This window comes from Geotrypetes seraphini, chromosome 2, assembly GCF_902459505.1.
Source record: "Geotrypetes seraphini chromosome 2, aGeoSer1.1, whole genome shotgun sequence".
Classification (NCBI taxonomy): domain Eukaryota; kingdom Metazoa; phylum Chordata; class Amphibia; order Gymnophiona; family Dermophiidae; genus Geotrypetes; species Geotrypetes seraphini.
This window is the reverse complement of record NC_047085.1, coordinates 176,361,642-176,938,357: the sequence shown is the minus strand read 5'-3', so window position 1 is coordinate 176,938,357 and position 576,716 is coordinate 176,361,642. Positions and strand designations below refer to the sequence as shown.

Genomic DNA, 576,716 nt, shown 5'->3' with positions numbered 1-576,716 from the left:
CATTTTTATTTTAAGTCCATAATTTCAAGCAACTTAAGTATAATAATTAGGAATATAAGATAAAATCACACATTCTACTAAGGATGCGATTACTATTACAAACTATGCTTATTAAACCTTGAAAGAAAGGAAGAGAAAGGAAAAAAGGCAAGCGAGGAAAAGAGAGGCAAAGTTGTGTACGGAGTATGGTAGATAGTATAAAGTGGTATTTGCAGATCACGCTACATAAGAATAGCCTTACTGGGTCAGACCAATGGTCTATCTAGCCCAGTATACCATCTTCAAAGAGGCCAATCCAAGTCACAAGTACCGTATTTTCACGCATATAACGCGCGCGTTATACACGATTTTTACAAACCGTGCATAACCTTGCGCATTATACGCGTGAGCGCGTTTTACAACTTTTTTTACATAGTTCCCCCCCCCGACGTCCGATTCACCCCCACGCAGGACCGCTCGCATGCACTCGCACCCGTACCGGCACCCCCACCCCCACCCCGAAGGACCGCTCGCACCCCCACAGCCTCCCGACCCCCCCCCCCATCATGTAGAAGCTCCTACAGTTGTCCTGCTGCTTCCTCTTGGCAGTCCCAGCCCTTCTTTGAGCCCTGCGTCTGCGCTGCTTCCTCTTCCGGCGGTCCCGCCCTTTCTCTGACATCAGAGTCGGGGCGGGCGAAAGGAGAGTCGGGGTGGCCAGAGGAGAGTCGGGGCAGGCGAAAGGAGAGTCGGGCGGCAACGGGAGAGTCGGGGCGGCATGCACGGTATACGGGTGTGCGCGGTATATAAAATTTATTTACATAAATTACAGTTTCCCGCGCGCTTTACCCGTGTGCGCGTTTTACACGGGTGCGCGGTATATGAGTGAAAATACGGTACCTAGCAAAAACCCAAATAGTAGCAGCATTCCATGCTATCAATCCAGGGCAATCAGTGGCTTCCCCCATGTCTGCCTCAACAGTAGACTATGTACTTTTCCTCCAGTAACTTGTCCAAACCTTTTTTAAAACCAGCTACATTAACTGCTCTTACCACATCCTATGGCAATGTGTTCCAGAGCTTAACTATTCTGTGAGTGAAAAAATATTTCCTCCTATTTGTTTTAAAAGTATTACTCTGTAACTTCATCGAATGTCCCCTAGTCTTTGTAAATCTTGATGCTGTAAATAAATCAATCCACTTGTACCTGTTCTACATCATTCATTCTGTTGGGGCTATTTTTCAGCACTTAACCTGCTAAGTATCGCTGAATACTGCGGTTAACGCTGAACACAATGCCGTCTAACTTGAAAGCGTTACCTTGGCGATATTTAGCACTTAGGTGACCATGGTTAGTACATTAAATGGGACCACATAAAAGTTTGTCCTATTTTTATATAGCTGCTTAAGTAATAAATATCAATTTAAGAAGCTATAATTATTTTCAAAAGAGAAAAATGGTTTAAAAAATGGCATAAAGTGGCATTTGGATGCTAAAACATCCAAATCACTATTTTAAAAAACCCATAATTTAAACATTTTCTATGCTGTTTATCTGAATTCCAAGGGGCATCATGTTTGTGAAGATCAAAGGAACCAGGTGAAGAGGGAGATCTGCAATCAGACGGCTGGACATGTTGGAAAAAAATCCATGGGGATGACGCTGGAGGACCTTTCCAGACTAACACAAAACTGATTTCTTTTTAGATTTGCAATTCATCAAGTCGCTAGGACTTGAGCATGAATCGATGGTACCTAACAACATGGCAGGCTTAGGACTTGGACATTTTGCAGCAATAATTGAATAATCCAGGGCTCCATTTAGATGTTTGGGGCTAGATCTATTTTTTTAAAATGAATAAAGGCCACAAAGGTGCCCAAACTGATCAGATAACCACTGGAGGGAATAAGGCATGATCTCTCTTACTCCCCCAGTGGTCATCAACCCCTTCCCACTATCCAAAAATGTGATAGAAACAGTACATTCCAGCCTATATGACAGCTTCAGCTGGCCTTACAGACACAATTTTCTAATAATTTTCCCTTTTGTTTTGATATTGTTTGTATAAGTTATTATACCTAACAGACTTAGATTTAGTCTAGGATTGTTTGTATTTGTTGATTTAACTTGTCTTAACTCATGTTTGTGAGATATGTTTCCCATAATTTTGTATTTTTATTTAATGTACATCGCCTAGAACTTGGAATAGGCGATTAATCAAATTTTTATAATAAACTTGAAACTTGAAACATCTCAGCAGAGCAGAAGGGCACTCGAAGGTACTGCAGTGAGGTCACATTAAAAAGTCCTAGGTACACATCTCACCTTAACCTGCTTATATGGTATGGTTAGCCCTTCAAAACCCACCCAAAAATCTACATAAGATGACACCTGCAGACTTAAGGGCTGTTGTTGTGGTGTACAGCTGGGTACAGTAAGTTTTGGGAAGTATTTGGAGGGCTAACCATACCATATATGCAGGTTATGGCGAGTTGTGTACCTGGGACTTTTTAATGTGACGTTCACTGCAGTACCCCCTAGAATGCCTCTCTGCTCTGCTCATTTATCTGTGTAGCCAGTTTGCTAAGAATGCTGGCTGCTTGCACGTCTCAATGACTTGTTTGTGTGGGTTTTTCATTTGGATGTATTTTGGAGGGTTTGGGGTTTTTTTTGTTTTTTTTTAGAAAATGGTAAAAAAGGATAAATGCACTAAGGGCAAACACAACTAGAAATTGATTTTTTCAAAAATAAAAAATGGTCATTTTTTCTACTTAATTTTGGATGTTTTTCCCCAAATGTCCAAACTCAGACATTCTATCAAAAATGCCCATCCACATGTTATCTGGCTTAAATATAAGCAGATATTTAAAGCTGAAGTCCACAAGATCTAGCTTTGAATATCAAGGAATAGTGCCATCGGTGATAAGCAAAATGCTTACCGCCAGTGGCTGAATGTTGACTCTCCTCTCTGTATGCTTCATTTCCCAAGGAAAATGCTTCTTTTATGTAACTTAGGAAAACCTGGCCAATAGATTGAATGTTTCCATCTGATATAAATTTTGACTTTTGTAAATGTAATTTTGTTTGGCACAGCTGTTCAAACTACCCATATTTTATGCAATAAGCAAACTAAGTACTTGTTCATTTCTATACAATTGGCATGACTCCGATAAATAGCATAGGTTCTACTCCCAAAAAGGGTTGCTATCAAAAGCATAGAGTGAGAGAAGAAATTATGAATCAGCATCACCCCGGGTTTATTTTATGATCTGAAGCATAAAGAAACCAATCTTAGGGGAAAAAAAAAAATTCAAGCACTCCATAAAATGACTCGCCAGTATTTCTTCATAGCAGTCGCCGTGTCTTAAGAGCATTCGAGACACCATGGTAAACACATCTAATCTAATTAGGTGAGTAATAGGAAATGGTATAATAACACAAGCTTATAGCACAAAACACAAACCAAAGCAGAATACAGCATGAGGTAGAAATGAGTCAGAGGCCTGAAAGTCGTTAAAAATCCAGAGGGAAGAGACAAAAAGAAAACAGACTGAAAAGTGAAGCAAAGGTGAACTTGGAAGCTGACTCAGAATTTAATCAAATTAGGCTTGTGTCAGGCATTTCTGTAAAGTATATACAAACAGTTATGCACCAATTATGTGCCTATGTCAGAATAGGTGCACATATTGCAAACCTGCTTAAATACATGAGTATCTTACAAAGCATGTTTCTTTTTACAATTAGGTATATACTAGAGAATGACACAGGGACAAATTTTCCCCATCCCCTCGAGAACTCATTTTCCTGTCTCGTCCCTCTCCCCCCCCCCCCCCCGAGTTTGTTTCCTCTCCCAGCCCCATTTTTGCAAGCTCCAGCCTCGTCTGCACAAGCCTCAAACACTTTAAAATCATAAGTGTTTGAGGGTTATATGAATGGGGCAGGGGTAGGGACAGGGACAGGGACAGGGACAAAATTTGTGGGGATGGGACAAGGAAATTGAGTTCCTGCAGAGAATGGGACAAATCTGGGCAAAATATGGTGAGACTCACACTTGACACACATAAGGGGTATTTTTCAACATGACATATAAATCCGATTTGAGACATTTTGGGGGAAACATCCAAAACTCCAGTAGAGAAAATGACCATTTCCAAACCAGAAAACCATCCAACTTTTTGTTTTGAAAATGACCATTTGATAGATGCAATGAGGTTGGTAACATCTATTTTTTAGGACCATTAAAAAATTTTTTTTTAAAGTCCAAGGGAAAAACGCACATAAACAAGCCATTAAAATGTATGGCGGGCTAGCATTTTTAATAGACTGATCACCCAGACATCCCAATAGAGCAGCAGAGCATCCTAGGCCTACAGTGGATGTCACATAAAAAGTCCTAGGTTCACACTTCACCATCACCCCCTTACATTGTATGGGGAGCCCTCCAGATTCCACACAAAACCTACTGGACCTAATTATACATCACAGCAACAGCCCTTATGGCTGCAGTGTCACCTATAAGTATACAAGTAGGTACAGTAGGTTTTTGGTAGGTTTTGGAGGGCTCATACATTCTACTAAAAGTGTACTAGTTAGAGTGGTATATGGGCCTGGGTCTCCCATCTCTATAGTCTACTGCACTAACTACAAGGCTACTCCAGGGACCTGCTTACTGCTCTAATAGGACTGGCCATAATATTCAATTTGAGAAAATTCAATCAGATAACGAAATATCATCCGATACTGCATTAGTTGCCAATAGAATCAAGAACTCTGTTCAAATTTGCTTGCATTTGTTACAAGACGTTGAATGGTCTTATACTTAACTAGTATTTTAGCCCGTTACATTAACGGGTTCTAGAATAGATTAGCCTGATCCAGTATGGCTATTCTTCTTATGTCTTATTCAGGCTCCCATTTCCCCTTTTACCTTCCCTATTTCCACCTTTTTTCCCCAACTTAAAAATCTGTCCCCTTTCTCTGTCCTTCACCTCCATAGAACTCCCTCTCCATTCCCCCTTTCCCCATCAGCCTTCACTTATTCTTCCAGCTCCTATCTTTAGCCCCTTTCTCTCACATGCCCCCTTTTTAGCCCCCAGCTACAGTCCCAGTCCTTTTCTCTCACATATCCTCTTTTGTAGCCCCCTTCTCCCATCTCCCCCTTTTTTCATCCCCAGCTCTCTCACACATTCACTTTTTAAAGGCCCCAACCCTAACCCCCTTCTCATACCTGCTCTTCCAGCCCTCAGTTCTAGCCCCAGTCTCCTTATCACACCTGTCTTACTTTTCAGCCCTCAAATCCAGACCCACAGCTCACCTTTTGCAGTACCAAGCTCCAGCCCTCTTCTCCGAACTGTCTTCTTTTAACAGCTTCCTACACCAGGTTTCTTTTCCCAAGAACCCCCCTTTAAAGCCTCATTCCCTCACATGTCCCCTTTATTCAGCCCCAGCTCCAAACCCCTTTTTAGCCCCCCCCCAGCCCTCTTCTCCAATCTTTTCCCTTTTAGCTTCCAGCCCCCAGCTCCCTTTTCTCACATGTCCCTTTTGCAGCCTCCTTCTCACACATATCCCCTATTCTGCCCCCAGCCCCAGCCCCCTTCTCTTACACATCCCCATTGTCAGCACCCAACTCCTTTCTCTAACATGTTCCCTTTTTACAATACTGACCCCAGCTCCAGCCCCCTTCTCTCACCTACCCCTTTTTTTCAGCCCCTATTTCCCTTTTGCCTCTGAAGTATGGCTTGGACCCTGGTCCATTCCCAAGAACTCCCCTTTAAAGCCTCCTTCCCTCACATGTCCCCTATTTTCAGCCCCAGCTCCAAACCCCTTTTTAGGCCCCACCCCCTCCAGCCCCCTTCTCCCATTTTTTCCCTTTCAGCTTTCAGTTTCCAGCCCCAGCCCCCTTTTCTCATATGTCCCTTTTGCAGCCTCCTTCTCACACATATCTCCTTTTCTGCCCCAGCCCCCTTCTCTTATATGGCAGCGATTGTTTTTACTTTTCCTTTTGGTCTCGCCCGGGGCTTCCTCGGCATATAGAGAGAGGGCGGGAGGGGGGAGTCGCCACCATGGTGGTCGCCACTGGCTCCGGGCTCGCAGCATTGCCAAGGGAGGGTGAAGGGGAATCTGCCGCAGGCTCCTGGCATATGGAGAGAGTTCTATTCTACTGCGTATGGGGAGGCACGGAGTTTCAATGCTCATGCGCGCTAAGGGTTTTACTATTATTGATTATATTGTCGAACACTTTGAATTTGTCAATAGAATGTGGCCCGTCTGGGATTTAAGGTTGATCACCTTTCCCTCTGTAAACGGTTGTGTATACAAAAAATTATTTAACAGAATTTTATCTTATCAGGGTAAAAATCCAGCTGCAATCAAATCATCTTCCCCCTCCTTAAATACCCGCTTCCTTTTTGCCCTCTCTTCTCCATTCTTTTTAACTTGTACTTAAGTTGCTGTATAGTCATTGTACTGTCCAAATGTATTCCGCTGTGGGTGTTGGCTTGTAACCCATTCTGAGCTACTGGGAAGACGGGATAGAAATCTAATTAAATAAATAAATAAAATTTTGGTAATTTGATATTAAGCTCCAATTCATATCCAGATTTTTAGAAAATTGTTAAAAACATACTTATTTGATAATTTTTTTAAAACTGGGATTATAATTCACTGTGAATGTACAGTATTTTCTTATTTTGTTAACCGCACTGAACTTCAACATAGTTGCAGTATGTAAGTGAATTATGTCATAACATCCGAAGCTGCCATATAGGTTGGTTGTACTGTTTATTTCATATCTTTGGGGGGGTGGTAGGGGCTCAGTGACCACTGGGCGAGTAAGAGGGGGGTCATGCCTTAATCCCTCCAGTGGTCTGGTCAGTTTGGATACTTTTTTGGCACATATTCCTTATCAAAACAGATCTAGCCTCAAACATCCGATGTTTCCCTGGATATTTTTCTACAATGTTCCATTATTGCAGAAAACTGTCCAAATCATAAGCCTGCCCTAGTCCCATCTAAAACACACACACCACCCTCCCCTTTTGAAATTTGGGTGCACTGTATATGAACTGCATAGAAAACTGGCTAAAAATGGGTTTTGAAAATAGTGATTTGGACATTTTACCAACAAAAACATCCATCTGCCGCTTTGTGCCACTTTTTATGTGGTTTTCTCTCTCAAAAATGAGCAATTAGGTTCACACCTGCTCAAACCTAAATTAAAGGAACATATTTTTGATGTTACACTCATATTCTATAAATAAAGGTAGGCAGCTACATTTGTTTATAGAGTATGCCGTTATCAGAGAGCAATTCTATAATAGAGCACTTACATGAAATGTAAAAAATCAGGACCTTAGGCCCCTTCCAGTCCACCATGATGCACCGGGAGGGGAAAAGGCTGCCATTTTGAAGAAGCGGCCCTTTGAAGCAGGAGGGAGTGGGCATCTCTCCTGCCTGATTTTCTATGAAAAGTACGGGAGGGTGGTGTCAGGGTGGAGGATTCTCGAGTTGGGAGGGCTGATCTGAACACACCCCCCCCAGCCCACACACCCCCCCCAGCCCACTAGACTACCAGGATTTTGTGGGAAGGGGAGGGGTGATCAGAAGGCAGGGGCACTTGATGTCAGGAGGATGTCAAGGGGTCCTGATTTTGGTGGTAGGGGAGAGGGCACATGTGCATGGCAGGGGGGGTGTGGAAGTGTGCCTCCACCTCGATCACCCCCTTCCTTCTCTACGCCACTGACAGGTAGCACCAGGACAGAAAGTAGTCTAAAATAGATGTTCCAAAGTTAATTTCCCTGAAGTTGTTACGTTTCATTTAATAAGGCCTCCTTTTATTAAACTGCACTAGCAGATTTTAGTGCCGGGAGCCACACTGCTCCTGAATAGGAACTCTATGAGTGCCGGGAGCAGCGTGTGCAGCGGGAGCAGAGTGGCTCCCCGCGCTAAAAACTGCTATCACAGTTTAATAAAATAGGGTATAAGTCAGTGGCGTACCAAGGGGGGCAGGGGGGGAGCGATCCACCCCGGGTGCAGCCTTAGGGGGAGTGCACAGCCGGACAGGTCTGGAAAATTCCTGGCCTGCGACGGCACTCAGTGGCATCGGCGCCCCCCCCCCCCCCGCCCCGCGACAGCACTCAAGTTTGGCTTCCTTTTCCCGCCATCAGTAGAACTTCAGATCGGCAACAGGTGCTTAGTCAAAAGCTTCCTCTGACTGAACTGCCTGGGCAGAAACAGGAAGCTGAGTCAGGGGAAGCTTTTGACTGAGTACCTGTTGCCGATCTGAAGTTCTGCTGATGCCGGGAGAAGGAGGCCGAACTTGAGTGCTGTCGCGGGGCAGGGGGGCGCCGATGCTGCTGAGTGCTGTCGCAGCCCAGGAATTTTCCGGACCTGTCCGGCTGTGCACCCCCCCTAAGGCTGCACCCGTGGTCCCGCCCCCCCCTTTGGTACGCCACTGGTATAAGTTTCATCAGGGGACTCAGGTAACAAAACCTTTACAAAAGACATATAAATAAGAGCAACATATTAGAATGTAAATTATACATGCTAAAATAAATAAAATATCTATCTATCTATGCAGGAAAATGAACCTAAACATAAAAAGGTGGATATTCAGCCCATGGCAGTCAGCAACCTTTTAAAAGCTGACAGCTGTGGGCAAAATTAGCTCCAGATATTCAGCTCCAGGGTGCTGACCGCCAGACCTTATGGGGTCCTGCCGGAAGTGAGCATACATAATTTTGGCACGCCAATGCTGGTTTGCGCTACTATTCTGTAATGGAATATGGTTGCCCAGATGCTATTTTAGATGCCATTATAATATTGGCTCAAACCATGTTACATCATGAAGCCAAAATGTATGAGCCCATTTATAAAATTGCCACCATAGTATATAAGACTTCACAATAAAAAAAAATGTCCTTACAGATTATATGAGTAAGCCTACAAGGAGCTTTAAAATATCCACCTCCCTCAGCACGAGGAATAAAGAGGGAGATACGAATTAAGGGAATACTGTAAATAGTGAGTAAACTTCTCTTCTTTTATCTTCCTGATTGTATGAATCATCCAAGTGCCTTTAAAGTGAGAATGCTGAATTAAACATATGTATAAACTCTAACTACCAATTTAATGGCAGCTGTTGAGTACAGGAAAAAATACAGCACCGGCACTGGTTACCAAAAAAGAAATATGTTTAAAGGAAGCAGACGGAGCTATTAAGAAAACAACTGCAGTGTGTGTTCATACAAGAGGATGTTACTTCCTTGCCACTCTGTGAATGTCTCTCTCACACAACATGAACAAAAAAACTTCCACAGCTGAAACCTAGTTAAAAAGCTGTGGACCCTGCTGGCTCAACCTCTGGACCAGGTGATGTACTAGCCTAAGGCATCAGTGATAAAGGGTACCAAAATCCCAGTCTAGTCTGCCTTCAAACTTCCAGAGGAATAGATGCTGGAATAGGATTTTGGCAGTGCCCTGAGCCAGTGCCTCATCTGGTCCAGCAGGAGAGGGAGATCATAGGTAAGGGGGGGGAGGGAAGGAGAGAGATACAAGTTTGCAGGGGTGATGATGGTGAAAAGTCAAAGGGATAACTGAATTATAAAGTGTCGATGTGATGGGTGAGAAACTTTTAGTCAAAAAAGAGATGACGGTATTGAGAGTACAGTATATGTTTGGATAGCTGTATGACCATGGAAAAATAAATACTGAAAATGATTTGGATGGGCTATATGGAATTGCAATTGTGATATAGATTAAAACCTATGTTACCAGCATATGATTTCCTGTGGTGCAAGCAGTACATTACATTAGTGATTTCTATTCCGCCATTACCTTGCGGTTCAAGGCGGATTACATCCAAACTAAAACAAAAATTACATTCAAAATTTGAAGGAATAGAATAAGCGATGACATAGAATTTTTAAGGTAATATATGTTGGGTAAAGAGTTACCAAAGGGAAGTGGAGATCTTTAGGAGATAAGAATAGGGTGAAATTATGGGTTTTAGATAACGTTTGGTAGATAAAAGAGTATTAGAGAGATCTAAGCGTAGAGTGTTGGATATTGGGTTGGGATTGGTTGTGCTGGATAGGTTTTATGTGTTTTTTGAAGAGTATGGTTTTAATATCTCTCCTGAAGGCTTTGTAGTCTGTAGTCGAAGATAACAGAGTGGTGATTTGTCTGTCCAGTTTAGCTGCTTTGGAGGCTATTAGGTTATCATAAAGTTTTTTTCGTTTGACATCTTTGGATGATGGGTGAGTGAATAGTGAGTGGGATCTTCTGTGTCTGGTTGAGGAGGATTGATTTAGTCGGTTATTCCAGTAGGTTGGGATTTCTCCGTTGAGAGCCTTGTAAGTAAGCAGTAGAATTTGAAGTGCACTCTCGCTTCTATTGGAAGCCAGTGTGAGTCATGATATGCCTCTGTGATATGGTCATATTTTTTTAGGAAATAGACAAGTCTCAGGGCTGTATTCTGTATTGTCTGCAATTGCTTCATCATGGTCGCAGGACAAGGTAGGTATAGTATGTTGCAGTAATCTATCATCTCAGTAATACTAAGGGCTCCTTTTACAAAGGTGCATTAGGGCCTTAACACGCGGAATAGCCACTACCGCCCCCTCTCGAGCAGGCGGTAGTTTTTTGGGTAGCGCGCACTATAGCGCACGCTGATCCGGTGCGTGCGCTAAAAACACTAGCGCACCTTTGTAAAAGGAGCCCTAAGTAGAGTGGACTATTGCAATTCTCTTTATTTGGGAGTTACTAAAGTGAAGATGAGGGCACTGCAGATGTTAATTAACTCTGCCGCAAGATTGATTACCGGGATTTCAAGAATGACTCATATAACCCCAGTGTTGAAACAACTGCATTGGTTACCTATGCAGCAGAGAGTACAGTTTAAGATTTGTTCAATCATACAGCAAATCTTATATCACATTTCTCCAATGGCACTAAAGGGTTGGGGTTTTTTTTTAAATCTATCAACCCAGAAAATGTTTGAGATCTGAAAATAGTATGAAGTTGAGTTTGAAGGGTAAGATGTTAGTTTCTAATGTTAAGATTGGGTCAACAATGCTGTCTGTGGCTGGCGCCAAGCTCAAGAATGCGCTGCCCGGTATTCTGCAATTCTGTGATGTGAGACTGAACTTTAAGAAAATGTTGAAAATGCAATTATTTCTCAATGTCTTCATGTGCTAATGCTATTTTCTGTTAATGCTTTCCCGCCCTGTAAATGTTTATATGGGATTTTGTCTTTCCATCTTGTAGGATGAATTTAAAAGGTTTTAATAATAATATCGTTAGTTAATGTTTTATTGTGTTTGTCTTGCTGAAACATGTTTAGCATTTTTAAATATGTATGCATGTAATTTTGTAAACCACATAGGTGTCCTTTTATCAAGCCGTGCTAGTGGGTTTAGCGCGTCAGACATTTCAACATGCGCTAATCTCCGTGGCCGGCTAAAAAACTAACGCCTGCTCAATGCAGGTGTTAGCGGCTAGCGCGGCAGGCGGTTTAACGCGTGTTAAACCCCTACTGCAGCCTGATAAAAGGACCCCATAGTTTTTATGCGGTATATAAATTTTTAAATAAATAAATATTACTATTTATCATGGGGCTCATAATCGAAAGAGAAATACGTCCAAAAACGGGCCTAAGTCGGCACTTGGACGAACATTTCTCAAATACGTCCAAGTGCCGATACTAAAAACGGATTTTGGACGTATTTCTAAACGACCTAGGCCTTCATAGTGCCGCTGAATGAGCAAAGCTAAACAGGGCGTTTTGGGAGGAGTGTCGAGGGCGGGAGTTGGGCCGGCTTAGACTTAGTCGTACAGCATGTATAACCAATACAGCCCACGATCGATGGAACTTGGACGTTGTGACTTAGACCATCTAAAACATGGTCTAAGTCACAAAAACCCACCTAAACTCACCAGAGAAGCACTGAAAACACATAATACAGACCTCCACACACTACCCCAGTGATCACCAACCCTCCCCCCCACACCCATAAAAATTTTATTGACAACTTTAAAATTTAGCCTCCAGACCATCATCACCTGGCCGCCTGGCATAGGAAAGCCTAGTCGTCCAGCACAGAGGCGGCTTAAGTCATCTTGGGAGTGGTTTAGGGACCCATAGAGAGGAGGACCCATGCCCATAAGCCCCTGTAATCACTGCATTGATATTTAAACATGTGCACTGCCCTATACACCCCCAAAACCCTTTTTTACTGGCATATAAGTGGCTTCTGCAGCCATAAGGGCTATTGGGGTGGTAAATAAGTGGGTCTAGGGGATTCTGGAGGTGGTTTGGGGGGGCTCACCATGACCTATAAGGGAGCTGTAGTGAAGAAAGACATGGCACCCTTTTTGCGAAGTTCACAGCAGTGCCCCGTAAGGTACCCCACTATTTAGGTGGCATGTCTGGGTGTGCAGTCCATCACTTTGCAGACCCCTCCCATGTCCAACAGGGCTTGTTCTAGGCATTTTGGACTTGGACGAAAAGTTGGACGAAATTGTGGTATAAAGATGGACGATTTAGCGACTTGGACGATCAGATCGCAGGACGTATAATTAGGTGATTTTCAAAACAAAAAAAGTTGAACGTATTTTTTGAAAATGTGTCTTAAGCTGTTTTTTACTTTGAACAACTTGCGAGATGGACATAAACGGACTTAGACATCCCTTTCGATTATGCCCCTCTATTTCTTTAGTGCCACCAGATGCATGCAACGTTATACATTAAAATACAAGAGTTGGCTAAGGGCACCACAGCCCCTTGAGCCCTGGTAGCCTTGTTAAGGGGCATTTACAGGAGGTCATATAATGATGTAAGAAATAGTGGTGGAAAATATTAAGGGCTCCTTTTACGAAGTTGCGCTAGCGGTTTTAGCACACGCACCGGATTAGCGCACGCTATAGCACATGCTAGCCGAAAATCTACCGCCTGCTCAAAAGGTGGCGGTAGCGGCTAGCACGCAGGACAATTTAGCACACGCTATTCCGCACATTAAGGCCCTAGCACACCTTTCTAAAAGGAGCGCTAAGTGACAGCATCCAAGCACAACTCACTCCTGAAGCATCAAGGTTCAAATTTTCTTAAAAAATTGATACAATCGCTTATCTGGACTTCTAAGTGAGTTACAAGTAAAAAAAAGAAAGGGGGACTAAAATGAACATCAATTAAAAATTTAACAACAAAAATTTAAAACAGTATTAAATGGATAAAACATAACTAACATGAAATGAAAGGTAAATGTGTAAGAAATGCAATTGAGATAGTAATGGAAAACAATCAAGGGAAGCACAAGAGCAAGCAACAACCTCCAGATTTAAAGCATGTTTGTATTTATGAACTGCTGGAATTAGACTTGCTTTGTATGCAAATGTGAATTGGATTGGCTATTTACTTTAGAATCAATCATTTGATTGGACGTCTTTTGTTTTTTTAACCGGTGAATATTGTTTCGTCTTGATTTACTGATATTTTATATTGGGGGGGATGTTTATGATGTTGTCCAGACATGTATACGTTATACGTGGAAATCGCAGGGAAACAAGATTTTATGTGTGTGATATGGAAACCGCATAGTTGTATGCGGCATATAAATTTTTAAATAAATAAATGACTAAGGGTTCCTTTTACGAAGCCGCGCTAGCGGTTTTAGCGCATGTAGCTTTTCAGTGCATGCTAAACCCACACTACACGGCTAGAACTAACGCCAGCTCAATGCCAGCAGTTTAGCCAGCAGTTTAGTGCACACTATTATGCGCGTTAAACCGCTAACGCGGCTTCATAAAAGGAGTCCTAAGTTCTAAGGAATGATAATTGATTTTATTTTATCGACCCTTAAGCATACACATCCAGGATGGGTGGGATGAGGGAGGGTTTTGCATTGGAATTTCATTTGGGGAATATATGGAGGTTTCCTGTAGGTATGTACTTTTTCTGATTATTTGATGGGGAGGGGGGAAATGGTTGTACATTAATGTCTGTAAGTTAATGTGCATTTCGTGTAAACTTATGTATATTGAAATTGTTTGTGTATACTATAGTAGTTTGGAAATTTAATAAAGATTTACAAAAAAACCAAGAACCAATCAATAATCGACACTGATTTGAGTTTACCCATGGATCTGTTATAGTGCATTGCTCAAAAGGGGGTGAGGCCATGGGATGGGTATGGCTGGTCAGGGTCATTCCAGAAATTAGGCACAATGATAGAGGACAGTATTATTTATGTGCCAGAGGTTGTGATAAGAGCAGATAGTGTAGCTGGTTTTAAGAGAAGTTTGGGCAATTTCCTGGAGGAAAAGTCCATAGTCTGTTATTGAGAAAGACATGGGGGAAGCCACTGCTTGCCCTGGATCGGTAGCATGGAATATTGCTACTCCTTGGGTTTTGGCTAGGTACTAGTGACCTGGATTGGCCACTGTGAGAATGGGCTACTGAGCTTGATGGACCCTTGGTGTGACCCAGTAAGGCTATTCTTATGTTCTTATACCCAACTTCCATTAGTTGCACGCCAGCATTTATACCAGGTTTCAGCAGGTGCAAGTACTCGTGTCCAAACCTAGGTGTGAGATTTGAGCTAAGCTAGTGTTCTGTGAAGAGCACCATTTGCAGAATTCTAGTTTAGCTCAGGTATTTCCGTGCCCACTTGTAGACTTTCCCTCCCCATCCTACCCAAAAAAAGTCTGTTATCAAAAAGCAATGCATACATGAAACCTGTATGTGAAAAAACAGTCTCATAAACACTGGGCTGTGAAGATACAGCTTACCATAAAAAGTATAAGGGGACATACTGTATTATAAGCAGCCCTAAAATTCTCATTTCCCTCTTCCTTCTCTTTATGTAAGTAAATGTAAGTAATTATTTCTTTCATAGGTACTATAGTTAGATTGTGAGCCCATTGGGACAGAGAGGGAAATTCAAAGTACCTGATTCGATTTTTGGCCATTACTTAAGTCAATTTAATTGTTTTGTAAACCGCTTTCAATCCTTTGGGAGAGTTAACGGTATATAAGACACCACATTAAATTAAATCAAATTAAAACTACAAGTTAAATGGAACTAGAGCAGTGGTCTCAAACTCACGGCCCGGGGGCCACATGCGGCCCGCCAGGTACTATTTTGAGGCCCTTGGTATATTTATCATAATTACAAAAGTAAAATAAAACAGTTTCTTGATCAAATGTCTCTTTAGCTATAAATGACAATATTATTATTAAGACTTAGCCAAAAGAAAAGATTTATAAACTATAAAGAGTTTTACCTCATGCAAAATTGTCATTTCTGTAATAAGACATTAACTATTTTTTCTGAGGCCCTCCAAGTACCAAATCCAAAATGTGGCCCTGCAAAGGGGTTGAGTTCGAGACCACTGAACTAGAGCATAAGATTAGCCATAGTGGGTCAGACTGGTGGTCCATATAGCCCAGTTTCCTGTTTTCAACAGTGGCCAATCCAGTTCACAAGTACTAGGCATTATAGATATAAGTCACTTTGCTTATAAATCTAACTATAAAATGTGTTTACTACCAAAACTTTTTCTGTATGATATAAAATATTTTATAAGAATGTTTATTCTGATGTTAATCAAATTTCAAAACATATTCATAGCTTAAATTGTCAAAACAATATCTTGAACAAAATCCTTACAGAGTAAATTGAAAAAAGTATGAATATATTTTAACTAATGTGTTTGAAATGAAATAAACAGCCTAAAAAGCAGGTGAGTATGAAGTATGGGAAAAAACAAAATATAAGTATGGGGAAAAAAAATTACAAGAATATTTGGATCCAATTGAAACCACACAGTGCTACTCTGTTGAATTCAAAAGTGAATCTCTGTTTTTCCCTGAAAATAATTTGTTAAATACCACTTCCCCTCCAGAACAGTACAGGACGGTAAATCTTTGAAACAATGTTTATCAGTTGTCTGCCACTCTACCCTACTCCCTAGGTCAGGGGTAGGCAATTCCGGTCCTCAAAAGCCGGAGTCAGGTCAGGTTTTCAGGATATCCACAATGAATATGTATGAAATGGATTTGCATGCACTGCCTCCTTGAGATGCAGATCTATCTCATGCATATTTATTGTGGATATCCTGAAAACCTGACCTGACTCCGGCTCTCAAGAACCGAAATTGTCTATCCCTGCCCTAGGTGAACGAGTGTTAGCAGCACAGTGTGGCATCAGAGATTTTATCAGATACCTACCAGTCTATTCGGTGCTTATGCTCTTTGATAAGAACCTTAAATTACCTTTTTCATTGTGCCTATATGCGAGGGCTGATTGAAAAGTAATGAGACTATTTTTTATTTTATTTTTTTTTTAATTCAAAATCAGATGACTTCACAGGATCTGAACTTGTGTCTTTTTCAAAGTATTGCCCTTCATATTCAATACATTTTTTTTGCAGCATTTCAAAAATTATTCAAACACGTTCCGTAGACTGTTTTGCGACATCACTTTCAGCGCTGTGACTTTTAAGTGTTTCCACCACCGAAATACTGCAGCACAGCTAATTGTTTCACTACCGTATGCTTGCCGTAACATTTCAAGAGTTTCATTACTGCTCTTTCCAAGTTTAACACTAAATTCAATCACACACTTCTGGCGTACTCTCACAAACACGTCATTCTCATCTGCCGTGACCAAATGTACGAAGTTCTTCCTCTCGCTGTGACCCAACAATGAAGATAAGCACATAAGCATTGCCTCTGCCGAGTCAAACCATAGGTCCATCATGCCCAGCAGTCCGCTCCCGCGGCGGCCCCCCCCAGGTCAATGACTTGTAGTGATTTATTACTCTAAAGCTTTTTGTACTGTAATAGTAACTCTCTAATTGTACCCCTGGATCCCCTTTTCCTTCAGGAACTCGTCCAGTTCCTTTTTGAAACTCTGCTCTACTACCTCCTCTGGAAGCTCAACTGCAGGTTCAGAAATGTCTTTGTATGAGCTTCAGAAATTTTTTTCTTGTTACATAGATATTTTTGGATCCCTGTTAGGTTACAAAAGTTAGACAGTTCTAAATCTAATAGATGCTGGCACTGTCATCTCGATGTAGGGAAATTGGATCATTTGCTATATTATTGTCCCTTGATACTTAAATTCTGGAAATCTATTTGGGGTCAAATTATTATGATATTGGAAGTTCCATTATCATTATCATATGATGTAATATTGTTTGAAACAATATTATTCCCCAAGAGACCAATTAATGCAAACCAGAATAAATTGCTTCTCATCATGACAGGAATAGCCATGCAGCTTATAATGAAAAATTGGAAAAGTTGGGATAACTTAAATTATAGTTTCTGGTGGGAATCCTTATGCCAGATATATAAATTTGAAAATAGTAATTCTTTACAGAGGGGACATCATAACAAATTCAAGGAAATTTGGGGCCCGTTAACAAAGTATTGTAAGATATTAATGCGAATTAGAAATTTTTTTCATACACACAAGCCGCCTTCCTGGGCAAAGCAGACAAAAGTCTCACTCAGAAAGTTGAGGTAACAGTAGATAGGGAGTAGACAGGCTGATGAGTCAAAATGGGTTATTATACATGATTTTAAAGACAATAGTCTTCCTTGCCATAATGAAATGTCCCGTGATGAAATGGTGGTGGTGAAAGTTTATAAATGAAACATTCCATGATGAACTGGCTGCGCTAAACTGCCCAAGTTGAACTGGTGGCAATGAAACAGTCACACTTAAATGACCGCACTGAATCATCCCATTCCATGGCCAATGACTTGTACAGTTTTCGGAGTGTGGAGAAAGCAGTAATAATTGGATGATGTGAAAAAATGTATGCTGATAGTTTGGGCACAGTATTTTATTTAAATTGATTTGGGGCCTGTTGACATCTTACACTACTTCACTATAGTAGGTCTTTGATTATGATTCAGTTTTTGTTTATTTTCGTACACATCCAGGGAGGGGTGGGGGGGGCTATTTTTGTCCTAATTTGACCTTTGAGTATTTACACTTGGGATGGGTGGGTTGGGAGGATATTATTAATTTGAATAAGGGAAGGTCATTGGGAAATTCAATGCTTCTGTGTTTTATTGAATAATCATTGGGTGGGTGGGTGGGAGGAAATGGTTGATTATGCATTTTTATAAGTTGAATGTGCTTTTATTGACTTATTATCCGTTATATAGTTTATTGCACTAATGAAGTTCAGAAAATCAATAAAGAATTAAAAAAATAATAATAATTGGATGATCTACCTTAAGAAAATCAAATTCTGTAAAGTATTGCCAGTCTGAAGTAAATTGTCTGTCTCCCTTTTCAGCAATGCTGTTGGGTCACATGAAAGAGCCAGGTAAAACTTTCTGTCATTTCACTGAAAGTAGATCTCATGCAAATTGTCATGATTAACAATCATTAGTTCCCATCCTTTATCAGCTGGTGTAATGGTGATTCCATCATTTTCCTTTAGCTCTCTGCCATTCTTCATTGGTGAGCCTATATAGGCCTATATAGGCCCTATCATATAGGTCCTCTTGGAATCGCTCTCAATCTTTACGGATCTCTGTTCCCTCTCAAAGATTCAATGCACATTATCCCTGCCTTCTACATTGAATTTTTCCACAGTTCTTTCTAAAATGGTTCCTTCCATAAAACACGTAGCTCTGCCCTACCCAGACAATTGTCCTTTCCAGCACCTACACTTGTATTCCTGCTTACATTTTAAAACAGGCTGTGCACTGGAAGATCCTCTTCTAAAATACTACTAGAATTGTATGCATACTGATGAAGATGTGCCAATTCCAATTTGCAAATTCTTTCTAGACTGAGGGAGCCACTAGTGCAGTGATGGCTAACCTTTTTGAGCCCGAGTGCCCAAACTGCCGCACAAAACCAAAGAATTTCCTCAAAGTGCCAGCACGCCAATTAAACCTTAATAACAAGATTTTAGTATCTAAAAACTCTTTATAAAGTTGCCTGAACTATGTAACATCATTTTTAAAGGTTGGAATCTTTGTATTGTCAGAGAATCAATTTGATTCACAATCCTTTGGTTTTCATTTCAATTTATTGGCAATTTATAATGTTTTAATGATTTCATTCATGGGCCGAATACACACATACTTTTCTCTGTCGCCACACTCTTTGACCAAAAGATTTGTAAGCCTGCAACCACGTCAAGGTAGACTCTTTCAGCAGCTCCCCTCCCTCCCCCTTACCTTTGTGGCCAAGTCAAAATGATCTACCAACAATAAAATTTTAAAAACACAAAGCACGCTGTACGCAGAGAAAATGTTAATTATCATTTATATTCCGCGGGTTTTCAAAGAGGTCAAGGCAGATGACTTTATGCAATGTCACCTCAGTAACAACTATACAAAAATAGACAAATATTCCCCCTCCCTTTTTACTAAACCGCGATAGCGGTTTTTAGCGCAGGGACCTGCGCTGAATGCCCCACGCTGCTCTTGAAGCTCATAGGCTCCCTGCGCTAAAAACGCTATTGCGGTTTAGTAAAAGGGGGCCATAGTGCAAAATATAGACAGCATATATAAATTCTCAAAACGGACACATTTTGATCACTAAATTGAAAATAAAATCATTTTCCTACCTTTGGTAATTTCATCAGTCTCTGGTTGCACTTTATTCTTCTGACTGTGCATCCAATATTTCTTCCCTTTTTTCAGCCTCCTGTATGCTTTCTCTCCTCCAGACCTCATTCCCTCCCCAAACTTTTTCTTTGTTTCACCCTGCCCCCTTCTTTCTTTTTCTCTCTCTCCATACCCCCTTTCATTCTGTATGTCTGTCTTTCTCTCTCTCTCCGTGCCCCATTTTTCTTTGTTTCACCCAGCCCTCTTTCTTTTTTTTTTTTTGGCTCCCTGTCCCCCCCTTTCTTTCTTTCTCCTTGCCCTCCCCTATGCCACCACCATTGGGAAAATGCTGCCACCGCCACTGGGGAATAGGCTGCCACTGCCGCTATAGGGAACAGGCCGGCACCGAGTTCGCCCTGCTTCTCTTCCCCACGGGGCCGACCAACTCTCGCCACTCGACGTCAATTCTAACATCGGAGAGGACGTTCTGGGCCAGCCAGGCAGCGATTGGCTGGCCCAGAACGTCCTCTCCGACATCAGAATTGACGCAGGTGGTGAGAGTTGGTCGGCCCCACAGGGAAAAGCAGGGAGAACTTGGCACCGGCCTGTTCCCAATGGCGGCGGTGGCACTCAAGTGGCTAAAGAGACGCAGTTTGCCAGCCTAGGGAGAACACTGGAGGGTGGCCAGCTGTGCACCCCCTTGGGGCGTAAAACCGGGGCAGACCGTCCCCACCCCCACCTTGGTATGCCACTGTCTGTACCTCATTCCCTCCCTATGACCAAAAATTATCCTTTCTTCTATTCCCCGTGTACACAACCATCTCTTTCCCTCCCTTCCTCTCTCCCAAGTCCTTGCCTTCTGTGTCCAAAAACACATTCCCTCCCCCACCTCAGCATCTCTTTCCCTCCCTTCCTCTCTCCCAAGTCCATGCCTTCTGTGTCCAAAAACCCATTCCCTCCCCCACCCCAGCATCTATTTCCCTCCCTTCCTCTCTCCCAAGTCCATGCCTTGTGTCCAAAAACCCATTCCCTCCCCCACCTCAGCATTTATTTCTCTCCCTTCCTCTCTCCCAAGTTCATGCCTTGTGTCCAAAAACCCATTCCCTCCCCCACCTCAGCATCTATTTCCCTCCTTTCCTCTCTCCCATGCCTTCTGTGTCCAAAAACCCATTCCCTCCCCCACCTCAGCATCTCTTTCCCTCCCTTCCTCTCTCCCAAGTTCATGCCTTGTGTCCAAAAACCCATTCCCTCCCCCACCTCAGCATCTATTTCCCTCCTTTCCTCTCTCTCAAGTCCATGCCTTCTGTGTCCAAAAACCCATTCCCTCCCCCACTTTGGCATCTCTTTCCCTCCCTTCCTCTCTCCCAAGTCCATGCCTTCTGTGTGCAAAAACCCATTCCCTCCCCCACCTCAGCATCTCTTTCCCTCCTTTCCTATCTCCCAAGTTCATGCTTTCTGTGTCCAAAAACCCATTCCATCCCCACCTCAGCATCTCTTTCCCTCCCTTCCTCTCCCAAGTTCATGCTTTCTGTGTCCAAAAACCCATTCCATCCCCCACCTCAGCATCTCTTTCCCTCCCTTCCTCTCTCCCAAGTTCATGCCTTCTGTGTCCAAAAACCCATTCCCTCCCCCACCTAAGCATCTCTTTCCCTCCCTTCCTCTCTCCCAAGTTCATGCTTTCTGTGTCCAAAAACCCAATCCCTCCCCCACATCACCATCTCTTTCCCTCCCTTCCTCTCTCCCAAGTTCATGCTTTCTGTGTCCAAAAACCCATTCCATCCCCCACCTCAGCATCTCTTTCCCTCCCTTCCTCTCTCCCAAGTTCATGCCTTGTGTCCAAAAACCCATTCCCTCCCCCACCTCAGCATCTATTTCCCTCCTTTCCTCTCTCCCAAGTCCATGCCTTCTGTGTCCAAAAACCCATTCCCTCCCCCACCTCAGCATCTCTTTCCCTCCCTTCCTCTCTCCCAAGTTCATGCCTTGTGTCCAAAAACCCATTCCCTCCCCCACCTCAGCATCTATTTCCCTCCTTTCCTCTTTCCCAAGTCCATGCCTTCTGTGTCCAAAAACCCATTCCCTCCCCCACCTCAGCATATCTTTCCCTCCTTTCCTCTCTCCCAAGTTCATGCTTTCTGTGTCCAAAAACCCATTCCATCCCCCACCTCAGCATCTATTTCCCTCCTTTCCTCTCTCCCAAGTCCATGCCTTCTGTGTCCAAAAACCCATTCCCTCCCCCACCTCAGCATCTCTTTCCCTCCCTTCCTCTCTCCCAAGTTCATGCCTTGTGTCCAAAAACCCATTCCCTCCCCCACCTCAGCATCTCTTTCCCTCCCTTCCTCTCTCTCAAGTCCATGCCTTCTGTGTGCAAAAACCCATTCCCTCCCCCACCTTAGCATCTCTTTCCCTCCTTTCCTCTCTCCCAAGTTCATGCTTTCTGTGTCCAAAAACCCATTCCATCCCCCACCTCAGCATCTCTTTCCCTCCTTTCCTCTCTCCCAAGTTCATGCTTTCTGTGTCCAAAAACCCATTCCATCCCCCACCTCAGCATCTCTTTCCCTCCCTTCCTCTCTCCCAAGTTCATGCCTTCTGTGTCCAAAAACCCATTCCCTCCCCCACCTCAGCATCTCTTTCCCTCCCTTCCTCTCTCCCAAGTTCATGCTTTCTGTGTCCAAAAACCCATTCCCTCCCCCACCTCAGCATCTCTTTCCCTCCCTTCCTCTCTCCCAAGTTCATGCTTTCTGTGTCCAAAAACCCATTCCATCCCCCACCTCAGCATCTCTTTCCCTCCCTTCCTCTCTCCCAAGTTCATGCCTTCTGTGTCCAAAAACCCATTCCCTCCCCCACCTCAGCATCTCTTTCCCTCCCTTCCTTTCTCCCAAGTTCATGTCTTGTGTCCAAAACGCACTCCCTCCCCCTTTTTTTTTCCCCGTTTGTCTCCCAGCCCATCTTAGCAACTTTCTCAGCAAAATGTAGCTCGAGCCGCGTAGGCTTGTCTTCTATTTCCTGCCTGTCCCGCCGCGCACACATAGCCGACCAGAAGTCTTCCCCGACGTCAGCTGTGTGAGCGGCAGGGCAGTCGGAGTAGAAAACGAGCCTCGCGGCTCGAGTTATATTTAACCCCGCTGGTCCCCCATCGTCCCCGTTCAGCTCTCTCTCCTGTGCACCCCCTGGTAGTACTGCCCTGATGGCGGCCCTGCGCGTGCCAGCTGCAAGGCCTTCGCGTGCCACAGTTGGCACGCGTGCCATAGGTTCACCATCGCTGCACTAGTGCATCTGTGATTGTGAATATAATCTATATGCAGCACCAATCAATGAATCTGAAACAAATCTCACACTCTCCAGCTTTCTAGGCTGTGCTTTTGTAAGAAGAAACAGTATTGTCAGAGTCTCCCAGATTATGACACCAGGATGAGTCAAAACAGATTTTCTGCTAGGACAGGAAATGACCTGTAGGTCTAGGACCTGAAGGGTCCTAGAACAGCAACGTTGTCCTGAGGCAAATGAGTTATGCTTTTTTTTTAAATTTATAACCTTTTACAATTATCAAGCATTACAATCTTGAAAAAGATCAGAGTACATAAAGAAAGGAAAAAAAAATTAGCATGTAAATACACAAAAGTGTATTCTTAGTCCACAATATTGGAATCAAGAAAGGAAATATATTTCAATAAGCTGAACAAGATTATTAAAATTAGAGTAACGGTAATGGTTATCCACCCTACAGCCATTCATCAATGGACTAAGAAACCAACCCTTTCTTTGGTACTATAACATCTAATAACTGTTTGGGCTCAAAAAGAGGAAATTTTTATTTGATAAGAAATAAAACATTTTGCCGGAAATTTAAGCAAAAAAGTAGCCCCAAGTGCTAGGGCTCTTGGTCACAAGAACTCCTTTCTGCGCCTCTGGGTTTTCTGAGCTAAATCTGGAAAAATTCTAACATTTGAGCCCAAAAACTTGTCATTTATATGACGGAAATATAAATATAAAACATATTCCCTACCACTTCCCAAGGCTATAGTAAGTAACAGAGTGGTTCTATCTGTAACTACCTAAAGAGAACTTTCCAAAAATAAAGACAAATCAACATTATCTTTAGGTTTTTCCTTAGGAGTAGACTCCCCTTGAGGTCTCCTGATATCTAAGTAATAAGCCCTAACAATTGGAGGTAAATTTTCTAATGTAATGGCAAGAACTTCTTGAAAATATTTTCTCGCCATCTCAACTGGTGAGATGACGGGACATTTAGGAAAATTCAAAAACCTTATTTTTCCTAAGTGAATTTTCAAAGTTCTCCAATTTACGAGAAATATAGGATCTTTCCTTAACCAGTTCCAATTGGACAATCTTTACTTCCTTCAAACTTTCTTCTTGTTTCTCCAATTTTTCACTTAGTTTAACTAGTTGCACTCCTTGCTGCTCCACCTTAGAATAGATAGTTCCATAATCAGTTTTGATAGTTGAAAGACTCAATTTAAGGTTGGCGGCCATGATAGATATGGCCTGCCAAAGCGCCTCCATATCAATTTTCTCCGGTCTTTTCAGCTTCCCAAAATTGATGTTATTTCCTCCAGAATCTCCTTTCACCTCTCCTTCCATGGTAGTAGGGGTTAGCTGACCAACATCTCCAGCACCATCCTGCTGAGGCTCCAGTACTGGTGTCCCTCCTCTGCTGGAGTCCAGTCCCCTCCCTCACCGGACTGTTGAGCTCTTACAGCTCCCTGCACCAACAGACTTTCAGGTTGGGGAGGAGTTGACCTCTGCTCCGGGCTCAGAAACGCCCGGGCAGCTCCTTCGCTAAGATCCTCAGAGAGCTCCAGGTTCACCTCCGAAGTAGAGTGGGTCTCCACGGCTGAACGGGCAAAGGCAGTTGATATCATCAGCTGAATCATGCACTGCGGGGTCCCGGACACCAGAGAGTTAGGGTGAACAGTCCCCTTTCTCTTTCCCATAGCAGGTTAGAGTTGCACTTTAGCGGTAAGTGGCCAAAAGACAATAAAAGCTCCACAACTCGCCGCCTCCCATTCAGACGTCCATCCTCGACGTCATCTTGATTCGGCCAAGTGAGTTATGCTTTTCTCCCATACCTACTAATTCTCCTTAACCAAAACAAAAAGCCAACAGTGACCTACTTGTACTTGTAACGATATAGTTGAAACTATAACCTAACTGAATTAATAGTTATACTGATCTACCTGTACTAACAACCCTATTGAATGTCCACATCAATCTGTCCATTGTAACTTCCTGGGTAACTGATCCAACCTCTTGTAATGTAATCTGACCTTAAACTGAGTAAGTAAAAGCGGAATACAAAACCTGATTAACATAATAATGATCCACTGGGATTTCTCTTGGTATCTTAATCTACCCCTGGTTTCTACAATGCTTTATCGAACTTGTTAATATGCATGAAGATGCCTGCAACTATTCACATAACCTTTCTTTCTTCGCAGGTATGAATTTTGTGTGGCAGACATGCAACGTGGCCTTTCTTCTTATAAAACTAACATTCAGCAGTCTTGAGCACCGTTCACTTTAAGCTGAACGGGAGTCCTCATCTACATTCCTGCCAGTAGGGGTGGTAGGGGGCTGTTTCACTATCACCTTTTCAATAGTGATGAACAGGCAAATTCTGCAGGACTCCAGGGAATCTGCTTGTCTCTAGAGCAGCGTATCGCAAACTGTGTGCTGCAGCGAGATGCTGAGTGTGCTGTGAGATACTGGTGAGGGCCTACATGGCACCGGCTGACTGCGTCTCACAGTGAAAGACACTCCTCTTCTCTGTGCCTCTCCTGCTCCAGCATTCCCCACTGGCAGCTCAGGGCCCCATCTGGAGGGCCTTTGCGTATGCGCAGTTGTCAATGTGTTGATGTCACTCATGCATGTGGCATCATCACGTTGACGTCTGTGCACTTCCGGGTGCCCTCCAGCTACGGCCCAGAGTTTACTGTGCCGCCAAGTAAAAAGGTTTGCTGGCCACTGCTCTAGAGATTGGAAACACAATATTGAAGCACCACCTCCTACTGGTAGCAAAGCAGTTGGGGGACTTCCGTTCAGTTTAGAGGGAACAGTGGTCTTGAATAGATAAATGAAAACAATGGCACCGAGTAAAGTTTTCTCAAGTTTTCTGTGTTGACTCCCAAACATCCATAAAATTCCTGTAACGCCCCTGCAGTATGGCCATGAAATGTTCCATTTAAAAAATATAACAGAGGGATTCACATCAGAATGTGTCATTTAACCTAACCCAGTTCTTCCAATTTTTTTAAATAAGCTGCATGGCAAACTCTGTCATTATAGTAGTTTGAAATAACTGTAGTTTGAAAATTCAATAAAGATAAACCAAAAAAAAAAAGTTTTCTGTGTTGACAGGCAATCTGGTGTGTTTCCACTGGTAGAATGAAATGGTTTTCCTTTTGCAAAGTAGCTTCAGTCTTGGAATAGAAGCAGCACTACAGGCTCATCACAGACTACAGACAAACCAGTTTTACAGGTTAATTTCTAAATGTGTGGATAAATTGCAGAGCTCAGCCAAGCAGCTAAATTCAACAATTTAAGCTGTGATAACTTCAACCCTCTTCTTGTGCTGAAATCTCTGAAGAAGGAAACCCGAAGCAGTTCTCAATGTTTCAAGACAAGCTGTGCAGCCAATATCAAACAAAATGCTCCAAGGCTAACAAAACTGGCTAGTCACCATCGTAAAAGTAAAATAAAATCTCTCTTTTGGAAGACAGAGCAGAGACTTGCAATATTCCACGGTAAGCTTCACTAGCTGCTTCCTTTCGGGAACGGGAATTACTGTAGAAGGAAAGGAGATCAGTTTCAGATAGCCTGTATAAGAAATATATTATTATTACAGTCACAGTCTAATCATAATATTTCTTTAAGGATCAAAAGAGAGGCTATTGAGCATAAACTGGGCAATTGATCTCACAAAAATCAGCACAAGAGCTTTTTACTGTATTTCATCTGAGACTTTATTTGTTTACTTATACGGATGGTGCTGAAAAGTTCTCAGCCCAGCCAAGAAGAGAGTGACATGGATATGGTTCAATCAATGATCTGAAACAATGTCAAAAAACATAGAATTTCATTTCTGCAGATTGGCACTTAATGAAATAAGATAACACTCTTTTCAGCTACAGTGACAAAATAACGCTCAGAATTTAGGAAGTTGGTTAGTTGGGCTGAGAGCTTTTCAGCACTCCCTTATAGAATAGGGATTAAGGCCCAGATTCACTAAAGATAGCGACTCAATCGCTGTTGGCCGATTCTCTGGCTGATTTTTAAACAGCGATTGATTCACTCTTTTTTGCATGCAAATGATTTGCACAAAGGTACAAATCATTTGCATGCAAATTCCCCAACTCAATTGCTCAGTGAGCAATTGAGTCAGGGCAGAGCCCTGACTGTAGTGACAGGAGAAGCAGCCTCCTGTCACAGCTGTCAGGGCTTCTGCTGGCTTTTTTTCTTTTTTTTTAATGAGCCAGATATTTTGTGTGTATTACACACGCAAAATATCTGGCCAATTAAAAAAATATCTCCCCCCCCCAACAAAGCACTCCCTCCCTTCCCCCCTCCCTGAACCCCCTAAAAATGGCAAGTGGGATGCCGACTCCATCCTGCCATCGACGCTCCCTCCGTACCTCTAAAAAAATGGCAGGAGGGATGCCGACTCCCTCCTGCCATCGGCGATCCCCCATACCTCTAAAACAAATGGCAGGAGTCGACATCCCTCCTGCCATTTTTTGGGGTTCGGGGAGGGAGGAAGGGAGGGAGCACTTTGTCAGGGGGAGGCTTTTTTTTTTCTTTTTTTTTATTGGCCAGATATTTTGCATGTGTAATACACGCAAAATATCAGTGCCATTTAAAAAAATGGGAAAAAACCCAAGCAGACCTGTCGGTAACACAGTTACCCAGACTACAACCACGGATCAAATTTATAAACTATCCAACCCACAATCTAATGTATACAGATTAACAAAAATGGGGGTCTAGGATAACTTATATTTCCTTTAGTACAAATTTTCTCTGGCACCTAAAGTGCTTTAGAATATAAATAATTAAATTTATTAGCACGTTTTTTTAGGCCTATGAGCAATGACTTAATTGAAAGATAGAACTTATCCCCAAACTCTATAATGAGGTTGAAGTATCATAAATATGCATAATTCTCAGTAAAGAGACCTCTTATAACTTAGATGTTATTTCAAGTCTTCATTCTGAAGGCATATGGTGTAATCAGCTACTTCAAACCCTCCTTCCTACCTATAGATTTATTTATTTCTTTATAAATTTATTGAAATATTTATAAAATTATTGAATTATTTATAAATTTATTTATTAATGAAATTATTTAAAAAACCATTTAACTGGGGAATGTGAAATTTAAAAATTGAACTTAATCAGTATATGTATATTATTCTAAGTATATACTTTATACAAGAGCAACAACACTTATCTTAGTGGCTTTCCAGCCAAGGCCAACGTTGGGAGACCATGAACTGCCCGACGCTCAACGCTCACAGACATTCAGAGCGTTTCAGCTAGTGAAAAGTCTTCCTCGGGGGACACTATTACTGTTGTGCCACTATAAAGGAAAAAATATTTAAAACACATAGTTTAACTTACAGATTATAAATTATATATATATAGCAATAACCATTAACACAAATTAAAACAATTTGCAAATTCTTGCTTAAGTAATGCTCTATATGCATTAGACTATATAAAGCTTCACTCAATGAAATAACCAAATTTAGCTGAAAACCATTGAAAACTCCATCAGTACAAATAAACAAACAAAAACCCTAAGCCTCCATATACGCACACATAAATTTTCTTAGTAACCTTAATATTTTAGACATTCAAATAATAAGAAAACCCCATCAAGTTCAAATTACCCTTACTGAGGAACATTGAACCCAAAATAATGTTAACGCCATTACATAAACATCTAAAGTCTCCATACGAGAGCACAGTACCTTGCCTTACAACTTTCCGGAGCTTTTTGCTTATGTGAGCAAACTTGCTATGAGGTTGTTATATAAAGGAAATGGTCCCGTGAGGTAATTAACCTTATTACAAACAGCTTCGTAGGAGCGGAATGATGTCATGACGCTCGTGTGTAGTAATTAGCTCAATTTAAAGCAGCTTCATAAGAGCGGAATGATGTCATGACACCTCAATGTAGTTAGTAGTTAGGAGCTAGTTAGTAGCTTCATCGTATGTCCCCTAGTCTAGTATTTTTGGAAAGAGTGAACAAGCGATTCACATCTACCCTTTCCACTCTACTCAATATTTTATAGACTTCTATCATATAACCCCTGAGCCATCTCTTCTCCAAGCTGAAGAGCCCTAGCTGCTTTAGCCTCTCCTCATAGGGAAGTCATCCCAAACTTTTTAACATTTTCATTGACCTTCTCTGTACCTTTTCTAATTCCACTCTATCTTTTTTGGGCTACGGCGACCAGAATTGCACACAGTATCCAAGTTGTGGCCATGCCATAGAGTGATACAAGGGCATTCTAACATTTTCATCTTTGTTTTCCATTCCTTTTGTGATAATTCCTAACATTCTATTTGCTTTCTTAGCCACCGTCGCACATTGAGCTGAGGGTTTCAATATATCCTCAACAATGACAACTAGATCCTTTTCCTGGGCGGTGACTCATAACATAGAACCCAGCATCACGTAGGTATAGTTCGGGTTCCTCCTTCCCACATCAGGAAGGGAATGGAAAAAAAAAAAAAGAGAATGTTATAATGCCTTTGTATCACTCCATGCCGCAACTGCACCTTGAATACTTTGTACAATTTTGGTCACCACATCGCAAAAAAAGATATAGTGGAATTAAAAAAAAGGTACAGAGAAGGACAACAACAAAAAAAAATGTATAAGGGATGGGATGACTTCCCTATGAGGAAAGGCTAAAGCAGCTAGGGCTCTTCAACTTGAAGATGAGACGGCTCAGGGGAGATGTCATCAGTGTAGCGAGGGTGAGAGGTGCCCAGGGTGGTGGTGCCCCTCCCCCACCCTCTTCTCTGCCACCACACCCCTAACCCCCCCTACCCCCATCTGCTCCTTCTGCCACCTCCATCTGCTCCTCCTGCCAAGCGTTCACCCCTTTCCTTCCCCTGTACTTGCTGAAAACTACTGAAATAAGGCAGGAACGAGGCTGCTAGCAAACAACGTCAAGAGAGGAATCGAGCAGGCTTTAAACTGAAAAGAAGGGGAAAGCCGATAGTCGACCTAACGTCGACAGTTCGGACAAGAGTATCCAAAGAAGATACTGAGTGGGAAAAATGCTGGGAACAAGCAAGAGACGAACAACAGAAACTGTTGACCAACAAGAAGGGCAAACAGATAAAATTAGAGGAACAGGAGAGATTGGGAAATCAGGTTGCAGACGAAAAAGATGCACCAAAAAATGAGGAAGAAGGGAACAGAAATCAGGGACTGGCAGCCCAGATAGGGGATGGCAAGAGGAGCAAAACACATGTAAAACCAGCTGAGAAAAGAAAAGACCGGGACTTAAATTGCTTGTACGCAAATGCAAGGAGCCTAAAGTCCAAAATAGGAGAATTAGAAGTCATAGCCAAAAAAGAAGACCTAGACATCATTGGAATCACGGAAACATGGTGGAACGAGGATAACCAATGGGACGTAGTACTGCCAGGGTACAAACTCTATAGAAGAGACAGGACCCACAAGAAGGGGGGAGGAATAGCGCTATACATAAAAGACACCATTCCCTCGTCCGAAGTGGATATAGAACCAAAGGCGGAAGGATTGGAGTCATTATGGGTTAAATTACTGGGAAAAAATGGCCTTGACATAAGATTGGGTCTATACTATCGTCCACCTGGACAAACGGAAGCAAACGACAAAGATCTGGCAGCAGAATTGAGGCGGGAAGGCAACAACAGGAACGTGACAGTAATGGGAGATTTTAACTACCCCGAGATAAACTGGAATATTGGAAACTCGAACTGTGCGAGGAAAACAGAATTCTTAGAGGCTGTGAGGGACTGCTTTATGGATCAGCTTGTCAAGGAACCAACAAGAGGAAATGCCACTCTTGACCTAATCCTCAACGGAATAGGGGGACCTGCAAAAGAAGTGGAAGTAGTAGGACCACTAGGAAACAGCGATCACAACATGATTCAGTACAAATTAGGAGTAGGTACAGCAAAAGGGAAGAGAACCACAGTGACAACGTTCAACTTTAAGAAAGGGAACTATGATGCTATGAGAGCAATGGTAAGGAAAAAACTCAGAAATAGCTCAAGGAAAAGAGAAATTGTAGAGCAAGCCTGGTCTCTATTCAAGGGCACAGTGCAAGAAGCACAACATATGTACATCCCCAGATTTAGAAAAGGGTGCAAAAAAACCCGAAAAGACCCCGCATGGATAAACAATGAGGTGAAGAAAGCGATAGGAGACAAGAAAAATTCATTCCGGAAATGGAAAAAGGACCAAACTGGGGAAAACTGGAAGGAACACAGAAAACGCCAAAGAGAATGTCATCAAGTGGTTAGGAGAGCGAAAAGAGAATACGAAGAGAGGCTGGCCAGGGAGGCAAAAAACTTCAAATCGTTCTTCAGATATGTTAAGGGGAAGCAACCGGCGAGGGAGGAAGTAGGACCGTTGGATGATGGAGACAAAAAGGGAGTGATAAAGGAGCAAAAAGAGGTAGCCGACAGGTTAAACAAATTCTTCTCGTCAGTCTTCACAAGCGAGGACACATCCAGTGTACCAGAACCCAACGTGATCTTCCATGGTGATCAAGAAGAAAAACTGTCAACAATAGAGGTGAGCCATGAGGATGTCCTCCAACATATAGATAGATTGAAAAGCGACAAATCACCAGGCCCGGACGGAATCCACCCTAGGGTACTAAAAGAACTAAGAAATGAGATAGCGGGAATACTCCAAAAAGTTTGCAACCTATCCTTGAAAACTGGGGAGATCCCGGAGGACTGGAAGATAGCAAATGTTACACCTATCTTTAAAAAGAGGTCAAGAGGAGACCCGGGAAACTACAGGCCGGTAAGTTTGACGTCGGTTCCGGGCAAGATGGTAGAAGCACCGATAAAGGACAGCATCTGTGAGAACATCGAAAAAAATGGGCTGATGAAAGCGAGCCAACATGGCTTCTGCAAGGGAAGATCGTGCCAAACAAATTTACTGCACTTCTTTGAGAGGGTGAACAGCCAGTTGGACAAAGGGGAACCCATAGACATCATTTACCTTGACTTCCAAAAGGCCTTTGACAAGGTACCCCATGAGCGGCTACTTAGGAAGCTGTGGAACCACGGGGTAGAAGGGGATGTACACAGATGGGTCAAACACTGGTTGGCAGGCAGAAGACAGAGGGTTGGAGTGAAGAGTCACTACTCGGGCTGGAGGAAGGTCACGAGCGGAGTTCCGCAGGGGTCTGTACTGGGACCGCTGCTGTTTAATGTATTTATTAATGACCTGGAAACGGGGACGAAATGTGAAGTTATAAAATTTGCGGATGACACTAAACTCTGTAGAAGGGTCAGAACTACGGAAGAGTGTGAGGACCTACAAAGGGACCTAAACAAACTGGAGGAGTGGGCGAATAAATGGCAGATGAACTTCAATGTAGGGAAATGTAAGGTCATGCATATAGGGAGAAAGAACCTGATGTTCAGCTACCAAATGGGGGGATTAGTATTAGAGGGAAGTAACCTTGAAAGAGATTTGGGTGCCTTTGAAAAAGAAGCCCGAAATTCTTAAGCAAGAGCAAGAAGTAATTTGTAGTGCAAGTTAGATCTTTTACAAAATGTTGTACAATGCTATGCCATACTCCCAAGGTCTCTATAGGTGCTTTCTATTTATTTTCACTTTTATAGCTAATTAAATTCCTAATTAAATTCAATCTGTATGGATGCTTGTTGTTCCTTTGTTGCATCTATACAGTATTGCTATATATATCATATTGGATGCATAATCTCCTTTTATATTTCTGTTTTTTGGTTTTTGTTTATATTAAAATTTCAAAAAACAAATTTTAAAATTGAAATACAAATTCAATGTTGGGCGTCATTCTCTTAGATGCTTTTCCTGTTCATAATTGAAGTCTATGCTCTGATTCAAAATTAGAGTAAACCATTTATACTATAATTATAGGTATGCTCTGCTGCATCAACAAAGAACACCAAGCAAAACAAAATAATAGTGTAGACGGGCACGATTGTTAGAGGGGTTACAGCCATCAGATTATAAAATCTGAAGGTCAGGAAAAAGCATCATGCAACAAAGGGTAGAATGGGCATCAGGATACGAAACAAAGGATATGGAGACACTTGACTGCCTACAGGCGGCCTGCTATTTTTCCACTATAAACTCCATTCCCTATATTCTGGGATCATTATTCTCTGTGTACTATGAGTAAGAATTCATTTTTTGTGTGAAATCATTGGGTCTCAAGCAACGTTCCCTCTAAGGGCCGAGTTCATGTGAACAAAAACATTTTTTTTATGAACAGCAGTCTGAGTTGATGTGAGTCAAAATTTTCCATTACATCAGTGGTTCCCAACCCTGTCCTGGAGGACCACCAGCCAGTCAGGTTTTCAGGATAGCTCTAATGAATTTGCATGGAGCAGATTTGTTTGCCTGTCACCTCCATTCTATGTAAATCTTTCTCATGCATATTCATTAGGGTTATCCCAAAACCCCGACTGGCTGGTGGTCCTCCAGGACAGGGTTGGAAATCACTGCATACATTACCCTGGTATTATACACACTGTACCTAACAAATTAAGAATTGCAAATATAAATGATAAAATGGAAAATAAAATTATATTTTATTGAAAGAACTTATTTCTCATTTAGTTCTCAGAGGCCAACACCTCCTTCCCCAGGTCAAGACAGTAAGCTGTCCTGATCTGAGAAACGAGGTTTTGGTCTCTGACAGCTGGTCAAAAATGTATTAAAAGATATCATCTTTTCTATTTTCTATTTATATTTATTAACCTTTTTAAACACAGATACCACACTACATTATCCTGAATAAAAAAATAAAATTATTTATTTTTAATATTTATATACCTAAGTGGTTTATATTCAGGTAATCATACATTTTTCCCTATCTGTTCTGGTGGGCTCACACTCTATCTAATGTACCTGGAGCAATGGAGGATTAAATGACTTGCCCAGGGTCACAAGGAGCAGCATGGGATTTGAACCCCCAATATCAGGGCAGTGAGGCTGTAGCTCTAACCACTGCACCATACGCTCCCCTATTGCTTTTTCTACCTTTGTTTTCTGACCATTTACTTCTCTGGTTTCTGCTTTCCTCCGTCTTAAATCTTTTACCAGGATTTGTTCTCTCCTCCTTTTCATTTTGGCTTTTTTCAATTTAATTTTCTACCTCTATGTCCAGATTTTACTCATTCATCTAGTCAAGTTCCTTCTTTTTTATGGTCTACTGGCAGCTTTCCATTTTTTTCCCTTACCCTGGCTCTCCTATTTTACTTCCCCTTATTTCCAGTCTTTCGCTAACACTAAATTTGGGTACAAAACCCCAAAGGAACTACAGTTTAGGGGGTGAAGAACTTTTGTGCACAAAAGAGGAGTGGGACTTGGGTGTGATAGCATGTAATGATCTTATGGTGGCCAAACAGGTTGAATAGGTGACGGTGAAAGCTAAAAGGATGCTAAGGAGCATAGGGAGAGGAATGGCCAGAAGGAAAAAGGAAGTATTGTATACAATTCTGGAGACCACACTTTCAAAAATATATAAACAGGATAGAGTTGGTCTACATCACAAGACATGCGGGAACAGACTTAAAGATCTCAATATGTATATTTGGAGGAAAGGTGGAAGAGGGGAAATGTGATAGATACTATTAATTATCTATGTGGCATAAATATTCATGGGATGAGGTTAAGAGACGATAAGCTCAGGAATAATCTAAGGAAATACTTTTTTACCAAAAGGGTGGTAGATGCATGGAATAGTCTCCTGGTAGTCTCTGGTGGAGACAGAGTCTGTGTCTGCATTCAAGAAAGGCACGTGGGATCTCTTTGAGAGAAGAGGAGATAGTGGATGCTGCAGATGGGCAGACATGGATAGGTCATTTGGCCTTTATCTGCCATCATGTTTCTATGTTTTAAAATATAATACTGTAAATTTGCTAATATAATTTAAATAGCTTACATTACCTATTGGTACATTTTGCCTCTTAAATTGCTAATACCTTTATAGTTCTAAGTGGATGACAATTAGAAAAAGCTAGGCAAATTAACCTAAATTACAGTGGGAACTAGTTACAGTTAACAAAATCTGAAGATAACAATTTAAGAACATAAGAATAGCCTTAGTGGGTCAGACCAATGGTCCATCAAGCCCAGTAGCCTGTTCTCACGGTGGCCAATCCAGGTCACTAGTACCTGGCCAAAACTCAAAGAATAGCAACATTCCATGCTACCAATCCAGGGCAAGCAGAGGCTTCCCCCATGTCTTAATAACAGATTATGGACTTTACCTCCAGGAAAACAAATTTTCAGAACAAAAACATTTTTTAAATATTCCCTTTTAAAAAAAAACATGGTTAGACAAGGATTTTAAGCTTTCTTATAGTACATTCCATGTTTTTGCAAATTTGTATGCAAAAGAAGAAACAAAGCATTTCTCTGATTTCATTCCTAAGGATTGGGAAAGTGTAATATTAATTTACCACATACAGAATGACTATTACCAGAATGATCATACAACTACACCATGTCCAAAGATAACATTATTTAAAAAATGTACAGTAGGACTCAATTACAGAGCTATGCACTGTTGTAGTTGTAGAAAGCATATTTTAACATGTAAGTAAAATGTAGATATATTTATGTACTAGTATTTAAGCCCGTTACATTATCGGGTGCTAGAATATATGTCTGTCTGTCTTTCTTTCTTTCTTTGTCTCTCACCCTGCCCCTGTCTCTTTCTTCCTCTCTTTCTGTCTCTCTCCCTCCCGCTCTCTCCCTCCCGCTGTCTAGCTTTCTTTCTATCTCTCTCCCTCATGCTGTCTATCTGACTTTCTTTCTGTCTGTCTCTCTCCCTGGCCCCCTATGTCTGTCTTTCTTTCTTTATGTCTGTCGCTCTCCCTGGCCCCCTGTCTGTCTGTCTTTCTTGCTTTCTGTCTGTCTCTTTCCCTGCCCGCTGTCTTTCTGTGTGTCTGTCTTTCCTTCTCTTACGTTGCCTGCCTGTCTTTCTGTCTTTCTCCGTGGCCCCCCTGCTTTTCTGCCTTTCTTTCTGTCTCTCTCCGTGGCCCCCTTCTATCTCCCCCAAAGCAAACCAAGATTGCTCCCTGCCCCCCAGCACACCGTCCCCTCAAAGCAAAGCAAGTTCACTCCCTGGCCCCCTATCCCTCTCCCCCCCACACTTCCCTGTGCAGCAGCAGCATTCCCTTCCCCTCCACTTCCCTGTGCAGCAGCATTTCGCAACCCCTTCACTTCCCTGTGCAGCAGCAGTATTTCACCCCCCCCCCCTCCCGCCTTCACTGTGCAGCAGGGCAGCAGCATTTCTTTTCATCGTTTCTGGCCGGCTCCTTTGCCCTAGTTATTTTGAGTTTAAAGCCGCTTCTGCGGCTCCTCTCACAATCCATGCCTGCGTCAGAAGCCTTCTCTCTGACATGACGTCAGAGAGACTTCTGATGCAGGTGCGGCTCATGAGAGGAGCTGCCGCAGCAGCTTTGAACTCAAAAATAACTTCGGCAAGGGACTGAAGAATAACTTCAGTAAGGGAGCTGGCCAGACCAAGTTTATTAAGTTTATTAGGATTTTATATACCGCCTATCAAGGTTATCTAAGCGGTTTTACAATCAGGTACTCAAGCATTTTCCCTATCTGTCCCAGTGGGCTCACAATTTATCTAACGTACCAGACTGGAGGGCCACGAGTTTGAGACCGCTGTGTTAGACAGAGTGAGGACGTGAGGGGGTCGTCGCCGCCATGGTCACCACCTCTGTGCATCCGTGCTTGAGGTGCCTCCGCATGCACAGTAGAATGAGCCAGCGTCACTAGCGTTTTTAGCACACACATGATATTACTATGCGCTACACCGTGCGCTATGCGGCCAGAACTAACGCCAGCTCAATGCTGGCATTAGCATCTAGCGCGCGCGCTATTCCGCGCGTTAATGCCCTAACGCAGCTTCATAAAAGGAGCCCTTAGTGTGAAACTCTGTTCGAGTGGCAGGTAGGTTTTCTTAATTTCCATTCTGTTAACACTAAAAGCACATTGTTGACTGACCTTACGTCAGAATATTGATTTGAGCTGTTGCTTTTAGCAAGAGTCATGGCTGAATGAAACAGAAAGCTTTTTATCTTGTCATTCCTGTTCTTCTTTCACCTTTCTGCCTAGTTACAGATTTTAGAAAAATGAGGCAGGGTTGCTGTGATTTACTTCTTTTTTTTTTTTAATCTATCTCTCTGTCACATCCTAGATAATTATTTGAGGTCTTACTAGTCTCTACTGCTCTACCTATTCACATTCTACAAGTACAGCCCCTATTGGCAAACTTTGTTCTTTTATGTCTGACCTACTTATACGTATATTTTCAAGTTCATAGATTGTATGGGATTTTAATGTCTATGTGGATAATTTGATTACGTTTCAAGACACTGACAAAGTAATGTCTAGGTGCAATTCGATAACTTGATGTCTCCAGCTAGATGCACTGAAACCATATGCTGAGCACCAGTTCTTCAAGAGCAGGCACCATTTTTAAACTGCTGATTGTTGCTGGCTAAATTATGCCCTGATGTTCCATATTGGGCCTTGTCTGGTAATTGGCACTGAATATTGGAATCTGACTGGACTTGTGCAAGACACTAGAATTTTTGCAAATATTCAGCCAGGAACCACATAAAGATATCTGGCCAGGTCCCAACTCCTCCTCCTTTGATTTTGATTCCCTTCCCTCCCACCTCCTGGAATATGAATAGGCTCCCGTTTCTGATTAGTCTCACTCCATCCCAACCCCCAGAACATGAAAAGATCCTCCCCCCCAGAGGGCAAGGTAGATCGCTTTATTGGAAACCACCTAGATTCACACTAGATTCACAGATTAAATTTCAACTTGCGCTGATCGCTTCAGAGGGTTACTGAATCAAGGCAAGAGTTAATAGCACTGAAATTGGGGTAGTCATCATTAAAAAAAAAGTCAGTGAGCTGAGCATCATCTGCCATAATAGTAGCTTGAAACGCTGAGATCCTGAACAAGGATTGCCAGTAGAGAACTAAACAGATTATAAAGAGCGGGGGTGAAGATGGATCCCTATAGTATGCTTGAACCCTTAAGATCTTTCAGTCTTTTTCTATGAGCAGAGTCAATTCAACTGTTGGTATAGGGGTTCATTTTTGAAAAATAAAGACCTCCAAAAAACAGCATAAACTTAGAGCTCCTTTTACTAAGCTGCATTAGCGTTTTTAGCGCACGCAGCATTTTATCGCACGCTAAACCCGCACTAGGTGGCTAGAACTAACGCCAGCTCAATGCTGGTGTTAGCGTCTAGCGTGCGTGGCAATTTAGCATGTGCTGTTCTGCGCGTTAATGCCCTAATCACCAGAATGTCCAAGTGCCAATTTTCAAAACCATCTTTCTGTCCCTGTCGCTGTGTGCCCAAAGCTCAAAAGGAACATGTTGCAGGTGTGTTAGGGGCAGGCTTAGACTTGAATGTCTCATGGCGATAATTTAACCTTTCCTAGGATGGCCAGGATAGAACTTGGACTTCTAGAGCTAGACCTGAAATGTCTCTCATGCCTTAGCATACACTAAAATGGATGATGGCTTTTTGGTTCTAAGGAGAGTAGCAATGACTACTTCTGAGTATGATTTTTGGACTAGCACTCAAGAGCCATGCCATAAGACTAAAGTGTCCCAGATCTTCTAGGGCAGGGGTGTCAAAGTCCCTCCTCGAGGGCCGCAATCCAGTTGGGTTTTCATGATTTCCCCAATGAATATGCATGAGATCTATTAGCATACAATGAAAGCAGTGCATGCAAATGGATCTCATGCATATTCATTGGGGAAATCCTGAAAACCCAACTGGAATGCAGCCCTCGAGGAGAGACTTTGATGCCTCTGTTCTAGGGCAATCGGCCCCTGCGAGAGCAAATCTAGATGTACCTGGAGTCCGAGACTTTGCTCCTTTTGTAGTTGTACAAGGTCTACATACTAAGAGCACTTAGGCCAGTCTGGTGCTACAAGAACTACTGTTTCCGGGTGATTTACTATTCAACAGATCACTTAGCTTATCATGGGCTGGGGGGGAACATTGGAGAGAGGGTGTGCGAACTCTATCTTGTAACCCTCTCTGATAATCTCTAGGACCCATTGGTCAAAGGTTATCCATTCCCAGGCCTCCAGCTAGTCCAAGAGTTGACCTCCAGTCTTCAGAGGAGCGGCTTGAGGGTTGGCATCATTGTGTGATGGTGGATGAGTTTTGTGCTTTCTGCATTTAATGATTTTCAAGTTTCTATGGTTATAATGGTGTTTCTGTAACAAGTTTTCTTTCTGATATATTTAAATTAAATCCAATTAACACTTATAATTGCTTCTTAAGTCAATTTTCAGTGTTAATTGGCTCATTGTTTAATTAAGTTGTGCATGCCCAACTCAAAGAGCAATTTATAGAATTCAGGCATTTTTATCATTTCTGCATTCGATGGTTTGTAAGTTTTTATGGTTATTATTATTGGTGTTTCTATAATGCTATATTTAAATTAAGTCCAATTAACACTTATAATTGCTTGTTGAGAAGCCAATTTTCAGTGCTTTTATACTGGCTCAAGAATTCGCGGGAGCCAGTATGGAAGCTGCTCAGCGCCGAGCAGCAGCGCCAAATCACGCTCCTGCTTGTGCCGGTCAGCAGCTGAAAAAACCCGATATGCAGCAGCCGGTTAGCAGCAGGGCAGCTCGTTCCTGCCCGCTGCACCTCCACTGGGGATCGTCAGAGAAGGTATAAGGATAGGACAGGGAGGGGGGACAGGGTGCAGAGTCTAGGAGGGAGAGAGGGTGCAGAATCTGACAGGGGAAGGAAGGTTGCTAGGTGCAGAGCCTGACAGGGGAAGGAGGGAAGGAAGGGTGTTGGGTGCAGTGCCTGACAGGGGAGGGAGGGAAGGGAGCTGGGTGCAGAGCTTGGCAGGGAGGGGGCTAGGTGCAGAGCCTGACAGGGCAGGGCACTTGAAAATTAAGTCGCCCAACATATTCAAGTCAACCATTTTTCCTCTTTTTTGGGGGAAAATTGGGGTCTCGACTTATATTCGGATCAACTTATATTCTAATATATATGGTATTCTGTTGTCTTTTTATATTTTCTCCCGTCTTAAAGTAACAGTTATCCTATAAATTTCTTTTGTGCAGGGCTTCCCTTGCCTTCTAGTGAGCAGCTAGTTACACAGTTATAGAAAGCACATGAGTCCTGGAGAAGGTGAAACAGTCACCTTATAACATGTTTCTTCTTTTTTTTTTCTCTTACAAATTAATTTGAACATTTTTTATTACTGCACAGAAAAGAAAAATATTGCCGTAGAATATGTGAAAAGGTTGATGAAAAGTTTTAAAAATGTAAACCCCACAAACAAACCACGATAGTGGTTCTTAGCACAGGCCGGTACGTGGAATGTTCTGCACTACTCCTGACGCTCAGAGTGTAGGGAGCAGCTCAGAGCATTCGGTGCACCAGCCTGCGCTAAAAACTGCTATCGCGGTTTTGTCAAAGGGGGGGGAGTAAAAGAGGCAGAAAAATAATTTTAGTCTTCTGGTATCCATGGAAGCCCTTCTTTTTTGTGTTGAAAGGCAGCAGACTGCATGGTTTTCTTCATTTTTGTTTGAGTAATTGATAAATAAGAACATAAGACGCTGCCTCCGCTGAGGCAGACCAGAGGTCCATCTCGCCCAGCGGTCCGCTTCCGCGGCGGCCCATCAGGCCTATTGCCTGAGCAGTGGTCCCTGACTATTTCTATAACCTACCTCTACTCCTATCCCTATAACCTACCTCTACTCCTATCTGTACCCCTCAATCCCTTTGTCCTCTAGGAACCTATCCAAACCTTCTTTGAAGCCCTGTAACGTGCTCCTGCCTACCACAGCCTCCGAAAGCGCATTCCATGTATCCACCACCCTCTGGGTGAAAAAGAACTTCCTAGCGTTTGTTCTAAACCTGTCCCCTTTCAATTTCTCCGAGTGCACCCTTGTACTTGTGGCTCCCCCATAATTTGAAATATCTGTTCCTGTCTACTTTTTCTATGCCCTTCAGTGCTCTGAAGTTAGTATTTGAGACCATTGTCAGGCTGAAAGCAGCAAGTTATTTTTAGGGATCTGTAAGGGTTTGATGTGTTTTAGTCATAATGAAGTTATTCTTCTGTTTCAATAAGGCTTTCTAAAAGCGTGAGTGCATTACATCTGAATCTGAATATCACATCCCATGGGCTACACAGACTCATTTAGCTTGCATTTCTGAAACACTATGTTCACCTAGGGCTATATTCTCAATTTTTCTTTTGTATCTTCCTTCCCCTGCCCAATATACCAAACATACCCTTTTATTCCCTCCTTTCATTTCATGGAGTATGAATCCTAAGTTTCACAGAGTTGACCAAGCCTGAAATAAGCCTAACAGACCAGCCTAGAAAAGAGACGGCTGAGGGAAAATATGAAGTCTATAAAATGGGTGCAAGTGGATCAGTATTTTGCCCCATCAAAAATTACAAAGACTAGGGGACACTAAGGGCTCCTTTTACAAAGGTGCGCTAGTGGTTTTAGCGTGCACTTAGTGTGTGCTTCAATGCCCCACATGCTAGACACTAATGCCTCCATAGAGCTGGCGTTAGTATTTTCCATGTAGCGCGGGGTTAGCGCACACGGCACTGTAGCTAAAAACGCTGGTGCATCTTCAATAATGGAGCCCTAAATGAAGTTACAGAGAAATATTTTTATTTATTTATTTGTTTTAGGTATTTAAATACTGCCTATCAAGTTATCTAAGCAGTTTACAATCAGGAGCTCAAACATCTGTCCCGGTGGGCTCACAATCTATCTAATGTACTTGAGGCAATGGAGGATTGAGTGACTTGCCCAGGGATTGAGGCTGTAGCTTCAACCACTAGGGTCTAACCACTATCAGAGAATAGTTGAACTCTGGAACACATTGCCAGAGGATGTGATAAGAGTAGTTAACATAGCTGGTTTAAAAGAAAAGGTTTGATCAAGTTCCTGGAGGAAAAATCCACTGCTATTGAGACAGACATGGGGAAGCCTCTGCTTGCCCTGTCTCAATAGCATGGAATGTTGCTACTATTTGGGGGGGTTTTGCCAGGTACTTGTGACCTGGATTGGCTACCATGAAGACAGGATACTGAGCTAGATGGATCATTGGTCTGACCCAAAAGGTTATTCTTATGTTCTTATCTGTAATAGGAAACTGAGAGAGAAAGAGAGAGAGAGACTGTAAAGTAATTTGGACTACTTAAACGACCATGTTATTACTTCCCTTTCCTAAGGCACAAAATAAGGGAAAGGATTTTTTGAACAAAGCCTATAGACTCAGCTCAGAAAAGTAAAATGTCTCATTTCTTTTCATTTCCACATATCTGTATCATCTTTACCTAAGAAAGCACCCAGTGAGGTTTATAGGGCAATAAAACAGTACAATAATATCATAATTCAAAAATATTATCAAGTAGAATTTAATTTTAAAATTAAATTAATATACTGGTCAGGCTGTAGCCCTACATAGAAACATGACGGCAGATAAAGGCCAAATGGCCCATCTAGTTTGCCCATTTACAGTAACCATTATCTCTTTCTGTCTACGAGAGCTCCCATGTGCCTATCCCAGGCCCTCTTGAATTCAGACACAGTCTTTGTTTCCACCACCTCTTCCAGGAGACTGTTCCACGCATCTACCATCCTTTCCATAAAAAAGCATTTATTTAGATTACTTCAGAATGAAGACGAGTTACAGTCTTGGCTATGTCCATGTGGGCTAGACCAGTGGTCCTCAAACATGTCCTAGGGGACCCCCCAGCCAGTCGGGTTTTCAGGATATCCCTGCATTTGAATGAGAAAGATTTTCATATAATTAAAGTAGCAGGTATGCAAATCTGTCTCCTGCAAATTCACTCTTCAGTAAACTATAGTCTAGCCCAGTGGTCCATAGAGACCCTTAGCCAGTTGGGTTTTGAGGATTTCCCTCGTGAATATGCATGAGACAGATTTGCATACCTGTAAATGGTCTAGCCCAGTGTTCATCAACCTTTTGACACCTATGGACCGGCGGAAATAAAATAATTATTTTGTGGACCGGCACCGGTCTGTGGATCGGCAGTTGTAGAACACTGGGCTAAGTCATGGGCCAGACTCTGCCCATCTCCACCAAATCTGCACCCCAGACCCCGCCCCCATAATAGTGCTAATTGTAACACCATTTTTCCCATTCATTTTTCAAATATAATCGTATTAACAACACATAATGGTTAACCACAAAATTAAACTACACAAAGCACACTATAAGCTTCTCAATATTCATTCCTACCAGAACACAGATAACCCCATGCAAATACGGGACCAAAAACTAAAAGTACTAATATATACAAACAAACCCTAAAGTGCAAGACCCTACATGCAGTACAACCCCAGAGGAAAAGAAACAAATGCATTTCTTCCTGAACAGACAGCAGATGCAAATCAATCACTAAATTAAAAAATAAAATCATTCCTCCTACCGTTGTTGTCTCCCTCCCTCCATGCTGTGACTTGCCTTCTGGCCTGCCCCCCTGTGTTATCTTTGGACCGGCTCCCTCTTCCTCAGTGCTGCAATGCACAAAGCCATGGGCAGCGGCTCTTCGCAAGTCCGTGCCTCATCTGGAAGCCTTCCCTATGACTTTGTGACGTCAGAGAGAAGGCTTCTGGTTCAGGCGCAGGATGAGCGTAGGAGTCTCTGTCCACGGCTTTGTGCACTACAGCACTGAGGAAGAGGGAGATGGCCCGAAGACAACGCCGCATCGATCGCACCATGGACCTGGGCTGAAGAGCACTATCTGGGGCCCAATGCCCTCTGGACCAGCAGGAAATTTCTGTGGACTGGCACCGGTCCACGGACCGATGGTTGAAGAACACTGGTCTAGCCCACACTTTCTAGTGACATGGCCAAGACCGTAATACCCCTTCATTTCTGCTGTAGAACTACAGCCCTGACCAACCTTTTAAGAATAACCTTACTGGGTCAGACCAATGGTCCATCAAGCCCAGTAGCCTGTTCTCATGGTGACCAATCCAGGTCATTGGTACCAAGGGCCAAAACCCAAGGAGTAGCAATATTTCATGCTACAGATCCAGGGCAAGCAGTGGTTTCCCCCATGTCTTTCTCAATAACAGACTATGGACTTTTTCCCCAGGAAATTGTCCAAACCTTTCCACAACCTCTGGCAACACGTTCCAGAGCTTAATTATTCTCAGAGTGAAAAAAAATTTCCTCCTATTGGTTTTAAAAGTATTTCCCTGTAACTTCATCGAGAGTCCCCTAGTCTTTGTAGTGCCACCAAATTATGGGAAATACTAATTAATAAGTACTCACTCCTAGAATATATCTCAATTCTAGTACTATACAAAAAAAAATTTCTTTTAATTTTTCTTACACTCTATTTAATATTTGTGTGTTGTGCTCAGTAACCACCTCCACAGTCATATTGTAAAATATATAATGACCATGATTTTTGGGGAACCATCATTGCACACACAGGTTCCCTGCTACTTCGTTTAATCAAAAAAAAAGCCAGCGTGATTTACAACCAGTGCTCGTGATCAAAACCAACTTAGGGCTCCTTTTACGAAGGTGCGCTAAGCGTTTTAGTGCACACACTGGATTAGTGCGCGCTATAGCATGCGCTAGCTGAAAATCTACCGCCTGCTTAAATAGCGCAAGCTATTCTACACGTTAAGGCCCTAACACGCCTTCGTAAAAGGAGCCCTTAATTAACTAATATTCCAAAAAAAATCAATGAGCAAAAAAAAAAAAGCTGCACTTGCCTGGTTCTGTTTGTTGAGCACTGGTATGTTGAAAATCGGGTTAAAAGGTTTTCATGCTCTCCCAATTGCTTAAAAGTCTAAAATGTTCATCGTTGTCCATACATCAATTTCACTTTAGCAGTTGTACTTGTCTTTGTCAGCTCTATACCGCTGTCTGCCTTTTAGTGTACCTGGGATAGCAAAGCCAACAATGGATTCTGCTTTTAACCCTGAAGCATATCCATGCAGCTTGTGTATAAATATGGAATAAAACAGCATATTTTTTTTTTGTTTGTTTTCCTGCTGTTTACATGCTGAAACTGATGCCTGAAACCTTCTCAGCCTTTGGATCTAGCTAATAAAACTTTGAAACAGAGATAGCATTATTACTGTCTTCAGCTAGTCTGGATCATAAGAACATAAGAACATAAGCGTTGCCTCTGCCGGGTCAGACCAGGGGTCCATCGTGCCCGGCAGTCCGCTCCCGCGGCGGCCCCCCAGGTCCATGACCTGAAAGTGTTCCCTACCTAACCTAAAATATCCATACCCTATTCGCTCAATGTCCTGTAAGGTAAACCTCTATCTGTACCCTGTTATTCCCTTTGCTTCCAGGAAATCATCCAGTCCCTTTTTGAACCCCAGAATTGTACTCTGTCCTATCACCTCTCCGGGATGCGCGTTCCAGGTGTCCACCACCCTCTGAGTGAAGAAGAACCTCCTTGCATTCGTTATCCCTCAGCTTCTTTCTATGTCTCCCTACTAAAGACACTATACATCTGATCTCCACATAATAGTAAATGTCTGATATCTGCTGACATCGGTGAGCTCTGATCCAGTCAATAATAGAGGCTGTTTCCGAAGTCCACACATTGTTTGCATACAATAATAATGGAAAACTACCAATTGGCAAGCAGAGATAAAGGGCCCCTTTTATAAAGCCTGCTGCGGTAAATGCACCAAAGTCCATAGAAACTGAATGGGCTTCGGTGCATTTACTGCAACAGCATCACTATTGCAGGGCCCAAAGTCTTTGGGCCTGATTTTCAAAGGACGCATGCACCCAACCTTGCATCTCTGAAAATTTACTAGAGCTGAGTGATTATATTTATACTCAAAATTTTACTAAACTCTTACATTTAGGAGCGTAAGAGACGGGTGGTAATAGAAGGGGAGGGAATGGGGACTTGTATGCTGCCTTTGGTATTCAAAGCTGACATTCAAAGTGGTGGGTACTGGAGGATTAAGTGATTTGCCCAGGATCATAAGGAGCAGCATTGGGATTTGATCTCCCAACCTCTGGGTGCAGAAGCAGCAGTTCTCCCTGTGAGCCACACCTATAGGGCAGGGAAAGATGTTAGGAGTAGAGAATGACATGGGGACAAATTTTCCCCCATCCCGGCGGGAACTCATTTTCCTGTCCCATCCCTGCGAGTTTTTCCCCCGTCCCTGCCCCATTCCTGCAAGCTCTGTCCACAACTGCACAAGTCTCAAACACTTTAAAATCATGTGTTCGAGGCTTGTGCAGTTAAGGCAGAGCTTACAGGAATGGGGCAGGGGAAGGGACAGGGACAAAACCTGCGGGGATGGAATGTGGAAACTGAGTTCCTTTGAGGACAGGGGAAAATTTCTCCCCGTGTCATTCTCTAGTTAGGAGCTTAGCACTGACTCAGCACTATAAATGGTGACAATCTGGGTGCAGATCCAAGATGTGCATGCAAACAAATTAGTTAATGAGTCATTAACTCAATTAATTGGCCTTAACAATCAATGATTGAAGTTAATTGGCACTGATTTGGTTTTGTGCAAGCATCTGCCTGTGTGCTATTCTATAACACCAGATACCTGAAACTTGTAGTGTGCAGCTCAAAAGGGGGCATGGCCAGAGAGCCAGGGGCGGGTCTGGGGTATGCCGAAAAGTTGTGCACATAGAATAGTATCATGTATGTGCTAAAATGCCATGAGTTTGGTACCCCAATAATGATGTAAAGTTTTTTGTATGTTCAATTCAGAATTACTTTATCAGTCCACAATATCTATATTCCGAATAAAGCACAATAAAGTACCAACTTTAGATCTTGCTCTTTAAATCTACACTGAGTCGGATGACACAGACGGCTGCAGGAGACCCTTGATAAAGCACGGATGTGCGAAACATGTCGGGTCATCTTTCCCGAGTCAAGTTAGCTGAAAGATAAATGGCTTAATCATTTAATAACTATTTATAGTTTTAAATAAAATAATTATAATTAAAATGGAATAATCGAAAGCCTGTGATGAGAACCACGTAATTATTCCTGCTACTAAGAAATATTTAGCGGTGGAGTGGTGGGGATGAGGCTTTCTAAAGATCTAAAGTTGGGACTTTATTGTGTTTTATTCAGAATGAGTTTGGTACCAGCATTTACATCAGGTTTCAGCTGGCATAAATACCAGCACTCAACTTTTGGCATGGGAATTGTCTCTAAGTGCAATTCTACGAAGGGCTTGGCACCATGTAGTCTTAAAAGAGGAATATTGGACTATTGCAATATTGTTCTTCTAGGCCTCCCTGATCATGAGTTGTGCAGATTTCAGTTTCTGCAGAATGCAAGTGCTAGATTGGTGTTTTGGGGTCAGTCCACTAATCGTGCCACTCCATTTCTATTAAGACTAAATTGGCTTCCTATAAGAGCTAGAATTCAGTTCAAACCTTTAACATTTATTTTTAAAATTTTACACAGCTTGGCACCTGAATATCATTGTATGTTAATTTCTGTTTACTCCCAAGCTAAAACATTATGGGCTAGATCCGCATTATGGCCTAGATCCGCATTATGGCCTAGAGGGCACGGATCCGATCCGATCTGAGTCCGGGGGGCTGATTCACGAATCACCCTCATACAAATGAGGGCGATTGGAATCACACCCCCAACCGCTGACTTTTTTTTTTTTTTTTACTTTTACCTAGCTCAGCGAGCCCGTGGTTTTAACCCGCTTTAAACCCGCAGGTTAAAACCATGGGCTCACACTGCAGGGGAAGGCCAGGGCAGGGCTTGGGGAAGAGAGCAGGAGAATCAGGGGCAGGGCAGCAGGAGAAAACGGCAGAGAGTCGGGGCAAGGAAGAGCAGAGGAGACTCGGGGCAGAGCAGAGTGGCAGGAGAAAAAGGCAGAGAGTCGGGGCAGAGAGAGCAGGAGAGTCGGGGGCAGAGAGCTGGAAAGTTGGGGTAGACAGCAGGCAGAGAGTAGGAAATGGCAGTTGGAAAGCAGTGAATGACTGGTCCCCAGTAATTGCTTTTTGTGATCAGCCAGCCCAGTCAGTGTTGCAGGTTTTTTGTTAGTGAATCGCTGCCTGCCATCATTTGAATGCCGTTCCCACTCATTTGCATGCACGGATCGGAGGATGATCGGGACAGAGGTTAGAGAATCGGGTCAGAGGGGAATCGGGTCGCAAAGGGGTTGCAAACCGATCGGTACATGATCAGTTTGCTTAGTGAATCTAGCCCTACTTTCATCTCAGGAAATTAACAACAATTCTATCAAAATCTTTATGCAGAAAATCTACAGGAAGGCAGAGGACCAGACTTAAGAAAAAAATGGCCCAAAAAATGGGGTCTCGGCTTATATTCAGGTCATCGCCCGCCCACCCCCCTCCCGGATTTGTTATAGGCCTCCGCTGGGCCTGCCATATGCCCTGTTGGGGTGGGCTGAGACAGGAGGGATCCTTCCCGTCTCCTGTCCTGGCTGACTCTGCTAATTTTTTTTTTACCTCCCTCCCACCTCCCCCCGTGTATCTTTTTTCAATCCCTGATGGTCCAGCAGTGTACCAAGCAGGAGTGAGCTTTCCACCCTGCTGTCCCATACTAAGCCCCTCCCTAAATGACCGCCTCAAGTTCTCATGGCCCAACAGTGTACCTGGCATGAGCAAGCTTTCCTCACTCCTGCCCGGCACTGAGCCACTCGCTGAATGGCTTCACCAAGTTCTTGTGGGACAGGATACAAGAGGGATCCCTCCTGTTCCAGTCCACCAGGTCATATGAGGACACAGGGCTGAGTGCAGAGCCTGGCAGGGGAGGGAGTGGGGAGGGCAGGGCACATGAATATTAACCCCCCTCCCATCTTATATTTGAGTCAACCTTTTTTCCTCCTTTTTGGGGGAAAAAGGGTACCTCTTCTTATACTCGGATCGACTTATATTCATAAGAACATAAGCAGTGCCTTTACTGGGTCAGACCAGAGGTCCATCATGCCCAGCAGTCTGCTCACGCGGCGGCCCATCAGGTCTAGGACCTGTATATTAATCCTCTATTTATACCCTTCTATCCTCTTTTCCTTTCCGTACTCTGTCCTATCACACCCTCTGGAAGTGCATTCCAGATGTCCACCACCCTCTGGGTGAAGAAGAACTTCCTAGCATTGGTTCTGAATCTGTCCCCTCTTAATTTTTCCGAATGCCCTCTCGTCCTTGTAGTTTTCGAAAGTTTGAAGAATCTGTCCTTCTCCACTTTCTCTATGCCCTTCATGATCTTGTAAGTCTCTATCATGTCCCCTCTAAGTCTCCGCTTTTCAAGTAAATATGGTAGGCTACCATGTGCCCTTTGAGAAGTTGGCTGTTGCTACACTTTTAGACACCTTTTGAAACCTCATTTGTTTGAACAATATCCACTAAGAAGTTAACATTGGCTTTTACAAAATAACTGTATGAGATTCAGAGCATTTACCTCACCGGCTTTGAAAAAGGAGCCCTAAGTTATTTTTTAGGATTTTATGATTTTGTGTATTCTAATATGATCAATGTTTTTCTTGAGATTCTAGCACAATACACGATGGGATTCTTCTAAAAAAATCGTTGAATAACAAGTTCACTTTCACCATTATAGATATGGCATTTTTGTAGGTAAAAATAATGAAATAACATTTGAAGGTCAAATAGAATACTTTGTTTCTAATTTTATATTTGTATCTTATGTTTCTTAATCTCATTCTTAATTAGACCATATGCTTGTTAGTCTGTCAAACAATATGCGTCAAGGGTATTATGCAGGGCAGAAAAGAAGCAGGCCTTTTAGAAATGCTTTTCTCTTTAGTTCCATGAAGTACAAGTACAAAATCCCTTTGCTCTCTCTTAGTTTCTCAAGTTTCTACAGTGTATATTAGAAGCAAGCTTCCAAATCTCATCATTTAACCTCAGAAAGAACATAATTCTCAGCTGTCATTTTCACCTGTTTAAGTGGATCTGAATCACTTTTTTTTTTTTATTTTGTATGTTTTTATTTGACTTTTCTGATTTGATTCCAGCACTTTCTATGGCTAACATTTAATAAACTTATTTTTAGGAAATTGAAACTGAATTGTAATTTAAACACCTGTGGATGACTCAGTTCTATGAATAATGCAGAATAGTTCTTTGTCCTTTGCTGACATTTTCCCACTTTTGAGAAGTCTGATAAGAAGCACACCACCGTATTTGTCTAATTATATCTCTGAACACAGTGGTTGCTCATGCTCACCTCCAAGCAAGTTTAAATTCTATATTCTCTCTAATAATTGCCCAGGCTATTATTAGAAACACTGGGTTTTCTGAACTCTAGGGTAGGCTATTTATGGAGGCACTATTTTTTGCCTCCAGCCCTCCTTCATTTGATAACAATTTTTCTCCTCCAGCCCTCCTCCCTGTGAAAACCATTTCTCTTTTCCATCCTGCTCCCCCTCCCCCCTTAATAAGCACTATTTCTCTTCTTCCCCCTGCAGTAACTGGCACTGCTCTCCTCTGCCCTCCAACCTCTCCCCCCCCCCCCCCCAACACACACACATGCACATCTCACTTCTTACCTCATCTTAAGGTTATGGTGCTGGACTGGTGTGGGGCTTAGTGCACCTTAACATAGAATTTCCCACGTGCTAAGCCATTTACAGCATGGCTGTAAAGCAGGTGTTCTATTTGTTGAATTTTTAACAATGTGCTAACGTTAGCATTAGCACGCGGTCATATTAAAAAAATAATGCAGGAGCACTTACCACATCCTATTTAGGAACTACTGAGTGCCAGAGGAGAGTGTAGTGTAGTGGTTAGAGCTACAACCTCAGCACGTGGTTCAAACTCCATGCTGCTCCTTGTGACCCTCAGCAAGTCACTTAATCCTTCCCTGCCCCAGGTATGTTAGATAGATTGTGAGACTGCCAGGACAGAGAAAGAAAATGCTCAAGCACCTAATTTGTAACCCATTCCGAGTTCCTTTGGGAGGACTGGCTAAAATATCAAATAAATAGCATATTAGTAATTTTATTTCTTTTTCTTTTTTATTTCAAACTTACTATAATGTCTTTAACTATGGCAGTAGAGCAAGGCAATGCACAATCTACAACTTAAAATAATGGAAAGGAACTACAAATCTTGATAGGATAGAACCAGCCATGCGCATACAAACGTATAATATAGAAAAACCAAAGAGGAAATGGAAATTGATACAGAGATTCCAGGAAGCACAGTAGTCAGACCCCGTGTGGTCCCCTCATCAGTCCCTAAAAGCTTGCTCAAATAACCATATTTTTAATGCAATTTTGAACTTTTTCAAGGAAGACTCACTATGAATCACCAATGGTAATGAGTTCCGTAATGCTGGAGCATTCTAGGTGAGTATTTCTGAGTGATAGCAAAACTAGCCAGTGAATGCCGATAGACCGGAGCGTACGGAAAGGAGTATATGGGATAGTTGGACAATGAAGATATTTGGGTAAACTATAACAAAAAGCTTTGAGCGCCAGCAAACAGATTTTAAATTTGATTCTGTGTTCAATTGGGAGCCAATGGCAATCTTTCGAAAGTGGTAGAGATACGAGTATCATCTATGCAGATGACATCCAACTGCTCATCCCAGTGAAGAAACGGGATGTGAAGACCAAGCAGAAGATCAAAACAGGCCTAGAGAAAATCTTCAATTGGTTCCAAATAAATGGACTAGTAGCCAACAGGGAAAAAAACTGAATTACTAATTAACAAATGAGGGTGAAATACCCCAAGTTACCAACTAACTCTGAACAGCAGTACCAAAAAATCATCCAAGGAGGCAGTGAGAAGCCTAGGAGTATGGCTAGACCCTAATCTGGACATGACAATACACATCAAACGCATCGTGAAAAACGCTTTTGGCAAACTCTACTGGGTCAAAGGACTAAAACCCTACCTAACTCAGATATGTTAGATAGATTGTGAGCTCGCCGGGACAGAGAGGGAAAACTGCTTGAGTACCTGAATAAATGCATGTAAACCGTTCTCAGCTCCCCTAAGTGGTTAACAATGTAACAATTGAATACTGAAAGGAAATCCATTAAACATATTCATATAGGAAAGATAGAGATAGAGACAAGATATGTACATCCCAACAAGTATTCAGTGAGTAAATTAAATTAAATTAAAATTAGAATTAAAAAACGGTATAGAAAATTGAACGGTATAGAAAATTGAATAAATAAAAATAAAAAAATCAAGCAATGTCCAATGTAGTAATATCCAAAGTACGCTCAATCTTCAACTACTACAATGTAATCCTGCTGGGCAATCAAAATAGACAAGTGCCACCTCACTACTGAAAGAGTTACACAGGTTCCCAATTGAAAGTAGGGTGAAATTCAAGATCATGTTGCTGACACTAGGGCAGGATTAATTCTTCGAGGGCCCCTAGGCACACAAGTACACTGGGCACCCCTGGCCCTGCCCTGCCCCTAACCCGCCTATGCCCCACCCCCATTTATCTGTTTTCTTCTTTACTTTTTTATTTCCACTTGTATTTCTTTTTTAAAAAAAATTCAAAACAAACAAAGATTAGCATACCAGTGCACAGTTTTTCTTCTATGCAACCCCCAAACATCTCTGAACAAATACCCCTTCCTTCCCTTCCCTTCCCACCTAGTTACCCAGGAATTTAACTCTGAACCCTTTCCATGCATATATGAAAGTGTTCAAATATTTGTAAAGCAGTAATACTATCCGAAATATAAGTCTATATTAATAACCAAGTTTACAACGCCTCTCAACTGCCTCACTCTACATCAACCAACTGTAACCCATATGTGTATGTATAAACAACCAAATCTGTAATTCCTCTAGTACGTTCCACTCCATGTATGTTAACTTGCAACGAAACAACAAGGCAAGCAGTCCACCAAAGAATCCAACATGAAACAAAAGAAGATTGGCAGAAAATAAGGAGATTCAAATCAGGTTAATTCAAGGTGCTCCCAAGAACCTTGCCTAATGCATTTCGCCAAACAAGGCTAGTCAACGCTAACAAAAAAACCATGTCTTTCATACAAACAGGTCACAGAAAACACCTTCACCTAGTATGGAATATGTAATCACAAACTAACCTCTCCTCCCTTTTACAAAACTGTAGTATGGTTTTTAGCCACGGCCGTGCTAAAAAAATGCTCTCAGTTTTGTAAAAGGGGGGATAAAATAGACAAAGGTTAAATAAAACCACCAAGAAGCTGGACTCTGCATATAATGCAACACCACAGAAACAGCGATGCATGTCCCCTAAAGCAAAAAAAATAAAATAAAATAAATAAATAGAAATTTTTTTTCTACCTTTGTCTTGTCTGGTTTCTGCTCTCCTCATCTTTTTGTCAATATCTTCCTTTCATCTTTTGCCCTTCTGTGCCACTTCCAGAAACTGTATGCCTCCCACGTCCATCTTTCCCTTCACCCTCATTGGTTTGGCATCCATCTTCTTCCATTCCCTCCTCCAATGGTCTGGCATCTCTCTCCTCTCTTCTTCACTTCCCTCTCCCAAACCCCCATGATCTAGCATTTCACTCTCTCCTCTCCCTTCCCCCCACTTCCATCAGCATCGGCCCCCTTTCTTTCCCTCCAACCCAATTTCATCCAGTATCCTTCCCTTTCCCTGCACACAATTCCATCAACATCTGCTCCCTTTCTCTCCCTCCACCACCCTTCCATACCATGTTGCGCCACCACCCTGCCCCCTATTTCTTCCTCCATCACCCTTCCATACCATCCTTCTCACAACCCTTTCATACCACCCTGCCTCCTTTCTCTTCCTCCACCACCCTTCCATACCATCCTTCTCACAACCCTTCCATACCACTCTGCCCCCTTTCTCTTCCTCCATCACCCTTCCATGCTCCTTTCTCCCCCTCCAAACATTGCTGCTGGCTCTGCCCTCTGAACTTCTTTGCCCGAAAGCTGCATTATAATAGCTGACGTGGAAATGCTGGAAATGAGTGAGCCTAGAGAACCAGTTACCCCAGAGCTGGTTGACCAGCAGGAACCTATGGAGGTGGGTGATATACTTCCTTAAGAAGGAGAGCTGATAGAAGCCATGGAGCTGGCTTAAACTTCTGGGCTTGGTAGTGAATATATTGTCCTTTTGTGTGAATTGCTGCTTAAAGCTGCCCCTACAAATAGACAACCTGAATAGAGTCATTGGCATAAAGTTGTGCACAAGTAAAGTGATGGCCTGTATCACCTTTGTGAACAAGAGTTTTGTTTTGGGATATTTTTTGTCTTTGGACCTTGGGACTAATTAAATTATCTGTGCCAGGAAGAACTGTTTTGCTGCTGTTGAGACAAAGGACCTGTGAAGCTGTGTGTGTGTGTGTGTGTCCCAGAAGACCTGCTACAATCTGGACTTTGATTCTGTGGGTTTTTTCTTTTTCCTTTTTGACTGTTTTTTGCTCTAAAGGAAAGTTTCTAGCTGAGCCATTTTCCTGAATTGAAGTGTAGGAAATACTTACCTGTTTTGGCTAGGAACTATTACTAGATACTTATCAAGTCTGCTAAGAAATGTACTTAAGTATTGATTGATGTTTGCCTTTTCCTTGTTTTTGAAAGAAATTGGAAAGGTTACAATATTATTAAGGAAACACAGAGAGGGAAGACAGAAGAGGAAGTTGGAACAATTATTCACTATTACATTGCAGGTCTGCAAAGCAGTGTGAAGGCAGATGGAGTTGGGATGAAGAATTAGTAGTGAGGCACATCTTGGAATAGTGTCAATACTCAAAAGAATTCCATGCAAATGACTGTTTTTTTTTTTTAATAATGATTGTCATTCTGGATTGCCTGATGTATTTGACAGTGAAAGCTGGGTACTGGAAATTCAGATGGTGGTGTCTTTTTTTTCCTTTTAATTGGTGAAACATAGTGACCCTGATAAAAAAAAAAAAAAAGTCAGTGCTGGCTAGTGTGGTAACCCAAAAAGTGAGGTAACCCAAAAAGGGGGAAAAGGTTCACTTGAATATAATGGCCATGTGCTAATAGCAACATTAGAGCACAGCCATAGGCGTCCAGAACAGGGGAGGCCACAGGGGCCATGGCCTTCCCCAAAATTCTCAGTTGCCTTTTTTTGGCCCTCCCGCCCACTTTTCTCCTGATGGTGTTGCTTAAATCTTCAGGTAGCCACCACACAGCCGCTGTGCAGTGTTAGACAGCAGGCCTGTACCAGAAACCTTCATTTTCCTTCCGAGGGCAGGCCTGCTTGTGGACACTGTGTGGCAGCTGCTAAAGATTTAACTAAAGCACCGGGAGGAGGTGAGTGGGGGACTCGGGAGCTGTTAGAGGTCGTATGCCAGGGCAGAGCTCCTGGGTAGAGAATGACACGGTGACAAAATTCATCACCGTTCCCATCCCCACAGATAACCGCGGGAAATAATCCCATGTCATTTTCTAGTGTCTATTTCAACCTCAATCCTTCTATACCAGCATTCTTCAAAGCAAAGCTTGCGGGTCAGTGGTTGTGGCCATTCATACTCCGATTCTTCCCTCTCTCCTTAAAGAATGACATGAAGATGGTTTCCCGCGGTTATCTGCGGGGACGGAAACGGTGATGAATTTTGTCACCGTGTCATTCTGAGCTCAACCCCAAACAAAGCAGCCATTAGTTAAAAAAAAAAAAAAAAGGAAAAACGGCCATTTTATGGCTGTAATAAAAATGGCCTTAATACACAAGAAAACCCGAATGAAGGCATGCTAAGGCCACTTTATGGCCTAATTCCTACTTATATTGTTGACCATTTCAAATTTGCAAACAGGTTGTCTCTACAAGAGATTTTTCAATAGAATTCTGGCCTATCAAGCAGCCCTTTAGGATAAGAGGCGTGGTCTCAAGTTCCAATTCCTACTTAAATTTTAGGAAATTGTTAAAAACTTCTCTCTTTGAGAACATTTTCAAATAGTTGAATTGCAATTCCTCTGTGAATGCGTAGTCTCTATTTAAACACTGTAAACCGCACTGAACTGCGAGGTAGTTGCCGTATATAAGTGAATTGTTATGTTACTTTTTACTGCAGCTTAGTAAAAGAACCCCCATAATTCTTGGCATAACATTCTTGTATTACATATTTTTTGAAGAAAATTAAGCTGAATTGATTCCAAATAGGAAAGGATTTCTGTAAGCTTTATAAGGGAAATAACTTTTCCAAAGCACACTTCGTGTGGGAATCTTTTTATAACCAAGGATTATCTTTTCTTAGAGATTAGTTTCTTAGATCATTACCACCTTGGCAACACAGTGTAGAACTGCTGAATTCCCTGTACAGCTTCAAGTAGTTTTCCCTCAGTTACTGTACCAAATAATTATGACCGGTAGAAAAAATTATTTATTTGGAATTAGTTGAACTTGTTCTGAGACCAGGAAAGCAAACCTTTGCAATCCTAACATCCAACTAATTGTCTAGGAACCAGCACTGAATCTTTGTGGTACCTGGATAACTTCTAATGCAGTCTTATGCCTGGATATCCAATGCCTGTATCTGAGCGTAGTGCTGAATATCCATGTATATATTTAAATGCTGCAGTCTGTGGTATTTAAAAATTGGAAGAGTTGCTCTATTGGGTCAAACCCAGTCCATCAGATCCAGTATCTTGTTCTCAACAGTGGCTAGTTCAGGTTATCAGTATTTGGCAGAGTCTTAAAAACTGGAAACAATCCATGTTACTTAATCCCAAGGCTAAGCAGAAGCTTTCCCCAGGTCTATCTTAACAATGGCGTATGGACTTTTCCTCCAGGAATTTGTCCAGACCTTTTTAAAACATAGCTGCATTAACTGTTCTTACCACTTGCTCTAGCAATGAATTTCAGAGCTTAACTATGCACTGAATTAAAAAATATTTTTTCCTATCTGGCTGCCCGTAGTCAAACACTGTGTCTTCAAGGGCCTGATGCTAGCATTAAAATCCTGGTGGAAAACTCTAAGACCAGAGAACACAACAACAAGGCCAATCAAAGATTGTCATAAAAATGATAAAAAAAACGGTATGTGAGCCTGAAAAATAACAGGAAAGGCATAAAATCAGAGCTAAGTCCAGAATTTAATTAGAACTGAATCAGGCCTCTACTATCCAAAACAATATGTGGTATGAGCCTTAGAACCTAGAGACAAACATTGAATTGGGGCCAAATGTAAATCTAAGCCAACATAAGAAGATAAAATAAAGCACATTAGTTACTTGATCCAGTAATATTTGAATGGTTTTCACATCATGTCTTTTTGAGTAACGTCTTCATAAGTGATTCTGTGCTTTAGCAATACCGATGTATAAGGCCATCTAGTTATTCTCATGATTATGCTCTGGGATCCTTTTATTGCATATGTTTAATTCCAATCATTATATTGAGGCCGGTTATTTTTTAGGGTCTTAAGGTTATCATGACTCAGCATTCAATTTTATGATTTTAAGGTATTATAGCTTTCACGATTCAGCCTCAGTTTTATGATTTCCGATATTTTTTTTAATGAACATGCTTTCTTTTATCTTCTTATGTTGGCTTAGATTTACATTTGGCCCCAATTCTATGTTTATCTCTACATTCTAAGGCTCGTACCACATATTGTTTTGGATAGTAGAGCATCTGGACATACCCTGCTGCCTGCAGTTGTGAATTCTAAGAAATAAGAAATTATCTCTCAATGGAAAGAATTTTGATCTATCTCGTGCTATTTTCTTCTTTCAGTCTTACTGTTCTCATTTCATTTCCTTTTATCATTTGATCTCTTGCCTCACTACTTATTGTGGACTTGTAGCAGTTGCCAAAATGATTACCTTCTATTATGCTTGATTGACTTTACTTTGTAAAGTTTTCTCTATGTGAATTAGAAAAAAACAAACACAAATATGATGCAATCTATCCTAATAAAACCCTTAGCCCGCATGCACACTTCAAACTCCGTGATCCCTGCGTCCATGATCCGTAGCTCTGTGGCCTTGCATGTGCAGTAGAAGGAGCCTGTGGCGTTTTGTGTGCCACAATATGTGGTTTTCTGGCTCTTTCTACTGCGCATACGGAGGCACAGAGTTTGAAATGGTGACCACCACAGCGGGGAGTCCCCCCTCCGGCCTCACTCCGTCTAAAGGTAATATTTCTGCTTGCTCCTCCTCCTTTTCCCTCCCTTCTGAAGCAGTAAACATGATTACCTTGGCTGGCAGAGTCCCGTTAGTTGAAGAGAACTCTCTGGAGTCCCCCTGAACAGCCTCATCCTCATGGCAGTTAGCAGTGCATTCCTAGCTGCCAACACTGGCACAGAAGTGCCCCCAAGCATGTTCAATTCAACCAGCAAACTTGCTGCCACATTGCCGAAGGAAAGTGTTACACGATAGTGTATGCTGAACCATTGTAGGGCCTTGATCATCTGCGCATGCTCAAGGGTTTCCAGCTCCCATCTTCTCCGAGGATGAGACTGCTCAGGGGTACTCCAGAGAGGACTCTTCAACTGACGGGACTCTGCAGGCCAAGGTAATCATTTTTACTGCTTCAGAAGGGAGGGAAAAAGAGGAGGAGCAAGCAGAAATATTAGAATAGTAAGTCTGATGTTCCAATGGAGTAGACTTAGAATAAAATCAGAAAATACAGTATCTATCATAATGAACACCACAGCGACGACTTCCCCCTCCCGCCCTAACCCTGTCTAAAGGTGTGTGCAGGAGGCAAAAGGAGTGATTTAAGGGTAGGTGGGAGAAGGGTGCTGGAGCTGAAGCGTCTCAGTGCACGAGAAACAAAGACAGACAGAGAGGCAGGCAGAGGCAGGGAGAGAGACAGACAGAAAGAAAGAAAGACAGACACACAGAAAGGCAGGGGGCTAGGGAGAGAGACAGAAAGAAAGACAGACAGAAAGTGGCCAAAGAGAAAGAAAGAAAGACAGACAGCAGCCAAAGAGAGACAGAAAGAAAGAAAGACAGACAGAAAGTGGCCAAAGAGAGACAGAGAGAAAAAAAGACAGAAAGTAGCCAAAGAGAGACAGAGAGAAAGACAGACAGACAGCGGCCAAAGAGAGACAGAAAGAAAGACAGACAGACAGACAGCGGCCAAAGAGAGACAGAGAGAAAGACAGACAGACAGCGGCGAAGGAGAGAGAGACAGAAAGAAAGAAAGACAGACAGCGGCCATGGAGAGAGAGACAGAAAGAAAGAAAGACAGACAGCGGCCATGGAGAGAGAGACAGAAAGAAAGACAGACAGCGGCCATGGAGAGAGAGACAGAAAGAAAGAAAGAAAGACAGACAGTGGCCATGGAGAGAGAGAAAGAAAGACAGACTGACAGCGGCCAAGGAGAGAGAAAGACAGAAGAAAGAAAGACAGTGGCCAAGGAGAGAGAGAGAGACAGAAAGAAAGATAGACAGACAGACAGTGCCAAGGAGAGAACATAAGAATTGCTGCTGCTGGGTCAGACCAGTGGTCCATCACGCCCAACAGTCCACTCATGCGGCGGCCCCCAGGTTAAAGACCAGTACCCTAACCGAAACCAGCTTCACCTGTGTACATTCCGGTTCAGCAGAAACTTGTCTAGCCTTGTCTTCAATCCCTGGAAGGTGTTTTCCCCTATAACAGACTCTGGAAGAGCAGGGGTCCAGGAAGAGAGACAAAAAGAAAGAAAGACCGACAGAGAAAGAAAGAAAGACAGTCAGCGGCCAAAGAGAGAGGCAAAAAGAAAGACAGCAACCAAGGAGAGAGACAGAAAGACAGACAGTGGCCAAGGAAAGAGAGACACAGAAAGAAAGAAAGACAGCGGCCAAGGAGAGAGAAAGACAGAAAGACAGAAAGAAAGAAAGACAGACAGCAGCCATGCAGAAAGAGAGACAGAAAGAAAGACAGACAGTGGCCAAGGAGAGAGAAAGAGAGACAGCAGCCATGCAGAGAGAGAGACAGAAAGAAAGACAGACAGACAGACAGCGGCCAAGGAGAGAGAGAGACAGAAAAAAAGAAAGACAGACAGCAGCCAAGGAGAGAGAGAGACAGAAAGAAAGAAAAATAGACAGACAGACTGCGGCCAAGAAGAGAGAGACAGAAAGAAAGAAATAAAGACAGACAGACACATCTATTCTAGTACCCGTTAATGTAATGGGCTTAAACACTAGTGTCAGTATAATACCGATGGTGGATGTAGGAGAGAGTCAAAGTGAACCAATACCAACAGAACACACACACACAAAAAAAAAACTCCAAACTATCAAGGGCCTTCAGAATCAGGGATAATCAGATGAAGTTTTACCTATTAGACATGCATTAGAACATTCAAATAGCATAAATATGATATTAATGCTGCTCATACAATAAATGCTGAAGGGGCAGGTGTGTATATATATATATATATACAGACAGGAAATAGATGAGTGGCTAAACTGCAAGCACATTTATGAGTACAGTTGAATAAGATATGAGGAACTGGTCAAAGTTACAAGGTGCACAGCAAGCTAGTACAGCTGCGGAGTGAGTGGATAGTCAGTTACCACATATATTAAAGGCTGAAGCAGAGATAACTTTGAGTTTGACATAATCCCTCTAGGAATAAGTTCCAGAGTATGGGGGCTACTCAGGTATCACATAATGCAATTTCTTTTTATGAGGTGATGCTCCTTCAAATGACCTTAGAAGTCTCAAAGGTGCCTAGAAGATTAACTTTATTTAAGTACTCTGGCTCATTTTGTCTGAGGACCTTGAAAATCTTACATTTTCAAATCACAAAGTTTTAAATTGAATCCTGTAAAATATTGGTAGCCAATGGAATGGTGAGAGAAATTTGTGCCCAGGGCAGAGTTGCCTAGCATTGCCATGCCATATGCCTCCCATAGCAGTGGGGGGTGGGGTGGCAACTCTTAGATGCACTCTTCCCCCCATACCTCTTCTAGTCTTCACTGGCAGTGAGCAGGATTTCCTACCCATTGCTTATGCTGGCTGAGGCTTTCTTCTGATGTCACTTCCTGGTCACATGAACAGAAGTGATGTCAGAATGAGGGCTGAGGCCAACGTGTCAGGGGAGGATTTCTTGCTCACTGTTGACAAAAACTAGACGAGGTATGAGGGAGTGTATTTAAGAGACCCCCCCCCCCCCATAGAAACATATAAACATAGAAGATGACGGCAGAAAAGGGCTACAGCCCATCAAGTCTGCCCATTCTGCTTACCCACCCCCTGTCTATGCCTTAATAACCCAATTTCCTTATCTTGACCCTCGTAGGGATCCCACATGGGTATCCCATTTATTCTTAAAGTCTGGCACGCTGTCTGCCTCGATCACCTGCACTGGAAGCTTGTTCCAATGATCAACCACTCTCTCTGTGAAGAAATACTTTCTGGTGTTGCCATGAAATTTTCCGCCCTTGAGTTTGAGCGGGTGCCCTCTTGTGGTCGAGGGTCCCTTGAGAAAGAAAATATCATCTTCCACTTCGACACGTCCCTTGAGGTACTTAAATGTTTCGATCATGTCTCCCCTCTCCCTACGTTCCTCAAGAGTGTAGAGCTGCAATTTGTTCAGTCTCTCTTCGTACGAGAGACCCTTGAGCCCCGAGATCATCCTGGTGGCCGTCCGTTGAACCGATTCAATTCTGCGCACATCTTTACTGTAATGTGGCCTCCAGAATTGCACACAGTACTCCAGATGAGGTCTCACCATGGCCCTGTACAACGGCATTATGACTTCAGGCTTTCGGCTGACGAAACTTCTATTGATACAACCCAATATCTGCCTTGCCTTAGATGAAGCCTTCTCCACTTGATTGGCAGTTTTCATGTCTGCACTGATGATTACTCCTAAATCTCGTTCTGCTGAAGTCCTAGTTAAAGTTTCTCCGTTCAAGAAGTACGTCCTCCATCATGGGCAGGGAGGGGGAGGAATGCCGGAACCCCTGCTAAGATGGAACCCAGGGTGATCAGCCCTCCTTACTATGCTACTGCTGGTAGCCAGAATAGTTTTTGCAGGATAGGTGTGATGTGGTCACACTGCTTGCAGCCCTCTATCAGTCGTGCTGGAGCATCCCGAATTATTTGGAGCTCATGCAAACTCTTCCTGGGCATTACAGTAGTCCAATGATGACATTATTAAGGCTTAGGTCACTGTGGTCAGAGGTATCTTTTCAATATGTGGAGGGGGATTTTGTTGTTGCTCCAGGTGAGAGAAACAGTTATAAAGGAAGTGATGAATCTAGTAGTATCCCAAGCCTGTGATTTTAGGAAGAGTTCTTATTTCCCATCAGATATTATGAAGTCAGATACTTGTCCACTTGTATTAGGAACCCATAGAATCTCTGCTTTGCTTGAGTTCCAGTGGAGTTGTTTTGTGTTGTGTGTGTGTGTGTGTGTGTGTGGGGGGGAGTTGTTTGCATTTTGGCACATTCCTGTATTGCTGTTACACGGGCAGTCAGTTTATTCAAAGCCTTGGGTAGACCTGCTTCAATGGATATGAGTAGTCGCACATCATTCGACATGCTTATACAATTTTGTGTCAATTCACTAAAGCAGCTCAGCTAAAGGCTTGAAGCAGATATTAAATAAAGGTGACAGGATAAATCCCTGTGGTACCTCACAGTTCAGTGTCCAAGATAATAATGTGCTATTGTTGAACAGCATTGATTGTTGTCTGACAACCGAAATCTGAACCATATAAATACTGTACCACTGACACCTATTTCTGCTAGCCTTATATGCATCAACTAACAAACTGACTTCAAACTGATTACTCCCTTCTATCTCCTCTTACACATCAATAGCCACAATAAGCAATCAACAAATTCATAAATAATGCAATATGGATCCTCAGATGGCTGACCTGAGCTTATAACTTCATAGCTTAGTCTAGTTGCCAAGATTTTCATAGAACTGTTTCCTAAGAGTAAAATCTTCTCTTTATATCTTGCATATGAATATATATTTTTTATTTTTCAATTTGTAAATCTGTTACTTATCTTGCAATTCAAAGCTTATCTAGGGTTCTCCCCATGTTCAGGTCGTCTCTCCCAACATGATCATGTTTCAATGTTTCTTCATCAGGGTTGAGGCTCCTTCTCTTTGCAAATCGCTATAAAGAAGTTACTAAAATTTAACACCCAGGGATTCATTCATTTAGGGGCAAATTCTATAACCATCATCTAAATTTAGGCATTGGTAGGTGCCCTGCCAATGATCAGAAATGGCAGGGTTAAAGCACCTATCGACGCCTAAATAAAAGGCGCCTAAATTAGCCACTAGAATCGCGGCTAGATAGCCTTTTTAGGTTGACTAACACCAAAGTAGATGCGGTCAATGCCTGAAGTGACGGTAGGTGATCTAAAGCGACTACTAAGCCGTGAATTACACCAAGAATGGTGGCTGAAATGTAGGCCCGAGTAACCTTGGCCTACATTTAGACACCTATCTTCATCTAAACCGTAGCAGCCGATCACGGCAGGGATTCCACAAAGCTGCGATTCTTGGGTGCCAGTTACAGAATTGTGGCTTTAGGGAGTCCCTTCCGCTCAGCTGACTATGGAAGGGTAAACTTACCTGCTGCGATTGGCTGTGAGCTGTCGCGGTAGGGAATCCCGGTACCTGACTTCAAATCAGCCGGCAAGAGAGATGCCCACTCCCTCCTGCCGGCATCCCTAACCCATGGGAGGGGTCATAGGGATCTGGCCAGTGGGAGTCTTAGGCCACTCCCAGTGCATCCCAGAATGCACTGGGAAAGAGGCCTAAGACTCCGGTTGGCCCAGATGCCTAAAGTCCCTCCTATGGGAGAGGCCTTAGGCACCTGGTACAATCAGGGCCTTAGGCCCTCCCCGGTGCACCCCAGGATGCACTGGGAAGGGGAAGGCCTGCCATTCGGAAGAGGTGGACCTGCCGGCCAGAGGGAGTGAGAATCCCTCTAGCCGACCTTCAGTCAGAGAAGGGTCTGGGTGGGTTTTGGGGGGTTGGGATGTTAGTGGGGGGTGTCGCCAGGAGGTATTGGGCATCCCTCCTGCCAGGGATGTTGGAGGGGGCTGCCGGGAGGAGGAATTGGGCATTCCTCCTGCTGAGGATGTTAGCAGGGGGTGGGGGCTAAGGATTTTGCCATTCATTTTACTCCTGTCAGAAGCATGGTTTCCAGCTGATGGGAGGGTACTAACCACAGAGATATGCCCACCAGATTATTAATTGTTTTCTAAACAAAGAGATTCTAAACAGAATGAGAGATTATCAGTTTGGGTCAAAAGGGCTTGCTAATATCTTTGATTACTTCAGGAGCAGAGTGTTTACTGATCTAACCCCCTCCTTTTATGAAGCCTAGTTAGGCTTTTTTTTTATCACTGGCCATGGTGGTGTTAGCTCTGAGACTGCCTGTGGCTTGCATCGGGCCTTTCCCTCTGACCTATGGCTGCCAGATCGGCTTGTTTTTATGTGCGTGCGCTGAAGGAAAGTGGAGAGAGAGTGGGTTGAGGACGCTGAAGAGAAATGGGAAAGAGAGAGTGGGGAGAAAACATTGATTTATAAATTGACAATTGTAAAGAATATTGGTTCTTTTTATACTTTAATATAATAAGTTCAGTAAAACTATTTGAGGCTTGTGTGGATGGGATCAGATGGTTTGCAGGGACGGGGACCGAGCTCGTGGGAATGGAGGCAAATTTTTTTCCCCTTGTCATGCTCTAGGCTCTGCCACCAATTGATTTCAACTACGTGCGGGCGAGCGGGGTGTCAGTCGGGTTGACGTAGGCGTCGTAGCGCAAGTGGGCACAGGGTATGGCTATCAAAAGAAATCTTAATCGTTGTACCGCTGATTTTGGCTCTTTTGACTAATGAGTTTGCCTACCACTGGCCTAGTGCATGAGATAGATTTGCATTTCAAGGAAGCAGTGGATGCATATCCATCTCATACATATTCATTGTGGATAGCCTAAAAACCTGACCTGCCTGTGGCTCTCAAGGACTGGAATTGCCTACCCTTGGCCTAGTAGTTAGAGTTGCTGCCTCAGCACCCTGAGGTTGTGAGTTCAATCCCAGCCTGCTTCTTATGACTCTGGGCATGTCACTTAATCCCTCCATTGCCCCAGGTACCACAGTTAGATTGTGAGCCTGCAGGGACAGATAGGGAAATATTGAGTACCTGATTACTATTCAATGTATTGTAGCCACTTAGAGTGAAACTCTTCATGAAAAGGCAGCAAATAAACCACTGTGTGAACTCACATCAACCATTTTGAGTAGTGAGACTGCACAGGACAGGAGCATAGGAGTATCGCTCTTGCCCTGGCTCACCATTGGACCAGCAGGGCTTAAGGTAGGCCCAGAGATGGGTCTGAGAGGGGGGGAGATTTGAATATAAACTGAGACCCCCATTTTTGGGCCCCAAAATGTAGATTTATATTTGAGTATATACAGTAATCTGAACCCCATCCCCACTCATCCCCAGTCTGTTTGGATACAATCCCTCCCAATCTCCAGTCAATTATTTTCCAACCCCACCCCCATCACATTGCTACCATTTGCTCACCATGCCCACAAATTTCTTTTCTATCCCTGTGCCCAATTCTCATTTAAGTAAAAATTCTCATTTAAGTAACTCTCATTTAAATAAAAAAATATATATATATACATTTTAGTAATACTTTATTTGACTTTACTTAGGGCTCCTTTTACTAAGCTGTGTTAGGGCTTTAATTCACAGAATAGCAAGCGCTACATTGCCACGCGCGCTAGACCTTAATGCCAGCATTGAGCTGGCGTTAGTTCTAACTGCGTAGCACGTGGTAATATCCTGCGTGCACTAAAAAAGCTAGCGCATCTTAGTAAAAGGAGCCCTTAGTGATGCTGAACATATGTGTTTTTTTCAAGCCTCACTAATAGCTATGTCTACCATCCCAATAGTCCTTATGGCGGCAGGTGACACCTATATGGCAGTATAGTAGGATTTGGATGGGTTTTGGTAGGCTCACACTTTCTACCATAAATGTAGTAGTTGAGTAGATTATGGGCCTAAGTCCTCCTCTCTATGGCTCACTACCTCACTCACCATACTAGATGCTGCTGTTCTATTGAACCAATCTAAGGTTAGCAAATGTTTTCTTCGCCACTATTATTATTACTATTTTTTATTTTTTTTTATAAATTTTATTAGCAAAGGCAACACAGAGTGTACAGAAATCCAACAGTACAAGGACACAAGGTCCAAATATAGTAAGCACAGAACCGAACAGTAAAACAAACTGGCAATCACAGAAAAGAACTAAGGAGTGTTTGTTGTGGTTTGTATGGAGTGTCTGTAGTCTGGGTCCATGTAATATTACTACTATTTGTTATTTCTGAAGTGCTACCAGACACATGCAGCGCAGTATATTTTTCCTAGCCATGAATTTAATTTAGCGGCCTGAAATGAGAAAGTTCTCTCAAGAAACTTTTTTTGTAATGACAAGATCCTTCCATAAAATCTTGTCATTACAAAAAGTTTCTTGAGAACTTTCTCGTTTCAGGCCGTTAGGAAAAATAATGTTAGAGGCTTCTTCTTCTTTAGATTTTAGAAAATTGTTAAAGACACAATTATTCGATAGGCTGGTTTCTTAATATATGTTGTTATTTTAACTTGTTCTTATTTTAACCTGATGTATTAATTCGCTTGGTTGTACTATTTTATCTGTTGTATTTTTATGCACTGTATGTATTGCCTTTGTTGTGAGCCACCTAGAACCCTCCCGGTATGGCGGCATACAAAAATAAAATAATAATAATAATTATTATTATTATTATATTAAACAAGCAAGGGACAGTCCCTCCTAAAAAAAACAAACAAACAAACCCCACACCATAGTAACATAGTAGATGACGGCAGATAAAGACCCGAATGGTCCATCCAGTCTGTCCAACCTGACTCAATTTAAATTTTTTTCTTCATCTAAGCTATTTCTGGGCAAGAATTCAAAGCTCTGCCCAGTACTGTGCTTAGGTTCCATCTACTGAAGTCTCCGTCAAAGCTCACTCTAGCCCATCTAAACCATCCCAGCCATCGAAGCCCTCCCCAGCCCATCCTCAACCAAACAGCCATTTACGGACACAGACCATGCAAGTCTGACCAGTACTGGCCTTAATTCTTCAATATTTACTATTATTTTCTTATTCTAAATCCTCTGCATTCATCCCACGCTTTTTTGAACTCTTTCACTGTTTTCCTCTCCACCACCTCACTCGGGAGTGCATTCATGGCATCCACTACCCTCTCCGTAACAAAAAATTTCCTTATATTGCTCTTGAGTCTACCACCCCTCAACCTCAAATTATGCCCTCTGGTTTTACCATTTTCCTTTCTCTGGAAAAGATTTTGTTGTATGTTAATGCCTTTTAAGTATTTGAACATCTGAATCATATCTCCCCTGTCCTTCCTTTCCTCTAGGGCAGTGATGGCGAACCTATGGCACGCGTGCCAGCTGTGGCACGCGAAGGCCTTGTAGCTGGCACACGGGAAGATCCGCAATTAAGATATGCGGCGCGGCGGGAGGAGAGTGTGCCGGTGTCTGCTTTGCAGCTCACCTGGCAACAGGGCCGGACTGGCCATTGGGAGGACCGGGCATTGTCCCGGTGGGCCGCGGTCCATCCTCCTGTGCTGGCTGCAGTCCTGTGAGTGGATGTTTAGCCTGCCTGTCTTCCCCTTAGTATCCTGAACCGCCGCGGGGCTGTGAGAAGCAAAGTCTCACTCCCCGCCTCCGCCTCTGAACCCGCCCAGGTACTCGCCTACAGCACCGAGCGTTCTTCTATCACGCCCTCCCACCCTGGCGGGAGACTTGAGGAGAACAGGAGACGCAATCTGCATTCTACATCATTTATTATTAGGTAAACTTCTACTTTGCCTTATCTGTGCTGCCTAAGTTTAATTGGACCAATAATACTAATGTTAATTATAAACTTACCTGGGCTCCTTTTTAAAAACCTATTAAATTATCTGGCTATTTGTCTAGGTGTCCAGGTTAGGGTTGCACAAGTCCGGTTTTCACCCGGACAGTATATTTTTTGACCAAAACGGATGTCTACAATTAGTAAAATTCCCCAATCACAAATTTTTTTATGGGGACGGATTTGTATACAGCACTTCATTAGATTTTTTTTTTATTATACAAATTTTATCTTTTTGTAGACTTGAAGTCTTGAACAAAGAAAATGAGTACAGCAAAAAAAGCAAAAACAGATAGTGGAAGACCATTCCAAGAGGCCTGGACAGAGACATATGGAGTGATTGAACGCAGTGGGAAAGCACTGTGTATTATGTGTAATGAAAGTGTTGTGTCTCGCACATCAAGTGTCAAACGTCACTTTGAGACAAACCATAACAGTGTTGCTGAACTTGGTTTAGCTCAAAGAAAAGAGTTCCTTGTAGGAAAATTAAAGAAATATCACTCCCAGTCTCTTAGTTTTAGCAACTATCTTTCAAAAACTAATCATCTTACAGTTGCCAGCTTTCAAATTTCACTGTGCATGGCAAAACATGGTAAGCCCCTCTCTGATGGAGATTTTATCAAAAAGGCAATTTTGGCTGGGAGTAATTCACTCTTCCATGATTTCCAAAACAAGGATAAAATTGTGCAGCGCATCTCTGAGATGCCGCTAAGCAGAAATACTGCAAAAGATAGGGTTCTGCGAATGGCTGCTGATGTTAGTCAACAGCTTATTTGCGACTTACAAAAAACACCCTTCTACTCCATGTGCTTGGATGAAAGTACAGATATTACTAACCATGCAAGACTAGCGCTCATTTTGCGTTATGCTACTAGTGACATCATGAGAGAAGAGCTGGTAAAACTGCTGTCTTTGCCTGGAAGAACACAAGGGATAGATATCCACAATGCTGTGATGGAGGCTTTTTCATCACGACATAAGTCCAGAAAAAGTGGTTTCAGTTACTAGCGATGGAGCACCTAGCATGGTGGGGACAACATCAGGATTCATTCATTTCTTTGCTAAGGAAGCAAAACATCCACTGATTCAATTTCACTGCATAATACATCAAGAGACTCTCTGCGACAAAGAAAGCAGCAAAAAACTTGACGATGTCCTCAAAGATGTAACAAAAATGGTGAACTTCATCATGGCACGTGCTCTTAATTTTCAACAATTTCAAGCCCTTCTTGATGAGGTTCAGGCACAATATAACACTTTACTGATGTACAATAATGTCTGGTGGCTGAGCAGAGGACGAGTGTTAGAGAGATTTGTGGCCTGCTTGGAAGAAGTTAGGCTATTTATGAACGAAAAGGGGGAAGACTATCCTCAACTCACCAACATGGCCTGGCTTACCAACCTCATGTTCTTTACAGATTTTACTAACCACTTTAATGTACTAAACAAAAAATTACAAGGCATGGGAAAAACAGCAGAAAGCATGTTTAGTGACATCAAAGCTTTTGAGAGAAAATTGCATGTTTTTGAAAAAGACCTTGAGAGTGGACAGCTAAAATATTTTCCCAACCTAAAAATACATTTGGATAATTCTACAACATTTGTGGACAGTCATAAAAAACACCAGGAAATCCACAAAGCATATTCCACCATTGTAGCCGAAGCAAAGGAGAATTTTAGTAAAAGATTTTCTCAGTTCCGTAAGATGGAAACAACCCTTTCATTTATAACTTCCCCAGAAAAGTCCACATTTGAAGATCTTTCCTGCTTACAGTGGTTGGATATTCAAAATTTGGAAATGGAGCTACTGGAATTTCAAGAAAGCTGTATCTGGAAAAGTAAATTCAATGACCTGCGTGCGGCTCTTGAACGTATTGAGTGTGAAAGGGTGACAAATGAAATCACTGCTAGCAGTTCTGAAAATGAAATCCTAAAAGCGTGGAATTCTCTGCCAGACAATTTTAAGTCCATGAAAGCACTTGGGATTGCTCTTCTTACTTTGTTTGGGTCATCCTATGCTTGTGAGCAGCTGTTTTCGGCTTTGAATCATATAAAATCTGATGCTAGAAACAGATTAACGGATGACATGAGTGCTGCATGTGTTGCTCTGAAATTAACGCACTATGAGCCAAGGATTGACAAGTTATCAGCATGCATGCAACAACAAAAATCACATTAATTTTTTTCAGAGCATGCCCAATGCATATGTTTACATGAAGCAGTGTTTTCAGTTTGCAGTTAAGACACTTTCTAAGTTATTTAAATATTATTTAAAGATGTTATTTAAAAAAGGGACTTTACATGGCCCTGTTGTATTCCAATCTGGAATTTCCAATAAAAACGGTTGGTTTAATTGAAAGCTCTTTTGTTTTCTTTACATCATATTATTAGAAATGTAATGATTTAACTATTTTCTAATTAGATTGTAAATTTTACAAAAAAACATGTATAGACTCTTTGGGAATACACACCGAGTCTTGACACAGTTAACAGTTTTAAGAAGTTTATCTTTTTTTTTTTTACTCAAGATACATTTGACATGTTATGTGAATAATACATTTAAAATATATTGTGTAACTGAATCAAATTCTTCCTAAATTCATTAAATTGAATGAAATCATTAAAACATTATAAATTGCCAATAAATTGAAATGAAAACCAAAGGATTGTGAATCAAATTGATTCTCTGACAATACAAACATTCCAACCTTTAAAAATGATGTTACATAGTTCAGGCAACTTTATAAAGAGTTTTTAGATACTAAAATCTTGTTATTAAGGTTTAATTGACGTGCTGGCACTTTGAGGAAATTCTTTGGTTTTGTGCGGCAGTTTGGGCACTCGGGCTCAAAAAGGTTAGCCATCACTGCTCTAGGGCAGTGATTCCCAACCCTGTCCTGGAGGAACACCAGGCCAATCGGGTTTTCAGGCTAGCCCTAATGAATATGCATGAGAGAGATTTGCATATGATGGAAGTGATAGGCATGCAAATTTGCTTCATGCATATTCATTAGGGCTAGCCTGAAAACCCAATTGGCCTGGTGTTCCTCCAGGACAGGGTTGGGAACCACTGCTCTAGGGTATACATAGTCAGGGCTTCCAGTCTCTCCTTATACGTCTTTTAGCGCAAACCTCCTATCATTTTCATCGTCCTCTTCTAGACTGCTTCAACTCTTCTTATGTCCTTCGCCAGATATGGTCTCCAAAACTGAACACAATACTCTAAGTAGGGCCTTACCAACAACCTGTACAGGGGCATCAACACCTTCTTTCTTCTACTGGTTATGCCTCTCTTTATACAGCCCAGCATCCTTCTGGCAATAGCCACCGCACTGTCACACTGTTTTTTCGCCTCTAGATCTTCGGATACTATCACCCCAAGGTCTCTCTTCCCATCCAAGCAAATCAGCCTCTCACCTCCCAGCACATACGGCTCCTTCCGATTATTAATCCCCAAATGCATTACTCTGCATTTCTTTGCATTGAATTTTAGTTGTCAGATATTAGACCATTCCTCTAACTTTTGTAGATCATTTTTCATGTTTTCCACTCCCTCCTCAGTGTCTACTCTGTTATAAATCATGGTATCATCCGCAAAAGGCAAACCTTTCCTTCTAACCCTTCAGCAATGTCACTCACAAACATATTGAACAGGATCGGCCCCAGCACTGAACCCTATTGAACAGGATTGTCCCCAGCACCGAAGTCTGTCATAAAGAGTTTATGACATACAAACAGGACAAAAAGGATACATTGCTTAGGTAGGGAATTACAAAGGGACAGAGATAGGCTAGGGGACTATAGAAGGAATGAAAACAGATATGGGTATTTTAGAAGTGGATTGGGGTTAGAACTTTCGGCTTTCGGCATGGAATTCAATACTGCCAGAGACGGATCCTGACATACTGAGCCAGACAGTTTGTTCCAGGCATATAGCAAAGTAGAAGGGATAAAGTCGGGATTTAGCAGTAGAGGAGAAGGGTACAGACAAGAGAAACTTACCTGATAAACAGAGTTCCCGGGGTGGAGTATAGGAAGATATAAGAGAGAAGAGATACTGAGTTGCAGAGTGAATACACTTGTAGGTCAATAAGAGGAATCTGAACTGTAAGCGGAAATGGGCAGGGAGCCAATGAAATGATTTGAAGAAAGGGGTAATGTGGAAAGGGGTAATGTGAGCATAATAACACTGGCGGAATATAAGGTATGCAGGAGAATTCTGAACAGATTGAAGGGGAGAGAGATGTCTTAGCGGAAGTCCTGTGAGATGCAAGTTGCAGTAGTCCAGGCGAGAGGTGATGAGAGTCTTGGCAGTGTGAAAGTAAAGGCTGTGGCATAACTAGGCTCAGTGGCAGCCTCAACCATATTTCTGGTCTTGCACACGCAGAGAGCATATCTTTTTTTTATATACAGTCTCTGATCATCACAGTAGAGGTCACTGATACCTGTAGAACCTGTTAGTCAGTGGCAGAGATAGAGGTGCTTTGACTGGCTGAGCTTAGATTCCAAGCAGAGTTTGATATCTTGTTCTTCTTGATTCCAGATAGAAAAATTTAATACAGGCCAACAAAGATAAGCTCAGTTGACCTGGTTCCCACATTCCATTCTCAGTTCATAGGGTCACTGTGCCTGTTTGTTGCAACTAACACAACACAAATCACATAAAGCCTAGGTTGATGAATACAGAATGATAAAGTACTATTTGGCACTATGCCTTCCTCTTTCTCTAGCCAGGACTTGAAATATAAATCTTCTTGTATAAACGTAACACATACCAAGTAAAAACAGAATAACCTTCTAATGTCCACAAACAAATGTTACTTTATCTTTCCTCAGGTTTATAATTCTCTCACCACTAGAGAGTGCTGATTACATTGCCAGTTCCTGTGTGTGTGTTAGGTGCCATCGACTCATGCTCGAGCCAGTTCCTTTCCTTCAAGTACCGATAACCTTGTGGTAATGCTTCAGTTACTTCCTTGTTCAAACTTCAAACCACACTTACTGTAAATAAAGTACAGTGGTTGGCAAAGAGATCAGAATTAAAGAAGTGAGAATTTATACTTTTATAGGGTTAGAAACAAATTTAACCATGGTTTTGTGCACTCTCCACTCTCTGGTTCCTATATATTGTTTACATACACACATAAAGTGAACAAACCATACACAAATGTATGTGTGTGCACAGTAACTTATATTTTCACAACAGAGGTCTATGGTGGTAGGAATGAAAACCCTGAACCAATTTCTGGATGTTTCTTGACATGATGCAATGGAAATCTAATCTAATCTTCTATTTGTGCGTTGCTCATACCTATACAGGCTCAAAGCGACTGTAAAGAGAGGTAAGAGGGGAGAGAAAGACAAGGGAGAGAGAAGAGATAGATAGGTAAGAGGGAGAGGAAGGGGAGAGAGGAGGAAGGGAAAGAGAGAGAAGAGAGGGTAAAGGAGATTAAGTATCGAACAGGCTGCATGACAGGCTGCATGACATCTACACATTGATCAGGATAATTGCACACATGCGTACTTATAGCTTTCTAGGGTTGTAAAATGAAAATGGAAAAAAATAATGATGCAAAATATTTTAATAAAATCCAAAATCTTATTTTTTATTAGATATCAATATTAGATCATAAGATTACTCAATTAATTGATTAGCAAATCAATTGAGTATCATTTGCATCAGAGAATTATTACAGAAGCCAAAAGCTGGACTTGCTCATAAAAAATTCCAACGTTTTACCAGTTACACGTCCATATATATCCTAAATGACGACATTCCTTCGTTACAATCCATCTGCAGTCTAATTGGTTCACATTATTTATTCCCATATAAGGCTAGCTTCATATAGGCGTGTCACAAATTACATTCTTATATCTAAAAGTTACATTCTCACATTAAGCTTACATATTTTATAAAAAGAAGAAATACATAGACCAATATTATAATATACTTACAAAACTCCTCAGATTCTACATCCCTTTTATGTAAATATCAGTGTCTTTTCCTGAGATCTTTGTCTCACAAAGACGGCACAAAGAAAAGATGGAAAAGAGCAGGTACCCCTCCCATCAAGGTTCTACGTAAAAAAAGTTGCTCAAGGTCAGAGGTCAAACACCATCTGTTGCCTTATCAGGATCTCTTCAGGATTTCAGATATATGAAAATCAAAATAATATATATTCCTAATCTAATCTATTTTGGTTGTTAACATATATTCCTATAGCTACCTAAGAAAATTTCTATTATGTAATTTATCCTAACTTTCTGACACTTAACTTTGGATCAATTCATACCATGATACACATGTGGTTTAGATTTGTCCTTAGCAAACTCAAGTCATGGCAAACCTAGGGCCCCCTGGTATGTGGATACCAGGTCAAAAGCCAACTCCTGTCTGCCTACATTTCCCTGAGGATTGACCTAGTTCAGGCTGGTCACTCTAACACAAAGAAGCTTTATAAACTTAAGCTTCCCATCTGGGGTACATTTGATATGGTAGTCATCAATCACTAGCCTGCCTCCCTATATCCGTCAAGCACATGACATATATCAAATCCATATGGTAACTTAAAATTCCTGTTTTTTAACTTTTTGTATTTCTGATCATTTTATTCCAGCCTATCCAATTTTTATTTATTCATTTATAGCTACTAATCCACATTCTCACTTGCTCTTGGATTAGGCCCTATCTATCAACAGTTTTTCTTTTCTAGCTAGTAAATCCTGATGCAATGTGAGAAAGTGTAATAGCTGAATTTTTTTTATTTCATGTTTGCTTACTCTTACCTGCCCAGGTAAACTAAGCTGGCCCTACTCAGAACTACTTAAGGCATAGGACAAGGTCCTGAACATGTAAATAAATTATTTACATATGTAAATGCCAACAGAATGCTGCTGTTTAGGCATATAGGTGACATGGAATGGATAGATTTTAAGGTGGTATGTTCTGGGTGTAGTTTGGTGGTCGAAAAACTATACACGTTTCTCTTTTTTTTTTAGTTCAATCTATTTATTAAATATTTCAAATATACAAAGAACAGTAAACAGAACTATCAGGAGATATCAAAACCACAATCAAATTAACAGTTAGACATATCATGAAAGAATATTATGGTGACAATGATAAACTACAATTTTGTGCAGTTATAAAATCGTCAATGGGAGTCCATAGTAGATTCTGTGGGTAATGTAGTAGAGGATAACGTTTCTCAATCACATATTGTTCGAAGCATTTGAATAAGCATACCAAGTTCCACCAGAAGGGATAGTTGAGCCTAGATGCCGATTTCCAATGTTGTAACACCTTCTGAAGGCCAATAAATATTAGTAAATCAATTAGTTTTGGTTTACATTTGGAATTTTCAAAACAGGTATATAAGGAATGCAAGATAATGATATCATATGATATATCAGCAGTATACGTTTCTCATTCAAAATCACAGCATGTGTAGGGTTGACATATAGCTCCAGAATAAGGAGAACAGAATAACATCCAGATTTTACTTCCATTGAAAGCAATGGAAGTAAAACATGAATGTCTCAATCCATCCTACTTTTTCTGGAGCCATATAATAACCCTAAGTATGTGTACCTGCTCTGAAGCATACATGTCAACTACCTGGGGTCTCTTTCAGTGACTGAGGAACAAAATGTTCTTACCTCTGTGGTCCAGGATAAAAAGATGCACAGAAAAGCCAAAAGAGAAACTTACCTGATGAACAGAGTTCCTAGGATGGAGTATAGGGAGACAAAAGAGAGGAGAGATACTGAGGCATTGCACAGTGTATACACAATAAGAGGAGTTTGAACTGCATGTGGAAATGGACAGGGAGCCAGTGAAATGAAGAGAAGGGTAATGTGAGCATAATGACACTGACGAACTATGAGGAATGCAGCAGATTTCTGAACAGATTGACGGGGCAAGAGATGGCTTAGTGGAAGTCCTGCAAGAAGCAAGTTGCAGTAATCCAGGCGAGAGGTGATGAGAGCATGGATGATGGTCTTGACAGTGTGGTCAGAAAGGCCAGATTTTAGCCACGTTGTAGGGAAAGAAAGAAAAGGTTTGGGCGGTCTAATGGATATCTGAAGAAAAGGAGAGAGATGAGTCAAAGATTACTCCGAGGTCGTGAGCTGATGAGACAGGGAGTTTGAGAGTGTTATCCACAGAAAGAGAGAATGGAGGAAGAGGAGAAGCGGGTATAGGGGGAAAGATAAGGAGCTCAGTCTTGGTCATGTTTAATTTTAGATGGCAGTGAGACATGAAAATAGCTTTACGGGGTCAGACCTATGGTCCATCTAGCCCAGTATCCTGTCTTCACAGTGGCCATTCCAGATCACAAGTACCTGACAAAAACCCCAAACATTCCATGCTATCAATCCAAGACAAGCAGTGGCTTCCCCCATGCCTGTCTCAATAGCAGACTATGGACTTTTTCTCCAGGAGCTTTTTTATAACCAGTTACGTCAACCACTCTTATCACATCCTCTGACAATACATTACAGAGCTTAACTATTCTCTGAGTAAAAAAAATATTTCCACCTATTGGTTTTAAAAGTATTTCCCTGTAACTTTATTGAGTGCATCCTAATCTTTGTAATATTTGGAGTAAAAATTTGATCCACTTGTAGACTTCAATTATATCTCCCCTTAGCAATCTTTTTTCAAAGCTGAAGAGCCCTAACTTTTTAAATCTTTCCTCATATGAGAGGAGTTCCATCCCCTTTATCATCTTGATCTCTCTTCTTTGACCCTTTTCTAATTCTGCTATATCTTTTTTGAGATAAGGCAACCAGAATTGAATGCAATACTCAAGGTGAGTTTGTGCCATGGAGCGATACAGAGGCATTATAAAATTTGTAGTCTTCTTTATCATCCTTTTCTAACAATTCCTAGCATCTTGTTTGCTTTTTTGGCTGCCACCACACATTGGGCAGATGTTTTCAGTGTATTATCTACAATGACACCCAAATCTTTTTCTTGGGCGCTAGTATCTGGCAACTATGATTTGGGTTATTCATCCTAAAGTGCATCACTTTGTATTTGTTCACATCAAGGCCCTCTTTTACTAAGGTGTGCTAACCGATTAGTGTGCGCTAAACACTAATGCGTGCATGTTAGTCTATGGACACATTAGCGTTTAACGCACACTAATTCAATTAGTACGCGCTAATCGCTTAGCGCACCTTAGTAAAAGAGGAGATAAGTTTCTTCTGTCATTCGGATACCGTCTTCCAATTTCCTAAGATATGCCTGAAAAGTTTCACAGCCCACATGCGTTTTAACAACTTTGAACAGTTTAGTGTCATCTGCAAATTTAATTACCTCACTCATTGTTACAATTTCCAGATCATTTATAAATAAGTTAAATAACACCGGTCCCAGTACAGACCCCTGCGGCACTCCACTATTTAAGAACATATGAACATAAGAAGTTGCCTCCGCTGAGGCAGACCAGAGGTCCATCTCGCCCAGCGGTCCGCTCCCGCGGCGGCCCATCAGGCCTATTGCCTGAGCAGTGGTCCCTGCCTATTTCTATAACTTACCTCTTACTCCTATCCCTATAACCTACCTCTACTCCTATCTGTACCCCACAATCTCTTTGTCCTCTAGGAACCTATCCAAACCTTCTTTGAAACCCTGTAACGTGCTCCTGCTTATTACAGCCTCCGGAAGCGCGTTCCATGTATCCACCACCCTCTGGGTGAAAAAGAACTTCCTAGCGTTTGTTCTAAACCTGTCCCCTTTCAATTTCTCCGAGTGCCCCCTTGTACTTGTGGTTCCCCATAATTTGAAAAATCTGTCCCTGTCCACTTTTTCTATGCCTTTCAGGATCTTGAAGGTTTCTATCATGTCTCCCCTAAGTCTCCTCTTCTCCAGGGAGAACAGCCCCAGTTTTTTTAATCTGTCAGTATATGAGAGGTTATCCATACCCTTTATTAGCTTAGTTGCTCTTCTCTGGACTCCCTCAAGTACAGCCATGTCCTTCTTGAGGTACGGCGACCAGAACTGGACACAGTATTCCAGATGCGGGCGCACTATTGCACGATACAGTGGCAGGATGACTTCCTTCGTCCTGGTCGTGATACCCTCCTTAATGATACCCTCCTCAATTGAGAAAAATGGCCAGTTAACCCTACCCTCTGTTTTCTGTCTTATAACCAATTCCTCCTAATCCACAACTGAACATTGCCTCCTATCCTTTGATTCTTTAATTTTCTCAGGATCTTCTCATGCAGACCTTTGTCAAAAACTTTCTGAAAATCTAGATACACTACATCAACTGCCTCACCTTTATCCACATGCTTATTCACACCTTCAAAGAAGTCAAGCAAATTGATGAGGCAAGATCTCCTTCAGCAGAACCCATGCTGACTCTCTCCCATTAAATCAGGGCAAGTTTATTTTCATTATTATTTATTTATTTTTGCTTTCTTTATCAATGCTTTGCAACTAACTTGCCAATTCTTATGCCTTTTCTTATTTTCTTCATTTTGATCCTTTTTCCATTCTTTCAAAGATTTATTTTTTTTTTTTTTGGGGGGGGGGCTCTAATAGCCTCTTTCACTTCACCTTTTAACCACACCAGTTCTTGTTTTCTCTTCTTTCCATCTTTGTTAATATATGGAATACATCTGGTCTGGGCTTCCATGATGATATTTTTAAATACCATCCAGGTAGCAATGTCAGACAGGCAGACTCAGACTCAGGCCTGGATTCCTATAGAAATTTCAGTTGTAGAGAGATAGATTTGCGAGTCTTCACCATAGAGGTGATACTGGAAGCCGTGGAAGATTTCCAAAAATACTAACACTAGGGAGCATGCAATGAAACTACTAAATATTAAATTTAAAAACAAACCAAGGAAAATATTTCTTCTTTCAACATGTAATTAAACTCTGGAATTTGTTGCCAGAGAATGTGGTGAAAGCAATTAGCAGGGTTTTAAAAAAGTTTTGGATAATTTCTTAGTCTATAAGTCATTATTAAGATGGACTTGGGAAAATCCATTGCTTGTTTCTAGGAAAAGCAGCATAAAATCTGTTACACTTTTGAGATCTTGCCAGCTACTTGTCACCTGGATTAGCCACTATTGAAAACAAAATACTGGGCTTAATGGACCTTCAGTCTGTCCCAGTTTGGCAACTTATGTTCATATAAAAGTTAGAACCTGATGCAGAGGTATGATGGTGATAACAGCAGGGGAAAGGATTAACATCCAGCATGTAGTAGTGGTAGCATAAACACCATTCTTTCATTCTGTTCACCACCCCCTATTTTATGTGTCAAACCACATGAGCCTCAATATAGAACATAAGAATTACCATATTGGGACAGACCGAAGGTCCATCAAGACCAGTATCCTGTTTCCAACAGTGGCCAACTCAGGTCCCAAGTATTAAGTAAGATCTCAAGTAGTAAAACAGATGTTATGATGCTTATCATAGGAATAAGCTGTGGATGTCCCCAAACCATCTCAATATGGACTTCTCTGGTAGGAAATTATCCAAACCTTTTCTAAACCCTGTTAAGCTAAAAGATTTTACCACATTCTCCTGCAACAAATTCCAGAGTTTAATTACACATTGTGTGAAGAAATATTTTCTCTAGTTTGTTTTAAATCTACTATTTAGTAGCTTCATCGCATGTCCCCTAGTCCTAGCATTTTTAGAAAAAGTGAGCAAGCGATTAACATCTACCCTTTCCACGCCACTCAGCATTTTATAAACCTCTATCATATTACCCCTGAGCCGTCTCTTCTCCAAACTGAAGAGCCCTAGCCACTTTAGCCTTTCCTCATAGGGAAGTCGTCCCATTCCTATTTATCATTTTTGTCACCCTTCTCTATACCTTTTCTAATTCCGTTATATCTTTTGGTGCCAGAAGCCCTAGTTATAGTGATAAGCGACAGAGATCAGCCTACCACAAGTGAGACTCCTGCACACATCTCAGTGACATGCTAGCTTGGAGAGCCCATTAAGATCATAGCCTTATATTTTTTGATGTATTGGGCACACAACCAGGCCTAGCCAAGGTTGACTAACAATTCCTGTCCTACCCAGGAACCAGTGTGCCCAGTAAATATACATTCACCATGGCAAGGCACAGGGTGGGTCCCTATCGCTCAGAATTAGCATCAGAGCTGGTGGAAAAGAAGCGTTTCTAGTCTTTCTCTATTACTACCTGTTTGCAGTAGGTACCTTTTGCTCCCCATGCAAAACTTAAAATAAACACATCTTTTCCCCTTACATCTTCCTGCTGTTTACCCACCTTTCGTTCATGCTGTTGATCTGGGCTTTCACTTACTCCTTAAGTCTCGGTCACTACCAGGATGTTGTTTTTTTAATAAATATCTCAAGTGAGTTAATAGCAGATTACGCTGTCTGCAATGTAATCACCACTGAAGATGGGACAAATAATGGTAGCATTGCATATGGGTTACTAACTTGGCCTGCAGGAAAATTGAAATATCTGCAAGGATCAGCACCTGCCCTGTATGCAGGCTGCAGCATAACGGTGACTGCATCTCGGAGTCCCTAAATGTTACTTCTGATAATAAGTATTCAAAATCCCTATGCCCAACAAAAGCCAAAATCAAAAATTGTGGAGAAAAAAAGACCTAAGCCTATGGGTCCCTTGCCATGCTTTCAAATTTACTTCAAATAGGGCCCTTCAAAAATGCCATCATAGGTCAGGAAAAAAAAAACACATTCACATTTACATAATAGTTACAATATGCTAGACTTGGAGAAATCTGAACACAAACAGGAACCAAAACATTCAGCTTTTTCAGTGTTTAATAATATGAGTGCCAGTTCCTGTGCTGCTTTCATAGTTGCCATGGTGCTCTGCAAAGTGGCCCTCTGAGTTATTGCTGGTGCATATTGTTCCTCCAGGCTCAGCAAGACTGCAGCCAAACTATCAGCAGATGCTCCCAGGATATGCTAGGTCAATGAGGTAGGAAACTCTTAATTAAAATCATGAAGAAATTCCATTCATCAAAAAGGGTAAGAAAAAGATTAACCCCTCTTCTATTAAACTGCGCTAGCAGTTTTTAGCATACAGGCCATTTAGCGCGGCTCCCCACGCTAGAAACAGCGCAGTTTAATAGAAGAGGTCCTAAGGGGGATAAACCCCTTATATTGACCCATAAGTAAGAGGAAAAATTAATTTAATTAAGTAATTAAAAAAATTAATCTAATTAAGTAATATCTAGAAATTAAAGTCAAAATGGAGAGCTTCACTCACAGACTTACTTGCAGCCATCTTGAATTACTTTATGTACAGCTTTATTTACCCAGAATCTCTATACGCTTTATGGTATAGGATATATTTCAAGAAACATTGTTTTATTTTAAATTTCAGTATACAGCCTTATGCTTTTAAATATGTGAAGTGTTCAGTACTTTTCCAACTGCATTCAAGCTGCTGCTAGTTGTTACTGGGGACCATCATAACACTTCCACGTCCCCTTACCCTAGTGAATATAACATATGACCAGGGCAATGAACATATCTGCTTTGTTGCAGGCACTACAGTGCCCCAGCCAAATTTCTTAGATTTTATGTGATTTTAAGAAAAAATGGGATAAGCATGTGGGTTCACTTCGAGGAAGTGCTTAGGGGGGGAAGGTTCTTAGTGTGGGCAGACTTGTTGGGCCGATGGCACTTTTCTGCCGTCATATTCTATGTTTCTATTATTTTTCTATTCAACTGTAGTTTACTCCACAAGACTTCAAATTAATCAATCAAAAAATAAATCAAAAAAATGAAATTAAATCATTCATTCAAAGTGTGCAAAATAATGATAATATAAATGTAAGTGCTCAGTCACCAACCATACAGTGTCATATTAAAATGCCAGCTTTGGTTGTTGAGAGAGACCATCATCGCACTCAGGAAGTCCCTCTACCTGCCTTCAAATCGTAATTGTATATAGTTCTTATTGATAGCAAAAAATACTATACAAGAAAAAATGACAGTCACTTATCTGTTCTTAATAGATGCATATGTGAAAGCAGGAGCTCATGAAAAAGTGTCCATGTTAAGTGCTGTATAATCAATACACCTCCGTGTTCAAAATAAAAAATTTGAGGCCTCCCTTCGACTCGAGTTTCGCTCGTAGCGTCGTCAGGAAGGGGGCAACGGCCTGAGGAATTCTTAGAACACAAAGGGAACAGCCGAAAGTTTGGTGAAGACTTCAGCAGTTGGAACCCAAGCATAGTACCGGGTAGAGCTTTGGATTCTTGCCCAGAAATAGCTAAGAAGAAAAAAAAATTTAAATTTTTTTTTAATTGAATCAGGTTGGGCAGACTGGATGGACCATTCGGGTCTTTATCTGCCGTCATCTACTATGTTACTATGTATGTTAATCTTCAGAGAATCCACCCAGGAAGAGAATTAATTAATGTACAAAGAATGCATTTAATATGCACCCACTATAGGACCGGAGACAGGAGCTAAAATCGCTTATGCGCATTTGAGAATAGAATGCACGTGTACTGTTTCCCTCCTCAACCTAAACATGCCATCAGCTAAATGTTTGCATGAAATGGGAGCTTGCACCCAGTTTTAGCCTCTCTGCAGAGGGTGTTTTTCAGCCAAGCTATTTATCTACATAATTAGCTTTGAAAGCTTCCCCCCACCCCACCCCTGAAAAAAATAATAATAATAATGCATGCATGCATGCAGGATCTCCATAGCTACATAACTTTAGTAGCTTCCCCTTCTAAAGACCAACCTAATGACGTCTGTGATCAGGAGAGCTGTTTATGACTAGTTCAAATATCACAAATGCAGAGTGTATAAGATCCAGTTTCAGGGGTGTGGTGGTTGTACTTGGCATGCCTCTGACATGTTGTGACTGCAGCTGAATGATGGCTCTGCTCGCACTAAAGAATAAACTACCTGTGTCCGATTTCAAGAAAGCCTGGGATAGTCACGTGGGATCTCTTAGAGAGAGGAAGAGATGATGGTTGCTGCAGATGGACAGGCTGGATAGACCACTTGGCCTTTATCTGCTGTCATGTTTCTATGAGTTCTTTTATCATGACATCATCCTTCCCCTTTATTGTACATTATTTTAGACTGTATGCTCTACTAATATTTCTTTTTAGTATTTATACACTGCTTATAGCCTAAACAGTTTAAATTCAGGTGCTCAAGTATTTCTCCCTATCTGTCCCAGTGGGCTCACAATTTGACTAATGTACCTGGGGCAATGGAACATGAAGTGGCTTGCCCAGGGTCACAAGGAGCAGCGCTGCAGCCCTAACCATTAGACCACTCCTCCACTCCATTGGAGAATACAAATCCTAATTAAAAAGAAGCAAAATTTCTATCCTAAAATCGCATATTGTTATAGCCCCTATCTTGACACTTTCCTGTGGGTATTGACAGTGATGGTACACTCCTTAAAACATCTGCTTTCCAGATCAAGGCCAGTATTCTTCATTCTACAGAAACTGCCCTTACAAAAATCTCCAAAATTGCTCCTGGCCATATCCAAAGGTCTTTACTCTGTTCTCATCCTTCTTTATCTATCCGCAGCGTATGACATGGTAAATCACTGCCTACTCATTGATTTGCTGTCCTCGCTTGGATTTCAGGGCTCTGTTATCTCATGGCTTTCTTCCTATCTTTCCCATAACACCTTTAGCGTATACTGTGGTGGATCCTCCTACACCACCATACCGTCATTGGTCAGTGTACCTCAGGGCTCTGTCCTGGGACCACTTTTTTTTATTCCATATACACTTCTTTTCTTGGTGCTCTAATCTCCCATGGGTTTCAGTATCATCTCTATGCTGACAACTCACAGATCTCTCTCTCTACACCTGAAATCTCAACAGACGTTCAATCCCGGGTTTCAGCCTACTTGTCTGACATTGCTACCTGAATGTCTCACTGCCATCTAAAATTTAAAATGGCCAGGACTAAGTTTCTTATCTTTCCACCTAAACCCATCTCTCCTCTTCCCTTATTCTCCTTGGCTCGCAACCTCGGGATAATCTTTGACTCATCTCTCTCCACATATCCAACAAACTGCCAAAGCCTGTTTCTTTCTCTACAATATTACCAAAATCATATCCTTCCTTTCTGAGCACATCCATACCCTTATCACCTCTCACCTAGACTACCACAACCTGCTTCTCACTGGCCTTCCACTAAACTATCTCTCTCCCCTTCAATCTGTTCGGGACTCTGCTGCATGCCTCGTATTCTGCCAAATTGCTATGCCCACATTACCCCTCTCCTCAAGTCACATAATCGGCTCCCTATCTGTTATCTCATACAGTTCAAACTCCTTTTAATGACCTACAAGTGTACTGCAGCTCCTCATAATCTCTCCTCTCTCATCTCTCCCCACACTCCGCCCCCTCCCCCTGGATACTCCAATATCTGTCTTATCATTCCCTCTGTAATTCCCCCACCTGAGCACAGTGTAATGATGCACCTTCTTGTCCAGTTTGCCTGTCTTGACGAGATTGTAAGCTTGGAGGTGGAGGTTAAACCAATGTGGATTGTCCCATAAAGGTTTGCAGGCTGAGTTGAATAGCCGGCAGCAAACTGGGATCTGAGGTTTATCCACCCCCCCCCCCTACATTAGAGCTCTAAAGTAGTGGGGCTCTAATAGAAAAAGAGTAATCACGCTGTCACGTTGACATTTTCAAGATATATTTGAAGAACTACAAAGAATTCTAAAAGTGAAGAGAATATTTTAGTGTTCTGTATTTTCAAGTCAGTTAGGGGCAAATTCTATAAGAAGCGGCCAAAAGTTAGGCACTGATATAGGCACCGTTCAGCACGATTCAAATACGATTGGGTGCTGTTTAGTGAATCACGCTGAGCGGCACCTAGTTGGGGACCTAGTTTGGAGGCGCCCAATAAATAGGCCAGCTCTAGGCACAACTAAAACATAGGCGCCCATGCGAGCGCTTATGCACGCTTAAGAGCTGCAATTCTGTAACAAGGCGCCGAACACGAAGACACGCCCACGCCTAACATGCATAGCACCTATTTTTTTTTTAGGCCGCCTAAATTTTTTTAGAGGCGCCTTGTTACAGCATTGCTCTTTCTTGATAGGCGCCTATGTTTCAATTAGTGCTGATTAAAAAATTTAATTGAGCTTGTTCAATTTAGATAGGCGCCTATCTAGTTGGGCGCCTCCAAAATAGGTGCCTAACATTAGGTGCCGGTTACAGAATTTGGGCCTGATTCCCCCATTGCCCCAGGTACATTAGATAGATTGTGAGCCCAGCAGGACAGATAGGGAAGCATACTTAAGTAACTGAATGTAAACCACTTAGGCTACTGTATAAGTGGTATATAAATAAAATAAATAAACAAAAAAATAAGTAGTAGCAGTTGACCTTAGTATCATCATCACAGCACGTCTATTAGGCCTGTTTTCACATGCATTTTTGCTCTAGTGATGCATGCTTATGATGTTTAATGGTACTGTCTTCACATTCATTTTCAACTACTAAAACTTTCAAATCAGCTATGATTTACTACAAAAACCAGTGTTGTCATAATCAATTTAATAATTTAAACACCACAAATTACCTCAGACCTAAAATCAATTCTAAGTAATACATCATTTTTTTCACAGGTTATAAATATTTGTTACACAAATATTTTACAATTGGTGAACCTATGTCCCATCAACCAACTCATACACCATTCACACATATACGTACTACCAATCACTCAACCGCCAATAACAACATACTATATATTCATAATAAAGGCTACACTCAATGTAATCACTTTTATCCAAAAATGGATTTTAGTTCATTAATCGTCAAATCAGATCGAAGGGTATCAGTCCGGAAGTTCCAAAACAGTCTGACAAATATATGGTGATTCCTTTATCACCATCCGCCGACCCCCCCCCCCCCCCCCTCTTCTTTCGCCGCTGTCCTTCACTTCAAATGACAAAGCGTTCAGCCCAACACAAGACTGTGTTTCGCCGCATGGCGTACTAAGTAGCTGTACTTGCAAGGCTCACCAACTTCAAAAGCTCACCTGCAATACAAAATTGATTTTAAGTATGAGGTGATTTGTGGCGAATTGATTAAGACAACATTGGTTTTTGTAGTAAATAATAGCTGATTTGGGTTTTAGTACTTTAATTGGCAGCTATTCAATTAAACAGAATATCACATTCATTTTCAGAGACAGAGCAAAGAAATTTCTCAAAAATTAGACAGCGTCCAGTAAAATGGTTAGGAAAACATTTGGTCTACAGCCTTGCATTTCAGCTAGGATTCTTCTGTACCCAGAGAGCATTATAACAGGGGAGGTTTCACTTGACTGAGCTATTCATGCACCCAAGGTACAAGGCACAGAATGAAACTCTTTAACTGACTAATCTAATGAGGAAAAAAACTCAGGGTTTGCCCAATTGGATTTTGTAAAGTACAGTTTGTTCATACTGCTGATTAATTACTCAGTTTAATTAATTGTTATAACCAATATGCATAATTTTTAGAGTTGCATTATGCTCAGTAACTGCATGATAAAAAGGCAGTAAAGAGCAGCCATATAAGACTCCATTGGCTGTATAAAAGATGCGCTGTAAAAACAAAAGCAAAAAACAAACTGCAGACTCTTATGTACCAGATGCAGGCAATGTTTATTATACCAAATATTTTATGCAGTTGAAAATACCACCTTATAACAAACCAAGGGACCTGACACGGTCCGTGTTTCGGAAAACACTCCTTCCTCAGAGGTCCATGGTTGCTAAGGTATAAAGTAAACCGCAATAAAAGGTATAAAACAGCATTGCACACTCTAAGTGGAGAAGGATACCATACAGACGGCTGTTTTATACCTTTTATTGCGGTTTACTTTATACCTTAGCAACCATGGACCTCTGAGGAAGGAGTGTTTTTCGAAACACGGACCGTGTCAGGTCCCTTGGTTTGTTATAAGGTGGTATTTTCAACTGCATAAAATATTTGGTATAATAAACATTGCCTGCATCTGGTACATAGGAGTCTGCAGCTTGTTTTTTTGTTTTTGCTTTGGCTGGTGATACTGCAGTTTTCGTTGGATTCCTTTGTGTTGTCCTAAAAGATGCGCTGTTCCACAAAATACAAGTAGTCTTGTCACAAAAAGGTGATCCTCATCAGCTACTAGCTACAGGGATATGTAAGCTCTGGCATGGACTTCAAGGGCACCCTGTGAGCATAAATGATGAAACTTGTAATGAGTAAGAGAGATTCTGAAAGGGAAAAGTCTGCGGAAATAGACTTGCGCAGTTAGTCTCACGGAGAACTGCTTATTCCACTACTGAACTAATAGATTTAAATTGCACACAAAATAGCAGATCAGAAGAAAATGTCCAGCTTCTATTTACCACCACCAATGTCTAAACCAGGGATCTCAAAGTCCCTCCTTGAGGGCGGCAATCCAGTCGGGTTTTCAGGATTTCCCCAATGAATATGCACTGAAAGCAGTGCATGCACATAGATCTCATGCATATTCATTGGGGAAATCTTGAAAACCCGACTGAATTGCGGCCCTTAAGGAGGGACTTTGAGACTCCTGGTCTAAACAATGCCTGACACCAGAGGCATAGCGAGGATGGGAGACCCCTCCGAAGCGGTGGTGCCCCCCATGCTTTCCTCTCCACCTTCTGCATCAACCCCCCTACCATGCCCTCCCTTCCCACCCCCGTACCTCTTAAAATCTTTGCCAGCATGAGCAGCTTCTCCAGCCCACTGCTCCTGATGTCACTTCATGGCCCCGTGACCCAGAAGTGATTTTTAGAGGGAGCCGGGCTGGTGCAAGAAGCAGACTAGAATAGTTGCTTGTGCTGGAAAAGATTTTAAAGCGGTACCCGGAGGGGGGGGGGCATGGAAGGGAGGACACAAGCTTAGCAAAGGGGGGCTGGCTCCCTTACTATGCCACTGCCTCACACAGTTATGGGTATGTTCGCGGATGCAGGAAATTACTTGCGGGAAGGGGTGAGGATGGGTTAGACTCCAGTGGGAATGGATGGGGACAGGTGAAATTTCTGTCTCCGTGCAACCCTGTAGAACTGAGACAATTTTTGCATTGTCCTCCCCCCCTCGCAATCCAGTAGCTCCCCCTCTCTCTCTCCAGTAGGTCCCCCCAACCCTCGCTTACTGCTGGTGATAAAGGGATCCAAAATTCTGAATCCTGATGCAGCATCTCTCCCTCCCCCCCCACCTGAGGGGAGGGAGTAAAAGAGAAGGAGAGATGCCAGACCAGGATTTTGGTGTCCTTTATCACCAGCACCCTCAGCTAGTACCTTACCTGGTCCAAAGGTTGAGCTGGCCCTGCCACACCAACCACTTTACATAGTAACATAGTAAATGACGACAGATAATTTATTGGCTGTTTCTTAGCTTCAATGACGGGTGAGAAAGTGTATCATGCATTGGGCCTGGTATCTAAAGGGTTTTCTCCATGTTGTGTCTATAGGGAAGATGCTCAGTACATTTGAAGCAAGTTGTTTCTTGTCTAAAGTAGCAATGGCTGCTTTCATTTGGAAATAAGAATATTCCTTAGCAGGTCTGGCAGGGCCATCATGAGGGCTGTGTGGGGGTACAACCTCATAGGACGCCAAAGGGTGACAGAGGTGTATATAAATCACTCCCTATCTATTGTCTCCCTATGAGTGACCAGACAGGGATGCTAGGGGATATGTTGTGCAAGGCATGATTCTGGCTTGGGATACTCCTGGGCCCTGTGGATATTATATTTTAGACCTCCCTTAAATGCTTATAAAAATTAAATGCCATTTTGAGGGAGTAACGGGTTTGCTCTCAAGAAGACTACAATTATACCACTGGGCAGAAGGGAACGCTAGCCCAAAGGGAGGGGGGGGGAACTATATGCTGAGAATATATGTCCCAATTTGGACTACTACCAGAGCGGCCACAGAGGACATAAAGAACCCACCCCAGTGAGACCTGGCATACCTCTGAGGCCTCCTAAACCATCAGCAGTGGTGGTGCTCTGAATGGGCTGCTTTGTGGCCTGCACTGCCAGGGCCTTCCCTCTGCCTAGCCCCTAGCAGGGCAGGCCGCAAAGTAGCCCGTTCAGAGCACTGCCACTGCTGCTGCTTTAGGAGACCGGGAGGTGCTTATATGTGGTGAGCGTGTTGTCGGGGCAGCGACTGACTTAGGAGAGGAGAGGTGAAGCCGCGTGCATGCTCATTCAGGATGGTGGCAGGCTTAGATGGGAGCTGGGAGGCGCTGACCGACGGCAGAGGCATCGGCCGAAGCGGGAGGGCAGCCCGCTCGGGGACGCCGAGGGAAGGAAGGCATCACTTTGGAATCGCTGCAGCTCCCGCAGGCAGGTATTCACCCCTGGGCCACCATTGCAAACTTTGGTTGTGGAACGAATCTTCTGAGTTTGCATTAAGGCCTATGGGGAACTTTGCTTTGATAAACGAGCGTTTTGGATTATGAGCATGATCCTGGAACGGATTATGCTCGTAAACCAAGGTACCACTGTATTTGTTCTACTATGTCACGGCCATTAGAGCTGCAAGAAATGCCAGGGTTTTTAGTAGGTTCTTCTCTATGGCTATTGTACTTAATGATCGCACAATTATTCCAACCATGTACCACAATTATGTGTGATCTTCATAAATCATTTAACTGTTCAAATAGCAACTTCTTGGATCATCGGAATTTAAAGCAGTAATCCTTCACTTTTTTTTAATGGAAAAGCTGCTGAAATCCTCATCGATCCATTTTATATTTATTTTACTTTATTCTTTTTTCATATTTATTTTATATTTCTATTTAACTTGGGGCTCCTTTTACAAAGGTGCTTTAGGGCCTTAACATGCGGAATAGTGCGTGCTAGCCACTACTACCTCCTCTTGAGCAGGCAGTAGTTTTTCGGGTAGCACGTGCTATAGCATGCGCTAATCCGGTGCGTGCGCTAAAAACGCTAGTGCACCTTTGTAAAAGGAGCCCTTAATGGTTTAAAAAGTTTTTTTAAGACACTTATCTTTCAATTGAAGCTCTGTTGGCTGGGGACTTCCACCGACATGTTTCGCTGCTTAGGCTGTATCAAGGCTTTCCACCTTTACTATCGCCGTCCACCATCCAGTCCATTTACTTCCTTTGACAAGGCTTTTAGAAGTACATTCTGAGAATCACTGCCAATGCTTACCACCAAACGCAATCACACAAAGATTTTACACATACTATCTGATCATATAAACCTCATCTTTTTTACTGCGCCACCAGAAACCAAGCACCTGTGGCTCGGAAACACTTGATATTACCGACTGTAATGTGGAGGGGGAGGGAGAGTGTAAAATTAGTTACTCTTTAGTAATGTTTGGACATGCCCTTCAGGTCTGACTACCTAACTGCAGAGCAATAATAATCTTCAAAATCAAAATAAGTTTCAGCCTGATCGCTGTTACTATCCTGATTTCAATGCAGACCCAGTCAGTCATCCTTTCACACAGCTAAGTTCATCATTTCAGCACCCATGTGCCATAGAAACATAGAAACATAGAAATAGACGGCAGATAAGGGCCCACGGCCCATCTAGTCTGCCCACCCTAATGTCCCTCCCCTTCCTTTGCCCTGTGAATAGATCCCATGTGCCGATCCCATTTGGCCTTAAAATCAGGCACGCTGCTGGCCTCAATCACCTGTAGTGGAAGACTATTCCAGCGATCAACCACTCTTTCAGTGAAAAAGAATTTCCTGGTGTCACCTCGTAGTTTCCCGCCCCTGATTTTCGACGGATGCCCTCTTGTTGTCGTGGGACCCTTGAAAAAGAAGATATCTTCCTCCGCCTCGATGCAGCCCGTAAGATACTTGAACGTCTCGATCATGTCCCCCCTCTCTCTGCGCTCCTCGAGCGAGTATAGCTGTAATTTGTCAAGCCGTTTTTCGTATGGTAGATCCTTGAGTCCCGAGACCATCCGGGTGGCCATTCTTTGCACCGACTCCAGTCTCAGCACATCCTTGCGATAATGCGGCCTCCAGAATTGCACACAGTATTCCAGGTGGGGCCTCACCATGGATCTATACAATGGCATAATGACTTCCGCCTTACGGCTGACGAAACCCCTTCGTATGCAGCCCATGATTTGTCTTGCCTTGGACGATTTGTCTTGCCAGGGGCTGTTATAAATTTATTTTGTTCCTGAGGTAGCTGGTGTTTTTGGGAGTGTGATTGCTCTTCTTTAGGTAGCTAAAGTGACTAATAAAACTGTGAACATAAAACAAAACATCAAATGAATTGCAGCCCAAGATGTTTAAACTTTACACTAGGTATGTTTAACAACAGTAGAACAGGTCAATAGGGAATGACTTAAACCTTTCATATAGTAAATGGTTATACTTAGGGTTACCAGACGCACAGATTTACTCGGACATGTTCTCTTTATAGAGAACATGCCCGGGTATCCGGATGACTTTTCAAAACCCAGCACTTTTGCTGGGTTTTGAAAAGCTTCAAGCTCAGGACCATGTCGGGAGGGCATCTGCGCATGCACGGATGAACCTGGAAACATCATGCATGTGCGTGCATGCTTGTGACATCATCACAAAACACCTGCGCAAATGCCCCCCCCCTCCCGAAGCTGCTCCAAGTACGAGAACAGGTTGAGGCGGCGAGGCTGGGGCAGAACGGGGTGGGGCTGGTTTTCAAATCTTTTCTTTATTTTTATACATGTCCAGGACAGGGTTGGTGGGTGGGGGGGATATTGTTTAGTTAATTTCTTGATCAAATTGTTGGATGGGAGAGGAGGGATATTTATTATCTTCTTTGTTATTGATGGAATTTAAGTACTTATTTTGTAACGAATGTATGTATAATTTATAGCACTTCAGTTTTGAAAATTAATAAAGATCTATAAAAAAATTTTTAATGTAAATGCCTTATTTCAAATGCAAGTGATAGATATTTGTTTCTGGACCCAGTCCAGTTGGAAGACTTTCTTAAGAATAAACCATTGCAGGTAGTTTCTTAATTTACCTTTACAAGTTTGGGAGGATGTTTAGTTGATATTTAAAAAGTGTGCCACATGTTTATTTGCCTGCCACATATTAAATATCTGGTTTAGTTATTTAGGCCTCCTTTTACAAAACTGCAATAGCAGTTTCTAGAGCGAGGAGCCGCTCTGAATGGCCCGTGCTGCTTCCGATGCTCATTGGGTTCCTATGAGCGTCGGGAGGAGCGCGGGCCATTCAGCGTGGCTCCCTGCGCTAGAAACTGCTTTCGCAGTTTCATAAAAGAGGGGGTTAGTTTCCTAGCGGCAGCACTAGCGGTCTGAATAATGTGGGCTAGATCACTGATATATTATTTTTGATGAGCATTATGCTATTGTTGAAATGGATATTCCTGTATGTTTATTTAAATTGTAACAAATGAATAAAGAAAGAAAGAAAAGAAAAAAAAAACTATTTCCTGGAATGCTTCCATTTTAGAGAGAATCACAAGGCTAAATAAATAAATTTTAAAAATCATCATCATTTTGATTAAGTACTCATGTATGGATCCTGTTACACTTACGGTCCCATTTTAGACAGGATGTAGAAGTTGGAATTCAGATGTCTGGAATCTGCTGATGTAGAGGCTGTTCCAAAATATAAGAGAAATGGATGTGTCTGGGTGGCATAAACACCCATTTTAGAAATAAAAAGGTGCAAATTATTATGAGCTGAAAACCAACACATAAACATGTTTGAGCCAGCATATCCATGTTTATCTTTGCTAGTTTAGAAATATAAATTCATTTAAACCCCCTTTTACTAAACCGCGATAGCGGCTATTAAGAAGATAACAATTGCCGCTGCTGGGTCAGACCAGTGGTCCATCGTGCCCAGCAATCCGCTCAGGGAGCCGCGATGAATGCTCTGTGCACTTAGCAGACATGAAAACATTTACTGCAAAGCATATTAAAGCATTTTGCAGTAAGCGACCTTTTTGCATGCACTAAGCATGTGTTATCTATATTTGGGAGGATTTTGGAGGGCCTCTGTCAAACATGGAAAATGGTCATGAACTAGTTAATGCATCCATAACACAGGAGCCCTTAGTGCCTCCTAAATAAGAATTGCTATACTGGGACAGACCGAAGGTCCATCAAGCCCAGTATCCTGCTTCCAACCCAGTGGTCAACCCAGGTCCCAAGTACCTAACTAGATCCCAAGTAGTAAAACAGATTTTATGCTGCTGTAGTGGATTTCCCCAAGCCATCTCAATAATGGCCTATGGACTTCCCTTTTAGGTTTATTCAGATCTTTTTTAAACCCCGCTAAGTTAACTGATTTCACCACATTCTCCTGCAACAAATTCCAGAGTTTAATTACATGTTGAATGAAGAAATATTTTCTTCAGTTTATTTTAAATCTACTACTTAGTAGCTTCATCGCTTGCCCCTAGTCCTAGGAGGTGGTAAATGTTTCTGTGTCAGTTTTTTTCAGATTATACATGCTAATGTGAACATTAGCATACAACCTGAAAAAAAATGAAAATACTCTGGAATGAGCTTAGTACATGGAAAAGTCCTGCATTAGCACACATCAAGCCCATTTCTTAAAGCCCTTTAAACATATCACTATGTTATCCTATAATATTGTATATTCAATGTATCACAGACTTTTATTTCCAATCTGCAATAATGTGTTGTGATGTCATCACACTTCACTATGTACCACGCCTAACATGACCATTTATTTATTTTCCTCAAAATGGGACAGGACCCCCTCCCGCAGATCCCCCCTCCCCCCTTGTTCAAAATAGGACTTATGGTCACATTAAATATAGTGCAAAATATAGACAGCAGATATAAATTCTCAAAACTGACATATTTTGATCACTAAATTGAAAATAAAATCATTTTTCCTACTTTTGTTGTTTGGCGATTTCATGAGTCTCTGGTTGCACTTAGTTCTGACTGTGCAGCCTTCTTTCTTTCATTTCTTTCTTTCTGTCTTTCTTTCTCTCTCCTTGCCCCCCCCCTTTCTTTCCTTCTTTCCCTGCCCCCCCAAGCCACCGCCGCTGCCGATTTCTCCAAGCCACCGATGCCAACGCAACAACAGGCCAGGAGCGTACAACGACTGCACAAGCCTTCCTCCCCGCCCTGATATGAAGGATAATGCTGATACATTTGTGTGTAAAAGATGCACTTGCAGAAGGCACAGGGAAGCATTAAAATGTTTCACTGGCTGGGGGAGGGTTAGGAGGTTAGAGGAGTTAAGGTTCATTTACCCTCCCTTTTTACAAAACCGCAGAAGCAGTATTTAGCACAGGCCAGTGCACTGATTGCTCTGCGCAGCTCATAGAAACTCTATGAGTGTCAGGAGCAGTGCATAGCATTTAGCGCATCAGCTGGCGCTAAAAACCGCTTTCGCAGTTTTGTAAAAAAAAAAAAAGGGGGGGTATTTTTTGTATTGATAGATATATTGTGCTGTGCTTTCGCTGTTTTGTGTTTCTGAATGCTAATAAGAAAGAAAGTTACAAAAAAAAAAAAAAAATTCACTACCACCATATTACAAGGACAAGAATATAAATCAGAAGATTCTAGTCACCTGCCTCCATTGCCAGCAGCAAATGTAGACAGCCAGATACCAGCATCCTTAGGTTGTAAGTCTTTGTTTCATTCTAAAAGTCTGTGAATGCCCTGGGCACTTAAGTCGCTTTGCAGTAGGGAGCTTGTGCTATTCCATCTGGTCAGCTGTTTATTTTATCATTCTATGTGTCTGTACTAGAAACTTTTCAATTCTGCTTTTACTTCTGTTTATACTTTGTCCTTGTAAATAAACCCATTTCTGTTTGTCATGTGTGCAGTGGCGTACTTAGCATATGTGACTCCTGGGGCCCATCATTTTTTTGACACACACCCCCATCTGTAAGAAAAACATGATTTTTAGTAACAATCCACACGTCACACAAGAGTGTACCTAGAAAAGACAGCATCTTACATACTGCAGTGAGCAGTACAACATCAGTACACCCACTGTAAAACTAAACAAGCCAGACTAGTACAGATCAATCCTGCACAGTCAATCCTAATAGAAAACCATGTCTTTCAAACACAGAAAACATCTTTCCCCTAGTATGGAATATGTAATCACAAACTAACCCCTCCCCCTTTTACAAAACTGGAGTGCGGATTTTAGCCACTGTGATAACAGCTCAGATGCTCATAGAATTCTGAGCGTTGGAGCTGTTACCACCATGACCAGCACTAAAAAATGCTCTACGGTTTTGTAAAAGGGGGGATAAAATAAAAATATGTAGACAAAGGTTAAATTGAACCACCAAGAAGCTGGACTCTGCATACAATGCAACACAACAGAAACAGCAATGCATCTCCCCTAAAGCAAAAAAATTAATAAATAGAATTTTTTTTTTCCTTGTCTTTCTGCTTTCCTCATCTTCTTGTCACTCTCTTCCTTTCATCCACTGTCTGCCCCTTCTATTTGGCATCTTCTCTCTTTCTATGCCCCTTCCAGAAACTGTATGCCGCCCCCTTCCATCTCTCCCTTCACCCCCATTGGACTGGCATCCATTTTCTTCCATTTCCTCCTCCAATGGTCTGGCATCTCTCTCCTCTCCTCTTCTTACTTTCCCTCCCCCACATCCCCCATGGTCTGGCATTTCACTCTCTCTTCTCCCTCCCCCCCCATTTCTATCAGCATCTGCCCCCTTTCTTTCTCTCCAACCCAATTCCATCCGGTATCCTTTCCCCTTATGTCTCTCTCCTTTTTTCCTGTACACCAATTCCACCAGCATCTGCCCCCTTTCTCTCCTCCACCACTCTTCCATAACACCCTCCCTCCTTTATCTCTCTTCACCACCCTTCTATGCTCCTTTCTCTCTCCCTCCAAACCAGAGAGGTCCTGCGATGATTGCGTCTTCTGCCTCTGCTCTGGAAGATGTAAGTGATGTCGGAGGGGGTGACCATCAGACGAAGGGAGTTGCGGCAAGGTCCCACGATGACTGCATCTGCTGGTCCACCCCCTCCAACGTCACTTACGTCTTCCAGAGCAGAGGCAGCAGATGCAGTCATAGAGGGACCTTCCTGCACATCCTGGACCTTCCTACGGCTGCTGACTCTGCTCCGGAATAAATACGGCAGCCGTGCTGAGGTGCAGGTCCCATTGTAGAGCAGCGCAAGAGGTTCCGAACCTGGCCTGCTATGCATCTCCCTAGGGCATGCACCCAGGGCAATCTGCCTCCCCCCCAACCCATCCTTGGTACGCCAATGCATGTGTGAATAATAAGAGTGAATTCTGAACTCCTTCTGAACTCTGGTCTCGTATCATTAGGTGTTTTCTTTTTCTAGATCTAATGCCATTCTTTATATGTCTTCGTCCTACACAGACCACTACTGATCAGCGTGATACTGCATCTCCATCATACATAGATGCTCCTATATTTGTTGTGCATACTGCTGTACATTGTGGAGTCGATTTTCAGCCCATGGTGCTCAGTGTTTTTTTCTGACTGTAGCCAGTGTTATGCCTAGCAATTCAATGCTGGGTGATGCCAGGTTCTGATGTTGAATTTCCAGGTTTGCATAGAGCAACCTAAAGTATAGCCGGTTAACTGATATTCAGCACTTAACCAGCTATGGGTCACCACATAAAGATAGGATTTTTTTTTTTTTTTTGCAGTCCTACTTCCCCCTTTAAGAAACCACGTTAGCCTTTTTTAACTTATCAGTAGAAAATAGTCAGCTGGAACTAGTGCCTCCTACTCACTGGCTACCAGTTAAATGGCAATCACACTTTAAGGTTTTGATTCTTATTTTTAAAGTTCTAAATGGGGTTGTTCTCCCCCCCACCTCCTCCTCTTTGGCTGCATTACTGAGAATTTATTGTTCACACACACACACCCGCCCCGGTGCAATCATCTGAAAAATTATTACTGGACGTTCCCTCCTTTAAACAAATGTGCTAAGTCTAGGATGTTTTATGTGGAAAGTGTTAAATTTTGGAATGTACTTCTAGAATTTTACAAAGATTCAAAAACACCACTCCAAAACAAAAGCACCACACAAGCCAAGAAAGCTAGCTTACTACTTAAGCGAAAGAAAAGCCTCAGACAAATGGAGAGGTGTACCCACACTCTTCCACCAAAGCATCATAGGCAAAAAACTTTCGCACAAGTTTAAAGTTAGCCGGTGGGAGCAAAACAATAGCCGAGAATGATTAATGGTAAAAACCACTGAACACAAACAGGCCAGGCCGACGATCGTTTCGTGGCCGGTAACCATTGCTTCAGGGCCTTAGCGCCAAATCCAGGCTATCCTAACTGCTGCACAATTTCATAAAGAGCCAGATTCTATAGATGGCGCTGGTCTGGTAGGACTAAAGGAAGAAAATTATGAGATAAGTCATAAGTTCTCCATATGGATTTGCAATTAACATCCACAGGGTGCCAACAAACAGGGATACATTTTTGTACAAAAACAGCTTTTATACCAGAGGATTAAAATGTAATCTGCCTTACTCACAATTTTTAGGACTTTGCCATTTATGCTCAAGATTTTGCAGAATAAGAAAAGCAATCGGAAGATATGATGAATAACTTTACTCACAAAGGATACCCAAGTTAATGTATTAATGAAGGTTACATGAAGGCAACAACTGCAGGAGAGATGTTCTCTTACAGGGCAGAATAAAGAATAAAGATCTTGATATTGGGTATAAATTGAGATTTTACTACTACTATTTTTATTATTACTACTATTTATTATTTCTATAGCGCTACCAGATGCACGCAGCGCTGTACATTAAACACACAAGAGATAGTCCTGACTCAAAAGAACTTACAATCTAATTATGAAAGACACACTGGACAAAAATGGTGAATCAATATATGCTGCTCATGTAGGAAAATACAAAGGGAAAGGAGATAGAGAGGTAGGGGCTACAGAGGGAATAACAAACAGATGTGGTGCTTTACAAATTGGTAGGGTTAAGACTTAAAACACAGTTTTGAAAAAGTGGGCCTTCAGCCTGGACTTGAATATCGCCAGAGACGAAGCCCAATGTACTGAGGCAGGCAGGTTGTTCCAGGCATATGGTGCAGTAAGGCAGAAGGGATGGAGTCGGGAGTTGCCTGTAGAGAAGGATACAGACATGAAAGACTTACCCAACGAATGGATTTCCCAGGGTAGAGTATAGGGAGAGATACTACATATGTCTGTAGAGCTCTATAAATAATTAATAGTAGTAGTAATAAGAGAGGAGAGATCGAGGAGCCGCAGAGTGAACATGAATACACTTGTAGGTCAGTAATAAGAGTTTAAACTGTATGATGAAGCGAACAGGGAGCTAATAAAGTAACTTGAGGTGGGGTAACATGAACATAATGACTTTGGTGGAATACAAACTCCTTCAAAATGTTTGGTGGAATACAAGCCATGCAGCAAAAGTTTGAACATATTGAAGGGGAGAGAGATGGTTTAGCAGAAGACCTGTGAGAAGCATGTTGCGAGAGGGGATAAGGGCGTGGATGAGACTCCAAGGTTGCAAGCCGACGAGAGTGTGTCATCTATTGAAATAGAGCACGGAGGAAGGGGAGAGGCAGGTTTAGGAGGAAAGATAAGGAGTTCCGTCTTGGCCTTGTTTAATTTAAGATGGCGACGAGACATCCAGGTAGCAATGTCAGACTGGCAGGCTGAGACTTGGGTCTGGACTCCTGTAGAAATTTTGGGCATAGAGAGGTATATTTGTGAGTCGTCAGCATAGAGATGGTACTGGAAGCCATGGTAAGATCTCATTTATTAGATAGAAAGGATAATTAGAATGAATTAGCTTATATTAGGAGGACATGCATGCTTTAAAAATAAGAGATTAACTATTGTTTATTCATGAGATAAGAATTTAAAAGGGAGATTAGTTCCATCTGCATTGCCAGATTTGCAAGTACTAGTTCATAAACCTAAAAGACATTACAGGATTGGGAATTGCCTATTATGTCCCACCCCCTATTCTAGAATTTATACCTCCTACAATGAATGAGGTTTAAAATTTGACACTTCTTAGACTGCAGCACCACATTATTTATGTAATGCAGTGCCCCTGTAATATATGGTTTATGTGGTAAAACAAAGAGAAAAATCAAGACAAGGATGATAGAACAGATAGGGCTATATTAACGGCACCATTAGTCAAACACTGTCTCCAGAAAGGCTGTATATTTAATGAATTAAGATTTTTTTGTTTTTAAAGTACTTGTTATTAACTAGAGAGGAAGCAAAACTAAGAAATGGAATTAAGAGAGGAACAACATTACATTTTAGAATAAAGGGGTCCTTCTAAGACAGGAGTAGGGAACTCCGGTCCTCGAGAGCCATATTCCAGTTGGGTTTTCAGGATTTCCCCAATGAATATGCATTGAAAGCAGTGCATACAAATAGATCTCATGCATATTCATTGGGGAAATCCTGAAAACTCGACTGGAATATGGCTCTCGAGGACCGGAGTTCCCTACCCCTGTTCTAAGACAATATAATGGATGCCTTAGCATTTAGTGCACGCTAAATTGGTTAGTGCACCTTAATAAAAGGACCCCTAAATACTATGGCGTCCTTTTATCAAGGCCTTAACATGGCATTACTTGGGTCATTCCCATGCATTAAGCCAGGCATCTCAAAGTCCCTCCTTGAGGGCCGCAATCCAGTCTGGTTTTCAGGATTTCCCCAATGAATATGCATGAGATCTATGTGCATGCACTGCTTTCAATGTATATTCATTGGAGAAATCCTGAAAACCCGACTGGATTGCGGCCCTCAAGGAGGGACTTTGAGATCCCTGCATTAAGCCCATTTTTACTACTGAGGTAAAAAGACTGATTTTTCTAGTTTCTTTATTAATTAACGGCCAATTTTGCCATCGTAGTGCATGAGCCCCTACCGCTGCCCCTTATATAAGCCAATGTCTCGCAAACTTTCCGGCAGGCAGCACACTAAATCCAGTGTCCCGGCCGGAAAGCACCCAGAAGTGCACAGACATCGACACAATGATATCATGTGCATACGTGACACAATCGTGTCGATATCTGCGCATGTGCGGAGGCCCATCTGGCTGCGACCCACTTCGGTGGAGGGATCTGGGAGGTGCAGGGAGAGGAGGAGAGACGCTGGTCAGGAGGAGAATCATCTATGCCGGCTGACTTCCTACAGGACGTGCCTCTCACCACGAGAAGCATGTCTTGTAGGCAGTCAGCCAGTGTGGATGACTCTCCTCCTCACCAGTGTGTCATGGCACACCTGAAATCTTAGGAGGCACAGTGGTGTGCCACGGCACACAGTTTGCGATACAATGATATAGGCAGCAAGGGTAAGATTCTATAAATGGCGCCTAAGTACACCTACATTTTAGGTGCTGCTCCGCACAGTTGTCAATGAACCGCTAGGCAGCTCTTGTAGAATCATGTCTAGCAGTGCCTAAGTGGACTTAGGAGTCGCTAGGCATTCTAAAGGTAGACCGGGTTTTACAGAACATGCCCACACAGAACATGCCCACTTTCTGCTGCAGTGCTAAAAAAGACATTTTATTTTTTAGTGCAGGGTTAACATGGGTATATCCCAAAATTACTGCAGGACATGTCGGTGTTCCCTGCAGTAAGATATTTTTTGCTCAGTAAGCACGCGTCAGTGCTTACTGCTGCTTTGTAAAACAACTCCTTTGGGTCTACTAGGTTTAAATTTGGACTTAGGGCCTGTTTTACAAGGCCGTGCGGCAACATCCACGAAGCCCTTTAAATCTCTATGGGCTTCGGTTGCAGTCGCTAGCATGGTTTTGTAAAACAGGCCCTTAGATTTTAGACCTGTTTTATGAACAGTGTATATATATAGGTCTCTTGTTTAAGGATCGTACTAGGGGTTTTTCTGCCTTGTTTTCTCCCTCTTTTCCCTTTTCTGTTTTTTCCTTTCTTCGCTTAGCTGCCTCTTCTTTTCCTCCCTCCCCCTTTCCCTTATTTGCTTCCCTTTCCTTTCGCCCCTTTATATCCCACAGAGTATACCCTCCCTTTTAATCTACTATTTCTGCTGTTGTCCTCAATACCCCTTAGAATACCCCTTATTTAATGCAGCAGTGCTGGTCTTCTTGTTTATGCTAATGGTGTCTTATATACCACTGTGTCTCCTACCGGATTCAAAGTGGTTTACAAAAGATTACAATAATTTACAAAGGGTGATTAAGAAGAAAAAATTACTGAAAATTATAAATAATATTGCTAAACATCATGGTGTGAGTCAAGACCATAGTTCAAAGAGAGAGGTTTTCAGTATTTGAGATATAATTAAGACGATTTGCCTATATCTGAATTTTTTAAACTTTATATTTTAACATCCAATACTTAATTAGTCCTCATCTCCGAGACTTAATTAATTTTATATCTCCCTACTTCATCTATCTCTTTTTATCTTTGCCCTCCCTAATGTGTTACCCTTACATGTTTCTTTTTCTTTAATTATTGTAGTTCATCCCCCTTTCCTTTTGTACCTGCATCGGATTTTTGTAAGTATACTGTATATTAATTTGTATTAAGTTATTATAGTGTTTCCCCCATTTTAAATTTGTAATACGCTTTGAAATACTGTACTTGACAATGTGTGTACATCAAATTTTAATAAAAACTTGAAAAACTTGAAACTTGTAGGTGTGTATACCTTATAATACAATGCAAGGATTTTCAGTGTAGGTATGTTATCCCAGTATATGCCATCGTTATGCAGCAACAGCATTTGTTTTCAATACAAAATTTTTTTTTTTTTTGAGAGGGAAGATTAGCCTTAGTGCAGTGTACTGAGCTCCTGGGGAACTGGGTTCACTTCCCATTGCAGCTCCTTGTGACCCTTAGGGGTCCTTTTATTTAGGTGTATTAGCTATTATAGCGCACGCTAAACACTAACGTGTCCATTATATCCTATGGACGTGTTAGCGTGTGCTAATATTTAGCGTGCGCTAAAATAGCTGGCGCGCCTTAGTAAAAGGAACCCTTAACCCTCTATCACCACAGCCACAAAAAGGCCGCCTTTTATCAAGCCACTCTAGGGGTTTTTTTATCGCTGACTGCTGCTATAAAAGCTTCGACGCCCATAGAATTCCTAGGAGCTTCTGAGCTTTTACTATAGCGGCCAGCAATAATAAACCCTAATGTGGCTTGATAAAGAGGGACCTTAGACTGTGAGTCCACTAGGAACAGAGAAAAAACCTGCACATAATGTGTACAGCACTGCTGCATACATCTAGACCAGTGGTCTCAAACTCGTGGCCCGGGGGCCACATGCGGCCCGCCAGGTACTATTTTGAGGCCCTCGGTATGTTTATCATAATCACAAAAGTAGAATAAAACAGTTTCTTGATCATATGTTTCTTTAGATATAAATTGCAATATTATTTATAAAGACTTAGCCAAAAGGAAAGATTTATAAACTATAAAGAATTTTACCTCATGCAAAATTGTCATTTCGTTAATAAGACATTAACTATTTTTTCTGAGGCCCTCCAAGTACCTCCAAATCCAAAATGTGGCCCTGCAAAGGGTTTGAGTTTGAGACCCCTAATCTAGAAGCACTATAGAAAAAAAATCAGTAATATATACAGTAATCCTTTTACATAGGTATACTGTTCCTGCTGTTGCTCACAATACCCTCTAGAGTACCCCCTAAGTATACCTTCACTGTGCAGCAGTGCTGCTGGCTTTTAATACAAGAGTTTTAATACAGGTATAATCCTTTTACAAAGGCATACTGTTTCAGCTGCTGTTCACAATACCCCTTCATACACTTGCTATAATTTTTTTAATGAAAAGCATAAAAAAAAAAATATCCTATACAGTATATAGAAAAATGGGGTGGATATTAAAAGCCTTTTAACTGGTTAATAATAATAATAAATTTTATTTTTGTATACCGCCATACCCTTGAGTTCTAGGCGGTTCACATCAAGAAAAGCTGAACAGTCAGCGAATCATATGAAGACGTGGAGGGGCATAATTTAAAAAAATGTCTAAGTCCCCTTTTCGCCTAAGGCCCTAAACGCTGAAAGTAGCAATAGGGAAAATGTCCATTCTCAAAAAAAAAACCGGCCAAAATGACATTTATTTTGAGAATAGCCTACCTCTACGTTTAGCAGTTTAATCGCTCAGACCACCACTACGTCTAACCGTAGAACACATTATCAACCAAAAAATTGCCCAAGTCCCTAACATTAAAAACAAGACCTTTTTGCAAAGGAGGGGCCAGTCCTTCGCCTAAAAGCTGGATTCTGTAACTGGTGTCTGTCAAAAACAACACCGGTTAAAGAATCCCCCCCCTCCACAACGACCGCAGCAGGAGAGGTGGCTCATCTCTCCTTTTGCGATCGCGATTCCCAACCCCCGAACTGCTGCGACCCGCGGCAGGAGAGATGCCCAATCTCTCCTGCCATGGATCGTGGCAGTTTGGGGGGTGGGGGATCACGATACACCCCCCCACCCCTGAACCCCGAAATAATACCGGCAGGAGGGAGCCCAACCCCTTCTGCCGAGATGCACCTGCGACCCACCGAAACAATACCGGCAGGAGGGAGCCCAACCCCTCCTGCCCACGGCGCACCTCCTACCCCCCTAAAATACAGGCAGGAGGGAGCCCAACCCCTCCAGCCTATGGTGCAGCCCCCACACCCCATAAAATAAAGGCAGGAGGGAGCCCAACTTTTCCTGCTGGGGGTGTACCCCCACCCCACTAAAATACCGGCAGGAGGGAGCCCAACTTCTTCTGCCGAGAAGCACCCGCGACCCCCCCAAAACAATACCAGTAGGAGGGAGCCCATCCATCCTGCTGAGATGCACTCATGACCCCCCCTAAAATAAAGGCAGGAAGGAGCCCAACCCCTCCTGCCCACGGCGCACACCCCAACCCCCTAAAATACAGGCAGGAGGGAACCCAACCCCTCCTGCCCACGGCACACCCCCACCGCGAACGGCCCCCTTGAACCCCTGATCTGCCACCCCAACTCCCCGATCACCCCCACCCTCGACACCTCCCTTCACTTATGGTAAGTTGGCTGGATGGACAGGTCCCAAGCCCGTCTGCCCGGCAGGCCCACCATCCTCCGAATGGTGGGCCTTAGGGCCTGATTGGGCCATGGGCCTAAGGCCCCAACCACAGGAGGGGCCTTAGGTGCCTGGGCAAACCGGAATTGGCCCAGTTGCCTTAGGCCCCTCTTGTGGGCAGGGCCTTAGGCACATGTTTTGGTTGTACTTGCTGTATGACTAAGTCTAGGTCAGCCCATCTCCCACCCTTTCTCCTCCTCTAAAAACGCCTTTTTTCGCTCTAGGCATTTAGAGGCAGGGGAAAGGCCTAAGCTGGTTTTAGATACATCTAAAACCAGCTTTGATTATCGGTACTTGTACGATGTGGCTTTTTGATCGTCCAAGTACCGATTTAGGCCACTTTTGGACGTTTTTCTTTTTTATTATGAGCCCCACAGCATATACAGTGCTAAATGATCAAGATATGAATTTATCAAACAAATAGGTTTTCAATACTTTTCTAAAAGAATGATAAGATTGAGCATGAGAAATTAAAGTACTCCACCAGGTGTTCATTTTAAATCATCTATGGTGAGCTATTCACTGATAGTCAGTGGTACTGATCACCAGTGGTGTAGCGAGGCTGGGAGATACCCGGGGAGGTGGCACCACCTCCCCCTTCTCCGCCCCCTGCCGTGTGTGTGCCTCATCCCTTCCCCGTACCTCTTTTTTTGCCAGCATGAGCATTATCTCAAACCTGCTGCCCGCGCCGGCCTTGACTCTCCCTCTAATGTCACTTCCTGGTTAGTTAGAGGCACGGGGGGTGGGGGAGGGGAGGGAAGGTGTGCATGTGGGGAAAAACTGGGTGGGGAGCGAGAGTTCAGATGCTGGCACCCCCACCAAGAAGGCGCTTGGGGCAGTCCCCCACCCCCCACTATGCCACTGCTGACCACTAAACTGAAAGCAGGCTATTTTATGGGCAGTCTAGGGGTGGAGTCGACACAGGCGGTTAAGTGCCAATATTCAGCACTTAATCCCCTAAATTAAGCTGCTAAATTGTTCTGGGTAAGACACAGTCCTATCTTTATGTAATGTCATTTAGGTGGTTAAGTACTAAAGCTTGTATTTAACCACATAAGAGATAGTTGGCTATATAAACCTGCGTATTCAATGCCAGTGCCTGCATATGACCTATCTTTGATTATTAGGGCATAAAGCTGATGGCAGCTAATAAAATCCAAAAGAAAACATTCATCACCACTGGCTGAATATTTACCCCAATGTTTCCATATTTCTTGTTTCTGCTCAAATATTCCCTAGTATACCTCCCCTAAAGCAGCAGTACTGTACATAAGACCTCATTCGTGCCATTTCTTCCTTCAATGTGAAAGTAAAGAAGGGTTCTCAAAATGTGTAAATACAAGGCTCTTAGTTTTGTTTGGAGGGGGGGTTTCTTTTTTCATTTTATTTAGTGTATACTGCAGAAAACACAGATGTGTGAATCCAGCAAATCCCTTTCCCCTACATCTTTGTTTCTTATTTCTTCTTCTTTTAGTGATGACATTCATAACTTTCAGAGCTCTGGTCGTTGCTCACAGTACCTCCTAAATTATCCCTTTCAGGAAGCCAAGACTGGTTTCAAATATACGCATGCGCTGGCTGGCTGCAGCGACCAGGAACGTGTGAGCTTGGTGAGTCCCTTAGATATCAATATATCTTTCTTTTCCTCCTTTTTTTTTAAGTTCTTTAAAAGGGCAGGATTTCTAAGTTTAAGAAAACAGGTCTTTTATTTTTGAATACAATCCATGCTGTTTTTAGTTTTGTTATTATGCTTAAGGTAAGAACCTGCACCCTTTCCTGGAAAATACTTATGTAGTATAGTGTGCATTATTTAATGTGCAGTCACATAAAACATTATTTGAAGTATTTTACTGCAGTTGTTTTGGCAGGTTTGTTTTTAACTAATTGAGAATTAAGAGTTTTAATTTTAGATACAGGGTTGTTGATAAGCTCTGGACAAACAAAAAAAATTACATCAGTTTATATATACGGATGTTTACATCATGTGTTCAATCATTCAGTCTAGAGCAGTGGTTCTCAACTTTTTTTTTTCAGTAGGGACACACATGATAGATTATTCTGTGCTATGCGACACACTGCATACATGACCCTCATGTACCTTTGGTCTGATACAGTATGGCAGCTCTTATGAATTAAATGTACACATTCTCTGCATCAACAAAAACCTTATCTTCCCTCAACAACAGGTGCAGATCAGATCAGAACTAGCACATTTTCTTATTTAGCTGGCATAAAAAAATTAACCCATTAACACTCGTTTGGAGGGGGGTGTACCCTGCAGCAACAATAAAAAAAGAAAATTGATTAATGCTGGCATTTGAGATGGTCGCACAGGGCAGCTCCAAGGGGCCTCTGTGGACTGGATGTCCTTCCTCCTCCTCCCATCCGAAGCCATACCCAATAATTTTTAAAATTCAAGGTAGTTACTGGCATGGCAGTGATTCAAAAGCGCTGCATGTGTTGTCCTTGGTGCTCCCTCTGCTGTGGCTGATTCCTATTTCCGGTTTAGCAGCCAAAGCAAAGAAAGGAGCATCAAGGAGGATGCTGGGAGTGCTATTGTATCACTGCCACACCAGCAACTCCCTTGGATTTCCAAGGTGAGGGGGAGGGCTTCAGATTGGGGTTGACAACGAAGGACATCCCACCTGCAGGGGTCCTGCCTGACCCACCCTAATCAATTTTTTTTTCTGCTACCAATGCTGGCCCCTTCCCTAAAAAGCCCCCAGAACTTCTACCAGGCCCCCTCCCCCAGTGTATTTATTTTTAAAAAATTTATACCGCCAAGAATCTCAGCGATTTCCAAAGTAACAAACATAGAAACATAAATATACACACAAACGAGCTCCCGGTGCAGGTGATCGAGGCAAACAGGGTGCAAGAATTTAAGAGCAAATGGGATGCCCATGTGGGATCCCTTAGAGCAGGGGTCTGCAACCTTTAAGACATAAAGAGCCACTTGGACCCGTTTTCGAAAAGAAAAAAAAACTTGGAGCCGCAAAACCATTATAAAACAAATCTAACACTGCATATATTGTTTCTTATCTTAATGCTATATACAGGATCATGCAGTTAGCTGCTCTCAATGCTCATAGGCTCCCTGCGCTAAAAAACGATATTGCGGTTTAGTAAAAGGGAGCCATAGTGCAAAATATAGACAGCAGATATAAATTCTCAAAACAGACACATTTTGATCACTAAATTGAAAATAAAATCATTTTTCCTACCTTTGCTGTTTGGTGATTTCATGAGTCTCTGGTTGCACTTTCTTCTTCTGACTGTGCATCCAATCTTTCTTCCTTTCTTTCAGCCTCCTGTATGTTTCCTCTCCTCCAGACCTCATTCTCTCCCCCAACTTTTTCTTTCTGTCTCCCTGTTCCCCCTTCTTTCTGTCTCTGTCTGCCCCCTTTCTTTCTTTCTCCGTGCCCTCCCCCAAGCCACTCGGTTTGCTGCCACCGCCATCGGGGAATAGCCCCCAAGCCACCGCCGTCCCAAGCTTTCCCTGCAGAAGCGTCGCGCTGACCAGCATTCCGCTCCCTGAAGTCAATTCTGACGTAGGAGAGGAAGTTCCGGGCCAACAAGGCATTTCTCCTCATTCCATCCAGCCTGAGCCCCATCTCTCCTTGATCCAGCATTTCCCTTCTGTGTTTGTCAGAATTACCATTCCACCTATTTTCCAGCATCACCCTTCTTTGTGTCCATCTCACTATATCTTCCTTTCTTTCAGCCTCCTGTATGTTTCCTCTCCTCCAGACCTCATTCTCTCCCCCAACTTTTTCTTTCTGTCTCCCTGTTCCCCCTGGCCCACGGGACTCCCACGGGGATGCCCCCCTGACCCACGGGACTCCCACGGGGACGCTCCCTGGCCCACGGGACTCCCATGGGGATGAAAACAGTCTACCTAAATTCTGGCGATGCAGGCATGCAGCTTACAAGTCCGGCGTCGCGGCGGGAAATAGCCATGCTGAGCAGTGAGCTCAGCACGTACACAGATGAAAGCCTTGCTTGCTGATTGGTCCGGCGGCACGGCGGGGCGGGGCCGCCGGACCAATCAGCAAGCAAGGCTTTCATCTGTGTACGTGCTGAGCTCACTGCTCAGCATGGCTATTTCCCGCCGTGACGCCGGACTTGTAAGCTGCATGCCTGCATGACACACTACCGGAGCCGCGGCAAAGGTGGAAAAGAGCCGCATGCGGCTCTGGAGCCGCGGGTTGCCGACCCCCGCCTTAGAGGGTTAAGCCAAGGGAACCTGTCACCAGGAGTGGGATCCCTAGGATAGTAGACTTGGGGGTGGGTCAGTAGAGTGGGCAGACCTGATGGGCTATGGCCCTTATCTGCCGTTATCTTCTATGTTTCTATGTTAAACTGGTACACAGTAATCCAAGATCGTCATACATATAGCTAACGACATAACAAAAGTACCCTTAAAAATACTTTCAGCAATTACTCATTCACAATAGTAAAGGGAGAACAGCACAATTTCAGAGAAATAATTGTCATACCATATCATAAATAAGCATTGACGAATAGCTTAGTTTTAAGCAGTTTTTTTAAAAATAGAATGTTCCACACATAATCTTATTTGACCTGATAAGTTCTCCTCAAACCTGATAAGTTCTCCACAAAAACATCCCAGCAATCGTATAGCCCTAATATTTAAATATAATATTTATATATAATATCTGAGTAATAACATCATAAATCTCTCCACTAGCAGGCACACTGTGAAATAATACAAAACCTGAAAAAAATCCTAGTTCAACATAAATGTAGCAAACTGACCCTCTCCCCCTTTTACTAGAGGTTTCTACCATGGCCTGGAGTACTAAATGCTTCAACGCTCATAGAATTCCTAGCATTTAGCACTCCAGGCTGTGGTAGAATCCTTTACCACGGCTTACTAAAAGAGGGTCTGAATTAGTATTAATTATAGCACTAGTTCCTCTGATTCACTACAATACAATATTACACGGGGTCCTAGAACACCAATATACCTGCTAATAGTAAATCAGAACAATTTATTGGAAATATTTATTGATTACATATATAAAAAATAAGATGAGTAAAAATTAGGCTGTAAGAAAAGTATTAGGTGGCCAGTGATGAAGAGCCATATAATTCTTCCTGCTATAAGATTTCATTTAGCTGTGGAGTGGTGGGTCTGAGGCCAAGAGATAAAATTAAAATTTAATATCCAGAACATTATTTATATTAGCATTTCCCAATGCTAACATATTCTACCTAATAGATTTAAAAAAATCACACTTTTTTTCTACCTTTGCTTTATGGGCATTTTATTTTTCCAAGCATGTTGGTCTCTACTTTTTTTGCTAGTCTTCTGCTCTCTTTCCAATGGATGCTGTCCATTTGTCCTCTTTCCACTTTCCTCCTATCTTCTTCTGTTCCTCTGTGAATCCATCTCTTACATTTCTTCATTTTTTCTTTTCTGTCTGCCCACCCAAATTTCATCCCCTCACTCTTCAGTCCTCTCCCTATATTTCACTTACATATAAACTTTCTGTATCCCCCTTTCACCCTCTAGCTCTTCTGTCTCATTCCTTCTCTGGCCTCCTATTCTGTCCTCCTTCACTCCTTCCCTATTACTATATTTCTGCCTTCTGTACTTTCTATCTTCCTCTCGCTCATCTCCTTCAGAATCCCCATGGTCTTTCCACATGGTTCCACCGTGCTAAGCATTTCCCCTTTCCTTAGCAACAGCAGCAGATGAATCCAGAGACCAGTGGGATAGCACACATCTACCAGCAGGTGGAGATAGAGAAACTGATTAACAGGTGGTCCTATTGGCTGGCACTCCTCCTGTATCTTCAGTATTGCTCCTTGCCCAAGCATCCGGAACTAGTAATATGCTGAGCATGTAAAAAACTTCTTTCCAATAACAAATTCCAAAGTTCATAATACAGAATACAACTACCAAGAATAACAAAACTTCTGAAACTTATAAAAAATAAACTGACAAACAATATCGAGAAGGGGTGGGATTCATCTGCTGCATCTAAAGGAAAGAAAATTAACAAGTAAGGACATACTTTTTCCTTCTCTTTTTTCTTACACCCTTGTAGCTCAGCATTTCCATTGCCTTTCTCCATCCACACTTGTAGTCCAGCATTGACCTATCCTGCCCACCTCTTCCTCTCCTCAAGCCCTGTGGCCCAGTATCTCCCTGTCCTATTGCTCTCTTTTTCTCTTCTATCCCTATGGTGCAACGTTTCCTTATCTCCGCTTCCTTTTCCTCCATCTCTGTGGTGTAGCAACTCCATGTCTCCCTTTCTCCTGTTTCCCCTTATGGCCCAGCAGCTCTCTGTACCCTCTCCTCACATCCCTCCCCCCAAAAAGAAAAGTACACTATCACTGTTCAGTAGGGCAACAGCTTGGAGATTAGAGAGGCCATGGGAAACCTAGCCTAGCAGTAGGAGATGCAGCTACACAAATATTGATGCCCTTTTCCTTCCCAGGTTGCATAGAGAGCAACTCACACACCAGAAGTATAAGCCTGCTAAGAATGGTTGTACAACTCAGAAAGGAGTATGGCCTTGGGTTTATGTAACTACATTGCTTCACTTTCCTCTGCTTCAGCATCTCTGTCGTATACTCCCTCTCTTCCTCTCTCAGTGGTCTTGCATTCCTCTAACCCTCTTCCTCCCTCCATGGTCTGGCATTCCCCTAACCTCCTTACATGTCCCCCTCTCTCCCTGGTTCTCTCATCTGAGGTCCGGCATATCTCCTGTTTCCCTTCCCTGTACAGGTCCAGCACCTCTCCCCACCCACCCACACACAAGTTCAACACCTCTCCCTCATCCTCCCTCTGTGTGCCCAGTCCACAAAACTTGAGTTCCTTTGTCAATGCCAGAATTGCTAGTGGCAGTGGTAACAGGCTTCCTTGGCTGACCTGGATCATTTCCTCTTCTATATCCTGCCCACATGTAAACAGAGGAGCAGGAGCCTGCAGAGGGAAAGATCTGGGTCATCCTAGACTGCATGTTAGCACTGATGGTGCTGGCAAAGAACTCAGATTTTGTGGACTAGGGGCGCTGAGGAAAGTTGAGGGAGAAGTGCTAGACTCATGGTAGGGAGTGGTGCAGGTGCTGGATCCATGACAAAAGGGGAGGGGAGAGGAGAGAAGAGAAGGGAGAGGTGTGGTATATTATAAACAGAAAAAAAGCTGCTCTGTGTGCTGGATCTGCGGTGCATCACTTAGGTGGTCGCGACACACTGTTTGGTCTAGTGCAGTGGTCTCAAACTCAAACCCTTTGCAGGGCCACATTTTGGATTTGTAGGTACGTGGAGGGCCTCAGAAAAAAAATAGTTAATGTCTTATTAAAGAAATGACAATTTTGCATGAGGTAAAAAACTCTGTATAGCTAAAGACACATGATCAAGAAACTGTTTTATTTTACTTTTGTGATTATGCTAAACATACCGTGGGCCTCAAAATAGTACCTAGCAGGCCGCATGTGGGCTGTGAGTTTGAGTCCACTGGTCTTGTGTGATTTTTCTTTGATAGAGCAGTAAAGATAGAATTAATCTTTATGCAGAGAAGTATTTATTCATTTTGTTTACGTTCCTTTTCAACACTTTTGAATGGTATAGCAATATCTTTGTTAAACCAACTAATTCTAAGCTTACGTTTTCTTAACATTTTTGCGTTTATAATTTATAATTGTTGATTTTATTTAATTATATGATGCCTTTTTTTTTAAATCTTTTAGATATGAGAGGCTTAAGGTTTGTGACAACATTCTGAATTTACTCAAATTGAAAATCAAGGTCAGCTGAAACATATGATTTATTTTATATTTATCAATTATATATGTAATGGTATAATGAGTTTCATGTGTATATGGCTGGCTTCCTAAATGTATTTATACTTGTTTTACAACTTCTATTTGTATATTTTTTAATGAGATTATGTATGTCTATTTCCCCTACCTTTTATCAAGCTGCACGGCTCGTAAGCGCAGCATGATAAAAGGAAGGGCTAATTTGTTCAGTATGCCTTTTTAAGGTTATACTTACTTTTATGTGAAGTATTCTTTTTATTTTTTAAGGTTTTTCTTATGTTTAATTTAAGATGATGTTTTAAATGTGCAGATAAATCTAATCTAATCTAATCCTTAGGTTTGTATACCGCATCATCTCCACGTTCGTAGAGCTCGACGCGGTTTACAGTAGGAGAAATAGGAAGGAACTACAACAGAGGGTTAGAGGTAGAAGTGTGAAGAAAATTTAGAGGACTTGAGATGCCAAGATATAAGAGTTTCCTTGATTCCTAAGTTGGAGGGAGACTTACATTTTTTGAGAAAAGCCAGGTTTTCAGATGTTTGCGGAAAACTTGGAGAGAGCTCAAGTTCCGAAGAGGGGAGGTAAGGTTGTTCCAAAGCTCAGTGATTTTGAAGTGGAGGGAGGTCCCTAGCTTTCCTGTGTGGGAAATGCCTTTTAGCGAGGGGAAGGATAATTTTAATTTGTGGGAGGATCTGGTGGTGTTAGGGTTTGAGGAATTCCAAGAAAGAGGGATAAAGGGAGGGAGGATACCATATAGGATTTTGAAAGTTAAACAGGCGCATTTATAGTGGACCCTGGCGATTATCGGAAGCCAGTGGAGCTTGGCCAGGAGCGGGGAGACATGGTCAAATTTACTTTTAGCGAAGATGAGCTTGGCCGTGGCATTCTGAATCCGTTTTTTAAAGCTCTTTGTAATCATTTATTTATGTATACTAATCTAATGTATGTCATTTTAATGCTAAGACTCTTGACACAGGCACTTGATGAAACATGGGTCATCAATATATTATTAACCAGTGTGGCTGCAGTGGCTTCATTATCATCCTGGCTGTCTCCACTTTTTGCTGTTTATGTTTTCTGAGGAATGTGTTTGTTCTTCTCCTGTCTCTCTCCTAACACAGCAAAACACAGTGGATAAAGAACGAGGACCCAATATTGAAAAGATTTGGAATGGAGGAATAGCCTAATGGCTAATGCAGTGGGCTGAGAACCTGGGAAACTAGGCTCAGTTCCCAGTGTTGATCCTTATGATCTTGTGCAAAACACTTAGAGGTCCTTTAACTGAGCTGCACTAAAAAAGCTCCACAGGGATAACTGGCCTGTGGCGGCCAAGCGTTCATAGCGACGTCGCTTTTCGATCCTTCGATGTCAGTTCTTCCTATCATTGTGAAGCAGAATTCACTAAGGGCTCCTTTTACTAAGTTGCGATAGCGGTTTTAGCGTGCGCTAAATTGCCACGCGTGCTAGACGCTAATGCCAGCATTGAGCTGGAATTCTAGCTGCTTAGCGCGGGTTTAGCGCGTGCTAAAACCGCTATCGCAGCTTAGTAAAAGGAACCCCTAAGTGTCGGATTGTTCAACCACTAATAGGGTACATGAACTGGGTTTAGACAGTCGTGAGACAGGTTAGTTTTACCCTACTGATGATGCATCGTTGTGGTAGTAATCCTGCTCAGCACGAGAGGAACCGCAGGTTCAGACATTTGGTGTATGTGATTGGCTGAGGAGCCAATGGGGCGAAGCTGTGGGATTAAGACTGAATGCCTTTAAGTCAGAATCCCCCCCTAAACAGAAAGTACTGGATCTGTAAGTATACATACATTGTTTGATAACTATGTATGTATATTATGGAAACCACTTAGGTATAAGCGGGTTAGAAAATAAATAAATTTATTTATAAATAAACCTCTACCGCGGCTTAGTAAAAGAGAGTGTTATTTAGAAGCAGAAATTTCAGAGTAGCTTTTCTTGAATATCGGGCCCCAAGTGACTGAATCAGTCCACCCAATTTTCCTCCCTGGTTTTTTTGCTACTTTGGATAGATGGTGGGAATTTGTACAATCAACAAATGCTCACTGCCCTATCTTTTTACTTTACATGCCTATACATTTCTGCCATTGCCCTCCACTGTTCCCTCTATGCTGAGCGGGAATCCTCAACCTTCAGCCCTACCACTGGGAGGTGCTGTTTCTCTGTCACATCTTCAGTAGTGAGGGAAAGGCAATCTCTGTCAGACTCCAGGGAACCTGCCTGTCCCTAGTAATTGAAAACACAATATGGAATCATCACCCCGTACTGGGTGCACGTTGCAGTTGGAGGATACCCAGAGGGAACAGTTCTACCCTCCATTTCTTTCACAAATGCTTGTATTATGTTGGTGGTAACTATGTGTGCTTCTTGCAACTTCCACAACCATCTCGGAAGTATAATGTAGTCATCATACCACAGCCATTCTGTATAGGCTTCTCCATGTTTTTTGGAAGCCTGATGCAGTGGTCTATCATTCTTTATACGTGTTGACTTGTGTTTCTCTCCTCAACCCTCTGAAGTGTCATATGACTTAACAAACACATTCCCTCTATTTCTTTCAGTGGTGTACAGCCCAAACATTCTCACTTTGGGGTCTTTTTACTAAGGCGCGCTAACCAATTTAGTATACGCTAAATGCTAAGGAGCCCGTAGAATATTTTGGGCGCCTTAGCATATAGCGTGTGCTAAATTGGTTAGTGTGCCTTAGTAAAAGGATCCCTTTGTTTAGTTGCCCATGTTTTCTGTGGTAGTTTTTTTGTTTTTGTTTCAGGGGTAATGTCAAAAATAGTGCGCACGCTTCATGAGTGCATACTAAGGAAAAAAAAACACAGATTTTTTTTCTGTTGAGAACTAAAAATGATTTGAAATGGCATGGGAATCTCTGTTAAGCGCTGATAAATTGGGCCTAGAAAACCCTGGCCAAATATAACAGTGCCTAACATTATGTGACCTACCAGTGCCTAAATCAAGTTAGACACTGCTAGACACAATTCTATAAACGGCATCTAGTGGTTGATTGCCAATATGGAATCATATCTTCAATGATGCAAATGAACTTCTAAGCTAGATGTAAAAAAACCAAAAATAATAGCTGTAAGTAAAGCAAAACTTTACCAGCAAGCCCCCCTCCCCCTTTTACTAAGCCGCGGTAGAGGTTTCTACCACATTCCAGAACCCTCCAGAACACTTTCCAGAACACTGGAAGAAAAAAAAAAAAAAATTTAAATTGAATCAGGTTGGGCAGACTGGATGGACCATTCGGGTCTTTATCTGCCGTCATCTACTATGTTACTATGTTCAAATGAATGCACATTCCTAATTTCTTCATCCTTCCACCTTCCCTTCTCTTCATCTCTCCTTAGCATGTTTGAATTCTGTCATGATTCTATTTACCTCTACTTCACAGCTATTTCAGTCAATTCTCACCCTGGTAATTTTGTTTCAGAATGCAGTGCAGAATTTGCGCAGCATTCCTCGTCCACGTAGAATTCTGCACACGTTGTGCAGAATTCTGCGCAGACCTTCCGTTCTGTCTGACAACCGCTCCTCCCCCATGTGGGTATGGCCATTCTCCAACGCCTATCCCATGTGTTCTGGCGTACCAGAGAGCTTCCAAAAGCAGCAGCGGTAGCAGACAACCAGCAGATGCAGCACTGTGAACTGGTTGCTTACGTCAGGCACCATCAGGGCCATCCCTCTGCTGCGTCACCTCCTGTAGATAGACGACACGGCAGAGGGAAGACCCTGGCAGGGCCAGCCACAAGCAGCCTGTTCACAGCGCTACCTCTGCCGGATGACCACCACCTCTGCTGCTTTGGGAGATTCACAAGTATGTGGGATCTCACGGTGCGGGGGAGGGGCGGAGACAGGTAAAGTCAGTTGGAGAGAGGCCAGACCCATGCGGGGGAGGGGACAGGCATATGGATGCTAGACCACAATTTGGGGGCGGGAAGAGAGAACATGGATGCTAGGTCTATGGGGGGGAGGGGAAGGGACATAGATGTTAGTCTGCAAGTGGGGGCAAGAGGAGGGGACATAGATGCTGGATTGCTAGTGAGGGCGAGAGGATGGGACTGAGAGTCAGAGCAGTGTCGGAGCATGTAGCATCCTGGGCCGTGGTAGAAACCTCTACCGTAGCTTAATAAAAGAGGGCCTAAGTTAGGCACCCTTTAGAGAATCTGATTAGTGCAGGAATGCCCACTTTCTGCCATGACACACTAAAAAAAAAAAAGAAGAATATTTTTAGCGTCCATGCATTTCAGAGTTGCTGCAGGAGACCTGAGCGCATCCCACGGTACTCCATTTTTATGTGTCTTAGGCTTAATAAAAGGGTCCCTAAGCTCTCAATGAAATGCTGGTTGGATGTGAGTTTAAATGTGGAAGGTTTCAAACATGTAACTGTATTGGGGTACCACTTGAGGGTATGCAATATGCTGCATCCCTAATGTGTTTCTCAGTATTGGGTGTTTCCTTTTGGAGGTCAAGAACTAGGCTGTCTTGTAAACCCCCTCCCTCCGAAGTATGCCTATCCGTGTGGCCTTGTGTTATAGGGGAAAACACCCTCCAGGGATTCAAGACAAAGTTAGACAAGTTCCTGCTGAACCAGAACATATGCAGGTAAAGCTAGTCTCACTTAGGGCACTGGTCTTTGACCTAAGGGCCGCCGCGTGAGCGGACTGCTGGGTATGATGGACCACTGGTCTGACCCAGCAGCAGCAATTCTTATGTTATCATGTTCTTAATCCTTTTTCTAGTTTGTCACTTTCGCATTTTACTGATGATCTTAATTTTTTTACCTGCCCATTACGTCTGAGGTTTTATTATCATAGTTGTATTTCTTAAAGAAACGTTTTGGTTAAACCACTTACATTTTTGAGAATGGTTTGACTTGTGTCACTCAGGTCCTCGTTTACTAAGCCGCGGTAGAGGTTTCTACCACGGCCTGGAGTGCTAAATGCTCCAATGCTGCTCCGATGTTCATAGGAATACTATGAGCGTTGGAGCAGTGTTCTGGAATGTGTTCTGGAGGGTTCTGGAATGTGGTAGAAACCTCTACCGCGGCTTAGTAAAAGGGGGAGGGGGAGCCTGGTGGTAAAGTTTTGCTTTACTTTCAGCTATTATTTTTGGGTTTTTTACACCTATACAATGGCAATGCTATCTAGCTTAGAAGTTCATTTGCATCATTGAAGATATGATTCCATATTGTCAATCAACCACTAGATGCCGTTTATAGAATTGTGTCTAGCAGTGCCTAATTTGATTTAGCCACTGGTAGGTCACATAATGTTAGACACTGTTATATTTGGCCAGGGTTTTCTAGGCCCAATTTATCAGCGCTTAACAGAGATTCCCACCCATGCCTAAGTCAGTCCATGCCCAAACTCTGCCCATAACCATTCCTACTTTTCAGGTAGGCATGAGTAGGTGTGGGTAGGCGCCTACCCCCAATTTTTTGTATGTGTGTGTGTGTTTTTCAATTGTTTTTTAATGGTGGTGTTCAATTAACAGCACGGATTGAACCAATTAAAAAAATTAACTTAGGCGCCTACATCAGTAGGTGTCCTGACAATGGTGCCAACTGATAGGTGCCGTTTATAGAATTAGAGCCATATTGCACCTTTTTTTTTTTTTTTTAAATTCTCTACACGATATTCTCCATACAGGTAAACTGGGAAAATCCCTTCTCTTCAAAATCATGGGTCTTTGGAATAACCTCACTATCCCGCTGCGGAACCAGGGCTCCCTCCAATTATTCCGCAAACAACTGAAAACCTGGCTTTTCTCCAACATATAATAGTATTTTCCCCCCTTTCTCTTCCCTCTATAAATATGCTCGTAAATCTTTCTCCTCTCTCTTCTTATATTTTTAAGCTTTGTAAACCGTGCTGAGCTCCACTTCCGTGGAGATTATGCGGTATATAAACTTAAGGCTTAGTTTAGTTTAGTCATTGTGGCTCATAGTTCATAGTTTCATATTAAAATTTTCATATTAAAATTTGATAAAACGCTTCTCCTGGGATGCAAAGCGTTGTACATTAAAATTTAAATATGAATAGGGAGCAAACAACAAATAATAAACATAGACCTTCCGAGACCGACACACTTGGTTGGGGTTGCGACATGAGAACAATAGGAAGAAAGGGAAGAACTACAATTTGTTAAGAAAAAGCACATAAAAGGGAGGAACAATAGGAAGAATATGACAGGGTAAGTGATAATATACATATATGATAAATCAATTGTAGGCATCTTTAAAAAGAAAGCATTTTAAACTACTCTTGAATTTATCCAAGTTTTGTTCAGCTCTGAGGTGTAAGGGGAGAGAGTTCCAAATTAAAGTGGCAGTAAATGAGAAAATAAGAGTTCAACGGGTAGGGGGGGCGCTAGTGAGCATCGGTGAGAATGGCAGCCTGAATTTGAGCTCCTGCAGAACTCTGCTTTAAAATCGTGATAACACAAATTAATCATATTCTTCCCTCGCTTGGCGCCTCAACTGCGCATCAATAGTGTTCGGGCTTTGTCCTTTTGCGGAAAATGTCGGCTACAAAAGGCGGTAAGCGCACTAAAATTGATCCTCCTTCCCCCGCTAAGTCGCAGGCCCCGAAACCGGAAGACGCGCCGCTGTCTGTTCTGCTGGAGGAGATGCGTGCCTTAAAAGATATGCTTACTGAAACCAACTCTGGCATAGACGATATTAAACAAGATGTTTCTATTATGAAAACTGATATACTGCATTTCAGAACTCGAGTAGAATCGCTTGAATTAAAGCAGCGTGCCACGGACGAGAACGTGAAGGATCTGCAGCGCCATTTTAAACGCGTGGTGCAGCTTGAGAAAGATTTGGACGAGGCAAACAACAGGGCCCGTAAGCGGAATTTTCGCATCCTTGGCTTATCGGAAGGTCGGGAGGGCCAGAATCTTATTAAATTCCTGCAAGATAACATTCCTACCTTACTCGATCTCAACCTTGCTCAGCCCCTGGAAATTGAAGCGGCGCATCGTGTCAGCTTACAGCATGCTCCCCGGGACAATTACCCCAGACCGATCATCGTGAGCCTGCTACATTTTCCTCAAACTATTGAAATAATGCAAAAGGCCAAACTAAAGGCTCCTTTAAAATTTGAAGGCAAAAATCTGATGTTTGTCCCAGATTTGAGCAAAAACTCAGCGCGACTACGGAAACAACTTCTTGAATATCGACCCAGACTGAAGGCTCTCAATGCCCGCTTTGGGATGTATTATCCTGCCCGAATGAGGGTCACCATAAACAATCGTACTAAAGACTTTACTGACCCCAACCTACTTGGAGACTACCTGGAAACTGTCTCTCCTAGTACTATTGATGCTGTGTGATGACTCATATGCTGTTTCTTCATCTGTTTAAACTTTTTGTACTGCTGTACCTTATTGATGCATATTGCTCTTGTCATTTCTTCCTTATCTCCTTATTGCCTCGCTGTCTCTTCTATGTTTCCCCTTTTCACTAACTCAGCTTGATTTGAAGGCATGCTTATTGACTCTATTGAACTTTCACTTTTCTTTTTTTTCTTTCTGTCACTACTCATTACTACATTTTCTTTACTTAACCCCTTCCTTTTATGGTCTGCATCTGCTGTTATTTCATGCTGCAGCATCATACTGACTTTTGAGTTTCTGTCTCTATCTCCTTTCCTTTTTTCTGTGCTTAATCTGTGCCTTCATTTGACTGACTTAATTTCCCTCTTCTTTCTATCTTGATTATTATACCTTCAGTCTCTGTTCTTAGATTGTCTTACCCCTATCTTTTTACTGTTCTCTGGGACTCCATTTTCTTTCTCATATATTTGGTCCTATCTCATTATTGCTCTTAATCGAGGATAATTCATTACACTACACTTGACTTGTGTATCACTATGGATCTTGTGTTATTGTTGCAGGGTTCTGTTGTGGCTCGTTTAGCCTGTTGTTTTTTCCCTTAACTCACTGACCCATTGTTTCACTCCTTTGGCCGAATGGTTTTTTTCAGCCTGAGGAGTTTATTTAATACAGAAGTGTTTACTCTATTTGCCTTTTATATGCATAGCATGTCATTTACTATACTTTCTCATTATTATGCCGCTCAAATGTGTTTCACTTAATGTAAAAGGTTTGAATAACCCTTTGAAACAAACAAAAATAATACAATATCTTTCCCAATTGCGCCCAGATGTGGCTCTTTTACAAGAAACGCACCTTGATGCTACGGAAGCTTTTAAATTTCGTTGCAATTGGGCATTACCTCCCTTTTTCTCTCCTGCTCAAGACAAGAAAAATGGCACTATCACAATCATAAGGAAACACCCTGATATTCAGGTAACTGACCAAGCCTGTGACACTGAAGGACATTGGTCGAGAGTGATACTGTCCCACCATCTCTCTACTTTAGCCATATTTAACATCTATGCTCCGAATAAGGACTGTCCTGAGTTTTTTCAGAATTTGGCAACTTCAATAACAGAACTGGGCCCCACACCTCTTCTTATTGGTGGAGACTTTAACATTGCACTGGACCCTAGTTTGGATCGTCAATCCTCAGCCCCCCACAAGTTGTCTAAAGCTTGGAAAGCTCTGCTTGATATCATTCAACATCTAAATCTCTGTGATCCTTGGAGAGTTGCTCACCCCTGCACTCGTGCTTTTTCTTTTTTTTCTTCACCGCACTCCTCTTTTTCAAAGATCGACTACTTTCTCACATCGGCCTCCTTGCTCTCCAGTGTTTCTTCCACAGACATCCATTCTATCCTGGTGTCAGACCACGCCCTAGTGAGTATTGAGCTACAAATGATGGTTTTGCCGTCTCCTAGGCCTTGCTGGAGATTTGATGCCTCGCTGTTAGATGATCCTGAGTTTGTGGACTATTTAACCCCGCTTCTTAAAGAATTCCAGGAATTCTCTGTCAAACTAATTGGATCACCTTTTGGGACTCTCTTAAGGCATATGTGCGTGGATTAATAATCTCTTATAAAGCAAAAAAAACTAAGACTAGTTTACTACTTAAATCCAGTTTGGAAACTAAGATAGCTGCACTTGAAACCTTATATCTCAATGACTCATCTAATATGACTCTCCTTAATCAACTGGGTGATGTTCGCCTTCAATATAATGCTATGTTGGCTGCCTCAGCCGGGAAGACTTTGTTCATGAAGGACTCAACATATTATGCAGAACACGATAGCTCTGGCCACCTGCTAGCAAACTATTTAAAATCTCGCTCAGAACGAACTTTCATCACATCTATAAAATCAGACACAGGTGATGTACTAACGTCCAAGATAGAAATTTTATCAAGATTTCATGGTTACTATCAAGAGTTATATACATCTCAACTACCTTCTACTGTAGGTATCGACGATTTCCTTAAAAAACTAAAATGTCCTTCCTTGTCTGATGGAGACGATGACCTCTTCTGCTCGCCCATATCTGATGCTGACATTGAGGAGGCCCTAGCGTCTTTGGCAAAAAGGAAGACGCCGGGCCCAGATGGGTTTCCTGTGGAATTTTACACCAAATTTCAACTCTTCTTTACTCCAATATTGCGAGACTTTTTTACTTACCTGATTCAAACACAAGACATCCGTGGTTCTTTCACTGAAGCCGTAATTGTTGTTCTACCTAAACCAGGAAAAGACAAACAACAAGTTCAAAGCTATCGCCCTCTTTCCATGATAAATGTGAACGCTAAGCTTTACGCGAAGATTTTAGCGGGCAGGCTGCAAAAGATTCTACCTCGTTTGATTTCTTATGAACAGACTGGATTTATGTACGGCCGTCTCTCTCATGACAACACGAGACTTCTCTTTAACATTCTCCATCATGTGGAATCTCTGGATGAACCTTATCTTGCCATTGGACTCGACGCCGAGAAGGCTTTCGACAGAGTCGAATGGCCTTTTCTATTCTGTACTTTGAGAATGTTCGGTTTTTCTGATTCTGCTATCAACATGATTAGAGTTCTATATACATCGCCTTCCACCAGGATCCTGATTAACAACCAATTGTCGTCTTTTTTCCACCCTAGCCGTGGCACAAAACAGAGGTGTCCATTGTCACCTCTGCTATTTAACCTAGCATTGGAACCACTCCTTCTTTGTGTCAAACAAAACAATAACATTACAGGAGTAGCACTGGATCGTACTACTGTCAAGTATTTGGCATACGCTGATGACATCTTGGTATACACTACACCTGAATCCTTATCTTCCTTGTTGGATACCATTGATGCATATGCCATGGTCTCTGGATATAAGCTTAATACTACAAAATCTGAAATTTTGCCTCTAAATCACCCGGAAGTTAAATATGACCTTCAGAATTTTCAATTTGCCTGGGCTGATACAGCTTTGACATACCTGGGAATCTCAATTGCACCTACAATAGATGAAACAATGTCTCTTAACACCACCATATCAAGATGGTCACCATTACGACTTACCTGGTGGGGCAGATTAAGTACTATAAAAATGGTAATTATCCCCAAGGTTATCTACTTTTTGAATATGATTCCTATATTCTTTCCTGTTGCTTTCTACAATGCTATGGAAAAATCTCTTGCAACTTACCTTTGGAATTCCAAACCACCGAGAATTGCGCTATCAAAATTAAAAGCTAATAGAGAATGTGGAGGAGTTAGTTTTCCCGATTTTCACTCATACCATGTTGCTTTCATCATGCAACAAACATCCTACTGGTTCATGACTGCCTCTCCGGATTATTCTCCATTGTGGCTTGATTGGGAGATCCTGAGATATAAGACCCAGCATCTTCATTTGCTACCCTTTCAACACATTAATAAACCAAACAAGAATTCTGTTCTACACAGTGCAAAAACTGCTATCAACATCATAGAGAAGCACTTGTCTCATCCCTGGGCATCCACTTTGCAGGCCCCTGTTTGGAACAATAATGCATTTAGAATCAACGGAGAAACTGTTTGTTGGCCTGACTGGCAGAGCGCTGGCATTTGGATAGTACTGGATATTCATGAGAATAACTCATGGATGACTTTCTCTCAATTACAACATCGCTATCATCTAGCGCCCAAGCAACATTTTTGATGGATTCAGTTGGTTCATTGTATATCCTCTGTTATACGCGCTTCGCCGCTTACTGTTGAATAGCCTAGTCTACTTCCACTATATGCCAAATTTCATGCTGTTAAAGGGTGCGCCTCCAAGTGGTATAAATGGCTACAGGTGGAGTTGCACTCCCTGCCCCTTGGCACTTCACAGTCATGGGAGTTTGACCTACAGATTCCGCCGCTCCAAGATGCTTGGAAATGTGTCTGGGCCTACGCTACACGCTCCTCGTGTTCATCTTCTTTGAAACAGTCCATTTATTTTGTACTACATAGGGCCGTCTGGACTCCACATAAATTGTCACACTTTAAGCCTGCTGAGCATGGGCGCTGCTGGTCATGTTTGAAAGAGAAAGGTACATTTCTGCATCAATTGTTTTATTGTTTACTGATCAACCCTTTCTGGCACTCTGTATGGGGGAAGATATGTGAGATATTCTCTATTGATGTACCTCTTACTCCTGCTATAGTACTCCTTGGTACTCAGACTCTAGACTTTGACTTACCTGAAAGGGACACAAAACTCTTTATTTTGTTACTACACCTGGCAATAAAATTAGTCTTACAAAATTGGAAGAATCTTTCGTTAGTAAACTATTCTATGTGGTGGAACATTGTTTGTGTCACAGCAAAATATGAGAGAGCTGCCGCTTATAAAAATAGGTCCCTTCACTCATTTGAATAGACCTGGCGGCTCTTATTAGATGTTTCCTTCTCACCATATATTGAGCAATAGTATTCATTATGTATCTGTGGGTTATTTGCATTATGATTGTGTTTTCCGCATCATATCTCTTACCTTTTTTTGTCATTTGTGACTCTTGCTATGCTTGATACTGTATTGCTCATTGCACTTCTGTATTTCTTTATTGTTGTTACGCTTTTTGTACTTATTGAAATTTAAATAAAACTTATTGAACTTAAAAAAAAGAGTTCAACGGGTGCCAATTATTTTTAAAGATGAAACATTAAGAGAATGTTATGAGGATGATTTTAAGGTTCTGGGGGGATCATATGGGATTAATGGTCCATCTATAAATGCAGGAGCATTAGTCTGTAGAGTTTTGAAAGTTAGAAGAGCAATTTTATAGGTTATCTGGCTCAATTACAAACAACACTTAATATGGCCAATATAAATTTTTAACAAGAGTAGGAAACATAACTATACTAGTACAAACCTTTTCACTTAATGTGATCGTATAAGGCCAGTTTAGTGGACTTCAGCGGCTAATTTCAGGCTAAAGATGTCATAACCCTGAAAGTCACTTAGCCAAGTCTCTTCAGCAGGATCTTTTCAATTATCAAAGGGAGTTTCCCTTTTAAAGCATCAAAATTAAAAGGAGTGAACTAAATTAATTATCTTTATGAATGATAAATGAAAAGATCCTGTAGGACTGATGAAGAGTCTTGGCTAATTTGACTTGCAGGGTTATGATATCTTTAACCTGAAATTAGCCGCTGAAGTCCACTAAGCTGGCCTTATACGATCACATTAAGCGAGAAGGCTTCTGTTAGTACAATTACAAATAATGCATGCAAAAGTGCAATTAAAATACCTTAAATGCATTAAAAGAGGATGGTGAAACTAGTGCTGAGTAAGCTAAGAACATGAAATCAGTTCAGCCCATAGAGCAAATGATTAGGCATTCAGAATTGCGTAATCTATAAGCCTAATTTTCTCCTAATTTCCTTGTTTGGCATGCAAAAAGTTAAAGAATGCAAACATAATGGGAGAAACGAAGCTGAAGTGTATATATAGTATACTGTTGGCATGAGGCGCACGTATTCCAGTGAGCAACGATGTGTTTATTAGGTTGTTTCAGTCTATTATGCAGCTGGAAGTAATGCTAATGCAGTACGGCATCCTTTTAGAGACCTGATTTAATCAAAGACAAAAGATTATGATTCTGTGGTAGCTATTAGAAGGCCGTTCATAATGACTTGGTTAGGGAATTAAGTGAGCAGAAGAGGAATGTGGCATACCATTCCTTGGCTTAATTCATTTAGGCTTTTTCATTATGCAGTCTTACTGTTTTCATATGTGTCAATATTTCTTTCAGTGTGTGACTGCTGGTAGGAAAGAGTGATTTTAAAGGCACTTCTTTGGATAAAACAGAAATGACCTTATTCTAAAATTTCCCAGAGATTATGGAGCTCTTTTACTTAATCACAATAGAAGACAGTTTTTGTACATGGCAGCATGGGACATTTCCACAGGCTAAGGTCATTTCTGCCACTGCCTTAAAATCATTATTTTTCAATTTATTTATGTATTTTTTTTAAGCCATGCACTAAATAACATGGGGGCACCTACAGTCTCCTGTTTACATGGCTCTAAGGGCTCATGTGTTAAGCCCATGTAAACCAGTTAGCACTCAGTGATGTCAGCCTGCAGTAATCATGTACTATATATTTAAAATTATTTTTAGGGGGGGGCCTATGGGTGTGCCATGGGTAGAAAATGGACGGGCAAGCGTTAGCCAGAGCTGTTGAAAACTAGTATAAGTTATGTGCATATCTGCTATGCAAGCCGGGCAGCCTGTTATAAAATTATCCTCACTTCTAACCAGTCCCATCTGGCCAACAAGGAAAGGTTAGTTTGGTTGGGGGGAGGTTTGAGGGCTGTTAGCGCGGGGGGGGTACGTCTTCCGGCAGGAGGGATTGAGCACCCTCCTGCCAGCAATCGGTAGTGTCGGGGGGGGGGGGCGGTCGGTAGTGTTGGGGGGGCATCTTCTGGCAGGAGGGATTGGGCATCCTCCTGCCAGCGATCAGTAGTGTCGGGGGGGGGGGGCGGTCGGTAGTGTCAGGGGGGGGGGGGTGTCAGGTCTCGCCTTCAATATAGGCGGCCTGCCTGGGGAGCATTTTTTTAAAAAAACGTGCATCCCGATTGGCTGATTAGACAGCTGTAGGACGCCTACAGCTGCCTAAAATTGGGACGCACTTTGTAGAATCAGGGCCTTAGTGCACATCATCCCAACGCCTAGGTTTGGGTAATCTATAGAAAGTTACCTCCTAACACCCAAATTCTGTATATGGCACCTACGGTAGTATGTGCACCTTGGTGCACATAGTTGATGTGCGCACACAATTGATTAATTGGCATAATCAGTGCTAATTGGCAATTAAAACCTCATAATTGACACAAATTGGCACTGATTAAAAGTTAAGCACACAACTTGGAAAGCTTGAACCATTTTATTTGGACTAACACATAGACAGTTTTATTTTATTTTTGTCTCTACTGCATGGACTAGATTCATTAAATGGTACCCAAAAAAATCTGCATGGAACAGTAGTCCATAAAAGGCTTCTTATAGAATAATCTGCACCATTTATAGAATACACTTCTCCCTCCGTATTCGCGGTGATAGGGGATTAACAGACCCGTGAATACAGAAAAACCGCGAATAACTTTTTATATTATTCACGTTTTTTTTGTAACAACCATCGTTAAAATAATGAAATCGCGAATAAGCCTGAGTGTTCATATTCTTACTAGAACCGCATAGGGCCTGTGAACCTTTCTACCCCCCATTCCCTGTGCAGAAACTTACTTTGGTTGCTGCACTATCCCGGCTGCAGGGTGATGAATTCCCGAGGCATTGCGCTGCTTGAGTTTCAGCACAACGCCAACCAAATTCTCCTCACACTCACTAACAGCACAAAAGAGCTCTTGTCCGGCTCTGGAAGGCGCTCAATTTTCAACACTCTACAGAGCATGTGCTATCATCATCTTGAAGCCTCACTCTGGCACCCTATGTGGACCTCCGAGATGCGACGATAGTGGAGGAGCAGGGAGAAAAGGGAAGACAGGCGAAAAACCAATATGAGAGGGGGAAGGGATGATCGTGTTCCTTCTGGGGTTTATTTTTTTTAATCTGGTGTTGAAAATAATCTGCAGGTTGTAAATAATCCATAACCGGTAAGGGAGTGGTGCGGAGACTTATCCCGTAGATTTTGTGCTTAAAGAGTTTTCTTTTATATTGTTGCAATGCCTTGATGGGGGAGACTTAAGGGATTAGCTCATGCTGGTGGCTATTTTCTAGCGGTGCCGGCACTCTGGGATGATGTAATTTGGGAGGGGGGAGCCATAAATCTAAAAACTGCGAATAATCGAAATTTAGAGTGAAGAAACCATGAATACGGAGGGAGAAGTGTAATGCTTAGAGCTGATTTCCATGCGAGTTTTTGGGTGTGAGAATTTACACCAGCTGAAACGTGATGTAAATCCTGCCGCATAAGTTAGACATGGGTCCCCAGTATTCATTATCTTTACTGAATGCCCCTGGCCCACCCATGCCCCCTTTTGAGCTGCATGCTAAAAGATTTGCGCCAAATCTTTAGTGCTTGGCCAGATATGTACGCAAATCCCATTGGAGATAATTAACTTCAATTATTGGTTGTTACTGCCCAATTTCTGCTAGTTAATAGCTCATTATTCAGTTAAGATGCATGCCCTACTTGGATTCACACTCAAATTTGCATGCACAATTTTGATTGCCATGTATACTCATAGAATCTGAGGGTATGTTTTGGATGGGGATGAAGTTTTAAAATAATAACTAACTTGTTTGTCATTACTAGAATATGTTGGGATGAGAAAGCTAGGCTTAAATGGATCATTGAATTTCTTTAGAATGGATATGTAAAGCACTATAGTTCCTAAACTTCCTTTCTAGTGCAATATGTCTCGTGTTTCTGAAATGATACTGTATTCTGAAAGGATTCTGTATTTCAAGTTGCTTGCAGAGAACTGTCAATCATGCTTTCAACTCCGCCTCCTTCCCAGGGAGCTACTCCTGCCCCCTTAGTTTGTTTTCTGCAAGCTCTGTGGTTTTATTATTTCAGGGTATTTTTTTCTCAGTATCCGTTTGGTGCCCAGAGGTTCACTCTTGGGAGAAGACACAGACCTGCATGGCGGAGGTCTGCTGCAAGTAGGATCAGCCTTTGGGTATACCTAGTTAGGTATTCTGCTTTTGTACTTTTTTGAGCTTGGGGGCCATCCCCTACGTATTTGCAAACATCCCTGATTTACTCAGAAGCTTGAGCACAGGCTGTTTGGCTCCTTCCTGGTTCAACTGGGACTAGCAAGTGGGCTGGTTTTGTGGTCTTTCTCTCCTTCACAGTGAGATTTTCCAGGAGTTGAGGCTCAGTCCGACCTCAGTCCAACTGGCAGCCAGAAGACCAGGTTCGTCCAGCAAATCTGTGAGGCAGAGTTCTTTTCCATTTGTTCCAGCTGAAATCCTATGCTGAGACACGCAGGCAAGCAGGCACCGCATGGCACAGTGCGAGAGGCTATTATATAGTTTATAGGGAAAATCAGAGGGGGGAGGGATGTCTCCAAACCTCATTTTTGAAGGTTTCTGCAGCCAGAGCCTTGGGTTTCCCCACCTTTAAAAGGGTCTCCTTCCCATTTGACGTTTTCTTCTTTCTTTGTACTTACTATCCATCTTCCATGTCTGTACCTTTCCTTCCACTGCCATTTCCAACATTTCTTTTCCATTGTATACCATCTCTTTCTTTCTTTCTTTCTTTCTTTCTTTCTTTCTTTCTTTCTTTCTTTCTTTCTTTCTTTCTTTCTTTCTTTCTTTCTTTCTTTCTTTCTTTCTTTCTTTCTTTCTTTCTCCCTTTCTCCTCCATGCAGCACCTCTTCCTTCCTCCCCTTTCTCAGCATCTTTTTGACTTTCTGGAAATTCCTCTGGGAAGGAGGCGGAGTTGAAAGCATGATTGACAGTTTTCTGCAAGCAATTTGTGAGCGGAGATATAGAACCCTATCATTTCAGGACCTCTAAAAACATCTAAAAGAAGATTATCAAGGAAAGAGCCTATGAAAATCCATGTGTGACTGCTGCAGACAACCAGGCGAGGAATGAAATCCCTTAGCCTTTAGCTGACCAAATAGCAACTGAAAATGCAGTTTTGATTGAGATGAAAGAAATAGCAAAACCTCTGACAAAAATGAAATCAAAGTGCAGTAAGGACATTGAGTGCTAATGTACGATTTCAAGGCAGTACAATCTGTTTCACTCCAGGACAAAATTTTCACACTTTTGAAGGAGCATTATAGCATAAGATGGCAGGACCATTACTGGGGAACTCACCTTCACTCTGATTGATGCAATTGCTGCAACTAGAACTGTGAAAGTATTCCAATCCCTTTGTAGAAACCCCCTCCCCCCTGAATTTTGGAGTGAAGTGCAATCTTTTAACTACAGTGGTTTTTTTTTTTGTTTTTTGTTTTTTAACATAGGAAAATATGCTCAGTTTCAGGCCTTCAGTGTAGGTGAGTTGTTTGAATTTGGTTGTTGACCAGGTTATTGTGTCTTTCCATTCACTAAGCCAGTCAGTGCAGTTAAAAGGTTTGCATAAATCCATGTTATATTAACTGAGTAGATCTTAATGCTGGTGTAGCACTTTCCCTTAGTTCTGAATACTTAAACTGAGGGATTCTGATTGGAATGCTCAGCACTTTCATTCTTAACTGAAATTTTCCTGCCTCATCATCTTTTTCAGTTAATGGCTTGGGAGACAATACCTAAAATTAGACTACACTTGTATAGTGTCTGGGGCCAACTATTTGTGCACACAACTTGAAAGTAGTTTTTACCAACAGATTTTGCATTCATTTTCAAAAGGAAGGCTTTTTCCCCCCCTTTGACAACTACATAGGCAAAAGTAAGCTTGAGTACCTGAATAAACTCATGTAATCTGTTTTGAGCTCTCCTGAGAGAACGGTATAGAAAACTGAATAAATAAATAAATGTGTTCAAGAACTTCACCAGGAGTAGAAACCACACTAGCAATTGATGCATCTCATCCCTTAGTAAGATAGAAATTGACACTTCCTCCTATTTTCATTCCTGGTCCCTTCCTCTCTCATGGCTTTCTAAGCCTGTGCATAATGTAACTTCTTCAGTTCTACAGTGATGCATGTCAGTAACAAAAATCTCATGCACGAACACAGGATGTCCGGGGCGGTACTTGGAGAGACCTCCCAGGAAAGAGACTTGGGAGTTCTGATCGACAAGTCGATGAAGCCGTCCATGCAATGCACAGTGGCGGCGAAAAGGGCGAACAGAATGCTAGGAATGATAAAGAAGGGGATCACAAACAGATCGGAGAAGGTTATCATGCTGCTGTACTGAGCCATGGTGCGCCCTCACCTGGAGTACTGTGTCCAGCACTGGCCGCCGTAGTTGAAGAAGAACAAGGTACTACTCAAAAGGGTGCAGAGAAGAGTGACTAAAATGGTTAAGGGGCTGGAGGAGTTGCCGTACAGTGAGAGATTGGAGAAACTGGGTCTCTTCTCCCTTGAAAAGAGGAGACTGAGAGGGGACATGATCGAAACGTTCAAAGATACTGAAGGGAATAGACTTAGCAGATGAAGACAGATTGTTCACCCTCTCCAAGGTAGGGAGAATGAGAGGGCACTCTTTAAGGTTGAAGGGGGATAGATTCAGTACAAACATGAGGATGTTCTTCTTTATCCAGAGAGTGGTAGACAACTGGAATACTCTTCCGGAGTCTGTTATAGGGGAAAACATCCTCCAAGGATTCAAGACAAAGTTGGACAAGTTCCTGCTAAACTGGAACGTACGCAGGTGAGGCTGGACTCATTTAGAGCACTGGTTTTTGACCTGAGGGCCGCTGCGTGAGTGGACTGCTGGGCAGGATGGACCACTGGTCTGACCCAGCAGCGGAAATTCTTATGTTCTCCTCAGTGGCTTCTGTAATCTCTGAATCCTCCACAGGAAACAATGCATCACTGATGTATGATGGAAAGATTGTTGAGTCAACATTAGCTGTCAACACAATTAATAGTGGAGAGCAATCTTCCACTGGAGTTTAATGACACATTGGAAGAGAGAGTACTATGTTTTAAGCTACTTCTTCCCTCAACATGTCTAGCTAGGCTGGCACTGCACAAAATAATCCATGCAGTTGACAACTGGAATAAGGGGGGAAATCTATATATAATGCTCAAAATTCATCACCGATTCGGCACTATATATAGAGCTCAAAATTTTCACTTTATAGAATGCTGCTCAGAGCCAATTCTCATGCCCAACTCCGGGTGCTAGAATAATGAAATCTGGCGTAAGTCCACTGTGCACAACGATTTGGAACACCCTTGACCCATACATGGCCCTTCCCACGGCCATCCCCCCTTTAGGGGATTTGGGTACCCAGCTTTGTAGAATAGTGCAGCCAGATGCAACCAAGCGTCATAATTTTGTTCATTAGTGGTTCATTATCCAATTAAGTTGTGTGTGCAGCTTGGATCAGTGCCCACATTTTGGCACCATATTTAGAATCTGTGAGCAAGTGTCTCAGGATAAAAACCAGCTTTCTCTTTCACTTTCTCTATTGCACACTACAGTAGTGCTGCCCAATTTCAGGGAAAATTTTTTGATTCAGCCTATTGAATCAATTTTTTAATTCGATGTTCTTTTCCTGCCCATTTGGGTGGGTTTGTTTTTTGTTTTTTTTTTAACATCCTGGTGAGTTTATTTTGTAGCCTCTTCACCCATCCTTTGCCCTCTTCAACCCCTTGCTGGTGCTGTGGTGTAAACAAACAAAAAATACTTTCCTCTCTCTGTTTGGTCCTAGCTCACACTCACTAACACCAGCTCTGGCAGGATACACATTTCAAATCTGACATATTGTAATCAAAAATAGAAAATAAAATTATTTTTCTACCTTTTGTTGTCTGGTCATTTTATTATTCAAATCATGTTGGTCCCAGGCTCTGGTTTCTGTTTGTCTTCTGATAATTCGCTCACCAGGGTCTCCTTCCCATTTGACATTTTCTTCTTTCTTTGTACTTACTATCCATCTTCCATGTCTGTACCTTTCCTTCCACTGCCATTTCCAACATTTCTTTTCCATTGTATACCATCTCTTTCTTTCTTTCTCCCTTTCTCCTCCATGCAGCACCTCTTCCTTCCTCCCCTTTTTGAGACAGCTTTAAACTCCCGTCTACCCTCTGCTCACCACCCTAGCCAACAGTTTAACCCTCACCTCTAATTGTAACCCCAACCCTGGCATCCTGTTTGTCTGCCTTGATTGTTTAGATTGTAAGCTCATTCGAGCAGGGACTGTCTCCTTTGTGACTCTGTACAGCACTGCATACATAGTAGTAGTAGTTTCAGCTGGACACAAAAGATCTTTGGCATGAAAATTAGGGAATAGCTAATAACCTTTTAGAGAAGAGGTTGGAATTAAAGGATCCAGTGGTGTACTTAGTATATTTGACATCTGGGACTGATCATTTTTTTAACATTCCCCCCCCTCTATATATAAAATATTTTTAGTAATAATTAGTGAGTCACACAAGGAGAAAGGGATTGGAACTTGTTTACCACCTCTTTGTAGTTATACAATCACACTCAAAGCAGTTTACATAGAGGTACTTCAAGCATTTTCCCTACCTGTCCTGGTGGGCTCACAATCTTATGTATCAACAAAGGTGCACCTAGGAAAAGGCAGCATCTTAAACACCGCAGTGAGCACCAGAATATCAATATACCCATTATAAAACTAAACGAGCCAGATTAATACAGATTGATCCTGCAAGTCAATACTAACAGAAAACCATGTCCTTTTCATACATACAGAACACAGATACACCCTTGCCCAGCATGGGATAAGTAATCACAAAGTAAAGATAGAAATATATAGACAGAAGTTAACCTGAACTTCCAAGAAGCCAGACTCTGCATACACTTGAACACCACAGAAACAGAAGCAGTGACACATGTCCCCTAATATTGTGCAAAATATAAAGAAAGAAGATATACAGTCATGAAAAAATGAGGACACCCCCATGAAATATTCAGTTCTTTCTTTAGAAATGTTCACATATTGATGTCAAATCTTTTTTTAAATTTATTTCTGGAAAAGAAAGTGATGTAATTGCAGGTAAACAACAAAAATTTTCCTTGATTTACTCTCTGCCCCTTCTAACCACTGTCCACCCTCTTTCTTTCTCTTCCATCCGCTGTCTGCCCTCTCCCTTCCATATGATATCTTCTCTTTCTATGCCTCTTCCATAAACTGTTTACCCTATTCCCCTTCTCTCCTTTATACATGATTCATTTCAGCTTAACTCCCTCTCCATTTTTCTTTCTGTTTCTACCCTTCCCCCATGCTCTGGCATCTGTCTTCACTTTTCCTTCCTTCCTCTCTTCCGCCCCCACTCTCTGCCCCGATTATCCTGCTCTCTGCCACCTCGCTCTCTGCCCCGACTCTCCTGCTCTCTGCTGCCCCACTTTCTGCTTTGACTCTCCTGTTCTCGGTTGCCCTGCTCTCTGCCCCGATTATCCTGCTCTCTGCCCGACTCTCCTGCTCTCGGCCACCCTGATCTCTGCCCCAATTATCCTGCTCTCTGCTGCCTCGCTCTCTGCCCAGACTCTCCTGCTCTCTGCCGCCCCGCACTCTGCCTCGACTCTCCTGCTCTCGGCCGCTCTGATCTCTGCTGCCCCGCTTTCTGCCCTGACCCTCCTGCTCTTGGCCGCCCTGCTCTCTGCCCCAATTATCCTGCTCTCTGCCCCAACTCTCCTGCTCTCTGCCACCCCGCTCTCTGCCTCAACTCTCCTGCTCTTGGCCGCCCTGCTCTCTGCCCCGATTATCCTGCTCTTTGCCCCGACTTTCCTGCTCTCTGCCTCCTCGCTCTCTGCCCCGACTCTCCTGCTCTCCCCCACAGTTCGAGCCCGTGGTTTTAACACGCAGGTTTAAAGCAGGTTAAAACCACGGGCTCGCAAAGTAAAAAAAAAGTTTCTAGCTCTGCCGGGCACGGAGGGCCAGTGCATGCGCAGACCATCTACAGGCAAAGAAAATGGTCTGTGCATACATCAGGATCGCTCTCCAGTGATTCGTGTGGTCGGTGGGGAGGGGCGTTCCTCCGATCGCCTTCATTTGTGGATCGGTTGCCCTGCTACGGATCACACACAATCGAGCAGGTTAGTGAATTTAGCCCTTAGACTGGTGCCCCGTTGATGCAGGGGTACTCCAGATATCTGCCCCTTTGTCAAGTCCTCTCACAACTGGGTGTTGCTTATCTCATCTCTATGCAGGTGATATACAGTTTGTTGTTCCATTAGCAGGGACAATTACAGAAATGTTGAATCATTTAAGTAATTGTTTTGGTGTAATTAACAACTGGATGGTTAGTAACCATTTAAAATTGAACATCTGTATAACTCAGGTTTTACATTTGGGACGTTCTGAAAGGTTGAAAGTACTTTTCCCTGAAATATCTTTCAACAATGTTAGCATTCCTGTACTTAATCGATATAGATATTTAGGAGTTCTCTTTGATTCTACCTTATCTTTTAAGCCTCAAATAAAAGCAGTGATCTTAGAGTTTTCTTTCATCTGAGAGTCCTGGGGAGCCTTAATGATTATTTATCTACAGAAAATGTTCGTAGCTCATTTTATCTCGGGTTACCAAAACACACTATACAGGTGCTGCAGTTGTCTCAGAACGCTGCTGCAAGATTACCAATGTGCCCAAATTTGCTCATATTACGCCTGTTCTTCATGCTTTGCGTTGGTTGCCAATAGATGGCACGTATTGAGTTCAAGGCACTGTGTTTGATCTATAAAGGTGTTGAATAATAACAGCCCCTTGCTTTGGTGTCATGATTACAAAAGTATCATACCTCGTGCTCATTGCGTTCCAATGACATGATGGTTTGGGAGGTTAAAATCGTTTAAAGTTATGAAACGTTTAACTTTTTGGCCATCAATGCTTTCTATTTAAGGTGGAATCTTGTGCAATGCATCACCACCAGAAGTAAGGTCCCTGCCTGGGATTTTGCAATTCAAAAAGTGTTTGAAGACAGCTCTATCTGTGTTTATCTGTGGATTGTATGACAGTATATATTCTAAGTGAAATGTGTATTTGATGAATGTTTCTGATTTTGCTATGTAATTGTATGTTTTATTGTGCGTGTTTTTTTTGTAGCCCGCGGAGAAACTATTGGATAATAATAATAATAACAGTTTATATACCGCAATACCGTTAAGTTCTATGCGGTTTACAGAAGATTAGTGGAGTACAAGTTGAGTTAACTTAAGGGATGTGGGAACAATGGGGAGAAAGGGCAAGAGAGGGGAAGGAGGGAAGTGGGTCAGCTGTCTAGGTATTTCAGGGATAAGTGAGTTTTGAGGCGTTTCCTGAATACCTCATAAGTGGTGGGCAATAGGAGTTGTTCTAGGTCTTTACCCCATAGAGCAGCCTGATGTGAGAGAAGATGCTCATAGTGTTTTTTTAGTTTGCATCCTCTAACCGGGGGAGAAACGAAGTGCGAGTGGGAGCTTCTCTTGTGTTTGTTGGCTGAGAAGGAGAATAGGTCAGTGATGTATTTAGGGGTTAGACCGTAGAAAACTTTAAAACAGAGGCAGGCGAACTTAAACTTTACACGAGCTTCCATCGGCAGCCAGTGTAGCTGTTTGAAGTATGGCGTCACGTGATCGAACTTCTTTAGACCGAAGATTAGTCTGACCGCAGTGTTTTGCATTAGTTGTAATCGTCGCATATTCTTTTGGGGGATTGCTAAGTAGGCGATGTTACAGTAATCGAGTTGACTTAATACGAGGGATTGTACCAAGATTCTGAAGGCAGAGTTATCAAAGTATGCTTTAATGGATTTAAGTTTCCAGAGGGTGAAAAAACTCTTTTTGATTAGGGAGTCCACCAGATCTCTCATGGTGAGGCATTGGTCCAGAGTTACACCCAGTATTTTAATGGTGGGCTGTATGGGGTAGTTATGTTTGTGGATGTAGCGAGCAAGAAATTTTTTAAATAAAAAAATAAATTGGACTTAGGTTCCTTGTTGTTAATTGTTATGTATGTTAACCGTGTATCCTGCTCTGGGCTCCTTGGGGGCGAACGGGATATAAATTGAATTAAATAAATATCATTTCATATATGGAAACTCGTGTGCTTTTTAAGCGGTTCATAGTCAAAAGCGCGCACCGATAAAGGCGCGCCGAGACAACTGAGCGCAAGGTGGAAGCCCGCGCCAAAGAAAAATAGTGTTTTAAGGAGCTCCGAAGGGGGGTGTTGGTGGGGAACCCCCCACTTTACTGAATACAGATCGCGCCAGCGTTGTGGGGGGCTTGGGGGGTTGTAACCCCTCTCATTATACTGGAAACTTAAGTTTTTCCCCGTTTTTTAGGGAAAAAGTGAAGTTTTCAGTATAATGTGGGGGATTATAACCCCTCAAGCCCCCCACAACGCTGGCGCAATCTGTATTCAGTAAAGTGGGGGGGGGGGGTCCCCCACACCCCCAGTTGGAGCCCCTTAAAACACTGTTTTTCTTCAGTGCGGGCTTCTGCCTTGTGTTAGTTGTCTCGGCGCGCCTTTGTTGGCGCGCGCTTTTGACCTGTCACCGTTTAAGCCTGGCTATTTTTGCTATAAAGTAGTGTATGGATCAGCTCCTCCTTATTCGGTCAATAGATTTTCCTTAGCTTCATATAAACACAGCAGAAAAACTCATCCTTTGTTTAATTTTCCTTCTGTCCAAGGCTATAGAAGTAAAAAAATGTCTTGATCATACACTAGCGTACCAAGCAGCCTCTCACGACAAAGAGTTTCGAGCTTTATTGCTCGCAACTTATTCTTATAAACATTTTAGAACACAGCTGAAGACTTATCTATTTTCCAAGTATCTGATTAATTAATTCATTTGTACTATGCTTATCGTTAATAGTCTTTTGTAAACTTTGTTGAACTTGTGGTTACGTGGTTAACAAGAACAATGTAATGTAATGTAAAGAAGAGATACGGTATCTGCCAAAGCATGAGTACATGGTGATACAGGTACAATATTGAACACATGTAGGAAATGTGAAAGTATGCCATCATACAAAGCAACCCCGTAGAAGTCAAAAGTGGAACCTGGAGAGGGAAGAAATAATACCATATTCAACTACAGTGCTCCCCCACAAATTCACGGTCGGCGGTTCGCGGTCCCGATCATTCGTGGCATTTTGCGACCGCGAATGACCGGCCAGGAGAGGGCAGCCGGAGCACAGGCGAGTGAAGAAAATCACTCGCTGTATGCTCCGACCACCTCTTCCTGTACTAAAGTCGGGCTTACCAGTCAGGAGCTGCGTGTCAAAGCAGCTCCTGATTGGTGAGGCCCGACTTTAGTATAGGAAGAGGCGGTCGGAGCATACAGCGAGTGATTTCCTTCACTCGCCGGTGCTCCGGCTGGCCTCTCATAGAAACATAGAAACATAGAAGATGACGGCAGAAAAGGGCACAGCCCATCAAGTCTGCCCACTCTGCTTACCCACCCCCTTTCTATGCCTAATGACCCAATTTTCTTATCTTGACCCTCGTAGGGATCCCACATGGGTATCCCATTTATTCTTAAAGTCTGGCATGCTGTCTGCCTCGATCACCTGCACTGAAAGCTTGTTCCAATGATCAACCACTCTCTCTGTGAAGAAATACTTTCTGGTGTCTCCATGACATTTTCCGCCCCTGAGTTTGAGCGGGTGCCCTCTTGTGGCCGAGGGTCCCTTGAGAAAGAAAATATCATCTTCCACTTCGACACGTCCCGTGAGGTACTTAAATGTTTCGATCATGTCTCCCCTCTCCCTACATTCCTCGAGAGTGTAGAGCTGCAATTTGTTCAGTCTCTCTTCATACGAGAGACCCTTGAGCCCCGAGATCATCCTGGTGGCCGTCTGCTGAACCGATTCAATTCTGCGCACATCTTTACTGTAATGTGGCCTCCAGAATTGCACACAGTACTCCAGATGAGGTCTCACCATGGCCCTGTACAACGGCATTATGACTTCAGGCTTTCGACTGACGAAACTTCTATTGATACAACCCAATATCTGCCTTGCCTTAGATGAAGCCTTCTCCACTTGATTGGCAGTTTTTATGTCTGCACTGATGATTACTCCTAAATCTCGTTCTGCTGAAGTCCTAGTTAAAGTTTCTCCGTTCAAGAAGTACGTCCTGCATGGATTTCCGCTTCCGAGGTGCATGACCTTACATTTCTTAGCATTGAAGCCTAGCTGCCAGGTTGAGGACCAACTTTCCAATGTAAGCAGGTCCTGCGCCATATAATTCTGTAAACTGCATTCACTTACTATATTACATAGTTTGGCGTCATCGGCGAATAGTGTTATTTTACCTTGAAGCCCTTGAGTCAGATCCCCTATGAATATGTTGAAAAGGAGTGGACCCAGGACCGAGCCCTGCGGCACTCCACTGGTCACCTCCGATGTTTTAGAGAGGGTACCATTAACCACCACCCTCTGAAGTCTGCCACTCAGCCAATCATTGACCCATGCAGTTAGTGTCTCTCCTAACCCCATCGATTCCATCTTGCTTAGCAGCCTGCGGTGTGGGACACTGTCAAAAGCTTTACTGAAGTCCAGGTACACGACGTCCAAAGACTCTCCCAAGTCCAACTTTCTTGTTACCCATTCTCTCCTGCCTCTCTAGCTGCCCTCTCCTGTCTCCCCTGCCTAAAAACTGTATTCGCGGTTTTTCAAAATTTGCGGGGGTTCCAGAAACTTAAACCCCGTGAATTTCAGGGGAGTACTGTATTGAGAAATGAGGACAGAATGTGTAATAGGAGTAAGCAGCAGAACGTCATTCTTCATTCTTCTACTAAACTAACTATACAGTACGTTTTTCTGATATATTTTTGATATATATATGACTGTACCCTTGTGCTTATTGGTAATAGGAGTAAGCACCAGAAAATTGTGAATCATCAGGAGTCATCAATAAGTAGAGAGTTATGGTGGAGATGTCAGTGGCTGTTGAAAGAAGTTTACTATGGGGGCCCAGATTTTGGTGACAGTAGTTTGTCTGTTAGAGAATTCCGCTGCTTTGGATTCATATAAGCAGTGGCGTACCAAGAGGGGGGCGGGGGGGGGCGGTGCGCCCCGGGTGCCAGCCCTAAGGGGGTGTTCCCGGCCTTGCCGTTCAGTCCCCCGCCACCCCCGAAGGACCGCTCGCCCCACTGACCTTCCTGCACCACCTGTGAAGCAGCCCGCAGCAGGATCGCGAAGTCAGCGTCAGCGATCCCTGCGCTGCTTCCTGCGCCGCGATCCCGCCCCTCCTCTGACGTCAGAGGAGGGGCGGGACCGTGGTGCAGGAAGCAGCGCAGGGATCGCTGACGCTGACTTCGCGATCCTGCTGCGGCTGCTTCATAGGTGGTGCGGGAGGCCAGGGGGGCGAGCGGTCCTTCGGGGTGGGTCGGGGCATCAGGCCTTCAGGGTGGGGCGGGCGGGCAGGCAAGCAGGCTTTCAAGGGTGAGGGGATGACAGGCAGGCGACCAGGCCTTCAAGGGGGGCAGGCAGGCCTTCAGGGGGGGTGTAGGCCTTTGGGGGGGTGCAGACCTTCAAGGGGGGGAACAGGCCTTCAAGGGGGGAAAGGCAGGCAGGTCTTCAAGGGAGGGACAGGCCTACAAGGGGGAGACAGGCCTTCAAGGGGGGGAAAGGCAGGCAGGCAGGCAAAGGGGGGACAGGCCTACAAGGGGGGGACAGGCCTACAAGGGGGTGGGACAGGCCTTCAAGGGGGGGGACAGGCCTTCGGGGGGAGTGCAGACCTTCAAGGGAGTGCAGGCCTTCGGGGGGGGGGGGGTGCAGGCCTTCAAGGGGGTGTAGGCCTTCAAGGGGGGGAAAGGCAGGCAGGCAGGCCTTCAAGGGGGGGACAGGCCTACAAGGGGGGGAGAAGCTACAAGGGGGTGGGACAGGCCTTCAAGTGGGGGGACAGGCCTTCGGGGGGGTGCAGACCTTCAAGGGAGTGCAGGCCTTCGAGGGGGGGGGGTGCAGGCCTTCAAGGGGGGACAGGCCTTCAAGGGGGGGAAAGGCAGGCAGGCCTTCAAGGGGGGGACAGGCCTTCGGGGGGGGTTGCAGACCTTCAAGGGAGTGCAGGCCTTCGGGGGGGGGGGTGCAGGCCTTCAAGGGGGGGGAAAGGCAGGCAGGCAGGCCTTCAAGGGGGGGACAGGCCTACAAGGGGGGGAGAAGCTACAAGGGGGTGGGACAGGCCTTCAAGTGGGGGACAGACCTTCGGGGGGGTGCAGACCTTCAAGGGAGTGCAGGCCTTCGAGGGGGGGGGTGCAGGCCTTCAAGGGGGGGAAAGGCAGGCAGGCAGGCCTTCAAGGGGGGGACAGGCCTTTGGGGGGGGGGTGCAGACCTTCAAGGGAGTGCAGGCCTTCGGGGGGGGTGCAGGCCTTCAAGGGGGTGCAGGCCTTCAAGGGGGGACAGGCCTACAAGGGGGGGAGAAGCTACAAGGGGGTGGGACAGGCCTTCAAGTCGGGGACAGGCCTTCTGGGGGGTGCAGACCTTCAAGGGAGTGCAGGCCTTCGAGGGGGGGGTGCAGGCCTTCAAGGGGGTGCAGGCCTTCAAGGGGGGGAAAGGCAGGCAGGCAGGCCTTCAAGGGGGGGACAGGCCTACAAGGGGGGGGAGAAGCTACAAGGGGGTGGGACAGGCCTTCAAGTGGGGGACAGGCCTTCGGGGGGTGCAGGCCTTCGGGGGGTGCAGACTTTCAAGGGGGGGACAGGCAGGCAGGCCTTCAAGGGGGGGACAGGCCTACAAGGGGATGGGACAGGCCTTCAAGGGGGGTGCAGGCCTTCAAGGGGGAACAGGCAGACCTTTAAGGGGGGACAGGCCTTTGGGGGGGACCATGATTTAGAAGTACACGGAGGGAAGGGGGTGTTCAAAGAGACGTGCATATGCCAAACTTTGGGGGGGGAAGAAATAATGGGTCTGAAAATAGAGGAGAGGGAGAGAGATGATGGACCATGTGATTTAGGGAGGGAAGGAACAGAAAGGGAGAGAAATTGGACACAAGGGATGGTGTGGAGGAGGGATAGAGATACTGGATAGGAGGGTAATTAGGAAAAGAAAGGGAGAGATGGTGGACTCTGGGATGGTGGGGAAGGAGGGAGAGATGCCGGATGAAAAGGAATTTAAGAAAAGGTGGATCTGTGGAGGGAGATGAAAAAAAGGAAAGATACCAGACTTCCTGGGAATGGAAGGGAAATGGAAAGGGAGGACAGAGTTGGCAGATGGATGGTTAGCATGCAGAAAGAAGGAGACCCTGGCAAGCAAGTTTTCAGAAGAAAACCAGAGCCTTGGACCAACAAGATTTGAAATATAACCAGACAACAAAAGGTAGAAAAATTAATTTTATTTTCTGTTTTGTGATTATAATATGTCAGATTTGAAATGTGTATCCTGCCAGAGCTGGTGTTGGACTGCAAACGTAAGCTAGGATTTAACAGAGAGAGGAAAAGTCCTTTTTGTTTCTTTATTTTATTTACACCACAGAGCCAGTGTGGTTAGGAGAAGCCAAAGGGGGTGAAAAAGCTATAAAACCCACCAGGAGTTTTGAAAAAAATCACCCAACTGGGCAGGAAAATCGAATTGAAAAACCAATTCAATAGGGCTGAATCGAATCAAAAATTTTTTTCCTTTATCTGGCAGCATTAGTTTGCGCTACTGTCTTAGACTTTAGGACCTGGGATTGGGGAGAGATGGCATCCTCAGTACTTTATAATGCAAGTGAAACGAGGATTTGGTCAGACTTTTGAAGGGTCTGCAGAAAAAAAATATTGTATAGGCCGGGGACATGAGACAGCAGGAAATGGGAACTTTTCTTCCTTCTATTTTTGTGAATGGAAAGGCTGAGGATGTCAGAGAGTTCAGTTAAAATATGTGCTTTATAAGAAAATATAATAATGTGTTTTATAAAGTTTATAGCATAGCTGGCCTACCCAGTGAGGTGTTCCTAGTGGTGATGGTGGCAGCGTGTCAATGTGTTGAGAGGAAGAGGTGGTCTGGGAAATTCTGCTAAGCAAACTCCAGGCCCATTTCCATCCCCCAGTTAATCCACTCCACTCAACTGGTTCACACACTGAGTGGGTCTTTGGGTATTGTTTTGGGATCTCTTCCAGTGGTTTATCTCCTTCTGGTCCAAGGAAGGAAACTTTGTTATCCTTAGCTTTGACCTACAGAATATGTTTGTAACAGCGCTGCTTGTGTGGCATTAGGCTATGTAGTGATCGAGAGAAAAAAACAGACCTTTGCACATTTTTGCACTATATGGTGGGTGTATGAGGAGATTCACATTTCCTGCACAGCTAAGTCCATGTGAAGTTACCTTGTGCTGTATTTGACATCTAGCAAGGTCTCTGTTTGAAAGGAAAGATCTAAACTTAAAAATGAAGTGGCCAGAAGTTATGGTAAAAGCAGATAGTGTAGCTGGTTTTAAGAAAGATTTGGACAAATTCCTGGAGGAAAAGTCCATAATCTGTTATTAAGACATGGGGGAAGTGTCTGCTTGCCCTGGATCGGTAGCATGGAATGTTGCTACTCTTTGGGTTTTGACCAGGTATTAGTGTCCTGGATTGGCTACCCTGAGAATGGGCTACTGGGCATGATGGACCATTGGTCTGACCCAGTTAGGCTATTCTTATGTTATGTTCTCATCTGTAGGGGCCTTTGTTTTCACTTTTTATTTTAATGTATTTTTTTTCTGGGAACTTATCAGTGTTTTTTTATAATGGGAACAAAAATGGAAGAGAATTAATGTGTGTGGGATGAGGGGGTAACTAATTTCTTCAGCTAAATAATTCAATCCACTTCAAACAGACATAGGAGAACTCACGCACCATTCACACACCCTCCAACCAAAAACGTCAAAAGAAAAAAACTGTTCGACAACCAACTAGCCATTCAAGCTGCAACACTCGACCCCCAACTCTACAACCAATTGACATCGACCACAGACTGCAAAACCTTCAAAAAGAAATAAAAACCCTTCTATTCAAAAAACACATAAAACCGAACTAACACAATCAGAACTGTCCCAAGCATCACCTGCAACTACTCCATATGTACTTCTGATGTCATGACAATTCAGACATAATTTATGTTATGTTATGTTTGGAATATAAGAAAATTTTCACTGCCTGTTTCTATTCTGACCATTTATTCTGTTTCATGGTCATTACAAAAAATATTTTTTTACATAGGGGGGGTTGTCAAAAAATGATGGGCCCCGGGTGCCACATACCCTAGGTACGCCACTGCATATAAGTGTATCGTGAGGACTGTGTTCCACCAGAATGTAGTGTTCAGGATTTCCAATTATGTAGAATCATTTGAATGGTAAATAAATTTACCAAAACATCTGTAACAACAGAAACTTGTTCAGCACTTATGTTTTAAGCGCCAAAATGTAGAGATCATGACTAAAGAATGCAAATTCACTGTATTTATGTTAAAGGGACTAGCAGTATCAAATTTCTGAATTATCACCTGGGTGCTTTTACTTTTTCATAGTTAGAATAACTCAGAGAGATGAGTCAGGCCAAAGGAATTGCATCAACACAGTGGTTTTCAAAGAGGCGGATACACCCACTTCCAGGCCGTGACATGCCAGGGATTGGGTTGTGATCCCTGGCCCTGCACCCTCTGCAGCTGCAGATCTGTTCCACCTAGATCTTGTGGATAGAATGGATTATAAATGGTTAACAAAAAAATAAAATTAGTACCATGAGTGTTCAGAATTTTCCTACCAGCTCGGTACTCTGGGCAGCTCTTTGGTAAGTGTGAGCTTCTCAGGGCCTGTAACTCCTGCGTTATTCTTGTAATGATTTTTATCCCAGGACAAGCAGGCAGCATATTCTTGACTGATGGGTGACGGCACCGACGGAGCCCCGGTACGGACAATTTTAGAGTGATTGCACTCTAAGAACTTTAGAAAGTTCTAGCTAGGCCGCACCGCGCGTGCGCGAGTGCCTTCCCGCCCGACAGAGGCGCGCGGTCCCCAGTTTTCTTAATTCCGCGGAGCTAAGAAGACGCGTGTTTCCAACGGCTGTTGGAAGTTTTTTCCTAAACTGTTCACTTGCCTTCCCGCTCGCGCGTATTTTTCTCTTCATTTTATTTCTTTCTTGTTCTTTTACCGTTTGTAAAAAAAAAAAAAAAAAATTGTTTTATTTTTTTCACTTTTTATTGACTACCCCGGCGGGGCCTGTTGGCACCATCGAAGCCTCCGGCTTCGATTTTGCTACAGCGGTTTTTCCCTTCATGCCCCCGTCACCGGGTTTCAAAAAGTGTCAGCGGTGTGCGCGCCCTATATCTCTCTCCGACCCGCACAAGTGGTGCCTTCAGTGTCTGGGTCCGGACCATAGGGCTGACACCTGCACCCGCTGTAGTTCTTTACAAAAAAGAACTTTAAAAAACCGACAAATTCAACAACGAATTCTGTTCGGCACCGACATGGAAGTTGCACCAGTATCGACATCGGCAACTTCCTCCAAATCGACACCGACTGTCTCGGCACCGACAGATACATCACCGACGTCGGTCCCTGTAGGTAAGCCGGCTAAGAAGCCTTCCCCTACTGTCCTAGGGCCACCAGTCGAGCATGCAGTGAGCCAAGTCCTGCAGACTGAGCGCCGGCCCCGTAAACGCTCCGCTCCCATTGAAGTCACTGCCTCGTCATCGGCATCGACTTCACCCGAGCGTCGAGCGGCACCGAAGGTACCGAGCAAGAAAAGACCGGTACCGGTGCAATCGGGACCTACGTTGGATGAGCGCATTGCCTCTATTCTCCAGGTCCAGCTTAAACAGCAACTACAACATTTGCTCCTGGCTCTGTTGACACCGAATCCTCCAGTGTCGGTACCCAGTGAGCCTTCGGTGCCGACCGTCGATCAACCCCTTTTATTGACATCGACTTTGTCGGCACCGCACAAATCCATGTCCATGCCTATTCTTTCAGCGGAGCCGAAACGACGTTCTGCTCCGGACACTTCTGAACCGGTACCGTTCTTTGAGCCCCGTACCGTTCTACACTCCCCTGGTACCGTCTCCAACCGTTCGGGGAAATCGGTACGCAAGACTAAACATGTTGGCACCTCGACTCCACTTTCTCAGGGCCGTCTCCAATCGGTACGGGACCCTGACTTGTGGGATGACTCGGATGATCACCTCGGTACCGAGGAAGATTATTCATCTGAAGAGGAGGATGTATCGGTGCAAGACCCTGCTACTAAGCCAGAGCACTCCTCATTTACCAAATTTTTAAGGGAAATGTCAGACACCCTTTCAATTCCTTTGGAGTCTGATTCTAAAAAGTCCAAGGCATTCTTAGATGCCTTGGACTTTGATCATCCTCCTAAGGAGTTCTTAAAGTTGCCCCTCCATGATATCTTGAGGGAAACTTTCTATAAGAACTTGGAAACTCCCTTAACCATCCCGGGAGCCCCAAGAAAATTGGAATCTCTTTATAAAGTCATTCCAATTCCAGGATTCGACAAGCAACAACTTCCCCATGAATCCTTGTTGGTGGAATGAACCCTGAAGAAGTCTGTAGGTGCCAGTGTTTACGCCTCTGTTCCTCCTGGCAGAGAAGGAAAGGCCATGGATAAATTTGGAAAGCGCCTTTACCAAAACGCCATGCTGGCCAACCGTTCAGGTAATTACGCATTCCACTTCTCGTTTTACCTGAAGCATCTCATTCAACAGGTGACCTCTTTTCAAAAGTACATTCCGGACCGTAAACTTCCTGCTTTCCAGCAATGTACTTCTAGTCTTTTGCAACTAAGGAAGTTTATGGTCCGTTCCATTTACGATACTTTTGAACTGACGTCACGGGCCACTGCTATTTCTGTAGCAATGAGAAGGTTGGCATGGCTACGGGTCTCGGAACTGGATGTAAACCATCAAGACCGACTGGCCAATGCGCCTTGTCTTGGGGATGAGCTGTTTGGGGAGTCCATGGATACCGCCACACAAAAGCTCTCCGCGCATGAGACTAGGTGGGACTCCTTGTTGAAAAACAAGAAGAAGCCTCCTCCTCCTCGTCCATTCAGGCAACAACCTTCTTATCAAAGAAGGTTTTCTGCTCGCCCAGCTCAGACTCATCCTCCTCAACCTCGCAGGCAGCGTCAACAGCAGCAACAGGCTCGTCAACAACAACAGCCTGCTGTAAAACCGGCTGTTCAACCTAAGTCTACACAGCCCTTTTGACTCTCTTCTCGAGAACATTGCCAGTCTTCCCCCCTCATGCCTTCAAACTCAGCCCATAGGAGGTCGACTCCAGGTTTTTCTGTCTCGATGGGAAGCAATTACCTCCGACCAGTGGGTACTTGCTATCATCGCTCACGGATATGCCCTGAACTTTCAGACTCCTCCACCGTTAAGTCTACCAAAAGAGTCTGCTTCCAACAAGGCTCAGTCCCTCCTTCTCGGTCAGGAGGTTCAATCCCTCCTCCTTCTCAATGCCATCGAACCAGTTCCTCTAGACCAGCAAGGCCTGGGATTTTATTCCCGGTACTTTCTTGTACCCAAAAAAACCGGAGATCTCAGACCAATATTAGATCTCAGAGATCTCAACAAATGTCTGGTCAAGGAGAAGTTCAAGATGTTATCTCTTGCCACCCTATACCCTCTTCTCTCTCAGGAAGACTGGCTATGTTCCCTCGATCTCAAGGAGGCGTATACTCACATTCCAATGCATCTGATGTCCAGACAATACCTTCGCTTTCTTGTCAACCAACATCATTACCAATACAAGGTGCTACCCTTCGGCTTAGCCTCCTCTCCCAGGGTATTCACCAAATGTCTGATTGTGGTCGCAGCTTATCTCCGCTCCCACAATTTTCAAGTCTTCCCTTATCTGGACGACTGGCTCATCAAGGCTCCTTCTCCTCAGTCCGTTCACATAGCCACCAATCAGACCATTTCCTTCCTTCGACTGTTGGGGTTCGAGATCAATCTACCCAAGTCACACCTCATTCCAACTCAGCGACTTCAATTCATTGGAGCCATTCTAGATACTGTTCAAATGAGGGCGTTTCTTCCTCCAAACCGCCTTCACACCATCCTTCATCTCTGTCAGCAGGTATTCCAGAAAACTTCCATCTCAGCAAATCAAATGATGGTACTTTTGGGGCACATGGCATCCACAGTGCATGTCTCCCCCTTTGCACGGCTCCACCTGCGTACTCCTCAATGGACCCTAGCGACTCAGTGGTCACAAGCGACGGATCCTTGTTCACAACACATATCTGTGACCTCGTCTCTTCGACAGTCGCTTCTTTGGTGGTTGAACTCATCAAATCTATCCAGAGGTCTACTGTTCCATCTACCTCCTCATCAACTAGTCATCACCACAGATTCCTCCCCCTATGCATGGGGAGCTCACTTGAACGAGTTCCAAACTCAGGGGTTTTGGACCACCCAGGAAAAGAAGCACCACATCAATTTCCTGGAACTCAGAGCGATATTTTACGCCCTCAAAGCTTTTCAACATCTCCTCTTTCCTCAGGTTCTTCTCATTTGCACAGACAACCAAGTTGCAATGTATTACCTCAACAAACAAGGAGGGACGGGATCCCGTCCTTTATGTCAGGAAGCTCAAAGGATTTGGACATGGGCGACTGCTCGTCACCTATTCCTGAAAGCAGTCTACATCCAAGGGGAACAGAATTGCTTAGCAGACAATCTCAGCAGAATTCTTCAACCTCACGAATGGACTCTCGACCCCTCGACTCTCCAGTCCATTTTCTCCCAATGGGGCACTCCTCAGGTGGATCTTTTTGCAGCTCCCCACAACCATCAACTGCCCCTGTTTTGCTCCAGACTTTACTCTCCTCACCGTCTGGAACCCGATGCATTTCTTCTGGATTGGACCAATCTCTTCCTTTATGCATTCCCTCCTCTTCCGCTCATGCTGCGCACCTTATTCAAGCTCAAGAGGGAACAAGCCACCATGATCCTCATCGCTCCACGGTGGCCCAGACAGCATTGGTTTTCCCTTCTACTTCAACTCAGTTCCAGGGAACCCATACCTCTTCCTCTGTTTCCTTCACTACTTACACAGAATCAGCAAACGCTTCTTCATCCCAACTTACAGTCTCTGCACCTGACAGCTTGGTATCTCTCGGGCTGACTGCACCTCATGCTCTCCTTTCTCAGCCTGTCCGTTCTATTATTGATGCCTCCAGGAAACCGTCTACTCTTCAATGTTACCAGCAGAAGTGGTCTCGGTTTTCTTCCTGGTGCCTGTTACATCACCATAATCCCATATCTACAGCAGTGGGATTGGTATTGGACTATCTTTTGTCCTTATCTGACTCTGGTCTTAAATCCTCTTCGATAAGGGTCCACCTTAGTGCCATTGCAGCTTTTCATGAGCCGATCCAGGGAAAACCCCTCTCAGCTCATCCCTTAGTCTCAAGGTTCATGAAAGGCCTTTTCAATGTAAAACCACCTCTTAAGGCCCCTCCTGTTGTATGGGATCTTAATGTGGTTCTTTCTGCGTTAATGGAGCCTCCTTTCGAGCCTCTGGCCACAACGCATTTTAAATTTCTAACTTGGAAAGTGGTCTTTCTGATAGCTCTCACTTCTGCCAGGAGGGTCAGTGAGCTCCATGCACTGGTGGCTGATCCACCTTTCACTGTTTTTCACCATGATAAGGTTGTCCTTCGTACACATCCAAAATTCCTTCCTAAGGTTGTGTCTGAGTTTCACCTTAATCAATCCATCGTTCTACCTGTTTTTTTCCCAAAGCCTCATTCTAATCCAGGTGAACAGGCTTTGCATTCCTTGGATTGTAAACGTGCTCTGGCTTACTATCTTGATCGCACCAAACCTCACAGATCATCTCCTCAACTGTTTTTGTCCTTTGATCCTAACAAGTTGGGTCATCCTGTATCTAAACGCACTCTGTCCAATTGGCTTGCTGCTTGCGTTTCTTTTTGTTATGCTCAGTCGGGCCTGACACTGGAGGGTTCTGTCACGGGCCACAAAATTAGAGCTATGGCAGCATCTGTAGCTTTCCTCCGTTCCACTCCTATTGAGGAAATCTGCAAGGCTGCTACTTGGTCCTCAGTTCATACTTTTACATCTCATTATTGTCTGGATGCATTCTCCAGACGGGATGGACACTTCGGCCAATCTGTTTTGCAAAATTTATTTTCATAATGGCCAACCTTCCCTCCATCCCTCTTTTTGTTAGCTTGGAGGTCACCCATCAGTCAAGAATATGCTGCCTGCTTGTCCTGGGATAAAGCACAGTTACTTACCGTAACAGGTGTTATCCAGGGACAGCAGGCAGATATTCTTGCGTCCCTCCCACCTCCCCGGGTTGGCTTCTTAGCTGGCTTATCCTAACTGGGGACCGCGCGCCTCTGTCGGGCGGGAAGGCACTCGCGCACGCGCGGTGCGGCCTAGCTAGAACTTTCTAAAGTTCTTAGAGTGCAATCACTCTAAAATTGTCCGTACCGGGGCTCCGTCGGTGCCGTCACCCATCAGTCAAGAATATCTGCCTGCTGTCCCTGGATAACACCTGTTACGGTAAGTAACTGTGCTATATGGGAGCATAGACATTGTGCAGTCCGGTTACTGAGAGCTAGGCTGAGCCATAGGTCTGCATCAACAGTTGAGGAAGGGGATAGAGTAGGAATTTTAACAGTTTAAAGGTGAGGAGGACGAGGAGAGAGTGAACAGTGAGATGTAGAACAGGGTTGTTTCCTGAGTAGTAGTGTTTGGTTTGTTTGCATTTCATTTGGGCCTTTCCTTGATTTTCAGTTTGTTTCGTAAATGTTTTTAATAGAATTGGTGGGTTGTTTTTTTTTTTTTACATGGGCTGGAACTTCTGAGCACGAAATAATTAAATTAATACACTTTAACCTGTGAAATAAAATGATTTAGCCATCACTAAATTTAAGGCATGCTAACAAAGCAAATCTGGGCAAGTTAATCTTTTTGTATTAATATTGGGCTTTTCACCTGTCACAAACATCAATGAAATAACCTTTTAAAAAATATGATTTTTATACTGCTTTTCAGAATGTCTACATTTTGTTGATGTGAGGAGCCAATAGATAACTAGTTATCACCCTTGTACTGTGATTTATGAAAGTTAGCAGATTCAGTTTGTGTCCTAATAAGGATGTGCATTTGTTACTGTGCCTTGATTTTAGTGCATGCAAAATCTGTCCAACATACATTAACACACAGTTCCCATTCATAAAAATAGATCTGTGTGTGATAAATTTTCATTAGATCGAATGAGTATATCAAACCAAAAAATGAATGAAAATGAGGCTAAAAATTATGATATGGGTACTGATTTGACTGCATGCTGTTCTGTAACAATGGGCACCTAAATTGGATTGTGTGCAACTCAAAAGGGGGCGTGGCCATGGGCGGGTCAGGGGCATCACAAAGATGTCCGCAGTGTTACAGAATATCAGGGATCCACATCCAACTTTCAATCCAGGATTTACACCAGGTTTCAGCTGGCACAAGTCCTCACGCCCAAAGCTGAGCAGGAAATCTGCAACTCAGGCCTAGATTCTATAAATGGCATCTAAAGTTAGGCACCTAGGTCGGCATGTCTACCTGATCTGGGGGCATAACCTAGGGCTCCCTTTACTAAGGTGCCCTAGCGTTTTTAGCGCTTGCAGCAGATTAGCGCGCACTAACCCCATGCTACGTGGCTAGAACTAACGCCAGCTCAATGCTGTCATTAGCGTCTAGTGCGTACGGCATTGTAGCGCACGCTATTCCGCGCGTTAATGCCCCTCTTTTTCCTTAAAGGACCCACGGCAACAAGAGGGCATCTGTTGAAAATCAGGGGTGGGAAATTTCATGGCGACACCAGAAAATATTTCTTCACCGAAAGGGTGGTTGATCGCTGGAATAATCTTCCACAACAGGTAATTGAGACCAGCAGCGTGCCAGATTTTAAGAAAAGATGGGATTGGCAGTGGGATCTCTTCATGGAGGTAGTTAGGGGGTGGGCCATTAGTGTGGGCAGACTAGATGGGCTGTGGCCCTTTTCTGCCGTCATGTTCTATGTTTCTATGTTTCTATAACGCAGCTTAGTAAAAGGAGCCCTTAATTTTCTTAATTGGCTTAATTGGCACTGATAATTGAAAGCACCATTAAGAAAACAATTTTAAAAATATTTAAAAATTAATTAGCCTATCGGCAAGTAGGTGTGGTTAGGGGTGGATTCAGGGTGAATTTTGGGCATGGCCTGACTTAGGCGCACTCATTTAGGCGAAGAAAACCCTGACTTAAATGGCAGCGTGCCTAAGGATTCAACGTTTACCAGTGCCTAAGACTACTAGGTGTGATTCTATAAATGGTGTCTAGCGGCTGTTTATGGAATCAGGGCCTCAATGCTATTCTATAAAACACATCCCTGAGTGCCCTTTATAGAATAACCTTGAGCACCGGCTGTTATCTGTGCCTAATTTTTGACACCATTTTAAAGAATTTTCCCCATTGTATTTTATCTGAAAAGCGCTAGTACTCAGTACAATCCACCTAAAGTTAGCCTGACAGTTCTAGTTGTGCTGGAGAACTGTCTTAAAGAAGGATCAAACACAGTCCCAGTTACTTTCTGGATAGAGGTGGGTTTATCCAAAGCACTCGTATATCAAAGCGAATTTCCTCATAGGAAATAATGGAAACTCAGACGATTCGTTCCACAACCCAAAAACTTTAATACAAAATACTATACATACTTGTATTGCAAGACCTCGCTAATTTAGAACAGTCACTACACTCCCGGAGCATCAGAGAGAGAAGAACCATCAGCTCAGTTGTGATGTGTGTATACTGTATGTACTTGTATTGCTGTTATCTGTGCCTAATTTTTGACACCATTTTAAAGAATTTTCCCCATTGTATTTTTTCTGAAAAGCGCTAGTACTTGGTACAATCCACCTAAAGCTAGCCTGACAGTTCTAGTTGTGCTGGAGAACTGTCTTAAAGAAGGATCAAACACAGTCCCAGCTACTGATGTTAGTTGGCACCAATTAGGATTTGCGCATGCATGTGGCTCTGCGCTAGTCTATAATATTGGGCGCCTAGATCACGTAGTGTGCAATCCAAAAGGGAAACATGGCCAAAGGAGGGGCATTCCAAAAAGTTGGACACAGTGTTATAAAATTGTTTATTTATTAGGATTTATTTACCGCCTTTTTGAAGGAATTTACTCAAGGTAGTGTACAGCAAGGATAACTCAAACATAAGCAATAGACAGTTACAGCAGTAAAAATATTCAGATTATAATACAACATATGGCATAATATGTTATATTACAATGCCAACAGAATACACTATAAAACATTTTAATAGACAGTATAGGGTGTAAGCAAAGATGGAACATATAAAATATAAATAGTTAAGATAGAATAACAGGAGAACGAAAATAAGGGAACAAATTTTAAAAAAGTTGCACATGAGGTAAGAAAGATGCTTGAATATTATCTTAGCTAGGATAGGAGAGGGTGAACATGTCCAGCTATAGTATATAAAGGTCTCCATGTCCAACCTGGTGCCAGGATTTGCACCAGGTTTTAGCAGGCATAAGTCTGGTGCCCAGAGTTGGATGGTGGAATCGGTACTAAGTATTATTCTATATAAAGTATGTGCCGATATTTTCCTGCATCCATTTTTGGACATCATTTATAGAATTACCTTACACAGTTTTCTCAGCAATTTGGAAAAATATGTGAATCTGGAAGCAGGAGGAAATAGGGATGAAGGTTCATGTATAAGTGATTTTTTACTCTCATTGTTGATGGACTCTTACATGAGTATATGTGTGGTAAGCAATCACACACACCCCGTCTTTATTAAGTTGTAAACATTTTCTTTGGAATGTCAGATTCATAGTGGAACAGAAAATCCTCGGTTTACTCATAGAACAGGTATAGTCTGGGCACTTTTCCTTAACAGCCCCCAGGACAAGCGAATTGCAATCTTTGTCCTGTCTGCAGAGACTGCCTTTGTTTATAGCGAGTGAGAGGTTGCACTGGAGCTGTGATGTTTATATATTTTTAGGGGAATATTTAATTTTTGTTTAATTTTCTGATTGTCTTCATTGTGTTTGGAATTGTAATGTCAAAATATTAAATGTCTTAAAAAAAAAAAAAAAGCTGTTTCTATGGCATCCTTCAGACCTATTCAGTTTACGTGGTTGCAGATGTTTTGATAAATCTATTTATTTATTTAATTCAATTTATATTCCGTTCTCCCCAAGGAGCCCAGAACGGGTTACATGGTAATATACATAACAGTTAGCAATAAGACATAACAATTAACAAGGAACAGAAGACTAAGGCGATAGGGTTCAATCATATATCTGTTTGTTCCTGATACGTATGAAGGTGTATGAATAGAATTGGGATTTTTAAAGAAAAGGCTATGGTCAGTGCACATGTTGTGTTTGTAGCTGACAATAACAAAACCAATAATTCCACTTTCCAAAATAGCAAAATTCAAAACAAAAATGCAATTTAACTCAAAAAAACTGTAACGCGTTTGGAAAAACATGTAAATATCTCTCAATCAAAAATCAAATACACAAGTAAGTCATCTGTAGAAAGGAGGCAGGACCTCAGACCATATTGTTGTATCTAATACCAGCCAATGGCCGTCTGACCAATCCAAATTGTGTTTTTTAATCATCGGATCTCCTCCATCCCCTCCAATACATGTGCAACATTCAGCAGTATAATAAACATTGTGCAAAAAAACAGCAACTTATCTATAATTTAATTGTTTGTTTACACCTCAAAAAATTATAAATATAAAAACCACTTATCTTAGTAGTCACAGGAACTGATTCTGACAGACCCGTTTCGCCAAAACTTCTTCAGAGAATCAGCGTAAAATTCTTAACGCCACTATCACCCTTACAAAATAGACCATAATGCTGCATCTAGGAAGGCATATTCCATCTGTAAAAGCGCCTGAATAATGGCATATCCTGCCTCCTTTCTATAGATGACCTACTTGTGTATTTGATTTTTGAATGAGAGATATTTACATGTTTTTCTAAATAACTTAGGGCTCCTTTTATGAAGCCGAGTTAGCGGCTTTATTGCGCCGTGACTTTTTATCACACGCTAATCCCCGCGCTAGCCGAAAAACTACCGCCTGCTCAAAAGGAGGCGGTAGCGGCTAGCGCGGCCGGCAGTTTAGCGCGCGCTATTACGCGCGTTAAACCGCTAATGCGGCTTCGTAAAAGGAGCTCTTAGTTTTTTTGAGTTAAATTCCATTTTTGTTTTGAATTTTGCTGTGTTTGTAGCTGATACATTTACTTTTTGTAATATACATTATAGGGGTCAATTTTTTTAAAAAGACAACCCCTCCCCCCATAAAAAAATACAACGCGTGCTCACCGCAGCAAAAATGGCCTTACCATGGGGCACATTCAGGAATCCTACTATTATCTTCTAATCAGCACATGCTTCCCACTGACTAGAAAATAGATTGCTATGCATTAAGGCCCAGACTCTCTAAACCAGTGGTCTCAAACTCAAAGCCTTTGCAGGGCCACATTTTGGATTTGTAGGTACGTGGAGGGCCTCAGAAAAAAAATAGTTAATGTCTTATTAAAGAAATGACAATTTTGCATGAGGTAAAAACTCTTTATAGTTTACAAATCTTTCCTTTTGGCTAAGTCTTAATAATAATATTGTGATTTATAAGCTAAAGAGACATATGATCAAGAAACTGTTTTATTTTACTTTTGTGATTATGATAAACATGCCGAGGGCCTCAAAACAGTATATGGCGTGCCGTATGTGGCCCCCAGGCCCCAAGTTTCAGACCACTGCTCTAAACAGTGCTGGTAGGCTCCCAAGCTAAGTGAAAAATGCCATTTAAACAACGTTTTTCACTGATTTTCAACCAGTGCCTAAAAAAATCAGCACCAGAATCGCACCTACGTAGGCGCTTTATGGCGCCTAACGCCACTGTAGGTGTGGTTGATGCCAGAAGTGGTGTTAAGCACCCAAAAGCGTCTATGGAGGCATGAGTCACATCAAAGGTAGGCGCCGGAAATCTAAGCCTGGAAAACCCTGGCCTATATTTCCGGCGCCTATCTTCGCCAGAGGTGCAATTCTCTAACCGTCGCTGTAATGTGATTGACATGCCCCTGACAACGGCGCCAGTTAGAGAATGCGGGCCTAACGGATTAGCACATGATTAGTGTGTGTGCCCTTACCACCTACACAATGGGTGGCGACAGGGACTCATGAACTATGTGATACCTTTGCTTTCATCAGTGCCGCTAGGTAAAGCTGAGTGAGACTTTTCCCTGGTAGAGTCCACGTTTAGGTAGGGCAGGTTTAAAAGTGAAAAAGTGGTTGACCTGGGGAAGCTTAATTGCATTTCGGACAGCTAGGGTTGACAAGCTTCTGTTGCTTGTCTCTGCAGTGAACATAATTAAGAACAGTGCAATATTAACCCACCTTAGCATGGTGAAAGGGGAAATAGAGCTTTGTTTGAGGTGAACTACAGGTGCCAGAATGCACTGGTCTCTTCAGCTCTGATCTGAGGCAGCCTTAGGGAGGGGCTGAATGAACAATAGTTTTCTCAGCTGGTGCAATCAACCAAAGTGAGGCTGTTTAAATCATTGACCTGGAATGGATGACAGAGAGGGAAGAACAGAGAGGAGGAGAGAAGGAGAAGCCCATGGTGGGGTTGTGCAGAGTGCCAAGCTGTCTTGGTCCTGCAGAAGAGACATGGACCTGCTAGCCTGGAATTGAGACTGACCTGAACCTTAAGCTTGAAGTCATATTTTGGCAGCTGAATTAAATACAATGTTTGCAAAGGAACTCTCTGAGAATTATGTTTGAATTTGAGCTAAGTTGTACAGACAAATAAACTCCAGCCTAGGTTTTATGTTGGGGAAACCTTTTTTCTTTGAGCTAAGAAAAGCTCTGTTTGAATGTTTGGGAGGCTTATTGCCCACAGAAGGACAGTAGCTGGAGCACCGGTATTCATTAAGCAAAGTTTTGAGTTACAAGAACCATAAGGTATAGCTGTTTCAGACTTGGGTTGTTTTTCTGAGCTCCAAGTCCTTGTCCATTAACCTGCCAGGATCAAGGGGAAGGCAAAGGGAGCTGTGTTGAAGAAATTATATCCTGGATTGAACCAATGTTCCCTCTGTCTAAGCTGTGCAGCTGTGCTGCTGCACACCTTCTTTCACTGCACAGCGCACCAGCTGCTGATTGCCGCTTACACAGGAGAGCACTGCACATCCACCAATCAGGGGTACAGAGCTGGAGGCTGGAGCTTGATGGACAATCAGGATCACTTCTAAGGAAGTGCTCCTGATTGGCCATCAAGCTCCAGCTCTTTCTCCTAGATTGGTGGATGAAAGAGCTCTCGCAGTATTGAGCCTTGGCTGAGACCTCCCTCAAGAATCTTGTTGGCTCAAGCCTGCCACCACTTACTGTGACTGTGCAGAAGATACAGCATGGGAGAAACTGGGAGGCATAACTCTGCAGCTCTGGAGCCGGGAAACTGCCTCGGCATAGCAGGTACCTACCACCATTAAATGTATAACTTTTTTAAAAAGATTCTGCTTATTCTGCAAGTGGGAGAGGTGTGGTCCGCCCCAGTTGCAGCGCATAAGGGGATGCTGCTCTGATGCCTTCTCTGAGGGCAGATGTCGGGAACTTCTTCTGGCAGCAGCATTTACAATTCGGTGCTCTTGGCTTCAGGCTTTCCTCTCTGCTGGGTCCCACCTAATTCCTGTTTTTGCGAAGGTGGGACCCGGCAGAGAGGAAAGCCCGGGAGGGTGACAAAGAGAGGGCGGGAGGAGAGTGGTAACAAAAAAATTTGGCTTGTCCGTCTAATACAGAACACAGCAATCCGTCTGATTTTTAAATTGAAAAAATCGGACCATATAACGGTCTACTATAGGGAGCTCCACTGACTCCCTATGGAAGCAAGAGTGCAGTTTAAGTTTGGTTGTCTGTGTTGTAAGGTGATATCTGGTGTGGCTCTAGTCTATTTAGTGGATCAATTCATTTTCTCTCATCAAATATGTTCCACTTGAATAGCTAACTTTTTTATTTTCCATTGCCCAAAGGATGCTGCAATAAAAGATATCACAACTGATTACTGTCATTTCAAGCAGCTATTTAGGATACAGACTTTCGTCAGTTATTTTTTTTACATCTACATCATATCAAAACTTTAGGAAATTGTTAAAGACTTATTTATTTAGGAAATGTTTGAAAGACTGAATTTATATTTCATTCTGTGCTTGTAGTAGTTTTTCCATTTTGTTAAATAGCATAGATCTGAAGGGTAATGCCATATACAAATGTTATGTTATATTAGAATTGCTGCACCTGACTGGGGAGAGGAAGGATGGAAGACCAGAGAGGGAAGAGGAAGGGAGGGAGGAAAAGGAAGGAAGGAAAGGAGATGCCAGACTATGGAGGAGGAGGAGGGAGAGATGCCAGGGCATGGAAGGAAGGGAAGGAGACAGAAATGCCAGGGCATGAAGGGAAGGGAAGGAGACAGAGATGCTAGACCAAGGGGACAGGAATGAAGGAGGGAGGGAGGGAAAGGAAGGAGAGGAGATGCCAGAGCATAGAGGGGGAGGGAGAGATGGAAGGAGAGGAGAGAGATGCCAGAGCATGGGGGGTAGAGAAAGGATGAAGACAGATGCCTGACCAATGGAAACGAAGGAGAGGAGATGCCAGAGCACGGAGGAAGAAGGAGAGATGGAAGGGAAGGAGAGGAAAGAGTTGCCATTGCCAAGGCAAGGGGAGAGAGAAGGGAAGGAAGGAAAGGAGAAGAAATAGATGCCAGAGCATTGGGGAGGGAGTGGAGGCAGAGAAAAATGGAGAAGGAGTTAAGCTGAAATGAATCATGTACAAAAGAAAGGGACAGAGGATAGACAGTTTATGGAAAGGACATAGAAAGAGGGAAGATACCATATGGAAGGAGTAGAGGGCGGACAGTGAATGGATGGGGCAGAGAGAGAGGGCAGACAGTGGATAGAAGGGGTAGAGAGAGAGAGAGGGCAGACATTGGATGGAAGGGACAGAGAGGGGGTGGACAGTGGATGGAAGGGGCAGAGAGAGGGGGTAGATAGTGGATGGATGGAAGGGGCAGAGAGAGGGGGTGGATATTAGATGGATGGAAGGGGCAGAGAGGTGGTGGACAGTGGATGGAAGGGGCAGAGAGGGGGCGGACAGTAGATGGAAGGGGCAGAGAGAGAGGGTAGATGCTGTATGGAAGGGAGAGAAAGGAGTCAGGACAGACGCTGGATAGAACGAAGAGAGTGAAGAGAAGATAAAGCGGAAACAACAAAAGGTGAAAACAAAAGGAAATGGCTCGAGAGACTACGGGAGCTCAAGGCAGCCATTTCCTGTGAGCGATCTGCACGGGGCAGGAGTGTGGGAAGATCGCTCCTGCCCTGAAAACCCGCTAGACCACCAAGTAAGGCTTAACGGGTTGGGGGGGCTTACAGGGCTTAAAATAGCCTGAAAAATTAAAATGTATTTTTTTATTTAAAACCGTGAATAAGCGAATCCGTAGATACGGAATTCGCGAATACAGAGGGGGAAGTGTACCTCATAAAACTGTCTTGAGTTTAAAGTTCACTGCTGTTGACTCCTGTTTGATGAGGCATCTAAGAAAGCCTGGTGAGATTTATATAAAAAAAAGCTGGGGAAAAAGGTACCGAGGATAGGAAGTCACACTGGGCACTGTATCTTCCGTGTCCCAAGAGCCTAATTGATGGCCTAGGGCAGGGGTGTCCAATGTCAGTCCTCGAGGGCCGCAATCCAGTCGGGTTTTCAGGATTTCCCCAATGAATATGCATGAGATTTATTAGCATACAATGAAAGCAGTGCATGCAAATAGACCTCATGTATATTCATTGGGGAAATCCTGAAAATCCGACTGGACTGCGGCCCTCGAGGACCGACATTGGACACCCCTGGCCTAGGGGGTACCAAAACTATTGGTTACGTGCTAATGGGAAAATTAGTGCATGGCTATTAATTTAAAAAATAGAAAATGCTGCCATTTTTTTGCTCGTGCCATTTTACCCATGCAGTAAAAAAGGCCTTGGTGCGTGGGAGTGACCCATATAAGGCCACTTTATCCTCAATTTGGTAAAAAGGCCCCAAACTTTGCCAAATTTACCAAATGAAACCAAACCAGAGTAGAGACAGCAAAAGAGTAAAGGCACAGCCACAGGATGTCTGCAAAGTCTGCTGACTCCATCAATATTTAAAAAAACATTTAACTGGTTAAATCATGCTGACTGGCCCCATTGCTCGTATTCATCAAGGGGGGAATTCATCAAGTGGTGCTAACCGATTTAATATGTGCTAAATGCTAAGATGTCCATTATATTCCTATGGGCGTCTTAGCATTTAGTGCAGGCTTCCCTGGGCTGCATTGGCCGAAAAAAATGTTTCTGGGGCTGTGCAAACGCTGCAGCAAGACAGAGGAGGGAGCCGGCAAGACGGTAAACACCCGGGGGCAGCAGAGGAAAACACTGCATCGCCCTTGACTGGGGCCGCACAAAATATTTCATGGGGCCGCATGTGGCCCTCGGGCTTCAGGTTGGACACCCCTGATTTAGTGCATGCTAAATCGGTTATCGCCTCTTGATAAATTCCTCCCTTAGTGGCACTTAACTGTGTAATGCTAGTGAATTTTAGCACTGACTATCATGGTACTTTCTGGATAGAGGTGGGTTTATCCAAAGCACTCGTATATCAAAGCGATTTTCCCCATAGGAAATAATGGAAACTCAGACGATTCGTTCCACAACCCAAAAACTTTAATACAAAATACTATACGTACTTGTATGGCAAGACCTCGCTAATTTAGAACAGTCACTACACTCCCGGAGCATCAGAGAGAGAAGAACCATCAGCTCAGTTGTGATGTATGTATACTGTATGTACTTGTATTGCAAGACGTTGCTTGTATATCAAGTTAAAATTTAATCAAATGTTTTGCTTGACTTGCAAAACACTTGCAAACCAAGTTTCTTGCAATCCAAGGTTTTACTGTAATTGCCAATATTCAGTAACACTGAATAATCGTCAGTATTCAGTACCGCTGTTCATATAATTATCCATGGAAATAGGACCATCCAAATACTAGCCTAACTTTCCTTGATAGTGATCTGGGGTCTGACACTAAATATTGGCTGTACCCAGCTAACTTCTATTGTGCCTGTTCCCAAAATAGACTCAGCGGAATTTACTCATTTGCAAAATTTGTATTCCGCATTATCTGAGTAGGCCAGAATTAACATTGTCTGATAGCCTAAGCAGGTCACAATTAACATACATCATAAAAATATAACACCAATATAAGACAGGGCAACTCTACTCAGTTCTCAAATAAAAATTGCTGATTCTCATCTCTGCTCAATTTTGTCACATTTCTAGACCCTATTTGGGAAAAGCTCACTTAAAAATCTGGGTCAAAGTCAACCTGCAGCAATATGTGCCTTAAAAATCACTGATTGCTGCTGGCTGAATATTGGGGTTGGGGGGGAGTGTATGTGTTTATTTTATTGTCTTCAGTATGAGGCAAGTAAAGCAGTACTATGTGGAAAATGTCATCCTTTGTGTCTCTTCTAAAGCAAATAGTGAATGCAAATTTGTGTTAGTCAGCTTGAATTAATCAGTTCCTCTTTAAGTAGTACCAAGGCACAAAAGATAGTTCATTGGAGTGCGAGCTCAGGTTGCGATCAAGGCTGCCACCAGGCACCTGTGGTTTCATCCTTAAATGTGCACCCAACATTTTCTTCAGCAGCTGAATTGCACTAAGGGAGGGCGGATTCATCAGTGTGTGCTACTGTTAATATGGGTTTTGTGGCTTCGTTATAGTTGGGTTTTATAAATTATTTTATTTTTCGTTGTTTAGCTCACACTCATCCAGGGGAGGGTGGGAGGGTGGGTTTATTTTATTCCCTAAGGGAAGAATTGGATGGGAATGGGGGTTCATTTTTCTGTAAGTAGGAAGTTCTTCTTCACTCAGAGGGTGGTGGACACCTGGAATGCGCTTCCAGGAGCGGTGATAGGACAGAGGACAATATTGGGTTTCAAAAAGGGATTGTATGACTTCCTGAAGGAGAAAGGGATTAGAGGGTATAGATAGAGGGTTACTATACAGCAGGGGTGTCCAACCTTCGGCCCAGTGAAGTATTTTGTGCGGCCCCGGTCGAGGGCGATGCAGTGTTTTCCTCTGCTTCCCCCGGGTGTTTACCGTCTTGCCGGCTCCTTCCTCTGTCTTGCAGCGTTTGCGTGTTTGTGCAGCCCCAGAAACATTTTTTTCGGCCAATGCAGCCCATGGAAGCCAAAAGGTTGGACACTCCTGCTATACAGCGTACTACAAGATTAGGGTATAAACATTTAAGGCGTTGGAGAACTTACAGGTCATGGATTTGGGGGGGCCGCTGCGGGAGCGGACTACTGGGCATGATGGACCCCTGGTCTGACCCGGCAGAGGCAATGCTTATGTTCTTATGTTCTTATTGATTGATTACAAGTGCTTATTATGAGTATTATTATGTGTATGTATTTTGCGTTGCACTTTTGTTGGCTTTGGAAAATTAATAAAGATTATTAAAAAAAACAACGGGTTTCTTTACCACATATTGTGCTATTTTAACGCAAGGTCTCATTGGATAAAATGGGACCCTGTGCTGAAATAGCACGACTTGCGGTAAAATAACGCATCTTAACACTAGCACAGATTGATGAATTCCCCCCCTAAATGTAAATTGTAGTGTGCTGAGAGAATCTTTCATTTCCAGAGAGTCAACAGTCCCTTTGGCTATGAAGGATTAGGTATATCTAGAGAATGACACGGGGAAAAAATCTGTCCCCGTCACTGCACCGTCCCCGGCCCACCATCCTCTGCACCGCCCCTGCCATCCCATTCACCGCCCCGTCACCGTCCCCGCAGCATCCATATAAGCCTTAGTACTGCAATATTTAGCTTATTCTTTTCTTATAAATCAAAGTTCTGGCTGCTGAATTAGAGAAAGAGATGTTCAGCTGGCAGAGCTTTGTTTATAAATTTTTATCAACACAACTAATATACTTCTTTATCCTAAAGCAAAAAATAAAAAAATAAATAGAATTTTTTTTTCTACCTTTGTTGGCTGGTTTCTGCTTTCCACATCTTCTCATTCAATTCCTTCCATCCACTGTGTGTCTTCTCTCTGCGTCTTCCATTTGCTGATACTGTGCCTCTCTCTTCACCCCCTCCCACAATTGGTCTAGCACCCATCTTCTTCCCTCCGCTCCCCCATAGTCTGGCATCTGTCTTCTTCCCTTCCAGCGTCTTCTCCCCACTCTGCCTTCCACATTTCCCTTCAGGGTCTGTCCCTCTCTACCCTCTTTCAATGTCTGTTCTATTCCTTTCCACCACCACCCTTCCCTCCCTCCTTTACCATCTGTTCCTTTCTACCACCCTTCTTTCATATCTTCTATCAGTCCCCCCCACCATCACTAGCAGTCTCTCTTCTCCCTTACCATGAGCAAATAGAACTTCTTAAAATTGTATTGCTGAGGCATTATTTCTAATGCCTCAGCATTAGACATCAATTTTATAATTCTTACTGTCTGCTCTGATTTCATTCACAATTTGGTTTGGCTGAGGATTCCATGAGGCATTTAACCTTTTCCTGTCTCTTGAACTGTGATTTCAAGTTGATTCCTTCAATAATGGAGTCTCACGGCAGTAGCAGTTTTCTCTTTTGGGCTCTTTTGACATTGTTTAAGGGATTTCTTGTACATTTGGTGCTGGTCTTCTTTGATGAGGTCACTTCAGAATCTATTTCCAAGGAAGAGAAACTTTTTCCCTTTCACTCCCTCCTTCCTTGTGTGAGCCGGGAACACACGGTCCCCGCAGCCCCCACCCGCACGCCGGCACGATCGTTTAACCAGCTTCCTCTCTCCACCTCACCTTAGTTTGCCGGCTTTCTTTTTCGGCGACCGGCACGCTTTCAAAGAGCCGTGCATGCGCGGCTCTTTGAAAGCGTGCCAGTCGCTGAAAAAGAAAGCCGGCAAACTAAGGTGAGGTGGAGAGAGGAAGCTGGTTAAACGATCGAGCCGGCGTGCGGGTAGGCGGGTGGGGGCTGCGGGGACCGCGCGATCCTTGATGCCTCACTGCGGTGACAAGACCATTCACCGCTCCACGGGGCGGTGAATGGCCTTGTCCCCGTCCCCGCAGAGGCTGCTATTTTTCATTCCCCGTTTTGGCGGGTTACCCGCGGCTAAACGCGGTAGCCGCAGGTAAACCGCCACCGTGTCATTCTCTAGGTATATCTAAAGCTCTGTAGTCCAGCTCTACAATGCAACACAGTCCTGTAATCTGTACCCCGAGGTTGCAGGATTGCTGCTTTCCTGAACAGTTGTGTAGCTTTCTGTGTAACAGGCTTGATTTCTTTTTGGAATTCTTTGCCAGTTGCTTTGCAAAGCAAATTGGATTATTTGGATTACATGATAAAAGATAAAGGGCTTTTTGTTAACTGAACTATTTAGAGGCAGCAGTGGAAATTTGTCGTAGAAGGCATTTGGATTTATAATGAAGTGCTTTGTTTAAATTCTTAATAGTATTTTGTGAGGATACGTGAATGTGTTTATAGCTCTGTATGTTATTTCTTAGCTGTATAGAAATAAAAGTTGTCGCCATTGTTTTGTGCAGAGTGAACCGACTACACAGTCAGAAACTGACTATTTTTGCATCCTACTCTTAAAAATGAAACACGCAAAGTACAGTAACAAGGCAGATTTGGTGATAGTCTCTGGACTTGATAGTGCAATTGTGGCATTCTAGATATTTAGCAGATATATTGGAAACAGATTTATGTACAATAATATTAATTTTAGGGTTCCTATTGATACTACAAACCATGGCTAATCTTATCATGAAGGGGGGAATTCATAAATGTGCGTTACTGTTAAGAAGGGTTATTATACTACAAGTTGTGCTATTTTGTTTTAGCATTTTATCCAATGACCTTGTACTAAAATAGCCTATCTTAACAATAGCACACATTGGTGAATTCCCTCCCTAATTGTTCAACCATAATAGTATATTTTGACTTCCAGTTGTTTGTTTAATTTTATAATAGGATTTATTAATTGCTTTGATGAAAAGATCCACCTAAGGTGGTTCACAGCTTGACATAACATTTGCAATTTTCTTAACAGAATGTCACAAACATAGATACAATCAGTGAGATAAATCTGGAGAGGCAAATTGAATACTAATAACACCACTGCTACTGCTTATCAGTTCTATAGCGTTGCTAGACATATGCAGCGCTGTACCTTAAGGCCCAGATTCTATAAACGTCACCTGAAGTTAGGCACCTAAATCTGTGCACCTAACAATTATTTAATTAGATTAATCAGCGCCGATAACAAGCTAAAATTATGCAACGCTCAAACATGCTAAAATTATGCAGCACTGATAACACGCTAAAATTATGCAGCGCTCATAACAAGCTAAAATTATGCAGCGCTGATAACACGCTAAAATTATGCAGCGCTCATAACAAGCTAAAATTATGCAGCGCTGATAAGAAGCTAAAATTATGCAGCGCTCATAACAAGCTAAAATTATGCAGCGCTGATAACACGCTAAAATTATGCAGCGCTCATAACAAGCTAAAATTATGCAGCGCTGATAAGAAGCTAAAATTATGCAGCACTCATAACAAGCTAAAATTATGCAGCGCTGATAACACGCTAAAATTATGCAGCGCTCATAACAAGCTAAAATTATGCAGCGCTGATAAGAAGCTAAAATTATGCAGCGCTCATAACAAGCTAAAATTATGCAGCGCTGATAAGAAGCTAAAATTATGCAGCACTGATAAGAAGCTAAAATTATGCAGCGCTCATAACACGCTAAAATTATGCAGCGCTGATAACACGCTAAAATTATGCAGCGCTCATAACACGCTAAAATTATGCAGCGCTGATAACACGCTAAAATTATGCAGCGCTCATAACAAGCTAAAATTATGCAGCGCTGATAACACGCTAAAATTATGCAGCGCTCATAACAAGCTAAAATTATGCAGCGCTGATAAGAAGCTAAAATTATGCAGCGCTCATAACAAGCTAAAATTATGCAGCGCTGATAACACGCTAAAATTATGCAGCGCTCATAACAAGCTAAAATTATGCAGCGCTGATAAGAAGCTAAAATTATGCAGCGCTCATAACAAGCTAAAATTATGCAGCGCTGATAACACGCTAAAATTATGCAGCGCTCATAACAAGCTAAAATTATGCAGCGCTGATAACACGCTAAAATTATGCAGCGCTCATAACAAGCTAAAATTATGCAGCGCTGATAACAAGCTAAAATTATGCAGCGCTCATAACAAGCTAAAATTATGCAGCGCTGATAACACGCTAAAATTATGCAGCGCTCATAACAAGCTAAAATTATGCAGCGCTGATAACACGCTAAAATTATGCAGCGCTCATAACAAGCTAAAATTATGCAGCGCTGATAAGAAGCTAAAATTATGCAGCACTGATAAGAAGCTAAAATTATGCAGCGCTCATAACACGCTAAAATTATGCAGCGCTGATAACACGCTAAAATTATGCAGCGCTGATAACACGCTAAAATTATGCAGCGCTGATAACACGCTAAAATTATGCAGCGCTCATAACAAGCTAAAATTATGCAGCGCTGATAAGAAGCTAAAATTATGCAGCGCTCATAACAAGCTAAAATTATGCAGCGCTGATAACACGCTAAAATTATGCAGCGCTCATAACAAGCTAAAATTATGCAGCGCTGATAAGAAGCTAAAATTATGCAGCGCTCATAACAAGCTAAAATTATGCAGCGCTGATAACACGCTAAAATTATGCAGCGCTCATAACAAGCTAAAATTATGCAGCGCTGATAACACGCTAAAATTATGCAGCGCTCATAACAAGCTAAAATTATGCAGCGCTGATAAGAAGCTAAAATTATGCAGCACTGATAAGAAGCTAAAATTATGCAGCGCTCATAACACGCTAAAATTATGCAGCGCTGATAACACGCTAAAATTATGCAGCGCTCATAACACGCTAAAATTATGCAGCGCTGATAACACGCTAAAATTATGCAGCGCTGATAACACGCTAAAATTATGCAGCGCTCATAACAAGCTAAAATTATGCAGCGCTGATAACACGCTAAAATTATGCAGCGCTCATAACAAGCTAAAATTATGCAGCGCTGATAACACGCTAAAATTATGCAGCGCTCATAACAAGCTAAAATTATGCAGCGCTGATAAGAAGCTAAAATTATGCAGCGCTCATAACAAGCTAAAATTATGCAGCGCTGATAACACGCTAAAATTATGCAGCGCTCATAACAAGCTAAAATTATGCAGCGCTGATAACACGCTAAAATTATGCAGCGCTCATAACAAGCTAAAATTATGCAGCGCTGATAAGAAGCTAAAATTATGCAGCACTGATAAGAAGCTAAAATTATGCAGCGCTCATAACACGCTAAAATTATGCAGCGCTGATAACACGCTAAAATTATGCAGCGCTCATAACACGCTAAAATTATGCAGCGCTGATAACACGCTAAAATTATGCAGCGCTGATAACACGCTAAAATTATGCAGCGCTCATAACACGCTAAAATTATGCAGCGCTGATAACACGCTAAAATTATGCAGCGCTCATAACAAGCTAAAATTATGCAGCGCTGATAAGAAGCTAAAATTATGCAGCACTGATAAGAAGCTAAAATTATGCAGCGCTCATAACAAGCTAAAATTATGCAGCGCTGATAAGAAGCTAAAATTATGCAGCACTGATAAGAAGCTAAAATTATGCAGCGCTCATAACACGCTAAAATTATGCAGCGCTGATAACACGCTAAAATTATGCAGCGCTCATAACACGCTAAAATTATGCAGCGCTGATAACACGCTAAAATTATGCAGCGCTGATAACACGCTAAAATTATGCAGCGCTCATAACAAGCTAAAATTATGCAGCGCTGATAACACGCTAAAATTATGCAGCGCTCATAACAAGCTAAAATTATGCAGCGCTGATAAGAAGCTAAAATTATGCAGCACTGATAAGAAGCTAAAATTATGCAGCGCTCATAACAAGCTAAAATTATGCAGCGCTGATAAGAAGCTAAAATTATGCAGCGCTCATAACAAGCTAAAATTATGCAGCGCTGATAACACGCTAAAATTATGCAGCGCTCATAACAAGCTAAAATAATGCAGCGCTGATAAGAAGCTAAAATTATGCAGCGCTCATAACAAGCTAAAATTATGCAGCGCTGATAACACGCTAAAATTATGCAGCGCTCATAACAAGCTAAAATTATGCAGCGCTGATAACACGCTAAAATTATGCAGCGCTCATAACAAGCTAAAATTATGCAGCGCTCATAACACGCTAAAATTATGCAGCGCTGATAACACGCTAAAATTATGCAGCGCTCATAACACGCTAAAATTATGCAGCGCTGATAACACGCTAAAATTATGCAGCGCTGATAACACGCTAAAATTATGCAGCGCTCATAACAAGCTAAAATTATGCAGCGCTGATAACACGCTAAAATTATGCAGCGCTCATAACAAGCTAAAATTATGCAGCGCTGATAAGAAGCTAAAATTATGCAGCACTGATAAGAAGCTAAAATTATGCAGCGCTCATAACACGCTAAAATTATGCAGCGCTGATAACACGCTAAAATTATGCAGCGCTCATAACACGCTAAAATTATGCAGCGCTGATAACACGCTAAAATTATGCAGCGCTGATAACACGCTAAAATTATGCAGCGCTCATAACAAGCTAAAATTATGCAGCGCTGATAACACGCTAAAATTATGCAGCGCTCATAACAAGCTAAAATTATGCAGCGCTGATAACACGCTAAAATTATGCAGCGCTCATAACAAGCTAAAATTATGCAGCGCTGATAAGAAGCTAAATTTATGCAGCGCTGATAAGAAGCTAAAATTATGCAGCGCTCATAACACGCTAAAATTATGCAGCGCTGATAACACGCTAAAATTATGCAGCGCTCATAACACGCTAAAATTATGCAGCGCTGATAACACGCTAAAATTATGCAGCGCTGATAACAAGCTAAAATTATTTGCTAGTTAGGTGTCTCTCAATTTCAGGTAGCCACCTAGCTCGAGGCACCTACCAGAAAGTAAATGTGGTTAAGGGCAGATCTTTGACGTAGGTGCCTAAAATGGACTTAGGTGTCAGTAGGTGCTTAACTTAGGTACAGGTATTTAATCCAAGAAAACCCTGTCATAAATAGGGGGCACCTAAGGTTTTGATGCCTAAATCAATTTTAGGTGCCGTTTGATCCGATTTTATAAACAGCGCCTAACTGAAGATTGACAGTCGCTATGCATAACATTGCTCGGCACTGCTTATAGAATCAGAGCCTAAACACTTAAAAGCAGTCCTTGCTCAACAGAGTTTACAATCTAATCAAAACAGGGCAAATAAAGGATTAGGAAATTGCTTACAGTGAAATAATTTAATAATCAACTATTAGAGCATTCATAAATAGAGATATTTTAAGTAGCATGATCCACTGGATGATATATACAGGCCCAAATCCCAGATGCACAAACTAATAAGTCAATTAGTCGCTGTCAATTTTTGGAGTTTATTGGCATTTAATTAGCAGTAAATAGAAGTAATAAGCAAAGCATATTGTTAATTGAAAGCTTTTACACTACTAGGTTTACAAGAGCTTCTATAATGGTGTCACAATACATGAGCTTCAGTAATGGTGTTACAATACATGAGCTACACTTTTCTATGCCCTATTCTATAACATGCACACCTAAATTTTATAGCATGCAACTCAAAAGGTGGTGTGGCCATGGAAGGGGAATGGGCGGCACAGAGTTAGTCCCAGAAATTAGGCTCAATGTTATAGGAATTGTATGCCCAACTGCCATCAGTTGGGTGTGAGGATTTATACCAGGTTTCAACAGGCATAAGTGTAGGAATCCATGCTAAGTGTTATTCTATAAAGGTTGGTTAGCGCTAAGTGAATTGGCATTTAGTGTGGATCTTGATGTCACCATTTACTGAAATCAGGCCTGATGCCAGCATAAGACAAATAAAGTAAAAAGAAATAAAAAAAGTGACAAAGAAACACCTAGGGCTGGTTCATAGACAACGGCGCGAAAGACAAAGGCGCGCCCAGACAATTGAGCGCAGTGCAGAGGCGTGCACCGCTCAAAATTACTATTTTTAGGGGCTCCGATGGGGGGTTTTGTTGGGGAACCCCCCACTTTACTTAATAGACATTGTGCCGGCGTTATGGGGGGTTTGGGGGGTTGTAACCCTCCACATTTTACTATAAACTTAACTTTTTCCCTAAAAACAGGGAAAAAGTGAAGTTTTCAGTAAAATGTGGGGGGTTACAACCCCCCACAACGCGGCGCAATGTGTATTAAGTAAAGTGGGGGGGTTCCCCCCACGCCCCCCCGTCGGAGCCCTGAAAACATTAATTTTGAGCGGTGCACGCCTCCGTGCTGCGCTCAATTGCCTGGGCGCGCTTTTGTCCCGGCGCGCTTTTGACCTGACACCCCTAGGGCTAGATTCACTAAGCAAACCGATCATGTACCAATCGGTTTGCGACCCGATTTCCCTCTGACCCGATTCACTAACCTGTGTACTGATCTGATTCCGATCCGTGTATGCAAATGAGGGGAAACGGCATGCAAGGTAGGCAGGGATGCGATTCACAAAAAAAAAGAGGGGCACCGACTGGGTTGACCAATCCAAAATAAGCGACTGCTGAGGACCAGTCGCTCAGGTCCTTTCCAGCTGCCCTGCCTTCAGCCCCAATCTTCTGCCTGCCCCGATCTGCTGCCTGGTTGCCCGAATCTTTCCTGCTGCCCCGACTCTCCTGCCCTTCCCCGCAATGCAAGCCCATGGTTTTAACCTGCAGGCTTAAAGTAGGTTAAAACCACGGGCTTGCAAAAAAAAAAAAAAAAAAAAAAAGCAAAAAAAACACAAAGTTTCCTGCTGAGAGCATGCGCAGACCATCTACAGGCAAGGAAGATGGTCTGCGCATGCTCAAGGATCGCTCTCTAGCGATCTGTGTGGTCGGTGGGGGGGCATGCCAACGTTCGCCCCCATTTGCATGCAGGTCTTTAGTGAATTTGTCGGCCTGCATGCAAACGGACATGGATCAAAGGTTAGTGAATCTAGCCCCCTAATCGTGTTCAGAGGGGATCAATACTCTTATCAACTTACCAATCCTTCAGAAAATCAATAAAAACATACCTCTTCGATAAATTTATCGGACCCCTCTTACCTCTTTAGCTCTTATGGTAGCACCCAACCACTCTCGACTTACCAATGTAATCTGAAATTCTTTCTCTGTAACTTCGCTGTCTGTGTACAGTCTCTTCCTCTGTAAACAGCTTTGAACTGCTTATGGTATAGCGGTATACAAAAATAAAGTTGTTATTATTATAAATTCGGCCATTAAAATTGTGAATCAAGAGGCTCCTAAATAATCACCTTGGCACCAACAGCTGAATCAACTGATAATGAGGGCCCTTATATTAAGCTGTGTTAGGTGCTAATGTATGCATAACACAGCAAAAATGGCCTAATGGAAGATACACGGAAGCATTCTGTGTTACTTTTAGCATTTGTGTTCACTAAACAGGTGGTATTTAATTTTTTTTTTGTAACTTTTTTTGAGAGACCATGTCAGGGGCAGAGAGTGGTTGTGGAAGTGATAACCAATTAGTGTATGCACATTATCCTGTGCTAATACAGATTTAGCATAGGATCCCTTACCATCTCCTAAATAGGAGATGGTAAGGGCTCCCACATTCATTTTTTTTAAATTGCCATGTTGTGTAAATAACTGTTAATGTAATGTAATGTAATTTATTTCTTATATACCGCTAAACTCCGTTAGGATTCTAAGCGGTTTACAGAAAAATAGACAATAGGGTGCATTAAAATTATAAGTAAAATAGGTACTTAGAAATTCTCTTACTGTCCTGAAGGCTCACAATCTAACTAAAGTACCTGGAAAAATGACAATTAGTAGAGTAATGAAGAAATAAAATAGAGAATAGATGAGAAAAATAAGAAAATAAACATTCTAATAAGACTACAATGATCTAAAGGACTTTGAAAGGTTGAAAAAAGAGGGGAGATAAGAATAGATGCAGAGGGAGAACCGTTGAAGCAATAGAATTCTGGGGAAATTTAAATGAAATTTGAATGATAAAATAAAACAAAATAAGTGGTATAACAATAAGTGAGATTAAAAAATATATGATAAACTAAAAAGAATTGAAAATAAAATCAAAACAGTCAAAACTGAAGTCCAGCTTGAATGGGCCCCTGAGCCAACCGTTGGTCCGATGGCCGGATTGCAGCGTGCCCCGCATGTCTCCTCTCTCCCTACATTCTTCGAGAGAGTATAGCCGCAATTTGTTCAGCCTTTCTTCGTATGATAGATCTTTGAGCCCCGAAACCATCCTGGTGGCCATTCGCTGAACCGACTCGACTCTCAGCACATCTTTACGGTAATGTGGCCTCCAGAATTGTACGCAGTACTCCAGATGAGGCCTCACCATGGTTCTGTACAAAGGCATTAGGACGTCGGGCTTCCGACTAACAAAGCTTCTCCGGATACAACCCAGCATTTGCCTAGCCCTGGATGAAGCCTTCTCCATGCACTGCTTCCATAAGGGCTTTTGGGTTATAGACAGATAGGTATAGTGGGTTTTGGAGGTGTTTTGGGGAGCTCACCATGACCTGCCAGGGAGTTGTGGTGAGATATTTATATTGCACTATGATTGTTCGAAACTTAATAAAGATTTATTTAAAAAAAAAAAAAAATTGCCATGTGCACGGTCATGAATAAAACAAATAGAAAAAAAGGCTTTTTCTCAACCACACAAGAAATGGGCTTAGCGCATAAGAAAATCCCGCATAAGGACACGCTAAGCTCATTTCTTAGCATAGTTTAATAAGAGTCCCAGGGTCAGACAGCAACAGAAGTATTAGGTCTAATGTAGCAATGGATGACTGAATTTAGACAATCTTCAGTTAATCAACTCAGAAAAAACATCATTGCATATAAATAAATTCAGCTGTCCTATTCAATCTACCATTAAGGTTTTGAGAATAATACAGGTCCAGGGCTTGACTATGAAGAACCAGGTGGACTATTTGGTCAGAAAGAGTTTCTTTACTCTTTGGAAGCTTCGATCTGTTAGGGCGTATTTTGATGTTTCATCATTTAGAGTTCTGGTACAGTCTCTCATACTAAGCCAGCTTGATTACTGCAATATTGCCTATTTGGCAATTTCCCAGAAGAATATGCAATGATTGCGAATAGTACAAAATGCGGCGGTTAGGTTGATTTTTAGGCTGAGGAACTATGATCACATAACACCCTCCTATCGAGTACTGCATTGACTGCCAATGGAGGTGCGGGTAAAGTTTAAGTTTGGTTGCTTTTTTTTTAAGGCTTTGTTTGGTTTAGCTCCCAAATATATAATTAACCTTTTCTCTTTTGCAACCAACAGATATAAGAGAAATTCACATCTGAATTTTGTTTTTCCGCCTGTTAAAGGATGTAAACTTAAAAAAAATCATCAAAATCTTTTTTCATATCAAGTAGCGTTATGGAGTAAGGATTTAGAACAATTGCTTTTACTTGCTGACACTTATGGGGAATTTAGGAGACATCTAAAAACATATCTGTTTTTGAAGTATTTAGGCAGCTAATTCGTAAAAATTTTATTATGCACTATTTTGATCATTTTAGTGTCTCTAATTATTGGCTTTTAACTTTTTTAGCTCTGTTCAACTTCTTTTATTGTTTGTTTTTTAACTATTGTAAACCGCATAGAATTTTACGGCCTTGCGGTATATAAACGGATTATTATTATTATTATTATAGACAATATTTAGCTTGAATCGGTGGCGTACTAAGGGGGGCAGTCTGCTCTGGGTGCCGTCTTGGTGAGGGCACAAACACCTATCCTCCTCTTCGCTATCCTGCTCCTTCCCCGCCCTGCCCCTCCCCCCGCCACGCATGCATGCCGCTTCCCTTCCCCCGTAGCTCTGTAATGTTTCTAGCGCATGCAGCAACCACCAACCTGCTGTCGTGCCTTCATCGGCTCTTCCTCTGATGTCACTTCCTGGGCCCGCGCCTAAGGATGAGCCGATGCTGGCGCGACAGCAACTTGGGGGGTTGCTGCTTGTGCCAGGAATATTACTGCTATTTGGGATTTTAAAGAAATATCATGAGTGGAGTGCCTCAATTATAATTCAACTCAGTGCTAACATTTTAACAAAGAAATGATTGTGTCATTGGTATATCAGCAACACCTAGTTTAGCTTATATTCATTAATGGACTTTGAGAGATTTACTGATCTGCTCAATGTTTATTCTGTCTTCTGTTGAGAACAAGAATTTTGAAGGACATCAACCTCTTGTAGGCCTTGCTTGATATGCCAGTAGTCTTTATTGGGAAAGATGTTTCTCACCAAAGATAGTAGCATGTTTCTTTTGAAATTTTCAGCACTTGTGCTGGTAGTGAGTTAGTTCACTTAATTACATGCCCTTGTTCTCTATATTATGTTGGCAAACAAAATGAACTATGTGAACAAGAATAATGGAACAAAGGAGTTGTGTTTACAATAAAAGAATGGAAGCTCTGCTAGTGTTACACTGCATCCAGAAACGGCATTCATCTGAGGATTTGAAACTTACTGCTCTTGTCAAAACTACTTTATCTATATTGTATGTGCTGATGGTTTGGATCCATTACTACTGCAGATTGAAGAGCAATGGATTTTTTTGGTTGGACACTGTTTTCCAAGGGATTTAAATAAGATTGATTGGTTTGTATTTTAAATCTGAGGATTCCTTTTGTACAAATACATACTTTTCTAGATCTCTAATTGGCTTTAAAGCGGTGAATGCTCCAAATCCAGTCGCACAGGACACATAGAAGATCTGAAAATTGAGCTCATGAACTCATCCTAGAAAATGTGCTACTTACCTCATTGCTGAATAGCACTGTGGTCACCTTTGAAGTACTTCCCTTGGGAAGATATGCACCAACGCTAGCACCTAGTCCAACCTTAAAAGCAATTTTGGAACTCTTTTTCTGGAATGGCCATCAGAATTGTCATCGTATTATCCTTGATGTCCTGAATGTCATCAAAATATCTTCCTTTCAATATTTCCTTTATCTTCAGGTAAAGAAAAAAGTCATTGGGACCAGATCAGGTGAGTAGGGAGGGTGTTCCAATACAATTGTTTGTGTACTGCTTCAAAACTCCCTCACAGACAGTGCTGTGTGACCTTGTGCATTGCTATGATGCAAGAGCCATGAGGGACCATTTTTGCACACACCTTTCTCATGCCAAGATTTTCCGTTAAAATTCTCCTAACAGTTTCTCTGTTGATACTTACTTGGTCTGCTATGCTTTTCACAGTCGGCTGATGATTTTGACACACAATTCGACAAATTTTTGCAAGGTTTTCATCAGTTCTGCTTGTTACTGGCAACTCTGACCTCTCAGTGACACTTTCTCTCCCCTCAGAAAAACGTTTAATCCATTTGTACACTGCTGATTTCTTCATGGCATTGTCCCCATAAACGTGGACTAACATGTCCCTGATTTCACTTCCACTCTTGCCAATTTAATGTTTGTTCGTTGCTCTAATTGAAGCTCCAACATTCTCGCGATGGCACACAGAAACATGCAACAACAATCATGAACGCCACTCAGCAGGACACTGCCACACATCGGTATGAACACAGATGTGAGACATTGATATACCAAGGTTATGAAACTTTACCGAACTGTTTGTACAGTGCTGCCAACGTAAGCACACAGAGGCTAGTTCATTAACTGGCAGATGAAGTTCAACGCTGAGAAATGTAAAGTATTGCATGTGGGAAGCAGAAACCCGAGGTACAACTATACAATGGGAGGGATGTTATTGAATGAGAGTACCCAAGAAAGGGACTTGGGGGTAATGGTGGACATGACAATGAAGCCGACGGCACAGTGCGCAGCGGCCGCTAAGAGAGCGAATAGAATGCTAGGTATAATTAAGAAGGGTATTACAACCAGAATGAAAGAAGTTATCCTGCCGTTGTATCGGGCGATGGTGCGTCCGCATCTGGAGTACTGCGTCCAATATTGGTCGCCGTACCTTAAGAAAGATATGGCATTACTCGAGAGGGTTCAGAGGAGAGCGACACATCTGATAAAAGGGATGGAAAACCTTTCATACACTGAGAGATTGGAGAAACTGGTTCTCTTTTCCCTGGAGAAGAGGAGACTTAGAGGGGATATGATAGAGATTTACAAGATCATGAAGGGCATAGAGAGAGTAGAGAGGGACAGATTCTTCAAACTTTCGAAAAATAAAAGAACAAAAGGGCATTCGGAAAAGTTGAAAGGGGACAGATTCAAAACAAATGCTAGGAAGTTCTTTACTCAACGTGTGGTGGACACCTGGAATGCACTTCCAGAGGACGTAATAGGGCAGAGTACGGTACTGGGGTTTAAGAAAGGATTGGACAATTTCCTGCTGGAAAAGGGGATAGAAGGGTATAGAGAGGATTACTGCACAGGTCCTGGACCTGTTGGGCCGCCACGTGAGCGGACTGGTGGGCATGATGGACCTCAGGTCTGACCCAGTGGAGGCATTGCTTATGTTCTTATGTTCTTAACTTAATTTCCAGTACGTCAGTGGTTTTAATCATGGGCATTTGATACTCTGAAAGCACCTCTTGTGGCTTTATTAGTTGAGTATTTGATTGAACAAATTTTTTTTTTTAATGCTTTTTTTTTTTTGTGCTTCCTAGGTCAGGGGTAGGCAATTCCAGTCCTCGTGAGTCTGAGCCAGGTCAGGTTTTCAGGGTATCCACAATAAATATGCATGAGATAGATTTGCATTTCGAGGAGGCAGTGCATACAAATCCATCTCATACATATTCATTGTGGATATCCTGAAAACCTGACCTGGCTCCGGCTCTCGAGGACCGGAATTGCCTACCCCTGTTCTAGGTTATTAGAGGAGTAGCCTAATGGTTAGTACAGTGGCCTGAGAATCAGGGGAATTGGGTTCAATTCCCACTGCAGCTCCTTGTGACTCTAAACAAGTCATTTAACCCTTCATTGCCCCACGTACAAAAAAAGTACCTGTATATAATATGTAAACCACTTTGATAGTAATCACAGAAAGGTGGCATATTAAATCCTATCCTCTTCCCCCTCTGAGCATGTATGAATGAGCTGCTGATATTCCCTTGACAAAGGTTGCATTATGATTGATGAATTTCACTCGTGACATTTCATTTGAATGTTAAATTTCATTTTGACACTCTGCACAGTTTTACTAAAGTGAAGTTTTGACATGTGTGACTATTGAATTAAGAGGTTTATGATTATAATTCAACCTGAATATTGACAGACATTTAATAGTCTTTTCAGCTGCTGGTCAAAGTGAGCACTTATCAGCCTTTACATGTACCTCTTGATTTATAATTTTAGTGGCTGAGTTTGTGTGATAAGTTTATTGATACTTTTTTTTTTCCACAATATAAAATGACACACCTTGGAGGTGCTACTGAGCATGGCATGAAGACAGATGTGTTTTCCAGGATCTCCCACAGGGACTATGAATTTTATCATTAATCTACTGAACACACTTTAAATTTCCACAATTACAGAGTGATTATTTTCTGCCACATATCTTGCCATGATTCTTCATATGTCTACCGGGACACTTATGAAGATTGAGGCCACTTTTGCAATATTGTCAGGACTAAATACCACAAACCCAAGCTGCCTCACCCAAGAAAATGGCTGCCGGTAAGGAGAAAGAAGAAGTTGAAAACTCTGACCAGGCTCAATCTATTGTGATAGTATTGTCTGAACTTCACACCATTACAGCTAACCATTCTGCCATAAAGGATTTGCTGTCTGAAATAGAAATACAAAATTGATGACTAAATACTTTTCAGCAACAACTGCATCAGCTGGAACAACGTACCACTTCACTTAAGGGTAAAACGGCTATGATAGACTCACATAATACACATACTACTCAGTTCAAAATCTTCAAAGAGACTTAGAGCTCCTTTTACGAAAGTGCGCTAGAGTTTTTAGTGCACGCACAAAATTACAAAATCCACCATCTCCTAAAAAGGAAGCGGTAGTGGCTAGCGCATTCGGGAATTTAACGCGCTCTATTGCGCGCGTTAAGGCCCTAGCACACCTTTGTAAAAGGAGCCCTTAGAGAATTTCAGTAATTACAATTCTAGTGCAAAAGTCATATGAGTCTTGAACTAGTGGGTTATTCATCTCTGCCCCTCAGTTTCTCCCACATGCAAGTTGAAGGTATCTTCCTGATCTACTCTGTTTTCGGTTTATTATTTTCAAGATTTTATTATCCATTTTCAGAGGATTTTCGGTGCTGCAGAGGTACCCAGATTGCCTGAGTCAGCTCTGCCTGGGTGGAGATACAGAATCTCGGTGTCAGAGGTATGTAGTTGGGAGGGACACCTGTTACAGGGCATCTACCTAGCCAGCCTGTACTAACACTTTTGAGGCTTGGGAACCGTTCCCTTTGTAGCGGAGCTCACTCCTGGTCAATACCGGAGCTTGAGCGCAGGCTATTTGGCATCTGTGTCGGTCCCTGGAACTTTATCAGTTACCAGCTGTATTCCCCCCTCCAATAAGAACATAAGAATTGCTGTTGCTGGGTCAGACCAGTAGTCCATCGTGCCCATCAGTCCGCTCCTGCGGCAGACCTTAAGTCAAAGACCAGTGCCCTAATTTAGTCTAGCCTTACCTGCATAAGTTCTGGTTCAGCAGGAACTTGTCTAACTTTGTCTTTAATCCCTGGAAGGTGTTTTCCTCTATAACAGCCTCCGGAAGAGCGTTCCAGATTTATACCACTCTCTGGGTGAAGAAGAACTTCCTTACGTTTGTACGGAATCTATTATCCCCTTTTAACTTTAGAGAGTGCCCTCTCATTCTCTCCCTCCTGCTGGTATTGTCGGGGGGTGGGGGGTTTGGGAGGTATGCGGGGGGGGGGCTGCATCTTTGGCAGGAGGGCCTGGGATCCTTCCTGCCGGTATTGTTGGGTGTGGGGCATTCGGGGGCTGCGTCTTCGGCAGGAGGGCCTGGGCTCCCTTCTGACAGTATTGTCGGGAATGTTGGCAGGAGGGCTTGGGATCCTTCCTGCCGGTTCGCAGCCGTTCGGGGGGGGGATCGCGATAATGGCAGGAGAGATTAGGCATCTCTCCTGTCGCGATCGTTGCAAGAGGGGGGGGGGGATTCTGTAACCGGTGTTGTTTTTGACAGACACCAGTTACAGATGACAGGCCCCTCTGCCTGAAAGGTCTTGTTTTGGGCGTTTGGGATTTGGGCGATTTTTTGGTTGGGAATGTTTTTTAAGGTTAGACATAGTGGTGGTCTGGGCGATTAAACTGATGAATGTAGAGGTAGGCCATTCTCAAAAAAAACCCTCATTTTGGCCTTTTTTTTTTTTTTTTTTTTTTGAGAATGGACATTTCCCTACTGCTACTTTCAGAGTTTAGGGACTTAGACCAAAAGGAGACTTAGACGTTTTTTTATTATGCCCCTCCACGGGTCTGGGTGATGGTACAATGGCTCTTAGATTTCCAAGTCATAGAACTGGTTCCAGAAGAATCAGGCATGGGCAGAGATACTCAGTATACTTTATCGTGCCCAAGAAAGACTCAGATGACTGGAGGCCAATTCTAAATCTAAAGTCTGTCAGTGCAGCTCTGAAAGTTTTGCGGTTCCACATGGAAACCAGTCAATTGGTTATTGCCTTGGTGACACCGGGGGAATTTCTGACCTCTCTGGATTTGACGGAGGCCTATTTGCATATTCCCATTTTTCAGGCACACAGGAAGTTTCTGAAGTTCCATGTGTTATAGCAGTATTTTCAGTTTTCGGCGCATTTTATTTGGTCTAGTAACATCACCTCGCACCTTTACAAAGTTTTATTTATTTATTTATAGATTTTCAAATTTACATACCAAGCATATACTTGTACAGAAAGTTTGTCAGAATAAACATTACTATTTCAAATGTAAAAAACGATTACACCTTGAAATTCTTAACAACAAAGAAAAGAAAATATATTTTAACTAACAAAACTCAAGTCCTCAATAATTGGGATCCAAGGTTTCACATAAGCGAGAAATTAAGGAAAATTATAATTCTTATTAGAATATGCTATACATAGTGCTGAGATAGGAGTAACATTTTAAACTATAGAGCACTTGATTTTGATTTTTCCTCTTCCATTCGGGACAGGGCCAAGAAAGCAGTTAACTGTTGAGGCTCAAAGAAAACATATTTAACACTTACAAGGATGTCTCATGTAAAATGTAGACCCAATAAGATGACCCCAGGTCTCAAAAGAAGAAATTCTCGGCGACGTTTTTGAGTCTCTCTCTACAAAGATCAAGAAACATTTGAATTTTGCATCCAAGAAAGTCCTGTTTGGTTTTAAAGAAAAGCCTCAATAACCTGCTTTATCTATCGATAGAGCTACTGTTAATATCAAAATAGAAGGATTTACCATGTCCTTATCAGACGTTTCCAGAATTTCAGACACATTCAATTGTGCTTGACCTAGTTTTAACTGTACTTGAGACCCATTTTTTTTATTTGGTAGATAATACACCTGAGAGAATGGAGGTAAATTTTCTTCCGGAACTTGTAGTACTTCTATCAAATATCTCTTAAACATCTCCCTAGGAGTTTCCAAAGGTAACCTAGGGAAAATAATAAGTCTCAAATTGTTATTTCGAGAATTGTTCTCCAACGTTTCTAATTTCCTTCTTAGGTTCACATTGTCCTTTACCAGGGTCTCTTGTAATTGTTTAGACACTTTAAAATCTTGATCAAGCTCTTGAATAGAAGATTTTGACCTCATCTGATCTTCTTTTAAACCCGTGGAGGGGCAAAATAAAAAAAAGCGTCTAAGTCCCCTTTTGGCCTAAGTCCCTAAACGTTCAACCCAGAAGCAGGGAAAGTGTCCATAACCAAAACATACGTCCATGTTTTGATTATGGCCTTCCTCTGCCTAAACGCCCAATCTCCACTATGTCTAAAAGCACCCCCACAGCACGTTTACACTTTTTAACCATAATGAAAAAAAAACACAAAACGTCCAACAGAAGGGCTTTTAAGCGAAGGAGGAGCCAGTCCTTCACCTAAAAGCTGGATTCTGTAACCGGTGTCTGTCAAAAACAACACCGGTTACAGAATCCCCCCCCCCCCAACAACGATCCAGGCAGGAGGGTGCCCAAGCCCTCCTGCCATGTCAAACCGCGATCCCCCCCCTCCCGACGATATCGGGGCACGAGGGAGTCCAAGCTCTCTTGCCCCGTTGAAGCCGCGACCCTCCCGATAACATCGGGGCAAGAGGGAGTCCAAGCCCTCTTGCCTCAGGCACCCGCGGCACCCCCGACTCGTTCGGGCCAGGAAGGAGCCCAAGCCCTCCTGGCCCAGGCGACCCCACTACCCGCACCCCCACTACAGTACGGGCAGGAGGGATCCCAGACCCTCCTGCCCTCGACGCACCCCCATCCCTCCCAACGTCCGCCCCCCCAAGAATCCCCGATCGGCCCCCCCCAGCTGACCCGTGACCCCCCCTGCTGACCCCACGACCCCCCCCTTCCCCGTACCTATTTTAGGTTGGCCGGACAGACGGGTGCCAAATCTGTCCATCCGGCATGCAGCTCAACGAAGAATGGGGCTGGATTGGCCCAGGGGCACCAAAGCCCCGCCTCCTGGTGGGGCCTAAGGTGCCTGGGCCATGTGCCTAAGGGCCATGTGCCTAAGGCCCCACCCACAGGAGGGGCCTAAGACTCCTGGGCCTATTCTGATTGGCCCAGGCGACTTAGGCCCCACCAGGAGGCAGGGCTTTGGTGCCCCTGGGCCAATCCAGCCCCATTCTTCGTTGAGCTGCATGCCGGACGGACGGGTTTGGCACCTGTCTGTCCGGCCAACCTAAAATAGGTACGGGGAAGGGGGGATGGGGTGGGGTGGGGGGGGTCGGTCGGGGGGGTCGCGGGTCGGCTGGGGGGCCGATCAGGGGTTCTTGGGGGGGCGGACGTTGGGGGGGATGGGGGTGCATCGAGGGCAGGAGGGCCTGGGATCCCTCCTGCCCTTACTGTAGTGGGGGTGGGGGTAGGGGGGTCGCCTGGGCCAGGAGGGCTTGGGCTCCCTCCTGGCCCGAATGAGTCGGGGGTGCCGCGGGTGCCTGGGGCAAGAGGGCTTGGACTCCCTCTTGCCCCGATGTTATCGGGGGGGAGGGGGGGTAGCGGCTGCCGCAGGGCAAGAGGGCTTGGGCTCCCTCTTGCCCCGATGTTGTGTTTGGGAGGGGAGTGATTCATCGCAGCAGGAGAGATGCCTCATCTCCTCTACCGCGATGCCATCACTCCTCTACCCGAACTGCCGCGGGTGATGGCATCGCGGTAGGGGAGATGAGGCATCTCTCCTGCCGCGATGGTTAGGTTGCCGGGCCGCTGAACTGATGGCGCCAGCGGCCATCAGCTCAGCGGCCCGGTTTTCGGCACTTAGACCTGGTTTTATTTTGTCTAAATGAAACAGGTCTAAGTGCCGATTAAATTGTTTTGATTATATCTGTTGTACGCCTAGGAGTAGGTCGGCCCACCTCCCGCCCACTACCCACCCTTTCCCCTCCTCTAAACACACCTCTTTTCTTTCTGTACGTTTAGTGGCAGGGAAAGGCCTAAGTTGGTTTTTGATACGTCTAAAAATCAGCTTTGGTTATGGGTACTTGGACGATCAGGCTTTTTGATCGTCCAAGTAGCCACTTAGGACACTTTTTAGACGGTTTTTTTTTTTTTTTATTATGAACCCCTTAAGCTCTTTAGTGTGTTGTATCCATTTATTCTCTATTTATTGGACATTGGGGCTAATTATTTTAGAAAAATTAGCAATTAAACCCCATGGCTTCTCCCATTGTGGAAAGTTTTGTTTTGTGTAGAAATGCTCACCCTCTGAAAAGTTCCCCTGGTTATGTTCCGTCTGGGTCAATTCACCTCCCATTGTTGATCCGACTTCACTTCTTCCGTAGATACCACCTGAAGGTGTGATTCTGCTTCCATGCTCTCTACTGTGACCTCCACTGCCTCAATAGCGGGTACTTCCTTCAACTTCGGGGTTTCTTCGCCATTCGGAAAGCTGGTAGACTGGGGTTGTGGGGGTGGTGCTTGAATGTCTGGGCTTAAGGTTGTATCTAGCCCAAGAGAGGTAGCCCCAGTCTCACTCAATCCAGGACATCAGACGCCGGCGTCGTTACAGCTCCCTGCATTCTTTGCAAAAGCTCCTCTGTGTTGCCGAGAGTCAGCACCATGGAGCGCTGTGAGGCACCAGCAGCACTCCTGCCTCTCCTCTTCGGCATCGGAAAGCAAATTGGGCCACAAAACGCCTCAAAGAAGAAAAAAGGACAGAAGAGCTTAGGCTGATCGGGTGCGTACTTCTCAGAACGTCTTAGGCGCAGCCATCTTGGATCCTCCTCACCTTTACAAAGTTGATGGTCATTGTGGCAGCACATCCAGGTGCATCTGTATTTGGACGATTGGCTGATCAGCACACCATCCAAGATGGACTGTGTCATGGCAGTGACAAAGGTTGTCCAGCTCTCGCAAGACCTGGGTTGGGTGAGTAAATTTTTGAAAGGTCTTTTTTTTTTTTTACTATTTGTAAACTAAGCTGCTGTTACAGAGACATGTATATACTGTTTCATTCAGAGTTTTGGGGGTGAGAGGGGGTCAGTGACCATTGGTCAACTGGTTAGTTTGGGCACCTTTCTGCATTTAGATGCTTCCAAAAGAGATCTTTCCCAAAATGTCTAAGTTCTATCCAGGACGTCTTGAGAAAGGTTTGATTATCCTTGCAAGATGTGAAGTCTGGCACATCCAAAGCCTGCCCATAACATATCTCTTAACAAGTCCCCTTGAACTTTGGACACATAGCAGACAAAACATCTTGCTAGACATCCAGGAAAACATTTTTGAAAATTGGTACTTGGATGTCCTGCTGATTAGGACGTCAAAGTGCTAACTTAGGTGGTTTTTTGGACATTTTAGGTTTTTGATTATGCCCCTGTAAGTGTCTCAGCATAAGGGGGTAAATACAGAGCTTGTCAGGTGCTTGAATTATAGACTGCGCTCCAGCATGGGATTCCATTCCTCCATGTCATTGAACAGTTTTTCCAACATCGATGCCCAACCTGGCATGCAGTTCAGGTTCTTTCCTTTAAGTGTGTAAGGATTTTGGGCTCTGTAGACCATAAGAGGCTTGTATTTGAAATCACCCTTGGCATTGGCACACAGTAGCAGGGTGGTGCAATCTTTAAATTCCTTAAATCTTGGCTGCCATTTTCATTATATGTGTCAGTTTTCCAGTTTCTTGTAAAACAAGCCAGTCTCATCCACATTGAATGCCTCCGCTGGCACGTACCTCTTTTTTCTTCAATTACGTACACTTAGCAGGTATGTTTTAAATTCCTCAGCAGCTTTGTTGTCAGCTGAACCTGCCTCCCTAGAAAGGCTTACATTTTTTTAATGCATATCACTTTTTTCAAACACGCTAGCCAACTTGAACTCGTAGAAAAGGGTTTCACCTTTTCCTGCCTCTGGGTATTTGTAAATGTCTCTGGCTTTCATCCTGACAGCAATGCTGGCCCCTGTGCTTTTTTCTCATTCACTATTTACATGATCCGCAAATTTAGCCACTTCTTTATCTTTTCCATTGATTGATCATGAACCATAGATGTTGTTTTGGAACTTTCTGGTGCAGCATCGTGAACAGACCAAAAAATATCTTACTCTTTTTGTCGGATGGATCGGATTGTGGATTCATTCACATTGAATTCACAGCTGACACCATAAACAGACTTGCCAGAACGAAACCTGTCTAAAACCTAATCTAATATAATATTTGTGGATTGCACTGTGACTTTATAGGTTCAAGATGATTTACAAAATTAAGAATCCATATGATACATGGGGAGCTTACAGGGAATGGACATCAATTGCAGAGAGGGCAAGAGAAGGGCTTTAACATTTTCTGCTGGAGCTAACAATTACATAGTAAATGACAGCAGATAAAGACCCGAATGGTCCATCCAGTCTGCCTGACCGTACACACTCTATAAATTAATAATTTAATTTTTAAATGATCCTTTTTCTTAGATATTTCTGGGCCAGAAACCCAGAGCTCTGCTTGGTAGTGTGCTTAAGTTCTATCTACTGGAGTCTCTGTCAAAGCCTACTCCAGCCCATCTAAACTATCCCAGCCATCGAAGCCCTCCCCAGCCCATCCTCAACCAAATGGCCATATACAGGACAAAGATCATGCAAGTCTACCCAGTACTGGCCCTAGTTCCATCAATATATACCCATTTTTTTCTGATTAGAGATCTTCTGTGTTCATCCCATGCTTGTTTGAATTCTGTCACTGTTTTCCTCTTCACCACCTCCCTGGGGAGAGCATTCCATGCACTACATCCAATGTAGTGTAGAACAAGTTATACAGTATAGTCTGCTATACAATGCAGAAGTTGGTTAAACTTTATTGAACAAATATTCAGTTTGATCAGTGTGAACATTTCAAGGTAGTAATTGAATGATCGATCCTAATGACTTTTGGTAAAGAAATGTTTCAGCTTTCTTCTTAATTTTAGGTAATAGGGTTCTTTTCTTGTGCCAGGTGGAAGATTGTTCCAAGTCTTGACAGAGACATAGGTGAACAGAGAGTTGAATATGTGTTTGAACTTGGTTCTGTATGTTGAGGGGAGGATAGTAGCAATATGGAAGCTTCCAATAAAGATAAAGATCTTGGAGAGGTTGGATAATCTAATCGATGTGAAATGGAGCTCTGAGAACATAAGGATTAGTGCTTCTGGTGTATTGGTGTTATGTACATGGAAAATAATGCTGGTTAATTTGAAGGAGGTTATGGATAGCCAGTATAGTTTATGATAATATCCGTAACTGCATCAGATTTCATGAGCCTGAAGATTAGTCTGATTGCTGTGTTCTGTAATATGTGTTATTTTGTGCTTAGACCTGCATATAGTGAATTGCAGTAGTCAAGTTGAGCAAAGATGAGCATTTGAACTAAGATGGCAAACACGTAATTTGTCACTCAGACATGTGACATGCTTCTTTCTCTTTGGAGCTGTACCCTCAGATGCTTGTAACTCACTCTCTTGAAGCTTGGTGACTGTTTCTGGCCAAAACCAGAAAGGAAAGAGAAAGGAAACAGCGTTTTTTCTAAGGTCAGAGGTCCTCGAATACACAAACACATTGCATGAATGGTGAGTAGCAGTCACAATGCATGCAACCGCAGATAAACAAAATTGCGAATCAGGAACACGTGAATATCAAGAACGAACTGTACTTTTGAAAAATATACATGTACTCAATTTGGAATGCGTTATTGCACTTAAAACAGATTTTTCATTGTGCTGATCATGTTTTGCTGAAAACCAATTGAGTAACACAGGCAATGTGTTTATAAAATAAATGAGATGTTACTAACCTCCTCTTCTACGAAACCGCGCTAGAAGTTTCTAGCGCGGGGAGCCACGCTGAATGGCCCGCACTGCTCCCGACGCTCAAAGGAACTCAATGAGCGTCGGGAGCAGCACGGGCCATTTAGTGCGGCTCTCTGCGCTAAAAACCGCTAGCGCGATTTCGTAGAAGAGGGGGAAAGTGTATTAAAACATTTTAATATATACATTCATATAAAGCAGTGTGGTTGCTATGCTAATCAGATTATTGGTAATAACTTTTTTATTGGATTAATTTAATATTCTTGTGATTAGCTTTAAATAGCTATAATTCCTTATTTTGCACTGACCTGTCTATTTCTTGAATTAAACAAGTAATGTTAGGTTGGATCACAATGGTAGTATGGGGTATTTGTTCTCAAAGCTTGAAAATTTTGTAAAGCAAATGCAAGAAGGCTTCTTTCAGATTCTGTGCAGGTACTTTCTATGTCCCTAGTGGGCTCATAATCTGTTTTTGTACTTGGAGTAATGGAGGGTTAGGTGACTTTCCCAGGGTCACAAGGAGTTGCAGTGGAAATTGAACCTAGTTCCTCATCCCAGTGCATTAACCATTAAGCTACTCCTTCACTATGTGTGCAGTTTGTGATTCTACCCATAGGCCTCCCCCTACACCAGGAGTAGGCAATTCCGGTCCTCGAGAGCCGGAGCCAGGTCAGGTTTTCAGGATATCCACAATGAATATGTATGAGATGGATTTGCATGCACTGTCTCCTTCAGATGCAAATCTATCTCATGCATATTTATTGTGGATATCCTGAAAACCTGACCTGTCTCCGGCTTTCGAGGCCCGGAATTGCCTACCCCTTCCCTACGCTAAGATCACAAACAAGTATTCGCCTTGTCATAGCACATAGAAGGGTAGATTTCACTATTTGGCTCACCTTATGACTTACCTTTTACAGATTAAAAAAAAGTAGGAACCAGTGTTTTCCACTTTTTCATGTACACAGTGTAGAAAAGAGTAAGAGTAACACCAGCTTGACAACTTTAGATAATAAAAGTATTGTTCAGATTATGTTGAAGTTTTTAACTGACATGCTAGTCAATTTAGAGGTGATGGGCAGTCATGAGATGATTTGTTTATAGAGAAATGACAAATCTGAGGGGGAAAACAGCATTCATAGCAACTAAGGTCTTGATATTTAAAGCAATTTAGCTGGCTGCTGACAAGTTAAATTACTTGGTCTATGCTAATATTCAGCAGCAGTAAACTGGCTAAGTGCCACTGAATATCATGGTTAGCACCTAAATGAAAGCCAGCTATGTTGGGGTTCCAGGGGTAGATTGAGCACTTGGCCACTTAAGGGCTCATATTTAGCCCTTAAGTGGCCAGGTTTACCGCATAAATGGGATCTACTGCTCTTTATCACTTCTATAGTGCTGAAAGGCCTACGCAGTCTAACTTGGACAGACAGACATGCCAAATAGAACCCAAGGTGAAAGGAGTTAGGAACTGAAAGCAGTCTCAAAAATGTGGGCTTTTAACTTGGACTTGAACACTGTCAGAGATGGAGCCCGTCTTAGGGATGTGAGCAGGTTGTTCCAGGTATACAGCGCAGCAAGAAGAAAGGGACAGAATCTGGAGTTGGCAGTGGAGTTGGTGGCTGAACTCACCCTGTGCGTCAGCTCAGAAGGAAAATTTCTTGCCTCCGATTCAAAAATTTTGATGATCTCATTTACAACGTCGTTTTCCGCATTACTCTCTACATGTGATATATTGGATATCCCGGACCCTTGAGGAAGGAGTGTTTCTCCGAAACACGGACTGTGTTGGGTCTGTACTCCATGTATATGAGAGCCATTTTTTAAGGATTACAAATTTTGTATGGCTTTTCATAAAGATTCCTGTACCTTGTATATTCCATTCTGCAGTCTTTTCCTTATTTTTGGTGTTCGCCTTTTACTGCAGATCTGTTGGATTTTCTTTGTTTTGCAGTGGAGGAGAAGGACACAGGAAAGACCTACCGACTAAGATGAGTTAAGGGGGGGGCATAGGGGTATATGAGAAAAGAGATAATGAGGGGCTGCTGAGTGAATGCATTTGTAGATCAGTAAGAGGAGTTTGAATTGTTTTTGGAAACGGATGGGAAGCCAATAAAGTGACTTTAGGAAGTGGTAACGTAAGTATAGCTGCTCTCATGGTATGTGAGTCGCGCAGCTGAATTTTGAACGGATTGAAGTGGAGAAAGATGATTGAGCAGAAGACCTGAGAGTAGCACACTGCAGTAATCGAAGCACGAGGTGATGAGGGCGTAGACAAGCGGGTGTGTGTTAGTTGGCTTTAAAAAAACTGGATACTCAAAGCCGGAGTCCACACAGGTCCTGGCTTTGAATATCCAGGTATAAGGCCGTCAACAGTGAGCAAAACACTCAACGCCCGACAGCTTAATATTGATCCATAAGGCCCCCTTTTATCAAACTATGGTAGAGCTTTTTACCATGGGCCAGCAAGGTAAATGCTCTGATTCCGTGGCAATTATAGCAATTCAGATTAAAATTTTAGTACCCCTTTTGTTTTTTCCTTAACTGTTCTTTTCTTTCAACTTATTGTAGTTCTACCCTTTTTCCTCTCGTGTCGGTTTGATTTGTGAGACTTTGTAGATGTCTTTACTGGATCTAAATAAGCTATTAATTTAAATGTGTCTGTATTACCCTGTTTTTGCTTTTAATTGTTGTAAAGCTGCTTTGTAATTTTAAAAAGGCGGGATAACACATTTTTAATAAGCTTGAAACTTGATAAAAGGGGCCTTAAGTTTCTACATACTTTCAATAAAATGTAACCAAATGAGGGTTTGGATCTCATATTTAAGCTACACATGAAAAGTCCTGCATGCTCCCTGCCATGGAAGGTAGGCTGCTGCTGCATATGTGGGAGAAATAATTTCACAGAAAGGAAAGGTTCCGGCAGTCTGTGGTGTAAATTAATAGTATGTTTTGACAGATAGCCAAACCCATATCTGTTGACAATGAGGCACTGTATGTGTGATGGCCTGGGTGTATTCCTAAAAACATGTGAAATGGTGGGGTGGCCATGTTAGTCCACTCTTCAAGGTAATATGTAGAAATAAAAACATAAAGGAAAAAGAAATAATACCTTTTTTATTGGACTAACTTAATGTAGTTTATGATTAACTTTCAATGGTAACCCCTTCTTCCTTAGATCAGAAATAAGCAAATGTTGGCCAAAAAGCTGTTGTGATAGTTCTGCAGGCTGTTTAGCACTGTGGTTTACTTCTGATTTTAACGCAGATTTGTGTGTGTGTGCATGCACACGGTGTCAGGTCAAAAGTGCGCCAGGACAAAGGCGCGCCCAGACAATTGAGCGCAGCGCGGAGGCGCGCGCCGCTCAAAATTACTGTTTTTAGGGCTCCGACGGGGGTGTGTGGGGGGAACCCCCCCCCACTTACTTAATAGACATCGTGCCGCGTTGTGGGGGCGTAGTGGGGGGTGTGGAGGGTTGTAACCCCCCACATTTTACTGAAAATTTAACTTTTTCCCTTTTTTAGGGGAAAAAGTTAAGTTTACAGTAAAATGTGGAGGGTTAAAACCCCCCAAACCCCCATAACACCGGCGCGATGTCTATTAAGTAAAGTGGGGGGGGGGGTTCCCCAACAAAAACCCCCGTCGGAGCCCCTTAAAACTGTAATTTTCTTTGGCGCGCGCCTCCGTCTTGCGCTCAGTTGTCGGCGCGCGCCTTTGTCTTTCGCGCCGTTGTCTATGAACCCATGCACACACTATAACTGATTTCCATATAGCAAGGGATATAATGCACACAATTTGAATTGCACTGGGGAGTAAACTAACATGTACAACTAGCATGAGTATGCGTACTGATGAACTGCATATGAAATGTCTTCTGATGCATCAGGGTTTGCCAACGTTTCTAATGTGATTTTATTTTTTTTTTGTTTCCTAATTAACACTGATTATTTTTCTCCCAGAAGTGAAAGGTTTATCTTCTAATTTGATTTCAATGGATATGAATAGGAAAAATTTAAAAATTTGCTAAGGTTCCCAAGCTGGGGATTCCTAGAGATGGGATTATTCAGATTCCCTGACCCAAGTTACTCAGATCAAAGGAAAACCTGCCTGGGTTTCTTGAGTGTGAAACAGACATCATAACCTAGGATGCCTAAAGAAGAGTGGCTTGGAACCAGCTCCCTCAATCTACTCCACCTTGCGCCTCCTACCAAAACGTTTGTAAAGGCCAAAAAACGTATCTTTTTGAAAAATGCCTTACTCTCCCCAGAAACAACAGGCTAAGACCACAAATACAAGCAAGATACAAATCACCTCTCCTATCGCGATATGACAGGCTGCTGAAAAGTTCTCAGCCCAACCAAGAAGAAAATGACATGGAACCATGAAACTTACAAGTTATTCCACGCTTTTCTTGACAACTGGTAAATTTCATGGCTCCATGTCATTTTCTTCTGGGTTGGGCTGAGAACTTTGCAGTGGCCCTTTGTAGATGATCAAGCTCCCTACAAACCGAGAAAGTAACACTCATAGCAGAACACGTAATATCAAGACCACACCAGATATAGCCGATCTTCTCTCCAAACCTTATGCCACACGAATACAAACCAAGTTATCTGTGTCATGAATCTTAATGAAATAATGCAATCCCTGGATATGGCCAGGCCCTTCTAAATTGTAAATCACATTGAAATCCTTCTGGGAATATTAGCAATCTGTAAATACTAATGTCATGTAATGCTGCTCACTCCTCTTCTCTCCCCATCATCTTCCCCATACGTAGCGTATCTGGGAAAAGTGTTGATTATCTCTTTCTCTGTTGGCTGCCATGTTTTAAAAACAGTGATGGTTTAGCTGTTCATTTTAAAAGTAGCAGCCTTCAGATCAGATACTGAGAAGACAATACAGTGGTACCTCGGTTTACGAGTGCACCGGTTTGCGAGTGTTTTGCAAGACTAGCAAAACATTTGCAAAATCGGTGCCTCGGAAACCGAGCATGGCTCTATTTACGAGCACCCCCCCACAATCTGGCACCCCCCCTGCGATCCGGCACCCCCCCTGCCTTGAACCGACCCCCCCCCCGACACGATTGGGCACCCCCCCGACACGATCCGACCCCCCTCCCCCCCCGACACGATTGGGCACCCCCCCCGACATAATTGGGCACCCCCCCGCCGCTTCTTACCCTCATCTGGCCACTCTTAAAGATCGGCCTACTCGTCTGCTGGGCCTTGAGCATGCTCAGATGCTCAAGGCCCAGCAGATGAGTAGGCCGATCTTCAAGAGTGCCCAGATGAGGGTAAGAAGCGGTGGGGGGAGGGTGTCCAATTGTGTCGGGGGGGATGTCAGATCGTGTCGGGGGGGTGCCCAATCGTGTCGGGGGGGGGGGTCGGATCGTGGTGGGGGGGTGCCCAATCGTGTCAGGGGGGGTCGGATCGTGGCGGGGGGGTGCCGGTTCGAGGCAGGGGGGGTGCCGGATCGCAGGGGGGGTGCCTGATCGCAGGGGGGGGGGCCTTCAAGGGGAGCAATGCCTGTTCTCGGGGGGGGGGGGGAAACACATCAAAACGAGTTTCCATTATTTCCTATGGGGAAACTCGCTTTGATAAACGAGCATTTTGGATTACGAGCATGCTCCTGGAACGGATTATGCTCGTAATCCAAGGTACCACTGTACTTTCCCCCAGAGAATGTATTTATGGAGCAGGTTAGTGGATGAGGGTTATTTGGTAGGTGGGGTTGAATCTGTTTGCTCCCAGGAAACTCTTGGTTGGAGGTCCCAGGCTACTGGGACTGAGCCAGAGAGACTTGCATTTAATTCTATTTTAACATACATTTTTACTTCAGTTATATTGGTAAGTCATTAATATTCTACACCAGAAGTAAAATTAAAAAAAAAAAAAAAAATGTGGACGTATAAAACATCTAACATGAATTTTTAATAAAATCTGATTATATTTGCTAATTAAATAGGTATTGCTGCCAGTACACTGTACTGTTATAAACCACCAATGAATTTTAGATTTGCTGGCCTATTATAATCAGTTTCACGGAGAATGATTTCTCCAACATCCATAAAGCTGAAACCCCCTGCTGTTTATGAAAGTGCTGCCTTGGGGTAGGGACACAAGAGCCTAACCAACACACTTGACCTGCCAATCCTGCTATGCCGAGGTCAGTGTTTCTTGAGTCAAGGGTTTGACTGCAGTGAAATTGTCCGTCTACTTTGCTGCGGCATAAGCTGACACTTTAGCAGACATACAGAGAGGGAAAGCCAGCCAGGGGTCCTTTGTTTGGGTGACTGTCTCCTGATGCTTTGCGGTGTTTGGTCTAGTACGGGGGTCGGCAACCTGCGGCTCCAGAGCTGCATGCGGCTCTTTTCCACCTTTGCTGCGGCTCCGGTAGTGTGTCACGCAGGCATGCACCTTACAAGTCCAGCGTCGCGGCGGGAAATAGCCATGCTGAGCAGTGAGCTCAGCACATACACAGATGAAAGCCTTGCTTGCTGATTGGTCCGGCGGCCCCGCCCCGCCGTGCCGCCGGACCAATCAGCAAGCAAGGCTTTCATCTGTGTAGTGCTGAGCTCACTGCTCAGCATGGCTATTTCCCGCCGCGACGCTGGATTTGTAAGGTGCCTGAAAAAGAAATCATCCTGGCCGGGGTCGGTGTCATGCTCCGGAGATCTACAGCCTTCCTATCTCCCTCTCCCTTCTACCTGCTTCCGGCCACATCCCCTGCTCCGCGGCTCTCTTCGGCAACTCAGCAGCAGCGATCGACACAAGCTTCTGACGTCGGGGCCTACCCTCTGCGAGTCCCGCTTGTTTCAACTTCCTTTTTCCACAAAGGCGGGACTCGTAGAGGGAAGGCCTCGATGTCGGCAGCTTGTCTTGATCACTGCTGCTGACGAGTTGCTGAAGAGAGCCGCGGAGCAGGGGGGTGTTGCCAGGTGCAGGTAGAAGGGAGAGGGCCAGATGCAGGACTCGTGGGTGAGGGAGGAGAAGAGAGAGAGAAAGAGAGAGGGGAGGGAAACAAAAGGAAATCTTTCATACTGGGCTGGGCCGGAGTGGAGGGAGGGTGGAAAGATTCTAGCTACAGGGTGCAGTAACAAAGGAAAAGGGGGGGAAAGCTGAAAATGGAGATAGTGACACAAAGAAGAGAAAGGGTAAGCAGGACCTACTGAATAAGGATAGAGATACAGAGGGGACATGAAGAGGAGGTGAAATAGAGACATAGAAGTAATGCTGAAAAAGTGGGGTGGGGGGGGAGATAAAGACATTGAAAGGGCAAATGGTGAACATGGCGTAAAGATAAGGACAGAGACAAATGAAGATTCTGAAAAAGTGGTGAGATAGGGATATAGGTGAGATGGACACAAAGAAGGGTGATGCTGGAAAATAGGTGGAATGGTAATTCTGACAGACACAGAAGGGAAATGCTGGATCAAGGAGAGATGGGGCTCAGGCTGGATGGAATGAGGAGAAATGCCTTGTTGGCCCGGAACTTCCTCTCCTACGTCAGAATTGACGTCAGGGAGCGGAATGCTGGTCAGCGCAACACTTCTGCAGGGAAAGCTTGGGACGGCGGTGGCTTGGGGGCTGTTCCCCGATTGCGGTGGCAGCAAACCGAGTGGCTTGGGGGAGGGCACGGAGACAGAAAGAAGGGGGAACAGGGAGACAGAAAGAAAAAGTTGGGGGAGAGAATGAGGTCTGGAGGAGAGGAAACATACAGGAGGCTGAAAGAAAGGAAGAAAGATTGGATGCACAGTCAGAAGAAGAAAGTGCAACCAGAGACTCATGAAATCACCAAATAGCAAAGGTAGAAAAAATGATTTTATTTTCAATTTAGTGATCCTGTATATAGCATTAAGATAAGAAACAATATATGCAGTGTTAGATTTGTTTTATAATGGTTTTGCGGCTCCAAGTTTTATAATGGTTTTGCGGCTCCAAGTTTTTTTTTCTTTTCGAAAACGGGTCCAAGTGGCTCTTTATGTCTTAAAGGTTGCAGACCCCTGGTCTAGTACCTGTCATTTCTGAACTTGCACAATCTTCTGCTTTCTCTGTACTCAGTTGTCCTAGAAATGTGGCTGTTTTAAACATGAGGTTAAAAAAGTGGGACACTTGAAAATCCAGGATTCACACAAATTTATTCCACCTTGAGAGAATCATAAATACAAAAAGTGTACCGCATCAAGCTTTCGATATGGCCATGTTTTATCTGGTACGCCTTCATCTGGAAAAACAGCGATACCACACAAACATATAAAGCATACAAAATATAAAAGTCAATCTTGAAATAAATGCCGCCTTTTTCTTGTCATGACCGGGATAGCCATACAGATGGCAACCCAAAATTGGAAGAATTATAACCGCCTAAATTTTCCTTTCTGGTGGGCAAATTTGTGCTCCAGCTATAGATATGAAAAAATGAATGCCGATAGTTTGGGGCACAGTAATTTATTTAAGCTGGTTTGGAGGCTGTTAACATCATATATTACCTCACTATAGTAGGTCTTTGATTATGAGTCAGTTTTGGTTTATTTTCATACACATCCAGGAAAGGGTGTGTGTGTGTGTGGGGGGGGGGGGTGAGGGCTATTTCTGTCCTAATTTGACTTTCGAGTATGTCCACCTGGGATGGAAAGAGGGTGGGAGGATATTTTTAATCTTAATAGGGTAAGGTTATTGGGATAGTCTATGTTCCTGTGTTTTATTGAATAATCATTGGGGGGGGGGGGGGGGGGGGGTAGAAAATGGTTGGTTATGCATATTTGTAAGTTGAATGTGCTTTTATTAACTTATTATATGATATATATTTGTGTATTGCACTTTTGAAGTTTAGAAAATCAATAAAGAATTAAAAAATAGAAAGAAAACAATACTTTATATGTTTGTAAGGTATCGCTGTTTCTCCTGATGAAGACATACCAGACAAAGCATGGCCGTATCGAGAGTTTGATGCCGTACACTTTTTGTATTTATGATTCTCTCTTGGTGGAATAAATTTATGTGAAACCTGGATTTTCAAGTGTCCCACTTTTTTATCCTCTTGTTGGTTGCTATGTGGGCCATTGTTTCTCCTTTTTTGACTCTCTTGTTATAAATATGGAAATTGAGAATCTTGGCTTGCAAAGACATACATTTTTTTATTTGCTAAATGGCTCTGAGACATTGCAATTTAATTATGGTTTCAGTGCAGCATAAAAATGCCCTAAATCGGAAGCTTCCAGCAGCAGATCAGAAGCACCAAACATGCTAAAAGCTGGCAACTCATATTGATATTGAAACTTTTTCAGGTGACCAATGTTATGTAATGAGATGTTTAATCATTTTTATATCATTTATTTATCATCTTTTTGAAGAAATTCATCCAAGAATAAGCCAGACAATTACAACATTAGAAATGTTCAAATAACAGTATATATTTTGTCATAATGTGCTACATACATTGTCAACACTAATGCTCCTACCCAGCAAAGAGTGTAAGTGAAGGTGGGTAGAAGTAGAACATTTAGACAAATAAGAGTAGAAGAAGTTAGATTTTAAAAAATAAGGTAAAATTGCATGACTCAGAAAAGGTATATGAACACGATCTTAGCTAGAGTATGTGGATAAATAAATCCTGCTACAGTATGTGCAGCCAATGTTAATCTTCGTGTGTGACTAGCACTGTTTAGCTTAGATTCATAGCCAGACTCAGCTCTTGACGTCCCTGGTCCTTCCTCTTGCTCATTTCATTTAACCAGTTCCTTTAATTGTCTGCCCCTAGATTCCTAGATCCGAAAGTCTAAAGACTACATATCCCAGGAGGCTGTTCTTAAATATGGCCTCACTTCCTCTGTGTCCTTCAGTGAACTGTTTAGAACAGGGGTTCTTAACCTGGAATCCGTGGACGGGTTTCAGGGAGGTCCATGAAGGTTAGATAAAAATTAACATTTATATTCACTATACAGCCCAGTACTATGGATTTTTCTCACGTGAAGTTTTTTTTGTTTACTTTAAAGTTTAATAGTACTCTAGTATGTATGTATGTATGTTTAATAGTACTCTAGTAATAGTATGTATGAGACAATCAAATCTTGATAAATAAAGTACATTATATTCATTACATGCAAAGTTGTGTTTATGTGAATATTTCTGGGGAAGGGGGGTCTGTGTCATAGCTTTCATCAGATTCTTAAAGCAGTCCATGACTCAAAAATGGTTAAGACTCATTGATTTAGAACAGTGTTTCTCAACACGCAGTATGCATACCCTTAGAGGTAGGCGACCCACTTATTGGGGGTATGTGGGGAGAATATCACCTGCCTTCCCGCAGAAGTCACCGCTGGGGATCCCTCCTTCCTGCCCTCCGCCCGCCCGCTGAAGCCGCCAGCAGGGATCCCTCCTTCCTGTCCGCCAAACCAAAACCTGGGATCCCTCCTTCCTGCCCTCCACCTGCCCATCAAAGCCACTGCCAGGGATTCCTCCTTCCTGCCCTTCCCCCTCCACCGAGGCCGATCCAGAGGGTTTCCCTCCGAAGTCAGGGGAAAGCCTTCCGGGTCAGCGGGGTGTGTGTGTGTGTGTGTTCCCAATTACCTAGTTCGAGCCGCACTCACTCCTTCTGCCTTCAGCGGCACTTGTTGCAGGTAGCGGTTCACACGCTGCACATAGCTGACCCGGAAACCTTTTCTCTGACATCAGAGCTGATGTCAGAGGGAAGGCTTGTGGGTCAGCCACGTGCAGTATGTGAACCACTGCCTGCAACAAGTGCCACTGAAGGCAGAAGGAGTGAGTATGGCTCGAACAGGTAAGGGGGCATGATCTTTCTGGGACAAAGGGAGAAAGAAGGTGGGGGGAGGAGTGCATTGGGCCATGGGAGGGGCACGATTTTGGGACAAAGGCAGGGAGGGGGGCACGAGTTCAACACAGAAAAGGAAGGGAATTTGCAATAACATGGGACACAGAAGGGAGGGAGGAAGGGGGCACTAACTTGGGACATAGGAGGGAGGGAATAGAAAGGGAGAATTGTTGGGCATGAGAGTGTGAGTGAGAGGGAAAGAGATGGTGCGCATGTTGAAAGCAAGAAAGAGGAAAATTGGGCATAGAGAGAAGAAAGAGGTAGAGATGCATGGGGAGAGAGGGAGAAATTTTGGATATGGTGGTGAAGAGGGAACAGAGAGACAGATTGAAAGGTATGTTGGACATAGTGATGGAGGGAGAGATGTAGCATGTGCTGGAGAGAGGTGATAGAAGGAGAAATGGGCATAGGGCTGGTGGTCAGTGGTGAAAAATGCTACACATGATCCAGGGGATGAGAGAGGGCGAAATGTTGGATGTGGCAGTAGAGTGGGGTGGGAAAGATGCTTGGATCTCTCAAGACAGATGGACAGTAAGAGAGAGAGAGAGGGAGACATGTTGCCAATGGGGGTGGAGGAGAGAGAAAGAAAAGGTGGACTCATGGAAGGACAGAGAGAGAGATATGTTGGTTGGGGAAGGGAATGAGGTCTGGAGAAGAAGAAGCATGCAGGAGGCAGAAAGAAATATTGGATGCACATTTAGAAGGAAGTGCAACCAGAGATTCGAGAAATCACCAGACAACAAAATTATTTTATTTTCAATTTAGTGATCGAAATGTGTCAGTTTTGAGAATTTATATCCGCTGTCTATATTTTGCATTATATTTGCCTATTTTTCTGTAGTTGAACTTTGGCAGAGATTGACCCCTGTTGCCATGAAAAGAAGGTGAGAAGGGAGTGCCCAGTGGGAGGGAAAGATAAGAGAGATGTAGAAAGAAAAAGAGGCATGCATGGAACTTCTGCAGAAAGGAAGCAGCATGAGGAGGAGGGGAGCAGTGGCACTATTTATTTAGCTGGTGGAACCTCAGCATCCCTGCCAGCAAAGGTAAAGGGGTATTATAGTTTTGGAAGGGGCCTGAGTGCAAAGTGGGGGGCCCAAGCCCACAAGGTCCACCCTGTGGCTATGCCACTGCTTCTACTCACGTCTGGTGTAGGTATTAAGCCTGTATGACAGGGGTGTCAAACTCAATCACATAAGGGGCCAAAATCTAAAACATAGGCTGTCGCGGGCTGAATTTTTTATTAAGATACTTAGGGGTCCTTTTATTAAGGTATGCTAACCGATTCTGGTTGCAGTAGTTTAGTGCAAATGTGTATTATCCCTTTCAGTATGCTGCTGGACTGGGTCAACTGTTGGTTTTACTCTTATCCATTACCTCTGGCATCCTTTGTTTTGCTTGCCGTGGCACTGCAGCATACCCATATTGAGAATCAAAGAATGCATTTATCTTCTGCTTTTGTGGCTTGAATAGGGGAACAGTTAGGATTCATCCATAGTTAATGCAGTTGTTATGCACTGATGTCTGAATTGGAGTCTGTTGCTAGGGCTCTTCTGTTTCTCCATTTCAAAGCAGTAATTATTCACATGTAGGTTTTTAAACTAAATTGCACAGACAACAGCTAAACTTATCAAAATTCAAGGAACGTCACGACCCTTCAACTTTCATTTGCCTGGCCTATTTTATTTATTTATTTATTTTTGTATTATTTAAACAAATAACACTAAGAAGATCTTATCCAGAAAAAAATTGTTGCAACAAATCTGAAGTACCAATTTCCCATGAAAAATAGAGTGCACAGGGCTGTGTAAGAGGTGCGGTTGTCTAGGGGGCACAATTACATTGGTTCCGCTCGCGTCTTTCCCAATTTGCGTGTTGCTCTTGCTGATTTCCCAACCAGCAGTCCCACCGCCCTCCCACTGCCACAACCGCCACTGCTGCTTTTTCCGAACTGCAGCAGTAACGGCAAAACAAGAAGAAATGCCACAGTGCTCTGGCACACGCCGTTGGCTCTGCCGGTCCTCTGCCCCCTCTGATATCAATTGCTGTCTTGGGACAGAGGACCGGCAGAGCCGACAACAGGTGTCTGAGCACTCTGCCCCTCCCTTCCCCCTCCATGTGTTTCTTCTTGTTTTGCCCATGCAGATCAGAAGCAGCAGCAGGAGGAAACAGATTGAAGCTGAAGCTAAATTGGGAAGGGGAATGAAAGGGGGAACAGCTGGATGGAAAGGTAGTAGGGAGAGAGGGGAGACACTGGATAAACATGGGGGGCCTGACAGTGTACATACAAAGGGAAAAAAAAAGATCTGTTAGCCCATTAGCCCACAAAGAGGAGGAAAAGCAATCCCCACATCATAAGAGTCTGATATAAAAGAAATAGAAACCAGAAGAAAATGGTAGAAACCTGTGTCTAATTATGCCTGACTTATTCTCATCTGATTCATGTGTGTTAACAGAGCACTTTCTCCTGCACTGTCCTGTGCCAAGATTCAGGTGAAAACCGCCCTTGTTCTAAAGTGCAGAGATGTCGTCCCTGGTTGTCTTGGCAACACACAAAAACAAACAAACAAAGGGCTGGTGAACCCCAAAAAATAAACCCAAAATACAAAAAGTGGAAAGGCCACAAATAAACAGAATGAGAGCAGGAGTCCAAAATAAAATCGAAAAAGGATGAGGCAACAAAATCAAGATTGAATGGCTATACTAGGGACCCACAAGGAAAGAGTGAGGAAGGAACTGTACATGTCAACCTGAGATAAAATTGAGTTTATTAAATACAATCATTTATTAAGATGCAACACATATGAAATAATCAATCTTTCTTTCATATCCTTCCAGACTCGATACAGTCCGTGTTTCGGCTTCAAAGAGGAAGCCTGATTCAGGGGTGTGGATGATAATCTAAAAAATACATATATATTTTTTACAAAGAAAGCCCAAAAAATGTATACATGCATAATATTAAATAATGACAATAAACAACTGTGTTGCATCTCTTTCCTTGCTGTATATTTGTCATGGGGTTGCTTGCCTTGTTTGTTTTTTTTTAATTTTACTAGGGACCCAACACGGTCCAAGTTTCAGCAGCATATGCCTTCCATACAATCTGGATTTTGCTGCTTCATTCTTTTTAATAAAGTTATTTTATTTTGGACTCCTGCTCTCATCTTGTTTATTTGTGCGTCTGACACTTTTTTATATTTTGTCTTGACAACACTACACCCGTGTTCATAAGGGAGAATTGTTAGGAACATTCAGATATCTGGCACTTTCTGTACAAAAAATAATAAATAAATAAATAAAAAAGCAAAAAGAAAAGTGTTGAGAGGAAACTTGAGGACATACAACTTTACTGAGAAAATGATAAATGCCTAGAAATAGCTTAACAGCACTATCCACAGGAGCAATAAATGCAATCATGCCGAAGGTCTGGAAAACGATGGCCCTTGTTTTTTAAACACTCATTTTTATATTGAAAATCAATTTTTGATCCTTGCAGAAAATGTTTAAAGCGTTAACCTCCTTGTTCACGTGGGAACAGTTTCTGGTATTAGCTTTCTGATACAGTATGAGAGAAATACATAAAAAATGATCAGTCTTTTAAAGATCATGGTCCCTATTTTCTTTATATACAGTATATGGGTTGTATGGAAACATTTGAAACTGGACCCAATATATGGTGGTTTCATTGTGGTTTGTTTGATTGTTTGTTTTACTTTTGTTTCACATTTTATCTTGTTCTTGTTAATCTTTTTATTTCTATATTTCACTTTCGTAACTATAGTCTGTTCTTAATAAGAACAAAAGAATAGCCCTACTGGGTCAGACCAATGGTCCATCAAGCTCAGTAGCCCGTCCTCACGGTGGCCAATCCAGGTCACTAGCATCTGGCCAAAACCCAAGGAGTAGCAATATTCCGTGCTATCATTGTCTTTAATGTAGTAATTTTCTATGTTTTATTCCAGGGGTAGGCAATTCCAATCTACGAGAGCTGGAGCCAGGTCAGGTTTTCAGGATATCCATAATGAATATGTATGAGATGGATTTGGATGCACTGCCTCCTTGAGATGCAAATCTATCTCATGCATATTTATTGTGGATATCCTGAAAATCTGACCTGGCTCCGGCTCTCGAGGACCAGAATTGCCTACTCCTGTTCTATTCCATTAGCAATCTCTTTTACATATTTTGCAGTGGTATAATAAGGGGGAGGATGGACCACCCCAGGCATCGTCTTGGAGGGGGCGCTGGCACCTCTCCTCTTCCTCCTCTCTCCTTCCCCGCCATGCACACTCCTTGCCTTCCCCCATACCTCTATTCTCCGGCACGAGCAGTAGCTCCAACCAGTTGCTCGCACCAGGCTTGATTGTCCCTTTGAAGTCACTTCCTGGTCACTGAAAGTGAAATCAGAGGGAGAGCAGAGGCCGGCACAGGCAACAGGTTGGAGATGCTGCTCATGCTGACAAAATTACAGCGGTACTGGGGAAGGGGCGCATAGCGTGGGGGCATTCAGCGCGGCTCCCTGCGCTAGAAACTGCTGGCGTGGTTTCGTAGAAGAGGGGGTATATCTTTCTTTCTCCTCACATATCCAATAGACCATCAAAACTTGTCGCTTTTTTTCTCTACAACTTTGCTAAAATCCAGCCCTTTCTGAGTACGCTGCCCTCATCCACACCCTCATCACCTCTCACCTGGATTCCTGTAACTTGCTTCTTGCAGGTATCCCGCTAAGACACATCTCTCCATTTCAATCTGTTCAGAACGCTGCTCATATTTCACCAGTGTCGTTGTGCTCACATTACCCATCTCTTGCAATCGCTTCACTGGCTCCCTATCCGTTTCCATATCCAATTAAAACTCCTCTTATTGACCTTCAAATGTATGCACTGTAGTTCCTCAGTATTATCCCCTATGCTCCACCCTGGGAACTCCGCTCATCTGATAAGTCTCTCTTGTCGGTACCTTTCACCTCTACTGCCATCTCCTATGTATGCTCCTTCTACCTTGCTGCGCCGCATGCCTAGAACAACCTGCTTGATTTAGCATGTCAGGCTTTGTCTCTGGAGGTTTTCAAATCCAGGCTGAAAACCCACTTTTTTGAGACTTCATTTAAATCCTAATCCTACCATATATTCGTCCCCTATCCCTTCCACCCCATCAGCCCCCTTCTTATTCTACACATGAGTGACCAGGGCAGGATTAATTATTCGAGGGCCCCATGGCACACAAAAACACTGGGTCCCCCTGGCCCTGCCCCCATTTATCTATTTTCTTATTTACTTCTTTATTTCCACTTGTATTTCTTTTTTAAAAAAATTCAAAACAAACAAAGATTAGCATACCAGTGCACAGTTTTTCTTCTATGCAACCCCTAAACATCTCTGAACAAATTCCCCTTCCTTCTCTTCCCACCTATTTACCCAGGAATTTAACTCTGAACCCTTTCCATGCATATATGAAAGTGTTCAAATATTTGTAAAGCAGTAATACTATCCGAAATATAAGTCTATATTAATAACCAAGTTTACAACGCCTCTCAACTGCCTCACTCTACATCAACCAACTGTAACCCATATGTGTATGTATAAACAACCAAATCTGTAATTCCTCTAGTACGTTCCACTCCATGTATGTTAACTTGCAACGAAACAACAAGGCAAGCAGTCCACCAAAGAATCCAACGTGAAACAAAAGAAGATTGGCAGAAAATAAGGAGATTCAAATCAGGTTAATTCAAGGTGCTCCCAAGATCCATGCCTGATGCATTTCGCCAAACAAGGCTAGTCAATGCTAACAAAAAAACATATCTTTCATACAAACAGAACACAGAAAACACCTTCGCCTAGTGTGGAATAAGTAATCACAAACTAACCTCTCCCCCCTCTTACAAAACTGTTATATGGTTTTTAGCCACAGCCAGCGCTAAAAAAATGCTCTACAATTTTGTAAAAAGGGGGATAAAATAGAAATACGTAGACAAAGGTTAAATAAAGACGCTGGACTCTGCATACAATGTAACACCACAGAAACAGCAATGCATGTCCCCTAACGCAAAAAAATAAATAAATAGAAATTTTTTTCTTCCTTTGTCTTGTCTGGTTTCAGCTCTCCTCATTTTCTTGTCTCTCTTCCTTTCATCTTCTGTCCTTCTGTGCCACTTCCAGAAACTGTATGCCTCCCCCTTCCATCTTTCCTTTCACTCCCAGTGATCTGGAATCCATCTTCTTCCATTCCCTCCTCTCTTCTCTCCCCTCTCCCACACCCACACCCCCACCCCGATGGTCTGGAATTTCACTCTCTCCTCTCCCTTCCCCCCACTTCCATCAGCATCAGCCCCCTTTCTTTCCCTCCAACCCAATTCCATCCAGTATCCTTCCCCCTTATGTTTTCCCCCTTTCCCTGCACACCAATTCCATCAGCATCTGCCCTTTTTCTTTCCCTTCAACCCAATTCCATCCAGTATCCTTCCCCTTATATCTCTCTCCTTCCCCTGCATACCAATTCCATCAGCATCTGCCCCTTTCTCTCCTTCCACCACCCTTCCATACCAACCTGTCACCTTTCTCTCCCACCACCCTTCTTGGTCAGAGGGGGCCCACTGAAGAAACAGAGGACTCGGTGTGGCTTTTTTCCTTGGCAACGCGGTTCCCCCGGGAAAGATCGGCAGTGCTGGCCCCCCCCCCCAGGAAAGATCTGCAGCGCTGGGCCTCCCCTGGAAAGATCGGCAGAGCTATCCCCCCCCCCCCGGGAGATCAACAACACCGCCCTCCCCCAGCATCGCCATCAACCAACCTGAATAAGTGATGTCGGAGGGGTTGGACCAGCAGATGCAAAGAGTTGCTGCAAGGTCCCGCGATGACTGCGTCTGCCAGTCCAACCCTTCCGACGTCATTTACCTCTTCCCTGAGCAGAGTCGGCAAAAGCGAGTCATCAAGAGACCTTGCAGCAACTCTTTGCATCTGCCAGTCCACCCCCTCCAATGTCACTTATTCAGATTGGTTGATGGTGATGCTGGGGGAGGGCGATGTTGTCGATCTCCTGGGGTGGGGGGGGGGGGGCCCAGCGCTGCAGATCTTTCCTGGGAGGCCTGCGTTGTCAAGGGAAAAAAAAACCCCAAAGAGTCCTCTGTTTCATCGGGCCCCCCTTACAACTTCGCGCCCTAGGCACGTGCCTACTTGGCCTATTGGTTAATCCTGCCCTGTGAATGACATGTATGGATTTCCTCCTTTTTTTGTCCCTTGTGTCTGTCATTATTACAGTAGAAACACAGTTAACTGGTATTCAACTAAGTGGCACTCTCAACCAACTGACAAATAAATTGCCGGCCAAAAAAAATAGTCTCCCACGCTCCTGACAACCTCCAAAATTGTTTTTGTTCTCCTGACCCGACAACCCTTAAGGTCATGTGCTCCTCACCCAACAACCTCCCTCTCTCCCTCTTTCCGACCCTGAAGCATCAGCAGCAGCCACAAGCCATATCACTCCCTTCAGCCCCCGAAGCAGCAGCGGCAGCCGGTCCTGACAGCCCCCCTCCCTCCCTCCAGCTCCCAAAGCAGCAGCGGGAGCTGGTCCTGACACCCCCCCTTCCTCCCTCACTCTGGCTCCCAAAGAGCAGCAGCCATTCCTGACAACCCCCTTCTTCTCTCCCTCCAGCCCCCAAATCAGCAGCGGCAGCCAGTCCTGGCAACTGTCTCTCCCTCCCGCCCTGAAGCAGCAGTGGCCTTGACCTGCCAACCTCCCTCCATCCTTTCCTTCAGCCCTGAAGCAGCAGCGGCAGCCAATCAGCAGTGCAGTGCTATAAAAAGGCTGCTCGTGGCCCTGGCAGGGTCTTTCCTCTGCCACGTCACTTCCTACATACCAGAGGAAAGGACTTGCTGGGGCTAGCTGCAGGCAGCCTGTTTACAGTGCTGTCTTCTGACTGGCTGCTGCTTCTGTTCTGAGCAAGTGAGGGAAAGGTTAGGACTGCTGCAGCTGCTGCTTTGGGGCTGGAGGGAGGAAGGGAGGGGTTGGAAGATCAGGACCGCTGCCGCTGCTGCTTTGGGGCTGGAGGGAATGGGGGTTGGCAGGTCACATGGAAGAAAAGGAGAAAAAGTATTTGCTTCTGTGCAAATTCATTTTCAGAGCAGAAAGAATGGTGATATTGTTAGATGCCAACTTGTATTTGAGAATTGAAAAAGTGCAACTCAAGTTTTATAGTATGGCTACCCTGACTTCAGGAAAAAAATTAGATTTATTCCAGAGGAAATGTACAATCTTCTCTCATGTAAAATTTAAAAAATATATATATGCCAGTGATCAGAGAAACTATTCTGTAGAAGAAATCTGTTTCTTTCAAATGTCCAAACACTGTATTTCAGTTTCCCTGAATCACTGTTGCCTTTTCAGAGTGTCACTAATAAGTAGCTCTGCCTTATCTCTAAAGTAAAAATGACAAAAAATCACTCTCCTATACAGTGTTCAAACTTCATAGAATGTTACACATATCTTCATATTTAGCCACAAAATATGCTCAGAGACATGAAGGCTAAAACAAGGGGCGAACCCCAAGAAAAAAACCTCACCACCCAATCATTACATATAGTTGGACTCACTTGAAAAAATGTACTTTCTTCGCTGCATAAGCAGTCTAAATGATTGATAACTTAAAGATAGTAGAAAAACCTTATCTTTACTGAGGGTTCCAACGTGGCCCTTTTCGTTCCTGCGTCAGGGAACCGATATGCAAGATTCAAACATTTAGGGAGATTCAAACTTTTACAAAGGAGACGGTAGCAGCTAACATGCGTGGCATTTTAGTGCGCGCTATTCCGTGCGTTAAGGCCCTAACGCACCTTTGTAAAAGGAGCCCTTAAAAAGTGGCATCTGTCTCTGAAAACATAAATGAAACCAATGAATATTTTAATATACTTCAACACACTTGTAAAACCTGATACTTTGGTTTCCCCAGTATTGTTTTGACTTTATCTCTAAAGGTTGGCACAGGGTGAACTTGCACATTTAACACTGAGTAATTTTCTAGTGCTTTCAATTATTTTTTTTGTTTGTTTCCAGTGGAAAATAGTGCTTAACCGGAGACCTATTCAATCAAGGTCCTACCTCCAAGGTCACATTTGATATTATAGTAACTAGGGAGATTGCACGGCATCTTTGAGCCTGCTGCTAGAATGGAAAAATAGGAAAGGGATGGTTGTTTTCCTCTTTTTTTTTCTGTGTGTTTCAACTCTCTCTCCTTGGTTTCTTCCATTTCATAGCTTATTTGGACTTCTCTAACCTTCATTTTAATGCAATTTGTTTTGTAGAAATGCCATTTAGTGTATCGCTCAGCTGTGTAATCAAATTCATGTAATACAAGGTCCCCTCTTCCCAAGAGCTTACAACTGAACGGATAGATCAAGTACTACAGAACAGGGCCTGTTTCATGTGTATCAGTACAACCTTACACATGTCTAGTAGCGTTGGACAAGTTAAAGAAGAACTTCCTATTGGACTATCTTGGTGAGCAGTAGTAAACATAACAAGTGTTATATTGACAGTACTTGGACCTCTTCTCTGGAGGGGTTGTCTAAATGCCTTCGTTTTTCCATCAACTTTTCCCTTTCTGTTCCCATGGCTTTCAGTATCACCTTTATGCCAATGACTCACAGATCTATCTCTCTACAGCTGAAATCTCAACAGACATTCAATTCCAGGTTTCAACCTGCTTATTTACATTGCTACCTGGATGTCTTGCCACCATCCAAAATTAAACATGGCCAAGACTGAGCTCCTTCTCTTTCCAGCTAAACCCATCTCTCCTCTTTACCTGTTCTCTATTTCCATGAACAACATTCTCATCCTTCTTGTCTCTTCGGCTCACAACTTTGGGGCAATCTTTGACTGAATCCAACAGAGTTCCAAAACCCATCATTTCTTTCTCTGCAATATTGCTAAAATCAGACCCTTTCTGAGCGCACTGCTAAGACCCTCATCCATACCCTCATCACCTCTCACCTAAACTACTGCAACCTGCTTCTCACTGGCCTTCTGCTAAACCATTTCTCTCCCCTTCAATCTGTTTAGAACTCTGCTGCACGCCTCATATTCCGCCAGCGCCGCTATGCCCACATTACCCATCTCCTCAAGTCACTTAATTGGCTCTCTATTCATTTCCGCATACAGTTCAAACTCCTTTTAATGGCCTTCAAGCATATTCACTCCACAACTACTCAGTATCTCTCCCCTCTCCTCTCTCCCTACACTTCGCTCATCAGGTAAGTTTCTCTTATCGGTACCCTTCTTCTCTATGGGCAACTCCAGACTCCATTCCTTCTTTGCTGCACCATATGCCTGGAATAAACTGCCTGACTCGGTACGTCAAGCTCTGTCTCTGGCAGTATGCAAATCCAGACTCAAAGCCCACTCTTTTGAAGATACTTTCAATTCCAAACTCCAACCCACCTTCTAAGCACCAATATCTATCTTATCATTCCCTCTGCAATTCCCCTACCTGCTAAGCACCAGTATCTGTCTGTAATTCCCCCAACTGAGCACTGTGTAATGATGCACCTTCTTGTCCAATTTGTCTGTCTTGATTAGAATGTAAGCTCTTTTGAGCAGGGACTGTCTCTTCTATGTTGTGATATACAGTGCTGCGTATATCTAATAGCGCTATAGAAACGATTAGTAGTATTAGATGACCTCAAGGTCAGTGTGGCAGATCACTGTCCTAAATCTCTGCCTGACAGCGGACCTCGCCGACCAGCTGGGGGAGGTAGAGGCAATTTTGTTTCTTCACAACGTTCCCGCCAATATTACACAGGTACCTTTACTCACAGATCTTATCAGGGTTCCAGATAGAGATTTGGCAGCTCCAGATGCCAGCAACCCTCGGAGTCTTGTGTCAGCCCTGCTGCCGAGCAGACACAATAATGCCATTCTATAAACTGCACTTAGTGGTTGATAGGACTTAGATGTCATTTATAGAATCAGAGTCTCAGTATCCTGGTGGCCAATTTTCATTGGCACTTAACCAGGTAATGCTACTTAATACTGGCTCTGACTGCTGCAACACTGTCCAGTTGGTGCCAAAGCAGTCCATAGGTGTTGCTTGGAAAGATCTAGTACTTAGCTGCTTAGCAGTGGTTGTCACTCTGCTAACCAGTTAAAATTCGAACAGCAAAAAGACTGTCATAATTTTATTTTCCAAGCTAGCTGCACATCAGACTGAATAGTGACCGGTATGAAGTTAGCTTCCGGGTTAGTTTGATTATCCAGGTTCAGTTCTGTCTGCAGTGATTAAAACCACTGACCAGAACCAGATGAATGTTATCTCCTTCAATTATCTTTCCTACCTAGTATGTATTTTCTCAGGGGAGTAGATGACCTTGGGAACTTGATCCTCTGATTTATCTGTTATTTTCAGTTTACTGTGTTATGGGTTTGTCTGTTTCACTGTGTCTTTTAGTTTATTTTCCTTCAATGGCACACTTGTGCTGTTTGTGGGGTTTGTCCAATTGCACAGAGCAGTTTGAGATACTACATTCAGAATTTAAATTAGTATGCAGGATGATGTTTGCATTTTCTTCCATCTTTTCTGGATCAATGATGTATCGATATTGCCAATATCTCTTGTGCAATGTGTGATAGTCGAATGATTCTTACTAGAACAATGGTCCGCAACTTGGCAACTGAGTTTTAATGCCAAAAAGTGTAAGGTTATGCACCTTGGCAGCGGAAACCCACGCAGAACTTACACCCTGAATGGTGAGACCTTAACAAGAACTGTTGCAGAATGGGACCTAGGAGTAATCATTAGTGAAGATATGAAGACTGCCAATCAAGTGGAGAAAGCATCATCCAAGGCTAGACAAATGCTGGGTTGCATCCGTAGAAGTTTTGTCAGCCAAAACCCCGAAGTTATAATACCGTTATACAGGTCCATGGTGAGACCTTATCTGGAATATTGTGTTCAATTTTGGAGGCCACATTATCAAAAGGATGTGCTGAGAATGGAGTCAGTTCAGCGAATGGCCACTAGGATGGTCTCAAGACTCAAGGATCTCCCATATGAAGAACATCTAGGTAAGTTGCAGCTATACTCTCTCGAGGAATGCAGAGATAGGGGAGACATGATAGAGACGTTCAAATATGTTACTGGTCGTATTGAGGTAGAAGAATACATCTTTTTCCTTACAGGACCTACGACAACAAGAGAGCATCCATTAAAAAGGGTGGGAGATTTCATGGTGACACTAGGAAGTATTTCTTCACTGAAAGGGTGGTTGATCGTTGGAATGATCTTCCACTTCAGGTAATTGAGGCCAGCAACGTGCTCGATTTTAAGAAAAAATGGGATAAACATGTAGGTTCACTTCGAAGAAGTACTTAGGGGGGAGGGTTCTTAGAGTGGGCAGACTTGTTGGGTCGATGGCCCTTTTCTGCTGTCATATTCTATGTTTCTATGATTCAGCTTTATGAAGCCTCTGAATAACATATATCAACGTCACAGTAGGAAATCTAGGATTTTTTTCCTTTGTCTAACCATTCAGGTTTAGCTCTTAATTTACTCCGCCCCCCCCTTTTTTTTTATAAAGCCGCATTAGGATTTTTTTTTTTAACCGGCCATGGTAGTATTGAATTCTATGAGCAGCACCGCTAATACCACCGCGGCTGGTGATAAAAAGACCTAACAAAGCTTCATAAAAGGTGGGGTTATTTTTTTATTTTTGATGTATTTTAATATGCAGGTTTTAAAGTGTTTGTATTAGTATTTTTATTAAGCCAGCATTGCTTGTTTTGAAATAATTTTACAAAATATTTAGGGCTCCTTTTACTAAGTTGCAGTAAGTACTTTCACGTGCTTACTGCAGCTTAAAAGGGCTTACTGTGCAACATTTCCCTTGCAGTAAAAAATGTCTTTATTTTTCTAGAAGGGTGTGTGTCTAGGCTAGGATAGTAAGTACAATTTTTTGTTTATATACCACAGATACTTCAAAGAAGTTCACTGTGATTAGAGATAGAGACAATGTCCAGAATTATACAAATTAAAACAAATGCAATTACCCCTTTATTACATATTCATTAAATAAGTTTTCAAAAGACTTCTTAAAAATCTTGTGATTACTCATTAACATTATATGGTCTGGTAAATCTTTTCAAAATTTTGCAGCTTGATAAGCAAATGTAGAAGTACATATATACTTGAATATAAACCTACCTGAATATAAACCAAGGAAGCCTTTTTCCCCAAAAATGGAGGAAAAAAGGTTGACTCGAATATAAACCGGGGGGGGGGGGGGGGGGGGGAAGGGAGGGAGGTTAATATTCAAGTGTCCTGCCAGGGTCTGTACTCTGGTCCCCCTCCCTCACTGCTCTGCCAAGCTCTGTATTCAGAGATTTGGAGACTCCAGCTAATTCTAAGAAGTCCCAATGATGCCAAGTCGGCCTCCGAAATCCCTCATATTGGAGGGAGATTGTAGGAGTTTTGGGAGACTTGGGCACAGATTTCTTCAGACCAGTGGGTGCTGGACATCATTTGGGAGGAGTACAAACTCGAATTCTGTTGGTCCCTAAGGGACCTTTTTCTGGATTCACTGGCATGAAGACTAGAGAAAGCAGCCAAGGTCAGTGCAGCTGTTCAACGGTTGTTACAAACTGGAGCCATAGAGCCAGTGCCAGACTCAGAATTGGGCTAATTGGGCTCAGGCTCAGCTTGGACTCTATATATTTCATCAAGTCCAAGAGAGACTCTGAAGATTGGAGACCAATTCTTGATCTCAAGGCTGTAAATGCAGCATTGAAGGTTCCAATTCAGGATGGAAACGGTGAGATCTGCCATCACCTTGGTAGCTCCAGGTGAATTTTTAGCCTCTCTGGACCTGACTAAGGCTTACTTACACATCTCTATCTTCCCAGATCACAGGAGGTTTCTCAGGTTCCATGTTCTGTAGAGCCATTTTCAGTTCTCGGTGCTGCCATTTGGTTTGGCAATGGCACCTTGCACCTTCACCAAGGTAATGGTGGTGGCAGCAGTGCATCTGCACAAAGCATGCATGCACCCATGGACAAGTGGATGATCAGGGCGCCATCCACAGTGGAATGTCACCAAGCAGTGTTTCAGGTAGTCCAGCTCCTGAAGGATCTAGGGTAGATTATAAATTTTAAAAAGAGCCACTTGGAACCAATTCAAAATCTGGAGTATTTAGGGGTTCTTTTCAACACAGTAAGGGCTGATTTTTCTTCCAGAGCCACACAAACAAGCTTAGAAGCCAGATCTTAGAAATCTTGACAAAGCTGTCTCCTATGGCATGGCATTGCCTGCAGGTACTAGGGTCCATGGTTGCGACCATAGGAGTGATTCCATGGGTGAGAGCCCACCTGTGTCCCCTATAGAGTGCACTGCTAGTGCATTGGTTGCCTCAGAAGGACTGAATGTCAGAGGCTCCAGAGTCTAAAGTGATAGCTTCGGCTGGAGTCATTATTCAGCGGTCTCCCTCTCCACATAGAATCTTGGATGATCCTGATGACAGATGCCAGCTTTTACAGCTTGGGGTGGGGTTGCGAGGGTTATCCCCTACAAGGGCATCGGTTGCCCTCACAGAGGGCATGGTCCATCAACAGATTGGAGTTGAGAGCCATTTGGTTGGCTCTGCAGTTCTTCCAGAGAAGGTGCCTAGGCAGTCAGGGTCTTCTCTGACAATGTTATTGCCATGGCTTACGTTAACAGACAAGGAGAAACCAGAGTGCTCCATTGAATATGGAGGCTCAGTTGCTGTTTCACTGGGCCATCAAGGCGGCTCATGTAGCAGAAGTGGACAGTGTCCAAGCTGACTATCTAAGCCATTGGACCTTGGCTCTGGGGGAATGGTCCCTGTCCCAGAAAGTGTTCAACTGCATTGTGAAATGCTGGGGACAGCCAACTTTCGATTTCATGGCTTCAGCAGACAACAAGAAGGCTCCTTGCTTCTTCACTTGAAGATCCGAACCAGGAAATGATGGCATAGACTCTCTAGTAAAACATGGCGAGTGATGGGGCTATCATATGCGTTCCCTCCATGGCCTGATGATAGGCAGGGTCCTATGCAAGATAATGGCCTGTCAAGAATTGGTAATTTTGTGGCCACATCGTCCTTGGTATGCAGGTCTAGTCCAATTGCAGAGGGGCAGTTGTCTCAGACCACTGCTACACCAGGATCTTCTGTCCCAGGGGCCCATAGACCTAGAGAATCCAAAATGTTTTGGACTTACAGCATGGCTATTGAGCGCACAACCTTAACACAAACAAAATATTCTTAAAGATTCATAAGCCTATCTACAGTCGAAGAAACCTGCGACTGTAACGGTCTATGCCAAAATGTGGAAACTCTTCTAGCACTGGTGTAAGGAGAAGCAATTAGACCCCTTGTGGGCTCCCATTTCTGAGGTCCTGTCATTCCTACAGGAGGTTTTGGAGAAGGGCCTGGCGGTAATGTCTTTAAAGGTGCAAATAGCCAGTCTTTTATGTTATAGAATGCGAGTGTTTTTTCTTTAAATCTGAGACAAGTATTATCAAACCATATGAACTAAAATCACAAAAGAGTTAGACAGTGAACTTCATACACCCATCAACCAAACGGTGCTTACTTGGGTATGAATATCTTCATGAGTTCACTTCAATACCCAAAAAGAGGCTGTTATTGTAAAATAACTTATTTACTGTTGAGACTGTATTGAAATGACAATACTTAGCTTTCATTTGACTTTTACCCCTCACCCGACGGGAGTTATTTAAACCAAACCAAAAAAGATATCTAACAAAGGTTCTTTACAGCCTGCACTAACGGCCTTTTTTACAAAGCCGCACGGCAACAGCCCCGAAGCCCTTTAAATCTCTATGGGCTTCGGGGCCGTTAGCGCAGCGCAGCCGCTAGCGTGGCTTTGTAAAAAAGGCTACATTTATCACAATAACCCCAACGAGATTAAACATTGACTTACCAAACAACTGGCTGCTGTTTTTTCTCAAAGCTTCCGTCATTGTTTGCATATCTTTGTTACTCTGAAAAGATGGCGGCGGCTTTTCAAATAGACGCCGTCATCAGGAGCCTATCAGCTAATTACACGTCATCTCTTGTTAAAAACCCATCTCCCTGCATCTTATTCTTATAGTGTGTTTAACTGAAACTAAATTTATCCCAGTCTTCCTTTTAGGTTTTTGACGCTTATTGAACAGCAACTTAGTTCTAAATCTCCTTATTAAGGGAGTTCTCAGGCTCTGCCCTCCATTATGGCACTTAAGCCTTATAACTAAAAGTGATTCTGGGAAAGAGAAAGAGAAACCCATGCGCATCTCAGTGACAGTGCCATGACATCACCGGGTATGTTGGAAAATCCAGATAAGTGAGACTCTATGATATATGGTTATGTTATTTATTTATTGATTCATTTTTATAGCCTGTCCTCCTCATAAGCCCAGAACGGGTTACAATAAAATAAAATTAGGTATTTAGAACTTCCCTATCTGTCCCGAAGGCTCACAATCTAGCTAAAGTACCTGAGTAAACAATTAATAAAAAATTAAAGGTATAACAGATTTCCAAAAATGGTGAGGAAAGGGTATAATTCAAATTTTAAAAAAGAAAAGAAAAAAAAGATGTAAAAAGAATAAAATTAAAGTAAATCAAAAAGATTCAAAGTCCCAAAGCAGTCCAAAGCAAGACAGATGAGGTCTCTAACTACAGGGAAGCAGTACATCACACCCGACACTGGCCATGTTAGTATTTTGTAAAGGAAAGTAGGTATGTAAATATCCCTCTGTGTTGTATATTTGTGAATAGTCTGCTTGAGAATTTTGCTACTGCATTTCTGGCAGGATGATAATTTTCAGACAGTCCTTCAGATTTGCTGAGTACCAATCAAAGTAGAACGGCCTTTAGTAGAGAATAATCAGATAATGCAAATATCCAAGTGCTTTCAGGTGAAGTGTTTTTCTTGTGATGAAAACTAATTTTTTTAAAAAAGCTACTTTGCCCTTGGTGCTGCTGTCTTAAATTATTCTCTTAAATAATTCTCCTTGTTTCCCGGCTCATGATGATATGCAGAATAAACTTCCTCTTTTATTGCTGTTGTGATATTTCTCTAGAGAAGATCATGTATAACCACTGCAATATATTGTGCTCTTGTATCTAGAAAACAATTAAAATTAGAAAGTGATACAGCTGTTTATGAAGCAAACCACGAAACCCTTGCAGGTGTTAGTGATGTGATGCTCTAATGTAAGAAATGGATTGTGCATATATCCTGCTCTACTAATCAACCATTGCCGGAAAAAGGAACATTTTTTATTCTCACAGGCTTGCATCCTTAAAAATTCATAAGCCTAACGACAAGGCAAGATTAATCCTTTCATGGGCCCTAGGCAAATAAGCACAATAAGCTCCCCTCCCCCTTAATAATATAAATGCCTTTTAAAATTTCTACAAATGGCACCCCATATGGGACTGACTGCAGTGGAAGTAGCTGATAAGAAGCACTGGTGTCAACTCTTCCTGATGACTGGAGCACAATGCACAGGGTGTAGGTAGAATAGACAGAGCTCTTTGGGCACTAGTGGCTCTTGCATCTCCTCCCACCACACACACACACACACACTCATGCTCTCTGTCTCTCCCTCTCTGCCATCAGCTGACTTACTAGGGCAAAATATACCTTGGGAACCACTGAATCCCTGAATCTGGGAGGGTCCTAAGTATGTGCCTAGTTAGCCCATGCTTTAATTCTGCCCTGCCTAACAAAGGTATGTATTATATCCAAGTATAATCAGTTCTTAACTATTATTTTCATTAAATCTAGCAAGATTTGAGCAGGTCTGCTTATTGAAGATCAAAGCAGCCTTGATACCAAGTTTGAACCTAAAGAACAGCTCTTTGTAAATCTTCAAAGAAAAAGTAAAGGTACTTGGTTTTTTTCATTTATTTACTGGTAATCCATACTTAGCCCAGACAAGGCAGTACCTTGATGACTGGCTGCTCTCAGCAAGGTAAATCTGTCCATGCTAAGGCATTACTTTATCTAAAGTCTTACATACTCCTGACCTGACAAAAGAGGAGGAGTAGCAGCCATCATAAAATCTGACCTTACTCCAAAAATAATAGACACCATCACCTTAAAAGCATTAGAACGCCTGATCTTTTTTACTGGCCACAACAAGTACCTCACCTTTGCCCTGATCTACAGAGCACCCCTCTCCCTCATGTCCACTCTGGAAGACCTCCAACCCTTCCTAAACAAATTAGCCATCACCCACAAACAGATTATCATCCTAGGAGATTTCAGCTTTGCAGAATATCCAAACATGGCTGGATCCTGTGCCGGCTTCATCATGACACTATCAGACCTCGGCCTCCAACAGATCATCCCTTCTCTCACTCACATAGCGGGCCACATACTTGATCTGATCTTTTTATAAAATGACTACCTTCTCTATCAAGCCACACCTCATTTCGCCATCAGCCAAGTGTCCTGGACCAACCACTACTTAATCACATTTAGCTATATCATCAATGAAAAATGACCTAAAAATGCGAAGGAACCCCATCTTAGGAAGATACTCAATAGTGATAATGTTGATTTAAAAATCCTCTCCTCAGGCATTGATGAACTAACAAATAAGACAGAACTTAACCCAGAATCCATTGACGATGCTGCCATGAACTGGCACATGGAAGTAAAAGCCCTCTATGAAAGCTTAGCCACCGTCAAAAAGGTCAAATATCATCCTCACAACCCCCCCCCCCCCCTCCCTGGTACACCAGCTACTTAAAAACCAAAAAAAGATTTAAGAATAGCTGAGAGAAACAGGTGTAAAACCAAACACCCAGACAATAAGACAAGATGGAAAGAGCTGCATGAAATCTACAAACAGGAAATTCTTGAAGCAAAATCAACATATTACTCCCAGCAACTACAAAAGATCCCAAACAGATCAAGAAACTTATTTACTCTGACCAAGAGATTATTCATATCAACCCAAGAAGAAAACCAAACCCTGAACACCGACCTGGACAGCAAAACACTTTCTTCTTTCTTCACAAACAAAAATTGATCAGATCCGCTCCAATTTAGATTCAGCAGCAAAGCAAGCTGAATAATACCCCTCAATTCTATAAAAGACCAAAAACCAAGACAGAATCTCTAACCTGCTTTAATAACATCTCCCACAATGACCTCATTCTTCGCAGTCAATTCTCCCACTCATCAGCACTTCACTACAAACAGGATTAGTGCCAGAAAGCTGGACAACAGTAATCCAAAAAAACTCTGTGGAGTGACGATGTTCCTAAATGGACTTTATTTGAAAGAGTCACCAATCATTTAAAAAGTCATCAGTAATCATCAGACCAATCCTAAAAAAAACCCAAAACCTTTCCTTGATCCTAATATATCCAGTAACCTCAAGCCAGTCTTCAACCTACCATTCATATCTAAGATATTAGAAAAAGCAACACTAACACAGCTACAAGGATTTATTGACAACCAGAAGTATTTATCTATTTTCCAGTCAGGCTTCAGAAAATTCCACAGCACCAAAACTGTCCTCTTTGACCTAATAGACAACTGACAACTATTAGACAAAGGAAATGACGTTCTGCTTGTCCTCAGTACAGCCTTTGATATCATCGACCATCCCCTCCTCCTCACTCGACTCGTAGAGATTAGTATCTGCGACACAGTGTTGCACTGGTTCCAGTCCTTCCTAAGTTGAAGATCCCAAACCATATTACAGTACTCCCCAATATTCATGGGGGTTCCTGGAACGGAATGTTGAAAAACCACAAATACGGTTTTTAGCAGGGGAGGCAGGAGAGGGCAGCCGGAGTGCAGGCGAGTGAAGGAAATCACTCAAGGTATGCTCTGACTGCCTCTTCCTGTACTAAAGTCGGGCCTTACCAATCAGGAGGTGTATGTCAAAAGTGTGAGGTTTTTCAGGGGTTGAGACTCAGTTCAACATCGGTCGACTGACAGCCCGAAGACCAAGTTCAGCCTGCAAACCTGTAAGGCAGAGTTCTCCATTTATCCCAGCTGCACTCAAGCTGAAGCAGACAGGCAAATGACACGGTGAGTAAGGCTATTATAACCTATGGGGAAAATTGGGGATTCTTCAAAACTGAAATTTGAAGATTTCTGCAGCTAGAGCCAAGGTCCCCCACCTCTAAAACTTCTTTTCCTGCCTTTTTTGTGCTTCAAGGGAATACTTACGGGCTATTTTTGGTGCAGTCATCTTGAATTTTAAACAATCTTTTTTTCTAAAGCCTCCATCTGCCTCAAAACCCCTTGATTTTACTTAAAACTGATGGACCCCTCAGACTTTCCTACTTCTGAATCATGCCAGGTTTGCACAGTATGGCCAACCAATGAGTGCCCATATCCTGCGTGTGGTGGACAGCGCACAAAAGAGGTCTTGGGTTCAGCCTCCTCTATCCTTCAGGGCTGGGTGCAGATACATGGTGGCCGCGGAGCCCAGGAAGACCTGCAGGGGTTCCCTGCTGGGTCTTCAAGACCCCCAGTGCAAGGCTTCACCTCGGATTTTGTGAGCCTTATGTGGAATGCCTATTTGAACTGCCAAGGGTCCTCAGCAACTGTATTAAGCATGGCGGAGGTGGTAGTGTGGAGGTTCTCCCCTTAAAATGTGTCTCGACTATACGAGGACACAGACTTGAACCAAAATGTTCAGTTTTACATAGACTGGGAGCATGGAAAGTACGATTCCATGCCATTATTCTCCCAGGATGTAGTTTATCTGGCAGAGTCTGGTTCTCTGCATGAGAACAACAGTCAAGAAGTGGTATTGCCCATGGTCTAGGGGAAGACCCCATGGTATGCCGGCTGTTCGAGGCCTCTGTACTCTCAGATATTATATCTACTTAGCTGTGAGAATTGAAGCTGGAAGTTCCTTCAGCCCCCTCATCCCAGTGCTCAATTATGGGTGGCTCAGTTACTCTGACCACATTTTTTTCTCTCGCATCCAGACATCACAAAGCTGTTCATGGACCACTAGGAGTCAGAGGGGTCCCTGCGAGTGGCTAAGACTATGTTCAAGCTTTACCCTATGGCTCCAGATTTCCAGCAGCTGTTTATTCAGCCGAAGGTGGATTTGCTGGTGGCGCAGGTCACCAAATGAACTTTCTTGCCTATTGAAGGAGTTGTGATGTTAAAAGATTCCCAGGACTGTAAAGTGGACATGGTCCTCAAGAAGCAATTTGAAGATTTGGTCCTAAGGATTAAGGCAGCAGCCTCAACTTCTTTTGTGGCACGTGCTTGTCACACCTGACTAGCTCAAGTCCTGTCCTTGGAGGAAGACAAAGACCTTCAAATGCTTCTGTCTGGGCAAATTATATAGCCAACGCTCTGTATAACATCAGAATCATAAGCAAGGTGCCCCACTACTCTATTGGGATGTCTAAATGGCCAGTCCATTACAATGGTGCCTATTTGATGAATGTTTTAAACTTGGACTTTCTTTTGGTTGAAAATTTTGAATAAAGTTAGACGTTCTGGCAGCCTAAATGTTTTTGCGGCCAAGATCTCCAAGTAGGAGATTTTAGAAGAAAATTATTTCATCGTCCATTTCAAAAATGGCCATTTCTCTACCTTTAACTTTGGATGTTTATGGGAAACATCCAAAGTCTGACTAAGACGTCCTATTGAAAACGGCCCTCCACATCTACATTAGTGTATTCTATCTGGCTAACATTGACTTAAATTGTGAGCCCTTAGGCTTGAATTCTATATATGTTGCCTAAAAAATAGGCACTGAAAAGGTCAGTTCTTAGTGTGATTCTATAAACCGCTTCCAAAATTAGGTGTGGTTTATAGAATCAGGTGTAGTGCCTGTCCACACAATTAACATGTTGGTGTAGGTATTTATGCCAATGAAATTCAGATCTAAATGCTGATACCTAAATTGTACGCAGACCAGACTTATTGTGTAACAGTGCATCATTTAGGAATTCACACAACCCACCCATGTTCCTGTCCTGGCCACACCCCTTTTTGAGATCCACACACTAGAATTTACATGCACCACTTTGTAGAATATGCTTATTGGCAATAATTGCTTGTTAATGGCCAATAAACAGTCCTGATTGGCTCATTAAACAATTAAGTTGCACACACAAATTGGGTGTACACCTAAATTTGTGTGTGCGACTCAAAGTACCATATATACTGTAGATTCTGGCCCTTAGCACCTTCTAAACAGAACGTGGTAATTGATCCCCTGTTAATTTCTTTCAGGTAACGCTTGTTAATGCAAATATTAGCTATCAACTTTAAAAAAGAATACTGAAAATTCCCTATATCTTGGGCCTGCTAAAAGTGGGCTCAGTGGCCAGAAAGCCTCACTTTAGCACACACTAAGCCATGTCTTAGAGTCCTTTAGTAGACATACAGTGCATTCTTGCTATTTGCACATCCAATATTCGCGATTTTGCATATCTGCGGTTGCATGAATTGTGACCACTACTCACCATTCGTGCCACTGTGTTTACATATCCGTGGAACTGTGCATTGGAAAATCAGCCTTCTTTGCTTTCACTTTTGCTTTTGCTTCTGAAAATAGGCTACTCCCTCCGGCCAGTAGATCTGCCTTTTCAAAATGGCGTGCCTTCCTCTCCCTGGCACATCCTGGGATGCACCGGAGAGGGGCCTAAGGCTCTAATTGGCCCAAGTTGCTTAAGGCCTTTCCTATAGCATTGGGCCAAGCAGAGCCTTAGTCCCCTTCTCGGAGGGGCCTAAGGCTCTGACTGACCCAGGTTGCTTAAAGCCCCTCCATCATAAACAAGCTGGGGAGGCGGGGGTTTTCCGGGGCATGACTGTGGCAGCGGGAGGGAGTGGGCATCCCTCCTGCTACTGGGTCAGGGGGTGCTTGTGTGTCAGGGGGATTGCGATACAGCAGTGGTGGGACGGAGTGGGCATCCCTCCCGCTGCTGGGGGGAGGGTGTCGGGGGGGTTGCTTGGCGGTGGGAGGGAGTGGGAACATAAAACACGCCTATAATACACGCAGTCAAAAAGCATGCTTTTGTTCCCCCTCCCCCAAACCCCCCACTATAATTTATGTGAAACTTGTAATTTTTTTTTCATAAGCCACAGTCAAAATATATACCAGTGATGCACTTTTCACAGTGCTGGCACAGTGCTAGCATTCCCGGACCAGTCGCTGATTTTTGGTCACCAAAAGTTGACACCACGCTTGGAGAAGCACTCGGTGATGATGAAGAATTGCCTGGAGTGCTCATTTAAATATTGATGAGCTCATTTGCATGGCAGAATTGGAGACTGCTAGGAAGCTTGGAAAAGACCAAGATAAGCCGTTTTGATAATCTGCTGCTAAAATACATACACGCTAAACTGGCTGGAGCAGGTTTAGCGACTGCATTAAAGACAACGTTAAGTTTTGAGAATCTTCCCCTTTGTGAGAAAATATGTGTTAGACAAGCTTAGTTCTGGCAAGTCTGTTTCTGCTGTTAGCTGCGAGTTTAATGTTAATGAATCAACAATTTGATCCATCGGTCTGTTCACAAAGCTGCACTGGAAAGTTACAAAAAATCATCTGTGGTTCGTTATGAGTCAATGGAAAAGACGGAGAAGTGACTAAATTTGTTGATAATGCAAATGGAGGATGAAAAAGAAGCACAGTGGACAGCATTGTTGTGCGGATGAAAGTCAAAGAGATTTATAAACATGTCATCCAAAGCAAAGAAAACACGAAACCCTTTTCTGCAAATTCAGGTGGCTAGTATGTTTTAAAAAGCGAAATGCACTAAAAAAATGTAAGTCTTTCCAGGGAGGCAGGTTCAGCTGACAACAAAGCTGCTGAAGAATTTAAAAAAAATACCTGTAAGTGTAATTGAAGAAAAGGGGTATATGCCAGAGCAGGTTATCAATGTTGATGAGACTGACTTGTTTTACAAGCAGACTGGGAAATGGACATACAGTATATAATGAAAATGTCAGCAACAGCCCCAGAATTCAAGGCATTTAAAGATCATTCCACCCTATTATTGTGTGCCGGTGCAAAGGGTGATGTCAAATTCAAGCTTCTTGTGGTTTACAAAGCCCCAAATCCTTATACACATAAAGGAAAGAACCTGAACTGCATGCCAGTCTATTGGAGATGAAACTGCAAAGCTTGAATGGTGTCCAAATTATTCTGGGATTGACGTCAACGTCTTCATCTTCTACTGTCATTGCGGAGCTGCACGCCTGACCCTCCCAGAGCTTGATGTGTCAGAAGTCAATCTGCCAGCTTCAACTCATGTGTCAGAAGTTGATCAGGGAGAGAGAAAAAGTCTTTTTTGTTTGTTTACACCACAGTGCCAGGGACAAAGTAATAAAATTTGCAGACGACACCAAACTATTTAGTGGAGTTGGGACTAAAGAGGACTGTGAAGATTTACAAAGGGACCTGAACAAACTAGAAGAGTGGGAGACGAGATGGCAGATGAAGTTTAATGTAGAGAAATGTAAAATCTTGCATGCAGGAAACAGCTATACGATGGGAGGGCTGGTAATGGGTGAAAGTACCCTAGAAAAGGACTTGGGGGTAATAGTGGACAAGACAATGAAGCTGCGCAGTGCGCAGCGGCCTCTAAGAAGGCGAATAGAATGCGAGGTACTATCAAGAAAGGTATTACAACCAGAACGAAAGAGGTCATCCTGCCGTTGTATCGGACGATGGTACGCCCGCATCTGGAGTACTGCATCCAATATTGGTCGCTGTACCTTAAGAAGGATATGGTGATACTCGAGAGGGTTCAGAAAAGAATGATGCAATTGATAAAAGGTATGGAAAACCTTTCATATGCTGAAAGATTAGAGAAACTGGTGCTCTTTTCCCTGGAAAAGCGGAGGCTTTGAGGGGACATGATAGAGACTTAAAAGATCATGAAGGGCATAGAGAAAGTGGAGAGGGACAGGACCTTCAAATTTTCGAAAACTACAAGAACGAGAGGGCATTTGGAAAAATTAAGAGGGGACAGATTCAGAACTAATACTAGGAAGTTCTTCTTCACCCAAAGGGTGGTGGACACCTGGAAGGCGTCCACAGTATCAGTGTACAGTACTGGGGTTCAAGAAGGAATTGGATGATTTCCTGAAGGAAAAAGGGATAGAAGGGTATAGATAGAGGATTACTATACAGGTCCTGGACCTGATGGGCCGCCGCATGAGCAGACTGCTGGGCATGATGGACCTCTGGTCTGACCTAGCAGAGGCACAGCTTAAGTTCTTATGTTCTTACCAGTGTCGACGTCTTCATCTTTTACTGTCATTCTGGAGCTGCAAGGCTGTCCCTTTCCAATGGTTGATCTGACAGAAGTTGATATTGCATGATACAGTACAGTATACACCTGTAATTGTTGTATAAAGCTGTTTTTTTTTTTTTCAAGCAATGTTTTCATAATGCCACCATATTTTTATACACTGTTTCCCAATATACGCTGTAGCATTCTAGTTCTGCACCGTTTTGTCCTAATGGTGAGAAAACTATGGCACACTACATTGGTTGATGATTGCATTAATTGCTTACTGTGGTTGTGCAATACAGTACTGTACAGTATTTATTTTCCAACACTGTTCTGTTCAATTTTTCTCTTTAACAGTGTTATTTTTATAAGCAGTACTGTCAATAAAAAATGATGTTTGTAACATTCTGAATGTTCTGTTTGGTTTTTGTCAAGTGCTGCCCGATACAGCAATCTAACCCTGTTTTTCCTATAGGATCCATTATTCACTTTCCGCGCTTTGGAGGAACCACATGTATGGCTGGAACCTAACAATATTTTCCCATAGATGCACTGATTCATTATTCACGAATTCACACTTTGTTAAGATTTTCAGGAACCATACTGCCGTGAATAGCGAGAACGCACTGTCCCCGCTAGCTTAGTAAATTTTGCTTTCAATTTGTACCCAAGACAATTGATAGTGAATTGACTTGCCTAAGGTCACAATGAGCGTACATTTGGGAAGCAGGATTGAACCTTGGTTTCCCTAACTCTCAGCCCATTGCTTCAACCACTAGGCTACATGCCTGTTACATTATCTTATTGTTTGGATAGAAATATAATTGATGCAGTAGAAAATTTTCAGTGCATGCCATATATATGGGCTCCATCCTTTACAGCAACATGGTAACATGGCGTTGGTAAACCACATCTAAGATGTTTCATGTATTACACCACATTTATAAGCAGAAAATTATGCGCAAAAAGATACACTTCTGCAGCTGTTAATTATATCTGTACTATACAGATGTAAATGTGGTAAATAAACTATCCATTTACTTTTTTTTTTATAAGTTGGTGCATTTTGATCATTTAAATAAATGCCATGTTTTTCTGTCTGATTTCATAGCATAGAGACTATGAAATTATAGTTATTTGCGAGAATTTGTGGTAATATGTCAGCATATTAGCATTTTTTTTTTTTTTCTAACCTGCAGCTGCAGTTCATTATTGCTGGAAACAGAACATCTTTCGTAAACTGCTGAGCTGTTAAAATCTGTGTTTAATTCATCACAAATTAGTTTGAAAATTCTGCTCTTCTGTCCTTTTCGTTGCAGGATGATGTCTGTTCGTGTCTGACTTAAACTTTTAAAAAAGTTAGAGCCCTCTCTCCCAGCCTTCAATCTGGAAATGGTCCGCATAATAGGGTGAATCTAATATTGCTCTAATTAGGATTCCAGGGTAGTTGAAAACTGAGATCACCTGCTGAGAGGGGTGGTTGTTCTTCCCTGGGTGCTAGTTTGTGTTGAACCCCAGCAGGCAGTTAATAAACTGACATATCAAGCGTAAAATCTGCAGATGTAGTATCATCGACCTAAAGCCAGGAGACCTGAATTGAACTATATTTTGGTGAGGAATGCTTTTTTTAAAAACTGCTCTTTGCATTATACCAGATAGAAACATACGGCTCATTTTACTAAGCCGCGTTAGGGCTTTAGCGCACAGAATAGCGCGAGCTAAATTCCCTCCCGCTCTAGTCCTTAACGTCAGCATTGAGCTGGCATTAGTTCTAGCCACGTAGCGCGGGTTTAGCGAGCGCTAAAATTCTGTGTGCGCTAAAAACGCTAACGCAGCTTAGTAAAAGGAGCCCATAGTTTTCCTTTGGTCCCAAAATGCGATAAATCCTTTAATATATATGCCCAGTGTGTGTTAAATTGCAGGAATAATATTGGTTGGCAAAAAAAGAAATGTTTTGTTTATAGAGTTTAAAAGCTTGTGAGCACAGTGCTTTGTGAGTCATTCCTTCTGTTTTCATCAAATTGTATTATTTTTCAACTGGATTAGTCCAAAAGTTAAGGATCCCTAATGTCTGTCAGTCTCTTTTGCCGTAGCAGTGATTTCACCCTGGTGTTCTCTGCTAGTAATGTTGGGCTTTGAACCATCTTCTAAATCTGGGCATGACACAATAAAGTGGATTTTCCCCATGTTTTTGCCAGCTTTTTACAAAAGTCTGCCCATGTGAGGGCATTGAATCAAACAGAATAAAAGTTCTGCAGGAATCAGAACACGCCATGGAATCTTTATGAATAGAAATTTTGTGTGTGAAGAGAAAGGGAGTAGTGGGCCAAAACAGACAGATGATGAAATGCTAACAAATTTGGCATTACAATAATAATTGGTGAATTCAATTAACAAAACTAACAGACTAAAGTCTGCTATATATCTCCATGAAAAAGGTGATAAATGAAATTCCAGATAAATAAAATATAGCTCAAATACATATCATGGATGACTAATACTCATACAATATTTCTGAACCTTTGCGTTTGCTCTCAACGTAGGTGCTTTACAGTACTTAATGCCACAATGGGCGTGGCTAATGTCGGAAGCGGCATTGGGCGCCGTAAAGCACCTGCATAGGCATGATTCGTGACAAAGATAGGCACCAGAAATGTAGGCCTGGAAAACCCTGGCCTGCATTTCCGGTGCCTATCTTTCCCAGAGGCGCAATTCACCATATGGCAGCGTCGTATGATTGACACGTGATTGGCAGCTGCCAATATCGGTACCATATAGAGAATCTGGGTCTTATTGAATAATTGGTCTCCTGAAACAGGCAGTATTTTGCTGAAACACGGTCATGTCGAGTCTTCATATTTGTGTCATATGAACACTTAGATGAAGTGAAGAAATTAATGTCATTGGTTGCAAGATTCACATTGGTTCGTTTCATTTCCTTACCTCACCTTTACACGGTTTTCATTCTGTAAGCGGTAACAAACTTTGAGCATTGTTAAGTTGTCATTTATAGAATTTATTCCATAGTGTGTGGTAATGTAAATATACTAATTGGTTAGCAAAAGAATGTCCTCTGTGTCCAACATGCCACTCCAAAAAAATAGCATTGAATTTTTGTTGGGTTTTTTTTTTTTGCCTGGTGTAAATTTAAACAGATAAGTCAATATTCAGCACTAGCTGGTTAAGGTTATAGTGGCCAAAGATAGGGCTGCTATTTATAAAGCTCAATTTGGCCACTAAACTTGGCCAGTAAGCACTGAAAACTGTCTGTTATTGTGCTATATAACTGGTTAACTATTAGCCACTAACCATGAATATTCAGTGATTTTCTCGCTCTCTTGTATGTGTCTTACGAGTGTTATAAGAACATAAGAACTGCCATCTCCGGATCAGACCTTCGGTCCATCAAGTCCGGCGATCCGCACACGCGGAGGCCCTGCCAGGTGTACACCTGGCGTAATTTATAGTCCACCATATCCTTATATGCCTCTCTTAAGGAGATATGCATCTAGTTTACTCTTGAAGCCTAGGACGGTTGATTCCGCAATAATCTCCTCTGGGAGGGCATTCCAGGCGTCAACCACTCTCTGAGTGAAGCAGAACTTCCTGACATTAGTCCTGAACCTGTCCCCCCTTAGCTTCATTACATGTCCTCTAGTCCGTGTCAAATTGGACAACGTAAATAATCTTCTCTGCTCTATTTTGTCGATTCCTTTCAGTATTTTGAAGGTCTCGATCATATCCCCACGCAGTCTCCTTTTCTCAAGGGAGAACAATCCTAGTGTTATAAGTCTGTCCTCGTATTCCAGTTTCTCCATACCCTTCACCAGTTTTGTTGCTCGTCTCTGCACCCTCTCCAGCAGTTTTATATCCTTCTTTAGGTAGGGAGACCAATGTTGGACGCAGTATTCCAAGTGTGGTCTGACCATTGCCCTATAAAGCGGCATTATAACTTTCTCCGATCTACTCGAGATTCCTTTCTTTATCATGCCCAACATTCTATTTGCCTTCTTTGCCGCTGCCGCGCATTGTGCCGACGGCTTCAGGGTCCTATCTATCAGTACACCCAGTGTTCTAAATAATTAATTATAAAATATATATATATATATATATATATATATATATATATATATTCACATTTAACCGGTTAAGCGCTATTTAACTGGTCATTGCCATTTCTGAGTGGTTAACTAGCACTGAATATCAGCTGGAGTGCATTTTCTGTGTTGTGAAAAGCAGAGGAACCAGGAAAGCACCGTCTCAGAAATATCGTAAGATGAGTGAGATATTTCCAGTCGAGGGAGTAATGAAGATCACTTAGGAGAGCTGTCATAATGATCTCTATACTATGTCCTAAGATGAACCCTGATTGTCAAGAGTGATGGATGTTAGTGTGATCTAGGGGGAGAGTGTGGCACAGTGGTTAAAGCTACAGCCTTAGCATCCTGAGGTTGTGGGTTCAAACCCACACTGCTCCTTGTGATCCTGCTCAAGTCACTTAATCCCCCCATTGCCCCAGGTACATTAGATAGATTGTGAGCCTGCCGTGACAGACAGGGAAAAATGCATTGAGTACCTGGATAAATTCATGTAAACCAGTCTGAGCTCCCCTGGGAGAATGATATAGAAAATTGAACAAATAAATCAGTCAATCTACATTGTCAAGTAGCTGCTGGAGAACAACTTTTCCCATAAGTTTAGAGGTGAAGAGATTAGAGACAGGTTTGTAGTTTCATGGAGTCGAAGGTTCAAGAGTAAAATTTTTTAGAATAGGGCAAACAATAGTTTCCTTCCAAACTCTGGGGAATTCTCTAGAAGCGAGGCTGTTCTTTATCATTATATAGACTAAAGGTAAAGAGCCCATGATGTGAGAGAAACAACCTAGAGGTAGGAATTTGTTCTAGTGTATTTGGCCAGGCTGCATTATCAATTTTGGTCAAAAGTGGAAGTGTAGGAACAATAAAAGCATCCCAGGAATGTGTCGGCATCAAAAATAGCCCATGATTACACATCGTTTCCCCCCCAGTCAGAGGTTGCAAATTAAAAAAACACTATGAACACCTTCTCTCACATCAAGCAGCATTATGGGGCAAAGACCTAAAACAATTGCTCTCGCCCTCCACTTACGAGGAATTCAGGAAGCGCCTAAAAACATACCTATTCCTGAAGTACCTAGACAACTGACCCGCACTCCACTCTCAACAACGGTTTTCTTGACCTATTTCTCACTCTCTTCAGATCACTCATTTTCTCTCTTCAGGTCACTCATTTTGTACCTCTTGTAATCTTTTGTAAACCGCATAGAACTTCACGGTATTGCGGTATATAAACTGTTATTATTATTATTATTATTATTATATGAGGTTGACAAAGTGGCAAGTTACCAAATGCCCTGTTTATGATGCTTGGTTCTTGGAGGAAAATAACACGTGTCTTGACATTTTCGAAAACATCAGAGATGTGCACAGCCAAGAAAATTTCATTCTTCATGAATATTTCCTCATTTCTGGATGTTAGTTAATTACACACATTTGTTTTAATAAGGATTTTTTAGTACTTGCTAAATTGATTTTTAGTGCACTAACTGAAGTAAGGCATGCAAAGTCAATTAGTGTATGTTAAATCCTGCATGCAGTAATGGACAGAATGTACATGGCCCATGTTGAGTCTGATTAAATGACATTCTAGCAATATTGGCATATTTTCATTTTGGTTGTCTCTACTGGTTCTTTTCTCCAGTGCTGAAAAGTATGCATATCGTTGCACTCTCCTTGTCTGCTCATACAGAATAGTTGCTGTATTCAAATAAGGTGATTTCCCTTTCAGATTCAGCTTTGAATCTCAAAAGAACTAGAAATATGTAGGCTGTTTGAAAATTCCCCATAAAAGCATGCACAAAGAGCACCTATTACTAATATAGGTAATTAAAAAAATAATAATAAATTTCAATCATTACATTTACATAATGAACAAAGAAAAGGACAAATCATCACAATTTTACCAAAAATGAATTATTCAAATCATAATTTCCTTTCAAGCCCACATTATTGAGGAGACATACTTCATGTCTAAGAAAATTAAACTGAAGAAAAGATTGAATGGACAGATAATCCAATACCAAGTGGACCATAAATCCATTCACAAAAATCAGGGTTTTATTCATATTCATTCCTCAATCTATTAGGTAAACAGTAATCATATTATCTCTCTAGCCACTAGAAATTGTTGCAACTGTATCGGGTCCCAAAACACAAATTCAGTGTCTTGTAATTTAACAATGAATGAAAATATCAAAAAACTGGACTAGTGCACAACCATTTCACATGACAATGCTTTCAGTTTTTCATGAGTATGCCTCAGCCCCACCACTCCACCGCTGTGCTATCTTGTGACTGCGTGGAGATTTATATGGCACTTCATCTCCACGCCACATAAATCTCCACGCAGTCACAAAATAGCACAGCGGTGGAGTGGTGGGGCTGAGGCATACTCATGAAAAACTGAAAGCATTGTCATGTGAAATGGTTGTGCACTAGTCCAGTTTTTTGATATTTTCATTCATTTCTACATTTGGGACTGGTATAAACATTCATTACTTTGGCCATAGTAGAAGAAGCTTGTAATTTAACAAGGCACTTACAGGGAAATTTTAAGTAAAAAGATGCCTCCAGAGCCACCACTCTAATTTTAAGCTTCAAAAATTATTTTCTCCTTAATTGGGTGGCTCTGGAGACATGTGGAAAAATCCTCACCAAATCTCCACAACATTTTGTTAATCTATTTTTGAAATACAGTTTCATTAGAAACATCTTATCCGTCTCACTCATGCAAGTTATCACCAGGGTGGAATGAGTCTGGATCAAATCTAGACTATCCTCTAGAAAATCTGTCAAATTAATTTTGGTTGATACCAGTTGGTCCACTCCCTGATTAGATTCAAGCTTCTTTTTCTGAGGAATTTACGGTAATAGAGACTATTAATAGGAAAATTCTCCGCATTGGGCAATCCCAGTATTTCCTTAAAGAATTTTTTCAACAGTATCTCAGGTGATAACAAATAGGTCACTGGGAAATTGACCAAACGGAGATTTTTAGACCTATATAAATTTTCCATTATTTCTAATTTCAAATGTATTACACAAGAATCTTTAACTGCAGAGGTAGAGACACTTTGCAAAGTAGAAGTTTGAGATTCCAGAATATTTAACCTCTTCTCTAAGGTACCCAAATTAGTATCCACATTTTCTAGTTTATGGACAACTGCTTGTGAAAAGTCTACTGTCTGTTTAACTGTTGACCATAAGAGCCCCTCCACTCTAGATATTATCAACCATAAATCCTTAAGTGTAATATCAGGTGTTACCTCTGATATGGATTGTTCCTCCATTGCACTAAGAAAATTAAGTGGTTTAGGAATTGAAGTATATATTAATTTAGTGGACTCAAAAGAGGTACCTTCCTGTTCAGAAGGATTAGTGAGACCTATTTTTGTCTCACTTCCACTCGAGGGGGAGGAGTTTGATCGAGAGGACTTAATGAGGTACCAGCGATAGAAGCATTACTTACTTGTGGATTAGCGAGAGGAGGCCTGTTTTGAGCCCCGGAGTTTCCTGCAGTGGACCAATTTCCTGATACTATCTGTTCCCTGCTGGAACTGATGTCGGACCTTTGCAGGCACTAGGAGAGACGGACCGCTGATGTCATCGGGTCCGTCTCTTCCAACTTAAAAGAACGCTGCAGCCGCGGCACTTTGGGAGCATTACTTACTTATGGGTTAGTGAGAGGAGACCTGTTTTGAGCCCCGGAGTTTCCTGCAGTGGGCCAGTTTCCTGATACTACCTGTTCCCTGCTGGAACTAGTGCCGGAACTTTGCAAGCACTAGGAGCGACCGACTGCTGACGTCTCTTCCAACTTAAAAGAACGCTGCACCTGCAGCGTGTGGCCACAGGGCGTGGCCGAAGGAGCGTGCCCTAAGGGGCACGCCAAGCCCCTTGGGAGTCACAAGGAGCAGAGAAGCTGAGTGGAGTGTTATGTCTTGTGAATATGGTTTGATTTATAGAAAGTTAAGATTAATTAGTGGAAATGGAGAAAGGAAAAGTTAAACAAAAAAGCTCAACGCCAGCAACTATAGGTCCAATGGATAAACATTTGAAGTTAGTTGATAATACCCCGGGAGTAGCTCTTGATATAGATTCTTCTATCTCTGGTGCCTCATTAAGTTCCCTCGATCGAACTCCACTAATATAGGCAATTTAATGGCACTGTCAGTGTGCAATAGAATTTGGATAATTACCATGTCTGTGCCATGAGGAACCTAACTCTTGGTTTTAGTTGAGAGACTGCATGACTTAGATCCAAAATATAGACTAAGTCGTGACCCAAATTTTTTATTAAGATACTTACGGGTGCTTTTAAGGTACGCTAACTGATTTAGCGCACGCTAAAGATTAGCACACACTAAATGCGCACCTTAATAAAAGGACCCCTAACCCCCTGTTTTACTAAGCGTTTTGGCATGCGCAAAATCTACGTGTGCACTAACCACTAACGCATCCATAGACTAACATGCACACGTTAGCGTTTAGCACGTGGTTAGCGCGCGCTAAAAAGCATAGCATACCTTAGTAAAAGGAGCCCTTAGTCTTAGTTGAAGTATAGGGTTACAACCTCTCCAACCCCACGCCAGCTCTGTGATGTAAACAAAATAAATAAAAAAGACTTTTCCTCTCTCTTTTAGATCCTAGTTTACGCTTGCTGTCTAACACCAGCTCTGGCAGGATACACATTTCAAATCTGACATATTGTAATTACAAAACAGAAAATAAAATTATTTTTTCTACCTTTTGTTCTCTGGTCATTATTCAAATCATGTTGGTCCCAGGCTCTGGTTGTCTTCTGATAACTCGCTTGCCAGGGTCTCCTGCCCATTTGGCGTTTTCTTCTTTCTCCATGCTAACCATCCATCTTCCATCTCTGTCCTCTCCTTACGTTTCCTTTCCCTTCCCCGGAGGTCTGGCATATTTCTTTTTTTCATCTCCATCCCCGCAGCTGCAGCGATGGGCCCCTACCATCCCCAGATCCACCATCTTTCCTTTTCTCAACTACCCTTTCATCCAGCATCTCTCCCTCCTTCCCCACCACCCCAGGGTCCACCATTTCTCCCTTTCTCTTCCCAACTACCCTACTATCAGGTATCTCTATCCCCCCTCCACACCATCCCTTGTGTCCAACTTCTCTCCCTTTCTGTTCCTTCTCCTCCCTCCCACACACTTTCAGTCTGGCATATGCATGTCTCTTTGGACCCTTCCTTCCATGTATTTCTACACCTGGGCCTGCTGCTGCCACAGCAGCCCCCCCCCCCCCAAGGCCTACAGGTTTTCCCCCTTCTTTTTAGCATCCTATTGTCCACCATCGCTCTCCCAGCTTCCCAGTCTCACCGTCAAAGCAGCCTGCAGAGGATTGCCGGTAAGCTATAGCGAACCTAGCAGGCTGCCGTTGGCCTCCGCAGCACCCTCTCTCTGCCGCAATCCTGCCCCTCTTCTGACATGGGACCATGGCAGAGAGAACGTGCTGCGGAGGTTGATGGCAGCCTGCTAGGTTCGGTACAGCTGACTGGCGATCCTTTGCAGGCTGTTTTGAAGGTGAGACCAGGAAGCCGAGAGAGCGATGGTGGACAATAGGATGGAGGGAGGGAAGAACAGAGGGTATTTACTCGCGGGCCAAATCTAATTACTCTGCAGGCCAAATTTGGCCCGCGGGGCTGAGTTTGACACTCCTGGCTTAGAGCAAACTGTGTGCTGTGGCACGCTAGATTTCAGGTGTGCTGGGGAGGAGGAGAAGCGCCAGCACCGGCTGACTGCCTACAGGATATGCCTCTTGCTGCAAAAGGCACATTCTGTAGCCAGTCAGCAGCCGCCAGCGTCTCTCCTCTTCTTTTCCTGCACCCCCCATTGGCGGCTCAGGGCCTTCGCGCATGTGCGGACGTCGACGGGATAATGTCACGCTTGCGCGTTGACATTCACACACTTCCGGGTGCCCTTGAGTCATGGCCGCAGCTCACAAAGTTTGCGAGACACTGGCTTAGAGAATCACAATCTAATATTATATTGTAATATTATATTGTAATATTAATATTAATAATATTAGATTGCAAGCTCTTCCGAGCAGGGAGCATCTATAAATATCAAAATGTACATCGCTGCATATGCCTTTTAGTGCTAGTTAAGTGATAAGTAGTAGTAGTAGTAATATACTGTATAGTGGATCAAATCTGGACTTGTATATTTGCTGCTCTTTGCTCTCAACACAATGCCAAATTGGCAGTCCGTTTGTCCCGGCAGTCCGTTTGTCCCGGCAGTCCGTTTGTCCCAGCAGTCCTATCGGTGATTAATTATAGAACTAGTTTATCCTTGGGCTAGCACAGTATCCTTTGATTTTAAATATTGCGTATTGCTCCCAAGATTTTAAGAACTGAAACAAAATCATATTGTCCCTACAGCAGACCAGGATAATGAATAAGTTGATGTCAAGCAACTGGTAGACTGGAAACATAAAGAAAAGCATAGTATCAAGATGATTTTGTGTTTGTAGGGGATTATGCTAAAACTGATTTGAAATGTGCACTTGAAAACATTTCCCTCCTCCCCTTCTCATCCAAGTTACTTGAATGTGCTGTTCACCGCCGTTGCCTGGACTTCCTCTCATCCCATGCTATTCTGGATCCACTTCAGTCAGACTTTTGCCCGATGCATTCCATGGAAACTGCCCTTACTAAAGTTTCCAGTGACCTGTTCTTGGCCAGATCCTCATCCTTCTCTATCTGTCTGCCGCCTTTGATACTGGTGATCATCGCCTTCTTCTTGATACGCTGTCTGTTCTTGTTGGGATTCCAGGGTTCTGCCCTCTCCTGGTTTTCTTCCTCTCTCTCCCATCGCACCTTCAGTATATGCAATGGTGGTTCCTCTATCGATTGGTGTACCTCAAGGCTCTGTCCTGAGACACTCCTTTTCTCAATCTACACTTGCTCACTTGGAGTGCTGATCTCCTCCCACGGCTTCTAGTATCACCTCTATGCTCACGACTCCCAGATCTACCTCTCTGCGCCAAATATCTCTATTGAAACCCAGACCAGAGTCTCAACCTATCTGTCCAACATTGCCACCTGGATGTCTCATTTCCATCTAAAATAGAATATGGCTAAAACAAAGCTGCTCATCTTCCTGCCGAAACCCATCTCTCTGCTTCCCTCATTCTCTGTCTCTGTGGACAACACTCTCAACCTTCCTGTTTTGTCTGCTCGTAATCTCGGGGTCATCTTTGACTCCTCTCTCTCCTTCACCGCCCAGATACAACATATTGCTAAAACCTGCCACTTCTTCTTTTATAATATTACCAAAATCCGACCCTTCCTCTTATCCATGCCCTCATCACCTTGCGCTTAGACTACTGCAACGCGCTGCTCTCAGGCCTTCCTCTTAGCCATCTCGCTCCCCTCCAATCTATCCAGAATTCAGTTGCACGACTTATATTCCAGGAGGGCCGCTAAACTCATGTTACCCCTCTTCGAAAGTTACTTCATTTGCTTCCCATCTGTTTCAGGCTACAATTCATACTCCTCTTACTGACCTACCAATGCCCTTACTCACTCAGCTCCCATTCCATCGAGTTCTTTTCCTGTCCCTGCCCCATTTCTGCAAGCTCTGTCCTCATCTGCACAAGCCTCAAACACTTTAAAATCATAAGTGTTTGAGGCTTGTGCAGTTAAGGCAAAGCTTACAGGAATGAGGCAAGGACAAGGGACAGCGACAAAACGCGCGGGGACGGGACAGGGAAATTGAGTTCCTGCAGGGACAAATTTGTCCCCTTGTCATTCTTTAGCTTACAGAGCATAAACTGAGCAGCTTGTTAATACTATTATGGTCTGTGAAACTAAGCTTTTACCTAGTCTATTGCAAACACTACCAGTATGTCTGGTGCACACAGCTGTGGCTTCCTGTATGTGTTTATGCTCTAACGAGCCTTGAGGACAGTTTTTTTTTTGTATAGTACATTTTAAAATTCCTTTACTTCAGAGGGAACTGTCAGCTTTTCAAGCAGCGTAATCGTTGTGTTTTGCTACTGCTTTGAAGAAAATAGCACTGATCTAAAGAAGGTACAGTAACAAAGCATCACACTGTACACCTTACTACACTTTCAATTACTTTGATGTGTGGACTATCTCTAGATCTTTTCAGTACATGGAAAGGTATCTGGCTTTCATCATGGAAGCCACGTTTAGTTTCCTGTGGGGGCAGAACCTTATACATCTGCAAGCTGTATATCTGTTAGAGCTAACGGAAGCAAAATAGCTTCTGTAAAGCACATTTTGACCTGCTTTAAGTGCACTAATTACTGAGGAGGTTGTAGTGTGTGTGAGAGAGAAAGAACCACATTTCTTGTAATTTTTGAGTGTTACTGAATATCTATTTAGAGCCCGAGTGTTTACGTCAAAGTCTACTGCAGTGCCTGCTGGTGTCACTGAAAGTGTTGGGGCCTGACCATTTCATAATTTAGGGGTGTCACTGAAAGTGTTGGGGCATGACCATTTCATAATTTAGGGGAGCTATGTTTGCATTTCATGTGTTTTCTGTATTGTCTTGAGGTGGCAGGGAGGAATGAATTCAAAGTTGCCTAAAGGAAAGGATCCAGCAAAGCCTAAAACATCTAAGACATTGTCAGATGGTGGCATTTCTTCAGCCCTCTCTGATGTCCCTCAGAGTGAGCTACTAGAGGGATGCTGACTCTAAAGTGCCGAAGTGCGAACTTGCCCCATGGTAACTTTATAACAAGGGTGACATGATAGAGACTTTCAAGATCATGAAGGACATAGAGAAGGTAGAAAGGGACAGATTCCTCAGCCTATTGGGAACCACAAAAACAAGGGGGCACTTGGAAAAGTTGAAAGGGGACAGGTTTAGAACAAATGCTAGGAAGTTCTTTTTCACTCAGAGGGTGGTGGACACCTGGAATGCACTTCCGGAGGTTGTGATGGGACAGAGTACACTAAGGGGCTTCAAAGAAGGATTGGACAAATTCCTGAAGGATACAGGGATTGAGGGATACAGATAAAGGTAGGGACAGCTTATGAAAAGGGTAAGGATAAAGGGGATACAAGGGTGTAGACAAGGATCTCCTTAAAGGTCATGGACCTGGTGGGCACGATGGACCTCTTGGTCTGACCCAGCAGAGGCAACTTCTTATATTCTTAAAACCACAGCCCACTGCCTGGAAATGTAAGCTCAGATCAATAAAATTCTAAAATAGTCTGTGCTTATGTGTATGTTTGTGGTTCATTGGTAGAGATGAGGGTAGCTTTGTCCAGACTTTGTTCGTCCTTCCTCTGCCTCCCATGCTCTTTTGGATGCTGCTGTCGAGGTTCAAGAAACAATCCAGTCTTCCAGATGTTAGACCAGTGTGTCACAAACCTTTTGTAGCCACAGTACACAGTATTCTTCTCAGTGGTATGGTGGCTAATGCCTTATAGGTTGCTTCAGGATAGCATTCAGCATAGTGGTAGTATGCTTAGCCTGTGTGCTGGCAGATGTTATCCTTGGAAACTATATGGTGCACTTTTCTCTTTTGTTTTATGACAGGGGTAGGCAATTCCGGTCCTCAAGAGCCACAGGCAGGTCAGATTTTCAGGATATCCACAATAAATATGCATGAGAAAGATTTGCATCTCAAGGAGCAAAAGCAGTGCATGCAAATCTATCTCATATAAATATATTCATTGTGAATATCCTGAAAACCTGACCTGACTGTGGCTTTCGAGGACTAGAATTGCCTACCCCTGTTATATGATAGTAACCATGGATACTGTATAGTGGCAACTTCATTATAAACAGCAAGCAGTGGTGCCTTGTTAGGCTGGAAAAAAAAAAGGTTTCAATCTAGGGATTTCAATCCAGTCTTTGGGACACACTTAGGGCTCCTTTTGCACTAGCGTTTTTTTGCGCGCGCTTAGCATGCACTACAATGCCGCGTGCGCTAAACTCTAACGCCTCCATAGAGCACGCGGTAGTATTTTTCATTTAGTGCGTGGTTTGCGCACGCTAATCTTTAGCGTGTGCTAAAAACGCTAGCGCACCTTAGTAAAAGGAGCCCTTAGTGAGTCAGATTTTCAGAATGCCCATAAGGCATATGCATGAGATAAATTTGCATGCACTACCTCCATTGTATGCAAATCTATCTCATGCATATTCATGTGGATATCCTGAAAACCTGACTGGGTAGATGTGTTCTGAGGACTGGGTTGAGAACTGCTGATCTAAGATAAAATGCTCCTTGAAAACAAATTAAAAAGAGTTCCCTTGTATTGGGGTTTTTTTAATGGTGATCAAATTAATCTTTCATAATGTGGTTTGTTGCTTGTCTTGGATTGCCCTGGTGCTCTATTCGATTACAAAACCTAAATGGTGAGATTTTTCTTTCAATTAATTGGTGCCCTTTTCTCACTAGCTCAAAAAGCACAGATGCTCGCTGCATCAGTCTTAATCATTCTTTACTTTTGCATTTCAAATTAGGTTTCTCTTAGCATCCCCTCTTCGTAAGTTAAATTTACAGGTCTTCCATAAGGCATAGACTCTAATTCATTAAGAGTTTATGCCACAGCCATGTGGGAAAAGCCTCTTAGAGAACATGATCTATTAGTTTACTTATGTGTAATGCAATTGACCACAGTGCTTATAATGGAAGAATTACTAATGTTGCTTTTGTGGCTGTGTTGAAGTTTTATTTGTATTGTTGTCTTTGTGTAATGAAGTTAGGATAGGAATTGAATCGGAGGGTTTTACCTGACTTGTGTGTTAGATGTTATCAATTAAAATATGTCTACAGTCAAATCTTTACACAAATAAGTTGCATGCCCTGACTGAATGCTAAGTTTTACTCTTTATTTCATTGGCGCTGAATTTCTTTTTGTTTCCAAGGGGTGAATCTACTTTGATGAGGAATCTTGAGTACTGTAATGAAATATATTTTATCCCTTCCCCCATCCAATGACTATAGTATTATACCAGGGGTAGGCAATTCTGGTCCTCGAGAGCCAGGTCAGGTTTTCTGGATATCCACAATGAATTTGTATGAGATGGATTTGCATGCACTGCCTCCTTCAGATGCAAATCTATCTCATGCATATTTATTGTGGATATCCTGAAAACCTGACCTGGCTCTCGAGGACTGGCATTGCCTACCCCTGTATTATACCAAATATGTACAGCCTCTCTTATGAAATTATGCCTGCATTTCATTGTACAATTTAATGGGCCCTCTCTTTTTCTCACTGCCTCACATTTTCACACTTGCATACTCCACACATACTGCATGAGTACCGATCTTTTAACCCATTGGTCTCAAAGTCCCTCCTTGAGGGCCGTAATCTAGTCGGGTTTTCAGGATTTCCCCAATGAAATATGCATTGAAAGCAGTGTATGCACATAGATCTCATGCATATTCATTGGGGAAATCCTGAAAACCCGACTGGATTGCGGCCCCCAAGGAGGGACTTTGAGACCTCTGTTTTAACCTATCAACCTGTCATTTACTCAATATAGTACTGTATCTGTTTTAGGCTATATTCACAGTACTGTCTGAGCATAACCATCATAAAGCAGTATTCATATCCACATAGCAATGTACAGTATATTCCAGTGCAGTAGGGATGGTATTCAGAAGATGTCAATCACAGCTTTTCAACTCCTCCTCCTTCTCCATGGTCTCTGCTGCCCCCCTTCAGTTCTTCCTTCTGTGAGCAAGCATGAAAGTATCTTTCTGATCTGCTTTTTTATTTATTGTTTTGTGATGTTTTTTGTGGTTTTCTGGCTTGTTAGCAGTTTTTCCTGCAGGTGTCGGAGATCCTGGTTCAAAGGGACTGCTCTGCCTGCTTGGAGAGGATCAGACATTTAAATCTGCAGCTGGCAGGCATATCCTTCGGGGATCTGAACACTCAGCCTGCTTGAATATTTGACTTGCTCATTTCCTTGACTTGGTCAGGGACTTGAGTGTTTTCTTGACTTGGCCAGGAGCTTAAGTACAGGCTGTTAGGTATCAATAGCAGCCCTTTGGGGCGCTCAGGGTGCCAGATGCAACTTCAGCTCCTCCCCCTTTTCCATGTCGTGCTTCGCAGTCCTGGGGGTAGAGGATTAGTCCGACTGATCCAACTGGAAGTCCAAAGATCTCGGCATGGAAGCTGACTGGTGGCTTAAGGCAGAGAACCTCCCCTGATCCAGCTGTACTTGAAAGCTGGAGCAAGCTGAAACACCATTTCCCCAGCAGTATGGTCTGTGAGTACCGTATTTTCACGCAAATAACACGCACCCGTATAAAACGCGCACACGTGTATAGCGCGCAGAAATCACGATGATAAGCACAAAAACTTTGGTATAACGCGCTCACGATTATACCGCGCATGCTGCCCGACTCTCCGTTCACCCCCCCTGACTTCCGTGCACTGCCCCGCCTCTCCGTGCGCTGTCCCGACTCTCCGTTCACCCCCCCTGACTTTCGTGCACTGCCCCGACTTTCCGTGCGCTGTCCCGACTCTCCGTTCACCCCCCCTGACTTCCGTGCACTGTCCCCCCTTGAAGGTCTGTCCCCATCCTGAAAGCCTGATGCCCCCCCCCCGACGTCCGATACATCCCTCCCCCCGAAGGACCGCCGATTCCCCAACAATATCGGGCCAGGAGGGAGCCCAAATCCTCCTGGCCACGGCGACCCCCTAACCCCACCCCGCACTACATTACGGGCAGGAGGGATCCCAGGCCCTCCTGCCCTCGACGCAAACCCCCCTCCCCCCAACGACCGCCCCCCCAGCCGACCCGCGACCACCCTGGCGACCCCCACGACCCCCCCACCCCCCTTCCCCGTACCTTTGGTAGTTGGGCCAGAAGGGAGCCCAAACCCTCCTGGCCACGGCGACCCCCTAACCCCACCCCGCACTACATTACGGGCAGGAGGGATCCCAGGCCCTCCTGCCCTCGACGCAAACCCCCCTCCCCCCCAACGACCGCCCCCCCCAAGAACCTCCGACCGCCCCCCCAGCCGACCCGCGACCCCCCTGGCGACCCCCACGACCCCCCCCACCCCCCTTCCCCGTACCTTTGGTAGTTGGCCGGACAGACGGGAGCCAAACCCGCCTGTCCGGCAGGCAGCCAACGAAGGAATGAGGCCGGATTGGCCCATCCATCCTAAAGCTCCGCCTACTGGTGGGGCCTAAGGCGCGTGGGCCAATCAGAATAGGCCCTGGAGCCTTAGGTCCCACCTGGGGGCGCGGCCTGAGGCACATGGTCGGGTTGGGCCCATGTGCCTCAGGCCGCGCCCCCAGGTGGGACCTAAGGCTCCAGGGCCTATTCTGATTGGCCCACGCGCCTTAGGCCCCACCAGTAGGCGGAGCTTTAGGATGGATGGGCCAATCCGGCCTCATTCCTTCGTTGGCTGCCTGCCGGACAGGCGGGTTTGGCTCCCGTCTGTCCGGCCAACTACCAAAGGTACGGGGAAGGGGGGTGGGGGGGTCGTGGGGGTCGCCAGGGGGATCGCGGGTCGGCTGGGGGGCGGTCGGAGGTTCTTGGGGGGGGACGGTCGTTGGGGGGGAGGGGGGTTTGCGTCGAGGGCAGGAGGGCCTGGGATCCCTCCTGCCCGTAATGTAGTGCGGGGTGGGGTTAGGGGGTCGCCGTGGCCAGGAGGGTTTGGGCTCCCTTCTGGCCCGATATTGTCGGGAAGTCGGCGGTCCTTCGGGGTGGGGGTGCGAGTGGTCCTGCCGGGGGGGGGGATGTATCGGACGTCGGGGAGGCGGCCGGGCAAGAGGGCTTGGGCTCCCTCTTGCTCCGATCGTGGGTGCGGGTGGGAGCGCGTGCGAGCGGTCGTTCGGGGTGGGGGTGCGAGTGGTCCTGCCGGGGGGGGGGATGTATCGGACGTCGGGGAGTCGGCCGGGCAAGAGGGCTTGGGCTCCCTCTTGCTCCGATCGTGGATGCGGGTGCGGGTGGGAGCGCGTGCGAGTGGTCGTTCGGGGTGGGGGTGCGAGTGGTCCTGCTGGGAGGGTGAATCGGGCGTCGGGCGGGGTGGGAACTATGTTTTAAAACTTTTGTATACCGCGCTCACGCATATAACGCGCGAGGGGTATGCGCGGTAGGTAAAAACGCGTATAACGCGCGCGTTATATGCGTGAAAATACGGTACTGGCTGTGACAGCCTATGGGGAGAATCGGGGGGGGGGGGGGAGGTATTCAAAAGTGTGTTTTGACTGTTTCTGCAGTTTGTTCTTGTTCCCCCTCTAAAATCCTAATTTTGGGATTTTTTGGGTCAGCCTTGAAGCGTTTTGAGGTGCCAAAATACTTGGATGCCAGGCAATGTAGACTGGAAACAATGGAAAATATGTTTAGAGTTAAGAACATTAGTCTTTTGAATTTTCATCTCCCATTGAATTATGGTGGATGCATTTGAAGGATATATTAAAGACTGTCTCCAGAGTAGATAGCTACTAGCAAAATATATTATTATTCGATCTTGGAAGAAATACAACATCAAGAAGAAGGTGCAATTGAGACTATCTTATCAGCCGATAGTGGATATTTCTGTCTTTTGGAGTCATTTTCACATAATATCCCCTCTAAAGCTATAGTTGGAGTCTGAAATGGGCAAAACTTTTATTTTTTTAAGTTATTTTCAATTCAATTTTTTAAAGTTATTTTCAATTTCAATGTTTACTGTGGCTAAAAAATGAAGTTTCTGGATGTGGCTAAGGTCACTCAAATTAGGAGAAAAGTGGTTTTACAGTTTAAGCCCCATGTAATTTCTATGAGTGCTTCTTTTTTACTTTGCTTTCCCTGTAAAATGCCAGGAACAAATTAGGTTTCCTGAGAAAATAATGTTCTCTATCTGTTATTGAGAGTTAAATAGATTTTGTTTGTAAAGTTCAACTGAATTTGTATCAATTATTTATCTTTCTTACTAGTTTGTGCTTTGATTTATTTGGGCTCTGCCACTCTCCCCTATATGTGGCTACAGAAGATCTCTGTGGACTAGATTTATGAAAAATGTTGCTTTTAGACTTATTGGCACTCATTTTTGAAGCAGATGGATGTCTCAAAATGGCCCCCCCCAAAAAACCCTCCAGCTGCTGTAAACATCCTAATTGTGATTTTCAAAAGGCAGAATTTGGACTTTTACACTGCAGTTCATCCAAATATCAAGGGGACATGTTGGAGGTATGTTTTGGGTGGAACTAGGGAGGGCCTAAAATTTAAGACGTCTTTCAACAATAATGGAATAGGAAGAAATGTTCAAGGCAAGAAAAAAGACTTTTTATTTAAACTTGTTTCAATTTTATTCTGGGTATAAAAAAGTGCTCTGAGCTGCTGATTCACTGGAGGGATAAAGGCATGACCCTTCCTTATTCTCTTAGTGCAGGGGTAGGCAATTCCGGTCCTCGAGAGCCAGAGCCAGGTCAGGTTTTCAGGATATCCACAATAAACATGCATGAGATAATTTGCATCTCAAGGAGGCAGTGCGTGCAAATCCACCTCATACATATTCATTGTGGATATCTTGAAAACCTGACCTGGCTCTGGCTCTCGAGGACCGGAATTGCCTACCCCTGTCCTACTTGCTGACTCCTCCCAGTTAAAGTGAGTCTTCTTGTTCAAAATCCACTGCACTAACCACATTTACTTGCTGCTCTGTTAAGAATGGCCATAATACCTGAAGCTGTCATAGAACCTCATATCCATTGTCACTTTCACATATTAAACCCCTCTAAGATGTGAATGTGACAATGGATATGAGGTTCTATGACAGCTTCAGGTATTATGGCCATTCCTAACAGAGCAACAAGCAAGTGTATGGACTAGCCTAGGTTCAGTGCAGTGGATTTTGAACAAGACCCACTTTAACTCTTGTATTTCTGTACAAATATGTGAATGTTCCAGGAACATAGGAGTACCTGAATTTATAAGATACCTGCAAGCATGGTGGCTACCTTTATATATAGTAGATTTTGTTCTTTTCCTGGAAGACTCACAATAACATAAACATGAACTATGGTAGGATTTGTACTTAAGTCCTGTTGTTCAAAGTCCATTGCACTGACCACTAGGCTGCCCCTCTGGTCTGCAGAGATGCCTATATGCCCATTCTTGTATAAATGATGCCAGACATATGTTGCAGTTGTGTAGCCACAGGTGATTCCGGGTGGGCATAGGCCCACACATTTTGGATTCAGGCCCACCCATCAGTGGTGCATCTGTGACATGGCTGGCAGGGATCCCCAAGCCCTGCCAGCTGAAGATTCCTTGCATCTCTCCCCCCCCCCATTCCACACAGGTATTGTGACATCTCTCAACTCCATCCCCCTTTCCCCTCTATTACTTTTAAAGCCTATAGTTCTTCTCCATCAATGATCAGGGACTCAATACCACCTGATTGCTCTGGTGCCTTCCCTCTGACACAACTTCCTGTTTCTGCCTAGACAGGACCACATTAGAGAGAAAGCTCGGGGCTGGTGTAAGCAGCAGGTATGAGCCAATGCTAATTTTAAGTAAAGTACTGAAGTATTTTAAAGGTATAGAGGGTTGGGAGGGAGAGATGTTTAATCACCTGCTTTGCCTTATTTTGTGTGGATAATTTGGTTATGGGACAAAAGAAAGCCAAAATAAGATTTGCATATACATACAGTAAGGAGGGAGCATATACGTAAGAAAATACATAAGTATGGATTAATGAGACAAAGCCAACACAGATGTAGTCAATCTTGCCTCACCAATCTAGTATATTTCTTTGAAGGGATGAATAAATGTGTGGATAAAAGTAAGTCTGTCAATATTGTGTATCTGGATTTTCAAAAGGCATTTGACAAAGTACCTCATGAAAGACTCTTTGAGAAAATTAGAAAGTCATGGGATAGTCAATAATATCCTTTTGTGGATTAAGAACCGGTTAAAAGATAGAAAACAGAGAGTAGGGTTAAATGATCAGTATTCTCAAAGGAAAAGGTTAAATAGTGGGGTTCACCAGGGGTCTGTGCTGAGACCACTGCTTTTTAAATATTTATAAATGATCTAGAGCAGGGGTGTCCAACCTTTTGACTTCCCTGGGCCGCATTGGCCGAAAAAAATGTTTCTGGGCCCACACAAACGCTCAGACGCTGCAGCAAGACAGAGGAGGGAGCTGGCAAGACGGTAAACACCCAGGGGCAGCAGAGGAAAACACTGCATCGCCCTCGACCGGGGCTGCACAAAATACTTCAAGGGGCCGCAGGTTGGACACCCCTGATCTAGAGATAGGAATAACAATTTAATTTGCTGATGACATCAAGTTTTCAAGAGGATTGTGAAAAATTGCAAAAGAATCTTGCAAGACAGGGAGACTGGGCATCAAAATGGCAGAACCAATAGGTTCTATGAGCAAGTACAAAGTGATGCATGTGGGAAAGAGGAAACCAAACTATAGCTACGTGATGTAAGGTTCCACATTAGCAATCACCACTCAGGAAAAGGATCTAGGAGCTACTGTAGATGCAGTAAACACAGTTACTAAGACTGTGCAGGTCACTGTGGGCTGATTTTTGGGCCGATTCTGAACAGAGATTGATGTTCCAACAAGTTTGCATGCAAATGATTTGCAAAGAGGTTCACTGTAATCTTGTCCGATTTGTTGCTCTGAGAACAACTTAGACACATGCGCAGAATAGTCCAGTTGATACAGGCACAATGTACGCATGTGCCAAGAATTACTATGTCGGTCATAGGCATGGATTATTGCAGCGCGTCATATGTGTATATCATTGCCATGCGTCGAAGGTGTCAGCCACAAAGCATTCTTGTTGCAAAGCAATTTATAAACACTGCCGGTCGAGATTTTCCTTCTTTTTGGAGCTGTTGGAAAAGTGAACAGTTAGGTGGCGGTTACACTTTTCCATTTTGTTGTCTTTTCCAGTTGGTTATTTTTTCAGTTTGGTGAGTATGATAGCGTGGGTTGATGTTGGATGGGGATCCATTGATTTTTTTTTTTTATTAGAAATATTTTACCTCACGGATCTAAACTGTATGTCCTTAAAAATCTGTTTTACCTTGGGGGAGAGGGGGAGATCAGGATCCAAGAGATCCTTGGGGTTGATTTTTCTATATCAGCACTGAAACCAAGAAGGAATGTAATGGTGCCGAGGGTCTGCATATCATCATTGATGAAACTTTGAAACCCTCTGCTTAGTGTGCAGTTGCAACTATGAAAGCAAATAAAATAAGAACATAAGAATTGCCTTACTGGATCACACCAAAAATCCATCAAACCCAGTAGCCCATTCTCACGGTGGCCAATCCAGGTCACTAGTACCTGGCCAAAATCCAAAGAGTAGCAACATTCCATGCTACCGATCCAGGGCAAGCAGTGGATTCCCCTATGTTTTTCTCAATAACAGACTATGGACTTTTCCTCCAGGAAATTGTCCAAACCCTTCTTAAAACCACAACTTCTGGCAATGCGTTCCAGAGCTTAACTATTCTCTGAGTGAAAAAATATTTCCTCCTATTGGTTTTAAAAGTATTTCCCTGAACCTCATAGATGTCCCCAAGTCTTTGTAATTTTTGACGTAGTGAAAAATTGATCCACTTGTACCCGTTCTACTCCACTCAGGATTTTGTAGACTTCAGTCTTTCCTCAGACGAGAGGAGTTCCATCCCCTTTATCATCTTGGCCACTCTTCTTTGAACCTTTTCTAGTGCCGCTATATCTTTCTTGAGATAAGGAGACCAGAATTGAACGCTGTACTCCAGGTGATGTCACACCATGGAGCGATACAGAGGCATTATAACATTCATAGTCTTGTTAACCATCCCTTTCTAAATAATTCCTAGCACCTTGTTTGCTTTTTTGTGGCAGAAGGTTTCATCTTATTGTCTACAATTACACCCAGATCCTTTTCTTGGGTGCTATCCCCCAAGATGTACCCTAGCATCCGATAACTGTGATTCAAGTTAGTCTTCCCAATGTCATCACTTTGCATTTTTCCACATTAAATTTCATCTGCTACTTGGTCGTCCAGTCTTCCAATTTCCTATGGTTTGCCTGTAATTTTTCACAATCTGCATATATTACAACTTTGAACAGTTTAGTGTCATCTGCAAATTTAATCACCTTACTCATCATTCCAATTTCCATATCATTTATAAATAAGTTAAATAGCACCGGTCCCAGTACAGATTCCTGCGGCACTCCACTGTTTACTCTCCTCCATGTAGAAAAATGACCATTTAACCTAACCTCTGTTTTTTATCTGATAACCAATTCCTAATCCACAACTGAACTTTGCCACCTATCCTATGACTCTTTAATTTTTTCAGGAGTCTCTCAAGAGGATCCTTGTCAAAAGCATTCTGAAAATCTAGATACACTATATCAACCAACTCACTTTTATCCACATGTTTATTCAAACCTTCAAAGAAGTGAAGTAAATTGGTGAGGAAAGATCTCTCTTGTCTGAACCCTTTCTGACTCTGTCTCATTAAATAATGTTTGTCTATGTGTTCCACAATTTTATTTTTTATAATTGTTTCCACCATTTTGCCCGGCACTGAAGTCAGGCTTACCAGTATGTAATTTCCCAGATCTCCCCTGGAACCCTTTTTAAAAATCGATGTAACATTGGCTACCCTCCAATCTTCAGGTACTACAGATGATTTTAGCAACAGGTTACAGATCACTAACAGCAGTTCCGCAATTTCATGTTTGAGTTCTTTTAGTACCCTGGGATGTATATCATTCAATCCAAGTGATTTATCACTTTTTAACTTGTCGATTTGGCTTAGTACATCTTCCAGATTCACCGAGATTTCTTTCAATTCCTCTACATCATCATCCTTGAAAACCATTTCCAGTTCATGTAGATCTTTTACATCTTCTTCCATAAAGACCAAAGCAAAGAATTCATTCAGAGTCTCCACTATGGCCTTATCCTCCCTGAGCGCCCCTTTAACTCCTTGATCATCCAACAGTCCCAAGGACTCCCTAACAGGTTTTCTGCTTCTGATGTACCTAAAAAAATCGTTATGAGTTTTTGCCTCTTTTGCAAGTTTCTCTTAGGAATTATTAGGAAAGGAATTGAAAACAAAAATGAGAATGTTATAATGCCTTTATATTGCTGCATACTGCTTGAATACTGTGTGCACTTTGCAGTTGTGAGCACTGCATATCAAAAAAGATATAGCAGAATTAGAAAAGGTACAGAGAAGAGTGATGAAATATTGAATACTGAATATTTCATTTGGGGAAAATGGCTCTTCATTTTGGCTGATTTAAAAACAAGATTATACTTCTCAAATATTTTCTTACATGAAATCCCAGCGCTTTCCCTGTTTGAAAATGGCTGTGAGATAGACATTTTTGGGAACATTAGGAGCAGGATGTCCAAATTCTGGCTTGGACACTTTTTCAGAAATACCCCTTCACATGCTAGAGAGATTCTTTTGTTTGAATCTGTTAATAATTTAAAAGTGTGAGTGAATGATTAAATAAAAGAAATTGAAAATGTTGCAATTGCAATATGTGTATTATCAAACAATCTTGTAGAATTGAAGAGCTGGAGTAATAAACCACAAATCACTATATAAATAAACCTGCAGTGCAATTTACTAAGAAACATTCCATTAAATCATGGTTCTAAACAAGAGTGACCATCAGGAGGAAAAAAAACCTCAAACTATGAAGAAAATATCACTTCTGGAGCTGTGAAGGATAAAGCTGTGCAGACTGGCTCACCTTCACACTTCTATCAAAGGCAAAAAAAACCCTCCTGTTTACTTGCACTCTAGCCATAACATTGTAATACAGAAAGAAAGATTCCTTTCTGCACTGTGCCGATTTTTTGTCGTTTGCAGTTCAATAGAGCATCCGGGGATCACTAAATGCTTTCAACTTGCTGGGAACAGTTCCGTACTACAGAAACTCTCATTCCTCTTGCTATTTACATTACACAGACGCTGACGATGGCCAACGTTTCACTACAGAAACTCTCATTCCTCTTGCTATTTACATTACACAGATGCTGACGATGGCCAACGTTTCATGACAAAACAATCGCTGCTTCTAAAAACTGTGAGAGAGATAATGTAAATTTAAAGAGTAAAAAAGAACTTGAAACCTCTTACAGAAAAACAACTCACAAGTGACTGCAAGCACCGCTTGACTTAACGCATATTTTTTTGTCTACAGGACTGACAAATTCTTTCATGGTCATAGAAATTTCACAGGTCTTACAGTGGCCACAAGAACTTGTAGTGATGACAGGTTTACATAAAATAGCGGGACATAAAGGGCCAGATTCTGTAAAGGACTTCTAACTTTAGGTATCCACAATGTGGATGTCCATTGACTTAGGCGTCCAAATAAAGTGGATAATAAGTCCAATGAAAGACTTTAACAAGCATTAATTGGAACTTAGATGTCTAAATGCTAAATGCGATTTTCAAAATAGATGTCCACAATTTCGTGGACGCCTATCAGAAAAAGTAATTTACAGAATTGCATGCCGCTACGCATACTAACGCGTCTACCTAACGCCTAAAATGTAGGTGTTGCAAAACCAGATCTACTTTTGAGCGTGAGCTGGGCGTTAGTTGGGCCCAAGTTAGGTGGATGTGTCTTAGGCATCTACATATAGGTGAACAGGACTTTATTTTGGGGGCTAAGGAGGACTCCAGTGCCTTTATTTGGGGGGTTAAGGAGGTTGCCAGTGCCTCTTCTCCTTCAGCACCCCTTCCCCCCGGGGGTAGTGATAAGAGACTCAGGGCCCCACATAAGGGTAAGCTAAGGCCACTTTTTACCGCTGTTTGGTGTAAGAGCCCTTTAAGCAGCTTAGGTTGCAGGAAAATGATGTACTGTTAGAATGCACCTGAAACTGTTCTATATAATTAAGCATTTGTGGTTCAAACTGATGAAGATTATGAGGCGACTATGCAGACTTCATTATTTTTTTTTTAATAATTGATGAATATTTATGCATGATTGTACTTTAATATGTTTTGTTGGTTTTTTTTTTTAATGTGAACTTATACTAGTACAGTGGTACCTTGGATTACGAGCATAATCCGTTCCAGGAGCATGCTCGTAATCCAAAATGCTCATTTATCAAAGCGAGTTTCCCCATAGGAAATAATGGAAACTCGCTTTGATGCGTTCCCCCCCCCCCCCACAAGAACCGGCATTGCTCCCCCCGAAGGCCCCCCCTGCGATCCGGCACCCCCCTGTGATTTGGCACCCCCCGCCACGATCCGGCACCACCCCTGACGCGATTGGGCACCCCCCCGCCACGATCCGGCACCCCCCCCTGATGCGATTGGGCACCCCCTTGCCACGATCCGGCACCCCCTCTGCCGCTTCTTACCCTCATTTGGGCACCAGCACCGGCATGTCCTGTGCTTGGTGCCGGTGCCCGAAGATCGGCCTCCTCTCCTCTTCAGAACGTGAACTCGTAGGCCTTGAGCATGCGCAGATGCTCAAGGCCCAGCAGAAGAGGAAGCCGATTTTCGGGCACCGGCGCCAAGCACAAGACGTGCCGGTGCCCAGATGAAGGTAAGAAGCGGCGGGGGGGGGGCCGGATCGTGGCCGGGAGTGCCCAATCGCGTGGGGGGGGTGCCGGATCGTGATGGGGGTGTCGGATCGCGTCGGGGAGGTGGTGCCAGATCGCGAGGGGGAGGGTGCCAGATTGCGGGGGGGGGGGGGGCGCTCATAAATCTAGCCATGCTCGGTTTCCGAGGCACCGATTTTGCAAATGTTTTGCTCATCTTGCAAAACACTTGCAAACTGGTGCACTCGTAAACCGAGGTACCACTGTACTTGGGATAGAGCAGATAGTACATTTTATAGATAATTTCTATAGATGAAAGAGAAGAGAAGCTTTAAAAGATAAGATCCTAAGTATTTTATTAGGGCTTGCTTGATATCCTAGTGCTTGTGTTCTACATTGTCACATGGGAGACCTGGGTTTAGTTATTGGATTGAATAATAATAATAATAACAGTTTATATACCGCAGGACTGTGAAGTTCTATGTGGTTTACAATAATTAAAAGATGGTACAGAATGAGTGAACTTAACAGAGTTAAAAGCTAGTGATTAACAGCTCTAGGGATCAGTTATTGTGGAGAAAGAGTTGTGCGGGTCAGCTGCCTAGATACTTCAGGAACAGATATGTTTTTAGGCGTTTTGACATCTCATTGATCCATCTACCATCAGAAATGAGGAGAATGCATTTATGAAAATCTCATAAAAGAAGCATAGGGAGCAGTGAGAGAGAATGAAAACAATAAAAGATATGCAAGGCAGCAAAGAGAGATGTAATGGAGGACAGGAAATCACGAGGAGGGGGCAATGGATTGGAAGCAGACTCGAAAGGGGATAATTGGAACGAAGGGTGTGAAAGAAAGAAAATGGTGGGGAGAAGTGGAGGTGATGGCTAGAGATAGAAAAGGTAAGCTTGGACATGATAGGAGTTCAGGGGTGTGAGACACAGAGGAGATGTCTTGTAGGAGGAAAGACCAAGAAACCAGTCATCTGAAGATTGGTATTCTAATTAAATGGAATTTTACAGTCTCCATTGTGAAAAGTCATGGATTGTCTAGTATATTAGCATTTAAGAATGGGATAATCCTTAACAATCACAACATTTTTAAAGTCAGATCTTCTGAATTTCATCCAGCAATTGTCAGCGCTTTTTAAAAAATGCTTACTGTCACTAGCTAAATTAGCCCCCAGTGTTCAGTGCTAGGCCATGTCTAAGTACCAGCACTGAATATTGGGGGCTAAATGTGGGTGGGCTGGGCAGCAGAGCTTATGTAGATCCAGACGGGTCCCGCGTAAGGTTGTGTGGCCCCGGCTGAATATTGGGCTGGGACCTGCCTAAGTTTTAAAAAATATGGTCAGTCGAGCCCCCTCCTTGCTCCCCCTCCCCCGACAATGCCTACTAGATAACCTAAATCCCTGATAGTCCAGCAGTGATCATTCAGGACAGGTGTGCAGTCCCCTCGCTCCTGCCCTTGTGGTTTTGTTCCATAATGTCTGTCGTGACCTATCACAGCAGCTCACATTTCTTCATGTGGTATTGCAAGCTGCTGCATGAGGGCATAACAGCCATTTTGGAATGGCATCACAACAAGCAGGAGCAAGGGGGCTGTGCTCCTGTCCTGACCTACCACTGATAGACCACCAGGGATAGGGATGGAGGGGTTACAGGGGGCTTTCTTCTTGTTGTCTACGGGCTGAGGATGAGGGGAGGGAAGAAGGGGACATTGATGGGGTAAAAGTCCTATAAATATATATATATTTTTTTTAATTTTTTTTTTAAAGGTATTTGGGTACCAGCCTGATAGTCACTGAATATTGCATAACCTTAGGTTCATCCCCAGTGCCGCCCCCAGCATTGCCTCTGACCTGCCCACTTTTTGGGTGGGCAGTCTTTGGGAATATTCAGTGGCACTATCCGGTTAAGTGCCACTGAATATCCCCACTTAGGCAGCGTAAAGTGATTTAAGGGAGCAGGAGAGATTCCTGCTCACTTAAATCACTATAATATTAACCTGATAGATTTTTCAGTTAATATATATATATATATATATATATATATATATATGTATATTTTTTTAAAAAAATTATTATTATTTTTTTTAAGGATTTCATTAAGTTTCTTTGCTTTTGTTGTTTTTTCTTATTTTAGTGTTTAAAGTACAGGGTGTCTCGCCATGGGGAACTATATGGGAAAAAGGGACCACCACATAGCTGGAAATCCTAGCAAGGTAAGAACTAAGTAAAACCATTCAGAGGCAAAAAGAAGAGCATCTAAGTCTGGATGCCAAGAGAACTTACAACCTCATGATTTTTTTATTTATTGATTTTTTTTTTATTTTACTCAAGTGAACTCTTTTACTTTGCAATCCTTAGTAATCTTATGCAGTATAGATAACATATTTCTAGACATCTAGAATAAGCAGGGATTTTTCAATTCTGATCTGGTTTTCAAGAAATCCCCAATCAGTATGTTCCATACATATGCATATTGAAGCTAATCAAAAAAGACCAGATTTAAGGCATAGGTAAAGTAGACAGATGCCTAAATTTCAAATGTTGGAGCAGGGTGAAAACTTTCAGATGCTCTTAGAACCAGGTGTGCACAGCTACTGGGGGAAGACGAGCCATTCTCTTTTGGCTCAGGCCCACCCAGCTGCAGCACACCATTGGCGTAGCTGGTGGGGATACCCACCAGCTAAAGTCATTCTCAATCCACTGAACCCCTAGGCTATCAGAACACCGCAGCAGTCAGTGGCAGTGCTCTCAGCTGTGGTCAAACTATTTTATTCTAATTTCTAAACCCTGCCCTATCCCTCCTACACACAAAGATATTGGGTTCTAGCTTCAGGGGTGTCTGTAACGTGTGTATTATACACACTTGCTAATTCTCTAAGACAGTGTATCGCAAACTGTGTGCCATGGCATATTCCAGGTGTGCCCCGAGATGCCGGCAAGGAGGAGAGGCACCGGTGCCAGCTGACTGCTTACAGGACATGCCTCTCACGGTGAAAGGCACATCCTCTAGGCCAGGGGTAGGCAATTCCGGTACTCGAGAGCCGGAGCCAGGTTAGGTTTTCAGGATATCCACAATGAATATGAATGAGATGAATTTGCATGCACTGCCTCCTTCAGATGCAAATCTATCTCATGTATATTTATTGTGGATATCCTGAAAACCTGACCTGGCTTTGGCTCTCGAGGACCGGAATTGCCTACCCCTGCTCTAGGCAGTCAGCCGGCGCTGACAACTCTCCTCTTCGCCAGCGTCTCTCCTCCTCTCCCCACACCTAACCTCCACCAGCAAAGTGACAAGTTCAGGGTCGCGGCCAGAGGGCTCCACGCATGCGCAGACGTTGATGTGATAACATCATGCATGCGCGTGATGTCATCGCATGCGCGGATGCCTTCTGGCCAAGGCACAAGGATTAGAGTGCTGCAGCACCGGAAAGTTTGTGGGACACTGCTCTAAGAGATCCAGTTTATACAAAAGTTTATACAAAAGATCCAGTTTATACAAAAGTTGCGCTTTGTGTGGTTTATATTCACTCGTGTAGTTTGAAGCTACAACTGTCCTCTATGAGATGATTTGTTAATGACTCTCTGAGTTTTCAAGCACTGGTTTGTGTGATATGCAGAATACAGCAATTCCATGATTTATTCAGGTTGCTATGGGCATTAAGTATGTTTCATGCTGTGTCTATAAGACACAAGTTTGTTGTTACTGCTGCTGTTTCTCAGTGTCAGGCTCTGCAGACTGTTGCAGCACTACGATGCAGAGGTTCATGACTAACCTCTGATTGTTTGCAGAATGACTGGAATAGGGAAGTATGTACATATTTGCTTTTTGAAGCAAGCAGTGGCTATAAAGATATTAGAGATATTTCTCTCCATTCTGAGGGCAAAGTAGTAAGGTATGACTATTGCTTTTAGCCCAGCTATCTATGTTGCTGATGTTGCATTTTTAATGAGTCATTTATACACTATAATTTCTAGTGCAATAATAATAATAATAATAATAATTTTATTCTTATATACCGCCAAAGCCATAGAAGTTCGAGGCGGTTTACTGCAAGAAGCGCTTGACAATCAGCGAAGAGGTTACAGTCAAAGTCAGCGAATAGGTTACAATCAAAGTCAGCAATACAATCTTATATAATGAAGGAATATGAAGGCTGTGTAGTTCATTAGGGTTACTGGTTGAGTAAGCAGAGCTGAGAAGATTCTTAGTTAACAAATCGATTGAACAGGCTCGTTTTTACCAGTTTTCTTAGGATGATGAGAGCGCGAAAACATTACTAAGCCAATCGTTCCATTTGCCTGCCTGGAAGGCAAGAGTTCTGTCCAAGAATCTTTTGTAGTGGCAGGCTTTTATTGTCGGATAAGAGAACAGATGTATTCTTCGTGTGGGCCTAAGATAACTTGCCAGATTGAAGTGGGAAACCAGGTAAGCGGGGGCTAGGCCAAATATTGATTTGTAACACAGACAGGAGAACTTAAACAGGATTCGCGCCTCTAGGGGCAGCCAATGGAGTTTTTGGTAGTAGGGGCTTATGTGTTCCCATTTCTTCAGCCTAAAGATCAGCCGAACTGCCGAGTTTTGAATGACTCTTAGGATGTTTTTTTTGTAGGATCCCAAGTAAATAATGTTGCAATATTCGAGCAGGCTCAGGATGGAAGATTGAACCAGTAAGCGGAAGGATGGAGTATCAAAGTATTTTCTTATGGTTCTGAGTTTCCATAGTACCGAAATGCATTTTTTTAACTAATAAATCTGTGTGAGCATTTAGAGTGAGGTGGCGGTCCAGGATGACTCCCAGGATTTTAATGGAGTGGTCAATAGGGAAGACCTGACCATTCAAGGTCACTGATTTTGTCATTGGGACTTGCGAGGAAAAATTTAGCTTTGTCGGTGTTGAGCTTCAATTTGAAGTCGGTCATCCATAGTTCGATTTCCTTTAGAATGGATGATAGATGATTCTTAGTCTTGGAGGTCAGAGTAGTAAGGGGAATAACAATGGTGATATCGTCTGCATAGATGTAGAATTTAACCTTTAGGTTTTGAAGTAAGTTCCCCAATGAGGCAAGGTAGATATTGAACAGAGTGGGGGAAAGGGGAGAGCCCTGCGGAACTCCGCACGAGTTAACCCAACTAGCGGATTTTTTATTGTCACTGTAGACTTGATATGACCGTTTGCTCAAAAACCCCCGAAACCATTTTAACACGTTACCTGAAAGACCAATTGACTCCAGAAAGTCAATCAGAATAGCGTGGTCAACTAGATCGAAGGCACTACTTAGGTCTAGTTGCAGAATAAGAGCGCTGGTACCCTGACTGAATAAGGTGTGGAGGAAATCCAGTAGTGATGCTATGACAGTTTCGTTGCTGAATCCAGAGCGGAAACCAGACTGATTGTCGTGCAGTATGCTAAATTTCTCCAGATACATTACTAGTTCCTGGTTGACCAGACCTTCCATTAACTTGACAAAAAAGGGAGTGCTCGCAATTGGTCTGTAATTAGATGTCTGTTTGGTAGATTCTCTAGGATTTTTTACGATTGGGGTGACCAGAATCTGGCCTAGATCCTCAGGGAAAGTACCGGTTAGTAAGAGAGAGGAGAGCCAGTTGTATAACTTGGCTTTGAAAGAGAGTGGCGCGGCTTTCATAATGTTTGGGTGGCAGCAGTCTAATCTGCAGTAGGAGACGGCGTATTTCACGTAATATTTGGAGAATTGTTGCCAGGATGGTGTAGTGAAGTTATTCCAGGCCATATCTACCCTAGGGTCGTCTTTGTGTTGGGCGACCGGGTAGTTCAAATGGTTAGTTGAGGCTTCCGCTAGATTTGATCTCAAATTGATGATTTTGTTGTTGAAAAATTCCGCCAGTTCATCTGCAGATGGGGGGGAATCAAGGGTAGAATGAGATAGGGCCTGTATGTCATAGAGATTGTTGACTAATTCAAAGAGATTTCTAATGTTGGTGTTTGGCGATCCGATTTTTGGGGCATAGAAGTTGGAGCGCTTCTTTGTTATTAGATTTTTGTATTCTTTAATTTTAGTCTCCAATTTGATCTCCCCACACTGTCCCCTGATTTCAACCATTGTCTTTCGAGTTCCCGTAACTCCCGTTTCATATTTCCTAACTCAGTATCGTACTAGCCATCCAGATTCTTATTTCTTATTTTTCTTAGTTTAGTGGGGGCCATTTTGTTTAATAACTGCGTACACTTGTTGGTCCAAGAGTCTGCCGAGAAGGAGGCTGAGTCTGGGCTAGAAGTTAATTCATAGTGTGACCAGAATTCTATTGGGTTCACCCTCCCTCTGCTAGCTACCATTTTATTTGGTCTTTTTGCCACCTTGGGTTTGGATGGGGAGCGTCTTACCAGCCAGCTGAGTTGGAAACAGCATAAACGGTGGTCGGACCATAGAGAGTCGGTGTGTCAATCTGAACAATAGGGTATTCTTCCCATGCTTACAAACTGTGCAGAAGGAATCCACTCCAGGTTTTCAACTCCTCTTCCTTCTACTGAGGGTTTTACTGCCCCCTTCAGTTTTTTCCTTCTGTACACGAGCCAGAAGGCATATTTCTGATCTGCTCTGTATATATTTCTTTATTATTTTTGGTGCCCTTCATGTAGAGCTCCCCGGTGCATGGGAAGCTCTGCCTGTGTGGACCTGTTTGGCCAGCCTGCAGAAAACTTGGGATCTCTTAAAGAAAGGAAGAGATAATGGTTAATGCGGATGTGCAGACTACTAGATGGGCCATTAGGCCTTTATCTGCAATCATGTCTGTATGTAACTTAGTTCGCCTACTGAATTGGAGGGGCATATTTCCAGCCTGTTGGGCATCTGCAGGGGGCTCAGCAGGGCTCTTCAAGGTGCTGGCTGCGATTTCACCTCCTCTCCTTTGCGTGCGCGGTTCCTCAGGGGTTGAAGATCAGTCTGACCTCAGTCCGATTGGCAGCCCAAAAATCTCAGCTTTTGAGGACTGATTGAGGCAGAGAAGTTGCTTAATACCCATTTGTTTGTTCAAGCTTTTTTAAGCTAATATTCTGCTTCTTGAGTTAATATTTTACTTTCTGAATATCATCTTTATTGCAGGTTATGGTATATACTCGAATATAAACTGGTATTTTGGGGATTTTTGCAGATGTATGTGATCTTTATGTTGTGCAAATTCTGAAATATGTATTTAATACTGTGAGCTGCCTTGGATAAAGGTGGATTAAAAATGTTTAAAATAAATAAATAAACTGGTTTTATTATAAAGTCTGAACAGCATCCTAAATACTAAAGTTAAACTATACTCTAAAACAGCTTCTCTGTGAATCCCTAACAGAGAGCTTAAAGGTTACACTATTCTTAAAACTGACTTTCCTAAATAAGCAGAGTAATTTAAAATATACACACACAATGAAAATACCTATTTAACCCCCAAGTCTTTCTTAGTGAAAGGAACCCTTAACCTTTTACTGAACCTTTTTATAAGGTATTTGGGCTTAGCAACGTAATTCTAATCTTTGAAATGTGAAGAACATTATAATAGCTCTGAAGAGCATGTGTTCATTTTGGCCAAGACTTTGTTTTTGGTCTCTCAATGTAATTTTTTAAATGTCACCAGTGATGTTTTCCCGGAAGTTGTAAAAAAATTATGGCTTGCAGAATAATTAGGTTTAGTACTGTCTCCTCTCAGTTTTGCTGGTTTCACATAAATTTAACTCAATGAAACAGATGACTGTCTTTCCTAATTAGTCTGTTCTGTCTGTTATAGTAAAGGGGATGCCAGCAAGCTGTTCTTGCACAATCCTACTTTATTCTGGGACCAGTGGGTTATTTCCCTCTACCTGCCAGGACTTTGTAGGAAGAATTTCAGAGACTTAAACCCTTCCCCCTCATACCTCATCACTGTGCCAGAGTCCCAGTTCCTCACTCTTCCTTCCTATAAGCCAGGCTGTAGGAGCTAATCTTTTCTGTTCGTGTTTTATTTCGCGTGATTTCAGTATTTTGCGTTCGTGGTTTTCGCCCTCGTGCTGTGGTCCTTGATTGCAGGAGATCGCAGATCTTTTCCAAAGGTACTCTGAAAGGTTTTCCCTATCTGTCCCAGTGGGCTCACAATCTAACTATGGTACCCATTTATACTGTATGTACTCGTATTGCAAGACTTTGCTTGTATATCAAGTTAAAATTTAATAAATTGTTTTGCTTGTCTTGCAAAACACTTGCAAACCAAGTTACTTGCAATCCAAGGTTTTACTTTAGTTCTTTTTGTCTCCCATAGTCCTGCTGTTTTCTCTGTGAATGCGATGCTTCACTCCATCCACTGACCGACCCTGAAGACCACTTCACCAGCTAAAGCAGCTAAAGCAGTGACACCATAGTCACAGTCAAGTAAAACTGTGAACCCCCAGAAGTGCAGGATGAAGATGCACCTAGATAGCAAACCCAAATGCAGGGTTTGTGACCCTATTTGAATCTTGATTCACAGCTTGGGAAGATAGAGCCTTTTTAAATTTCAGTTTGTTTTACTATGGTGCATGCCAAGGTGTGCAGTTAAGGAGCATGCCAGACTCCTTAGTGTGCTTCCTAGGCACTTCCTTAGGGCATCACTCTCTTCTCTTGTTATTCATCAGATTGAGTACTTTTACACTGATATTTCCTCTGAGCCTGGAGATGTGCCCTCAAGGAAAGGACCGCCATTCTAAAACAAAGTAAAAGTTTGAAAAAAAAAAATTCAATCAAATAGTTTCCTCAGATCAGACTCTACCCTAAACCCCATCTCTGGGGTTGTAGGTTTCCCTGTATAGGCCTTTGGCCCCCATCCTTAAGCAAGCAAAAAAATCCTTCACTGATTCCAACACATCTGGGTTTGGGAGCCTCCTTTCCAAATCCTTTCCTTAGGGGCCTTCCTCTTACTGTTGGAATATGAAATGTGCAGTCTCTGAGTAATTTAGTTATGGATCTTATCTAAAACCATAGATTCGATATTCTGTGTCTCTCAAAAATCTGGCTTACTGAGGCCAACTCGCTTCCCCCTACCTCCGTGTTAAGTATCTGTTTTAGGTTTGGGAGTTCCTCTCTCTCCCCAAAACACCCTTTAGATCCTTGGAGATGCTTTTTTGGTCTATAATCCAGTCTCTGTTTAAGGACTTGTGTCTCAAAAGCTAAACTTTCCAAGAGTCATCTGTAATTATAGCAGCTGGCAGTGTTGTTAACATTGTCTAACAAACTAACACTTCATCCAATAACCAAACTAAAATTTAAAAAAAGTCAAGTGCAGAGATTGGATGTTTTCTCGATAGCTCTCTTGTTAGGGATTTTTCAGTAGATGACTATAAAAACGGGTTTTATGAAATGTGCGCTGCAGTTGACATGATGACTTCCACTATTTAAAAGGGACTTCGGCTACCAACGTTTCAATGGTGAACCCAGAGTGTAGCTACTATAGAAGCACAAATTAGCCTACAATGGCTTTCTTGCTGTAAAATGCACCTGCAGTCAATCGATGAAAAAGCTAGCTTTTCATAGATGCTGCCCAATTTATGGTTTAAAATACAAAGAAACACATGGAGCTTGAAAAGCGTCTACTGTATAACATGATGAATTATTTCTGCACTGATAGTGAGCTCTTTTCATTATTACAGAGGACCTGCACCAGCCAGAAAGGAATTGGTTTATGTAAACTCTGGCAAAACAAAGTTTTTCGTGGCGATTGCTAGTAATATTTCTTCTGAACCTTCTTTTAGTATAAATTCAACTCAGTATATAATTCATCCAACGATTAAAATTTTGGGAGTTATTTTAGACTCCCATCTTACAATGTATGCTCAGATAGATGCTGTAGTGCATAAACGCCACTTCACGTTATGGAAATTGCGAACAATTAGATTTTATTTTGAATTTACTGCTTTTAGATTACTGGATCAATCGTTACTACTGAGTCTTCTCGATTATTGTAATATTATCTATCTGACAGTCTCCAAGAAAGAATTAGCAAGACTTACAATAATACAGAATACAGCGGTCAGAATGATTTACGGCCTGAAGAAATTTGATCATGTTACACCCTTTTATCGCGAATTGCATTGGCTGCCAATGAAGGCCCGGGTATTGTTTAAACTAGGCTGTTTCTGTTACAAGGCTGTTTATGGTACAGCTCCTTCTTACTTAGTCAATAGATTTTCTTTAGCATCATACAGACATAGTAGAAGAACTCATCCTTTGTTTAATTTTCCATCTGTCCAGGGTTGCAGGAATAAGAAATTTCTGAATCATACTTTGGCATCTCAGGCAGCTCTTCATGACAACGAATTCCGAATATTGTTGCTTACTACCCATTCCTATGGCCATTTTAGAAAACAATTGAAGACCTATCTTTTTTCTAAATGATTTAATGAATCATCTTATTTCATGTAACATGTTTACTCATAACTTTTTGTAAACAGCGTTGAACTTCTGGTTACGCAGTCAATAAGCACAATGTTATGTTATGTAAGTTCTCAGCCAGAGAACAAAACCAGAATGTAGCTCCTCATGCAGTAGGCAAGCAGCACAGTGGATTCCATGTTAAGTAAAATGGTGTTTAAAAAGAGAAATTCTTTTCTGACCCATTTTCTACTTCTCTTCCAAGTCTCCTTCTGATTCTTGCTTTCCTTCCCCAAATTCACTTTTTAAATGGAATAGAATATGAAGTTAAAGGTGCCCCAAAGAGAGAGAAGTTTAGCTCAATGAAATTTGTTGACCTTTTGGGGCATTTCGTTGTCCCGTCTGTCCGCTTTTCACATTCTCATCCATCCCCATCTCTCCCCTCAACACCCATCAAGCATTTTATTCTGGGACCCAACCTTTTCTTTATAGTTCTCTTATCCCATAAACTCCTTCATGTTTTCTTCATCCCTCTAAACACAATCTTGTTAGTTATTCCAATATATGCATTGTATCTACATATCAAATTAGATCATATGCAGCAATCCTGCTTTAGTGTCATGGAACATTCTCTTTTGAATCACTTACTCTTTGACATCTACTTTTAAACCTTTTTTAAGAAATTCAAAGCTGCTGTAAAGATTTTTTATTCTATTAAAGCTGTCCCTTCTGATCAGCCTTTCTGGTGACTCACCAGTTGTAGTCATCCTTGCATGTCCTACTGTGTCTTGTCTATTTTAGATCACTTTCCCACATACCCTTTGTTTTTCTTAATAATTTACTCAAAGGGATACAATCCCCCTAATTCTATGAATTTGCATATTGGAAGGGATACAACCAAATCTTAGAAAGAAGCTAATGGGGGATCCAAAGAGGTTTTGGAACTTTCTTAAAAGATTTTAACATTAGGACACAATGAGGAGTTTTATTATTTCTAAATCAAAAATAATTGGATATTCAGATAAAGCTGAGGTGGCTCAGATATTGTGTGAAGGTGTATTGAAAGTCTGGGAGCTGATTTCAGATTTAAAAAGAGTCACCTAGTCAAAGACTTACTTGTGGTTTTGGATATCCTAGAACAAAGTTAATACCAACTTTGTTCTAGGATATCCAAAGCTACACGTAAGTATTTGACTAAGTGACTTTTAAAAGACCAGAGAGTGTTTCTCAGCCCCAAAGTTCAATAAAATACAAAAAATGTATATATGTGGGCACACAAAAATAAAGAATTAAACACCCCCCCCCTTATTTTTTACTGGTATTGCTGCTTTCTTGTGCTACGTACCACTGAGTTGTTGCTCTATCACCTGCTTGGAACCAGCAGCTCCTCTGAAGATCTGGATGTTTGCTACTGGCATGATGTGTTTGTTTGAGATTTGAATTTTATCACTAACTATAATGGTGTCATCAATGTAAATTTGATCTCATGTTAATGGTAAATTAGCTTTACTATTCATTTATATTTAAATTTAATTTACCTTGTTTAGAAACATAGAAACATGACAGCAGATAAAGGCCAAATGGCCCATCTAGTCTGCCCATTATCTCTTTCTCTCTGATAACAATTGGTAGATATACCTATTTACAGCTATTCTTAATTAACTTAGATGCTGGTAGGGCACCATTTATAGAATTTCCCTCTAAATCTCTAAATTTGTAACCTCTTTAGGAGGGTTAAGAGGTATAGGTCCCTGCAGCCCAGTATACCCAGATACAGTCACAGGGCATAGCACTGAAACAGCAAGATTAGAATCATTTGTTCCTTCTAACAAGGGTTTATTTATTCCACACTCTTCTCTTTTGACTGTCAAGTTTGGAACACCTCCCTCTCTATCCACACCCCTAGCTATGTTTATTAATATTTATAGATCGCACTTCACTTTAACATCAGTGCTGTTTACAAAAATATAAAGGAAAGGACCGCCATTCTAAAACAAAGTAAAAGTTTGAAAAAATAGTTGCCTCAGATCAGACTCCACCTTAAACTATGTAAGTGAAGGAAAAGCTAAACCAAAAAGATAGGTCTTCAAAAGAGACCTAAATTTTGGATAATAAAGTTCACAGTTTATCTCACTTGGAAGAGCATTTTATAAAGTAGGAATAGAGACAACCCACCCGACTTATGAGTTGATGCTTATCTAACTGGGGGGGTCCTCTTATTAAGGCGCAAACTGATTTAACGCACACTAAAGATTAGCACACGCTAAATGCTAAGACGCCCATAGAATATGATGGATGCCTTAGCATTTAGCGCACCTTAATAAAAAGACCCTGAACTGAAATTAAAGACAATTGATGAGCAGATACCTAGCGCAGGTTATGGGTTGGCTTATACAGGACTAATAATTTCACCAAGTAATCAGGTTGGCCTAATTGTAGCACTTTAAAAGCTAAAGTTAAAGTCTTATGCATCAAACAATATTTCACAGGAAGCCAATGATACTCTTTTAAAAAAAAAAAATGGAGAAATATGATCATATGCTACAGGTGGCGGGCGAGAGTCAGAACTCAGCAATAAACCTTCAGGACTATACCCGTCCAGTACATCAGTTGTTGCAATTGTTGACTCCACAGGTAGACTGCGAGCAGTTGAGGTTGCAACATTATTTATAAGGCCCTGTTCAACTCACACTTGAGGCAGTTTGTTTGTAGCTTAGCTTTCTTTTACTTTTCTCCAGCAAGACCACTGAGAGTTACTTTAAAAAGTAGCTTCTAAACAGGCAAAAATAGCCTTCACTCCTAGAAAACCCTTCAGTTTTAGTTGGTCCTCAGTTGGTTCAGAAGAGGTGTCCCTATAGATGCCTCCCTTAGACATGCAACCATGGGCTTTGTACTTCTCTTGCAGAAGTTATACATTTATGCAGTGCAAGTAGATGATTTCACTTGGTGAAGTAGCAATACTAGAAAACACTGAACTGAATTATTTGACTAGGTGCTCCAGTAAGCTCTCCTGCGTTTAGACTCAGGTCACATCTTCCACTTCCTCCTTTTGCCTTTCCTTTTATCTTGGGATTTCATTTTAAAAGAAAAGCACCAAAAACTGATTTTGGCACTCCAAATAAGATCCTACAGTTGCAACAAAAATCTGGATCTGTAAGCCCTGATGTTAGAGGCAGACTTGGATTTCATTGCTATCACAGAGACATGGTTCAGTGATTCACATACCAGACTATAATCTTTTTAGGAAAGACAGAGATGGTCGTAAAGGTGGAGGAGTACCTCACTATGTAAAGACAGATATCCAAGTGACTGAAATGCAGGGGACCTGGGGAAAGGAAGAAGCAATATGGATTGTTTTGAAAAGAGAAGATGGAACTTCTATCCACTTGGGTGTTGTCTACAGACCTCCGACTCAATCATAGCACATTGACAAATATCTGATTATGAATATACAAAAGTTGGGAAAGAAAGGGGAGGTGCTGTTAATGGGTGATTTTAACCTGCCGGATGCAAACTGGAAAGTTCCGACTGCAGAATCGGAAAGAAGTAGAGAGACCATGGATACCTTTCAAGGGGCTCTGCTCAGACAAATGGTGAGGAACCCATGAAGGAATAAATGATACTGGATCTGGTGCTCACAAATGATGAAAGTATCTCCAGTGTTCGAATGGGGGCCCACCTGGGAACTAGCAATCATCATACAGTTTGGTTCGATATAACAGCCAAAGGGGAGGATGGCCACACAAAACTCAGTCCTGGATGTCAAATATGCGGACTGTAGTAGCATGGGAGAGAAAATAAATGAAAACAAGAAAAAAAGGAAACCGATATGGTTCTCCAAACTAGTGGCAGAAAAATAAAGGCAAAAGAATTGGCATTCATCAAGCATAAAAAAACCACAAGAAGGGTAGTACAGAAAGGAATATCAGATAAAACTGAAAGAAGCCAAGAGAGAGATACTTCTGGCAAAAGCGCAAGCAGAAGAGCAAATGGCTATAAATATAAGAAAGGGAGACAAAAATTTTTAAGGTATATTAGTGAAAGGAGGAAGACAAAAAATGGAATTATGAGATTGAAAGAAGGTATGAATCACAATGTGGAAAGTGATGAGAAAAAAGCAAACATGCTAAACAAATCTATTCGGTGTTCACAAAAGAAAAACATGGAGAAGGACCATAAGAACATAAGAACTGCCTTCTCCGGATCAGACCTTCGGTCCATCAAGTCCGGCGATCCGCACACGCGGAGGCCCTGCCAGGTGTACACCTGGCTTAATTTATAGTCCACCATATCCTTATATGCCTCTCTTAAGGAGATATGCATCTAGTTTACTCTTGAAGCCTAGGACGGTCGATTCCGTCATAATCTCCTCTGGGAGGGCATTCCAGGTGTCAACCACTCTCTGAGTGAAGCAGAACTTCCTGACATTAGTCCTGAACCTGTCCCCCCTTAGCTTCATTACATGTCCTCTAGTCCGTGTCAAATTGGACAATGTAAATAATCTTCTCTGCTCTATTTTGTCGATTCCTTTCAGTATTTTGAAGGTCTCGATCATATCCCCACGCAGTCTCCTTTTCTCAAGGGAGAACAATCCTAGTGTTATAAGTCTGTCCTCGTATTCCAGTTTCTCCATACCCTTCACCAGTTTTGTTGCTCGTCTCTGCACCCTCTCCAGCAGTTTTATATCCTTCTTTAGGTAGGGAGACCAATGTTGGACGCAGTATTCCAAGTGTGGTCTGACCATTGCCCTATAAAGCGGCATTATAACTTTCTCCGATCTACTCGAGATTCCTTTCTTTATCATGCCCAACATTCTATTTGCCTTCTTTGCCGCTGCTGCGCATTGTGCCGACGGCTTCAGGGTCCTATCTATCAGTACACCCAGGTCCTTTTCTTGTTCACTCTTCCCCAGAGTTGCACCTGACATTGTATACTCGTATTCCTTATTTTTATTGCCTAAATGCATTACCTTGCATTTCTCCACATTGAACTTCATCTGCCATTTCTCCGCCCATGTTTCTAACCGACACAAGTCGCTCTGGAGTTTCTCTCTATCATCCTGCGATCTGATCGCCCGGCATAGTTTTGTATCGTCTGCAAACTTGATGATCTCACTGGATGTTCCTTCCTCCAGGTCATTGATATAAATATTAAAAAGGATCGGCCCAAGTACCGAGCCCTGGGGTACACCACTAGTCACTTTCTCCCAGTCGGAGAACTTCCCATTTATGCCCACTCTCTGCTTTCGGTTTTCCAGCCATTTGCCTATCCACCTTTGTATATCCCCCTCTATGCCATGGCTTTGTAGTTTCCTGAGAAGTCTTTCGTGTGGAACTTTGTCGAACGCTTTCTGGAAGTCCAAGTATATTATGTCCACCGGCTTCCCACTATCAATTTGCTCGTTCACGGTCTCAAAAAATTGGAGTAAATTCGTCAAACATGATTTCCCTTTCCTGAATCCATGTTGACTGGGTTTCATCAAGTCATGTGCGTCCAAGTGCCGGACTATGCTATCCTTGATCAGTGCTTCAACCATCTTGCCAGGGACAGACGTAAGACTCACAGGTCTATAGTTGCCCGGTTCCCCTCTCGATCCTTTTTTGAAAATTGGGGTGACGTTCGTTATCCTCCAGTCGTCCGGTATCTGTCCAGTTCTAATTGTCAGGTTTGCAAGTTTTTGCAATAACTCTCCGATTTCAACCTTCAATTCCTTTAAGACTCTCGGATGAATCCCATCCGGTCCAGGGGATTTGTCACTTTTAAGTTTGTCGATCTGATAGTATATCTGGTCTAAGTCCACTTCAACTGTGGTGAGGCTGTCTTCTATTTCTCCTGCAAACACTTTCTCCGCTTCAGGTATTGTTGAGGTGTCCTCCTTCGTAAAGACGGACGCAAAGAAGGAATTTAGTTTGTCTGCGATTTGTTTATCTTCCTTGATGTACCCTTTTCTTCCCTGGTCGTCCAGGGGTCCCACTGCCTCTTTTGCAGGTTTTTTCCCTTTCACGTATCTAAAGAAGGGCTTGAAGTTTTTGGCCTCCCGGGCTATTTTTTCCTCATATTCCTGTTTTGCATCCCTCACCGCCTTGTGACATTTCTTCTGATCATCTTTATGTTTGTTCCAGGCTTCGGTTGTCTTTATGCATTTCCATTTTTTGAAAGAGTCCTTCTTTTCTTTTATGGCTTCCTTCACCTGTATGGTAAGCCATGCCGGTTCTCTTTTGCTCTTTGTTCTCTGATCTTTGGAAATCCTCGGAATGTAGAGATCTTGGTTAGCAGAGTTACACCTGAGAATGGAATGGATACCACACCATTCACGGAAGAAAGTGTTTATGAACAATTTGAAAAATTGAAGATGGACAAAGCTATAGGACCGGACAGGATCCATCCCAGGATATTGAGGGAGCTCCAAGAGGTTCTGTGGGTCCTCTTAAAAATTTGTTCAATAAATCTTTAGAGACAGGAGAGGTTCCACGGGACTGGAGAAGAGTAGATGTGGTCCCTCTTCACAAAAGTGGTTGCAGAGATGAAGCGGGAATCTACAGGCCAGTAAGCCTCACTTCAGTTATTGGAAAAATAATAGAAATGTTGATGAAGGAAAGCATAGTGAAATTCTTAGAATCTAATGGATGACAAGATCCGAGGCAACATGGGTATACTAAAGGTAAATCGTGCCAAATGAATCTGATTGAATTCTTTGGCTCGGTGACCGAAGAATTGGATCAAGGACGTGCTCTAGATGTAATTTACTTATATTTCACAAAGCCTTTGGTACGGTTCCTTATAGGAGACTCTTAAATAAACTCCATGGGCTGAAGTTAGGGCCCAAAGTAGTAAACTAAACTGGTTGGCAGACAGATGCTAGAAGGTTAATGGAATTCACTCAGAGGAGGGACTGGTGAGTAGTGGAGTGCCTCAAGGATTGGTGCTGGGACTGATTCTGTTCATTACATTTGTGAGTGACATTGCTGAAAGGTTAGAAAATAAGGTTAGCCTTTTTGCAGATGATACCAAGATTTGTAGAGTGGACACCCCATAGGGAGTGGAAAACATGAAAAAGGATCTGCAAAAGTTAGAAGAATGGTCTAACATCTGGCAGCTAAAATTCAATGCGAATTAGTGCAGAGTGATGCATTGGGGGGGGGGGGGGTAGAAATCTGAGGGAACCATATGTGCTGAGAGGTAAGAGGCTGATAAGTACAAAAAGGAGAGAGGGGCCTTGGGGGTGATTATATCTGAGGATCTAAAGTAATCTAAACAGTCTGATAAGGTGGTGGTTGTGGCCAGAAAGATTCTAAACTGTATAGAAAGAGGAGTAACCAGCAGAAGAAGGGAGGTGTTGATTCCCTTATATAGGTCATTGGTGAGGCCACAGAGTATTGCGTTCAGTTTTAGAGGCCGTATCTGGTGAAGGATATAAAAAGACTTGAAGCATTCCAGAGAAAGGTGACAAAAATGGTAAGGGGTTTGAACCAAAAGAAATATGGGAAGAGACTGAAAGATCTAAATATATAAACTCTGGAGGAGAGGAGAGACAGGGGAGATATGATACAGACATTTAAATACTTGATAGGTATTGATAAAGAAAGAACCAAATCTTTTCCAGAGAAGAGAAAATAGTAAAACTAGAGGGTTTTGAGGTTGCAGGGAGGAAGACTTAGGAGCAATGTTAGGAAATTCTTCTTCACTGAGAGGTGGTAGATGCCTGGAATGCCCTCCCAAGGGAAGTGGTGGAGAGGAAAATGGTGATGGAATTCAAAAAAGTGTGGGATAAACATAGAGAATCTCTAATTAGAAAACGAAAGATGTAAATTAAAAAACTAAGGCCGGTATTGGATAGACTTGCACGGTCTGTGTCCCATATATGGTGATTCAGTATAGGATGGGCTGGGGTGGGCATCAATGGGAACTCCATTAACTTGGACCATGAAAATGTTACTGGCCAGACTTTACGGTAGATAGGCTGGAGTGAGCTTGGACAGCAACTTCAGCATTTAAAACCTAGGACAATACTAGGTGAACTGGTATAGTCTATGGCCCAGAAATATCAAGGAAGAGACAAGCTAATTTAATCATATATTTTTAATGGGTATAATTAATGGGCATACAGGATGGACCATTCAGGTTTTATCTGCCATCATTTACTATGTTACTATGTATATGACAAGATGGGTTTCCCATTCTCTCTACCATATGTTTAATGCATACCAATATAATGCTAAGCTTTGGCTACTGATTTTTTTGCCTTTGTCAGTCACTCCAAGTTTATCAGCCAACATACCCAAATCTTTCCTGGTTAGTACAGGTAAATTCTAAGCAATGTGCTTCCCTGGTCTTCAGTAAAAACCATTCAAAAAAGAAATAAAGTTAATAAAAATACAATACATAAAATAAACTCGCACAATACCCATGACATCATCATTGAAACAACTGGGGCTCAGACAGACACAGACATATTGTGACTGCCATTTATTACAATGATTTATTCAAAACGCTACTTATAACCTTATTCCAGTGATAATGGTCTATTTTCTGTGTTAACTTGACTGTTCAATAGAGACAGCACTTTGTCAATGATATACCAGCATGTAAAGCATTGGCAACCTTTTCATTTGAGTGGAAGAAGCTGTTTGAAATTAAGCTTCTCTTCTGAATTTAACAGGATGGTCTTCTGTCATAAGGATGACTTTTTTGTCTGAAAATGCAGACCAAGTGTTTGAAAAAAATGTTAAGCTCATTAAGATTTGAGGCTTATAGAACTTTTGCAGCTGTGACTCCAGAAGAAAGTTCTATTGTATTGTCCACTTATTAATATAAGTGCATCTTCTCTTTCAGTTGGGTAACTAAATTGCAGTTATTTATCCAGGGGCCTTATCTGAGTATGAAAGAGTTGAAAAAGCAGGCTTTTTGAAACCATGTCTTTCATTTCGTTCTGAAGTACTTATCAAAGAATTCTAGTCTAATGCATAAAATACATTCTTCCAACTCTAGTCTTTTTTACTGCAGCAATTGATGGAATCAAAGAATTTCTGTTGACACTCTCGGAAGAACAAAGGTGTGAAGGCAGTTTTTCCTGTTTGTTTCCAAGACACTCTTGGAAGACCAGAATATTTTAGCCCCATACATTTATTTTATTTTAAAAAAAATATTCCACCTAACTCCTAAGCAGATCGCAATAAAAAATATACATAATAAAATAATACAACATTCTAGTCCTAAAACTGTAGGTAGTCAATCCCTTCCAGTGAGAATTCTTGTAGAGAGCTTTATAAGCATTATTTTGCTCTGCCTCTCATCCCTCTGGGCGGTCCTCCAATTCCTTAGTTGTCTCTCTACTACCGAGATGGTAGGCGCCGGTCTTTTGTGCTCATGTTTATTTTTCAATTATATTAGTTTTTTGGGACTGTTTGCTAGGCTTTTCGGTGCTGCAGAGGATCCCAATCTTGGGACATCTCTGACTGCAGGAAAGCGCAGACTCTGAGGTCTAGGGACTGCTTCCAAGGGGCAAACTGTTTTGCAGAGCACCCACTTTGACAGCCTGAACTACAAGGAGCTCAGTGACAAAGCTCGCCCCAAGTTTGTCTGTAGTGGGCTTGAGGGCAGGCTGAGTGGCTCTGTAAAAGTTTCCAGGATTGGGGCAGACTGCTGCCTCCCCTCATTTACATGTGTGAGGTCAAGTGGGGGTGGAGGTCTACTGCTAGTTCATTTGGCCTGAGAGGCAGTCCAAAGATACAAGCAGTCCAGATTTTAAGCTTGTTGAGGCCGAAATTCTTTCTGTAAGCTGTTTGCAGGTTCAGCACTTTCAGCTCCAAGCACATAGCATGGCACATTGAGTCAAAGGCTGACAACCTGAAAAAGAAAATGGGGGAGGGGCTTAAAATCATCTTTTTGAGGTTCTGGAGTTAGAGTCAGGTTCCCCAATCTCTAAAATCCCCAAATCACTAGTTTTTGGACCTAAGTATAACTCCCCTGGACTGTTTTGGTGCTAAAGTTGCTGCCATGGCAGCCATCTTGGATTTCCTCATTTGAAAATGAAAGTATATATCTGCCTCAAAACACCTTGATTTTGCTTAAAAATTGGTATGATGGACTCCTCAGGCAAGGATGCCTTGAATTCAGTGTTTTAGCAGGAAGCCGCGCAGCTATTCAGCCCCACCGTGCACCCATTGGAGTCGGGACCAGCACCCCTCTGCTATCACCCTTCCATCTTGTGCCAATGCTGCTGCTTTCCTGAAGCAGCAGCAGTGGCAAGCTGAAACAAGCTGGCTACGGGACCTTCCCATGCATACCCGTGGCTGCCAGCCCTCTCTGATGTCACTTCTTCAGGGACATAGCTGGCAGCTGCAGATGTGTAGGGGAAGGTCCTGCAGCCAGTTTGTTTCAGTTTGCTGCTGCTGCTTCGAGAAAGCAGCATCAGTGGTTGGGATGCTAGGGGGCAGATGCTGGTGGAAGAGGGGTGGGGGAGTGAGAAGGGGTAAACACTAGTAGATGTGGGGGTGAGAGGAGAGAAACGGTGCAGAAGCTGGTAAAAATGGTTTGGGTGGGAGAGAAAGGGGGGTAGATATTGTATAAAAGTGTTAAATCATTCTACTTGATATCTTTCTTGATTAATTGTCATATTATGTAGAATTTCAATATTGCTCTTATAAGAAATGCACTTAGCTTTATGAAATATATATAAACAAAAAGAAAAACATAGGGGTTTTTGGACCAATGAGTGAGAACAGAATTGATGGAAACTGACAGATGCATATTTTATTAAACACTGCAGTCCATTTTTCTGAGGTCCTTTCCCCTATTACAAAGTAAATTAATTGACTGTTTTAGTCAATTTATTAAATGATGAAGTTTAATTTGTGACTTTGCAAAAAGTAAATGCTGCATTATGGGCTCCTTTTACTAAGGTGTGCTAGGGCTTTAACACGCGGAATAGCACGCACTACATTGCCGCATGTGCTATACCTTAACGTCAGCATTCTAGAAGCGTAGCGCGTGGTAATTTCCTGCGTGCGCTAAAAATGCTAGCGCAACTTACTAAAAGGAGCCCAATATGTTTGATCTTATTGGGAGAGAGTCATTATTGAAATTGATCAACATTCAACTGGCTTTATAAGTTTGACACTTGCTGTGAAAGATCCCCATGCTTGTTGGCCCTTTTTTGAGCAGCAGCTAGCTTTTCGTTTTATAGCTAAGCAGTTTCTCTGGGCTGTTTCTCAAAGCCAAATAGCCAAGGAAGATGTAATTACGGTTTAAGAGCCTAGTTCTAAAATCTTGTTAACTCATTTTTTTTTTTTTTAATGTACTTTAAACTGGGAACAGACCACCTTCATAGAAAACCAAAAGATGTGTGTAGAATCAAAAAGTCGGGAGAGTTACAGCCCATCCGCCTTCCTAGGAGAAGGGGGTGTGGCAATGAGTTTCTGAAGGAGAGAGCTCTGAATCAGGCAGGAAGGTGAAGGGAGGAGCAAAAAGAATCAGAAAATAATATTAAATATTGAACTAAGGCCAGTACTGGACAGACTTGCACGGTCTGTGTCTGTATATGGCCATTTGGTGGAGGATGGGCTGGGGAGGGCTTCAATGGCTGGGAGGGTGTAGATGGGCTGGAGTAAGTCTTAACAGAGATTTTGGCAGTTGGAACCCAAGCACAGTACTGGGTAAAGCTTTGGATTCTTGCCCAGAAATAGCTAAGAAGAAAAAATTAAAATTGAATCATGTTGGGCAGACTGGATGGACCATTCGGGTCTTTATCTGCCGTCATCTACTATGTTACTATAGTGGTCTGACTAAAGACTCTTTGTAAAGCAGGGGTGTCCAACCTGCGGCCCCGTGAAGTATTTTGTGGGTCCCGGTCAAGGGTGATGCAGTGTTTCCCTCTGCTGCCCCCGGATGTTTACCGTCATGCCGGCTCCCTCCTCTGTCTTGCTGCAGTGTTTGTGCGGCCCCAGAAACATTTTTTTCGGCCAATGCGGCCCAGGGAAGCCAAAAGGTTGGATACCCCTGCTGTAAAGCTTGCCTTATGTTTTAGCTATTTATATTTACATGTTTTTAAAATTTATATGTTCTTAATAAATTGATTGTCCTTGAGGCTGATGTGCGGTGTCCCTTCCCCACTCTTTCTGTCTTGCATTTCTTCTGAACCATGGCGAGGGTAGGATGTTGAAATGGATGAAGAGGAACAGACGTTGGTACCAGCCACGGAGAGCCCAGATGCTGGGGAGGCTCTGGACACAGCTGAGCTTCCATTAGAGCTGACACTGCCACAGGGTTGTATGGAGGTGGGTCCTGGATAAGTAGAAGAAATGAAGTCTGGATGTTTGCAAGTGAAAACTGTGTTTGTTTTTTTTCTGAAAGAAAAGGGCTGTGCCTTTAATTAATGAAAGGAAAGAACCATCCTGATTATTTGTGTTTACTTTCTTTTTGCTGGGCATATTTTCCCCCGGTGCAGGTAAAAAGCCTCATTAGATCAATGTTTGCACTGTGTAACCTAATGCGCAAGGTTTGCCACTGTTTGCCTGCTACGGCAGGGCCAGATTAAAGGGTAGGCCCAGTAGGCACGTGCTTCGGGCCCGAGGAGTTCAGGGGGGCCCGATGCGCTGCTACGATGATGTCACATCATCTACAGAACCAGCATGCCTTCCACATTTCTGCCTCAATCGCCATAATTTTGTTTCCACTATGCTCCAGTCTAGCACAGTGGCACCTCTCCCTGCCCTGCCCCCCCTCCCCCACCCCCCGACTAGCAGGCTCTCTCTCTTTATTGCAATTTGCCTGACAGCTGCTGTAACGTTAGGAATTTGATTCCTTCCAGCAGCCTCAGCCCACCTCCGATGATGCAACTTCCTTTTTCCGCGGAGGCAGGCCCCGAGGCTGCTAGAGGGAATCGAATCGCTAACGCTACGGTAGCTTTCAGGCTTCTGCTCATGCTGCCTAGTGCTTCTGGTCTTGCTAATTGAAGTCTACTGGCTTGGAGGGCACAGTTTTATGGACAGATTTGCTGGTCAGAATGCTCCTGGGATGCAACGCTGGAAGGGCTTACAAGGCACCTTCTGTTTTAGACTTTTTTAAAATTACTTTTTGCTTGGATGGGGGTTCCTTGCTTGTGGCGGAAAGTAGGGCCTTGCGAGCTGGTGTGTTTGCGCTGGGGCATTGAGGAACGATCTTTCCTGCAGGACTCTGTAAAGGAAAATAGGATGTTCGTTCTCTCCCAGCCATTTTGCTGCCTATTCTTTATCTTTTGGAGTTCTTTTTATGTCTTTTTAAAAAATAGGGTATCATGGTACCAAATTGGCAGGGAGGGGGGGGCATTGACATGCTGGACCTTTGTTTTGTTGTGTACAGCGGGTGCTTTTGCTTTTCAACATTTCTTTCAACGGTATTTTCCTTTCCTATCACTATTGTTTTGTTAATTTACTTTATTTATTTTATATTTCTTTTTCTTTTTTATGACATCATTGCCTAGTTTGTTTTAACCCATTTCTATGGGATACCGAGGCATTATTAGAGGGGAACCTATTGACCTTTATTAAGGGGTATTGGATGAGGGGAGTGAGAATGGACTTTGGGTAGGAGGTTTCTAGGTAGTTGGATCTAGAGGGTATAGGAGGGAGGGTAAGATGAGGGTGGGAGAATTTGATCTGCAGCAAATTTGATCTGCAGCCAAGAGGATGGAGGGTTCATTTCATGTGTGCCTAGGAGCTGCACTTACAAACACTTCCTCCCGTTGTCTAGCAATGGATATTGATGGATCTCAGGGGCAAGAGGGCAGCAAGGGAATGGGAGGGAGGGAAGCTGACCTCACCTTACCAGGCAGTCAGGGGGAGGGGGTGAATGCTGCTGCTGCACCCAATTGGGGAGAGAGAGGGAAGGAGGGAGAAGGAAGACCAAGGAAGGAGAGGAGAAGAGAGATGCCAAGACCATGGGAGGGAAGAAAAGGAGATACCAGACCATGGAGGAGGAGGGAAGGGAAAGAGACAGATGCCAGACCAGGGGCAAGGAAGAAGAGAAAATGTCAAGGGGAGAGATAGAAGAGAAGGAGAGAAGAAAGATACCAGGGCATGGGGGAGGGAAGGAAAACTAAGGAGACAGATGCCAGACCAGAGGGAAAGGAAGGAGAGGCGATGCCAGAGTATGGAGGGGGAGGGAGAGATAGAAGAGAGATGCCAGGCCATGGGGTTGAGTGGGAAGGAAGGAAAGGAGAAGAGAGAGATGCCAGAGTATAGGGGAAGGGGTGGAGACAGAAAAATGGAGAGGGGGGTGAAGCTGAAATGAATCATGTACAAAGGAGAGAATAGGCACAGGACAGACAGTTTATTGAAGGGACACAGAAAGAGGGAAGATGCCATATGGGAGAGAGAGAGAGAGGGTGAGCAGTGGATGGAAGGGGACGAGAGAGGGGGGACAGACACTGAATGGAAGTGTGGGGGAGAAGGTAGGACAGACATTGAATGGAAGGGGGTGAGAGAGGGAAGCAGATGCTGGAAGGGGGAGGAGAAAGGAAAAAGGGCACATGCTGGATTGGGGAAGAGGATAGAGTTAGATACTGGAAGGGGTGAGGGAAAGAGGTGGCAAGCTATAGGTAGACACAATGAAAGAGAGAAATTGAGGACTGAATAGTAAGAAAGAATTTAGACAGAGGCAGAAAATAAATTGAGAAGGAAGACCAGGAAAGAACAGGAGGAAGGGAGTGGAGCAGAGATTCCAAAGCAGGGGGGGAGGGGAGGAGACAGATACCAGACCTGGGAGGAGGAAGGAGACAGATACCAGACCTGAGGGGAGGAAAGGAGGAGAAAGAGAGATGCTAAAATCTGCTGGGAAGAAGGGAGAGGTGGAAGGGAAGAAGACAGATGCCACACCATGGGGGGAGGGCGGGGAGCGGAGAGAAGTAGATAGATGCTACACCAATGAGGGGGAGGGAGAGATGAAAGGGAGAGGCAGACAATTTCTGGAAGAGGCATTGAAAGAGAGCAGATGCCATATGGAGGAAGCAAAGAGATGCAGACAGAGGATGGAAGGAAGAGAACGATGAGAAGATGAGGAAAGCAGAAACCAGATAACAAAGGTAGAAAAAATTATTTGTTTTATTTATTTATTTTTGTTTTAGGATAAAGTATTAGTATAGCTGTGTTGATAATTGTTTATTAATAGAAAATTGAAATAAGGTGAACATGTTTATTAGACTAATTTTAATATATGTTTTACTAATTCAGAGACCATAACTCCTTTCCTCAGATCAGGACAAGGATACTGTAACAGCAGTGCAGTATAGTTTACTGACCTGAAGAAAGAGGTTTTAATCTCTGAAAGCTAAGTGGGAAATGTTTTAGTCCAATAAAATGACGGGCACTAAATTTTCTTTCCGCCATGCCCCATACCTCCTACCCAAATGGAAAAAATAAATTGGTGGGCCTCCCAGCTGAAGATCTCTTCCTCTAGGAAGGAAGGAGGGATTTATTCAGAGATGTTTGGAGGTTGCATAGAAGAAAAACTGTACATGGCACTGGTATGGTAATCTTGTGTTTTTGGTTTTTTTTAAAATTCAAAACAAACAAGAAAGAAAGAAGTAAATAAGAAAATGGGTAAATAAATGGGGGCAGGGCATGGGGCGGGGCAGGGCAGGGGGGCCCTGTGGACTTGTGTGCCTAGGGGCCCTCGACAAATTAATCCTGCCCTGGCTACTGGTAATCTTCCTAAGTAGAGTTGGAACTTAACAGTAAGGAAACACCTAGAAACCCGAGTTGTGAAGGTTTCAGAAGTTGGTGAAGTTTGCAGTGTGTTTTGAACTCTGCTACAAGGACATTGTATTTTTCCCATTACTGTTTAAAAGCTTTTTAAACTCAGAAGCTTGATTCTTCTGCAGTGCAGGACATTTGGATTTCAAAGCCTTGAGGTTACTATTTGCCTTTTTTTTTTTTCCTTGCTTGAATTGTGGTTTTTTAATTCACTTACCTACATGAAGACTGAGGGGACTCTTGGACTGAAAGGGCTTTTAGCCCAATACCCTGGTGAAGAGAACTTTCTTCAGGGAGCCACAAAGCCCATGGGTATCATAAAGTTGGTTTGCATTACATTTGAATCACTGCTAAGAAGGAGTTTTGACTTTATGGGGTTTATTTTCCATTTTTCTTTTCACTGCTTTATTGAAAGTGGTTACTCCAAGTATTTACCAGTTAAAGGGTCAAATAAAAAGTCAAAGCTTATTATTGAACACTGCATTTGCCTTGAAGTCATATTTGCTTGCATTGCACAGAGTATGCTGGATATATCAGGTGGACGCCTGTTCTGAACCTCCTGAAGGGCCTTTCCATTTCCAGGGGGAGCCACACTAATCTTGGAGAGGCCACTGGTAGTGCCGCCTGCTGACCTAGGCAGGGGCCTAGCTTGCAACAACATGTACATAGACAACAGGATAAATCAGATATAATCTCACCTGCTTTTCTTAAAAGTTGATCATGAGTTTTAAGCTAAGGGAGGGAAATGCTGCAAGTGGGAAGAGCCGTGCATGTCCTGAACCTTCCACTAGTTTGGAGCTCTGAGAGAGTCATTCTGTCCCTACACTGTCAGACGACATCATCCATTTGTATGCATGATCAATCTTGTCTGTAGAGAACATGTTACAGGTGTAACCTGGATGTCATTAATGACCATACTGCAGGAGGGGAATTTGCAGGGCAGGATTAATTCGTCGGCCCCCTAGGCACACAAATCACTCACCTTTCCGATTTTTTAAATTTTTTTCAAATGGGCCCGGGGCCTCGACATAAGCAGCGTTGTGTCGGCAAGTAAGATTGTCAATGGCAACTGTTTATCTTGCAAGCGGTGCTGCTGCTCTGCCAAAGCTTCCCTCTGACGCGAACCGCCTAGGCGGAAACAGGAAGCTGTGTCAGAGAGGAAGCTTTGAGTTAAGCAGCGCTTACAAAATAATGGTTGCCGGGGGGGGGGGCAGCCACATTGCCAATCTTACTTTCCCGAAGTTGCCGTCCATGCTGGGGGGCCCGTCGCCATTTAAAAAAAAAAATAAAAAATTTACTGAGTCCATCTGTTTGCCCTCCTTCAGCAGGCCCCCCTGACAAGTTCTGGCCCTAGGCACATGCCTCCTGAGCCTACCCATTAATCCGGCCCTAGGAATTTGTCTTAATATGCTCTTTTACAGGCAAAATATCCCTAGAAATCGCATAAGAGGATAAGAGCCTAAGATTGTTCTAGTTGAAATCCCAGCTGAGATGTGATCAGGGGGGAATTAAGTAGGTTTCTTAGATCTGCATTTCTTAATCCAGTCCTTAAATCATAATCAGCCAGTCAGGTTTTCAGATTATTACAATGAATATACATGAAATGGATTGTAAACCAGTGCTGGATGTGCCTTGAGGACCACTGCCCAAGATTTGGAGGGGAAAGGCCTTTTGCCTCTTCTCTACTGCTCAGTAACAAACCAGAAGCCTGCAGTGGGCTCTGAATGATCACCCAAGTCTAATATCTATTCATTTATTTAAAACATATAGAATCCTCTTTAAACGAAAGTGGCTCACAATCTTAAACAATAAAAACCAAGCCAATAAAAACACAGAAGGCAAAGAAGAATACTACGCATCATTTCTTTACAAAGATGAGGAAATTATCAAGGTTTGTTGCCCTTACAATTTACTCCTTTCAGTTTTGCCCACTGCATTTCTACTCCTTCCAGATGTTTCCATCCAGACAATTCCTTGACATAATCCCCTATCCGAACAAAGTTAGTTTTTTTAAAGTCTAGAACCTTTACTTCTGAATGAGCCCTCTCTAAACCAGTCTTAATATTAAACCGTATCATGCAGTGATCACTGGATGCCAGATGATCACCCACTGTAACATCAGAAATACTTTCACTGTTTGTAAGTTCTAAGTCCAGTATGACCTCCATCCCGCATGGGTTCAATTATCAACTGCTGGAACAGTTCTCCTTGTAGAAAATCCAGGATCTCCCTACTTCTAGAAGACCCTGCAATAGGAATACCCCATTCAGCATCCAGCATGTTAAAATCACCTATTAGTAAAACGTCCTCTTTTTTAGATATATTCTGAATGTCTACTATTAAATCTTTGTCCACTTCTCCCATCTGTGAAGGAGGCCTATATATTTATTTAATTCATTTTCTATCCCTTTGTCCCCAAAGAGTTCAGAATGGATTAGAGATTAAGCATACATATTATATTGTTAACAGGTTAACAATATATGACATAATTACAGTACAAGTTTACAATATGTTTATGCTTATTAAAAATTTTGACCGCACTTTGGTTTAGCAACAGCACGGTTTACAAATAATAAAAAAGAGAAAGGAACATCACTAAAACATAGAAAAGCAAAAAAAAAGAAAGAAAATAAAACCCCAAATTAAAGTAAAAAATTTAAATTAAATTAATTAAAGTCTAAATAATCTAAATGGTTGCTAAAGAGAGGACTCTACTCCCAATATTTTCAAAGGTTGTATCCTAAGTTGATACAAACTAGGGGTCTTGTACCAACAAATATAGAGTTTTTAGGTTACAATTTGCCATGGTTGTCCTTAATAGTGCCTGTTTTTTCAAAACAAGTGTTTATACTAATGTGACACATTGGGATCTAGTGCCAATATACATTTCTCTGTAATTGATTGGTCACACCAATATAAATATATTTACCATTCCCTCTTTCCAAATTGATCCACAGTGTCTATTCCTTGCCCTGCAGATCCTGCAATTGTGTGGCTTTAGTATGATCTATAACATATACCGTATTTTCACGCATATAACGCGCGCGTTATACGCGTTTTTACCTACCGCGCATACCCCTCGCGCGTTATATGCGTGAGCGCGGTATACAAAAGTTTTAAAACATAGTTCCCACCCCGCCCGACGCCCGATTCACCCTCCCAGCAGGACCACTCGCACCCCCACCCCGAACGACCACTCGCACGCGCTCCCACCCGCACCCGCATCCACGATCGGAGCAAGAGGGAGCCCAAGCCCTCTTGCCCGGCCGACTCCCCGACGTCCGATACATCCCCCCCCCCGGCAGGACCACTCGCACCCCCACCCCGAACGACCGCTCGCACGCGCTCCCACCCGCACCCACGATCGGAGCAAGAGGGAGCCCAAGCCCTCTTGCCCGGCCGACTCCCCGACGTCCGATACATCCCCCCCCCCGGCAGGACCACTCGCACCCCCACCCCGAAGGACCGCCGACTTCCCGACAATATCGGGCCAGAAGGGAGCCCAAACCCTCCTGGCCACGGCGACCCCCTAACCCCACCCCGCACTACATTACGGGCAGGAGGGATCCCAGGCCCTCCTGCCCTCGACGCAAACCCCCCTCCCCCCCAACGACCGTCCCCCCCCAAGAACCTCCGACCGCCCCCCAGCCGACCCGCGATCCCCCTGGCGACCCCCACGACCCCCCCACCCCCCTTCCCCGTACCTTTGGTAGTTGGCCGGACAGACGGGAGCCAAACCCGCCTGTCCGGCAGGCAGCCAACGAAGGAATGAGGCCGGATTGGCCCATCCATCCTAAAGCTCCGCCTACTGGTGGGGCCTAAGGCGCGTGGGCCAATCAGAATAGGCCCTGGAGCCTTAGGTCCCACCTGGGGGCGCGGCCTGAGGCACATGGGCCCAACCCGACCATGTGCCTCAGGCCGCGCCCCCAGGTGGGACCTAAGGCTCCAGGGCCTATTCTGATTGGCCCACGCGCCTTAGGCCCCACCAGTAGGCGGAGCTTTAGGATGGATGGGCCAATCCGGCCTCATTCCTTCGTTGGCTGCCTGCCGGACAGGCGGGTTTGGCTCCCGTCTGTCCGGCCAACTACCAAAGGTACGGGGGAGGGGGGTGGGGGGGGTCGTGGGGGTCGCCAGGGGGGTCGCGGGTCGGCTGGGGGGGCGGTCGGAGGTTCTTGGGGGGGGCGGTCGTTGGGGGGGAGGGGGGTTTGCGTCGAGGGCAGGAGGGCCTGGGATCCCTCCTGCCCGTAATGTAGTGCGGGGTGGGGTTAGGGGGTCGCCGTGGCCAGGAGGGTTTGGGCTCCCTTCTGGCCCAACTACCAAAGGTACGGGGAAGGGGGATGGGGGGGTCGTGGGGGTCGCCAGGGTGGTCGCGGGTCGGCTGGGGGGGCGGTCGTTGGGGGGAGGGGGGTTTGCGTCGAGGGCAGGAGGGCCTGGGATCCCTCCTGCCCGTAATGTAGTGCGGGGTGGGGTTAGGGGGTCGCCGTGGCCAGGAGGATTTGGGCTCCCTCCTGGCCCGATATTGTTGGGGAATCGGCGGTCCTTCGGGGGGAGGGATGTATCGGACGTCGGGGGGGGGGCATCAGGCTTTCAGGATGGGGACAGACCTTCAAGGGGGGACAGTGCACGGAAGTCAGGGGGGGTGAACGGAGAGTCGGGACAGCGCACGGAAAGTCGGGGCAGTGCACGAAAGTCAGGGGGGGTGAACGGAGAGTCGGGACAGCGCACGGAGAGGCGGGGCAGTGCACGGAAGTCAGGGGGGTGAACGGAGAGTCGGGCAGCATGCGCGGTATAATCGTGAGCGCGTTATACCAAAGTTTTTGTGCTTATCATCGTGATTTCTGCGCGCTATACACGTGTGCGCGTTTTATACGGGTGCGTGTTATTTGCGTGAAAATACGGTAATACTACTACACTTCCTTTTCTTCCTACCTTGTCTTTCCTGAACAGTTTATAGCCCAGTATAACTACATCCCAGTCATGGTTCTTTGTGAACCACATCTCCGTGAGTGCCACTAAATCCAACTCATCTTCTTCCATCACAGCTTCTAGATCCAGAATCTTGTTTCCCATACTTCGAGCATTAGTATATACTGCTTTCCAGCCATTGCCCCCTTTTCCCATCTGTGTAGAGGTATTCAGTGATTTACTTACCTGAGGGCTTATATTCACCCGGGAGCTTGGATCACCCTGCCCTATCGCTTCTAGTTTAAAGCCCTCATCAGTAGATTAGCCAGCCTGCTGCTGAAGACACTTCTTCCCTTCTTTGATAGATGCATACCATCCCCTGCTCAACAGCCCTTAGAAAATCATTCCATGGTCCAGGAAGCCAAAATGCTCTTGATGACACTATCCACGTAGCAATGCATTCATCTCCAGGATGTGAGCTTCACTGCCATAGATTTTAGCCTCAACAGGGAAGATGGACGAGAATACCACCTGCGCTCCTGTCTGTTTCACCTTCTCTCCCAGAGCCACAAAGTCACTTTTGATATATTCGCAGGGGAACCTGGCAGCATCATTAGTGCCAATGTGGATGATCAGCATCAGATAATAGTCATCAGGCTTGATGAGTCTTGGTAATCTCTCTGTAACATCTTGGCAGAGAGCATACCTACCAGGACATCATGTCTAGTCTTCAGATGGACAGTTCTGTACCCCTCAGAAGGGAATTGTCAACCACCACTACCTTACACCTCCTAGTGGTCATGGATTCAGCAATTTTGGGGATTTCAAGCTTTGGTCCTTCCTCTCCCTGGGATGCTCTCCATCTCCTCCACTTCCAGGGCAGCATACTAGTTCTTCAGTTCAAGGGCAAGTGGAGTCACAGTACTAATCTTGCAGGGTTCCGTAATCTGAGTCCAAATGTCTTCCCTCAGCACAGCCTCTTCTTCCCCACTGCTGAAAATCTTTGACGCTTCATGAACCATTTCATCAATGTACCTCTCATTCTTATGGATGCTTCTCAGACTTGCCATCTCCTCTCTCAGTTCCTTAACTTCCTTCATGAGGGATTCAAGCTAAAGACAGCTTATACATGGAACCACTCCCTCTGCCTGGGTAGCATTTTCTGTCTGCACAGAGTCAGAAGCTGTAACCTGAGCAGCAGCTGTGTTGACACGATGTTTCTCAGCCATACTGTGGTTGCAGAAGTACTTATACCTGGAATAATAAAGAAAGAGCAGAAAAATTCTACCAAAGTAATGCCCTATTCCTGGTTGGCTGAAGAACCTATAAATAAAAAAAAAAAACCTCCGCCTTGGGGTGGGCAGGAAGGTATTAACACCAAATAGAGATTTTCCTCAACAGATGATATTTGTTCCCTAATCTGATTTTATACCCTGAAATGCAACCTAAAATACTGATCTAGACTAAACACTGTTTTGTATGAAATCGTAATAGTGACTCTAAAGGCTACACTATTGCCTAACTGATTTTGCTGAGGTAAAAAAAGAGAACTACAAGTTTACATTTTCCAAGTTTGAATGCCAGCAGGCAAGATATTCCAATGGATTTTTCTTCTCCTTAGCAGAGGAGATCCTCCCTCAGTACCTCTTCAGGTGTGAGGAAAGGGTGAGTTTCCAGATTTAGTGAGAGGGCATGGGGGTTAGGTGTTTCAGGTTTGTGGAGATTGTCCTTGTTAAGATCAAATGGGGAAATGGGGAGGGTAATTTAAGAGTATAAGAGTAATTTGAACCTAGGGCTGGGTGGGTGGGCAGAGGCAGACAGTACCGTATTTTCACGTAGATAACGCGCACCCGTGTAAAACGCGCACATGGGTATAGCGCGCGGAAAACACAAATTTATGTACAGAAATTTTTATATACCGCGCACACCCATATACCGCACATGCTGCCCGACTCTCCTGTCACCGCCCGACTCTCCTTTCGCCCGCCCCGACTCTCCTCTGGCCACCCCGACTCTCCTTTCGCCCGCCCCGACTCTCCTCTCCCCCTTGAAGTCCTGTCCCCACCCTGAAAGCCTGATGCCCCCTCTGACGTCCGATTCACCCCCCCCCCCCGCAGGACCACTCGCACCCCCACCCCGAAGGACCGCTCGCACGCACCCGCACCCCCACCCTGAAGGACCGCTCGCACCCCCACAGCCTCCCGACCCCCCCCCTCCCATCATGTAGAAGCTCCTACCGGTGTCCTGCTGCTTCCTCTTGGCGGTCCCGCCCATTCTCTGACGTCAAGCCCTCTTGCCCAGCCAACCGCGGCACCCCCGACACGATCGGGGCAAGAAGGAGCTCAAGCCATCTTGCCCCCCCGACTCCCCGACATGATCGGGGCAAAAGGGAGCCCAAGCCCTCTTGCCCCGCCAACTCCCCGACAATATCGGGCCAGGAGGGAGCCCAAGTCCTCCTGGCCCTGGCGACCCCCCCCCCCCCCCCGCTAGTTATTCGGGCCAGGAGGGAGCCCAAACCCTCCTAGCCATGGTGACCCCCTACCCCCACCCCGCACTACATTATGGGCAGGAGGGATCCCAGGCCCTCCTGCCCTCGACGCAAACCCCGCTCCCCCCACCGACCGCCCCCCCCAAGAACCTCCGACCGCCCCTCCAGCTGACCCGCGCCCCCCTGGCCGACCCCCACCCCCTTCCCCGTACCTTTGTGTAGTTGGCCAGACAGACGGGAGCCAAACCCGCCTGTCCGGCAGGCAGCCAACGACGGAATGAGGCCGGATTGGCCCATCCGTCCCAAAGCTTCGCCTACTGGTGGAGCCTAAGGCGCCTGGGCCAATCAGAATAGGCCCGGGAGCCTTAGGTCCCTCCTGGGGGCGGGGCCTTGGGCACATGGTAAAACTATCTTTCCTACTGAGGGTTAGGCACTAGGCCAGCATTCCTCCCCTCAAGGATCACCTGTGGAGTCTGATTTCTAAGAAACTCCTCAGAGTTCAGTCTCAAACTAAGAGGTTGAAACCACAGGCACTGCACCATATGCTGCCGAAGGATTAAATTGCTAAGAATCTCCTAAGTCCGGTGGATACTCAGGACCATTAGAAAAGAATAGATTGCTCTACAGCGGCTGCAGCCCTGGCTGCTTCATCTTTTGATTAAAGACTAACAATTTCCTGTACCTCTACCACTGTACATAAAAGGCCTCGAAGTGCCTAATGCAATTATTGATGTATACTTTGGTTATAGACAGCAAGATATAGTGTTGTACTAGAATGTTAACAAACAATCACACTTTATGCTACAGGAAAATGATACGAGTGTTCCATTCATTGCAGTCTTTACTTTCAGAAAGGTTTTTGATATATATGTGATTATATTGCCATTTGTGGTTTTTGTCTAGTGGCAAACATACCGAAGAATAATCTGAACAATTTAGATGCAGATTTGTTAGCTAGCATTGAACTATACACTCTTTATACTTTGCAGAAAAATGGATCTCCTTCTAGTATTTTCACATTGATTGCAACTGGATCCTTATCTCATCTATTAAGCACGCACTTAATTTACATTTCTTTACTGCAGATATATAGGAGGATAAGTCTTATTATGCAGGAGACTATATTACATGGGTAAAGAAGCACTTCGTTCGGAGGTGAAATTGGTTACAACTTTAAAAGTGTCCCGCTTCGGCATTTCTTTCTTAATGTGATATGACTTTCATCCAGTAACAGGTTTTTGCTGGAGAAAAGATTCTGTTTCTGTTCTGGATTTTTATATTCTCCTAACTCTTTCTTTAGATCAAAGCAAACATTATAAAAGAATCCAGTTAATTAACTGTGAAATAACAGTAGTAGTTTAAAAATAACATTATTCATTTCCGGTTCTACTAAGCTAACTAATCATCTAAACCCGTAGAGGGGCATAATCAAAAAAAGCGTCTAAGTCCCCTTTTAGCCTAAGTCCTTAAACGTTCAACGCAGAAGCAGGGAAAGTGTCCATAACCAAAACAAACGTCCTTGTTTTGATTATGGCCTTCCTCTGCCTAAACGCCCAATCTCCACTACGTCTAAAAGTACACCCACACGACGTCTACACTTTTCAGCCATAATGAAACAAAAAAACGCCTAAGACCCAAACGTCCAACAGAAGGGCTTTTAGGCGAAGGAAGAGCCAGTCCTTCGCCTAAAAGCTGGATTCTGTAACCGGTGTCTGTCAAAAACAACACCGGTTACAGAATTCCCCCCCCAACCATCCAGGCAGGAGGGTGCTCAAGCCCTCCTGCCATGTCGAACCGCGACCCCCCCCTCCCGACAACATCGGGGCAAGAGGGAGCTCAAGCCCTCTTGCCCCGGCCAACCGCGGCACCCCCGACGATATCGGGGCAAGAGGGAACTCAAGCCCTCTTGCCCCGCCGATTAACATCGGGCCAGGAGACAGCCCAAGCTCTCCTGGCCCCAGCGACCCCCCCCCCCCCCTTGTCTCGATCAGGCCAGGAGGGAGCCCAAGCCCTCCTGGCTCCGGCGATCCCCCCGCCGCTACTTGAATGGGCCAGGAGGGAGCCCAAGCCCTCCTGGCCCCGGCGCCCCCCCCCCCCGCCGCTATTTGAATGGGCCAGGAGGGAGTCCAAACCCTCCTGGCCCCGGCGACCACCCCGCCGCTACTTGAATGGGCCAGGAGGGAGCCCAAACCCTCCTGGCCCCGGCGACCCCCCTGCCGCTACTTGAATGGGCCAGGAGGGAGGCCAAACCCTCCTGGCCCCGGCGACCACCCCGCCGCTACTTGAATGGGCCAGGAGGGAGCCCAAACCCTCCTGGCCCCGGTGACCCCCTACCCCCCACCCCCACAATACGGGCAGGAGGGATCCCAGGCCCTCCTGCTCTCGACGGAACCCCCTCCCCCAATGATCGCCCCCCCAAAACCCCCGATCTCCACCGACCCGCGACCCCCCAGCCGACCCCACGACCCCCCCCACCTCCACACCCCTTCCCCGTACCTTGTCCAAGTTGGCCGGACAGACGGGTGCCAAACCTGCCCATCCAGCAGGCAGCCGACTCTAGAATGGGGCCGGATTGGCCCAGCTGTCCCAAAGCCCCGCCCCCCCCCCCAAAAAAAAGTGTTCAGTTTCTTGTGAAAAATAAAATAAGAAGGTTCTAATCTTAAACTGCTTGGTAGTAGTGCTGCCCGATTCAGGAAAAAAAATTTCAATTCGATTCAGCCTATTGAATTGAATTTTTGATTCGATGTGATTCAATTTTCCTGCCCAATTGGGTGTTTTTTTCAAACATCCTGGTGGATTTATTTTATAGTACAAAAGGAAGTGGGAATGGACAATGAATACTCCACTGAAGATCACTGATGTAAAACCAACTTGTTTATTTCATAAAAGGACACAAGCAAAAGCTGTGGACCCGACACAGCACTGTGTTTTGGCGTCTGAGGAACGCCTGCATCAGGGGTCACTAATACAGAGAATCTTGAGTGTAACATTTCATGCATTGTAAAACCTGAACTGAAGAAAAAGGAAGGTGAATATAAAAAGAAATATGAAAAGCCACAGGTAAGGAGAAAAAAAAGGAGAAAAAGTAGAAAAGGAAAAAAGAGAGAGAAAGAAAAAAGAAAAAGGAAAGGGAGGAAGATGGAAGAAAAACCACACCAAAGGAAAATAAGCCAAAAGAACACAGAAGAAAATCAGAGGACAACAAAGAAGGAAACTATCCCGTCAGCATAGCTATAAGGGAAAACCCAAAATGCTAAAAGTGACACCAAACAAGGTTAATGATACAGCAAAAACTATTGGAAAAAAAACAACATAACACTAACCCAAAAGGAAAATATGTAGAACTATTAAAAGCGTATAAGAATACTGATACAACTGTGTGGCAGAAAAAACTGCAAGTAGCAGTGTCAGAAACAGGGGCAAGAAATGTTGAACAAGTGTATAAAGAAAGAAATGCACTTCAAGCCATATTAAAAAAGCACAGAAACTGAGTAAAATCTAATAAACGATAAAACGTGTCCACTTACCTCGGTCCAACTAACATGCCAGAGTAACCAAAAACCCTGAAAAGTTATGGAAGCATTTTCAAAAAGGAAGCTGCCATCGAACAAACAGTAAAAATACTGGGAGTCACTCTAGACAAACATCTTTCTCTAGAAAATCACACCGATCTTACTGTTAAGAAATGTTTCTTGGTACTCTGGAAACTTGCGCACCATAAAAAAATACTTCGACGACGCCTCATTCCGATTACTGGTACAGTCCTCCGTTCTCAGCGTACTGGACTATTGCAATATCATTTACTTGAACGCCACGAAGAAAACCACCAGGAGGCTAAAATTGATCCAGAACACTGCCGTCCGCCTCATATTCGGCCTAAACAAATGGGACCACATCACTCCTTTCTACCATCAACTGCATTGGCTGCCTTTCAAATCCAGAGTCTTATTCAAATCCGCCTGTTTCTGCTACAAAACAGCTCTCGGCCTTTTACCTAATTACCTCATTCAGCATTTCACTTTGAACCCCACCAACAAGATATCCCGCAGAACTCAGCTGTTCGTCTTCCCCTCCCTAAAATTATGTCATCTCAAAAGATTCCTTGACAAAACCTTTGCATACCAGGCGGCTAAACTGAACCCCTGGCTAGCCCAAATGGTACTCGAGGCCCCCACCTACCTTGGCTTCAGAAAACTACTCAAAACGCACCTTTTCCGAGAACAGGCCCTTTAACCCCTTTCCACCTGCAACTACCCCCTTTCCCATTCTCTCCCCGCTCCCTTTGCTTGCCCCCTCCCCCTACATGATCTCTCTCCTGCTTTCCTTTACCTTCCATCCCTTCCTTTATTGCGGCTTGTACTTTTGATAAAACTCCGTTAAGCGCTCCCACGCTCCCTTTCTTTGTTGCTGTAACTCTGTCAAAATTTTGTAAATCAGTGTGTCTGCACGGATCTTAATTAATGGATGTGAACCGCCTAGAACCGCCAAGAAATTAAACTAAGTTTAATTTATAACTTATATAATTGATTTGGTTATCTTTAGCATTTTTTCTTTTATTTCAGAAGTGTTTCTTCCTTTTTTTGTGGTTTTATTTATTTTTCTATTTTATGGGTGTGGCTTCCTCTGGGTATTTAAATGCTTTCAGCAATAATAATAATAATTTATTCTTGTATACCGCCAAGAACTTCTTGGGTGTGGCGGTATACAAGAATAAATTATTATTATTATTGCTGAAAGCATTTAAATACCCAGAGGAAGCCACACCCATAAAATAGAAAAATAAATAAAACCACAAAAAAAGGAAGAAACACTTCTGAAATAAAAGAAAAAATGCTAAAGATAACCAAATCAATTATATAAGTTATAAATTAAACTTAGTTTATTTTATAGCCTCTTCACCCCTTTTATAACCTTTTCACCCCCTTTGCCCTCTCCAACCCACACTGGTGCTGTGGTGTAAATAAAATAAACAAACAAAAAATACTTTTCCTCTCTCTGTTACATCCTAGCTCACATTTGCTGTCTAACACCAACTCTGGCAGGATACACATTTCAAATCTGACATGTAATCACAAAACAGAAAATAAAATGATTTTTTCTACCTTTTGCTGTCTGGTCTTTATTCAAATCATGTTGGTCCCAGGCTCTGGTTGTCTTCTGATAATTTGCTCGCCTGGTTTTCCTTCTTTCTTCTTTCGCCAAGCTAACCATCCATCTTCCATCTCTGTCCTCCCCTTCCATCCCCGGAGGTCTGGCATCTTCCCTTTTTTCATCTCCATTCACATAGCTGCAGCGATGGACCCCCACCATCCCGAGATCCATCATCTCTCCTTTTCTCAACTACCATTTCATTCAGCATCTCTCCCTCCTTCCCCACCACCCCAGGGTCAACCAGCTCTCCCTTTCTCTTCCCAACTACCCTCTTATCTAGTATCTCTAACCCCCCCCCCCTCAGGCTAACTTAAAACATCTCCAGAGGGCCCCACGGTCCGGGCATCTCTTCCCCTTCTGTCCCTCTCCCTCTGTTCCCTTCACCTTCCCGGTCTCCTTTCACTCTTCTTGTTCAGAGGGGCCCCAACATGGTAGTCATTCTCACAAGCTGCCAGGGCTGCCCTGAAGCTTTCCCTCTGCTGTGATCCACCCTCTCCCTGTAGATCACAGCAGAGGTAAAGCTTTGGGGCAGTGCCGGCAGCTTGGTTGCCCCACTGGGGCTTTTCCAAACAAATCTGGGAAGGGAGGTAGAGGGACAGAAGGGGAAGAGATGCCCGGATAGACCGTACATTAGCCCTGGTCATGTGAGGTCCCCAAATTATTGGGGTTGCTCATGCACCCACAGAGCTGGTGCCTATGTTGCTAGGTACTTGTAACCTGGGTTGGCCATTATTGGCAACAGGATACTGGGCTTGAGGGACCTGCGGTCTGTCCCAGTATGGCAACTCCTGTGTTCTTATGGTATGTAATAAGAAAATATCAGAGCTTCCAAGTTACCCAGCTGCAGGGGGGAGATTGTAAACCAGTCCTGTCTTTCTGATGCATTATAGGATTGGGCGCACTGATGTCAAAGGACCAAATCGCACACTGCTTTAGGACGTAAAGAGGTCAGAAAGCCTCTGCTTGCTGCACTTGAGTGATTTGGCGGCTCGGTTTTAGACATCCCTCCTCTCTGCTCTTTAGCCTATTAGCTTTGACGTCGCAGCCGTGCTAGAGTCTACATTTGTCTATGCACCGCCCCTTCTCTTTGATCTTGTCTATTTGCTTGCAGCCCCAGGCTCTAGCTTCTTTTGCGGCAGTGCAGGCATTTCCTCGCGCGCAGACAAGAGCGGAAGGAGTTCAGAGCAGAAGCTGAAGTTCATCCGTGAGCAGATCTGAGCCTTCCCCGACTTCCCGTCAGCAGGCGTCTGCTTCCGGTGAGCAGGACGGATGGTTGGTGCGGATTTCGTCACATCTCTACTACTTATAGCGCTGAAACATAGTCTCCCGCCTCAGAGACAGAAACTGTCCAAGAGCAGCTTTAGATTAGCGGCGTGGGGAGGAGGGTTGGGCCCCAAATTGGCGATGCCAATTTTATAAAAATACAAATCGATTCACCCAAAGTGAATTAGTGAATCGATTCGAATTGCGAATCGGGCAGCAATACTTGGTAGACAGTTCCAAACTCCAGACGCTTGATAACAGAATGACCTAAAAGACATTATATTAAAACTAGTCTTATAGCCCGTTACATTAACGGGTGCTAGAATATATGTGTGTGTGTCTGTCTTTATTTCTTTCAATCTCTCTCTCCTTAGCCGCTTTCTTTCTTTCTTTCTGTCTTTCTTTTTCCTTGGCTGTCCTTCACCACCCCTTTCCTGCTCCCCCTGTCCATTCTCCCTTCCTTTTACCTCCACTGTGTCCACCACCACCCCTTCACTGCTCTCCTTATGCAGCAGCAGCCCTTCTCCCTTTGTTTTACCTCCCCCCTGTCCAGCAGCACCTCTTTCTTTCTTCCCCGTCCAACATTAGGCCTCCGTTCCTTTTTCTTCACCCCCCCTGTCCATCAGCACCTCTTTCCTTCTCCCCCTGTCCAGCAGTAGGCGTCCATTCCTTTTTCTCCCCTCCTCCTTCTTATCCCTATGATACACTTACCTTGCTCTGCCCCTGATCAGAGGTTCCCGACAGCCGCCCAGTTGCACCCATTGGAAAAGTTCCCTCTGCCACATCTCGCACCACTACTGACGCAACTTCCGCTGTCTTTCTTTCTGTCTGTCTCTGTCCCTGGCCCCCTTTGTCTTTCTGTGTATCTCCCTGCCCCTGTGTCTTTCTTCTTTTCTTTCTGTCTCCCTTCCTCCCTCTGTCTGTCAGTCCAAAGCAGCATTCCCTACCCCTCCATTTCCCTCCCCCCACAGCAGTTCCCTGCAGCAGCATTAGCGTTTTCTCTACCCCCCCTTTCCCTTCCCGAGGTACAGACTACGAACCTGACGATTCCAGCGTGTGCAGCAGTCTTCACATGCTGCTTTGGGTCCTTCTACTGGCCTGATTTACTCTGGGCCGTCACTGATGACATCATCAGAGACGCGGCAGAGCAAATCAGGGCAGTAGAAGGGCCCGAAGCAGCGTGTGAAGACTGCTGCACACGCTGCTTGAATCGCCAAGGTAGTTGGATCCGCAGGAAGGGAAGGGGGGGCAAAGGACTCGGGTCCCAATCCGGGGCGGAAAGTTGCTGGGCTCCTCGGTGGGGGCGCTGAGCGGCCACGATCCCTCTCCTCCGAGACACCCCCCCTCCCAGCCGCTCACCCGCTGGCCTGCTGGAGGAACGGAGATCGGCGGCTGGCTGCGGTCCCGGCTTGTGGAGGCATCGGCGGCTGGTGACGTAAGCGCGCATGCACACTCCTACCTAAGGTGCCCTATATCTCACGGAAAACGGACGCACGCAGATGGGAGTGCGCATGTGCGGCCTAGCATTTTATTATATTAGATGCCCTTTTCCCCTTCCATCCCCACCTCTGCCCCTGCTGCTCCTGAAGCATCTGTTTTATTTTCCACTTGGACCAGCTGATTGGAAGCCTCCTTCTGCTCTATAAAAAAAAAAAATGGCAAATTTGATTCAAATAGATTATAGAGTTGGGTGATTCCATTTTGGTTGGACTCTGGAAGAGAATGACTAGCCTTCTGCCATCTTTTTTTTTCCTATATGGGCCTCAGAAGATACTTTCTCCCCCCCCCCCAAAAAAAAAAAAAAAATAAATAATACATTTCCAAATTGAAGTCTTCCTAGGATAAACTCCCTGCTCCCTCAATAGATCTTAGACTTTGTTTAGGATCTCAGATCCCTGCAGGTTTATATATGGCTCTTTTAGGATGCTCTGAAGCTTAGACACCTTGTCATTCCACCCTCAATTACAGTAGTGTTTTCCCTTTGCTCTGCAGAGTTTGCTACATTTCTTATGTGAGAAGGCAGAATTTACCAGGTACTTCATTTCCGCTGTAAGGGTGAAGGTCAATTCAGGAGTTCCAATAATGGATACTAACATGAGTGATGTGACAGATGGACTCTGAAAAATTCCATAACACGTTCCAAGAATCTGCAGTTCCCACTGGCTTTAGATTCTGCCCTTTTAACTGGGCTCAGTTTGAGTCCCAAGGTATATATGAGTGCTTCCTTTTTTCTAGAAGTAAAAATTGAGAGACAGGATTATGACTTGCAGTGTTTCTTCTGCTGGAACATTGTAGTCACTTTCTTCTCCAGGGAGGATTTCTCACTGTTTAGAAGGAGGTTGCTTTCTGAAGTTTGTACCTGAAGGAGAGAAAAGCAGAGCAGAGAACAGGAGAGGGGAAGAAGGAGTGACAGAAGGCAGGAGAGAGCAAGGGGCATCGGCGAGAGATAACTCCGCCCACCCCTGACATCATCCACCGGAGCTCCTCCTTAAAAGGGGAGGGGCCAACAGAGCTCAGTTAAACAGGTTTGGGTAGGCAAGCAGGAGGCAGGAAAAGAGGAGAGAAAAGCAGAAGGAGCGAAAAGCAGAGCAAAGAACAGGAGAGGGGAAGAAAGAGCAACAGAAGGCAGGAGAGAGCAAGGGACATCATTGAGAGGTAGCTCCACCCACCCCCTGACATCATTCCACCGGAGCTCCTCCTTAAAAGGGGAAAGGCCAACGGAGCTCAGCCATTCGGCGTTCGTTGAAGGCAAGCGTTAAAGGTGCTCGCCTTAGCGAGAGTGCCTTTGTGGAAGGGCCTTGAGAAGGGACAAGCCACCGCTAAAGGAGAGCAGAAGGAGACCACAGGCACAGAGGACACACAACCAGGCAGACACAGCAGGTAATGAGGACATAGCAGGCACAGAGGACACACAACCAGGCAGACACAGAGGACACAGCAGGCGCAGAGGACACACACAGGCAGGCAGCCACAGAAGACACAGCAGGCGCAGAGGACAGCCACAGCAGGCGCAAAGGACACACAGCCAGGCAGACACAGAGGACACAGCAGGTACAGAGGACAGCCACAGCAGACACAGAAGACATTCACAGCAGACTGGCAAGTGGGCAGCAATGGAAGCAGCAGACAGAAGTAGGATGTTGAGCTACCCAGATTTCTGCACCATCTGCCATATGTATGACTACCTCCCCTCTGGGAGGCGGTCTTACGTATGCGCTCGATGCGGAGAACTGGAGAGCCTGAAGAAACAAGTCAGACTCCTGAAGGGCAGAATACTGGAACTGGAGGCACTTCAAGTAGTGGTGGAGGAAGACAGAGATGCAGAGAACAGCAAGACAGAGGACATCATTAAGGAAGAAGTCCGAGAGCTGGAGAAGTTCATAGAGGAGGCATACAGGGAGGCCATGGAAAATCACCAGCAACAGCGGAACTGCCGAGATACACCTACAGAGAGTGTGGACTACCCAATGGACAACCACCAGGAAGAAATGGGTGAGATCTGGAAACAGCAGAGGGGATCCACAAGAAGATGAGTCCGGTGCAAGTCAACACCAGGATGAGAGAAAATGGATGGGAATGAAGGACATGGACCTACGGCTGGAGAGACGGACCTTCGGCTGGAGAATCAAGAGAAGATAGAGAGGACTGCAATCGTTGTGGGGGACTCCATCCTGATACAAATCGACAGCCACAAAGCGGGAGGAATACTTGATCGGCTGGTGACCTGCCTACTGGGAGCCAAGGTAGAAGACATAGTGAGCCGTACTGACAGGATCAGCGACAGTGTGGAAGAAGAAGTTACCGCGGTGGTGATCCATGTGGGGGAGAACAATGTGAGCAACAGGAACTACAACAGGAAAGTACTGAAGGACCAGTTCCGGATGCTAGGAAGGAAGCTGAAGACCAGAACGCAGAGGCTAGCATTCTCGGAGATCCTGCTGGTACCCAGGGCTGTCAAGAAGAGGTAGATGGAGCTGCAAGCAGTCAACGCGTGGATGCGGTGCTGGTGTGAGGAAGAAGGATTCCACTTTGTGCACAACTGGACGATGTTCTGGGGGGAGAGCAAGCTATTCAGGAAGCTATCCACCTCAATAGAGATGGAACGAGGCTACTTCCAAGCAACATCAAGAGAGAAGTTGAGAAGTTTTTAAACTAGGAAGAAGGGAGAAGCCGACAGTCGACTGAGAGAGAGAGTCGATGGTTCAGGAGCCGGTATACCCGGAGGACACCATGCAGGAAGATGGAGGGGAAGACTCACCGGATCACAGGCAAGACAGATCGAAAGGGACACAAGAGGGAAGGAAATGCAAAAAAGGAACGGGCCGCAAACTCAAGTGTATGTACACGAACGCAAGGAGCCTAAGGAATAAGATTGATGAATTAGAAGCTATGGAACAAAAAGATAACATGGACATCATCGGCATTACAGAAACATGGTGGACTGAGGAAAACGTCTGGGACACTGTGCTACCGGGGTACAAATTATACTGCAGAGACAGAGTGGCTCAAAAAGGTGGGGGCATTGCCATATACGTCAAAGAGGGAGTTGAATCTACTGGAGAGAACACACCACAACAGATGGATAAGTTAGAGTCTCTATGGGTCAAAATTCCAGGAACAAATGGGCTGGAAATGAAGATCGCCATCTACTACCGACCCCCAGGGTAGTCCGAAGAAATTGATGGAGAAATGACGGACTAGATTAAAAGCAACTGCAAGGGAGGCAATGAAGTTATCATGGGTGACTTCAACTATCCGGGGATAGACTGGAACCTAGGCCTCCGGCTGTGCTAGGGAGACCAAGTTCCTGGATGCTGTAGGCGATTGCTTCCTGGAACAACTTGTCAAGGAAAATACAAGAGGAAATGCAATTCTGGACTTAATTCTAAATGGACTGTGAGGACCGGCACAAGGTGTAGAAGTAGAAGGGACGCTGGGAAACAACAATCACAACATGATCTGCTCTGACCTGGACGCAGGGGTGAAACATTGGTCCAGAACGACGGCCATGGCACTGAACTTCTGAAAAGGGAATTATGAAGGGATGAGACTCATGGTGGAGATGAAGATTAAGAAGAGGATAAGCACTGTAAAAATGCTAGAGCAAGCTTGGTCCCTTTTTAAGGACATAGTCACCGAGGCACAAAATCTATATATACTGCGTATCAACAAGGGATCAATGAGGAAAAAAGAACAAAGAACCGGTGTGGCTCACTGTAGAGTTGAAGGAAACGATCAGAGACAAGAAAACTTTGTTTAAGGAATGGGAAAGGTCAAGAACAGATGAAAACTGGAATAAGCACAAACATCATCAACGCAGGTGACATAAGGCAGTAAAAGGGGCCAAAAGAGACTAAGAGGAAAAAATAGCCAAGGAGGCGAAAAACTTCAAGGGAGTGCTAAAGGAGGACAAAGCAATCACCGACAAACTGAACACATTTTTTGCGTCTGTATTTACCAAAGAGGATATACATAGCATACCAGAACCCATCAGGCTATATGCTGGAAACGAAGACAGGAAACTGACAGGGTTGATGGTCAGTCTAGAAGTGGTATGCAGGCAGATTGATAGGCTTAAGAGCAATAAATCCCCGGGACCAGATGGCATCCATCCGAGGCTCATCAAGGAACTGAAAGGGACTATAGCTGAACTGCTTCAACTAATACTCAATCTGTTGATCAAATCGGGAAAGATTCCGGAAGACTGGAAGATGGCGAATGTTACGCCGATCTTCAAAAAAGGTTTGAGGGGAGATCCGGGAAACTACAGATCAGTGAGTCTGACCTCGGTACCGGGAAAGATGGTAGAGGCGCTGATAAAGGACCGCTTCATTGATCACCTTGACGGACACGGTACCAGCATGGTTTCAGCAAAGGCAGATCTTGTATGACGAACTTGCTGCACTTCTTCGGGGGAGTAAACAAGCAGATAGACAAGGGCGACTCGGTCAACATTGTATATCTGGATTTTCAGAAGGCGTTCGACAAGGTTCCACATGAATGACTACTTCGGAAAATTGTGAGCCATGGAATCAAGGATGAAATACTCACGTGGATTAAAAACTGGCTGGAGCATAGGAAACTGAGAGTGGGGTAAATGGACAATACTCGGACTGGAAGAGCGTCACCTGTGGGATGCCGCAGGACTCGGTGGTAGAAAACTGGAACACCCTCCAGGGATTCAAGACAAATTTGGACAAGTTCCTGCTAAACTGGAACGTATGCAGGTGAGGCTGGACTCATTTAGAGCACTGGTCTTTGACCTGGGGGCCGCCGTGTGAGCGGACTGCTGGGCACGATGGACCACTGGTCTGACCCAGCAGCGGCAATTCTTATGTTCTTATGAACATAAAGCAATCCGAATATAAACGGAGGTAACCTTCCTCCCCCTACCCCCAAAAAGGAGGAAAAAAGGTTGACTCGAATATAAACCGAGATTAGAAATTTGGGTATGAAAGTGTATTAAATAATCACACATTTTTCACTTGGGGCTGTTTGGAGTCCAAAAAAGCTGAAGGAGAGCTGACAGATATCTTCCTACTTGGGGCTATGACACCAACCAAAGTTTCTGAACTTCTATCCCCACCAAAACATCAGGCCTCAGTCGCACTAGCAGAAAACAGAAAAAACCCTTTTCAAATACAAACCCACAAATTAAAAGTACTGTTGTACACAAATGAAACCCTAATATGCCAGACTCTTCACACAGTACAGTACACCACAAAAGAAATAGAAAGAAATGCATTTCTTCCTAAACAGTTCAAATTATAAAAATAGATGTAAATGTTCAGAATTGACTATTTCAATCACTAAAATGGAAAATAAAAACATTTTCCTACCTTTGTTGTCTGGCAATTTTATTTTTCTGATCATCTTGCTTCCTTTTTTCTCTTAACTCTGTTTCCAAGGCATCCTTATATATTTGCTATTTCTTTCCTCTCCTTTTTCACCTCTTGCACTACATCCATCTTTGACACTGATTTTCATATTCAGTTTTCTTCCATTTTTCTGCTTCCATCTGAAATCTAACTTTCCAGCTCTTCTCCTCTCCTCCATCCATACACACCATCTCTTCCCTCCTCTTCCATTTCCCTCCATCTATTTGCTACCATCTCCTTCTTCTTCTCTGCCCCTCCCATTCAGCATCTCTCCCTTCTTTCTCCCTCCCCCCCGGTTCTACCAAATGTCCTTCCCACTCAGTTCCGAAGCACTCCTCACTACGAAAACTACAAGGAGGTCACTAGCAAGGGAGCAATTCTCTTGTGCTGCCCACGGCCTCCTCTGCACCGTTCCTTTGCTGCGATCCACCTAAGCAGAAACAGGAAGTTGCTTCAAAAGTCAGTGGACCGCAGCAAAAGAACAGTACAGAGGAGGCCATGGCAGCGCTGGAGAATCTAAGAATGGTGGACTACTCACTCCCCCTGCCCCAGACCAACATCACACTTACAGTTCCTGGACTCAGGAAGCCGACGCCGGCACAGTGTAGGTGAAGGGCTTTGAGCATCTGTGCATCCTCGAGGCTTGCTGGACTCCCTTCAAGAATCCCGGAGAGGGCGGGAACCAGCAAGCCTTGAGTATGCACAGACACTTAAGTCCCTTCACCAGCACAGAGCATAGGCATCGGTTTCCTGAGTCCTGGAACTATAAGTGCGATCTCAGTCTGGGGCAGAGGGAGCAGGTAGTGGAAGATAGGAATGGGAGAGGAAGATAGCAGTGCCAGTCATCAGAAGGGGATAGCAGTGCTGATCATCGGAGGAGGGGGAGACAACAGTGCCAGTCATTGGAGGTGGGTGGTAGATAGCAGTGCCAGACATCGGGAGTGAGGTGGGGTGGAGTGGAGCAGCATTGGTCATTGGGTGGGGAGGGGAGTAAAAATGCACCATCATCAAAAAGGAGGCTTGAATATAAACTGAAGCCATTTTTTTGGCCCAAAAATCTTGGTTCATATTCGGATAAATACGATAATTGTGGGCCCTAAGTCCAAGCATTAGGTGTTGCTATTGGGCAGTGATAATCTAGGGAATGGAAAAGTCTGCCTCAGGTTCTCCAGGTTGGCTGCTTGAATTGTTTTAACAGGACGGTCTTTTTTAAGGAGATCAAAAAATATATATATATACAATCAAAGGCAAGAATGTAATGATAGGTAAGAACAGAAATCCTATTAGTGAAATGTGATATAAAAAACCTTGATATATATGCTTGCTGTGAGTTTATGTTGACTGAAATAGGGACTGGATGGCATTCTAGAAGCCAGAAAATTCTTTGTAAATTTCTCATTTTTTAAAATCTGCCTTTGCAGGCATGAGATAATAGCATCATCTTGATTCCCAAACATGAGACTGAAGGCAGGCAATGTATTACATAGTTGACAGTGTATTCATCTTAACCAACCTTCAGGTGATAATTCTTCATACTAGTGTAAGATATACAGTAGCTGCTTTAATGTTTTGTTTTTTTTATTTCAAAGAAATATCAAGGTAGTGTATAAGTCTTCTTTTCAGACATTCCTAGGATAAGCAGCATAAAATCTTTTTTACTACTTGGGATCTAGCTTGGTACTTGGGACCTGGGTGCCATGGCCACTGCTGACTTGATGGACCTTTGGTCTGTCCCAGTATGGCAAGTCTTATGTTCTTATATTACATATTACAATAAAACATTGCACATAACAAAACTTCACATAGACATGAGCAGAACAATATAAAACCTGTTACTATAAGCAAATCTGCTAAACACAAAGAGGGAAGTCAAATCTATGACGTTTACAGTCTCTATCTGCTTTATAGTATAGCAGCAAAAGAATCCCAGAAAAGTCTTGTCTTTAATCTTATCTTAAATTTCTTATAAGAAGGCTTCAATCTTAGGTCCAAGGGAAGGTGTTCCAAAACATCAGTGCCATATGTCTAAAACTGTGTTGCAGAATGAATCTAGCAATAGTTTCTTGTATGAATGGATTACAGAGCTAAACAGAGATGTGTGTTAGATCAGTGTTTCTCAACATGCGGTATGCGTACCCTAGGGGGTACATAGCCTGGCCATTCCCTGCCCCCCCCCCCCACTACTGAATCCACTTCTGGGGATCCCTCCCTGCCTGCCCGCTGCTGAAGCCGCTTCCAGCGATCCCTCCCTGCCTGTCTGAATGCCCGGTGCACCCCCATCCCTGAAGCCATCCCTGATACTTTGTCGGAGCCAGACTCGCTCCATCCTCTTCCAGCAGAAACTCTATGCAGGGACGTATGCAGCAACTCAGATGCTGCGTAGCTGACCCACAACCTTCTCTCCATCAGAATTGTTGTCAGAGGGAAGGATTGTGGGCCAGCCACACGTGCCAAATGTGAATGGCTGCAAGCACCATCCCTGTATGGAGTTGCTGCTGGGAGAGGATGGAGCGAGTCTGGCTCCGACAAAGTAACAGGGATGGCTTCATGGGGGGGGGGGGGGAAGTGCGACAGACAGGCAGACAGGCAGTCGGGAAGGGATCCATGGCGGCTTCTGTGGACAGCTCGGCTTTGGGGGAGGGGGCAGACAGATATGTTCGTCAGCTTCTGTGGATGGGTCGGCTTCAGGGGAGTGGGGCAGGCAGGGATCTCTGGCAGTGCAACTTAATTTTGGGACAAAGGCTGGAAGGCAGTGAGGGGGAGGGGGCACAAACTCAACACAGAAAGAAAGGGGCGATAAACATGGAACACAGAATGGAGAGAGGAAGGGGGCACTAACTTAGGACATGGGGGAGGGAATAGAAAGGGTGAATTGTTGGGCATGAGTGTGAGTGAGAGATGGTGTATATGGGGAAAGGAAGAAAGGAAAATCGGGCATGGAGAGAGAGAGAGAGGAGTAAGGTAGAAATGCATGGGAAATAGAAGGATGAGAGGGTGAAATGTTGGATATGGTGATGGAGAGGGCCCAGAGGGACAGATTGAAGGGGATGCAAGGGGGAGGATTGTTTGACATAGTGATAGAGGGAGAGATGTGGCATGGTGTTGGAGAGGGGTGATAGAAGGAAAAATGGGCAAGGGTCTGGTGGACAGTGGTGAAAAATGCTGCACATGATCTGGGGGTTGAGAGAGGGAGAAATGTTAGATATGGCAGTAGAGGGGGTGGGAGAGATGCTTGGATCTCTCAAGACAGATGGACAGTTAGAGAGAGAGGGCAACTTGTTGCCAGTGGGGCAGAGGCGAGAGGAATTAAAGTTGGACTCATGGAGGGACAGAGAGAGATGTTGGTTGGGGAATGGAAATGTAACCAGTGGGTTCCAAAATAAATATGTTATAGCTGACCCAGGACAGGAGAGACCTGACAGGTTTTTTCTCTAATATTTTCAAGTTAAAATTTTGTTGTTGTTGTTGTCCAGCAAAGATAATGCTGTAGATGTGCAGGGTGCAGGCATTCCCATAGAATATCAGTGCATGATGGTGATTGGCTGGAACAAGCCAGGAAACTGGTTGAGTGTGGCAGTTAAAAAAGAAAAAAAAACACAATTGAAGATTTTGAAGAGAGAGGAGAGTTTGTGATTGTGTGCTCTGTGAGTGAAAGATATAGGGCTCCTTTTACTAAGGTGCGCTAGCGTTTTTAGCGCACACACGAAATTACCGCACACTAAACCGCGCGGTACTCTTCTAGAATAACACCAGCTCAATGCTGCCGTTAAGGTCTAGCACATGCGGCAATTTAGCGCACACTATTCCGCACGTTAGAGCCCTAACGCACCTGAGTGAAAGGAGCCCATAGTTAGAGAGTGCATGCTTATATAATATAGTTGTATTAAGTTCTTTAGACAGGGAAATATATATATATTGTATATATATATATATATATTTGCAGTCAGTCAAACAGTATTAGGTTCCTGTGGTTAGGCAGGCATATTCTATAGCTGCACACATTATTAGGGAGATAGTTTCTCTTCTTTTTATTTATTTCAGTATAAATTTAGGAAGAAGAACAAGTGAAAGTATACAAGAAAGAAGAAGGAACGGAAAATAAAGCTGGAAGAAAAGCTAAGTGTATGAAGATTAAAGAGAGACTTTTTACAAAGACATTATACTTACCTGGGTACCTGTAAAGCCCCAATCCAATTACTTGTGAACATACAGTACTTTTAATACTGGTGATAAGCTTATTGAAATTCTTACCTCAGAATTATAATTGGAAATAGGAATACTGGATCCAGTTAGTTGGGTAAATAGGAGACAAATGTATACAGATTTAACTTGTTGAAATTCTTAAATTGGTTTTAAAGGGTTTTAAAATATTTTATTTGAGCAAACTGCAATGAAAGAATCTTTTGCAATTTAAAAAGAAAAAAAAACATTTATGTATTTGTAACATTGAGTCTGATTCTCAATTAATTTCAAATTTCACCCCAGTCAGGTTCTTCTTGACAAATAACTCGTCAAGATTTGATTGGTGCATTTCTCTGTTCAGACCTCATTTGTACACTGTACATCTAGCCTGAGGTAACTTGGCTATACAACTACATTAAAGATAAAGTAAGGCTGGTGTTACAGAATTACAGACTGAGGCTGGTTACAGAATGAGGTCTGGAAGAGAGGAAGCATGCAGGAGGCAGAAAGAAAGAAATATTGGATGCATAGTCAAAAGGAAATGCAACCAGAGACTCTTGAAATCACCAGACAAAAAAGGTAGGAAAAATGATTTTATTTTCAATTTAGTGATCAAAATGTGTCAGTTTGAGAATTTATATCTGCTGTCTATATTTTGCACTATATTTGTCTATTTTTCTATAGTTGTTACTGAGGTGACATTGCATATTTTAAAGTATCTGCGTTGACCTCTTTGAAAAAAAAACAACCAAATATAAATGATGATTAACATTTTCTCTGCGTACAATGTGCTTTGTGTTTTTTTAAATTTTGTGGTTACCTTTATCTATTAACTAGCTGATGCCCCGACGTTGCACGGGTATTTAATTATAGCAATAACACAGTAAATGGATTGAAATAAAGAAACTTTATAGTGGTGAATGAAATTATTTTTTTACAGCTTTATAAAAAGTACAATAATCAAATTATAATGTGAAATATTTGACAAAATGAATACAATACAACTAACACAAAACTTGATTATAAACAACAATTTTAGTTTCACCTCCAGGAGCAAGAACATATAAATTCTTGGGTGAACCCACACTTGATCAAGCAACATAGAGTTGTCCATGGGAAAAACAGGGGGATCTTAAATCCACTCCACAGTATGTAATAGTCTGTCCCTGTGATTTGTTGATTGTGATAGAGAATGCAAGTCTCACTGGAATTTGCAATCTCTTAAACTGAAAAGGAAGATCTGTTGGAATAAGTGGCAGCCAAAAGTTTCAGTATTGATTTAAACAACTCAATATGTGGAAACTCAGGTTGAAAAGAAACTCCATGCAGTTTGTTCCCGGTTCAGAATGGAACCTGTGTTCCTAGTTCAGCATATGTGAGTACTCATGTAATGTAATAACATTATGAACTGGGGTGCATGAAGGAAACAGTTACAAACACAGTTAGAACATACAAACTCTATATGTATGGTGTCCGTGGTAGAATAGAAACGATGTCCCTAGTGGTTATAGTGTTATAGAAAGTGTTTTATAGTTGGAATTACTGTTAGAATGGCAGCTTTTTACATTTTTTCCATTGACATGAATGGGTGAAATCTGATTTTATGTTTGTAGCTCCGCCCACGTGTGCAGGTGGGCCGCGAGACCCCCAGAACATATCATCCCAGGTAGTGAGGGATCAGCATACCAAGTTTCGTTCAAATCGGTCAAGCCGTTTTTGCGTGATCGTGGCACATACACACTCACATACATATATACACACATACATACCTCCGATTTTATATATATAGATAGAAGATAAGATTATATTGTGTGTATAAGAAAAATTGATGGAAGAAGTTGCATTACAATTTAGTACTATTATGAGGGTGGAGTCAGGGGCAGAGCTTGGGCGGGGGTACTTGGTTTGTATTTGCTAGGCTTAGGGGGTACTTGGCTTGAAGAAGTTGAGAAACACTGTCTTAGATGATATGGAAGCAGCAAAGAACAAAGATATGGCAGTATACCTGAATATAGTGCTTAATGTGTCAATCAAAAGTTTGAACTTAATTCTAGTAGTACTGACCAACCAGTGCAACTCACAGTTAATCACTAAAACAACATATTCACAAACTTACTTGCAGCTTTTCTTGAAACTTGAGCATATCTGAAAGTTATGTGAACTCTATGCCTAGGCCCTAGTATATATATCTGCAAAGAAGTAAGCTGGTATCAGTGCATCCATGAAGCAGGTCTGAAATACGAATCTATTTCAGGAAGTTTTTATGACCATGGAAAGAACATGCAAGCCTGTTTCTCACCTTTGCTATCTTAAGGTCAATATAAATAATAAATTATGCTCAAACTTGTTCTAATTACTAAGTCTGGTTCAGCCTGCTAAAAATGCTTCATTGGTACATTTTTCAGAGTCAATTTTAAATTGTGCATCACTAGCCCTTATCTTAAGGCCATGCTCTACTTATTTTTGTTCATGCCATGTTACCTAATGTTCCCATTAAATGTTCTGTACTAGAGAATAAATAGAAGCAGCAAGAAACAGAAAGAATGAAAGTTATAAAATGGCCAAACAGGTTGAAAAGGTGATGGTGAAAGCTAGAAGGATGCTTGGGTGCACAGGGAGAGGAATGGCCAGTAGGAAAAAGAAGGTATAGATGCCCCTGTATAAGACTCTGGTGAGACCTTATTTAGAATATGATGTACAATTCTGTAGACCTCTCTTCCAAAAAAGATATAAACAGGATGGAGTCGACCACTAAAATGGTCGGTGGACTTCAGCATATGGAGACAGACTTAAAGATCTCAATATGTATACTTTGGAGGAAAAGTGGGAGACGTGGCATAAATGCTCACGAGGCGAGTCTCAATTGAGAGGAAGCTCTGGAATGAGGGGGCGTAGGATCAAAGTTAAAGGGGATAGATTCAGAAGTAACTTCAGAAAATACTTTTTTATAGAAAGGGTGGGGAATGCTTGGAATGGCCTTTCAGTGAAGGTGGTGGAGATGAGTGTATCTGAATTCAAGACAGCTTGGGACAAGTACGTTGGATCGCTATGGGAGAAGAGGAGATAGTGAATGACATGGTTGGGCGGACTAGATAGGCCATATAGCTTTCTATATTTCTGTAACTCTGCAGCAATGTTTAGTTGTGTATATTCTGAGATTGTCTCTTCTAAATTCAGCTAAAAGCAGTCTGCTAGGGAACACTTCACATGCTTTTTAGCTGAATTGAGTGTAGTTTGGAGACAGCTAGTGTATCTGGGTAAACTCCTTCAGTTTCAGTCCCAGAAATGTTTTACCTTTTTTTTCCCCATTCCATGTTGTAATCTCACCTTGAGTACTGAGTTCAATCCAGGTCACCGTATCTCAAAAAGATATAGAGGCTCATTTTCAAAGCACTTAGACACACAAAGTACCATAGGTTTCTATCGTACTTTGTGTGTCTAAGTGCTTTGAAAATGAGCCCCTTAGCAGAATTAGAAAAGGTTCAAAGAAGAGCAACCAAAATGATAAAGGAGATAGAACTTCTCTCATATGAGGAAAGACTAAAGTAGTTAGGTCTCATCAGCTCGGAAAAGAGATGGCTGGAGGGGGGGGGGGGGATAATGATTAAAGTCTATAGAATCCTGAGTGGTATAGAATGGGTACAAAGGAATCACATTTTTTACTCCATCAATTTATTTTTCTTTTTTTTTTTGGTTCCTATATTGTGGTTTAAGATTAAAACTATATTTATTTTGTTCTTTCTTACATGAATCTTATATTACTGCCATTCATGTGTATTTGGATGTAAAATATAAATTGCATGTATAAAAGAAAAACAATTAAAAGACTAGGGGACACTCAATGAAGTTACAGGCAGTGGCGTACCAAGGGGGGGGGGCGGTGCGCCCCGGGTGCCAGCCCTGAGGGGGTGCTCCCGGCCTTGCCATTCAGTCCCCCCCACCCCCGAAGGACCGCTCGCCCCACTGACCATCCTGCACCACCTGTGAAGCAGCCCGCAGCAGGATCGCGACATCAGCGACCCCTGAGCTGCTTGGGCGCTGCTTCCTGCGCCGCGGTCCCGCCCCTCCTCTGACATCAGAGGAGGGGCGGGACCACGGCGCAGGAAGCAGCGCCTAAGCAGCGCAGGGATCGCTGACATCGCGATCCTGCTGCGGCTGCTTCATAGGTGGTGCGGGGAGGCCAGAGGGGCGAGCGGCCCTTCGGGGTGGGTCGGGGCATCAGGCCTTCAGGGTGGGGCGGGCGGGCAGGCAGGCAGGCTTTCAAGGGGAAGGGGGGTGACAGGCAGGCAGGCAGGCCTTCGGGGGGGGGGGTGTGCAGACCTTCAAGGGGGGCAGGCCTTCAAGGGGGAGGGACAGGCCTTCAAGGGGGGCAGGCAGGCCTTCAAGGGGTGACAGGCCTACAAAGGGCTGGGACAGGCCTTCGGGGGGGTGCAGGCCTTCGGGGGGGTGCAAGCCTTTGGGGGGGTGTAGGCCTTTGGGGGGGTGTAGGCCTTTGGGGGGTGCAGATCTTCAAGGGGGTGCAGGCCTTCAAGGGGGGGACAGTCCTTCAAGGGGGGGACAGGCCTACAAGGGGGTGGGACAGGCCTTCAAGGGGGGGACAGGCCTTCGGGGGGGTGCAGACCTTCAAGGGGGTGCAGGCCTCCAAGGGGGGTGCAGGCCTTCGGGGGGAGTGCAGACCTTCAAGGGGGTGCAGGCCTTCAAGGGGGGGACAGGCCTTCAAGGGGGGGACAGGCAGGCAGGCCTTCAAGGGGGGACAGGCCTACAAGGGGGGGGGAACAAGCTACAAGGGGGTGGGACAGGCCTTCAAGGGGGGGTGCAGGCCTTCGGGGGGGTGCAGACCTTCAAGGGGGTGCAGGCCTTCAAGGGGGGGACAGGCAGGCAGGCCTTCAAGGGGATGGACAGGCCTTCAAGGGGGGGACAGGCCTACAAGGGGGTGGGACAGGCCTTCAAGGGGGGTGCAGGCCTTCAAGGGGGGACAGGCAGACCTTTAAGGGGGGACAGGCCTTTGGGGGGGACCCTGGTTTAGAAGTACACGGAAGGAAGTGGGTGTTCAAAGAGATGTGCATAAGCCAAACTTTTTTTGGGGGGAAGAAATAATGGGTCTGAAAATAGAGGAGAGGGAGAGAGATGATGGACCATGGGATTTAGGGAGGGAAGGAACAGAAAGGGAGAGAAATTGAACACAAGGGATGGCGTGGAGGAGGGATAGAGATACTGGATAGGAAGGTAATTGGGAAAAGAAAGGGAGAGATAGTGGACTCTGGGGTGGTGGGGAAGGAGGGAGAGATGCCGGATGAAAGGGTAGTTAAGAAAAGGTGGATCTGTGGAGGGAGATGAAAAAAAGGAAAGATACCAGACTTCCTGGGAAGGGAAGGGAAATGGAAAGAGAGGACAGAGTTGGCAAATGGATGGTTAGCATGCAGAAAGAAGGAGACCCTGGCAAGCAAGTTATCAGAAGACAACCAGAGCCTTGGACCAACAAGATTTGAAAAATAACCAGACAACAAAAAGGTAGAAAAACTAATTTTATTTTCTGTTTTGTGATTACAATATGTCAGATTTGAAATGTGTATCCTGCCAGAGCTGGTGTTAGACCGCAAACGTGAGCTAGGATTTAACAGAGAGAGGAAAAGTCCTTTTTGTTTCTTTATTTTATTTACACCACAGCGCCAGTGTGTTTAGGAGAAGCCAAAGAGGGTGAAAAAGCTATAAAACCCACCAGGAGTTTTGAAAAAAATCACCCAACTGGGCAGGAAAATCGAATTGAAAAACCAATTCAATAGGCTGAATCGAATCGAAATTTTTTTCCTGAATCTGGCAGCATTAGTTTGCGCTACTGTCTTAGACTTTAGGACCTGGGATTGGGGAGAGATGGCATCCTCAGTACTTTATAATGCAAGTGAAACGAGGATTTGGTCAGACTTTTGAAGGGTCTGCAGAAAAAAAATATTGTATGGGCCGGGGACATGAGACAGCAGGAAATGGGAACTTTTCTTCCTTCTATTTTTGTGAATGGAAAGGCTGAGGATGTCAGAGAGTTCAGTTAAAATGTGCTTTATAAGAAAATATAATAATGTGTTTTATAAAGTTTATAGCATAGCTGGCCTACCCAGTGAGGTGATGGTGGCAGCGTGTCAATGTGTTGAGAGGAAGAGGTGGTCTGGGAAATTCTGCTGAGCAAACTCCGGGCCCATTTCCACCCCCCAGTTAGTCCACTCCACTCAACTGGTTCACACACTGAGTGGGTCTTTGGGTGTTGTTTTGGGATCTCTTCCAGTGGTTTATCAGTATCTCATTCTGGTCCAAGGAAGGAAACTTTGTTATCCTTAGCATTGACCTACAGAATATGTTTGTAACAGCGCTGTTTGTGTGGCATTAGGCTATGTAGTGATCGAAAGAAAAAAACAGACCTTTGCACATTTTTGCACTATATGGTGGGTGTATGAGGAGATTCACATTTCCTGCACAGCTAAGTCCATCTGAAGTTACCTTGTGCTGTATTTGACATCTAGCAAGGTCTCTGTTTGAAAGGAAAGATCTAAACTTAAAAATGAAGTGGCCAGAAGTTATGGTAAAAGCAAATAGTGTAGCTGGTTTTAAGAAAGATTTGGACAAATTCCTGGAGGAAAAGTCCATAATCTGTTATTAAGACATGGGGGAAGTGTCTGCTTGCCCTGGATCGGTAGCATGGAATGTTGCTACTCTTTGGGTTTTGACCAGGTATTAGTGTCCTGGATTGGCTACCCTGAGAATGGGCTACTGGGCATGATGGACCATTGGTCTGACCCAGTTAGGCTATTCTTATGTTATGTTCTCATCTGTAGGGGCCTTTGTTTTCACTTCTTATTTTAATGTATTTTTTTTCTGGGAACTTATCAGTGTTTTTTATAATGGGAACAAAAATGGAAGAGAATTAATGTGTGTGGGATGAGGGGGTAACTAATTTCTTCAGCTAAATAATTCAATCCACTTCAAACAGACATAGGAGAACTCACGCACCATTCACACACCCTCCAACCAAAAACGTAAAAAAAAAAAACTGTTCGACAATTTCCTAGCCATTCGAGCTGCAACACTCTACCCCCAACTCTACAACCAATTGACATCGACCACAGACTGCAAAACCTTCAAAAAGAAATAAAAACCCTTCTATTCAAAAAACACATAAAACCGAACTAACACAATCAGAACTGTCCCAAGCATCACCTGCAACTACTCCATATGTACTTCTGATGTCATGACAATTCAGACATAATTTATGTTATGTTATGTTTGGAATATAAGAAAATTTTCACTGCCTGTTTCTATTCTGACCATTTATTCCGTTTCATGGTCATTACAAAAAATATTTTTTTACATGGGGGGTGTCAAAAAATGATGGGCCCCGGGTGCCACATACCCTAGGTACGCCACTGGTTACAGGGAAAAACTTATAGGAGGAAATCTTTTTTCAGTCAAAGAATAGTTAAGTTCTGGAACTTGTTGACAAGTGGATGTAATCCAAGCAAAAATATATTGTGAATGTGGTATTGTAACCCATCTTGTTAAAGGGATGGGGGATATAACTAAATAAACTATAAACCATATATATGCAGACTACCGAGAGAACCAATTCTAATACCAAAAAATATACCTCTCACTATGGTTTTCTACTCTATTAATATTCAAAAAAACAAATAAACAAATCTTATGCTGCATAGGGACACCTCCCTCCAATGACAGTAATTGTGAAAAGATATCGCATTAAAAGACTCTTCTTCAAGGAGGATAAAGTCTCAGATCCCCTTATGCCATCAGTAAACTTACTTACAGGTAATACTAGAAAGGGAAGCCACCTCATCAGCTTAAAAAAACCTCTTGATAGTGCATTAAACTCCTTGTGATACATTCACACCACTTATGCTATATAAAGCCAAAAAGTCCCACATTTAATTAAGATTACAAGGTGCAGTAGAAACAAAAGACTTCTCGTTCAAAATTTTATCTTTGCTCAAACAACTCGCTGTGTTGTGTTCTCTTTGGTCCACTTCTTCGGTCCACCACCAACTCAGGCTAGCCAGCATTTCGCCAGAAGCTGCATCAGGGCAAGGGACCCGATTCCACCTTTCAAGATAAAAAAAAATAAAAGAACTAGCACTGCACATGGTGACGGAGATTGTGTATCCACTTTAACAGCAGAAGAGCTCTTACTGTTGGCGCTCAAATTTCACGCTCACTGTCAGCGGCAAAGATGGCTGCGATCCAAAAATGCTCGCTTTATACCATCGTCTTACATCATCTGTGCCTTCAATGTCCAATTCTACAAGCTCACTCAATGGGATCTGTCAACAGATACTGCCCCTGCATTCATAAACGCCACCATGGGAAAAGGCATGAAAGCAAACTATGCATATAAATGTCCTTGAGGTAACACAACCATTGTCGAGCTCCATTCTCGTGGAGATGATGCAGTATATAAACTTAAGGTTTAGATTAGATTAGATTAGATTGTGGACCCACTTATAATTCTACACCTGAGTGTTCAAATCTGATGTGTGTAAAAACCTAATTGTTTGTAATTTATTGTTTTTTTACTTATTATTTTTAATGCTGAAAAAGCGGCACCGGGAAGGGGAAAGCCTGCCATTTGGATGTGGCAGGCCTGCTGGCAGGAGGCATCCCTCTTGCCAGCCATCAGATTAAGGTATGGGGTGTTCAGAGGGGTTTGGGGGTAGCAGGGGTATCTTGGGGTGTCGGGTGTTTGGGGAGTTTCAGGGGGATCTTGGGGTGTCGGGGAATGTGGGATGGAGTCTGCAGTGTTTGGGGAGCTTCAGAGGATGATGGGGATAGCGGCAGGAGGGATTGGGCATGCCTCCTGCCGAGGGATGTCTCAGGGTTTGGCAGCAGAAGGAATTAAGTACTTTTCCTGTTGCATTTGGTGGGGGGGCTTCAGGGGTTCTGGCAGGAGGGAGTGTGCATCCCTCCTGCTGGGGGATGTCTTGGGGTGGTGGCGGCAGGAGGAATTGGGCACTCTTCCTGCTGTGGACATTTAGGGGGGGCTTCGGGGGTTCCAGCAGGAGGGAGTGGGCATCCCTCCTGCTGGTCGGCTTCGCTGGAGGGACGAGATCCCTGCTGCAGCCACTAAACTGATTGCTGCAGGGAGATTCCCTTGCGGCGATCAGCTCAGCGGCAGCGCGATTCTCTAACTGGCGCCTGTGACATGGATGCCTGTTAGAGAATCAGGGTGGTCAGGTGGGGCTAGGCGATTCTATATAGGATGCCCGTGTGCGCTTCTCAGAAGCCACTTAGGCAGCTGCTGAGACCGGGCGTCCTATACAGAATCCGGCCCAAAGAACCCGGCAGAAAAATAATTCAATTCAATCTAAATTGGCTTGGAAATCTGCAATTAAAGCTTATAAATTGCATATTTCAGCAGCTAAAAAAAATTCATTATGCTTCTGAAATAGGATCAGATAAAAAATAATCCTAAAAAGTTATTTCAATTTATGCATAATCTGACTGCACCTCCTATTTTAGGAGCTGCGGTACAGCAATCTCAACCATCAGCACAGGACCTTGCTGATTTTTTTTAAACAAAATAGTTATAGTTCTTCAAGATCTAGAGCAGGGTGCCCACACTTTTTGGGCTTGCAAGCTACTTTTAAAATGACAAAGTCAAAAAGATCTACCAACAATAAAATTAAAACACAAAGTACACTGAAAGGCAGAGAAAATGTTAATTATCATTCATATTCCAGTTTTTTTTTTAAAGAGGTCAAGGCAGATGACTCTATGCAGTAACAACCATACAAAAATAGACAAATATACCCCTTCCCTTTTTACTAAACCATGATAGCAGTTTTTAGCACAGGGAGCTGCGCTGAATACCCCACGCTGAATATCTCGACGCTTATAGGCTCCCTGCCCTAAAAACCGCTATTGTGGTTTAGTAAAAGGGAGCCATAGTGCAAAATATAGACGGCAGATATAAATTCTCAAAACTGACACATTTTGATCACTAAATTGAAAATAAAATTATTTTTCCTACCTTTGTTGTCTTGTGATTTCTTGAGTCTCTGGTTGCACTTTCTTCTTCTGACTATGCATCTAATATTTCTTCCCTTCTTTCAGCCTCCTGTATGCTTTCTCTCCTCCAGAGCTCATTCTTTCACCCAACTTTTTATTTCTTTCTTCCTATCCCCTTCTTTCTTTCTGTCTCCCTGCCTCCCTTTCTTTCTTTCTCTCTCTCCATGACCCCTTTCTTTCTGTCTCCCTTGTCCCCTTTCTTTCTGTTTCCCTTCTTTCTTTGTCTCCCTGCCCCCCTTTTTTCTGTCTCCCTGCCTGCTCCCTTTCTTTCTCCCTGCCCTCCCCCAAGCCACTAGGTTTGCCACCGCCGCCATTGGGGAACAGGCCCCCAAGTCACAGCCGCCCCAAGCTCTCCCTGCAGAAGCGTCACACTGACCAGCATTCTGCTCCCCGACGTCAATTTTGACGTCGGAGAGGAAGTTCCGGGCCAGCCAGGCAGCGATTGGCTGGCCCAGAACTTCCTCTCCGACGTCAGAATTGACGTCAGGGAGAGGAATGCTGGTCGGTCCTGCCATAGCCCAGGCCAGTGGATATTGGAGAGGAACCGCTCTTGCCTTTTTTTTTTTTTAAATGACCAATGATTAGGGTGAGCCTGCTATAACAATAGCATTGCTGAAAATAGTAGTGTTCTGGCGACACAGATCTTTTTTTTTCTTTTCCACTGGTTTTTGCAGTTTGATTTATTTATATATAAGAGTGGTGCCTTTCCCAGCGGAAGAGAAATCTACTCTGATCCTCAACATATAGTGCATTAATGCTCACCCCATCACCGCTATAGAGCGGTTTACTAATGGGCCCGGTGCAAGCATGAGCATCACGTTATGTCTCAAACACAAAGACCCTTTATATACAGTCCTCGGACTGGGGTGCCACTTGCTCAGATCTCCTCCCCGCAGCTGTGGATGCTGCAGATGGGGCATTCGTTCCTCTCAGGACCCAAGTTACAGGAAGGGCGAGTCCTACTACCGGAGCCAAGCATCTTCTAGCACTCACCCTGCTGCAGGTCCTGGTGATCGTACCAGGGCTCATCGTTCTTGATCTCGAACTCATCCACCATGCTGTCCATCAGCATGCTCGCCACACGGCTCGCGGGTGAAAGAGACGCTCCCGAAAGCTTGCACGCACTGACAGCCACCTCGGACTGCAGCTCTTACAGAAGCCGCAAAATCACTCCACCCCCTCCATGACCCGAACACTCCCGAAAAGGCCCTAACAAAACTGCCCCGAGTTTAAAGAGCTGCAATGTGGAACTCCTTAAGGAGCGAATGCGACACTCCGGCGTCACTACAAACCCCGCTTCTGCAGGGAGAGCTTGGGGCGGCGGTGGGGGACGCCGGGGAGAGGAAGGCTGATTGGCCCGGTAGATCAGGACAGCAACACGAGTCTATCACAGAGCCCGGGATGGGCTCCGCGATCAACTCACGTTGCCTGTTCGATCTACTGGTCGATCGCGATCGACATATTGGGCACCCCTGATCTAGAGAATACATCCCGACCTACTGTACAAAATAATATCTTAGATACTCCCACTTCAGGAATTAGTGTAGATCAGGTATGGGAAAAATTTGATGCCATAACTGTTGAGGATTTAAATCCTGTGGTAAAGAGCTTTTTTGCATGTTCTTGTGTTTTAGACAAATGCCCCTCATATATTTTCTCTAAGATTCCAGATGCCATAATTTCATGATTGTTACTTTTCTTTAACAATCTGCTATCAGAGGGTTATTTACCATTTGAAATGGGGAACTATCGCTCCTATTTCTAAACAAGAGAATGGTGACTTATCACAGACTTCGAACTTCAGACCAGTTGACAATATATCTTTCTTAACCAAAATTTTAGAAGCATTAGTGAATAAGCAGCTTTCAAGGTTCATTGATCGTTTTTCCTGTCTACCTGATACTCAGTTTGGGTTTCGACCCAAACACAGTACAGAGCTGCTATTGCTAACATTAACAACTAAAGTTAAGCAATGGTTGAGTCAAGGTTACCAATCGATTTTGTTACAATTCGATGTCAGTGCAGCTTTTGATTCAGTTGATCATATTTTGCTGATCAACAAATTGAGGGAGTTGGGTATACTGTAGGTCAGTGGTTCCCAACCCTGTCCTGGAGGAACACCAGGCCAATTGGGTTTTCAGGCTAGCCCTAATGAATATGCATGAAGCAAATTTGCATGCCTATCACTTCCATCATATGCAAATCTCTCTCATGCATATTCATTAGGGCTAGCCTGAAAACCCGATTGGTCTGGTGTTCCTCCAGGACAGGGTTGGGAATCACTGCGTAGGTGGATCTATGCTTAATTGGTTTAACAATTTTTTAGTAAACAGGAATTAAAGCATGCTGAAGGATGGAACCTTTTCTAGGAGCTGGGCTTCTTTTTGTGGAGTGCAGCAAGGCTTTTCTATTTTTCCTACGCTTTTTAATATCTGTATGAGTTCTTTGCAAAAAGTACGTTTTGTCAGCCAAAGTTTGTATGTTATCCTATGCCGATTTATATTTTTTTAAAATTAATTCCTTTAAGTTCAAACAAGGAGGACATTTCAGCTAAGATCACCGATTGCATGACTAGAATTAGATTGGGCTTCTACTAACCAGTTGAAATTGAATGCAAGTAAGACGAAGGCTCTTTGGTTTCACAGTTCTCTATCTTCTGTTCCTTCATTTCTTACTCTATGGTCAGGTACTACCCTGCAAGTAGATAAAACGTCTAAAGTTTTGGGTATTCTTTTAGACTCTTCTCTTATATTTGAAAATGAAATTACTAATTTATGGAGGCAGATTTTATATATTATGAGGAAACTTAGGGCTCCTTTTATTAAGGTGCGTTAGGGCATAACGCGCAAAATAGCACAATACCTGAATTACCACGCGCGCTAGACCTTAACGTCAGCATTGAGCTTGTCGTTAGTTCTAGCCGCGTAGCGCGCGGTAATATCCCGCATGCACTAAAAACACTAGCACACCTTAGTAAAAGGAGCCCTTAGGCTTGTGAAGTCATACCATTTTGAACACCATTTTGCACTGTTGGTTTAGATGTTAATGTTACCTCAACTTGATTACTGTAATTCTTTATATTTGAACTTAACATCAAACCTGATTTAAAAAAATTGCAGTTTCTCTAGAATACTGTAGTTAAATTAATTTTTGGTCTAAAAGATATGAAAGTGTTGCATTAGCATATAAAAATCTTCATTGGTTATCAGTTGAGAGGCAAATTAAGTTTAAATCAGCTTGCATAGTTCATCGTATATTATAGACTGACTCTTCAGATGATCTGATTTTGCTTTTTCCTCACTTGCATTATTCTTCCATCAGATTATGTGGTACTTTATTACCACATTTTCCAAAGATTAGAGGAATCTATATATATAAAATCGGATGTATGTATGTATGTGCCGCGATCACGCAAAAACGGCTTGACCGATTTGAACGAAACTTGGTATGCAGATCCCTCACTACCCGGGATGATATGTTCTGGGGGTCTCGCGGCCCACCTGCACACGTGGGCGGAGCTACAAACAGATAATCGGATTTCACCCATTCATGTCAATGGAAAAAATGTAAAGAGCTGCCAACGCAAAAACGGCATGCCCGATTTGAACGAAACTTGGTATGCCGATCCCTCACTACCTAGGGTGATATGTTCTGGGGGTCTCACGGCCCACCTGCACATGTGGGCGGAGCTACAAACATAAAATCAGATTTCACCCATTCATGTCAATGGAAAAAATGTAAAAACTGCCTCCGCAAAACCGGCTTGCCCGATTTGAACGAAACTTGGTATGCGGATCCCTCACTACCCGGGATGATATGTTCTGGTGGTCTCGCGGCCCAACTGCACACGTGGGCGGAGCTACAAACAGAACTTCAGATTTCACCCATTCAAGTCAATGGGAAAAATGTAAAAAGCTGTGGGACTGATTTGAACTAAACTTGGTATGCTGATCCCTCACTACCTGGGGTGATATGTTCTGGGGGTCTCGCGGCCCACCTGCACACATGGGCGGAGCTACAAGCAGAAAATCAGATTTCACCCATTCATGTCAATGGAAAAAATGTAAAAAACTGCCATTCTCACAGTAATTCCAACTACCTGGGGTGATATGTTCTGGGGGTCTCGCGGCCCACCTGCACACGTGGGCGGAGCTACAAACAGAACATCAAATTTCACCCATTCATGTCAATGGAAAAAATGTAAAAAGCTGCCATTCTCACTGTGACCAATTTGGACGAAACTTGGTATGCAGATCCCTCACTACCTGGGTTGTTATGTTCTGGGGGTCTCGCGGCCCACCTGCACACGTGAAATCAGATTTCACCCATTCATGTCAATGGAAAAAATGTAAAAAGCTGCCATTCTCACAGTAATTCAAAAACGGCTTGACCGATTTGAACGAAACTTGGTATGCAGATCCCTCACTACCTGGGGTGATATGTTCTGGGGGTCTCGCAGCCCACCTGAACACGTGGGCGGAGCTACAAACAGAAAATCACATTTCACCCATTCATGTCAATGGAAAAAATGTAAAAAGATGCCATTCTCACAGTAATTCAAAAATGGCTTGACCGATTTGAACGAAACTTGGTATGCAGATCCCTCACTACCTGGGGTGATATGTTCTGGGGGTCTTGCGGCCCACCTGCACACGTTGGCTGAGCTACAAGCAGAAAATCGGATTTCGCCCATTCATGTCAATGGAAAAAATGTAAAAAGATGCCATTCTCACAGTAATTCAAAAACGGCTTGACCGATTTGAACGAAACTTGGTATGCAGATCCCTCACTACCTGGGGTGATATGTTCTTGGGGTCTCACGGCCCACCTGCACACGTGGGCGGAGCTACAAACAGAAAATCAGATTTCACCCATTCAAGTCAATGGAAAAAATGTAAAAAGCTGTGGGACCGATTTGAACGAAACTTGGTATGCAGATCCCTCACTCCCTGGGGTGATATGTTCTGGGGGTCTCGCGGCCCACCTGCACACGTGGGTGGAGCTACAAACAGAAAATCACATTTCACCCATTCATGTCAATGGAAAAAATGTAAAAAGATGCCATTCTCACATTAATTCAAAAACGGCTTGACCGATTTGAACGAAACTTGGTATTCAGATCCCTCACTACCTGGGGTGATATGTTCTGGGGGTCTTCCGGCCCACCTGCACACGTTGGCCAAGCTACAAGCAGAAAATCGGATTTCACCCATTCATGTCAATGGAAAAAATGTAATAAGCTGTGGGACCGATTTGAACGAAACTTGGTATGCAGCTTCCTCACTACCTGGGGTGATATGTTGTTGGGGTCTCGCAGTCCACCTGCACACGTGGGCGGAGCTACAAACAGAAAATCAGATTTCACCCATTCAAGTCAATGGAAAAAATGTAAAAAGCTGTGGGACCGATTTGAACAAAAATTGGTATGCAGATCCCTCACTACCGGGGGTGATATGTTCTTGGGGTCTCGCGGCCCACCTGCACACGTGGGCGGAGCTACAAACAGAAAATCAGATTTCACCCATTCAAGTCAATGGAAAAAATGTAAAAAGCTGTGGGACCGATTTGAACGAAACTTGGTATGCAGATCCCTCACTACCTGGGGTGATATGTTCTGGGGGTCTCGCGGCCCACCTGCACACGTGGGAAGGGTGGGTTCACCCAATAATGTATATGTTCTTGCTCCTGGAGGTGAAACTAAAAATGTTGTTTATAATCAAGTTTTGTGTTTGTTGTATTGTATTCATTTTGTCAAATATTTTGCATTATAATTTGATTATTGTACTTTTTATAAAGTTGTAAAAATATAATTTCGTTCACCACTATAAAGTATCTTTATTTGAATCCATTTACTGTGTTATTGCTATAATTAAATACCCGTGCAACACCAGGTCATCAGCTAGTATGGTATAAATGACAGCTCACTCCTCTTTTGCTTATGCTGCCATTACAATTTGGAATAATCTACTTGTTTACATTAGGACGGATATCAATTACTTAAGGTTTTAAAAAAATTTGAAAACCTTTTTATATGACTTGTAATTATAATGATATTTTAATTATTGATTGTTTTTGTATTCTCTCATAGATTTTACAGCCTCTTTGAATGTAAACCACCTTGAACCTTTTTGGTATAGTATGATTAATAAGTGGTTTGGATTAGATTAGATTAGTCTGCTATTGAGAAAGCCATGGGGAAAGCCATTGCTTGCCCTGAGATCGGTAGCATGGAATGTTGCTACTATTTGGGTTTCTGCCAGATACTTGTGACCTGGTTTGGCCACTGTGGAAACACAATACTGGGCTAGATGGACCATTGGTCTGACCCAGTATGGCTATTCTTTTGTTTCTAGGATTACAGCACTCCCATATCCTCAAAAAATATGCAGCATTCATCCATTTCTCCCACTCAGTTTGCTAATTTCTTTGTGGATAAAGTTTCAGATCTTAGGTATGTAGTTCCTGGAGATCTTCCAGAATATGTCATAGTAACATAGTAAATGACAGCAGATAAAGATCTGAATGGACCACCAGTCTGTCAATAAGAACATAAGAACATAAGAACTGCCATCTCCGGATCAGACCTTCGGTCCATCAAGTCCGGCGATCCACACACGCGGAGGCCCTGCCAGGTGTACACCTGGCGTAATTTATAGCCAACCATATCTTTATATGCCTCTCTTAAGGAGATATGCATCTAGTTTGCTCTTGAAGCCTAGGACGGTCGATTCCGCAATAATCTCCTCTGAGAGGGCATTCCAGGCGTCAACCACTCTCTGAGTGAAGCAGAACCTCCTGACATTAGTCCTGAACCTGTCCCCCCTTAGCTTCATTACATGTCCTCTAGTCCGTGTCAAATTGGACAATGTAAATAATCTTCTCTGCTCTATTTTGTCGATTCCTTTCAGTATTTTGAAGGTCTCGATCATATCCCCACACAGTCTCCTTTTCTCAAGGGAGAACAATCCTAGTGTTATAAGTCTATCCTCGTATTCCAGTTTCTCCATACCCTTCACCAGTTTTGTTGCTCGTCTCTGCACCCTCTCCAGCAGTTTTATATCCTTCTTTAGGTAGGGAGACCAATGTTGGACGCAGTATTCCAAGTGTGGTCTGACCATTGCCCTATAAAGCGGCATTATAACTTTCTCCGATCTACTCGAGATTCCTTTCTTTGTCATGCCCAACATTCTATTTGCCTTCTTTGCCGCTGCCGCGCATTGTGCCGACGGCTTCAGGGTCCTATCTATCAGTACACCCAGGTCCTTTTCTTGTTCACTCTTCCCCAGAGTTGCACCTGACATTGTATACTCGTATTCCTTATTCTTATTGCCTAAATGCATTACCTTGCATTTCTCCACATTGAACTTCATCTGCCATTTCTCCGCCCATGTTTCTAACCGACACAAGTCGCTCTGGAGTTCCTCTCTATCCTCCTGCGATCTGATTGCCCGGCATAGTTTTGTTTCGTCTGCAAACTTGATGATCTCACTGGATGTTCCTTCCTCCAGGTCATTGATATAAATATTAAAATAGTTACACACATTATAAATTCATGATTAAATTAAATTGTCTTTTTTCTTTGATATTTCTAGGCTATAGATCGTAGAAGTCCACCTTGTTCTGTCTTTAGGTTCCAACTACTGGAATTGCCATCAAAGTTCACTGCAGCCTATCCAAGCCTTCTTGACATTTGTGGGATACAGGCCATAAAAGTCTGCCCAGCACTGGTTCCAAATTACTGGAGTTCCCGTCAAAGCCCTCCCAACCCCATCCTAAACTGAAAAGCCATATGCAGGACACGGACCGTGCAAGTTTGCCCAGTACTGATCTTAGTTCTTCAATTTATACTATTTATTTTCTAATTAAAGATCCTCTGTGTTCATCCCATGCTTTTTTGAATTCCATCACCGTTTTCCTCTCCACCACCTCTCTCAGGAGGGCATTTCCAGGCATCAGCCACCCTCTCCATAAAAAAGAATATCTTAATTTTACTCCTATGTCTACCACCCTGCACCCTCAATTTACACCCTCTAGTTTTACCATTTTTCTCTACAAAGCTACAGTAGCAGTATCACAGCGGCAAATGCACCAAAGCCCATTCATGGCAGCACTGTCGCCGCATCCCTGCAAAAGTGACCATTATAGCGACCAAAAATAGCCCAACTATTTACTTGCACACTAATGGGCTCCTTTTATCAAGCCGCACTAGCGGTTTAACTTACGTTAAACCGCCGTCCGCGCTAGCCACTACCACCTCCTCTTGAACAGGCGGTAATTTTTAGGCCAGCGCGGGGGTAAGCGCGTGATGAAATGTCACGCGCATTAACCCCGCTAGTGCGGCTTGATAAAAGGAGCCCTTATTGGAGGCAGTAGCGGCTTGATAAAAGGAGCCCTTAGTGGAGGCAGTAGCGGCTAGCACGGTCGGCGGTTTAACACGCGCTATTACGCACGTTAAACTGCTAGTGCGGCTTGATAAAAAAAGCCCTAAACTGAATATTGACAGTAACTGGCCAATGAATGGACAGATGCCAACTGGAAATATTCCGTAGAGACAGCAGGCTATCTTCCACTGAACATTTACAGCCAGCAGCGTTCCTGGCAGGTTAAATAGCACTTAATATTAGGTAGTACAGTATTTGTTTATAGTAGTTAAGTTACATTTCTAGTGCAATGTGTCCAGTGGTCCTGAATGCTACGGTTGCTTGCAGAATGCTGTCAATTATCTTTTGAATTCCATCTCGTTCCCAGGGAGCTGCTCTTGCCCCCTGCTTTATTTGTCTGCAAGCAAGTTGCTCAGAAGTGTTTCTGCTCTGCTCTGCAGTTTTATTAATATTTTCAGGTATTTTTTTTAAAGTGGTCCATCAGAGGCTCAATGCCCAGATGTTCCCACTTGTTGGGACCTCTGCCTGGGAGAAGAGCGTGGGGACATTCAGGAGGGACTTCGGGGGTGATCTAACTAGGGCTTATTTTGGGGGTAGGGCTTATTTTCAGGGTAGGTCTTATTTTTGGGGAAACACAGTATTTGCTGGACACTGGAAGCTTTCATACTTCTTAGAATATAGTGTGCCTTGATTATACAATTATAAAGCTGTTACAGCTGAAAAAATATAATAAGCAGAACATTTTAGGCAATCTGGAAATCTGTAGATCATTCTGTGTCCCACATGCTGTAACTACAGTCTTTCATTTTGTTTGTTTGTTTGTTTGTTTGTTTATCATTAGATAAATGAAGTTGTACAGTATTCCCTCAGATGAGTTAATATTGTTTTCTCAGATAAGTTAATTTTGGTTTTACCAAATAGAAACTACAAAATTCCTGTGATTGCAGTAAAATATATGAACTTTTTTTTTTTTTTAAAAAAGGAGGATTTCTTGATTGGCACTTGGTCGATTTCTTCTTTTGGATATGGGGTGGAACAGCAAGAGTGGAGAACTAGGCTCCTAGTATGGGGGAGCTTTTGAAGCCACCTTAAAACCTAGACTTCTGAGGTAGTAGGACTGTACTGAACTAGTTAAAACTCAGATGGAAATACCTTGAAATTAAATAGGAGGAAATATTTTTTCATTCAACATATAGGGCTCCTTTTACTAAGGAGCGCTAGTGTTTTTAGCGCACGCAGGAAATTACCGCGTGCTACACAGCGCGCTACGTTTCTAGAACGTTTCAATGCTGGCGTTAAGGTCTAGCAAGCGTGGCAATTTAGCGCACGCTATTCCACACGTTAAAGCCCTAATGTGGCTTAGTAAAAGGAGCCCATAGTTAAGCTCTGAAACCAATTAGCACAGGGTGTGGTAATAATGGTAAGGGTAGCTGGGTTTAAGAAAGGTTTGGACAAGTTCCTGGAGGAAAGGTCCATAGTCTGCTATTGAGACGGTCATGGGGGAAGTAGTCACTGCTGTTCCTGTGATCTGTGGCATGGAATGTTGCTACTATTTGGGATCTGAATTTGGCCATTGTTGGAAATAAGATATTGGGTAGAAGAACCATTGGTCTGACCCAATATGGCTATTTTTTTTTTTTTTTTACTTTATATTTATTCAATGTTTCAAATTTTAAACAAGCAAATCAAATACTTGCATACAGATTTGTAAAAATTATTAAGAGAAATTATAAAAAGACTGATAAAGGGAAAGGAAAATCTCCCATATACCGAAAGATTGAAGCAGTTGGGACTTTTCTCCCTGGAGAAGCGAAGACTTAGAGGAGACATGATAGAAACCTTCAAGATCCTGAAGGGCATAGAAAAAGTAGACAGGGGCAGATTTTTCAAATTAAGGGGCGCCACAGGTACAAGGGGGCACTCGGAGAAATTGAAAGGGGACAGGTTTAGAACAAACGCTAGGAAGTTCTTTTTCACTCAGAGGGTGGTGGATACATGGAACGCGCTTCCAGAGGCTGTGGTAGACAAGAAAACATTAAATGGTTTCAAAGAAGGTTTGGATAGATTCCTAGAAGAAAAAGGGATTGGGGGGTATAGATAGGTATAGACCATTGCTCAGGCAATGGGCCTTATGGGCCAACGCGGGAGCGGACCGCTGGGCAGGATGGACCTAGGGTCTGCCTCAGCGGAGGCAACTTCTTATGTTCTTATAAACCTAATATCACTTAACCTAGTGATTAGGCTATTCCATATTTAATCCATTATATTTAGTCCACCATATTGAGAGAGATCTAGGAAAAGTTATTGGTGGGAAAACTTTTATTCAAACTAGAAAGCGGCAGTTATCTGCAGATCCTACAGCCGGTTATGACAAGTTATACATTTTCAGCGACTGGTACTACTTGCTCTTTTGATTCTATAAATCCTAACAGTTGTTTGGGTTCAAAAAATAGATAATTCTTATTCTGATATGCAACAAAGCATTTAACTGGAAATTTCAACAAAAAATTTGCTCCCAGAGCAAGGATTCTTGGCCTCAATGCCAAAAATTCCTTTCTCCGCCTCTGAGATCTTAAAGACAAATCTGGACATATGCGAACATATTCTCTATCACTTTCCGAAGCTAGAGTTATTAACAAGGTTTTCCTTTCTGTTATAACCTCTAAAGAGTTTTCCAGAAAAGTTGTTAAATTAGTATCTACTTCATTTTCCCCTTGAATCTCATTAGGAGTTGACACTGCCACAGGTTTCTTTATATAAAAATAATTAGCTCTGACAATAGGTGGCAAATTTTCTGATGGAATAAGCAAAATTTCCTTAAAGTACCGTACTTCCTTGCCATCTCCATTGGTGATATTAAGGGGCATTTAGGAAATTACTGTATTTTCATGCATATAATGCACATACGTGTATAACACGCATACGCGTATAGCGCGCGGGTCCAAACCATTTGTGTAAAAAAATTTTTATATAGCACGCACACGCGTATACCGCGCATGCTGCTATAACCTCCTCCCACCACTCCCGCTTACTCCCTCTTCTGGCCTGCGAACCGGCATCCTCCCCCCCACTCGCGTCACCCCCCCCTCCCCCGCGATCCTACATCCCCCCCAGCACTGCAAAGACATCGTTCACTTACCCGATTGGGCACCGGCACCAGCACCAATGCACAGGACGTGCCAGTGCCAGAAGATCCTCCCTCGTTGGGCTGGGCTGGGCTGGGCGGTGCGAGGAAGATCCTCCCTCTTCCCTATGCCGGGCTGGACTGGGCTTTGAGCATTTGCACATGCTCAAAGCCTTCTGGTCTCGCTCTTTCCGAGATTCTCAGATTCAGAATCTCGGAGAGAGCGAGACCAGAAGGCTTTGAGCATGCGCAAATGCTCAAAGCCCAGTCCAGCCCGGCACAGGGAAGAGGGAGGATCTCCCTTGCACCGCCCAGCCCAGCCCAGCCAAGCCCAGCCCAACAAGGGAGGATCTTCGGGCAATGGTACTGGCACGTCCTGTGCATTGGTGCTGGTGACGGTGCCCAATCGGGTAAGCGACCGATGTCTTTGCGGTGCTGGGGGGGTTGTAGTATCGCGGGGGGGGGGGGGGACACAAGCGGGGGGGAGGATGCCGGTTCGCAGGGGGGATGCCGGATCGCACTGAAAAAAAAAAAATTTGTATAATGCGCTCACACATAGAACGCGCATGGTTATACTCGGTTTGTAAAATCGTGTATAACGCGCGCGTTATATGCATGAAAATATGGTAAGGAGTCTCAAATTGTTTTTCCTTAATTGATTTTTGAAGCTTTTCATTTTCCTTGCAATAAATGTTTTTTCCTTAACTAATTCCAAATCCAAAGCCTTCATCTTACAGATTTTTTTCTCCTGTTTTTCTATCTTTTCATTTATATCTTTAAGGGCCAAACCCTGTTGCTCCACTTTGGAGTGGATAGTCCAATAGTCAGTACTTAGAGTGGAAAAAGACAATTTGAGGTTTGCGTCCATAACTGAGATAGCCTGCCATAAGGCCTCCATGTCTATTTTTTCCGGCTTCTCCAACACCCCAAATGAGATCTTAATCCCACCAGAAGCTCCTCTCACCTCCCAATATGGCTATTTTTAATGCTCTTTTGTCCAGATGTGGCATCCTGTTTGCTTCCCATTTGCCTAATGTATTAGGAAGATAGTTGTTTTGCTGCCTCTTACTACCCTATTGAAGCATACTGTGTGCCTTTTGGCTTCCTTTTCTGTTCAGCACTATAGCATCCCACAGCGCAGTTTTAAAATAAAGGTGAAGCATAAGGAAAACAGCAATCGTGGCAACAGCCCCAGCAGAATATGCTGCTTGCATTCTCAATGTCAGTGTTTTCTCCCCTTTCTCTAGCTATACTTCTTCACTGAAAGGGAAGTGGCTTCAGGACCAGTTTTCTTCTGTGATCTCCTTCTTTTTCCTGGCAAGGCAAGGTAGTCCTTGCAAATCAAAGCTAAATACAATTTTTTTTTTTTTGCAGCAGTTTTGCTTGGTATGAAAATGTATGCAAGATTCCTAGGTGAGCAGTAACAGCTGCCTTAATCGGAGTCAACTTTGAATCAAGAGAGGTCTGGTTCACTCCTCCATGCCTCCAGCATTTCTAACATGTTATGGCTTGTACCTTCTAGTACCTCTTAAGAAAATAACCAAAACAAACCCTTGGTTTTCTTTGTGGTTTTACTTAGACACTAATGAATACTATGCACTTGCACATTAATTTTAAAAGAATGCAGTAAACTCTCTCAGCAATTATACCTTGGGCTTCTTAATGGAGGATAAGTGCATCTGATAAGGTCTAATGTTTAATAACATGAATATTGTATTGATCTTTTGGTTGTGTTCTTTATTCTGTTCCTTTGCAATTCCTTCCCTTTTGTACTCCTGTAAGTGGCTGAAATAATGACACAGCATCCAAATGTTATAGAAACAGTCTACTTTCCTAATTTTCTGTGTAAGTAATGCCAATTTTCTCTGTTATGCTACTACTATTAATTATTTGTATAGTGCTACCAGATGCACGCAGCGCTGTACAGTCACAAAGAGTAAGAAAACAGTCCCTGCTCAAAAGAGCTTACAATCTAAACAGGCAAGACAGACAAATAGCATGTCATGGATACAGTTAAGGGGAACGATTAATCAGCAGGCTGGGTTGGAGGGCAGAGGAGTAGGGTTAAGGATTGAAAACTATATCAAAAAGGTGGGTTTTCAGTCTGCTTTTAAACAAGGGAAGGGAAGGGGCTTGACGGACAAACTTGGGTAATTTATTCCAGGCATAGGGGGCAGCTAGATGAATGGAACAAAGTCTGGAATTGGCAGTGTAAGAGAATGGTAGCGCTAAGAGTGACTTATCTGAGGAACGGAGTTCTCTGGGAGGTGTATAAGGAGGCAGAAGTGTGGAGAGATATTGAGGGGTGGCAGAATGAACACACTTGTAGGTCAGCAGTATGTTATGTTTTAACCTGGTTATGTCTTGTAGGCATGTCATACCTTGAAACTTGTCATTTCATTGATGTCTGCAGATTTGTATTTGCCCGAGTTCTCCACTGAGAGATTTAGAGTGTGACATTTTAAATCAAGTCAGGGTAAAGTGATTCATAAAGATAATATACCCAGTGGCGTACCAAAGGGGAACAGGGGGGGAGAGGTCTAACCCGGGTGCACGCTCCAATGGGGTGCACAGCCGGCTGGATCCGGAACTTCCCGCGCTGCTTCAAATCACACTTCAGCGCAGCTGCCCTACTTAGAGCAGAGTCGGCAGCCGCGCTGAAGTGAAGAAGGTCCCGCGATGACTTGGAAGAGGTCAGTGACGTCGGGGGGGGGGGGGGACCGGCAGCCGCAGTCATCGCGGGATCTTGCCGCAACTAACTGCGTCTGCCAGCCCAGCCCCCTCCGATGTCACTTACCTCTTCCATCGGAGCAGAAACAGTCATCGCGGGACCTTTGGGATGGAGAAAGAAAGGAGGTCAGGGTAGCATGAAAGGGTGTGGAGGGTGACAAAGGGGGGTCGGGGTACTATGGAAACATGGTGAAGGGTGACAAAGGGGGGTCAGGGTGCTATGGAAACATGGTGAAGGGTGACAAAGGGGGGTCAGGGTGTTATAGAATCACGATGAAGGGTGACAAAGGGGGTCAGGGTGATATGGAATCACGCTGAAGGGTGACAAAGGGGTCAGGGTGGTAAATATGCGTGGTGGAGGGAGCGAAAGGGGGCAGATGCTGATGGAAGTGGGGGGAAAGAGAGAGAAGGGGCAGATGATGGAAGTGGGGAGAAGGGAAGATGATGGAACTGGGGAGAGAGAAGAGGACAAATGATGGAAGGAGGGGGGAAAGAAAGAGAAGGGGCAGATGTTGGAAGTAGGGAGAGAGAAGAGGGCAGATGATGGAAGGAGGGGGATAAATAAAAGGAGAGCACATGATGGGGGAAAAGGATTGAGTTAGGGAAATATTGGAGGGGGTGAGGGAAAGAAGTGGCGAGCTGTAGGTAGACATTGAAAAAGGAAATTGATGAGAGGGTAATAAGAACGTAATCTAGATGGATGCAGAAAATAAATTGAAAAGGAAAATGAGGGAAGAATGGGATTTCAGAAGAGAGGTGTGGGAGAGGGAAGGAGAGGAGAGAGATGCCAGACCAATGGGGGTGAAAGGAGAGATGGAAGGGGGGAGGCATACAGTTTCTGGAAGGGGCATTGAAGGAGAGAAGATGCCATATAGGGGCAGAGAGATGGCAGACAGTGGATGGAAGGAAGAGAGTAACAAGAAGATGAGGAATGCAGAAACCAGAGAAGACAAAGGTAGAAAAAAATTTTCTATTTATTTATTGCTTTAGGAGACATGTGTCACTGTTTCTGTGGTGTTGCATTGTATGCGGAGTCCAGCTTCTTTCTGGTTCAATTTAACCTCTGTCTATGTATTTCTATTTTATCCCCCTTTTACAAAACTGTGGAGCATTTTTTAGCGCCAGCCGTGGTGGTAGCAGCTCTGATGCCCAGAATTCAGGTTTCAGGTTTATTTAAAAATTTGATATACCGCCTTATCAAAATTCAAAGCGGTTTTACATAATATATAAACCCAAAGAGTAGAAAGGCATACATTAAAAACAAATTATAATTATTAAAACAGACAGTCAAATACATAGACGAACATTAACTTACCGAAACAAAATGAAAAAGGGTAGAAATACATTTGTGTAATGAAAATTAGAGGGAGAAGGATCAAAACAAAAGGGAGGGAACAAAAAATAAATAATCTAACACATTGTAGAAAAGATTAAAATGAATAAGAAAAGCAAGGAGCGAAGTTCCATTACAGTTCTTAAAAGGACTATTATACTACAAATGCGTCTTTAAAAAGAAAGGCTTTCAAGCTACTTTTAAATTTATCAAGTGATGAACTTTCTCTTATATAATTTGGTGCTGAGTTCCAGATGATAGGGGCCGTAACAGAAAAGATATTAGTACGCATGGTGCCAATGTGTCTTAAAGAGGGAATGGATAACAGGTTTTGATAAGAAGAACGTAATGTGTGATGGGGGGTGTGGGGGATTAATAACCTGTTGATGAAATCAGGTAGACCAGAAGCTATGGTTTTATGTATTAGTAACATTATTTTATAAGTAATTCGATGATCTATGGGAAGTCAATGGGCGTTAATCAAAAGTGGTGTGACATGATCGAATTTTCGAGCTTTTGAAATGATTTTAATGGCAGTATTTTGAATAATTTGGAGGCATTTTATTTCTTTCTTAGTGATGCCTTTATATAATGTATTGCTATAGTCTAGACATGAAATGACTAGCGAATGAATAAGAGTATTTAAAGAAGTTTGGTCTAATATGAGCGTCAGAGCTGTTACCACTGTGGCTAAAATCCACACTACAGTTTTGTAAAAGGGGGAGGGGTTAGTTTGTGATGACATTCCATACTAGGCGAAGGTGTTTTCTGTGTTCTGTGTGTTCGAAAGACATGGTTTTCTGTTAGGATTGACGGTGTAGGATTGATCTGTACTAGTCTGGCTTGTTTAGTTTTACAATGGGTGTATTGATGTTGTACTGCTCTCTGCATATGTAAGATGCTGCCTTTTCCTTGGTACTCATGTGTGACGTGTGGCTTGTTACTAAAAATCATGTTTTTTGTACAGATGGGGGAGGGTGCAAAAAAATGATGGGCCCCGGATGTCACATATGCTAGCTACGCCACTGAATATACCCCCCTCCTTTACAAAGCCACCCTACCATTTGTAGCACCGGCCCTGGCGGTAACAGCTCGGACGCTAATAGGAATTCTATGAGCGTTGGAGCTGTTACCGCGGCGGCTAGCGCAGCTTTGTAAAGGAGGGGGATAGTGCCTCATAGAAATGCTCATACCCTTGCACATATCCACATTCTGGTATCTAAAAAAAATTGCAATTCGAAATGTATTAAAATAAGTTTATTTTCTGTTGATAAGAAGGATTGAGTCAGACACACGACACACAAGTGGGTGACATTACTGCACATTGCTGGAATGGATCCCTCTCCCAGAGTTTAGAATAGTGCTTATCAAACTTGTGGCTGAAGCCCCACTACTGTGGCCAAGAGGGGGGGGGGAAGGGTGGGTAGAGAAAAATTCACAATAAAAAGGGGTAGAAAAAAAAGAAAGTGGATAAAAAATAGTTTCTGGATGAGTACAGGAAACATTAAAAAAAAACAAATAATGTATTATAAACACGTAAAAAGTCTTTTTTTAAAATTCTTTATTCATTTTTAAAACTTTCCAATAAGTGTAATATAAGATAAAATCATTTTACATTTTAACATCACTTAATATTCTACCAAAGTCTAATTCACATCAAATATCCCTCCCCCACACCCAACAATTGTCCTTAAGCATAAGAAAACATAAAGTATCCCCAATCCCCCAACCCCTACTTGGACGTGTATGTTCAAAGGGAAAAAGTAATATTCATTCTTTACAATATTTTGTTAATGGCTCCCAAACATCCTTAAATTTCTTAAAATGCCCCTGCTGTAAAAAGTCTTTACAAGCAGGGCTATGGTTGTACAAAAAAGTAAACAGGACAATTGCTGTTAAAAGGACCCAACACTGTCTTTGTATCAGCACTAAGCCTTCCTCAGGAGTCCTCAAACTGAAGCATGAATAAAAAGATTTAATAAGAACATAATGATAGCCTTACTGTGTCAGACCATGGTCCATTTCACCCAGTAGCCAGTCCTCACGAAGGCCATTCCAGGTCTCTAGTACCTGGCAAAAACCCAAATTGTAGCAACATTCCATGCTACCGAAGCAGAGTAAGCAGTGGCTTCCCTCATGTCTGTCTCAATAACAAGACTATGGACTTTTCCTCCTAACCTCTGCACCACACTCACCCCCCCCCCCCTTAGTTGATCAAAATCACCTCCTCTCCACAGTTCTATGATTTTAAATATGAAGAAACAAATGTCATCTTTTGTTTGCTGCAATGTTCAATAATTCTGGTGAGTGCCTATCTCTTTGTTTTACTTACATAGAATAGGTCACATGGGTATATGATGATATAAATAACATTAATGGTGTTGCAATCGCTGGAGAACCACAGATTATAAATCTTACTATTGGTTGGATGATGAAAAGCTGATGGTACGCTGAGCAATTTTCACAAGCAACTGGCAATGCACATGGAACTAATTTGCCCTTGATATTTCTTCTCTACAATGATCCAGTGTCTTCTAATTATCTTTTGACTATCGTAAGAGAGATGCGAGAAATTGAGGACACAGACAAAATCTGGATCAGTTTTTGGATTGTGCCCTGTGGATAATAAATCTTTTCAATGCTGTAGCTTGAATTTGCGAGATACCCACTTCATGTGTAAATTTGTGGGTATGAAATGTACTAATACCCGATGCCTACTGTATGTACTTGCTTTTGTATGTTGTTTTTATCATATATGTAACATATGATTATCATCGTCGTTTGATAATTATTTAGATGTTGGTAAATTCCCTATTTATTTGTTTTAATCGTTGTACTGCTTCACCTTATATTTGCCTCTTTTTACCAATTCAAGCTACATGTTCTGTGTTCTTTCTCACTATCTGATACACCACACTTTTTTCACACATTCTTTTGTATTAAAACAACCCAGTTTTTGCTCAACCACCCCCCAAATATTCAGCCTTCCTTTCCTTTAATGCCACACTCTAGCATGTGCCACATGCTTCTCTTATTCACTTTTACATCACATTTATTCTGTCTCCTTAGTGTGAATTAGAGAATGACACGGTGACAAAATTCATCACCGTTCCCGTCCCTGCGGATAACCGTGGGAAATAATCCCATGTCATTTTCTAGTGTCTATTTCAACCTCGGTCCTTCTACACCAGCATTCTTCAGAGCAAAGCTTGCGGGTCAGTGGTTGTGCCCAATTATACTCTGATTCTTCCCTCTCTCCTTAAAGAATGACATGAAGATGGTTTCCCGCAGTTATCCGCGGGGACGGGAACGGTGATGAATTTTGTCACCGTGTCATTCTCTAGTGTGAATATCTCACCTCTGTAGGACATTTGCAGCAATTCCTCCTCTTTATATTGGGAGTCAAGACTGATACACTCTTTCAAAGCTGTTGCAGGGCCCTGCAAGACAGACTCAGTTTCTTGGTGCATACAGTCACAGCTGTGCATGACTTGTAGAAACTCACAGACGCCATTTATTCTTCCTCTCTGCCTACACATGTTATTGTTGTTAGGTGCCATTGACTCGTGTTCGAGTCCTAGCGGCTTGATTAATTGCAGATCCAGAAAGATCCTCCAGTGTCATCCCTATGGTTGTTTTCAATGTGTCCAGCCATCTGATTGCAGGTCGCCCTCTTCACCTGGTTCCTTCAATCTTCCCAAACATGATGTCTTTCTCCTGTGATCTCTCTCTTTTGATGGTGTGACCAAAATAAGACAGTCGTAACTTCATCATTTGGGCTTCGAGTGACATAGCCAGTTTGATTCATTAGTTCTTCTGGCGGTCCACGGCACGGCACGGCCTAAAATCCTTCTCCAGCACCAAAGCTCAAATGAGTCAATCGTCTTTCTGTCTTGTTTCCGTAGTGTCCAGCTTTCGCATCCGTAACTGATCACTGAGAAAATGAGTGCCTATACATGAGCATGTTGAAAAAAAAAAAGAGTGATGCTGATCTCACAAAGAATGAGATCAGCATCGCAGCCAGGCCTGCCTGCTCCTTTTGAGCATGCTTACATGCAAGCAGAAGGGAAAATAAATGACAGCTGCAGGAGTTCCTTCAGGTCATGCAGAACTGTGAGTGTATGCATCAGAAAATGATGTCTGTCCTGCAGGGCCCTGTGTCACAGTCATGAACTCGTATACCAGGAAATTGTGGCAGTCATGCCCTGTGACACACCTCACCTTGCTTCATGACACACAGGTTGAGAATCACTGGGTTAGAGAGCCATAGCTTTCAACTTTTTTTTCAGTTGGGGCCTGCCTAACAGACAATGGTCACACATGTGACACATTGCCTACATGACCCTTAAGGACGTCTGGTCTGACACAGTATAGCAGTTTTTATGACAAACCCCCTATCCCCCCTCATCTCATATCATCTGATTAATAGCCACATAAATCTCTGCACTACCAGGCACATTCTTAAATATAAATCTGAAAAAAAAATCCCAACTCAGCATACATGTAGCAAATCAAACTGAGTAATAGTGCTAACTAATGCTGAAAAGCCAGTTCGCAGCAGCAGGGCAAATTCAGTATTGGTGCACGTTGAGAGGAAATGCTGCCACTCTGTGGAACTGCTGATTAATTGCGAGTACTTTACACTGTAACAGATTGCTTCATACTGTGGGCTCCTTTTACTAAGCTGCATTAGGGCTTTAACGCGCGGAATAGGGCGCACGCTAGACGCTAACGCCAGCATTGAGCTGGCATTAGTTCTAGCCGCGTAGCTCAGGATTAGTGCACGCTAATCTGCTACGTGCGCTAAAAACGCTAGCGCACCTTAGTAAAAGGAGCCCTCTGTTTTATGTAATTTAAACTTTTATGATGAAATGCTGCTTCATATAATTGGGGGGGGGGGGGGTAAATAGGTGTTTATGTGAAAAATCTGCTTTTAGGGGAAAGTTTGTTGAAGACCTCTTTTTAGGTATGTGTTCCTTTTTAATGGTTATTTTCTGTCTACATTTACATTATTAGTTTACTCTATTCACCTGCTGATCCTTGAAACTTGCTCCACTGTGTATGTAGCACTAATTTCAGCATTGTTAATAATTAGTTTGTCTGCTTGATGCTTGCTTCAAATTCAGTTTGTAAGCACATTCATTTGATATTTGTGTACTATGCCCTAGTCTATATATACTTTTTATATACTTTTATGCATGTTCCTTTATTATATCACTGTATTTATGATTCAATATTTACTTACTGTTTACATTATTTATTATCTTTTGTTTACATATTGTATATATGGATTTGTTATGTTTGATTATACAGTATGGGGCTCATAATCGAAACGGAAAAACGTCTAAAAACCGGCTTAAATCGGCACTTGGACGATCTAAAAGACAAGTCGTCCAAGTGCCAATAATCAAACCGGGTTTTAGACGTATTTAAAAACGACCTAGGCCTTCATACTACTGCTAAATGACCAGAGCTAAAAGGGGCATTTTAGGAGGAGTGGTGAGGGCGGGACGTGGGCCGTCCTACATTTAGTCGTACTGCATCTATAACCGAAAGATTTACAATACTGCCTAGACAGAACGTGGACGTTGTGACTTAGGCCATCTAAAACCAGGTCAAAGTCACAAGAAGGTATCCAAAGTGACCAGATAAGCACTGCAGACACAAAGTACAGACCCACACATACTGCCCCAGTGATCACTGACCCTCTCATCCCCACCCTGCCTCCACAACATCAGCACCTGGCAGTCTGGCATAGGAAAACCTAGTAGAGCTGCATAGAGGTGGCTTAGTGAACCATGGAGAGGAGGACCCAGGCCCATAAGCCACTCTAATCACTGCATTCATGGTGAAAAATGTGCACCCCCCAAAAAAAAATCCTAATCCTTTTGTACTGCCATATAAGTGTCTCCTGGAGCCATAAGGGCTATTGGGGTGGTATATAGGTAGGTCTAGTAGATTCTGGGGCTGTTTTGGAGGATCACCATGACCTATAAGGGAGCTGTAGTGAGATGTGTATGTGGGACCCTTTTTGTGAAGTTCACATCAGTGCCCTGTAAGGTACCCCAGTACTCTGGTGCCATGTTTGGGTGAGCTGTAGTGAGATGTTTATGTCGGACCCTTTTTGTGAAGTTTGCAGCAGTCCCCTGTAAGGTACCCCACTATCTGGTGCCATGTCTGGGTGTCCAGTCCATCACTTTTCTGGCCCCTCCTGCACCCAAAAGGTCTTTTTCTAGGTGTTTGTGACTTGGACGAATTTATGGACAAAAATGGGGTATAAAGATGGACGACTTAGCGGTCTGGACAATCAGACGGCTGGACGTACAGTTAGACGATTTAAAAAAAAAAAAAAAAAATGTTGGACGTATTTTTCAAAAATGGACCTTTTCCCATGTCCGACTTTGGGCGACTTGCGACTTAGGTCCAAAACGGACTTAGACATTTCTTTTGATTATGCCCTTCCACATGTTTAGAACTTCTTTTAATGTTTGCGTCATAGCTTTGACCCCTGACACAGCCTTTGTGCGAACTGTGGCCACATCGGGTGCTAAGATTTAATAAACACCAGCTAAAATAATTACCCCACACTAATCAAAAAAACTGAGAATACCAATAAGAATGAAAGAAAAAGCCTCAGAATATATGCGAGCAAATATATGCCCTACCAACCTCCAACCATATTATTGGCATAAAAATCTTTCATTCAATGGTATGTCAAAAACAACAATTGCCAAAGTTCAAAATTCAAAACCAGTGCAATTCAGCTACAATACACCACTGCACACGTGTGGCCATGAGTTCAAAAGACGTAATCATACTTATATTAGTAAGTCAAAAGAATTTTATCAGTGAGTCAAGTCAACATTTCATGGCTCCTCCGCCACTTCTTCAGGACTCAAAAAACGTCACCGTTTGTCACACAATTCTACAAAACAAGCTTGGCGTGTGCAGTGGGCGTCTGTTTCACGGTCGTGTTTGTGAACAACCATTATCTTATTCATACAAAAATTGCAGTTGTGGTTTACAAAGGCTCCTGAGGCAGGTTGTAGAGGCCGAAACATGTGCATGTCGATCCACTGCACCAGACTGTGGTTTGATTAATAAAATTGCACACCAACTGTTTTGGACCTCCACTGGTTTGTTGGTTCTCATATTGTGCCCTCCACCCACATTTCATCTGCCCCTGTCTTTAAATTAGCTATAAAACATACTAGAAGAAAAAGTCCCATAGGTATTCCATGCATAAAGGAAACCTCCAGTTAGTATCATTCATCTAGTTACAACTGCCGTCATAAACTAATAGCATCTTTCAGTGATTTTTTTTGTATATGAGAGTAAAGTCTAGATTCTACAGAATCTCAGTATTAAACCCGAACCTCCAAATATGTAAAACACATTCTAAATACCTCAGCAATGCAGTTAGGCTTCCTCTTCCAACTTACCAAACAAAATCATTCACCTCAGGAATCTTCCACTACCAGCAAACAGAACCCTGAATATAAGCGAGATAGAAGAAGACAGTGTTCACTATTTTTATATTTATTTGTTAGGATTTATTTATTACCTTTCTTTTTTTTAAGAAATCCAATGCTGTGTACAGCAGAAACCAGGTAATAGGCAATTTCAGCAGAAATAAATATTAGAACAAAAGAACATAAGAGCTGCCATACTGGGATAGACCGAAGGTTCATCAAGCCCAGTGTCCTATTTCCAACAGTGGCCAACCCATGTCATAAGTAATTGGCATGATCCCAAGAAAATCAGATTTTATGCTGCTTATCCTAGGAATAAGCAGCGGATTTCCCCAAGCCATCTTAATAATGGCTTATGGACTTCTCTTATAGAAAATTAGTCAAACCTTTTTTAAACCCTGCTAAGCTAACTGCTTTCACCACATTCTCCAACAGTAAATTCACAATCTACCCATTCCACTCCACTATTTTATAGACCTCTGTTATATCTCCCTTGACCCATCTCTTCCCCAGACTGAATTGCTTTAGCTGCTTTAGGCTTTCCTCATAGGAAAGTCATCCCATCCCTTTGATCATTTTCATCACCCTTCTCTGTATCTTTTCTAATCCTAATATATATATTTTTTGAGATGTGGCAACCAGAATTGAACACAGTATTCGAGGTGTGGCTGACCATAGAGCAATACAAAGACATTATAACATGTCTCATCTTTGTTTTCCATTCCTATCCTGATAATTCCTAACATTCTATTTGCTTTCTTAGCTGCCACGGCACCCTGAACTGAAGGTTTCATCGTATCTCATTGATGACACCTAGACTCCTAACATCCCTGCATCACGTAGCCATAGTTTGGGTTCCTCTTTCCCACATGCATCACTTTGCACTAGCTCACATTAAACGTCATATGCCATTTTGATGCCAAGTGTCCCAGTCTCACAAATACCAGTACCAGAGAGAATGGGCATCTCTCCCGTTGCATCACAACACAGGGGTTTCTAGCAGTCTGCGACACTGAACGGCACCCTTGGACCAGTCGCTTTTTTTAGTCGCCAAAAACCGACACCACTTTTTAAAAATGGCTCGGCATTTTTTAAGAATCCACCGGAGGGCTCATTTCAATGTTGAAGAGCCTATTTGCATGTCAGTGTCGGAGACTGCTAGAATCCTCGCTAAAGCTGGAGATAATCCCTTTTGATAATCCGTCGCTAAACTACATATAGGCTAAACCGCCGGAAAACAGTTTAGCAACGATGTTAAAGTTTTGAGAATCTGGGCCTGAGAGTGCAATTCTTTTTATTGTGTGAAACTAAACTTCAATTTGAGTCCTGCCTGTGTTTCGTCACTAGATTGGTGATGAGAACAGACCTTTGATACATATTGTTTGATTATTATCAAACTTTGCTTTGATCCGCCTTGCCTTCTAACTATGCCTGCAAAGGCTCCATGTCATATTGTCGATGCCACTCTATCACAGCATGCAAAATTATGTGCATTGTAGATTATTCAAAATAGTAGCTGCATTGAGGAAGAGTCATTTTCATACAGCCGGTTTCAGCAGATAGTACTCTGCCTCAGGCCAAATTCTCTACAGAAAACAATGGTTTAAAAAAAGAATATTTTCACTGAAAGTGTTTGTTTATAATAGTATTGAATTTCACAATTCCGAGTTTTTTCTTGTTAAAAAAAGAATATTACATTAAATATGTGGTGAATTTGGAGAGTTAGAGAATTCTGTGTTGAAACTTGATATTATAAATCTGTAGGGGGTGCTTCAATATTTATGGACGATAGTTTATTTTTCATGAGGATTCACCAGTGTATGTTTCCAGAAAAACAAAACTGAGAGACGAAAATCAGCAATAATAATAATTTTTTTTTTTAAACCTAATTATTTTCCAGATAAATGCCAATCTCTATTTTGGGTGGACAGATAGCATTTCTCTTTGATGCTCCATGAGCACACAGCTTCTGCGGTAAACGCACCAAAGCCCATAGGAATGGAATGGGCTTCGGTATATTTACTATGGCAGCATCACTGTGCTGCTTTGTAAAAGGGGGGGGGGGGGGGGGGGGCCATAATTAACATTTGCATTGAATGAATAGGTCTTTTTGTTTCCTACTAAGTATTTTTCCCCTTCTGCAGCCCTGTTGGGAGAGGGGGGCTCTGTGTTTCACAGGGCACTCAGCTTGCTGCACACTATCCACAGCCCTTCCATCACTAACATCTCATTCCTGGCTCTTAGATACTTGAAATCATGTGCTGTACCTATAATCCTTTGACTCTAGCCATTCATCATGAGAATGACACATAATTATGGATATTACACAACTCGAAGGTGCAGCTCTATAAGTTAGCACTTCCATTTAGGCATCCTAATGCCATGTGCTGAAACCTATATTATAGAAACATCTAGGTGTCCAGATTCCATTATAGATTTGATATGATTACTTAATACGCCACTTAATACAATAAAGTTTTAAATTAGCAAAAATTTAATTAGATAGTAAAATTAACAAAATATAAATGTACAAATTTAACAGAAACTAACAAACTTTGACAAATTATTTTTAAAAATACATGTATAATCCAGCAAAAATCTGCTCAAGAATCCAAGTTTTGAAAAGCTTGCGAAAACCCAGAAAAGTCACAGACATTAGGTGGGAAAGAATTTCACAAGGAAGGTCCTGAGTAACTAGAGTAAAAGATCTTTTATGTGTAGAGATAAGATTTATGACCTGCAGAGATGGAAGTTGCATAAGTCAGTGTTGGGAAGAATGCAAAAGAAGACAATCTTGTTTGAGTAGTCTGTCAGTCAAATACTGCATATTCCATTATAGAATACTGGTGAAACCTGGAATCAGTGGGCCTTGTATACACATAAGAATTGCCATACTGGGACAGACCAAAGGTCCATCAAGCCCAATATCCTATTTCCAACAGTGCCAGTACCAGGGATGCAAATAACTTACAGTATTCTATAAATTACATGCATAAGTGGGAGTTCTGCCTATGTGTACATCCTCATTGCATTTATATTAGATTATTGTAACTCACTATACCTTTCTTTGACACTATACCTTTCTTTGGCCCTGCAGTTGTTAATGAACTCAGCGGCCAGATTAATTACTGATACGCCTAGAATGGCGCACATCTCACCAGTCTTGAAACAACTTCATTGCCTACCAATTAAACAGAGAATACAGTGCAAAGTTATGACCTTGATCCACCAGGTTCTGTATAGATTGGCACCAGCTTGGTTTGGTGCATTGTGGGAGATTTATAGACCTGGCAGGATAAGATCTGAGGGAGCCATGAGACTAACAGCAATTAAGGAAAGAAGTGTGCAATATGGGGCTCATAATCGAAACAGAAAAACGTCTAAAAATCGGCCTAACTTGGCACTTGTTGATCTAAAAGACAAGTTGTCCAACTGCCGATAATCAAACCGGGTTTTAGACATATTTAAAAACGACCTAGGCCGTCACAGTGCTGTAGTACGCCCAGAGCTAAAAGGGGCGTTTCAGGAGGAGTGTTGAGGGCGGGATTTAGGTGGAACATGGGTCGTCCTAGACTTAGTCGTACTGCATGTACAACCAAAAGTTTTACAACATTGCCTAGACGAAACTTGGACATTGTTACTAAGGCCATCTAAAATCAGATCTAAGTCTACAAAAGCTATCCAAAGTGACCAGATAAGCACTGCAGACACAAAGTACAGACCCCTGCACACTGCCCCAGTCATCACTGCCCCCCACCCGCATAAAAATTATAATAACAACTTTACATATCTGCCTCCAGAACATTAGCACCTGGCAGCCTGGCATAGGAAAGCTGTAGAGGTAGCTTAAGTGGTCTTGAGGGTGGGTTAGTGAACCATTGAGAGGTGGACCAAGGCCCATAAGCCACTCTAATTACTGCAGTCATAGTGAAAAATGTCCCCCCCCCAAAAAAAAAACCCTTGTGTACTGCCATATAAGTGGCTCCTGCAGCCATAAGGGCTATTGGGGTGATAGATAGGTGGATCTAGTAGATTCTGGGGGTGTTTTGGGGGGCTCACCATGTCCTATAAGGGAGCTGTAGTGAGATGTGTATGTGGAACCCTTTTTGTGAAGTTCACAGCAGTGCCCTGTACTCTGGTGCCATGTTTGGGTGTCCATTCCATCACTTTTCTGGTCCCCTCCCACGCCTAAAAGGTATTTTTCTAGGCGTTTGTGAGTTGGACTAATTTTTGGTCAAAAATGGGGTATAAAGATGGACGACTTAGCGGTCTGGGCGATCAGATGGCTGGATGTACAGTTGGACGATTTTGGGGGAAAAAAATATGCTGGACGTATTTTTTGAAAATGGACCTTTTCCCATGTCTGACTTTGGGTGACTTGCGACTTAGGCCAAAACGGACTTAGACGTTTCTTTTGATTATGCCCCTCCACGTATTTTCAAAAACTAGAATGTTCTGCATTGCTGGGGAACACATGTGGAATAATTTACCTGGACATTTAAGATTGTGTACAAATTTTGGTAACTTTAAGAAGTTACTAAAGACACAACTTTTTGTTGATGCCTATTTGTAAGGAGGCTATTTCCTTCTTCAACTGTCTTGATATTCAATCATCATATATGATAAGAAAATAGAGACCGATTGTTTTTGCGGGTTTTTAAATTTTATTAGAAATCTTATTGTATGTTTGTTGCTGGAAACCGCTTAGATATTAAGAGGTCTATAAATGTTTTAAATAAATAAATATATGTGCCATTACAGAATAATGCCGAAGTGGGCTGTGGGCAGTTGTGCATGTGCTTTAAGTACATGCTTAAGTGTACAAGTGCTAGTATTTTGTACATTAATGCATGCAAGGGTCAAAGAGGCTGCAAGTTAGCAGTCTCTGCCCTGCGCAAAAATGCTGCACTTCCACTGCTTTCCTCAGGCAGAACAGTAACCCCCTCTTCTACGAAACTGCGATAGCAGTTTCTAGAGCAGAGAGCCATGCTGAACGGCCCACGCTGTTCCTGACGCTCATTGAGTTCCTATGAGCGTCGGGAGCAGCACGGGCCATTCAGCGCAGCTCCCCGCGCTAGAAACTGCTATCGCAGTTTCATAGAAGAGGGGGTAAGAGTCTGTACTGGGGTTGCATTAGAGGCCATGATCTCCGTTGTGATTGCACCAGCCAGTTATAAAAGGCAGTTTACTGTACGAGTATTTAATAAAGTTATGGAACTTAATGGTGAAAATAAATTTAAAATGAAAACAAAGGTCCCTATAAATTTGTTACAGGACTTTTTGTTGAATGTTTTGAGGAAATTAATTCTATTTGAAAATTCATGATATAGAGCAGGGCTGCCCAAGTCCGGTCCTGGAGATCTACTGGTAGGCCAGGTTTTCTGGATATCCACAATGAACATGCATGAGATAGATTTGCATACCAAGAAGGCAGTGCAGGCAAATCTCTCTCATGCATATTCATTGCGGATATCCAGAAAACCTGGCCTGCCAATAGATCTCTAGGACCGGACTTGGGCAGCCCTGATGTAGAAAATATAGAAACTGGTACATGTTCCATTGATCCAAACTGTAATAAATAACACCTTAATTTTGCATTTGGTAATCTTAAGAATGAAACCATGATCACTAAATTTTGCTCCTCATCCTAAACAGGTTTACATTACGAGCCCTCAAATATTTGGAAAATATGCATCCAGTACAATAAATTATGTACACAGAGTAAAATAATAGAAAACAGAGCATCAGCCAGAATTTTTAGGCATAAGGTAATACATTTTTTAACTTCTAATTTAGGGCCCCTTTTAAACTGCGCTAGAGGATGGTAAATGCTCCGACACTCACAGAATTCCTATGAGCATTGGAGCACTTACCATGCTAAAAATCTCTAGCACAACCTGATAAAGAGGGGGGGAGAAGAATCATCTTTTTTTCCCCTGGGACTTGGGAGAGGGAATTTCTTGCCTGTTATTTTATTTATTTATTTAATTCATATTCTATCCCATTGTCCCCAAAGAGTTCAGAATGGGTTACTTTATACCTATCCCTCTCCTTCCAAACCACATCTCTTTCCATCGAACTTAGCACCTCCCCCCCACCCTTCCAACTTCTGTCAACTGCTGTGACAACTCCTCCACAACACAGGCCCTGCAGAAGCTGTCCCAGGCTACAGCAGCAGATCCTTCTTAATGTAGGCAGCCTATGTATGGCTTCTTGCCACCCCTTAAAACAGAGTTATTACATTACATTACATTACACTAGGGATTTCTATTCCGCCATTACCTTGCGGTTCAAGGCGGATTACAAAAAGGTTAGTTTAAGGACAGAATTACAATGAATAAAGAATTACAGAGTTACAGAATAACAGAATTATATGAATTGTAGAGAATAGCTTGAGAGGTAATATGAAGATATTGAGGGCTTTTTGTGGTCGTGTTGTTATTTCTGTTTTAGGAATTTCTTGAAAAGTGTGGTTTTTATTTCTTTTCTGAACGTCTTATAGTCTGGGGTGGTCATCAGAAGGTTGGAGATTTGGTTATCTAGTCTTGCAGCTTGTGTGGCCAGTAGGCCGTCATGTAGTTTTGTTCTTTTCACTTCTTTGGATGGGGGGGGTATGAATGGGGAGTGCGTTTTTCTGTGTCTGGTGCTGGTTGCTTGGATGAGGCGATTGTTCAGGTATGATGGGCTGTCTCCGTGTAGTGTTTTAAATAATATGCAGTAAAATTTAAATTGGATTCTTTCTTGGATTGGGAGCCAGTGTGAGTTGATGTAGGCTTCAGTGATGTGGTCGTGTTTTTTCAATGAATAGACGAGTCTTAAGGCTGTATTTTGGATTGTTTGGAGTTGTCTTGTCGTATTTGCCGGACATGGGAGGAAGAGAATGTTACAGTAGTCCAGTATTCCTAGTATTAGGGATTGTACTATAAGTAGGAATTGTGTGCTTTCAAAGAATTTTCGGACTTGTCTCAGGTTTCTCATGATTGCGAATGATTTTTGAGTTGTTTTGTTTATTTGTGGCTGCATTGTGCAGCATCTGTCTATGGTCATGCCTAGTAGTTTTATGGTTGTTTGGATGGGATATTTGGTTGCGTTTATGTCAAGGATGGATGTGGTTTGGATCTTGTCGTTTTCTAGGAGGATGAATTTGGTTTTGTCTTGGTTGAGTTTAAGTTTGTGATTTCCCATCCAGGTTGTGACTGCTTCCATTGTTTGGTGAAGTTCCTCTGTCATGGTAGGTTTGGAATGATCGTATGGGATGAGGATGGTGATGTCATCCGCGTAGCTATAGGATGTTAGGCCTAGATTATTTAGATGGGTTCCTAGAGAGGCAGTGTATAGATTGAAGAGGGTGGGGGATAGTGGAGATCCTTGTGGTACGCCGCATGGGTTTGACCAGGATTCTGATTTTTCTTTGTTTGATTTTACTCTGTAGGTTCTGAGTTTTAGGAATCCTTTGAACCAGGAGTATACTTTGTCTGAGATGCCTATTGCATCTAGTATCTGTAGAAGGATGTTGTGGTCTACTAGGTCGAATGCTGCCGATAGGTCCAGTTGTATGAGTAGCATTTTTTTTCCCTATACTAAGTTGTTGTCTGATGGTATCCATGAGGGAGCCTAGTAATGTTTCTGTGCTGAAATTTGTTCTGAATCCTGATTGCGTGGGGTGTAGTAGGTTGTGATCCTCTATGTAATTGGTGAGGAGTTTGGCTACTAGGCCTTCTGTAATTTTGACATATAGCGGAATTGAGGCTATAGGTCTATAGTTGGAAGGGAGGTTTTGTGGTGCCTTTGGGTCTTTTTGGATTGGGGTGATGACAATTTCGCTGAGGTTGTCAGGGAATGTGCCCTCTGTGAGCGTGAATTGGATCCATTGTAGAATTATGGTGCGGAACTTTATACTAGAGGTGGTAAGGAGATATGAGGGGCAATGGTTGAGGTCACAGGAGGCATGGCTGTATTTTTTGTATAATTTGTTAAATTCTGGCCATTTTATGTTTGGGAATTGAGACCAAGTTCTGTCTGCTGCGATTGCCTCTTTTCCTGTGGGGTGGATTGTGATTGGATTTTGGTTGGGTGGGTTGAGTATGAGTGTGGCTCTGGTGTTGGTGATTTTATTCTTGAAATGTTCTGCTAAGATGGTGGATGATGGTGGAGGTGTGTTGGTGGTGGTAGTGTATGGTTTGGTGTCTGTTAATTCTTTTAGTATTTGGAAAATTTTTTTGGAATCTTGTGTTTCTGTGCCTATGAGCTTGGTATAGTAACTTTTCCTCTTGTCTTTTAGTAGATTTTTGTATTGTTTGTTGATTTTTTTCCAGTCGGTTTTTGTTTGTTCTTGATTCTTTTTTCTCCATTTTCTTTCTAATCTTCTACACTGTCTTTTGAGTTGGAGTAATTCGTTATCAAACCATTGGTCTGATTTCCTTCTGATTCTGGTTTTGGTTTGTAGGGGTGCCAGATTATCAAGTATGTTGGTGGATACATTTTTCCAGTGGTCGATGAAATTTTTTGGGTCGCAGTCTTGGATGGTTTCGTCTACCTTTGACCAGAAGATGGTTGGGTCGATATGTTTGCGTGAGGTATATGTGGTTTTTTTTGTTTGAGGTGTGTGTTTGGTTTTGGTCCAGTTGATGTTGAAGTTGAAGATGTAGTGGTCTGACCATAGGGATGGGGACCATGTTCCGTTAGGGGTTTGGATTTCTTGATTGGTTGGTTGGTGAGTCATGAATGCTGCAATGTCCAGTTGATGACCTTTTTCATGAGTGGTTTGTGGGTTTAGGATCTTGAAGGATAATGCATTGAGGAAGGATAAACAGTTGTTTGCTGGTGTGGAGGTTTGATCTTCTAGGTGTAGGTTTAGGTCTCCTAGTATGAGATTGTAGTCAGCTGTTAGTGAGTTTTGGTAGATGAAGTTTTCAAATTCGGGCTTCACTGTGGTCCAGTTTCCTGGTGTTATGTAGCAGAGTAGGCAGTTTAGAGAGTTTTTTAGTGTTGTGTTTGTGAGTTGGCACGCTAGGAAATCCAATTGTGGAGTGGATACTTTCTCGAGTATGTTTAGAGTTATGGTGTTCTTGAATATTATTGCTAGACCTCCTCCTCTTTTTTTCTCTCTGCAGGTTACTGTTATTTTGTATCCCGGCGGGCATACTTCTTTTATTCTAGGGTCTGTGTCTGAGGTTAGCCAGGTTTCAGTGAGGAATAAGCAGTCAAGTTTTTCTGTTGTTATCCAGTTTTTTATGTTTTCTGTTTTGGGTCCTAGAGATCTGATGTTGACATAGGCACATGTGAGGGAGGTCGTGTTGGTCTGCGGGATGTAAGTTGTTTCCGGGTATATGAGTGTTGTGGTAGTTGTTTGAGGTTTTGTTTTCGGGGGTGTTGACCTTCTTCTCCGGATAACAGTAATGGGTTGTTGATTGTTGGTGTGGTGGTTTGGGTAACTTGGAGTGAGTGTTCTTCTGTTGGGGGTTTGGAAGTTGGTTGTGCTTGTGGTTGAGGTTGTGGTGGGTAGGTTGTTAGCTGTTGTATTCCAGCTAGAAATGAGGAGGATTATCAGGATGGCTGCTATTTTGTGTGTATTTCGGGAGGGCTTCATGTTTGATGTCTGGTTTGGAGTGTTTGGGTTGTTAGGTAGAGGGAGTGGTTCTCTCTTAGAGTTCTGGCTGGAGTGGGAGGAGCGGGGGATCTTTCGCTCCTTACCTTATGGTGGAGGTAGGCAAGAGGTCTGGTGGAGTGGTCTTCGAGGTGTAGGTGTTCACGTCTCTAAGGTCCGTTGGTGCTTCTCTCCGTTGCTCCTCTCAGGTGCTCCACGAAGGCGCCCACTAAGGCGCATGCGCCTTTGTCGTGCGCCTTCGTCGGCACGCCGAACGGCGGCGCGCCGTTGGCGCTGTGGCTTTTAGGTGTGTAGTCCTCCTGCTGGATCGGGGGGGCGGAGCAGGGCTCCCACGCCGGCCCGGTCTGGCTGGTAATGGCGGCGCTGTGGCTTTTAGGTGTGTAGTCCTCCTGCTGGATCGGGGGGGCGGAGCAGGGCTCCCACGCCGGCCCGGTCTGGCTGGTAATGGCGGCGCTGTGGCTTTTAGGTGTGTAGTCCTCCTGCTGGATCGGGGGGGCGGAGCAGGGCTCCCACGCCGGCCCGGTCTGGCTGGTAATGGCGGCGCTGTGGCTTTTAGGTGTGTAGTCCTCCTGCTGGATCGGGGGGGCGGAGCAGGGCTCCCACGCCGGCCCGGTCTGGCTGGTAATGGCGGCGCTGTGGCTTTTAGGTGTGTAGTCCTCCTGCTGGATCGGGGGGGCGGAGCAGGGCTCCCACGCCGGCCCGGGCTGGCTGGTAATGGCGGCGCTGTGGCTTTTAGGTGTGTAGTCCTCCTGCTGGATCGGGGGGGCGGAGCAGGGCTCCCACGCCGGCCCGGTCTGGCTGGTAATGGCGGCGCTGTGGCTTTTAGGTGTGTAGTCCTCCTGCTGGATCGGGGGGGCGGAGCAGGGCTCCCACGCCGGCCCGGTCTGGCTGGTAATGGCGGCGCTGTGGCTTTTAGGTGTGTAGTCCTCCTGCTGGATCGGGGGGGCGGAGCAGAATTATAGTATTGTTTGAAGTTTTGTCTGTAGCAGAACCTAATTTAGGCATAGGCATCTGCTTAGGGTTCCAAATAACCAATCCAAAGAGGAGCCTTCTGCTTACTTTAGACTCAGGCTCAGTCAAAAATCAAAAACAGGGAAAATACCAAAAAGGTATCAATAAAGGAAGTAAAAAATTACTATATAACATCAAAAAGAACTTCCCCATAATCATCAAATATATAGTTTTTTTTCCAATCAGAAGCTTTACATATGGTAGGATTGTGCTCAGAGACCTGAAGGGGCTAAAGGAGGTGAAACCCCCAACCACCTCACCACCCAATCATTGCATGTGCACAAGCTAAAAAATGTAGAGGATCATGCTGATCCTCTACATGCATTTTGCCTCTGTGGTTGAAATCTCAATGAAATACTCCCTCCTAGGGTATGAGCCACAGCTAGACCATTAGTTGAAACATAGAATAAAAACATGATGGGAGATAAAGGCCAAATGCCCCATCTAGTTGCCCATCCTCAGTAACCATTATCTCTTTCTCTGTCCAAGAGATCCCACATGCCTATCCCAGGCCCTCATGAATTCAGACACAGTCTGTCTCCACCACCTCTTCCGGGAGACTGTTCCACACATCTACCACCCTTTCTGTAAAAAAGTATTTCCTTAGATTACTCCAGAGCCTTAAGTTCATCTTATGCCCTCTCATTCCAGAGCTTCCTTTCAAATGAAAGAGACTCGAGGTAAAGGAAGGTTATTTGCTTCTCCTTGGAAGTGTGGAGCCTCAACCTACAAGCCTTTGCTCCAAGTACTAAGTTGTGTCAGAGCCTGCAGGACCAGGCAGCAGGAATAGCCCCATCCCTACCCCGGGCTCTGTGATATATGTGGTTTTTTTAAAAAAATTCAGTAATTAATTTAGCTTTGGGGCTAAAGTTGCTTCTCCACCTCCTCTAAGCTATGTTCTTGTCAGGGTAGAAATAAGTGGGAAAGAACAGCAGGTTGAGGTTCAGCAGTCTTACCCAACTTTATTCCAGCTAGTAGCAGGCCTTTCATAATTAGATCTAGGGCAGCTGATATTGTTTTGGTGGTGGTAGAGCACTACGCATCTGCAGGTGTGCTGGAGCAGCACAGCCAGGATATTCTTTGATGCTGTGAGGCCTGTGGGTCTTGGTGCTCAGGCACAGTGACCAGTTCCTTTTGCCCTATATGTGACAGGTAGCATTGCCTTGCCTAGGGAGCTACAGTGGGTGCCCAAGTTCACTGAAGCTGGAGAACACTTGGTGGCAGCTATTTTAACCCTGGATGGTGTTTTGGACGTGCAGTCTGAGAACAGTAAGCTTTCTCTGTCAGAGAGTTCATCTAGGGGACCTCCCCCTCTTCTGGACTTGGAGTCATTGGGAATTTTGTTAAAGATCCAGTTTCAGTCCTTCTCACTAAGTAACTTAAGCATGCATTCTTGGTGCTTCAGAGATAAGGAGAGTGAAGAGATCTCCCAGGGGTTGGATACTGTGGGCTCCCAGGGATCTCTTGCCTCCAAGTGAAGTGGCCATAGTCTCCTGAGGGGATTGGTGCAGCCAGCCTGTCCAAGGGTTCCCTGCCCTTCTTTTTGGAGGATGTTTGTAGGCAGGTAAGATTTCTCAGGAGGGATTCCTCCCTGCGACCTCCACCCCAGAGTCTGGGAGATTTCTCTTGGCAGGACTCTGTGTCCCCTGTACTGCACTTATTTCATTCACTTATACTTATTTCATTCACTTATACTTATTTCGTTCACTTATTTCATTCACTTGTACTGCACTTATTTCATTCACTTATACTCCTTCCTAAATTAGCTATTGGTGGACCTTGCAATTTCCTCAGCAGTGTCAGAGCCCTCCTCAGAGAGCGGACCCTATTTTGGAGAGCATGAAGGGGCTTGCAAAGGTTTTCCCCATCCACAGGATTCTGTCACTGTTGGGGCTAGCAGAGTGGGATGTCCTGGACCTGATGATCAAGGAGACAAGGCTGATGAACAAGCTTTATCTCCTCCCATAGGATAACTTGGAGAAGTTAATCAAGGTTCCTAAAATAGATGCTATGTTGATGGCAGTCTCCAAGAAGACTACTATTCTGGTGGAGTGCAATACTAACTTTAAGTAGGCCCACAACCTTAGGGTTGAATTGCTTCTTAAGCAACACTTTTTTTCTCCCTGGCTTTAGGAGTTCAGACAGAACCCTGTGGTGGTTATGCAGCTCAGGGAGTTCTGCACTGGTTCCAACAACTTCCTCCATCTCCTGAAGTGGCATTTCTGCAGTCAGGAGCAGCCTAGACGGTGAATGTCTTGTACAATCTTATTCACATTTGTTCATTCTCACTGGCATAGAGCATGGTAGCTCTTAAGTGGATGTGGCTCAGAAATTGGTCAGCTGACACCACCTCTATGGCATGTCTTACCAAACATTCCTTCTGAAGGGGACATCTACTCTTTGGCCAAGATCTGGTAAAGAAAATTAAGGACTCGGATAAGCCAGGCATCAATGATCCTCAGAGGACAAGATGCAGTCTAGGCTAGGAGGGTTCTACCTAGAAAGTGGGGCCATCTCCATTTTAATAAGAAGTTTTCCTCTCATGTCTCAGAAAGTTTGCAGAAAATCCAGCTATTTCATGGAGTAAGAAGGCTAAAAGGGTTTAGACTCCTCCTCCACTGGCAACCCTGTTGGATGGGCCAAAGTGCCTAAAAGAAATTCAGAAGGTCTCCACAGGTGAACTGGTTGGAGGCAAGCATCACCTGTTTCACAGGGAGTATATCCTCATTATCGCTAATCAATGGTTCTTGGAAATGATTCGGTTGGAAAACTGCAAAGTTGGCATAGGGGACTAGAAAAACCCAGGTTCTCTGAGGCTCTCGATGAAATTAGGGTGGGGTGGAAAATGTTAAGGAGAAAGGACAAAAAACAACTTAAACTGTACATTAGTGACAGTTTTACAAGAGACTGTTCTTAGGTTTGCCTTATTTGGAATTCCAAAACTATTGTGGTTTTGATTATCTAAGTTTCATCTAAACAATAAAATTTAAAGTATAAAATTGGTGAGAACAAAAATTGAACAGAAAGTAAGAAAAAATAATACCACCTGCTGGCAGTACAATAGACTGCAATTTTTAATATTAAAGACTTTTAACTTATGGCTGTTATGTATCTCAACAGGAAAGGAGAAGGTAGCTTGGGAAAGCAGAAAAAGCAGAGCAGAGAAGTGAGACAGCTGCACCAAGTTAGGGTGGATAGAGCGGAGGAGGAAAATGAGAAGACTCCACTGGGATGGAATAGGAGTGTGTACATTCAATATGTGCTCCAACAATCCCTTTCAAAAACAAATCGTTGGGGGGGTGGGCATATGACAGGCATACCTAATGATAATATTTTATCCCTGATGAATAAATCCAGGAAGAATTTAAAATTCCTGTACTTGAGCATGAAGTGCTTGCCACACAAGCTGTTTATTTTGTAATTGAATCATTTCTCACCCCTTCCGAACCCCACAGAACTTAGTAAAACGTATGTTAAGTGTAAAAATGTTTCTTTTCAAAGATCAAAGTGGTTCCAGTTTATCATCTGAAAGGTAATGCACAGTTATGCATCAAAAAGAGCAAGTCAAAATGACATTGTGACAGGTAAAGTTGGCTAAACTATTTTTGTCAAGATTTTTTGTCTATAAATAATACTACTCAGTTTCATAGACATAATTTTTGTTTCTTATAGGGGAAATTATCAGCAATTTAGCTGTTACACCCCACCTATAATTTTCTTCAGCTGCAATTTGGTAATTTTGGTAAATTTGAAGCGACATTTCCATATTTCATGTTTTTTCTTCAGAATGACGGGGGGAAAAACCTCAAAATTTTGTGGGCCTTTTCTTTATGTTGGAAACAATGACATTCCCCTAAATTTTATGAATAGTGCACAAATTTATGCATGCAAAATTGTATACTATCCTGAGATGCTTGAGCAACTAAATTGGCTAATGAGCCAATTAGCACCAATAATTGTGCTAACAATCAATTATTGGCATTACTTGGCAACAATTTGGACTTGCACATGTATCTTGCTCAGCACAATTCTATAAAGATCCAATGCAAATCTTATATGGAAATTGACTCCAAGCATTATTATATAAATAGAGTACCGTTTATAGAATATCACTCCACATGGATTTCTATTTGTGCTGTTTTTTCAGCACCATTTACTGAATCTAGTCTATTGCCTCTAAAACAGAAGGCAATACAAAACAAAATTTCCCATGAATGACACAGAAAACTAAACAAAAATTTTAGGCCGTAAACCCCTAATAAATTTAAAATTTAGAAAGTACTAGTTGATCGTGAGAGAACATACTGCTTTAATGGCTATCAAAATAATTAATTGTAATGTATTAAAGTTTGTATTTTTTCTACTCCAGCTGTTCTTGCATCTCATCGTAGCAACACCATGGGCTGATGCTTGGAGACTTCCATAGTGGTGGTTAGGCCAGAATCTCTCGCTGATTAGTGCCTAAGATTAGGATAGATTTTGCACACTTACATCTCCTTTTAAGCCTTACTTTAAAGTGGAGTAAAGGTGTGATCCAGTGGTTAGAGTTGCTGCATCAACACCCTGAGGTTGTAGGTTCATTCAATCTTGTGGCCACCGGGCCTTGATTAGATAGATAGCGCCCCTAGTGGACCATAGAATAACTGCTCCAGGCGCGCTACTCAATAGGGAGACCAGCCCTACAGGCAAAGCATCAAGCATGCAAAGCATCAAGCATACAAAACCAAAAATCTTGAACCCAGTCACAAACACAAGATTGTGTCTCCAAACTTTGTAGGATTCTAGTTCAGGTTTCTTTATTTCATAACAGTTCAAAACAGAATGGCAAAAATACAAAACCTTATAGTAAAAATCCTGGTTAATATTTTCCACAGTTCAGGATTTACAAACGTCACTGTGCCCTAGCAATACAGCACAGCTCACAGAAACTAGGCCCTGCCTGGGCCTTACTTTGGGCTTCCAAATCAGGCCAGCTCTAAATGGTGGTTAAGTATAGCAAATTAACTCAATACCATTCACTGCAGCTTTGCAAAATACAAAAAAACCCCAAAAATATATGTCCAGGTCACCTTCAGCTCTGCTCCTGAGCTGAGGCAGTAGAATTGTCAAGCTTTCCTTTCACTGCTTAATAAAGCTTTCATATAATCCCACCCAGGGTCTTAACAAACTTCTCCCCACCAATTCTTAGTTCCATTGAATTTCTTCATTAAAAAAAATATATATATAATTATTTAAGGCCAAACATTGTCAAACAAAAACAAAACTGTTAGTGCTTCAGCCACAGAAACTTAAGTAGCACAAAAAGGTGCCCTGCCCCCGCCCTTAATGAGGCTAAAGTAGTGCTGGAGGTTCATGCAGCAAAGAGGAAAAGACCCCCCACACATACACACAGTTTTAAAGTCAGTACGCCTTACAGGCAACACCTACTTCCATAACGTCAGCTGATGGAAATACCTGCTTAAAAATCTCCATCTGTTCCTCCTGAGGTAGGGCTTCACCTTCCAGGCTTGGATCTGTTTCATCTACTTCCATGAGTTCCAGATTATTAGCTTGCCCTGGGCTGGCAAGCTGAGCAGTAGAGAGAGAACCATCCCTTCTCCTTGTCCCCTGACTGTGGAAAAAACACTGCTGGCTTTTCAGTGCCTGCCCTGCTCTGAGGCTCTCCTGGGTTCCTCCCTGTGGATGTCCAGGAAAGTGCAAGGTTTTCTAACGGAGGCATTTTGCCCGACCCTTATGTTGATAGGTCTGGAAACAAACTTTCCAGTGCTAGGCTGTCTCTATTTCCTGTACCTCAGAGCTATCAGAGAAAAGCTCATTTTCTGCAAGGTTCTCCTCAGTGTACTTGGGGAACCTAGGCTGCTGAACTTTTCTGGGCTTGGGAATAACATTTCTGGCCTCAGTTCTGCCTTTCCTATGGTTTTTAAATGGGACCCTGTCGGGCACAGAGTCTGACTGGTCACAATCCACAGCTAGTCCTTATAACTCTGGGCAAGTCACTTAACACTCCATGGCCAAGGTACAAAATAACTACCTGTTGCTGGCTAGATTAGCCCCAATATTTAGTGCTGGACCATGCCCAGTTATTGGCACTGAATATTGGGGGCTATATATGTGGGCAGGCTTGCTGCCAGAGCCTATGTGGGCCCTGGCTAGTATTCATCCAGGGCCCACATAAGACAATTATGTGGCCCTAGCTAAATATCGACTGAGACCTGTATAACAATATGGTGCCTCTAAAGTCCTCCGCCTTGGGGGAATCTCTTTATAAAGGTGGTTAATATATCCCCTCCCTTCAGCCCACCAGATAGAAAATGCTTCTGCTCTGTCCAAATGAGCCCCCCCCCCCCAAATTGATTGTCCACCCTGGGCCTACCTTATGACTCTAGTGGTCTGTAGGATTCATTGGGGGCAGAAGCAAGGCCCTTGCACTCCTGCCTCTTCAGCGGGCCTCTGCAAAATGGCTACCATGATCTCTTGTGGTATCTCCCGGTACTATAAGTACTGCAAATACTTCAAGCTGCTACAAAAGATCACAGAGGAATTATACAGAGGCCCACTGCAAGTGGCAGGAGAGAGGAGAACTCGCTCCTGCCCCTAACGACTCCTAGCGGGTTGAGAGTGGGGAAGGGCTCTGAGGGAGGTAGGAGCACCTTTCAGTCTGGTGGGCTGAGGAGAGGGGGATAGAAGGGATGGGAAGCTATGTAGGGGGCCAGGAAGGGGATCAAGAGGACTTAGACATACCAGATTATTATACAGGTCCTAACTGATATTTAGTGCCAGGGCCTGCCTAGCTAAGCATGTTAATTGACAGCTCTTGCCACTTAGCTATGTAGGTGATGGTACTGAATATTGCCAGCACTTGCATAACACCCTGCTTCTCCCCAACGCTGCCCCCAGTACCACCCCTGACCTGCCCACTTTTTGGTCAGGTGGTCTATGGGGATATTTATCTCCGGTTCAGTGTCACTGAATATCCCTACTTAGGCACCAAAAATTCACTTTGAAAATCGGCTGAATTGTCTTCATGACTTACAGTTTATATCTGCTTACTGTACTTCACAAATTAATTATTACTTTCTGTGTATTTTTAATTATGCAGCTTTAAGTTTATTCAGTTTTAGGATGAGGCATGTTAGATAATACAATTATCTTTGTATGCCATTATATTTAGATTATTCTTTTAAAAATGGTACTCTTTAACTGAAAGCAAAATGTGTGGCTTGCTGCCAAAATATTATTTTATGATTAAAAAAAATGAAATGCCCAGGAACAGGTTTCTTAGCTTGTTCTTGAGAGGATTCTGACCTTAATATCTTGAAATGCTTGATCAGGTCACTTGAGTTAACTTGACAATAGAGTAGGATTTTTTGATAGAACTACATCTTCTATGACTATCTGATGGTTAGTATATAGATATCAGATAAATATGCCTGTTAGTTTAAAGAGGAACACTGGTACATTATGATCTAAAACCCATGGATGATATCTGTTCAGCTTTTGACTTTTTTTGCAAGATTACACATAATGGTTACTATATTGACTTAGTTTAAGCCACTTGGATGTCTGTCACCTACAGATGCATTTCATAAAGTTTCAAGTAAATTACCAAAGTTCTTCTAAAGTCCACTACATGTAAACTGAAAATACTGAAGGTATATTTCCTGTATCCCTGCTTTCCTTTAGGATATGCATAGTCAGGTATTCAAGTCTGTTCTCATACATCTCTTAGTACAATCCTGATATTATTTTAATTGTCTTCCTCTGGACCGCTTCAAGTCGTCATAGATCCTTAGTAAGATGCAGCCTCCAAAACTGAACACAGTATTCCAAGTAGGGTCACACCAATGACTTAGGGCAGGGGTGCCCAAAAGGTCGATCGCAATCGACCAGTTGATTGCAAAGGCAATTCTGACGTCGGAGAGCCAATCGCTGCCTGGCTGGCCCGGAACTTCTTCTCCAATGTCAAAATTGACGTTGGGGAGAAGGCTGCTGGCCTGTTGGCAGCATTGGGAAACAGGGAGAACTCGGCGGCAACTGCCACAGCGGTGGTGGTTTAAGGGCCTGTTCCCAGACGTCGGCGGTGGCTTGGGGGCCTGTTTCCAGACGACAGCCCCGGTGGTGGCTTGGGGAGAAAGACAGACTGTGCAGGTCTACCCAATACTGGCCTTAGTTCTTTAATTTACATCCTTCGTTTTCTAATTAGAGGTCCTTTATTTTTATCCCATGTTTTTTTAAATTCCATCACCATTTTCCTCTCCACCGCTTTCCTCCAGAGGGCATTCCAGGCATCTACCACCCTCTACGTGAAGAAAAATTTCCTAACATTGCTCTTAAGCCTTCCTCCCTGTAACCTCAAATTATGCCCTCTAGTTTTACCATTTTTTCTTCTCTGGAAAAGATTTGATTCTATATTAATACCTTTCAAGTATTTAAACATCTATATCTTAACTCCTCTGACCCTCCTCTTCTCCAGAGTATACATATTTAGGTCTAGTCTCTTCTCATACTTCTTTTTGTTCAAACCTCTTACCATTTTCGTCGCCTTCCTCTGGACCATTTCAAGTCTTTTTATATCCTTCTCCAGATACGGCCTCCAAAACTGAACACAATACTCCAAGTGCGGCCTGAACAATGACCTATATAGATGGGAGCATCGGCAGATGGGAGTATATTACTGACAAATTTGTATTTTTTCTTTAAAAAGGCGGCAAGGGCTGATGCTGTTGGCATGGAAATATTATTGTGATCTGCTTTTGGTTGTGCACCAAGTTTTCTCACTATGGAGTATAATGCTGAAACATGTGCTTTTTTTAATCTGTGAAGAGTAATAGTGCCTTTTTGTGTGCTGGATTCTAGATTTATAATAGGTTGAGAGTTCCTTGTAACAATTGTGAGTAGCTTCAGAACTCCCTCCTCCTCACTTTCAAAGTCATTTTTTGTACACAAAGCCGTGGGCGGCGGCTCCTCGCACGTCCCGCAGCTCACCTGGAAGCTTCTCTCTGCTGTTGCAACGTCGGAGAGAAGGCTTCCGGTTCAGGTGTGGGCCACGCATAGGAGCTTCCACCTGTGGCTTTGTGCACAGAAATGACTGCAGCAGTGAGGAGGAGGGAGCCAGCCAGAAGGTAAACACCTGCCAGAGGAAGGCAAGTACTTGAGGTACAGAATGGAGGGAGGGACAGGGGCATGTTGGGACTTGAGAAGGAGGGAGCACAAACTTTGGACCAATGACAGAAGGAAGGAGGGAGGGGGTATGAACTTGGGACATAGAATGAAGGGAAGGAGGAAGGGGAGCATGAGTCATAGGATAGAAGAATGGAGAGAGTGAGGGAAAGAGATGATGAGGTGAGAGAAGGAATAGAAAGGGAGAATTGGGTGTCTGAGAGAGGGAAAGACAGATGGTGCACATGGGGAGATAAAGAAAGAGGAGAATTGTTTGAAAGAGAGAGGGAGGGAGAGAAAATTATTGGACATGGTGATGGGAGAGAAGTGTGAGGTAGAGATGCATGGGGAAGAGACAGATGTCAGACCACTGGAATGGGAAGGAGGGAGAGGGAGATGACAGACCACGGAATAGAAGGGAAGGAGGGGAGAGAGAGATGCCATACCGCAGAAAGGAGAGTAGAGAAGGAGAGAGATAGTAGACCTCGGAAAGAGGGAGGGAAGGAGAGAGAGATGTCAGACCATGGGAGAAGAGAGAGATTCCAGGCTATGGGAAGGAGAGGAGAAAGATGCCAGCCCATATGAGGAGGGAAGGGGGAAGAGTTGTTTGACCATGGGAGAGGGATGAGATGGTGCACAAGGTTGTTAAGAAGAAATGCTTCTTATGAATAGATGGGAATAGGGGAGAAGAAAGAGGGAGGAGGTACACATGGATAGATGGGAAGGGAAGGTATGGAAAAGTATATTTTGAGAAGAAAGCAGAAAAATGGAAGACAGTTGAATGTTAAAAGTTAATGCTAAAGACGGATGTATGGCAGAAAGTGAAGGAGAAAAAAACAGCAAATGGATAAGGTGGCCCTGGATACACAGTTAAGAGCACAGACAGAAGGACGTGCAGCCAGAGACTGGGAAAGATGGTTTGAAAAACAAAATCACCAGACAACAAAGGTAGGGGAAATAATTTTATTTTCAATTTAGTGATTGAATTGTGTCAATTTTGAGAATTTACATCTGCTGTCTATATTTTGCACTGTTCAGGAAATGAAGAATGTAAATTAAAGAGCTAAGGCCAGTACTGGACAGACTTGCACGGTCTGTGTCCCATATGTGATGATTTGGTGTAGGATTGGGCTGGGGAGGGCATTAATGTGAACTCCACTAACTTGGAACATGTTGATGTTACTGGTCAGACTTTATGGTAGATATCCTACAAACAGGATGGTTGGATAGGCTGGAGTGAGCTTGAACGGCAACTTCAGCATTTGGAACCTAGGACAATACCAGGTGGACTTTACAGTCTTTGACCTAGAAATGTCAAAGAAGAGTCAAGTTAATTTAATCATGTATTTTTAATGGGTATAACTAATGGGCAGACTGGATAAACCATTCATTTCTTTAACTGCCGTCATTTTACTATGTTACTATGTTTCTATTTCTCTGGGGTTGTACTGCATGCAGTTTTGAATCTTAGGGTTTCTTTTGTATATATTAGTAATTTTAGTTTGTGATCTTGTATTTGCATAGGGGTTATCTGTGTTATGGTAGGAATGAATGTTGAGAAGCATAGAGTGTGCTTTGTGTAGTTTAATTTTGTGGTTAACCATTATGTGTTAATAAGATTATATTGTGTGTGTGTGTGTATATATGAAAAATGAATGGAAAAAATGGTATTACAATTAGTACTACTATTATGAGGTGGGGGCGGAGCTTGGGAGGGGTCTGGCCCTTGACTTAGCCTGTGTTTTAGATTTTGGCCCCTTTGGACTACTGCAACATCATATTTTTGGGAGCATACAAAAAGTCCCTCCAAAAGCTAAGATTAATCCAAAACACTGCCGTCCGTCTCATCTTCGGACTCAAGAAATGGGAACATGTCTCTCCATACCTCCAAAGACTCCACTGGTTACCAGTAGAATCCAGAATACTTTTCAAGTTTGCCTGCATCAGCTTCAAAGCGATCTTCGGGATGCTACCAACCTACCTAGCTTCCCAATTCCTCACCTACTGCCCAAAAAAGACTTCCCGCAGAACAAACCTCTTTACTCACCCTTTCCTGAAATCATGTCACTACAAGAAGTACTTAAACAGAATGCTTTCTTTCCAGGCAGCCCAACTAAACACATGGCTAGCAAAACCTATACTCGAAGCCACATCATACGCGGACTTCAGAAAATCTCTGAAGACCCGCCTCTTCAACACCACCTAAACTCTCCCCCCCTACCAATTATAAATCGCCTCGAAAGTCTTTCCCCTCCCCCAACGTTTAATGCTGTACCTCTCTTACTCTCATCATATATATCTAGCTGTAAACAGCACTGATCCCTTGTAACTGTTCATATTGTATCATCCTATAACTTAGTATAACATCCTGTATCTGATTGTAAATATCCTGTAACTATTCTCTTGTTATCTTGAACCTACTGTAATCACCCCAGTACCCGCTCATCTGGTACTTCCTGTATCTTATTGTAAACATCCTGTAACTATTCTCTTGTTAATATCTTGTACCTTATTGTAAACACCCCAGTACCCTGTACCTCATTGTAAACATACTGTAACTGTTTTTCGTGTTAATATCTCGTACCTTACTTGGTACTTGGTACTTCCTGTATCTTATTGTAAACATCCTGTAACTGTTCTCTTGTTAATATCTTGTACCTTATTGTAAACACCCCAGTACCCTGTACCTCATTGTAAACATACTGTAATTGTTTTTTCGTGTTAATATCTCGTACCTTACTGTAATCACCCCAGTACCTGCTCACTTTGTATTATCCTGTATCCTACTGTCAACACTGTACTCTCTCTAGACACGACTCCACTGTAAACCGCTTTGAACTTAGGGTATAGCGGTATATAAGAAATAAAATTATTATTATTATTAATGTGATTGAGTTTGACACCCCTGCCCTAGAGCAACACAGGCAGAGAGGGACTGTGAAAAATTATGAAGGAAGGTGCTTAAAGTACTTTCAAAACTACACGTATGCACATTCTGATACATATAATGAATACACTTGTACACACTGCAGACCCCCCCCCCCCCCACATACCCATATTCCTGCTCACCACAATTCAGCGTTTATCCCTGCTCACCTTCCACCAATCTGTTTTGGAAAACATGGCTGAAGCCACATCACTGCTTGCTTTCCTTTCTATAAGCCTAAGCAGTAAGATTAATGCTAAAAGAAAAAAAAAAAAATAGGGCCTGAAAAATAGATCAGGAAGACTGAGGTATAATGGTACAAAGATCAGGAAAAATCTGTTCTGGCAGCAAAATTAAATGTAACGGCATTGGGTGCAACACTGCATAACAACTAAACAGTAGCCAAGGGAGGTAACTGAATCTGCTGAAGAAAAAAAAAAAAAAAAAAAGACAAGAGTCGGAGAGAAATTAAAATGATATGGAACAGGAGGAACATTTGATCTGAATGAGACAGAGGATGTTATTGACTGAAAAAGGAAGAAATGAGATAGCAATTATTTGAAATAATTTTCAGATTGAGCATAGCCTCTTTTTTTTTTTTTTTTCCAGCCTTGTTTCAACTTTCTGATGTACTATAGTTTGCTCTTGGCTGTAGGTGTCCTTTTTCATTCCTTGTTTTGTTTTGACTGGGAACTTTCTTCCTCCTTTGCATTTCCCAGCCTAGGTTATGATTGAGCTGGATCTGGTCCCATAAACCTTCATTCGCAGCTAGCCAGTATTTTCCTATTGTAGGGCTTAATTAGCGGGGGAATGTTTATGAGACTTCAGTGCAGCAGGCAGAAAACCAGAAGGCAGCCAGTCCATTAGATCCACGCATCCAAATATAAAGTCTTTATGAGATGTACTCCATGGGTCCATGGGAGTGCCAATCTTCACAGACCCAGGCACATTTTACCCCATATAGGTGAAATGCAGCCATGCCGAGCACATCTTTGTGTTCCTGGGATTACGTCTAAGACTTTATATTTGGATTTTATTTGGTTTGCTTCTTTGTTTTCCCCTCTAGTGCAGTAGGGGCTTTCTATTAGAGGTCTGCACGGGAACGGGGATCGTGGGAATCCTGCGAGTCCCGCTGGGGTCCCACAGGAATCCCCTCCTAACCCACGGGACTCCCACAGGGTCCCCCCCTCTGGACCACGGGAATCCCACAGGGACCCCCCTCTAGCCAACGGGACTCCCCGGGGACCCCCCTCTGGTCCATGGGACTCCCACGGGGATGAAAGGCTTTGGAAGCAGGGTTCATCCATATAATATAATGGACATGACAGCCTTAGTAAAAGAGGGGTTTATAAGTTAATTACCTGAACAGAAAACAAAAAAAGGGTTCCACCAAAGAGATTCCACAAGGAAAACAGCAGCTTAAACACAAAAGAAACTGTGGAATTGATGATCCTGTCGGAAGTAATTGCTGCTTTCTATGGGGACGGGCAGGGATGGAGGTAATTCCTTGCGGGGATGGGTGGGGACGGAGAGGATCCTGGTGGGGACGGAGAGGATCCTGACGGGGACGGGTGGGGATAGGTGGGATTTCTGTCCCCGTGCAACTCTCTACTTTCTATCCCCTCCATTCTAAGCAGCCTGCAGGGAAGAGAAAGGGAAAAATGCTGGAGTACCTGAATAAATTCATGTAAACCATTCTGAACTCCCTTGTGAGAACAGTATAGAAAATTGAATGAATGTACATTCAGTAAAGTTTGCTTTATTTAATTTAGTTGCTGAGATTAAGTTGTAGATTAAGAAATGAAAAATTTTCCCCTGGCATACACTGGTTGGTAAAATCCTGCTGACACGATTATGTTGAGTTTAGACTTCCTATGGTTTTTATTAGAGAAGAAAGTCAGGAAGTACAAATTTATGGTTACTAATGTAATTCCTTTTTCTTGAGAAATATAAGCAGTAATCCTGTTTTCATTTTACACATAATGCTTGTACAAGCCTTAATAAAAGTTGCAACTATGCATTTTTGTTTCTGCTAGATATTCTTAAATTACTTGTTTTTAAATTTATGTATCTGCATATGTTGCAGCCACCTTGAGGATATAGGGGAGGAAAGGGATTGGGACTTGTATACTGCCTTTTTGTAGTTATACAACTACACTCAAAGCGGTTTACATACAGGTACTTCAAGCATTGTCTCTATCTGTCCCGGTGGGATCACAATCTATCTAGAGCAGTGTTTTTCAACCTTTTTACACCTATGGACCGGCAGAAATAAAATAATTAATCTGTGGACCGGCATCGGGGCTAAGTCGTGGGCCAGACCCCGCCCATCTCTACCCAATCTCCACCCCAGACCCCGCCCCCAGAATAGTACTAATTGCACCTTGCACGTCCCGTGCCTCATCTGGAAGCCTTCCCTCTGACGTTGCAACATCAGAGAGAAGGCTTCTGGTTCAGGCGCAGGACGCCCGTAGGAGCCGCTGCCCATGGCTCTGTGCACTGAATCAGTTAGGAAGAGGGAGCTGGCTCGAAGATAATGCCGCATTGATCGCAACGTGGACCGGCGGTTGAAGAACACTGTTTTGGGCCTGATGCACGTGCTGGCCCTGTGGACCGGCAGGAAATTTCTGTGGACCGGCACTGGTCCATGGACCGGTGGTTGAAGAACACTGATCTAGAGGACCTGGGACAGTGGAGGATTATGTGACTTGTCCAGGGTCACAGGGAGCAGCGCGGGGTATGAACCCACAACCTCAGGGTGCTGAGGCTGTAGCTGCAACCACTACACACACTCTCCTGGTGTCAAGATATAGTCCAAGATGTATTTCTGTGACTGCATAAAATTTGTCATGTTTGTTGTGTTCTTCCTCCTATCTACACAGCACCTTCTAGTGCTTCTTAGTACAATCCCTCTGAGCTCCAGTTGCTGCTGCCCCCTAGTTCCTCCGACCTTCAATGACTACTGTTCATTTAAAATTTTCCTACCTGCAAGACACCCCTCACTCCAGATTCAGATTTCCACTCAAGTTCCTGAAATTATTGCTGAAGTTTGGTAATGCTCTGTTGTTGCTGCTACCATCTGCTTCACATGCCACCAGTCACCACTGCTAGCAGTGCACCTCTGGTTCTCCTCAAACCTCTTGCTGCCCCCCAGCAAAGGTCTCGTCCTATGGTCAGCCAAGATGGGAGGGATCCCTCCCACTAGACCATCAGAGAGGGGACAGGGCAGGAAGGTGGGACAGGGTGCAGAGCCTGGCAGGGAGGGGGAGCTGGTGCATATAGCCTGGTAGGGCAGGGAGAATCTCGCCTTTTCTCGAAATCACTTCTGGGTCGTGGGGTCAGGAAGTGACGTCAGAAGGAAATCCAGTACAAGCAACAGGCGAAGAAGCTGCTCGCGCTGGCGAAGATTTAGAGGTACTGGGATGGGATGGGATGGCGCGAGTGTGGCATGGGGGTGCGGAAGGAGTAAGGGTCAGAGAAAAGGGAGTAGTGGGGCGCCATTGCCCCGGGCGCCTTCCGTCCTCACTACGCCACTGATAGGGAGGGTAATTTTCAGTGGCTGGAGAGAGAGAGTGTGTGTGTGTGTGTGCGTAGTGGGGGTGGGGTGTAAACCTCCATATGCTCACAAAATTCCCTTTGAAAATTGCTCCATAATAAGCAAACAACTTCTGCATAAAATACTGTATATGGTGCATTAGACAAAATATTCTTAACCGCAAATCTAATGCCAGAAAATATGTACATATTTATTTTATATAGAAAATACAAAAAATATTGCTGAGCTACTAAAGCAGTACATCTTATAGGCATTCAGAGAAGACAATCATACACATGGATCACGTAGCCAGGCTTAGTTCCAAGGGACAGATTATTTTACTTTTTGGAAATACAGAAAAGCCTTTAACTGCTCAAGCACAGCAGTTCCTGTGATGTGGTAGCCCTGTGGCTGCCCTCAGTCCCAAGTAATGGTTCAGATACAGAGAAAATAGTTCTAAACAAAGGAGGGGGGATGTGCAGGACTGCTGAACTGATGTCTTCAGAGAATATCCATTGCAAATAAGTAATTACTTTTCCAAAAGATCAACAGTTCACCATAGTCACATACATGGGACTCCCTAAGCTTTCTTATTCAAGAATAAAGATGGAATAGGGAGAATCCAAGACTGTGCTAGATAATTAGCAGCCTGATCTCTGAATTAGAGAATTGCACGGGACAGAAATTTAACCCTTCCCTGCCCATCTCCAATGGAATCTAACTCATACCTGCTAAAATTCATTCCATCCCCACAATTAATCTTCTCCATCCCCACCCAAATCCCAACAGCCTCCTGTGTTTATTTGGATTCCATTCACTATTCAACCAATGAGAATTCCAAGCCTCAGTCTGGTCTTCCAGCTGCCTCTCTGGGCATTTGAAGCCTCATTCTGGCATTCCAACAGACCATCTCCATATATTCCAAGCCTCATTCTGGTGCTCCAATTATGTCTCTCGGTGCATTCCAAGCCTCATTCTGGAGTCACCAGCAATTTTGACTACTGTACACTCTTGTGGAAATCCAGAGGAACTTATTCCATCCCTGTGAGAATCTTGCAGGCTCAATAGGATTCCTGCAATTCCAAGTCCCATGCAGCTCTCTACTCTAAACTTCACAATTATTTTAGTTTTACCTCCAACGTTTCCAGTGCTGTAATAAAGAAAAATAGGAAAACCTTTAACTGGGAACCTATTACATATCTTTGTTTCAAAGTTTGGATTGTTTGTGCTCAGAAATGACAGAAGTGAATGCAGATGCCTTGCTGGACCTAGAAGCAACTCAGTATTGAGGATTATGTTCTTCCTCCTAGCTCAAACAAAAAAATAATCCTAGATCAAACTGGTACACCAGACATGCTGAGCAAGGGGCACAGAGGTAAACTTGGTGGGAGATTATGTTGGAACAGCACTTAACTGTGTCCTTGAACATTACAGAATTGCTGTACAGGGAAATATACTAGAGAAACCATCTTTGTTTACCTTGGAAGCTATCTGGAATGCCACCACCTTGTTAGAAAGGTCTGCAACTACTTTTATTAAAAGTCAAGCTGAGTAACTCATCATTGTTTAAGAAATCCAGCATCTAGTGATTGACAGAGAAAATGTCAAAGCACTAAGACAGAGTTAGGAAAGAACACAAATAATACATCATAATAGGCAACACATAAGAATAGCCCTACTGGGTTAGACCAATGGCCCATCTAGCCCAGTAAACCATCTTCAAGGTGGCCAATCCAGGTCACATGTACTTGGCAGAAACCCAAATAGTAACAACATTCCATGCTACTGATCCAGGGCAAGCAGTGGCTACCCTCATGTCTGTCTCAATAGCAGACTATGGACCTTTCCTTCAGGAACTTGTCCAAACCTTTTTTAAAACAACTGCATTGCTCTTACCATATCCTCATTAATGCATTCCAGAGCTTAACTATTCTCTGAGTGAAAAAATATTTTCTCCTATTGGTTTTAAAAGTATTTCACTATCTTCATCAAGTGTCCCCTATTCTTTGTAAATTTTGACAGAGAAAAAAGTTGATCCACTTGTACCTGTTCTACACCACTCAGGAATTTGTAGCCTTTAATCATCTCCCCTCAGCCGTCTCTTTTCCATGATGGAAAGTCCTAACCTCTTTAGACTTTCCTCATCTTGGTTGCTCTTCTTTGAACCTTTTCTAAATCTGCTATATTTTTTTTGAGATATGGCAACCAGAACTGAACGCAATGCTTACATTACATTACATTAGTGATTTCTATTCCGCCTATACCTTGCAGTTCAAGGCGGATTACAAAAGAGCTAACTGGACATTTCCAGTGACGTTACAATTGTTTTTGGGAGGTTTTTTTGGTTACAGGAGAGGTGAGATAGCTGGAAATTTCCAGGAGAACTTGCAAATTAGAAAGTAAGATGACTGCACAATTCTAGGTAATATTACAAATAAGGATCCAAATAAGATTACAGTTAAGAATGCTGGACATTTCGAGGGAGCATTACATATTAGGGATCTGTATTCTTGGTTGATGTTTTGAGGAGAAAGAGATTACCAAGGTGGAGACTTTGGGAGGGGAATTTACCAGAGAGCAGAGGGGGAGGGTTAAAGTATCTGGATAAATTTTTTGAATAGTAGGGTTTTGATTTCTTTTCGAAGAAACATGGAGTGATCCAGAGGCATTATAACATTCTTAGTCTTGTTTACCATCCTTTTCTAATAATTCTTAGCAACTTGTTTGCTTTTTTGGCCACCCTCACATATTGGGCGGAAGGTTTCAGCGTATTGTCTGCAATGACACCCAGATCTTTTTCTTGGGCACTGACCCTCCAAGTTGGACCCTAGCATCTGGTAATTATGATTTGGGTTATTCTTCCCAATGTGTATCATTTTGAATTTGTTCACATTAAATTTCACCTGCCACTTGCATAACCAGTCTTCCAGGTCTTCCTGCAGTTTTTCACAGCATGTGTTTTAACAACTTTGAACAGTTTAATACTATCTGCAAATTTAATCACCTCACTTGACATTCCAATTTCCAGATAATTTATAAATAAGTTAAATAGTACCAGATCCAGTACACATCCCTGCAGCACTCCAGTATTTACCCTCCTCCACTGAGAAAAATGGTCATTTAACTGTACCCTCTGTTTTCTGTCCAATAACCAATTCCTAATCCACTGAACAGTGCCTCCTATCATAAGAACATAAGAATAGCCTTACTTGGTCAGACCAATGGTCCATCAAGCCCAGTAGCCTGTTCTCACGATGACCAATCCAGGTCCCTAGTACCTGGCCAAAACCCAAGGAGTAGCAACATTCCATGCTACTAATCCAGGGCAAGCAGTGGCTTCCCCCATGTCTTTCTCAATAACAGACTATGAACTTTTCCTCCTGGAAATTGTCCAAACCTTTCTTAAAACCAGCTACGCTATCCGCTCTTACCACAACTTCTGGCAACGCATTCCAGAGCTTAACTATTCCCTGATTGAAAAAATATTTCCTCCTATTGGTTTTAATTTTCTCATGAGCCTCTCATGAGGAACTCTGTAAAGCTTTCTGAAAATCTAGATACACTACAAGTTAAATTGTCCCATTAAATCATGTTTGTTTATGTGTTCCACAATTTTACTTTTTATAACTGTTTCCACTGTTTTGCTCGGTACTGAAGTCAGGCTTACTGGTCTAGCTCCCCTAGAACCCTTTTTAAAAATCGGCGAAACATTGGCCACCCTCCAATCTTCAGGTACTACAGATGGTGTTAGTGACAGATTACAATTCACTAACAGCAGAGCAGCAATTTCATGTTTGAGGAAAAAACTAAGGGCTCCTTTTACTAAACTGTGTTACCGTTTTTAGCGCACGCATTTTAGCACGCACTAAACCCGCGCTACGTGGCTAGAACTAATGCCAGCTCAATGTTGGCATTGGCGTCTAGCACATGGGGCAATTTAGCGTACTCTATTCCATTCTTTAATGCCCTAACGCAGCCTAGTAAAAGGAGCCCTAAATGTGAAGGAGGGGAGGAAAAAACACAAACGATAACTGAAACCTCTCCACTAAAATGCTTAATCCAACCAGTGTGAACACTACCTTACAGCAAAGAAGGAAAAAGCCTCAGATATCAGTGCGCCAACAACGACGACTCTACCCCACATATCACTGGCATAAAAAACCTTGAGTGCTCTTTATGAACTGCTATGACAACCAGATGATTTTATGTTTAGAATTTACAGTCCCCAATAAAACTTAATATATAATACAGTCCCCCTTTGAGGAAGAGTCATAGCACAGATCTGATAGTTAGAATATCAGCACAATACAAATGAAACCCTCTACTAGGCTCAACACGGTCCGTGTTTCGGTTAGGGTTGCAAATCTTATACAGAGACACTTGTTTGTCAATTTTTCTCGGACCACATATGCTTAAGTTTATTCTTTTTGTGGTTTGATTTGATACCTTATAGATTAGGGACCCCTGATGAAGGCGTGTTAACTGAAACACGGACCGTGCCAGGTCCCCTGGTTTGTAAAAAGGTGGTGATATTAACCGCAATATATAATTGTTTTAATAAACTGAGCCTGCATCTTGAACTCTCGTCTGCAGTTCTTTTTTGTTCTGTGCTATTTTGTGTTACACTGCGGACCAGTTAGATCATTTTTTTGCTCTTGTTTGAACCCTTTAATGAGCAACATATTAGAATAGTCATATAAAATAGATATGATAAATATGATGTAAGCACAATACAAATCACATTCCTTAAATAATAATAATAATAATAATTTTATTCTTATATACCGCCATACCCGGAGAGTTCTAGGCGGTTTACATCAGTTACAGTAGTATCTGCGTTGACACGCAGATTTACAAACAGTTTGAACAATTTTAAACAATTTATCAGCAGTACACAATTTATCAGATAGAAACAAATGTTAAAGCGGGGTTTACAGCATTTTATCATGTAAAGACAATTTATCCGATATAAATAGTTTATCGGATATAAGCAGTGTTAATCGAACTTAACAGAGGATGACTGGCGGAGGGGAGATAGGGGAGAGGGGAGCAATTAAGGGGAGGAGAAGAGTGGGGGTGGGTGGGGGGGCGTGTAGTAATGTAAGCGGGGGGGGGGGGGGGTTGTCAGGGGTCTTGTTTGCCGAATAGGTAGGTTTTGAGTGATTTTCTGAAGCCGAGGTAAGTGGGGGCCTCGAGTATCATTTGTGCAAGGCACACATTAGAGCATTCAAATAACAGATGCTCATGATGTCTGTTTATGTGTAAAATATATTTTATTTGGCATATTGTTTTGGCGTTTTTGTACACTGCCTAGAAGGCTTGATTGGGCGGTATAAGAAATTTTAAATAAACTTGAAACTATGATACAATGGCACATTTTAATAAGCAGCCAAAGGCATAAGTGCAATTGAGACATGGAGGGGCTTTTTCAAAGGACATTCAATCAGAATAGTCCCAAACAGATGTCCATCTCAGATGTATTTTCAAACAGGATACAGCCTGTTTGAAAATATGTGAGAATGTTGTCCATTTGCTGAAAATGTCCAGCATGAACATCCATTGCACAAACTGAAAAATCCAAATTTTGAACGGGGAAAACAAAGGACACAGATGTCTGCAAAGCAGCATTCTTAGAAAATGGCCATACAGATGTTCACAGAAAGCAGAAGTTCAGGCTAGTGCAGTGTCTCTCAAACTGTGTGCCATAGCACAGTGTTGTGCCCTGAGAGATTCCAGAATTCTACTTTATTTTTAAAAATTCCCTTCATAAGTATACACTAGAATAGATGACATGTACGTTGCATACACGAGAGTCAATGTTATGAGCATCTGTGTGCGTAAGGATACAACCACCCAGACAAGCATCATTCTTTGACATGATTCGTCCTTGAAAATTAATGGCAAGTAATTTTAGGGTTTTTTTTTATGCAGTAGTTATCCTAAATTGAGCAACAAACCAATCAAGGCTTTGTTACCGTTTGGATCTTCTTATCTTTGTGAACTTGGATTTTCAGCTCTGACAGAAATTAAATGGAAACTAAGAGAATGACCGCAGATGGTGGATGATGAAATGCGTGTTTGCTCGTTGAGTATCGAGCCGCATTTTGAGTTAATTTGCACTAAAAAACAAGCACATCCATCACATTAACGATTCTATTCCATCTACTTTAATTTCACCAGTGTTACAATTACCAATACATAGCTTAAAGAACTTGAAATAAATAAGTCAAATTTCTTTTTTGTTGGTTTTGCAATTTTATAATTTCAATTATAATGTGCCATGAAAAACATTTGCTCCGTTTAGTGTGCTGGTGCTAAAAAGGTTTGAGAGACACTGGGATAGTGGTTAGTGCAGTGGGCTGTAAACCAAGGGATCCAGGTTCAAATCCACTACAACTCTTTGCTTTTGTAATTGTGAGCCCTCTAGAAAAAGATTTTAAAAACCTACTGTACCTGAATGTACAGCACTTCAATAGTCTTCAGACACGCAGGTATCATATATATATGGACAGAAGATATTTTTCTATTTCTGGAGGGATCACAATTATAATTTAAAAAAAAAAAAAGCTGAACTGGGATTTGAAATCAGGTACTTTGGCTTATAGTCTACTGCTCTAATAAAATTGATGCAACAGAGGAAAGACCCTGGCAGGGCCGGCCGCAAGCAGCCTGTTTACAATAATGACTCTGCTGGTCGACTGCCACTGCAGCTTTTGGAGAGCCCTTGGATAAGGGAAACTGGCTCCACATGGGGAGGGAGGGTCCAGTCAGAGGCCAGACTGATGCGAGGGAAGGGGAGGGGGGTTGTCAAGTCAGTAGCAGGACCAGGAATGTGGAGAATTCTGCACTGTGCAAATTCTGTACTGCGCAGTAACACAGAATTCTGGCAGGAGTACAATATGGATCCCTGTGGTTCCCCAGAGTTCTGTGCCCAAGTTGATGATGTGCAATTGTTGAAGGGAATTACAAATATCGAGCCACCGATACCTTTTTCTATCAACTGTGCAAGCCTTATGTGATCCATAATGCCAAATGCTAATAAGAAATCTAGCAACATTAGAATTGAGGTTTGTCCCCTGTCGCAGTTTCTTTGGAGATTGTCAAGCAGCAATAGAACTGTCTCTGTTCAATATTTAGGTTTGAAGTTAGATTAACATGACCATAGCTAATTTCATTCATTTAGCCAGTCATTGAGTTGATTGCAGGTTGTCTGTTCTATAAGTTTTCTCAAGTAAGGGATGTTAGATATTGGCCAATAGTTTTTAAGTTTGTCCAGGTAAAGGGTGCTTTTTAGTAGGGGGCACTCCAGAGTCCCTTAAAGGTATCTGCTATAACATCAGACCCTTGGTAACAACCCATAGTGCTGTGACTGAGACAAAAGGCAGAATATGGTACAAGGGTTATGTACCACTATACAATCTTTAATAATAATAATAATAACTTAATTTTTTCTATACCGCCAAGGCACACCAATAGCTGAGTTGGAAGCAAATACAACAGTGCACTAAAATGTAATGCAGAATGCAACTGCGTCTCCACATCAGTGAGAGAAAACATACCGTATATACTGGAATATAAGTCGAGACCCCCATTTTTCCCACAAAAAAGGAGTAAAAATGGTTGACTTGAATATAAGAAGGGGGCTTAATATTCAAGTGCCATGCCCTGCCAGGCTCTGAACCCAGCCCCCCTCACTCCCTGCCAGGTTCTACACCCTGTCCCACCTTCCTGCACTGTACCTTCCCCCTCCCCCCCCCCCCTTGGTGGTATAGTGGTAGGCCGGGACAGAAAGGATCTCTCCCGTCCCGGCCAATTCTAGCAATTTTTAACCCCCCTCCCAGTGAAGATTTTAAAGCAGTACCGGTGGGGAGGCAGGTCACGAGCATGGCAAGGGAGGACGGAGAGGTACCAGTGTCCTCACCGAGACGGCTCCCGGGGCGATCTGCTCCCTCCCTTACTACGCCACTGCTCCATATGAATATAAGCTTTGCAATCAAGTTTAAAGTTTATTAAAAATATTTGATTAAACACAAATCACAACTTCTAAGCGTTTTACAAATTGTATTGAAAAGGGGAAGACAAAACAGGCGAATATCCAGTTAACAAAACTTAACCAATGCAAAGAAAACAATAGGAAATAAGGGGGAACTACAAAATTAAAAGTAAAGAATACATAGAAGGTAAGCCATAAAAGTGAGGGAAAACAATCAAGATTATTGAGCAAATCTGGCAATAATTCAAGATCTTTTTAAGAGTCAAATGCATCTTGGAAAAGGTAAGTCTTTAAATTTCCCTTAAATTTGTCTAGATTTGTTTCCACCCTGATATGAAGAGGTAGAGAATTCCATATCATGGGGGCTGTAATATCGATTGAAGTAGCTCAACTTGTACTAATGTTTTTCAATTATGATATATGGAGAGGAGGATCTTAAGATTCGAGTAGGTTCATACTTGATTTATTGCATACAGGCATAGACTGCAGATGTGCAGTTAATATTCTTGCATATTAACTATTACTCCTTGCAGGTTTTACTGCATGATAAAGTGCATTAAGATGTAGCTTACCAAATGTTTTTGTCTTCCAGAACATTAAACCGAATGTGAGGGAAGAGAAGAATAAAACAAATGCAGACCACAGCCAGGAATCTGTAGAGGATAATGAAGTGTTTGGTATGTATTGCAGGTCTGACTTATGTTATTTGCAAAAAAATAATAATTCACTCTTCTTGGGAGAAAGGTTAAAACTTATCTCACATTATTTTATTCTGAGCCCAGCAGTCATGATGGGTGCATAGATATATTCAAATAATTTGAGGCCAAACTTAAGCCAGGCAAATTTCCAACTTCATCAGATTCAAGTTTTGAGTTTATTAAAAAAATTTGTTATCCTGCCTTTTCAAAATTACAAAGCGGCTTTACAATAAAAAGTAAAAACATGGCAATACTGACAAGTTAAATTAAAAGCAAATTAATATCCCATAAAGACGGGTACAAAATCACACAAACCAACTGGCACGAAATGGAAAAGGGTAGAACTACAATAAATTTAAAGAAAAGAGCAATGGGGGGGAGTGCCTCAGAGATCCAGCTAGAAAGAATGATTTTCTTGACTACTAGAAAGACATTATAGAGGAAGCACCGCTGGGGAACAGACAAACCCTGTGCCATAAGCGGCTCCTGCAACCCCAAAAGTAAGACATAGTCCCACTCCACCGACTGCTGAAGGATAGCCTCCAGCATGGGCAGCACCTCCCTCCACAGGGTAATTTCTTATGTCCTGTTCATGGATTCTTTCCGGCCTCCTGCTATTTTTTGGATGGTTGTGACTATACCAGTTGTTTTTATATATATTGTGGTATCTGATTGTATGCTCTGGCGTTGCTGTCGCCTGATTGTTTGTGTTGCTTCACTGTTAATAAACATATGTTTAAAAAAAAAAAAAAAAAAAGAAAGAAAGAAAAGAACATTTAAGGAAAAACCAAGAGGTAAGGATTACTAAAGATTTTCCCTTTTTCTGCACTAATGATCAAATAAATTGTCCTTAAAAGGTCAATCATACAGTTACCCCGAGAGAAATGTTAAAAGGTTATTTGTTGGAGATATTAGAAGTGCCAGAAGACTCATTGCCTCCTTTTACCCAGGTCTATTATTTGCCAAATAAAAATCAGAATCAACAGGAAAAAATCAAGGACCAATTGATGTGTCTGTTTTACTTGAATTATCAGATAAAGAAAGTGCAATACCAGCACTTGGCTCTCACATTGGATAAAAACTGGCTTTTGAGACTTTTCTTTAAAAACAAAGAGAAAAAGTTTCTTGATTTTAAGATACAAATGTTCCCAGATTTGGCAAGAGACACACAAAAGCGTAGAAGAGAATTTTTATTATTAAAACCTGGAGTATTAGCTCTTGGGGTGACTTTTTATCTTCGTCACCCATGCAAGTGTATAATACAATATAATTCTCAGAAATATGTTTTCTTTGAGCCATATCAGCTAACGGCCTTTCTCTCTTTGTCCCCCCCAGAGAAGGAAAAGAAATGAGGGCTTTAATGTATTAGACGCCTGTATATCAGTTAATTGCATTCCACGCTTCTTTTGTTAGTATTTCCTTATTATTCCGTTTATATTACATCCTGGATCTTATTGTGGACTTGAGTTGATTAAGCAATACTTATGTTCTTATATAATTTGAGGGCAAAAATCTTTTTTCTGTGTTGTAATCACTTTCTGTACAAGTTAATCTTGAATTGAATATTTGAAATCTATAAATAAATAAATAAATAAATATTTTTAAAAAGCATCTTTAAAAAGCATTGTTTTTAAACTGGTCTTTTTTTGTTTTTAATTCTTTATTAATTTTGAAATAAATACAAAGTGCAATAGAATATATAAACAAATGGCACAATAAAACAGCATTTTTATCTCACAAAAATGATATAAGTATATTTCCCCCGCCCTCTCGGGATTTGTGCGAACTTCCTTTTAGAAATTAAAGGGTTATACGCTAGCGTTTTTAGCATGCGCTGCATTGCCATGCGCACTAACCCCACGCTACGTGCCAAAAACTAACGCTCAATGCTGGCGTTAGCATCTAGTGCGCGCTAAAACCGCTAGTGCAGCTTAGTAAAAGGAGCCCCAAGTCTCATTAAAATTTTTATAATGTCCCGGTTGTTCCAAATTCATTTGCTCATATCTATAAAATTGGCACAGGGTTTCCCACCAGAAGTGAAAATTCAGTCTATCACTGTTTTTCCAATTTTTTGTAATTAACTGCATTGCTATCCCTGTCATAATAAGAAGTAATCTGTTCTGGCTTGCACTAATCGGACTCTTAGTTTGTAACAAGGTCCCGAATAAAACAATATCTTAAAATTATCTAATGTATGGATTTCTCATAGATAAGCTGGTGTAGAATTCCAGAGTGTGTGTGTGTGTGGGGGGGGGGGGGGGGCGGTAACAGAGAAAATATTATTGCGCATAGTGTTAATAGTTTTTAGTGATGGAATTGTTAGCAGATTTTGATTGGATGACCGTAGAGCACGTTGAGAAGTAAGGGGTATTAGAAGTTTATTAATAAATTCAGGCTGCCCTGTTTGTATAGTTTTGAAGGTCAATAGCAGTATTTTGTAAGTGAAATAGTGAGAGATTGGCAACTAGTATGCTTTGACCATCAAAGGAGTTATGTGGTCAAATTTTTATGCGTTAAAGATAAGTTTGACAGCGTTGTTTGAATAATCTGAAAGCGTCGAATTTCCTTTTTAGTAATTCCCTTGACTAGAGCGTTGCCATAGTCTAAGCAAGAAATTACTAAGGAATGAGTAAGAGTGTTAAGCGAAGCTTGGTCTAAGAAGTTTGCAAGCGAGCGAATCATTCGGAGGCAATGAAAACATTTCCTTACAACTGTACTGATGTGATCATGGAATTTGAGTTTCTCATCTAGAATAATAACAAAACACATAACATAACGTTATACTTATACCGCGTTACCAAAAGTTAACAAAACACATAACATAACGTTATACTTAGACCGCGTTACCAAAAGTTCTACGCGGTTTACATAAGATTATAAACATTAAACATAATCGTATATTTGAATGAGTCAGCTAGTCAGATATTTGAAGAAAAGATAGGTTTTAGCTGTTTTCTAAAATGTCTGTAATAAACAGCTGTGAGCAACAATGATCAAAATTCTTTTTCATGAGAAGCTGCCTGAGATGCTAAAGAGTGATTTAGGAATTTCCTACTTTTACAACCTTTTACAGAAGGGAAATTGAACAGAGCATGAATTTTTCTACTGCATTTGTGCTTAGCTATGGAAAAACTATTAGCCAAATAAGTAGGGGCTGCACCATATAAAACCTTGTAACAAAAGCAGCCCAACTTGAACAATACCCGAGCTTCCACAGGCAACCAATACAATCCACAATAAAATAACGTAACATGATCGTATTTCTTCAATCCGTAAATCAATCTAATTGTTTTGTTCTGTATCAATGATAATCTCAATAATTCCTTCTTAGTAAATGATAAATAAGCAATATTGCAATAGTCAAGGAGACTCAACAGTAATGACTGGACCAATAATTTAAAGGCTGAAAATTCAAAATAGGGTCTAATTGTTCATAGTCTCCATAAAGTAAAATAACTTTTACGTACAACAGCATCTATCTGGGTTTTCATAGTAAGATGTTTATCTAATACAATTCTTAAAATTTTAATCGTTGGATGGATTGTATAAGATGTTGAAAGTATATTAATGGAAGGTTCATGAAAAATTTTGGTAGGAGATGCTACAAAGAACTTTGTTTTATCAGAATTAAGCTTAAATTTGAATTGTTGCATCCAAAGATTCATCCTTTCCATTACAGTCTCAATTTGAGTAGCAATCTGAGATAGAACCGAATTACAAGGTAAAACTATTGTGATGTCATCGGCATAACTGAACAGTCTTATATCCAGATTGCTTAGGCACGAACCTAGTGATAAAAGGTAGACATTAAATAATGTAGGTGATAGTGGAGATCCTTGAGGCACGACACATACCCAAGAGCTTTACGGTTTTTACTAGCTGGACTGGCCTAGGTCTGAATTCTATGGGCGAAAGTAGCGATTGACCTTACCTGAATGGGAAGATCATAGATTCGTAAGTGACATTTTGGTCTATTTCCTCCCATTAAAATAGAACTTCAGAGGAGATCACATGGCGTGAGTGATGTGGACGTGTTTCCTTGCTGCTGCTGTTTGTAAAATAGACTCGCAAAATCACCACATAAGTGCTCTCACACAAAAATGCCCTGAAAATGTTGTTAATGTGTGTAAGCTCAAGTATTGTATGAAATACACATATACATGACAATTCTGCTCCAGCTCCAACCAAACTACACTCCTAGAAGCACCCAGTCCACTGAAAAACAGTAGCATAGCCATGGGTGGGCCTGGACTGGACTGAAAATTGTGGCGCACTTGCTATGGCTGATGGAGATCCCCAAGCCCCAACCAGCTGAAGAGGTTCTCCAGTGGCCAGAACATTTTTCTATGTTCTGCAGTTGGTAGCACTGTCTATGAGCTGCTGCCACACCGTCCACTGTGCTTGCTCGGTTTTGTGTATGCTCAAAATCTGAGCATGTGTGGAGCGATTAGCCTGACAGTAAACCATAGACAGTGCTGCTGACTGCAGAGCATAGGACAGTGTTTTAGCTACCGGACAAGGACTTTTCGGCTGTTGGGGTTTGAGTATTTCTGCCAGCTCAGGTATTTATGAGTTGAGGGTCACTAGAGGGGGGTGCAGAGGGTGGGAACAGTGGAAATATATTATGTCCACTCACTTTGTTCTCAGGCCCACCCAAAATTTCACATCTGGCTACAATACTGCAAAAAAGAAAAAAAGTGTTCTTTCAGTGCGTCTGCTTTTTATGCATATATACGAAGGATCTTCAAAACATTTCTACACAAGTTACATCACTTTTCCACAAAATCACCCAGTTTTGTGATACATTTTCCCAGCATCCTATAACTTCTTAATGCCATCAGAAAAGAATGTTTTTGGTTGAGTATGAAAGTATGGAAACTTTTTGAAAAACCCTTGTAACTTCCTACAAGTTTGTTTTTGTCCTTGTTGAAAGCATGTTTTAGAAAAGGCTTTATAAAATGTCCCCCTATATTAGCTAAATTGTGATCCTGCGGAAGGTTGAGGTTGATGGATGAGGAAAGCTTTGCCTTTGACATGCTATAATTCTGATTCCTTTAGTACCGGTTTGCAATGCCTCAATCAAAAGGTCTCAAAGCTTCTGAAGAGGCCATGGTGAGATATGATGCAATGTGTGTTTAGTTTGGAGAGGAGGAGAATGTATAAGTGGTGCCAGAATAATGAGTAGCAGAGCTTGAGCAGATTTGAAGTGGTGAAGTAGCCTGGCACTCAGAGATGAGCGATGTTTATAGAATAACGTTTTGGTGCCAGAATCCGCACCCAAGGGGTTTACACCTAAAACCTGGCTTAAATTCTCGCACTTAAATTAGGCACGGATCTGCCTTAGGGTTAGATTCACTAAGCAAACCGATTGTGTACCGATCGGTTTGCGAGCCCTTTGCGACCCGATTTGCCTCCAACCCGATTCACTAACGTGTAGCGATCCGATTCCGTTCCTCCCATGCAAATTAGTAAAACCCCATTCAAAATAGCCAAGCGATTGATTTACTAATAATTGCTTGGCTATTTTGAATCGGGTTTTACTATTGGTAAACCTGACTACTGCAGACCTGTCGGTAACTGAGTTACCGACAGGTCTGCGGGTTTTTTGACAGGCTGCCTGTCTTTTTTATTCATTTTTTTTCCCATGGCACAGATATTATCTGCCCCATTAAAAAAAGAAAAAAAAAGAAAAGGCAGGCAGACCTGTCAAAAAATGGCTGAGGTCCCTGCCCCTGTTAACCCACAAATAGCAGGAGGGATGCCTACTCCCTCCTGCCACTACCCAATGCTGCCCTCCCACCCAGGCGAATATGGCAGGAGAGAGTTGGCATCCCTCCTGCCATATTCGCCCGGGCGGGGAGGGCAGCATTGGGTAGTGGCAGAAGGGAGTAGGCATCCCTCCTGCTATTTGTAGGTCACCCAACGACTGCAACCGGCCCGGCCCACCACACCTCTGACCAACCCGGCTCACCCCTGGTCAGGCCTGGCCCGACCCGACACCCCCTGTACCTAAAAGTTGGGAGCAGGAGGGGTGCTCAATCTCTCCTACTCCTTAGGCCTTCAGCGCTGTCTTCCGGAGCAGGAGGAACCACAAAGTCCTCCTGTTCCTTCTTCTCTATGACGCACCCGAATGTGGGCCTTAGGCCCTGCCCTGGTGCATCATGTGATGCACAGGGAGGAATCTAAGGCCCTGATTGGCTCAGACACCTCAGGCTCCTCCCTTGGAAGGGACCTGGGGCGCCTGAGCCAATCAGGGACTTCCTTAGTGCTGAGCCTAAGGAAGTCCCTGATTGGTGAAAGCAATAGCCAATCAGGGAGTTCCTTATACTCAGCTCTAAGGAAGTCCCTGATTAGCTCACTTGCCCAGGGCCCCTCCCAAGGGAGGAGCCTGAGGATCTGAGCCAATCAGGGCCTTAGACTCCTCCCCATGCATCACATGATGCACCAGGGCGGGGCCTAAGGCCCACATTCGGGTGCGTCATGGAGAAGGAAAAGGAGCAGGAGGACTTTGCGGTTCCTCCTGCTCTGGAAGATAGCTCTTGAGACCTAAGGAGCAGGAGGGACTGAGCACCCCTCCTGCTCCCAACTTTTAGGTACAGGGGAGGTGTTGGGTCAGACTAGGCCCAACCAGGGGTGGGCCAGTCTGGTCAGGGGTGCAGTGGGATGGTCGGGGGTGGTGCCATGGGACAGCTGGTTGCAGTCATTTTGTGGCAGTTGGCATCCCTCCTGCCTTTTGTGGGACATAAGCGTGGGGGGAGGCATTTTTTTTTAGTGGTTTTGGGAGGTAGGAGGCACTTCGGGGGGGGGGGGTTATTTTTAACCGAGCAGTTATTTTGTGTGTGTAATATACGCAAACTATCTGCCCGATTAAAAAAAATAAAAAAAGCCGGCAGAAGCCCTGACAGCAGTGACAGGAGGCTGCTTCTCCTGTCAGTACTGTCAGGGTCTGCGCATGCTCCAGGATCGCTCTCTAGCGATCCGTGCCGTGGTGGGGAAGGGGCGTGTCAATGATCGTCCCCATTTGCCTGCAGGCCTTTTGTGAATTCGTCGGCCTGCATGCAATCGGGAACGGATCGGAGATAGACTCGGAGGTTAGTGAATCTAGCCCTTGCTCGGTTAAACTGTGCTCAGATTCCAGGAATGCCACTGATCCGCCCATGCTCCTTCCCCCTCCCCCTCCATTGCTGTGTCCCTCCCCTTTTTTGAATCCCCATGTAAATTTTATGCACGGATACCAGTGCCTAAAGATATTCACCCAAATTTTAATGATGCCAATTAACAACAATATTAACACCAGTTATTGGCACTAACTGGCTTCTTTATCAATTACATTGTACATGCCCAAATTTGAGTACTCTATATAGAGTTACGGTGTATATGCAGGTACTTTCTCTGTCCTCAGTGGGCTCACAATCTAAGGTGTTTTTTTGAGGGGGGGGGCAGTGGGAATTAAACCCAGTTCCCCAGGAGCTCAGTTCACTGCACTAACCATTAGGCTACACTAGTAATGTTGTGGTGGGGGAACTGAGAGGAAGATTCTCAAAACGTACAATGCCCTTAATGACAATCGCTAAACCTGTTCCAGCTAGTTTAGCGTGCATGTTTTTTAGCGGCCAGTTATCAAAATGGCTCACCGCAATCTTTTCCGAGCTTTCTAGAAGTCTCCGATTCTGCCATGCAAATGTAGTAAAATGGGCTCATCAATATTCAAAGGAGCATTCCAGGTGATTCCCCAAGTTAAGGTGCCATCTTTTGGTGAGCAAAAATCACCGACTGCTCCGGGGGGTGGGGGGGGGTTGGCCGGTACTGTGAAAATCACACCTCAGGCATGTATTTCTGGTTGAGGCTCCTGACAAAATTTGACATTCAAATTTTTTAAATAAGATTGACATGCATTATAGTGGTTTTCTTTCTTGGGGGGAGGGGAACAAAAGCATGCTTCTTGAGTGCGTGTATTATAGGCATGTTTCATGTGTTTCTGGATGTGGCTCATGATAAAATTTGACAAAAAAATTTCCAAAATTTGAAAGCCTGTGAATTATGGGCGTTTGTGAGCTACAATAGCAGATGGCATTATGGATGGTGGTTCTTATCTCGCACTTTCCATGTTGCCCTGATGAGAACATATGCGATTAGACCCGAAGATGATGATAGTGATGACGACATTGCTTTTCCCGGCAAATGCACACATTTAAGCCTCTTTTCGTGGTGCATTCTGCGCATGTGCCAACCACTATCACCAGCGACTCATCACATGTAAATTTAGCGATTTTTCATGAAACTCCACAAACGTCATTTGCATGCGCGGTTTTTTGAGAATGACTCCTCTTTTTGAAATCGTTACAATAACAGCCGCAATAACGGCCCGTCAGATTTTTCCAGCACTATTAGAGAATCTTTCCCTGAGTCAGGTAGGCTGGTAAGCTTGTATTCTTGGATCTGGAGCACTGGGATCAGAAATTTCATGCTCTGCTGTTTTCATCATAATGTTTTAGCAGGTTAGCGATGAATATCATCAAATGCCATAGTGCATAAACATTTGTACAGTACTTTTCCCACCTCACAGTTTCATTTTCCATATTGAAAGTAATTTCTTGATGTGATTTTTACATCACTGCAAATTACATGTTTTGTAGAAGCAGCTCATAACAAACCTTTATCACCCTCCCCACGGTGCCTTTCTAGAAATGTTTTTCTTAGCATAGACACATACGCACGGGCATATACACACATAAACACACAGAGTTCTGAAGCTATGCTAATCAGACAGAGGTTTATGCATGTGTTCTCTGCTGGCACACCCATAAGGGCTTCAAGATTAAAGCTTAAATGCTTGGAAGTCACCTGATGGAAATATAGATAGAAACATGACAGCAGATAAAGTCCATCTAGTCTGCCCATTCGCATTAACCATTATCTCTTTCTCTCTCTGATAGAAACATAGAAACATGACGGCAGATAAAGTCCAAATGGTCTGCCCATTCGCATTAACCATTATCTCTTTCTCTCTCTGATAGAAACATAGAAAAATAACAGCAGATAAAGTCCAAATGGTCCATCTAGTCTGCCCATTCGCATTAACCATTATCTCTTTCTCTCTCTGATAAAAACATAGAAACATGACGGCAGATAAAGTCCAAATGGTCCATCTATTCTGCCCATCCACATTAACCATTATCTCTTTCTCTCTCTGATAGAAACATAGAAACATGACAGCAGATAAAGTCAAAATGGTCCATCTAGTCTGCCCATCTGCATTAACCATTATCTATTTCTCTCTCTGATAGAAACATGATGGCAGATAACGGCCAAATGGCCCATCTAGTCTGCCCATCCACATAGACAACATTTTGTACATGCAATCAGTAGGCTTATTCTATAGTTTATGTAATAATTCATCAAATCTATTGCAGACAGAATTCCCAGGTATAATTCTTGAAGACACTGGACATCATTGTTTTGAAGTGCATAGGAAGGAAAAGTAAATAACACAATAGAATTATCACAGCAAGAGAAATCTAAGGGCACTTTAATTTCTGCATTCATTTATATTTGTGTATCCTCTAAATGTTCTTTTATTTACCTTTAAGATTTCTCCTCACATATTTAATTCTCTCTGCATCTTCCACCTCTTCCCCTGCCCCCCAAGTGGATTAGCAGGAGAGTCATTTGATAAATTGAGTTTAAGATGGGTAATTTTTTTTTCTGAGCCCAGTGGGATGTGAACACATTCTGGTCTCCACATAATTCTATGATATGCAAACATATCTGCTTAAAAAAAATACAATAAATTCTGGGAACTCTTTTGCCTTTTAATGTACAAGTAGGGGGCAGGGAGCAGCATAAGGCAAGAGACACTTCAACATAGACAACATTTTGTTTATGCAATCAGCAGGCTTATTCTACAGTTTATGTAATAATTCATCAAATCTGGTGCAGACAGAATACCCAGGTATAATTCTTTAATCTGCCAACAGGGGGCACCACTGGACTTTCCCAGTCAGAGATCAACTATGTGCCACTCCCCTGCCATTAAAGAACTAGCATAATGATAAGCCTACATACTAAAAGTCTGAGTCTACAGCTGTGCTCTATCCATCTGTTCAAGATCATTGTGCTATTCACTGGACGCATCCAATATCAAACCAATTCTGCACATTTTGTGCAAGCAAGCTTTCAAGGAGAAACCATTTAGTTTCCTGTGCCAATGTCACCAGTAAGGATGCCTTTTTCAAAAGTATATTTTATGTTTCACTTAACTTCTAGGATTGTTAGATTTTGGGTTAGATTATTTACACTCGTATTTCTCATAGACACACAATAGGAAAAAAAATCCTACTAAATTAGATCCTTTGTCTTTCTGCAGTTTACCAAACTGATGGTAGTGTTTGTAAGTTTAAATTTATCTTCTTTCCATTTTTTAAATAAGAAAAAAAAGCTTTCCTGATAGCAGGCCTCCTTACGAACAGAACAGAAGTAGAATAAAGTCCACAATATTTCCAGGTCAGAGGAAGATTACTTGCACGCATAACTCTGGCCTCTCTTCTGAGTAATTCACAACGGTGCAACATATTATTCAAAGGGCTAGAACTCCAGTGGGCTCAGCTAAATATAAATGTCTCCAACTTGACACATGCCCCTATTTTTTTATTTTTTGCAAAGCTGAGCATTTTGCAGAATTGAGGTTTATATGAACATTTCTACCCAGTCCAATTAGCCCTACTTCAGGAGTGTGTGGTGTAGTGGTTAGAGCTACAGCCTCAGCACCTTGAGGTTGTGGGTTCATATCCCATGCTGTTCCTTGTGACCCTGGGTAAGTCACTTACCATATTTTTCGCTCCAGAAGACGCACCTGGCCATAAGACACACCCTAGATTTAGAGGAGGAAAACAAGAAAAAAAAAAAAACCATTCTGAACCAAATTCTCCCTGCCAGGCTCTGCACCCAACCCCACACTCTTTGCCAGGCTATGTACCCTGTCCCCCCCCCACATCATCAATCCAGAACGACTGCCACGGCACTGAACTTCCGAAAAGGGAACTACGAAGGGATAAGAGTCATGGTGAGGAAGAAGAATAAGAAGAAGATAAGAACTGTAAATACGCTAGAGCAAGCATGGTCCCTTTGTAAGGACAAAGTCACCGAGGTGCAAAATGTATATATACCGCTTTTCAACAAGGGTTCCAAGGAGAAGAAGAATAAGGAACCAGCGTGGCTCACTGTAGCAATGAATGAAGCGATCAGAGACAAGAAGACTTCGTTTAAGGAATGAAAATGGACAAAAACTGGAAAAAGCAGAAACAACATCAAAGCAAGTACCATAAGGCAGTGAGAGGGGCCAAAAGAGACTATGAGGAAAAAATAGCCAAGGAGGCAAAAAATTTTAAGCCGTTCTTTCGATATATTAAGGGGAAATGACCCACGAAGGAAGCAGTAGGGCCGTTAGATGACCATGGAATAAAGGGAGTACTAAAGGAGGACAAAGCCATCGTCGACAAACTGAACACATTTATTTGCATCTGTATTTACTGAAAAGTCTAGAAGAGGTATGCAGACAGATTGATAGGCTTAAAAGCGATAAATCCCCGAGACCGGACGACATCCACCTAAGGGTAATCAAGGAACTGAAAGGGGTTATAGCTGAACTACTTCAACTGATAGCCAATCTGTCGATCAAATCAGGAAAGATTCTGGAAGACTGGAAAGTGGCGAATGTTACACCGATCTTCAAGAAAGATTTGAGAGGAGATTCGGGAAACTACAGACCAGTGAGTCTGACTTCGATACCGGGAAAGATGGTAGAGGCACTGATAAAGAACCACATCATTGATTAAGCTAACGGATACAATTTGATGAGGACCAGCCAGCACAGCTTCAGCAAAGGAAAATCTTGCTTGACAAATTTACTGCACTTCTTCGAGGGAGTAAACAGGCAGATAGACAAGGGTGACCCAGTCGACATCGTATATCTAGATTTTCAGAAGGCGTTCGACAAGTTTCCCATAAAAATCTACTTCGAAAAATTGCGAGCCATGGAATCGAGGATGAAATACTCACGTGGATTAAAAACTAGTTGGTGTGGGCGCATCAACCTCTATAAGATGTCTCTGTTCCTTAATGGCTGTTTCTTCTTTAGGTGCTTCCCCTAAAAATTAGGGAGAAAGACATTCACTTGTTGAATAATTACCTTTGTAGGTTTTGTTGGGCAGGTAGGAAGGCTAAGCTGCCTTTTGTCCGTTTATTTGGGTCCTGGCAGGTAGGGGACCTTGGCTTACCCGATCTTTGGTCCTATAATGATGCTTGTCTTTTGCGACATCTTTGTGATTGGTTGCGTGCAACAGAAGAATATGGCCATACCTGTTATGAGTATGAGTTCACGCCTTATCATTTTGCCTCTTTGTTACAGGCCCCACTTCATCTCCTTCCTGCTCATCTTCGTTCTAGCTGGGTGGTTCGACCTCTGTGGGATGCGTGGCAGACAGTGATTTCCCGCCTTGGTGGCAATCCTCGAGTCACTGATCTTTTGCCGATTCATGGGAATGTGGAGTTTCCCCCAGGATTCAGCGGTAGTGCTTTTTCTTCATGGGAGGCCTTGGGGATTACTTTTCTGAAGCACATCGTTCGCCCTAGTGATGCTTTCCCTTCTTATCAAGAGTTTTCCCAGAGAGGGCTGGTGGTATGGGGGCATTGCTTCGCTTTCTATCAACTTAAGCATTATTTTGGTTCCCTTGCCGCTGATCCAGTGACCTTTTCAGTGGGTTGTAAACTTCGAAAGTTCTTTGATGATGTGGACCCGGATCATCCTTCTATTGCCGGGATCCATAGAGCCTTGAGTCCGCCCCTGAATTTTTCATCTTTGCGAGCTGCTTGGGAACAGGATTTGGGGGGCTCTCTCAAAGCTTGGAATATTGGGGCCAGTCTGCGTGGTATTCCTCGTCTTGTTTACAGAGCCTCTCTCCGCGAATGTCACTACCGCTTCCTTAATCGGGCTTTTGTCACTCCCACGCGGCTTCATCGTATGGGTTTTTTGGCTAGCGAAGTTTGTGCTAAGTGTTCTTTGGAAAGCGATAATTTTTTTCATGTGTTTTGGACCTGCCCCATGGTGCATGTTTTTTGGAAAAGAGTTTGTGCATATATGCGTCGTGTGTTGGGGCGGGTGATACCTTGTGATCCCATTCTTTTTTTGTTGGGCTTTTCTGAGACCTTTTCTCTCACAGAGCAGGGAACCCTCACTTGGATTCGAAAAGTGTGTCTCTTGGACTACAAAGTGATTCTGCAGGTTTGGACCACTTCCTCTGCCCCTTCTTATTGGGCTTGGCAAGCTCATATTGCTAGACTGATTGCTTGGGAAGTGCAAGATGCGCGCCATACCTTTAAAAGGCGGAAGCTTTTTTTACTTATCTGGAGTCCATATTTGCAATCCCTGCCTCAGAGAGCGCATTGTCATTTCTTGAACACGTTAGGGGATGTGTCCCTTTAGAGCTGCCCAGGTTCATCTTTCTTTCTCTCTTTCTATCTGGATCTCTTGATTTTGGTGGCACTTGTCTTTGGCATACCCTTCACTAGAGTTTTTGGATTGGTCCTGTGTTCCTGGACTTGGGATTGGCTGTAATGGGGTGGGGAGAGGGTTTTTTTGGTTACTTGGTTGTTTACTTTTTAACTCCTGTTTGTATATACCTTCTTGGGATTATGATTTTTTTTTTTAATATGTTTCAGTATTTGGGCTCGGTGGGGTGGGGATGAGGGGCGGGAGAGTGGAATTATACCTCTTTGTTTGGTTTACCCTTTTTATTGTATCTTTTGTACTGTTAAGGGTTTTCTTGTTGGCTAATAAAAAAAAGATTTCATTCTAAAAACTGGTTGGCAGATAGGAAACAGAGAGTGGGGGTAAATGGACAATACTCGCATCACGAGTGGAGTGCCACAGGATTCGGTTCTTGGGCCCGTGCTCTTCAACATATTTATAAAACGACCTAGAAATTGGTACGACGAGCGAGGTGATTATATTTGCGGACGATATAAAGCTATTCAGACTAGTGAGGACAAAGAAGGATTGCGAAGACCTACATCGAGACATAAACACACTCGAGGAATGGGCTGAAAAATGGCAAATGAGGTTCAACATGGATAAGTGCAAGGTGATGCATGTTGGTAACAAAAATCATATGCACGAACACAGGATGTCCGGTGCTGTACTTGGAGAGAGCCCCCAGGAAAAAGACTTGGAAGTACTTGTAGAAAAGTCAATGAAACTGTCCTCGCAATGTGCGGCGGCGGCGAAAAGGGCAAACAGAATGCTAGGAATGATTAAGAAGAGGATCACAAACAGATCAGAGAAGGTATCATGCTGCTGTACCAGGCCATGGTGCGCCCCCACCTGGAGTACAGCGTCCAACACTGGTCGACGTACATGAAAAAGGACATAGTACTACTCGAAAGGGTCCAGAGAAGAGTGACAAAAATGGTTAAGGGACTAGAGGACTTGCCGTATAATGAGAGGCTAGAGAAACTGGGCCTCTTCTCTCTTGAGAAGAGGAGACTGAGAGGGGATATGATTGAAACATTCAAGATATTGAAGGGAATTGACTTAGTAGAGAAAGAGAGATTGTTCACCCTCTCCAAGGTGGAGAGATCGAGAGGGCACTCTCTAAAGTTAAAGGGGATAGATTCCGTACAAACGTAAGGAAGTTCTTCTTCACCCAGAGAGTGGTTGAAATCTGGAACGCTCTTCCAGAGGCTGTTATAGGGGAAAGCACTCTTCAGGGATTCAAGAAAAGGTTAGATAAGTTCCTGCTAGACCAGAACATACGCAGGTAAGGCTAGACTCTAGTAGGGCACTGGTCTTTGACCTAAGCGCTGCCGCGTGAGCGGACTGCTGGGCACGAAGGACCACTGTGAGGACATGTCAACGAAGCAGCACTGGTGGGGGGGAACTCCTGACTCAGCAACGGGTCAAACTCGTCAGCGCGACACCGCAAGCCATGGCCTTGCTGCGGCCCGAGAGTGAAGGACATGCGTGGAGCCAATGGCACTTCACTCCCTCCGAATGGAACAAATTTCTGGGAAGGTCCAGGCGGATGCAGCGATTGCACGCTGCCGGCCCAGAATCCTTACCCCCGAAGCCAATTCTGACGTCGGAGAGAAGGTCCAGCTATGTGTAAGGCTTCCGGGCCGACGGCGTGCAATCGCTGCACTCGCTTGGCCTTTCACTTCCTCTACTTGCGGCGGCAGCGAGCGGCCACTAGCAGCGACAGCGGGCAAGGAGCAGGCAGCAGTCTAAATAAGGTAATGAGGGGGGGGTATTCGCTCCATAGGATGCATCCTTTTTTCCACAACTTTTTTGAGGGAATAAAGTGCGTCTTATGGAGCAAAAAATACAGCAATCCCCCATTGCCCCAGGTACATTAGATAGCATATGAGCCCATCAGGCAGAGAAGGAAAAATGCTTGAGTACCTGAATGTTTAGACTAATAAGTGGTATATAAATGCTAAAATAAATAAATAAATTTTAGGTAGGCAGTGATACTCCTGGTGGAGCCCAAATGCTGTTTTTCTGTGGAGTGAGACTTCCCTCATTATCCTTCCTATTAATTTTGCCATGATGAAGGCATTAAGAGCAATATCACACATTTGAGATGACATGCTGAGAAATAAGATAAGATGTCCTGGAATCATTTCATACCCTGTTTCCCCGATGGTAAGACACTGTCTTATTTTTTTGGGAAGGCCAAAATATGCTCTAGGGCTTATTTTCGGGGGGATGCCTTATTTACCCATGAAGAAGACTACAGTACACAGTTATTGTTGAAAAAAAACAGAATTTTATTGCCTGTATTGGATGTTCTGGCCGTGAACAAACTCCTGCAGTCTCCGTTAGGGAGGGATGAGGGAAGCTGCCTGTGTTTCCTTGCGCGGAGTCACGTGCGCACGCTGCAGTCCTGTCACTTCCTCCTCTTCACTTCATGGCGAGGCGCGGCACGCAGCCATGGAGGCAAATACAGTAGACGGAGGGACCCCACGGAGTCACCCACCGTACCACCCGATTCGGGTAAGCGCAGGTATCGGTGGGTGGCTTATTTGCGGGGGGGGGGTGCCTTATTTTACATTTTTTTCTAAAAAGGGGGGGCTGTCTTATTTGATGGCCCTGCCTTATCATCGGGGAAACACGGTACTATGAATGTACATGGGGGGGGAAAAAAACCAAATCGTAACTTTCTGCGTTGTGGACTCACTATAGTATTGTAGCAGTGCAAAAGAATTAAGGGTGCTGTTATTTCCAGTTATACGTTGCAAATTATTTAGCCCAGTAAACCATTCATATATTTATCGCTACAGTCAACATTACAAAATCCTCTGACTCTAAAATGAATTTATTAAGAGTCACAGATGTCGGTCTATGCGTTATTAAATCTCTTGCAAAAGAGCCAGTTCTTTAAATATGCTAAAAGGGCATTGTCAGGCTCCAATATTTGTTTCTTTGGCAAAGCATTCCATAGTCACTGAGCCAATGCTGAAAAAGCTTGCTTTCATGTCCTGGTGTGCCTTACGTTTAACACAGTTCATTGACCCTCCTAAGAGGATTGTGACCTCATGAGCCAGCACCTTAAACTGGCAGTGATTTTCTACTAGTGGCCAATAAAGGTCATGAGGAACCAGGGTAATGTGATCTCTAGCCCCAGAATTATTGAGAGCCCTGCTGCTGCGTTCTCTACTCGCTGTAGGTTGTAAAAACCTCCTTTGTGAAAGTCCCACATATAGAAACATTGCAATAATCCAATTATATCTTTTACCATAACAATATGTGCATTGTTGTTCCACTGCATTGCAGTGAACATTCACATTGGTGAGGCCACCCTCAAGACGACAGAAGACCTAGCATTACTGAATTTTTGATGCCTCGGATGGAGGCGTTAATGGTCCAATCTTTGTCCTAGTATCAAGGAACCTGGAATTGTATAGGAAGAAGATTGGCTGTGGCGTAGAGGTTAGAGCTACAGCCTCAGTGCTCAGAGGTTGTGGGTTCAAACCCTGTGCTGCTCCTTGTGACCCTGGGCAAGTCACTTAATCCTCCATTGCCCCAGGGACATTAGATAGATTGTGAGCCCACCAGGACAGACAGGGGAAAATGCTTGAATACCTGTATATGAACTGCTTTGAGTAATTTCTCCCCTCCTTCCCATACTTCCCTCACTTTCCAGTTCGTCTAGTCTATGTCATTTATGTTCACTTCATTTATAAATTTTTTAGCCTTTTCAAAACATTGTTAACCGGCCAGACATTTGTTTTATGGTCGGGATATTAAAAACTAATAAACTTGGAAACTTGGAAACTTGGTTGTAAAACTACAAAAAGGCACTATACAAGTCCCAATCCCTAATCTCCTATATTTTATTTATTTATTTATGTAGTTATTCATTATTTAGCCCGTCCTCCCAAAGGAGCCCAGAACGGGTCACAAAAGGACATTCACATTATAAGCAGGACAAACTTTGGTGGGAAATGCAGACTTGGTGGACATAAGGGTTTCAATTACATCTTTTACACTTACAGTATAGTCATAAGAAACAGGGCTCCTTTTACTAAGGTGCGCTAGCGTTTTTAGCGCACGCACAAGATTAGCGCGTGCTAGCTGAAAAATTACCGCCTGCTTAAAAGGAGGCGGTAGCGACTAGCGCTTACCGCTAGCACGCCTTGGTAAAAGGAGCCCACACACTTGAAACTCCAGTCTTAGTGGACATGGGGTATTTTAAATTTACAGCATTTTGCAGCAGTAGCAAATGAATAGTCTCGGCATCCTTAATAAAAACTTTAACACAAAATATCTATGTGGTGTTTGATGTAGACACCATGAAGCTGATATTTAGGGATAGCTCAGCAACTGACCTAGGCACCGTAAGTTAAGAAAATGTTCCGCCAAATTTAAATGTTGGGCAGGAAAGCATTGCTATGTATCCACCTACTAAGTGCTTAATTTGCATGCTTAACTTATGTTTCACTGATTTGACCACAACAACCTCTTAAGAACTTAAATTAATCTATGCTAAATTAAATAGGGCAGTGTGATTCAAAGATGAGAACACTAAGGGCTCCTTTTACTAAGGTGCACTAGCGTTTTAAGCGCACGCAGGATATTACCGCACACTACACCATGTGCTATGCGGCTAGAACTAACGCCAGCTCAATGCTGGCGTTAGGGTCTAGCGCATGCGACAATGTAGCGCGCGCTATTCCGCGCGTTAAAGCCCTAGCGCACCTTAGTAAAAGGAGCCCTAAGAATAATGAAATCCAATTTTAAGGGGTCCTTTTATTGGAGCATAACATAGGATAATGGACATAGCAAGCACTAAAGGCCTGTTAAGCCATGCTAGCGGCTGCAGCGCGGTAACGGCCCCAAAGCCCACAGAGATTTAAAGGGCTTCGGGGCTGTTGCCACGCGGCAGCCGCTAGCGCGGCTTTGTAAAACAGGCCCTAAGTGCCACATGGTCCATGGGTATAAAATGGGATGTGCAGCATTCAGTGTGCACTAATGTACTTTAGCTTATGCTAAACTTTAGTAAAAGCATCCCTAAGTGTTTTAGGTCTATGGTAGGAATGGGCCAAAACCCAGTCAGGTTTTTAAGATTTCCACACTGAGTATGCATGAGATCCATATACGTATAACAGAAGCAGTATGTACAAATCAATCTCATGCATACTCGGTGTGAAAATCTTGAAAATGTGACTGGGTTGTGGCCCTTGAGACCATGATTGCCTACCCTTGGTCTATAATCTTTAAGTACAAAAAAAAAGAGTAATAAATATCCTTCTATAAGTACACAACAGTGATGTAGTTCTTATCTGATCATAACATACCAATATTCTTTTTTTTTTTTAAGATAGTGCAAACTGAAGCAAATTCTTTTGAGATATATGTTAAGTAAAAGTGAACTTGTTCTTAGCTGAATAAGTAGTACCAATACTTGTACAAAAGGCAAGAATACATTAGATATATTGATGGTTATACCATCAAAGTAATCAAGCTGGATATTATCTTCTGTTAAATCTTAAATTTAGGAACTCAGCCCTAATTGGTTGCTAATGTAGGAACCAAAACTCTTGGAAATTTGCACCATTTCCCCTATGTGCCCCAAGGTGCTGGTATTGAACAAAGCAGTTGATAGTGTGCCTCACTATTCTAACATCTCAAAATACAAGTTTGATGTTGTTTTGGCTTTAAAGCTGCATTTTTTATACTAAAACGTCCCATAAGTGTCCACTTAAAAATGTACAAGATCTGTTCAAAAAGTTCCTGTACTGATTTTATAAAAATTTATTAAACAATCTTACAATTTATTCCATTGGGTCCCCTTCAAAGTACTCCCCTTTCCTACTTATACACTTTTCCCAACGTTCTTTCCACTTCTGAAAACAGTCCGTAAAAGTATCTTCAGGAATCGCCAAAAGTTGCTGCGTCAAATTTTGCTTTATGTCTTCAATGGTGTTGAATCATTTTCCTTTCAGTGTGGATTTAAGTTTAGGAAACAAGAAGTCAGCAGGGGCCAAATCAGGAGAGTAAGGTGGCTGGGGAAGAACTCTCATAGCGTTTTTTGTGGTTGTACTTCTGGTCATCGGTGATCAACCGTGGAACAAATGTTGCTGCAACGTGAGACATCCTCAACTTCTCTGTTAGAATGTTGTGGCATGCACCAATGGAGATGTCACATTCCTCTGTCAATTCTCTAATAGTAAATTGCCAATTAGCACGCACAAAAACCCTTACTTGATCAACATGATCATCATCAATTGACATTGATGGTATTCCAGTTTGCAAATCATCTTCCTCTGATTCACAACTACTTTTGAAGCATGAATACCATTCAAAACACCTTCCACAGCTCATGACATGTTCCCCATAATCCACTTTTCAACATTTCATAAGTTTCTGTAGCGGTCTTACCCAATTTAAAACAGAACTTCATGCTGTAACGCTGCTCATTGAGGTCGCACATGATGAAAATTAGCCGATCATGAAAAACACACTTTCTCAAAAACTGCTATAGCTTGGAAACAAAATCAGATATCAACAAATGGAAAAAAAGAGGTTACTCATGAGGTTTAAGCTACTCAGAGCCACCTAGTGCATCTCAAAAGAACTTCCCATTGGCGCGCAATTCAAACTGTCTTGGAACTTTTTGAAAAGACCTCATATATATATATATACCTTTTGCTACTTACATAAACAATGAAAACTTGCTTTCTGGAAAGGAGGACTCTGTACTCTAAGGTTTGCCTTACTTTCTTCATATTATGTGGTATCCCTTGGCACCATCCATACCTCAGACATTGAAAGATATCAGTAATCAGCACCTCTTGCACTCCCCTCCCTCATCACCACCAGTTCTTCCTCTTGGTGTACTTCCCCCTCCCCATTTGCGGTTTCGATTATCCACAATTTTTTTTTTTTTTGGGGGGGGGAAAGCATAGTTTAGGGCCTTCCCGCCTCCCTACAGGACTTAAAATTAGGAAATGGCTGCCGTGAGCTCCCGTCGTCGTCTCGAGAGACTACTGGAACTCACGGCAGTCATTTCCTATTGGCAATCTGCACAGGACAGGAGCATAGGAAGTTCGCTCCTGCCCCGAAAGCCCGCTAGACCACCAGGTAAGGCCGGGATGCCGGGGTGAAGGCGGGAGGGAGGCGGGGTTGGGTCAGAGCCAGAAGAGAAGTTATTCGCGGTTTTTCACACTTCGCAGTCTGACTCTGCCCCTATCCCTCGCAAATACCGAGGGAGAAGTGTACTTGCTTTCCTTGTCAGCTCTTTTAACACTTAGCGCTCCTTTTACGAAGGTGCGCTAGCGTTTTTATCACACACACCGGATCTACCGCCTGCTCAAAAGGAGGCAGTAATAGCTAGCACGTGTGGCAATTTAGCGCGCGCTATTCCACACATTAATGCCCTAGCGCACCTTCGTAAAAGGAGTCCTTAGTGCATCAATACATCCTTCTCTACCTTTACCACAGTGTTCATCTCAGTGTTGCCATCTTCCCCAAGTACAACTGGGGTTGTCTTCATGGGCTTCTTTTATTAGTCCATCATTGACTCAACTTTTTAAGATTGTTTCTAATATACACCTTATTATTTCTCTTGTTGATCCTCTTCCATCTAGTTGGATCAAGATCTGTAGGCATGGATTTCTTCCATTAATTGTTCACTTCATTAATCTTAGTTTCGCAATTGGATCAATCTCAACACCTTGGAAGAAAGCAGTTGTTAAGCCAGTCCTTATGAATTATTCTCTTGATCCACAATTGCTTGAACCTTCCTACGCATTTCTAATTTGTGTGTTCTATCAAAGATCACTAAATGAGTGGTCTTTGATTAACATTACAATTCACTGAATCTTCATCAGAAGGGGTTCCGTGCATCTCATAGTACCCAAACAGCTGTGACAGCTCTTAATAGTGATTTACACTATTCATTGGATTCAAGTAATGTGATACTTTTGGTTTATCTTTTTTTTTTTCAAGTTTATTACTTAAAAAAAAATTCTTTATTCATTTTTGAAAATTAAATACATAGTGCAAAACAGATGAACAGTCAAGTAAAATAACATATTGCACTCTATTCCAACAATTGATATAAAGCTGTTTAACCCACACCCACACACACCCTAACCCCCCCCTCCGCCCCTCCTGAATGTGTATAACAATCTTTCATGAATCAAAGGGAAATAATGTTAATAATTCACATTTTTATCTTACAATCCTTTGTTAATGGGCCTCAAATTTCTTTGAATTTGCTATGGTGTCCCCTCTGTAAAGAATTAATATTTTCAAACTTATAAATCTGGCATAAGGATTCCCACCAGAAACTATAATTTAAGTTATCCCAACTTTTCATTATAAGCTGCATTATAAGCTGAATGATGAGGAGTAATTTATTCTGTTTTGCATTGATTGGTCTCTTGGGGAATAATGTCATTCCAAACAATATTAAATCATATGATAATGATAATGGAACTTCCAATATCGTAATAATTTGACCCCAAATGGATTTCCAGAATTTAAGTATCAAGGGACAATAGTATAGCAAATTATCCAGTGTCCCTATATCTAATCATTTGCTATACTATTGTCCCTTGATACTTAAATTCTGGAAATCCATTTGGGGTCAAATTATTACGATATCTAGATATAGATGACAGTGCCAGCATCTATTAGACTTAGAACTGTCTAACCTTTGTAACCTAACAGGGGTCCAAAAAGATCAATGATTTATCTTTATCTTTCTGCGCTTTTGATTTATAATCTATTGGTATAACAGACAGTACTAAACTGATTTTCTTCCTATCTTTCTGATAAAAGTTTCATGGTTTCTATTTCTTCTTCAGTTTCTTCTGCTATAGCTTTATCTTGTGGTATACCCCAAGGTTCAATTTTATCACCTATACTATTTAATATTTTTCTCTGCTTATTTTATTTATTTATTTAATTTTCTATACCGTTCTCCCAGGGGAGCTCAGAATGGTTTACATGAATTTATTCAGGTACTCAAGCATTTTCCGTCTGTCCCAGCGGGCTCACAATCTATCTAATCCACCTGGGGCAATGGGGAGATTAAGTGACTTGCCCAGGGTCACTAGGAGCAGTGTAGGTTTGAACCCACAACCTCTGGGTACTGAGGCTATAGCTTTAATCATTGCACCATACTCTCAGTCTGTTCGCACTTCTTATTCAAGAATGTAATTTTCATCTTTGCTGACATGTTGTTAATTTATACTGTTTTCCCTTGCCTTCCAGACCTCTTTATATTCTATTTAAAATTGGCTTTCATCACACATCTTAGTACTAAACCCTTCTAAACTACAGCCTGCTGGATTACCAGTGCACTTCCCATTCCAATTTTACCAGTCAATATTTTGGGGGTTGACATTTTCCCTTTACATCATTTCAGTATCTTGGGGGTCATGTTTGTACTGAAGGCAGAAGCAGAGGCTGTGTTGACATCAGGCTCCTACAATTTAGATTAAATAATACACTATGGGCTGGATTCTGTATAGGACGCCTGGTCTCAGAAGCCGCTTAAGCGGCTTTTGAGAATCGCACATGGGCGTCCTTTATAAAATCATGTCTGTCCTCATGGACAGATGCCTAAGCCCGCTGAACACCACGATTCTCTAACTAGCGTCCATGCCACAGGAGGAAAGATGTCCAGTCCCCTCCTGCCTCCACCCTCTGAGACATCCCACAGCAGGAGGGATGCCCAGTCCATCCTGCCAGAACTCCCCTCCCTAAGATCATCGACAGGAGAAATGGCCATTCCCTCCTGCTGGAACACTCCCCCCCCCCCCCCGAAGGGCATGCCGCATGACCTCCTCCCAAAAACCCATCCGGACCCCACAGTACCTTTTTTAAGTTGGGGATGGGGCAGGCCCACTATTCAGTGGAGGTGGGCCTGCCAGCCAGAGGGAAAAAACATCCCTCTGGCCCACCAACTTAAAAAAGTACCATGGGGTCTGGGTGAGCGGGTCGAGGGGCATGCCCTTTGGGGGGGTGTTCGAGCAAGAGGGACTGAGCATCCCTCCTGTCGATGATCTTTGGGAGGGGGGATTTTGGCAAGAGGGACTGGGCATCCCTCCTGCCGATGATCTTGGGAAGGAGAGGTTCCAGCAGGAGGGACTGGGCATCCTTCCTGCTGGGGGATGTCTTGTGGAGGGGGGTCTGGAAGAAGGGAGTGGGGATTTGTCATGCCGGGGTATGTCTTGGGGGGGGGGATGGCATGAGGAATTGGGCACTCCTCCTATCGCGGACATGGGCGAGGCGGACATTCAGAGATTCCAGCAGGAGGGACTGGGCATCCCTTTTGCCAGTAGTCTTCACGGGAGGGGGGAGATTCCCTTGTTGTGCTCAGTTCAGCAGACGTGTCTATTTTGCTGGCCTACATTTCAGGCGCCTATTGCTGCCCTAGGGAGACATCTAGGGCCACCTAAGCTCGCCTAAGGCCACTTCTGGGCAAAACCACGCCTAGTCTTGGGTGAGCTTAGGCGGCCCTACACGCCTCCCTAGGTTCACAAAGATACCTGCAATGTAGGCAGCCTGCTTCAGGATATTTTTATAAAAATATGTGTGTCCCGATTGGCTGCTTAGACAGCGGTAGGATGCTTACCGCCACCTACAATCGGGATGACATTTATAGAATTTGCCCCTTTTTATTTATTTACTGCCCAAAGTTTTACATAGTTCTGCTCAGTCTTTGTTGGAGCACATGTCCTAAGCTTTATTTTTAGTTTTCCTTCCTTCTCTTCATTAAATTTTTGTTTTGTTTGGATAAAATCAATTTTTTGCCTCAACTGCATTCTTTCTCTTTGCTGTGATCTGAGCTGGATCTTTAATTAAAAAAAATGTTTAAAGCCTCCAATGATCTGCATCAATTGGATCATCAAAAGACATCAGGATCAGAAACTGCAAAATGATGAAAAAGCCATAACTGCAGTTCTGTGAGTTGAAGTTTCATACCTTTAACTTATAATCATGTTGAATTTTCCTCTGCAGCAAAACTTCCAAATAATTTCACAGAAGTGAAATACACTCATTTGATTTATGTCACCAGTGAAAAGAAGTACCTTATTAGATATTAGATGCTGGACTTAAAAAAATTATTTTACCTTGTTTCAAAATTTAAAAGCACAAAATATAGATGGAATAAGCAGCTTACAAGCAGACGGCCTGTCTGACCTCGTATCTCAAGAGAACCTACTTCCTAGATTCTTCAAAGAGACTCAGGAGCATTTTCAATAAGTCCGACTTTAGATGGGTGGAGGCAAAAATGAGCCTGCGCCCTGCAAGATTCCGCTGAGCCCCGAAAGGATTCCCAATAGCCTTCGCTTGAACCCTGCTTAACAGAGGGGGGAGAGAAAAGTGGGGAGAGCCCCGAGCTCCACAGAAACAAATGTAGGCTGGCCAACAGGTTCCACCAGGGATTGGATGGAGTCTGCATCTTTTCTACGCAGGCAGAGCTGAAGAAACGCTCCGAACACAAAGAAATCCCGAAAATGGCCAAAAACAATGAAGTAAGAAAAAGGGAGAGCAGAACAGAAATACTCCTTCAGGCATGCGTGCAGAAGGGAAAAACTAGAGATGGAGCCAGAGAATACAGTGAGGTAGAGCAGAGTCACAGAAAAAATCTGGAGTGAATTCTTTCTGCGTATGGCACATGCCATTGGAATACAACCCACTTGTCTAGAATGTCTCAGCTATTAGCACTGTAAAATAAATATATATATATATATATATATATTTTTTTTTTTTTTACCAAATCAGCTGCAATTTCTTTGTGAAGCTAAGCAATCCAAGTTATTACTTTGCAGGTTGATTACTGGAGTACTTGGTTTGGAGCAAATGTTAATATGGAATGGATATCCTCCCCTCAGGTTTCATTGCTTTTATATTTTTATTTCTAAATATTACATTACATTAGCGACTTCTATCCCGCCTTAACCTTGCAGTTCTAGGCAGATTACAAAGAGGTCAGCTGGACATTTCCAGGAGTGTTACAGGATTAAGGTGCTAATTACAAGATTGTGTCTGGAGCTGAAATGAGGGATGCTTTGGCATGGAATTAGTTAGTTAGTCTTGACAAAGATTTTGAATAGCAGGGTCTTTATTTCTCTTCTGAAGGTTTTGTAATCAGGCATTGTTAATATAATGTGGGCCATTTGGTGGTCTAGTTTAGCTGCTTGAGTTGCTTGCAATCCGTTGTACATCTTCTTGCGTTGTGAGTGAAAGGAGTTTGGGTTCTCCTGGGCCTGGATGTGTTGTTCAGGATAAGGCGATCATTCAGGTAGGAAGGGGTGGTGCCATTCAGGGCTTTGAATAGTAAACAGTAGAATATGAAGAAGGTTCTTGCTTGCATTGGGAGCCAGTGAGTGTCTAGGTATGCCTTAGTGATGTCATCGTATTTGCTTAGTGAATAGATCTGTCTGAGGGCTGTGTTTTGTACGGTCTGTAATTGTTTTATCATACCTGCAGGGCATGGTAGGTAAAGGATCTTACAGTAGTCTAGTAGTCCCAGGACTAGGGACTAGACAAGGAGTCGGAATTGCTCTTTATCAAAGAATTTTTGTATTTGCTGTAGGTTTCGCAGGACTTCGAAGGATTTTTGTACTGTCTTGTTGATTTGTAGTTGAATGGTGCAGCATCTGTCAATCACTACCCTGAGAAGTTTTAGGGCTGGTTGCATGGGGTATACAGTGGATTTTATTTCTATACTAGCAGATTACCCGGCATTGCCCGGATATTTATTTATCCCGACATGTTCCACCCCCCACATGGCCCACAGGAATGTCCCTTTCTCTGGGGCTGAATTTGGACTTAAACAGCATCGGGAGTGTCAGTATTCATCTCAGTGAGCCGTAAAACTATGGTTTAGACCAATGTTTCCCAACCCTGTCCTGGAGGAACACCAGGCCAATTGGGTTTTCAGGCTAGCCCTAATGAATATGCATGAAGCAAATTTGCATGCCTATCACTTCCATCATATGCAAATCTCTCTCATGCATATTCATTAGGGCTAGCCTGAAAACCCGATTGGCCTGGTGTTCCTCCAGGACAGGGTTGGGAATCACTGGTTTAGACACTAATATCTGTTGTTTTCGATAATTTTTACATGTCACCCCGCTTCCCATCCCCACAGTATTTTACCCCCTTCCCATCCCAACAGTATTTTTCCTCAGATAGTAAATGATATGTATACCAAGTTTAGTTGAAATCTGTCTATGCATTTACGGATTAGACCAGGGGTAGGAACTCCAGTCCTCGAGAGCCGTATTCCAGTCGGGTTTTCAAGATTTTCCCAATGAATATGCATTGAAAGCAGTGCATGCAAATAGATCTCATGCATATTCATTGGGGAAATCCTGAAAACCCGACTGGAATACGGCTCTCGAAGACCGGAATTCTCTACCTCTGGATTAGACACTTAGGGCCGGATTCACTAACCTGTCCAACCCGGGCAGGTCTGACGAATTCATGAAAGTAAAATATACAGATGGGGGCAATCGGAGGAATGCCCCCATTTGCCTGCATGGATCACGCATGTGCAGACCATCTAATATTTGTTGTTTTTGATGTCACCCCTCCCCCCCACACACACAGACACAGTATTTGTCCCCAGATAATAAGTTATATGTGTACCAAGTTTGGTTGAAATCTGTCCATGTGTGTCAGAGTTATACTGGAACATACATACATCCAATTTTATATACAGTATATTGATTTGTCATGGTTAGGGTTTTTTTTACTTTTCGAGCAGTAGGAATTTTGTTTTTTCTATGTTAAACTTTAGTTTGCGGTTTTTCATCCACTGTTCAATTGTGTTCATCTTATGCAGTTTTCCAGTTATGGTAGAGGTTGGCTGGTCGAAAACAAGTAGTATGGTGATATCGTCTGTGTAGGTGTATGATGTTATCCCTAGTTTGTCCAACCTGGTACTGAGGGAGGCAATTTAGAGGTTGAAAAGTAATATCTTTATTCAGTTTTCACCATGAGTAACAGGACAAAATACAATAACCATTATGTCAGGTATCAGCATAACAAACTACAGAACCAATATAATCTTTCCCCATACATCCAAACCCCCATCTCCCTCCATTTCATCCCCCATTCAACACCTGTGTTTATATTTTTATATCTTTACTAGTCTTATAGCCTGTTACATTAACGGGTGCTAGAATATATATGTGTGTGTCTGTCTTTATTTCTTTCTCTCTCTCTCTCTCCTTAGCCGCTTTCTGTATTTCTGTCTTTCTTTCTTTCTGTCTTTCTTTTTCCTTGGCTATCCACCACCATCCCTTGCCTGCTCCCCCTGTCCATTCTCCCTTCCTTTTACCTCCCCTGTGTCCACCACCACCCCTTCACTGCTCCCCTTATCCAGCAGCAGCCCTTCTCCCTTTGTTTTATCTCCCCCCTGCTAGAATATATATCTGTCTGTCTTTCTTTCTGTCTCTCTCTCCCACTGTCTTTCTTCTTTCTGTCTCTCTCCCCTGCCCCTATCTCTTTCTTCTTTTCTTTCTGTCTCCCTCCCTCCCATTATCTGCCTTTCTTTCTATCTGTCTCTCTCCCTGCCCCCTATGCAGCAGCATTTCTCTCCCCCACTCCACTTCCCTGTGCAGTAGCCACATCAGCATTCCCTCCCCCTCCATTTCCCTGTGCAGTTGTGTCAGATCCGTGAGGAGGAGTGAAGTGGCTTGGAATTGAGTGTGCTGAATCCTAGGAAAGGTGGCAGTCGGGGGAGTAAGATTGCGGGTGGAATGGGAGCAGGGCAGTTGGGGGAGATACAGTAAAAAAAAGGATGTTTATGGGTGAGGGTAGAGTTTTGAAAGTGGTCACTGAGGGAGAAGTTGGGAAACAAATGAATTGGATGGGAGGAGGGAGATAGTTTTGGTGTCTGTCAGAGCAGTGGAAGGAAAGAGCAATTGAGTGAATGTCACAGCAGTCGAGGATGGGAAACAGTTTTGAAGTGTGTGTGTCACATGGAGCCAGGGCAGTAGAGAATTTGGGTCAGACTGAGATAGAATGTCTGATCAGGAGTAGTGGTTGGAAAATAAGTGTGGATGGAGAGATTGGGAGAGTGTGAATCAGAGAGAGGAATGGAATTGGGTTAGTGGGAACATTAATTAGTGGGAGAGGCAGTAAGGAATGATTAGTGAGTTTGCTAAGACATTGGCGAGTAATAAATGTGTAGAGGAGGAGAGGAGTCTGGGTCGGAAGCAGACTGGATGAGTGTGAAGGGAGGTATTTGGGTAGTGAATGAGCCCTGTCAATTTGAGGAGAAGGTGAGGTTGGTGTTTATGCTGCATCAGCCAAGTCCAGCAGGTAAAAACTACTGAACTCAATGAGTCAATGTTTTCCCTCGGAAGTTGTTCTGCCGGGGAGAAGGGGAAGGGAAGCACAGGCGGGAGTTTGTATGTAATATATAATTTTTTTCCCCTTTTATGTCATTTGAAATAAAAAGTCACACGTCTTCCGCTGGCCTCACACTCCAAGAGCCCCTCTCTCTTCACACGCATTCGGAGAACTGTCTCTCCTGTTCCGCTTCTCCAACCCCCTCCCAGTCCAAGCGCGTCTCTCCCCGTCTCCTCCCTGTGCGCGCACGGTCGTTCTCAGGCCTCCCCACCCCACCATCCTAACGTCAAGCTCATACCTGAGGCCGCCCACCACCACCACTTCCGCAGCTCGCTCGCGCTTCGATACCCCATCCCCTCTGACGCGGCCCGCCTCGCCGGAAACAGGAAGTGGTGGCGGGGGGGGGGAGGGCTGGATGCTGAATAATCGGGGGAAACAACGTTCAGAGGAGGGAGGCTGCGGGGCCTGTCGCGGACGGTCTCAAAGGCAAACGGAGAGAGAGGGAAGTAGCCCTCCCTTTGCGGGAGTTGTATGAGCGGGTTGGGCGCGGCGGGGGAGGCCCCAACTGCCCTAGCTGAGTTGCCATGTGTGACGTAGGTAGTAAGCACGCATGCGCATTCTTCCCAGCACATCCCGACAGAAAAGGGATCAGGGAACACACGGCGCGAGTGCACATGCGCGCTTAGCATTTTATTATTATAGATACATTGCCCTTCAAGAGATTTTTTTTTCTTTGGTTTCTCCCTATAATTATGGACTTTGTAGCACATATGTTTTCTTCATGTTTGAATTTTTTTTTTTCTTTTTTCTGTAATTGGATTTCTGAAATGTACTTTTCATGAGAAGTGATTTTCACTTTTCTCGTAGTTAAATATAAATGCAATAAAAAAGCTGTCAGCTATTGATGCTTTTTCAGATAGTCTGGTTAGTCATGCTAATTCTGGAGGTATGAATTTAAGGAGCTTTCTCAGCTAGACATTTTTTTTAAGCATGACATAATTTGAATTTAGTCATTTCTTATATATTCTTTGCTGTTATCCATCTTGAGATTTGACACACTAACAAATTGGAACAGAAACTATAATCTAGCTCTGAAATATTTTTGAATGGAAAATAATAAACAGTGAAAATCTACAATTTAACATAATGATTAACTATGTAATGGTAGTACCTTGGTGATGCAAAAAAAAAGGATGTCAAAATCTTAATTGTGTTTTTGCATAGATACAGTTTTGCTGACAGGCAGGGATTCTATTTTCTCAGTATGAAGCCAGAAGTTAACACAGGGGAATGGCTATTTGGCAAGACTATGAAATCTAAAAAGAAAACAAAACACTTTTTGAAGCTTGCATAGACCCTGCACAAGAAATCAAATAATCAAAATTTGAGAAACATTTGGAACTCTTTGCCATGGTGTTTCCTCTGAAAAAGCCACTTGGGTGATAGCTGTAACTTTTTATATAATGGATTGATAACATAGCGAGTATCCATGTGCTTCATACTGCTTCAGAGGCACACTGTAATAAATGACATATAACATACTGTATATACTCGAATATAAGTCAACCCATTCTCCCCAAAATGAGGAAAAATGGTTGATTCGAATATAAGTCGGGCAGCTTAATATTCAAGTGTCCTGCCCTATCATGCTCTGCATCCAGCCCCCTCCCTGTCAGGCACTTCACCCAACCCCTTCCCTCCCCTGTCTGTTGTTCTTCCTCTGCCAATCCCTGGTGGTCTAGAGGTACAGCGGGCAGGAACGAGCTTTCAGCGCTCCTGCCCCACTGTTAACCCGGTTGGTCGGTGGCTGCTGCAACTAAGTTCTGATTTTTTTTCAGCCACTGAGCAGCAGTGCGCTTTGGCGCTGCTGCTCAGCGCTGAGCGGCTTCCTCACTGGCTCCCGCGAATTCTTGACAATTTTGGGGCCCAAAAATCCTGGTTTATATTCGAGTATATACAGTAATTACTGTATTTGATATACCACCCTTCTGACAAAAATAAATCAAAGCAGTCCACAAAACTGTTTGTCACTAAACCATGAGGGACAGACAATCAATCATCTTATCATATGGAATTCCTATGGTCCAGAGCCAGAGTTACAAAAACTTGGGTAAAAAGGAGGTTTTTAAAAGTGATCTAATCTAGTTTCTAACCTCAAATTCTGAGGAAGGGCATTTCACAGAGCAGGAGACATATTTTTTAAAATGCTCGAGTATGATAATGATGGGATCATTGACCAGTGCTTGTGCAACTCTTTTAAAGAAGAGAAACTGAGTCCATATGCTAAACAATTTTTTAAGAAGTGAGTCAACCATCATCTTAAGTTTTAAGAGTGCTAGGAAACGGTCTGATAATTCTGCCAATACAAGAGCCGCTGAAAAGTTCTCAACCCAACCAAGAAGAGAATGATGTGGAGCTATGAAACTTATGAGTTATTCTACATTTCTCTCGACGCTTTTCATTTCAATGAAGCAAATGCATCTAGTAAATGGGCACAAGTATAGGGAAACAGGGAAACCAAGCCATTGTGACATCACCGATGAGGTTGGCTCTTAGGCGTTGGTGGAATGAGGCATTTTGACATCACAATAGGAGGATCTGCTGAAAAGTTCTCAGCCTAGCCAAGAAGAGAATGATGTGGAGCCATGAAATTTATGAGTTATTCCACACTTTTCTTGACCCTTTTTATTTCAGTGTCGTGAAATGGAACAAAAAGTGTGGAACAACTTGTAAGTTTCATGGCTCCACGTCACTCTTCTTGGTTGGGCTGAGAACTTTTCAGCAGCCCCTCAAATGCTGTACATTTTGCAATGCAGACAAACCATTGCACAGACTACAGAGAGGAGTTTCAGTTAGTTAAGCTCTTTAACACACATTTAAGCTGACCCATTCAGTTTTTAAAGTAATTTGGCAAATACTGGACACTCTTCACCATTTATAATATCCTGCTAATTTCTGAGCAACCAACTTTGCAGCAGCCCAAAAATACACTCAATTAAGAACCAGGCAGCAATTGACATAGCTATACAGTACTGCTATTCAGAGGCAACAGAGGGTTGAAGGAATGGAGTTAACTGGTCCCATAGAGAGTAATCATTATCACTTACAAGCAAAGGAAGTGACATACCATAAAATGCCAGGAGCTATAAGCATATTAACATCATCAAAGACTGCCTTGATTCAGTCTTCTGGATCCTAGGCATATGGTTAAAGTAGTAAAGGTAGCCCTGCTAATCCACTTTAAAAGTTAACAAAAAATCCACGTCCCTACAAATAAACCATACAGTTCTCCCTCCTTGGACATTCAAGCATGGGATAAACATAGAGGATCTCTAATTAGAAAATGAAGGATGTAAATTAAAGAACTAAGGCCAATATTGGACAGACCTGCACGGTCTGTGTCCCATATATGGTGACTCAGTGTAGGATGGGCATCAGTGGGAACTCCACTAATATGGAACATGAGGATGCTACTGGCCAGACTTTATGGTAGATATCCTGCAAACAACGGGATGATTGGATAGGCCGGAGTGAGCTTGGATGGCAACTTCAGCATTTGGAACCCAGGACAATACCAGACTTTATATTCTACGGCCTAGAAATATCAAAGAAGAGACAAGTTAATCAAATTATGTATTTTTTAAATGAGTATCACTAATGGGCAGACTGGATGGACCGTTCAGGTCTTTATCTGCCGTCATTTACTATGTTATTGAATTGGACTAACAATATCCATTATTTTTGACTGCCTTTCGGAGGCCAAAACTACCTCTCTCCATTCTGAGCAGTATGAGCAAATGATGACTGTAAGTGAAACATAAAAGCATAAAAAGATATCACCTTATTTTCAATGTTTATTAACCTTACTATATGAACATGATGGCTGGAACCAAGAATCTTGGAGCCCTCATCTGTGAACAGTACTGAGATTCCATAATGCTTAGAATTTGATTTCCAGGCTTCTTGGAGAAGCCAGATGCACAAAGAGACATTACTATTCCATGCAACCTGTTCCCTATGGTTTTCCTAACAAATAATCTGTACTGTAATAGAAAACTTAACTACTCTCCAATGTACCAAAGATACCTAGCATATTAATTAGTGTGAGTGAAGGAAAAAAAAGCCTCAGATGGCACAAGGAGAAAATCTAAGTGCAAATATTGAAGTAAGCTTGAAGTAAGGCCCTTGAAGTAAGCTTTGGTCTGTCCAGGTATGGCAATTCTTATGTTATTATCTCTACTTCATCTCATCAGTCATCAGCATAAAAAAAAAACCTTGTATAGAAAATCCACTTGTCCAAAGTTTATTCAATCAAGAAAATAATAGAATAGTAAAATAAACATTTTTACTTATTTGCATAGCGCTAATCATATTGCATTAAAGTTGCTTATCTGAAAAAAAAACCATAAGATCCCCTACTGATGGCCATCGTTTCAGGGCTGCTTCAGAGCACAAGATCCAACCAGGCAACACAACACTTTCACTTGACTAGGGAGAGCATTGTGTGCTCCTGGTTGGATTTTGTGCGATTTTCTTGATTAAATAAGCTTTGAACAAGTGGATTTTTTTAATGCAGATGATTGATTGATGAGATGAAGTAGAACTACAGTATTTCAGCTTACTTCAGTATTTTTGCACTTGGATTTTCTCCTTGTGCCATGTGAGACTTTTTTCTCTCATTTAAGCCATTTAATTCATATGCTAGTTATCTTTTGGTACACTGGAGAGTACCGTATTTTCACTCATATAACGTGCGCGTTATACACGTTTTTTACAAACCGTGCATAATCTTGTGCGTTATACGTGTGAGCGTGTTTTACAAAATTTTTTTACATAGTTCCCCCCCGACGTCCGATTCACACCCCCCCCCGCAGGATCGCTCGCACCCCCACCCCGAAGGACCGCACGCACCCGCACCCCCACCCCAAAGGACCGCTCGCTGCACTCCCACCCGCACCTGCACCCCCACCCTGAAGGACCGCTCGCACCCCCACAGCCTCCCGACCCCCCCCTCATCACGTAGAAGCTCCTACCGGTGTCCTGCTGCTTCCTCTTGGTGGTCTCGGCCCTTCTGTGAGCCCTGCGTCTGCGCTGCTTCGTCTTCCGGCGGTCCCGCCCTTTCTCTGACGTCAAGGGCAAGGACTAACTCAACAGACATAGGGCTCCTTTTACAAAGGTGCGCTAAGGCTTGAAAACCAGGAACCTATTTTTATCCATAAATATCTGATTCCACATGATTCTCCAAGAACTTTAAGATCTGCATCATAGCATCTTCTTCATGTCCCATCCCTAAAAATTATTGGTACCCGTAGGGCTTCTTCTTTTGCAACAATAGCCCCAACAATATGGAATTTAAGGTCTGAACAGAATTTAGATAAATTCAAGGGTGGCCCCAAAAGCTTTTTATTGAGGGCTCCTTTTACAAAGCCGTGCTAGGGCCTTAACGCTGGACTAGCGTGTGCGAAATTGCCCCGCGTGCTAGCAGCTACGCCTCCTTTTGAGCAGGTGGTAGATTTTCGGCTAACGCACTCTATAGCACACGCTAATCCGGTGCGTGCGCTAAAACCACTAGCACGGCTTTGTAAAAGGAGCCCTTAAAGACGCATTTGACTGTTAATTGGTCTATGGGGCTTTTCTAGCTCATTTTCTATACTAAAATTTATTTTTCCCATCCTTAATTGTTCTCTCTTTATTTCAAATTGTATTTCTCCCCACTATCCCAATTTTGCTTAGATGTGTCTGCTCACTGTTGCAAATCTTTTAAATCATTTCTAAGGGTCTTTAAGTATGGATGAAGAATGCTTGGAATAGCAATGTCTTTCTGTGGGTGGTTTTTGGTTGTTTTTTGTTTTTTTTTTCTATTTTAGAACTTAAAGTGAAAAGAACTATAGTTTTTTTTTTTTTTTTTTTTTTGCTACACACTGTCACTTGTTTAGAAACACCCTGGTAGTGACAAGACTACAGTCCCCTACAGCCTTGCAAGTATCACAGTAAAGTTTAGACAATGCTGTTCATTCTTTCCACAAATTGATCCAAGCAAGCTTAAGCTAGTGCCATTTCTGTACTGTGCACAATGTATACTGCCTCCTCAGTTAATCTGCCAAATATTGCATGGATTTTGTAGGTCTGAAAGACAAATATTAATCCCCTTGCTTCCCCCCCCCAAAAAAAAAAAAAAAAACAACTGTTCTGGTGGGAAAATATCCATAAATTATTTATCTGGACTGCTGTTGTAAACATGATCTACAAGATCAGATCTTTTTTTCAGTTGTTTCTACAAATGGAGTGGGGAAAATCCCAGTTCATATACAGTCATGTGAAAAAATTAGGACACCCCATGAAATATTCAGTTCTTTCCTAAGAAATGTTCACATATCTAATCTTCCATTTGTGAGCCGCACATACCTTTGCAGGCTCAAGGCGACAGATCCAACCTGCTCTTATGTACCGCTGTAATGTCCTTAATCATATCGAGGCTATCCGTGCCCTTTGTATCAAGTGGAAGGACTTTCCGCTTTCTCTCTGGAGCCGGGTAGCTTTGTTTAAGATGGTCTTATTGCCCAAACTTCTGTACCCATTACAGACTGTTCCCCTGTGGATCACTACTAAAGATGAAAGGGCCTTTAAATCTATCTTGCTCTCTTTTATCTGGCGTAACAAAATGGCCCGGATCAGCTCTGCTACTTTGACCCTGGACACGCGGTTGGGTGGCCTGAATTTACCGGATATTCACTTGTATAATGTGGCAGCCCTGATGAGGTTTGTGCATGAGGGCATTACGGGAGGCTACAAGTTTTCCCCCCACTGGGTGGATGACTGCATGGTGCGCTTCCCATTCCTTTTTATCCTTACTGCATGTATCGCCACAGCAGATATCGAGAGCGGGCTCTCGACTTCAATTTTTGCACCCTCTGCGCCTGGCGTGGCGATGGTGGCAACGGAGACAGCAGCATTCCCCTCGGGCCTCTCCTTTCCACCCTTTGTGTGAGGAATGTTGACTTTACTCCAGGGAAGGGCACCTCGGGGTTCCAATTGTGGGAGTCTCAGGGCTGTGTCAGTCTGCGGCATCTTTCTGAGGGGGGCATGGGGGATTTCCCCACCTTTGCACAGCTGCAGTCCAAATGGGAACTCCCTACCAATCAGTTTTGGGCATATCTACAAGTAAGACATTACTATTCCTCCTTAGTATGCCAGTGGGAGGAGCAGTGGTCCCTGGGCAGATTGGATGCCCAATTAGTGTTGATATCCTCACAGACGAACAAGTTGGCCAGTGGTATAGGGTGCTTAGTCTAGAGATCTGGCACATCTGACTACACCAGAGCCCAATTTTTGGACCTTTTTGCTAATATCTCTCTCTCTTCTAGTGGGCAAAAAAATTACAGACCAGTAGCCAGGATCCTACTATTTACTAAAATATTAAAAGGATTAGTAAATGATGAATTGGTCAAATACTGAGAAAAATTTAATATCCTGCACAACTGCCAATCTGGATTTTGTTCAGGTCACAGTACAGAAACCATACCTAGCATCATTAATTAATCAACTAAACAACCTATTTAGCTTAGGTACCAGTGCCCTGATTCTCCAACTAGATCTAATTAGTGCCTTTGATCTGGTAGATCATGATCTACTGTTGAGCTGCTTGAATTCAATTGGAATCAATGGTAATGTACACAAATGGTTCCAGGGTTTCCTGAAAAACATATCTTATCAAGTATACAGTGCAGGTAAATACTCTCCCCTATGGACAAATTCCTGTGTAGTCCTACAAGAGTCTCCACTATCAACAATGCTGTTCAATATATATTTAGTCCCTTTGGCTAATTTACTACAAAGTCTCAATGTGATATTCTACATCTACGCTGATGATATCACTAATACTAATACCACTATAATCATTCTCAACAGAACTAAGTATCCTAATCTCAAATATTCTGGGAAAAATAGAACAATGGATGTTGCAGTCAAAATTGAAACTCAACCCCTAAAATCTTTCTTGCTAGCTCCAACGACAAACTCAGAGAAACCTCCATGCAACCCAATGGTCAAAATTTCAAGATAGCAAGTCACATCAAAATCTTGGGAGTTACTCTAGACCAACACCTAACGTTTGAGAAACACACTGTCCAACTGACTAAAAAATGCTTCGCTATTTTATGGAAACTAAGAACCATAAAAAAATATTTTGACATGGAGTCCTTTCGGATACTAGTTCAATCCACCATCCTATCTTCCTTAGACTATTGTAATATCACATACTTAGGGTCAACCAAGAAAATTTTGCTAAGACTTTGCCTGGTTCAAAATGCAGCTGTTCGTCTGATCTTTGGATTAAACAAGTTTGACCATGTAAGCCAGGGATGCCATGTAAGCCAAAATGTTTCTGTGGCTGCGCAAACGCTGCAGCAAGACAGAGGAGGGAGCCGGCAAGACAGTAAACACCCGGGGGCAGCAGAGGAAAACACTGCATCGCCCTTGACCGGGGCCGCACAAAATACTTCATGGGGCCGCAGGTTGAACACCCCTTATGTAAGCCCTTTTTACATGCAACTTCATTGGCTCCCTTTCGAAACTAGAGTTATTTTTAAATTTGGCTGCATTTGTTATAAAGCACTCTTCGAACTACTACCATCATACTTATCCACCCAACTAAAATTATTCTCATTAAATAAGAACACAAGAAACTCGGGTATGTTTATGTACCCCGTTCTGGCTTTTCAAGCGGGGGAAATTAACTCTTGGCTGTGTCCTCTAATTGCCCAATCCCAGTCTTACCTTGAGTTCAGAAAATCGATAAAAACCTATTTGTTTGGTAAATTTATGCGATGATTTCACATTATATTACATTGTACTGCATCATATTGTATTTCACTGTATTGTATTCCATTGAATTCTACTTTATTATGTGTCTTCGCTGATATGTCTTAGTTCTCTTGCTGTGAACCGCCCGGAACTTCCGGTTGGGCGGTATATAAGAAAATAAATTATTATTATTATTATTATTATAGAAACGCAATTTAAAATCTTGCACAGGGTTTATATCTCAAGAGCTAGGGGTAGGGTTATGGGACGATGCCACCTCTTCCCATTGCCTGAAGTCCACGGGAACCTTGGCCCATATGTTTTTGGAATGCCTTCATGTGGTGGTTTGGCTCCAAGTTCTACCCTTCCTTGATGGATTGGTGGGGCGGCGGGTGCCCCAGGATTCTGGCTTGTTGCTGTTGGGAGATCAGAGGGAGCTTCTTCAGGGGGGATTTGCTTTCCCACATCGAAAGTTTCTATATACTGCGCTTCTGTTGGTAAAAAAGCTCTTGCTACAGCATTGGGTGGACTCGACACCTGCATATTTCCCACAGTAATTACAAAGGATGAAGGAGATTGCCTCCTTTGAGATTCGCACCTATCATTCTGCCCTTTCCAGTGACAAACGTCTGTATGTTTCACTGTGGAAGGCATTCCAGATAGAGGCTGAGGTGGCTGATTCCTCTACCTCGCCATGATTTTGGCTGTGATGGATTTATGGGGCTGTGACTGTGATTTATGTGACTGTCTCTCTGCTCTCAAGCCGATGTGAATGGGATATATATGGTCGGGGTGTATATGGGGGTTTGTCTGGGGTTTATTTGGTGTAATTAGTATGGTACATATTGCTGGCTGTTGTGTGTCTGATGGAATGGTTGTGGTAGTGCATGGGACCAGGGATCACTTTTATTATAAAAGGTTATTGCAGCTCTGGCTTGTTCTCCAGGAGGAAACCCTCTTAGTGCATCTAATCTGCCCCCCTCTTTAGGGAGCTTTGTACCACTTGTGAACAGCTCTGACGATGCACTTTGTATTGTGTGAATACTGCATTTGCTAGCATTCTATCTCTGGTTGTTTCTTTCTATTATCTTCCCTGGACAGTTTGCTCTGTTATTGACTATTCTTTGTGATGTGGATTATGTTTTCCTGTTTTGATGTTGCCTGCATTATCAATAAAAATTATTTAAAAAAAAAATAAAACGCAAAAAACAACAACTGGTTTTTAGTAGCTTGTAAAAAAATTGATAAGTAAAAATAGTTTGAAAGAAAAAAAGGAAGTAACTATTACAGCAATACCATAGTTGTAACAGAGTGAGTCAGGGGAAGCAATGAAGATAAGGGTAAGAACTAGAACAGGAAACTGAATATGTAATTTGGAGGGTTAGTTAAAATGAAACTGGCTGAGATGTTTATATATAGTAACATAGTAGATGACGGCAGATAAAGACCCGAATGGTACATTACATTACATTACATTACATTACAGATTTCTATTCCGCCATTACCTTTCGGTTCAAAGCGGATTACAAAAACAGTTATGGAAGAAGGGTTACAACGTTAGATCTGAGAAGGTTTCCAAGAGAGGGAAAAGTAGGATCTGGGGTTAGGAAGGGGATGGTAAGAGGGGAGTTAAGCTTTATCTGCCCAACCTGATTCAATTTAAATTTTTTAAAAAAATTTTTTTCTTCTTAGCTATTTCTGGGCAAGAATCCAAAGCTTTACCCGGTATTGTGCTTGGGTTCCAACTGCCGAAATCTCTGTTAAGACTTACTCCAGCCCATCTACACCCTCCCAGCCATTGAAGCCCTCCCCTGCCCATCCTCCACCAAACGGCCATACACAGACACAGACCGTGCAAGTCTGCCCAGTACTGGCCTAGTTCAATATTTAATATTATTTTCTGATTCTAAATCTTCTGCGTTCATCCCACGCTTCTTTGAACTCAGTCACAGTTTTACTCTCCACCACCTCTCTCGGGAGCGCATTCCAGGCATCCACTACCCTCTCCGTAAAGTAGAATTTCCTAACATTGCCCCTGAATCTACCACCCCTCAACCTCAAATTTTGTCCTCTGGTTTTACCATTTTCCTTTATCTGGAAAACATTTTGTTCTACGTTAATACCCTTCAAGTATCTGAACATCTGAATCATGTCTCCCCTGTCTCTCCTTTCCTCTAGGGTATACATATTCAGGGCTTCCAGTCTCTCCTCATACGTCTTCTGGCGCAAGCCTCCTATCATTTTCGTCGCCCTCCTCTGGACTGCCTCAAGTCTTCTTACGTTTTTCGCCAGATACGGTCTCCAAAACTGAACACAATACTCCAAGTGGGGCCTCACCAATGACCTGTACAGGGACATCAACACCTTCTTCCTTCTACTGACTACGCCTCTCTTTATACAGCCCAGCATCCTTCTGGCAGCAGCCACTGCCTTGTCACACTATTTTTTCGCCTTTAGATCTTTGGACACTATAACCCCAAGGTCCCTCTCCCCGTCCGTGCATATCAGCTTCTCTCCTCCCAGCATATACGGTTCCTTCCTATTATTAATCCCCAAAAGTATTACTCTGCATTTCTTTGCATTGAATTTTAGTTGCCCGGCATTAGACCATTCCTCTAACTTTTGCAGATCCTTTTTCATATTTTCCACTCCCTCTTCGGTGTCTACTCTTTTACAAATCTTGGTATCATCTGCAAAAAGGCACACTTTTCCTTCTAACCCTTCAGCAATGTCACTCACAAACATATTGAACAGGATTGGCCCCAGCACCGAACCCTGAGGGACTCCACTAGTCACCTTTCCTTCCTTCGAGCGACTTCCATTAACCACCACCCTCTGGCATCTTTCTGACAGCCAGTTTCTGACCTAGTTCACCACTTTGGGTCCTAACTTCAGCCCTTCAAGTTTGTTCAACAGCCTCCTATGAGGAACTGTATCAAAGGCTTTGCTGAAATCCAAGTAAATTACATCTAGCATATGTCCTCGATTCAGCTCTCTGGTTACCCAATCAAAAATTTCAATCAGGTTCGTTTGGCACGATTTACCTTTTGTAAAGCCATGTTGCCTCGGATCCTGTAACCCATTAGATTCAAGGAAATACACTATCCTTTCTTTCAGCAACACTTCCATTATTTTTCCAACAACCAAAGTGAGGCTCACCGGCCTGTAGTTTCCTGCTTCATCCCTGTGACCACTTTTATGAATAGGGACCACATCCGCTCTCCTCCAATCCCCAGGAATCACTCCCATCTCCAGAGATTTGTTGAACAAGTCTTTAATAGGACTCGCCAGAACCTCTCTGAGCTCCCTTAGTATCCTGGGATGGATCCCGTCTGGTCCCATCGCTTTGTCCACCTTCAGTTTTTCAAGTTGCTCATAAACACCCTCCTCCGTGAACGGCGCAGAATCTACTCCATTTTCTCGTGTAATTTTGCCAGACAATCTCGGTCCTTCTCCAGGATTTTCTTCTGTGAACACAGAACAGAAGTATTTGTTTAGCATGTTTGCTTTCTCCTCATCACTCTCCACATATTGGTTCCCAGCATCTTTTAGCCTAGCAATTCCATTTTTCATCTTCCTCCTTTCACTAATATATCTGAAAAAATTGTTATCTCCCTTTTTACATTTTTAGCCATTTGTTCTTCCGCCTGTGCTTCTTTCAGTTTCACCCTGTAGTCCTTTCTGCTCTCCTCTTCTTGGTTTTTTTTATATTTCATGAACGCCAACTCTTTCGCCTTTATTTTCTCAGCCACTAGGTTGGAGAACCATATCGGCTTCCTTTTTCTCTTGGTTTTATTGATTTTCTTCACCTAAAGGTCCGTAGCCATTTTTATCGCTCCTTTCAGCTTAGACCACTGTCTATCCACTTCTCTTATGTCCTCCCATCCTAACAGCTCTTTCTTCAGGTACTTTCCCATTGCATTAAAGTCCATACATTTGAAATCTAGGACTTTAAGTATCGTGCAGCCGCTCTCCACTTTAGTCGTTATATCAAACCAAACCATTTGATGATCGCTACTTCCCAAGTGAGCACCCACTCGAACATTAGAGATACTCTCTCCATTTGTGAGGACCAGATCCAATATCGCTTTTTCCCTTGTGAGTTCCGTCACCATTTGTCTGAGCAGAGCCTCTTGAAAGGCATCCACTATCTTCCTACTTCTTTCCGATTCCGCAGATGGAACATTCCAGCCCGCATCCGGCAGGTTGAAATCTCCCAAAAGCAGAACCTCCTCTTTCCTTCCAAACTTTTGGATATCCACAATCAGATCCTTATCAATTTGCTGTGAATGAGTCGGAGGTCTGTAGACTACACCTACGTAGATAGAAGTTCCATCTTCTCTTTTCAGAGCAATCCATATCGCTTCTTCCTCTCCCCAGGTCCCTATATTAGTCATATAAGAGAAGGTATAAGCTACAAAAGACTATTAATTATACTATCAAAGGTGTAAGCTGTTTGTATAATGAACACTAATACCTTACTGAATTTCAAATACATTTGATGGGGAGGAGAGAAGGGAGAATGAGGAGGGGGTTGAATTAGAAACTTGTAGTTGTATTAAGTTGTGTTTCTGGTGCACTGAACAAATAATTGTGTACCAGCTGGTTGTCAGTGCTGGATTTACTTAAAAGCTAAATAAGCTACAGTTTAGGACCTCACAAAAGTTCAGATTTTTTTTTTTTTTTTTTAGGGTGGTGGCTCAGAAAATTTTATGTGTTTTTTTAATAAAATTTATTTAAATGTTGAGAAGTGGAATTACTTTCATTTGTCAAATGTTTTAGCACAGGCTGGCGCAGTATATACTCTGACGCTCATAGGAATTGAATGAGCATCGGAGCATTTACTACGCCAGCAGCGCCACCACAGCTTCATAAACGGGAGACTTAGGTAATATTTTAAGCATAAATTTTCTATTTTCAGGCTTATCAGTTTTCTGATTTTGCAAACAAGTTCATTATTATATTAATAAAAGTGATCCAAATTGCTAACACCCCCACCCCTTTTATCAAGCTATGCTGCCGAACAGGAATGCAGTGGGTGGCTAGGCATTTATCTCGCACCGGAGAGGGTAATTTGTCAGCATTGCATCTAAAACACTAAAATTGTTTTAAAAAGTTCATTTACATATTGTTTCTAGAGTTTATGATATGGTGTAATTTATTAACAAGGGGCCTCACCAGTCTATATCTGGCAATGCTGGCTGTTATGTTGTGCCTGAATCAGGGCTGGCTTAACCACTGGACCAGGTGAGACTCTGGCTCAGGGCACTTGCAACTAAGGTTACCAAAATACCCAGTCTCTAACTTCACCTGGTCTACAAGTTAAGCCTTTTCTCCTCTCTCCCAGGCCCTGGTCTGGTTTCTCCCCTTCTCTCTTCCCTCTCCCAATGAGTCTGGCACTGTTCCTTTACCGCTCTTGCTCCTCCCCACCATCTTTTAAAGTTTATGTTGGTGGCAGGCGGGAGCAGCAGCATGACAGGCTGCCTTCAGCCAGCCTACTAGAGGGAGAGAGATGCTAAATCCCATGGCGGGGGAAACGAGATGCCAGAAGTGATATGGGGGCGGGGGTAGCAAGTTGGCTCAGGGCGCTACCATCCCTTGAGCCAGCTCTGGCCTTCATAATACGGTATATAAAAAGTTTAAAAAAGGATTTGACAGCACTCAGTGGTGTAGTAAGGGTAGGAGGTGCCCAGGGCAGTGGTGTCCCCCAAGCTTTCCTCTCCGCCCCCCCCCCCACCCCCACTGTTCCTTGCTGTGCCCCCACACCATGCTTGCGCCATCCCTTCCCACCCCCATACATCTAAATCTTCGCCAATGCGAGCAGTTTTTCCACCTGCTGCTCGCTCTGGTTTTCCCTCTGACGTTACTTCCTGGCCCTGCCACCCAGAAATGATTTCAGAGGGAACAAGGCCTGCGCAAGCAACAGGCTAGTATAGTTGCTCACGCTGACAAAGATTTTAAAGAGTTATGGGGGGCGAGGAAGGGAGGGTGTGAGCAGAGAGTTGGGGGGGAGAGGTGCCACTGACCCCACCGAGACGGTGCCCTGGGCAGTCCACCCCGCACCCCCCCCCCCTTACTATGACACTGATAGCACTGGAAATTGAAGTCCTCCATTTATCCACAAAGCTAGAATCTGGTTTTGTTTCAGTGCATACTTTATGGCTGGTAATTGCAGGAGTACTCTGTGTGCAAGTGGGAGCCTCACCCATGTGTATACCGCTTTGCATTTATGCGCTATGTAAATTAGGTATACAACCACAAAAAAAAGGGAGGAATGGAGGGAAGTGTAATACAAAAATCTAAAAATATCACTCCAAGACAAAAGCACCACACAAGCCAAGAAAGCTAGCTTATTACTTAAGCAAAAGAAAAGCCTCAGACAAACGGAGAGATGTATCCACACTCTTCCACCCAAGCATCATAGGCAAAAAACTTTCGCACAAGTTTAACGTTAGCAGGTGGGAGCAAAAAAATAGCCAAGAATGATTAATGGTAAAAACCACTGAACACAAACAGGCCAGGCCGACGATCGTTTCGTGGCCGGTAACCACTGTTTCAGGGCCTTAGCGCCAAATCCAAGCTATCAGTGTGCAGATCCTAACTGCTGCTGTAAATTAGGTACACCTGTATAAAATAGTACCTAGGCCCCAGCAGGCATTTTCATGGGGAAATGTACACTTATGCAACGAACTGCAAGTTCGTTGCAACATAGAAATCAACGCAATTAAGTACCCCATACAACCCACCCTAAAACTACTAGGAATAACAATAGACAGATGCTGCACCATGCAACTGCAAATCAATAAAACAATACAAAAATCATTCGCAGTTATGGGAAACTTAAGACAAGTCAGAAAATTCTTCGAGAAAACACAATTTCAGCTCATAGTACAATCACTAATACTAGGACTACTAGACTATTGCAACATCCTCTAACTCCCGTGCCCTGCTACAATAACAAAACAACTATAAACAATGCAAAACACAGCTCTAAGACTCATCTACTCATTGAGGAAATACAACCACATCACTGAGGCATACCTCAACTCACACTGGCTTCCAATTCCAGCAAGAATACTATTCAAATTCTACTATCTACTATTTAAAACTTTAAACAGAGATAGCCCAACCTACTTGAACAACCGCCTCATCCAAACCACCTCAACCAGACATAGGAAAACTCACACCCCATTCACACACCCGCCAATCAAAGAAGTTAAATGGAAAAAACTATTTGATGGCCTCTTAGCCACTCAAGCCGCAAAAATAGACAACCAAATCGCCAACCTTCTGATAACAACCCCAGATTACAAAACTTTCAGAAAAGAAATAAAGACTATACTTTTCAAAAAATCCCTGAAAAAGTCCTGACCTCTCAAGCTTCCTTCTTTCATCCCTCTAACCCCTCAAACCCCCAAATCAATCTGCTCTACTCTTTTTTCCCCCCAAAAGGACCAGAAATCTTTTTTGTAAAACACCCTCTTTAACTCTTGTGATCTGCCTTGAACCGCAAGGTAATGGCGGAATAGAAATCCCTAATGTAATGTTTTCTGGACATTTATGCGCACATTTACATGGGCCTGGATTATAGACTTGCCCTTTATATATTATATATCTCTATTTTAAAGTGAAGTTGTGCTTTTTCTCTTTTATAATGTATGTCGGCTATTATGAAATATGTGTTTCTGACCCCCCCCCCACCAAGGTGTAAGGCTATGACATATGTAGTTCTTTGGAGATAGTTCATGACCCCAAATGCAGCATGTGTGACCTCATTTGGGTTGCAGCTCAGTTTAGGAAACCTGGTCTAACTGCTGCTGTGCTCCATTGCTCTGGAATGCTATCCCGCCACAACTTAGAGTGCTCCTTTGTATTTATTTATTAGGATTTATTTACCGCCGTTTTGAAGGAATTTACTCAAGGCAGTGTATAGCCTTCACAAGACCCTCATGACATGTTTGGTTTGTTCAGGCCTTTAGAGACAGCCACGTTCCCTCCTACCTGTCTGCTGTCATATCGTAGAGCGTTTTTGGCTCCTTTTCTTTCCCCCTGGTTCCTCTTTGGTAAAATTATAACACTATCCCCATCCTTTTCCCATTCCTGTCATTATGTGTTATTTTTTTTTTTCAGTCTGTAATTTAGAAGCTGACCAAATTTTGGTGTCATTTTGGATTCAATACCGAAAAAAATCTGAAATCCAGGTTTGTCTTTGACCAAAAATGATGGGGTATTTTCAGCTGAAATTGAAACTCTCTGCCTTCCCCAAGTTGCCTCCCAACCACTCCATCAGCAGCACTGCTGTCCCCACTGACCCCCCCCCCCCCACACACACACACACTCAACATCAGCAGGCCTACCTTATCAGTGGGCAGGATGGAAGCTCTTTCCTGCCTGCTGCTCTGCCCATTGCTGCCACCACGTAAAGCCTCGAATACAGAAAGCGGATCCTCTTAACTATAATCCAACCCAATAAATAAACTTATTAGCAAACTAATAGGGTTACCAGATTTTATAGACTCCTTTATTTATTTAATTAAAATTGGCTTCCTCATGCCTATTAATTCATCAATCAATTTTTTATAATCCCATTGATAATTTTGGCTTACCCTACATATAGCACAAAATATATCTGAATATCTTAGGTGATAAACTTGGAGGAGGGTATATCATATATAGTTTATTGTTGAGGACTTTCAGTGCATCAGACCTCCCATAACCTACATTATCTCAGGTCCACATTCTGCTTTCCCAGTATAATCATCTATACCACCTCCTCCTTCCCGTCTCTTAATAATCAAAGCCTCACTATTTAATGTTTTTAACTTCTAATGAACTCTTTTAAAAGTTATTATTTATCTAATTATTATTATCCCCAATAGTACTCAATTTTATTACTGAAAAATTTATTTCTACGATTTTAAAAGCTACCTTATGCGGAGCCTAATGGCTCACTCCATTCAACAGCAACACTTATCTTAAATATCCTGTTGCTAATCCTCCTCCACCTAAGATATTCAGATATATTTTGTGCTATATGTAGGGTAAGACAAAATTATCAGTGGGATTATAAAAATTGATGGATGAATTAATAGGCATGAGGAAGCCAGTTTTAATTAAATAAACAAAGGAGTCTATAAAATCCGGTAACCCTATTAGTTTGCTAATAAACCACGTAAAGCCTCAGCAGATATTCTAAAGCCATGGCCTCGGTGCCATTAGACTTCCAGGGCTTGTTTAGGCAGACCTGGGGAGGGCATACTGAAGCTCGGGGGATGGGGGGGAGCAGTGGCAGCGGGGGGTACAGAGGGGTACATTTTTCACTGGGGCATGGAAGGGCTGGCATAACTTCTTGGTTTCTGCTTCGTTTCCATCCAAAACCAAGTTACAAATTGCAGCAATGGATTCAGTTTCAGACCAAAACCACCGGTTTCAGTTGGCCTCTACTCTGATTATTCTATTTTTATAGATTTTTATTACATAAACTACCCTGCTACACATTTGAAAGTTGGTATATCAAATATAGGGGGTCCTTTTACCAAACTGTAGTAAAAAGTGTCCTTAGCACATCTTTACATGGGTCATTCTCACATATTAAGGCCATTTTTATTGCCAGGGTAAAATGTCTGATTTTTCTATTTTCCCCCCATTAATGGCCATGTGCTAATTTTCCTTTTAGCACATGATCCCCTACTTCCACCCATTATGTAGAAGATAAGGACTTAAGAACGTAGAGAGAGAGGAGACATGATAGAGACATTTAAATATATCACCGGCCGTATTGAGGTGGAGGATGATATCTTCTTTTTTAAAGGTCCCTCGGCCACAAGAGGACATCCGCTGAAAATCAGGGGTGGGAAATTTCATGGCGACACCAGGAAGTTCTTCTTCACCGAAAGGGTGGTCGATCGTTGGAATGAACTTCCACTTCAGGTGATTCAGGCCAGCAGCGTGCCGGATTTTAAAAGGAAATGGGATACACATGTGGGATCTCTAGGGGGGTAAATTCAAGGGGGTAGGGTTGTTGGAGTGGGCAGACTTGATGGGCTGTGGCCCTTTTCTGCCGTCATCGTCTATGTTGCTATGTTTCTATAAGATCTAAGCTTGTGCTAATTGATTAGCATGTGGACATGCAGCTGTGCTAACTGATTATTCCACACAACACTCACTCTCCACACTCAGATTCACCCCCAGTGCTAAAACTAAATTTATTTATTAGTCTCTAGGTAGTGCATTCACATACAACGTTTGTTAATTTGCAAGTGTTGAGAGGACTACACAACATTTCTCTTCGTGGGTGTAGAGAGAACCATACTGAATCTTCACAAGTACTCTGATGAAACTTCCTATTTGTTTTTTTGGCTACACCTACGCAAAGATAGCATATTAGTAATAAGGCTCCTGAGGCAGGCCAAATTGGCCGAAACACGTTGTGTGTGTCAAGCCATCGCACAGATTTCCACGATTGCAGAATAAAGTTGCCACACCAACATTACTGAATTTCTCCACTCTAGTTTGTTTGCTTCTGCTTGGATCGTGGAGTTTTTTCCCCTGGTTTTTCTGATAATGCTTTGCTGTGGTAACATACACTGGTGCTTACCGCAGCTTAGTAAGTACTGTATTTGTTTGTAACTTGATGGGTACATTGTGTGCCGAGAGCAAAAACAACTCGATCATGGAATGAAAAGATAGAACCCGGTGTTAATCGCCCACTGAACTAGGGCAGAGTTGTTTTCTGTTCCACAGTTCCTAAATCTTTGGAGACTGGACTTGTAGCTTTTTGTAATTTTGCATTTTGTTAATAAAGACCCACAAATATGAGATAGTTGAGAAAGTTTTCCTTCACTGCTGCTCTAATTCTTTAAAATGAATTCTATTGCTTCTTTCCTACCATGTTCTGATAGGGTCAGTTTGTTCCTTCCTGTTTGTTTAAGGCTTACACTGTAGCCTGTGTGCCATTTTGGTAGTCGTCCTCTGAACTCTCTCCACCCTTTCAATATTTTGGCACAGGCATGTCTTCTAGAAATGATGACTGCAGTAATACTTTTTCCCCTGATCGAGATAACTTACCCCTCTTCTACTAAACCATGCTAGCGGTTTTAGTGCAGGGAGCCGCGCTGAATGGCTCACACTGCTCCTGACACTCATAGAGTTCTTATGAGTGGCAGGAGCAGCGTGGGTCATTCAGCGTGGCTCCCTGCGCTAAAACCGCTAGCGCGGTTAAGTAGAAGAGGCCCCTAGTTTTCTTACCCCCCTCCCCCCTTTTTTTTCATCAGGCTGCGCTGCTGAGCAACGTGAGCTAAATGCCGAGTCACCCATTCCATTCCTATGGGCAGCTAGTATTGAGAAGCTTGATAAAGAGGGGGAGGGTTTTTTTGTTGGTTTTTTTTGTCAGTTTTACAGCTCAGATTTCTTTATTGGAAAAACAGCCTTAAAGTAACACAACAATCAACAACAGCACAAGTCTAGATAAAATGTTCCGATTATATCAAACAATGAGAATAATCACTTCTATTAAATGACATATAGGACTGAATTCTATAAATGGAACTTAAAAAATAAGACACCCAAAAAAATAGCACTCAAACCTCCCCTTTTATCAAGCTGCAGTGCCGGCCACCCATAGGAATAAAATGGGCGGCTCGGTGTTTCAGCTTGATAAAAGGGGGTAGGGAGTTAGGCACTGCTTATAGGATAGGACTTAGCGCAGAAAACTGCACCTAAGTTTAAGCACTGCTATTAGAACATAAAAATATAAGAATAGTCTTCCTGGGTCAAACCAATGGTTCATCAAGCCCAATAGCCAGTCCTCAATCCATGTCTCTAGTACCTGGCAAAAACCCAAAGAGTAGTAACATTCCATGCTACCAATCCAGGGCAAGCAGTGGCTTACACCCATGTCTGACTAAATAACAGACTATGGACTTTTCTTCCAGGAAATTGTCCAAACCTTTCTGAAAAACAGCTAAGTTATCCGCTCATACCACAACCTCTGGCAATGCATTCCAAAACTTAACTATTCTCTTGAGTGAAAAAATATTTCTTCCTATTGGTTTTGAAGTAGGCCGCTGTCTAGGCCTACCTCGTAATGGAGACTCCACACACTATATACTGGTTTCAATAGGTATACATTTATTAACAAATCAGTAACAGCTTACAATTTCAAATCATTCAGCATATAATGGAACAGATGTGATCCTCAGGCCTGAGGGTCCTCTGATGTCTGTTCACCTTACTTCTGCTTATAGGCCTGATTTTATACATTTTTTGGTGGTCAATACCACGTTAGCCTAAATCACATGATACATCTTTATTGGTTGTTTTTCTTATACGTCAATACATAAGTAGATTCATTTATTGGCTTATCTATTTGTGTCATCTTATACGTCTGTTCAGTTTGCCGTAAGGCCTAACCCTTTCCTGCAAATGTCCTTTTCCCCTTACCATATATGCAATTCCGAGTCCAAAATTCCTTCTCTGCTGTGGTAACACATGATATATCTTGCTTAATAATGTTCTTGAGTACTCTGTTTTTCTGACCATGAGCTGTGTTCCTCTTTGCATAATATCCGGCCAGGTGCCATGCATCGGAATTTAAGTCTTGTTTCTTACAAGTTTTTGCTTACCATAGCTAACTCAGAAACAGAACATTTCTCAATCACTATAGGCCAGCTGGCAAGTGGGTTATGAAATATCTTTTACAGTTAATATACTGATTTATTAGAGCACGAGGGAGGGGAGGGGGTTTTTCTCTTGTGAGGTCTGGTTACTTCACCTTTATCCAAAGGACTTGTTTTGCTTCACCTGTATCTCACCAGGTCTTCTTCTTCTTCATCTCATCCTCTTTTCCCTCTCATCCCCTCTTCAAAGCCTCTTCAGGTGGCTTTGACATCCGGATATTCGGTCAGAAGGTAGATTGTGTCAGTGATCATACAGCACAGGCCTAGGGCCACGTACTTGAAATTTGTAATGCTTTTTAGTTAAAGGGCCCTGCAATTCCTTGTTTTATGAAAAGTAAATCCCTGGCTTTAGAACGTTAGAAATTTACTCCTGTGATTCTAAATGACAACTGAGTATTGTCATGCACAGGAATATTATAAGGAATCAGAACCAGCATACACGCTCAGCTCACATTTATGCTCACTTATATGAGTAGGCTAGCTCTGTCTTCATGTAATGTGCCCCTGTATTTTTTTCATTTAGCAAACCTCATTTTCTGATTTCTACCAGTTTCATCTCACAGAATCCTCCTAAAAGAGAGGCTTTAGGTGATTCTTGCAACTCACCATATTTTCTAACTGGTTTTATACGTATTATGCTGTTAGATGCTCATAGCTGGTGAAATTAACAAGTTCTGACTGCAGTAGCTACCACTAGCTGGTACACAGCTTGGTACGATGTATGAGCAGATTATCATCCTTTAGAATGCCTCTGCTGAAAAGCAGATATTGTGTAAAGAGCCATTAATCACGCACGATGTTTTAGACAGTTTGTCACTATTGTTCCTCTGGTGGGATTGAATCACACTATAGAAATGAAGATTAGAAACACTCCTAGAACAGAAAAGAAAAATCCAGGCCTAAACTTAAACCATCCTATCATTTAGAGCAGATACATGTAATATAATCATACTTTGTTTCCCTAAATATAATAGTTCTAGGATAACTGTTTCTGGCTTTTAAGTCAGTGACGCTCAGATGACCTGCAGTAAGTTTGGAATCAGCGTGTGCTAATCACATGCAAAAAAAATATTTTCATTTTAGCACAGAAGGGCATGTCTGCAGTAATCAGTTAACGCAGTTACAATAACGTGCTAACTAATTTAGCACAGGATTACCATATGAGCCTTTACGGCCTACAGAACAGATGTCAGTAAGTGCTAACATGGCAATTTTTTTTTTAATGACCATGCACTAATGGCAACATTATTGCATGAAACCACAAAACATGCACCAGACCTAAAACATAAGAACACTTAAAGGCATTTTCTTCTGTGCTCAGAGCTGTGTAGATATTGAGACTGTTGAGAGAGCAAAAACCCACTGAACGGCTCTTATCCCAGTCATCACACAGTTTTGCTTGTGTACTTGATTCTTATTCAACAATATATGCTTTAAATTTCACAAATTGTGTAAACCATCATGAACTTAACTTATAAAGAAGACAGTTGAATCATCCTCTAATGCAGGGGTGTCAAATGTCGGTCCTCAAGGGCACAATCCAGTCAGGTTTTCAGGATTTCCCCAATGAATATGCATGAGATCTATTAGCATACAATGAAAGCCATGTATGCAATAGATCTCATGCATATTCATTGCGGAAATCCTGAAAACCTGACTGGATTGCGGCCCTCGAGGACCGATATTTGACACCCCTGCTCTAACGGGTCCTGACGTATTTTGCCAATAGCTTCTTCAGAGAACCCTTTTGGTCTTGAAAAGGACTCTGCTCACGCTGTCTGTGACATTTTATTGTTGTGGTAAAAATGGCCTTAGTGCATGTAAAGGCATGATAAGGCTACTTTCTACCATAGTGTAGTAAATATTTTGGGGCAGATTCTATAAATGGGTGTCTCGATTGTAGGCAGCGGTAATAATAAATGGTCCAGGAAAATTGCAAGGAATTTGAGTCTCATTTTATTTTTATTTAATATACTGAAAATTATAAAATAGCTAAGAAGTTTACAAAGAAAATAACATTATGTTTAAGGTGAGAATAGGCAACACACAGAGACCTAGGTTACAATATTGCTGTAATCTAGAAATATGTAAAATCCCTTTGGTTTTATCTGAGTTTTTTTTCCCAGTCTATAATCCCATTCTAAGGAAAGACTGATACAAGAGTTGTTACATATATGAGTAATGTGACAAGAAAATAGGCTTTGCATATCATGAAAGAACAATAAGGAAAACACAGTGAAGAATTGCCTACCTTAAAAATCCTGAAGTTTTAAAGTAGAGTCCTTTAAGTTTGTTTGGCTTCAAAACCCAGAGGGCATTGCTGCATGGAGTCAATGGATAAGTGCTGGAAAGGCCTTGGTGGAGGGCTAATGATTCAGCAGTACCCAGATAATGGTGTGATCAGCTGTTGCAACAGGTATGAATTTAAAAGGGGTTGGATTTTTTTCAGGGAGGATAAAACAGCAGAGGCAGACAAGCAGGCACAATGAGGAATGTAGACAGGTTCTTCAGGCAAGATTCCTGTCCTTCTTCTTTGTTGTTATGTAGTTTCAGAAACCAGCAGTGGAAGGAAGCATTATAGGGAACAGCAGGGGGAAGGGGGGGACCAAGTAAGGAAGACTAAAGCCACTTCAGAGTGGAAGGAAACTTTCAGGATCCCATGCTAAAAGAGGTTCTTGCTAAGGTTAAAGGTAGGAAGCTGAAGGTCAAAAGCAGGCTAGCATCCTGCAGAGGGAAAAATGGTCTGTCCCAAGAGGCAGGCAGCCTGCAGAGGGGAAAAGTCTGTTCTAAGAGGCTAGCAGCCTAGAAAGAGTAAAGTCAATCAAAAAGCTAAGAGCCTGAAAAAGGGGAAAGTACTGTCCAGAAGCTAGGAGCCTGGAAAAGAATGATCTCAGGTTTATAAATGGAAAAATATTTCACAGAAAATTGAGAGCTTTTGAAAAAAAGGAAAATGTTATCCCAAGGATAGGAATCCCTGAGAAGTATTTGGGCTGTGCCCAGTAGATGCAGGGACAGAAAAGAAAGTCCTGGGAACCTTCAAAAGCATTAACTAGGGCCTTTGGTCCAGAGAAAGGTTGGTCCCAGGCTAGAGCATAAAAAGAAAATGAAATTTATTTAAAAGGGAGAACTCGAACAGGGAAGAAAAAATTACTCCAAAAATAGAAAATCCTCCTCCTAAGAAATTTGTAGGCTGAGCCCAACAGAATCAAGAATGTAAGGGGAAGTCTTGAGAAGCTTCAGAAGTAGTACAGAAGCAGTGGCTGAGGACGTGCTATTATGCTCATAGTAAAGGGATGACGGCATATTGTCTTCAGGATTTGTTAGAGAAGAACTCCATTGTGTAGGCAATTTTGTATAGTGATAAGATGGAACTCAGTCACTGATGTATAAATCTGCACGCGTGTACAAGGGACATTCAATAATTTATCTACCTAAGTATGACAGAAAGCAGCAAGCGTGTTGAAATAAGTTTGTGCATGTTGTGACTTGTCTCAAGGTTACTCATGCACAGTTGTGGCTCAGTGTGAGTCTAACATTCCAAGAGATAGAATGTCAAGAGAGTCCTCGTGAAAATCAAGTGAGAAACTACTAAATTTGGAGCACCATTCAATGATAAAATTTCTCACAAAAGAAGGGAAAAAGCTAAAGGAGATCCATGGATGCAAGACTGCAGTTTATGGTGAGTCTGCTCCATCATCCTACAAAGTAAAATTTTGGAGCAAGTAATTTAAGTGGAATAGAGAGTCCATTGAAGACAACCCTCACACGGGACGGCCTGTGGAAAGCAATCTCCACAGAAATGTGCAAGAAAGTTGAGGATTTAATTTTGTCAGGTAGATGAATTAAGGTTTTCCAAATAGCTAAAGAAATGGACATCTCGGCAGTTTGGAAAATAATTCATGGAAAGTTGGACATGTCCAAGGTTAGTGCAATATGGGTTTTAATAATAATTTTATTTTTGTATACCGCCATACCTGAAAGTTCTAGGCGGTTTACAACAATCGAATGCAAATACATACAATGCAATATAAACAGTACAATGCAAACATCAGATTTCAAGTTCTGAAGGACCTACATGATAAAAGTTGACTATGTTGAGAAGTAAGAACGATTTAAGGATAGTAATGAATTAAGAAACAATATTAGGATCCTGGCTTGTTAAATAAATAGGTTTTTATCTGTTTTCTAAAGTCTAGATAGGAGGAAGCGTCTAAAGCAATTTTAGCAAACCAAGTCTTCATTTTGGCCGACTGAAAAGAAAAAGTTTTCTCTAGGAACCTTTTATATTGACAGAGTTTTACTGAAGGATATGTGAACAAGTGTGCTCTTCGGGAGCTCTTATCAAAGTAAAGTGAGGAATGAGGTAACCTGGAATCATACCAAATACTGCTTTGTAGCAGATGCAAGAAAACATAAACAGTACTCTGGACTTGAACGGCAGCCAATGAAGCTTTTGGTAAAAAGGGGAGATATGCTCCCATTTTTTTAGACCGAAAATAAGGCGGACAGCCGTATTCTGGAGAACTCTCAATTTATTTGTGATTTTTTTTAAAAGCACCCAGGTATATGAAGACAGGACTAACAGACGGAATGAAGCTTCGTCAAAGTATTTCTTGATGGTATGGAGTTTCCAGATCACTGAAATACCTTTCTTAAATATTAAATCGGAGTGTTTTTCCAGTGTAATATGTTTGTCCAAAATTTTTTAAGGACTGTTCGATATTTAAGAATGCTGACGCCATGTCAGAAGGCCACGAGTCTCCAGTGCTGTCAGGAGAACTTGGAGATGCTCCGTGAAGACCAAGTTATTTTTTTTTTTTTCATCGTTTGGTGACTGGAGATGAGACTTGGGTCTATCACAGAGATCCTGAGTCCAAAATGGAGTCAATGCAGTGAAAGCACAAGTCATCCTCCACCCCAAAAAAGTTCAAGACAGAAAAATATGCAGGCAAAGTCATGGTAACTGTCTTCTGGGATGATGAAGGACTTTTGCTTCTGGATTTCATGCTACACAGGATGACCATAACTGTGGAGAGTTATGCCAACACAATGATCGCTTTGCAGGAGTCAATCAAGGAGAAAAGATAAGGAAAACTCGTGACAGACATGCTGCTTCTTCACAACAATGTGTTGATGCACATGGCAATGGCAATCGCAGCTGCCATCCGAGAATGGCCTGACCTGACTCCCTCAGTTTATTTTCTGTTTCAAGTTTTGAAGAAATCTCTCTATGGACAGCGGTTTTCAAGTGATGAAGACTTCAAGGAAGCTGTGACATCATGGTTTAAAGGTCAAACAGAAGAATTCTTTTCAAAGGGGTTAAAGTCATTGCAGGAAAAGTGGATAAAGTGTATGAAACTATCAGGGGACTATACTGAAAAATAAAACAAAACATTTTTTGAGAATTCTCTTCTTTGCTACTGAGGTAGATACATTTTTGAATGCCCTTCATAAGTGAAGAATTAAAATTTGGCACCATAATTGGGCTGTTGCCTTTGCCTTTAATCTCAGTGGGAGAGGTGTGGGAGAAAAAGCCTTAAGCCAAAAGAGGACTAAGGTGTTGTGGCACTGGATGCTAGCGGAAAGCATTTTGGCTTATTTTCAGGACTTAATTGGGCATGTGAGTGTCCCCTTGTGATAATATATGCAGAGTTATGGCCTCTTAATTATTTCTGACAATATGCACTGCTCACCAGGTTAACTATTTGGGAATTGTGTGGCACATTAATAAATTTCCAGCAGGTAGCTGGATGGTAGTCCGCAATGCCAGTGTGTGTCTATACATGCATTATGTTTTTTATTCCTTTTATAAATCTGGAACAGTCCTCCATTCTCTCATTAAGTTCTCAAAATCCTTCTTGCAGCAAGCATTCTACCATTTTCCTGTACTCAATCTTTCAGAAAATTGATCTGTCCTTTTCTCATGACAGCCTGTTTTGCCATTATGAATGTGCTTGTACTGAGCTGTTGTTCACTGTCCTGAAACATTTTATTGTTTTGTAATGCTACAGGCTGTGAACTCAGATAATCTTATTGACTTGCCATTAGTGATAATCACTCATACTACTGATTTTCCTATATGCCTTGCTAGAAATGGAGACGCTTAATAAGTACCTATTGAGTGTAACATTTTGTAGAAATGCAATATCTTACACTTTGTTTGGAAGTGCAATATTGCCTCAGTAGGTTCTGAAATATTATGTAATTTTTACTAAAGAATAATAATAATAATAATTTTATTTCTTGTATACCGCTATACCGTGAGGTTCAAAGCGGTTTAATGCAATGCAATAAATATGCAATAAAAATTGAAATAAATGAAAAAAAGGTACTTAGAAATTCCCTAACTGTCCCGAAGGCTCACAATCTAGCTAAAGTACCCGAAAAAAATAATTATTAGATAAAGCAGATAGAATAGATAAAGACATAGATACAATATATCAGAGATTATTTCTGGATATGTTACATAGGAAATTATTTATGATTACATTTTATAAGAAATAACGTTACATAGGAATTATATAACATAATAAATTACATTTCATGGGAAAATTAATTCTGGTTACATTGTATAAAAGCTTATCTGATTATCATAAAATGTTAAGTAGAAGGTTATAGTGGAAGATAATATGGATTAAGTTGATTATTTGGAAAACCTGTTGCTTATTAGAATATTGAGAGGATGATACCAGGGAGTAGACTATACATGGGAATGTTGTAAAGAGAGTAGGCGAAGGAGGAGTTTAAGTAGGTTGAATATACTTTAAGAATAGGAAAGTTTTGATTTCTTTATGGAAAACTTTAATGTCAGATGTTGTAGATAACTGTTATACTTTTCTGTTTGGTAAGAGGTCTAAGGCCCTATATTGTTCGGTTGTTTTTTTTGAGGGGTAGGGAAGTATCCACAGTCTGGTATGAAACCTAGATACAAGAATAATAGCAGGCAACAAAGATGGCAGTATGTCAGCGTCGTGGAATTGGGTGATCCATAGTTGAAAGAGCATGTTGCTATAAATATGAAACAAGGGTTCTTCAAAAAGTTTCCACACATTCTCGTGGGAAATGATTGGAATGGGAGAAGTGGTAAGAAGTTGTTAGTAGGACGCTGGGAAAATGTATCACAAAACATGGTGATTATGTGGAAAAATGTTCTGGTTAAGGCACATGGACTAACATTTCCATTAGAATCTGGTGTAAGCCCATTCTTAAGCTAATGGATAGGTGTCCAGTTAACCGTTCAAAGCCCCCCTCCCCCCCCCCCCATGAGATCTGAGACTTGAAGTATGGATTTGTCATTCTTTCATTTATTATATGTATTACTCACCTAATTGCTGTAGTGCATAATTTCAGTTGTAATTGTAGTTTTGCATTGGGACTTTCTGTACTTGTCTCATTGAGATTCACACACACACACAAGTTAAGAGTCTACAGGACCCCATACAAGTTCTGTAAGTACAAGCATAGCTTTAATAGAGTGTACTTTGAAGATGGGCATTCACATGGGTGGAGTGTGGGCAGGTCATATATTGACCTACATAGTTTATGGGAAAAAGTGCTTTAGCAATTACTAATGGAGGTAAGATGGAAAGGTACCACAGCACTATTTCCTCTAAGCTGAGTCCTCCAGCTGCATTGCTGCCACTGGGAAATGGTGCTTCAATTACCTAAAAACAGGCAGGTTCCTTGGCATCCTGCAGAGCTTGCCTGTTCCTCACTACTGAAAATGTGATGATACAACACCCCCCCCCCCCCACCCCCCTACTGGCAGGACTGTAGGTGGAGGACTCCCAGTCAGCTTAGAGCAGTGGTCTCAAACTCAAACCCTTTGCAGGGCCACATTTTGGATTTGTAGGTACTTGGAGGGCCTCAGAAAAAATAGTTAAATGTCTTATTAAAGAAATGACAATTTTGCATGAGGTAAAACTCTTTATAATTTATAAATCTTTCCTTTTGGCTAAGTCTTAATAATAATATTGTCATTTATAGCTAAAGAGACATATGATCAAGAAACTTTTATTTTCCTTTTGTGATTATGATAAATTTTCCAAGGGCCTCAAAATAGTATCTGGCAGGCCGCGAGTTTAAGACCACTGGCTTAGAGGGAACAGTGTAGGCACACCAAGATAATTATTTTCCATAGTAGGAATACAATGTATGAATTGTTATGTTTTTCTTCTTTCTTAATAGCATTGGAGAAAGTGCATGTAGTTCATTGTCCATAGCTGGCTTCATGTACTTTGAATTGGAAGGTTGGGGGCTAATTTTATAATAGGATGTCTATGTGAGAAAATTAGAAGGCACCTATTGTAAGCCTGTTTTATAAAGGCAATATAGGCACCTCTGTGCTTTTATAGACAAGACTCCCAAATCCTGCTCCAATAGTACACAGATGTGAATGCTCTAAAAAGATGTGTGACGCAGTGGTTAGAGCTACAGCCTCGGCACCCTGAGGTTGCGGGTTCAAATCCTATGCTGATCCCTGTGACCCTTAGCAAGTCATTTAATCCCGCATTGCTCTAGATACATTAGGTAGAAGGTGAGCCCGCTGGGACAGACAGGGAAAAATGCTTAACTACCTGAATGTAAACCACATGGAGGGGCATAATAAAAAAAAAACATCTAAGTCCCATTTTGGCCTAGGCCCTAAACGCTGAAAGTAGAAGCAGGGAAAATGTCCATTCTCAAAAAAACAATCCAAAATGAGGTTGTGTTTTTTTTTAGAATGGCCTACCTCTACGTTCAGCTGTTTAAACGACCAGTCCACCACTATGTCTACACTTACAACACATTACCAATCAAAAAATAGCCTAAGTCCCAAATGCCCAAAACCAGACCTTTTAGGCGAAGGAGGGGCCAGTCCTTCGCCTAAAAGCTGGATTCTGTAACTGGTATCTGTCAAAAAGAACACTAGTTACAGAATCCATCACCCCCCCCCCCCCCCAAACAATGATCGCAGCAGGAGTGATGCCTCATCTCCCCTGCCGTGATCCTCCCCCCCGAAGTGCCGGGATTCAAGGGGTGGGGGATCACCATCACGGCAGGAGAGATAGACAATCTCTCCTGCCGAGATGCGACCCCCCCCCACCTCACGATCGGGGCAGGAGGGAGCCCAACCCCTCCTGCCCTGGCAACCCCCCAATCGGATCCGGGCAGGAGGGAGCCCAACCCCTCTTTCCACGGCGATCCCCCCGATCAGCTACGAGCAGGAGGGAGCCCAACCCCTCCTGCCCACGACAAACCCCCAATTGGCCCCCCTGAACCCCACAACACCCCGCCAACCTGCGACCCCATGACACCCCCTTACCTAAAATCAGTTGGCCGGATGGATGGGTCCCAAGCCCGTCCTTCCGGCAGGCCTGCCATCTGCCGAATGGTGGGCCTGATTGGGCCAGGCGCCTAAGGCCCCGCCCATAAGAGGGCCTTAGATGCCTGTGCCAACCAGAATTGGCCCAGTTGCCTTAGGCCCCTTCTGTGGGCGGGGCCTTAGGCACATGGGGCCAACCCAGCCCATATGCCTAAGGTCCCGCCCACAGGAGGGGCCTAAGGCAACGGCCAATTCCGGTTGGCCCAGGTGCCTAAGGCCCCTCCTGTGGGCGAGACCTTAGGCACCTGGCCCAATCAGGCCCTAAGGCCCGCCATTCGGCAGATGGCAGGCCTGCTGGGCTGACGGGCTTGGGGCCTGTCCATCCGTCTAACTGATTTTAGGTAAGGAGGGGGTGTCCGGGGGGGGTCACGGGGTCGCAGGTTGGAGGGGTGTCACGGGGTTCAGGGGGGCCATTCGGGGGGTGGTTGGGGGGGGGTTCATCGAAGGCAGGAGGGGTTGGGCTCCTTCCTGCCCATATCGGATCGGGGGGCACTTCAGGGGGGAGGATCGCAGCAGGGGAGATGAGGCATCTCTCCTGCTGCGATCGCGGTGGGGGTTGGGCAGGTTGCCGGGACTGCTGAGCTGATTGTGGCATCCGTATCAGCTCAGCAGCCCCTTTTCGGCACTTATACCTGTTTTGACTTGGTCTAAATCAAAACGTATAAGTGCCGACTAGACAACCTGTTCAAACTTTTGGTTATATGTGATATACAACTAAGTCTAGGTCGGCCCACCTCCCGCCCTTTCCCCTCCTCTAAAAACGCCTCTTATCGCTGTATGCGTTTAGAGGCAGGGGAAAGGACTAAACTGGTTTTAGATACGTCTAAAACCAGCTTTGATTATCGGTACTTGGACAATCTGGCTTTTTGATTATGAGCCCCATAGGCTGTAAGTGGTATATAAATAAATAAGTACGAGTATAAATCTGTGAACATGGTCTAGGCACAAATTTTCATATTTTATAAAAGGAATGCATGAACTGTAGCTCTGTCCAAAATGACCCAAAATATGTCTACACTTAGATCATATGAAACTAGATGCACTCTTTCCAAGCATCTAAAATTCCACATATATCCAGTCATTTAATTTTTAATAAATACCCCTTTCGGTGTGTAAAACAGGTTTTATACATGGAATTTTTTTTTTAAATTTCCTCCAATTGGCCATTTAATGTGACGAGTGACTCAGTGTTAGTGGCGGGTAATGGCAATAGCATGCACTGCTTGAAAAAATATCTCTATACATGTAATCACTTAATGATTTTTTGACATCTTCAACCCAAAATAAGTTGTGTTTTAAAAAAATAAAACAATAAAAACAAGCAGCTTGCCAATAATCATAAACTAAAACACTTTTTACCATTACTGGTTTGTGCATTTCTTGTTGATTTATCCTTCAGGGTTTTAAGAACTTGTTGAAACCTTTTTTTTTTTTTTTTAACCCTGCTAAGCTAACTGCTTTTACCTCATTCTCTGGCAGTGAATTCCAGAATTTAGTTACACATTGAGTGAAGGACAGTAATGCATATTATACTAGTGTAATGCATACTAATATGAGGTGCCATATGATATACAGTAATGTGTTACTATTATTTAAAAAAAGAAAATTGTAATTATAACTGATTTAGATACGTAGATTGGTATTTTTGTTTCAAGTGTCATGGAGGGGAGGGTTTATGAGCTTTAATGTTAATCCTAGTAACAGCTGGAAAGTTAGTAGCTCAGAACACCAATTTACCATTTCCATTGTGCTTTATTTCCTTCATATCATGCGCATATGGTATAACTTTCTCTAGTTCTGTTCCATTTCGCATTGTGCTTTTTGCTACTGGTATGTCCTTTTTTAGTTATTTATTTATTTTATGGCTGCATGGTATGGTATTCCATTAAAAAATACAGGAAATGTCACCAATGGGGTCACTACTTTGTTGTTGGGTGCTCACCTGTATGGCTTGAGGGCAGAAAATCATTTAAAGAAGGAATGTTTGTAATTTTTTTGTTCTTTGAAGAAATATATTTTGATCTCCTAGTACACACAATACACTGTTGTCATTTAAATACCAAGCTTCAAATAGAAATATGTCAAATGCTGGCAATTTACTGTAGACATTTTTATTGCTTGGTTCAACCTCCTCTTTTTGTTGGACAATTTCAGCTGACATTTAAAGAATGTCTTCTATACAAACGCTACAGTGGTTTGATTCAGTATAATTAGAGAAGAAAATAAATGATAAATGCCTATATGATAATTATTTTAAATCTAAAAGTCTGTGCTTTCATTTCCTCTCGCATTTAGCGATGACAGTAAATAAACAAACTGGGGGAAATTCTGTATAGGATGTCAGTTTCTGCAGCCGCCTAAGTGGCACTGAGAAGGAGGCCTAAAACTCCGGTTGGCCCAGGCGCCTCAAATGGCTACCGTGCCTTAGTAAAAGGACCCCTAAAAGAGAAGAACCAAGAAAAGAGAACATGGATACTTAAAAAAATAAAGGGCTCCTTTTCCTAAGCTACGCTAGCGTTTTTAGTGCGCACTAAAGTTTAGCGTGCGAAAACCACGCGCTAGATGAAAAATCCTAACGCAAGCTCTATGGAGGCGTTAGCGCAGCTTAGTAAAAGGAGCCCAAAATGGTCAAAGAAAGGAGTTTAAAAAATGTATTTCAATGTCACCAGTCTTATGAAGCAGATTTAAGCTCTACAAATGCAGATGAAAGATATAAGGATCACAAATGTTCATGATGGATATTTTGCCTAAATGTCTTCTAAAGTGCGAGGATCAGAGGCTACATGATGGATACTCTGGGGTCTTTAGCCAAAAAGAGCCCAGTAAGTCTGTAAGATTTGAGTATGATGACCAGTTTAGAAGAAGGCACTCCACCTCTATGAGCATGTCCTCCGTAAAGGATCCCTGTGCCCAAGGAAGAGACTGAATCCCAGCATTCATCTGACCATGGTCTGGGGCCATCAGTGTCTAAATCCTTATCCACCCCCCCGGGTTGTTATTATATAAGTCTAGAAATAAAAAGAGTCAAATAATCAAACATTTTAGAAAATGTCCACTGCATTTGAGTACAGACAAGCAGAATTTTATTTGAGACAGAGAGAAACTTTCCACCACTGTGGCTTTTTATTTGCAATCACACAGTTATCCAGTATGTTCTCGGATAAAGCTTTTGGCTTTTTTTACAATGACGAATTGACTGTGGAACTTATTTTCCCATACACTTCACTTATTTTCTTTTCACTAACCAATTGGCTAGCATCGTGCATTTGATTCTGTTAAGAGCAGCTGCTTATCCCTCTAACCGTGCTGTCGAGCCTCATCAATTCAAAGCCAGTGTTGCTAAGAAAGCATCTGCAAAGTTAATGTTTGGTCCTCACTTCATGCTTTCACTTCACACTACTGCCAGGACCAGTCTGTAGTCAGAGACAATGCATTCAGTCAAGCAATACAGTGTAATCTATCTGTGCAACCTGTTCAGCTCTCTCAAAATTATCTCACTGGGTTGCTGCTCAGCGATGAGAAAGCTATCTGGAAAGACGAGCAAGCCAGAGCTTTGAATTTACTCTTGTACCTGTATGATTCAGTTCCAAAGAGAAAACAAGTTATCTAGCTGAAACAGGTATTCTTTGTAGCAAACAACATTATCGGGATTAACCAGGCACATAATCTGTCTCACACCCCTAAGACTTGCACTTATTTTTTTGAGGTATTGAGCTGACTGAGGGGACTGCGGTACACAGGAAGGGCCACGCATGCTCAGAACTTTACACTAGCCTTGAGCTCCAGGAAAGTGTTCAGTCCTGGTGCCATCAGGTGGCAGGGCCCACTTTTGGGCCTGATTTAATCCTGCTGTCTATAGAGGACATCAGCCATAGGTAGACAACTTTTGCTTTCCTCGGAGTGAGTTCAATTTACCACTACATTTTGTCTCTTGCCGCTCAATCGCTTCCTAACACAGTCAGGATCTCAGTTTAATAGTCCCCTAAATTGAGCCATCTCAGAGAACTTGCCAGAATACCAATACACCATTTCTAATGTTCTCCCCTGAGCCAGCCATTGGTCAAACAGTCAATAAAACTGATTAGATTACGCTGATGGTGGAAGAGTGGCTTCAGAAGCAAAATGAGTTCTATTTTGCTACATTGGATTCCATAACAGTCGAGAAATTCTTGCTGCTGAATTGTTATCTAAAATTAAGGGCTCCTTTTACAAAGCTGCAATAGCATTTTTAGCGCACGCAGAATTTTACCGCGTGCTAAACCCACGGTACGCGGCTAGAACTAACGAAGCTCACTGCTGGCGTTAGCGTCTAGCGCGCGTGGCAATTTAAACCGCTAGCACAGCTTTATGAAAGGCGCCCTAAGAAAAAAAAAAAAGAGGGAAAGCCTGTAACCCTATTTCACTAGATTTTATAATAAATCCTTTTCCTGAATTCATTGAATTTTGTCTAGCGAATTTTAGAACTCTGTTCCCATCATTTCTGTATGTCGTAACCATTTTTTTCTTATTCTGAGTGGACCAAAACAAGCTTTGTCAAAGGTAAGATGCCAGTCCTTAATGTCAAACTCGATAAATCCTATAAACTTGGTCACAAAAACTTCCAATTGATTATTATCAAATGATAGACATTTTGTCCATTAACCAGCAAAAGCAAACTTACAGCCCCATTTATCGAGCTGTGCTAGAAGATTTTAGAGCGTCTGAGCACTTACCTCTCTGGCCAGCACTGAAAACCTCTAGGGCGGCTTGATAAAAGGGGGGGGGAGGGGTAGTGACTTCTCACAAACTAGAAATGCTTCATTTAAAGAGCCTTCACAAACAGCACTCAAATGGATCAAAATGTTTTTCACTGAGGGGTCCTTTTACGAAGGCGCATTAGGGCCTTAACGCGCGGAATAGTGCGTGCTAGCCGCTGCCACCTCCTCTTGAGCAGGCAGTAGTTTTTCGGCTAGCACGCGCCATAGCTCGCACTAATCCGGTACGTGTGCTAAAAACACTAGCGCATCTTCATAAAAGGAGCCCTGAGTTTCATCGGCCCATTGCTATTTAAAATATGCAATCTTCTGTAGAAAACTTAATTTACTTTTCTCAAATTTGATAAATTGAACACTTATCTCGAAATAAAGCTCACTGTTCCATTTCTGACAAGAACGTTTCCCAAGAATCTGCATCAGGGCATAATTTTCTAAAGAAAACATAAAACATTGTTGTAAAAAAATCACTGGTATCAAAATTCATTCCTTCATTGTTTACTTAAATTTCAAAAACCACTAGTGTGAAAAAGTTGTTCTTTCGTTATTTATATAAACATCCCCCCAAAACAAAGCTTCTTGCTTGTATCATAACTCACAACATTCTTCATTAGGAATTCAAAAGCTCGGCAATAGGGCGCCACGGAATTCAAAGCCGCTTAAAAAACTCCCAACGATGTCATAAAAAACATGGCAAGCATTGATAAGTTCAGTAATGTCAGACATCCATTCCAACTCAGCATTTTAATCTCTTTGACTCCAATGTTTGCAATACAAAAATCCATCTCTGTTCTTTCTAATTCAATAGTGCTTTAATGATAGACACCATTATAGATTTAATAAAATTCACTGGTCCCTGATCGCATTTGAATTTTGTTTTTCCACCTGTTAGAGGCTGTAAATTTAAAAAACATCATCAATATCTTATTTCATATCAAGCAGTATTATGGGGTAAGGATTTGGAACATCTGCTTATGTTTCTGACTCCTATGTGGAATTTAGGAGACATTTAGGGCTCCTTTTACTAAGGTGCGCTAGGGCTTTAACATAAGGAATATGCCGTGCGCGCTAGACCTTAATGCCAGCATTGAGCTGGCGTTAGTTCTAGAAGCATAGTGCGCGGTAATTTCCTGCGTGTGCTAAAAATGCTAGCGCATCTTAGTAAAAGGAGCCCTTAAAGACATGCAAGGACTCTGTAATGGACCATCTAGATCAGTGGTTCCCAACCCTGTCCTGGAGGACCACCAGGCCAATCAGGTTTTCAGGCTAGCCCTAATAAATATGCATGAGAGAGATTTGCATATAATGGAAGTGACAAGGCATGCAAATCTGCTCCATGTATATTCATTAGGGCTATCCTGAAAACCCGATTGGCCTGGTGGTCCTCCAGGACAGGGTTGGAAACTACTGATCTAGATTATCAAAGTATTACTTTTAATTACCTGCTTATCTACAGGGCTCGGTACTTGGGCCCATCTTATTTAATATTTTCATCAACGACCTAGAGGATGGAACATCCAGTGAGATCATCAAGTTTGCAGATGACACAAAGCTATGCCAGGCAATCAAATCGCCGAAGGACAGTGAGGACCTCCAGAGCGACTTGAGCCGATTGGAAAATTGGGCAGATAAATGGCAAATAAAGTTTAATGTGGAAAAATGCAAAGTGATGCACTTAGGCAGAAAAAATAAGGAACACAAGTATAGTATGTCAGGTGCAACTCTGCGTAAAACCGAACAGGAAATGGACCTGGGCGTATTAATCGATAGGACCCTGAAGACGTCGGCGCAATGCACGGCGGCAACAAAGTACACGAATAGAATGCTAGGCATGATAAAGAAGGGAATCACGAGTAGATTGGAGAAAGTAATAATGCCGCTTTATAGAGCGATGTTCTGGCCACACTTGGAATAATGCGTCCAACATTGGTCTCCATAGCTAAAGAAGGATATAAAAATGCTCAAGAGGGTGCAGAGACGAGCAACAAAGCTAATAAAGGGCATGGAGAACTTGGAATACGAGGAATGACTTAAGAGACTGGGATTGTTCTCTCTTGAGAAGAGGAGACTGCGAGGGGATATAATCGAGACTTTCAAAATACTGAAAGGAATCGACAAAATAGAGCAGGAAAAAAAATTATTTATAATGTCCAATGTGACACGGACAACAGGACATGGACTGAAGCTAAGGTGGGACAAGTTCAGGACAAATATCAGGAAGTTCTGCTTCACACAATGAGTGGATGACACCTGGAATGCTCTCCCAGAAGAGGTAATTGCGGAATCCATCATTCTAGGATTTAAGGGTAAGTTAGATGCACATCTCCTTATGAGTGCCATAAAGTGACATAGGTAAGGGTAAGCTAGATGCAAATCTCCTTATGAGAAGCTTAGAGTGATATGGGGACTAAAACTATGCCAGGGTACACCTGGCGGGGCCTCCGCGTGTGCGGCTCGCCGGACTTGATGGACCTAGGGTCTGTTCCGGAGATGGCACTTCTTATGTTATCTAACTTTTCTAATCTTATCTAACTTCTCTAAATTGTATTTTTTTAATTTTGTAAACCACATAGAACTTTACGGCCCTTCAGAATATAAACTGATTATTATTATGTTCGAAATTTATTCTTGTATGGTGATATCAGTAAATCCTAGTACACTTTAGTCTTTCCATCCACTATTTATGTGAGAATAAGTCAGATTGTTTTTGTTTTGAATGCCATAGAGGAATGAGGTAAGGCTGGCCGCTTTCCTACCACCCTGTTTTTCCTACCTGTGGAGCATTTAGCAGAAGAAGATCACCAAGATGCGAATGGTGAAGGCATATCAGCACCAAGAGCTAGAAGACATAAAGGGTCGGACTCTGTATAAGATGCCTACATTAGGCACTGCTAGGTACCCTAATCAAGGGCGCCTAGTGATGCCTAACTTCTGAATCTATGCTCAACTTTTTTTTTTTTTTAATTGGCTTGGTAATTGACCACGCAATAAGAACATAAGAATAGCTTTACTGGGTCAGACCAATGGTCCATTAAGCCCAGTAGCCCTTTCTCACGGTGGCCAATCCAGGTCACTAGTACCTGGCCAAAACCCAAGGAGTAGCAATATTCCATGCTATTGATCCAGGGCAAGCAGTGGCTTCCCCGTGTCTTTCTCAATAACAGACTATGGACTTTTCCTCAAGGAACTTGTCCAAACCTTTCTTAAAACCAGGTACGCTATCTACTCTTACCACATCCTCTGGCAATTTGTTTCAGAGCTTAACTATTCTCTGAGTGAAAATAAAATTTCCTCCTATTGTTTTTAAAAGTATTTCCCTGTAACTTCATCCAGTGTCCCCTAGGGCTCCTTTTGCGCTAGCGGTTTACACCTCCATAGAGCTGCGTTAGTATTTTTCGTTTAGCACGTGGTTAGTACCTTAGTAAAAGGAGCCCCTAGTCTTTGTAATTTTTGACGGAGTGAAAAATCGATCCATATGTACCCATTCTACTCCACTCAGGATTTTGTAGACTTCAATCATATCTCCCCTCAGCCGTCTCTTTTCCAAGCTGAAGAGCCCTAACCGTTTTAGTCTTTCCTCATATGAGATGAGTTCCATCCCCTTGACCATCTTGATCACTCTTCTTTGAACCTTTTCTAGCCAGTTTTCAGCCAATCAAAAAGAACAACAAACAATTAAAATAAGCAATTAAGGGCTAGATTCACTAAAAATCCACAAATCGATCCTATTCGTGTCCTATCTGTTTCCGAGTCATTCTGGCCAATCGATTCAGTAAATCTTGTCCATGCAAATGATCAAATCATAAACACGTCTCGCAGTAACATCGATCTACTCACATACGCACTGTATTCTTGTTGGTTTTGAAGCACATAATGCATGCGCTAACTCTTTAGGACTTCACTGCGTAGAAATGGGGCGGGGTTTAATAGTGGACGTCATTAGCGGACTCCGAAGGCACCTACCGTAAAGCATTGGTGTTGTAAAAAATGCAATATAAGAACTGTAGTTTTTACCAGCCTCTCCTCGGCATACTCGTGTTCCAAAAGAAGCAGATAGCGTAGCCGACGAGTGCTGTCCATTTTTCTCAGTTGCTAGAAGGCACAACAGTTAACAACAGTTGAATGCGGTGGTATCACGCGCAGTTATATACAGCCTACGAATCCCAGGAGGCTGTGCAGCTCCTTCTGTCATGAAGCACGAAGCAACCAAAGGCGACCTCATGACATCAGATGCACGCGACAGTCTAGCTGGATGGAAGGGGGGGGAGGGATAGCTGGCCCTTAAAACTTATTTTTGATTTTTTTTTTTAAATTTGGCATTGATATATGAAATGTGCAATGCGCAAGTAGAGCACGGGGTTAATCTGTGATTTTCTCGCCATGCGCATTACAAATTTGAGATTCACTCCCGTGCTCGCTATGCGCATTCCAAAAAAATCAAAAAATATTTCTAACGCTTATGTACATGAAAGTTTACATATATTTAAAGTTTAGATATATTTTGGATTTTTTGCAGGGTAGATATATATTTTTTATGGGGTTCTTAACATGCACGCGGCAGTTACTAGGCAGGAATAGTCGGCGAGGATGTAAATTGACTGGTCCTCAGCTGTCAAAACTTTTTGGAACAGAAAAGCCAGTCGGTTTGGACGAAATGGTTTCATGAATCGATGCCTTAAGAAATTGACATGCCTTTTTACTCATTTGCATGCGCAGATCGGATCGGGTGCGGATGGGGTCTGGTGGAAGGTTAGTGAATCGAGCCATAGTAGGAAAGTGAGCGCAAACCGAGCAGTACACGATCGGTTTGCTTAGCGAATCTAGCCCTAAGAGTGTGGTGCCAACCACTTAGGATGCCGAGTGACACCTAAAGTAAGCATGGTTATGGGTAAGGAATAGGTGTGGTTGACTTAGGCATCACTAGATGTCTGAGTTAGGCACCGGTAAATTAGGCCAAGTAAAACCTGGCCTAATATACCGGCATCTACCTTTAGGACCCATAAGGATGCCTAGGCACTGCTCAGCAAGATTCTATAAGCAGTGTCTAGTGGTTGATTGACAGATGCACTGAGCAGCACCTATAGTGTAGGTGCACTTAGGTGTCATTTATAGCAGTGGTCCCCCCAACCCTGTCCTTGAGGACCACCAGCCAGTCTGATTTTCACGATAGCCCTAATGAGAGAGATTTACATATAATGGAGGTGACAGGCATGCAAATCTGTTCCATGCATATTTATTAGGACTATCGTGAAAACCAGACTGGCTGGTGGTCCTCAAGGAGAGGGTTGGGGACCACTGATTTATAGAATATGGCCCAAATGACATTATTTTTGTTCCTGCTCTCGTCAGTGCTCTGATAATCTGAAATACTGAGCAAATTTTAAGTTTTCCAGATACTGAAATAACCCTGACATTTCAGATCAGCATGTAGAATAGAGACAAGTTAGAGCTTTCATGTGCCCTTTCATGAAATGAATAAGGAAGGGGATTACACAGTCCTATATTTTTATAAATAGGAAATTATTTAGGAAGTTATAAATATATACAAAGCAAAATACAGCTAGGCTTTTACTACAGGGGCAGATTTACCTTAATGCTGTTTGCTAGATAATAAATATCAGTCTTGAAGAGTCACATATTGCCATGTCTTATATTTGTTTCAAACTTTGTTCTGTTTGCAGAAAAATAGATTCTGTCTTCCTTTGAAAGATCTCAAATCTAAGCCTGGATTATTAAGCACAGTCCGAATAGATATTCCTAACCATGTACAGTGGAACCTTGGTTTACGAGCATAATTTGTTCCAGAATCATGCTCATAAACCAAAATACTCGTATATCAAAGCGAGTTTCCCCATAGAAAATAATGGAAACTCGCTTGATACGTTCCTCCCCCCCACCCCCTCCCCCCGAGGCCAACGGCGCTGCTCCCCCCTCCTCCCCTCCCCCCCCCCCCCCCCCCCCGCTCATACCAGCACCCTCCGCCCGAACAACTTGAAACTTACCCCCCGTCTGGCACCGGCATGCAGCCCACAAGACGTGCTGTGCCATTTGAAGAACTTCCTGCCTCTGCCGGGCCTTGAGCATGCATCTGCGCATGCTCAAGGCCTTCTAATTCTCCCTCTCGCCCAGGGCATCTTTTTTCAACATTGAGTGTGTAGACCAAAGGACTCAGACACTGCACACTGCAAATAAAAACAATATAAAAAGCTCATCTTTCCGGCTTCCTGATGTATCGTAGCGAAACACAGACTGTGTTGGAGCCATGAACTGACCTTTTCAGATAAGTGGTCTACTGTTAAACAACTTTTGTAGAGCCATAACATTTGCCACTCCAGCAGAAGCGAGAATCCTTGCTCTATGCAATGTGTTATGATTAAAATTCAAGCACCTTTCCAGCGACATTGTACTGCTGCTGTGGCGCCTTGCTGAGAGCTTATGAGCACATTTAAATATTTAAAAGCCTTTAAATGTTATATGATCATATTATTTGAGAAACTTGCCCAGTATTGATGAGAGGGGGACTTTTGTGTTTTGTTCTATTTTGAAAGTATTGCCCTCTCAAGTGGACTGTAATTTAAAATCCCCGGTCTGTTTGGATCAAACTTGCATCCATCTTTGGCATTAACTTATCATTCAATTTTTCTGCTTTCTTCTCAAAATCTACTTTTCCATGTCTTCCCTTCCTATCTCTCTCTCCTTCCCTCCCTATTTCCATGGTCTGACATCTCTCTCCTTCCCTCCTTGTGTAACATTCTTCTTTCCTTTTCTCTTTTCTGCCCCCTGAAGTCCATGTCCCTTCCTCCTTTCTGGCCCCCCTCCCAGTCCAACATTTCTCCCTCCTTTGCACCAGTCCAACATTTTTTTCTCTCTTCCTCCTGCATGCTTCTCCTCTGGTCCTCCTTCCCTCCCCAATCAACATCTCTCTCTCTCCCTCCCTCCATAAGTCCAACTTTTCACTCTCTGCCCTCTCCCCCTTCCCCAGTGTAGCATTTCTCCTTCCTTCCTTTCAGTCCTATCCATCTATCTTGCCCTCTCCATGAGTCCAACACTTTCTGCCTCTTGCACGCTTTCTCTCTCTGTCCTTGCCTCTTCCCTTGAGTGGCATCCCTCCTAACCACCCCCCAACCCAACATGCTCTCTCCCCATACATCATCACACCCTCCCCTCCGGTATGTAGCACCTTTCTTTTCCCTCCCTTTCTGCCAGGTCAAGCAGCACCTTTTCTCTCTTCCTTTTACCTCCCCCCTGTCCAGCAGTACCCCTTCTCCCTTCCCTCCTCCCCCCTGTCCAGCAGTAACTCTTCTCCCTTCCATTTCCCTCCCCCCTGTCCAGCAGCACCTCTCCCCATGTCTAGCAGTACCCCTTTTCCCTTCCCTCCTTCCCTCTCCAGCAATACTCCTCTCTTTTCTAGCCCAGCGGCAGCTCACTGTGTGCTTTTAACTTAGCCACTCAGCTGCTGCTAGCAGTAGTTTACACGCGGTTTTATCAGACAGCCGTGAGACCTTTGCTAGGCCGGCCCACCTCGCATCATTGAAGTGGGCTGGCCTAGCAAATGCCCCAAGGCTGCCTGATGAAACCGCATGTAAACTACTGCTAGCGGCAGCTGTGTGGCTAAGTTAAAATCACACTGAGCTGCCACTGCTGGTCCGGGGGTGGGGAGAGCAGATTTCATATGTCTCCAGAGTTCCCCTCATCTTCTTCGGAGGGGGCTTGCCCTTAATGCCCAGAATGAGGCCCGCTCTCACGCTCTCTCCTTCCCCACACAAACCACACACTGGCACAGACGCCACTCCGCTGAAGTCTCCAATGGCGGCTGCCACCGCTGACTCTCTTTCTCACCTCGGCATGTGCCGGAAGCGGGGCGCCAATTGGCTGACGCAGAGAGGGAGGTGCAGGACTACTGAAACTGAAACTCATGGGGGGAAGATTTCATGACGACACCAGGAAATACTTCTTCACCGAGCGGGTGATTGATCAATGGAATGGTCTTCCACGCCAGGTGGTCGAGGCCAGTAGCATGATTTACTTCAAGAATCAATTGGACAAACAGGTAGGGGTACCACAGAGTTATGCTTAAAAAATGGATACCCCTGGGAGGGAGAGCTAGCCTTGAGTGGGCAGACTTGTTATCTGCTGTCATAATCTATGTTTCACATCCTGAGGCAGCTAATGATTGGTGAAACGCTGGTCATCGTCGGTGTGTGGTGTGCTTCCACCTCAGGTTAAGTACTCCTTCATTGATGTCATAAGAAGACTTCTGCATTGATGCTATAAGAAAAATTTTCTCATGGTGGCTTTATTCAGTACCCAGTAGGTTTGCATTGCACAAGGCTTTTTCCTAGTAAAATATCAATCGAGGAGGTTTTTTTTATGCCTATGACTTGACTTTACCCGTGATAGTCTCCACTTTTTCAATAGCCGCATTGTTGGCTGTTGGAGGAGGGGCTCAGAGGCTTTTTCCTACCTCTAGGTGATCTTTTCAAGGCAAAGCTAGTGGATGTGCTGGACCCTGGTATCCTGAATAACCCCATAAAAGGAAGCTGTGCTTTTATTAGGGGCTCTGCACGTCTTATCTGGAATATATGTTTGCTGTGCCGGTACTTCTGTTTAAACACCGACATGTCATATGTGCTTGAGGCGAGTCTCTTTCATTTGAAAGGAAGCTCTGGAATGAGAGGGCATTGGATGGCGTTAAGAGGTGATAGGCTCAGGAGTAATCTAAGGAAATACTTTTTTACAGAAAGGGTGGTAGATGCATGGAATAGTCTCCTGGTAGAGTTGGTGGCGACAAAGATTGTGTCTGAATTCAAGAAAGTGTGGGACAGGTATGTGGGATCTGTTAGGAAGAGGAGGTGATAGTGGATGCTGCGGATGGGGCAGACTGGATGGGCTATTTGGCCTTTATCTGCAATCAAGTTTCTCTCTTTCTCCCTCCCCTTGCTGGCAGACATTTTATTTTTCAATCCCTGAATTTATTCATTCAATTCACTTGAGCACACAGGATGCAGTTCTATTATAGAAACATAGAAACATGACGGCAGATAAGGGCCATAGCCCATCAAGTCTGCCCACACTATTTACCCATCCTCTTAAGTCTACTGACCCCTGAAAGTATAATTGTGATTATACTGTCACTCTACTGACCCGCTCATTCAGTCCTAGTGACCCTATCCCACATAGGTATCCCATTTGTTCTTGAAGTCTGGGATGCTGCGTGCCTCGACCACCTGCACTGGAAGCTTGTTCCAGTGCTCAATCACTCTCTCCAGTTATAACAGCATATCTTCATTTACTCGCCACTTGAGCTCATACATATACAGAATGTGGTCACTTATGCAGGCAAATGTGCATTTACACACTCAAAGAGCTATTCTATAAGGACATACATAAGTGACGTGGAGGGGCATAATCAAAAGAAACGTCTAAGTCCATTTTGGGCCTAAGTCGCACAAAGTCAGACAAAAGTCGGACATGGGAAAAGGTCCATTTTTGAAAAATATGTCCAACATTTTTTTTTTTAATCGTCTAACTGAACGTCCAGCCGTCTGATCATCCAGACCGCTAAGTCGTCCATCTTTATACCCCATTTTAGATCAAAAATTCATCCAAGTCAAAAACGCCTAGAAAAAGAACTTTTGGACATGGGAGGGGCCAGAAAAATGAGGGACTGGACACTCAGACATGGCACCAGAGTAGTGGGGTACCTTACAGGGTACCTCACAAATAGAGTGCCACATAAACATCTCACCACAACTCCCTTATAGGTCATGATGAGCCCCCCAAAACACCCCTAGAACCTACTAGACCCACCTATCTACCACCCCAATAGCCCTTATGGCTGCAGGAGCCACTTATAGGGAAGTACAAAAGGGTTAGGTTTTTTTGGGGGGTGCACATTTTTCACCATGAATGCAGTGATTAGAGTGGCTTATGGGCCTTGGTCCTTCTCTCCATGGTTCACTAACCCACCCCAAGACCACTTAAGCAACCTCTATGCAGCTCTACTAGGCTTTCCTATGCCAGGCTGCCAAGTGCTGATGTTCTGGAAGCAGATATGTAAAGTTGTTATTACGATTTTTATGGAGTGGGGGGGTGGGGTCAGTGATCACTGGGGCAGTGTGTGGGGGTCTGTACTTTGTGTCTGAAGCTTATTTGGTCACTTTGGATACTTTCTTGTGACTTAGACCTGGTTTTAGATGGCCTAAGTCACAATGTCCAAGTTCCGTCTAGGCAGTGTTGTAAAACTTTTGGTTATGCTTAAGGTGACCATACGTTCTGTTTTTAAATCCTCTGTCCCATTGTCCCCATGCACAGCTTCGGGATGCCAAAATGTCCCGTTTTCAGACAGCGTCCCGAAGATGTGCGTGGAGACAATAGGACAGGTGATTGCTTCCCCTCCCTCCCTGCCGTGCCAAAGCCAGCCTGCCTGCCTCCCTCCCTCCAGCGCCGAAGCCTGCCTCCCCCTGGACTGGCCCCCGCTGCTGCTACCTACCCGCCGAAGCCTGTCCTACTGCCGCTTCAAACCCTCCCCCCCCCCGTCCACTGCCGCTATTGCCAACCGCAAATAAAAAAAAGGTTTAGGCGCCGGCCCACAAACCTTCATCCCGACGTCAATTCTGACATTGGAGAGGAAGTTACGGGTCAGCCAATAGCTGCCTGGCTGGCCCGGAACTTCTCTGACATCAGAATTGATGTCGGGAAGAAGGTTTGTGAGCTGGCGCCTGGACCTTTTCTTTAGTTGTGGCAGGTGGCGGCGGACAGGGGGGGGGCTTCAGCGCTGGAGGGAGGGAGGCAGGCTGGCTGGCTGGCTTTGGCACAGCAGGGAGGGGAGGGATGTAAGCTGGCTGGCTTCAGGGGTGGGGGTCAGACAAAGGCTGGAAGGCAGTGAAGGGGACATAGGAAAGAGCACTGGTAGCACTAAGGACATGGGAAGGAGGTACTAAAAACATAGGAAGGAGGCACTGGGGGCACTAAGGGCATGGGAAGGAGGCACTGGGGGCACTAAGGACATGGGAAGGATGCACTGGGGGCACTAAGGACATGGGAGTGAGGCACTGGGGTCACTAAGGACATAGGGAGGAGGCACTAAGGACATAGGAAGGAGGTACTGGGGGCACTAAGGACACAGGAAGGAGGTACTGGGGGCACTAAGGACACAGGAAGGAGGCACTGGAGGCACTAAGGACATGGAAGTGAGGCACTGGGGTCACTTAGGACATGGGAAGGAGGCACTGGGGGCACTAAGGACATAGGGAGGAGGCACTAAGAACATGGGAGTGAGGCACTGGGGGCACTAAGAACATGAGAAGAATGCACTGGGGACACTAAGGACATAGGAAGGAGCACTAAGGACATAGGAAGGAGGCACTGGGGGCACTAAGGACATAGGAAGGAAGCACTGGGGGCACTAAGGACACAGGAAGGGGCATTAAGGACATAGGAAGGAGGCACTTAGGGCACTAAGGACATAGGCAGGAGGCACTTGGGGCACTAATGACATACGAAGGAAGGAGGGAGGGAATAGAAGGGGGACAATTGGGCCTGAGTGCAGAAAGAAAGAAATGAAAGAAAGGATGCACAGTCAGAAGGACATGCAACCAGAGACTCATGAAATCACCAGACAGCATAGGTAGGAAAAATGATTTTATTTTCAATTTAGTGTGTCAGTTTTGAGAATTTATATCTGTTGTCTATATTTTGCACTATATTTGTCTATTTTTCTATAGTTACTGAGGTGACATTGCATATTTTAAAGTCATCTGGCTTGACATCTTTGAAAACCCCTGAAATATAAATGATAATTAACATTTTCTCTGCTTATAGTGTGCTTTGTGGTTTGTTTGGTTTTTATTTTATTTTATGGTTACCATTATGAATTAATAAGATATTATGTGTATATGAAAAATGAATGGAAGAAATTGGGGGCAGGGCTAGGGTGGGATTAGGGGCGGGCTGACAATTAATAGATGTCCCATTTTGATGAAAAAATAAATGACTTGTCTTTTAGATCGTCCAATTGCCGATTTAGGCCGGTTTTTAGATGTTTTTCTGTTTTGATTATAAGCCCCATAGCGCATGGGTGGAGTATGAGTGCAGCTACCACAATTATACCAGTTCTCTGGCTGGTATAACTGCAGGCACCTAAATGTAAGACACACCAATAACAGGTCATGTTAGTATTCCATAATGGTATTGGGTGTCCAGTTGCCATTATAAAATTAGGCTCTCACGGCATGGCATTGGGATGCCTAAAAGGAGGGAACCATACAGAATTACACTTATAATGTGTAATACATTTTTTTTGTACCCTGAGTAGTTGGGGGGGGGGGTGAATTGAACCAGATATATGTAGATCAGATTTTAGCTTTATAATGTAACCTAGATTGACAAGTAACCCATCCTGGGCTCTTTGAGAAGGATGAGATTTAAAAAAAAAAAAAAAAATTAAATAAATAAAGGCTTAAATTTTGTACCTTTCAGAAGGAACACAAAGAATGTTTAAATTGCAAAAAAAAGGATTTTTGTGGGGGTGGGGGGATTAGACGTCCCAAAGTCCTCACCACCTAAAGTGTGGAATACCAAAAACGCAACTCTACACACTCCACTGTCTGTGTATTTTGTAATACAATTTACCTTTATTTTGAAGAAATTCCCAAAATTTATAGATCTGTACTGAAAAATAAGAAAAGACAAAAACAAAACTGGTGGATCAAAGAAGGAAAAAGGATTCAAGGAAAACTAGCACAAATGAACTCCTTTAACTCAAAGATCAGTTTGAAGTCCTCTGTAAACAAATAGGTATTTTTCATTATCCTAGGACAAGTTAGCAGGATATTCTCGTATGTGGGTGATGCCATCCACGGAGCCTTGTACGAACAGTGGTAAAGTGTACTGTCACTTAAAAAAAATTTAAAAGTCTCAACTGCCCATACCATGCATGCACTGGTGCCTTCTTGTTCACTTTCGATTCACAGGACCATCAGTTCTGTTTTCTAAGAAGCTATATTTTGGGGAGTTCTTCCAAAAGTGCTTCAAACTACTATTTTCTGCCTTCCCACTTATATTTTACTTCATTTTTCTTTCAGTTAATATTTTCTTTTTTGTTCCCAATTGAATTGTTTTAAATTTTTTCTAAGGTCTGTTTTTTGGGCCTTCAAACCCTCTTGCGCCTGTTTCAGGCTGGGAGCATCAAGCCATTTTGGGGTTCACATCTACTCAACCTCCACAGACCATTGAGTACTTTGATCTTGCATCTATGTCAAAGCCTTCAAGAGGCTTTAAGCAGTGCACTAGGTGCAACAGGACCATCTTTGGTACATAATTGGTGTGTTCAGTGTCTTGGTCCTGACCACGGTCAGTATTGTGCTCAACTTAAAAAAAGATCACTAAAGGCTAGAGACCTCCAATATGAGAAAAATGTTTCAGGTCCCCCAGGAGCATCGAGGACATCCAATGATTCCTATGCTCAGCGCCGGTACCGGCACTGATGTCTCGCTCAACCTTGGTGACATCGCCCTAATGCCATCTGAGGAACCTAGTAAAAAGGCTAAGAAGCACAAGCACAATTCCCCTTCCAAGCATGCACCAACACCTCAGCATTCATTAGCATCATCACTTTGCTGTCCTCGTACAACCCATCATCCTTTCCAGATTGGACTATTGCAACTCTATCTACTTAAGCTTACAAAGAAAAGCCCCCATAGACTCCAGCTGATACAGAATACTGCGGATAAGCTTATTTTTCGCAAAAAGTAAATTTGACCATGTCTCACCACTCCTGTCCAAACTTCACTGGCTTCCAGTAATTTCCAGGGTCCACTTTAAATGTGCCTGCCTAACTTTCAAGATCCTTCACGGCATCCTTCCTCCTGTTATTCCACTATCTTGGAACTCCTCAAATCCTAATTCCACCAGATCCTCCCAAAAATTAAAACTATCCTTCCCCTCATTAAAAGGTATATCCCACGTCGGAAAACTAGGGACTTCCCTCCCCTTCAGAATCACTGAGCTCTGGAATAATCTTGCCTCCCCCTTCGTAGTTTGGGCTCCCTCCAACTGTTCCGTAGGCATCTAAAAACTTGGCTATTCTCAAAAATGTAACATTTCCTTCCCTCTCTGGTACACCAAGCCCCTCTAAACTCTCTTCATACCTATTCCTATAATCCCCCTTTGGAGTTCTGTTCTATCCCAGTTCTATAAACCGTGCCGAGCTCTACTACTGTGGAGAAGATGCGGTATATAAACCCAAGGTTTAGTTTAGTTTAGTATAGTTTAGAAATTAGAAAGTCATGGGATAGGAGGTAATGTCCTATTTTGGCTTAAGAAGAAAGACAGAGAGTAGGTTTAAATGGTCAATATTCTCAATGGAGAAGGATAAATTGTGAGATTCCCCAGGGGTCTGTGCTGGGACTGCTGCTTTTTAACATATTTATCAATGATCTAGAAATGGGAATAATTATTAAGGTAATTAAATTTGTTGATGACACAAATAGTTGTTCAAAGTTGTTAAATCACAAGAGGAGTGTGAAAAATTGCAAGAGGACCTTGTGAGACTGGAAGACTGGGCATAAAAATGGCAGATGACGTTTAATGTGAGCAAGTGCAAAGTGGTGCATGTGGGAAAGAGGAACCTGAACTATAGCTAAGTGATGCTGGATTCTATGTTTGGAGTCAATGCCCAGGAAAAGGATCTAGGTGTCATTGTTGAGGATGCGTTAAAACCCTCAGCTCAATACGTGTCAGTGGCTAATAAAGCAAATAGAATGTTAGGAATTATCAGGAAAGGAATGGAAAACAAAGATGAAAATGTTATAATGCCCTTATATCGCTCTATGGTACAGCCACAACTTGAATATTATGTGCAGTTCTGGTCACCTTATCTCAAAAAAAAACTAGCGGAATTAGAAAAGGTACAGTACAGAGAAAGGTGATGAAAATGATAAAAGGTTTGTGATGACTTCCCTATGAGGAGAGGCTAAAGCTGCTAGGGCTCTTCAGCTTGGAGAAGAGATGGCTCATGGGTGATATGATACTGAATGGAGTGGAGTGGAAAGGATAGATGTGAATCGCTTGTTCACTCTTTCCAAAAATACTAAGATTACGGGGCATGCGATGAAGCTACTAAGTAGTAGATTTAAAACAAACTGTAGAAAATATTTCTTCACAAAACATGTAATTACACTCTGGAATTTGTTGCTGGAGAATATGGTAAAATTGGTTAGCTTAGCAGAGTTTAAAAGAGGTTTGGCTAATTTCCTAAAAGAGAAGTCTATGCACCATTATTGAGATGGCTTGAGGAAATCCACTGCTTATTCCTAGGATAAGCAGCATAAAATCTGTTTTACTAGTTGATATCTAGCTAGGTACTTGGGACCTGGGTTGGCCACTGTTGGAAACAGGATACTGAGCTTGAAGGACCTTCGGTATGTCCCAGTATAGCAATTCTTATTGTATTTTTTTTTTTTTTTTTTTTAAGTATTTCCATGTTATCTCATGTTATCTTAATCTTTGTACTTTTGGAAAGAGTAAAAATCGATTTGCTTGTATCCATTCCAAAACATTCAGGATTTTGTAGGCCTCAGTCATATCCCTCCCCCCAACCATTGCTTTTCTAAGACTTTCCTTATATAAGAGGAATTTCGCTACCTTTATCATTTTTGTTGCTGTTCTTTTAAACTTTTCTAATTCTGCTATTAAAGTTTTTATTTTTTTTTTTTTAGATACGGTGCCCAAAACTGAACACAGCACTCAAGGTGAGTCATACTATGGAGCTATACAGCGGTATTAAAGTATTCTTGGTTTTATTTTACTACCGTATTTACTCAAATATAGGATGAGATTTTTGGACCCAAAAAGTATCACAAAAATGGGGGTCTCGTCCTATATTCGGGTCATCGCCCAACCCCCCTCCCCGACATGATGCAGGCCTCTGATAGGCCAGGACAGGAGAGATCCCTCCCGTCTCCAGGCCCAACCAATAGAAATCATTATTTTTACACACACACACACACACACGTACCTTTTCTGTTACCCCTCTCCCCCTGGCCCCCCACGTACTTTGTCAGTTATTCTTGGTGGTCCAGCGGTATATGCTCCTACCTTGCACACCTCCTTCCGGGCTCAGGATCGCCAATCAGGGCTCACGGCATGCAGGAGCGAGCTCCCACACGGCCCTGCATTGCTAGCTGAATGGCTGCAGCCAGTTCTCGCGAGACTCATGGGACCTGGTGGCAGCCATTCAGCTAGTGGTGCAGGGCCACGTGGGAGCTCGAGAAGCTCACGCCTGTGCGCTGCAAGCCCCGAGCCCGGAAGGAGGTGTGCAGGGCAGGAGCATATACCGCTGGATCACCAGGGATAACTGACAAGGTACCAGAGGGGGGGGGGGGTATTACAGAAAAGGTACGTGGGGGGGTTTTACAGAAAAAGTATGCGAGGAGTGTTACAGAAAAGGTACGTGGGGGGCCGGGGGGGGGTGTTACAGAAAAGGTACTCGCAGGGAAGGGAGTGTTACAGAAAAGGTACGCGTGTGGGAGGGGAGGGGGAGGGTAAAAAAATGATTTGTATTGGCCAGGATGGGAGATGGGAGGGATCTCTCCTGTCCCGGCCTACTACTAGACCACCAGAGGTGGAAGAGGAGGTAGGACATGGTGCAGAACCTAGCAGGGAGGGGGGACAGGGTGCAATGCAGAGCATGGCAAGTAGTTATGGGGGCTGGTTGCATAGCCTGGCAGGGAGGGGGGCTGGCTGCACAGCCTGGTAGAGCAGAGAGGGAATGGGGCTGGGTGCAGAGCTTTGCAGGTCAGGGAGGGAAGGAGGCTGGGTGCAGTGCCTGGTAGGGAAGGGGGCTTGGTGCAGAACCTGGCAGGGAGGGGGGCTGAATGCAGAGCCTGGCAGGAGAGGGCATGAGTGAGAGGACACTGGGTGCAGATCCTGGCAGGACATGGCACTTGAATATTAAGCCCCCGTCTTATATTCAAGTCAACCATTTTTCCTCCTTTTGGGGGGGAAATGGAGTTCTCGACTTATATTCGGATCGACATATTCGAGTATGTACGGTATTCCTTTCCTAATAATTCCTAGCATCTTATTTGCTTTTTTGGCTGTCACTGCACATTGGGCGGAGGATTTCAGCATATTGTTTACGACGACATTGAAATCTTTTTCTTGGGCGCTGACTCCAAGGTGGAGCCTAGCATCAGGTAACTGTGATTTGGGTTATTTCCCAACCAATACATCACCGTTTTTCACCTGCAAATTTAATCACCTCACTTGTCATTCTGATTTTCAGATCATTTATAAATATGTTAAATAGCACCAGTACAAGTAGAGATCCCTGTGTCATTCCAATATATACCAATTCCTAAACTATAACAGAACATTGCCTCCTATCCCATGACTTTTTAATTTTCGCAGGAATCCCATGAGGAACTTTGTCAAAAGCTTTCTGAAAATCTAAATAAACTACATCAAACAGATCACCTTTACCCACATGTTTAATCAGGCCTTCAATGAAATGAAGCAAATTGGTGAGGCAAGACTTCCCCTGGCTAAATTCTTGCTGACTCTATCCCATTGTACCATGTTTGTCTGTGTATTCAGCAATTTTATTCTTTACAATAGTTTCTCCTATTTTGCCCAGCACTGGTCAGTCTTATCTAGCTGTAATTTCCTGAAACACCGCAAACCCTTAAAAAAATTAGTGTTACATTGGCCACCCTCCAATCTTCAGGTACTATGAACAATTTTAACAATGAGTTACAGATCACTAACAGCAGATCAGCAATTTCATGTTTAAGTTCTTTCAGTACCCTGAGGTGCTTCCTTGCCATCTATGCCATTTTTATTTTATGTTTGTAGATGAAACTTGATAAAGTTTGTGTCAAATTAACCATTTTTGTGTCATATGTCTAAAATAGGCCGCACAAATTTCTGTTGGATTCATGAGAACCTAACCAAATATTTGCACGAAAAACAAAGGCAGAAATTTCTTTAGGCAGACAGCTATTACATCTAACAGTAGAAATAACTTGTACAGGAAAAAGAAGACAGCATCAGAAAAATGACATAATGTAAATTATAAACTTCAGACTTGATTTTCTGCAGGACAGCAATGCTGTGTTAGCTATTTATGGTCAAAAAGAATACTATATATTCTGGTAGTACAACAGAACTTTTATATTCCAAACCTGTGGGCGTAAGAATTCATTTTGTTTAAGTGGGTACTGTAGTTTCTTTTTCTTGTGCATCTGGGGGGAGGAAGAAAGTTTTCAAGTGGTTTGCCGCATGCCTCTCATAGTTGAAGAATTTCTGCCATAGCAAGTCCCACCATCATCAACTATGGGCTTTTGTTGGGGTTTTTTAAAATCTATGCTCACTTGTAGCCTATAATAGATGGCATGCATGCCCCAAAATATTCTGAGCACAAGAATGATTTGCTACAGATTCAGCCTACGCTGCCGAATTCCACTGTTCTGTTGTTCTCCAAGTGAATGATATTCTGTTCCTTTGTACAGCAACAGCAGGAGGAATTAAGTCTTCTCATACCTGAAAATGTGCAAAAACGTTCTACTTGTTACTTCCTGTAACTCGTATGAAAAGAAGAAGTGGGTTAGCTTAGGAGCTGAAATATAGTTTTCATCTGAAAGCTGTATATTAGGGACATATTCATTGGCATGTTCATTTGGTTCAGTAATGCTAACAAGGTGTATTAACATAGATGTGTGAAATAAACCAAAATGGTGCCCAAGATGACCTGAAATCAAACTGAAAAGTTTTGCTGTACGCATTCATACTGTAAGTTTCTAGTGTGACAGATACTCCATTCCTAAATGTGTGGATAGTCAATCCCTTCTCGCGAGAATTCTTGTAGGGAGCTTCATTGGCATTCTTTTGCTCCACCTCCTATCCTTCAGGGCTACCTTCCAATTCCTAAGTTGTCTCTCTACAAGTGAGATGGTAGGAGCTCATGTTCCTTTTCATTTAAATTTGGTCTTTTTTGCTAATCGTTTGCGAGGCTTTTCAGTGTTAAAGAGGATCCCTCTTTGGGGGTAGCTCTGGCTGTAGGAGAGGTCAGACTCTGAGGTTGAGGGTCTGCTTCCAAGGGGCAGACTGCTTTGCAGTGCAACCTCTTGGACAGCCTTTACGAACAGTTTGGGAGCTCAGGGACTGTTCCCTTAGGAGAAAGGCTTGCTTCAGATTCATCCATAGTAGGCTTAAGTGTAGACTGAGTGGCTCCATGGCAGTTTTTCCAGGTTCAGAGCTGACTGCTTTCCTCACCCCATTTGCATGCAAGTGATCCAGTGAGGGTTGAGGTTTCCATTCAGTTTCTACAGCCTGAGAGGCAGTCAGAAGGCACAAGCAGTCCAGATTCCAAACTTGTTGAAGTAGAGGTTCTCCCTGTATGCTATTTACAGCTTCTACACTCCCAGCACACAGTGAGTAACAGGCTGACAGCCTGGGAAACAAAGTCGGGGGGGGGGGGTGTCTTTAAAATTGATTTTCGGGGGGGTCTGGGGTTAGAGTTAGGTTCTTCCACCTCTAAAATCCTAAAATCGCTCATTTTTAGTGCCCAGTGTAGCTTTAAACAAGCATGATGGACTCCTCATGCCAGGATACTTTGTTTGTAGTGAATGGCCGTTTGAGGATCATCCATGTTCACATGCCAAGCATCACATAAGAGAGTGGAAGCCACCGACTTAGCCTCTGGTCCCTCGGGGGTGTTAGTGTCCAGTTGGTCTGAGGGCCAGGAAAAATAGTCCAGATTTGAACTGACGAGCAGCGCAAGTGCGTCCCCAGTGAAGCACAGCCATAACTCAACCGTAAAACCCCAGAAACAAGCTCATGAGCATCTACAGGGGCCAGTTGGACATCCTGGTCAGGGGTTTCCCCCTGAATTCATCAATATGATGTTTGAAGCTTACATGATTAACAGTGGCCACATGGAACCCTTAGGGATCGCAGCCCTGCTGGTGCCGGGGATTACCCCCCCCCCCAAAAAAAAAAAAAAAGCACAATTCCCCAGCAACAGTGCTATGCACAAAATGGGGATGTTCAGTCTGAGGACGACTGGGACACAATGGGCTCTATTTCAATGTTTTTACTCTCCCATTCAGGATCCTCTGAGCAGGCGATGCTGCTTCATCTCTAGGGAACCAAATTTGGATCTGGTGGAGGCCTCTGATCTCGGGGAGGACCCGACTGTGCACAGGCTATTTAAGCCTTCAACACTTTAGGAGATGATCATGGAATCCCCCAAGAATTAAATATAGAGGCTCCACAGTCTTCTGCTACATAGTGTTCGCATATGAGCAGCACAAAAGCACAGACCCCTCTCATCAAGAGATTATCAAAATGCTCACGGACCACTGGGATGTCCTGGCGAAACTCCGTTGGGTGACTAAAGCCACGGCAAAGCTCTATCCAATGGATCCAGAATTTAACCAGCTTTTTGTTCCTCCGAAAGTGTACAAAGTGTACCTCACAAAGTGTACCTTACAAAGTGTACCCAGTGAAGGTGGTGTGGTATTAAAGGATGCCCAGGACACCAGACTGGATTTTGTTCATGAGAGCTCTATAAAGTCACAGCTTCAGGTTTGAAAGCAGCTGCGGTGGCATCTTTTGTCGCCCGGGTTTGCCACTCCAAGTTGCGCCACAATTTTGAGATTGTTGTTGGGAGGGATCTCCAGTTTTTAATGTCTGGAGTGGATTATGTGGCTGATACTCTGTATGACCTTTTCAGTGTTGTGAACAAATTGTCTGCTTATTCCATTTCTGCCCACAGGATGCTATGGATGAGACAGTGGGCGGGGGATTCCTCCTATAAGGCATTTAAGGGACATTTACTCTTCGGGAAAGGTCTGAATGATCTCATGGCCAGCGTGCAGGATCGTAAGCCAAACTCTTTACTGGACAGCAGACCTTGAGCCCCTAACGGGTCAGGTTGCGGTAATTTTTAGGCTTCCAGACAATATCACCAGTTCTTGGGAGGGCTTTCGAGCCAGAGATCTTTTCAAAGCTCAAAAGATTTTTTTGAGAGCGAGGGGGGGCAAGCGCCCCCAATCTTCAGGATCCTGCTCTGCCAAAACTCCCAAGAAGTAGTTATGACACCAAGCTTCCATGCATTGGAGGGCGGTTATCAGCCTATTAGGGGGCATGGGCGGAGATCACCCCAGATCGCTAGGTGCTGGACTTTATACAGGAGGGATACAAGCTCAAGTTCTTTCATGGCTGCATGTCTCTGACCTTGAGCCTGCAATTCAGGAGAGACTAGCAGACATACCTTGCCAAGGAGACAACCTTTATAGTGACAAGGTGGAGAAGGTCGCTGACCTCGGCAAAAAACACACTGACACCATCCAGTCCTTCTCCCAGTGGCCTCATCCTGCATCCTCCACTACTAGGAAGTTCCACAGCAGGTCTCAAAGATGTTCCTACTACTTTCAAAGGCATAAGCTTACTTCTACCCAACAGAAGCAACAGATCCATACCCAGCATCCTTAGACCTACCAGCTACATCATCAGAGGTCACAGCCTGCACCCTGGGCAAAAGGGGTAAGCTTTTCACTGGCTCCAGTAGAGCAAAGTCACCATCAAAGTATCCCTTTCAGATGACCTTCTGGTAGGGGGAGACTAAATTTTTACCAAGAAAAATTGTAACATCCGACCAGTGGGTTCTCCAATTAGTCTGTGTGGGATATGATCTCAATTAGTACCACCTTTAGATATGCATGATGTGAACAACCATACATTATGCACCTTATTCTTACTAGTTCATTTAAATCAGTCTTTCTGATCCTCAGCGGATTAGAATACTCTAATAGTGAGTGGCTTTATGTCCCAAATCGTCACTGGATCATTTTCTTATTTAATATGATTGCTCATTATCTTAATATTACTTTAATAAATATGTACTACAAGTACTTAGCTGTATGGTCTTGTTTCAACACAGGGGTAGATACACCATGTTTCACCCATTAACTTTAGTAGGTTTTTTTCAAGGCTACCACTCCCTATAATCGAGAAAAGATAAAACACTTTATCTCCTAGCCCAGCTAGTAAATACATAAATATCTAATAGTTTACATTCTTAATTAAAAACTCTCAAACCCCCCCTATCTTACCTATTGTGCTTTACGCCATTCCAAGCGACCACAGCATCTAGTATAGAATGGCGTCGCTACTTCCTCCTTTCAATTTAAGCCCACCCTAGACTAATCAGCTGGCGCTGCATCCAAACTTCCAGCGGCAGCGTCTGACGTCCGAGTGTGCCCTATCAACATGTTCCGTCATTGGATACAATTTTTACCAAACATCTCCAAACTGCTCACCAAAAGCATATCTTTTCAGTGCTTAACGTAAGCGGGTACTTGCAGAGGAACTCTCTGCCCTTATTTAGGCCTATATAGTCAAGCCAGTCCCATCATGCCCAAATCTTGATTATATAAAGCCAGGACATGGAGGTCTAACACTGTAGTACATCTGTGTGGGAAGGGGCTTTGATTTCAACATGTTTTGGGGAGGTGCCAAAATATGGACCTTAGATCACAGAAGAGGAAGGGGAACATCCATGTCTAAAAAGATGGCCATTGTTGTTTAGACTTGGCTCTTGTCCAGGTTACAGAAAGGTGTTCTAATTGGGCAGCTTTCCACTGGAGGGATTAAGATAAATCACATCCTTAGTCCCCCAGTGGTTTCTGAGGCTTTTTCCTCCCTTATGGGTCTATTTCTGGCTCATGCTATAGTTTTGTTTCCTCCCAGTGCATTGTTCATGTGAAAGTGTTATTTTGACTGATATTTGATTTTCACTTTATCTGTGTCATTATCATAATTTAGTTGTTTCCAGCTCATGGACATCCATTTTATATGAATTATAGAACAGACTGTATTCTGTTCCAAAATATATGCAAGATGGATGTCCATTTGTGATGTTCTGACTTTGACATCTATATTCTGAGTTGGACGTCCTTTCTAAGATGTTGCTTTAATTAAATAGATAATTACATTTTCTTTTGCATGATGGTAGCAGATGATTTGCCGGTTGACATCTCTCTGTATAAGTATGTATAATTTAGATTCATTGGATGAATATTTATAAGGTGATCTATTGCAGCTGAAGTGGAGTGCAGGAGACGAGGGGTTAGAGCATTGTTTAAACAATACCAGAATACTGCAATTTTAGTGGAGGGAGAAGATCTGTTTTGCGGAGTAGCCCAAGGGTCAAATTGCTGTTGGAGTGGCACTGTAGATCTGCATGATGGGAATTGTGATCAGAAGATCGAAGATGTTAGATAGTATGCGCTGGACACAGCTAATTTAGTTGCTTGGAAACACGGCCTAGAGAAATTCTTGACTAGATTGTAAGCTTTTTTGAGCAGGGACTGTCTCTTCTATGTTTTGATGTACAGCGCTGAAAATGTCTAGTAGTGTTATAGAAATGATAAGTAGTAGTAGTAGGAATTCAAAGCCACCTATAAGATATTGTTTATTGTTTATTCAAAGTATTTGATTAATTGCTTATCCAGCAGTACAAAGCGTTGAACAAAATTTAAAAATTACAGGAAGACAGACGTGTCTGCAATGTAAAACATATATATATTAAATTATTGGACAAACCAGGACTAAACAGACAAACTCAAATCTTTAAAACAATAGGAAAAAGGGGCGGAAAAACAATTTTTATAGAAAGACTATAGAAAAGGAAAATACAATAGGAGAAGGGAAATAAAATCCAAAAATGATTAAGAAATTAATGACATGGGAATAAAAAACAGTTGAATTTGTTAAGGGAGGTAGATAACTCATTAGCAATTATATGCATCCTTAAAGAGAAAACACTTTAAACAGCTCTTAAATTTCTGCAACTTACATTCTGCTCTTAAATATAAAGGAAGAGAGTTCCAGGTCAAAGGGGCGGTTACTGAAAAAATAAGGGTGCGACGAGTGCCAATTATCTTCAGAGATGGGACATTGATGGGATGCTGGGAGGCTGATCTTAAGGCTCTAGGGGGATCTAGAGTCTGTCCATAAATGCCGGGTCAAGTTGTTCTAAAGCAAGCAGAATAGGATTTCTATTTAACCCAGGTATTTGGTGTTCAAAATCTGGCATGCTATGTAGTTGCCTTTGCCTGGATGACTATATTATTATTATTAAAGTAGTTATATAAAGCCTATCAATGCAGATTGTCTAAGTGGTGTTGTACTTGTGGGCTCACAATCCATCTAACATACCTGGGACAATGGGGAGGATTGAGTGATTTGCCCAGGATCACAAGGGTACTTGTATGTGTGGATATGGGGAGGGAAGATAGAGAGGAGTAGGTGTGGGGGGTAATGCTTAGGGTCTCCAGAATTTCTCTGAAAAAAAAAAAGAGGGCATGTGGTCCCGTTTTGCCCCAGCCCCTTATGAACTCTGACTTTTCTTTCCGCTAATGCTCGGAGGCCCTCCAGACGCAACTCTGAGCTCGGGACCTTCCAAAACCCAGACAAACTACTGGGTTTTGGAAATCCCCTCCAGACACCCAGATAGTCCTCTAAAAATAGGACATGTCCGGGTTTTCCCGGACATTGGGTAACCCTAGTAATGCAATGATAAGCTGTGAAGGTAGGGTGTATAGGAGTTATGTGTGTCTGACATGTGAATGTAGAGGGGAGGCATGTGTAGGAGAGTTTGTGTGCTTATCTACTTCTGTCATCCTTTCCTCCTTCTCTTGTATTCTTTACTTCACCCATCACAACTGTCTGTTATCTGTTCTACCAGCTACATCCTCATCTCTTCAAGTGGTAGAGTCTGGTCTCCCTGCCACCAGGAGCACCTTCTGCTGGCTCCTGTTGATCTTCACATGTTGAGGCCTGGCCTACCTGCCAGTTCAGCGATGCTGCACTCCCCTTCTAAGTCCATAAGCAAACATATACAGTATGTGCACCCACAAAACTAAACCCAAAAAAGGCATCATCACCTATTACAAAACACATCTAAAAAGAATATATGGATTTAACGTTAGTTACATGTGAAGGTCCAGATTCTATTAATGATGCCTACATTCGGTAGACACCTACATTGTAGACACCTAGACGTGTCAATCACCTATTAGGCATTGCTAACAGAATCACACCTACATTGTAAGCATCTCTAATGTAGGCCATGGTTTACCTCGTCTACATTGGGGTGCTTAATGTAGGTGCCTAACAATGCCTAGCAGAGCCTAACTTAAAAAAAAATGCCCCAGTGATCCACCCCTAACCACCCTTACATGGTATTAGGGTGTTAGCGCCTACTACCCAATTAACCTTAATTTTTTTATGCCATTAACTCTAATTTTTAAATAGATTTATATTATTGTAGGCACTTTCACTTTGGGCACCTACATGTAGTACAGAATTTCCTAAGAAGAAAAGAAAAAATGTTCTTAAACAATTTATGGAAAGAAACCCATAAACTTACTGCAGCTGTAGACATTGCAGATACCTTGGTATGAAAGGGTTAAAATAAGAATTATAGGGGTTTTTTGGCTGATCAATTTTCAACTTTATTGGTATAATTTTGGGCACAGCAAGCCTGTAAAGTATGAAAAAAAAATCTGATACTGGTATATGAATTACATCCTTCCTTCCCTCCTCCCCCCCCCTCCCACCTCCCCCACTGTCACATCCAGTTGGCTCTGCCCTGCTTTTTTTTTCAACTCTGGAACAGCTTTTAGTTTTGATGTAAAGTTAGTTAAGGGGACAGTCAAGTACTGTATCATGTTCTTATTTCCCTTGGCTCCTTAAAATTCTGTTATACCAAATCATTACAACATTTTAATTTGCATATTTAGACTTTGGTCAGGAGCAGACAAAATGTATATTAATTGGTTGTGCTGACGGGTAAATTGCTGAGGTATCATATTATTAGAAAAAATTGTATGTTCTAGAATTGATTGATGACAATCCAGGAGAAGTAGGCCCTAGGCCTAATTATTTGTGGTGGATTTTTATTTCAGTCCAGTCCTTTGACTATGATCGAAATTCTAAAAGTCATGGAGTAAATTGGGGAAATAAGCTTGGATAAATTTCAAGAGATGACCCAGGCCAGCACCCTATCAAAATGAAATAAACTAATGCAAGAGTTTGTATTTATTAAATAGAAATTAACCAGAATTCAGATGCCCCTACCTGGCTTTTTGAAACCAGCCAGAATGAGAGAGATTGATGGCAAAAAGGATAGGTCACATGAAGAGGCTGACTTATTTCTCCAACTTTAACATTCTTGTAGCTTATGCCATGCACAAAGTCAGATATATCGAGGATTTTCTTCCATTCTTTGTTTGCCAAAAATAGTGCCATGATATGCACACATAACTTATGAACCAATGAAACTACATATATTATATTTATTGAATTTGTGAAAACCATCCGGTAATCAACACCACTATTTTCAATGCGACTTTAGCTTTACTTCGACTCGTCTGTTACCAGCCGTTGCATATAGAGTATCTCATGGATCCTCAGACCACCACTTGAGTGCTGCTGTGACTTTTCAAAACTGCCGCTGCAAAACTGCTAAGCTAATGTGTATCTCCCCGACACTGAGGAAGAATAAGGAAACGTCGGTGAGGGGACGATTGAACATAAAGTTATCAAAACTTCATATTATTTACCTTTTGTTTAAATTCACTAGTTTATCACAGGAGATTAGCAATGAATAGCAAAGAAAAACAATGAACATTAATAAGAAGAGTATCAGGATCGATGAGGAATGAAACCACATTGAGTTATATTACTCAAGTGGTGGTCTGAGGATCCATGAGATACTCTATATGCAACGGCTGGTAACAGATGAGCCAAAGCAAACTTAAGGCTCCTTTTACGAAGGTGCACTAGCATTTTTAACGCATGCACCGGTGTAGTGCACGCTAGCCGAGAAACTACCGCCTGCTCAAGAGGAGGCAGTAACAGCTAGTGTGTGTGGCATTTTAGCGTGTGCTATTACACACGTTAAGGCTCTAACATGCCTTCGTAAAAGGAGCCCTTAAAGTTGCAATAAAAATAGTGGTGTTGATTATTGGATGTTTTTCATGATATGCACACAACATTGGCAGTGCCATGGAGGTACGTGGCACCTAGACATTGGTGCCACATTTGCACTTCATAGATAGTTATGCACAAATGTATACTAGATGCTATTCTTTAAGGTAGCACCTAATGGCTACAATGCATAACTTCAGTGAGCAGATATTCAAGCAGGTTTTTCCCTGTATTCATCTTTAAGAATTTGGTAATACAGTACTCCCCTGATATTCGCAGGGATTCCGTTCCAGGAACTCCCACAAATCTTGAAAAATCACGAATACGTTTCTTTGTGGGAGAGACTAGAGAGGGCAGCAGGAGAGCGCAGCTGAAGCACCGGCAAGTGAAGGAAATCACTCGTCGTATGCTCCGACTGCCTCTTCCCGCACTAAAATCGGGCCTTACCAATCAGGAGCTGCGTGTCAAAGCAGCTCCTGATTGGTAAGGCCCAACTTTAGTGCAGGAAGAGGCGGTCAGAGCATGCAGCAAGTGACTTCCTTCACTTGCCGGCACTCCGGCTGTTCTCTCCTGGTTGGCGGTTCGCGTTCGGAAAATACCATGAATGACCAGGACCGCGAATCACCGACCACGAATGACCGGGGGAACACTGTATAATGCCATATTGAGTGTGTTCATTCTGACAAGATGATAGAAGGGCTGCTGAACAATATTTAGACTTCTGTTTAAGACTCCTGATGCAGGCCGTTTGGGCCGAAACACGTACGTGTCATTTCTTCCAGTAAATAAAATTTTAGAACACAGAGGTCGCCTTCGATGTTCTTTCTTTGATTCTCTGTTGGGAGAAGGATTTTCTCCTGTGTTTGTTTCCTCCGTATACATGAACAGGCCATGAGCATGTCTCCAACTGATGCACATTACTTATAGAATGCTATCAATTACAACATCAGTTGGTGTATGTAGGAATACGCATTTACCCTTGCCATTGAAATGGCATAAATCAGTGGTCTCCAAACTTTTTCGTATAAACGGCCGCAGTGTGACTATATGAAAGATCCGAAGGCCACCAAAAGATTTCAAGCTTATGCATACTACTTGACAACTTGCTTGTTCAAACTAGGTATTGAACATTAAAAATTAATACTAATTTTGATTCTATGAGACATTTCAAGGATATAGTTTAAAAACTCACTCTAGTTTGGATCGTCAGCAGTAGCAAATTCCATAATGAAACACCTGAGTAGCACACTTGAGAGATTGTTTGAAGTTACTGTGGGCCCCTTTGACTTAGCTGCAGTAGTGATGCTACTGCAATAAATGCACCAAAGCCCCATAGGAATTGAATGGGCTTTGGCAAATTTACTGCAGCAGAATCACTACCGTGATTTTGTAAAAGGGACCCTATATCAAGTGGACAAGATTGAAATTAGCACAGTTTGAGGGCTACAATGGAAGACTTTGGGGGCCGCCCACTGGTGTAAATAGTCACACTTAAACTAAGCCATGCCCGTCCTGAATTAACTTGGTATTCTATAATGGCATCTTATTGATCAGCTCTGTTATAGAATTGGTGCTCGGTGCACAGCATTGGCACAACTAACCCCCTCTTTTAGCGTGCTAAACACTAATGCATGCATGTTATCCTATGGACACGTTAACGGTTAGCGCACACGTTGATTTAACGTGTGCTCAGTCTGCGCTAAAACGCTTAGCGCGCCTTTGTAAAATAGGGCCTTGTATAAGATTTGCTACATTTTTGGAACAGTGAGCTCCTGTTGTAGCAACTAATGCAGGTGCCTACAAAGATTTCAATTAATAGGCTTGTTACAGAAACTCCCCCAACAAGATCAGGTCCAGTACAATATTCTTTTTTTTCCATCTAAATATTTATTGAATTTTTACTGAAGAGCTTTACAACAGCAGAGTTTAAGAAATCAAGGCTAGGGGGTGAGAGAGGAGCAAAGTGAGCTTGATAGTTGAGGTGCACAATGAAGGACCAGGGCCCTGAATATTTAATAACGTACATAATAATGGCAAATAAAGACCAACGTGATCTGTCCAGTCTGCCCAGCAGTTAAATTCATGGTCAATTCATGATTGAAATAACAACCCAATAGCATTGCCAACTAACAACATTTAACTGGCTAAGTTCAGCTTTAAGATGCCTCCCTCCCACACTGAGATATACCACACTCACACTCATAGCCTATGAATATGGTATAAAATACTGTACACATTCTTGACCTTATGCATATTCTATGTGAATTACTTTAACCTGTTTACCATCGGAGTTTAAACTGTTGCTTCATTCTTCATAGAAATTTAGGACACCCTCATGGATTCATGTTTTCATTTATAGTTTCAGTTGATTACATCATTAGGGTCTTCATTTTTTTTATTTGCATTTTAAATTTATATATCAAGAACAGAACTTGAAAGGCAGCCGATATTTACTGTAGCTGGTGGTGGTGCAGTGTATTTTTATAAAATGTTGACAGTCACCAGCTGAATTATTCCTGGATATTTCAGTGCCAGGCCAAGTGCGGGCAACAGTCCTGAATGTCCAGGGCTAATTTTTTGTGGGCTGCCCAGCGGAGTTTACGCAAGTCCCAACAGATATTCAGTCAATTATGCGTGCCCTGGCTGAATATTGTCCGAGACCTGCATAAAATAAAAAAATTGTCCATTCCCTCTGATCTAGAGTATATTTGAGTCTAAGGAGTGTAAGATATCAATGTGCGATGCTTTTTAATTTGGGCTATTTTCTCATAAGTTGGGTTATTTTAGCACAGGGTCACCTTGAATAACATTAAATAACCCAACTTGATAACTTCCCCACTTAATAGTTGCTAAATTAGCTACTTTATTTATGTAGAATTTATTCACTGCCTAAGCGTTTTACATTTAGGGACTCAAGTGTTTCTCCCTAACTGTTCTGATGGGCTCACAATCTGGCTAATGTACTTGGGACAATGAAGTATTAAGTGGCTTGTCCAGGGTCACAAGGAGCAGTGCTGGGCTTGAACCTTCAACCTGAGGGTTGTGAGGCTGCAGCCCTAAACACTAGGCCACTCCTCCACTCAATGACCAAATGCTTTCCAATCTACCGTATTTTCACATAGATAACGCGCACCCGTGTAAAACGCGCACACGGGTATAGCGCGCAAAAAACACATATTTATGTACATAAATTTTTATATACCGCGCACACCCGTATACCGCGCATGCTGCCCGACTCTCCTTTCGCCCGCCCCGACTCTCCTCTGGAGACCCCGACTCTGTTTTCGCCCGCCCCGACTCTCCTTTCCTCCTTGAAGTCCTGTCCCTACCCTGAAAGCCTGATGCCCCCCCGACGTCCGATTCACCCCCCTGCAGGACCGCTCGCACCCCCACCCCGAAGGACCGCTCGCACGCACCCCCACCCCGAAGGACCGCTCGCACTCCCACCCTGAAGGACCGCTCGCACGCACCCCCACCCCGAAGGACCGCTCGCACGCACCCCCACCCCGAAGGAGCGCTTGCACTCCCACCCCGAAGGACCGCTCGCACTCCCACCCCGAAGGACCGCTCGCACCCCCACAGCCTCACCCCCCCCTCCCCCATGGAGAAGCTGTCTACCTTGTTTCCGGATGCCAGTGAGCCCAGCTGTTTCCTCTGCCGGCGGTCCCACCCCTTCTCTGAGCCCTGCTGCGCTGCTTCCTCTTCTGGCGGTCCCGCCCTTTCTCTGACGTCAGAGAAAGGGCGGGACCGCCTGAAGAGAAAGCAGCGCAGCACAGGGCTCTGAGAAGGGGCAGGACCGCCGGCAGAGGAAGCAGCTGGGCTGGCATCCGGAAACAAGGTAGACAGCTTCTCCATGGGGGAGGCTGTGGGGTTGTGAGCTGTCCTTCGGGTGGGGGTGCAAGTGGTCCTTCGGGGTGGGAGTGCGAGCGCTCCTTCCGGGTGATGAATCGGGCGTCGGGGGGGGGGGGGAACTATGTAAAAAAAAATTTTGTACAACGCGCTCACGCGTATAACGCGCAAGGGTATGCGCGGTTTGTAAAAACCACGTATAACGCGCGCGTTATATGCGAGAAAATACGGTAATCTCTCTTGTTCTATTTACTTACTTTACAAGGCTATCAATGGAGAAAGCCCGACTTACTGGAATAACAGACTAAATCAATCCTCCTCAATCAGACACAGAAGAACACATTCACTATTCTATTACCCACCATCCAAAAATATCAAACGAAAAAACTTTATGACAACCTAATAGCCTCCAAAGCAGCTAAGTTGGACAAACAACTCACCACTCTGTTATCTTCATCCACAGATTACAAAACCTTCAAGAAAGAAATTAAAACCATACTCTTCAAAAAACACGTTAAACCTATCCAGCACAACAATCCTAACCCAACATCCAAAACTCTATAAACCCTTAGTACTCTCTAATTTTTCTAGTTACCAAACATTATCTAAAACCCATAATTCTCCCTTAAAATTTTATCTCATCGTTTAATCTATTACTTCAAAGTTGAAATGTAATTCTTGTTTTAGTTTGGATGTAATCCGCCTTGAACCGCAAGGTAATGGCGGAATAGAAATCACTAATGTAATGTAATGAGTGATTTTCTAACAGTGTAGGCATCTAAACAAGTACTTACTTACATAGACACTATTTTATAAAGATTAGTAGGCACCTACTTGTCTGTAGGGATGACTGCTGTATGTGGCAAATAACATACCTTGGATGTAGACACAAATACTTCGAACCTGCTCAAGAACTGGTGTAAATAAGGTGCAGACTACACACATAGATTAAGTTGTTTTTATTTGTTTGGGGGGAGGTTACCTTTAATTCAGTTTTAGATATTAATCACAAGTTGTAAGCACTTGTACAGAAAATAAGGTGAATGTGCAGTCAGTTGAGCAAAAAAGAAAAGCTCATCTCAAAGAAACAAAGGGAAGTCATACCACCCATATTAAATCCCCAAAATGAAGTAGGCCCAGTAGGAAAGTTGGGGGTAGGGGAGGGAGACAAGGAGAAAATGCACAAGCACATTCATTTGCCCCCACATATCCCCAGTCAAACAAGCTCACATGGTTGATTGGCAAACCCAATCTGGTAAGGAAATATATTTTCAAGAAGATTCTTTAAGATAATGGATCAAAGAAACTGTCTTAAGACTGGCATTTCACCAAATGTTTAGAGGAAATCAGAAGAAAAATTTGACACCATGCTTCACTGCTTCCTAATGGATTTGCAAGAAGAGGTTTTGCCTCATATGCATTAGAGGTCAATTGAATTTCAGTATAACTGAAACCAGCCCAAAATCTGGGTTTGAGTAGCAGGCATTGCATGCACTGGCACTCCCTGCCCGGCAGAACTGGAAAGAAAATTTTTCACTTTTGTTTTTTACTTTTTCGCGAGCCCATGGTTTTAACCCGCTTTAAACCCGCGGGTTAAAATCATGGGCTCGCACTACGGAGAAGGCAAGGAGAGTCACGGCAGAAGCAGGGCAGCGATCGGGGCAGAGAGCAGGAGAGTCGGAGCAGAAGCAGGGCTGCGATCGAGGCAGAGAGAAGGAGAGTCGGGGCAGAAGTAGGCCAGCGATTGGGGCAGAGAGTAGAGAGTTGCACGGGGACAGAAATCCCACCCATCCCCGCCTGTCCCCACCCGTCCCCCGCCAGGATCCTCTCCGTCTCCACCCGTCCCCGTCAAGATCCTCTCCGTCCCCACCCATCTCCGCAAGGAATTACCTCCATCTCCACCCTCCGTCCCCACCCATCCCCGCAAGGAATTACCTCCATCTCTCAAGTCCCCATAAAAAGCAGTTTCTGTTGTGTTTGTGCTGCTGTTTTCCTTGTGGAATCTCTTTGGTGAGACCCTTTTTTTGTTTTCTGTTCAAGTAATTAACTTATAAACCCCCTCTTTTACTAAGGCTGACGTGTCCATTATATTATATGGACGAACCCTGCTTCCAAAGCCTTCCATCCACGTGGGAGTCCCGTGGGCTAGAGGGGGGACCCTGTGGGAATCGTATGGGTTAGGGGGGGATTCCCGCGATCCCCGTTCCCGTGCAGACCTCTAGCAGAGAGCAGGAGAGTCGGGGCAGAGAACAGGAGATGCAGTCAAAAAGGACGTGAGTGACTGGTCCCCAGCAGTTGCTTGTTTCTTGATCAGCCAGCCCAGTCGGTGTTCCAGTGTTTTGTTAGTGAATCGCTGCCTGCCTACTTTACATGCCATTTCCCCTCATTTGCTTGCGCGGATCAGATCGGATGATGATTGGCCACAAGGTTAGTGAATCGGGTCAGAGGAAAATCGGGTCGCAAAGTGGTCGGGACACGATCGGTGTCCTTAGTGAATCTAGCCCTAAGTCCTGTTTTGAGGTAAAAGACTTCCCAAATGGAGTCATGGATGGTTTTGACAAATAGGCAACCCAATTATAGAAAACCAAGTATAATGGAAGTGAAGAATAATGGTTACAATGGAGTCAGTTCTATGGGAGATGGCATCATTAGTTTACTGTGTATCTCGACTGTGGAGATTAATGCTGAGAATAAGGTGGGATAACCTTTAAAACGTTGCTACTGATGATGCTTTGTAGGATTTTTAACTTATATCAAATTGAGTATCCTATTTGCATGAACACTCAAAAATTATTTTCTAGAGAAGACATTAAAACTAGTGTAAGGTAAACTAGAGCAAGAAGATTGTGGAGAGGTCAGGGATGTGAATAGAGTAGTAACAATGCTTCTCCACTGCGGGGCCTGTCATGTGGAATGTTTTGACAGGTACTTTAAGATTTTGTGGAAATCCGGTGCATTTTAGAAAGCTGTTGAAGACCTTTCTCTTCGCACAAGCATTTTTTTTTTTTTTTTGCTAGCTGTTTTTAGTTTTGCTATGACCACGTTGCCTTCTCTAAGATGTGTACGATATGATGTTTATATTTTGCCCTCTGCTTTTTCTTTCTCTTGTCTGCTATGTGGATTTTTAAAAACTTGTAGTTGTGTATGTTAATTGTGAGCCGCTTTGGTTTAAAGCGGAATATAAATGTTTAAATAAATAAGGGGTCCTTTTACTAAGGTGTGCTAACCGATTTAGTGCACGCTAACAATTAGCATGTGCTAAATTGGTTAGCATGCCTTAGTAAAAGGACCCCTAAATATTTAGTAAAATTCATAAATAATCTGATAAAATGAGTGGGACAAGAACTGGAGAGCACCTGGCAGTCCATATATCAACACAGTACAATATAAATTTCTCAGTAGTGCTGCAGATTCTGCGTGCTAATGCCTGAGGGATATCAGACCAACCCCTCGAGTCGAAAAACTCAATAGGATTTTAATTCTTCATTTTTCCCAGTCTGGCAGCAGCTGTATTTTATTTTTAAGTTTTACTTTATAACTTTCTCATTTTCTTACTTATTTCATAGTTTTATAAGTTCAATAATTTATAGATACTTAATAAATAACGTGGAGGGGCATAATCGAAAGGGACGTCTAAGTCCGTTTACGTCCATCTCGCAAGTCGTCCAAAGTGAAAAACAGCTTAAGACACATTTTTGAAAAATACATCCAACTTTTTTTTCGTTTTGAAAATCATCTAATTATACGTCCTGCCGATCTGATCGTCCAAGCCACCAAATCGTCCATCTTTATACCACATTTTCGTCAAACTTTCCGTCCAAGTCCAAAACGCCTAGAACAAGCCCTGTTGGACGTGGGAGGGGTCTGCAAAGTGATGGACTGCACACCCAGACATGCCACCTAAATAGTGGGGTACCTTACAGGGCACTGCTGTGAACTTCACAAAAAGGGTTCCATGTCTTCTCCTCACCACAGCTCCCTTATAGGTAATGGTGAGCCCCCAAACCACCTCCAGAATCCCCTAGACCCACTTATCTACCACCCCAATAGCCCTTATGGCTGCAGGAGACACTTATATGCCAGTAGAAAAGGGTTTGGGGGGTGTATAGGGCAGTGCACATGTTTAAGTATCAATGCAGTGATTACAGGGGCTTATGGGCATGGGTCCTCCTCTCTATGGGTCCCTAACCCACCCCCAAGATGACTTAAGCCGCCTCTGTGCTGGACGACTAGGCTTTCCAGGCGACCAGGTGATGATGGTCTGGAGGCTGAATTTTAAAGGTGTGATTAATATTTTTATGGGGGTGGGGGTGGGTCGGTGATCACTGGGGTAGTGTATGGGGGTCTGTACATAAGAACATAAGAAGTTGCCTCCGCTGAGGCAGACCCTAGGTCCATCCTGCTCAGCGGTCCGCTCCCGCGGTGGCCCATAAGGCCCATTGCCTGAGCAATGGTCTATACCAGGGGTCTGCAACCTTTAAGACATAAAGAGCCACTTGGACCCGTTTTCGAAAAGAAAAAAAAACTTGGAGCCGCAAAACCATTATAAAACAAATCTAACACTGCATATATTGTTTCTTATCTTAATGCTATATACAGGATCACTAAATTGAAAATAAAATCATTTTTCCTACCTTTGCTATTTGGTGATTTCATGAGTCTCTGGTTGCACTTTCTTCTTCTGACTGTGCATCCAATCTTTCTTCCTTTCTTTCAGCCTCCTGTATGTTTCCTCTCCTCCAGACCTCATTCTCTCCCCCAACTTTTTCTTTCTGTCTCCCTGTTCCCCCTTCTTTCTGTCTCCGTGCCGTCCCCCAAGCCACTCGGTTTGCTGCCACCGCAATCGGGGAACAGCCCCCAAGCCACCGCCGTCCCAAGCTTTCCCTGCAGAAGTGTTGCGCTGACCAGCATTCCGCTCCCTGACGTCAATTCTGACGTAGGAGAGGAAGTTCCGGGCCAACAAGGCATTTCTCCTCATTCCATCCAGCCTGAGCCCCATCTCTCCTTGATCCAGCATTTCCCTTCTGTGTCTGTCAGAATTACCATTCCACCTATTTTCCAGCATCACCCTTCTTTGTGTCCATCTCACCTATATCCCTATCTCACCACTTTTTCAGAATCTTCATTTGTCTCTGTCCTTATCTTTACGCCATGTTCACCATTTGCCCTTTCAATGTCTTTATCTCCCCCCACACACTTTTTCAGCATTACTTCTATGTCTCTATTTCACCTCCTCTTCATGTCCCCTCTGTATCTCTATCCTTATTCAGTAGGTCCTGCTTACCCTTTCTCTTCTTTGTGTCACTATCTCCATTTTCAGCTTTCCCCCCTTTTCCTTTGTTACTGCACCCTGTAGCTAGAATCTTTCCACCCTCCCTCCACTCCGGCCCAGCCCAGTATGAAATATTTCCTTTTGTTTCCCTCCCCTCTCTCTTTCTCTCTCTCTTCTCCTCCCTCACCCACGAGTCCTGCATCTGGCCCTCTCCCTTCTACCTGCACCTGGCAACACCCCCCTGCTCCGCGGCTCTCTTCAGCAACAGTGATCAAGACAAGCTGCCGACATCGAGGCCTTCCCTCTACGAGTCCCGCCTTTGTGGAAAAAGGAAGTTGAAACAAGCGGGACTCGCAGAGGGTAGGCCCCGACGTCAGAAGCTTGTGCTGAGTTGCCGAAGAGAGCCGCGGAGCAGGGGATGTGGCCGGAAGCAGGTAGAAGGGAGAGGGAGATAGGAAGGCTGTAGATCTCCGGAGCATGACACCGACCCCGGCCAGGATGACTTCTTTTTCAGGCACCTTACAAGTCCAGCGTCGCGGGGGAAATAGCCATGCTGAGCAGTGAGCTCAGCACTACACAGATGAAAGCCTTGCTTGCTGATTGGTCCGGCGGGGCGGGGCCGCCGGACCAATCAGCAAGCAAGGCTTTCATCTGTGTATGTGCTGAGCTCACTGCTCAGCATGGCTATTTCCCGCCGCGACGCCGGACTTAAGCTGCATGCCTGCGTGACACACTACCGGAGCCGCAGCAAAGGTGGAAAAGAGCCGCATGCGGCTCTGGAGCCGCAGGTTGCCGACCCCCGGTCTATACCTATCTATACCCCTCAATCCCTTTTTCTTCTAGGAATCTATCCAAACCTTCTTTGAAACCATTTAATGTTTTCTTGTCTACAACAGCCTCTGGAAGCGCGTTCCATGTAACCACCACCCTTTGAGTGAAAAAGAACTTCCTAGCGTTTGTTCTAAACCTGTCCCCTTTCAATTTCTCCGAGTGCCCCCTTGTACTTGTGGCGCCCCTTAATTTGAAAAATCTGCCCCTGTCTACATTTTCTATGCCCTTCAGGATCTTGAAGGTTTCTATCATGTCTCCTCTAAGTCTTCGCTTCTCTAGGGAGAAAAGTCCCAACTGCTTCAATCTTTCAGTATATGGGAGATTTTCCATTCCCTTTATCAGTCTAGTTGCTCTTCTTTGTACTCCCTCAAGTACCGCCATGTCTTTCTTGAGGTACGGTGACCAGTACTGGACGCAGTACTCCAGATGTGGCCGCACCATTGCACGATACAGCAGCATGATGACTTCTTTCGTCCTGGTTGTGATACCCTTCTTAATGATACCCAACATTCTGTTTGCTTTCCTTGAGGCCGTGGCGCATTGCGCTGATGCCTTCAGTGTTGCATCTACCATCACTCCCAGGTCTCTCTCCAGGTTGCTGACCCCTAGTGGTGTTCCCCCCATTTTGTATGTGAACATCGGGTTCTTTTTCCCCACGTGCATGACCTTGCATTTCCCCACGTTGAAGCTCATCTGCCATTTTTCGGCCCACTTTTCCAGCTGTGTTAGATCCTTTTGAAGATCTTCGCAGTCTTCCCTGGTTTGAGCCCTGCTGTATAGTTTGGTGTCATCTGCAAATTTAATGACCTCACACTTGGTTCCCGCCTCTAGGTCGTTTATGTAGATATTGAACAGGAGCGGTCCCAGCACCGACCTCTGCGGAACTCCGCTCGTGACCCCTTTCCAGTCTGAGTAGTGGCCCTTTTTTATGTATTATGTATTATGTATTATGTATTTTACGTGCTTCTCTGGTGAGTTTAGGGGGTGGGTCAGTGATCACTGGGGTAGTGTATGGGGGTCTGTATTATGTATTTTCAGTGCTTCTCTGGTGAGTTTAGGTGGGTTTTTGTGACTTAAACCATGTTTTAGATGTCTAAGTCACAACGTCCAAGTTCCGTCGATCGTGGGCTGTATAACTTTCGGTTATACATGCTGTACGATTAAGTCTAAGCCGGCCCACGTCCCGCCCTCGACACTCCTCCAGAAACGCCCCGTTTAACTTTGGTCGTTCAGCGGCACTATGAAGGCCTAGGTCATTTAGAAATACGTCCAAAACCCGTTTTTAGTATCGGCACTTGGACGTAGTTGGGAAATGTTCGTCTAAGTGCCGACTTAGGCCGTTTTTTGGACGTATTTCTCTTTCGATTATGAGCCCCATAGCTTTTTGAAATCTTTCAGTAATCTTCCCCTTTTACCAACGCGTTTCGCTTATCATTTTCATAGTCAGGGAAACTAAAAAATAGAAAGAAATTCACAGTTAGTTTTACCTGTCAGAATACAGCTTCTGCCAGACTGGGAAAAATGAAGAATTAAAACCCTATTGAGTTATTAGACTCGAGGGATTGGTCTGATATCCCTCAGGCATTAGCAAGCAGAATCTGCAACACTACTGAGAAATTTGTATTGTACTGTGTTGGATTTAAGAGAATACGGACTATACAAGGGAAAATAGTCCATATATTAGGCAAGGCATTCCAAAGACCAGAGGAAAAGATGAGAAATTGAGTATATATTATCTGATCAGCAGTAGTGCAATAATTTTTCATTCAGATATGGCAACTAAACTTAGAAATCAACTTGTGCTACATATTTTTCTTTTTTTTCCTCCATCTATAATAACGTAGAAAATGCAGCTAACGATATTTCATTATATTTGTACTTCTAATAACTGTATGATTATAATATGGGAATATGAGCTAAATGCTGCCAGGGGTAATTTAAGGTGACTTTAATAGAAACTGTGAAAAGACAGTCTTATATTAATGTAGAGTACAGAAAAAGACTTTGTAATTTGCTGCTTGTGCATCCAGAACAGCTACTTTTGTGCCTCAAATAACCTCCTTTGTTGCCCACAGATAACTGTTCTGTGACACAAAGCACAACTGTTATAAAAATATTAGTATGCAGATGCTCTGGTGTTTTGTTAATGCATCTAATTAAATACAATATCTGCATTGTGGGGTTTTTTTTTTTCTTTTTGCCTGAGTTTATATTATACAGTAGAAATGCATATAACACAATATTATACATTTTCCCCTTCACAGTTGTAATAGTACCATTTCTTGCTAGTCTGTCTGCACAAGATGGTCATAGGCTTGCTGTATATACTCAACTATAAACTGAGATTTTTGGCCCCCCAAAAATGGAGGTCTCGTTTTATATTCGGGTCAGCACTGACACCACCACCATCCCACGCTGAACCTGTTTGAAAGCCTCTTCCGGGCCTGCCATGAGACCTGGTGGTCCAGCGGTGGCTCCCCAATTCTAATTATTTTTATCTCCCTCCCTCCTCCCCCGAGTACTTTAAGTATCCCTTTCCTTTATAGAGTGGGTGCCACTTAGGCACACTGATATAGAATTACTCCCTTGATGCTTCCTTTGAACAGGAAGCCAAGTGTGAAGTATAACATACAGCCCCTATATCATGACCTAACATTAAGGCTGAATCAGCTCTCGAGCGCCAATAAATCAAAAACATGTATTTTGTCATCCCAGGATGTAAACCAAGTACTGTGCTTTTCATTGTATAATGTTTCACACAGAATACTACATTATCTTCCCACACTATCAGGTCTAATTGCTCACATGCCCTATGGTATGATAGGTCTACGCTGAACTGGCCACGATGAATCATCCCATTCCAAAGACAATGCTGTATCTCATACATCAGGAGTGTCCAACCTGTGGCCTGAGGGCCGCATGCGGCCCCATGAAGTACTTTGTGCGGCCCCGTTCAAGGGCGATGCAGTGTTTTCCTTTGCTGCCCCCAGGTGTTTACCGTCTTGCTGGCTCCGTCCTCTGTCATGCTGCAGCGTTTGCGTGTTTGTGCAGCCCCAGAAACATTTTTTTCAGTCAATGCGGCCCAGGGAAGTCAAAAGGTGGGACACCCCTGTCATACATATTCAATATGCAGGTTTGAGGTTGTAATGAATGGTGTTTAGTGTGTGAATGTTTGATCTCTGTTGTGTAATTTTGTGTATATGGTTATGTAAGTAATTTTATAATGATTGTGAAAGTATTTTTTGTAACAAGGTGGTAAACCAATAGTTTAATAAAATATTTGAATGTTAAACTGTTAGGGCTCCTTTTACAAAGCCGCACTAGGGCCTTAACGCACAGAATAGCGCGTACTAAATTGCCACGCCCGCTAGCCGCTACAGCCTCCTTTCGAGCAGGCGGTAGATTTTCAGCTAGCGCGCGCTAATCCGGTGTGTGCACTAAAACCGTTAGCGCAGCTTTGTAAAAGGAGCCCTGAGTCTTGAGTATAATAGCTTCCCTGTGGTGTTAGAAGTTAGTAACTGGAGCTATAGATCAGGGGTGTCCAACCTTTTGGCTTCCCTGGGCCGCATTGGCCAAAAAAAAAAATGTTTCTGGGGCAACACAAACGTGCAAACGCTGCAGCAAGACAGAGGAAGGAGCCGGCAAGACAGTAAACACCTAGGGGCAGCAGAGGAAAGCACTGCATCGCCCTCGACTGGGGCCGCACAAAATACTTCACTGGGCCGCATGCGACCCTCGGGCCGCAGGTTGGACACCCCTGCTATAGATGGATACAGGTATCCTGTTTACTAATGAGGAGTTGGTGATACATACTCAGTAGGGATTACAGCTCTCCAGGATTAGGGTTTGACACCTCTGGTTTATTATTATTATTATTAGGTTCTTATATCCCGCCATACCCAAAGAGTTCTAGGCGGTTCACATCCGTTACATTAGGATCCGGTCTGAACACGGATTTACAAAAATTTTGTTGGAATTGCAGGTAGCGCGGAAGGAGGCACAGTAGTTTTAGCACAGGTTTATCATAGTTGGGTTAGAAGATAAAAAGGAGGGGGTGGGAAACCAGAAGAGGGGGGGGGAGAGGGAGGTGGGGGTGGGGGGGTTGGAGTGTATGGCCCCCTGGATTCTATATATAGTGCTAAAAATTACGTGCATAAATTTGGGTGTGCAATTTAATTATTGAGCCAATTAGTGCCAATAATTTGTCACTAACAATCAATTTGTGTTAATTGACAACTATTTCAATTTGCATGTGCATCTTGCCACGTGCTATTCTATGAAAATGTACATGCAAATCTTTTAGCATGTAACTGAAAAGGGGGCCTGGGCATTGGAGTGGCGTGGGCAGGTCTGGAGCATTCACTTAAGATGTATGCAGTATTATAGAATTTAGGAAATCTGCAACTAATTTGCACGTGAGAATATAGACCAGATTTCAGTTGGTGTAAATCCTCCGGGTGCCAATCCCAGTGCTATCTGCTGTTCTCTAAGAGCTCCTTTTACGAAGGTGCGCTAGCGTTTTTAGCGTATGCACCGGATTATCGCACGCTATAGCGTGTGCTAGCCGAAAATCTACTGCCTGCTCAAAAGGAAGCAGTGGCGGCTAGCATGCGCGGCAATTTAGCACACGCTATTCTACGCATTAAGGCCCTAGCGCTCCTTCGTAAAAGGAGCCCTAAATGGATCCCATCTCGGAGTGCTATTTATAAAATAGCACTTAGCACGCATTTTTTGTGCACCCAAATTAGGTGCCATTTACAGAATCTTGTTCAACAAAATTTGTAATTTTCATAAATAAGAACTCTACCTTTCATTCCAATTAGAATTCATATTGTGATTTCAGCAGAGATAATTGAGAATCAGCAGACATTGTCAAGGTCCATGTTAGCAATGTTGGGGGTTGTGAACATAAGAATTGTCTTAATGGGTCAAACCAAGGTCCATCTAGCCCAGTATCTCATCTTCAAGGTGGCCAATCCAAGTCAGGTAAAGTATATTTTTATCTCCAGTAGCACACTACTAAATGAGGCAAACTTTAATCGGCCATACATTTTCAGTATTTTGAGAATTTTTGTTTTTAAGTTAGTGGTTCTACCATTCACAGTGGAACAAGTATTTCTTTCCAAACTGCAATGATCAGAGTTATCCAGTTTGTGATAGAGTTTGCAAAGAGGAAAGCCACATCAAGATTCTTAATTCCCTTAAAAAAAAAAAAAAGAGGTATCATATCAATCTTTTAGATAGGAGAGTTGTTAAAGGCCTTCAGAAAAACAGGTGACCAACAAAATTGAAGGTCAGGCCTCCAACAAAATAAGCAAAGTAGAGCCAGTCCTAGCTTCTGTGCCTATTTGTGGGCTAGTACTAAGATCCACTTACCTGGATCTGAAAGAAAAACATCCTTGTAGATAAATTCAGCTATCATTGCTGGACCTCTGTGCATGGTATGGTATTTTTTTCCTAACATGAGGACTGTTCGGAATATGTGTATGTAATTGCTCTCAACAGGAAGATTTTTTGTAAGTACAGAATTAAAGAGAGCTAGATTCATCACCGAATAGCTCTCTGGGATTGTGAAACTATTTGGGGGTGTTTTGATGTTTTATTTGGATTGAATTGTGAATTAAAGATGATGTGACTAGTTACCGGTAATAAAGCTGCGGTCAATATTTCTTGCACAAATTAGTGTGAGTGGGTTATTGGTTATTTGTTGATTATGGGGTTCATAATAAAAATAAAAAAAACATCTAAAAAGTGGCCTAAATAGCTACTTGGACGATCAAAAAGCCTGATCGTCCAAGTACCCATAATCAAAGCTGGTTTTAGACGTATCTAAAACCAGCTTAGGCCTTTCCCCTGCCACTAAATGCACAGAGAGAAAAGAGGCGTGTTTAGAGGAGGGGAAAGGGCGGGAGGTGGGTCGACCTACACCTAGGCATGCAGCAGGTATAACTAAAACCTTAGGCAGGTTGCCTAGTCGGCACTTATACATTTTGACTTAGATGAAGTCAAAACAGGTCTAAGTGCCGAAAAAGGGGCCGCTGAGCTGATCGTGGCTGCGATCAGCTCAACGGCCCCAGCAACCTGCCTACCCCCTAAAGCAATGATCGCGGCAGGAGAGATGCCTAATCTCCCCTACCCCGATGCCATCACTCCTCTACCCGAACTGCCGCAACCCGCAGCAGGAGAGATGCCCTATCTCTCCTGCCGCGGGTCGTGGCAATTTGGGTAGAGGAGTGATAGCATCGCTGTAGGGGAGATGAGGCATCTCTCCTGCCGCGATACATCACCCCCTCCCCCCCCCTGACAACATCGGGCCAAGAGGGAGCCCAAGCCCTCTTGCCCCGCGGCAGCCCCGATCTTCATTGGGGATTCGGGGGTGCCGTGAGGCAAGAGGGCTTGGACTCCCTCTTGCCCCAATGTTGTCGGGGAGGTCACGGGTGCCGCAAGGCAAAAGGGCTTGGACTCCCTCTTGCCCCGATGTCATGGGGGGAGTGGATTCTGTAACTGGTGTTGTTTTTGACAGACACCGTTTACAGAATCCAGCTTTTTGGCGAAGGATTGGCTCCTCCTTCGCCTAAAAGCCCTTGTGTTGGACGTTTGGGGCCTAGGTGTTTTTTTGGTTCATTATGGGGTATAAGTGTAGACGTAGTGGTGGTCTGGGCGTTTAAACAGCTGAATGTAGAAGCAGGCCATTATCAAAAAAAACCTCCATTTGGACGTTTTTTTTGATTATGGACATTTTCCCTGCTTCTACTTTCAACGTTTAAATCCTTAGGCCAAAAGGGGACCTAGATGGTTTTTTTTTATTATGCACCTCTATGTATATATGCAGGTGACAGGATGCGAATGTTAATGTTATTGTTCATTATAAGAAAGTTATTGCTTATTTAAAAGGATGAAGTGTTCCACAATAATAATCCTACCAATATGAAGTAGATGAATGAAATAAAATTGAGGGGGAATGTTTTTCTGATTTATGATGGAATGCTTAAATTGACATGATGAGTTGAAATTAAGCAACCCATATCAGAAAGTGCATCTGAGATCTTTCCCTTCCTCTCATAATAAAAAAAAAATAAGTTTGAATGATATCTTATTGTTATTAAAGCTTTGTAGCCTTTTGATACCTACTTGTTGTTTTATATAAAAATGCTCAATAAAACTTGATTAAACTTAAAAAGTATGGAGCTCATAATCGAAAGAGAAAACTGGCCTAAGTCGGCACTTGGACGAACCTCTCTCAAAAACGTCCAAGTGCTGATAATAAAAACGGGTTTTGGACGTATTTCTAAACGATCTAGGCCTTCATAGTGCTGCTCAGCGTCCAAAGCTAAACGGGGCGTTTTGGGAGGCGTGTCGAGGGCGGGAGTTGGGCGGGACGTGGGCCGGCTTAGACTTAGTCGTACAGCATGTATAACCGAAAGTTTAACAACAGAGCCTAGACCTAAACTCACCAGATAGCACTGAAAACACATAACACAGACCCCCACACACTACCCCAGTGATCACCAACCCCCCCCATAAAAATTTTATTCACAACTTTAAATTTCAGCCTCCAGACCATCATCACCTGGCCACCTGACATAGGAAAGCCTAGTCGTCCAGCCCAGAGGCAGCTTAAGCAGTCTTGGGGGTGGGTTAGAGAGAGGAGGACCCATACCCATAAGCCCCTGTAATCACTGCATTGATACTGAAACATGTGCACTGCCCTATACACCCCCAAAACCCTTTTTTACTGGCATATAAGTGGCTCCTGCAGCCATAAGGGCTATTGGGGTGGTAGATAAGTGGGTCTAGGGCAATGGTCTCAAACTCAAACCCTTTGCGGGGCCACATTTTGAATTTGTAGGTACTTGGAGGGCCGCAGAAAAAAATAGTTAATGTCTTATTAAAGAAATGACAATTTTGCATGAGGTTAAACTCTTTATAGTTTATAAAACTTTCCTTTAACAATTTTACCTTATGCAAAATTGTCATTTCTTTAATAAGACATTAACTATTTTTTCTGCGGCCCTCCAAGTACTCTATTTTTTTTGCAGCACTCACATTTAAAGTTTAATATCTTTTCTTTCTCAAAACTGGCACATTTCTATTACTAAATTGAAAATAAAATCATTTTCCTACCTTTGTTTGGTAATTTCATCAGTCTCTGGTTGCACTTTATTCTTCTGACTGTGCATCCAATATTTCTTCTCTTCTTTCAGCCTCCTGTATGCTTCCTCTCCTCCAGACCTCATTCCCTCCCCCAACTTTTTCTTTCTTTTTCTATGTCTGTCTTTCTCTGATTCCTTGTCCCATTTTTGCTTTGTTTCTGGCTCCTTGTCCCTCCCCCTTCTTTCTTTTTTCCTTCTGGCTCCCTTTTTTCTTTTTTCCTTCTGGCTCCATGCCCCCTCCCCTTCTTTCTTTCTTCCTTCCTGCCCTCCCCATGCCACCGCCGCCGGGGAATAAGCTGCTGCTGCTGCTGCCGCCATCGGGAACAGTCCGAGATCTCCACGGGGCCGACCAACTCTCACCGCCCGACGTCAATTCTAACGTCGGAAAGGACGTTCCGGGCAGCCAGGCAGCGATTGGCTAGCCAGAACGTCCTCTCAATGTCAGAATTGAGGTCGGGTGGCGAGAGAAGCAGGGAGATCAAAGAGCATGGTGCCGGCCTCTTCCCCGATGGCAGCGGTGAGAAGGGAAGGGAAGCAGTTGGGCACCTCAGCTCTAGACGAGCCGCACTCTAGGAAGAACAGTGGAGGGTGACCAGCTGTGCGGACCGCCCCCCTCTTGGTACGCCACTGGAGCAGCAGCGTGTCTGGCCGGCTCATTCCATTCAAAGTCGCGGGTGGCGGCTCCTTGCGAGATCCGCGCCTGCGTCTGAAGCCTCTCTGATGTTGTGATGTCAGAAAGGCTTCCGATGCAGGAGTGAATAGCGCAAGGAGCCGCCAACCCGCGGCTTTGAACGGAACGAACCGGCCAGACCCGCTGCTGCTCCAAAAGGAAGGGAATGATCCAGTCCAGACCACAGGCCGCAAATAAAACTTGGAGAGCCACATGTGGCCCGCGGGCCGCGTGTTTGAGACCGCTGGTCTAGGGGATTCTGGAGGTGGTTTGGGGGGCTCACCGTCACCTATAAGGGAGCTGTAGTGAGGAGAAGCCATGGCACCCTTTTTGTGAAGTTCACAGCAGTGCCCTGTAAGGTACCCCACTGTTTAGGTGGCATGTCTGGGTGTGCAGTCCATCACTTTGCAGACCCCTCCCACGTCCAACAGAGCTTGTTCTAGGCATTTTGGACTTGGACGGAAAGTTGGACGGAAATGTGATACAAAGATAGACGATTTAGTGGCTTGGACGATCTGATCGGCAGGACGTATAAATAGACGATTTTCGAAAGTAAAAAAAAAGTTGGACGTGTCTTTCGAAAATGTGTCTTAGGCTCTTTTTAACTTTGGACAACTTGCGAGATAGATGTAAATAGACTTAGATGTCCCTTTCAATTATGCCCCTCCACAGGTTTTGTTGATTGAAAAATAATTTTTTTTTTTTTTAAATATGTGAAAGTCATTAGTTCTGTAAGTCTAAACCAATTATAATTTCTTAGTAACATTAGCGCATAGTCATTAATACTAAAAAAAAATACCAAAATAGCCAAATTTATGCCTGTGACAATATGGCCTAAGTGCATGAGAAAGACCTGAGCAAGGGTGTGCTAAAGGCCATTTTTACCACAACTTAATAAAAGAGCCCTATAGTTACTAATAACTGGAGTTAGCAATAAAATAGAATGCCTTAATGTTAGCCCATGATGACAACTTCCTTCCTGTATCTATTAGCATCAATTTATATGGAACTAGATGGAGGACAAACTTTTGCTTTTCAGAGTCACACTGTAAGTATTAGTAAGGTGCATTTTAACACTCATTGTAAGTATTAGTTAACCGAAAGGCAGAAAAAATGAACAGTTTTGCTTATTGGCAAAATGATGATAAAATATTTTTTTAAAAAATATTTTGCAGTTTAAGCATTTAGGAAAAGGGATTGGGTATTACCGTATTTTCACGCAGATAACGCGCACCCGTGTAAAACGCGCACACGGGTATAGCGCGCAGAAACCACGATTTTATGTACAAAAACTTTTGTATACCGCGCTCACGGGTATACCGCGCATGCAGCCCGACTGTCCTTTCGCCCGCCCCGACTCTCCTCTGGCCACCCCGACTCTCCTTTCGCCCTCCCCGACTCTCCGTGCGCTGTCCCGACTATCCGTTCACCCTCCCTGACTTTCCGTGCACTGCCCCGCCTCTCCGTGCGCTGTCCCGACTCTCCGTTCACCCTCCTTGACTTTCCGTGCACTGCCCCGACTCTCCGTGCGCTGTCCCGACTCTCCGTTCATCCTCCCTGACTTTCCATGCATGGGTTGGGCCCATGTGCCTCAGGCCGCGCCCCCAGGTGGGACCTAAGGCTCCAGGGCCTATTCTGATTGGCCCACGCGCCTTAGGCCCCACCAGTAGGCGGAGCTTTGGGACGGATGGGCCAATCCGGCCTCATTCCGTCGTTGGCTGCCTGCCGGACAGGCGGGTTTGGCTCCCGTCTGTCCGGCCAACTACCAAAGGTACGGGGAAGGGGGGTGGGGGTCGGCCAGGGGGGTCGGCCAGGGGGGTCGCGGGTCGGCTGGGGGGGCGGTCGGAGGTTCTTGGGGGGGGGGCGGTCGTTGGAGGGAGGGAGGTTTGTGTCGAGGGCAGGAGGGCCTGGGATCCCTCCTGCCCGTAATGTAGTGCGGGGTGGGGGTAGGGGGTCGCCGTGGCCAGGAGGGTTTGGGCTCCCTCCTGGCCCGATATTGTCGGGGAGTTGGGGAGTCGGCCGGGCAAGAGGGCTTGGGCTCCCTCTTGCTCCGATCGTGGATGCGGGTGCGGGTGGGAGCGCGTGCGAGCGGTCGTTCGGGGTGAGGGTGCGAGCGGTCCTGCTGGGGGGGTGAATCGGGCGTCGGGCGGGGTGGGAACTATGTAAAAAAATTTTTGTATACCGCGCTCACGCGTATAACGCGCGAGGGGTATGCGCAGTAGGTAAAAACGCGTATAACGCGTGCGTTATATGCGTGAAAATACGTTATCTACTGCCTTTTTGTAGTTTTACAATCATATTCAGAGTACATACATGTACTTCAAGCATTTTTCCCTATCTGTCCCAGTGGTCTCACAGTCTGTCTAATGCACCTGGGCAGTGGGGGATTAAGTGACTTGCTCAAGGTCAAAAGATGCAGTTTAGGGTTTGAATCCACAACCTCAGGGAGCTGAGGCTGTAGCTCTAACCACTACTCCATACTCTCATCCTTTTATGAAAGCTTAGTGTGCTAATGGAATTAGTACGCGCTTAATGCTGCCTTTTGTAAGAGGGCCCCATAATGAATACATCTGAAGATATCATATTCTATAGAGTGAGAAGCTCTAGCACACAGGGTTATCCTATCAAGTTGGAGGAGGAACGACGCAAACACAATGTAAGAAAATAATTCTTCACTGAGAAGGGCAGTGATCACCTATTGCAGACTAGAAATCAGACATGTTTGGGACAACAGTACAAGACAGAAGACAAGAGGGAGACTGCATGGAGGTGCAGCAGGCAGATTCACACTGGTAACTGAGTAGACTAAGGGCTCCTTTTACGAAGGCGCGTTAGTGGTTTAATGCGCATAATACCGTGCGCTAAACCGCTGGATGCGCTAGCCGATACTGCCTCCTCTTGAGCAGGCGGTAGTTTTTCGGCCAGCGCAGGGGTTAGCGTGTGATGAAAAGTCGCGTGCATTAAACCCGTTAGCGCGGCTTTGTAAAAGGAGCCCTCAATGGTCTTTATCTACCAATGTCTATCTTAGTTCTACAATTTTGTATGATACGTAGGCAAGCAGATGTGAAGTTGATGGCTGTTTTTTCCCTTTTTTTTTTTTTTCAAAATTACCATATTAATATTGCAAAGACATTCTCCTTACAAAAACAAAACAAAACCCCAAAGCTTTCATTTTGTATCATGTGCTTTTCTTTTAAAATAAATACAGTTTAAAAAATATTTGTTGAGTGTTATTAATGTGATACATATTCCCTCTATTGGCCTGTTCCTATCTTTCTATTTATTTTCCCACATCATTAAACAGATTTTTTTTTTTTTTTTGGTTCTTTAAAATAAATGATTCCCTCTCATTTTTCCATGTTACTTTTTCTCACAGCATACTAACATTGATTTCAGCTTTGATTATGATCATCTTTCTATGCTATGCTGGTTGCTAAACAATAGCCCATTCATTGAGGGCTTAAGCTTCTCCTGTTTTCAACTATATGTCTTTGCTGATTTTTTATTGTAATACGAGTTTTTTAGCCTGTTACATTAACGGGTGCTAGAATAGATGTGTAGACTTAGGCATTTCTTTCTTTCTTTCTCTGTGCCTGTCTGTCTTCCCTTCTCCTTTACTTTTACCTCCCCCATGTCCAGCAGCACCCCTTCCCTGCTCCCCCTGTCCAGCAGTAGCCCTTCTCCATTCTGTTTACCCCTTTCCTGATCCCAGTGTCCAGTAGTATCCCTTCTCCCTGACCTGCTCACTGTCCAGCATCCGCTAGGCCGGGCAGCCTCGGGGCTTTAGCTAGGCCAGCCCACTTCGCATTATCGAAGTGGGCCGGCCTAGCGAATGCCCCGCGACTGCTGCCGCTGCTGGTCCGGGGGTGAGAAGGAGAGGCGGCGTCAGAAGTCAGCTGGCGTCAGAGATGGGGGCAGGAACATTGCTGGGAAAACCGCCACACGCTCCTACTGCGCATGCGGCGACACGGAGCCACGGATCAGGGACGCACGAAGTTTCAACTGCGCATGCGCACTAAGGGTTTTATTATAGCGGATACACATTTTTAATATGGTTTAATGTAAACCACTATGAATCCTCTTGGGGCCATGTGGGGGAATGTCAAATGCCAATAAAAGACAAAGATGATACTGTAATGCCTGTAAAGCACCTTCCCTTTTAACAGAATGGAGCTAGACTGGGTATTATTAGGTTGGTAGCACTATAGCAGTGGCCCGCAAAGTTTCTGAAGCTGCGGCACATGAAACTCAGTGCCGCAGCTGGAGGGCATCCGGAAATGTGTGGATGTCACGTGGATGTGAGGGGTGCTGGAGAAGGAGAGGCACCAACGCCAGCTGAATGCCTACAGGATGTGCCTTTTGCCGCGAGAGGCATGTCCTGTAAGCAGTGAGCCGGCGTCTTATGGCATATCCGGAATCTCGTTGCGGCACACAGTTTGCGATACACTGCACTATAGAAATAGTAAATACTAGTAGTAGATTACTGAAGAAAATAGCTTTCACTTGGCATGAAAACGAGAATGCAAGGGGATGTTAATGCCTCCTGCCACTCGGAGTTTGCTTCTTCATGCTTTCACTCAGCAGGAAAGGCTTTTTTTTTTTTTTAATCTTCATTTTTTGGTATAATAACCAATTTTAGTCTGCTGTATGTACGCATATTGGTGAGTGAGATCTACTTAAATGTTAATTGTTAGTTCTGCATCACATTTCCTTGTCTAAATGTAAAAGATTAAGTAGTACATGAATTTATCAGCCCAGGCAGATCTTGTTCGGTGCTCAGTTGGTACTCTAGCCATTAATTTGTAAGAAGAATTAATTGCCTCGAACTCTAAGAATCCAAAGGTTGTTTCACAGTGGCTGTGCCAAGGACTGCATCACTTCTTGCTGATTTAGGTTTTTAATTATCTGTCATCTAGTGCCTGCAGCAACTCAGCTCTTATTGAAAAATAGGAAGCTATTAAAAATCCAAATTATCAATTCAAAGGCTTATTTCCAAAAGCCACTAAGTCCATTGTAGTTGCATCGGAGAAACATCAATTTTTCTTGTAAACATAAATACATGCATGCAAAAAACTAAAACATGATAATTATAAGTATTGTTTAAAATCTTGCATGACATTTGTGTTATGTTAAAAAAAAAATGTTTAATTTTAGAAGAACCTAGGCATTTCATTCTATGCCAATCTTCGCATAAATTTTGAAGCTGACCCCTTCTTTTACTAAGGTGCGCTAACCGATTAGCGTGCACTAAACGCTAATGCGTGCATGTTAGTTTATGGACGCGTTAGCATTTAGCGCGTGCTAATCAGTTAGTTCACCTTAGTAAAAGAGGGGGTGAATCATCGGGGGTGGAATTCATCAATGGGCACTTATCATGTTAGCACACACTAAACGCTAAGAATGCCCATTGGGTCTTATCCGCCAGTCTACCGTGAGAACTGATAGTTCGCCATTACTAAGATAAGTAAATTTAAGAATTGGAGGAATGATATAAAATTTAAATTAAATAGACCGGTGAGGAGTGCACCACTTGCATCTCCCCATTATTACACTTCGGTGGGACGGAGGAGTGGTGGTTCTGAGGTCTATTAAACAGACTATAAAATTATTGAAAACATTTATAAAGGTGACATAAGATGTTTACTGAGTACCTTAGAAACCATTTATTTACATATTGAGCATTGATTGGTCTAAGGTAATATTACATTACATTACATTACATTAGGGATTTCTATTCCGCCATTTTCAGTTGGAACAGACATTATATTTCTATGGGCGTCTTTGGCGTTTAGCTCATGCTAATCATTAGAACCCGTTGATGAATTTCCCCTTAGTAGTCCTTTTACTAAGCTGCAGTAATCACTGATGCATGCTTACTGCAATAAAAACAGTCTTAACTGCAGGGCCATCCCACGGTAATTTTGTGATTGGAGTGTGCTTCCCACGTACTAAAAAATAGATTTTTATTTTTTATTTTTTTTAGTTCTGGGGTGGGTTAGGGGCAACTTGCAGGGAGGAAGACTTAGGAGTAATGTTAGGAAATTATTTTTCACGGAGAGGGTGGTGGATGCCTGGAATGCCCTCCTGATGGAAGTGGTGGAGAGGAAAACGGTGATGGAATTCAAAAAAGCATGGGATAAGCATAAAGGATCTCTAATTAGAAAACAAATGGTATAAATTAAAGAACTAAGGCCAGTATTGGATAGACTTGTACAGTTTGTGTCCCATATATGGTGATTCGGTATAGGTTGGGCTGGAGAGGACATCAATGGGAACTCCACTAACTTGGAACAAGAGGACATTACTGGCCAGACTTTACAGTACATATCCTGCAAACAATAGAATGGTTAGATAGGCTGGAGTGAGCTTAGATGGCAAATTCAGCAGTTGGAACCTAGAACAATACCAGGTGGACTTTAGTCTGGGCCCAGAAATATAAAAAAAGAGATAAGTTAATTTAATCATGTATTTTTAATAAGAATCTCAAATGGGCAGACTGGATGGATCATTGAGATCTTTATCTGCCATCATTTATTATGTTATTATGTTCAGCACTAATCAATTAGCATGTGATTAACCCACGAGCCCATACCACCTACAAAATAGGGACTCACACACTAATGGCCACATAAGAACATCAGAATAGCCTTACTGGGTCAGACCAATGGTCCATCAAGCCCAGAAGCCCGTTCTCATGGTGGTCAATCCAGGTCCCTAGAACCTGGCCAAAACCCAAGGAGTAGCAACATTCCATGCTATCAATCCAGGGCAAGCAGTGGCTTCCCCCTTGTCTTTCTCAATAACAGACTATGGACTTTTCCTCCAAGAAATTCTCCAAACCTTTTTTAAAACCAGCTATTCTATCTGCTCTTACTACGACCTCTGGCAATGCGTTCCAGAACTTAACTATTCTCTGAGTGAAAAAATATTTCCTCCTATTGGTTTTAAAAGTATTTCCTTGTAACTTCATCGTGTATCCCCTAGTCTTGCTAATGGGAAAATTAGTGAATGGCCATTAATTCAAAAAAATAGACAAAACAGCCATTTTACCCATGTGGTAAAAATGACCTTATCATACAGTAATGACAGAGATAAGGATACGCTAAGGCCACTTTAAATTGCAGTTTGATGGAAGGGCCCCATATCCCCTAATTCTATAAAAAGCACTGAAAATTGGGCACAAACCCAATTTGCACACGCAATTTCATTGAATAAGAAGTTAATTAGCGCTAAGTATTGGTGTTTTGTCAAGCAATTGTAGGCACTAATTAGAATTAATTACAAGTTATGTACATAAGTTCATGAGTCAAAAAGGGAGGGGGGGCACAGAAATGAGAAGGTCATAGGTAGATCGAGGGCATTCTTTTAAGTTACAATCATAGTTATAGAATAAGGGCATCCGTGCCTAAATGTAGGCACGGGCATTTTCATCACATTTTTGTGCAAATGGCCATACCTAAAGTTACAATCTTATAACAAGCAGTCATCCAATTTTGAGATCTTCTTTACTGAGCCTCAGCCCCACCACTCCATCTCCTCAAATAGCTTTCATAGCGGTGAGCTTTATGTGGTATTATTGTCACTGGCTCACTATTAATTTACATTCTATTCAACCAATTTTTTCTAAAGTGCACCATGCTTTGTGCTACAACGTCTCAGAAACTCATTTAAAGTGCTTAGTGCTTATTCACATTATATTAAATTTCATACTCCAATAAATAAATTGATAAATAAACTTAGCTTTAGTAGAAAATTTTCTTTTTAGAATAAATTCATAAATCATTCATTGTTTTTAAGCTCGGTTCGGGAGGGTTGGACCCGACATGTTTCGCATATCGCTTTTTCAAGAGTCCTCCCTAAAAAACAAACAGAACACATCAGTACTTGTAACCCATCTACCCAAACTAGAACAAACAAGCCCCCAAGCACCTAACAGCCATTAAGAAACAACTATAAATTTCTTACCACAACCACCGGTATCATCCACCCCAGTTAATTTTTCAAAGTAAAGATGGCCGCGGCATTTTTTTTAATGACGTATTTATGTAAATTTTAAGTTAAACCAACTACATTCCCCTGCCTACTATTGGTCAGAGATCAACCAATCAGAGAACTCCATTCAACTTCAGCATAGTTTATTGTATAATACTTTTTTATTGCTACTACTATTTATCACTTCTATAGCACTGAAAGGCATACGCAGTGCTGTACATTTGACATTTAATAGACGGTCCCTGCTCGAAAGAGGTTACAATCTAACCTGGATAGACAGACATGACTTATAGGATTGGGGATGGAGAAGGTAGGGTGTGAGGAGTTGGGAGTTGAAAACAGTCTCAAAGAGGTGGGCTTTCAACTTGGCCTTGAATACTTCCACAGATGGAGCCCACCGTAAGAATTTGGGCAGTTTGTTCCAAGCATACGATGCAGCAAGATATTAGGGACAGAGTCTGGAGTTGGCAGAGGAGGAAAATGGCACAGATAGAAGGGACTTACCAGCTGAGCAGAGCTCGCAGAGGAGATCATAAGAGTAGATAAGTGAGGAAAGATAGTGGGGGGGCAGCCGAGTGAGTGCATTTGTAGGTCAGTAAGAGGAGTACGATTTGTATTCAGAAACAGATGGGAAGCCAGTGAAGTGTCTTTAGGAGAGGGGTAATGTGAGTACACTTCTCCCTCCGTATTCACTGTGAGAGGGGATTAACAGACCCACGAATACAGAAAAACCGCAAATAACTTTTTCATAGGTTCGCTGTTTTCTATTAAAAACCATCATGAATATGGTGAAACCGCAAATAACATGGTGAGAGACCTGGCCTGTTCCTGAAGGAGAGGCAAAGTACGGTGAAGAAAGTGCTGGGAATCGGCGATTTTCTCTGTAAACTCTTGGAATTGGCAATTTCTCTATGCAAGCTGATGTAATGGGGGGGGGAGGAGCCAGCAAGCTAAAAACCACAAATAATCGAAACCGCGAATGCTGATACCGCGAATACGAAGGGAGAAGTGTATAGCAGCGCTCATGGAATGAATCGTGCAGCCGAATTCTGGATGGATTAAAGGGCGGAATGATGGCAGAGTGGAAGACCTGAGAGTAACGAGTTGCAGTGATCTAGGCCCGATGTGATAAGAGCATGGATAAGGGTTTTGTTAGTGTGCTCGGAGAGGAAGGGTTAGATTTTGGTGATATTATAGAGGAAGAAGCAGCAGATTTTAGCAATATGTTGAATCTGGGCAGAGAAGGAGAGAGAAGAGTCAAAGATGACCCTGAGATTGTTTTACCATAATGGGGTCCTTTTACTGAGGCACGCTAACCATTTTAGTGCGCGCTAATCGATTTAGTGCATGCTAAAGAGAGAGCTCTAAATGCTAAGGCGCCCAGTATATTCTGTGGGCACCTTAGCATTTAGCATGTGCTAAATCGATTAGTGCGTCTTAGTAAAAGGACCCTAATGTGTTAGATGCAAAATTTTAAAAAATATTATACTGAAGTAAAAACTGCAAAATATTTTTCTATTGCCTGCTTATCCAAATATGACAAAGCTGGCATACCACATTATTGGCTAATGCATGGCATGCTACCTCGTATGTTACAGCCACTAGTTTTGGAATTAACATTCACCTGGATTTGGCTGATTTTGGAAACAAATCTTTTTTTTAAAAAAAAAAATTTATTATTTATTTATAAATTTTCATTCATTATATCAAGCAAAAAACACTTGTACAGAAAAGAGCAACATAGTCTAATTCATATCAAGGAAAAATAAAGAAGAAAATAGACTAATTATTCTCAAGTCTACCATTTGGATCCAAGATTGCAGAGAGTAGAGTATTTAAGGAAATTATTAGGATACCTAGAAAAAAGCAACATCGATCATCTAACGCCTGAAAACAGAGAAATTAATTCCTAAGAGCTCAAAACTTCATACTCTTTCAAGGCGTTTCGTGGACAGAAAAACAGTTAGGTGAGAAGGGTTAAAGAAAACATATTTCAGTGATTAATATCTGACTACACATTCCCATGGATATCTTAAATAAAAAAATGTTCCACCAAGAAGAGTAACTCCTGGGGCTCCTTTTATGAAGCCGCGCTAGCGGGTTTAATGCGCGTGACTTTTCATCACGCGCTGGCCGAAAAACTACTGTCTGCTCAAGAGACGGTAGCGGCTAGCGCGTCCGGCGGTTTAGCGTGCGCCATTACGCGCGTTAAACCGCTAACGCGCCTTCGTAAAAGGAGCCCCTAAGTTTCAAAAGCAAAAACTGAGAAACATCTGGAACTATCTGGATCTTAAAGCCCCAAAATTCTTTCTGTTTGTAAAGAACATTTTTAAGATCCACATCTTATCTGGTAAAAGTGCTACCAAAGCCACTAATGGCTGAAGGCGAATGACAAACACATTTTTCATCTCAACAATTAATTACACTGGTAGATAATGATATTCTTTCTCCGTTTGAAAGTGGGCTTAACGAAATAAGCCCTTCAATTGTGTTATGCCTTTACTGGTCCCATCGTTACTTAATATCGCAAATTCAGTAAAAATGAAATGATTTCCAGAACAGAATGAAATATCAAAATGTGAATAGCATAAGAGGTTACTCTAAGGAATAAGGCTGCCGGGTTGTGAAATATTAATTATACCCTCTTGCTCAGAAGGGCAAGATATCTACTCAGACCACTTAATGGGACATATACCAAGGGTGAGATGATTGAATGGCAGGTTTGCTCAGTAGATAGGAATACCTAAAATAATTAAAAATAAAAAAAAATATTAGGGAAGTGCCCAGGGAGTAATAGTTTGATTTATATGAGCAGCAAAGTGAATTTACATCTCATTCAGGCCTGCAAGGCTAGATAAAAAATATATCTAAGAGAATGAACTTTTAGAAACCGTGAATAAACTAAAAAATTATGGGCTCCTTTTGCTAAAGCGCGTTAACTGATTTAGCGCGCACTAACGATTAGTGTGCGCTAAATGTTAACGCACCTATTATATTATAATCCCAACCCAATATCCAACACAGTCTATACATTTAATACTCTCTAACATTCTTATATTTACCAAATGTTATCTAAAATCCCCACAATTCACACTATTCCTATCTCCTAAAGACTTCTTCTTCTCGTTGGTAACTCTTTTTACCCGACATTTTCATTACCTTAAAAATTTTATGTCATCGCTTTTTTTATTCCTTCAAATTTTGAATGTAATTCTTGTTTTAGTTTGGATGTAATCCGCCTTGAACCGCAAGGTAATGGCGGAATAGAAATCTCTAATGTAATGTAATATTCTATGGACGCATTAGCATTTAACGCGCCTTAGTAAAAGGACCCCTATATGAAGAATAAGGTGAAAAAGGATTTTAGATACATTCAGGATGTCTGCTCAGAAATACACATTAGGCCTGATATTCAGACCATGGAAGGTTTGCCTGCCCTAGTCTCGCGGTCAGCAGTGAACCCAGATATTAAACAACGGGCTGTTTCCAGTGGCTAGCTATTTGAATGTTTTCACAGCTATAACTTAGGGCTCCTTTTACTAAGCTGTGCTAGCGGTCTTAGCGTGCGCTGAATTGCCGCGCACGCTAGACTCTAGCACTACCATTGAGCTGGCGTTAGTTCTTGGCGCGGGGGCAGCGCGCGCTGAAAAACGCTACCGCAGCTTAGTAAAAGGAGCCCTTAACTAGTTAAGCCAGTATTCAGCACTGATTGGTAAGTTATAACAGGCAAAGATAGGACTGCTATTCAGGTGGTGTCACTTGCCTGCTAATCTTAGTCGGTCAGCACTGAATGTTGCCGGTTTTCACGCAATATAGCTGGTTAACTTTTAGCTACTAACTGCAAATATTCAGCAGAGATAACTGATTATCTCGCACTGAATATTCACAGTTAGCCGGTTAAGCGCTATTTAACAAGTCAGTAGCCATTCCTGGCTGGTTAAATGACTTTGAATATAGGGGGAATTATAAATGAAGTATGATCAAATGTGTGGAATTCATTGAGATGCAAGTGCTAATGAATTTCCTTAACAGTATGCTCAGTTTTTCTCATGCAAGAAAACTGTTTGGGAATAGAAGCTTATCTAGCCAGTGCTGCTGAGGTTTTAAAATTACTTATTTTTCTTCTGTGTTCTGCTTGTTTCTCTTGTTGTCTCATAATAAAAATGATTTTTTTTTTTTTAAAAAAAATTAATGTAAGAGCCCTGCTCGATCCTTATGTATGGAAACTTGCAAAAGCAGGTTGGGGAGAGAATGCAATGTACATATGGCACGGATTGTGTATGAAATGAGCAAGGCACAGCTCTGGATTTAAAAAAGCAACATTGTTCCAGTCCTCATGTTTTTCACAGGCCTGCATTCATATCTCATTCTTGTTGTTTGCAGGAGAGGCAGATGTGAACCAAAACAATGGGACCTCCTCAAAGAGCACAGCGGTGACAGACTCCACGGGCACAGCAGACTCGAAGAATGCCTGGACAGAAGCCAACCCAGCTGCCTCTTCAGCTCGCCCCCACTTGACCCGCCTCTTTTCCCGAGATGCACCGGGGAGAGAAGACAACACCTTCAAAGATCGGCCCTCGGAGTCAGATGAGCTTCAAACCATCCCTGAAGACAGCGGAGCAACTTGTGAGGACTCTGATTTGATGGCATCACAGAAACACTCCGGTTACAGGCACGGAGCAAAGCAAATGGCAAGTGCGAGCACCTCGGATCACTCTAGGCATGGCTACGGAGCCCACGGGAGGCACAGAGACTCAGGTCTACTTGACTCACTGGGCAGATTCTTTGGAGGTGAACGAGAACGAGAACGTCACAGGAGGGGATCTGGAAAGGTGAGCTTTGAGGAATAAAGACCAAAATAACTGCAAATAATAATAATAAAAACAAAGTGGGAAAGGGGGATGGGAAATTGGGGGGGGGAAAGGAACTAGGGATCCACCAGAAACCAAAGAATGGCTTAGCCAGAATGGAGGTGTTCCAGGCACTATTATAAAGCTTGGTGGTATTACGAAACCTGATGGCATAGTCAGCTGACTCTTTTGTTGGTGCATTCACTCTTCTGCTGGCTAGCATACAGAAGAGCATTCTAGGGTGTGATTCTGGAGACATTCCTGAAAGAAGTATTTCTTTTTAAATATGGTAATGGGTTGCTTCCATCTTTAGAATAAAGTTTTTGTCTCTTAAGTTTTTGTGAGAGTCTAGGGATGAGGCATTTACCCTGTCGACAATTGCTGTAGTGGAGAACTCCATTACTGTTCAAGTGCGAGATGCGCTTTAATTGCTGAGAGAAAGCAGCCATGTCCTAGAACTAGCGTTCTTTTCTTAAGCGTAAATGCTTGTACCATACATTCACTCACAGAACTACCTTTTTGTTACAGAATTTCTTTCATTTTTTTTTTTTTATAATTGTGATGGCACTCCTGTATTGCAAGAATGTTATCACCCCTTCTAAATGTTACAATTTGATTAGGGAATTATTTCCTTGACATACTGCTCCCCTCCCCCCCCCCCCCCAGCCCACCAAAACTGGGTCAGGACATAATTAAAACCAACATTTTCTTCAGCAGTATGGCTTACTAGTATAACATTATACATTTTCCCTGTATTTAAACTAGTTCAACTTCAGATAACTATTTAAGAGAATGGAATCTCTGTTTTAAGGAAATGAATTATTCTTTTTTGTATGGTAAGGTGAATAGCAGGGGTGGGCTGACAGTGATCTGGGCCCTCAGGCACTAAGGGTCATGGGCCCCTACCCACCTATCCCCTACTGCCATGGGCCCCTGGGGCTGCTCTGTTGTTCCAGGAGTGTTCCGTCATTGGACAAACAGTCATTGTCAGAACAGATTTCACTGCTCCAGAGTCATTCCCTAGCATATGCTCTCCTACACTTCTCTGCTCTATACTTTACAACTCCTCTCAGCAGCCCAAGAGTTTAACCTTGAAAAGCTCTAGGGTTTGAGATTCAGAGCTAGACTTGATTATCTGATGGGCTTAAAGCTCTATCCCTTGTCCACATAAAAAGCTGGAACACCTTAATGTTCTAGAATAAAACGCGCATTGTCTTGGAATGATTGTACATTTGGAATGCATCTCAAGCTCTTGGATTAACTGGAAATAAAATGAGCTCTGGTATACCTGCTTCTGATATCAGGCTCATCTGACATTTTTATTCTGCATTACAACTGCATGGTGTCTGTGAAAGCCATTTTTTTTTCTCTTGGCTGTCACTGCAACAAGCAGTACAAACTCTGACATATTCATTTAATAATGGACTAAAATAAGAAGTTCTCTGAGCCAGCAGCAATAAAAGAATCACAGGGTCTGCTGCTGATAGTATCCTGCTCCTGGGAGCAGTGCAAAGTAATATATTCTACCCACAAAGGAATAAGCAAGGAATTAAGAAATCTCATTTGCGGTAGTTCTTTATCTGGTGAAAATTGTAGCAGTGGGTGTGTGTGTTAATCATTTATGAAATAGTTCAGCTCCGAGTGGATTAACACGCCTTCACATGGGATTATTCAGTCATTCTGCTTTATTTTCAGTGCTTTGTAAAGTAAGTAGAATTTCTGAGCAAGATGGGACTTTTCCCTAGAAGAATTTAGGGAAAAGAGTCCTTTTTCCTTTAATACCACCCCCCAAAAAACTCCTAATTCTAGTTCTTTCCAGCCTTTTCTACAAAGGCTCTTAGTTGTTTTGTCTGTGTTGCCTAGATTGTAAGCTCTACAGGGCAGGGACCTTCTCTAATGTGTAATGGTACAGTCCTGCATATGTCTGTTAGTGCTAGAAAAATGAGAAGCACTACCAGAAGCAATAGAAAAATTGCACCTGCAGAACAATTAAAGAAAATGAAAAAAGATGTAATAAAGATGTGGTAAAATATATCGCCAACCTTTTAAAAAAAAAAAAAATTCTGTGGACTAAGGAAAGTGATTTGTATTCTAATAGAAGTGTTGAGGGAATGATAAATTAGAGCCATTCTCTGAGTGAACACCGAATCCCATTGTTTGTATGGCCTACTGCTGATCCCAGAAATGAGAATCTTTGGTAATAAGAAAAGAACAGATATCCTGAGGGATACTTTTAAGATAGTCTTCAGGTCAGGAAATATTCATCAAGTGCCATAGACACAGTATGCTTTCCAAGTAAATAGCATTTCAGGAATGATACGTGCAGTATTTCATATTATGAATTATTAATAATGTGTGTTAAGGGTGGATCGACAGTCTTAACTTAGGGGTTTTTGGGGGGGGTTGCCAAAAACATTTTTCCAGAGGCAGAAAATGGGGAAATGTCTTTGTGAGTCAGACTCTGCCAAGTACATTTTAAGACAACTTAATTTCTTAAGTAATTTACTGAAAAAAATTGTCCCCTTCGTATTATACTGGGAAAAGGAAGGGAGAGGGGATTTAATATGCTGCCTTTCTGTGGTATAAAGTAGTTTACATATTATATGCAGGTACTTTAGCTGTCCCTAGTGGGCTCACAATTTTTTTTTGGTACCTGTCTTTCTGCTAGCCTGCCTCTAGAACTTGGTCAAAGGACTATATGAGACTGACATTATTTTAAAGACATTATTTTATCCGACCTGCTTGCAGCATTGAGATTTTAAAGCAGTATTAAGTGCCAGACAGCAGTTCACAGCAACTGCATGAAGCATTCATTTGAACTGCAGTGTAACACTTGTTCTTTGTGCAAACCCTGAGAGCTGGCATTCAAGCAAAGTGGTATATATTTGTCATGGAGGCATATTCTTCTTGCAGCCAAGCTTGTACTGTCCACTATTCACAAAACAACAAAAAAGCCTTCCTCCCCCCCCTCAAAAAAAAAAAACAACAACAACCAACTGCCTTTGGTTTAACAGAGAAGGTATGGTGAGCTTTATAACCTCTTCTCATTAGGACACAATCAGGTTCTCCTGCTCTTCAGTATCTCGGGAGATAAAAATAGAAGATTGTTAAAATAATAAAAGTTCTCATCCTTAAATAAAAACAAATTTTCCAGCCCTTTGATTTGACCTTTAATTCTCATATAGAATGGAAGGTATGCCCATGATTCATAAGTAGACCTAAATAATGCATTGAAAGCGTTCTAAAAATAGCTCGCTTAAAAATCATAGCAAATTAGGTCTGACTTGATGCGGGAAATGCTCTGAAGGTTTTTCACAGTGTAACATGTCAGAAAATACGATAATTCCTTTGTGCCATGGTCCGTCCTTCATTGTCTGGTCGCATCTTCTCTTGGTATTGCTGGGTGATCAATCTTCCTCAATAAACAATCAGTTTATGGTACTTAACCCTGCTGCTTTTATTTTCTCTTGCACATGCTGTATGATCTACAATTTTGGTACAGTGCTCTTTTTTTTTATTGACATGCCTGAAATTAAATTTAGAAATGTTTTGATTTTTCTTTCAATTTGTAAATCATGTGCCATTTAGTTCTGAGCTGTGTGACAAGTGGTATTACAAACCTACTGGCAGTCTTAAATGCTGATATTTGTAAAGTTCAACCAGATATATGTATTGTATTATTAGTGAACCTCAGTATTGGTGAAAAGAGTATAAATGTCATAATATTCTAGAGGACACAGTAAACTTTAGCAACTTGATTTATGGATTGGATTTGAATTTTAGCTATAGTTACTTGCCTTTTCCAAATCCAGGCTCAAGGCAAGTAATTCACGGTTATTTCTCTACCCTGGTAGACTCACAATTTTGTTGTACCCAAGGCAGGGGGGGAAGTGGTTTGCTCAACAAGCGTCAGTAGAAGAACTGGGATTTGAACTTTGATAGCTCTGGCTTACAATCTGCTTCTCTAGCCATCAAGCTACTACTTCATTCCACCACGACTGAAGTGACGTTCCAAAGATTCTCTTATTTAACACACTATTTATATTTGTAGACTTTGGTAGTAAGTAGTCAGAAATCAGTCGTGGTTTGCAGTTGGTTAGTTCAACTAGAATTTTAAAAAAATACACAAAATTGATGGTGGTGGAAGCCCAACAATCAGAATACCTTTCGTTCTCAGGAATTCTATTTTCAGTTATGGTTGCTGCAGTTATATGGTATTTCCTGTTGTTGTGATGGAGTTTTTCTTTTAATATTAGGATGTCTTTTGTTCAAGGTTCTAACTTGATGGGTTTGGGGTCTTGTTCAACAGAGCCAATACTGTAAGTTTAAAAATCAAGTCCAATGCTGATCAGCCTATATATTGTACATGCTGTCTGGAAAAAATGGGATCCCTTATGTACTTTGCAATTGTTTAAACATTTAGGGGGGGAATTCATCGATGTGTGCTATTTTAGCATAGGGGCCAAGTTTATGCAATGAGACCTTGTGCTAAAATAGTATGACCTTAGAGGGGGGGAACCATTATACTAATGTATTTTCAAATTAATTCATTATTTATTTCCGCAAACACCTGAAAACCTGGCTTTTCTCAAAAAATGTAAGTCTCCCTCCAATTTAGGAATCAAGGAAACTCTTATATCTTGGCATCCCAAGTCCTCTAAATTTTCTTCACACTTCTACCTCTAACCCTCTGTTGTAGTTCCTTCCTATTTCTCCTACTGTAAACCGCGTCGAGCTCTACGAACGTGGAGATGATGCGGTATACAAACCTAAGGATTAGATTAGATTAGATAGCGGATGCTGCGGATGGGCAGACTGGATAGGCCATTTGTCCTTTATCTGCTATCATGTTTCTCTTTTTCTATAACCATAAAGCTCTATGACCTCACAATGCAGGTGTAAAGAGCCTTAGCCTATAGGAAGAGGAGATGCAAATGTTAAGAGCCTTAGCCAATAGGGAGAGGAGGAGATAGCACTTCTACCTCTAACCCTCTGTTGTAGTTCCTTCCTATTTCTCCTACTGTAAACTGCGTCGAGCTCTACAAACGTGGAGATGATGCGGTATACAAACCTAAGGATTAGATTAGATTTATGTTCAAAGTATCCTCCTTCAACCTTGACACATTCACAAAGTGCCACTGAGCTGTTGGCTCAGTGAATTCTGGGGTTTCATTAATTAAGAGCTTGATGTGCTGGAGCACCATCCAAAATAGATTGAATTTACTTAAGAACATAAGAATTGCCATACTGGGACAGACCGAAGGTCCATCAAGCCCAGTATCCTGTGCCAACCCAGGTCCCAAGTAGTAAAACAGATTTTATGCTGCTTATCCTAGGAATTAACAGTGGATTTCCCCAAGCCATCTCAATAATGACCTATGCACTTCTGTTTTAAGAAATTATCCAAGTCTTTTTTTTAAACTCCACCAAGCTGAGGTTTCTGCTTCAGTAGGACGTTTTTGAATTGTTTGGAAAAATATTGGGGGGGGTCCTCTTTTTTCCCAGACACCATGTATAATGCTCAGTAAGAATGTTAATAATTTACTGTGTCCTTTATTGATAACTTCTGTTACCAAAATTTCTTTGGGGAAGTGGGGAAAAGTCTGTCTTTGTGTTGTTCACTGCCTTTGTACTAATTTTGTATAAATAGTAATGTAAAAAATATAAACTTTGATGTATTTAATGGTACTTGCTTTATGGTGACTGTAACTTAATATGATTTTGTTTCATTTGTTGGCTTTATATATTTGATCTTTCTGAACATTAAACTGTATAATACAGAATTTTGTCCTATTGCATTTGGCTTTATTTCCAGTTTATAAAACACTAATATTGATTAACTTATTCTAATTTTTCCATATGTACCTTATATTCACTAAATTGATTCTAAATACATGGAACCATTGAAAAGATGGACACTTATATCAGGTGCCCCAAAAAGATAACTATCTTCATTCATTCATTCATTTATTTATTTATTTAACTAAGTGAGAAGTAAAGCTGTCTCCATATTTTATCAGGGTAAATTAAAGATCTTGTGTAACTTTTTAGATATAATTAAAGCTTTTTTTTCCATCCATCCTATTATTTTTTTATATCTTACATACTTAACCTTGCTAATTAGATATTCTTATGTCCTTCTTGTTATTATTTTGTATTAATATTGCCATCTAAGAATGTGCCAAGTTTAAAAGATACCTCTATTTGGACTGATGGGTAGACATTTTAAGAGGCTTATTGCCTGGATTTCAAAATATGATGCAAGTAAATTTATCTTTAATCCAACTTCACCCATATTCATTGGCCATACCAGTTGTTTTGCACTGTCTCCTGCTTATACCCTCCCTTTTACAAAACCGCAGAAGCGGCTTTTAGCACAGGCCAGCACGCTGAATGCTCACTGCTGCTCCCAACAGTCATAGGAGCTCTATGAGTGTCGGGAGCAGAGCAGAACATTCAGCACACCGGCCTGTATTAAAAACCGCTTTTGTGGTTTTGTAAAAGGAGTGAGGGGGGAATAGTGTTATTTGCACTTTATATATTAAACTGTCCATTGTAACTTCCTGGGTAACTGACCCAACTAATACAATCCAACTTTGAACTGAATAGGTAAAGGTGGAATAGAAAACCTAATTAGCATAACATATATCTTTGTTTCCATAGAGGTTAAGGGTAGATAAAATATCATATGCAGGAGATAATGTCCTTAGTCATCTTTGTGTACCCTGATGAATAGCTTTTTCCTCCACATTGTTGTTTAAACCTCATGCCTATTCGTATATTTCTGTTGCTGAAGTGCAAACAAACAAAAATTGACCCTTGATGCTCCACAGAACCAAAAACAAAAACACTGTGGAGAAGATGATGTCCAAGATGCAGGCTTTATTGAAAATACAGTCAATTAATCCACATGATGAAATGTCTAGGACCCAAATGATTGGGGACTATGCACCCATCATGGTCCGTGTTTCAACAACCCTGTCTTCCTCAGGGGTCCCTAAAAGTCCTAGTGCAAAAAACCCGTGGATCAAAGGCAAAACCTAAGATGGTCAAGCATGAGAGTAAACCGATCCTGGTTGAGAACTCTGCATGATTGACCATTTTATGTTTTTGCCTTTGATCCACAGTTTTTTGCATTAGGACTTTTAGGGACCCTTGGGGAAGACAGGATTGTCGAAACCTTTGAGTCTTAGACATTTCATCATGTGGATTAATTGATTGTATTTTCAATAAAACCTGCATCTTGGACATCGTCTTCTCCACGGTGGTTTTGTTTCTGTTGCTGAAGTGACCAGAATTGTATTCTGTATTCCAGTTAAGACTTTATATGCTTGGTTGTGTATTAATAACTTTAAAGAATTTTAATATCTCTCCTGTCTTACTTTTTTTGCTAGGGTATACTTGTTTGGAAGTTACATCTCATAGCCCCCATACCATTTTGGTAGCCCTTCTCTAGGTTGTCTCTATCTGTATTCTCCTGGAGCTAGGCCCTTACTTGGATAGATTACTCCTGGTGAGGTCTCTCTATTGCCCTGTCGAACAGCATAATAATGTCTACTCCTACTCATACATTCTAGCAACCCTTGTCACCCCAAAGTCTGTCTGGGCCCCTTTTATAAATCCATGGTAGTAAGTCCCAGCACAGCAAATTCAATGGAGCCCATAGGAATTGAATGGGCTGCATCGCATTTGCCACTCAGGACTCACTACCGCAGCTTTGTAACAGGGGCTTTTTAGTTGCTATTTTCCTGCAAGCTCTTAACTAGTAACCTATAATTAAAAGAAAATAACACTAAAATGACCATATAAAAATATAGACTAACAATTGATAAATCTACAAAAAAAAAACCCCTGATGATAGCTTTTCTAAAGACAGTGATAAACAGCTATACTTTGCATTATTATAAAAATAAAAAAAATATTCTCATTGATCTTCCTAATGTTCTCCAATATAGAGCTCCTGCTTTATGGACATCAACATCTCATTTTTTATCATGCACCGCCCTTTAAGATGTGTAATTCTGTGTTTTTATATCTTGGAACTTAGCTACAAAGCTACTAAGGTGCACTAGCGTTTATAGCACGCGCTGAAGATTAGCGTGCGCAAACCACGCGCTAAATGAAAAATGCTAATGCAAGCTCTATGGAGGCGCTAGCATCTAGCATGCACGGCATTGTAGCACGTGCTAAGCGTGCGCTAAAACCGCTAGCGCACCTCAGTAAAAGGAGCCCTAAGTGTTGATGACAGTAATATTTAAAGTTAAGGATTTCATAGGCTAAAGTATTATATAGATTCTGCAGGGAAGTAACTACACTAAAGCATCTATATGAATAGAAGATCGTGATTGAGGGCATCCACGGTAAGCCATTTTAAGCTTCAGGAAGCATGCACTATCGCTTACTGCAGCAGTAAAAGGACCCCACTGTGGTTGATATAATTGTAGATAAGCATAAATAACAAACACTTACCTCCTCTTTTACTAAGGTGCGCTAACCAATTAGCGCGCGCTAATCGCTAATACGTCCATAGACTCGCATGCATGCGTTAGCATTTAGCGAGCGCTAATCGGTTAACTCACCTTAGTAAAAGAGGGCCTTAAATTATGGCTGGCAGCTGGATCCAGATTCACAGGACAGGGTGGATCAGTTGCAAGCAGGAACTTGTAGTTCTGAGTTGCCCAGCATGCACTGGGGTAAACCCAGGTCTGGATCAACCCTGACCTGCAAATCTGGAGTCAGTTGGCAGCCTTAACTTAGATGAGCAAGAGTGGAAACCTTTCCAAAATGCATTTTTCCACATGGACTTACAAAAAATCCTTGTAGGCAATATAATCATGAAAGGAGACCATTTTAGCTACTATAAAGTAAACAGTTGTGGTTATTAGATGTCAATAAGTTCAATTGATAAAATTGTTAACTATTTAGTATCATGTCGTGTATTTGAGTGGTAACAATTGTATTTAATGTGAAATGAGAACAAACCAATACTAAAAGTCTTCCATTTTAAAACAGGTGCGAATGCATTGCATCTTTAAAAGCTTGCAAAATTATTTCATATTTTTAATAAAGCTCTTTCATAGGTTTATTAAGTATACTCCTGATTGCTTTTATTTGTGATTCCTTTTTTTTTTTCCTTGTATTATTTTTGCACTGTATGAGAGTCCATTTGCAAAGATGTCAGTGTGTACTGCAAAGTTGGACATAGGAAGAACATAAAAACGTAAGAATAGCAGTACTGGGTCAAACCAATGGTCCATCCAGCACATAGCCCTTCCTCACAGTGGCCAATCCAGGTCACTAGTACCTGTCAAAAACCCAAATAGTAGCAACATTCCATGCTATCAAACCAGGGGAAGCAGTGGCTTGGATAGGAGGGGGTTAGAGCCAATGAGGTAGCTACCCTATCTAGTGTGGTTGTTCAGTTGTGAAACTTACAACACACAGGGATCTGAGGCTCTTTCCCTTTATAACCTAATGTAATTCAGAAACAGTATGAGACAAGGGTTGGAAGAAGATTTCTTCACCTCTCTTGAGCAGTGATACAGAAATTGAAACAAATACATATGAGAGGTATTTTGTTAAAGTCTCTCCATCCTGTATATATTGTTGGTGAAGCAGTGACTTCCCCCATGTCTGTCTCAACAACAGAAAGCAAGAGTGAATTCTTTTATTTTTCAACACTTAGGGGCACTTGCAGGCATAAGGGCTATTGAGGTGGTATACAGTTGGCTCTGGTTGGTTTTGGAGGGCTTAACATAAGGGCATTATGGTGAGATGTGTACCTGGGTCTTTTATGTGAAGTTCACTGCAGTGCTCTGCTGGGATGTCTGTGTGACCAGTGTACTAAAAATGCTGGCCCCTCCTATATCCCAATAGCTTGTTTGTGCGTTTTTCTTTTAGACGTGGGTTGTTGTTGTTTTTACAAAAATGGTTCAAAGATATTAACGCACTGAGGACACGCACATCTGAGAAATGACCATTTTTGAAACAAAATGATAAGACATTTTTCTGTTCCAAAAATGGTCTTTCTTGCTACTGGATTTTTGTACAACTTCCACAAAACGTCCAAACTCAGATTTGGACGTCATGTTGACAATGCCCCTCCTATATCTTTCTGGAGGTAAAGCCTCCAGAACTGGATGCAGTGCTCCAGGGCAGGTATCCCTAATGACCTGTGGATGTTTTAAAATGTTATTCTGTGTTTTATTTTACCAGTTTTGTGGGTTTGTTTCACATATGGCTTTAAAAAAATGCAAACCTATACCTACTCCCTTGCTTTCCTGCTATGTGCATAGAAAAATGCATGTAGAAAATTGAAAACAGAGACTGGCACAGGGAACAATGCAATGGTGTTTATATAAATGATCTTTCTGCTGGAGCTATAATTTTCCTGCTAATTAAAATGAAGAATTTAGGATAATTCTATAAATGGCGTCTAAAAAGATAAGCGCCTAAAATATAGCTGTCTATCACTTGTCAATCACACTTGGTCGCCAATTACAGAATCACGCCTAACTTGAAACAGGCACCTGAATGTAGGCCAGGGTTTAAAAGGCCTACATTATAAGCACCTAAGTCCTTTAGAGAATTGCACCTAGCAGCGCCTAATTCCTTCTCCGCCCCTAAGCACACCTACTTTCGAATAAGGCACAGATAGGCACCTATCTTTTGTACAATCACACTTAAGAAGATAGGTGCCTGCCTATCATCCAATTTGTATTTTTCAATTATGAGCTATTTATTTAGGCGTTTATCTTTAGGTACCTAATAGAATGTGCTTCTTACTGCACAGCAATAGGATTTCTTTGTAAAGGATAACAATGCAGGGTGAATTGTATCCATTCCAAATAAATCCTGCTGCTCTATTTGTTTATAATCCGCCTTTATCAAAGTGAAGCACAGTGCGGACACACACAATAAAATTGCATACCATATAAAAAGGCATACTAAAACATAAAATTTCACATTAAATAGACCAAATCCATAAAATCAACATAACTACACCATTGCTCATTTTTTCTCTTTTGGGTTTGTTTGGGGTTTTTTTTTTTGTTTGTTTTGATATGTATTTTATTTCTCTGCAGTTTTCACTTATCAAGAACAAGTAACAGGGAAAGTTGTCTGAACTAGTGCATAAACAAACGTTCTGATAAACACCACTATACTTATCTAATTTACAAGAACTCTATAAAAAAAATCACTAAAAAAACTACACTATGAAGATGATCAACGCTTTACAGTCTGACTTTTTCAAATCTGTTACTTGCCTTGTAGCCACAGGAAAACTATTAAAAGTGAAAAGACAATCTTGCCACAATCCTCCCCCCCACCCACCACCAGCTCATCTTTTCTACACCAAGTATCAATAATTTAGCTACAGCATAATTCTAAAAGTAACGCAAACTGAGCTGTGCCTTGGCACATCCATACATGGTTCTTTCCCACATGCTAAGGCCATATTCATTGTAGCCGTAAAATGGCCGAGTTTCTATTTTTTGCATTAATGGCCACAAGCTAATGTTATAAATCATATAGTATTGCTACTATTCCCTATCATAAGACCCGCATTAAATTTCCCTTTAAATATTTCATCCCACCAACTTATATAACTAACTAACTCAGCTTTTGTAGTCTAAGTGGAAATATAGCCTCAGACTTAGAGCGTCTCCACCTGAAGGTGTTAAGCTGTAATCATTAGCTTTTTAACCACCAGCCACCCATTTAAATTAGTATGGGTTTTTTTTAGGATTTATTTCTATTTTATAATTTTTTTTTATTTTTCTTCTAGATATAAATTTTCTTTCTCCTTTCCTAATTATAAAAATTTAAATACTTTCTTATTTCTTTTCTTATAAAATATCAGTCTTTCAATATCATTTTTCTTTTCAGGGAGGTTTATGCTCCAATCAAATCTCAGCTCTTATAACATTTCATATGAGAAACACTTGCAGACACGCAGTTTTAGACTTTAATTGTCATCCAAAATTTCATCAATATCAGTACTTATCTGACACATTCAGTTTTCAGGTTGTTTTCCAAATAGCGACAGTTCACAGCTGCTTCCTTCACTATGCATGAGCCGCTTCATTAGTCACCCTGAAAAGAAAAGAAAAAGGGCATTGAAAGACTATTTTATAAGAGAAGAAATAAGAAAGTATTTAAATTTTTATAATTAGGAATTGGTTATCAGATAGAAAATAGAGGGTAGGGTTAAACGGTCATTTTTCTCCATGGAGTGCTGCAGGGATATGTACTGGGACCAATGCTATTTAACTTACTGTATTTTTCGCTCTATAAGACACACTTTTTTCCCCAAAAAAGTGGGTAGAAATAAGGGTACATCTTATGGAGCAAATACCCAACCATACACACACACCCCTTATTTAGTTACTCCAGCGGTCCTGCCCTTCTCTCTAGCTGACTCCCGAACTAACTGCAGCAGCGTCAAGAGCAGCGCAAAAGGCAGGCGTGCGCTTTTCGTGTGCCTGCCTTGTCCCACACCGCTCCCTGAATGGCTGAGACTAATAAGGATATTTTGCCAATCAAGTTAGGTTCCTAACTTTAGGCACCCTTTATAGAATCATCCCCTAAATGACCTGTCATGATAGCTTCATTACAGTCCTGATCAAAATAATGGCAGGTAAAGAACAAAAATTGAAATGGATGATATAAGTTTAAGTTTCAAGTTTATTATAAATTTGATTAATCGCTTATTCAAAATTCTAAGCGATGTACAAAACAATAAAATTACAAATTTCTGGGGGAGACAGAAACAAACGAATACGACTAACCTGACAAAACATATTAAACAAAAGGAAAAGATGGGGAAAGAAATACAAGTTGTTGATTGTAAATAAGACAAGTAAGGGGGAAAAAAACAATAGGAGGGGTGAGAACAATGTGCTTCAAGTAAGTTGGGAAATAGGATTCAGTTGAAGCTCCTAATCATTGATTACTCAGATATTTGTCAATGGTAGTATGCTTGTGACCTGAAACAGGGGTTTAAACAAAAGAGGAATTATCACAGAGTGCCCTCTGCTGTTGGACATCAGCTATAACTTCAAAGATTCCTGCCTGCCCTGGCTAAACTGTTCAGCAGAACAAAGGGATCAAATCAGCAAGGCTAAGAAAGAAATATGAACTTTCACTGTGTCCTTTGTCTTCTTTTTGATTAAAATGAAGGCTATTATGATTTTGTCTACAGTCTGACCGTGCTTTGCCTTGGTACATTGTGCCTAGTACCTTCCATCTTGTTGGCATGTCCCAGTAGGCTGTTGACAGTGAACATAAGAATAGTCTTACTGGGTCAGAGCAATGCTCCATCTAGCCCGTCTTAACAGTGGCCAATCCAGATCACAACTACCTGGCAAAAACCCAAATAGTAGCAACATTCTATGCTACGGATCAAGGGCAAGCAGTGGCTTCCCCTATGTTTGTCTCAATAGCAGATTAGGGACTTTTCCTCCAGGAACTTGTCCAAACATTTTTTTTAAACCAGCTACATTAACCGCTCTTACTACATCCTCTGGCAATGCATTCTAGAGCTTAACTATTCTCCGAGTGAAAAAATATTTCCTCCTATTGGTTTTAAAAGTATTTCCCTATAACGTCTTCGAGTAGAAGCACAGACTGTGGCAACAAATGATTTCAGAGTCTGTTCATTATGCCCATGATGTAATCCTGCTGCCATATGTTGATGTTTCATCTCTAGCTTTACCTGCACTTTCTCTGTGGATCCTTTGCACGCACCCCTGTGCTTTCCCTTGTTTTGTTATTGTTTCTGCCTTTGCTATCTCCCCTGGATGTTCCTTCATGCATCTTCCACAGCTTCTTTAAAGGAGTATTTTTGTATTTATTTCCTGAATCCACATCTCATCCCCCTTTCAAGTTCATAAGAACTCTTGTTCTGGAACGTTCTTTCATTGAATAATGCCTATGATTTGTGCATTATTTATACCTCAGGTTTACTGAATGTTTCCATCCTAGTTCCTCTCCCTCCTTTATGTCTAATAGGCTTAAGTCCTTCAGTCTGTTTAAAAGGTGCTAAGTGGGATCTTCCACTCCTTCCTTCTGCCTGCTTGATGGTTCAGTCAGTGGCAGTACTGCATATCATCAGAAGACCTGGTTTTGATTCCCAAATTTAACAGAGTTGTGTGTGCTATCATGTGCTATGCGGGCAGGATCCACAGTCCCCAGAAAGGATTTTTGCTGTATGTAAAGGCTGGACTGTGAGCTGTGATGGGAAAATCCTAGGGAGTTGCAAATGAAGGCTGACGGACATGGCAGAGAAACTGGTTCAATCAAACTGAGCTGGATGTCCAGAGGAGCAGAGCAAAACTGACAGGCCAAAAATCCCAAAACATCTTCACAAACCTGGGTTCTAGATCTCCACTGTTGGGTTGATTTTCAATATTATCAGTGCTATGTAGAATCCTTTAACCCTTCCCTTGCCAGCTGGTTTCAGTATTCCTCAGTTTGCTTAATACAATGCTAATTCACTGTTCTTAAATCGTAACCTTTAAAGGAGAAGAAGGAATAGCAGATAGAAAGAGATCATAGACAGTCAGACAAGATATGCCATATGGTCTTTATCTGCCTTCATTTTTCTCTGTTTCTAGCCCATCACACATTGAATAAATAACAGGTGATAATTTCTAGTGCTGTTTTTTCTAGTTCCTTGGTCTTCCAGTCCTAGAGGGCCACCAACAGGTCAGAATATTCTTAATGAATATGTAAATCTCTGATGCATGTTCGTTAGGGCTATCCTGAAAACCTGACCTGTTGGCAGCCCACAAGGACTGGAAATGAAGACCAAGGCTCTAATTCCATCTGGGCCTCCCTAAAACAAAGGGTAAGATCGGGGCAGGATTAACCAATAGGCCAAGTAGGCACATGCCTAGGGCCCGAAATGGTCAGGGGGCCCGATGAAGGAGGGCATCAACATTGGTTTTCCAAACAGCGATGGACCCCTCCAGCATCAATTGACAATGCAGCCCACCCCCCCACCCCCATCGACGGAAAGTAAGACAAGCAAGCAACGCGGGTAAGAAAGGCAACGGGAACTGTAATTGTGCTTGCCCAAAGTTTCCCTCTGACGCAGCTTACTGTTTCCGCCTGGGCGCATGGTGGGGTGGGGTGGGGCAGGGGGCCCAGTGTACTTGTGTGCCTAGGGGCCCTCGATGAATTAATCCTGCCCTGGGTAAGATGGGATATTTTGAGATTCTGGGGAACTGGGTTCAATTCCCACTTCTGCTCCTTGTGACCCTGGGCAGTCACTTAACCTTCTATTGCCCTAGGTACAAAAAAAATAGATTTTGAGCGCACTAGGAACTGAAAAAGTACAGTATGTACAATGCTGCGTACATCTAGTAGCACCATAGAAATGATTAGTAGTAGTGGTAGTTATTTTGGTATAATATATGTCAGATATAAGCAACTCTGAACAGACTTGAATAGCCCTTACTAAGACAAGATGGACAGACTAGATCAGGGGTGGGCAACTCCAGTCCTTGAGGGCCGGAATCCAATCGGGTATTCAGGATTTCTCCAATGAATATGCATGAGATCTATTGGCATGCACTACTTTCAATGGATATTCATTGGGGAAATCCTGAACACCCGACTGGATTCTGGCCCTCGAGGACCGGAGTTGCCCACCTCTGGACTAGATGCACAGTCAAAGTTAGGACAGCTGAAGCATAAGCTGAGAAGGGTAAATTAAGTCAGGTTTCAGTGAAGGGTGAGGGGTTTATGTAGTTTAGATTAAAATTTGATATACTACCCTTCAAAGTCGTTGAAAACACATCATGGCAGTTTACAAAAAAAAAAAAAGTACCCTAAATAACATAACAGGATGAAAAGAAAATTACAGTCAAAAGAAAGAAGAGTACTTACAGCTGTGTACTTCATGTTCCAGTTATGAGAACTCCTACATTCACCAAATGCCAAGTTAAATAAAAGGGTCTTTCATACTGATTTGAACCTAGTAAAATTAGGATCATCCTTCAAATGACTGGAGAGCAAATTTCATGCTAAAGGCCCATAGCAAGAAAACACTGTTTGCCTGGCAGTATCCAAACAGTAGGGGAAGAAGAGTCAATTGATTAGAAAAAGGAGAATGCACTGGACAAGATGTTAAACCACAAGAGGATTGTGGAAAAATTGCAAGAGGACCTTGTGAGACTGGTAGACTGGGCGTCAAAATGGCAGGTAATGTTTAATTGTGAGCAAGTTGTAAGGGGGAGCATGTGGGAAAGAGGAACCCAAACTATATGTAATGCTGGGTTCTGTGTTAGGAGTCACTGCCCAGGAAAAGGATCTAGGTGTCATTGTTGAGGATATGTTATGTTATGTTATTTATTTCTTATATACCGCTAAATCCGTTAAGTTCTAAGCGGGTTACAGAGAAATATACATTAAATATACAATAAAGGATACAATAAAATAAGATAAATAAATAAAGAATGGGTACTTTGAAATTCCCTTACTGTCCCGAAGGCTCACAATCTAACTAAAGTACCAAGGACAAATAAATTAGCAAGTAGTAGATAGGACAATAAAGATAGCGGAAATGAGATATAAAGCATCCTAACAAGAATACATAAAACTTTCAATATCATACTGTTAAAAAACAAAACGTACATACCAAAATAATAAAGTAATAGAAAGAAAATAATTAAATAGAAAATAATTTTAAGAATTAATCAAATATAGAAATATAGGAAGAAAATAAGCATTTGAAGTGAGGAGAAAAGAAAAGGGATACGTTGAAACCCTCACTTCAATATGCAGCAGCTGCTAAGAAAGCAAATAGAATGTTAGGAATTAGGAAAGGATTGGAAAACAAAGTGGAAAATGTTAGAATGCCCTTGTATTGCTCTATGGTACGGCCACACCTCGAATACTGTATGCTGTTCTGGTCACCAAACCTCAAAAAAGATATAGCGGAATTAGAAAAGGTACAGAGAAGGGCGACAAAAATGATAAAAGGGATGGGATGACTTCTCTATAAGGAGAGGGTAAAGCTGCTAGGGCTCTTCAGCTTGGAGAAGAGACAGCTCAGGGATGATATGATAGAGGTCTATAAAATAATGAGTGGAGTGGAAAGGGTAGATGTGATTCACTCCAAAAATACTAGGACTATAGGACATAAAATTAAGCTACTAAATAGTAGATTTAAAACAAACCGGAGAAAATATTTCTTCTGCTACGTGTAATTAAACTCTGAAATTCATTGCCACAGAATGTGATGTAATCAGTTAGCTTAGTGGGGTTTAAAAAAAAAAAGTTTGAATAATTTCCTAAAAGAGAAGTCCATGGGCCATTATTGAGACGGCTTGTTGAAATCCACAGCTTATTCCTAGGATAAGCAGCATAAAATGTTTTACTACTTGGGATCTAGCTAGGTACTTGGGACCTGGGTTGGGCACTGTTGGAAACAGGATACTGGGCCTGATAGACCTTCAGTCTATCCCAGTATGGCGATTCTTATGTTTTTATGAATGAGAAATGCACAAATCAGAGAGAGAGGCTGGGATTCCGTCGAACTATGTTTTAAATTGCAATCTAGATTACACTGGCAACCAATGCAGTTTATGAAGAACAGGAGTTATGTTATCATATCTATAGGTACATGCGAGTATTCTAGCTGCTGTGTTATGTTGAATCTGTGAAGGGAAGACAGGGGCAAGCCAAAGTAAAGAGAATTACAGCAAAAACACAGTGTTTTAAGTCTTCTAATGAAAAATAATGGAAGTAAGATGATTTCAAAACTCTTTATTATTTGGAGCCCAAATGAAAGCATGGTTGAAAGCTAGCTATATTGGATAAATGGTGGGTGTTTTGTGGAAACTAATGTAAAACGATGACAAGAAAGGGTCAAAGAAGAAGTCATGGGTGGAAGCTGCTGGCTGGGACATTTATTAGGATTTATTTACCCAAGGTAATGTGCAGCAAGTATAACCTAGATCAGTGTTTCTCAACTCGGTCCTGGAGCACCCCCTTGGGCCAGTCAGGTTTTCAGGATATCATAGAAACATAGAAAGATGACGGCAGAAAAGGGCCAAGGCCTATCAAGTCTGCCCACTCTATAGACCCTCCCCTTGAGATTAGCAATGTTTTGCCCTGACCCACGTAGTGATCCCACATGGGCGTCCCATTTATTCTTAAAATCTGGCACGCTGCTGGCCTCGATTACCTGTACTGGAAGCTTGTTCCATTGATCAATCACTCGCTCTGTGAAGAAATACTTCCTGGTGTCGCCGTGAAATTTTCTGCCCTTGAGTTTGAGCGGGTGCCCCCTTGTGGTTGAGGGGCCTCTGAGAAGGAAAATGTTATCTTCCACTTCTATACGTCCAGTGACGTATTTAAACGTCTCAATCATGTCTCCCCTCTCCCTGCGTTCCTCGAGAGTGTAGAGCTGCAAATTGTTTAGTCTTGCTTCGTACGAGAGACCTTTAAGCCCTGAGACCATTCTGGTGGCCATCCTTTGGACCGACTCAACCCTCTGCACGTCTTTGCGGTAATGTGGCTTCCAGAATTGCACGCAGTATTCCAGATGAGGTCTCACCATGGTCCTGTACAGTGGCATTATGACAGCACAATGAATCCACGTGAAAGAAATGTGCATATAATGCAAATCAAGTTTATGCATATTCATTGCGGATATCCTGAAAACCTGACTGGCCCAAGGGGGTGCTCCAGGACCGAGTTGAGAAACACTGATCTAGATATAGCCAAAAAATAATTAAACAGTACAATGTTTAGATAACAGTACACATTATAGCAGAACATGCCTATTAAAACATCTTAATAACAGCAAAGGGAACATGCAGAGGTAGAACACATAGGGCTCCTTTTACTAAGGTGCGCTAGTATTTTTAGCGTACGCAGGATTTTAGCGCACGCTAAACCCACGCTACGTTTCTAGAGCTAACGCCAGCTCAGTGCTGGCGTTAAGGTCTAGCGCATGTGGCAATTCAGCGCGCGCTATTCTGCGCTTTAAAGCCCTAATGCACCTTTGTAAAAGGAGCCCCTAGACAGGTAAGAGAGAAGAGCAGAAGTTTACATAGATGATAAGAATGACTAACTTAAGGCAAAATTCATATGCAGTCAGACAAAGTGCATGCAATTGATTTCATCTGGAGGATGTGTAGTATGTCCAGCTCATGATAATCCTTCTGTGTGGGACTAGCTAGTTAGTTGCCTCTTCCATTAAAGGCTTAGAGGAAGAGCCAGGCTTCCACTTGGTTCCTGAAATAGAGATACTCCGGAATGCACTAATGCAAGACTATGGGGCCACGCCTAAGAGGACTCATTGGCAGGTGTCACATTATGTGATTTCCTTTGCCAAAGGTGTGATTTGGGGATATTCTAAAGCAGTGTCTCTCGACTGTGTGCTAGTGGTGTGCCCCAAAGACATTCCAGGTGTGCCTCGAGAAATTCCAGAATTTTACTTTATTTTTAAAAATTCCCTTCATAAGTGTACATCGCACACGCAAGAATGAGTGTCTGAATGTGTAAGGACTCAACTGCCCAGACAAACATTATTCTTTGACTTGATTGGTCCCTGAAAAAAAACGGCAAGTAATTTTAGTTTTATTTCTATATTTCATGCAGTAGCTATCCTAACTTGAGCACCAAAGCAATCGAGGCTTTATTACAGTTTGGATTGTCTTATCTTTGCGAACTTGAATTTTCAGCTCTGACAGAAATTACATTGAAAAAAAAGAGAATGACTGCAGATGGTGGATGATGAAATGCATGTTTGCTTGTCGACTACGAAGCCAAGTTAATTTGAGTTGAGTTAATTTGCACTCAAAAGCAAGCTCATCCATCACGTTGATTAGCAGTTCTAAACTAAACTAAACTAAACCTTAGGTTTGTATACCGCGCCATCTCCACAACCATAGAGCTCGGCACGGTTTACAGAGTTAGGATAGAAAGGAACTCCAATGAAGGGTTATAGGAAAGGAACAAGAAGAAAGAGAGGGACAAGGGTCCCAGAGAGCAGGAGGTGTTAGATTTTTGAAAAGAGGCAAGTTTTCAGGTGTCATCAGGGACGCAGCAGAGGAAATCAGGGCAGTAAAAGGCCCTGAAGCAGCATATTTAGAATCCTGCAGATGCCGCTGGAGTCAGGAGGTTTGTCGGTCATCTCGCCGTGGGAGGGCCAGATGGGAGGGTCAACGGGGGTTTGGATGCAGCGGGGAGGGGTGCGCGAGGAGTCAAATTTTGACTCCAATGAAACCAGCCCTTGCAAAATAGGTGGGATTAACTTGATATAAAAAAGTTGTTAGTACTGTATTGAAATGTTCCATTATATTTGTCTCTAAATAGTTAAAATGGAGGCCAGACTATTACAGGACTTACATTAAGGTTAATCTAAGTGGTTGCAGTGTTCTGAACTAATTGTAGTTGGTGTAGTTGATATTTTGGGAGGTTGATAAGAATGGAATTGCAGTAGTCAAGTTTAGATAGGACAAGGGACAAAGGCTGGAAGGCAGGGAGGGGGGCACAAACTTGGGACATAGGAGGGAAAGAGAAGGAAGGATGGGGCATGAACATGGAGCACAAGGGAGGAAGGAAGGGAGCACTAACTTGAGAGGAGGAAGAGAGGGAGGGAATAAAAAGGGAGAATTGTTGGGCATGAGTGTGTGAGTGAGAGGGAAAGAAATGGTGCACATGGGGAAAGGAAGAAAGTGGAAAATTGGACAAAGAGAGAGAGGAGTGAGGTAGAGATGTATGGGGAAAAGAAGGATGAGAGGGAGAAATGTTGGATAAAGTGGTGGAAAGGGAACAGAGGGACAGATTGAAAGAGATGCAAGGAGGAGGAATGTTGGACATAGTGATGGAGGGAGAGATGTGGCATGCTGGAGAGGGATGATAAAAGGAGAAATGGGCATGGGGCTGGAGGACAGTGGTGAAAAATGCTGCACATGATCCGGGGGATGAGAGAGGGAGAAATGTTGGCAATGGCAGTAGAGGGGGTGGGAGAGATGCACCCTGGATCTCTCTCTCTCTCTCTTTCCCTACTCCCTTTGCAGCAAGGGAGGGAATGAGAGAAAGACAGATGGACAGTGAGAAAGAGGGAGACATGTTCTCAATAGGGGTGGAGGAGAGAGAGAGAAAGAAAAGTTGGACTCATGGAGGGACAGAGAGAGATGTTGGTTGGGTAAGGGAATGAGGTCAGGAGGAGAGGAAGCATGTTGGAGGCAGAAAGAAAGAAATATTGGATACACAGTCAGAAAGAAGTGCAATCAGAGACTCATGAAATCACCAGACAACAAAGGTAGGAAAAATTATTTTATTTTAAATTTAGTGATCAAAATGTGTCAGTTTGGGGAATTTATATCTGCTGTCTATATTTTGCATTTTATTTGTCTATTTTTCTATAGTTGTTACTGAGGTGACATGGCATATTTTTAAGTCATCTTCCTTGACCTCTTAGAAAAAAATGAATATAAATGATAATTAACATTTTCTCTGCATACAGTGTGCTTTGTTTTTTTAAAATTTGTAGTTACCATTATGTATTAATAAGATTATATTGTGTGTATATGAAAAATGAATGGAAGAAATTGCATTACAATTAGTACTATTATTATGGTCAGGGGCAGAGCTTGGGCGGGTCTAGGGTGGAGCTTGGACAGGGGTACTCAGTTGACATTTGTTAGGGGGTACTTAATTTGAAGAAGTTGAGAAACTCTGCTCTAAAAAGATGACACTGGTCACTGTACATGAAGAAGGACACAGTACTACTCAAAGGGTCCAGAGAAGAGCGACTAAGATGGTTAAGGGGCTGGAGGAGTTTCCATATAGCGAAAGATTAGAGAAACTGGGGACATGATTCACAGCAGGTATTTATTTTTCACACCTCATTCGTATCTTATTTTAAAGAACAGCTTCAGCTCGATCCTCAGCAAGGCCACCTTCCCACTCAGTATTCACTCATAGTGGGCGGCTTTATGCCTCAAATTGTCATTGGATCATTCGTTCTTTTTTTTAGTTTATAGGGCAATGGTCAGACCCCACTTGGAATACTGCGTCCAACATTGGTCTCCCTACCTAAAGAAGGATATAAAACTGCTGGAGAGGGTGCAGAGGCGAGCAACTAAACTAGTGAAGGGTATGGAGAAACTGGAATATGAGGATTGACTTAAAACACTGGGATTGTTCTCCCTTGAGAAAAGGAGACTGCGTGGGGATATGATCGAGACCTTCAAAATACTGAAAGGAATCGACAAAATAGAGCAGAGAAGATTATTTACATTGTCCAATTTGACACGGACAAGAGGACATAAAATGAAGCTAAGGGGGGGCAAGTTCAGGACTAATATCAGGAAGTTCTGCTTCACACAGAGAGTGGTTGACATCTGGAATACTCTCCCAGGGGAGATTATTGCAGAATCGACAGTCCTAGGCTTCAAGGGCAAACTAGATGCATACCTCCTTGAGAGAGGCATATAGAGATATGGTTGGCTATAGGGTAACCCAGGTGTATACCTGGCAGGGCCTCCGCGTGTGCGGATCACCGGACTAGATGGACCGAAGGTCTGATCCGGAGATGGCGCTTCTTATGTTCTTATGTTCTTATGTTCTTAGTTTTTATCTTTATAAATTTTTTCTTTCCGTTTTCATTTTGCTTTTTGTCTTTAATATTTATACACTATAATATCAACCTTAAATGGTTATACTTAGCTTCTGGTCTCAATTTAAGAAAGGGGAGATAACCGACATGTTTCACCCATGTGTTACCAGCGTTTTTCTCAAGGCTATCACTCCCTGCAATTGTAAGATGGAATATATTACTTTTACATTCTCCCATTTAAAACCAATCAATAACTTAGCCATGTTTTATTTAAAACTTTCTTTCTTCCTTACCTCACAATTAACACTCCATTCTGAACAGACCATTACGCTCACCAGAAATGGAGGAAACATTGCCGACTTCCTGTTTTAAGTCCGCCCCGACTTCAGGCGTCAGCGTGATCCAAACCTCAACCACTTAAACGTCTGATGTCAGGGCGAACCTTCAATAATTTATATTTCACACTCATTCATTCTCTTGGTTAAAATACTGTCACAGGGGCTCGCCTCCAATCCAATATTTGATTACATTTGTGTAACAATTAAAAAAAAATGTGGGTGAGTAAAAAAAAACTTTAGGCAACTCCTCATAAACAAAAAAAACAAAACTCTTCTCCTGCTTTGAAATACTGACTAAATGTTGCCTTGAGAAAGACTCTTTTAAAGATCAAGTATTGCTTTTCCTGCTAATGACAAGCATTCTGAGAACTACTGCCAATATCCGTCCATACAACACGCATACCATCTCTTATCCTTTTCTTTACTGGTCTTCAATTCAAAGCTTTACTCACTCTCTAGCATACACATTCTATATACTTTGTTCATGGAAACCACCTCCTTTCCATATATACCGCTCTCTTTTACTTATATATACGGCACAGATCCACAGGAATATAGACACATGATTTATTAACTGCCTTTTTATGAAGAGTCACCCAAAGCATTCTACAATATATTAAATAGTAATCAGATACTCAAGTATTTTTCCCTATCTTTCCTACAGGCTCATAATCTAAATAGGGTACCTGGGGCAATGGAAAGTAAAGTGACTTACCCAGAGTCACAAGGAGCTATGCAGGGATTGAACCTGTAACCTCAGGGTACTGAGGCAGCCATTCTAACCACTAGGCCATTTCTCCACTGTTGGAATGTTAAGGGGTACATATTATACTGGTAACTGTGTAGATACAGTGGCAAGCCAAACTCATTAACATGCTACCATAGAGTCATGTGAAAAAATTAGGACATCCCATGAAATATTCGGTAACGATGTTTTAATCATGTGCAACTGATATAATACACCTGTGTGTGATTTGAGCCACTTTAAGTGGGAGGATATGTGGGGGATGGTCTAATTTATTCTTCAGTTAGAATACACATTTTTGTGGCTGTCTTTTGTTTCATGAGTAAATCAAGAAAAATTTTTGTTGTTTACCTGCAATTACATCACTTTCTTTTCCAGAGATAAATAAATAAAAAAATTTGACATCAATATGTGATCATTTCTTAAGAAAGAACTGAATATTTCATGGGATGTCCTAATTTTTTCACATGACTGTATATGCCCTTCTTAATCATACAATCTACCATGCCCCCAAATAACTGCTTAGAGCTCTGGTGGCTAAGATTTTTGTTATTGCCTTGTTACAGTGCATTTTCTCAGAGCTTGAAATAGAGAAAGTATATATGCCAATTACCGTATTTCCCTTTGAAGATTACCTAACCTTCAATCACAGTCACTTGCGTTTTAAATCATTCAGATTGTTGTTGACTCCTGATGTAGATGTCTAACGCTGAAATACAGAACCATGTCAAGTCCGAATCTAAATTTCCACCATTATTTGGAGATTTACAACCAGTAAGTAATATTAAGATTCAAGGGATTATTTTTGATTACAAACTATCCTTTCATGATCACATTAGTAGCATTATCAAATCCACTTTCTTTAGGCTTCGCCAAATTCGCTCAGTTTCACAATTTATCTGCACTAAATCCCTCAATATTCTTATCCACTCTCTCGTGATTTCCAAAATCGATTACTGCAATGCTCTATTCAAGGCAATAGCTCAAAATGAAATCAAGCATCTACAAATTATTCAGAATGCTTCTATCAAGCTCATATTCAAAGCCAAGAAGTTTGATCACGTAACACCCCTTCTCAATAAAGCGCACTGGCTTCCAGTTGCTCACCGGATAACATATAAACTATGCTCACATTCAAATCCCTTCTTTACAAAACTCCAGCTTTCATTTATAAGTTATTAATTCCATATACTTCCAATAGAACGTTAAGATCTACTGAACAGCACTTGCTGACGATTCCCTCTCTTAGAATTATTAATACTAGACGGCAATTGATTTTTTCTGTTACAGCCCCCCAAACTTGGAACTCACTTCCTATTCACTTGAGGGAAGAACACAACTTACAAAAATTCAAAAGTAAACTAAAGAGCTTTCTTTTTAAAGACGCCTTTGAAAATTAGCCATTTAGTCTTCCAACCAATTTTACTTTTTCTCTCTAATTTTATTGAAGTAATTTTTTACTTCCCTTTCCTTCTGTATCTCCCTTATATGTCTCTTTAACTTTTAAATAATTTGTAGTTCTTATCCCTCTCTTCCCTTATGTTCTTAGTTTTGTTACGTTTGTCAATAGTCTTGTCAGACCTGATTTTTGTTATTTATTGTATTGTTCCCCACATTTTGTAATTTTATTATTATGTACATCGCTTAGAATTATGATTAAGCGATTAATCAAATCTCCATTAAACTTGAAACTTGATTTTGATGAAACAGCACATAATTTTTTTTATACAAATTTTTGATTTGATAGGTTACAGACAGTACATAGATGATGTTGCACCCTTGAGAAATATTCAATTAACTTGCAGTAAGAAAGCCCCTTGCTTTACTGAAGAATATACGTGAATTAAGAAAAGTGGAATAGGAGAGGAGACGTTGTCCATCTCGGCCTACTATGGATAGTTATGAAGCATATCTTAGAATCTATAATAATACCAGGAATGAAGCTAAGAAATCGGATTATAATACAGTGATAGAAACTTCACCCTCAACATCAAAGAAGCTTTTTAAGGTAGTTCAGCATCTGACTTCTAATTCTACTTTTGACGATAAAAAGAAGTGAGATTTCTGGTAAGGTTTTACGCAGGATTTTCATTAGAAAGTTGTAAATATGGTATCACAATTTGAAAAAAATTGGAATACCTAAAGAAGAATTCCAAGTTGTGTTGAAGAATGACCAGTGGACACTATTTGAGTTGGTAGGATGAGGGATTGGGGAAAGGGTTTGGGATTGGACTTTATATACTGCCTTTTTGTAGTTTTAAAACCACATTCAAAGTAATTTACATACAGGTACTTCAAGCATTTTCCCTGTCTGTCTGTCCTGGTAGAGTGAGTTAATGAATGTGTTTGGCTCGAACATGTTGCAAATTTGATGTAGTACATCCTTCTATTATGAAATCTTTGAGGGATCCTTTTATTCATGTTTATTTCAGCATTGTGAATGGCTCATTATCGAAGGAGTGTGTGTACCTGACCAACTGAAAATCGTGTTAGTTACTCATTACTTAAGGGCAAAGACTGTGATAGTAATAAAGTGGAAAATTATAGACTGGTGTCTGCTTTAACATTTACTATTGAAAGAGCAGTGTTCACCCAATTAGTGACCTATCTAGAGATCCATAATATATTGGATAAGAGCCAATTTGGTTTTCGTGAACACCATGACACAGAAACATTATTGATTTCACTTCTTGAGTTTGTCAAGATGGATTTCGTCAGCAGAAAACATTATTTAACAATTACACTAGATACTGTTTGTCTGCTGCATTTGACATCATTAATCAAGACATTTTCCTTAATCGGCTCAAAGCGATAGATCTGGCAGGCACAGTCTTAGCATGGTTTCAATCATTTTTATCATTTAGGAAATTCTGTGTAACATGGAATAGTGCAATATCTGAGTTTGATTGCCCTTATGGCATGCCGCAAGGATCTTTTTTTTTCTGCTTTATTATTTAACATTTTTATGTTACCCCTATGTAAAGTGATGTATCATTTGGGAGTTCAATTCAGAATATATGTTGATGTTCAGTTTGTACTAGAGATAGGTCAATCTTTTCAGAAGTGCTTCCAGATGTTGCATTTATGCCTGTCAACTATAGGACAATAAATGAAAGAGAATAAGTTCTAAAAATACCACAATCTGTTTTTTTCAAGTTTAGAGTGGTACAGAAGGTTAAGGAGATTTTATCTTTTGAAATTTTCATAGACTTGTACATAGTATGTTTTGCCCATTATTTGATTACTGCAACAGTTTATATCTTGGAATTTAAAAAAAAAAATCTTTCTAAAAATCCATAGACGCTACATCTATATGCAGGTGATCAAATCTGCAACCCATGAAAAGGATCATAACTTAGATTTGTTATTCTGCAAAGGAGTCGACATCTTTGAAACAAGGCTGGTCATGTATAATGTCTTTGTTATAGACTAATCATTTTCTGATGACATGTTCTAAAAGAGACAATTTAAAAACAAACAGGCAACCCCAAAGTTTGGAAGAAAATGTGAGACATATGAAATCTGACTGCTGAGAGTTTCCTGGAGCCCTTGATGAAAATATGACTACAGTGTCAGAGCTGGTTGACATCTGAAATGCATGTTTCATGATAACCCTTAAAAAAACCCCAAATGGTGTAAATCTTGCCAATTGGAACACATTTAATCAGGTAGCATAGGATGTGCTCAAAAAATTTTTTTAATGCCTATAGCCAACATCATGCCCTCCTCCCAACCTCTATCCAGCAAAGATGGTACAGTGATCAAGCCCTCATTGAAAGGGCCACTAAAATAAACTTTTGAGCAACTACCAATGACACTTCAAAAGGTGTACCCACTACTGAAAAAGAGCTACTTTGACCAGGACAAGCTCAAATACTTATAGAAAGCTGAGAAAACTTATAGAAAAAACAGTCTTCATTCAACTCAACTGCTGACTAAATGAGAGAAACTGGCCATTGTGACCAGGAGGGAAAAACTGTTTACGGGCCAAGCCTCCCTGTACCTGCACAAGCGCCAAAATGAGCAGTCACTGGAGTGATATAGAAGTAACAAAAATAAAAGACAATTTTCTTAAACACAGAAATTCCTTTCATCAAAAGTAAAGGTTTATTTCTGATCAGAGTTCCCCACTGCTATTCACAGCAATGCCTTTAGCATAAACATATTTTTCTGGTGCTTAAAATAAAATAAGGTTCTCTAGTTATCGATTAATGAATCCAAAAGCTTTCCCCCTTATAGGCATTCGCCTCTCAGTTCAGAAACAGTTCAACTTCTTTATTCAACTGCATAGAATGTGACACCAACCAAGCAATTCACTGCTATCAAACATTCCTAAACTGACAATTTTAAAGCATCCAGCATGGTCTGTCAGGAGCAAAAAAATTGTACATTATCTGCATAAAAAAGGGCTGCTACCCAAATGTATGAATCACAGATGCCAACAGTCAAAAATACAAGTTAAACAAAGTTGGAGAAAGAGGGGAGTCCTTGGGCATCCCAGCATGCAATTCCATTAATGTGGATAGCCCATTCTGTCCCAAAACTTAAAAACTGGCTGCATATGAGGTTTGCTTACATGCTTCTTGGAGCTACTGATCCAGAAATTGACAAGAGGGGGAGCTATTTTAGATCTAGTCCTTAGTGAAATGCAGGACATAGTATGCAGGTAATGGTATTGGGTGTGCTAGGAAACAGTGATCATAACATGACCAAATTTGAACTAATATGTAGAATGAAATCACAACGGAAATCTACTGTAGTGCATTTAATTTTCAAAAGGGCGACTATGATAAAATGAGGAAAATTGGGTTTTAAAAATTCTTTATTGATTTTTAATCAAAAACAGTGTCATACAAATGAAAGAACAAAAGATATTCCACATATTACACTATTATCTATACAGGTAAAAATTATATAAAAGGATTGGCCAGAAAGGTTAGGACTTTAAATCAGGCATAGACATTGTTTAAAAATACATTCTTGGAAGCCCAGACTAGATGTATTCCACCTATTAACAAAGTTGGAAAGAAGAGCAAATGACTGCTGGCATGGTTAAAAGCAGTGGTGGCCAGCATTTAAGAAAAGAAAAAAAGCTGACTGCTGTGAATTAAATACTACCCCCTGTGAGTTTAAATATTGTCATCACTACTTATTTGTTAGATAACAGAGATAGTGGATGCTGTGAATGGGTCGACTGGATCTTTATCTGGCATCATATTTCTATATTTCTGTTTCTATATTGATGTGTCTACAAAAGAAACCAATTTGCTTAACGTTAGAGCTAAGGAAGAGAGGTTTCTATTGGGATTATAGTTTTGTCAAGAATTATTTCAGTGTGTCTTTTCTGTGAGCTTTTATTTTCTTACTAGCTGATGCCCCGGCGTTGCACGGGTATTTAATTATAGCAATAACACTGTAAATGGATTCAAATAAAGAAACTTTATAGTGGTGAATGAAATTATTTTTTTACAGCTTTATAAAAAATACAATATTCAAATTATAATGTGAAATATTTGACAAAATGAATACAATAGAACTAACACAAAACTTGATTATAAACAACATTTATAGTTTCACCTCCAGGAGCAAGAACATATAAATTCTTGGGTGAAGAGACCCCCAGAACATATCACCCCAGGTAGTGAGGGATCGGCATACCAAGGTTCGTTCAAATCGGTCAAGCCGTTTTTGAATTACTGTGAGAATGGCAGCTTTTTACATTTTTTCCATTGACATGAATGGGTGAAATCTGATGTTCTGTTTGTAGATCCGCCCACGTGTGCAGGTGGGCCGTGAGACCCCCAGAACATATCACCCCAGGTAGTGAGGGATCTGCATACCAAGTTTCGTTCAAATCGGTCAAGCCGTTTTTGAATTACTGTGAGAATGGCAGCTTTTTACTTTTTTACCATTGACATGAATGGTAGAAATCTGATGTACTGTTTGTAGCTCCGTCCACGTGTGCAGGTGGGCCACGAGACCCCCAGAACATATCACCCCAGGTAGTAGGAATTACTGTGAGAATGGCAGCTTTTTACATTTTTTTCCATTGACATGAATGGGTGAAATCTGATTTTCTGTTTGTAGCTCCGCCCACGTGTGCAGGTGGGCCACGAGACCCCCAGAACATATCACCCCAGGTAGTGAGGGATCTGCATACCAAGGTTCGTTCAAATCGGTCAAGCCGTTTTTGAATTACTGTGAGAATGGCAGTTTTTTACATTTTTTCCATTGACATGAATGGGTGAAATCTGATGTTCTGTTTGTAGCTCCGCCCACGTGTGCAGGTGGGCCACGAGACCCCCAGAACATATCACCCCAGGTAGTGAGGGATCTGCATATCAAGTTTCGTTCAAATCGGTCAAGCCGTTTTTGAATTACTGTGAGAATGGCAGCTTTTTACATATTTTCCATTGACATGAATGGGTGAAATCTGATGTTCTGTTTGTAGCTCCGCCCACGTGTGCAGGTGGGCCGCGAGACCCCCAGAACATATCACCCCAGGTAGTGAGGGATCTGCATACCAAGTTTCGTTCAAATCGGTCAAGCCGTTTTTGCGTGATCGCGGCACATACACACACACACACATACATACATACACACATACATACCTCCGATTTTATATATATAGATTAGTTGGTTTTTCCCTTGAAAATGATGGTAGAACAGCTTTGCAAATTAACTGTTATCACTCTGACACCATTTATTTCTGAATCAAATATTCTAGCTGAAATAGGATCATGTTTCAACGATAGGAAAACAATGTCGGTGTTGAAAAGATACCGGGGGATAATATTCAGCTAATACCAGTCTGTGGGGTTTTTTTTAATGCTGACTGCCACTACAAAAATTATGCCTAGATATTCAATGCCTGTCCATGAACAGGCATTAAATATCCAGGTATATGCAGCCAACCAGCACTTAACCAGATAAGTTAAACCTGCCAAAGATAGGACTGCTATTTATGCAAACTTACTTGGCCTGTTAACCAGTTAAGGGCTGAAAATCGGCACATCTGATTAAGTGCCAACTGTGCTTTAACTCTACCTCTCGACTGCCCACACAGTTTTCAGTTTCAGCTTTGGTGGTTAGAGGGGTTATTCGGTAGCACTATCTGACTAAGTTCCACCAAATATTTCCTTGGATCACACTCAGCACCAGCTAACCAATCAAGAGGTCTTTATTAATTTTGTACTAAGGAATAGTGGTGTAGTAAGGGGCGAGTGGACAAGGACCACCCCAGGCGCCACCACACCATGCCACACTCGTGCCATCCCTCCCCACCACCCGGTACCTCTGTAGATCTTCGCCAGCATGAGCAGCTTCTCCTGCCTGTTGCTTGCGCCAGCATGGTTCCCCTCTGAATCGGTTTTGGGTCGCGAGGCCAGGAAGTGACATCAGAGGGAAACCCAACACTGGCATGAGCGGCATGCTGGAGAAGCCACTCACACTAGCAAAGATTTACAGAGGTATGTGGGGAAAGGGATAGCACAAGTGTGGAGTGGGAGGCGGGAAGGGGCGCAGGGGATATAGAAGGGACAGTTGGGGGAGAGGAGAGCATGGGTGGGGTGCAACCACCCTGAGCACTTCCTATCCTTGCTATGCCACTGATAAGGAATCAAATGTTGAACGCCCCCAATAAAGTAATCGCTGTTGGATCTTGCTGGAGTCGGTCCAGAGGAAGGCTAAAATGGTATGTGGTCTTCATCATAAGGCGTATGTGGACAGACTTAAAATCTCAATCTGTATACTTTGGAGGAAAGTCAGGAGAGGGAAGATATGATAGAGACGTTTAAATACCTAAGTGATGTAAATGCGCTTGAGTCGAGTCTCTTTAATTTGAAAGGAAACTCTGCAATGAGAGGGCATAGGATAAAGTTAAGAGGTGATAGGCTAAGGAAATACTTTTTTACAGAATGGGTGGTATATGCATATAACAGTCTCCCAGAAGAGGTGGTGGAGACAGAGACTGTGTTTGAATTCAAAAGGGCCTGGGATAGGCATGTGGGATCTTTCAGAGAGAGAAAGCGATAATGGTTACTATGGATGGGCAGACTAGATGGGCTATTTGGCCTTTATCTGCCATCATGTTTCTATATTTCTATTGGAGATGTAACGCCCAATTTTGTGTAGGTTCATCCAAGTTGGGATATGCACAATTGCAGAGTATTTTTCAAACGTCTTGATGAATATGGAGCTTTTTGCAAAATTCATGTAAGGCCATGGGAAAAACACATGTATTTAGTGACATACAGACAGTGGTGAGGCAAAGGAAGTTGGTGCTCAGGGCGGTGGCACCTAGCATCATTGCGCTGTGTGCCCCACCACATTCTTCCCTGCCACTTGAATGCCCCCCTTTTAAAATGTTTGCTGGTGTGAGCAGCGTCTTCCACCAGCAGCTCCTGTTGACTTCAGCTCCCTTCTGATATCACATGCTGGTCCCGCAAGGGGGGCCGGTGCAGAGAGGCGCTAATACCCTCATGATGATCATGCCTGGGGCCACTGCATGAAAAGCAAGATCAACCGTTTTATATAAATATAGGTTTTAAAATAACAGCTCACTTCGGGTCTGTACATGTAAATGCTTGCGATTACACATTTAGTCAGTGGATTTTGCAACCTGCATGTCAAAGTAGCAGATTTTACAAAACCGTATATCCAAGGGCAGCTAGTTAAGATTCTGAGCTCCAAAACTCAATTTTTTGCTATTTGAGATGTTTTTATACTCCACACAATTTCCCCCTCAGTCAGTCCGCCAAACACCAGGTCCAAACAATGGTTAGTTTAATTGATAAGGAGGGTGTGATACTTGCAGGCATGGTAGATGGGATTAGTCTCTGGCTTCTTTGTCCCATTCAAGCAGCCTATCTTCTTGATAAACAATCCAGTCTGGCTGGATAATTAATGTATGTGAATTCTGTGCAGGAGCACAGAATTCTGCATCAACATATATAATTTCCCATAGGCCTTTGCTGACATTAGTTATGCCAACTGAAATGCTGATTGCTAGCAATAGCTGTGCTGACAGTATTCACTATTCAACCAATGAATGTTCCAAGCTTCGTCCAGTCTTCCAACTGCCTGGCTAGGAATTCCAAGCCTCAGTATGATGCTCCAACTGCCTCTCTCCAAGACTCATTCTAATGCTCCAATTGCTTTTCTCAGTGCAATCCAAGCCTCCTTCTGGAGTCATCAGAGATTTTGAATACACTCCTGAGGGAATCCCATGGCAACTTCTTCCATACCCATTCCCATGCAATTCTCTACTAAGGAGTCCTTATACTAAGCTGCAGTAAACAATAATGTGAACTTACTACTGCTTAAAAAGGGTTACCACAGGTCAGCTGAGTGTGTCCCACAGTAAGTCTGCCCATGCAAACCACATGCTAAAAATATTTTCTTTTTTTCAGGGAGGGGCACGTCTAGGGGGTGGAAAATGGGCAGTTTTATGGTAATCAATTATCACATCTACATTACCACATGCTGTTTACCATAGGATATTAGTGTGTGAGTTCTTACCACCTACAAAATGGCGGGTGGCGGTAAGGTCTCATGTGCTAATATTTTTTTAATAGCCATGCACTAAGGGCAATATTAATATGTGGCCATAAATACAAAAAATGGAAAATCAGCCATTTTACTGCTGCAGTAATATTGGGGAATACTCATGTTAGGGTGCACTAAGGCCACATTTTACTACAGCTTAATAAAAGGACCCCTAAATGTTAGGCAAACCAATACTGGGATAGTGTTCTATAATGACATCTGGGCACTCGGGTGTTGTTATATATACTGTACACATCTATCAAGTATTATCAGAGTGTCTAACTAACTGGAGGCATCCTGGTATAGTTTGCCTAAATCACACCCAGAAGATTCCCCCTTTAAACATGTGCATGTTGAAGGTATATGCTAAAAAAAATAGCAGCTCTTCTAAAATTGCTTCTTATACATGTAGAGCATTTACCTGTGTAAATTACCTTTTTACACATGTACATGGTACCTTAGCCTACTAAAATGGCACTCATAACATGTTTGTTAGGTTCTCAATGCTACTTCTATGCTTGAGATAGCAGATACTAAGCCCAAGAAACAAATGCCACATTTTTCTTATTAAATTGTAAAATTATTAGCCAGGATAACCTGTTCTTAGCAGTCCATATCAGTGCTCATTCCCAAAAGGTGCAATCAATTCATAGCCTATGGAATGCTATGCCTAAGGAAATTCACTCATGAGTTAATTAGATTAGGGGCTTCCCAAGTGCTTGTGGGGTCCCCAGGATTGTATACCTGTCATAGAAACACAGAAAAATGAAGGCAGATAAAGACCATAAGGCCTATCTGTTCTGCCTAACCATGCCATCCCTTTCTGTCCCTTAGAGATCCAATGTACTTGTCCCAAGCTTTGTTGACTTCAGATATATTTTTGTCTCTACCACCTCCATTGGGCGGCCGTTCCATGTATTCACCACCCTTTCTGTGAAAAAGTATTTTCTGAAGTTACTTCTGAGTCTATCCCTTTCACCTTCATCCTACGCCCCCTCATTCCAGGGTTTCCTTTCAATTGAAAGAGACTCTTCTCATGTGCATTTATGCCATGTAGGTATTTAAATGTCTCTTATCATATCTCCCCTCTCCCACCTTTCCTCCAAAATATGCATATTGAGATCTTTAAGTCTGTCCCCATATGTTTTGACCATTGACCATTTTAGTAGCCTTCATTTGGACTGACTCCATCTTATTTATATCTTTTTGAAGGTGCGGTCTCCAGAATTGTACATAATACTCTAAATGAGGTCTCACCAGAGTCTTATACAGGGACATCAATTGGCCATTCCTCTCACTATGTACCCAAGCATCCTTCTAGCTTTCACCGTCACAATTTCAACCTGTTTGCCCACCTCATTATCACATACTATCACACTCAAGTCTTAGAATATCAAATGAGGAAATGAATAAGAAGTATTTCACATAAAAAAGGGCTTAATTCACACAAATTGCACTTTAGTTGCAAGAATAACTTTCTGCTGTAAATCTTTCTCTGTTATTTACAGTCTGTGATTAATTAAAAAAACAAACCAAATGCTCAGAGGCTCTGTGTTATCTCAGTAAATCCCATGTAGATGACATTTTAAACCAGCTTCTGTTCTGAATGGTAAAATATGTTATCAGCTTTGTCTAAACTTCCTTAAATTACACTATTCCTTGGAGGAAACCAGAGATATCTTTATGGCATCATCAACATCTGGAACAGGGCAGAAGAATCACACTATGAATCCCACAACCATAATTTGAACTCTTAAGTCAGGACATGCAACCTAAGACGATGCTTGTCTTTCTTCCAGTCTACAAAGACATCCCTCCAAAATACTTAAATTTACCACCACCCCAATTCTAGAACAAAAGAAGATTGCTCCCATGCTCACTATTGTACTAATGTGCAGTTAAGGCTGCGGGCAATCTTGACTCTTCTGTATTGAGACTTGAAAAGAAAATGTGCTTTATAATCATTCAAATATGATGGACCTGGGAAAGAATGAGCTTTGACAGCTGTGATCATATCCATAGAAACAATCCAGACATTTTTCAAAGACCCATCAATGCCAGCATTAAAGAGGAATGAGAAATTGTCTGCGGCGCACCTGATGCATTAGTTAGACAGCCGCTATATCTCATCAGAGACCCTGCAGTTTTATTTATATGTCAAAATGCTGCATTTTATATCCTCTATAATAAAACCCTAAGCGCGCATGCGCACTTATGGCACTTATGACATCCCTGCCACCGTGATGTGTGCTTCCGTGCCGCACATGCGCACTGCCTGCCTTCTGCCCCGATCTCCGATGCCGGCTGACTTCCTGCGCTGCTGCTACTGGGACGCCTCTTCTCACCCCCAGACCAGCAAACTTAGCAGCCATGGGGCATTTGCTAGGCCGGCCCACTTCGATAATGCGAGGTGGGCCGGCCTAGCAAAAGCCCCGAGGCTGCCTGGGCTAGCGGATGCTGGACAGGGGTTGCATGGAAAGGAGAAGAGGTACTACTAGACAGGGGGAGCAGGGAAAGGGTACTGCTGGACAGGGGGGGAGGTAAAAGGAAGGGAGAAGGCCTGCTGCTGGACAGGGGGGAGGTAAAACGAAGGGAAAAGGGGTGCTGATGGACAGGGGGAGCAGGCAAGGGGTGGTGGTGGACAGCTGAGGAAAGAGAGAGATAGACAGAAAGAAAGACAGACAGACAGACAGTGGCCAAGGAGAGAGAGAGAGAGAAAGAAAGACAGACACATACATCTATTCTAGCATCTGTTAATGTAATGGGCTTAAAGACTAGTGATGGGAATAATCACAGAGCCATCATTCTGTGCCATTTTGAAAAAAAGGCACCAGAGAGGCAGGAGTGTGTGGGAATTGGTCCAGTCCCATAAAGAACCTCAGGCTAAACTGGGATGGGGTAGGAACTATGGGGTTTGGATGGGAAGATATCTGGAAAAGGAGCTTGCCTTTAGGGTAATTTTCCAAAGTATTTATGTGCCTGATGGGGTCAGTGGAAGGGAGCTAACACTTCACTGCCATTAAGACCACCAAGGACTTACAGTACACCAGAGTGTGGGCTCTTTAATCTATGGCTGATACCTGTGTTCTACCCAACCTAAATTTTCATGACAACCAATGGCCTCATGAAAGAGACTTGGGATTTCTCCATGCAATATGCTGCGGCAACAAAAATGGCGAACAGAATGCTAGGAATGATTAAGAAGGGGATCACAAACAGATCAGAGAAGGTTATCATGCCGCTGTACCGGGCCATGGTGCGCCCTCACCTGGAGTACTGCGTCCAGCACTAGTCGCCGTACATGAAGAAGGACACGGTACTACTTGAAAGGGTCCAGAGAAGAGTGACTAAAATGGTTAAGAGGCTGGAAGAGTTGCCATACAGTGAGAGATTGGAGAAACTGGGCCTTTTCTCTCTTGAAAAGAGGAGACTGAGAGGGGACATGATCAAAACATTCAAAATACTGAAGGGAATAGACTTAGCAGATAAAGACAGATTGTTCACCCTCTCCAAGGTAGGGAGAACAAGAGGACACTCTCTAAAGTTGAAAGGGGATAGATTCCGTACAAACATAAGGAAGTTCTTCTTCACCCAGAGAGCGGTAGAAAACTGGAATGCTCTTCCGGAGTCTGTTATAGGGGAAAACACCCTCCAGGGAACATATGCGGGTGAGGCTGGACTCATTTAGAGCACTGGTCTTTGACCTGGGGGCCGCCGCAAGAGCAGACTGCTGGGCATGATGGACCACTGGTCTGACCCAGCAGCGACAATTCTTATGTTCTTATGTTCTCAGTAAAAGATAACTACATGTTAATGACAGGAAACTAAATTTTAGGAAATTTTTTTTTTTTTAAACAGGCAAAGAAAGCATTTTACATGCTTCTTTTTGCAAATCTCTGATTTAATTAGTTGTTTTATGTAATTTTGCGTTACAGCACCTCACTTATGTGGAATTTACATAGTCTTTCATATATTGTATAGTTGACTATGTGAAAGTTTACAGCATGTTGGTATGAATTTTATATGCTTTACAAAAAAAAGGGCTTTACACTTGAACAAGAGATAAAAGACAAAACAGGAGCTATATAGAAAGGAAGTGAATGAGACGAAGATAGAATAGTAGGAGGGACAATGGGGGTACAGATGAAGAATAATAAAGAGATAGTAATTGAAGGAAAAGTGATGAAAGATTCATACTTCTCAGCAATAGAATAGGAGGGAGAAAGAAAGAAACATAGAAAAGGAATAAGAGACGAGAGACAAATGAAAAAAGATTAAAAAAATAAATACAATCAACCAAGGTAGAAAAAGAATTTCCAGTGAATTATCAGCCCTGGGCATTTGGTGTTTTATAAACAGTGGCTGATATGAACTGATTTAGACCCAGTTATTTAGCACCAGGCCATATCCGACTATTGGTGCTGAATACTTGGGTTTTTGGCAGCCCCTGGAAGTTATCATGATACTGCCGGTATGTAGTCCTGATACTCGGATAGCTGTTGAGATAGGATGGGGCTAATTCATGTGGTCCAACTTGCATGGATAGTAAAATGGGCACCAGAGCTGAATATCAGTGGTGCCCAGATAACCTCCAGCTCTGCCTTTGCACTGCCCCCAGACTTCACTGGCACTTCTTGGATAGTGAAGGCAAAAAGGGGGTCAAATGCCTCCCAGGTTGGTATAGAACCAAAGAGAAAGTAAGGTCCAAATGCAAGAGAGAGTCCAAGATGTCAAAGGAGTTTGCAGAGGAGGAATACACTGGGGTGGTATACTGTAAGCTACACAGGTATCTGTCGCACTGAGGTGCTCTTCTTACTTCAGTTCAAAGACTGGCATAAGCTCAGAGAATAGTTAAGCTCTGGAACGCGTTGCCAGCAGATATAGTAAGAGCGGATAGCGTAGCTGGTTTTAAGAAAGGTTTGGACAAGTTCCTGGAGGAAAAGTCCATAGTCTGTTATTGAGAAAGTCATGGGGGAAGCCACTGCTTGTCCTTTATCAGTAGCATGGAATGTTGCTACTCCTTGGGTACTAGAGACCTGGATTGGCCACCGTAAGAACGGACTACTGGGCTTGATGGACCATTGGTCTGACCCAGTAAGGCTATTCTTATGTTCTTATGAAACTGATTCTCTATACCTCATATGTTTTTGCTTTTATTATATGGAATTTTGTGAAATAAATATTTATTATACCATACCATACTGTTTCTTATACCCCACAAATGTCATCCAGGAATTATTGCAGCTTACATAAGATTAATAAGGTTAGCAACATAGACATGAATCATTGCAAGACTATAATGAGAACAGATGTGTTTTTAAAACTTCCTAAATTGAAGATAGGAGGAGAGTTAGCAGGTTGGGAGACAGTTCCAAATTTTGGGGCCTTGAAACTTGAAGGTGGGTTCGAAAAGTGATTTCCTCCAATGCATTGGTCTGCAATTAAACAGTTTTGTGGACTGTTGTTACTTATGGGTGAAGTTGGGCAGAGGTTTAAGCTTCCTGGACCCCCAGAAACCTGTGTTCCACTTTTTGTGTTTTTGAGATACATCCTTGTGCCTAAATGTTAAGGGGCTCATAATCGAAAGAGAAAAACATCCAAAAACCAGCCTAAGTCGGCACTTGGACAAATATTTCCCAAATACATCCAAGTGCCGATAATAAAAATGGGTTAAGGACGTATTTCTAAACGACCTAGGCCTTCATAATACCGCTGAACGATCAATGCTAAATGGGGTGTTTCGGGAGGAGTGTCGAGGGCGGGAGTTGGGCGGGTCGTGGGCCGGCTTAGACTTAGTGATACAGCATGTATAACCGAAAGTTATACAGGCCAGGATCGATGGAACTTGGACATTGTGACTTAGACCATGTAAAACATGGTCTAAGTCACAAAACCCAACCTAAAGTCACCATCGCAGACACAAAAAAAAGACCCCACGCACACTACCCCAGTGATTACCGATAGAAATATTAATCACACCTTTAAAATTCAGCCTCCAGATCATCATCACCTGGCAGCCTGGCATAGGAAAACCTAGTCGTCCAGCAGAGGCAGCTTAAGCCATCTTGAGGGTGGATTAGGGACTCATGGAGAGGAGGACCCATGCCCATAAGCCACTGTAATCACTGCATTGATACTTAAACATGTGCACTGCCCTATACACCCCAAAACCCTTTCTTACTGGCATATAAGTGGCTCCTGCAGCCATAAGGGCTATTGGGGTGGTAGATAAGTGGGTCTAGGGGATTCTGGAGGTGGTTTGAGGGGCTCACCATGACTTATAAGGGAGCTGTAGTGAGGAGAAGACATGGCACCCTTTTTGTGAAGTTCACGGCAGTGCCCTGTAAGGTACCCCACTATTTAGGTGGCATGTCTGGGTGTTCAGTCCATCACTTTGCAGACCCCTTCCACGTTCAACAGGGCTTGTTCTAGGCGTTTTTGACTTGGACGAAAAGTTAAACGAAAATGTGGTATAAAGATGGACGCTTTAGCGACTTGAATGATCAGATCGGCAGGAAGTATAGTTAGACAATTTTCGAACCAAAAAATTTTGGACATATTTTTCGAAAATGTGTCCTAGCCTGTTTTTTACTTTGGACGACTTGCAACTTAGATGAAAACAGACTTAGACGTCCCTTTCGATTATGCCCCTCCACGCGTTCACATGCCTGGTTATGCTAATATTCTAGACACCTACTTCCCTTTAGAATAGGCTCCTATTGCACACTCTCCAGCCTTGTTATAGAATTAACCCTCTTGAGAGGTTTTATTTTTGTGGATTTTTTTGAAGGGGGGATAATTTCTAATAAGTAACAGGATATAGTCAAGGTCTTTATTATAGGTTTGCGTGCAGAAAATATAAAACCCAACAATATAAAGAAAGAAAAACCAAACACCCTTGAATCTTACACAACAACCATGTTCCGACCTACCAAAGAGACAAACACTGCCGCTCTTACTCAGAAGAACTTAAAAACTATCCCCGTTTTACTAAGGTGCGCTAACCGATTAGCGCGCGTTAATCAATTTAGTGTGCGCTAAATGCTAACGCATGCATGCTAGTCTATGGACATGTTAGCATTTAGCGCGTGCTAATTTGATTAGTGCGCGCTAATCAGTTAGCGCACCATAGTAAAACATGGGGTATGTGTTTTAGAACGTGCTAACCGCTAACGCGTGCATAGACTAACATGCACACGTTAACATTTAGTGCATGGTTAGCGCATGCTAATATTTAGCATGCACTAAAACGCTTAGCACACCTTAGTAAAGGAGCCCTATAACTACCTAAACCAGGGCTGAACAAAGCCTCCTAAATAAACAAGGAGGGCAATTGGATGGCAACTCACAGAACTATAATAAAGCCAGTTAAACGAGATATGACGAGTTGGAGTATTACTTGTGAAAAATATATGGTTCCTTTGTACTTTATTGCAATTTTATGTTACATTTGTAGACCAGGTTTACTGGTTTGCATGTTTCTATACCGTAATACTGTAATGCTGTGCATTTGTGATTTTTTTATTATTATTATTATTTTACAGGTATTTTACTGAACAAGTAAAATCAAAACAATGTAACTGATACAAAACCTTTACACAAATGTTATTGACACCTGTAAAATGAAAAAGAAATAATGAATAAATACTGTATAGCTCCTTTTGGCCCACCCTGTATTATCTTTGGTATGTTACATTTAAGATCTTTATAATAAATAAAGGCTGTTATAAAAGGTGTAACACCGTTGTATATAATTTTCTAGTTAAAAAACAAAACGAAAGACATACAGGATGTAATAGTGGAGTCCAGTTTTCTCATACATTGGTTCCTACAATAGACAATCAGCTTTGCAGATATTATACTTTCCGTTCAGGTAAATCTGTGCATCTTGAAAAATACAGACCTAGCCATACACATAGGTACATCCCTGAAAATGTACCCTTATATGGCCAGAATGATTTAATGAAATGTTATCATTGTGCTTTTTTCCCTCTCTTTTTAATTTGCTAGTATAAAACAGAAATACACTACAAGTGGGGTTTTCCCATGATTTGTATTGATTTTCTGGGAATATTAATGAAATGACCAGCAATTGGCAGATTATATAAAACATGCTATTCTGTTATGGAGAGAGAGGGGGGAACATCAGTAATCCTTCCCATACAAGAAAATGAGCCTCAATAATGAAGCACTAATTTCTATATTTGTATAAAATAAAGTAACATACAAGCTCTTTCTGTCAGTGGTCTCTAGTGTATTTAGAGATATGGACCCACTGTTTTCATACTGTTTGATAGTATGTGGCATGCAGATGGTTAGAATGGTGATGGCTTTATCCGACACAACCCTGGTAAGCAAATAATGTTAAGAATCTTGCTGCACTTCATGTGTGCATGTATGTGTATGTGTGCATTTTGAAGTTCATAATTTTCAGCATGCATTACAGTAGATATTGTGGGCTTTTTACCTCTTGTTCTTATTGGCTGTTTCTACTGAAAATGTGGGGTTCACTTATACTTTGTCATGTGACTGCATGTTTCATTACTAAATTCTCAGCAAAATCTTCTGCATGTGAGCCAAACAGACCCTGTGTGGTAAGTTTGCAAGATTCCGAATTACTGTGGTAATGCAAAGGGATGTTCGTTTTGCTTAAAGGATTCATATTCATTTCAAGCAAATGAGAACTTTCTCAGCTGAATGTTTCCCCCCTCCTCCTCCCATTGGTAACTTACAATGCCCACTTTCACACAACCATAAATCTCTTTCTCTCTCTCTCTCTCTCTATCACCTTCTTCCCTCTGTGAGTTTTGACTTTTGTCTTGGTTCCTATGGATATTTCTCCGTTTACATCTCTTGTGTTCCCCATCATTTCAGGAGATGGGCAGAGTAAGCCACGTATCTACCATGCCCCAGAGGTCTTCCCATCATGCTCATGGCAGGCACAGTGATGACAACCCTGTTGTCCATTTTTTCAGGAACATTGTAAGTTATGACTTTAGTTCTTTGCACCTTGTGTAGTGAAATGGGACTTTATTCAGTAGAGGCCTAAGTAATGCTTTTTTTTGTAACATTATGAAAAATAATACACTTGTATTACTGCCTATAAATAGTTGTCATATTTCCTTCAGTCCTACCCACCTTAGGAATATCTTGTTATTGATATTTCTGCACTTTGTCAACCATATATAATTTTATATTTATCAATAGGAATACTTCTATATTATCTTCAATATATATGTTCCAGTGCTGTTAAAGAAGACAATTTATTAACCCACAAATTTCCCCTGGGTTAGAAGCTTTGTTTGCATGAAAGTTTGCAACTGAAGCAAATGACCAGAATAGAAAATTCGGATGCAAACATGAGCTCCAGTAACAGTCAGATAAAGAAATCTATACCTTTGTAAACCTAATCGTCTTTGGCCCACAAAGACATTTGTCCATGCTTGTTTGTTTTTGGTTTTTCTACTGAATTCTGAGCTTAAGAAATGCTTTGCTGAGAATTGTGCTAAACTTTCATGCTTAAAACTACACAGGAGGAAATAACTTCAAAAATCAAGCAGCGTGAAAAAATTTCAAGAAAATAAAAAAACACGCTAGTGTAATTGCTATAACTTCTTAAAACTCCTCTTGGAACTCCATATTCCTTATACTTTAATCAGTGATTGTGCTCAGAGACATGGAGGAAAAAGGGGACGGAACGTCCCCCAAAAACCTCACCACCCAATCATTGCAAAACTTCCACCTTAACACGCTTTTGTATGTGCATGACTTGAAAGACTGTATTGTTGAAAAAGCACTTATCTTTTGTGTATAGTTCTTTGGCCTCGACGTGCCACGTTTCAAACTTTCGTCAGGAAGCCAAATGGTAACAACGAAAGACTCTTAAGTCTTCCAGAATGGGTGTTAGTCTCTGATCTAGCTAGATCAGAGACTAACACCCATTCTGGAAGACTTAAGAGTAAACTTCTGATATCTGCTGACAACCAGCAGATATCGGAAGTTTACTGAAAGCTGAATTGCAAGCTAGATCAGAGACTGACACCCATATATAAGGAATATGGAGTTCCAAGAGGACTTTTAAGAAGTTACAGCAATTATACTAGCGTGTTTTTTGTTTATAAACTTTCATGCTTAGCAGAGAACATGCAGGCCCTATGCACAAATTTGTACAAAAGCCTGAACTATCAGTGTTCTTGTGTGGCAGCCCTCTGCTCCCCCCGCCCCCTTCCTCAAAGATGGCTTAACAGTACTCTAGGGAAACTAGGCAGTCATGTAGGGTAGCAAGGGACGGGACTGGGTAAAATGTGGACCTCATGAATCTCGCAGGCCTCAACCACATGCCCTTAAAAAATCAGAGAGGTCCGTGAAGTCTGCGTTTTACCCAGTCCTGCAAGGAACAGCTGTAGTCATGGCAAGCCACACAAATGCAAATATTACCCACATGGAAGGTAGGCAGTTTTCAATTTACCTGGACAAATATATTATGGAAATTGTCCTCATTATGTGTGTCTAATTATGAAAATATCATGGAACGAGGGACTGAGAACTTGCAAGTTAATCAGGTAAAGGGGGGGGGGGGGGGGGCAATGCTGAAGATTTGCCTAAGAGGTCTAATAACTTTGTACCAACTCTGCCTATCCCTCTGCCCTTGGTCTCCCTGCCTCTCTGTTTCTTAGCTCCCCTCTCAGACTTTCCATTCCATCTTTTCTCATGCTCCTTGTCCTTCTCTCCTATCTCTCTCAGCTTCTCTGCTCTTCTCCCAGTCCTTTTCTATGGCTCCTCTGTCCTCTTCTCTCTCCCTTTTGTATGGCTCTGGTTTCCCTTTTCCTCCTCTTCTGCCTCCTTTTGCTGTCCCTTTCCTCTCCCACCCCTTTCTTCATTCCTTCTGTGCCTCTGTTCTTTGCACTCCCTTGTGGCTCTCATCAGTCCCTTTTGCCTTCTTCCTCATACTCTCTCTGGTTTCTCCTTCCTCTGGCTCCTACCTTTCCCTTCAGTGTGCCAAAATGTTCAACAACAACAACAACATCTTTTGTGGTTCCTGTACAATGGTTGTGGTTATCTTAATACAATGCACTATATTTACTGGAAAACATTGACATTTGCTAGATTTAAGGAATTGAGTAAAGAGCATGTTATGGGGATGCTAAATAGGAATAAGAAACTTGATAACAGAAGCTGGCTCAAGGATATGTGATGCCCTAGGCAAACTTCCAGCCAATGCAGCACCCTTCCCCCTTCTAAATCAGGGCAGTTTATGTCTTCTCTCCCTTATTCTTTATTCTCACGTGTTCATCCTCACCCTTTCCTTCCTCCCATTCTCCATATCACCTCTTCCCTGCCCCTGAGTTTTCAGCTTTTCCTCATCTCTATCCCCCTCCAGCTTCTATCTTCTTCATATCTCTCTCTCCCCCACTGAGATAGCCAGCATCTCACGTTCCCTTCCCTACCCCAACTTTGAGATATACAGCATCCTCTTTTTCTCTTCCCTATCTTCCTTATCTCTTCCAGGGCAGCACAAGCATCAGTCAGCATTTCCAAACAAAACTCAACATAGCTGGTACATGGCCTTGTGCATCAACATATGTTAAAGGACTGTTGTCATCTGCCTCTCCAAGCTTCCTGTTGAGATGCAGCAGGCTTTGAGCCATCAAGGCTCCAGCAAGACTGCACTGAGCTCATTTAGAGATACTGACTGCCGCACTGGAGCCTCCTCTCAAATTGTGCTACCATAGGCAGATGCTTACTCTACCTGGTGGCCAGTCTGTCCCAGACAGTTTGTTAATGTCCAATCAGAATGGTGCACAAAAAAGTGTCTTTCAACTCATCTGATAAATCCAATGGTCTTTATTCATCCAAAACAATTAATACATCCAAAGCAACTCAATGACTCGACATGATCATGTTTTGGCCATCTGGCCTGCATCAGGAGTCTTAGGAGTCTTTGGGTATCAAGTGGTCTTTAAAAAGCGAATGGTCTAAAGTCAAACGATCATACAGTTGCTCCGAGTCTGTAACGCTGCAAAACAACACGGCCATGCAGCCAAGACACTTTTTTGTGCACCATTCTGATTGGACATTTCCACTTTGCTCTTGCTTGTTCGATTTCTGTGGAATTGGTTCCCCTGTTTTATTGTGCCAGACAGTTTGTTAAACATTTCCTTCTGCGATGGCTGTGGCTGACAAACGGAGGAAAAGCAGAGACCATGAATCAGCAGTCATAATGTTTCTTCACACTCCCTTTCCAAGGGAAACTTCACCTGGCTCCCTAAGCCCTGGGAACAAAGCTGAAAGTTCATAACTCAGGTTCAGTTGGAATTGTAAATATAAAGAAGTCAAATCCTACTACTAAAAAAAATATGTGAGCTAAATCCTCCCCCAAATAAGTAGACAGTGGATAAATCATTTTATAAACAAAAGGGTCACGGCAAAGTCCAGTCTTTAGTGTGGCTGTTGATTGTACACAGTAGGTATAAAGAAATGATTTAAAATGCTGAGTGATTTAAAGAGTTTGAGGTCCAAGACTGTGAAGCCTCATGGTACAATTGGAAGGTCACTTGTTCACTGTGTCCACAACTTAAGTCTAAATCTTGCACTGGGATGTCTGTCAGGTAGCTGGCCTCTGGTCAACTCAGCTATCCATCCACATTTAGTTAGTAAATAAGCACCTGCTTTTGAGGAGGGAGTATAAAGATGGGTGGAGAAGGCAATGGCAAACCACCTTGCTAATCGTTTGCAAAGCAGATATTGTGGAAGTGGCAGCCCCCATTAAGTTGTTCGTACCAGAGATTACTTTTACTGCTGTTGATCTTTCCCCAACATCAGAGCTGTTCTGTGCAGGTATTCCTCTTGCACACCAGGTAGCATTGGCTGAAATCCACTTGCTTTGAGGGGAAGAGTGTGGCACAGTGGTTAAAGCTACAGCCTCAGCCCACACTGCTCTCCTTGTGACCCTTGGCAAGCCACCTAACCCTCCCCCTTCCCCACTCCACCCCACCCCCAATGCCCCAGGTACATTAGATCGATTGTGAGCCTGCCAGGACAGACAGGGAAAATGCTTGAGTGCCTGAATAAATTCATGTAAACCATTCTGCGCTCCCCCTGATATAGAAAATTTAAGAAATATATAATATTGTTCACTCATCTTTAGAAAGTACATAAAATGGGACATAATCTACATTGCTAGCATAGAATACAGGGATAATCTGTGTACTAGACTTAGTTTCATGGCAATCTCCTTGTATTTTAGGTATCACCCAGGACCCCACCTCCAATGCAGCCAAAGGTAAGTACCCTGTTATAATCCCTCACTTCACAAATGTGGTTCATCAAATGTCAGTTTTCACACCTATATTTTCTGTGATGGTGCACTTGTTTCATTCCTAAGCTATTCCTTGTACAGTAACTATAACCTGAACTTGAGTCTGATTACAAAGATGCATAAGACACTGTTTTCTGTTAGAAGGAGTCCACTGCACTCTGATCACCTTGTCGCTGTTTCTGTCTTTTCCATATGCAGAGAGGATTATCCCTTGCCAGATTTAGCTGGGTAGGTGACAAAAACATTTTGATCCTTAGCCATCTCCTATGTTTTTTTTTGGTTGCCAACAAAAATGTCTTTTTCCTTTCAAGTTGCTGCGGCCAATATGGCAATCGTGAATTCAGTGCATCTGATTTTTTTCATGCTTTGTGTTGCTTTTTTTTCTGATTCATCTTTCCCCTTCAAGTACTTTGCTTATACTGTAATTCTAACTGTGTTGCTTTGGCTTCTAGATTAATAGAGATATCTTATCCAGTAGCATGGCCAGGCTTACCAGTGCTTAAAACTGCTCTGCTTAAGTACCAACGCCTTACATCCATTAAAGCAGTGTATCGCAAACTGTGTGCCGCAAGACACCGGCAAGGAGGAGAGGCTCCGGCTGACTGCTCACAGGACATGCCTCTCGTAGGCTGTAGGCTGTCAGCCGGCACAGCCTCTCCTCCTCTCCCCCACTGGCAAAGGGATGGCTTCAGAGTCGCGCATGCGTGGATGTCAACGTGATGGCATCATGAATGCGTGTGACATCATCATGTCAATGTCCACACACTACCGGATGCCTTCCGGCCATGGCACCAGGTTTAGTATGCCCTGGTGCCGATAGGTTGCGGGACATTGCATTAAAGGATTCATGGCAAAACTCTTTTCTCCAAGGTTTGGGGAGAACTCAGCTGCTTTCTCTTTCAATTTCCCTTCTTTATTCTGATTTTTAAGGCATCTGATAGTACTAGATTAATGCAAGAGAATAACACCACAGTTATACCATTTGTATTTTATATTATCTTTTTCAACCAGGACAGGACATTTCAGCAAAGAAACTGCTTATTTCTTTTCCATTTCTCCTGTACAAGTTTGATGCAGAATGACACAGTGATAAAATTCATCACCGTTCCCATCCTGTGTCACTCTTTCGTGTACACTTCTCCCTCCGGATTCGCGGGGGATAGGGGCAGAGCCAGACCTCGAATGGCGAAAAACCGCGAATATCCGGCTCTGACCCACCCCCGCCTCCCTCCCACCTTCCCAGCCTTACCTAAACTAAACTAACTAAACTAAACCTTAAGTTTATATACCGCATCATCTCCAGGGAAGTAGAGCTCGGCACAGTTTACAAGAACTTAAAAATGAGAAAGGGTAGGAAAAGGTTTACATAAGTTTATAGACCGAGTGGTAAAGTAAGGGAAAAAAGAAATTACATGTTAGAGAAGAGCCAGGTTTTTAGTTGCTTGCGAAATAAGTGGAGGGAGCTCAGGTTCCGCAGCGGGATAGTAAGGTCACTCCAGAGACCTGTGATTTTCCCAGTTTACCTGCATGGAGAATACCATGTAGGGAGGGGAAGGATAGTTTTAATTTATGGGCGGTCCTGGTGGAGTCAGGGCACGAGGAGTTGAAGGAAAGTGGGATTAGGGAAGGAAGGATGCCAGGAATAATCTTAAAAGCCAGGCAAGAGCATTTGAATTGGATTCTGGAAATCACTGGGAGCCAGTGAAGATTGGCCAGGAATGGGGAGACGTGGTCAGATTTATGTTTTGCAAAGATCAGCTTGGCTGCCGTGTTCTGAATAAGCTGGAGCTCCCTACAGCTATTTCCTAATGGCGATCTGCACGGGGCAGAAGCGTAGGAAGATCGCTCCTGCCCCGAAAGCCCGCTAGACCACCAGGTAAGGCTGGGATGCCGGGGGGGAAGACTTAAGGATGTTTTTTTTTCCTTTTTTCCCCCTCCCCCAAAAATTGCGAATATGTAAAATTGTGATTACTGAAACCGCGAATGGGGGGGGGGGGGAAGTGTCTATATTAACCTCAGTCCTTCTACACCAGCATTCTTCATTGCAAGGCTTGTGGGTCAATGGCTGTGCCCATTCGTACTCTGAATCTTCCCTCTCTCCTTAAAGAATGACATGAGGATGGTTTTCACGGTTATCTGCAGGGATGAATTGTCACCGTGTCATTAGCAGTCTGCAAATTGTGCATCCTCTCTATCCTGTCTCTCTACCACAAAGAAAACAGTAGGAAAAAAATTAGCAAGATACTCTATTTGTCCAGCAATTAAGTAGGTGAAATGAAAGTCTAAAACATGGTGATTAGAATCAAGGACTGCACAAGCTGAAGCTTAATGATGTGATTAAACAAAAGCCCAACTAGAGCAAAAGCAGTTGTGACACACAAGACAGAAGTGAACTTGGAGTAGTAGCATTCAGATCTGTATTACTTTAGTGTCATTTATTACAAATCTTTCTACGCTGCCTTAGAAACCACTTAACTGATGAATATTGACTTAAGCGGCTATGGCCCTCTTTTACTAAGGTGCGCTATCTGATTAGCGCGTGCTAAACGCTAATGCGTGCATGTTAGTCTATGGACGGGTTAGCGTTTAGCACGCACTAATTCGATTAGCGCGCGCCAATCAGTTAGCGCATTTTAGTAAAAGAGGGGGTATGCGTTAGCTGTCTTAAAAATAACTGGATATTCAAAGTTGAAGCCTGCACAGGTCCTGGTTTTGAATACTGACCCCATACAGTATATTTTATTTCGGTGTTACACAGAATGGGATGAATAAAATAAAGGAAAGAATTTAGATGTTCTCAATATATTTTGTGAAATTAGGAAAACAAATCTGTAACAACTCTTTGAAAGCAAGCTCTGAAATATTTTCTTGAAAGCATTTGATTTATTTTAAGTGGGCTTTTCAGAATCTGAAGAAAAATCAAGAGGAAGTTTTTTTTCTCACTGTTTTTATTCAAAATGACATTTCCAGTGACTTAACATTAACAGAACAAAACAAAATTTATGGTCCACTTCTTCCAGTCACACAACTGCCTTTCACAGTTATCTTATGTCCCTTCCACAAAGAACATAGCAATGCCACTGTTTTGCCAATTAACTTCTCTGTTGCAGTCCACAGTTTAGCTACTGGATTTGTTTGAACATGGTTACGACCATATAATTTTTGTGGGAAATGTTTTCTTTTCATCTAGAATAGTTGAATAAATTGAAATCCCTCTATTCCAGAAATAGATGTCAGCTACCCTGAATAAAGAGTTTCAGATGTGTGTTTTACGTGTCTTTGCAGGGGGGCGAGGGACAAAGACATGGATATGGATATGGATATGGAACAGGACCAAGAAGCTCTGACTATTATAGATCATCCCATAAGGGACACAAGGATGTACACAGGGATGGCCAAAGCACTCTCTCCAAGATCTTTAACCTGGTAAATCAAGTTTCAAGTTTTTATTCACATTTGATCAATTGCCTATCCAAATCCTAAGCGATGTACATAAAATTATTTTTTAAAAAGGGAATTAAAATAAATTAAAATAAGCATTTTAACTCAAGACACAACTGACATGATCCGAGAGGTAAGGGGGAAGAAACATATAAGGGAAAAACAATATGACTGAGAATAGAAGTGTGAGTCTAAAAAAGTCATTATCAGGCATGACTAAGGCATGAATTAAGGAAGGCTTCTTTGAATAGAAAATATTTTAATTTACGTTTGAAACAGTCTTCCATTTTTTTCTTCTCTGATATAGGCTGGGAGTGCATTTCATATTTGGGTTCGGGTGCTGTAACGGAAAAGATGTCTAAACGTCTAGTACTAAAAAGTAATAAAAGAGTTCTAGATTCATGGAAAGTTGATGTCATCACTAATTCAAATTTCCATGTCTAGTTTCATATTATGTTATGTTAATCAGGTTTTCTAATTCATTTTTACCTATTCAGTTCAAAGATCAGATTACATTACAAGAGGTTGAGTAAGTTACAATGGACAGTTTGACATGCACATTCAATAAGAACATAAGAATAGCCTTACTGGATCAGAACATAAGAATATAAGCAATGCCTCTACTGGGTCAGACCTGCCTGAGGTCCATCGTGCCCAGCAGTCCGCTCACGCAGCGGCCCAACAGGTCCAGGATCTGTGCAGTAATCCTCAATCTATACCCCTCTATCCCCTTTTCCAGCAGGAAATTGTCCAATCCTTTCTTGAACCAATGATCAGACCAATGGTTCATCTAGCCCAGTATTCTGTCTTCACAATTCACAAGTACCTGGCAAAACCCCAAATAATAGCAGCATTCCATGCCACCGATACAAGCAGTGGCTTCTCCCATGTTTTTCTCAACAGCAGATTATAGAATTTTCCTCCAGAAACTTGTCCAAACCTTTTTTTTTAAACCAGCTACATTTAACCGCTCATACCACATCCCCTGGCAACACATTCCAGAGTTTAACTATTCTCTAAGTGAAAAAATATTTCCTCTTAAGACCACCTTATTGGTTTTAAAAGTATCACTCTGTAACTTCATCAAGTGTCTCCTGTTGTTGTTGTTAGGTGCCTTCGACTCGTGCTCGAGTCCTAGCAATTTGATGAATTGCAGATCTAAAAAGAACTTGGTCATCCCTAGGGTTGTTCTCAATGTGTTCAGCCATCTGATTGCAGGTCTTTGTAAACCTTGATGCATCAAAAAATTGATCCACTTGTACCTGTTCTAAACCACTCAGGATTTTGTAGACTTCAGTCATATCTCCCTTCAGACGTCTCTTTTCCAAACTGAAGCACCCTAACCTCTTTAGTCGTTCCTCATATGAGAGGAGTTCCATCCCCTTTATCATCTTGATCACACTTCTTTGAACCTGTGACTGTTGTGATATTCAGCAGTGAGGTATGTAGCACTTTTTCTAGGATGAGTTTGTGAACTTAATTGTAGGTATCTTATGGTGAGTAGAAGTTAGGAGTTGAAAGCAGCATTAAAAAAGGGGGCTTTTTAACTTGGATCTGAATACTGCTAAATGGAGCCTGACGTAATGACTCAGACAGTCTGAAGCAAGATAGAAAGGACAGAGCCTGGACGTGGCAGTGGAGAAGAAGGGTATGGATAGTAGAAACTAGAAACCCGGAAACAGGAAGTTGCGTCAGAGAAGAAGTTTCAGCAGCAGCACACGACTTAAGAACTGAAGAAGAGACAAGAACAATAGTTGACGGCCAGGGCAGAGAAGCAGCAGCAACCATGGGGAAGTCAATCTATAGGTACGGAGACCCAGGGCCTGAGAAGCCCGTGCTAGTCACATTACACTGCAGCCTGTCCCTTTCAGTTCCCTTACCAATGCACTGTAGAATGAAAGGCATGACAGGGAGCAAAATTTCTTTAGCAGGATTTTTCTTAGTTTGATCTCCATTTCCCATGCTCTGTCCTTCACATCTAACTGCACCTCCATCCTCTGATGATCATGTGGTTCCCCTCGCCTTTCCTGCTCAACAGCTGTGTCTTTTAGAGAAAACTATACAACCGACAGACTTGTTAATTTTAATTGATAAAATTATTTTGGAAAAATTGATTAGATCCATTTTTTAGACACACGCACACACAGCTGAGAGTTTTTTTGTTTGGTTTTTTTTTGTGCACTCTGGTCTTTTTCAATCTGTTTCTGGTATAGCATTTTCTACAGTACTGGGAGTGTATGGATAAACAGATTCTCCTCTACAGGAATATGTTCAGCGATTAGCACAAATAGATAACATTGGGGAGGAGCGAAAGAGGGGAGCAGACAATGGACGTGGAAGGAGGAGGCAGATGCTGGATGGAAGTTGACAGAGGAGAAGATGCTAGATGGCAGGGGTAGAGGAAAAGGGCACATGATGGAAAAGGGAAGGAGAGAGTGAAATGCCAGACCATGGGGTATGGGAGAAGGAAGGGACGAAGAGGAGAGAGATGCCAGACCATTGGCAAGCGAGTTATCAGAAGACAACCAGAGCCTGGGACCAATATGATTTGAATAATGACCAGGTAACAAAAGGTGTAAAAAAAAAATAAATATATTTTCTGTTTTGTGAGTATAATATGTCAGATTTGAAATGTGTATCCTACCAGAGCTGGTGTTAGATAGCAAGCATGAACTAAGATCTAAAAGAGAGAGGAAAAGTCTTTTTTATTTATTTTGTTTACATCACAGAGCAGGCATGAGGTTGGAGAAGTTCTATACTTCTACTAAGACTAAGGAGTCCTTTTATTAAGGTGTGCATTTAGCATGTGCTAATCTTTAGCATGTGCTAAATTGGTTAGCGTACCTTAATAAAAGGACCCCTAAGTATCTTAATAAAAAATTTGTGGGGACAGTACATGGACCAAGCTCATGGGGACGGGGACAGGGACTGAGTTCGCGGGGACTAGGCGGAGATGAGGACAAATTTTTTCCCCGTGTCATTCTCTAATGGATAGAAGGGACTTACCCAGTGAACAAATTTCACAGGGGGAGGGGGGCGAGGGAGCATAGGGGGAGATAAATAAGAACAAATATTGGGGGACTGGAGAGTGAATGCACTTGTTTGTCAGTAAGAGGAGTTTGAACTGTATTTAGAAATGGATGGGGACCCAATGAAGTAACTTGAGGAAAGGGGTAATGTGAGCATAGTGTCTCTGGCGGAATATAAGTCGCGCAGCAGAATTTTGAACAGATTGTAGTTGCGAGAAATGATTGAGTGGAAAACCATATCAAAGAAAACCATTTTGTTATGTCTCCAGGTCAGGATAGCCATTTGGAAAGACTGGGTTAAAGCTGGTATCGGAACATTAGAAGATGTATGTTCCCAGGGAAATCTGACATTCTTTTTCCATTTACAGTGCTCATTCGGCTTATCAAATACCCAAGCTTTCAAATGGTTACAGTTAAAGCAAGTGATTCAGAAAGGAATCCCAGAATGACGAATATTAATAGATCAGCAAAGCTTGCCATTTTTATGCATCCAAGTGGAGTTTTAAGGTCATCATGCCTCTGCTTGGTATAAACTAATTCATGAATACTCATCCAAAAAGTCAAAAACAGGATTGCGTGCCATTTGTAGTTTGGAGATACAATTTAATATCTCAGTAGCTCAGTGGTCCCCTACTTTGGAAGCGTAGAGTAGAATGTACAACGTTAGCATCTATGAGACAAACTTTATATTTTTTGATGTATAGAGTTGCTTGGACCCCAGTGAGACTGCAGAAAATAGATAAAACACTGTCTAATAGATGTTGGCATTGTCATGTAGAAGTGGAAACTCTAGATCATCTTTTATTTCACTGTCCCTTAATATTGGCCTATTGGAAGTGTATCTTGCAAAAGATAATTTTTTATTCTTGAAGTCCCCATACCGCTATCCTATGGAGTAATTTTGTTTGGAACTTCACTTATGACAAAGAGTTTACTTAAAAAATATAAGGATAATCTTCTCCTTATTATGATTAGAGTTGCCTTACAATTGATTATGAGGAATTGGAAAAATTGGGACAGATTAAATTTACCTTTCTGGTGGGAGACTCTGTTTATATTACCAGTATGAGAAAATATTAGCAGAAAAAAAGGTGATTCCAGGAAATTTAAGGAGACTTAGGGGTCCATTGGAAATTTACGTAAAAGATCTTTAAAATAATTTATGTATATGTCCCTGTCAGTTTGGAAATTTAATACACATCCAGAAATAGGGAGGGAGGGGATGGGAAGGGGATTTCTTTATTCTTGTTTCATGTAAATATTATTAGTTCTTTTATGGAATTATTCTTAACTAGTTGTTTAGCCCGTTACATTAACTGGTGCTAGCAGCCCTTCTCCCTTATTTTTACCTCCTCCCTGTCCAGCAACACCTCTCCCCCTTTCCCTGCTCCCCCCATATAGCAGTAGCCCTTCTCCTTTTATCTCCCCCTGTCCAGCAGCACCCCTCCCATTCCCTCCTCCCCCTGTCCAGCAGTAGCTCTTCTCCTTTATGTCCTGCTCCCCCTCTGTCCAGCCCCAGGAAAAGAGTGAGGATCACAGGACCAAAGCTTTTACTGACATCCAAGTAGGGGAAATCCACTCTCCCCACCTCCTTGCTCCTGCTGCACTTCCTCCTTGGCTATACACACGCGCGCGCACACACTTACATGCAGCTCTCCGGCTCCTCGCGCCCCTCCTCCACATTCCACTTCTTCGGCGGGGGCCAACGTTTTCTTTATTTTGTTTTCTTTTCACGTGTTCCTCCTTCATGGAAAAACAGCACTACCGGCCAACTTAGTCCCTTGCCGCCCCCTTCCCGCGCCGCACAACCACCTTTCCTTCCCTCCCTCCATCAGGTGCAGTGAATCCACCAATGTTAAAAGGAGCCACGTCGAAATCGGAGGCCTGCCACTGCCGTAGCACTTTCCCCTCTGCCTTGGCAGAGAGGAACGTGTTACGGTGGCGGCAGGGCTCCAATTTCAAAGCAGCTCCTTTTAAAATAGGCGGAGTTGAACTGACCTGATGGAGGAAGGGAAGGAACGGTGGGGCAAATTTCGGCAACAGCAGGAATTGTTTGGCGGGCCAAGCACCGTGAAACTTTGTTTCTTTAGGCAGCCCCGGGGGGGGGGGGGAGGGGGTTGAATCGTCGATGTGCAGGCCGCTGAGACGGGAGTGAGCAGTTCGGCTTCCCCTATCTGGGGAAACCGGGGAAATCGCCGTGCCGAACTCAGCTGCGCGTCGGGAGTGAGTTTTTCGACTTCCCCTATCTGGGGAAACCGCCGTGCCGAACTGAGCTGCGCATGGGGCCGTAGTAAGCGCGGGGCATGCTGCAGTCTTGGCGGCCACGGACATACGGATCATGGAAGCACGCCGATAAGACTGCGCATGCGCCGCCTACGGTTTTATTATATAGATGATGTTATTTTCTTTCATGCATTATTGTATGATGTTCTTAAAGAAATTAATAAAATGTTGAAACAGAGCCTTGTTCAGCACATTTAAGGGTTCATTCTTTCTGGACCAGCCATTTGTACTAGTAGATTTGGGGCCTCTATATTTAAAGCTGGGAAGAAGCATGGAACTACAAAGTCTACAGGTATTTCCAGGGTAGATGGGCTTTTCATGGCTACAGTCCTGTATTGGGTCTCACACAGCCATTTCAGTATGCTTCTGCTGCTTGGATCCTAATTGGTTACTGATATTATGATTATTTATTTATTTAATTTGTTTTCTAACCTGTTTTCCCTAAACAGCTCAGAACAGGTTACAGGTTAATGTACATAATATAGAGTGAACAGGTTACAATTTGCCATAGTTAAAGAGGTTTTCAATAAGACAACACTTGTGAGTGTGAAACAGGTTGGTATTTTGTTTGTGAGATTTCTATGTCAGTTTTTATGTGACATGACAGTGTGTGTTGCCAGCGAAATATAAGCTTTCTCATCTCCATAGCAACCTGTGCTTAGGAAGAAGAGGGAGGAGTTTCCTGAGTACATAGAGAGGGATTTTTTTGCATGGACTTCTGTGAGGAGCGAAGGTCATAGATGAGAGAGGGATGGAAAACCTTCAGAAAACTAAATCTGGAGAAGTGACTTGTAGTTTCTTGGGCAAAAGGGAATGAAATCCTACCCATTTAAACCCTTTTACCCTAGGTGGAGGCACACAGGGACATATTCTGTAAGCGCTGCCTGCCGCGGCAGGCGCCTACAAAACGGGCTCCTGTTACATGTCAATCACTGACAGGCGCTGCTTCCAGGATCGCGGCTTGATAAGACCCTAGGCGCCGGAAATGGGTTTCACAGGCCTATATTTCCAGCACCTAGGGTCATGTCAGAATCACAGCCAGCAGTGCTACCCCTAACCATGCCCACATCCGGGCTTCGGCATCACTATGTGCCACTAGCTGCTAGGGACCTAGGTGCTAGTCCCAGAGATCGTGAAGCTTTGTCTTTTTTAATGTAATTTTTAAACAGCATGGTCAATTGGTGTCGTTTAGCGTCAATTAAAACAAGTTAGGCAGCTATAGGATGCCTACTGCCACATAAATTTTGATGTTCCAATGAGAATCCAGGCGAAAATGCCATATTTATATAGACCAGTGTATCGCAAACTGTGTGCCACCCGAGATTTCAAGTGTGCCACAAGACACCAGGGAGTAGGAGAGGCGCCAATTGCCTACAGGATGTGCCTCTCACGGTGAGAGGCACATCCTGTAGGCAGGCAGCCAGCGCCAGCATCTGTCCTCCTCCCCGGCGCCTCTTCCCTTCCAGCATCCCCCACTGGTGGCTCAGGGCCCTATACAGAGGGTCTTCATGCATGCATGGACATCAACTTGATGACATCATCGCATCGACATCTGCACAATTCTGGATGCCCTCGAGCCGCGGCCACCAGATTAGGTTGCCACAGCTTCGCAAAGTTTGTGAGACACTGAGTGAGATAGATAGATAGAAAGCCATCTGAACTGTCCTGAGAGGCTCCTATCAGGTGCCCCCCACCCAATCCAAATACACTCCAGAGGGAGTATTATACATTTACTAATCAGTGGTTATGCCAGTAACTGCTGGCATACCTCTAAGCTCCAACCTCTAAGCTCCAACTACACACTGCTGCCATTGAGTAGTGGTGCTTCAGTATTGAATTTCAATCACTAGGCAAAGGCAGGTTCCCTGGATTCCTTCAGAGCTTGCCTGGCCCTCACGATTGAAAATGTGATAGTGAAACAGCAGCCCTCACTGGTAGGACTGTAGGTGGAGGATCCCGCTCACCTTAGAAGGAACAGTGAACATTAGGCACACCAGTGGCGGCTTCATCTAGAATTCTGTGACAGAATCTGGGTGCACAGATGCCATTACTAGTATAGGCGCTCACCATGCACCACTGGAGCGCCTGACAAGAGGTGCCCAGTTATAGAATGTAGGTATCTACATTACTTATAAAATAGCCCTAAAATAGATTCCTAGTTGGTCTTCCTACTAAGGTGACCTAAAATAATTAAAGATCACCAGGAATTTACAACCAGTCAGTAAAATTTTTTTCAGGGTAATTTTTTTTCATCCTGGAATAAATGTCATTGCGAATGTGTATTGTTCTTAAAGATTTGTGCACTATGTGCAAAGAGTGCTCTTTTTCCAATAAGGGAGGAATTCATCAAAGAGCGCTAAGTGAACATAAACGTGTTAGTTTGTGTTCTAACCGCTAAAGATCCCCGTTCCTAACGTGTAGCGGCCTTTGATGAATTCCTCCCCAAGTGTGTGCATACACAAACCATTGTGCATGTGCAATCTATCAGAAAAGAGCGTGCCATCTTTGCCCACAGTGTACCCACTTTAAAATTTCTTAAATTGCATTTTTATTTTAAAATGTTTTTTTTTAAACATGTTCAACCTTTGTACTGGAAAAAGTCAGAAGAGAAAGGAACATTAATCATAAGTCCACAATATAAAGGGATCCATGTTCCAGCAACTGTAGGACAATTAAGAATTACTAACAATAAAAAATTGCATCTGACAGAAAGCTCTTGTCAAGAGACAATACTTCATCGGGACTCCAATGCTGCTAACAATGAACAGCTTGTCCCTACCGAAAAATAATCTAAATTATACGGTCTATTATATTTAACTTGTTATACATTAGTTTGTTAATAACAGTCACTTGTGATAACCATAAGCAATGCAGGTTACAAAGTCAAAAATGTTTTGCTTCTAGGAAACTTCCAATTATTGTTTGGTTGTGCATAAGGGAATGTTGGTAACGTTCTGTCAATCTCAAGATAAGTCTTTCTAAAATTGTTCAGATAAGTTTCTTCTTAATAGTTTTCATACATTTGCTGCTGCTGACTTAAATATTTTTCTCTATTACTATACCTCAATACCAGGGGGACAGAACTGAACCTGCTGTTTTTCTGGAAATTGTTTCTTCTACTGAGCTACAGAAATTATTCTGTGGAGATATGATTTTAGAAATCCCTGTGGCAAAAGTAGTATGGAAGAAACAACTGTTTACTGTCTTAGTCCTATCAGACTGTCTTTGAAAAAAAAAAAAAAGATCCCAACAGCAAATTGGTTATAATTTGACTTGTTAAAATATTTATATTCTTCAGCTTTCATTCAGTTCGAACAAAGGCTTACAGCAATTCGGTAAAAAAAAAAAAATTATATATGTATACTGTATATATATATATATATATATATATATATATATATATAGATAGATAGATAGATACCCTGTTTCCCCGAAAATAAGACCTATCCCGAAAATAAGCCCTAGCATGATTTTTAAAGATGCTCCAATATAAGCCCTACCCCAAAAATAAGCCTTAGTTAAGATTGACCCCCGAAGCCCCCCTCCCCTAAATTTCCCCAACACTCCCTGACACTAATGCTGCCTGATTTGCTGAAAGAATTGGACTCGTCGATTCAGCAACCCCCACCCCTGCTGTTATAGGAGGCCTCAGAGTGAAGGTATGTCAGTTTCATAGTGGGAGGGTCGGTGGGGTTCTGCTGCACAGGGGGATGGGAGGAAGGGATAGAAATATGCTGCACAAGGAGATGAGTGAGGGGGAGGAATGATGCTGCACATGAGATGGGGGGAGAAAGTAAAGAGGAAGAATTGGGGTGGAGGAGAGGAAGGGAGAAATGATTGTTGTACATGAAAAAAATAAGACATCTCCATAAATAAGCCCTAGTGTGTTTTTTGGACCTAAAAATCACTGTCTTATTTTCGGGGAAACACAGTATATATATGTTTATTAAGGTGGTTGAATAATGACAGCCTGATGACTTGTCTGAAAATACAGTGTGCAACAAATCAAGAAATTAAAGTGTGAGCACATTGTCAATATTAGAATATTTTCAATTATAAGATGTAAAATAGTTATTTATATATTACTTGTTGGAATATTCATTTTTATCTCTATCTCTACCTCTGTCTTTATATTTTTATCTTTATTTTTCATAAATTGTTTCTTCAGGTACTTTAGTTAGATTGTGAGCCTTTGGGACAGTTAGGGAAATTTTCCAAGTACCTATCTTATTTTTTTTTATCTATTGTGTCTTTGTAATGCATCATTTTTGTAAACCGCTTAGAAACCTCAAGGTTATTAGCGGTATATAAAAATTAAATTAAATTTAAATTAAAAAAATATTCTCATGCCTGAGGTGAAATTCTAAATACCAGGAATGTAGAGAGGGCTGTGGAACTCTCATACAGCATTGACTGTAAAGCAATATTGACACCTTATAGGTCATCATGAATGGTGAGCCACAGGGTTAGCGGTTTGCAGCTGTAGCTTTATCAAACCATAAGGCCAGGTGACAATTTCTTAACATTCTGAGTCACATCTTTGGAAAAAGCAAATCATCATTTGGTGCATAATGGTAAGAATGCCAAGAACTTTGAGATGATTTGAGGAAACGTATGAGAGAAATTTACATTTGCTAACAGCACTCCCCTGACGAAGCTATAAGTGAAACGGTGGTCCCCATTGGGAATTTGGAGATAAATGCTGCTTTTTGAATTTTGGGTTATGTTTTGCACTTTGTTGTCTCTTGCAAAGGATGGGAGTTTTTTGACTTAAGATTGAGGCAATGATTCGATGTTTGTGATATAAACAATACACCAGACTCGTGAGGCCTTTTTTCCCCCTTATGAATGAAGTGTATATTCATCACAATATAAAGTGTGACTTATTGATTGAGTTATACTTTACACATTTTTGTAGATAATGGCTCCACTGTCTTTGGATTTATGTTTTGGCAAGAATTCATAGACACATAGAAACATGATAGCAGATAAAGGCCAAATGGCCCATCCAGTCTACCCATCCACAATAACCATTATCTCTTCCTCTCTCTAAGAGATCCCACATGCCTATCCCAGTCTTTCAGACACAGTCACTGTCTCCACCACCTCTACTGAGAGATTGTTCCACGCATCTTTGAGTGAATCGATCTTTGAGTGAATCAATTCATTTTTAGAAAAAATCGGCCTCCCGATTCGGTGACCAATCCTCCTCCTGCCTTCAGGAGCGGCAGCGCTACCTTTTGCTGGCAGTCCACTGCCGCTCCTGTTTTAGAATACCTAAAGGCAGGAGAAGGGTTGGTCACCGAATCGGAAGGCCAAGGGGGAAGGGCCTGGAGCTGATAGTGGGTCTCCGGTTTTACCTTAGCCTCTGATCTGAGTTGAAGTCACACACAGGTGGAGCGCTGCATTGCGGGCAGCTCTGGAGAATCAGAACCTGGGATCCCCTCAGGAGACCAGTAACAGATTCCCCCCGAACTGAGCAGCACAGAAACTTCTTTCTCTGGCCGTGTTAGAGCACTATTCCTTCCATCTCGCAGCCTGGCTCCCTTCCTCTGCTACTGCACTTCCTCGGTCACTTCTTCATTTTGCACCCAGAGCTACCCACAGCAACCTCAGCTTTCTACTGTAAAAAGACTCGGCAAACTTCCCCCTCTGCTGCGGCCGGCCAATTGGGAGGGAGAGGGAGGCGGGGCGATGCGACAGGAAGAATCCTCCAGAGGGTGACTCGTTGGTCTATTGCTTACGATTGAACCTCAAGTGATTGGTGGAGGGAGGACTCAGCTGGCTCGGGATAGGTGAAGAAGTGGCAGCGGGGATTAAGGATGATCTTTGTGGGGTGGTCTGTGTTTCTTTTTTATTTTCTTGTCTAGCGGTGTTTTGCCATGTTTTGGTTTGTTTCGGGGGGGGAGGGGAAGAAGGGGGGTATTCCAGTAATCTATTGTTTTTGGACCTGTGTTTCTAGCTGTTTCAATAGGAAATAATTTCTTAGTCTGCCCCTTATTCTTTTTTTTTTCTTTTTAAGTATTTAAAGTGGCTTAAGTCAGACCTTTATTTTTGAGGGGCCTTAAGCCCACAGTAGGTGGACACAAAATTAGGCTTTGGCTTCTTCCCTGATCTCTATACCCTCCTACCCTCCCTCCCCCCCAGTGACCTCAACAGCTGAAGAGGTTCTCCTCCTGGGGCCAGCAGCCAGAGGCTCCCCAAAGCTAGCAGTTGGCATCACTTTCCATGGGCTATCGCCATAACTCTCTCCCTCTACCACACACACCTTGTATGGTCAGTTTTTGTGCATGCGTGAAAGTCAAGCAAGCTTGGGAGGGGGTGGTGCATGATGGTCCTTGAAAAATACATACCAGTGCCACCAACCATGAATATTGAGAAGGCACCAAAGTAGCAGTTCTCCTGGCAGGGCATGGCTTTAGCACCAGGAAGCAACAGCATTGTTTTGCATACTACACAAGAATCTAGGCAGCACACACATCAGGTTCACTATTCCCTCTCACCACAGCATTGTAAACATTTTAGTGAGCAGTACAACATCAATATACCTATTGCACAGGTGTTAAACTCAGGCCCACAGGGTAATTAAATTTGTCCCGTGAGAAAATACCCTGTTCCCTCCATCTCATTGTCCACCATCTCTCTCCTGGCTTCCCAGTCTCACCTTCAATGCAGCCTGCAGAAGATTGCTGGTCGGCTGTAGCGATCCTAACAGGCTGCCATAGCCTCTGCAGCACATTCCCTCTGCCACAGTCCTATAAGTCACAGAAGTTGGATACAAGGGATGGTGTGGAGGGGGGGGGGATACAGATACTGGATAGGAGAGTAGTTGGGATGAGAAAGGGAGAGATGGTGGACTCTGGGGTGGTGGGGAAGAAGGGAGAGATTCTGGATGAAAGGGTAGTTGAGAAAAGGAGAGAATGAATCTGGGGATGGTGGGGTTCATTGCTGCAGCTTCAGGAAAGATGCCAGACCTCTGAGGAAGGGGAGGACAGAGAAGAAAGATGGATGGTTAGCACGGAGAAAGAAGGAAATGACAAATGGGCAGCAGACCCTGGCAAGTGAATTATCAGAAGACAACCAGAGCCTGGAAACAACATGATTTGAATAATGACCAGGCAACAAAAGGTAGAAAAAATAATTTTATTTTCAGTTTTGTGATTACAATATGTCAGATTTGAAATGTGTATCCTGCCAGAGCTGGTGTTAGACCATGAACGTGAGCTAGGATTTAACAGAGAGAGGAAAAGTATTTTTTGTTTATTTTGTTTAAACCACAGCGCCAGTGTGGGTAGGAGAGGGCAAAGGGGGGGGGGGTGAAAAAGCTATAAAAGAGTGAAGAGGCTATAAAATAAACCCACCAGGATGTTTGAAAAAAACACCCAATTGGGCAGGAAAATCGAATCGAATCGAAAAATCGATTCAATAGGCTGAATCGAATCAAATCAAATTTTTTTTTTCCTGAATCGGGCAGCATTAGCATCTACTACCCTTTCTGTAAAAAAAGTATTTCCTTAAATTACTCCTGAGCTTATCACCTCTTAACTTCATCCTATGCCCTCTCATTCCAGAGCTTCCTTTCAAATGAAAGAAACTCAACTCATGCGCATTTACATCACGTAGGTATTTAAACGTCTCTATCATATCTCCCCTCTCTCGCCTTTCCTCCAAAATATACAGATTGAGATCTTTAAGTCTGTCCCCATATGCCTTATGACGAAGACCATGCACCATTTTAGTAGCCTTCCTCTGAATCGACTCTATCTTTTTTATATCTTTTTGAAAGTGCGGCCTCCAGAATTGTACCCAATATTCTAAATGATTCTCATCAAAGTCTTTAAACAGGGGCATCAATACCTCCTTTTTCCTGCTGGCCATACCTCGGCCTATGCACCCTAGCACCCTTCTAGCTTTCGCCATCACCTTTTCAACCTGTTTGGCCACCGTAAGATCAGCACATGCAATCTGCACAGATTCTTTTGATAGTGGGGGGTTTTCATCCTTTCATCTTTACTAATCCATTAAACCATATAGGGTCTAATGTTTCAATTTATCCTCCTATTCAGATACAGAAACTTTAAAATTTAGGGACTCTTTTACTAAGTAGCGCTAAAAAGTAGCCTGCACTATCCCCAGCTTGGGTCTTTACTTGTGCTAAGGCCACTTTTAGCACTTCCAGGAAATGGTTGATTTTTCTAAATTGTCAATAATGGCCACACCCAGATTTTCCCACTAGAGCACGGTCATTAGTGCATGAGCACACACTTATTTATATATTGAAGCCCTGATTGTAGAAACGATGTTCTATGGTCTCTTTTATCAAACCGTGTTAGGGTTTTTTTAGTGTTGGCCGCTGTGGTAAAAGCTCCAATGCTCATAGGAATTCTATGAGCATCAGAACTTTTACTGTAGTGGCCGGTGATTTAAAAAGGAGACCTATGTTAGGTGGCAGTAAGTATCCTGTAGCCGCCTAACTTAATTGTTTTAATTGGTGATAAATGAAGCAATAATTGACTGTGTCATTTAAAACCAATTAAAACTTTTTAAAAAATGAAGGCACCTAAAGGCACCTCCAAAATGGCCACTGTTCTCCCATCTACAGAGGCTCTTTATGAAGCCTAACACCACTTTAGGTATGACTAACCCCAAAAGTGGGTTTAAGGTGTTGTAAAATGCCTCCTTAGCTGTGATTTTCGTGAAAGGTAGACACCGGAAAAGTAGGCCTTTAAAATCATAAGAACATAAGAAAAGCCTTCACCGGATCATCCCGAGGTCCATCCAGTCCGGTGATCCGCACACGCGGCGGCCCATTTAGGAACTCCTGATTGGAGACCCAGCTATACCGTAGCCCTCAATATGATTTGCAAGAAGGTGTGCATCCAACTTGCGCTTGAATCCCAGAACAGTAATCTCTGTCACAACATCCTCCGGGAGAGCATTCCAAATTCCCAGTACACGCTGTGTGAAAAAGAACTTCCTGACATTCGTCCTGAACCTGCTACCACTCAGTTTCAGTCTGTGACCTCTTGTCCGTGTCACCTCCGAAAAAGTTAGTAATGCTTCTTCTTGATCTATTTTATCAAATCCCTTTATTAATTTAAAAGTCTCTATTAAATCCCCTCTCAGTCTTCTCTGCTCGAGGGTAAACAGTCCCAATTTCCTAAGGCGCTCTTTGTAGCTCAAATTCTCCAATCCCTTGACGAGTTTCATGGCTCGCCTCTGTACCCTCTCCAGCAGAGTTATATCTTTCTTGAGGTATGGAGACCAGTGTTGTACACAGTATTCAAATTGCAAAATCCTGGCCTATATTTCTGGTGCCTACCTTTCACGAAACCGTGTCATTGTGCAATTGACACACAATCGGTGGTTGTTTTTTAGGTGGCCACCAACAGTGCTTTTTATAGAATTCAGCCCTTGTTAACCTATCGACATCTATTTTCTAGGCAGTATGGACTTGCACGCTAACCATGTGCTAATTGGTTATTGCAGAGCAATGTCTCTACACTAGCTGAATAGCGCAGAACACACATACTCTCCACTCATAGAGCCATCCTAATGCTAAATATAATAACATTGGAACTCGTACTTCAGCCATTCTCAACAGACTCCTCTTATTATTTATTAAATAATTCAATTGACACCAATTAAATGGACAAAAATTGACCACAGCTTTAATTATCATTATCATACAGATTAACTTCATAACCTTCTTGAAAATCCAACAAAGACCCAACATTTATAACTATTTTCCGGATCTATCTCCAGGAGCTATCCGATATCGAAACTAGCTCCATTATCCCCCAGTCCTTTATTCTTATAATCTCTGGTGACTTACGGTGTCCTCAAGCCACCTCAACTTGTGGCAGTGCCGCCCATGAGGATATATTTAAATTTCCCAATGATATATCTCAAACTTCAATCCGCCTTCTGATAAATGCTCTTCTGAAGGTGCCACTCCCACATCAGTTGTAACCGCTCCCCACGGTCTCCAACCTTCCACCATACACACCCACTATTCCCACAAAACCCCCAACCTGAACTTTAAGGGGATGGGAGGGGGGGAAGGGCCAAACTCGCCTCCACTTCCTTCTGTCTCTTTCCTACATAAAATCTTTTGCCCGCCAATTCTCTTCAGTTTCTTGCACGTCTCATTCTCATCCCACTCTCCTGTTTTACCAATCCCCACTTGTTGCCACCCCCAATCCATCCCTACTCTTCTTATTGCCATCTAATTCTTTGCCCCTTACTCACCCTAAACCATCCCCCCTTTTCAGTTTCTTCATATCATTGGCCCAATGTTATTAGCCACCCAGTTCAGGCTGCATGGCTCATTTAACTTTTTTATAGTGCTTGGGTAGTGCATACATGCAAACCTGCCACTGGATGTCTCAGCATATCCTTGATAGTGTTTTTTGTTTTTTGGGGTTTGTTTTTTTTTTTTTTTTTTTTTTGGGGGGGGGGTAAGTACACATTCATGTTTACTACAGCTTAGTAAAAGGAACCCCTAGCCTTTGTACATATTTCAACATATTTACTTTTAAAATCCAACTGGAAAGATATTTCAGGTTAAAATAAGGTCATGTTAATTCTAAACTGGTCTGTAAATTCACCTATCTGACAAGCTCAGCAAATAAATATGAAAAGTGAACAAATGAAAGGCAGATTATTACAGCAAATGCTTTTATTTCTCTGTGCTGCTACTGGATGCATGCAGTACTGTACAGATTCATAAAGAAAGCCAAATTCAGTGGTATTTATGAGATACCTTAAATTACAGTGTTGGTGTCGTATATGAATTTCCTTAGAAAATTAACATTTTTAAATTCTCAAAGTCAACACAACAGATTGGCAGTCTAAAATAAATAGTCCAAATGAGGCACCATTACTATTTTCCCTAAAATTATCTAAGTCAAACAGCTGTGCAGCTTAGAGGCTTGCCCGGTACATGCCTAAAATGGAAACGAAGGATTAAAAAAGCATTAGAAAGACTTTAGGTAGACTTGCTACTTACCTTAAAGTGAATACCACAAAAAAAAATGGAATGCCATAACCCACTGAAAAATAGTTTGTGATTCAAAGCACAAATCAGTGAGAGCTAAAATGAAAAAATAATTTTTATGTGTATTCAGACCCACACACCTCTTTGGTGCTCATTTTCAAAGCACATAGACATCTTCCGAAAACGTCTACATTGCAATTTTTGAAATGCAAAATTAGGACATTTCTCACTACAGTTCATCCAAATAGTAAGGAGGCATGTTGGGGCGTGTTTTGGGAGGGACTAGAGCAGGTCCAAAAGTTGGACATCTTTCGACAATCGTGGTATAGGAAAAAATGTCTAGTGCAAAAAAGGATGTTTTTATCTAGACTTATTTGATTTACATATAAGCTAGAAAAAGGTGCTCTAACTCAGTGGTTCCCAACCCTGTCCTGGAGGACCCCCAGGCCAACCGGGTTTTCAGGTTAGCCCTTATGAATATGCATGGGACAGATCTGCATGCCTGTCACTTCCATTATATGCAAATCTCTCTCATGCATATTCATTAGGGCTAGCCTGAAAACCCGATTGGCCTGGTGGTCCTCCAGGATAGGGTTGGGAACTGACTAGCTGACCACAGGAGAGATTAAACTTGACCCCTTCTTAGTCCCTCCAGTGGTTGCTGTCCCCATCCCACCTCTAAAAAAGGTGAAACTGAAAGAAGATAGGCTGCATGTCAGCCACAGGTATTATAGGCATTAAGGGCCTGATTCTCCAAAGTGCATCCCGATTTTAGGCAGCTGTAGGCGTCCTACAGCTGTCTAATCAGCCAATCGGGATGCACATTTTTTTAAAAAAAATGCTCCCCAGGCAGGCCTGAAGGCGCCTCCGGGAGCCTAGGGAGACCCGCAAGATGCCTAAGCTCGCCTAAGGGCCTTAGGCGGGCCTTAGGCAAACCTAGGCGGCCCTACGCGTCTCCCTAGTAGAGGAGAAACACTAAAATATAGGCCAGCAAAATGCTGGTCTACATTGTAAGTAGACACGGCCGCTATACTTATTGCGGCAAGGGATCTCTCTGCCGCTATAAGTATAGCGGGCCGCGGCCTGTCCGATCGCTGGCAGGAGGGTGCCCAAACCCTCCTGCCAGAAGATGCCCCCCCCACGACACTACCGACTGCCCCCCCCGACACTACCAACCGCCCCCCCCCCGACATTACCGATCTCCCTCCCACCCCGACACTACCGATCGCTGGCAGGAGAGTGCCCAATCCCTCCTGCCCGAAGACTCACCCTCCCCCCCCGGCGCTAACAACCCCCAAACCTCCACCCCACCAAACTAACCTTTTTTAAGGCCAGACGGCTCTTGCCCGTCCAGGCGGCAGGCCTGCCTCGTCGAAATGAGGCGGGCCCGCCCCTTCCCGGCCCATCCCGCCGAAGCCTAAGGCCTGATTGGCCCAGGCTCTAGAAGCCTGGACCAATCAGGCCTTAGGCTTGGGCATAGCGGATCCGCCCATCCCCACTATACAGAATCAAGGCCTAGGTGTCTTGCGGGCTTCGCCTTCAATATAGGCGGCCTGCCTGGGGAGCATTTTTTTTAAAAAACGTGCATCCCGATTGGCTGATTAGACAGCTGTAGGACGCCTACAGCTGCCTAAAATCGGGACGCACTTTTGGAGAATCAGGGCCTAAGGGTCCTTTTACTAAGACGTGCTAGGCATTTTAGTGCACGCTAAACGCTAACACATTCTTTGGATATAATGGATGAGTTAGCATTTAGCGCGCTAATATTTACCTCATGCTAAAATGGCTAGCACGCCTTAGTAAAAGGACCACTAAATTTTCAAGCTGGAATCAAATTGCTCTTCCCTTTCTTCTGCTTGATACTTAACTTCTTTCATCTTTTTTCTTAGTTTCTTCTCTGCATCTTCAATCATAGGTCCCTCATTTCCCCTTCTCAGCCTCCTTCTTTTGTTGTCTCATTGACCTACTAGCTTGCAATCTCCCACTTTTACCCATTGTCTTTCTTTCTTTCCTTTCCCAGACTATTCTCCCTCTTTCACTCTCTAGTCACTCATCACTTCCCAAGTTCTCATCTGTCTTCCTCTGACTCTCATTCCCTCACCAGCCCCTAACTTCCTCCACATAATCCAACCCTTCCTGATGTCTAGGCTCTTTATTCTCTCTTATCCTCTATCCAGCTTCCCATTTCTACATTTTTCTCCCATTCCACAGTCCTGCCTCATTATATTGCAACTCAGCTTCCAGATTTTTCACATTGTATCTCTACCCCTCCCTCCAGACACTCTCCCCCCCCACACACACACACCTTCTTGCCCCTACTTCACACTAGAGATTCTTCCCCTTCTCCTTCTCTCCTTTCCCTAGAACCAGCATGAACTCCATTCTGAATTCAAGGTAGTTTGAAACAAATATGTTGGATCTTTAAAGGAGTGGAGGGGATAGTACACAGATGGCATGGTTAGGCAGGCTAGATAGGCCATATGGTCTTTACCTGCCTTCATTTTTCTCTGTTTCTATATTATATCCCCAAGATCATCCCCAAAGTCAGCTCCCTTTCTCCCAAACTCAGCATCTGCTAGTGTCAGCCCCCAGTCTCCTGCTCCCAGCCTCTTCATCCCCTACCCCTATATCTGCAGCAAGAGTCTCTGTTTCTCTTCCCTTCCCTTCCATCCAGCACCTCATCTCTCTCTTCCTTCCCCCCTACATTGCCCAGCATTTTTCTTCTCTCTCCCTTCCCCCTCCATCTAGCATTCCATGGGCAGTTTGAGGATCTTCTGTGATACACATTTTTTTGTTATCTTGGAGGTGGACACACAGAGCTTCCAACAGTATATGGCCATGAATAGTTATACGAGTGTTCTTACTGCTGCAGAAGCTGCCACTGCTTGGCACTATGAAGGAGCCATACTTAGGAGGAGGATTAGAAGGAAGATGCTATAATGGGAGGTAGGGGTGGGGGGGGGGCATAGAGAAAGGCAAGAATCTGTGTCAAGGAATAAGGCATCTTATTCTGCTCCTTTTCCCCAAAACTATACCTATTTTGAAAATAACAGTGGCAAAGGGGTAGCAAACCAATTATAGGAGCTAGCTATGCCTGTGATTTTAAATTATACATGACTGATGGAAGAATAGCAATTAGCAATTAGGTTCAATTTTATTGACCATTTCATTCTAAGGAAATGTTAGCAATTCAATGTCATGATTTAAACCAGTGTATCACAAACTATGTGTTACATGACGCTAGAGAGGAGGAGAGATGCTGGTGCCTCTCCTCCCCACCCCCCACCCTCGACATAGTAAGAACAAGATCAAGGCTCTGTCTGGAGGGCCTCCGTGCATGCACGGACGTTGATGTAATGGTGTCAGATGCGTCCTCCAGACCTGGCCCCGAGTTTAGTGTGCTGCAGCTTCAAAATGTTTGTGGGGCACTGATTTAAACCATTATGTGCAACTGTCTGTCACATACATATCCATCATTATTCCTTGCATATCAAAAATCTCTTTGTATGATTCTTTTTAGAGAACGAGTGTTTAAACCCATTACATTAACAGGTGATAGAATAGATGTGTAGAATTTCTTCCTTTCTTTCTGTCTCTCTCCCTCCCCCTGTATTTCTTTCTTTCTGTCTCTCTCCCTGCCCTGTCTATCTATCTTTCTTTCTTTCTCTCTCCCTGCCCCCTGTCTGTCTTTATGTCTTTCTTTCTTCTATTGGCTCCCGACGCTATCCATCACCATTTCCATAGTCCTCTGTACCCTTTTGGCTCTCATTGATCCTCCACTGCATTTATCACCCTTTCAGTCCCAACTCCATTCTTATCTATCCTTCCTTCCATTGCCTCCAAGGCCATTCTTCCTATCCCTATATTCCACCCCCCCTTCTCTTCCTTTTTTTACCCTTTCTTGTGTACCCCACCCCAGGACCAATTTCTCTCTCATCTCTCCCCTGCCCCTCCCCCTACCCACAGTACTGCAACTCTCCCTCTCCCCATTACTTTTACCCTCTTCACCCAACTGCACCCCAACACCAGAGCCTACACCAATTCAACCCCCCATCCTTCACCTACCTCTTCCCTGGCCACTGCACTGGATCTTTGGGCAGGCTGCCCCTCCCCAGCCCTTTACCCTGGTGGACCCTCCACACACACACATACCTGTTCCACCGCCCCCATAGGTCTGCCCTCCTGGACTCCCATTACTTACCTGAGGCGGCAGCAGTGGTCCTGACCTACCAACTCCTCCTCCCTCCCTCTGTGCTCTAAAGCAGTAGCAGCGGCAACAGTCCTGACCCACCAACCCCCCAACCCTTACCCAAAGCAGCAGTGGCAGCGCTGTAAACAGGCTGTTCGTGGCCAGCCCCGACAGGGCCTTTCCTCTTCCTGCCAGGGCTTGCCGCGAACAGCCTGTTTACATCGCTGCCACTGCTGTTTTGGGTAAGGAATGGGGGGCTGGTGGGTCAGGACTGCTGCCACTGCGCTGAAATGCTTCCCTGCTCGGCGGTTCCTCTACTGCGCATGCGGAGGCGCAGAGGCACGGCATTTCAAGTGCGCATGCATGGCTAGGGTTTTATTATTATAGATGACACGGGGACAATTTTTCCCCCATCCCCGCGGGAACTCATTTTTCCGTCATGTCCCAGCGAGTTTTTTTCCACTCCCTGCCCCATTCTGGCAAACTCTGTCCTCATCTGCCAAGCCTTAAACACTAAAATCATAAGTATTCGAGGCTTGTGCAGTTAAGGCAGAACTTATAGGAATGGGGCAGGGACAGTGACAAAACTCGCAGAGAAGGGACGGGGAAACTGAGTTCCTGCGGAGACGTGGAAAACTTTGTCCCCGTGTCATTCTGCAGGTCTTATATGATTCTTATGTTGTCCCATGGAAGACATTACAACCTGCAAAGAAATCCAATTCTAGTGGGTAGCGAGAGCAGACTGGAAAAAATGTCAGTTCATTTTTCTCCAGCGACCTTAGGTTTCTGTTTCCTTCATATGGTGCGGCCAATTCACATTCCCTCTGACCTAGGTATAATATAGTTTTTGATGGATTTTCAATTTATTTGATCTCCAGTACATGATGACCCAGAAATGCATTTGTACCTTTTTAGTCAGTTTACTTTTCAGTCTTCTCCTCTAGCCAAAAATACAGACAGAACTTTGTGAATGGTTTAATGGGCTAAATGTAGACCAAACTGTAACTTCTCAGGACACGCAACAGCAGCGTTCAGCTTAATGAATATATTATATTTTTATCGGTATATGTTATGCAGGGCACCATATGTGAATTATTTTTTTATAGCTGAACTTGTACATGTAGTGTTTTCTGCTAAAGAGAGAGAATAGCCTTAGGGCACGCTATTAGCTTATTTAAAGATTTCAGATAACTGAAGCAGATTGTTACTACCTCAGAGCAGCTTTGTAACTCGGTTTGCTCAGGACTTATCTCAAAATATATTTGAACTACCCAATAAATCTAAAATGGGAAGAAAAGGGCTGGCCTCTGAGGTAGTGTGAAAAGGTTAATGCATACCATAGTGATAAGAACGTAAGAATTGCTGCTGCTGGGCCAGACCAGTGGTCCATCGTACCCAGCAGTCCGCTCATGCAGCGGCTTCAGGTCAAAGACCTGTGCCCTAACTGAGACTAGCCCTACCTGCGTTCGTTCTGGTTCAGCAGGAACTTGTCTAGAATCCCTGGAGGGTGTTTTCCCTTATAACAGACTCCAGAAGAGCATTCTAGTTCTCTACCACTCTCTGGGTGAAGAAGAACTTCCTTATGTTTGCCAGACATTAGTGTCCACGAATATATACAATAAAGCAGGAAACTGAAAACATTTAAACATATGTGGAGGGCATCTCGTGTCAGGACAGCCCATCTAGCCCTATATTCTAGGTACTCTGTCTGCTGGCAATAAGAACTGCACCTGAGGAATTATGTGAATATGATAATTCATTGTAGCAAAATCAAAATAAATAATGAAAGCAAGCAGCAAATTGCTAAAAAATAGTTTCATTATAAGCTGGTTTTAAGAAAGGTTTGGACAAGTTCCTGGAGGAAAAGTCCATAGTCTGTTATTGAGAAAGACATGGGGGAAGCCATTGCTTGCCCTGGATCAGTAGCATGGAATGTTGCTACTCCTTGGGTTTTGGTCAGGTATTAGGGACCTGGATAGGCCACCATGAGAATGGGCTACTGGGCTTGATGGACCATTGGTATGACCCAGTAAGGCTATTCTTATGTTTTTATCTTGTCACAAAGTGGACTTCCTGGAGGGAGTAGAATCCATGATAAGGGATTTCCAAAAATTGAAAGAATGGTCTAAGTCTAGCAGTTAAAATTCAATGTGAAGAAGTGCAGAGATGTATAAGAGAGGAGAGGGACCTTGGGGTGATGGTGTCTGAGGATCGCAAGGTGGCAAAACAACGTGACATGGCAGTGGCCATGGCCAGAATGATGCTGGGCTATATAAAAAAGGGTATAACTAGCAGAATAAAGGAGATTTTGAAGCCCCTGTACAACTCAATAGTAAGCCCCCACTTGGAGTATTGTGTTCAGTTCTGAAAGCTGATGGTAAATATCTGGAATGTCCTCCTGCATGAGGTGATGGAGACAAACCCACTAACAGAAGTTAAAAATGTGTAGAATCCTGTATGGATAGAAATGGAATCAATACAAACGTAGTGGTGCTTAGGTGGAAGCTCCATTAATTGGGTAATATAGCCGGGGCTGGGCCGATTACTGGAGTGAGGTTTCAGCAGCAATTCTAGGAGTTGGGAATACGAGGCTGAGCAGACTTCTACAATCTGTGCCTCAATCATGGCTGCCAGATCTGGATGGGGTGGAGAGGTCTGCTGCCTGAGGCCTGAGCTTCATAATGTTTAAGCAACAAAAAATCAGGAACATGCTTCAACCACCAGTGCCGGCACTCCCATGCATGCTCTGTTCAACATGAAGTGAGCATATGTAGAAGTGCCATATCAGTAATATGAAGCATGCTGAGGCAGCATAGAGCTTGGGCTTCGAATAGTGGACCTCCTCACCTGGTGGGGCTTGGGCAACCCCACCAGACAGCCACAATGTTGGAGGGGGTTTATGTCGTAGCTCCCCTGTGAACTCACTGCAGTGCATAATTTGGGAACCACTGCTCTAGGCATTGCTGGGATTGCAGTCTAGGTGGAACAAAGGCAGAGTTGCAACGTATGGGCATTAATTATGAAATCTACTAATCTACACATGTATTCACATACTCGTCATGTGAACATGTAACCTGCTCTCAAGCCAGGATAATGTCTTCCCCTTACTCTACCATCTATTTACTATATCCTCATTATATATTATCAAGGAGTTTCTTTAGCATCAACGATCTTCCAAAGTCTTCTGATATATTATGATTTACTTGAAAATCATATTGTTAATCCTTTCAAATGTCAGTTTTCATTTCTCTTCATACAGTCTCATATTCTGGTTATGGGATATGACCTCAGTGGCTACTTCTGTACAGAATAAATCTGTTGAAAGTACAGAATTTCAGTGTAGCTAGCCTCCTCATTGGTCTTATCCCCCTGCCTACCACTCAAATCTATTTCTTTGTTATTTAAAGTGCTTTTAGTAGTCATAAATAACTTAATATATAACTTAGCTTTAAAGTGCTTGCAGTATTAAAACGGAATATAAATAGAGAAAGATATTTGCCAAATATTGGATGTGTGATTCTCCTTACTCTAGGCATGCATTCTTCAGGACTTGTGCTAGCGTTTTTTTTTTTTGTGTGTGTGGGAAGGGTGGGGGGATTTGGGGGGTAGTTAAAGTCGCATAAGTGTAAATGTGTCTTTGTAAAATAGGATAAACATAGGCAACTTCCTGCTTACATAGGGATCCTTTTACTAAGGTACACTTACAAATTTAGTGCATGCTAACAAATTATGTCATGTGGCATTTAGCAGTAATTGTTGGCCTTAGTGAAAGGACCCCTTAATCTGAGTGCCCTGTTACAAAATTGTTCTCCAAATATTAGCAAAAAATGAAAACATTTCTGAAAATTAAGGGGCCTTTTCCTAAATTATGTTAAGAAATATGCTTAGGATGTTGTTTTTTTTTTTGGGGGGGGGGTTAAATTCTTTATTTATTAATTTTATAATTTTTTACATTCTCATCAGTCAGAAATAGGAAAAAATGAAATGCAAAGAAAATCACTGTTCCAAATCATATAAATGTCAGGTAAATATTATATTACAAAGTATAGTTAGTCCACAATTTATATGGAGACGGAGCTGAAAATTCATCCAAGGGTGACAAGTAATTAACCTTTGATTTCAGTCTCTTTTAATCCGCTCAAAGAGGAAGAGTTTGAGGCACTCAAGCCTCATCTATCAGTTTTCCTGTTATTTCTTTGATGGTAAATCTCAGCAGCATGTTTTAATGTGGGACTTTCCCTGTGCACTAAGCCCCATTGTAATGCAGACCAAAAACACAGGTTCCTTTTTCTTTTTCCAGCTCTTGTGCAGATTTTTCCATTAACACACAAGATCTACAAAATATTAAGAGTGGAGCATATCGTACCACCTCTGATATAGAAGGTGCATTGTGTTCCTGGGTTAAACCTGTGGTATCCAGTTAGCACATGCTTAAGTGAATGTGCTAGCTGGATAATGGTTCCATGCCCTTTTCCTACCCATGACATCTTCTCTCTTTCCCCCTCCCCCCAAAAAAATTTCCAAAAATATAAATTGAGCACAATTAACACGTACTGACAAGTAAATTACTGGACCAGGAAACACTTTAATGCATTAGTGATTAATCTGGTTTAGTAAAAAGGCCCTGAGTTTAGTGTTCCGAAGCTTGAAAAAGTTTGTGAGATACTGCTATAGACAGAGAGATGGATATAGATATATGAAAAAAATATATAAATACAGATATCTATATGAATACATATATCTATATGTTCACCATTAAGGATGTGTTCTGATAACTTTAATTTCTCTCTTTTCACAGAGAGGAAGAGATAGTCGATCTGCTTCCCCTGCTAAACGCCGAATTTAAGACGCCTGCCAGGCATCATGGATTCTGCTTCTGACTATAACCTGCCTTATTGATATTAATAAAATAATATGAATACTTGCATAACTGATTTAGGTAGAAATACAGTCTATTACCTAATATCCGTGTAGTTGTGCATACAGTCACATCATACCAAATTACATTGGCCATCCCTGACAAAAGTGGCAGGACAGACAGAACAATGCAAAGTAGGTTTGTCAGCTGTCTATTTTTAAAATAATTTTTAAAACAGTTATGAAAATCTCTCATATTAGTTTTCATTCCAGCAACATTTTACTATTCTTTGCCAAAGAAATAGCCTTTAAGGGCAGCCATGTTAGTTTTCCAATTTCCCTGATAATTTTAAACCAAAAAACAATTCCTAAGTTTTATATCATAGCTAATTGTTCCTGGCTATTCAGGGATTACAGAAACATCAGCATGGAAGTGACGAGCAGAGTTTACAAATATTATTTAAAGAAGCTTCTTTTTGTATTTTGTAATTTTTTTAAAATATTTTTTCACTCTTCAGTAACATCCTCTCTCTCTCACATGGCATGACTATTGATTTTCTTTTTTTAAAAATATGAGTTCAGGTGAAATAGGCAGCCGTTGGGGATTTTAATAACTTGACGGAACACTAGGTATGTGAAAGAAAAGTGAGTACAACTATCATTTTAGTGACAGAACATACTGGAAGATAAATTGTAGAGCACAGCCAGAACCCAAACCGTTAAGAGCCCTTGAAGGAGTAATGCATGCAGCAAGTCTGCCGGAAGACTCCATTTCTGCAAGGGAGAGGCACGTTTACAGATGGCGAGAGTAAGTGAGAGAGAGTGGATATTAAACTAGTTGGGAGTAAAAAGGGTGAGCCCAAGTAACAAACCAGTCGGGGATCCATCTTATACTGTATGTGATTGCTGAATAAAGCAAGTACTCCACCAGGAGGCAGCTGCAATTGCATTCTTTCAGCAGTAAAACAAACATCTCGTATCTAATAAAATAAACCTGTTTAATAGGTAATGAGATTTTTAGATAGCCTCACGTTTTACAATTTAGCATGTGTGATTATTTCCAATTTCAGCACAGCAGTGTCTAACACATAAGAGACCGCAAAGCAGCCAGCTAGTCCTCCGAGAAGATTCAAGCAAGTAGCTGTATTGATGTGAAACTCATACAAATAAGCGAGTGATATTCTCTTGTGGGCATTTAACTGTTGTCTCATGCTTGTCTTAGAGAAGAAAATGGAAACTAATGATTTAGTTAGATAATTCGTAGACTTACTAAAATATAAGCTTATGGTCAGAGAACCATATGATAGAAAAAAAGGCTCTTCTGAATTGCACTGTTTTGTAACTCAAATAAACTTAGGAACATATGCATTTTAAAATTACCCTCGTCCACTGATCCTGTTCTTTGTTTTATGGCTCGTTTGAGTTTTTAGTATATATATTTTTTGATAAGCACAACATTTTTAAAGGTCCCCATTTTGGCACTAATGTGTTTAGGGACTGATTTACAAACTCTTGCCCTTCCCCCTTCCCCAAGAACAGGAGTGAATCCCGAGTAAATCAGCCCCTTAGCTCCATTACATTTCATGGCTAAAATGTAAACTGAATGCAGTGTTTACTAACTTGCAGCGAGGAACGATGAGAGGGAGTCGAAAAACAGAGAAACGATACTAAACAGCGGAGAAAGATAATCTCCTTATTTTTTCACACAGATCTGTTATCATCTTTGATCTTTGTGATGGGCTAGGTATTTTTCTATAAGTAGCTTTACTTGAGTGTAAACTCTGCATTGTAGTAGTGAAATTCACTTAAATGATTATTGTTCTGAAAAGTGTAAAATAAAGCTTTTAAAACATTGTCAAAATAAAATAATCTTTTAATGAAACTGTTTTATTGACTGGTCTGTGCCTTTGGGAGCCATTCTATTACTTAGTACCTTAAATTAAGAGGCCTCGATGCTGAGCGCCAATGCTATAACTCCATTTTGGTGGCAAGATTTCATTAGAGCATACTAGCTTAAGCCAACATTGATGCACCTAGATTTAGGCAGTGTTCTTCAGTGCAAGGCCCGGGGGGCCCGTGGCGGCCCGTAGAAACCTCTAGGACAGCCCTCATTATCATTCTGGCTTTTTTTTCTGCTATGCTTTGCCTCTCTACGCAAGCTCACAACAGAAAGTGAGGGGGGGGGGAGTGTTGAGGCCTCATGTGGGAAGATATTTAGTTGCTTTCTTTCAGTTTATTTGGATCCAAAGTGTCCCCCACTTAAAAATTAGGGAAGACCACTGCTTTCGGATATGTCTAGTTACACCATCTACGGCTGTCGTAAGCTGGTATGCGTAAGTACCCTAAGCAACACACACAACTTAGATAACTCTATAAGGTGTATTTGTATGTGGGAGACATACCCTTGTCCTGGCCGTGTTCCACCCCCTGTGTATGCCTACCTTAGCACTCACACACTCCCTTATAGAATAGCATGTAGTGCAGGGCTGCCTAAGTCCGGTCCTCGAGATCTACGGGTAGGCCAGGTTTTCAGGATATCCACAATGAATATGATTGAGAGAGATTTGCCTGCACTGCCTTCATGGTATGCAAATCTCAAAGACCGGACTTGGACAGCCCTGATAGTGCATTTGCATATGTAAGTGCTGATTAAGGCATGCAAGATACTGTACATATAACTGCACATGCCAAGTTATAGAATTGCCCTGTCTATATGTCTAAATCATACTGAAAACTTTTTTAGTGATATAGCTCTGATCATTACTGACTGTTGAGTGGGTGGCAGGAAGCAATCCAAGAATTTTTCCCCCCACTTGGAGAGCCATTTACTAACACCACGTGCTAACACTGTTAATGTATAAAGAGGGAAATTTTATAGTTTCCTCAAATTTGGGTGCTAAATGCAGGTTGCTGAGTGCCAATAATATAACGGCATATGGGTGGCCCTTGCTTGAGTCAGTGGCATAGCCTTGGATGGGCACAGGCCCACCCAGCAGTGACACATCAGCAATGTGGCTGGCAAGGACCCCAAGCCCCACCGCCTAAAGACTCCCGGCATTTCTTCCTCCAGGAGATGGGGGATCACTTAACTCCACTCCTTGGGTACCTTTCTATCCTTTAGCTCAGTGGTTCCCAACCCTGTCCTGGAGGACCACCAGGCCAGTCGGGTTTTTGGGATAGCCCTAATGAATATGCATGAGAGAGATTTGCATATAATAGAGGTGTCAGGCATGTAAATCTTCTCCAGGCATATTCATTAGGGCTATCCTGAAAACCCGAATGGTCTAGTGGTCCTCTAGGACAGGGTTGAGAACCACTGCTTTAGCTCTTTACCGATAGCATGCAGAAACACATTCGCTCTGCTCATTCCACCCGAGCTTTACCACTGATGCACCTTCCTGTTGTGGGACCAGGAAGCTGTGGCAGAGGGAAAGTTTGGAGCTGGCTTGAGCAAGGTGGATGAGCTGCCAGTGAAGACCTAAAAGATTTAAAGATAGTGAAGGGGGGGGGGGGGATCAAGAGAGTGGCGTTAAGTAACTCCCCTTAATCACCTGGGGAAGGAAGAGATGTTGGGGAAGGGACTGAGTTCTCATGCCCACCCACTTTGAGCTCAAGCCTAACCCTGATTTGAGCACTATTTTGAGCACACAGATTCAGGAGTGCAATATTGTAAAATGGTCCTTTAACACCCTGATGCAGCACTACAGTGAAACACTGGCCACCATCAGTGACCACTTTTTGGAGCACAATAAGGTCATATCATTAATTTTGCGCTACAGTGGTTTAAAGGGTTTTTTTTTTAAATGCTGATGAGGTGATTACCAGAAAGAGCCATATAACTGCTGTTGTTGATGGGTTGGGTTTGTAGATTTTTTTTCCTTCCAATAGCAACAATATAAATTTTAAAAGAAAGATAAATGGTAGAAAATTCAAATTGAAAGATAACTAGTAGAAAACAAGAAAAAATTTGATTCTGGTATGTACAGTAGTATAAAACCTGAGACAGTGTTTGAAGAGTTTGAATTTGAGATTGTTGGTTTCTCATCTTTTCTTTAATTTTATATTTCATTCTGCCCATGCTCTACCTACATATATACTCCCTTCCAGTTCAACGCTATATGGGTTGCACGTTAAGTTTGAAGAATACTGCTTAGCATTTATGGACACGAATGTTACATTCAAGTACATAAGTGCTAATATTCTATAATCATACCCCCCTCCCCAATATTCAGCTGGTGGCAATCAGCATGTTTTAAAACACTTTATATATGCAGTTCACAGGTTGCTGTGAAAACTATCTTTAATGCAGATCTTCTACAACCTCTCTCTTACTGAGTTAGGCACTAGGCCAGCATTCCTCTCCTCAAGAATCACCTATGGCATCTGATCTCTTAAGAAAGCCCTCAGAGTTCAATTTCAAAGAACTTCAAACCACCCAGAGGTTTCTTCTCAAGGAACACTTTTAGGTTAGGGGTGAGAGGATTTACCCCCCCCCCCCCATGAAGTATGGTGTGCTTGGCCTGACAAATGTTTTTCTAGGCCTCTCTCCCACTTGCTACTCCCCAAGTCTCAAAAAGGTCCTAAACCAATCCAAAGAAGCCTTTTTATCAACAGCTCTCTCCTCAAGCAAATTTATGCAAATTATATATGCAGTTCACAGGTTGCCCTGAAAACTATCTTTAATGCAGATCCTCTACAATCTCCCTTTTAGAACCAGGTTTACTGAGAGTTAGGCACTAGGCCAGCATTCCTCCCCTCAAGGGTCACCTGTGGAATCAGATCTCTTAAGAAAGGTTCTGTTGTTTTTTCTTATTTTGTTCTCTTAAGAAAGTCCTCATCACTGGCCAGATTAGCCACTGATATTCAGTGCTAGGCCATATCACTGGATAATTATGGGTGGTCTGGCTGCCCTGAGCTTATGTGGCACAGTAAATATTCAGCTGAGGATACATAAGAATTATGCAGCCCTGTCTGAATATCGGGCTGGCCACATATAAACATCGGGCTAGCCAAAAATAAACTATTAAAAAAAATTTCCCTGATCCCCCCCCCATGTCCTCCTTGCTCTCTCCCCTGCTGAACATACACCCAGCCCTCCCCCCTCAAGCCACAACAAGGCCCCCAAAGAAGCCTCTCACATGCCACTATCTAGATAGATGCCCTCGAGAATACCTAAGTACCTGGTAGTCCAGCAGGAGGTCATTAGGGGTCAGAAAATGGTTTCCTCACTCCTGCCTCTTTGCTTGGCTCTTCAAAATGGCTGCTATGACATCTCACTGCAGCTTGTAGAAGAAGTAACTTGAGCTGCTGCCAGCGGTCATGGAAACCATTTTGCATAGCCATGGCAAGAGGCAGGAGTGAGGGGGCTGTGCTCCTGTCCTCAACAACTCCCCACTGGATCACCAGGTACTTAGGTAGACCCATGGGGACATATCTAGGCAGTGGGATGTGGGGGTATCTTCAGGGGGGCTTGTTGTGATCTGAGACGGGAGGCCAGGTGAGGGCATGTTCAGGGAGTCAGGAAAGGGGAGAGCAAAGGGGATATTTTTGGGGGGGGAGGTGTGAAATCAGGGAATTATTTTTACTTCAACAAAAAATATTCAGCCAAAGACTGTATAAGATAAATGGGTGAATTTAGGACAGCTTTGGAGCTGTCCTAAATTCATCCACTTATCTTATGTGGGCCTCAGCTGAATATCGCCAGCACCCACATAATCGCTGACTCCTCCCCATGGCCTCGCTGACCATTCCCCTCTCTGGCCTGCTTTAATTGTTCTGAGTATTGTCCCCATATTACCCAAATGGCACTAACATTGGGAGAGGGGGGGGGAGTTATCAAGGTGTGGTAAAAAAAAATTACTTTTTATCGCATCTTGATTTACCACAAGATTCAGTGATGTGGTATCTCAGTCCCATAGGCTGATGAATTCCATTCTAAAGAAATGCTGCTGCTTGCAAAATACCTCACAAACATTATTCCAGTGACTTAGTTGCATTGGGCCACAAAGTTACGGCTTGATGCTCCTGGGCAGACAGAGCTGAGTCCACCCCAATTGAAGCCCTCCTTTCAAGCTCTACCTATCCTCTTACCCCCCTCAATCTCCACTACTCCTACCCTTATTTCTAAGGTAGCCCTAGCCCTCTCAAATGGCTAACTTTTAGAACACTGATGGTCCGGGAGGGGGGGAGGGTGATCTTTGGATACAATCGTTCCTACACAGTCTGGTGCTAGCCACAAAATGGTGACTTCCACTATAAGTCATGTTTCCTACATGAAGTATAGAAGAAACACCATTTTGTAACCAGCTCCAAACTGGGCAGGAGTGAGTGGGTATTGCTCCTGCCCAAAGACTCCCTCTCAAACAGCAAAATAACCACATCAAAAAGCTGGGATTATTTTACCTTGATTTATTGGCCTCAACATGACTTGTGGTGTATTTTCATGTTTTGCATCTCATTACTATGTAATCCATGACAAATATCTCTCAGGAAATTAAGTTGGACTAGTTTAGGGCCCTTTAAGTCACTTTAAGGTGCAAATAGAAGGACTTAAAGCCCTAATGCAGCTTGATAACTTCCCCTTTTAAGCACTAAGATTACGAAATTAGGGGAAAATGGGCCCTGAGATAAACAATGTGTGTTAACCACCTGAACATGCAGTTAGGTAATCAGCCCCCGAATGATGAAATTACAAGATATTTGTTTCAGGTTGTTTTTCTTTTTAACAACTACAGGGTGTTTATTGGCAGTTACTTGGAAGAACTCCAAAGATAGAATAAGCAAACTGTTATAATTGCAAAAACTAAGCACAATGAAAATGAGTTTGAGAGATGTTTTTGAAATACAAGGGATCAGCTGCAGTTTTTAAGGCTATGTATTTTAGCATGGGTAGGCAAATTTATTACCGACCTACCACTGTGCCTGCAAAACAAGGAGGGAGCGGAGGTGGACTATTTATCCTAATCATACACGTCAATTTTGCATTTTGCAGAAACAATGTCAGGGCAGCTCTCCTACATACGCTTGGAGTGCTCTTGAGATCTTTCATAAAATTGGTTACCGCTGTCTGACATACCTGCTTCACTTTGTTTACTCTCGGTAGAACAGTCAGGGAGTAACTTCTCTCTGTTCATAAAGGCAACACAGTACATAAAATCTGAAATTGCAGTTTAAATCAGTAAATCCATGTGACAGATAATTAGTAGAAGAAATGCTTTTAGGAATGTATAATTGTTGTGTGTTTCTCAGCTCTGAGCTCAAGTCAGTAGAATAATTGTTTGGGGTTTCAGTGTGATTTTATATAAACTGGATATTAAGAAACGCAGGATGTTAGTGCCTTAAAATGCCTGTGACACTTATTCCTGGATAAGATATCTTAAATTTGAAAAACAGAAGCCAAAAAGGTCACTACCAATATATACATCAAACCAGAGACATTAATATATCCACTCCACAATGGCACCTTTAGATATGCAACAATCATTTTAGATATTATATAAAAGTGCATTTGCCAGGGAGTGGAAATACTATTGTATAAACATGCTAGGTCAACATAGCTGCTATTTACCACAGCGTACCAAGCCCCAATAAGGGTCTCCATGTACCTGTGCCACACTTATCCCTAAAGAATAGACCAGGGGTGGGCAACTTGGGTCCTTGAGGGCCGCAATCCAGTTGGGTTTTCAGAATTTCCTCAATGAATATACATGAGATCTATTTGCATGCACTGTCTCCATTGTATATAAATAGATCTCATGCCTATATTCATTGGGGAAATTCTGAAAACCTAACTGGACTGCGGCCCTCGTTGCCCACCCCTGGAATAGACCTGTCAGCTCTTCCACTGAGCAGAAGGGTTTATGCAACCTGTGCTATCCGTCCCCCAAAAAGTGGGTTCTCACAACCATCTTCCTCCCTTCTGCTCATAGACTCCACCAGCACAATGGTACCCTTTCAGCCCAGAACGGAAAGTTTGCTGTAGCCCCCAAGGCCAGCTTGACTGGATTCTAAGGCTCTAATGTTTTCCTATTTCCTCCTCCCTCACCTTGGTACTCCTTCCAAGATCTGGGAAGGAGCAGGAGAGATTCCTAGCCCCTGTTGTCCTCCAAAAATTGCACTAGATGACTTCACTTGCTGCATTACATGAACATGTAGGATAGGGCCCATTCTTCTTCTTGTGCAAGAGACTAAAAGGCCTTTTAGTCTCTTGTGATGGCCAAAAGTATCTTAATTACATCTTTGGAGCTGCAGTTTTTATGTTTTTTGCTTAGAGCTACAGCCTCAGCACCCTGAGTGCTGGAAACTATGGGCTAGATTCACGGGCCCGATCCGGGCAGGTCCGACGAATTCTACAAACGCTAATATGCAGATGGGGCGATTGGAGGAACGCCCCATCTGCTTGCCTAGATCGCTCTATGGCGATCCCAGCACATGCGCAGACCATCTGGTCTGCGCATATGCTGGACCTCTGGGCCGGCAGAGCTTTTTTTTTCTTTAGCTATTTTTTCGGGAAAGCTCCTAACAAGAGTGAATGGAAAGCACAACTGTTGAAAGGGGAAAAAAAGAAGCTTTACTTTAACCTTTTTTTTTTAAATTAGTTTTTAGCCCTGTGAGCCTGTGGTTTTAACTTGTTTTAAACCTGCGGGTTAAAACCATGGGCTCACAGGGCGGGGAAGGGCAGGAGAGATTCGGGGAAGGGCAGGAGAAAACCGGGATGGCGATGTGGCGGATCTACAAAACAACAGAACACCGGAGCATTCCACACAAGAGAACTCCACAGGGCAGTTGAATGGGGAATAGCAGGAGAGTCAGGGCAGTGGGAGGCTTTTGGGGCAGGCAGATCAGGCAGTGGGAGGCGTTTGGGACAGGCAGATCGGGGCTACAGGAGGCGTTCAGGGCTGCAGGAGATCGGGGCTGACAGGGCAGAGAGCAGGGCTTCAATAGAGCAGGAGAGTCAGAAAGATGTTTTCGACTGGTCCCCAGCAGTCGCTTCTTGCGTTGATCAGCCAGCACAAAATTTCTTTGGTGAATCGCAGGAGAGGTAAGTGAATCAGGCTGGAGAGAAATTTGGTCGGAAAGAGGTCGCAAACCTATCAGTATGCGATCGGTTTGCTTTGTGAATCTAACCCTATCACTGCATTTGTATCAGATTAAGAGTAATTGTCAGCGCCTTGAAATTAATTGGAGATGCAGATGTCTCAGGACTTTCAGGAAAATTCTCAGATAATGCTGATAGTGATTATAAATTATGTGTAAATGTGCTTCAATTAAACAAACTGTCACTCATTTCAGTTAAATGGACTCTGGGCTAGATTCACTAAGCAAACCGATCGTGTACCGATAAGTTTGCGTCCCCTTAGCGACCAGATTTCCCTCCGGCCCAATTCATAAAACTTTCCAGCGATCCGTGCATGCAAATTAGGGGAAATGGCATGCAAAGTAGGCAGGGTCGCGATTAACTAAACAGAAAAAGGAAGACCTATTGGGCTTGCTGAGCAGAAGTGAAGCGACTGCTGAGGACCAGTTGCTTCACTTCTTACCAGCTCTCCTGTCCTTTAGTGTTGAAACATTTTATATTAACCCCTACCCCCCCCCACCCCCCGCTAAAGAACAAAAGGCAGGAAGGAAGCCAACTCCCTCCTGCCATCTGAAAGCCGACCTTGCTGAGCCAGGCCAGACCCGGCCCACCTCCCTCCCTGTACCTTGTAAAATCGTTGGGAGCAGGAGGAGTGCTCAGCCCCTCCTGCTCCAGGCCTCCTCCGAGGCTGGCTGGCTAGCTGGGCCCAGCCCACCCCCGCTTAAAATTATGGCATCAGGGTCCCACTCCTTCCTGTCATCAGTCCCACCCACCCAAAAACTAATGGCAGGAGGAATGTCAACTTATTCCTGCCACTGCCCCCTGGATGCCCCTCCCCATTTTCGGCCCCCTCCCCACACCTGTACCTTTCACGGAGCAGGAGGGGTGCTCAACCCCTCCTGCTCCAATGCCTCCTGCGATGAGTCTGAGGCCTTAGGCCCTGCCCTGGTGCATCATGTGATGCATGGGGCCTAAGGCCCTGATTGGCTGAAGCGCCTTGGGCTCCTCCCTTGGAAGGGGCCTGGGATGCTTCAGCCAATCAGGGACTTCCTTAGGGAGGGGAATAGGATGGGAGCATCTGAGGGGGGGGGTGGCAGGAGGAAGTTGGCAGTCCTCATGCCATTAGTTTTTGGGTGGGACTGATGGCAGGAGTGAGTGGGAACCCTCCTGCCAAAATTTTAAGCGGCGTTGGGGCAAATTTTTTGTGGAGTTTGGGGAGGGAGGAGTGTTCTAGGCGTTTGAGGCACTTGTTGGGAGGGGTGTTTCTTTTTTTTTTTTTTAAATCGGGAAGATATTTTGCGTGTGTAAAACACGCAAAATATCTGCCCGATTTAAAAAAAAAATTTTAAAAGCTGGCAGAAGCCCTGACAGCAGTGACAGGAGGCTGTTTCGTGTAGTGATCTGTGCAGTTGGCTGGGGGGCGTGCCAACGATCATCTCTATTTGCATGCAGGCCTTTAGTGAATTTGTCGGCCTGCATGCATACGGACACGGATCGAAGAACATAAGAACATAAAAATTGTCGCTGCTGGGTCAGACCAGTGGCCCATAATGCCCAGCAGTCCGCTCACGCGGCGGCCCTCTGATCAAACACCAGCACCCTAACCGAGACTAGCCCTAACACGTTCTTGTTCAGCAGGAACTTGTCTAACTTTGTCTTGAATCCCTGGAGGGTGTTTTCCCCTATAACAGCCTCTGGAAGAGTGTTCCAGCTTTCTACCACTCTCTGGGTGAAGAAGAACTTCCTTACGTTTATACGGAATCTATCCCCTTTAAACTTTAGAGAGTTATCCCCTTCAGTACCTTGAATGTTTCGATCATGTCCCCTCTCAATCTCCTCTGTTCGAAGGAGAAGAGGCCCAGTTTCTCTAATCTTTCGCTTTATGGCAGCTCCTCCAACCCCTTAACCATCTTAGTCGCTCTTCTCTGGACTCTTTTGAATAGTACCGTGTCCTTCTTCATGTACGGCGACCAGTGCTGGATGCAGTACTCCAGGTGAGGGCACACCATGGCCCGGTACAGTGGCATGATAACCTTCTCTGATCTGTTTGTGATCCCCTTCTTTATCATTCCTAGCATTCTGTTTGGCCTTTTTGCTGCTTCTGCACATTGCATAGATGGCTTCATCGACTTGTTGATCAGAACTCCAAAGTCCCTTTCCTGGGAGGTCTCTCCAAGTACCGCCCCGGACATCCTATATTCGTGCATGAGATTTTTGTTACTGACATGCATCACTTTATACTTATCCACGTTGAACCTCATCTGCCATGTCGATGCCCATTTCTTGAGCCTGATTATGTTATGTTGCAGATCTTCGCAATCCCCCTGCGTCTTTACTACTCTGAATAACCGGATTGCCCTTGTCTATCTGTC

The 576,716-nt window shown here is 42.8% G+C and overlaps 1 protein-coding gene across 7 annotated transcripts; it reads left to right on the top strand.

Annotated features, from left to right (window-relative positions):
• The first annotated feature begins 105,315 nt into the window (after positions 1 to 105,315).
• On the top strand, positions 105,316 to 567,150 carry MBP (myelin basic protein). 7 transcript variants are annotated; one of them, XM_033934377.1, is made up of 12 exons: positions 105,316 to 105,379; positions 111,494 to 111,551; positions 250,010 to 250,088; positions 270,372 to 270,494; positions 366,743 to 366,827; positions 447,041 to 447,073; positions 489,472 to 489,920; positions 532,027 to 532,134; positions 536,399 to 536,434; positions 536,669 to 536,698; positions 539,756 to 539,896; positions 565,210 to 567,150. In XM_033934377.1, the coding sequence occupies exons 3-12, from the start codon at positions 250,035 to 250,037 to the stop codon at positions 565,255 to 565,257; spliced, it is 1,107 nt and encodes a 368-aa protein (XP_033790268.1). In that variant the 5' UTR covers positions 105,316 to 105,379; positions 111,494 to 111,551; positions 250,010 to 250,034; the 3' UTR covers positions 565,258 to 567,150. The 7 variants fall into 7 exon arrangements, with proteins under 7 accessions (XP_033790268.1, XP_033790275.1, XP_033790273.1 ...); XM_033934384.1 differs by lacking the exon at positions 270,372 to 270,494; XM_033934382.1 differs by lacking the exon at positions 447,041 to 447,073.
• Positions 567,151 to 576,716: the final 9,566 nt, after the last annotated feature.

Bases quoted from the DNA above. Each gene is read 5' to 3' on its own strand.
- MBP (XM_033934377.1), top strand. From the start codon at position 250,035: ATGGGGAACTATATGGGAAAAAGGGACCACCACATAGCTGGAAATCCT. The intron at 489,921-532,026 runs GTGAGCTTTGAG...CCATCATTTCAG, and splicing joins ACAGGAGGGGATCTGGAAAG to GAGATGGGCAGAGTAAGCCA. The intron at 536,435-536,668 runs GTAAGTACCCTG...TTCCATATGCAG, and splicing joins CACCTCCAATGCAGCCAAAG to AGAGGATTATCCCTTGCCAG.